Source organism: Columba livia, chromosome 2, assembly GCF_036013475.1.
Source record: "Columba livia isolate bColLiv1 breed racing homer chromosome 2, bColLiv1.pat.W.v2, whole genome shotgun sequence".
Taxonomy (NCBI): Eukaryota; Metazoa; Chordata; class Aves; order Columbiformes; family Columbidae; genus Columba; species Columba livia.
Genome location: NC_088603.1, coordinates 23,848,443 through 24,407,975, shown reverse-complemented (window position 1 = coordinate 24,407,975; position 559,533 = coordinate 23,848,443). Strand labels below are relative to the sequence as shown.

General features: G+C 38.1%; 1 protein-coding gene and 1 long non-coding RNA gene across 4 annotated transcripts; one reads left to right on the top strand and one right to left on the bottom strand.

Annotated features, from left to right (window-relative positions):
* Positions 1 to 246,103: 246,103 nt before the first annotated feature.
* Positions 246,104 to 483,991, bottom strand: ZNF804B (zinc finger protein 804B). Of its 2 annotated transcripts, none has more exons than XM_021290928.2 (4): positions 483,857 to 483,991; positions 281,316 to 281,459; positions 256,125 to 256,255; positions 246,104 to 253,517 (listed from the first exon to the last, which is right to left on the bottom strand). In XM_021290928.2, exons 1-4 carry the CDS (start codon positions 483,962 to 483,964, stop codon positions 249,827 to 249,829), a joined length of 4,074 nt encoding a protein of 1,357 aa, XP_021146603.2. In that variant the 5' UTR covers positions 483,965 to 483,991; the 3' UTR covers positions 246,104 to 249,826. The 2 variants fall into 2 exon arrangements, with proteins under 2 accessions (XP_021146603.2, XP_064907075.1); XM_065051003.1 differs by having other exon boundaries at positions 483,812 to 483,964.
* Positions 483,817 to 486,371, top strand: LOC135578430 (uncharacterized). 2 transcript variants are annotated; one of them, XR_010470007.1, is made up of 2 exons: positions 483,817 to 483,952; positions 484,340 to 486,371. It is a non-coding gene; the product is annotated as an uncharacterized LOC135578430 (long non-coding RNA). The 2 variants fall into 2 exon arrangements; XR_010470006.1 differs by lacking the exon at positions 483,817 to 483,952 and adding an exon at positions 484,110 to 484,249.
* Positions 486,372 to 559,533: the final 73,162 nt, after the last annotated feature.

Sequence of the window (559,533 nt, the reverse complement as noted above, 5' to 3'; positions counted from 1 at the left end):
TGTTAAAATTGCAATATAAAGGTCTTCTTAAACTGGAAATGGAGAAAGAAAAGAGGGAGTCATAATTCCAGGAAGTGCTTTGAATATCAAAGCCAATCCCTGAATATTTCACTTGCTTTGAAAGGAGAATGATCAAGCTTTGAATGTTCCATTTGCATTAAAAAGGGACAGGAATACACGGTCTAAGAGAAATCATCCAGGATTGGAGGGAATCACCCAGCAGATGGAGTCATTTGATGAATTTGGCACCCTTAGCTTTTGCAACAAGAATTTTTGGGTGATTATTGTTTCTTGAGCACCTAAGGAGAAAAGATTTTGCTGTTAACCTTTAGGTATGTATCTTTTAAATGTATTTACTGTTTGCAATCCAGTTTACAAGTTTGTAATTAATTGTCTGAACTTTATCTTCATAAATTAGCTTTTATTGTGCTTTAACCTTTAATACGTATCATTATAGGGGGAGTCTGGGTGAAAATGAAAATTTGAGTATTTATAATCTCTTCGAAAACGAAAAGAATCTCTGTGAAGAAGCTTCCTTGAGACAATCTGCACGTGAAGTCATGTTTTTAAGAAGCATGGGTGCTTTCCTGATAAGCTACAAGAGCTAGTATGCAGGTTATTAAATACAGAAGTTGGTCCAGTGAACAACCGTCCTGAAGGCAGGAGGCCATGGAGAGAGCTCACCACTAAATGTGTGGAATGGAGCAAGTTCCTTCAAGACTCTGTCTTCTGGTCTGCTTAACCTTATGGTCAATTGGATTGAAGTCGAGTCAAGTTACAATAGCTAACTTGTATCTTATCCTCAAATAAGACTGGGGATTTGGCCTGTCACCATGTCTAAGTCAGAGAGTTCCATTTGACAATAGCTTTCAACTTCTGTTTTGTAACTCCCACCTCCAAAACCAAAAGCCTTTAATTCCGTCTCTTTGCAATGATAGAACACAAACTTTGTGCAGTCTTTGATTTGCTTTTAGAGGTCCCCATGGATTCAAAGCACATAGCATTACTTTGTAGATAGGCGGAGATATTGTGAATCTTCTCTTGTGAACCTGGCTTTTTTAAAAAAGAAAAATGTTAAAATTAAATTAAATTAAATTAAATCAATTTTATTGGCAAACACACCAATGTTGAGTGAGTGCTAATACAATCAATCAACTCATTGGCTAGAATTAGCGAGTCCTCCACAGACAAAGACATGATGGTAAGCAAAACCAGGATTTACTACAGGGTTGGAACAATTAAGAAAGTTGAAGGACCTTCATTACAGAAGTTTGGAAACTACCTGTAAATGGCACAAATTACTGCTCAATTTACTTGATCTATTGTGGCACAAAGCTTCTTGCCAGACCCCTTGGCTTGTAAACTGAAAAAAATCTCTTATTACTCTAATTAGACACGTAATTCAGGTCAGATTTATTCGCTCTTGGCAAGAAGCAAACAACTCATAAATATAATTGTAATTGTGCTTGAAGGAATGTTCAGTAGCAGTGCTGCTGGACACTGAAAAAAGACGGTTGCTTGGGATTTTTTTCCTAACCCTTGAAGGAAAAGGATTCAATGCTCCCCTTAGGAATCAGGTTAAATTATTATGTACTAACCCTTCATTAGGGTAAATAATAGATAATTAGATTTCAGAATCTTTCTCATTAAAGGGGGACAATCCTTGCTACTCTTCCAGATCCTGCTGGCAATGTTAGTGAGGACAACCCGGAGAGCAATACAACTGTTGTGTTATATAAATTATATCATGCATGCAACAAATGAACAAAAAGTTTTATGCAGAGAATGTGCTGGTTCTAAAACCCATGAAGACCTGTTTCCAAATGAAGAGAATGCAGTGAGAACTGTGTACTTAATATTTCTGGAAATGTTACAGAAAATTATTTGTTAAGGGATAGATTAAATACAAATTTGAGGTTTAGCAATCGACATTGAAATACCTAGGATGTTCATGCTAAGAAATATAAATAGCTAAATCAATGTCATTATTACTTCAAGCACTATCTGAGAATTGGTTAAATAGAAGTCTTTCCTCTCAGACTCAGTGAGAAAGGAAGGATGGAAATTATTATTTCTGCAGAGATTAAGTAAGGCCTCAGGGATATTCCTACTTCAACACAAATTTCAGAAAATCAGGGATGCCCCTAAAAATAGCAAGCGCCTTCTTACCCTTATCTGCTTGTTTGTCAGCATTTGACTTCTAAAGCTGTAGTAGTATCATATTTATAATAAACCAAGCCATACAGTGTCTACTTTCTATCACAAATGCAATGCCTATATGCTCAAGTTCTACTATCTATACTGTGAATCTGGACTTTGAATGTTAGTTAATCTTCAGTACTCATTGAACCTGTCAGATAAAGGCCAGATTAGTGTATCAACATCAGTTTAGACTTCATCCCATGTGGAGGAAGTTTCAAGTCATAAATTGAAGGGAAAGGCTGAGAAAAGACTGGCTGCCACGCAGATACGTGTACACCTCCAGAAATATATCTTGGTTAGTAACCGAGGCCTGGATTCCACCTATGTTGAGCTGCCAAGAAGTCTACCATGTACTGAAATAAGGTGATATATTTAGATATATCACTTACATCAGAATAAAGCCCCAAAATATTTGTGACATTGAACTACCCAAATCCTCTCCTTACTGAATGTGATACTATATATACAGACTGCCAGCTATACAGTGTTAGTTTCCACTCACGTGCCAAAGTTCACACAGAACTATATTTAGAAATACAGAAATCTATTTATATTTAAATAATTTTATGAATTATAAGATTATAAACATACACAGATTATTTATAAACACCCATGTACACATGCATGTGTATACACAGACACACATAAAGTTAAAAAATGTAAAGACAATTGGGAAGAAACATCTTGCTCACTTGGAATGAAATAGAGCAACCAAAGAGATTAAAGGAGCAGTCTTTGACCATCATTTGTATCTCATTCCATTTTAATAGAAATACTCTTTTAATGCTTTGGCCACTTCAGGGGCCTTGTGAAATAAAAGCTGAACCAGCTGACTGCTGTTGAAGGTGTAGGGGAGGAAATATCATGTAGGTTTTTGTTCGTGCTCTGTCTTCCAAAGTTCTGGTGGGGTACTGATGTAATTGTAATATACCTTGTTGACCTTCATGAATGGTGTCTCTAAATATTGTAGACCAGACAATTACCAAGTTTTTGGTGGTTGTGGGATGTGACAAGGAAGAGTACTGAACGAACAGAAATTGTTAAGGAGTCTTAGTCCCTTTGAATCCGTCAAAAGGGTTTAATGGTTAGAGACTTAGACAAACTGCTGGAGTTAAATCCACGTGTCTCCTTCCCTTTTCTCTATTTTCTTTCACTCTTCTTCACTTTGCGTATTTTTCTGTCTGACTTCAGTTGCTGTATGTTTCTGTTTGTTTTAGTGTATGCTGTATTAATCAGTGCAGAGGGACTACTGTGTTTAATACATGGGCATCCAATCACTGAGAGAATATTTTTGTCTATTCTCATTTTTAATACTTTTTTATTGTGTTGACACAATTCATTTGGTTGGGTTAAAAAATGAAGATAAAAACAGAGGAGGGCTGGAATTGTTTAATAAATAATAAATCGGTATTTTGACAACCCTTTGACACTGAGAGAAAGAAATACATAAAGAATTTTTAATGAAAATACAACCCCAGCAGGACATGAACACAATATCTTTAAAATATATGACAGGCACTTTATCCATCAGGTTAAATGATTTGCTTTGGTTAACACTCAGGGGTTGATAAAGGTATTTTTGGTGAGCAGGTCCAGGTTCTGTAGATAAAAGAGAAATTGAATCACAGTCCCACAAAGTTTTCAAGTAATTTTCCTGGCACAGCACAGTAGTGTCTTTTAGATGGAAATACTAAGAAAGCATAGGACTTGCTGGTGAGTTCTAGTTGGATCTAAGAATTAGAGAAGCCTCAAGTAAGTGTCAGAATTTTTAAAACATTAGTTTCTTGAAACCCCCTTGTCCTGGTTTTGCTAAAAACAAGTTTCTCTTTTAGTGAACTTGCCTGTCAGCTAAAGCCTTCATATTAACTGCATTTTCCTGGAGAACCAGACACATGTTTTGGTAAACCTAGCAATGGAATGCAAACTTATTGATAAGCACGGATGGACATCTCGCGAGAGGGGTGACGAGAAGCAAGTGAGCAAGAAACTGACCAACTGTGTATAACATTCCATTCACGTGAATACTTCATATAAAAGTGGGAGGTCACGAGGATCTTGTTGGCTTTTCCTTTTTCCCTTCTGCTTATGGCCGACATTAGGAGAGGACCTTGCTAGTCCTCCCTGCAAACTGAGGCCTAGTGAGAGACTGAATCCAGCTCCGATTGGCTGCAGAGTTCAATCCAGGACTTTGGGTGACGGCTCTGCAGTTGCTGAGACTTTCAAGATTGGTTTTGTATATTTTGTATTATTTTCTCTATTCTTATTAGTAGCATTAGTAAAACATTGTTAATTTTTCCAACTCTCTTCTCTCTGTCCTTCTTTCCTCCCAATCGTCTCTCCTTAGTGGAAAGGGGGAAGAGGGAGGGGAAAAAAAAGAGGGAAGTGGGGGGGAGAGGGGGTTAACAATACATCTGCCAGGGTTTTATTGTCACCCCGCAATCTTAACCCTCGACACCCCTGTGTCTAAGTCATACTCTGTTCCAAATATATCCTTTCTGTATCTTAAGGGTTTAACTTGTTGTCCTTATGGAGACAAAATTCCTACTTGTGGATGTAGTGACCATTAGATAACATGGGTGCAATACGTTCCCCAAGATTACATGAAGTAGGCAGCAGCAGACCAAAGATAAGTAATTCTATCCTCATATCTTTGACCAGAAATAGATTTGAATGATATGTTTTGAATTCTGAATTTAATCATCACTATTACGTAGGCAAGAACCTGTCCTAATTTCCTAACTGAATTTCTTTATAACCACTTTGTATCCATTTTACCAGTGCATTTCGTGCCTTTTGTCCACATTAATTATTTTTTCCTCTGTTTTTTATCATTCTGATGAGGAGACTAATACTCACTCTTCACTTCCATTTTGCTAAGCTAAACAGGTAAAATCCTTATAGTGTTCTCTAGGAGTACTGGTTTCTCCAGCTTCCTAATAATCTTGGCATCATTCAAGTTCACATTCATATTTTTTGAAAAATAAGATGTCGTCTTAGATGAGGTCTCAGTGACACCTTGTAAAAATAGCAGTAGTTTTCCATACTCCCACAGGAATGCTGGCTCTATCTGATATAACCTAGGATCATAGCTCTGCTTTCCATGGAGGTATTGCACCAGGAGGCAAATTCTCAGCCTAAAACTGACCATTAGTTTAAGACACCCTTGTTCTTTTCTTTCCTTGTTCATACTTCCCCACAAATGAGCTCCCAGGTTATAGCAGAACTACTTGTTATGTCCTCTGTGTGTGTCCTTACACCTTGTTCTATACACATTCTATTTGTTTCCTAGTACATAATTTCTTCTTCTGTAAGTTTCCAGTCATCCTATGATATAATGTTTTCAATCATTGTATCATCAGAAAATGTCACCATATTGTGGTCATTAACGGTGACTGTTTATCGAAGAATTCCACTATCCTGACAAGTATTCTTTTCAGAACAACTAATTAATTTTCAGCCAGTTTTTTACTTACTTTCAATTCTTGTAGTTAAATCTCTGTCTTCAATTTAACTGATGATTCCTCTTAGAATGAACATAAGAAAATTTGTTGGAGTCAGCTTTGGTCATATGTTCTTAGTCTTAATCAGTTATCAAAGAAAGGATCTGGTATGATTTATCTTTTATAAATTCATGTGGGATTTTTGTATCACCTCATTTATCTTGAAGTCTTAATTTTTCAAGGTTACCAGGCCATAAATATTATTGAGTTGTGGCACAATAATTTTTCTTGTCTGTAGCTAGAATTTTATATTTACTATGTTGCAGCTCTATGAAACAGCTCCATTTCAATTTATTAAACAACCTCTTCAATATTTGCCTTGGATTTCACAATATCCTTTTAAATATTTCACAATATCCTTTTAAATATACACATTGTGCAATTATCATTGTCACACCCTACTGGGAATCCAGGAATGCCTTTTTTTTTTTTTTTTTTTTCCTGTAGTTAAAGTCAAATGGAATGTCAGATTCCTCCTTTCATATCTTATCCACTGGCTACAGATTGTTCTGTCTGGAGCATTCCTATCTTGCTATTCCTTTTTCCTCTTTGGGTCCATCCACTGGTTATCTCCACCATAGCTCCACCATTTCAATGGAGCAGTACTAGCTTGGCTAGTACTGCACTACAAAATTCATTCCTTTTTCACATTGAATTTGTGACTGATGTTTTATTGTTGTAGGTGTTAAGAGTTCTTTTCTCCCAAGGATTTAAATGGGACCAGACAAGAGAGGATTCTGAGGCCCTCTTTACTAGGTAGCTGCTAGTTTTTTGAATGCTACTGTCCAGACATCGAGGTGTTCAGATTTACTTAATGAGTGAAGAAATGCTAAAGAAACCATGATAGTGACCCTGAAAGCTTTCCACATTCTACTTGAACAGACTTTCAATTAAATATTGTTGTATAAACATTTCCTCCTCATTTGTCAGTTACTAAATTTCAGTCTCTCTCATGCCATGTACTGTCTTCTGAGCCCTTTAGTTGCCAGGCCATTTCAGGTTGTGCTTCTCTGCACATTGTCTTTTCAGCTTCCTTCCCCACTTCAAGACCAAGCGTTGCCCCAGCAGCCCTAATTCACTGTGTTAAAGTAACTACTATTGTACATGCGCTTTCACATGTTCTTCTAATGAGAGTAAGTGATCATACAGTTATCAACAAATGCTGAACAGGCAGAACGGATTGGAGAAGTACTAATTAAAGGGAGCTAGAAAAGAATAAAACTCATGAAGGTAGCTAATTATAAGTAGGTTGTGAAAGGACATCTGGAAAGAGGATGAGAGTTTAAACGTGGTTGCATATGTATGTTTGAATCTAGCTGATCACAGAAGACAGTAAAATGGTTTCTTTACATCAGGAAAATTTGGCATTATCCAGGAAAAATTTCCATTATCTTGCACTAAGCAGTCTGCAGAAAATACGACTGTAAGTAACAAGAAAGTTGTAGAGGTGCTGTAGGCCCAATGGAACAATAGCAAATAATAACATAACATTTTTACAGCATTTTATATCCTTCAATTGCCATTCATGAAGTTTATGCTAGAAAACAAGGAATAGGATTTTTAAATGAGAAAGGATGATAATATTGGAATTGGATGACAAAATTTAAGTTGAAGTGAAAAATAATATTCACAAATACAATCAGTTATGGCAGGAACAGAAGAAGTTATGAAACCTGATGAGCGATAATTTACAGTACACTGTGATCTTATCACAGGTATGTCATAACAGCACCATTTTCATTGGAAATCAACCTTTTTCAAAGTCAATGAGACTTTTAGAAACAGACACCGTTGAGCACCCTTAGAATACAGAGCAAGATGATACCTTTCTAAGGACATGAATAACACACACACGCACACAGTCTTAACACTTTTTTCAGATTCTGCCTTATTTCAAAAAATCATTTTTGGTCTGTATGACAAAGACCTTAATTTCTGTACAGGGATACTGTTATGTTATGCTGTTTTGGGTGTGTTGCATGGTGGCACTCATACATGTGAAGAGCGAACACATTAATTTAGTGTTAGGTTCAGAAAATTACCAGGTTCTGTTTACTCATTAAATAGTTTAAAAGAAATGGCACTGGATTGAAGTATTCTCTTGCAAGATCAAAACTAGTGTTGTTTGTTATCTTGTCTTTTAAAAGCAAATCCTCTTATAATTCAAGTGGATTGAGATAGATATGTCTTGCACTAATCTGTTGCTAAAAACCTATAGGTAAGTGAAGATAATTCTAATGTCAGTTCTGCAGGATACCATCCTCTCTTCAGTTCAGTTTCAAGCCTGCTCCCATTATTATACGATAAGCAAATCCACGGGAGGGGACATGTGGATCGTGACATCCAGTGCTCCCAAGCTGCAAAGTCAGATGCTGGAATGGAATTCAAGAGCCTCTTAGGTCCTTAAGTTGCTTCCATAGGAAATGGGGGCTGTCATGTCCCTTGGGTTTATGATAGAGCACATGTGGGAGTTGTTGAAGACAGCTGGTAGAAAACACTAGAAAGAGCTACGTCTGAGGTTTTCTCTGTGAAACTGTTGTTCAGAAACAGAAATTGTTTCCAGTGCTCACACACCTGTGCTATGCAGGTGGATAGACAAAACTGGATCACTCTTACTTAAACAAATGCTGGATGTTCTTCCATATTGATCTCTTCCATAAAATGCTCTGGATTTGTTCAGAACATTTCAAAATATCTCTGTAAGACATAGCCGTATTCATATGTTATCCCAGTTACCTGCTATTGGGATAACTTTTATTTTATATGAGAAAGGCAAAGCCACTAAATCTTCAGATATTTCAGATATGCCATGTACAAGCATTTCCAGCTGTTCACATTGTAACTGAACAAAGTATAATGGTAGCCAACAAAAGATCTAGAATCAAGTAATAATTGCATATCTGATAGGTGTAAATTAAATAAGTAGATAAATTGAATCTGAAATAAACAACACTTCAGGCAAAGGTAGGGAGCACAATTAATAGAACAGATGATAAACATAGAGAAGAGTTGTTCACAGGACAAGCAAAGAAGGAAGCCTTCTGCGGTGAAATTGTGTTTTATAGCTCTCTCCTCAGGTATGCAAAAACACTTGGGTGTAGCCACCTCTCCAGGTTCAAAGGAAGGCTTTGAAGTGCTGCTTGTTAAATTGGAAGGAAATTGAAAATCTATCTATCAAGTAAGGCTGAACTTCATTAAATATTATATTCGACAAAAAATGAAAGAAGGAATCAGCACGTTAACAGTTGGTTAAATGAGATGGTTGTCTGCACTAGCAAATGGAGTCTGGTCATTTAAAGTGATTAATCAAAACATAAGAAAGCAATCAGAAATCAAAGAGAGGTTATAAAAAGAAAGGCAGGCTTTTCAGTGGCACAGTGTTATAAAGGACGCTGGAGTGAAGGACCCTACAGGATCTAGGACCCAATGGCAAAGCAGGCAGAAGTGCGTGCACATTGAACTCCAAAGGTTGTATTCAGTAGAGATTTGATTTTCATATGGGCCCAGCTGAGAAGAATGATTGGGAGGTAAATACCTTTCACAGCAAGGGCTATTTTCATAACTCTGCTCCCTTACAGAGTGCAATAACTAGAGCTCTTGTGACCTCTTTTAATTTGTTTCTGTATGATTTCCATTTCTGTTTCTTTGGTGGCTCCATTTCTTCTTATTCATGTATGTACAGTTGCTCTTTCCTTCCATTTTCGTATCACAATGCAAATATTTCTCGTAAAACAGTTGTTGAAGTATAAAAGCTGTATGTGATACATCTCCCAAGGAACTCTATGTCCCAGCTAGATTTAACATGACTAGTGAATATTTTTTGCAGCATATGTTATCATCCCACTTCCCTTTTATCCAGTTTAAAGCCATTTTGCTTCCTCTAAAAAGGGCCAAAATTTGAGAAGTTGTGCAGTGTAAAATTTCTATCAAGTACTGCCATTTTAGCATTTGTTTCTGCATGGCTAAATTGTATTAAGGATTGAAACTGCAGCTTCCCTGGACTTGGCATGTTTAGGAGCAAGGTAATGCTATCTGAATTCAGACTTCTTTCTTGTGTATTGAAAGCAGAAACTCATTTAGAGGCACACGCTGATAATCGTGACAAATCCTGTACACTTAGAGAATCCTGCCAGTAGTGTTAGAAGGTAACTGTGAGTAGATCTCCATTTTACAGACATGGATTTGCCTGAACAGGTTCTCCGTCAATGTTTCATTCAAAGCTATAAAATAAGGGAGATCAAGAAAGGTATTTCACAACTTGAAAAGAATTTTGCCCTATTCCTGAACCAATCCTGTGTTTTGCTTAAACTTCCACAGGGTGAAGAGGGACACAATCCATATGACTAGTACAGGCCTTTAAATGATTTTATTAGAATAGCTGCTTCAAATAAATTGTTACATCTTTAAATATATTTCTTCTAAATAGTGTTATTAACAATGTACATTAATTCAGGGAAATGCTCATTCTACCATGAAAAGCTAAGACATAGGATTGGAAATATCTGTGTTAATATAATATATTACTTAATTAATTCATGCTTTTCACATTTGGGACTAAATTAAATTCAGTGTTCTGTAGAACAGCTAAGGATATATGCAAAATCAAAATCATGTATTGTCTTAATAGGGCTTCCACACAGGGCACTTATCTGTACTTTGACATTGCATTCCGTGAGAAGCTAAAATCTTTTTCAAAACCTTTTAAGGCTGCATTTTTATTCACGTGATTATGCCTATAAGCTAAATTATAGAGTGAACGATCTACCATGGAAGGCCAACCGATTCCGTTAGACAGCAACAGAGAAAAGATTTGATTTTTTTCTATCAGTAAGGAACTCTCTGAGATCAGGGGAGGTAAACACTGCTCTGGCTCACTGTGTAGTTCATATATGACACATAGGCTGTGTTATCTTACCTTATAGGAATATTGTCTCTAAACCTTTGGAAACAACTAAATAGTGCCAAGTGGTACAGCTTGTTATAACAACTTGAAAAAGGTACCTTGCAAGTGTTTGTCTGTTTTCAGTAGGTTTAGTTGTATAACCGGAGATCAACAAGTTATTTGTTGTGCTCTGGTCTCTCTGGTGCATTTCAAGCAGAGCTTTTTTTGTTATTTATTTTCACATGTGAGCTTAACTCTGCTTTTTTGAAGTTCTTGCTTTCTTCTTGTTAGCAAGTTTTGTTACATGGTATTCAAGAAGGTAAGACTTCAGTCTTATGAAGACATGAAGCCACGAAGACAGTGAGAGGGCATACAACACCATTCCAAAGACCCAAGCTACTGGACATATGGAAAACTCCTTTAAAAACTCCTTTAAGCTCCTACTTATGGAGCAAGATGCTGCATAGATCACCTTTTCCTGCCTTTTATGTAGAACTTTAGGATAACTCCACCCCCATGAACAGAGTTAAGAGTTGAGGAGAAAAGTTAGAGAAAGTCTATATAAAATGTATTCCTTGGCTTGTCCCTGTTTATGCTGAGACAAATTAAACTGGCAGGAAGACGTGCTCTAGGGTCCACTCCTAGGACTCACCCTTTCTCAAAATCTGTATCCATAACATCACATGTATAAAAAGAGTTCTTTTAACGTGTTTAAGCAGATTCTTACATGGAATATGTATAACCTTCAAAAAGATAACTGAAAATTCATCTTGAAATCCTTCTTCCACTTTGTCTGAAATCTAGGATATCATCTCTATATTTCTCTGCACTGTATGATATCCTGGCAAATGTTTCAGTGCTCTACAAAAGATAAAGATAATCTGTCTGGATTTCTCCCTGTCTAAGGCTCTGGTTCTAAGGATATTGCTCTTGTTCTGTTTTTGGAAGTTGAAGCAGAGTAGTAACCTCTTATCAACCTTATCTCCTTCAAAGAAGGGGAAAAGGCAGTCAAATAATTTTTATAGTATAGTTTTTCTGGACTTTGCAGAAAGAAATATAAGCAGTTCCATAGATTTTTATTTTCACTCAGCTGTAAGTAGTATATACAAAAATCAGTATACCATTATCTCACCAGAAAACCAATAGGAAAGGCTGAGATTGATGGATTCAGAGTATCCCTGAAGGCATTCTTTCCAAGAGGTGAAGCAAGTAAGACTTTGCACAGACACTGTTTAGATTGTACATGTTTTTTAAGGGATATGATTTTCAAACCCACTAAGGTGATCTTTGTCCACTGAGCTTTTAATCTCCACAGACTGTGTTAGCCTTTTGCCATGCTGTGTGCTGTTAAATGCAGCGGTGACCCAGGGCTCAAATTTATTTTCATGAGCAAAACCTTAGAGCTCTTCAGCAAAACACACTGGGAGAAAATACATAAGGGTTCAGAATTTGTCAAAGAACAGTAACCAACAAAATAAAATGAAGAGATTGTTTTATTGGCTGTGATCTACGTTATCGAATCTCAGCATTTTTAAAAAGCCCCAATTTATTGATATTCAGGTGATTTCTTTTAAAAAGATATATTGAAGCATTAAATGTATTATTTTAAAGGCAAAATAATTAGCAGGTTTTTATTTCTCAGCCAACATTTGGAACCTTGCAAAAACTTGTTCTAGGATTAAAATATCAGCACCATTAAAAAAAGAACCATGTGACATTTCTGCTAAATCCACTACATCCCCCTTTCTTCCTTTATAACTTTCCAGTTTTTCACAGCTCAACAGATATGAATAATTTATCTCGAAAATAGTTTTAAAAGTTAGCATTATTTTTGCAATATTTTACTTCAGGAACAAAATGTAGCTTTGGACTTTTGTGAAATGGAGCAATTGAACGGAACTTTCCAAAATATTTTATTATCACAAAGGTAAGAGGGCTTAATCAGATCTGAAAAAATGGTAATTGCAGGACAAAACATTTACAAACTCTGCAAAATTTGAGTCTTGATGTTCTGTTCTAACTCTGAGTGATTACGTAATAATCCTACACACCATATTTTAAGACTTTCTAAGTTGAAACCCTGGAAAATTTGAAGTATCTGATTTTACCTGGAAGGTTTTGTAAGCAAATAGAGCGAAGTACAACACTGAATTAAGAAATGTTTATGTAGACATAGAACTGGAAATGCCTAGTGGGGTGCTGCCGACCCTGACAGATCCTGGCTTTGCAATGCCGTACATCTTAAACTGTTCATACTGATAGCTGATACTCTTGAATACAAGTTTGCAGTTGCCTTTGCATTTTGTAATAGAAAGGCCTGACTCAATTACCATTGTTAACCGAAAGCTGTGAACAGCATGGGGTATCAAATCACCAGGAATTTCTAGCAAGCAGTGGGTTTGCTTGTAAAGCATTTTTCCTTGCATGCATTTTTCTTTTACAGCAAAAATGATAATAAAAGACATTTTAGTGAAAACATCACATGATAAACTTAAGATTTTCTCCACAGGAGTTAGATGCCCAGTTTCCAATGAAATCAGTTATGTTTTTGTTGTTTCATTTTTTTAGAAAATCACAGTTTTCTGACACCATGTTTACACTGGAGAAATTACTATGGTAGATAAAGTACATCCATCCTATTGAATCAAATGCTTTTTGCGGAAAAAAGTCATTGCCAAGTTAATTCCAGAATTTGTGAAGGAAGCCATTGATTACTGTCGAAGTCCATCCCAGACAGACCAAAGCAGTCTGGCTGTATTTCTGTTTGCAATTGTTCTGACACAGCAGGAATGGATCTGCAAGGCAGGACAGTTGGTGCTGACGACCTGATGTCTGCACAGTGGAGAGCTTCAGGTTTTCGCTGCCGCTGTGCTTGGTCCTCTACCCTGGACCTCATTAGCAGCGCAAGTGCCCTAGTTGACCTGGTCCCAGACCATTCTCAGAGATAACAGAGGGAACAGTAGTTGGAGATTCTCTTCAAAAGTACTTTCCCAATGTGAACTGAAACAGCAGTGTGGAAGTATCCTACAAATCATTTGTGCAGTATCCACTCTGACAGATGGCATCTTTGAAATGCTTTCTGCCTCTTGGATGGTCCTCTCCATGCACCACTAGCAGCGGATCTGCTTAGGTTCTTTGTGGAATACAGCATGAAAAAATGTTAGCAAACAATGTATAATCAGTGCAATACCCCAGAAACATTCCTGTTCTTTGTGAAATGCTGCAATTCCCCCCGCTTGCCTCAGCAGCAGTTGATAAAGTCACATCACATGATGGCAACATGCTAAGTTTCGTTCTTACAAGTGAGTTGATTAAAGAAGTGGAGGTCCTGTTTGCAGGAGTTAATAGTACCTTGAAATTTGGCTCCACATCCTTGGCTATGTCAGTAGTATTTCATTTATGCTACGTGCTCACTGAATACTGCCAAAAGGTTGAGCAGAAATCTTGTTTCTGTGGTGAAACAGCAAGATGCCTGCAGTACTTTAAATTGTTTCAGATGAAAGAGCATCATCACCTTGAGCATCATCAAAGGTGATTTCAGCATGTTTTATTTTTTGTCACTAGCACCATACCTATATCTGTTATTCAAAAGAAAATATGCACTAAATTAAGGAAGTGCTGGAATTTTTAACCTCAAAATTGGCTTTGCTTAGCTTCCTTTTAAGCAACAGAAGAAGTGTGAGATCAGATCAATAGAATCCATTGAAAATTTAAAAGTTTTCTTAACCAACCAAAATAAATTTAAAATGTTTTATACAAATCTCTTATTTATTTTACCAGTCTCACATTCATTTTAACTGAGGTGAAAAACCTGCATATTTTAGTTTGTGGCTGGGTGTCTCCTTCATTAAAAAAAGATTGTTTGGTGGGCATTTTTTTTTAAGATAAGTAACAATCTGCTGATTTCACATTAGGACAGAAAATAGTTTTTCTGCTTTTAGCATCAAAAAATATTCTCTTCCCTAAAAATAGAAGATTAAGATTTTGATCAAAGTTTTGCTGGAAATTTGGATGTAATTAATATTATGCAAATTTTGAAATGTCATTTCATGGAGAAATGGAGAAATTACAAACTCTGATGTATCAATATATAAGATTGGATTTCTGAACTACCAAGTTTTCCAGTATAAACAGAATACTGTCTCAAAAAAACCTTTTCACATTCAGATTTTTTTCTCTTTATATTTGCAGAAGTCTGAACTTTAAATACTGTGAATATGAGGTCTCTACAGATTGACGTAACTTTACTGGTTAAAGGATCATCGGAGTGATTTGACCAGACAATTTATTTTAATGTAGAATATAAATATCCTTTTTATGAATTTCCTTTGTAAACCACAAGGGTTAAGTTGGATTTCAGTGGAAGACAGGAACTATTTTACCACATCAGTTTACCTGAATTTCTGCTTATTAAGGACAGAATTTGTCTTCTTACAATATGAGTATATAATAAGTATATGGGGAAAACCCCCATTTAATTAGATGTAGGTAGAAAGACTGATTTAGAGAAGAGCTTTGTGGTAGGAATAGCTTCAGCTCTGAAATAAAATGCTGATAGCATTGTTGCAAATACAGCATTGTGAAAATGAAAAAATAATCTAAAGCCCCAATAAAATACTAGCGTATACTGTGCTGAAGAGCTTCAGATCTCAGTATCTCATCTTGGGCAATACTTGCAAAATACAGGAAAACGTATTTGAAAGCTTTTGATTTTTTTCTTTCTGTGAAATGGAAAAAGCTGAAAGAATAAATGAATCTCTTTTTCATTAGAGCAATAGCAATATTACTTCACAATGCAGGTTTTAAAGAAAGAATTACAATACAAGAGAAGGAAGTGCAATAGTTAAGAGAAGTTTAATGTCATCATAAATGTGCTAAACTATTGACCGTTTGCTCTTATATGTGGTGTTTTTGTTTTCCAGAGACAGTTGTTTTAAATCATTTATTACCGGTTTGAAGAAGTTAATGAACAGAGTGAAAAGGGGACACTTCTGTTTTTTCTTTTTTTCCTTCCATAGTGATGTTTACTGTCTGGCACAATGATTATTCAATTTTCAGAGATGTTCACCACCTTCTGTTGCTGATTAAATTCCTGTTTGGTTTCCTTGCCAAATCTGCTGGATTAAATTAACAAACTCTGTTTGCTTTAGTGTGAATGACCTGCACTGACCTTCAGCTTCTACTAAATAATAATCCTTTCAGTGATTTATTGATTCAGTGCTCTTTATCTTCTCTTAAAGAAATGTGCAATAGAAATGTTTGCCTTTACCTTGCCTGAATTTGCAGACATGCTCTGCTTATTTCATTGCGCTAGAGACTTTGGCCCTTGATATATAATAGCTTTGCACTCTCTGCTGTTATTAACACTTCATTTTCTTCAGAAGATTCACTGGAGCTTGATGATTCTAAGGACAAAACTTAGTATGATCCTTCAATCTATAATAGGTCTCAGTCTTTAAAATTATCCACATCAAAGGACCAGTTTGAGAAAATGAAAACCTTTATCTTTTTGTCTAACGTAGATTCAGTTTTTATTGAATTACTTCCTTACTTAATTTGTTTTGTTGTTGCAAACCAGGTAGTGAGGAACCTGTAGAAAAATGTTATTAGGAGTAAATATGAAAATGATATAAACTATAGTGAGTGTAAAAATCTTGGGTATTTAATTCTATTTCCGCTGCTATTCAGGTTGATTTAATAACCCCTGAGTGAAGAAACTACTTATGAAGTTCAGATAAATGTGAGTACAAACTCTTCTTTCCTGTTTGCAGAATAGGTTTAGGCTGGGTTGTTTTACAGTCCTTGCATTGCATGGGTGGGCTCTGAGTGGTACCTCAACCAACTGAGTTTGATGGCCATTGCTAAGGCTTAGAACTTGTGATCTGCTGTGGAAAATGTTGCTCTAAGAGCACAGATAGTTTCAGCTAACATCTCTGGAATAAAGAAAAAGAAAAGTTGTGAAAACAAAGAATCTGTCCAAGTTGAAATAGAATCAGTGCTAGAGCTTTAGCTACAGTTTGGGCAGCATTCCCCATAAAGATCATAGCTTAATACTCACTGCCTATTGTAGTATTCTAAATGGCAATGCATTTCTAGAAATGAGTGGTTGATATGGGCAGGTGTGAAAGACTGCCCATCAGCAAAGGAATCTACTTTCCTCTCCTGAGATGTTAAAGATATTTTCTCAGCTGCTACCATACCAGTTTAATAGTTGATATTGAACCCAATGGAACTTACATAGTATAATGCACACCTTTTCAGCTGCCTCAATACAGATGATTTTGTCATTCATGAAAACAGAATCCTTGTCTTTTGCTGAAATATTTTATGATCTTTGCAGACACCATGGTTACAGATGGTTTGACAGTCAAAGATACGGAATCCTAGTAAGAGTTGTTGTTCTGTGTCAGTCCAGGCAGCTGGTGAGGTCTTGAGATCAGGACTGAAGAACTAGGTATAGACATGCTAATGGGATAGACAGATCCCCAGACCTGGGTTCACATGTTCCATGATGCTGAAGACGTCTGTGAAAAATGATAAAAATGAATGGATTATCATTACTGTGATCATATTATATTGCAGAGCTAAATATTGTCTGGGATCTCTTATATTATGTGCATGTAGGAAATCTTATGTAGTGATGGTACCCTTAAAAGAGCACACTTCTCTTATATAAAAGGCTAAATAACTGGTGACTCCTGAAAACTTCTTTGCAAGACATTATTTTTATGGATTTGATATCATAGTTCATCCTTTTGGCTATGCTTGAGTTTAATATGTTCACTCCCATTGTGCTTTTGCAAGATGTGATAATTTATCCTGTGACAACACCTGGTTTTGTTGTCTTCAGGAAGACCTACTGTGTTGTGACTTGTGCTTCATGGTTTCCAGTACTGAACCAAAATTGTTATGCAGTGGTGGTAAGGTTTCTGTGGTCAATCCTGCATAGATATATGACAATTGGGTGTATTACTATTTGACTATGCTTCTTTTAGTAACATGTTTCCAAACTTATTTTCTAGTATTTGTACTCAACAACACTTACAGTTGTGATACAATCTCAAGCTTTCACTTACAGCAAGTAAAATAGTACAGAGGGGCCTTTAAAATGCCTTTGTCAAATAATGTGTGAGAAGACAATCTGCTACAAAATTATCTATTTATTAACTACAGAATGGGAACTGTGCACCTGGGATATGGGGCAGCCTTGTGCATATGGAAGGCAGAAGGCGTTAGCTTACTTCTTCAAGCCTGTAAACCAGTGCTGGAAGTATAAGAAAGACAGGATGTTGGAGTCTCGCTGTCCAGGTAACTTGGGGGCCGTCAGTTGAATGGTGGTGTGGGTAGCCTGACACTTCAACTAGACGCTTCCGTGGTCCCTGCTGAGGACTTTCAGACTCTGTGATCTGTTGCTCTAGTCCTTTGAGGTATAGATGGTAGACATTCAGAAAGCCACCCTCATGATTATCAGTTCTCAATTGCCTATGCAGTGAGAAGACACTCTGGAATTACAGCTTTGAAGCCAATGATTCAGATGTTTCCTTTAGTGGGTCATAAATTGGCAATGGTGGGAATGGAGATTTTGCTGAAGAAGTCAAAATGACTATGGATCTACAAAAGCTGGGACTCTGTGGAAGCACTAAGCATTGCTTCATTATTTTTCTGTTTATTTTCAAATTTTTCTTCCAACAGGTTTGCTAAGGTGAAGATATTTTTATTTTATGATATTCGTTGTCACTTCACTTTTTAAAATACAGTTAATAGTGCCACATTAATTTGTAGATCTCAAAGCCCTTCAGGTGAATGTTGTTCTCACCTTTAGACAGGTGGAAAACTTTAAAAAAAGGATTCACTTTATGTGTGACTTTGGAGTGGATATTTTTCCTTTGCTGTCAGGAGGAAATTTTTTAAAATCTGTTCTGTTGACACCACTGCAATATTAAACCTTTTTTAAGCTATTTTAGTAAATCGGTTCTTTGGTTTATCCCAGTTGCACAGCTTCAGCAAATCCTTTTTATGTGAAACTTAACGTAAAAATGGTTGCAATACATTTCAAGCAAGAGACAAGATGAGCACTTACAGACATCTTCTTAAATGACCAATTGATTTGTTGGTGACTCTGATGAAGGGCAGTGTCCCCTAGTAAGGAGAGATGAGGTAGCCACATAATACTCTGATATCAGTGTTTTTGTGTTATCATTGTCTGTGCACACCGATAAGAACTGGAATGTTTGTCTAAACCATACTTTAGTGTCTGTCTTGATTGCTGCTTCTCAAACCAGCCATGTTATGAATTGGCCATTTATCACTTCAGAGGGAATGAAGATCCTCAGACTCGGTGCTACAACTGGTCTGTAATGAGGGTCTTTTCAGATAAAAACCCAAAATGTAAGATGAAAACAAAATAAGAGCTATATTTTTCTAGCCTTATGTATGTGGGAGAATCAGGACAGTACATACAGGTCATGGTGTTTACTGCATACACGTTGTCTGTTGTGACAAACTGGCTGCACTTGAGCAAGTTCCCCTGCAAAGCCATTTGGTTGTCTTACTCTGATATACCCAGGAGGAAAATAGCTGTCAGTGCCTTCTCTAGGACACAGTCCTGTGAATTAGAGAAGTAGTAAAAGTCACCACTGTGCTCAAACAAAAATTCAGTGAGGACCAAAGCCTCACTGTGTCTGAACTTCAAGTCTAATTTAAAAATTGTTGTATTTACCTGTGTTCTGTAGCATTCCACACTACACTTTGTTTGTTTTCTCTAAGTTTTATATAAAATGATTAGGTTTGTTTTGGGAGGACATAAAATATATGACCATAATTTACTGATGATAACTTTTAGTTTCAAGAGAGTCTCACTTTCCCCCAGCACATTTGGCAGCCGAACCAGTTTGGTTTTATTTGCTTTATAGAAGAAAATAAATGGACAAAGGTTTTCTAAATTGCTAAGAAATGGCTGAGACTTGGTGTCTTAAATACATATTGAGTTTTCCAGTTAAATGCCCTGTTTTCAACAGCTGTACTCTAGCAGTTTCTTTGGAGTTTGGAGAGAAAGCCTGAACAAGTGATGCTTTTGAAAACCAGTCCTGTTTGTCTTCTAAATTCATTCTTGACACCTTACTAAATGGTCTGTTTTTTGGGTGCCTTACTCTTGTAAATATTTCTGCTAACTTCAGTGGGAGCAGCTAGCTGCTTGGTGCTATCACCTCAAACTCCACTCTTAACATAATTTGGCATTTCCCCTTATGACTTTCTCATAAGTATTTCCATATTTTGATCTCTATTATCCAGTTGCTGATTTACTATCCTTTTGCAGTCTCTACAGTACAAGAGATTTCACATGATTATTTGGGATTATGTGTTGTGTCAGTGTATGTAATGGCCAAGCGAAGATGTTATTCTATATGAAAGCTTCTGAAATCACTGTGGAACCTCTTTAAAATGTAAAAATACTTTCAAATTATAAAATAGGTCTAGGTCTGTAAAGGTATCTGGTCCTTGTGCAATTAACTGATCAAAAAAGTAACATATTTACTAAAATTATGTGATATCTCATTGTTCTCCTGTGTAGTCTATGGGGAAAACCAGTTTCCTCCACAAAGAGTATCAGATCTTGGATGAAGTGTTCTGAGATGTCTTAGTGTGGTGGGAGGGTTTGGGGCAACGCATTGGTACACAGACTCTCTGACTCTTGCGGCCTTGGTCTGGAAGGAAACCTGATGCATCATATGTAAAGAAATAGGTAACAGAAAAACCTTGTTACAAATTATTATTATCTTGAGTGTGTTTTTCCTTATTAGTTTTTATTAGAGGCATAAATCCATTATTTCCTATTTTTAAAATATCATTGCTGTCTCTAAAAGAGTAAATATCATGACACAATGATGAAATAGACATCCTTTCACCTGAGAGAAAATCACACGTTCAGTGGGTAGAGGCTGTTCCATATTATGTTAGTGAGTGATGAATTACAGTTTCCTGTATGAAAGATTCATTGACCTCAACGTTGTGTCTCCCTATCAGCAGGCAGAAGATAGGCTATCTTTGTCAGAAGTGTGTGATGTAAGTGGCAGAATGCCAAATACATTGTCGTGGGAAGAATTTTCCTTGTCCTGATGTGAATCAGGGAGGCCTAAACAGCATTTTTCCTACAAGCTGTAAGTAACTGTAAGGGTATTCAAACTGCTAGGAGGCAGGCATACAAAACAGGTACCTAAACATGAATTTCGCAGTATGCCTGTGCAGTCTGTGGAAAGATAATTGCAGCCGAGGGGTCATTAGGTGGTTTGAGGAATATTTGGCAAGAACCTGCCTTTCTCTGATGATTGCCAAGGGGAACCAGCTTCCAAAATGCAGCATTTCAGTTGAGTGTACTTAGGTAAGGGGTGTAAGGCATCTAATGCTTAGTAGCAGAAAAGCTCATCAGAAATCAGATAATATCTCAGTGAGTGACCATGTAGTTCTTGGTTATGACATTTCTTGCCAGGAGGAAATTAATAACCTTCCTTCAGACCTCTAACAAGGGACCTTGCCCTCTGTGCACTGGCTCCTTTGACTGGGAGAGCCTGCTAAAGCAGCAGCTGAAGCTCTGCTCTGCTTGCTTCTGACCTTGGCTGGTGCACTCTCTACCCCCTCACATGAAGGGGTAACTCTTGGAGGAGGAGTAACTCTTGGAGAAGTCATTCCACATGACTGTGGTATCTTGCTTCTCTGTGGTGACACACAGCAGGCCTGCCACCTGGACAGTACTGCTTATTATACTGAGTGAATAAAAACAAAAACAAAGGTGTTAGATTTTAAAAATTAAACTTAATAATTAGGTTTGAAGCTGTGCTTGATTTGCCTCCTGGTTTTGAGTCTCTGGAGGTCTCAAGATTTTCTTTGCCTCTGTGTGAGCTGGATAGGAATGATTTTTAAATTAATCCCAAGATTCTCATATTATTGCATGACTCTTGGAGAAGCTGCGTCTTGAGACTCTCTCTGAGTCAACAGGACTTCAGGATTGCTCTCCCTACCAGAGATTGATGATCAAACCAGAAATCAGACAAAATATGCTTACCTAGTGCATGGAGAAAACTCACTAAAGATAAAATTGTTTTTTGCAGCTGAAAGCAGGTGGGAAAAGGTTCTTTTCTAATGTGTGTTTCACTGTTAAGGTGCAGAAATGGTTGATGTGGAACTACAATATCTAAAGATGCAACAACATCTTTAAAAGCATTAACGAATCAGATTATTTCATCCAAAGTACTTGTTGCCTTTAGCATTGGAGACAAACAACACTACTACTTCCACAAGCATACTGTTTCAAACTTGGCTTTCCCTTTTCCTCTCTAGAAAGTGCTCACTTGAGAGCAGATCATAGATTTGGAAAGCCTGTTGAATCCTGAAATTCAGCTTTGTTTGAAATATAACTTCATTAACCAAACTGTAAAAAAATGTCTTTTGCTACCATGTGATAAGTAACAACTGGATGATAATCACACAGAGTAAATAAAATGGTTTGTGTTTCATAGATGAAATTTGAATGCAACAGTGTACTTTTATGATGCCTATTTTTTCTACCAGTGTTATAGCGCCTGGCTTCTTAATATGTTAACTTCACTTTGCACCGGTCTCAGAGCATTAAACAACTATAAAACCCTAATGAACAGGCTAGCTAAGAATACTCATATGTATTTCTCAATGATATGGCAATGTTAATGTCTGATATTAGATCTTTTAGGACAGGAATGTGTAGTTACTGAAAGAGGTGGATGCTCAAAACATTGTGAGTGTCTGTGGGTTATGAATATTGTTTAGAACAGCCCTGAAACTGCTGTAAATGTCTCCAAGGAGCTGACTGAGGAGATGTAGGACAGAGCACATGATTATGGAACTGCAAATGGGTCTAAAATCCCTATTTAGCTTTTCCTAACCCACATCCTGATCTGACAACAGCTTAACTATTGAGTTGCTAATTGTTTATAACTTTTCCTTTGATTCCTGCAGCAAAGCAAAGGCACATTTCGGTGGTGCAGTGACTGGTGCAGATGGCAAGCTAACTGGCACCTCGGATAAACACAGTGAATGCCAGGTAGCTAAGAGAATGTGAAAAAAAGCAGCATATAAAGCTAGTATGAAACTAGACACAAATGTTCCAATTAAAAAAACCCTTCAGATTGTGACCAGCAGCTGCCCAAACAAATGCCTCTGTTAAATCAGACAGAAATAAAGCTGACCTGCATCTACAAGGAGCTTACAACTTGTTAGAAAAATGGCCTCTTTGTTGAAACTTAGCATACATATTTTACCCTGCTAACGCATTTCTTCTTCTTAGCACCTAAACCAAATTTGATCTGCTATATGCTATAATTAATATTTTATCTGGAAGTCAGAGGAAAAATAATCTTTTGATATATCTTGACTGATATATGACCTCATTTTGACAATGCAACATCACTAACAAATGCTTTAAAGCAAAGGAAGAAACATTTCTTGAGTTCACACAGTAGTGATCAGAAATAATTGCATTTTTATAGTTCATCTTTTATGGAGGATGCTTTTGTGAGAAAATTGAAGATAAAATTTATCTTCAGAGGTGAAATGAAGGAGGAAAAAAAGAGGATCTCAGTTTTTCATTCTTTATTCTTAGTCATCAGGATTAACTGCTGCATGTTTATCACTAGAGCTCCTATTGCTTCTCTGCCTCTGGCACTCTCATGGAGAAGGCAATGTGAGCTATACATGAGGCATGTAGCATGGCCACCAGCTGCTCAATGATCCTTGAGGTGATGGGAAAACAGACAAGCCAGAGCTGTGGTATTTTCCAACCACTTTCTAAAGGTAAGCTGTCGTGGTTGAGACGGACAAACGACATAGACCAAGTTCTTCCAGAATGACAATAGTAGATGCCATTTATTGCCACAAGTGCATTTTTATACAGTTTTATCAATTAATGTGTCTCTTCACTATTGATTACAAGTTACAGCAGTAACATCTCATTGGCTAATTTTGCTGTCAGCAATGTTACTCTTCTACTCCCTTCTCTCCACGGGTACACCTTAATATCTCCAGATACTCCTTTACTCCCATCTTTCGCACAGGTAGGCCTTAATATCTTCAAGGCTAATTTCTGTTCCCATGCCATCTGTCAGGGAATCCATGGACCCACTGTAGTCCCCCACAGTAAGCTTTGAACAGGATGGATTATAGAAATGTGACAAGGTTATGTAGATTAGAACATACAGTTCTGGCTGCTTGCGTGACAGTGATAGTTTCTCAACTCTAATAGTCAAAGTAGACCTGAAGATTATCACAGAATCACAAAATCACAGAATGTTAGAGATTGGAAGGGACCTCAAGAGATCATCTAGTCCAATTCCCCCTGCCAGAGCAGGAACATCTAGATGAGGTTACACAGGAAGGGTTCCAGGTGGGTCTTGAATGTCTCCAGAGTAGAAGACTCCACAACCCTCCTGGGCAGCCTGTTCCAGTGTTCTGATACCCTTAGTGAGAAGAAGTTTCTTCTCAAATTTAAGTGGAACCTCTTGTGTTCCAGTTTGAACCCATTGCCCCTTGTCTGACCATTGGTTGTCACTGAGAAGAGCCTGGCTCCATCCTTGTGACACTCACCCTTTATATATTTGTAAACTTTAATAAGGTCACCCCTCAGTCTCCTCTTCTCCAAATTAAAGAGACCCAGCTCCCTCAGCCTTTCTTCCTAAGGGAGATGCTCCACTCCCTTAATCATCCTTGTTGCTTTGCGCTGGACTCTCTCATGCAGTTCCCTGTCCTTCTTGAACTGAGGGGCCCAGAACTGGACACAATATTCCAGGTGTGGTCTCACCAGGGCAGAGTAGAGGGAAAGGAGAACCTCTCTCAACCTACTAACCACCCCCCTTCTAATACACCCCAGGATGCCATTGGCCTTCCGGGCCACAAGGGCCCAGTGCTGGCTCATGGTCATCCTGCTGTCCACCAGCACCCCCAGGTCCCTTTCCCCTACACTGCACTCCAATAGGTCATTCCCCAATTTATAATGGAAGCTGGGCTTGTCTGAAGCCCAGCTCCAGCTGCTGTACATCTCATAGTTAAACTCTCACTACCTGTTCATCTTGGTTAGACTGGTCTTACTGCTACTTTTCTGTGACCTTGACACTTTCTGCAATGTCTCAGATTCACTTTGTTTTGATGGTTTTAAGCATAGCAGTTCTGTCAGCAGCAATCCCTCAGTGCTCTGCTTCTACTTCAGAATCCTTTTATATCTCTCCTCATTTTGTCAGGGGCTAGCCTAAAAAGTAGTCTACAAGCTGGATTGGACAAAACCTCTACTTTGAGTATCAAATTTGCCAATGTGGATGGCTATAAGTGGGCTGTGTTGTAGCAGGATGGCTTATGTGGTTCGGAACAGTTGAGAACTTCACTTAAGCTTGACCCTAAATATTAACATGGGCAGATCTTGTGTCTCCTTTTGAGGTGGGTTTTTTATGTTTTCCAGCACAAACCAAGTCCTTGTGCTTTTTATATGGAAGATGTATCTTCTGTCTGACTTGCATAGTCAATCTTATTTATGTTGAATGCTGTGAGAAGCACTGAAGTCAAAGAGACTGGGTCAATGGGAAGGGCAGGGAGTTTATATTAAAAGTTCAGTGGAGATGCAAACATATAACTGCTGTTCTACTAGTTTCTGAGCTTTCTCAGCTTCTATTAAAGGAGGGAATTGATCATCTTGGAGAAATGAAACTTGGGTTTTCACCTTTGTGCTGGCTGCATTACAAGTCTTTCATCTAACTTTGGACACATGCTTTCATATGACTGCTTGAACTCTCTGAACAGATAATACTCATAGTGTGCTCTTGAACTACCTTGCCTAGAGTAAATTGCTATCACAGTGAAGAATCTTCTCATAAGCAGATACTTATCTAGTATGTACTTGAAACCCCTGGTTTGTAAACATGTGGTATATTACAAGAGGAACTTTTCTCTTAAACATTTCTTAACTTTTGAGAACTTCTTACTTACAGTAAAGTGCTAAGGGGCAAATCCTCAGGTAGGGCAAATCAATGCCTCTCTATTATGTCAGTGGAAACAGTCTAGATTTGCAGCTACTGAACATCTCACCCTAGATAGTGATTGGATTTTTTGTTTTCTAGTGGAAACAGTGCCTGAATAACTTCTGCATTCTATTTACTTCCTCTTTTCCTTCTACACACACACAAAATTTTGATTCTTTTAATCATAAATCCTGTAGTAGTTTTTTTCCACTATATAATAAAATCCCTTAAGAGCGTTTATGGAAGTACACTCTTTTATTTATGCAAAATTGCTGCCTTCTTCGCTTTTGTCTCATTTTTCATGGTGTTCAAATTAAATATTTTATTCACTGGTTGCAGTTGTGCCCACTATGCATATCACTTCATCATGATGGAATGAGATTGATGTGCTGCTTGGTAATCACCTATCTATACATGCCATCTTTGTCAATACTGGTTCATTTTTCTTTTTCTTTGCCAAGAGGCAAGTGTAGAAAATCAAATAAACTTGTATAAGACTGTTTCAAAATTAAGTTTATTACATGAAATTTGAAAAGTGGTAGCAAAATAATGGGAGACAGCTGGACCAAGTCCAGGTCCTTCTTGGAATGTTCCACACTATTACCAGTTGTTTTTTTTGTCAGTGTTCCCTGTAGTGTTTGCTGAGTAAATATTATCAACATTAAAACATATTCAGCTTGAAGAAGAGTCTACAAGTGTGTTTTTGCACCGGGAAATTAATATTGTAAAACTGCCTCTCTTTCCATTTTAGTGCAGACAGCTTTGTTTTAATCTTTCTTTTTAGCCATTCAAAGACTGTTTCTTAATAGATCTTACCATACATATGTACAATATGTTGCTTTTATGATGATATGTATATGATCATACGGTATCATATTTTCTCCATCTTAGACTCTACTAGAAGTATATTTCTTGATGTTTTTGCTAGCTTTTTGGAGCAATTGCTTTTTAAATTTTTTACATTGATTAGGATGGGACCTAGTGCTGGCTCATGAATACAGACAGAATTAAGCTTGTTTCAGTATGGTTTTGTTACAATGCAGTCATGTTGTATTATTTTTAATGTGTTCAATGTATAAAGAAAATGTTAATAATAAAGGCTTTCCCAACAAAGCTGTAGGTCTCCTCTGACCAACAATATCAGAGGGACAGTGTAGACATATAGTCTTATTTCTTATTTGAGACCATATATACGTATGTGTATGTGTAGGCTTGAAAGAAATGCTAAAAGTCAGGCTATGGTGCAGCTTCAGGACTTAAATACAGCATAGCTCCATTATGGCTTTTCTTGGATGTAAAGTTAGCATGTGAGTATTATGAATCAAAATATGGCTATATCAGTGACTATTAATCTTAGCAGAGTCATTTGCAAAATACTCAGTTTAAAAAGTTCTTTTAGTGTGAGTCTTTGTGTGCTTAGAAGGAACATATGTGAAAAGAACTGGCTTAATCCGGTCTAAATGTAAGCATCAATGTGCCTTGCTCCAACAGCTCCTTAAGAAAAATTTCAAACTAGAATTCAATTATTTCAATGTCTCCTGCCCCAATCCTGCCTAATTTAATAAGAGAAAAGTGTCCTTGGATATTCTCTCACTGTATACTTCTCAGTCAGCCCATATCAAGAACTGGGGAGGATCAGCAACAACAGGTAAGGATGTTACAAGATAGTCTGGAGGGTAATTCTGCAGTGGGATTATATGTCATGCCTGGTGACAATTAGTGATGATTTATTTGTGTACATATCTGCCGTTTCCAAAGCTTTGCATTCTACTATAAATAACTAGCCATAATGACTTCACTGATATTGCAAAAACTGACATGACTGTGCAGCGAGTCGATTAACAACATTAGCAAAAAGATTAGATTCTGCAAAACTAGAAAGTGTTGTTTTTTTGTTTTGTGTCGTGTTTTTTTTTTTTTTTTTTTAGATTTAAATGAATCTAGAATACCTGCAAAAAAAGGAAAGATACAAAGATAACAATAAATAATTGAACATGTACACTAACTTAATAGTTGTCACTCTGCTTTGTAACATGGTTATTTAAAAACTGGTCATATCAGCAGAACAAGGACTTTCCATTTCAAAGCATGATGAGATAATGACATTTAGCTACTCAGCAAAGAAGAACCTTGATAAGCTTGAGAAGTTGGCCCATGTGAACCTCATGAAGTGTAACAAGGCCATCTGCAAGGTCCCACACACGGATGATGGCAATCCTAAGCACTGATACAGGCTGCATGGAGAATGGATTGAGAGCAGCCCTGAGGAGAAGGGCTTGGGGGTGTTGGTTGACGAGAAGCTCAACATGACACAGCAATGTGTGCTTGCAGCCCAGAAAGCCAACTGTATACTGGCCTGCATCAAAAGAAGCGTGACCAGCAGGTAAAGGAAGGTGATTCTACCCCTCTACTCTGCTCTCATGAGACCCCACCTGAAGTCCTGCATCCAGCTCTGGGGCCCCCAGCATAAGAGGGACATGGACCTGTTGCAGTGAGGCCAGAGGAGGCCACAAAGATGATCAGAGGGCTGGAGCACCTCACCTATGACGACAGGCTGAGGGAGTTGGGCTTGTTCAGCCTGGAGAAGAGAAGGCTCCAGGGAGATGTTATAGCAGCCTTTCAGTACCTAGAGGGGGCCTACAGGAAAGTTGGAGAGGGACTTTTTATGAAGGCATGTAGTGGTAGGACAAGGGGTAATGGCTTTAAGCTGAGAGAGGGTAGATTGAGATCAGATAAATGGAAGACATTCTTCATTATGAGGCTGGTGGGGCACTGGAACAGGCTGCCCAAAGAAGCTGTGGATTTCCCAGTCCTGGGAGTGTTCAAAGCCACGTTGGATTTGTTAAATAAGTTATTTCCTTTACTTTCATAGAATCATCTCAATTATCTTTTAAGTAAGTGAAAAAAAATTTTTCATTCTTCCTTATCAGGTTTTCACTGATTCACCACAAATGCAGAAAAATAGATAAGTATTACTCTGGGGTCCAGGCTATGGCATCTGCTATTCCATGTGTTTTATGTAATTGAGAAACGGTAAATATTATTTGTGCTAGTCTGGATAGAAAGACTTCAAAGGCACAACCTGACACAAGCTAGTGAAGTCTGTAGTGTTTGACAATACTATTATTATCTAGAGACAATGTGAGGTGCATAAAATGGAAACTTCCTGGAGTAGAGAAAATATTAGTGGAACTTTTGCATCTATACATGTAATATGTGCTGCCCTGAAGTGGTAATGAGTGCATAAATTGGTAAATATAACTAGTGGGGACATATTTGAGCATTTCAAGGCTAATCTTTTGCTTTGTGTCTTAAAGGAGGATATACAAGAAAATTAAGCTAACACTAGGAGAAGAACCATTTAGTTGTATCAGAGGTGTCTTCAGTTTATTTAACCTTTGGAAGATAGACGCACATTGCATCAAAGCTGGAGCACAAGCTCTTGCTGACATAGGCCAGTCTGTAGGTGGGCCACCATGGCCAACGCTCTTCCATCTTCCACTGTTGCTGCAGACAGTGGAGCCCTGCGCCACAGAAAGAGTGTAAGGGAAGGAGAATGCAAGTTGAAAAGAGGAAGAAGCAGTGAGAAAAACAAGCAGAAGGAGAATAAGTCTTGGTTTGCTACCAGAAGGTGACCAGAGGAGTGAAGAGGAACATCACCAAGTCTTTAACACAGCTGTTTGAAAGAATATAATTCCCACTTGTGACAACTTAAGGCTTTCACATATTATATAATTTGTCCTTCCACACACACTTTTGGATAATAACATTCTGAAAAGCCACCAAGGCTCTGGTCAAAAGGATGTATTTTCTATTCTCATTTTCATTCCTTTCCTACAATCCTCTTTTTCAAATGACTAGACCATGTAGTCAAAAACTCAGATATCTTTTACAAAATGATGCTGAAATCAGAAACCTCTTGCAAACCTTTCAAGTGAGTGGCAAATACCTGTCATCAGAAAAAAGGTGTTCAGCATGTTGTGATCAGATGTAATTTTTCTATTGTTTATCTGCAATTTTTGTAAGGTTTCTACAAAAATGAAACCTTATATAACAGTCTGGACGGTATTCAGGCAAATAGATATGTATTTCATGTCTCCATTTGTAGCAGCTCCAATTTTTTTACAGTAACATCAGGATCCTAGTGGAAAAATACAGTAAAGAGTTTTCTGAAGAAATAATTCAACAAAAATTTGGAATATGGAAGCATTTGAGGGAAAAAAAAAAGAGAAAAAACGGAGATATCAAAATAGTAAGTGTAAGTGCTGCTTCCCAGCTCTATTTTGTGGAAAAAATTAATGAAAAAGCACTAAAAAAAAAACTCACCTGAAAACCCCCAAACCAGAAAGGTTCAAGTATCTGTTAGTTGAAAGGAATGAGCAATGGAGATGCTGACTCACATGAATGCAGAGAAAAGGAACAAGGCTGCATGGAATGGTAGGTTATCACTATTATTTCATGAGTTAGATAATCAATGCATTCAATTTTAGTTTTCTAATAATTGAATTCCTAACACTTAAAAGTAAGTCTCAGAAATATTAAATACCTGAGAATATGTACCTTTGACTATATTGTACACTGAGAACAGGTGCTGATGTTGGAATAGGTCATATTTTTAGGTCATGTGCTCTTCTGATTGGCTGATTACTCTCTAGTTTCTTCATCGTTTGATATTTCTCCCTCTGCAAAAGAAAACCAGAGACATTGTGCATGCAGAGTAGTGCAGTGAATATGCTAAATCACTGTATTGACATGCTGTTAGTTCCACTCACTAGACTTTGCTTTTGGTCATTAAGAATGCCATCAATTTGAAAAATGCTTGTAAGGTCTAACAAAACTCTTAGGACACTCTACACACAGGGGGCTATTTGTGCTGTGTGATGGAATACAGGGAAAATTCAGTCTGCTGGGAACTGAGGAGTGGCTCTCCATGGCAACCTTTACTCTTAGTCACCTAAACAATAAGATGACAGTGAAAGATACTATAGCCTTACTGTAAACTTCTGCCTCCTAGGAAAGACAAGGGACAACAGAGACTTCCTACAAAATAAGTCAGGCCTCAGCTTTTTTTTGGAAGTAAAATCTGTAGAGGTGAATGGATATTCACCTTTCATAAGCACCAAACCTGGCTTAAGGTCAGTCTCAAACCTAATTGTTAGAGCAACTTCTGGATGAGAGTAACAGGAGCTCCATTAAGGACATACTTGCTAAGTATCAGAACCATCAGACTCTGGTACAAAGCCTAAGATGTCTGGTTGCCTTGTTTTTTATGAATTTTTTGTTGTTTTACTTTTGGTGTGTGGTGAAGTCTGTACCTTCTGGATATTTTGGCATTGTTCTGTATCCCACAGGGGCTTAAGAAGGACTTGCAGGCCTTGCAGCTCTGGCTGGGCTGTTCTGAGCAATCATAAAAGCAGAACCTGTCTGTATATATGTAATTTTCAGATGAAACAGGTAGCTCCAAATGAGCTCAAGGGCATGTAGCTGCTGAACAAGGAACTTCTTTTTCGTAAATTTTGGGCTTAAAGATGAGTTGTCTCTGTAAGTCCTGTGTTAGTTGCATAATTCTCAATTTTTGTCAGGCTTTGAGTTGACCCAAGAAGCAAACATTGCTTGAATCTAACAGGACATCTTTGAAATATTGCTGTCAACACTTACTCAAAATATATGAAGGAAACCTTTTTCTCTGAACAGAAGTATTACATGCCCAAAGGAAGCAGGCAGTCCATTATGGTGTTTCAGGTATTCTTAAAATGAAAATCATTGGTTCCAATATCAAGCGCTAATCTCCTATGTTACAAGTCAAGCTTTTTTTGTCTCACCTTTCGTATATATGCCCTCATATGTATTACCCTCATATTCATGTATATGCCCATATATAAAAAATAACAGTTGTTGATGTACTAGAAATAGTATATTCTCCCAGTTCTTTCTTAGACAAAAGTGTTCCTTTCCTTAATCTTCCCTCATAGGTCAAATTCTCTACAGTTTTTTTCAGCCCACCTGATGGTGATTTCTTCTGGATGTTAGTTCTCTGGTTTGTATACTAGAACATTAGAATTTATTCTATATGTTAGAATGGACTTACTAAAGCCCAAATATATCACAGATGTGACTTTTCCCTTATCTGCCTAGGCCAATAATCAAATAAATAAATTAGATTGATCCTTCTCCCCCCAGCCCCAGATCACCATCTTATTCTCTTATGCCTTACAGATGGATTTTTAGTAAATTGTCTCAATTTTTTCGAGCATGAACATTCAAGGGACTGGTCTGTATCCTCCCAAGCAGAGATATTTTCCATTTTTGAAGTGTGAAATTGTGATTGCCCTCTTTTAATCTTCAGGGAATTCTACTATCCTTCATCAGCTCTCCAAGGTAAGTGCTATGATTCAGAGATTACTGTGGCTGCTTTGTTAAGTATACTTAATTGAAATTCGTCGGACTAAGCTAAATTGAGTGTCTCTGTCTTTTTTCACTCCTTTCCCATATTCAGGAAGACATGCCTATCTCCTTTAAAAAGGTAATTTAATTAAGTGTTGGATCATAGTCAAAATATATTTGAAAATTTAAAGAAGGCATAAGATACCTCAGCCTTCTTTCAATCATTCATTATTTCATCCTCTCCTTAATACTTCCTTTTACTTCTTTAATGTATAGTGTATTTGTAGAATCTTTTCTTGTTGCTTGCCCCTTGTTAATTATAACTCATTTTAGCCTTAGCCTTACTGAGTTTAACCTACATATCTGAGGAATTCTTTTATATTCTTAAGAACGTGCCCTCGTTTTCATTCCGTGTGCAGTACATTTTTCCCATATTCGGATCATTAAATTGGTACTAATATAGTAAAAATATCTTCTACTAGACTTCTTCTCTTTGAGATGATAGTTTCTGTTGTGTAGTTGGTATCATGTTTCTGGTAATCACCAGATCTCTCACCTTTGTTTTTAAATTAAATTATCTGTACAAAAGGCCCTGCCAATAAATTATTTCTATTGATGTCTGCTTTCTCAAAGTGCTGTGCTTATTTTGTTACCCTCCTTTTTTTTTTTCTTTTTCCAACAATGTCTTTTCAACACAAATTATTTTCCAGTTTAGTTAGAATCAAATTTTAAAAAGCTATTGTTCTAATAATCCCCATCCCAAAGAAAATATTTTCTTCAGCACATGCAGCAAACATTCTGTGCCCCAGGGTGTAATTGTTCCAAAATACAGGAAGGAAAGTCATGATGCCAGTGACCAGCAGTCTGCCTCTCTCAGATTGTCCTTAGATTTGTCTCTAAACAACCATATCCAACAGCCTCTTATTGATTTATCAGTGGAGACATTGCCACAAAACTGTCTTTTCTTTCTTATTCTCACAACCAGAGCCAGTAAAATCGTCTTTCATTGGATGTATTTTTTTCTGAAGTTCAGAAAGCTCTCTTGATAAATAACTGCTCTACCACTGCATCTCAGGTACTTCTTACCCCACCCAAGATGCTTTCTTGTACACTTACTGTATTCCCCTAGGAGTCTGTGATACCAATTATACCAATTAGTTAAGCCTTTGAGGTATTCCTGTTTATTCCTTGTATTCTGGTTATGTATCTATTAATAGAAAGTATTTCAGATATTCAGTTGATTGCAAAGTTATTCTTTCACTTGCCTCATAGCTTCTTATTTTTTCATCTCACTTTCCAGATCAAGGCTGGTTTCCTATTGCTCCTTTGAAAGGGAAAAAATGGGTAAAGACAGCTCTGCTCTTTCACTCCTAGGATTTTGGAAGCTAAGCATGTATATTCACTGAGACACTGTCTTACTTGCACTGCAGACTGCATCTGCATTCCCACTCCTGTCCCCAGTGCCACAAACAGACTGCCTTTTTCAGATTATATGTGATAGCTCCAGGTGACAGTGACATTGCCCCTGGATTAGTAGTAGAAAAGTAGGGACTGCGCCAATGGATTTAAGTCTATTTGCCATCTTACAGTCTGATGAAACACAAAAGCATCTATCTGTAATATTTGACACTCCTCCTTTGGAGTAAAGTAAGGAGATTTACCAACTATCCCTAGTTCCAAAGCTGGAGTGATCGTATCTAAAAGAAAAAATGACAGCCTACTCTAAGTCATGCTTTTTTTTTTTTTTTTCTTATGGAAAATCACAGGAGAAAAATCAGATTTTTCCACATGCCTCCTTTGAGAAAGCTTTGGGATGGACCTTTTTCTGATTTGAAGGAAAAGGATAACATCAAGAGAAGTATTTGCAGTGGTCTAGGTGAAGATCCCATTTCTGTATTTAAAAGTAGAGATAGTCTCTATGGGTAAGCCAGAGTAGTGTCACTTTTTTGTTAAAATGTAATTCATTCAGTGACTGTCTAGAGAAATTGTATCTTTGGGTATTTCATCAGCCTGAGTTACAGCATCTCTTGGGAAGCATTATACTGAAATACAGCGCACTTCATCTCAAGGTCACTGACTCAGATCTGCCCTTAGGTGAAAGAGCAAAAAGAATACCCCTACCTGATGGCTTTTCGATGATAAACGTGAAGAGAGCCAATGGACTAAAATCAAACAGAGAAGTGCCCACATTGCAAAACTACCATCAGAGTCACTGATGTCTCAGCAAAAAGGCCAAGGACAAAATAGGCATGGAGACTCCACTTACTGCAAATTCTTTCTGGCAGCTGCTGAAAGTCAGTGAGGATGGAGATAGATGTATTCCCTATTACTGTACTGAGCTTTTGCGGGGAGTGGTGGTGGGTAGTGAAGGACTTCAACCTGTAACTTCTCCAAGACAAAAACCCCCCTGTATCAGGAGGCCATGTGTGCTCAAGGTCTCACCTGGGATTAGTAATTCTTATCATAAGATATGTGAAGCCCACCCACCCATGGTGAAGTGAAAGGTAAAAGTGTCTGACAGGCTAAAAGTGGTTTCTTAATCTGTTTTGGTAGAAACCTAATCCTGATGGGCTGTGCCACAATAACTTGTTTCCTTGTAGTGCCACCTGATACGATAAGAAGAAAAGTGGGATAAAGTCTGTTATATCTGAGGACAAGGCTTCAAAAATACTTATGGAGTAGCTCTCCAGGAGGTTCTAACTTTGAAGGAGGGATCAAGACTTACAGGATAACTATGGCGCATTGACTGAACTCAGTGAACTTCTCAACTGTACTCCTGTACTGTGCTTTGGTTTGCACTGTGGAGCAGTCTCAGAGCACATGAGCTGGATTATTTTTGTGTGGAACTTAACAGGAAGATGCACTCCAGGAGTTCACCAGTCGCAAGTTGGCAGTCAGTCTGTGAGAACAGAACAGAGCGTTTGATGTAGAAAAAACATGCAATCCAAGCAGGGAGGATGTCAGGTCCTCAGCAGCTTTACAGAACCACTGCTGCTGATCTGCACTGCTTGCTAGCATAGATGAAGCTTATCTGGACTAAGGGATTTGGTTACCCTGTAAGCACAGACTCAAAAAATTGTATGCAGTATATGCCTAAAAATTATATGGAAAAATAACGTTTTTGCTTGCACTCAGTTCAGTGGTTTTGATGCCTCTGTCATCTACATCAAAGGAAAAGAAAAATCCTAGTGGATTGAATACTTTGCACTTGTCAAGAGTATGTCAGGATGAAATGTGTCTTTAAACATAAAGTGTAGCCAGTCTAGTTCTTGAGCTGATATAGGGAGTTCTTGAAATGACCTTGGAGGCTGAGAATGAAGAACAGACATAGTAAAAAATGCTTGTCACCTTCTGAAGTCAGTGGTCTGGATTTGCCCATCAATGCATCACAGAACATCACAAGCCTTCATACTAAATACAGTCATTTTAGGTGGCTGTAGAAAGAATTTCTACAAATTAATGAGAATGAATTGTTAGCTTTGTTCTTTTTTTTTTTTTTTCCCCTTAACTTGGCAAACATAGCTTTTTACATTTCTGTACCAGAGATACTTGCAAATCTGCTTAATTGTAGCAGATCTGTTAATTACGAAAATAATTCAAAGGTAGGATAAAAAACCAAAAGACAAGACATAATGAACTTTAGGTTTTTTCCTTTTCTGTAATCCTGTGACAGTCATTTTTTATTCCATGTGAAGGAAATAATGTCAGGAGGATACTAATCATCAATTTGCTACAGCTGAAACTAGCACAGCTGGCAGATGAGCATTTTAATGTATTTCTAGATTAAGCAAGGCATTTTAAAGAAAACATCATGCAAAAATTCAATCTGCCATGGGTTTAAAATAAAGTCCTCATCTGTGCCATGGTAGAGTGAATAGCTACCTTATGTTTTATCATATTGCAGTGGATTATCTTTCTAATGAAGCTTGTATCCCCCTAAAGCATTCTTGAGATATTTTTTGTTCACATTGGTCTATAATAATGCAGTGAGTGAGTGCAGGAGTGGATTTTCCTTTAGTAAAGCTCTATCAGGACTCCTTTCCTAACAAATTAAGCTGTAAAAGAAAGCAATTCATATATGCAAGGCAAAACAAAATGCTGTATATTAATTTCAGTGAGCTATTTTATTTTCATCAAATTGTATTCTTTGCAAAATTAGTAAGGGTTTTGGAAAGAGAAGGAATTAGAGGTTTGTTTCTTGTTTATATTTGTTTTTATACCTCCTTTTCTCTGCCAGTCCTTAAATAACTCCACCATATAACAGAATCACAGAGTGTTAGGGATTGGAAGGGACCTCAAAAGATCATCCAGTCCAATCCTCCTGCTGGAGCAGGAACACCTAAATGAGGTTACACAGGAACGTGTCCAGGTAGGTTTTGAATGTCTCCAGAGAAGGAGACTCCACAACCTCCCTGGGCAGCCTGTTCCAGTGTTCTGTCACCCTCACTGTGAAGAAGTTTCTTCTCATATTTATGTGGAACCTCCTGTGTTCCAGTTTGTACCCATTGCCCCTTGTCCTACCACTGGTTGTCACCAAGAAGAGCCTGGCTCCATCCTTGTGACACTCACTCTTTACATATTTGTAAACATTAATAAGGTCGCCCCTTAGTCTCCTCTTCTCCAAACTGAAGAGACCCAGCTCCCTCAGCCTTTCTTCCTAAGGGAGATGCTCCACTCCTTTAATCATCTTTGTTGCCTTGCGCTGGACTCTCTCCAGCAGTTCCCCATTCTTCTTGAACTGAGGGGCCCAAAACTGGACACAATATTCCAGGTGTGGTCTCACCAGGGCAGAGTAGAGGGAAAGGAGAACCTCTCTTGACTTACTAACCATCCCCCTTCTCACCCCAGGATGCCATTGGTCTTCTTGGCCACAAGGGCCCAGTGCTGGCTCATGGTCATCCTGCTGTCCACCGGGAACCCCAGGTCCCTTTGCCCTACACTGCTCTATAACAGTTCATTCCCCAACTTATACTGGAACCTGGGGTTGTTCCTGCTCAGATGTAAGACTCTACACTTGCCCTTGTTATATTTCATTAAATTTTTCCCTGCCCAACTCTCCAGCCTGTCCAGGCCTTGCTGGATGGCAGCACAGCCTTCTGGTGTGTCAGCCACTCCTCCCAGCTTGGTGTCATCAGCAAACTTGCTGACAGTGCACTCTATTCCCTCATCCAAGTCGCTGATGAATATATTGAATAGTACTGGTCCCATATAGTACAACTTTGGATGGACTAATACAGTTGGAACCTAAGAGACTACAAATCAGTATTTGGCACTTCTTTAATGGATCTAATTTTCCATCTTGTGTTTCTTAACTCATCTATGGTCAAAGATTTCTCTACCTTCAAGAAACCCAGAGTCGAGGGAGAACTAGATCTTAATTACTCCTGAGAATTAGCCAGAATATAGTGGCATTAAACATCTGTAAGAAATGGCTTCTGAACTTTAGAACATGTAAAGAACATGTAAAGAGTGTGCAGAAAGCATCTATTTCTAGTCATTTGTGCCTGTTGTCAGAGGTTTGGAATATTGTGCACACCCTGTTTCACAGAGGAGCACTCGGAGGCTAAGTTGGAGCCGGACGAGGGGTTTCAGACTGCTTCGCCTTCTCCGAATCAACATGGAGTCAGTACTGACTGACTGCATACTCTTCCATAAATCAGACTGGTTATCCATGTACCTGCAGACAAGTATGATTGCTCTTGGGAGTTTATACCACAGGCTAATAGATCACACAAACAGGAAGCTGATATTCCCTCTTCTGTGCTCAGCAAGGGTTTCAGTCTCTTAATTGCAGTCCATCATGACTCATTTTATTGTATTAAATAGTGTCTGTATCTGAGATACTTCAAATAAGCTAAATACAACAGCAGAAGGATATCACTGCGGTTCTGAATAACCTTTTCACAGGAATTTTTCCTTGTGTGCCTCTCTGGGGGAAAGGACTGGGCAGAGGGCATTCACCTTTCCCTTGGTAGCGATAAACATCTACAGCCTAAACAGCTGGTCATTTTTTTGTGCTCTCTCCACCATGTATTTAAACCCTTTTACCTATTTGCCTGCTTTTTTTTTTTTTTTTTTTCCTTTTCCTTTTCTGATAAGAAGATGGCATACTCTTACTCCCTTACTGATGGCTGCTTTTTTCACTGTTCTTATAGAGCCTTTTCATGGACTTCTTCTTTTTGTTGTGGCATTGTTAAATCATTTATGTGGAGCTTGCCTCCTGTATCAGTCTCAGTGCCATCCCTTTCTTTGGTAAGGGCAGTCTGGCACTCTCTTTCCTCACCCTAAAAGGAATATTATCATTCTTAGTCAAGGACATGTACAAACTATATACTAAAAATCTGCTTCTGATAACCTTATCTTACATTTGAATATGTGTTTTTTAATCAAGGTGATCTAGTTGTTAAGACTGCATATTGCTTGTGATATCATGGGTTTGGATGGATGCTTTTTGGGGATGAAATACTAATTAAGACTGAATGTAATTCAGGTCCCATTGAAGACCAGTGGAAAATCCCCAGCTAAATCAGGTCGTCCCCATCATCTGTGTCTCTTTTTATCTCATTTCATGGCATTTCCTGTTAAAGATAAACTTTTGAAGGCAAAGAACCTAACAGTTATTCAAGTGTTAGAATAAGAATAACTAAAAGTGTGCATGGTTACATACTTCAGTGATCTGATACTGCTTTTTATCTTAGCCTCTCAGCTTTTGCCCCCTTCTATCATTATACAAGGTTAGCAGCTTGATGCCCCAGAGTTCTCCATTTGTTTAAGTTCTATGTGTAAGGAATACACAGAAAGAGGCAATGGTCGTTAGTCAAATCTGCAGGTGGCAGGCAGTTATTTAGAATAGTCAAATTCAGAGTTATAAGACATGTAGTGAAGTGAGTGCAAAGTCAATGAATGCTAAAAAAATATACACCGAAGGGAAAAAGGACAACGGCATATTGGCCTGCAGTAAGGGGTCGGAGACTGTCCAGATCTGATCAGCTCAGCTATCCTTCTGTTCAGTGGTCGGGTTTGCACTGTCTTTGGCACAGGTGCAGAGAACTTCCAAAATTGTGGTCAGGCACCTTGAACTCCCTCTCACTGTACCTGACCACTGGACTTGTGAACTCGGAGAGGTATCTACACAACTTCGTGGACAGTCTAATGAGGACCGGTGCTCACAGTGCCTCTGGTGATAAAAGCAAATAGGAGAGTAAGGCAGACAAAGAAGAAAATAGAAATTAATGTATACTATTATTCCCATGTGAGCTACTGCACAGGGGCCTTTATCCTATTTTAGGAAGGATATTGTTAAATTAAAGGGCAATCAGAAAAAGGTCATAGTGTGATTAGGTGTTTGAAAATCTCTCTAATGACAATGCTGAAAAGATGAGGAGTGTCTGTTTTAGGAAGACCTGTGCAAGGGGCAAAGAGAGAAAACTAAAAAATAACAGTTTAGAGATGACAGATAAAGAAATTCTGCTCTCACTAGCTCATAAAAAAACAGAAGAAAGAGATATTTTTTTTGAAATACGGCAAATTCAAAACTTGCAAAAGAAATACCTTTTCAGACTTGGTGGAACTAAACTATGGGATTTATAAAGGTGTTCCCATAAGTTTTACAAGAATAAGGAGCCTTACTTCTGGCTTTTTCTATGTGTATGCTGTTTTTCTGTCTTCAAAGTACCCCTTGGGTAGATTTTTGTCATATGAAAGAGCACACACTTCCAAGGAGGGTGGAGGAAGGGAAAGGTCTGGACCAGGCTGTACGTGGTGGTCGATAAGAAGAGTTCTGGGCTTTCAGGTACTGGAAGAAGCACAGCTAGATGTTGCTCTGAAGCTCCAGTGGCCATCCTGGCAGCTGGACAGAGCCCTGGCCATCTCCTGAGCTCCAAAAGGAGAAGCCAAAGCAACCAGTACCTTAGGGGATATGGGAGGGCAGGGGGAGATTTGGATCGTGGAGGGGCAGAGATCAAGGCCATTGGGAACACTGAAAAGTCCTTGCCTTGGTTGAGAGGGATGCCTAGAGGGGAGAATGGAGCTCAGGCTTCAGGGGCTGGAAGGTCTGAGGAAGGAAGCACTGGGAACTATTGTGGGTAGCTCCTACCCCGACATTTCTGCTTTTTACTCCTGTTTGCCAGCAGAGATAGTGCACAGCTTCTTCCCTCCCAGAACTGGTATTATCTCCTCCTTATCACCAGTACTCTGATTTTCTTTTTGGATTTAAAAAAGTAATTTAACAGATATAGACATGACAAATACTCAGAATTATAAGAGTAAATTCTAAGAGGAAGAAAGAACCTCATTACATGGGTTTTGAAATGCCCTTTAAGAAATTGGAGTTGGAAAACCTTTGTTACTGAAAAGCTGGTCACCATCTGCAGGTAAAGCAATGATCTTTGGTGAATCTGAGTCAGTACAAACACTCACATCATCACTCACGGCATCACAGCATTGAATGAAGACTGAAAGGGGGTTGAATTCCTCTGAAGAATGGCTACAAAATACATTATCCAAACTGGGAGTGAGTAAACTCAGTTTAACTATATTTCATTACAGTGGCAACATCTGTTCGCAACAAGGTGTGACCGAGTTCTCCTTGATCATGTCTCTGAGTAAGAATAGCAAAACTTTTCTGAGTGATACTGCAGAGCTGCAGAGGGGAGGAGCTGGTTGTGGGCCCAATTTTTTGAGGTAGTGAACAGTTGTATATCACACTGACTTCAGCTGGAGCTGTGGGTACTCAAGGGTTCTGGTAGTAATAGCAAGTTTCTGACTGCAGTGGCATTTTCCATGCAAGTGAAGACTCATTCTCCAAAGCTATTACTTTCAGTTTGGAATGTTTCCCAAAATTTTAATCAATCTTTATGGAATTACATTGTTATTAGTCACAAAATGTATTTTTTTACATTGATTATTTCTCTCCAAAAAGCAATTAAGTGATGCATGAAAGGCAGAGAAGTAACAAAATTAAATTCAAAAGGTTTAAGGAATAATAATTTGAATTATAAAAATCAATCACATTGTAAATGAAATCCAGCTGACTCAAAATCCCTTAATACAGCTTTTACAAACTTTTACTACTTATTTTGCTACTCCTCGTGTAGGAATGGGAGTACTCTGCATCTCAAAGTACTACCTTTATAACGCTTGGTCTATCTTAGAAAGAGTTAATTTCTATTACAGTGTACTGAGAATTCACTGCTTGCTGAAGATACTGCTTAAAGTGAAGAAAAACATAGCATGATAAATACATCAATAATCTGTAAGCGGGATTGCTAGGAAAGATTTGAGGTAAATGTTGGAAAAAGAAGACTTCCCATTATGCGAAATAAATGACGACATTTTTTGGAGAAGGAATTTGAATTCTCTATTGAGAATTTTGATTTTCAGTGAAAAAGTAACCTGTTGATACCGTAAAGAAAGCAAAATATAGTAATTTTTTTTTTTCTTTTCTTTTCTTTACAAAGCTAACTATTTATACCTGTGTCTTTTAAAATATATCTTGGTGCTTACAGGAGACCTGAATTCAAAGTCTGCATATGGGCTTTTTCTTCACTAGCAGTGAATGTAATGATCTGTAGTTTTCAAATTACTGTCTATAGACACTAAGGAATTTGCTAAGCCTGTCCTGACTGTCAGCAGAAAAGAAACGTTAATTAACAAGTTAGCCAGGGATGGGACCAGTGGTGGAGGAAGCGGCTCATGAGAAATGCAATTATGCAAAGTGCACTGTGAGATGAAGTTTCTCGATCAGCTAAGCCTCTGGGAAATTAAATGGTGATGGAACTTCTTGAAGTGTCCCTGTTTTGGCTGTTCTTCTTACTTTTATAGCACCTGGGAGCCCTTCTCCTAGACTCTGGGACCCTGATGTGTCAGGTGCTGTACAAACCCAGAAGAGAGATAGCTGTCCTTGCTCCCAGGAAACTTGCTGTATGAGAAAGCCACCTGGTGCCGCAGAGCAAATGAACTCAGGTCCAGCCCCAGGTATAGTTGTGATACAGATTTCTGGCCTAAAGCATCAGAGAAGCAGACTCAGGATTGCTTGAACCTGACATGTCCCCAGTATAAGAAAACAGATGGGAAGAAGACAGCCAAGAGAATACAAGGGAACAATGGGACAACTCTTGTCACCTTGATAGGCACTTATCTCAGCACACAGGCAGCCTAAATACTTTCAGATTTTATTATTTGTGCTGTGAGTACAGGTTTTATATACATCAAACCAAATCACTAAATAGCAATAGAAAAAGATGAAAACACAGGCTTTTTCCTAATGGTCTTCCTGCATAAAGATTTGGCAATGTTTATTTCTCTTGCACATAATGTGCTTAGCTTTACCGACTAGTGAATGAAGAAGCTGAAGTTCATATAAAATACAAGAAGTAAATGTATTATTTCTCTGATTCATAGTTTGGTTGCTTTCATTTTTCCTTTAGCAGATTATAAACCAAAATTAACATGAATGAAGATAGGTACCAGAATGAACAACAGAAGGCAACTTAGCAGAGGTGGGTCTTACAGCTCATATATCTTTGCTCTCAGTAGCAATTCATGAACAATAGCTAGGAGGCAGTAGGGGTAGAAACATTCTTAGTGTTTCAGCAAACAATTTAAAAAATATCTATTGGCAGTCTTCTTGCTCAGCTAAAGATTAGTTGCTCATGTATTTACTTTAACAGCAACGTTCACACTAACAGCATCTTCTCCTGTGCTAAATGCAGTGCTCTGAATGCCATAGATATGCAGTGCAGAATTCTGTGAAAATATATTATAGAACAGACTGATATTTAATACAGCTCTGCATGACATGGTATCTTATTTAAAAGAGGATATTTATATAACATCCTGCCAAGCAAACTAATACATTTATTCTTTTCTGTATGCATACTGCTTCTTTTGCCATTAGAGTTATGCATGAAGATAAAGCTTGAAACTATCATTTCAGTAAATGGAAATTTCTTTATTGACTTGAGAGAGTATGATATGTTCCTTAGTAGTATAGCAGAATAATCTTGTAATTTTCTCTGGGCTAGTTACTTGCAGCCAATTTTGCTGTCAGTCCTGCTACATCTGTTTCTGAAAAATCTGAACTCGTATTTACTGTAGTTCTCAGTTCATGAGTTAGAAAAACAGAATTTTTTGTTAGCCTTTTGAGGTACAGAAAAGGCTGGATTCTTTTCTTTAACTAGGCTTGTTTGTTTTCTCAGACATTTCTGTCTCCTGTTATCTGTTGACACACCAACTAAGCCTCTGGCCAGTTACACCAGTTGAAGTGAATGGCACGTCTCCCTGCAACTTCTGTAACATAAGAGAAGCATCAACTGGAGAACTGGTGGGACAGAATTTTATGCAGTATAATCTTAGAGGCTGTAAATTTATGTCTCTGTTATCTAATTCAAGTGCTTGAAACACTTAGCAGAAAAGCTGTCCTTGTGAGAAGCTTGCCTGTGCACTCTTAGCTGATCAGTGCACTATGAACAGATCTTGCTGCAAAAGGAATACATTGTTTTTAGTTCTCAAAAAATGTTATTTAGTTGAGACTGAACAAAGCCGATTCCAAGACACAATGCCAGTGAACACTGCTAATTCCAAGACAGATGATGTTCTTGTTGTTTTTAAGTTAAAACCAGGTTTGTTTGGGCAATTTTTTTTAAAGGGAGTTTCTCAAGCTTATTTGGTTAAACCAGTAAAAAGTAGGGCACAATTCTTCACTTCACAAGTCATATTAAATAAATCACAGATTACTCATAATTACAATGTATTTTAAAAATGAAATAAAAAACAACTTATCAAAAACAAGGGGTGGAACATCTCATAGATGTTTAAATAATAATAATAATAGTAATAGTAATCCTTTCCCCAAAGTGCAAGGACATTTCAGCATGGAGCAGACATACAACAACACTGTAAATCCCCCAGATTAGCATAGAGGTTTAATGTTAGTATATTTACCTACTGTATAGGAAATCCAAGAATTCAAAACATGCCAAAAACCCACTTATATTTCCTTATTCTCTGTTGTAAATTGCTTCAGGGGTGGCCATGCACATTTGGCCATATTCTTTTTAATGATCCAAAGCTATCTTGAAAGTAGTTTTTTGTTCTTTTTTCCAACCTAAAAATAGTCGCTGAATCAGCAGCAATTAGAGAAAACATGTGAGAACAGAGGGGGGGGGAGATCAAACCCTTAAAAAATGCATCGTTAAGAAAGACTGAGAAGCTTAGTAAATGGTATGTGAACTGGATTAATGAAAATATTCAAAATCAGTAAACACGTGGCACTGAGAAGATCTCAGGCTTATTAGTGGCTAAGAAATATACATATAAGAGTCCAATTAATGATTAAATTTGGTTTTACTGGCAGTTCATTAAAGACATCAGATGGCCAGTGAGTTATGGTGAGACAACTGTAGTCTTCAAACCAGTTTTGAGTTTGTTTGCTTCTTTGCTTGTTTTTAATGAGTTTGTGTATGCATGTCATAAATGGCAACCTCTTAACGTAGTTTTCTTCCATTGTTTAGAAACACCTAGCTCAATATGGTGAGCAGACAGGTGTGCTTGTGCTTGGGTGTTGGGTATCACACTCACAATACAGGATTCTTAAACTCTTTCCTGAAACCCATCTGTATTTCTATCGCACAATTGCTCCAAAGTGACTCAAGGTTGTGGCTTGACTAGGCAATATTTCCTATTTTAAATGACCACATACAAATTCTAGCCAAGCGATATTCTGATTCTCTAAGTGATACATCACATACACATACCCTTGGAAAGGGTAACAAGTGGCTTGCTTGGTGCATCTGCCTGCTCTGAGCCATTCCTGATATGGGATTGTTTCACTTCTTGTGGGAAACCTTGGCCAGAGGATAAGCCATCACCTTCCCTGCTGATCTGTCTATGGAAAGCATTTTCTCAGTTGTAATCCACATCTTCTCTGTCACACCTCACACTCATGACTACTTCTCCTGTAGCAGTAAGGAGTGCTCTGCTCCTCCTAACAGCTGCCTGTTATGTATTAGAAGGTTAATGCCTGCCTCAACCTTCTTTTCCTTAGGCATTGCATCTTCTTGTTTTTGAGACCTGTGTTGCCATCAGTGGTCTCTTCTGAACTCTATCACAGTCTGTCCTCCTTTTTTTTTTGAAGAGTGAGGTTGTCAAAACTGGACACAGTATTACAGTTGAGGGCTGGGTAGTGACAAGATTGTTTCACGTGCCTTTTGCAGCAGCATGACATGGATGATTAATATCCATTTTGCAGTCTATGATGACTCAAGATCCTCCTCTGCAGAAGTGCTGCTACTCATTTTTTATTAGGTAACCATATCTATTGAGGAGCAATATTGAACTCTTGTCTCTATTAAGCAGCATCATTTTTTTGCATATCGTATCTACTATTTGTACAAGACCATTTCTTTATTCTAAGCTTGTCCTCCAGTGCGTGGGCTGTTCTAAACAGCTTGGAGATATCAGCAAATCATCATCCTTCTCCTTTTTTAATTTGCTTTCTCCTGCATTTTCTGTAAGGCACTATCGAATACTAACCTTCAAGAGCAATTTTTCCAACCAGTTTTCACAAACTCCATTGTGTTTTAATCTAGACCTTTCTTTTATAATGGTATGTGAAATAATGGCAACATAAGATATTGAATGTCTCTTCTGTCCCCCTTGCCTGTGTCCCTAGAATCTGTGCACTCAGTCCCTGTTACTCTACTGGAGAAGGTCTGATGTGATTTTGTTTTAGAAAAAACAGCCCTGTTTATAGTCCCTTTAAAAATGAATTTGTTCAAATAGTTTTCTAAGACCCGAAGCCCCGTGGATCTTGTGTTGTTGGGCTCCTTCGCATTTCCTTTGAAAGATAAGCATTACATTTGTCTTTTCCCTGTCTTTTACTCTGATCTTACAAGTTCATAGAGATAACTCTCATTACCTGTAAGCTCAAATGGCCAAGATGCAAACCTCTGAAGTGAATGATTAAAACATCTGAGTGCATGAATGCAACCATAAAGTTAATTAACATTTACTTTTACTCTTATATCAGAGAAAAAGAGGTCTTAAAAGTAGAACAAAGCGTACTAGATGTATATGAAATAAACAGAACTAACTGAAAATTCTGTGCAAATATTTTACTGAAAACGTTATAAAACTTACAATAAAAACAATTCCTACTGCAAGTACTAATTATAAATCTATATTTCCATGTGAATATTTAGATTCAAACATAGATTTTTATTTTGTATCAGCTTTTAAAATATTTCCCCCTAAAATGAAAAGCAAAAGTAATCTCTGCATTAAGTAGTATTTTGGATTTCTATTTTGAATTAATTTAAATTGTCCCAAGTTGGGAATTGATGATATTGAGAGTTTTTTTTTTTTTTTCTTTTTCTTTTTTTTTTTTTCCCCAAACACGTTAGTAGTAGTTGTTTCACAGTGTAGACCTGGAAAATCTAGCTGCAAATGCCTACTGATGATGATGATGGGTCGGTGTGTTGATTTACTGTTGACATTAATACAAACACATATTCGCATGGCCTGTAAAAACTAAGTGCCCTAAAATACAAATTAAACACAGTGTAAAGAATGGATAAAAGAAGGTTTGCTAATTAAAAGAGAAAACCTGACAGTAAAGAGCTGTAGAGCAGCAACAGTGTTTTGAACAACACTGGAGGAGCATGTGATGAAGTGACATTAGAAAATCAAGGCTGATAGACACAACGTGGTGTGTATGAGAGACAAACAATCCTGATTTTACAGGTACAGTGATGATCTCTGAACTAGCTGTCACCACTTTGAGATCTTGGAGATGCAATGTATCTGCAAAAACTTCAACTTAATGTTTGGGAGCAAGCAAAGTGTCAGGAATTATTACAAAAGGAACTGAAGGAACGAAAAAGGATATATTATGATGTTAATGGCAAAATCTGTATTCCAGATTGCAAATTCGGTGTGTAGTAGTAGTTCTTCTGATGCAATAACTGTATAGAAGAACCAGAAGAGGTACTGAGGAGGAAAGCAAGCTGATCAATGGTATGAAATAACTTTCAACTGAGAAAATTACTGACTAGACCTGCCCCAACTGGGACTGATGGGGACATGACAGATAGAGCAGGGTAGATAAATTAACTAGGAAGATTCATGGTCCTTTCTTCTTGTAAATGAATTAGAAATTATTGAAAGGAATGATCAAGTCTCAGTTTCAGAGCTGACAGAAGACAGTAACTTCTTACACCACGCATAGGTCAGCTGGGGTGGTTGGCCACACTAAAAAGTATATGTTAGCTTTCAGAACTCTAAAAAGCAAATAAACAAACTAATGGGAAACATCAATCCAGGAATATTATTTCCTACAAAGTATCACTTCTGGCTCAGGAAAATCCTTGATCTATAGGTGATGTGAACTTTCAAAAAGTCCAGAGGAGTTACCATTGTCTGTTTACACCATTTCTATACCCTCTCCTCAGTGGTGTTGACTCGTGAAAGGAAATAGGAGATCAGGTTTGGTCACATGAAGTTTTTCTGTGGGTGCTGTTTTTCATTGTTAAGCTATTGTCCTTTGCAAGGCCAAAGTGAAAAAGATTATTAAGTTTGAAACATAAACATAAGCCGTGGGCTAAAATTGAACTTTCTCTGCTGATGTTTTTTTCTTTGACAGCAGACAAGTACTTTGGTTTTAGTAGTGAAAGAATTGTATCTTGTGCTTGATCTGTGCTGAGCTACATTTGTGACTTCTGTGATAATTTTAGATGGGCTGTGCAAAGATGAAATCTGCAAAATAGCAAGTGTTGAACTGAGCCTACCTATTCTGGTGGTCATTCTTAGAGATTTCTTGAGACATGCTTTGTAATTCCTAAAGCTGGCTTGGAAACAAAAAACACAGCTACCTTTTCTCTTTTTGTTTGCTAGGACAGAATGCAGGACTGTCCTTTTATTCTCAGTTCTGTTCAATATATGAGGTAACCAATAGCACAGCCCAAGTAATTTCATAACCATTTCTGTCTGTGTCTACAATAATGATTTTTTCAGTACTCTTTCATCATTTTGATCTCTGCTTCAACATTTTGAAAATAACACACTATCTGTTCGGCTTTACAAATGCTATTTTTAAATCATTGCTATCTTAAGCAATGACTGTCTCTGAAGAAGTGTGGATGCCTCCTAAAGGATGATACAGTGGTACAGGGATACCACATACTCCTGTCTCCAATTTTGTACTCAGTCTATAATCAGAAAACATTTCTTTCTAGCAAATTCATAATTGATAAATTTAAGTAAAAATATGGGAGGTCTTTCTAGTAAGGGCCTGACAGTGTCCATGCCCACTTAATATATTTCTCTCCCCTCCTTTTCTGCCATTGATTAACATACCTAAGAAGAAATGAAATCTTCTTCAGTTCTGTATCAATTTGGTTTTGGAACAACCTCTGATGGGGAGAAATGCATGAAGCATTCTCCCTAATCCACTCTTTACCTGGTAGTGGCAAATTGGACCAATAGAAACTCAACAATACAAAATTCAGAGATTAGATATACATGTTTGTAATTTGATGAACTGGTACTACACAACGTCAGTATTAAATCTAAACTTGTGCACTGAGCTCCTTGTAGTCACCCAGTGCTTTTCAGTTACCAGTTTCTGTAATTTTCTTGTGCTACAGAGTGAAATTTGATCCAAGAGGAATTCATAATTTCATCCTTAGTGTTCTGCAGACTGTTGAAGGCAATCGAATGTCTGTGATGCTAAATGTAGTTTTTCAAGTAACTTACAAAGAGGGAGTGAATAACTTCTTGTGTGTGCTTGTTCATAGAAAAACCTGCAGAATCCCCATGCCTTTCAATTAATCAATAATGACTTTTACTCTAAAAAATGGATTTTAGATATAAGCACTTGCTAAAAAAGTGATAGAGGAACAAAGTGTAACAGGAAGAGTCTTTCTCTAGTGGTTATTGTTGAAATAGATTGCTGAAAAAAACACATGGAGGGAAATTCATTGTCTTAGACTTTCAAATTAAGTGTTTCCATGGGGCTTGGGATGTAGAAGGTCTCAAAGAGATGAGTTTTCAATTTTGTAAAAACCAGGAAGTTTTGGAGATAGTTTGTGTTTATTAGATACATTAAAGTTAATATAGTCTGTGTTCAGTTCTTGAAAATGTTGCAAAGTAACAGTGGAGAATCGGCATGGATTTTTACATCCCATCTAAAAAGATGCTTGTCTAAGGGGTTGTTTTGCCAACCATTCTGGCATTTTTAGAGATATTAAAGTGATTTAGTTACTAGGATGGGAAGGATGGAAATCCTAAGTTCTTTTACACTCTCATAAAAATTCTAGTTCTTGTATTATTTGTTTGAGCAATAGGAAACTTTTGATGAAACAGCTATTTCTATAGCAAATGTCAATCCTTCCACATAATTTCTAGTTAAAGTCAGGTAGGGTGAAAATGACAAGCTCACATAAGCTTTTTTAAAATAGTGCTGGTCCAAGCATTCACCAAACTGTACTCTCTGGGTAAGATCAGTTTTGGGTAAAAATTCTTGGTGTGAATTAGACAGATCCTAAGACAAATCTCCCACTTCAGTAAGCACCTCGAGTGGTTTTCCTTTAAGGGAAATAGTACTGCTTATCTGTCATGAAAAGCCTTGAAGGGTGTTTGGATTTGCCTTTGTGTACAATGATGGAAAACTCTTGAATATTTTAAAACATTTTCTAGAGTTTGCCAGCATCTACACATACAACTAGATATGACAAGAACAAAGTCAAAGACCCAGATCACTCTGTAAGTGGAGAAAGTCTGGAGTTGAACCTGGATATGAGTGTCATAACATGTGAAAATAATATATAACATTAGGAAGAGGACTATTCATGAAGAATAAAAGAGATATGTGGGTATCTTTAGGATTTACGTTTTGGCACTATTATTTTGTAAAAATCAGAACACCGAGACTGAGTTAGACTAACAGTAAAAGCTGCAAATCATCAAAATTCAGTAAGCTGAGATGGCTGCAAAAATCCTTATCTTCTTTCAGTTGTATGTGATTAAGGTAAAGAACTGCTATGAGCTGAAAATCCACAGGACAGACATTTCTGTAAAGTAGCTCAAAAGTAAAGTGAAGTAAATCCAATAAAAGCACAGTATCTCTTGTCTAGTAAATGGATCAAAAATACATATTTCTAACACATCTAAGTATTTATTTTAGAAATGTTGACTCTTCCCTTAAGAAAATAAAGTATTTTTGACATCTTGCAGCTGCTACGAGATTTTCCTGTTGTTGAATACTGATTCATGGATTAAGGATAATGTGGGAATTACAGAGTTTAAAAGATGCCAGCAGTTTCTATTTTGTGTAAATAAAATATATATATTCAAAGTGTGATCAGTTCAATATTGTCTCTTCAGCAAATAGCTATATTGTTTTTAGGGAAAAAAATGGGACTGGGATAATGATGAGTTAACTTCAGTTAACTTCCTGTCATTGTCATGATTTTTCACAGATAATAAAGTCAGTTTGCAATCACATCATGCATCTATTAGCACTCCTGAGTGTATCTCATATGGTGCTCTGACTTCGAACACATCTAGCTTGTGGAAGTATTCTCTGTCCTGTTGCTGTCCCACTGCTGGCTGTCTGTGCCCCGAAACCATGCTGGCCATGGAGGGCTCTGGGAGCAGGTTTTGGCTGAGACTGAAAAGGCAGTGAGTACTTTGGCCTTTCCCCTGTCACCTGTCATCAAGTTGTCTCTCCCATTCACGATGCACACATGGGGGGTAGTCAGAGTAGTGGGTGCAGAAAACCCTCTTGGATGGAAAATAGATGCACCTGCCACAGAAATGCTGGAGTTGACAACCGTGAATTGTGGCTGTTCTCTTCATAGTGCTGGTCCCAGTCTGAAGACCTTGGCCATGCTCCCTGATGTCTCCCCTCTATTTAATCTCATTTATCAGAGCCCTGAGTCTCTTCTCCAGGTGATTGCTGCAGGTAGAGCTGGAGCACTCTATCCTGCTGGGAGTTTGTGTCCTCTTTCCTCCTGCTTTTTGGCTGCACCATCCTCCTCTCCCTTGCTTTGCCAATGTGTCCATTTTTCAATATAATATTTTAAGATTTTTCCATTTCATGCTCAGCATACAGCTTTCTCATGTAAGGTCAAAAGGAATAGCAGAAAAGGCCTGATTTAAAAGGGATGAAAGGGAATGGAGGTATGGTATACTCCAGCTATGTCCCTGCACCACGCTGCAGTTACAGAAAAGTCCAGTGTCTGGAACTGCTGTATGACTTTGCAAGGCAAAATATACAGAGAAGATAATTTCTAGCCCTGCTATGAAAAGGCCATTTTGTGCCTTCTCTCCTCTGAGTATGAGTACATTCTACTTCAGAAGATCTCAAGTTTCTGACCTGACTAAAGCCATGCTGAGAGCTGATCTTCCTGAACCTCAGACCAGTGCTGGGTTTTGATGTCTTCTCAGAAGGACATCTGAATGTCCTTCTCAGGGAGTATGAAAGAGGACAGATGAGCCAGTTCTGCAGACAAGAGAATAAAGCTTAAAAAGTAGATGACTTTGTTAATATTTAACATGTAAGATTCTGTACATGACTTTTTTTCCAAATCAGTGTTTCTGACACAAATCTAATATCATTCTTATAATGATTTTTTTCTATTATTTGTCCACTTTATGCACCTGGACAGTAGCTCAAACTATTTAAATTTAAAAAAATTAAAATAATCATTATATGCTCATCACTAACATTTAGTATTTGAACCATATAAAGCTATGAAGGCATTTTTAGCACTGTTTTAAGTTACTCAGAAAATGTCTCATTGGTTGACATTTTTTCAGGATCTTTAGTATGAAGATCTGTTTTAAAGAAAGAGAAAACAGTGAAAGATTATTCTATACTTCAGGTATTCTATCATTTTCTGAAGGTATGCACTGAGAAATCATTTAACCTCTGCAGAAATTCTTTAGCCAGAATATGCTACTACTATATCATTTGTCAGACCCTAAATCCTGTGCAGACTTAAAGACTGGTATAAAAACTATCCCTAACTGTTTTCAGATGAGAATGTTATGTGAGAATATTCACATGCTAAGATGCAAGATAGGCTTTGCTGTTTGTTTGTCTTTCACAGTTGTTGTGGGATAAGTTGAATTGACTGCTGTCATTTTTTTACTGGTAATCTGAGAATGTTGATATTAACCTTCTGTGTTTTGTAATGTTTTGTTTTGTTTTGTTTTCCAGACAGGGATAAAAATTGAAGAGCCCTTTTCTGGTGTGACTTTTCAAACAGTTGTGGGAATATATCTGAGAGAGCTGTACAGCTTCTCATACCCACTCAGTTCAAATTTTCTGATATGCATAATCTTTCTTGTGCTTCCCCATCCAAATGTAACCTCCTTTTTTGGGGGCTGGGGCTGCAAATGCAGCTTCCTCCCTCATGTTGCCCTTCCACTCTGAAAGGACCTCACATGTGGCCTTCACATTACAATATTACAAGCTGTTGAATTTGTACTATAACTGAGTTGCATGAAAATCTAAATAAGAAGTTATTCAGTCTTTATGTACAATACATTTGCCAAAGAGGCACCAAATGAAATTAGAAAGTAGCTATGGAAAACAAAAGGAAGGACGTTTTCAAATCACTGTTTCATTAATCCTTTTTTTCCTGTATGTGGATGAGAAAAGCTCAGGCAGGTTACAAGTCAAAGAGACCAACTCAAGCATAACATAATTTATCAGAAGCTATGAAATACAAAGATACCTGTTGTGATTCCCCCAGTCACAGCCCACTGGAAGCTGGAGGGACGCCATGGCAGTGTCACTCTGTGTCTCATATTCTTGGACCTTGTGGTAGAAAGGACACATAAACAGGTATTCCTAGGCTCTTATGATAGAGACCTGTCTTGCTTTTATTCTCACAGGAAAGGTCATTGATGCTGTCTCCAGAGAAAAAAGAGAAAACACGTAAGACTTGGATGGGTTGTAGAATTAATGATGCAAGGTTAAGCATTTCAAGTATTTTGACATTTCAGATTTCTTTTTCTTTGAAATTACAAAACACAGGGAGAAATGAGGTAGTGCTTAGCATTACTTACTTCTTCAGAGTCATATAGCCCTGAAAGTGTACCAGAATCAGAGAGTTATATTAATAGTAATTATAGTACTTGCTCTTTTCAAGATTGTAGACCTCTGGTATGAGAGGAAAGAAAAAAAAAAAAGAAATATCAAAATACCCAAGAATTGATATTAAACTGGAAAAATATGAATAATGTCATGACCGTTCCTAATGAACACATAATTTCTCCTACCTTTACAGATGGAACCTAGCAAGATCTATACAGTCCAGCTGTTCTGCAGCTGTTAGTCTTCCAGAATTCAGCTTCCATAGTAGAAGCCTGAGCCTAATCACATTTATACATGACTGTTGGCCTGGATACATGCCCAACCATGTGAAGATTTGGGTCATTTCATTACAATAAAATATATAACTAATATTATAGAAATAGCAACAAAATTAAAAAAAAAAAAACAAAACCAAACCTGAATCACTTGGCAATATTTTTAGGTTTCTGACTTAGTTTTCTGTGTTGAAATGCTTTTGATATTTTATCAAGTAAACTGTAAACCATTAAGTAATATATAGTAGTTTCTACTATACTGTCTTCAGTATAGTCCTGGGGCTTATAATAGTTCTGTGAAAATACAAAGAGAATAATTCAACATGTATATGATCTTGTGATATAGATGGCTTTGATTTGTTATAAACTGTTAGGATTTTGTCTGATTTACATTGGTTTGACTCTTTGAGAAACAGTTTAATTATGAATTTGTCAGGTAAAAGCAAAGTCTTTGCATAAGCATAACCAAAAGTCAAAATAGTCTTCCTAGCTAAGAAGTTTGCAGAAGTGAGAGGGGATAAGAAGGTTACTTGGCGGATGTCTTTAGCCCAGGTGATTCTCTCTGCGGAGCAAGGGAACAACCACTGATATATGTGAGATGATGTAATTCCAAGTGACAAGAAAATGTAGTTTCAAAAGTTTTAAACTTCAAAACATAGTGCTCAGAATCCACTAAGAAAATTATCATGAGACAATCCAAGATCAACCATACTTCATTTAATATAAAGATATAAATAATTCTCTAGGGCCGATAATATCTGTTTATTATTATATTGTGGTATTGGCATCACAGTTCTGTATGATTTTCTGTTTTGTGAGAGGCACATTGTGGTTTTCTTCTTGATTATGATCTGTATTGCAGCCAGTGATTATTTCTTTCCAGATGTGTGATATTCACAGATGCTGTTTTTCTTATTTATCCATGTGTGAAAATACCTGTCTATATCTGTTTTCTTCCAAAACAATTACTGAGAATATTCTTACCTTAATGATTAAATATTGTCCCATTTTTATGTTTTTACAGCTTCTGATTCATACAAAAACCCAGTTGTGATTTGATGGGATGGAGCTTAATTAAGAACTTCTAATATTCATTGTGAATATATGAGGCTGAACAGACACTCTTCCACAACTTCTGATTTTTTATGTGTGAAACTCTTATTAGCAATGAAGCATCTGTTCTCTTAAAGGACACCATTTTTCACATACATTGGCATTAGGAGCTCTTGTGATCAATTTATAGTGCAGGTATAAATGTTCTGTTTGGTTTGTATACCTTGATGACACTTTGCCAATCTGCTGTTTTTCTTTATGTAAATTATTTAGTCTACACAAATCTGCTGGTTTAGATGTGGAATAAACAGTGTCTCTAAACCAAAGCAAGCACCTCAGTTTTGGCACAAAATGCTAGTCATATATTCCACTTATTCCCTGCTACAGTTATAAATGGTAAACGGCAGGCCTTTTAAGAAATTCCCCTGTGGTGCAGCTCGCAGGAGATTGCTCAATTGTATAATAATCAGATCTGACCAGATGGTGATGAGGCTGGATACTAAGTGCTTTTTAAGCTCTCCTGCTAGGTTTTCTCATTTAAAAGTGGAGAGATCCCGCTTTAAGGCCTACATGGTTTCAAAGACACCTTGCTATGAGGCATACAGAAGTGCCTATTCTGTCATATGCAACAACATTTTCAGGCAATATAGAGAAGGATCATGACTTATTTAGAAAGCCAGTGTGATGCTCATGGAGAGTACGAGCCTGATAGCTCTGGAGAAGAAAAGTTAATTAGTTAGGGAACACATAAAGATTAGATATGGAAAGTAGATGGTAAGTATTTATCAGTGGTTCATCTTTGTCCAGCTGCAAAATGTCACAACTTGGGAGCAAAATATCATAGCTGAAGGAAGGACACTCAAAGTGGGGTTCAGCTCACAAATGGAAGACCTACACTGAGCTGTTCCACGAAGTTATCTACAGGTGAGCCAGGTGTCTCTGCTCCTGCTGTAGTCACTGGAGCTGAAATCAGTTCAGTCAATGAAGATGAAGGAGCTCTGAACCTCATGAGCTGTGTGGACAGGCACCTCCACTGACTCTACTGAGTACATCTCCCTCAGCAGCAATGGGAGGTTAAATACCCGTTACACTTTGCAGATAGCTTCTTCTGGACACCTAATTGTGAATTGTGAATCACCAAACTGCCTCTTACCTCTCATTCCTGTCCAGTTCATGCCCAGACAGTTCTGACATTTTTGGGGTCTGTGCAGATCTTGTACTAAAACTTCTTGCAAGCCTGAGCTGGCTCTGAACTGAGAGTTAGAAGTTTGTCATCTCAGCTCCTTGAGATGGCTGGTTCTGTCTACTGTTCTCCATAGGTGTTTATATTTTATTTTATTTTATTTTATTTTATTTTATTTTATTTTATTTTATTTTATTTTATTTTATTTTATTTTATTTTATTTTATTTTCAGTATCGGAAGTTAATCAGCTGGTTGAAATGCTGCTCTTTATAGAAAGCTTCAGTGTATCTCCTTCTACTGAGTATCAGTTACATCCAGTAATAGAATCCTGATAAGCCTTTTTCGATCTAACTATAGAATTGAAGGTTTTTAAAATAAATAAGAAGTCTACTTGCATCAAGCACTAGTTTATATTTACCTAGGACACAAAGGTTACCTGTGAAGAATTTTTAAATTGTTTGACTAATTTAGGTATTTTCACTGAAGCAATCCAATCTATACAGAAGAAACAAAGCTAACAGAAAACAAGCAAGCAATTATCTTGCATTGATATCTCTTATATTTTGGCAGGGATCTGGATAGAACAGGATTACTCATGATGAAATAACTAACAAATCTGTATGTAGGACATCTATTTTGATCTTGCTTTCAGGTCATTTGGTCACCTTATATTGGGTAGGATGCTATCTTTTAAGCTTGTGTCTTATACGGGAAGCAACTAATATCCCAAAAGAGGTTTTGCATCTTCATTTAGCAACTCAGTTTTAATACTAGATTTTTAATTGTATTTTTTAAGGGGAAGAAACTCATATCCTGTTCTTGCAATGAATATTTTTCCTTGTGATTGAAATATATTGTGTTTAATGAAAAAGGTCTTTCCCTCTGTCCAGTGATGGAGTCCCATCAACCTACTTTGTGCTAGTTCTGTGTCTCCTGGTGGTACCATTACTGTGATGTGCTGTCTCCAGACACCCTGTCTGCTGTCACTGGACCCCCTCCATGAGATGTTCCTTCTTTCCATTCTTAGATTTTATTCAATACTGTTGGCTTATCTGTACATCACACATTTTGCTGCCTCCATGCATTCCTTCAGTGTGTTGGAGCTAAACATTTATCTTAAGCTGAGAATAAATCCCCTCTAATTCTCTGAGCTACTTTTAAAAAAATTATTCTACTGTTCCTTGGACCAAATAAAAGGTTAAATATAGGGTTAATCTAATTTTGAACAGTCTGGTTACTTTCAGTGAAAGTTCTAGTACCTGTTGCTCAGGCCCTATTCAGCACAATATGTAGTAGGAGAGGTTGTTAGCAGCAGCTAGCTATTGATCTACCTTTTTTTTTTAGCTGGCTTACTGCAGTAATGAGATCCAAGGAAACAACAAAGAAAGGGTTAAAAAAAAAGTTGAAAATAACTTGAAGATGCAAAGCTTCATCTAAGATTGTGACTCTCCTATAAAATAACTCTGTATTTCCCCTGACCTAACACCCTAATTTTTAAATGAATTACCTGTATTTTTAAAGATGGTGTAACACTTTCTTTAGTCATATGAGAAACTTCCCTCACTGTGATGCTACCAAGGCCAGTGGCCCTTGTGTTTTGTGCTTCTCTTCAAAGTATTGGCAAAGGATAGAAGCAGTGGCTGATGGACAGCACAGCTGAGTTATTCACTTTGGCAGGTGAATCATTAATTTCCGAATCAGCACATTTTGTCAGACAGCTGCCACCCTGCCCCAGAGGAAGAGAAGAAGAGCTGGTTGGGCAGCACATGCTGCCAAACTCCTGCATCCCTCTGGAGATGGGCATGGAGCTGGGCCTTGCTCTGCACATGGATGTAACCTGCTGCTGCTGGCAGGAAGGTCAGCAAAACATTCTGTCAGCTCCCAGGTGAAGGATGTGACAGCCTGTCAGGCTGCCCCGGGACAGTCTGCAGCTGCAGCATGCCATGAGCAGGTCAGCCGGCCAGGCAGGACTTCAGTGCAGCTTTGCCTCTGCTGCAGAGAGAGGAAGAGCTGTGCTATTTTTCTATTTTTTTTCATCTAGAAAAGTGACTGATGACTACAAGTGGAAGGGAAGGAAAGCAGTGCTGTGTCCTCCTTGCAGGGGCATGTGCAGGCAATAGAGATCCCAGACTTTGCAGTCTGTGGTATGCCAACCCCATACAGCCAGAGGGTTAGTGCTTCAGGACCTGTTAAAGGCTCACCTCTCATGCTCTTCTCTTCCCCTTGGGGGCTAGATACAGAACAACAGGACATGCACAACCTCTGTTTTCCTGTCTTCCTGTGGAAGTTGTGATGTAATTATTTTTGAGATTAGAGATCTTTTTCTCATGGCATGAATTTCGTTTATTATTTTCTATAGCTGTGGCAGTCAGGCTCTGGCCTTTGTTAAGAACAGAACCTTCAATATCCCTACATCTTATTTATCACAGATGTTTCACCTGAAAATAATTACTTCCTCTTCAGACTTGTCATTACCCAGTATTACTTACACTCAGAGCTGACCCTACTGCAGGCTCAATTCCCTAATGCCCAATCTCTATTCTGGCAGTCTTTTTTTCATCCAATTTTCAGTGCTGAGTACCTGGAAATTAGGCCTATGACCTTTCGGTCATTTATTTTGTTGTGGTGTTTTGTTTTTTCTTTTTTCCTTTTCTTTCTTTTGGTGTGTGTGGCATGGTATTGTTCCAAAAGCTTAATATCTGCTTTTTTTGTTTTTAACATAATCTCATTTACGCACTTTTATATTTCACATGTTGTGAAAATTGCACCAGCTGATGCATCTTCTGAAATGAAATGTGCTGATTAGAGGACTTGCTGACCTACCAGCCACTAAATAATTATATCCTCAGGTGATGAAATTACATCAGCCTAAAATGCTCTTCTGAGTCATATTCAGACAACTTGCTGAGGACTTTTATGCTTGTTTGTATACATATTTGGTATGAGAGGTTGGTGACTGAGGCTTTAAGTTAAAGCAAAATCAACTCCTGGGTATTCCAGGGAAGAAAGGAATTACCAAAATGAGAAATGCTTTCTCTGACATAGAGAAGTAATAAATAAAATGGAGCTGTGTGCAGTCCTGAAAGTGTTCCTGGTGGAAAGAAGTACTTGTCCTAATCTGTACAGCATCCAGCTCTGCAATACAAAAAGAGCACTTTGAAAAATGAAAAAGCGTTTGGAGGGTTCGCATGAGTACTTTTAATTAAGCTGTTGAAGTGGGAAGAGCTACTTAAGGGCTTTTTGTCAGCTAAGAAACAGATGTGTTAATGGGTTGCAGGTAAGTGAGGATACTGTGGTAGTCTTCGATGTCATGTGCTGTTTTGCTTAAAAACTGAAATGAACAAAGCTGAAGTGGCTAATCAAAGCATTTAGCAGCAAGTAATGCCTTGTGGAAGTTACAAGTTCAGCTGGAAGAAGCATGGTGAAGCAGGTAGGGTAAGACCGCTTAGGTTTGATACTCAAGTGTAGAAACCATTTTTGCAGAAAAAGAAAGCAACCAATTGGCCTTAGCAATTGCCTCCCCAAGACAGGACTGTAAAACTGCTACATTTTTGGTATGAAATAATGTGGTTTTCTGTGTACAGCTGATATATTTTTTGTACGAAATAATGTGGTTTTCTATGTACAGCTGATATACTGCTTATCTATGGTGTTGGTGTATTTCTTTTCTATTTTTAATATAATACGGTTTGTTAAGCAAACAGATTCCTGTTATATTAACTACTTGATCATTAGAAAGTTTAATTGGGTTTTTCTGGGATCATGGATGGGGTTTGAAATCAGTGTCTCATTAGCAACTTTTTTAAATTTGAGCCTTGTTCCTGTCATTCAGTTTGTGGCAGAAATGTTGCAGGTATATTAATCCAATTTTATTTCCCTTTATGTTTTGGGTTAAAACCAGCTCTAGGTGCACAAATGTTTATTTTGTTGAAGTCTGTGCCAAAGATTCCTTTGCAGTAGAACAAGAAATGTTACTTCTAAAATGAGAGGGTAAAAAAATGAAAGAAAATCCAGTTCCACTGTTCAAACCCTCAGATAACTGTCAGGACTCTCATGAGATTTAATTCTGTTCCTCAGTGGCATAGATGAAGGGACTGTTTTCTGGGTGGTCAAGTGCTTTGGAAAGGCACTGGACTCTATGATCTTAAAGGTCTTTTCCAAAGTAAATGATTCTATAATTCTATGTTCCTAGTCCTATGAGTAAAACCTCCAGTAATTTGCAAAACCTTTGAATAAGATTAATTTAGCTCAGAGTGAGGAGCTGTGATAAAACTCCACCACAGAACCAAGAGGTGCACTATAGGGATGAGGGCCACGGTTCCAGGCGAGAAACCATGTTTTGCAGCTGTTAACTGTTAACTTCATCATTGTGAGGATGAAAAAATGATGTAATTTTGGGGCTATAGAAGAGAATGGGAGGTGGAATGCCAAGTGTCACCACCAGCTGACGAGCACAGGGTGGAAGGAGGGGAGAGAGGTATAGCCAAGGTGGGAGAAAATTTGCAGGACTAGTAACTCTGTTTTATATCTGTTGCCAGAGTGAGTTGCCAAAGGGCCCTGGTTGAAGGAGCTCTCTGAAAAACAGTCTGTGTCAAAGGTGAGGCTGCCATGGGGATTGGATGGAGGCTTTGGGTGTAAACACAAGTTTGGCATCCTGCTTTGGGCACTGGTGTGTCATGAGAAGGGCACTGCTGAAGTCCACTTTATGGAGACTGAGATTTCAAACATCAAAGCTGCTTCAGTTTGAACAGAAAAATTGAAGTGTAAAGAGTCCTTGTCTGGAGTGAACGAAGCTGATAATCTTGGCTACCCATAAGCCTTTGCTGACTTTTAGCACCTGATATGATGCTAAGCAATCTGCCAGTGGAAAACCACCCAATTTTCCAGGCATTTGGCAGAATTCTACAAAACTGAATGCAGTACCAGGGATTAGTTGGATGACAGCCAACTTGCAAATTCTGATGAAAGTATGCTTTGAGAAAAAAGAGCTCTTGTTGTGGCTTTAGTTTCCTTATGGATTTAAGATGCAGCCTGATAAACAGTTCATGGCAGTAATCTTATATGTACTTCTTGGGAAAGTTCCAGAAGACAGCAGTCAAGCAGACTTGTTTTAGCAAAGTTCAATAAAATAATAACAGATCATTAAACACAGAGCAATTTCAGTTAACTAGTCATTGAGAAAACTTCCTGAGATCAGACTACAGCAGGACTAACTTTACACTTACTGTGCTTCTTCATGCAGGAAACCATATTTAGTGCAGTTTAGACAACAGTCTGATTTTAATCCCTCTTATTTATTTAATGGTATAATTCGGAGCTAGCTTGGACTTAAGCAAACTTTCTTTTTGGGAAAAAGTTTATCTTTAATCAGTGAAGGCTCAGAGAGCAGGTAATTATCAGTTAAGTCTGTTTTAATTCATCTTTGAAAGAGGAAAAGACTTTTATTTGGCATCTATCAGTTGCAGTGCTGCTGGGGGGGTGGAGATGGAAAGGAAGATTTTTCTTCTTTATTTCTGAGAGAGGGAAAGCTGAAGAGTTAGGGGTTTGTAAGAGATGGCAATGGGGAACTGAAATGCAAGTTTCAGGAAATATGTCTGTCACAGCACATGCAGTGACACCTTCCAAAAAAAAAAAAAAAAAAAAGGCAGAAAGTATTCTGAAGCAAAGATTTCATTTTTGGTATCCAATATCAAGGAAAAAGAGGTAAATATAACTTAAATTGAACAATTTAAATTGTGGATATCTAAATAAAAAGTGTTTGCTCCGGTAGACAGAGGAACCTCTGATAACTTGTAAATCATTGGTTAACAATGATCTGTTGTAAAAGTCCTGGTGCATCTTTTGATGTTCCAAATAGATGTTTCAGTCAGAATCGTAATTACTTCTCTGGCATAACAATGATTGGAATACTTCTAGCTTGTAGGAAGTATGCTGAAGGGTCAAAAAGCCACCTACTGAAAGTGAAATCCAGGTGTTGCAGTTTCTCACAGGGAGTCCTGCTGCTCCCACTTGTTTTTGTAGTTCCTTGGGAGATTCATCTCTCTCTGCTTAAATCCAAACTGTGTTAATGTCAGTGTTCTCTGGACTTTCAGTGAACATGAAAACACAGTGAAAACACAAGTTAATCCACAGAACTACAAGGCCAATAAACATCCCACTATAACAGGAAATGTGGTACATCTTTGTGACTGCTAGAATCCAGTTTATGTGGCATTAGACTGTATGATTTCCTAGAGTTCAGGAATGAAAAAACAAAACTCTAAGATCAGTGCCTAGAATAATTATTGAGAAGTTCTAAAACTCTGAGTTGGAAATTAGCTTAACAGCACTGTGAACCAGTGGCCTTGCATTTTATGTGGCTTAATATAACTGTCCAATGAAAAAAAAGATCAGTGTGGATAAAGAAAATAGACTTTTTAAAAATTAAGGTTATAGATACATATTTGGAAGTTTTAAGGTCTATCCATGTGTCTTTACTTTTATTAGCAGAGGTAGAACATACATTGAAGACATTAGGTGCTCCATATCTCACAATATGGAGAAACATCAGTTGATCCCAGACTGATGTAATAGAATTGTATATTTCAAAGAAGGTCACATAACAGGAATTTGGAACATTTGTATGAAGGACTGGGAGAGTGATGTTTCTGAACAACTCCCTGCAGCCACAGGAATATGTTGCCTGATTAGACACTTTGAATTATCTCTGAAAAAGTATGCAGGGATCAAAAGGCAAGATGTGGGAACTGCTAGACTTCAAAGGTTTTGACCTCTGCAGATATGCAGAGACAGTGTAGGACAGCTGGCTTGAAAGTGTGTACTAGAAAGGGTTTAATCAGGGTTGCATCTTGGGTATTACATGACTGTGATTGTGGGGAAAGATATTTAATGAGGTTAAAAGGACACTACACAACTGATGTTTTTACACTAAGGTGCTTATTGTTGTGATGCCTTGATAGTATCTAAAAGCCTCAGATAATGTCTATGGCCTCGTCCATCTTTGCGTTGTTTCTTTTGTCTGCAGTCCCCTATAATAAGAACATATTTGATAATATAATTATATATTCTAGGTTAAACAAAAACATAATGGCCAGTAGTTTAAATAACATTTTCTAGGCCTGTGCTTGAAAATATGTGTAAGAAATATAATAATCCACTGTATCTTTCAGGAGCATGTAAATAGTGTTCTCTGTTGGTTTAGGTCAACAAACTTTTATGGGTTTAGCGTGGAGCCATTCTGAGGGGAAATTTTGACTCTTCCAATGTTGAAGATGTATTTAAAATTATTTAGTGTACCTTGTGAAACTACACTTCATGCATTTAAACAAACTAATCTTTTCACACCTATAAGAAAAAGCAATATGAATTTGGAGACACATTAATCATTGCATTTTGTCATGAATAATTCATTTGTTTGTTTCTGCATGTTATCTGATAATATATTTAATGTACGTTTACCACCTTGGCATACATATTGCAGCTTTTATGTAGTGTATTATGTGTGGAACTTAGTTGGAAATTTTGTTTGTTTTGAATTTTTTTTTTTTTTTAAAACACCCTTTTCATGGATGTGAGTGTAGCCAATACCTTCCCCTTTTCTCCAGCGTTCCCACTCACCAAGAGCTGCCCCTTCCCAATTATTTCAGCCAAATTTTGCAGAAAGACTGAAAGATAATTAAGCTTTGAAAGCTTAGTGAAAATGGGTAGCTGGGGGAGGAGGAAGTCTCTAGAAATAGCTCAGCTGAGGGCTGGGTTACAGGATGAGCACTCAGTTTAGGTGATCCCAGGAAATCCCGGATGAAAGACCTGATGGGGGGCACACAGCAGGGATGTGCATTGCCGTAGGTACCAAGAGCAGTGAACACAACTGTATCTGCAATCCCTGGTGAATCCAAGCAATGCTATGGGCTGATGTCCCTTTCTAACATGAAACTAAGATGTGGACAATATATGCACTAAGGGACCAAGTTTTCAGAGTAAAACTTCGAGCTCAATTGTCCACCAGCATAGATAGCCTCTGAGCTAAAAAATTATCTGAGATCTAAATCCACAGGAAACAAACTATTTCAGTGGCAGTGCTTGTAGGAATACATGCTTTTCTCTTATTTTTCATTTATTGCATTTAAAAAAGGATATAATATTGGCCTGGCATGGAAAGCTTTTCTTCTAGGTGGACACAGCCATTTGCAGAGCTCTGCTCTGCCAGTCATTGAAATTAAAGCAAAATTTTCTCACGCTACATTTTTAAAATTATTTTTTCACCTATACTCCTTTAGTGAATCAAAATATTACTGTTAAAGAGTAAAAAGGATCACATTTATGCTGCTAGTTTGCTACTGTAAGAAAAGAGGGTTGCAGGAAGAGAGGAGGGGAAAAGAAAGTGACAGATAAACATGCAGTGACACTCTTCAGTTTTCTTGCTAGATGTGATCGTCAGCTCTGAACCATACTGGTTTACAAGAGTTGAGAATTAGGCTGTTCATACTGTGTCAGGTAGGTCTCTGAGTAATTTTTATCAAGGGAGTAATTTATAAGATGGACTTGGAAAGTCCAAGCTGATGAAGGTGGACTTTTCATAAAATATGAAATTAAAACACCAACAAAACCAGATCTGTCTTGTGCTTGTCAATACTTTATTTCTCATGTATGGTATTTTTTGTGTTGACAGCATGCCTACAGTAGGAAGAAATATTTCCTTTAAGTACAGGAAGAGAAAAATTATAACATGCTATTTGTCACATTAAATGAAAACTAATAAGCTAATTAGGTTTTCTATTAAGAGATACTGTAATAATTGGTTAAATAAAGTGCCAACAAATAAATGTCTGTTCTCAAGTACAAAACCAAATTATAAAATTCCAATAAACTAAATAATACAACTCCATGACAAATTATTTTTTCTCACAAATAAGTGCATGTTTTCTCAAAAATACCTGTATTTAAGTATTTGATTACTTACAAGGATTCTGATTTATTTTTTCCTCCAATTGCATGAGGAAAACAGCTCTGCCAGAGCAACACCTGAGGACTTTATTTCTTAGAAAAATGGCTGTTATATTAAAGCAGACAAATAGTACCTCAGTTCAGCTTGACAACAGAAATATTTAGATTTAGGTAAACCTAAGAGAAATATGTTTGTGTTTCTGCCCCCTGACTGAAACAGGGGAGAAAAAACAAACAAACAAACAAAAAACAAACTTTCCTGTGGAAATGATTTTTTTTTTTAATTGAAGTTATATTTTTCATATTTTTGACCAACTGATCTTTTCAGTTTATATTGATACTTTTAGGATGGTGTGGTGTATAGACTTCTTTTTTATGAAGCAGTGCAATATGTTGCTTTCTGGTGACTATTCCACAGAGGGAGAAAATAACTTATTATTTCTTCAGATAACTGAGTTCTCTTGAAGCAAAGCAGTAGAGGTCAGCATTTTTGCCTCAAAAGCACTGAGCTCCAGCTCCTCAATGAATATCAGGTGGGTGAAATTTTTCTCTGTCCAGTCTGCTTGGTTTCAATAGGCCTCAGATTACCGACTCATGTTTTCGGAAAGTCATTCATCCATTCCCCTAATTTCTACCAGTCCCTACAACAAAAAGTTAAAATGAGACTGATGCCCCTGAGTTAATTTTCTGACATTGCAAAGTAAAGATTTAAAATAGAATTTTAATATTCTGAACTTCCTTGTAGTCTTCCTGACTTGAATTAATTCTATTGAAATTTCCAAATCCATGCTTATGTTTTCTTGTTGTTATTGAAACAACGAAACTAATACTTCATTAATTTCAATTGCAGTAGTGAGCATTCAACACTTCTACAACACAGATCTCAAGTGTGTAAAAAAAAGAGCCTTCAAATCTAAGGAAGACATTGGTCAACCAAGCATTTTTATAAGTAATTACTTGGTAGCAGAGATCTGGGTAGAACAGGGTTACGTAGGACACCATTTTACTCCCTTAACCTTTTTTTTTCTTTTAATTCCATACATCTTCCATCTCCTGCAATACATGACAAGTATCTTAGAAACAAGACTATTGTACAACATGAATTTTTCTTGTTGCCTGGAATCCTTTGGAAAAATAGGAGTATATATTGTTGCTTCTGGGGGCAAATGAGAGCCTTGCCTTGACTCTGGAACTTCTTAATGGACCGTTTTTATTAGATTTCCTTGGCTGTACATCTTAGAGTCCTTGTGAAGTAAAACTACTGAATTCTCTGGTGAAATGCATGGAAGAGAAAGAGATGTGCTAATAAGGTGGAATGTGTAGAAAGAGCTGCTGAAGTTTACCTACCTAGTCTTATTAAGACTGGGCAAACTGATTTTTTTTTGAGGGGACCTGGGGGAGTTGGGGGAGCAGGGATGGAGGCCTAAATTATGGAAATTTGATTGAATTCTTGCACGAGAAGAAAAAAGTATCTTCTTGATGCTAAGGACAGTTTTCCTTTCACTACCTTTCAAGAGCCTTTTCAACAGCAGTAAGGCTCTAATGATTCTCAGTACAGTGGCTAGAAAATGTTACTAATATGGAGAAGTGTTTTGCTCTGTGAAAAAGTTGCGCTATTTTAAACTGAAATAAAATAATAGAAGGGCTGGGGTACTCTGAAATGAATGGTTAGCATTGGTGAAAGTGTTAAGTAACCAAATCATGGGTCTCATTCACTGTCAATCAACTTTAAACAGAGGCAGCATTATCACTGAAATCTATTATATGAATGAGAAGAGCTTTAAAACAATTGATGTAAAAAATTTCCAATTAAGACCTCAGGTTTATCAGGAATTAACAGATCTATTTATTTATTTATTTATTTTCACAACAGCCATAACAGTCCTAGATGTTTAGAATGAAAGCTCCTCCTAGAGACCTTCTGATATTTGCCCCATCTCTATTGGAGGGGGGAAAATTAAAATCAAACAACAGTGGAAGTGAAGTTTGGAATAGCACTGATAAGGATGAAAGTGAAACTTCAGTCTTGCAAATATGTGGGCACATTTACCTTTAGACTCCCTTGTAGTTACATTTGTTGCTCTGAGCAAAGTTAAATAGCTGTACTTGTTTGCAGAATCATGGCATAAATCTGCAAAATACATTTTGTTTCTGTGCTACCAAGTTCCATATGAACTCACGAGTATTGGCTCTGTTGAGAGAGAGTCAGAAGAGGGCAAAGAGTTTTCTCCTCATATGAATTCCCATTTTTTTATTAGATCTACTCAGCTTATTAGACTGTCTGGGCATAAGGTACACTGATAAATAAATATGGGACCTAAACCCAGAAGAGTTTTCTCATGCCTCTACCATTGCCATTTTTTCCCCAAGGTAAGAAGGTGCAATTCTGAGCAGCAAAGATTTTGAAGACTTTATACATAGTGTCTTTGTGAACAGCAGTAGAGTCAAACCTTTGAATGGTTCATTGTCCTAAGCAAAATGCTTACTGGCACCCCACATACAGATAGCTCGAGACAGCCACTAACATTGCCTTGAAAATGGAGAACTGTATAAGTGCATAGGTATGCACACCTGCACAAATGAGGACATATATAAAGCTAGGAAATGGCAGCTGCTTTATTTATTTATTTATTTATTTATTTATTTATTTATTTATTTATTTATTTATTTATTTATTTATTTGATTTTTACCATTACAACCATAAATCAAACTTCTTAGAGGACCAGGAAAAAAAAAATTCTATCTCAAACAAAGTCTGCATTGAGAAGAGAATAATTCTCTTCCTCATGCATCCTCCTCAGAGGATACAAAGGATTCTTGTTTACCTGTTTGCTGTGTGTCTCACTGTGTGTGGTGTTTTTTTTTCCTCCCCCCTTTTTTTTTTTCTTTTTTTAATGGAATATGTCTGCCAGGCTCTACCTGGGAAATTGTGTGTCTGAATGTTTTCCATCCTGTCACTGAATGCCTGTCTTTCAACAAAGTTTGGCTTTGGATTTTTTTGTCTGTATGGTAGCAGTTAATCTGCTCATTAAGTATTTCAGTTTGAAGGGTGACTTGCTGTCTGTTTCTGTGTAATTTGATTTAAAAAATGGAATTCAAAATGTGTACATGTTTTACGATACCTCTCAAACAACCTGGTCTTTGACACAATAAGTAGTGATCATCTGGGTCTTCTCTCAGAAATAAATGAGAAAAAAATCAATTACTGGGAATTTTCATAATGCTGATCAGTTAACTCATGATTATAATAGAAGTTTGAACCTTTTAAGCATTTAGGCTGCAGGTTTTACCACTGCAATTTTCTACCACTGTCCAAATACAGGAACTAAAGAACCTTTCCTATTCAGCTTGGTGTGGGGGAGGCTTCTGGGACCAAACAGCCTTTGGCGGTTGTGCAGTATTTCTTGAATATTCTACCATATGCAGGAATTTTCTAGAAGGATCAGCCAGATTCCTGGTAGTTGATGCTATCAACCACAGAGGGTATGAGCTAGGAAGACTGGTGGGACTGGGCAGCTGCCTTGTAGGCATCTATCTCTGCTTCAGACAGGGCAGTCAATGGTCGAAGTCTGGGTTGATGGTGTAAGATCAATGACTAACTGAATTGTGTCTCAACAATAAAGTCATTCAGAGCTCTTCTTTCCAGTGTAGACATGAAGATGCTTGTTACAGTTACTAAGACACTGGTAATGTTCTCCATTCCTTCCTTAAAAGCAGACCTTCTATCTATGGTTAAATATTCATCAGTTTGATTTTCTGTGAATGCAGAGCTTCAATCTACAGTGAAATATTCATCAGTCTGATTTTCTGTTAAACAGTATATTTATATATAAAATAGAAATAAAAGATACTCAAGGCAATTCCTCATGAACTGTCCAAAACTGAGCAGCCAGTCCCAGCAAGTCCCACCTGGCCCTAAAGCCAATCACGGAGAGAGAAAAAGAAAGGAAAAAGGCAGAAAAGCCCAGAGGCCTCTGCAGGATGGCAAAAAGCTGAGCTAACTGTTGTCAGTGAACTCCCCTGGCTAGACAGCAAAAGCAAGCAAGAGAAAGCAGCAGAGCAAACCAGAAGGCCTCACTCTTAAACCTGGAGCATGATGTTATGGGATGTTATACTCCCGCTGATCAGTTTGGATGTCAGTCAAGCCCTGCCCCGTCTCTGGCCCCACTTTCTCACACCTGTGGGTGGAGTGCTCAGAATGTCCTTGGCTCTCAGACCAGAGCAATTAACACCCCAACACAGAGATAATGTTTTTATCTGCTTGTTCTCAAACTAAGTCCAAATAATGAGCATGCTAGCTATGAAAAAGGAAGGTTTCTAACTGCATGAAGAAAATTAACCTATTTTCAGTCAAACCAGCACAACGTGTTTCTTCCCTTAAAGACTGATGGACAAGCAGGTACTAAAATGACTTTTCTGGTGGTCCTGACCATTTTAGCCGTTCTGGGACCTGCAGCTTGTTAATGAGGCTTTACATTCATTGTTCACATAGATGCCTAGTATAGCACACCAGGGTCATCTCCATGGGCATTTCACAGCTCTGATACAGGTGTATGGGATTTTCACACCCACCTGGAGCAGCAGCTGGAGAACAGCTGGAATACACCAAAGCCTCTTAAATGGCCTCTCAAGTGTGTATGTGTGGGCAACTGAAGCTCTCTAATCCTCATAAACCTGCCAGGACTGGACATACCTTTGGGATCTCTCTCATCTGGAGTTTTCTAGCTGACTGTCTACATTTCTTAGCAGTTTCTGGGAAGTTTTGGTGTTGGCTGTTGCAGTGTGACATGACACCTTTCAGCTATGCAGCTCTGAATATGTTCGACTTGAACACAATGCAGCAGTGCTGTGATTGTTGTCATTTATTTTACCTTTGAGCTGTATTATATCTTGCTGCCCCTTGTGATGTGCTGAAGGACTTTGGGTTTGTTATTTTTTTTTACTTCTTGCCAAGACTGATTTCAATTTCTTTTTAATGCAACATGAAGTTAAGCCCATTTTTATTATACACTTTATATACATACACACACACACACACACACACACACACACACACACGTGTGTGTATATATATATATATATAATTAGTAACAGTCCACCTCTAATGCCCAAGATTGGCATGACCACTTGTTACATGGCAACTAGTCATCTCCCACTATCTGGTCTGACTGTCTGGTTTATTGTCAATAAATTTTCCTCCCATTTTTCTTGAATCATTTTGTATGATTGTCCATCAGCATCACTTGTCTTCAGGAATCTTTCAAGTACTGAATCCACCTTCTCTCCACCAGTCTTAAGTGATGTACAGTAGGTGTTGTGTTGGTCCTCTTACTGAGGTTGCTCTGTCTACTACAATGAAGAACAAACCTGCTTGACAAGGACTCATTCTAGGAGTTGGTGTAAGAAAATATTTGTAAGAGAAATGGTCAAGGTAAGGATGAATATTTCTTATGCAGATAGTAATCCTTTTGTCATGGCCTTACAAGTTCTCAAAGTTAAGTCAGTAGTACTTTCTAGAGAAGGAACAACTTAGAGACATTCCCTACCTGAGAGGTTTCTCAGATACGCTCCTGCAAAAGCTTTGCTGTGATTAACTGGTCTTTCCCCAGGAAAATACTCCCAAGAGCGTTTTCATGAAGGAATTCTCAGCTGGCCAAGTGTTCAGAGCAATGCAACACTCATGCTTAGATAGAACAGTAATGTAGGGAAGAGAGATGTTCTCATTAGATTCCACTAGCACTGCGTGATATCATCAGATTTCAGTATCTGAGCTGACAGAGATGATTTAGAGTGCAAATAAACTATTAGCATAATTAGATTAGATACACTATGGTGCAATTAGAATTGCCTCTGTCAGACCATTCTTCATTAAGAGAACTTGTTCAGAACATACTGTCTGCTTCCTGCAATTGTGTGTGTGGATGCTTGGATTGCTTAATATCATTGTTCACCATTAACATCTTGCTGAATGGGGACACACTGTCACCCAGAAAGAGGCTGTTGAAATTACCTGTGTTCAGGAGAGATGGAATCCAGACATCCACCAGGCTGAAATGACAGTAAGGGTGGAGAAGAGCTTGGAACAGAGCAAACAGAAATGGCAGGAGTTAATAGATCTCTGTAAGAGGAGGGAGATATCAGCCAAACTGCTGCTTGAAAACAGATCTTGCTGCTTACAATCAAAACTGAGAAATGGATGAATGGTTCAGAGGTAAAGGAGAAAAGTTATTGGGGTTGGAGTGAAGGTAAATACGAGGAACAGGATAGGAATTTTTAAGATTCTTTTTCTTTCTAATAAAAAACCGTCATGCTCTTCTAGTAAACTTCTCATGTAATTCAAAGATCTCCACAGGCTTTGGCTCTTTATGTCTTTAAATTAAAGCTGATCATGTAATAGATTTTTTTTGCCTTGGTTGGAAAAAAAGAAAAAGTAAATTCGAAGTCTGTAAAGGAAAAGAACCTCAGAAAAATGCATCTTTGGAGATGTTGGTTGAAATGTTTTATAACCTTCCCTTTAGAAAATGGCAATTTTGGAATGAAAAATGCCATTTCAAAATAAAAGTTGACATTAAATGAAATGTCAAAAGATGATGAGTCAACATTTCTAAAATATCTCCTTTTCTCAACAGTCTCGAACCAAAGCTATTTTCCAAATGTGAAATGAAGGCCATTTCCAGCTCCTTCTATCCAAACTGATGTCATGCCACGTTTATTTTATGACCTACAATTTGGTGACATTTTTGGCCAGTACTAGTCTTGTTGTTTTGTGAGGGAAGCTTTGAAAATCACTTCTCCCAGTGCCTGGATATAGTTTCACCTGCAGGAGAAACTGCTTGCTGATATTACAGAATCTCAGCACACAGTGAAATGCAGTGGCCTCAGTCGACAATGAGCTGTTTAATTAAGATGAGCACATTGGAAAGGGATTTTGTTGCAATATCACCAGAATGTATTGCATATTATATATATTTTTTTTCTGTTTAGCTGTGGTAAATTGCTAGCATCATGTTTCAACCTAATGGCCAAGTGTTCAGCTATACACTGTTATCCCTTCTAATCTCCTCTCTGACCTTTCCAGTAAACAAAACAGCTGGTATTTTGTCATGGAATTAGAAGGAAAAGAACAGTCTGGCAGTATACTTCTGGTAGCACCTGCATGCTTCTTAGATTAAAAAAAAAACCAAACCAAAATGAAACAAACCCCAAAAATCCCACCAAATCCCAACACTTCCTCCTCCAAACCAAACAAACGGAAGTTACCTTGCAACTTCTAATACATGCCCTTAAAGGGGCAGTTTGTTTAATCATTACTCAGTTTTATCAGACTTTTTCTCATAAATAAAGTTGTATGAACTCTTGATAATTTGGTCTGAAAAAAGTTCTTAACTTCTTAGCAACTACTGGACAAATCATAGGACATGTACAGGTTATTTTGCCAGGCAGAATTTCAGCAGTTCAAGAATCTCTTATTGAACTTAACGTGTCGTTTGGAGAAATTTGGTGCTCTTTGACTAATTCTGACAGCTGCACATAAAGGCAATAATAATGATTTTCAGTGAATTTAAAAATTGAAGTAATTTTCCTGTAGTAGACTGAGCAAGGGGACAGTCTGTTCTATTCTGCATTCAATATAACTCTCAATTCTATGTTACAAATTGATAAAATTTATGTATTTTTGTAATATAAAAGGGTGGATTAATACAGTACTTAGAGGTGGCCCAAAGAGGCAGACTTAAAATTTCACCAACCAGTTTTATCCAATATATGATTATTCAAGGACTTTGGGCATGGATATATTCTCTTAACATACCATCATAATTAGATTTAGTGCTAAATCAGGAATGACAGTTCGAGATATTGTTCATTTTGCTTTTCTGTTCTTCTGTCAATCTGTCAGCTGCAGAAGATGATGTTCTTGCTTTCTAAACCTGGTATTTCAGCCCTAATTAGGAGAGCTTGTGCTGTTAGTTTGTTCAGAGCCCTTCTACAGGCAAGTTGAGTGATGCTTTTGCAGTCCTCTGCTTTGAATAATTTAATGGGTTGGTGGCTTCATTGCACGATTTTGAGTGCAAACTGGGGAGTTAAAGTGTTAAACTCATTTCCTGTAGTGCTTTCCTCTGTATTTTTTTCAGAGTCTCTTCATTTTATTGGACTTTAATATTAGATGTACCACACTTGAATATGTTATTAGAGATACACTATCCAGATGATAAGCAGATATTTTTTGTGCAACTTTCAAAATGAGATCATTAAATCAATTTCAAAGTGAGTTTTACAAAGCTGAGATTTGTTTGCAGCAGTCCCTCAAACAATAAAACATCTCTTTTATAATATATACCACATTTAATCCTATATATAATTTATGGGTGTACCACTTAGATCATTAGAAGTCTGACTAGAAAGCAAAGGAATGAGAGGCTGTACATAAAGAAATCCACCGTATAAAAATGTTATCTCTCAATATTAATAGTTTAACTATCAGTTGACTAAATGTTGTTGTAGACAACCATGTACAATCTATTTCTCATGGCAATAGTAATAAATAAGTAGAAATTTGGGAGGGCTGTTGAACTAATTGTCAGTGATGTGTCCTTAAAAATAAAACTGACTGTAAATAAGGTTTGGGGTAGTTCTTTTAAAATATTACCTTTCCAGTGTGAAATTGTAGTCTCAATGAAGACAGCAAGCGGTTTGGAACTGATCCAGGATTCTATCTGAGAAATGTGTTTGTAATGTGCTACTTCTGCCCGAATCCTGTAGTCAGTCAGAATAATGAAACTATATGGAAGAATTTGTATTCTTTTAGGAACTTAATACTTGGATACCTTTCTGTATTTTTAGTGCAGGTATCTGGACTGTTGTCTACTTCTAACTTTTTTGATGATTTCTTTCTAGAAGGAAATAATTTTTCTGGACAGTATCTTGCAAGAAGCTACCTCTTTTTTTCTGACAAATTGTTTTAACATTACTCCATCTTCTTTGATTATATTTGTTAAATTCCTCTGTTAACCTTGTAATTACTCAAACAAACACCAAGAGTCTTAGATTGCTTAGTTTAAAATTTTGAAAGGAAACTTTTATAGCACGAAAACAAGTGCTTTGTGTTTGCATTTTTTTTTTCTGTCATTATTAGTCTTATCCAACTACACTTCTGTCCTGAAAATGAATCACTGCAAATGCTTTTCTGAAATCAAGCTTACAATATTACATTAAACAGGTTTAGGCTTTACGAAGTCAACTTTAAAAGTTCATGCTTAGTAGCACTACATTCCAAATACTATGTTTAATTTTCGGTATTGGAAGTATGAATGCATAAGAATCATATTAGGAAGCCATTCTGGGAAATGCAGGATGCATATACTTCTAGCAGCAATTCACTGATTATTCTTCAGATGGAGACTCAGTTATTTGTCTCGTGATGTTATTGTCTCTTGCTGACTTCTAGCAGAGGATCTGTGTACAGAATGTGCACTGTGCACCATTTTGCCTTTGGAAGTGGCAGAAACAGTCCAATAGTTCATTCTTACCCTGTCTCAGGGCTAAGGATTTATAGTAGAGGCCCTCTAGAATTCATTTTCTCCCCTTTGGAAGTAGCTGACACTTGTTATCTATTCAGTAGCAAATTGGTTTTTGCTGATTTTTATATCTCAGCATGTTTCACTGAGTATAGGTTTCAAATGCAGGAGGCAGAAAACCTCCTCTTTTGAAATCTAGAGAACAGTGCTGTAACTGTTCAAATCTTCACCTGTTACAGCTTATTCTCCTTCTTACAGAAATAGCCTTCCTCAGCACATAACTGAAGACAGTAAGTTAGGTTCAAATGTGGGAAGTGTCTCATACATTCTTTTCATGTTAAAGATCCTGAGGATCACATTTCAGATACTGATGCCTTTAGAGTCGTTAACACCCTGGGACTTTTCAATGATAGGGAATTGTGTCACTTCAGTTTCATGTAGCAAGGCTAAGGAACTCAAGAGTAAACCTTCTAATACAAATATATGGTGGTAGAGACATACTAACATTTTCCCATCAATGTGCAACATCCAAATGTTTTGCTGTTAAGGAGGAAAAAGTATCAGAAAACAAATATTGAATCAGAACAATCATTATGAACTTAAGAATCAATGAGCATATGTTAATATTGAGGAAGTGATGAAGCATATTGAAGAAATGAAGAATCATTTTGGATGTGAATGGAATTGTAGAATGGTAAAGCATGAAGTTGGGTGGTAGGCGAAGGACAGACTCATGAAGTATAAAAGATCGGTCTCAACTTCAAGTAAAGAATACTATAGCAGACCTAATGGTGTTGCAAGGAAGGTCTTAAAAAAAATGTTTTTATATATATCCCCTCAACAAGTCTTCTTGAAAAACCAATGTTGTTTTTTCAGGCAAATTCTTAAGGCCTTTGAGGAATTTAGGACTACTTTCCCAAATCATCTTTTCTGTCAGTAAGCTTGTTCACAATGTGTAAAATTAACTTTCCACTGGAATAAGAGAATTACAGTGAAGCAAGCATACAGATTTTATTTTCAAAAACATTGACAGTGTTATCTCATGTTTTGTTCCTATTTTATTTGCTCTCTAGAGCCTTCTGCAATCTCTACGGCAGGCACAGTGCATTGATAAGCCATCCGGATGTGGTTAAGCAATGCAACTGAAAGCCATGAAAAAATAGGAGGGTTCTTAGTAGTCTCACTGACCATCCTGGTCACAGTCATTAAGCATCCACAGACTTGTCAGTGGTCCTTGCTCATGCTAGCAAGACCACTATAGGGCAACAAGATTCTCTCATTTTCTGACCCCATATCTGAACAGTATGCTGAACCATTAGTGTGTCAGTGGATCATGAATAGACCTTATAGTGCTTGGGAACAGAGTTGGTGATGCTCTAGAAGTAATATCAAATAAAGAGTTAAATGCTGAGACTCTGAGACAGCAATTTTCTAATTAGTAGTATTGCTGAAGTTCTGTTTAATCATTTCAACATTCAAGGGAGAGAAATATACCTGAAGTACCAAGGTATAGTGCAGTGAGCACACTCATTACCATTGTGCTTTGGTATACAGATCAAAGACTTCTTGCATCTAGAGATGCAAGCTGCCATTGAACTCCACACTAAACACCTGCATGATCATGTGCAACCGATTGTATTACATGTTTCATGTCTTTGAGGAGTGCCCTCGAGGACCAGGCTTGCTCAATATTTATTGGTATGATGATGTGAATAATTGCTATAGTATTGAAGTCAGCAATATTACGACTTCTTAGCAGTGTCAACGAAAAAGCTGTATTATAATAACTAAGAATATGTATGATTTTGCACTTTATCCCTCCACACAGTAAAATCAAGTCTATGTAGTAATATGACACACATTATTCCCTTAACAGAAATTGAATTGGGTAGTTTCTTCTATGTATTTACCATATATTTCCCAATGTATATATCCTGTTTGTGTGAAAAGATGCCCTAGGCATCTTCCAAATTAAACAAAAGTTAATGAGTGTAAAATGTGTCAATAGGTTGTACACTAGTGTGTTACAACTTCAACAGCAGTAATTGGGCTAAGTTCAATTACAGGTCTTTTAGATAACAAAGAAGGTATTTTATTTGAGACTTCGGGTAAGGTCCATGTTTTAGGCAAGAAACAGAGTAAGGTATTCTTATTCCCTAGGCAAGACTGCAAACAGCTCACTCCCTTTGGAGAGCTGCTGTCTAAATACCACCCCTGGCCTCAGTCTTTCAGCATCCATAGGGCTGAGCCCCACATCAAGCACTGGACACTCACCCCTCATTCAGCCAGAGGAAGTCTCTTTCCATGTTGTGTTGACCCATTTTGATAGGTTTTTACCTTTTTCAGCTGCAAATGCAGCTCAGCACTTGCTCCCTGGCCAGAAGTGAGGCGGCCCAGAGCTGTAGCTCGTGTGGTGATGCTCCTGACCAGACACAGCCTGCTAGGGACCACGTTTTGTTTCCAGCCTAAAGTCTTGCTAGCATCCATAAGGACTGTGGGCAGGGTGAGAGCTGGGTGGCTAATAGCCTGGGGTGGCACACAAGTGTCAGTCCCTGAGTGCCCTCTGTAATACTTCCGAGTCACACCTGGGGCATTTCTGCAACTTGTATAAATGATGCCTTCTGGAGTGAACGACTTTCTTCTTACAGAAGTAACAGAGTGCTCATTTTTCTTTCACCCTTATGGCTCTGGGACTATCATTTGTGAATACTTACATATGGAGGAAAATGTGAATACCCTTTGCCATGGCCCAGGGCAGGACTCCTGGGCAGCAGGCAGCCCTAATAATGTCAAGTTGCAAGCCTGTAGTTTGCATCACCAATAGAAACCGTGTCACAGAACTGACTTAAGAAGGGGCTGGCCAATGACTCTTAAGGTGCTCAGCGGATCATGACATATGCTTGCCCAGTGACAGGAGAAGCAGAAAGCTGATGAGCTCTGCTTAGGCTGAGTCTGCTGAATTTACACAGTAGCCAAAAAGAAATCTCAGCTCTGTCAGAAAAGGATTCTGTCAAGTAGCTAAGGCTTCTACTCAGTATTTTATTTTTGCGTATAATCCTGTGAAAACCTCCTACACTAGCAACAAATGCCACTTATTAGAATCAGTTATGGCTGTAAGAAATCTTCAACCACAGCAGTTCTAATTCCCATTAGGCTACCTGGTTTCACTTCTGGAAGAGTGAGAACATTGCTTATGCTCTAGATAAGGCATGGTGCAGATCTTTGCTGTAGGTGTTGTCAGAGTACGGAGGTTATTTCCTCTATCATATACCATGTACCTGGGTTGCATGGCTTGCACATAGGAGAGTTCTTTGCTGCCATGTCACAGAAACCTGGTACCTCTGGTGAGTAAATGCAACCATCTTTGCTCTCACTGTGAGCAGAGGTATTGATAACACTGTTGGGGAAGATGCATGTATGTAATAGGGGAGGAGACTGATTGCAGAATACTTTCTCTGGTTATAGTTTGTTCATAAATCTGGTGCAATATGACCAGCACAGGGTAGCTGTATTTTCTGTAGTATTTATAATTTGCAGCTAAAGCGTTTTCCTAGTGCTTGAAGAAAGAACAGGTAAAATGCCCAGCTGAAAGTGGTGCTACCCAGATAAGCTGTTTTATTTCCTCTTTTTCCTCTTGCCTGATATCCTCCTTTCTGTCTTCACTCAGGACCATCTCTCTTCTACTGCTGTCACAGTTGCTGCATAACATCTGCTTTATCACCCTTCTTTCTGCATGCCATCAGGTGTTCTAAAAGCCTCCTTATCACTTCCCAGCAAAGAGCATATCAATGCCATCTCCTACTGCCATTCTAATGACCCTAAGTTTTGTCCCTCTTCTTTGAAGGCCTCCAATGTCCAGCCAACATAAAGTATATCAACACATCTACCATGTCCTACTTTTCTGTCTCCTAATTTGTATTTAATGTGCATTGTTAATATTAATAACACAGTTATTTGAAGTTTAGCAACCAATTATAAACTTTAGTTCTTGCGTAATAAAGTGAGTAGAAGTCTAGAGGATTTCCCTCACCAAGTTTTTCCTTGTACTTAAAATATCCTCCTCCGACTGAAGTGTAAAAACAATGCACTTAAATCCCCCAAACCATTTATCTCCTGAGCATTATTCTGTGGGAGAACAGGCCAGTGACAGATAATTACACAATGCTGCTTAAAAACGAAAAGCCTTTCTCTTTCTCCCTAGTAAATATTCAGTGACAAAGCAAAGATTAAGGAAATTGATACACAAAGATGAAGCCAATCCGAAGTGTTGGATAAAAAGAATTTTTCTGTTAGAAGGGAGAAGTATTGCCTTTACAATTTTCAGCTGTGTCCACAAGGGATTGCATGGACTCTACAATGCCAGGATTAAGACTTCTGGAGAATAATTACATTTCACTCACAAACAGTAGCTTTCTGTTTGGCATATTTTGCCCATCCATATTACAGCCACCTTACTGCCAGTAAATACGGCTTCCTGAATTTACACAATTGATTAATATATTAAGAGACATATTCATGTCAATCATGCATTTCTCAAAACAGTATAAAATGGATTATTGACTAAAAGTACATGCACTTAGGCAAATACTGGTCTGTGAATATTCTTTATAAATAAGTTGTAGAGTGTCTGTGCATTGACCTTTAAAACTCTGATTTTAGTCCAGCTCTAACATCCCTGAAGACTGAACTAATTGACACAGAACTAAACCAGAATAAACATCATAATAAGCAGATACTGATGTGAGCTATTGTTATGGTCAAAGCTAGACTGGAATTTCAGTGTGTGGAAAAGAGGGTTAAGATAAAGCAGTTTAAAGCTGATGCTTGAAATGGAGTAAAGTAAAACAATGAAGACTGGTCTTAGGCACCAACTTAAGTTTAGCTAGGGTCAGTTGTGATAGAAAATTGTTTCAGTGAGCAGTCCTTAATGATTTGATACTTTATTTCCATTCCTGGTGGACAGCTGTCTGCTGACTGACACTTTTACTTGTGGTCCTAGATAAGACCAAAGATTAAGTGAACTCTAGAGACTGAGCTACATCATTATTAGTGATCCTTTCAGTCAGAATTAAGATAAATTTCAGGGTCAGAAGTAAGATAAATTTCAGTTTTCCCAGATCAGAGTAACCGATCTGACACTGTCTATGGCCAGGATGTCTGACAGACCCAACTTTTATCAGAAAACATAGATGTCAGTAGCCTGAAATATTTATCTTGAAGCATCAGTGAGCCCTCAGCAAATCCAGGACAGGATCTGGGGACCAGCTTGCTATGACTATCCTATAAATTAGGCAGATCCAGGACCCTTTTATGGCATTAAGGCAAACTACTCAGATTATTTACTACCCCATCCTGAAGGAAGTGCAATTATTCCCCTAACTGCTAGCACTCAGCCTTTCAGGAATGGTCTTTGCCTTGTACTAGCTGTCACATTTTCCTGGCAATTGTTTGAGGAAGCACCAGTTGGACAGTCAAAAACACACCATGAGTGACTTTAACTGTTTATCAGCACAAACATTTGTGTTCCTGCAGCACTCGCTGGCACTGCTTCATTTACTGATATGAACACAAACCGTCTGTGCCTATAAGAAGCACCATGTTGCTGCTCCAGCCCACAGGTGTTTTTTTGGGGAAAGCAGCTCCAGGTTAGTCTCCCCTGATGAGTTCAGGGATGCCAGGGGCTGGAAGTGTGCTGCCATGCAGCCAAAGTCTGGCCAGGTTATGAGCTGACCATGTTTGCAGAGTAGATGTTTACTTCTGAGTCACTTGTCCTGACGTCCCTCTACAGCCAGTGTACGTCTTAGGGCATGAGTCATCCAAACCCAAAATACATGCATTGTGCCTTGCAGGACCTGTTTCTCACCACTGTCTACAAAAAGAGAGTGGGTGACCTACCAGCACTTGAAGTAGGATGCTATGATTACCACTCCAGGTCCTGTTCTTTCTGAGCACGACTCAGCAGCTGAGATCCAAGGGGGCTTTCAGTTCATGGGAAGCTTGGGAAGGTTTCAGTTTTGTGAAGATGTGAGACTTAAACTGGATTTTGAGAAAAATGAAGTTCTATGTGAACTAGTACACCAGCTTTTGGAAAGAACTATATTACATCTTTGTAGAGATAATGACTAATCATAGCATGAGACTCTGAAGGTTAAGTCTTGTTTATTTTTCATCAAACAGTCTCTGAAACAGCCGGTTCTCCAGAAATACAAATGATGCAGTGATTTTAATGAGGCTCTGCTCCTTTGTGTCTCTTGCCCTACTGTTCTACTGTTTACATTTTAATGTACTTTCATGCCCAATGTTGACCTCCTATAAAAGATTTTGTACTTCATTTCGAAACAGTACAGCATTTAACACATGTGTTCAGCAGCCATTTACATTACAAGAAGCTGTAGGTCTGTTGCACAGGTTTCTTCAAAGCACCAAACGAGCTGTACCAGACATTCAGAAGCCAGGAATGACTGCAGAGCTCAAAAGTCAATCTAACCGTCCTATACCAATACATTACAGTAACATATTGACACCAAATCCATTCAAAGTTCATTGCTAGTTCTCAAGACCCTCACTAATGTCTCCTGCTAATACCTTTTCTTGAGTATTGAAGAAGTCAGGGAAAAGGATTTTGGGCTTTCCTTGGGCTCATGAAGCCAGTCCCAGCAAGTACATATTTGAAATATTCTTTGTTATAAAGTAGAAGGGCAAATGAAACTTGTACATGGTCGAGCAGTCAAACAGGGATCACAAATCAACATTTGAGGTTATCTACCTTTGTTTATTGAAAACTATGCTTTGAATATTTTTAAAGACTTTGATGTTGTCACCAGTCCAGAAACTGAGTTTATATCACAGTGTTTTAGGTTAAGAGTTTCTGCAACATATATTTAATAAAAGGTAGTCTTTAACATATAAAGAGAATCAAAGTACATACTTCTTTTGTGTACTACAGATATTCCAAATGACAATAATGTAAATTACAACTTTTGAAAAAAATAAAAATATTTCATTCTAACATAAAAACTTTCTTACAAATACTTATTGATACCAAAAATGGACTAATTTATAGGAAAGCTCTAATTATAATTTTTATCTCTTTATTTTGAGAGTATTGTATGTATTTTTTATCTGTTACCAGTGAAAAAAATAATCCATTCACATTGAATGCAGTAAGCAATCCTTCAGTGACAGTGACCTGTAATAGTTAAATCCAGTATTTGGAAATACTTTCTTATCTAACATGAACAAAACCAGCTATGGAATTCATTGGTATAGGACATTCTTATGGTCAAAAATTTAAAAACGTTCCCAAGGAGATTAGTTATTTGCTATAGTAAGTGTAGTATTTACAGTTATATAACTAATGCTACAAAAGGACCGGTAAAGCCAATTTTATCTCATTCCTCAGAGCTAAACTTTGTCAGGAATGAAAGGTAACAGGTGAAGGACAGTATTTCACATTTTTCTCCTAGGGCATTATTGAATTTTCAGTTCAAACTTCTAGTACAGTTGGAGATAGGAAACCAAAGGTTAATTTTGCCACTTTACACATTCCTGTTGGCCTTCATATTGAATACTGTGTGCACCTTTGTCCCCTCATTTCAGAGAGGATGCATCAGAACTGGTGCAGGTTCACAGAAGGGCAACAAGCACAATCAGATGTGTGGCCTGTTTGTCATATTTGAGCAGGTGAGGGCTCCTCAGTCCGAAAAAGAGATGTCTTAGGGATGTAAAATAGAAGACTGCAGAATTATGGATGGCATGGAGCGGACAGAGAAAGATTAACCTTCAATACAAAATACAGGAATAAAAACAAATAGAAGCTGGGTTCAAGGCAAGCAAAAGCAGGTGATTCTCCAGTCAACAGGTAGCAGCCTTGTGTGAATACTTGCAAATTACATTGTAAACACAAGAAGCTTGTGTGGATTTAAATAATAACTGGACAAGTACTTACAGAAGAGATCCATTGCAATTTACTAAAACAGACATGCTATGTCAAGCCCAGGAATTACATTGAATGAAAATAGTTTGAGCCTATGAGAATATTAGGAAAGGAATGTTATACGCTTTCCTGTTTTCACTTCTCCCTAGCTATCTTCTTTGGCTAGGCTGATTTTCGCTCTGAATCAGTAGAGGAATTATTTTTTTCTTATTGTGGGTCAAATCTCAAAGGACAGTTGATACCTTTTTCTATATGAACTCGTGAGTTCAAACCAACAAATTATATATTAGTTGATTTTTTTTTTACTTAAAAAACCCCGTTGACATAAGCAGACCAAAATAAACTCCTTAGTGATACTTGTGGTTTCTTGAAGTAGTCCCTATTATGTCCCAGCCTGCCACACAGCAAGCAGGAGTTGCAGCCCCTGGGTAGCAGATGACCCTGGTCACATTTATTGAGAATCTTATACAGAAAATATTAGATTCTGTTACAGAGAATTAAAGAAATTGAACCAAGCTTTGCTACCTCCTCAAAATAAGCAGATCCTTTCTGAAAGTCTGTCTACTTTATATAACTCTATAAAATACTGGAGGCAATGGTCTTGGACCCATTGCATGAAATGGTAACATTGGCTTCAAAATATAGCAATGTGTCTGTAGATCTTAAAAGAAGCATAAGCCAAGTAAGACTGAATATTTTGCTTTGGCACAGAAATATCAGGTCTCCTATCTATGGCTGATGAACACTGTTAAATTAAGAAACCTGTAACAGATCATGAAAATAGAGAGAGAAAGGGAAAGGCTATAACTGGTGCAGGCAATTCACTTCCAAATGTCGGTAAATAATAAGCTCATGGAACTCTTAAAAATTTTTCCAGTGTATATCTTTGAATACCAAGAAACTGTCTGAACAGACCACTTGTGTTGCTAATACCATTAGGGTTTTAATAGTTATTAATTCGGCCATTTTAACTTCCAAGTAATGAGATGCAATTTTACTTACCAATTTTATTCTTAAAATGTTTCAAGAGGTTGCTAGTGCTGGCATATTTGAGTTTTACATGTGCCTCAGCATTTCTGCAGGTTAATAATGTCCTGAAGGCTACAGGATTTCCTTTTAGTTTCCAAAATTACATATGCATTATTGCAAATGAGTTCTGCCACAAAGGAATTCATAATGAAAACATCAGAGGGAATTAAAGTGCTTCTTATAATACTTGAGCTTGCTCCATTAATCTGAGGGCAAAATGAATTGAGTCATTATGTTCCCAGATGGTATTAGGGACCAAATGGGCAGCCCTGTCCCAGCTTGATATTTTTTTTTCACTGTAAGTATTTTTTTCTGGGGGAGTGGGTCAAGTCCAGGGGCAGTAAATCCATAGTGGATAATTGAAGTCCCTGAGTAATGTTTTAATTCAAATTTTAATCTTTATGCACAGAGACAGCAAGTCATTGTTAACTAGCAGGAGAAGCAGAAAGATTAAGAATGTACACAGTGCATTACCTTGAGAGGGGAGTGAAGGAGCACAAGTATCTTTTGCTGTAGAATCATTTGGCTTTAAAGAGCTGTCTTCTCATATTTATATGCACGAGTTCACTGCAAATTCATTGATATCTGTAAAGTGTCTGAAAACAGGGAGCATAATATTTATAAGAAGTTTCATGTTAATTGTTATTATCAGGGATATGAACAAAACAGTATCATTAATTAAGTCAGCTGATCCACCTGGAAAAAACAGACAAGATTTCAAATCTGAAATAGGAGCAACAAACTTGTAGATGAGAATTTATTAAAGCAGTTAAAAGGTTCAGTTCTGCCACTGTACTATACACGTTTTTTAGGGAGATTTGAGTGCCTTTTTATTGATTTGTGATGAAGAAACATCTAGATGTCTTAGGTGTACCGTTCTGTAAAAGGAAGTTCTCAATTAGCCTCTTGAAATAGCATATTCAGTTTTAAGAAGACTGCTCTCATACTTAAAAGACTTCTTGCATATTCATGATGACTGGGGTCTATTTACATTGATTATTGTAGGCAGATACAATTCTGCTCTTGCTGTTCTCCAGGTGGATGTGAGTTCACCTTATCCCTGCTAAAAAGGTGGAAAATCTGTGTAACAGTGTTAAATGACACTGAATCTGGTTACGTACCACACTGGAAAGCTGGATTTGTTTGTCTATAGCAGGGTCTGCACTAGTGTGAATACACAACATTATCTCAGTCTAGAACTCAGTCTGGAGCTCAGTGAGCTTGTGTGTGACCACAAGAAAACATAACTAGGTCTCCAAATTATTTCCTTGCACGTGGCATCCCCAGACCTGAAGAAATAATCCATTTCATTTTGAAATGAAGGCATGGATCTTCTCCATGAAAAACCTTTTATAAGTTTTCCTTTCTGCGGTATTTTTTGACTAATATTTAATTTCATTGAAGTTAAATTTCATTTTTAATCAGTCATTATGTATCATTTCTCGAAGCGTTACATTTCCTTAATATTGAATATTGTGTGAACCCTACTTCCCTCATCTCAGAAAGGATGTGTTAGATGATCCTCTAGTCTAGTGTAAAAATGTGAAGCATGTACCCTCTCTCAGTATGCTCTTAAATTTCTTATTAATTGTCTAAGTGGACATGTAGCACAGAAATCAAGTGATATTGCTGCTGCAACATTCTAACAGAAAAATTAATTCCATCCAAAATATTAATACTTTTAAATAAAAATGCAAGAAAGAAATGAAAAGACAAGGGTTTTTTTTGCTTTTTTTTTTTTTTTTTAATCCAATGAGTTTCAAGAAAGCTTTGTGTGTACAACTTCCTTCCTGTAGGTCAGGTTCTTCTTTGCTCTCTAGCAGATGTGTGGGATGGAGGACAAACTTAGGGAGGAAACAGCTTTTGAAAAGCCTGGCACACACACCTCCTGGGCTCTTCTGCTTTCCTTTTCAGCAGGGTAAGATCCTGGGCAGTGAGACAGCCGAAACCTCATGGCTCTGCCTTCCCAGGCTGCAGGGCCCATGGACTCTGGAACAAATCACGTCCCCAAAGGGCGGGATGCAGCAGGGTGTAAACTCTGCAAACCCTGCTAATGTGGAGATGCACTTTACCACTACTCTGATATTAATTGGCCTATGAAATACAGAGAAGCTTTTCTGGGAGTCTGATGCAATGAGTTGCCAGGCACTTTGCTGATGCTGATTTGGGTGCATACTTCCCTGGTAACTATGATTCTGTGGCAAAAATCAATCCAGAAATTCTCTCTACTGCGGTTTTATTCCAGTTCTCTGCAGCTGAGGGATTCATTGCGGATTGGCTTTTTATCACCAGTCATTTTAGGCAACTTTGCTTTCCTTGGAAGACTGAAACTCATTCTTTGTTCCCCTCCTCATTCCTAGGCCTTTAACAAATCTGTGCCATTTCATTAGCTCTTTTTTAACTGAAGAAGGCTTATTAAATGTTTCTATTTTTTCATAATTTCATATGCTTTTCAGTCATACACAAAAGCCTCAGTTTGGGACTGCATTTCAACTGTTATCTCTTTAAGTCAGTCATGCACAAACGTTGAAGGTGCAGTTACAAATCTATGGCCAAGCACCTGGACAGATGTCAAGAACAGAACCAGTCCTGTTTGTCAACTTGGGCATTCCAGCTGTACTACTGAACATTCACAAAACCCAACATAAGCAAAGAAAACCAACATCTTCTGAGCATTCACTTCCTCTTTTGAGTCCTCCAGTGCCTGAGCGAGAAAGGAATCAAGACTTCTTTTCAAATTACCAGAGGAAAAAGAAAAATATTCCGGGTCACACTTAGGGTGGACAGTTACTCCACAAAATAGTTGTTGAGCTGTTGGAAGGCCTAAAAGTGTAGCTGGGGTCTAGAAGTGGAGCTGACAAGATGCAATGACAAGGTAACCAGCTGCAATAAACCAGAAGGAATTGAGGCTTAATCTGACTATAATTCTGTGGTAGTGGAGTGAAAATTCTAGGAGGTTTTCAAAGTTGTTTTTTTTTTTTTTTTTCCCCCTCCAAAAATTGTACACAAAATAATAGTTATCCTGAAACAACCCTGGAAAAATAAAATGAATCTTGGTTATTTTCGCTTTAGGCTAGTGCCATTGTTGCTAAGCTGTGTCCGTTGGTGCCAGAGTATGTAACATCTCAGTCATCAGCAATCTGGCAGGTATTTTGTCCCTTATATTGATCCAGCAGCTATATGCCAGGCTGTTTGTACCATCTGTCACACAGTCAGTTGGGGGGACAAAAGGTGGACAGCTGGTACTATCAGTCTACAATCCCATTTTAAGGGAGAGATACCAGAACCTGTGTCAAAAGGCACAGAAAAACAAAGAGCCTCAGTGGTGAAAACCCTTAAACAAAAATGTTTCAGATTCAGCATCTCATCTTTCCTATCACACTCTCTATGGTTATTAGAAACACATTTCTAAGAATGAAAAAGGTCACATGGTGCCTAAACTGAACATAATCAGTCTTCATTATGCATAGTTTCAGTCTTCCAAGGAAAGCAAAGTTGCCTAAAATGACTGGTGATAAAAAGCCAATCCGTAATGAATCCCTCAGCTGCAGAGAACTGGAATAAAACTGCAGTAGAGAGTATTTCTGGATTGATTTTTGCCACAGAATCATAGTTACCGGAGAAGTATTCGTCAAATGCTGGCCAGAAGCTGACCTCTATTACTCTGCTCCTCCTTGAAGGTTTGTCTTTGGTAAAAAGCTATTTCACAGTCTCATGAGTATGTTGGCAAGAGAGTAATGCATAACTCAAAGCAGGATGCTCGGAGAGATTTTTCATATGTCCAAAGGCAAGTCAACCAATATTCAATTACGTAGTATGTCAGCCAGGCCTTCAGGCAGTGTTTCAACCATCAAATCTGCAAATCAACCAAGAGAGAAATTAGGAAATGCATGGAACTATACATTAAAGGTTTTGGTAAAGAGCGTACTGCAGCAAATGTTATTCAGTAGTTGCTGCACCATTTTGAAATTTACAGCCAGTCTATACCTTCTGGATTAAAAGTTGTGCCAACATAACATATGCAGCTGAAGATTGTGCTTATATTCCTGTACTTGTTTTGCAAAGTGTTGCAATTTGGTTTTGACAGACTTGAATGATAACTGCAGCACTGAAAATAGAATCATGGCTCATCAGAAGATAGTCACTTTGCATATTTCACTGAGGCCAGCATAATGCAGAGTGAAGACCAGAAAGAAAACAACTTGTTAAAAATGAGCTGAAGCAAAACAGTCTGATTCTGGAGTTTAAAGATGAAGGATTTGATATTATACATAGGAATACTGAAAAACAAGGATTTATTCTCTGTGGAAAATATTGAAATTTCAAGTTTTATTCCATGTTATAAGAAAAGCAAAACTGGCCAAAACATATTTTTAAATAGTCATTTGACTAAAAAACCAACTCTCTATATAATTACACAATCCATCATCATTAGAAGAATGATATGACTAGAATATGAAATATTTTTAATGACAATCTGTAAAACTAATATTAAGGCATTTTGTTAAAAACACAACTTTCTTTCCAGAAAAGTCAATGTGTTCTGAAGGAAGCTGTGATTTTGATCAAAATATTATTTTCTGAAAAAGGAATAGATACTGAATTAGTTTTGACCAGCAGTAAGAATAATCTGTAACATTTCCAAAGTCACATATAACATGGGAGACAGGTATTTTATATTATATAACTGACATTCAGAGGGACACAGAGCTGCTTTACCGGTTCTAAAATGTTTGCAAGCTTCTTCTAAAACCTTCACAAAACAACAATGACAAAGTTGAGGATACCATAATGAAATTTAGCCTCAACTGTCATAACTAGAGTAAGGAAAAAGGCAGTTCAAATTTTTTATTGCTATTGCATCTGGCAGTATTGGGGTCATAGAAGCTGAGCAATGATGAATCAGATATCTGACCTGCCTGTTATCTCTTTGCAGTAGCCATGGCCACAGTTAGATTCAGCTCAATCGTTCTTTTGCCTAAGCTAATGGACAATAGACAACAGTCTTCTGAAAATATTCTTGTTATGGTCAGCCTACTGTCTAAACTATTTAATGACAACTTCTTTGAAGAAAGGATCTCATGTCATATAGAGAGATTCTCCAAATCGAAATAATTCTTAAAAGTAAGAAGAAAGAGAATGAGATCCTGGGAAGTGGATACTATGATACTGGGAAGCATCCTCAATCTTCACATATTTCTTCATTAAGCAGGACATGCCAAATAGTGCATGGTTGAGCCTGTGTTAACTTTCTTTGTAAAAGAAACAAAAGAAAGAATGAAAAGTACTGCAGTCCTCTTCTGTTGCAAGTTGAACAACCTTATCATCCCTATTCTAGACATTACTTGTTTTGAGTGACTCCTCATTTATCCTCAGCTTCACTTGTATCTGCAGTCTTATGAAGATACTCTAGGTGTTTCATCTATCTCAAATTTTGTGCAATAATTGCAGGGAGAATATTATTACAAGGTATTATTATTACACTCTCATAAGTGTACTTTGCCTAATAATCTTATTCCATATCATATCAAGTCAGATGAATCCATCAACTGAAGTAATACCTGTTTTCTTTAGTCTGAGTTCCAGACTAGATGAACAGTTTTTATCATTATCAATAAGAAAATTACTTACATCACCCTTGATATTGGAATGAAACTCAATTATGTTGACCTTGATATCCAAATGAACTCTCTAATACAAAGTTTATACGTATTCCAGACTTTTAAAATTACCAGAAGTGATCTACTATTTTATATGACAGATGAGTTATAAAAAGAAGCCAGAGAACTGAGAAAACTTTTGGTTAAATTCAGTAGAGGGTTTCATTAATAAATTATTTAATATAGGAAAAAAATAATAACTAAGAATTTTCAGGAAATGGAGGATGACTTAGGTCAAACTCTTCACAAATTATCATTCTTCCCCAAAAGAAATGAATGTGAAACTAAGCAAGTGTATAGGCTTTAGTTTCAGGGGAGAGAAATTACTGCAGCCTAGAAAACTAAACTTATTAAATTGAAAAGAAATAGAAACATTATAAAGTGGCCTAGAGAATATGGTAACAGAATACTGCTTGGCCATGCATCTAGTGAGTTCCAAAAGTGATGTGCACAGCAGGGGTCTGTAAGGGGTCTGTAAGATCAGGTTACCAGTCATGAAGGTGCAACAGCCTTGACAGTAGTTGAGCTCCCTACAGTACTCTGTGGGCACAGCATTCCATAGCTGGGATACCTTACAGGGTATGAGAGCCTATTTCTTCAAATTTGCACAAGCAGTCCTATCCGTGTTCAGCAGGATTAACAGGGGTTTTCTTTGCTTGAGGAAAAGTCCTACTAAAGGCAAGGAGGCCTGGAGTTTTGATAGGAGAGAGCAGCTGTCGATTGGAGGAGACCTAGAATATCTTTCAGAAATTGCTTGATGAGAAGCATATGTCAGTATTTTAGTTCCTGTGTTCATTTGCCTTTTTGTAGAACATAGAGATATCATCTATTTTGTCAAAAGAAAGAAAACCTTTGAGCTCTTGGCCTTTAAGCAGGTGAGTTCACCAGTGTATAAAGGTCAGTGAGCTGAACTTTGGCAGGGATATTAATATGTTATAATGCCTTGAATCAGCATAATTTACCTCATCAGTTAGGTCATATCATATTCCTGTGATTTTTAAGCCCTGAAACATCACTGGCAGTTATTATACAAGCCCTGCTCTTATTGAAGACAGGAGGGCTCTGAAGGTGATTTAAGCTCAAAGCAAGCTTAGATCCTGGGTGCTTTAAAATGAAAACAAAACTAATTTTAAAAATTTTTTGCTAAACAAAGAAGGAATGTAAGTAGATAAGTGGGATGTGATATTAATAAAAACAATCTAATTATCTCTCTGAACCAAGGAGGAAAACTGGGCAAAGCTCTCTTTACATGTTCATGGTATGGAGGCTTTCTGTAGTGGGATCTTGGACTATGACAAGGGTTTCTCAGGCTTTCTGATAATGGCATATACTACCTGGCAGTCAGGCATTTAGCAGGAGCAAAGGACTCCACAAGGAGTAAGTTACTTTGTCTCAGCAAAACTGAAATCCTAACAAATTGATTTGCAACAGCAGAACAACAAGTGCCACTTATCAGTGACTATTATATTTCAAAGAACTTTTAATGCATTTCAAGACTAAGTGAGAGGAAGAACAAGCAAAACTGTTAAAGACATGCTCACTTCATTTCAGCATGTGGTATCTGCCCTATTGTCTTGCTCTTCATGGGATTCCTGATCGTGCTTATTTCCCGGTCTTATTTTCCACATATCCCTCATTTGAGGTTCCTTGAAGAGTCCCACCAGTAGTTGCGGGCAACCCCCTTTTGAGAGGTATGGAGGCAACACATTCATTGCTGGAGTTAGCTTGTATCAACTGTGGTGGGAGGCAGGAGAAGCCGAATTCCTAGCTTCGCGCAGTGTCCTGCAGTAACCCTGGATGGCTCTGGGGTGTGTTGCAGGGTGAACTCTTACCTCTCCTTTTTGAAGATAAACCTGGTATTTCCTTTTTGTCTCCCTAAATTTGGGAACTGCTGATTGATGTACTTGCCCAAAAACCTAAGTAGGAATTATCTTTAGGAGTTCATGTGAACAGTTGTGAACAGTCTTATCTGCCAAGACACCTCAGTTCAGACCTGCTTTAGCCCTGCTGTGTCAGTCTTCCTTCAGCATATCTGTTCAGCAGTGCAAAGCTTAATGATAATTTGGGGATATAGAGAAGCAGATTAGTTTTCCCCTGTGCCTTATACCATGGTCTAAGCATTTGTTTTCAGCAGTGATATGATAGTACCCACTGAGCCACTTTGCCTCACGTGTTATACCAGTCTGTAAATCTCAAAATAATTTTTTCTATCAAGACTTTCTATTTTACAGATATAAATGCACCTGCATACTGTAGGCACCTGTAGGAGTACCAACAATTATGGTAGTAGTAGAAAAACATTGACGGTGTAAGAAGATGCTGCTCAGATTTTCCAGTACTAAATTCACATATATTGCATCACTTCTGTTTAGGAATTACAAATTCTGCTGCATGAGAGTTCATATTCATGGGCCATTCATTTGTTTCTCACTTAAGGTAATTAGTATAGTATCCTAGAATCATTTAGGTTGGAAAAGACCTTTATGATCATCAAGTCCAACTGTAAACCTAACACGCCCTCCATCCTTCAAATGGTTTGGACAAAAAGAATTTTTCTGTTTCTCACCAGTTTGCATTAAAGCACCTAGCAGTGCTCCATGTTATTTTCTGAAGTAGCAGAATAATTTGAATGTGAATGTAAATACTCAGATTTCATACACACATTATCAGGTACTTGCTGTCAGAATTCCACAATACACAGCCTGTATGTCACCTTCCCCTTAAAAACCTGTGCCACTGTTTCCTCTGATAGTTCAGGTACAGCATTTGTCCTGTTCACATTGATATAAGAAATGACATCTCTTAAGTTAGATGATTGACTGCTAAATTCAACCATTATGACTAAATTCATAGTAACGTCCCCTTGCTACTCTCCTAGCATTATTGGAAAGGAGAAGAGAAACTTGTTTAGATGCTGTTCTGTTTTTTTCTGTGCTCAGAATGTCCCACTATTAAAGTGGGCAAGTCAGCACAGGAGAGTATGTTCTCAACAAAGCAGGAGTTAACATCAAAACCGAAAGTAATGCAGCTTTTTCAGGTAAACTCAGTAAACATTTGTATCGTGCCAGTTCTGAAGTCAGGAATCATTTTAAAAATCTGACAATGGCTAGATTAGACAGTTTTCCATTATTGCCTAGAAAAGTAAAAGCGTAATTGCCACTTGCCTCTGGTAAAATGGATTCTGCATTGTGATATTTAACACATACTGAATGAACAAGCTAAAATCAATAAAAAATAGACTGAAACTTTTTGCATTCCTGACCTTTTCTTATTGTTGCCTAGGAGCACTAAGTAATTGATGCAAGTATTTTTTGGAGAGATTTGGATACTGCACTCTTCTTGCTTCTCTTGTTTCTGTAAAAAATCTGTAAATTCCAGTCAGAGTTCACAACAAATGTATTGAATGAAGTGCAGCAGGTTTGCTACAGGTTGTAAGTAAGTGGTGGGGGGGGAATTGTAGCTTTTCAGAAGTTGAAGGTGGATGCTGCCTTTAGGACTTCCATAGGCCAATATGCAAATATAATTCTGGAATCAGAGCAGCTTTCTTCCAGGGGAAAATGTTGCTTTATTGTGGGCTCAGACAACAGAGGTTTTGGACAGCTGTTGCAGAATTTGGATTGTGCATTGTTGGTAAGGGAGTTCCCCCTTACCTGGGGTCCCAGACTTGTGGGTGGTAGAAATAGTGGTAAACAAGTATTGTCCCATGGGCTAGCTCTGACCTGCAGGCCGTCGCTGGACATGTCTGTGTAAGCCAGTCGCTGGGCATCACTGTATGAAGAAATGATTCAAGATTAATCTTGAAACTTCTCTTACTCTTCTGGAAATCTATTAACAAATACATTTGAGCCTGAAAACAATTATGACAGGCATGAGCTCATTCAGATGCTCTTTGAAAATGCATCGTCACTAGTTTTAACAACCTTTGAAAAGATGTGGTAAAAGGAAGGCAAAGTAAAATGCCCGGAAATCCTTCCTTCTCAAATTAATATTATGGTCAGCTTTCACATACTGGTGTCATTGATACCACAGGGTTTCTCTTTGCTGAAATATAGAAGAGCTATGGGGATGTTCTGTATATATATATTAAAACTGAAAGAATAATCTGAAGAGAAGAATTTATTTGACATATCGATCTGCCCTCTCACCTTTTTATCTGCCTTGTCCATTTAGACAATAAAGTCTTTAGTCACATCCTGACCCCAGTAAAGTCAATAGTAAAATGCTGATAGACTTCATGGAAGCCTGGATCTTACCCTGGGGGTTTTCACTTAGAAACTCTTTAGAGTCTTGATATTTGCAAAGGAAAATGGACCAATTATTTAAACAAGGATACAAGGAATGAACAAATAGTTTTGTGAGCACTAATGATGCTTGGTCTGGGGCTTGGGCCAATTTTGCAGTGTCTAATAAGAGGTGAGTGAGTGCACATCTCAGGCTTTCCCCCAACCTTCTTTTTGAAAGACTGTTTTCATGAGACTATGGGGAAGATAATACTTCAGAGACCTTTGCTCCTTTGTCAAATATGGTTTTAGTGAACCATTGGGAATGAAAATTAGTGAATGGAAGGGAAGGAATAGAACACAGACACAGAGAGTGATTGCATAAGCCACATATTCTAGGAAAACACTTTAAAATTGCTCTTTGCAGAAGAATTTTAATTGGTTGCCCTTTATTTCTGCTTTATCTTAGAGTTTTTAAGCAGCATTCTCAAAAATGAATTTTAATTGACCCTTCATTTTCTCTAGCTGCAGTTTTCTAACTGAAATTAATGAAATCTAATGAACATAAATGTTCTTTTCACTCTTAGGGTTCCTTTAAATAAATTAGTGTGGAAGTTTGTGAGGAGTAGTGAGTGAGAAAAGCGCATCCTCTCATTCCTGTTGCTTGTCCTCTAGATGCACCAAACCATAGAAGAGAGACATCATAGCTGTGTTTTACATGGATATCCATACAACTAAGCATCCATCAAAGGGTCTTGCTAAGAGTGCAGGAAGATATTACTTTTTTAGCTTTTAGGAGATAATACTTTGGAGAACTACAACTAGAATCAATAAAGGGTATATTCAATGCCTTTCCAAAGAATCCTAAAATAAAGCAAGAAAAAGAAAAAAACAAATTAAAGGTTCTTCAATAAAGAACAGCCGTAACACACATGGATAATGAAGACTCAATGAATTTCTTCAAGATCTCGGGTTTAAAGACCTGTAGAAATGGAGAGAGCAACTAACAGAAGATAACCGACTTCTGTCTGTTGTCCAAATTGCACTCATTTTGTCCAAGAATGGCTAAACTGTTAAGTTTCTCATAAATCTGTAATTTGCCTTCAACAAAAACACAAGTTTGCAAAATTTCAACACTGATTTCTTGTGTAGTCTGAGCACCTGGAATTCCTGATAATGCCAGTAAGTGTATTCAGCAGGACAGTGTACTGGAAAATAAGAAAAAGCTGCCATGCATCTTGGAACATCCAGGAAATTTCTGTACTATTAATATTGATAATTTTCTAAACAGTGTTATGCTTTCTGAGTATGAGTTTGTATTTTACAGCCTGATAGCAAAAACATGGATGTAATTTCAAACTGTTATACAGTGACATGATATTGAAGAGCTCTGTGGTATTGATCAGAACATGCAGAAGAATAAATGACAAACTCAGGAATGGATTTAAATGATGGAATTCAGCTTTATGGATTTAACAAAGCAGCTGGGTAATAAATGTCTAAATCACACTTACATAGCTGGCAGCTAGAGGTCAGTGCATGGTTACAAGAGTCCAGCCATAAATCAGTGATTTGTGATGGAACTCTCTCCTCAGCCAGTAAAAGGACATAACCTTTCTCCCATGTGAGCTGGCATAGAGGTTATCAAGAGAGGACTCCCCTAAAGTCTCACCTCTCCCTGCTGCTAATGGGTCTAGATTCAACTAGCCTAACTGTAGATATCTCACTGAGTTGCCCAAATGTGAGAAAAATGTAAGAGATCAAAGATGGAATGGAAATAACCTCAAGAGTTTCTTGTTCTGACTAGGAGTCTGGAGCAGCTGGTAGCCTAAATGCCTAAAATTAGGCTGGATGAATCTAATTATGGCCCACCAGCTACAGCTGTCTCATTTACTCCTGAGAAAAGAATGAGAGATTCTAGACAAATTTGTCTTACTATTCTGAATATAGAAATTTCGCATCTCATTGTGCTTATGTTATAGGGAGAGAAAAAATAAATGAAAGTCAGAGGGTGACAGAAATACCTTTTAGGTCCCCAAAGATCCTCAAAGTCCTTCTACTGCTAAGGATTTAAAGAGCACGAAAGGGTAAAAACTAGAATTTATCTTTTCTCAGACCTAACCTGCTCCAGCCAATGAATCAACCTGATTTTTGGTGAAGGACTGAAATCAAAGTGTCTAGCCCACGTCACATTCTCTAATACAGTCGTTCCCCACCTCCCATTGATGAGGACAGAAGGAAAGTGAATAGAGGTTGGTATATCATTATCGTAAACAAGTGGAAAGGTGTATGAATACTTTTTGATAATTTGTCTCCATATATCATAAATTTGTGCTGTATAGCTTCATTAATTCCTTCCACTATGCATCATTGTGCAAGTCTTCCCAAGTTTTTAAATCTAAGAGGCACTTACAGAGGGACATCCCTTGGTGGCTTCCAGATGATTAATCCACGGCAGGTGCTCTGCTGCGTCAGAGACAGTCTGTCTGGGTCTTCCAGTTCAGTGCAATTCAGCCGGGCCAGCTGCAGACCCAGAGTGCCTGCATATTCAGAAACGAATTTTTCTCTTAGTATTTACAGTAATCCCAAGGGATGTGCTTGTCTTGGACCCTGACCCATAGGTAAGACAAGCTTAGATCCTACTGGAGTGTGACTTCCAGCACCCAAGAATTCAAACTCAAAGCCTACCAGAGGCCAAACATCTTGGCTGCCTCTGAAGTAGTACTACAAGAATCCATAGCAAAATGCAAGTGTGGCAGCTCAAATAGTTAACGTCATCATGCCCTTGTCAAACTGATTCCAACCTTACATGTGATTAGCAATCCTCGCATCTAGGATTATGCACCTAAAAAGGCCTTGTCAGCTTTCAGAGGACAAACGTGTTCATGGCTATATTCTTTCACCGTGACCCCAACCTTCTTTCTCTGCTGGTTCATTTGTGAGCACATTAATTTCAGTGACACAGCTGCTTGCATAAATTGCCCATTCAGTCATTCCAATGCATGTCTGGAGATGCTCCTCTGCTGCCTGAAGGATAAAATGGCTGATCTTGGAAGCCAGCAAAAAGGCTTCAACTACTGCTGCTTTTGTTAGGTGATTCCCATTCGTACCAAGGTGATTTCTGAGTAAATATCTGACAACCTGAAAGCAATATTAGTTTGGAATACACTTGCCTTTCTTGTCTTGACACTAAAAGCAGCTTCAGTAAAAATACCTCCTTTTAGTACATTGCAAGACTGTGTCACATCTCCCTGATCAGCTCACAGTTCAAGGTCATGAATGAAGTGGATTCAGTGTGAACTACTTATTGCTCTTTATTGTTTCAAACTTATAGATGAAACAAGCATGCTGGAGTAAGACTTGCAGTCTCCTACATTTGGCAAATTCTACCAAATATTTTTTTGGAAACCTTAATTATCCAGGGTTTTCTGCAGCCCTAAAGTTTGAGACTAGCCACACAACCAATAAAGTGACAGGAATCCCCAAATTTGTCCTTCCTACAAAATATAGATTGTGGTTCTGTGGACATCAAGAGTGAGAGATTGTGGAAAAAACCACACTTCTTATACAAGCTGTCATTTCTGCAAGTACTCACCTGACACCATCTATCATCATCTGGAGCTGAAAGGTTGGCTCCTGACCAGTACTATAGTTAGGGGTTGTCTTTGGACCTCAGCATTTATTGGTCACATCAAATCTGAGTTCAGGAGTTTCGGATGTACACTGACTTTCATATTAGAAGACTGTTAGTATTCAAGTAGAGAGTACATAGCTAACATTACTTGAAATCTGCTGAAAAGATAATTCTTTGGTTGCCCTAGAAATATCTTTGAGGTAATAATATTTTTGTATTAACTGTTTTTCTGTGACATTATTGAAAGAAACCAGAACTGAAGTTTCTTTGAAGTTTCAGAAACTTTTCTCCCTGGTAGATGTAGTTTATTCATTTTCAATTTGTTCTCATTATTTCTGGGCATCAATATGAGGACAGAAGCATATACTCAGGAAAATTACTATGGAACAGTATTACCAGGACCACCTGATACACAAAATAACAAATACTTCAAAATCAGAGGTCCAAATGCAGACTAAATTTGGATCTCTTTGGTAAGGGTAACTGTGTAGGGTAGTTACTTGTACACAGCAATTCCAGCTCCACTCTTCTTTCATTGCCTGAGTTGCAGGCTAAATTGTTTGGAAAAGTTTAGATATGTTCAGGGTAATCATACAGATTTGTAGGGGTTTACTTGGTTTGAAACTTTAAGCTTTTAAATGTTTTTTTCGGTGCTAAGTCCTAAGTCTTGTGGTCAATAACCATGTAACATACTGGATGCCAGTAATGTAAAATATTTCACACTAAGTTTCATGGCATTATATACTAGGACATAGCAGTATCCTTGCAATTTAAGTACAAAATACAGGAAATGTTAATGAAAATAACTGAAATAAAAACTATTTACATATTTATTTGTCCATTTGAATAACACAAAATGTATCTTGTACAAGTAAAGAAAAAATTACAAAAACTCCTAATGCAATTAAAAGTAAAAGAGTATGTGTTTTGTTTTGTTTTGTTTTGAACAGTATGCTACCTTCTTACATAATCAGTGGACTAGTTATGGCAGTTTTTGGTGTTACTATTCAAACTACAGGAAATATCAATATGAAGTAGTTGACAAAGTTTGCAAAGTTTTGCTTTTCTGTTCTAAGAGATTTATGAACAGTAAGAAGCAAAACTATTCAAAATCACTCAGAACTGTTTATGAATTAGAAGTATCTGTTTCATGCTTACAAAACACTGTTTGCATACATTCAAAGTGTATGGTCCTTCATGGTGGTAAGCTGTGTGACATATTTCAGTTTCTCATGATAGCTGTCATATGTCTAGTGATAGCGTGGATTTGTATATGTAACAAAACGTATAGAGAAAAACCTCTCTGAGCTTCATTGTGTACACTGTTAAACAGTTTAGGTGTCTAGAATTCATGGCAAAGTTGCTGAGTGGGAATGGTGTATACCCCTGCAGTCTCCTTGCTTTCCAAATCAAAGTGTTGCTGTATTCTCAAGGCGTTTAGGAAAGTTACTGGAAGTATAGTTTTATACTTGTGAGATGAATTGAAATAAAAGTCTCCAAAAAACTCCACAATATTTTAAAAAGCAATTTTAATCCTAATGGAGCCAATCAATAGATGTGCTAGTCTCACTAGATTTGCCTCAATTCCCATTGGAGTCAATGGAGAGAATCCCATCAGCTTTAAGTAGGAATTAGATTAGCGGGATTCATGAAGCAATTGAATTCGGTCTGTGTTAGGAATAGGAAACTCTTGAATTTGTCCCCTTTTTGAGGAAATCAAATCACTGTACCTTGGCTTCAGATTGCATTATTGAGAAAGAGTCAGAAAAAGCCCAACTTCCACCTAACTCAGTCTGTGTATATTGCAATGTGTGGAGAGACAGAAAAACGTCTTCCACAACAGGAGACTGAAAAAAACAATAGTCCCATCCTTAACTTTAGAAAGTAGTAAGTTGAAATATTTGGGGAACAGGAATTAAACATGCACAGGGCTTTTGAGTTATGAGTATCTTAATATTTTCTTCTTATAGTCTATATTCATACATGCTTTAGGCCTTGAAGCTGATTTCAGTAGAAAGTAGCTCATTATCCTGAGACAAGTAGTTCTGGTTTGTTTTTTTTTTTTTTTTTTTTTTTTTTTTGGTGTGTGTGTGTGTGTTTCATTTTGTTTTGTTTGTTTGTTTTTTTAAGAAAGAAGAAGCAAAAATACGTGTACAGACAGGCTTTGCAAAATGTCATGTCCCATGGTAAAGTCATATAGTCATATACTGTAATAACTGCATCAAGAATAGCACCTTTCTTCTCACCTCTGTTTCACAAAGCCTATGTGTGAGCTGCTTTTCTCTCTTGCCTCTAACATAGTCTCCTAATTTAGCCAACCTTTCATTTATGATGAGGTCTGAGAACAAAGTTTAGCTTATTTCCAAGCTCCTTGAAGTCTCAGAGGCAATCAAATCCATCTTTAAATGAAAATTATGAATGTAAATCCATTAAGTCCTATATACATTTTTTTTTTTTTTCTGATGACATTAGCTTCTGTTTTGCCAGCCTTACCTCAGAGCCTGCATACTCTTTGTCTGTGGAAGAGCTTATTCTTCATTCAGCAACCTCTGAGAGCTTGATTTAGGATGTGGATTTTAGTCCTGCCTATTTTTATAGCAGAGGTTTATATATATGTGTGTTAACAGTTCAGTGAGGTTAAAGGTGTGTCACCCTGTAGAAGCAGCAGTGTTTTCTATTCTCACTAGTTTCACTAGAAAGGTCTTACTACTTCTGTTGAAATTTTCCCATTATTTAAAGAATGTTTGATGCTTTAATAAATACATCTATATTTCACAAACACCTCAACATCTGACCTACCATTATACAGGTGTAATACAATATGGAGAGAACACAGGATGCTGTAGTTTCCTTTCTCAAATTACCCAGGGAGCTGGAGAGCAGCTGCACAGTATTGTTGCCTTTTACATCTCAGCCAGATCCATCTTTGTTACCAGGTTTTGTGTTGAGAAGTCAGAGTGATAAAATAGGAACTGTTTCATTTTACCACATGACTTTAATAAGTCTTTAGTGCTATGCTCAGCCACACACAAATGAGCTCATATGGAGATTACAGTGCTAGCAAGGAGAGATAATGTAGACAGCATTGTAGGTCTTTGTGTGCTTTGAAAATTGTGACTTGGTTATAATATTATGCAGTCCTTAAAATACATTAAAAATGAGTAGTATAAAGGCAGTTAGTTACACAAGCAGAACGATCTGGTGTCTTCAAAATTAGAGTGTTAGGCATGTGTCTTGGTTTAATTCTATCTGGCAACTGGGACCATGCAGCCACTTGCTTATTCCCCTGTCCTCAAGTGGGAAGGAGGAGAGCATAGAAAAGGAAAAAAAAGCAACAATCTCATGGGCTGAGATAAGAACTGCTTAATAGGACAGCAAAAGGAAAACAATAATACTATTATTAACAACAATAACAATAAAATATACAAAACAATTAATACACAATGCAATTGCTCACCACTCTTGACACTAGTACCCTGCCCATTCCCAAGCAGCAGTATTTGCACCCCAGCCAGCTCCAGTTTATATACTGAGCATGACATCACATGGTAAGGAACACTCCTTTGGCCAGCTAGCCGCAGGGAAGGGTAGGAAGTGCATTCTGCTGCCGTACTGCTGCAGCTCTGTTTCAACAGGAGAGTGTGAACCTTTAGATGAAGGAAGATCTAATCTGTCATATTCCAAAGAAGTCCTATAGGCCACCGATCTGCTCAATAAAACTGAACCAGCATCCTTCCCTGCATTTCCTAAGAAGCTCTATGTTGCACACATATTGAGTGTCATCAGCAAGTCTTAAGCTTGTTTGAGAAAACCTACTGAATAGTAATTAGAGATCTAGCTTATAGAAGTGTTGACCTTGAGGATCCTTCTTGGGCTCTGATATCTCAGAATCACTGTAATGTTGAGGTTGGAAGGGACCTTTTGTCCAACACTCAGCAGGCTGCTTTGGCACTGTCTGTGACATGAGCAGAGGTTTATTTAAGTGATAACAGTTCTGTCTTCATGTAGAAACAGGACTTTTAAAATTTCACTGGAAAAAAATATCAATTATCTGAGAAGCCATGCAGGGCTTTTGAGGATTAAATTTTTAACCTTAGATCTGTACTAGGCACTGTCTGGGCATAACCTTGCTTTTGGTGTTTGCTCTACTGTATGTAATTTTTCGGATCAGATATAATGGATATTGAGAAGGTTAACATCTATGGACCCCAAGGGGTATTCTGTGGGATGAAAACAATTCGACTTAATAGGGAGGGGGCCCTACTGGTATCTGTTCATCAGATGTCACGAGCCTTTGTGGATTTAGTCCCTTGAATCATATATAGAGACATTCTGTTATGGAAGACTATGTGGGTAAGGACTGAAACAACTAATGAAGATGCTCTTTTGGAATGTTCCTACATTAAATGTCTGCCAGGGGAAAGGGGAGATGTGACTTGTTGTGGATGTTACCCTGAAGCACAGTGAAGTATTTAATGGATGCTTTTCTTTCACCTTGGGAAAAGTCCAACTCTGCTCATTTTTTTCCTACTATACAGATTCTCATAATCTTAGCTCTTTGGATGCTAGCCCACTCAGCATTTCTTTTGCTTTAAAGATGGCCTGCTGGTGTTTATTCTGCCTTTCGACAGCACAAGTTTGAAATTTAGAAAGAATTGGATAACAGGAGCTGAAATACAGTGATTACGTAAAGCGCAAAAGCTGAAGTTCTTTGTACCTTGTAATTTGGACATTTCCAAGGTAGTCTGATAAGAATCCTGTAATGCACTGCTGGACTTACGAGTACAATATTATTTTAGTTAGCTGTCACTTCACCCTATGGCACTAGCAGCAATCATTTTAGCATACTCATTTCCTGAAGATGTACTCCCTGTACAGTGAATAGGAGAAGCAGGTTAGTGAAACAGCTGTTAATTTTCCACCATGAATGAACAAAGTAGCTCTCTCAGTAACAGATAGATGCTAAATTAAGATACTTTCCTTGGCAGTAATGGAAAGCTAATAATGCAATTGTCATATGCAAGCCTTGAAGAAGATTTGCCTTATGATTGTCATAATAGGTTGAACTGCAACTCTAAGAAGAATGAAATATGGACAGACTGTGGTATCACCAGGTGAATCGAGGTAGCACTGAGACGACATAAAGAAATCAGCTTTCTTTCCTTGGTAGTGCTGTTCCACGGGGGCAGATGCAAATGGCCTTCAAGCAAAGAAGGCAGAGAGGTTGGGAGATGGTGCTGCAGGCTATGATCTGCTCACAGAGTTGTTTCTCCAGCAAATTGTCCTTGCAGAGCTGTGCAGCTGTAGTCGTGCTTACCCCTCAGGAGATACCAGCACAGACAGATGTGCGCTAATAGACAGAAAGTGCAAGAAAACCGATACATGTTCAACCAGACCTGTTTTTTCCCTTCCAGTCATCCCTCAACTTCTCTCAGGCTTTGCTATTGTATCCTCAGTAAAAAGGGGAAATGAAGCATTAATGCTCCTTTTTGCAACTACATTTCAGGAAAAAGATCTTGGAATCATCACTGACAGATCTCTGAAATCATTATGCAGCAACAACTAAAAAATCCCACAAAATATTGGACATCAGCAGAAAGGGTATTGAGAACAAGACAGACAACAACATTTTACCATGATATAAAACCTTGGTGCATCCCCATCTTCAGTGCTGTGTGTTCTGCATCTCAAGAAAGACATGGTAGAGTTATAAAAGCTACAGAGAAGGGCAAATATAACTATCAAGGTGGTGAGGTAATGCTTTATGCAGAGAGACTGAAAAGACTGCATGTTTCCATGAAGCAGATGGATATAGGGGATACAGAACCATTATTCACCAAAGCCCACATTACCAGAGTTAAGCTGGACACAATGAAACTAGTAGATCATTTTAAAACAAATAAAGAAAACACTTCTTCACACACTTGGTTGGGGACTTTGCAAACATCACACAACAATGCCTCACCAAATTGCTGAGATTGGAAGGGGCCTCTGGAGATCATCTAGTTCAACCCCCCAGCTCAGATCAGGGTCAACTAGAGCTGAATGCTCAGAGCTGGGTCTGTTCGGATTGAATATCTTTATGGACTCCACAAACTGGGCAATGTGTCCCAGTGCTTGACCACCTTCATGTGAAAGAAGTTTTTTACTATGCTTAAATGGAATTTCCTGTGTTTCAGTTTGCGCACATTGCCTCTTATCCCGTCACTGGTTTCCACTGAGAAGAGTCTCGCACTGTCTTCTTCACTTACCATAATCAGTTATCCATACAGATGGTTAGATCCCCACAAGCCTTCTCTTTGACAGACTGAATAGACCTAGCTCTCTCAGCATCTCCTTGTATGAGAAATGCTCCAATTTCTTAATCATCTTCACGGCCTTTTGCTGGACTCACTCCAGTATTTCTGTGCTGCTCTTGCACTGGGGAGCCCGGAACTGGACAGAGTAATCCAGATGTCTCTTGCTAGTGCTGAGTAGAGGGAAAGGGCCATCACCCTCAACTTCCTGGTGATATTCTTCTTAATGCAGCTCAGGAAACTGTTGCTGCAAGGGCACACTGCTGGCTTGTGTTCAACTTAGTTTCTACTAGGATACCTGGGTCTTTTTCTGTCAAGATATTTCACATCTGGGTGGCTCCCAACATGTACTGGTGCATGAGGCTATTTCTCCCCAGGCACAAGACTTTACACTTCATGCCTGTCAAGGTACCTCTAAGTGGCAGCACAACCATCTAGTGTATCAGCCACTCCTCCCAGCTTTATTATCTGCAATACTGTTGAGAGTGCACTTTTATCCACTATACAGGTCACAGTATTGGTATTAGTAGAGATTCCTGGGGTACATAGCTGATAGCTGTCCTCTAATTGGACACTGTGCTGTTTACAGGAGACCATGGAGTTAGATAAGTATCAGCAGGTCCCTAAGATTCCTATAAAAAAGGAATTATACAAATTCATGGAAAACAGGTACCTAAGCAAATAGTAAAAGAACATATCAGGGATGTGCTCTCTAACATGCCTAGTCTAGCAACTATGCATGCTGGGAAGAGGATTGGACTACAGAGACTTGCCAGCCTTTGGGTGAAGCTCTGAGAGTGTGAGAGGAAATACTGGTCTGGATATATCATTATTCAAGCCCAATATGGTATTTCTCTTGCTTTTCCTGCTATCACTCCAGGCCAAGGTCTGTATGAGAAGAGTTCAGAAAGAGCAAGCCATTGATGCATTAATTGTGGGACCAATTGCTTTCTCCTTTTTCTCTCTCCAACCATCTCTCTTCAGCTGCACTGATTTCAGCTTTCATTGATTTCTTGACATTGTCTGGCTCTGGTAGCCCAGCTGAATATAACCTTCTGGACTAAGTAAACTCTCTTCTCACACAGTTGACTAGTTGAGAGATCCTGGCATACTTACCAGCCTTTAGTACTCTGCTTGTACAGATAAGTGGCTAAGGCTTCCTGCTGGAACAAGCTATCCCAGAATTTTCCTGGATTCTTGGCAAGGAACATAGTGCTGGAAAAGTATGTCTTGCGTATTCCATGAAAATTTTCAATAGGGAGGCTACGCATGGAGGTAGTAGAGCATGATAATGTTGGCAAGGGTCACACCATGTGGTGGTGTGGACAGTACATTGTCAGATGCAGGGGCTGGTACATAGAAGAACAATCAGCCCTATACAAGGGCATCCTAGAGGGTCCCAGAAAAGACACTTGAGTGGTCCAAAATAAATACATAGATATTACCAATAAGAATTTTTTTTTTTTTTTCCTTAATTGAGCTGGGGAATAGTCATCTTGAGAAAGGAAAAGTTACATGGTTAAAAAGTTAGTGAATATACACACACAGGCATGCCTACTTTCAGTCACACAGATGCACATACATATGTGCATACACATCAACACCTGCTAAGAAATAACATATGGTTTGCTGCATTTTCAGGGTTGGAGGCGTGAAGCTCAGACAATACTAAAGGTGGTTCCATTGGTTGCTATTAAAAAGTCAGTGCTTACCAGATAAATGTGGCAGATAAAAGATCACTTTCCCTTACTCCTACACACATGCTTGAAAGAAGAGATAATTTATAATATACTGCAAAATGTTGATTTTTAAATGTTACATACTGTGGGTAAGAAAGAGTGATTATTTTTTACTTGTTTATTGCTGCGGGTGCTCGGGTCTGGATTCTGTTAATCTCTTTCTACTCAAAGTAAGAAAGAAATCCTATTCAGTTATTTATGCTGCCAGGCTAATCCTTGAATAAGTCATTATAATTTTGAAAAGGTGTTTGTTGCCTCTTGAAGAAGCAAAATCCTATCTCAGATGTATGATTTTTTATAGAAATATTGCTTCATTTTTGAGGAAACTGGGCATTTGAACCCTCTAAATAGATTTTCTTTAGATGCAAGTTGTCTGTACTTAACAGGTAGCCTGAGTCCTCTTAGTCCCTCTGACCACCTCGGATGCAGTGTTTTTTTACACTGAAAATAATTGAACAAGTTGTGCATCAGCACTATTGCAAACTGCTTTGAACACTGTACAGTATTCAATACAGTACATTGAATCCTGCTGAAAACTATGTATTCCAAGCCATGTTTTGTTGTAGTGTTACAGAAATAACAGAGGTACAAGGGTGTTAGGAGCCAAAATCCAGTGGGGCTTTGAAAAGGTTAGTCACATAAGTGATACTTTCACAACAGCCTGTGTAGAGTCACTGTGCAAGACATAACACATTGCTAGGGGCTGTGAAGGGATTGCTCACTGTCTGGTGCAACTCCCCTGGGGATGGACAAGATAATACAGATACTTGGCAAGACTTGGCCATGGCACATTGTCACATTTAATTGCTTGAGACTTTCCCTTCCCACGGCTGGCAGAACTTCAGGGTTGCAAGGCACTGCAAATGAGGCCCCACCAAAACCTGCCCACCCCACGCAGCTTCTCAGTACTCCCTGCCTGTGCTGTACTCCAGTTGTTGTCTCCTTTTGTCATCCTGAGGTCTTCTGTAACTTCTTTCTATGGACTTCTAGTGTCATTCCACTCACACAGAAACCGGGAGCCCAATACCTCCTAGGAGCAGATGTGGTCAATGTTGTTTTGCCTTCCTGATGAATTCAGTGGGAGCAGAAACTCTTGCTTTTGTGTAGGGGGAAAGGATTGAACTTGTTCTGATCTAAGATAGATGTTCCACAGCTGGGCTGCTCGCAGTGTTCACAGGGGTTCAGTCAACCCAAATGATGCATTTCCCAAAAAAAAAGAAAAAAATCATGGTGGTGTGTTATAGCCCAAGTTCTGTTTTTCTTTGTCCTTGAAACAGGGAAAATGGCTTCTTAATCTATTGCAGTCCTCTCTCTAAAACACATTGCTGAGGTAACTCAAAGGGCTATATTCTAGAAATTATTCTCTTTCAGTTCAGTCCCAAAGGTTGTGTGCGAAATTGTTTGTGCTGTATTGAAATAGATAAGAACAAATTGTTCCCTCTTCTATATTTATTATGGATCCACTATTTATTTAAAAATATGTTAAGGGACTCTTCCTTTATAACCAATGGTTACATAAGAGTATGAAGCAGAATGTGATTCCCCATTCACAAAGAGAGTTTTCTGCTCTCCCAGCTATTTTTATTTGATTTCTAATCTGTTCTAAGGCATCTGTGAATATGATATCTTGGCCCAGACAGAAGAATTCTTAATCTGAAGAGAACGGAAATTACCAAATATTCCAGTTTAGCCTCCATTTACTAAACTAAATAGCTTGTGTGTGTGTGTGTAGGAAGGGGCAGGGGGTGGGGGGAGGTGGTGGAAAGGGTTCATTTTGTAGCTCTGAATTTCTATTTTAAGTGAAATAAAAATATTTAACCAAATGTCTCATTAATGAGAGCCTAAAGAACAGCCTGAACTTCTAAACATTTCTTATTCACAGCAATAAGAGAGTCCAAAGATTTCAGTTAAGCTTTTCATATACAGAATGACATTCCTCCCACATGTCCTCCTACCAGCACCCTAAATTTACAGGCAACTTCAAATATAATACCTTTAAATATGAATGTTGAAGGACCTTTTTACAGACTACATCCTCTTTGCAAGTTGCAGGCAAATCTGTCAGAGTTTTGTCTTCTGCCAACTATAAGAATAAAATATATACGCACCTATCACTCAAAAGTTCAAAAGCTGAAGTTCCCAGGCTTTCATTTACAATATACACATTCAAGAATAACAAATTGCATGTATATGTCTAGGGAGTGCCCCACAGAACTACTAAAGTGCAAAACTAAATTGATCTAGTTGTTATCAGACTTTCAGATTTTGATCCATCAAACGCATTCCAGCTAAGATTAAAAAAAAAACAACAAAGATTTCCAAAGCCACATGTTCTTTTAGACACAGAGCAGCTTTCCTCCTGCATTTTTATATTTTAATCAGCTTCATGCAGTATGTTCAGTCCTCCATGAAGGCAATTCAATTCCCAGAGCCAGCAGCTTTATAGTTGTTTGTTGTTGTTGTTGTTTGTTTTGTTTTGTTTTGTTTTTCCTGACTTAAAAAAGAAATAAAAGAAATAACTTCCAAGTGGTGGCAGAAAGGGATTGAAAAACTAGAACTTGTTTACCTAAGTTGTCCCACCATACACAAGACCTTCCAATTATTTTAAAAACAGCATAGGATGCTATAACTGGGGTAGTCTGTTGAGGCAACTTCCCAATACAGAAGACAAGCCATTTATGAGACTGCTTGTTTCTGCTAGCTAATGACTATACGCTACCACAGTTTAAATTAATTACTTGGGATTCCAGAACACAGAGCCAAATGTGTCTCTGTTACAAAGGTGTGAATCCTTGGTTTTAGAAGATTATTCCAAACATGTCAGTAATAAGCTTAGTTACTGAGCATCTGTATCCTCCGTGTTATGATACTGAAGCCTGTAGAAGCTAAAATCCACAGCAGGGTGCTAGGTACCAGATGACCTCTTTCTTAGTGGACAAGCACCCTGCTGCAGTCTGGCCTCATAGTTCCTCCTTTTGCTTTCTGACCTAACGTACCAGATACCATCTCATCACCTGGCTCAACATAGCACTTTTCTTATGTGTGGGGAAAAAGTGTCTTGACACGATGTCCAAACACCAGCTGACAAGGTGTCAGTTTCTCCAAGAAGGGATCATTAACTCCCTAATTTTTTTCTGCCATTGAGTATTTGTGATGTATAGAATCATAGAATGTCTCAAGTTAGAAGGGACGCAGAAGGATCATCAAGTCCAACTCCCTGCACCTCACAGACCTACCTAAAATGAAACCATATGCCTAAGAGCGTTATCCAGATGCTCCTGGACAAAAATTCTGACAGATTCAGTACTGTAACCACTTTCCTGGAGAGCCTGTTCCAGTGATCAACCACCCTCTCAGTGAAGAACTGTTTTCTAATGTCCAATCTGAACACACCCTAATGCAGCTTCATACAATTTTCTTGTATCCTACCTGTGGTCACCAAAGAAGAGATCAGCATCTCTGCTTCTACTACCCACCTTGAGGGAGGTGTAGACTGAGATGAGGTCAGCCTTCTCTTCTTCAGGCTGAACAAACAAAGCAACCTCAGCTGCTCCTCTTAAGTTTTATCCTCAAGACTTTTCACCATCTTGGTCACCATCACATGGACATACTCCAATAGTCTGATGTCCTTCTCACATTAAAGTGCCCAAACTGCACACAGTATTTGAGGTGGGGTCACACCAGCGCAGTGTCAAGTAGGACAATCACCTGCCTTGACTGACTGACAATGCACTGCTTGATGCACCCCAGGAGATGGGGTATGGCAATAAAAGAAAATAAAAGAATAAGAATCTGTTTTGTTTAACAATGTGCAGCTCACAATCAACCACACATTGTTTTAGGTCCAGTTCTTCTGAAGTCTACCATCAGTGATATATAAATGTTCAACTCCCTTCACTTCCTTTCTCTTTCTCTACAAGCTGCAAATAAGAATTAAAGAAAAAAATATTTGGCTTCTTCACCAGGCTTTTAACTCAAAGCTTTCTCTAGAGTGAAATAATGTTTACATATTTTCTTGTGGGTTTTTTTGTGTTTTTTAAATCTGCTAGAGAACTTGGACAGAAAGACAATTTTTTAAGTGAAGATACCAGTTATGCCATGCCTTTTTCACATTGTTTATGAAGAAGACAGTCACACTCCTGTCATAATTGCCTAATCAAGCTACTTTATGACTTGTCAACTAACAACATGAAACTATAGATGCAAAGGTAAGATAGAAATTAGAAGTCTTACATGACAAATTTAACTTTTCTTTGTTACTTCTCAACAAGTTATCCCAAGAACTGCAGTATCTCTAAAACAATGTAACTTGAGAAGATGGATGTTATGGTTTCTTCCTTAGGATCTCTATTCAAAGCTGAGGACTTTTTCTACAGTGAAAGAAGGACATAACTTGTGGAATATTTTTAATGATCCTAACAAGAAACTCTGAACTCTCTTGTCCTGGTTTCCTAGATTGATCAACCAATATCTACATTTGGGGAGTGCTCATACTCAGACGGTTGACGAACAGCTTCAGTGTGTTGTTGAGTTGTGCCTTGTTGACTTCAGTGAGGTTTCTGGGTAACCACCACATCTTAAAGAGTCTAACTTTAGGCTGTCACTGTAAGCAAACATTTCACTGCCTTTTAAGAGCAGAGCAGGCTGGGTGGTGTGTGTCAGGGTCGCTCAAGCACCCTGCCAAAATCAGTGACGTGGCAGACAGCTGTATATAACCTTTTACACTGTATGTCAAGCTAAAATCTCCTTCTTAAAAATAATAAATATTGCATAGTACTAGAGGTAATACTTGGAAAAGAGTAAGTATCCAAAGTGAAGACCGGAAGTATAAGTAAGGAAACTAAGAGGGAATTGGAAACAAAAAAACTAAACCAAACTCAACCCAAACAACCAACCAAAAAATCCCCAAAACAACAACAAAAAAACAACAACGAGCCCCCCTTTTCCCTCTCCCCTCCCCTCCCCTCCACCCCCACCTCCCAAGAAAAGAAAGCAAAAAACCCCCACCCTTCAGCTGAAACCATGTAGCAGAGTCCTGGAAAAGAGTGAGGTAAGTATGTGACAACTAGATGTGGTTAGATGGAGTCTTTGAGAAAGGAGGTTTAGAAAAATTAGCATTTCTTCTACTGTGACTGGACATGGAACTACAGGTGTCTTTAATAGTCTGCATCTAAGCTAGGATTAATTATTCAGAGTGAAGAATACTGTATTCTCAAGAAAAGCAAAACAATTGAAATGTACAAGTTCCAAATAAAACTGCAAAAGGAAGGAAAGTCCTTTGGAAGGTGTTTGACTGACATTAACTTAGCGAGTCAGGCATGAAATCATGCTACGTAGGGAGATTTCATTGTTAGAGATTTGATTTTGATTGGAATCAAAGATCTAAGATGGCAGGTCGAACTTGGGAAATCCTCTCAGATTCTGCAGAAATCAGTCAGGAGAAAATGAAGATATAAAAAAATACTTTAAAATTCTAGAAAGCAAGAGGTAGATACACTAGACATTGACTAAGAGAACATGAAACTGGGAAGTTGGAAAACATGAGGAAGCTAAATATATCAGAGAAACATTATAGAGCAAATGTCTACAAATTTATCAAGTTATAACAAGAGTATGAGCTGGGAAAGGTGCATGGATTCAGAGATACGTCCACAACTGGAAAACACTAAAACAATTGCAAGGTATTTTAGTGTTTTGCAGGACTATGCAATCAGAAGCAGCAAATTAAAACAGAACAACCATCAAGCGCATTGGCTGTGCCTGATTTATCAGGATGGCGATTGAAACAGGAATAAACAGTACTATATAGATGCGAAGTGTGAAAGTTGATAGAGTAAATGTATCCCTTCACTGGAGACTGGTGGAACTGTTGTGAATTATTAACTGGGAGCTAAAGCTTGAGTAAATGTTATATCTGAAAATATTGTAGGATATTGGAATAAGAATGCATAGACCAAGAAACACTGTAACTGAGGACTCACAGAGAAGATCAAATTTCCATTCAAACATTACATTAAATTGTACTGCAATCTGTAAGAAAAAGGTGGATAATTTATTCACTGTGAACAATGAGCCAATAATAAGCCTAAAAATGGCAAATCCTCAGTTTGCTTAAGAGAGTATCTAAAGGTCAGTTTGGTCTGAACAAATGTAAAGGAAATGTTGAATAAAAAAGGATGGTAAAGGAGGTAGGGAGACGAGTATACATGCTTTCAAATAGTACATTTAAATGTTGACTTATTATTTTTCCTCTGAGTTCACATATTCTATTTAAAACACAATATTGTATTGTGTATTGAATGTGTATTTGCTTAACATAAAACTCCATAAATTTTATCTGTTGTTGTTGTTCAAAGGATTTCCATGAGTTTCTAAAGTTCAACATATGTCAAGTCCCGAATCTCCTGGTAGAAAATGCTAACATCACTACAAAGACAGCTAAATGCAGGTTAAGAAATCTGAAACAAATCCAGAAGTGCTGGACTTGACAGCAGATTGTCTTACAAAGTGAACTGGTACTGACTGAGCACTCACTGAGCAGAAAGAGAAAAAGACTTTTCATTCCAGCCAGAAATGCAACAGAAAATATGTCTTAGGAAGATAAAGCAGAAGAGATCAGGATACCCCACATATAGAAGATATATCTCGGTCATGCTATGGATACTGTGGTTTGTAGATGCATTTTGTGTACACAAGGGCCTTGCATGGGCCTACAGGGCTGCAGCTGGCAGGAAGATTGCTCCTTGTCCTTATGGGAGCTCCTGTCTTTCGAGCAATTGGCTTCAGGACAAGAGGTAACAGCTGCAATTTATTCCTTTGGAAAAAAAAATAAAGAAGGAAGAGAAAGAACCAAAGAACCTGAAAGTAAATTGAAAATGAAGGACTTTGCAGAGCCACTAATGAACAATATTGAAGCTGACGGTAGATAGAAATTGATGTAGTTCTCTGTATGCCAATCCAAACACCTAGAGCTCCTGAAAACCCCTCTAAATACATGTAACACAGGTAAAGGTGTCATTCATATAGATTATACAGGTGTGTAAACTGCCTCATTGCACAATTTCCTGCTCCAGGGAAAGGGAGTGTGCGAATATCATGTTGTATCTCTGAGATCTGAGTAGTCGGACATGGTCTGAGACAGCCTGCACCAGAGGACGCGGGTTGTCCCCAGGCAGCTGCAGCACAGGGCAGCCACACACTCTGGGCAGATGCTCATGCCCGAAAAACCCTTTCCAGCAAGCAGCTGAATATGGTCACTTCAGTGAGAGACACAAAACACAACACCTAGGCTTCGAAATATTGTTTGTGTTCTTCAAGAAGGCATAATTTCTGCTAGCTTCAAAGGAAGTTTCTTTTGACAGTAAAACAACACTGGAAATTGTTCGAACTGCAGTAAAGCTTCCCTCTAAAGCCATTATAATTATTATTGCTGCTACTATTAGTGGCATGGTACAAACAAACAAGTATATGTGTTTTTTTGTGTGTGTTTTCCCGTATATGTTTGTCTATATTTATAGATCTTTTTATTCGCACGAAAGTATGCTAAAAAAGTGTAAATACACCCTGAGAAAGAATATCTCCACATAGATCCACTTTGCTTTGCGACATTACTTTACCAAAATATTTTTCAGAACCCTGAAAAGCTCTACAAAATCTGTGTGGAAGTGTTGCTTGCGGAGGTTGCTGAGGGGTTGTTAACTAGCACTGCATAACCACTAAGCCAATAACTTTGGGGCTTTACGATTTTCCTTGACTGTGCAACAAAAGGCACATTTCAGTAATTTTTTGTTGCCACAGTTAGTACTAGCGGGAAGTTTTGTGCCATGTTTGTATATACATGTTTACATGGGCATGGCTTTTTTTGGTGTGTCTCTGTGGAGCAGTGCTAGTTCACAGCCAAAGCTGAGAGGAGCGCTCTCAAGTAGAAGACTGCATCACCAGTAGTCTAGGATTTAAATTAAATAGGAAGAAATATTTTTGGTGTATTTGATTTACAGCCAGAACTGTTATTAAGTACTTTAAAATGCTCTGCCAGTCAGTCTGATTAAGTGTAGGTGTTTGAGTATGAGAATTTGAGGAGTATTTGAGAAGTATTTGAGGTTATAGATCTGACCACTCTGAAAGCATTCTGCTTCAAGTATTGGATTTATTCACTTTTAATGATTACTTTTTGGTTTATTACCACTCAACAGTTCCTCTGACACACGTACTTAATACTCTTTTTAGACATACAGTATGGATCAAATATTAAGGCCTTGAGATATTTTTAAATGGCATTCAGTATTGCAGTCCTATGTCTTCACATTCAGAAAGAAGATGTAATCCACAATAGTGTTCATGACAGAATGCTTAAAACTGATGTATGTACTTAAACCAGTATATTCAGCAGAAACAATATTTCGTTAAATGTTACTAGTTAGTGCCATATTTTCACCTTTTAGTAGAGAGAATAGCTGTGAAACTTTAAACGTATGTAAAATTGGACGGTTTTTAAAACTTTTTTAAGCAGTTACACATTAAATTGTGAAACAGCAATATTAGAAACTTAGATGATGGCCAGGCAAAAACTCTAGCACTGGTGTTTGAATAGTCATTCAGTGTGTAGAGACAAAGAACAAAATATTCGCATGTTTTGCATGAAGATGTGGCAAAGCATTTCATGTGGCTGAATATTGCTGGGAAGAGTTTTAAGTGTGGATTTCACCTGTGAAAACCGCAAAACACAATTTGTTTGGTTCCACGTGAGCCTAAAGAGGTTTCAGGTCACCTTTTCATTTCTTTTGATATATTTATTCTCCTGTGACAGTTTTGGCAGATACCTCCTTTGCTGATGAACTTTTTCATGCAGCAAAGTTGGCTGAGAACAAGGTAGGAATGTTTTGCTAGGATTCCTTCCTCTGAACCTACTTTTTGTGTGGCCAGATGAACATCAGTGCTAGTGCAATAGTCAGGACAGGAATACACATCTGGGAAGAAGGAAAAGTGGTGAAGTTGGTCCACACTTCAGGGGAGCTCAAACAATTGTGGAACTGTGGCCTCAGAAATGGGTTTTCTACCTGAGGCTTATTGCTGCAAGCTGTGAGCAACATACGATATTTGTGAAAAGTGGACAAAGAATACCCATTTCTTAAGAAGGTCTTTCAACTTTGAAATGTTTTACTTCCTTCTGATTTCTCTGTTTTTTTAACCATTTATTGTGAGCCCAAAATGGTCTAAATTTGTTGACCTGAGTCTCATGCTTTGAAATTCTTCCTTTAAATGTCTACTTGGGGAGAGCTGGGTGAGTTGGGGAAAAGAACAAATGTCTCTTTTTTTCTGTCCGCCCCACAGGTAAGTAAGTAGCGGGGAAACTGTTTATTTAGAAGGATTGTTTAGATGGATATACCAGCTCAAGCAGATGTTAATGCATATATGTAAATTAATCTGTACTTCAGAATTTTACCCTGAATCCTTACATGGACATGCATCCTGAAGTATGGAACAAGCAAGTACTTGGCTATTCTCTTATGTAGATATATTTTCCTAAATTAGAATAAATGATTTTCTTTGCAGCTGACAAAGAATTTAGAGAAATGCTTTTTACAATTTTTAAAGAAAGGTAATATATTTTAATTCACTCAGAAGGCTAGAAATGTCAACAAGCACGGAAAATAGAATTCCAGACAGAAATAGTAAGAAATGTTAGAATTATGTGAAAGTTACATATGGGCTGAGAGACTTTTCATGTCATGTTTCATCCAACACAAATTAAAATGAATGAGATAAGCACTACCTCTGCAGCATAGTTTTTGTGAAATAAATGCTGACAGATTCTGAACTGTAGTGGCACAGCCTTAATGTGACTATGGTGCTACTGAATATGCCACTAACATGTGGTAGAGGCTTGGTACATCTTTAAAGAAGTCAGGAAAAGAAGCTTCACATTTTTCTCTGTTCTAATTATCTTCGTTCCAGTGGATTAGAAAATGGAAAATGTATAATAGAAGTCAAGCTGAAGATGGTTCAGAGCTCAACCACCTGCCAAGTTAAGTCTGACAAATGGCAAGTGTGTGTAATTAATACTGTCATCTTTCCCTAGACCAAAGGGTGACTGCAGTAACTATAGATTGTAATTGTCATCGTTGTCACATAAAATGTGCTATTATTAAGTTCAGGCTGAATTTTATTGCTGAGAATGCTCATAAATTGAATGGTCAGTCATTTAAATTACCAAGTAGAGAGCTCTGCAGTTTGCTCTAAAGCTACTTTCTAAGGCAATGTATTTGACTTTAGACCTCCAGTAGATAGCTACATTCCATAAAGAGATGTTGGACAGGTTGTTACCTATAAGAGAGGATGCTCTGACAGGTGCACTGCATTCCATTCATGTTTTAATCATCCCTACACTCTAATTTGCAATTTTTTTGTTGAAAGGCAAGTACTGCATATGCTATGTTGGCAACTTAAAAATTAGGAGTTATTGTCTTGTTAGCACAGCAGAGAGAATGAGCGAGGGTGGTTTTGAAATATGGATGAATAAAGTGTAGTTGTTTAAGATGAAAAGATGAAAGGGAATGAAAAGAAAGTGATGCATTCAAAAGAGAGAATCTTGAGATCAAGGAGTTCCCCAGCAGGATCTGTAGTCTTTCATTCTAGGGGTAAATCACAGGTCATCAGTGATTTCAAGTCTTTTCCTTCTGATGACTGGATAAATCAAATTTTAAGGAAGTCTGACTCAGAGCTGTTGTGAAAATAATACTCACCTAAAATATGAAAGCTTGATGAAGTGAACAGGACTCAGGATATGAAGGAAACTGCACCTCACTGTACAGTTATTACTTTAGAATCTGACTGGTCTAATGTTCTAGAAAACACCTCTTTACTGGTCTTTTGTTCTTGTGCTAGCCTTGTCCTTTACTTTCAGGTGTGTCTTAAACTCTTCTAGTGGTATCTCGACAAGTATGTTTATAAGGCACGATTATATTTTCACTGAGCTTTTGCTTTCCAAGCTAAAGAAGACAAATTCTTTTGCTTTAGTATGTATATTTGATCTTGATGTTATAACATGTCTTTCATGTTACACTATGCTGTCAGCTGGCTGGCATAAGCTAGCTCTGAACTGAGAACCATATAACCACTTCATAACAATGCTGCATTCAAGCTAATAAGTGCTTCAATGTGTTCTCTGTCAAGCAGGTTTTCTTTTAAATTTGACTGGAGCTTTTCTCTCTGAGCTTTTTTTGGTTTGTTTGTTTTGGAATACAAAATCTTGTTTGATTGTATGCTCTTAACTTATATCCTAAGTCTTCGATTTTTACATCATAGGTGCATAGCACTGGAGAAGACCAGCTGGCCAGATGAGTTTTTAAGTCAATTTCCCTATTATTACAGGCAATATATAGTGGAAACTGCTTTCAGAAAGATATGCCGAACATCTACTCCACCTTACGCCATTCATACAGACCACAAAACACCCAGTATCTGTTTTTCATAAGATAGCAGAAGACCAAAAGCTAAAACCATAATATGTCCCAGGAAGAAAATGGAGGAAAGCAAACATGTCACTTGTACTGTGTGTCCCTGCAATGGTGACAAATTAGGTTGATTATTTTTCCCAGGTGATCACAAAAAGTGAAAGAAGAACTATACTGCAGAAAAAGACAAAGTAAGCACTGAAGTAGCAAGAGGACTGTTTCTTAAATCAGTATTTCCTTTTGGCAGAAGAGGTGTTTCTTGAGTCTGTGTAAAATAAATTTCAGTACCTGTGAGTGAAAGAACAATTTCACTGAAGGTTTGGAAGTATCCTGTCACTGATGAAATACTGTTAATATCTCCTTTATCTATGTGTCAGAAAAAAGTATTTGCTAGCCCAAGTGTAGAAATTTAAATTAAAATCTTATTTTGGCCAGGCATCAAGTGGAGATTGCAATCAAAGTGCCAGGGTAATAGGGAAAAGTGTTATTCTATATCTTTGCTGATACATTCCTTGTTTTGAGTAAGAAGCAGGCTTTCAAATCAAATGCCAATAGCACAATGATATTTTGACAAGGTTGCTGACTGATGTATCACAATTAACTTTCATGTTAACCATATCCATGCAAAATGATTATTTCTCCTCTGGCCAGTGCATGCTGTTATGCACTCTGCTTTGCCGAAGTGCAATGACAGTCTAATGCCTTCCACAGCATATCAAGATGAAACGATAAACTAAAACTATTAAAATATTGGTTTTCCTCTTCTTTCCTTCTTTTTCAGATCAACTGTAAAACTTTTTTTTTTTTTTTCCCCTGAGCAAATTCTTCGATTGGTACAAAGATAAAGAAATTAGTGAAAAATCAGCTTCTTCATCACATTAATTGTAGTTGTCAAATAAATTGCTGCTGTAATAAGACTTGTTTAATATGATTCAATGGAGTCTGGTACAAGCATACACCTCAGAACAACATGATGGAGTTAAATCGTAGGAATATTCCCAAATGCAGTATTCAAATGGTTGTTTCAACATAAACTGATATGGATTGTAAAACTTCTCATGATTCTAGCCAAATCCAGTGTTCTAAAGTTATGTAAATAACGAAAAACCTGAAATGTCTTTCATGCCTCTACCAGCCTGAAAACAGTTATTTTCAGACTTCCACAAAAAAGTATTATCTGAGTAAAATGATATTTTGCAGTCAGCTCCCATAGTTTTATTGTATCAAGCATAGCTGTAGGGAAAGTGACTAAAACCTCACTGGCACAAATGGAGTTACATCTACTGGCACTAGGGCTTAATTTGTCACTCCTGTTTTTAATCCCAGGAAGCATGCAAAAACTAAATGGCACTAATCTTTCATATGACAAGAAGAGGATGATCAGAATATATTCAGTACCAATACTATGGCAAAATCAGGGCTTAGTCCTGGCTTCTAAAATTATCTTGAGCAAGGTTTTGAATATGGGCATGTTGTTCCACATTTTCTTATGCATTCTTAGCCCAGAGTACATTTCCTAGCCCATGTAGCATGGCAGCTAGCCAGTTTGCTGTTGAAAATGAAACTGATCATCAAAAGGGGAAGAACAGCACTGTAATTTCAGCCTCTTTTCAAGGACATCTGTGTATAGTTCCAACCAGACCCATGGTGTCAGAATACCAACAGAAAAGGACCTGCAATGTTCTGCTATCACCATCGAATGATGTCTTTATCTTGTTGCTTCTGGTCCTTGTGTCAGCGTGATGCTGCTGGTACATCAGATGTGATCATCACACCTGTACTTGCTGCAGTGCTACGAGAAGGTGGCTACTGTGCCAGGTCACAAGGGAATGTACAGGAGTCAGCAATGATTCAGGATTTCCCCATATTGTAAAGCTGCTCAGCTTACCACACTGCTCTGAAAACTCTCTCAGTCAAGAGGATCTTTCTCTAGAACATGGGTTTGATCCTAGGGGAGATTTTACCCGTTGTTCCTTGAGGTGGTTTGCCAGCACGGACAGCCAAAGGCAACACAGAGCTACTGGGCTGTCATACCTTGGTTGCCTTGGGCACTGGAATGGTCTCTTCCTCCAGCCCTGTGGCCATACTGTTCACTGTCAGATTAGGCTGACATTGAATCAGGCCTGCTTAATTCTACTTAATCCTTGTTACTGTACCTGGGTTCATTTGCTAAATTGCATAAATACAAGATATATGTATACATACACATACATGCATATATGTACTCTCATGCTATATTTGGCCTATCTTATTCTCTTATTCTTTTATTCTCTTGATAAGTTCTGAAGTACTGTTTCTGTATCAACAGAATAGCTAGAGTCACTGTGACCTATTGGATTCCTGACTGTCTTAAGAGTTTGCTCTTATCCTGCTCAAATGCCATCAACAATCCCAGATCATCATTGTACAACAAGTTCGTGCAATCCTACGCACTGTTTGTTGTCTTCCTGCCCAAATATTGAGACCCTTAAAGCCTTTTTTTTTCAAGAGCAATCCATTACAAATATTACTAATAATGTAGTATGGGAAGTAGCACCAGTTTGGCCTTGGGCACTAGTTACTTTCTGTTTTTGTTGTTACAGTCACTGGTACTTTTACCTGTTAACAGTGTTAATTGATCTGTGATTTCATTTGCTATTCTGGGAGGTTCATTCTGCTTCCCTGGCTTCTGAGGCTTTCTTTTGGATTTTTGGAGAGAAAGGGAGCTATTTAGTTGTTTGGAGACCAGCCAATGAGTGCATGTATGAAGGCCTGAAGATTAGGTGCTGATATGTTTTGAAAAGCCTGGGTGTTTCTGTCATCATCTCTATGCGTAGGAACTGGCACAACAGTTGTTAGCACAGAGAGATATCCTGGATGGGTGGGAAATTAATACATGGAGAGAAGCAGGATCACTGCATCCGTCCTTTGAAGTAGGAAGGTGGGAGGGAGAAGGCTGTTAGCTGTGGATAATGAATAGACTATATCCAGATAAAGCATTCTAGCTTGTTTTGTAGAAAGAGTAGAAGGATGTTGTGTATCTATTTGAGGGCTGAATGGTATTTACTGAGTACATTCACCCAAGCTGTGCAAAAATGTTTCAAAAATCGTAATATGTTGCTCCCTGACTGAAAGAAAAGTTAAATGAGTGTGTGGCATGAGTCATGCTGTGCTATGGAACTAAGGCATAGCTAAACAAAAGAGAGCTGAGAAATATCTTTAAGGGATCCCCTGAAAGGCGTTCTCCATCACTTGGTAGTTGAATATCATGAGGTAATCCTGGATTTAGATTGATTGAAATGGTGTATCTAGCAATTATTTGCTCTCTATCTTTTATAAATTTGAATATTAAGTACAGTATCTATTGAGAATATTAAGTATAATGTCTCTTCTTCTTCCTGGGTGAGTGGACTAACAACTAGGACTCTATGGTTATGCAAACCATGGTAATTATTCTGTGTAAGATGAAGAACCATCTGGGGAAATGAGTGTGAGAGCCTCACTGCAGAACCAAAACACTTACCTGGGTGAAAAGACATTTTTTTTTTCCTTGTCTAAAGAGGAGATTTGAACCCAGATCACCCTCAGTTAGGGAAATAAGCAGTAATGAAAGAGCTTGATCGGGAATGGCACATTCAAACCAAGCTTTGTTTAAAATGAAGTATTTTGTCTCATGGTCTCTCTCTCTTTTTTTCCAAATACAAGGGAAGACCTCTCTCTCTTTTTTTCCAAATACAAGGGAAGACAGAAGACAATACGAAGCAGTTATCTCAGCTCATCTTTCTGTTTAGGTGCTGCCCCCAGTTTATCTTCATGTGCCGTTACTTACATAACGTTCCAGCACTAATCTTCTTTCCCCAGGACATCTTGCGCATACAAGTAAACCATCCCAATCTTCTGGAAAGTCCTGGCTACAGCTTCCCATGAAGAGAATGCTCTGCCCCAGAGGGGACTGAGGGGATGGGAACATTTTCTGGAATTGTGTAAAAAAGGGAAGTGTGAGGCAGTGGGCTGGAGGGGCCAAAGGCTTGCAGCTGAGCTGGGAACAGTATTGCTGCTATTGCTCACTGCAGAGAGAGATCCCAACTGCAGAGCTTAATTGTTTTGTTTTTCTGGGCTTGTCATGCCAGTTGTCAGAATAATCCCGTTGTGCATGGCTGAACTGGACGTACTTACACAGTGCCAGCTTAGCCTTCTGATATCCTGAGGGGGCCTTTCCTACTGCAAATAGTTTTCCATTGAACAGAGGGTGACTTGAAGATTGGTCCTTATTTGTCCATATGGTAGCTGTTGTTCTCTTCCAGTCTGGAAACCTGATGAGGCTATTAGACACAGTTGCTCTATATGCGCCTAAAAGTATTTCATTCCCTGTAGTTCTCTTATCACTGACTGTTGGAATCTTATATTCATTGAGAATAATGAACTCTAGTAGAAGAAAATGCTTTAAATACATACAGCAGGCTGTACACTGCTCAGACATATAAAATTGTGGGCGACATTTCAGACTGCTGCTGCATATCTTCTTGCTTTATTTAAATAAGACTGGAATATAAGGATCCTGAATAATCTCTCACGAGGTGCAAAAAAGTCTTTATATATGTTCCAGAAAAAATGATCCTCAGGATACAAATTTGTTTGTTTTTTTGTTTGTTTTTCCTTCTGTTTAGAATCCTTATGAAATATTACTTTTTGTGAGGATTATTCTTTTTTTTTTTTCCCTCTCCAGAGCCTTTTTAAAATGAGCTGGCAAGAGGGGATTTACATTTCTTTGCATGACTGTAGGATACTAGAGTTTAAACAACGAATGAAAAAGTGTCATGGATTTATTTAAGAGCAGTGAATATACACTGCAGGAGATTTTAAAAGGGCAAAGATAGGGAATGGCATGATTGCTATGTTTTTTTTTCGCCATTTCCAGGATTCTTTCCAGTCCTTAAGCAGTTGACCATTTCTCAGACTTTTGAATTCCAACCAATTCTCATGAGTGAACAAGTAGCTTTGTCTGTAACACATCATGCTGCAGGCTTTATTTTCTCCCCTTTCTGTCCTTTTTCTCTGTTCTTTCATGGTTTCACTTCACTTCTTTCCTGCATTCTCAGTGTGTTTTTTCTTATTGTCCCCTCTTACGAATTTTACATTTTTAAATCAGTTTGTTTGACTCCCATGGTGGGCCTTATATTAGATGCCTCTTCAAAGTAATTCCTGTTCTGTGTTATTTTAGCCAGATGCTAAAGCTACCCATTGGTGGAAAACATTTTGTTCACTGTGTGAGACAAAGTAACTATAGGTTTGTGGGTATGTGTGAGTATGCAGTTAAAAGCCGTTTCCTACGCTTTATTTGGGGAGATTCAATTAAGGAAGTACAAACAATCAGAATTTTGGCATCTCATATTTTTGGTTGATTTTGCAGTCTCTACAACCTTAATGTTTCTTTAAATTGAAGTTTGCTTATTGTGGGGATGTTATAATCTTGTATACATGCACATAGGCAGAAATGCAGAAATATGCAATGTATAATTATTATCAAAGAAACTCGTGTCGAATCTTCAGCTTCTTTAAAGAGGGGAAAAAAAGCTTTGCAAAGAAAAACAGATCATGTAAAGATTTAATACATCTCAAAGCCAACACAATTTCGTTTGATACATGACCCTTTTATTTTGCTGCCTTGAAATGTCTCCTTCCTGCCAAAACCATTTGTTACCTTTTTCCTTGGGGAAATATGCAAAGACATGCAGTTATGCTCAGGCCTCCCCACTGGAAGGTTTTTATTTCAAGCCTATCAACCTCTATTCTCACCCATCATTTTTCTTTTGTTCTCAGTATCCATTCTTTACAGTAATTCACTTGAGCTACAATATCTGAGAAAGACTGAGCACCACTGTAATTTAAAGGAAAAGATCTTTTCAGGCTGATTTGGTTTCAAGCAGCTTTTTGTGAGAGAGATTGGTTTGCAGCCTCCAGACAATTAAATACACTGACTGAAGATTGTTTATCACCAATTAATCCACACAGAAACTATTTTTATTTTTGGCAGAAGGCATCAAAAACTAACAACTAACACTGAACAGAGCTTCTTGGTGAGTGACAATATAATACCCAGCTAGGCAAGCACATAGCAGTTGCCTGCAGGGCCTATGACAAGAAGGTGGCAGGCTGTAATGGGAGTGACAGAAACCTGGGGTGAAACACTGACCTGACTGAAATCCTCAGAGTCACTGCCATCAGCTTTAGCAGGGCCAAGAGTTCTGCCCAGATGAGTATTCAGCTGACTGTGTAGAAGTAGCTGGCATACTCACTGTTGTGGCCATAGAGCAAAGGAAACACCATGTCTGCAATAGACTTGACAAAAGCTTGGCAGGTTGGACTGGCAAAGATTTTGTGCTAGATAAGCAACCTGGGTTGCAGCAGGTTCAACCACCTTCAATTGCAACAAATTTTTCATCAGCCTTATAGATAGACCTTGTCATTTTGAAAAATTGCATGAACGTGACACTGGAAGATGATTAGAACAGATGAAAGTGATGGGTTTTGTTTTCATGATTAAGTTTAGATTAAACATGATGAAATTTTCTAGTGCAACAGCAATCAGCATTTTTTCTATTGCTGCTGTGGTCTACCTAAGAGAGGAATACTCATTTAAAGCAGTGAAAGTCTTTCTGCACCTCCCTAATAACACTCTAATACTGTATATTGCTCTAACATATATCTACCATGAAGTCAAGGGTGGTCTGGTTTGATGTCAATTCAGTAGACTAGTAGCTAGATGAAATCTGATGATCCCATATGAAGATGCTGCATGAGATCTTATGTTACAGATCTCAGAAAAGAAAGGCAGGGATTTTTTTTTGGCTGATCTAAACCAATGGATTATCATGAGAGTCAGCAGCAAGTTTATTTCGACAGATATTAAACTGTAATTAACATCTTTTATTGAATATATGAGACGTCATCCCACAGTGGAAGAATGACTTCCACTTGTTATGACAATGAGTATGTCCTTGTGAAGATGGTTTTCAGCTATAGATGGGAGCAAGAAAGAGTAATGATCCTGAACGTTATTTTAATGTCAAAAGCTTCTTAAAGAGTAATGATTAAATGGTGTGAGGAAAAAGGGAGTCCAGAAGGCAGTCAAGGCAAAATCTGCTTCTCTGAGAAAATGGTGGGAAAAATAGCCCCTCCCCTCCCCTCCCCTCCCCTCCCCTCCCCTCCCCTCCCCTCCCCTCCCCTCCCCTCCCCTCCCCTCCCCTCCCCTCCCCTCCCAGCAAACTGCCTCTACCCCATTTTGCCACCTGGGTGACTCCTCTCAGACCCAGTTTGCTTCACATTGCAGGTGAGATCACCAAGGTTATGTCCATCATATATGGATGGACAGAACCGTAAGCATACACTAGGCCGGACTTCCTGACAAAGGAACTTTCAGCTGACTCTGGAGAGAAGCCTGGATCTGAACCATGATGCACACAATGTGGGTGAGTGGAAATTTAGGCTCCAGCTGTGGAACAAGGTGAAAAAAACTTCATGTTAGTACAGGTGCAGTGTGCTCCTGTCTATCATCTGTGCAAAATGTTTCGAGATCAACAGAAAAAGCTTTAATCCAAAAGGCCAGTTTCTTTGAAATATGAAGTATTTTCATTTTAATAATTTTCCATGAAAAAGCCTTCAAGTGTTTTATTTTGACAATGTTTAAATCTCTTTTATATTTCTCTTTTATAAAATAGTCTCTAAGCATACATATATATCACTTCAGAATGTTCTGACAGTTTTGAAAGAAAATGCTCTTTTTTGAAATGATTCTTTGAGGGGACATAAGGAATTTGCATCTCCCACAAATCTCTAAATTTAAACTTTTGCATTCAGATCTGGGGCAAAAACAAACACCGAAATGTCAAAATTTTATACATGATAGGAATTCTTTTTTTTCCCCGCAGTACATTCTGCTTAGATTACCCTGCACAGTATGTGCTTTCCTTCCCTAGTCTGCTTTTGTGTTCAAAAGAATCAATTTGAACAGTCTGAACAGAGATCTGCTGCTGGCCCCAGCCTGAAGGGTTCAGAGCCCCCATCACTCAGCCCACAGGGCTTGAGTTACAAATTGAAACTCGAGTTCAGCAGTGGGAAAGAGTTGGAAAATCACAGTAGAAAAAATAAAATAAAAAGACATTGATTTCTCCCTCTTTTTATTTTTTTAAGTGTTTATAATTTCATAACTGACTTTCCTTTCTTCATTTTCCTTTGTGCTTGTAAAACAAGACAGATGAGATCCCACCCTCTCCCAACAACTGCTGTTTGACAATGTTGGCAATGGATTTTTTAATTCATGTTGCAAAAACCCTCAGATGTGTTGACCAAGACACTGAAGTCTTCTGCTTGACCTTAAAGAGTACTTAAACCATTTCATGCTGCCTGAACTTCAGCCAGCTCCAAAATTAAGGGGATTTTAGTTGTCTCTGTCTTAAAGAACAATCCATATACTCTTGTCTTGGCATTACGTACCCCTTGGAAGTCAATTAAAACATTCCCAATTTACCTCCATCACCCTATAAGCCTTTAACAAGTGACCCCTGTGCGTATGGAAGCATCCTTTCCTGGAAATATTTATGGAGTTTTTGGACTTCCATTGCACTCCAGAAAAATATTATTGATTATGTTAGGTTTCTTAAGCCTTTTTATTTTTAATTTTAATTTTGCTGTTTCATTGGTTATAAGGAAAGAAGACAATCAGATGCTAAGGAGGAGGTCATAATATTTTTAACATTTTGCCCCTCTTTGAGATGCAGAAACAAGAAACATTTCTCTGCTGCTCACTATATATCTGTCCCTCCTTGTGCTGTTTGGGCAAATTACTCATTGTAAACAACTCAGGATTTTGGACTAGTGTCTACCAGTGCTTCAGCACTGAATGTAGGAGAATTTTTCCCTGAAGAAGAACAATTAGCTGTAGTTGGGCTTGGAACTGGCTGTTCACATTTGAGTGGAACTCAAATCAATAGTGACAAGAACTCTACATCAATGAGTCCTACCTCAACATAGGTCATCTTTTAAACTTATATTTAAAATTTAGCTTTTTATATCTGTCTTTTTTTCTGTCATCTAAAGAGAGATCGAGTCTCATTATGTGGCTAGAAGTGCCTGCAGGCTAATTACAGCTGGCAAATTTGCGTGAACACAGCTAATGTGCTCAAAGAAAGGAGAGAGGTTAATTTTAGCAGGTGAGATACATTGAATTTGGGAGGTTAGACCTGGAAACAGTTGAACAAAGCAAGGCTGAGATTCCTGAGTTTGAACAGTAACTGTTCTTTTGTTAGTGCCACCAGTCCCAAGTTCAGTGAGGAAACAGCTTTCTAGCATTCACAGAGAGGTTTTGCCTTCCTGGACAACTCAATCTGCTTTCAGTTTGATGTGGTGTTGGTGTGTGGTGTTCTTGTTTGTTTGTTTGGTTTGTTTGTTTGTTTTTAAATTCCACTGATGTACAAATACATGCTGAAAGCCAAACTTACCTAAACAAACTATAAGCAAACAATCAAATAAAATCAACCTTTTGCCCTCTTCCTCAGCCTTGTAAATGAGCCAAACTACCAACTGTGCCTGTAGAGGGTTTCTGTAGTTTAGCTGATTCTTTCTGTTTCCACACAGCTATTGCCAGCTTGGTCTCATCATTTGCCTGCTTGAAGCAGAACCTAAAATTACAGAAGTTATCTGCTTTTAAGACATTTCTCTCAAGGATGGATCGTGAGGTCTCTGATGCTGAGCAGCAGATTGCTGTTTGTTCTCAGTACATTGAGCTGTAAATTCACTGAGAGTGACATGGAAAATGTGTTCTCATACATGCGCTCCCAGAGCGTCTGTGTGAGGTGCTGTGTATTCCCCACTGTCAGCATGTTGTCATTAACTTCTGGGAAAGCTGTATAAAAATAATCAAACTTACACAGTGAGGCAGAGGAGGGAATGACACAGTTTCTGCACCTGTGAGTCGAAAATGAACAAAAATAAATGCTTGGAGTGATTAGGAAATGCAGAGATATCATAGCAATGGAGATTATATTTTCTTTTTCTCTTCCCCTGTCTGCCCCGTAAACCCAGGGCTGATGGCTTTGGTTAGTGTAACATTGTGCATATCAACAGCAGAAAACCGTTGTTAGCCCTAAAAAATTGCCTGCTGCAAGGATGAGCTTAATGTGCAATAAACTCAGTGGTGCAGATGCTAATTTAGGATGCCTGAAAACTGAAATTTAGCTGGAGAGTTGTTTGATGGGAGTATCTGTGTAGACACAGCCAGAACATTTCTCCACATCTCACCTGAGTTTGAAGATAACACACCGTGGAGTGCATGTAGCTCTCACTTAGAGATAGGTGGAGCTCCAGCTGCTTGCAATCGTCTTTTATATGTAGAAACTGAGCAAGTGAGAATAAAAGCTGGCTCTCCCTGGGAACTGGCTTTATTTTACCATTTCCACAGCATTTAAAATAAAATAGTAATAATATACCTAGTTGATGAGACAACTGTTTTCTCTTTCTTCCCTTTAACTACATAAATAACTGACGCTTCTAAATATGAATTGTTGTGTTACAAAAATGGAACAGCTTTCTAGGCCTTTCTCCAACATTACACAACAGAAAAATACAACACCCCAGGCTGACAGAATCTCAGGGAGAATGACTGCACAAAAAACCCCCAAGTTTACCAAAGGGAAGGGAGAAAGCGGGGCAGGAAAGTGTTCCTCAGCTACTCTAGATGAGTTTGTAAAGATTTATTTGTCTCAGAGCAATCTCTAGCCTAGTAAATTGGTGTTTGAGTGTGTCACAAACAATAATGTGCTACATCTCACACTGCAACGTACAGGTGTCCAACAGCTATTACAGCCCAGCCACTGCACTAAAATTGTATGAAAGTGATAGTATCGCCTGTGTGTGTGCCTGTGAGTGGTGCCAGAATACTTCTATATTTTTTATCTTTTTTGGTAGAACTATGAAAGAGGTCACCACTCTGATAAAATGCTACCAAGAGGCCAAATTGAATTTTCTGCACCCGGATTCAACAATTACTTCTTTCAGTAATAACTCAAAGGGAAAGTGGCTGTATGTTGAAAGTATGTCCTGAAATGTTTTCTGGTTATGACATCATAGGATCCTGCAACAGAGAGATGATACTGTAAAATTTCATATTGCTCTATGGTATTGCAAACTTCTAGCTCTTTAAAGAATATAAATGTGCTCTTTCTATATCCTAGTTTTGTCAAAATCAGCTTGTTCTTTTTAAAATCTTTGTCAGAACCTCCTTGCCTTCTTAATTCTGTCTATTATGATAGCATAGCACTGTTGTGGGTTGAACAAACTGGCCTTATAAGGCTACTTAAGTGAAAGATTTATTTTATTCCCATTGAATAGCTTACATAATGAAATCCAGTGATGCAATTACGTTGAATCATGCATAATTGTTAAAGTGGATCAGTTTCTTACAATAATTTCTTTCTAGCCTGTGGTGAAACTTCAAAGCATATAAAAACAGTAGTATGCAAATCTGTTTAGTCCCTGAGAAGATAACTTACAATTAGGGATGAACAAGTATGTTGCCTGTGTTCAAAAAGTGTATAGATCTATTGTATGTGTTTACATATATGTGTACATACTATATATCTAGATGCAGGTATGAAATGCTTGCAGCAAAATGCCTGTGATCTGTATTTGCATTTGTTGCCCAATATATTTAACAATTTTTCATTGTGATAGTAAACAACAGTTCTCTCCATTAGGCAAAGAATTATTTATTACAGGAAATCATTTCTGGTTACACTGTTATGTGAGAACAGAAAAGGTAGCAAAGAGTGCCAGAAGTTCCGCATCTTCTCTCCATGTAGGGTAAATCGCTTTAGGATTTAACAACAATCGAATCTGAACATTTCAATGCACCTCAAGGCCAATGGTACTCATTTCAACAATATCTTATCACAGCCTTTGTGTCTGAGAAGCCTCCATACATTGATGCTTGAGATTTTACACAGGCAAAAAGGTAAACAACATTTGTAATACTAGTGTGAGCTTGTTTCCATGGTCCAGAGACTACTCACTGATCTGAAAATTGGAATAAACATCTTTCTTTGCAGATTTGCAGCTGCAGCTTTATACGACAAAAAATTTAGGGACAGATGAGCTAGGTTATATTGTGTACAACATCAATTCCTAGCCAATTTAGAAAAAAACAACCAACCAACCAAACAACAGTGAGGATTTTGTCCCTTACCATAGTACAAAGTACAGTATTCCCCCAGTGTTTGAAAGCTCGTCTGTGAAGTCATGTAGATGAAGAGATCAGGAGTTGGATCTCTTGCATAACAGCATGAAAGCCTTTATTAATTGGTAGTTAAGACAAGAAGGCCAACAACCACCAAAAATTATAGAAAATAATTTAAAACTGAAAGGGCAGGATTTACTTGATCCTTACCCTGTCGCTTTTTGCAACGTTCTCAAAAACTGACCGTGTCAGTTAGTTATTTTTTCCATCTCCCAAAAGAGGCCTTAATGAATTATGTGCTTTGTTTTCACAGAATTTAATTTGTAACACAAAAAAATAACTAGCAATTATAATGAAAAATTACAAATGATCTTGTTAAACAAGAATTAATGCTACTATTGAAATTGGGTTCCTATGGAGGTTTGGGGAGGAAAAACAAAAGGCAGAAATAGGAAGAAAATATCCCAGTTACTAGTGTCAAGGAAAGACTGTTAGGTGGCAACAGTGCTAGATATCTGGACTGTGGGGGCAAGTCATTCTCAAGCCTTAAGGTTTGTCCAAGACCTTTAAATGTCATCCTCAAAAAGTTAAATTTATCTCCTAATGGATCCAAATATGCTTTGAACAAATCAACTGAGTGAAAAAAAACCAAACCAAACCAAACCAAACCAAACCAAACCAAACCAAACCAAACCAAGCCAAACCAAACCAAACCAAACTGTGAAAGAGCTGATAGTTTTTTATTTATTGCTCAAGTGTCAGCACTTACTTTTTGACTTGTCAGAAGTAGGGTTTCTGCCTGTCTGTGCAGCAAGGAGTTCCTGGACCACTGCAACCATGGAGTCACTGACTTCAGTGCACTGAGTGTGCACTAGAGGACAGCCCTGATGTCCAGTTACATCACAATTATGAGCAAGAGATAAACTTGAGTTCTGTCCTTCTACCCCACTTGCAACATCAGTTCTACGGCTGCAGCCACACTAGTGTTTTGTTCAGACTCTAACACAGCCTGTGTTACTGGTCAGCACAGATGACTTACCTGCCATTCTCAGAGTGATTTACTATTTGCTCTGTGAAACAGATGGGAAACCATGGTTTGTTTTGTGCAGGTGACACCAGCCTCTCCACTGATACCCTGGAAATAATATTTTCTGTAACTTTTTAGTTAATGGTCGACAGTTTCTTCAGAGTTTTGAGAAGGTAAAAAAAAAAAAAAAGCTCTGTTGTGAATGATATGATTATTACTTACTATGACTTACTGTAACTATGACTTATTATGTTGCACACAGGAGTGGTGAAAGTGACCCCCAGCTTCCCATTCATTACCATGAATCAGTCTTAACCTTAGGAAGTAATTAAGTATCTTCAGAAATAGAAGAAAAAGGATTTGTAGACTTCATTTTCGTATGGAAAACATGATTTCTTCTGGCTTGTGAGAAAGTCAGCTGTAATTCTTGTGCTTTGATGCACACACTTGCTTCAGGAACAGATCTAAGGTGTGAATGGCTCAGGAGGCTGCGAACATCCTGTGGTTACCCAGTGCTGAGCGAGCTCACCACCAAATTGTCTGAGCATTTGCTAACATTTCCAACGTGGCACACACCAGCTTCCCTCCAAAGAGCTGATCCTCAAAGGCTCCATCCTCAATGACACATAGACCAGCCCAGACTGTGATGGAGGACAAAAGCAGTATTTGTCTAAATTATGTTTCAATGGAAGAAGTGTTCTCTTGGATACTTCATAAGACAACAGTCACACGGAGCCTGACAGTCCCTCTTTCCTCAGCCAGATCCCTCAGCTGATCATTATTTCAATCCTGCTTCGCCAGAAAATTCTGTTTTTCTACTGGTGCTGCTTTTTGCTTTGGTGTCAGTCTACTCTATTGTGGCAGAAGGATGCAACTTGGCAAGGCAGAGTCTGCTTCTTACTTTGTGTGTATGTTCACATATGTGTGTACACATGTGCATTACTGGAAAAAAAGTTAGCTTATTACCCTGCCACAGGCATAAAGCAGATCTATCCTCAGGTATGGAATTTGTTGTTTCTTAAGCTTTTTGGAGAGAACGAATGCTTATATCTGATAACATGATCCAGCATCAGCATAAGCCTTTAATTTGGCAAAAAAATCTGCTATTTTTTATGTATTATTTGTGCCAAAATTTCAAATAATTATTTTTGAAAGATTTGCCTTTCAACAAGGATCTGAGGAGAGAGATGAGGAGGATTCTTATTAGAAAATATTTTAAATATTTTCAAACTGGGAGTCACTGTGTGATGTCCATGGCCACCTGCTCAGTATTTGCAGCAATTAGAAATTTTACCATAATTAGGACTCATTATTACTTATGCCTTAATTGTCAGACAAAACCACCTCTACTTCTGTGAATATTTATTGCTTTGAAGAAATCTGAAACTATTTCATAAATAAAAACTTTATGAAGAATGCTCATTTTATGTGTTGTAGGACTGCAGATGTATATCTTGCTTTGGCCTTGCTACTTCTTTGGAAGAGTGAGAGCTTCAAAGAGAGAATAAATGATCATATGAGAAATAGTGAAATACCTTGTTCTCATACATCTCCTCCTTTCCCCAGTTTCCTCTCAGGGACCTCATGTCCCCTTTCTCATTTATCAGTAGAGGCATTATGTGAAAAGTGTATGTGAGAGATGGTAGCATGTAAGAGTTTATAGGCATTGATGGAAACTCATGAATATCAGGGGGTCAAAAATACTAAATTTGAATAGTCATTTGGAGTCTGAGAATACTTTTTTTTTTCCCAGCATTAAGCCAGCATTGTGAGAGCTGTTTTTTTTTTTTTTTTTTTTTTCTCAGATTTAACAAACAAATAAACCAAAGGGAAAAATAAAGAAAAAAAAAAAGAAAAGAAAAATAGCTATATGGCATTAAACCCTGGTAAAATTTCAGTAACGTAGGTTTGGCAGTGCCTTGCTTATTTTCCCCAAGGAGGCTTTGTATTAAATAGTTAGCTTGTTAAAAGAATTCCTTTTCCATTCTCTGCTTCCCTATTGTGTACTTTAAAAAGCAGCAGGGTCACTCTCTGTATGCAAACTTGAACCATTATTTTAATTTCAATGGGATGCAGAAAGTTCTCCAGAGGATGGACTTGAACCCATACTCACTTGAGGAATGAACCATGGAATTCCTTTTGCTTTCAGAAGAGCTACTGTTCTGAGTGTAGAGGTTAATGCAAAATTTTGTGAGAAGACTCTTATAATGTGTTTTTTTCTGTTGATTTCTCTGATATACTTACTGAAATCCTATGTGAGAATATGTCGAGTAAAGAGAGAATTGCATAAAGTTCAAATTTTAAAAAAATTGTCTCATCTAGAGGAACATTTTCAAAGCAGGATGTCAGCAGTGCTGGAGCATGATTCTTATTTACAGAAACATGGGAAATGATTGTCAAAGTTGCATTATATGGCCCCATCACTGACATCCTTGAGTAACAGGACTATGGGACAAGATAAATGAGGACCAGTTTGAGTCCTGGGAGCAGGTCAACCCTTGAATTCTGTGCTGAGACTACGTATCACATTGCCAGCGATGAGAAAAAGGTGATTTTTTGTTTGTTTGGTTGTTGTTGGTGGTGGTTTTGAGGATGTCCATTGAAAGATCACACTTGGAGCCTTTTTAGTGACCTAAGATTAGCTTTGGTATTTGAATATCTTTCCCATCACTAAATGTGTTAGACGAAACAGCAAAGGATGGATCATTTTTTTTAGTGAATCTGTGTATCCTGAAAATCTCAGTTTATTAATATATGTTTTGTTATATGAAAAATTAATGATTGCTACTGAACATCCTAGGTAGCTTCCACTTTAATAACGCAGATCACTGTTGTTTGATGGATGTTTAATAGGAGTTTTTGCTGTTTCAGTGCAGCTGGTGCTTTCAACAATCATTAGCCAATGGTGCCCCAATTCCCTTGAAGGGAGTGCTGCCATTATTATCTGAATAAAACCCAAACCAAACTTGCAGCTGCTGTGAAGTAAGTTTTCTCATTGCTCTGGGAAACAGCTTTGCTTGTGGGAAGGCAGGACCCAGCTTGTTTCGTAGCTTCTGCAAGATTTCAGTGGGAATAACTTCACTGATCACCTCTACCTTATCTGTCCCCAGCACAACAGCTGCTCCTGTCACTCTGGCTTCTTTTCTTTTGCCCAAGATACCACCAAGTGCTGGCTGCTGTAAACAGTGATGAGGTAGGGGAACCGTTGCATAGTACCACGCTTCGAGCATTGCTTTGAGAAAGTAAGCAGAAATTTAACATCACATCTGTTTGCTAAATTACATTCCTGAGGTTTACCTAGTCTTTACCTAAATACTTGGTTTAACCAATCTGATATTTAGAAGTGCATTTTATTCATCCTGGCTAGAGTGAAGAGCTTAATAACATCGTCATAGTAGGGAGCCAGCTTTTGCACCTTGTATCCAATGATGGATTTAGGAGCACAGACTTAGATATCTCAATCTGTGGAGCTCAGCCCATTTGTACAGCTGCAAACTGCCATAGTGACTGAGTCTACACTATGAAGTTCTAGGAATTTGGAGAAGAAAACCATATCTTGTAAATAACTGATTTTACTAATAAAATGGAAAAAAACCTTTTCTTAAAGGACAGATTGTAACTGTCGTAACAAAAAGCTTTACTATAATGAGATGTATGGTATCTCTAGTAGTGCTCCCTGCTGCTGTAGCACTGGTGGCCACAGACTGATAATATACTGTAGTTTAGCCAAGCAAAGGGTCATTTGTGTGTACCAGTATTCTCATAGATCTAAAATACTGTAATAAATTGGACCAAGGAATTTGAAGAGTCTTTACATTTGATAATACCTTTTCTGAATGAAATTATTTTGAACATTATCTAGGACTTTTTTGATGTCTGCAAAGATATCTATAACAAAGTTACACAGAGTGGTTCTTTGAGAATGGCACACACTCCTCAGAAGAAGTAGTTAGGATTTTACTTAGAATATGAGGTTTTTTTGCTAATAGATTTCTTTCTTTCTTTTTTTTTTTTTTTTTTTTTTTTTTTTTTCTATTACATGCACTTACACATGTCCCTCCACGTCATCTTGTAATAATGTTGTACCTACTGGCTGTTGCTCAAGAGACTTTTCTATCAGTCAGTTATAACTCTAGGTGTACCATGTATGCGACTGATTCATCCGACAATGTAAAAGTTTGGTTTTTTGGTAACCTGAGGACACTATACAGTCCACTTATTACTCATACTCTGTTTCCTTTAATATACTCCTTTGTCTATGTTCAACATATTAATGAAACAGGCTCCTATCATTTAATAGGTTGTGATTTATTGAGATTTATCCTTCTGAAGAAGTGTCACTGTGAAGCTAATGTGAAATTGAGGGTTCAACTCATAGAGACACTCCTTTTAATGAATAAGGTAGTTAAAAACTTCTCCCAGTCTGAGCATCAGAGCACACTTCTGGTGAGAGAGAGGTGATAGATACATCAAAGCAACAAACCATGCAAGCAACTAGTTTCTTTGTATTACTACACAGCCTACTCTAGGGAGAATCAAGCAGGCAAGAAATGGTAGCTCCTGTTCCATAGTGTCTGGAAGGCTTCTTCTGAGTTATCAACACTGTCAACATTTTTTTTGCACTCATTTTCCTCATTTAGCAGCATGACAAATTCATATTTTCATCACTTCCCTTTCCCACACATGTATTGCAGATCTCACGATGTCCATTATCAATAGATTCATCCACACCATTACACTGTTAGGATTTGTGTTCTCATTATTTCAGTATTATGTGATCATTTGTCGAGTTTTTATTCCTGTAACTTTCATGCCTTAATTCCATTAGACATCTTAAGGTATTTAATCCTTGGAGATTGCTAAACTTTGTCCAAGCAAAAGCTGGACAATTTTACTTAAGTTGGATGGTGATAGCTAAGTATAGAGCTACAGTCTTATACTTTTATTCCCTCTGCTTCTCTTTTGTTGTTTCTGTAAACTGATACATTGTTAGACAGCCTGTAACCTTAGTTTTATCTTCTGTTTCTTCTTTTTCTTTCCATTGCTCAAAAGAAGGGATCAAAACAATCTAGTCCTGTTTCTCCATGGGAAATGAGAAAAGCTCAAGGAGTAAAGGCCAGATTCCAAGTATTTACATACTGATTTTACATGTCTCCACGTGCTGACAGAATTCTAGGCTGACACAAGAAAAGTTATCCAATATGATATGTTCTCCCTGGCTTCTGGCCATGCATGATATGAGTATTTTTTTAGGCTACTTTTTGTTAACTCAAAATTTTAAGCAAAAAAGTAAGCAATACTTTTTATTAGGATAATGGCAGAACACATAAGAAATTGCTGCTGGGGGTTACAGAAAGTGACATGGGAAGTACCTTAAGAAAAATTCAAAGCAGAACATTTTACGAATCAGAAGTAGCACTTGTGGTTTTTCACCATGGCATAAGCAATGACATGTTGTGGTGGGTTGGACTTCTCTGGCTGCCAGCCTTCTACCCAGCTGCTCCCTTCCACCCCCAAGCAGCACTAGGGGAGAAAAAAAGAAGAATGAACAAGCAAGAAAACTCATGGCTCAAAATAAAATCAAGGTGGTCATGTACAGGCTGCAGGTTACATTGAGTCACTTGTGTAAGGCAACAAGTGGTGCAGGATGGGCTGTGGTCATGAATTAGTGGTTCACCTGTAGCACCCCTTCCTTCTCTTTTCCTCTGTTTCATTGTGGGTCTTCCATGGTCTGTGGTCCCTCTGGGAATATCTGCTTCACCATGGTACACCTGCTTCTACTTCTCCTCTCACCTTGGTGTTCCCTCTGCAGCTTCTCACTCTTTTGGTTCTTTTTGTCTGTCTGGCATTTTCTGCCCTGTCTTAAATACATTTGCAAAGAGGCATCACCAGCTTGTCTAATGGTTTCAGCTGTGTCCTGTGGTGAGTCTGCTGGAGCTGTCTGGCACCAGCTCTGTTCAGCATGGGGAAGCCCCTGGTCTCTTCTTGTGGATGCCACAACTGCAGCTCCCCTGCTACCAAAACCTGACCACCTTCATGAACCAAAGCATCACAGAACACCAGGTTGGAAGGGACCGCAAGGATCCTTCCTTTCTTCCTTCCTTCCTTGGAAAAATGCACAGTCTGAACAAGACGGCTCAGCACTGTTTCCAGCTGAACTTTAAAAGTGTCCAATGCTGGAGAATCCACCACTTCCCTGAGGAACTTATTCCACTGGCTGATTGTTCTTATAATGAAAAATTTCCCTCTTATGTCCAATCAGAATCTTCCCAGGAATAACTTGTACCCCTTACCCCTCATCTTTTCCATGTGACTTCTTGTAAAAAGAGAGTCTCCATCTTCCTTGTACCCACCCTTTAAATACTAGAACAACACCTTCACCCAATACACATGTGCACACATATAAAAGAATAAACTTAATTAAAACAGCAAGCACCAGTGACAGTAACCTCTTTGAGAGCTATTGTTAGGGACTGACTGGGAGCAGTGGATGTTGGCAAGTGATGTCGATGATCACAGGGAAGTTCCCTGCTTCTCCCAGTGTTACACAAAAACACAGAAAACTAAATCTAGTTTTTCTCACACTTATAGTTATGGGCCAAGTACAGTTGGAACAGTCCGGGAACTGGACATGTAAGATTTACTGTGGACTATTACATGGAGGCTGCCATTCCTCTGTTATTATTATATTTTCTATTTCAGGCCTTCCTAGCTATGTTTGGTTTCATTAAACATGAATCCTACACAGCTAAGCCTGGAATGATGACTGTGTGCTGGAAGTGGTGCTGCTAATTACTTTTACTGTTGCTAATGGCTGAAGAAAGTCTGGTAGGCTCACAAGGGAAAAAAGGAAATTGGATATTTTAACCAGACTAATGCAGATTAAAACACAGCTAATAAGCCTCATGTGAAAAGCTTATATTTAAATTACAAATGTGATTTTCTTGTGAAAATTAGCATTCCATTTAAATGCCTGTTTATTTGTGACTTTCTATAACTACAGATAGACTATATTTTAGGGTATTCATGATAATAGCAGAAGAGAGAAAAAAATCTTATGAAAGGTTTTCCTTTTGTAAAGAATCTTCACATTCATATCTATTAGATTAATAGAATTTTTATCATTAAAATGTTTCTACAAAACAGAAAATTAATAACTTTCTATTGGTTTTTGTGATTTTGTCCAACTCCACATGGATGATTTTGGTCACTATGGGTGACTTTGTAGATTTCTTTTCCCTTTGCATGTAAAAATAAGAACATTAATTTGACTTATGATTTTACACTCCCCCCCCCAATTTTATTATTCTACTGCAGAATTACGGGTTCTAGTAAATAGAAAGAACTTCACTAATTTACATCTATGTTTTGCTGCTTATGTAGGTACATGGAAATTACTTGTAAACCTGGTATTATTTACAGGATTTCAGGAGCAAATCCACAGGGAACAAAACACACTATGGAGGGAGGGATACTGTAGAACAGTAAGAGAGCAGACGTTTAGAAAACATTCCTGAGAACAAGTTTCATATTGTCAAAAAAGTTGTTTTATACATTACCAAACATTAGTGCTTAGAGCAGCCAGAGAGAACTTTTGTGGAAGAAAAACAGATGAGGAATCCCTGAGGACCGACTCCCTTGGAACTGGAGGCTCACGCAGAGAAAAGCCTCATGGAAACAAAATTTCACAACTGCTCTGTTTAAAACCTCAAAATACATTTTTTCTAAGTTTCTCTTAACACACTGCTGATGTCTGAAGATCTTGTAGAATAGTGTAGTGAGCTGGTACTAGACAAGAGAGGAGAGGAGAGGAGAGGAGAGGAGAGGAGAGGAGAGGAGAGGAGAGGAGAGGAGAGGAGAGGAGAGGAGAGGAGAGGAGAGGAGAGGAGAGGAGAGGAGAGGAGAGGAGAGGAGAGGAGAGGAGAGGAGAGGAGAGGAGAGGAGAGGGAGGAGAGGAGGGGAGGGGAGGGGAGGGGAGAGGAGAGGAGCAACACTTTCATTGCTAATTAGCAGTTAGTTTTTCCCTACCTTACTTTCAGAGTATGTGTAAATAGCATATTTTTATTTTCTGACAAGCATGCACATGCAAAATAATATATATCTTTAGATGATTATATACTCTATGTAGTTGCACAATTTGCATCAATCAATTAAAAATAAAAGACACATTCTCTTTTCTGTTATTTTATGTTGTTATGTGTGACTACTAGCTAGGCATCTTTCCACTGTAAGGCAGACTAAGCTGATGGACATGCCTTGCTTCTGGAAGTGCCCTGGCTATTCTCCACTGGCAGGTGGCCAATTGGCCAAACAGAGCAGTTTCACAGCTGAAGAGCTGAAAATCTACAAAGCTGTAACAAGTTCCTCTGCCCTTTTCTACCCCTGGAGATGAGATGAATCAGGATCAGAAGTCACACAGAGCATTTAACACCATCACTGTTGGTACAAGAAACTGAAATAGCACAGAGATTTCAAAAACATTCTGTTTATTCCATTGCTGGTTGCAGCAGATGATAAATGTACATCAATCAATGCAAAGTTATGAAAAATATTGTTTTTCTTTGTGAATACATGCTACTTAGAGAATCCCAAGGGAAATTCCTAAAACAAATCAGCACGATTACATCTTTTGTAGAAAACTAAAACTACCTTGTAGTGAGATCAGAATATCCACAGAATAGGTGATGGTAGAAGGCATCTCTCTGATATTCAGTACTCTGCATGACAGTGATTAACATCCTAACAGACTGGTCAAATAGGTCTAAAGAATCTGATGGAATGGAAAAGACTGAAAGATCTTTTCTTGGTTTGGGGGAAAGGTTTCTGAGCTGGCCAAGAATGTAACTCAAAAGGCTGGAGAACACATTCTGCAATTATATTGTGTGTGGAATTTAATTTTAAATGTTAGAAATAAACATGTGCAAAAAGTAAGAGGGCAATCTATTGAAGCAAAAATGGAGATTTCTATGGTAGATTTCCTTTTGGAAAAAAGGTGAAAAATATAGTCAAACAGCAATTTCAGGAAACTGCAATAGTGGAATTACAGAAAACAAAAGGAGGCAACAGGTAGCTTAGGGAAAAAGGAATTGTAACCTTTTACTCTTAGTGAACTTGGGCTCACACCTACAGATGCGCAATGTGAAATGCATTATTGTTCAACATAAGTGTACATGGACAGAGATACAGGCAAAATCTTGCTTTGCTGCACTCCCAGAAAAGCAAAATTTACTGACCTGAGGTTGTGTTCAGGCTGAGATAAATTCTGCTCTGACCTGCTGATCTGATAACATGCTCACATGGGTTTTGGGTCAACATATGGCTGTGTCTCACCAGATGAGAGCGTAGCTGGGCATCTATGGTTGCCTGAAATATGCACTGGTCTGTCTGTTCAGGGGAGGGTTAACAGGGGAGGGAATAGTCTCCAGGCCTGACGGTTCTTCCTTTGAGATCCAGGGGAGTCCATCCAGCTTGTGAAGCAGTGCTGATCTCATTGAACTGCATGACTGGAAGTGAACATCACAATATCCCATTTAGAAAGCTATCATTGTAGAAAATGTCTGTTTCATTTAAAAGAATAATAGAGAAGGGCATCTCACAATTTTTTAGGCTCCTGAGACTATATATACACCTCTTCTGTGATTTATACTGGTACATTTATGATTAGTTTCAGTCTTGTAACGAGGGCTGCTCCAGGCAATCCACATTTTCAAGAACAGGTAATTCACTATGCACAGTACACACCAGGTAATAAGACATAATTACCACAATCTGCATTTAAAAAAATCTTTCTATTCTCACTGGATACATTCTGAACTCTAACATGTCTTCTGAAAGTAATTATTCTATTTTCTTGTTACTTTTTTTGCAAGTTTTTGATGTTCAGATAAATCATGAGTTTACTGTTATTAGAAATGAAAGTAAATGAAACTATAAAAGCTACATCACTGCTGCTTGAATCTTCAAGGGTAACTAAAAAAGACTCAGTAACAGCATCATTCTGTCTTTCAAATTGCTGACATGATACACATCTGATACCAACTAAAGTTAGGGTTGTTCATGGCATTCTTGCAAAAGTGTTTTACACAAAGAAAATTCCCTTATTTCATTTACGTATTAATTCAGATCATTTGCCCTGTGAAGTCCTCTTTGAAGAGTTTGTTCTCTCCATCATCAGATAACCACAGAAGATTAAATTAGCTAGGTTAGCTATCTTAGCCAAATTTATTCTGTGGATTTGACTGTGGAGAGCAGTTTCTAAATCTTTTATCATTGCTTTGGTTCAGGAAAAGTCATTTCTTCTACTTCCATGCAGTAACAGATTCCTCTTTCCTGCGATTTTTTTTTTTTTCCTAGAAATCATGCAGTGTCATGAAACTGTCATTGCTCAGGAAGCGTGCTGAAATTTTTGTCATAACTTGTTTCTACATGGAAAGCAAGACAAAGTTATGTTAATTGTTCAGCAGCAGATCTGTATCAGAACTGGAGCAGGGTAAAGCCACATAGAGGTAAAGTCTACTCAAAAGTTTACCTTTTCTTGGAAGTTCTCATGTCATTAGAACATTTGGTATTCTGGTGTGGGATGCTATTACATTAATTGTAAAGATGTTACTGACTCTAAAATTGAAATCCATGTGCTCTCTTTTGGGGTATCTGAACTATGAGGCCTGAGCATCATTCTTCCTTCTAAATGAAGAACTGTGCAAGTATTTTATACATACTCTGTTTACACTACTAGATGTTTCACTCTTGCAAAAGGTGCAAAGGAATGCAAAGAAGCCTGAAGTCAATTGCATTGTTTATGTGTTGCTATAGAGAAGCTAGTCTATTATGCAGAATAGATACAATGATGTGGTTTGTTCTTTAGAAAAGATGTGATATTTTATTATTTTAAAATGGCTAGTTTGTTACCGAGAATTGCTTTGGTTAGTGAGGAAATGCAAGAGGAATCTGCAATAACAATTTCATTATAAGCACAAGAGTGAACTCCACAAAAGAGATTTATGAAGCTGATAGAATCTGTCACATTGTTTAATATATTAAGTTCCAGGAAATGAAGTTAAGGCATATTTTTTACTGAATTCTGTATTTTATTTTCTGTTTGTATGTTATTTCCATTTGTTAGCAGGTCTCTCTCCATATTTCCCTATCCTTCATCCAGGCTCAAGCCAATCTCTTCTCATGCTTTCCCCATCCACACAGCTCTCAGGGCTGGCTCCATTAAGCCTTATGTCCATTTCTTGGCCCTACCTAATTTATCCTAATGCTGTTTCTTGTCTGAAATCCCTTCCCTCTCTCTTTCTGTTTGTTTGCACTGAAGAGCCAAAATGAGTGTATAGCAGCAGACGCTTTCAATGGTTAAAATTCTTGTAATGGCTTATGAGGCAAAACTGAAACTTCAGGAATTAGGAAACTGCACCAAGGCCAGACAGAGCATTCATGCATTAGATGTCTCAGTTATCAGAGATAGCCATGCTGTGTATCTATGAGAAAGTCACTTAGGCAACACAGGGATCTTAGATATCTGAAAAAATCTCACCTAATAATTGATGAAGTTAACAGAAATTAATCAGCTTCTTAGAGGACCTGGACAGTGTGGCCACCCTGAAGCAAGGGTAAAACCAGACTGTCGGTAGTTTAATGCAGGCAGGTGGAGGTGCACTGTCTGGGTGAAAAGCTGGAGAAGGCAAAGTAGGTACTGTTTGCTCCTGTATCTGGAGGCCTATGTCTCTGATTTTGCAAAGATGCCTGCAAAAGGAGAGTCTTAGGCATGCTAAGATCGTCCTGGGCTTCTGAATGGAAACAGCAGTCAAAAATACCTTCTTTCTTGCTGCAGATGATTTTGCCCTTTTCCTTCTGTTACAGTGTAGAATTATCTTGGGGATTTTGTTAAAAATTAGAGCAGTTTATGAGCGAGCATTGATCTGTTTTCTTTACATACACATATATAAATGTTTTAATCTAAAAGTTAGTATAATTTCAGTGGTTTGCAAGTAAAAATAGTTATCTTACATTCAAAATGAAATAGGTGAACATTTCTAATTTTGTGTTTTTCACTCAGACTTGGCATAATCCTCTTTTCACTGATTTTAGGCACAATGCAGCATCACATCCCGTCTGACAGCTGGCTATTTTGGACAAATTTTCTGCTGTGATTTTCCTTTAGAAACAGAAGATACAAGTATACTGTTATAAGATGAAAAGGACAAGCAGGGAAGTCCATGTTACTTTCAGAGTTTATTGATGCATATCAGAGAGTCAAATGCTTAACTGTTTTGATTAAATTTATACTGTTCTTCCCACAAACATTGAAATGCCTATACCAAGAGAATAAAGCAAGCAAGATTTGGCTCATTATGAAATGAAGCTCAGTACTGAGCCATGAAAATACTGAGCTCCAAACCAGAGTGATGGTGTAATCTTGCAGTGCTGTGCAGGAATGTTTCTATCTATGAACTAGCACTGTCCTGGGACACCAGAAGTTCAAATATTCTGCCGTATATTGCTGTAAACATAACAGGTGTGTGCAAGTGACTTATGATTAGCACTAACTCAACAGCTAGTAAACAGGATTTGTTGAAATGTACTATAAAATAAATAGCAGTGTCCGAATAACTCTGAGAGTGCTACTGAAAGTTGGAACTTTTCTGTGGGAGGCAGGTTCCTGGGTGGGACGAGAGACCTGGGGAGGTGGGGAAAATCCTCTGATAAGAGAGAAAAAAAGATAAAGAAACAGCTGATGGAAATGTTTGCTGAAAAATTAGGAGAAAAAAATATAGTGGAAAGAATGAAGGGAAGAACACTTATGTAAAAGAAAAAAAAAGGAAAAAATCCCCCCCCCAACCAAACCAAAACCAACAACAGCAACAACAAAACAACGAAAAAAAGAACAAAAACAGTGTTGAGAGAGGAGACTGAGGACTGAGGAGAAATGAGGCCAGTGTGCAGAAGACCGTATGAGAGGATGGGAACAGAAGGGAGAAAGATCTGCAGACAGAAGGCAGAGCAGAAGGGAAAGGACTGAAGATGCACACCACTATCAGAAAGAGGCAGATCTGTGTGACTGGGGACTCCTTGTTACGAAAAGCTGACAAGTCTGTCATCTGACCAGCCCCAGTTAACAGAGTGGTGTGCTGTCTGTCAGAGTCACAACCACAGCAGGGGTTGAAATGAATCTGGAGTGAGGGATCCATGTGTCACATTGCCATATTTTTGCTGGAATGGTCCAGGGTGATATGTCAGGACAGGAAAGGCAAGAGAATTATTTTATTAAAAAAAGAGATAGATGTGTGTTCCTCAGAACAGTCACAGTTTCTGGGTAAGATCTGAGATGACGAAGGATTGGTGCCATAAAGAACGTCTTTGGGTGCTCAGTTACTGGGATTCACTGAAGACTTCTTGAATGGTGACTGTTCTGGAAAAGCAGGTTCCTAAAAGAAGACTGCTGATGAAAAAGCCATTGAAATATGAATTTGGATTCACAGAAGTTGTTTTAGGTAGAAAGTAATCGAAGGGACAACTTTTAGGTGAATGAACATATTTAAGCTTTGGAATATTTCTTTGACAAATGAGGGTGATAATTTGAAGTTTCTGCTTCTTCTACAGCATTTGAGCAGGACAGAGTGGTACCTCCAGTAGTGCAGGTTGACTTCCCCAGCTGGGAAATCCTGGCCTAGCGAGGAAACACAGAAAGCAAGCAGCCTGACCATGGCAGCAAATGCTTCACAGAGCCCTAAAGGCAATGGTAATGAAAATATGTCCCCTCCTCTCCTGAGAAATATGCTTCTATCTCCCTGTGAGATATAACCCTAGTAAATGCAGGTGCGACAATTTAAATGCGCCCTTTACCTGTCATGAGATGACCCATTTCTTTCCAAGGAAGAATTTCCACTTAGACATAATGGAAATTTTTGTACTTATTGAAAGCAGAAATACTGACAGTTACTTTGAGTCCAAATAGTTTAGACTGACATTTTCCTACCTGGATAAAAGAAGGAGATGATGGAAGCTGAACAGTGATGCATGATGGAAATGCTAAAACAAGGACATGCAACAATTTTTAAAGAAATTTGTGAGGGAGTTTGGCTACTGAATTGGGTTCCAACTTGTTTTTACTGGAGCTCATAAAAGTACTCTCTCCATGTGGGCTTTTGTATAAGTATCTCATAGCAGAAGGACTGTTTTCAGCCAAACATGCGCTGACTATGTTGAAGAGTATGTAATCTTCCTGTGGGTCAGAGCCTTCCTGGCTTGGCTTGGCTTGGCTGATACAGCATTCATTAGCTGGTCAGTTAGTTGAGCTATTATCTGAACCACTTTTGATGATTCCCAATTCACAGTGTGGGCTTGTGTCTTAAAAAGGTGTTTTTTCCATCGCTATTTTATTTGTGCCAGGCTGGCTTTGGCCTTAAACCCATGTCAAGGTGAGAAGCAGCAGCTTTGAATACCACATGTGCAAAACACTTGACAGTCAACAGGTCTGTGTCAGGAACCTCAGGAAGAATACCATCTGTTGACCTCAGATAATGGAAATGGCACTGACTGCATGCATATTAGTGTTTTAGAATCTTTTCTGTGGATATCTAGAGTACCACCACAGGCGAGGGCCCCAAATGTCTTCCAGCCTTTCCTGAATATATATGGGTACATATGTCCCTTGGATGTCTATCAACTCCACAAAGTGCAGCACAGGGGATCAAACTAAATGTAGTTTGAAGTAAAATTTCTGAACTGGTTGCAGTGCAAATGTAGGAGTTTGTCCAAACTACTTGCTAATGCAGCCATTATGGTATGCTAGACAGTAAAGTGGTCCACAAATGCTACTGGGAATTGAGTTATACAGGCCTTTGGAAAATATTATTATTTCAAAATCAGAGGGAACTAAGAACTGTGTTTGTGCTTCTCAGAACACTCTAGTCGTCACCTTCCAGGCTTTGCCTTCCATTTCTTGAGGAACAAAATCCAGGATGCGTGTGCGGGGGACATGGCAGCCAAATGTGACCAGGTGACTGCAGTGCCATGTGTTTCTCATTTGGAATTATCTGTACAAATTTCTCCTTGCCCTTCAACAAATCTGCATCTATGTACAGTGAAGTATAAGGCTGTCCAGGATGGGATGTTTTTATCTATTAATGTCCCTTACAGTTCTTTTTATCCTATCCTAGCACTGTTCTTGCTTCATAACCTACAGCATTTGCTCCAGATGTGGATGGCCTGAACAGTAAGTATGTGGAGGATCAGATAGCAGCTCCTGTTGTGCCCAGTTAAGGGATTTGGTACTAAATCCCAGTCTCAGTTAAAGGTCTAAACCAGCAGGTTAATCTGGAAAGTTTCCTTCTTGCTCTTATTTATCACAGAAGTAATCCTGAATAACAGTTTCAATAAGACACTTGCCCATGTGAATTTAGACTCTGACAAGCTTGTTATTTCCCAAGAGGCAGATCCCACCTGCCTCTGCTCAGGGCAAACACTTCATGCCACTCAAACACTGCTCCCATTTTGAGTTTCTTCAGGGCTAAACTAAACCCCTCTAGACTAGCATTTGCCAGTTACAGTAGAGTACCTTTAAAAGAGCATATTATATTCCTTTTCCAGTATTTTATGTCTTCTCCTGTGGCTATTAAACCTACCTTTGTAGTTTTTTGTTTGTTTGTTTTGTTTTGTTTTGTTTTGTTTTGTTTTGTTTTCCTGCTAAATACAATTCTGTCACCATTTTACCCCTTTCTTGGTTTTGGGATAATTTTACTTTCAAGGACCTTCAAAGATATTTCATGGTTTTCAATATTGCCTTTCATAAAGCATTCACTTTGTGCTTACTTTCTTGATTAACAAAACCATAAGGCTGGATGTCTTTTTTTCTGGTTCTGCTCTTTTCTATACTAAACCAGAACACTTCCAGCAGCAATTTTGATTTTTTTTTTTTTCTGTGCCTATAATTGTCATTAAATCTTTGCCTTTTGGCCACTGTATGGGACTATAGGTATTATTTTTCTTAAGAATATGCATGGGTTTCTATACACAATGAAAGCTGTTTCTTCTTTTCTTGTTCTCATTTTCCAAGGCTGTCTTTTGTATATTCTGGCTGTGCTCCTTGCAAGATTGCAGTTATCAGGGAGCTAAGCAGGTGATAGCCCCCTCATTTTCCAAACTGCTGCAGTGGGAGTGTTCCTATCCTATGATGCTGTAGTGATTGCCCTGTTCCCACATTCCCAGTATGGCTGCATCTGCCCTTACCTTTTCAGGGTCATCATCATGAACGTTCTTTCTACTGCTTCTTTTTTTTTTTTCCTGCCAAGCACACAGTTGTAACCAAGCAATCCCCTAATCCCAGTGCTGGTAGCCCCTTTCAGGTCAGGGTTGTTGATATCAAATGAGTGGACTGCTGAATCACCTGTCCCAGAGATTACAAACAGCTCAGGAACTGGTGTGTTGCCTTCTTTCACTCAGACATTACCAAATCGTTAAGACAAATTCCTAGCTCACTTCCGTTAGTGTGGCTTAGACTTGGATGGAATTTGGTGACTGCAGTGGCTTCTTCCCACTGCTTTTACTTATTGCTATATAAAGGGACTGGCCTCCCAAGGCGTCTAGGGATTGTACATAGACACCTATTAAGTTGAAGGAAACCTTGTTCAAGGTCATTGGCTCACTTTCTGATAGTCACTAGTGTCTTTCAGAAAAGTTCATCCAGCACAATTTTGTCCATCATCTATATGGAATTCTAAATGTTGACAGCCGTCTGTACAACCAAAGTGCTACAGTAATAGTAAAATTACTCATGAAAGTGTAAAATTGATAAAAATCAGCCTGCTGGCAAGGCATAAATAAAAAAAATCTAGAAAGTACTATTGGAAATAAGACATATCCTTATAGTGTTTAGCAGCACACAATTTAAGAGTACCTGAGTTGAACTTATTTATTTTAATCAAAGTGCTCCCTGTGAAAGTTTCTCTTGTGTCATATCCCCTTGTTATCCTATATATCTTTATTTATGGCCAAAATTCTGCTCCCTGTTATTTTTTTAGATACCATATTTGTTAACAGTGGCCCTGAATTCAAAGCTTGTTGTACCTGTCATGATTTGACAGTCTGCACTGGACATACTAGAGATTTCCCAACATTCTGTTGCCTTATGCCATCTGCTACAGAAGGTCTGGAATGAAACTGACTTTTCCAGGACATGTCCAGGGACAAACTCAAGAGTCCTATATACTTTGTGTTATTCCTTCCTTATCCATGGGGTGTGAATTTTCTATTTGGAAGGATGTTATCTGGCATGGGAATTACGGCTGTTCTTGTGTTTGAAATGATGTCACATGAGCACTTCTGGGTTTAATTTCGAACACATCACACTAACTTGAAACTTGGTCTTCTGGGACCAAATCCATGTTTCTTTCGTGATCTGTATGTGTCTGTACTCTGCCCAAAGTAGGCAAAGAACTGACAAAAAATCAATCTGCATAACTGGGCAGATGAGAAGTTTTTATGATCTTGCATTTTGATGTTTCACAGTGGCTTACTGCATTTACATTTGTGTGCCTGATCTCAGAATTTCAGACATAGGGGTTAGTCAGAAGCTTGTGTGGGTTTGAAAGGAGTTATTGATCTCTGGTAGCTATCTTATTCCATGACGGAGCCAAAAAGGCACCTGGAAGGGTGAAAAGGAGACCTCATACAAGTAAGAGCTAAGGTTGTTTTTAAAAGGGTTCTGAATTCAAACAAAGTGTGTAATTTCCTTGAGCATTGATTGGATTCAAGTTACAATGAAGTGGATTTAAAGAGCTACATCCATTCTCTGATTTGTACCTATTGTGTAAAATTTGCTCATAATTTGGTGCTGAGAAGACCTTCCAGAAATAAAAAGCATTGTTTCAGAAGGAAAGTAAAAGGTACATCATTCTGATGAGGCAATTTCTTCTCTGCTTGTTAATGCCTGTCTTCCTACTATTTAGAAATATTAAGTTATACAAATCTACTATGCAAGTCTAGCTTACTGCTATAATTATTTAGAGGTATTCTGTTCCAGCTAAAGGGAAGAAAGATGAACACTGTGTGTGTGTGAGAGTGAGAGATATTAGAAATAAATTTTTTTGGTGCATAAGGCTTCAGCTTTTCACAGGATTCATGTGAATGCAACAGCAGGTTCTGATCCCTTAAACTATTTCTGAGGCCCATGTTAGCCTATAAAACATAGGCTAAAGCTGAAAATAAAGTTTTATTTAACAGCTATCATTACTGAGACTGCTGCTGACAAAGCCTGGCTTGTTAAAATGGGTCATTGTGAATCTACAATTAAAGTAATTCTGTGTCAGAAAGATTGGATGTGTTCCTGCTCACCCTTTTCTCAACACAATCCACTGCTGTCTTCCCAGTCCTTGCTGTTTTCTTCTTGCACACCCACACATGGTCATCAGGGCTTTCTGTTATATTTTGCATGACAGCTACAGACTCATGTCACCTCAGTCCCAATCTTTTCAGCAGAATATGTTTGTTTTTTTGGAATGTGGAGGGCCAGGCAGTTATTTGGTGGTGTGATATTTTGAAATCCCATTGTCTCACCTTACATAGGCAGGAGACTGTGCCAGCTGAACATTACGTAGTTTGGACAAGCTGAGTATACAAGACCACTGTGGCTCTGTCATAGAATCAGAGGACAGTATATAGGTTAAATTTATCTCCAAGCAGAAGCATCATGCTGAAGACTGGATTGTACTAGGCTATAGTACTGTAGCTATAGTGCTACTAACCTATATAGTCCACAAAAGAATACAGATGACATTTATCTCAGTAGGAAGACTGGCCATTTTAAACAGTTACCCAGGTAAACTAATTTTGGACATACTTAGGCAACAGATTAAGAGCATCCTGATGAACATTTTACAGCCAGGAACCTGGTTACTGTGAGCAGTGTCTCTCTTGATTTGTCAGTCCATAGCTCCTTGTCAAACTCCAATGAGTATCCAGTTCAACTGATGCTGAATGGCATCACCCAGATGAGCTGGGCTGAGAGCTGAGCACCATAATCTTCTAGTATTGCACAATCTGGCTCATTTTGTGTATTGTAAGTCCCTCACTGGCCATTTTTGCATCTTACCAGAGGGTCATGTTTGAAAGAGGCCTTTCTTCTTCAGTTGATAATACTCAGTGTCTTGGAATAATTTTGAGTATCTCCAAAATATACACAACTAACCTAGCTTCCCTTTGTTTTCTCTCTCTAAACTACCTTATGCACGACAAATTGCTTGGCTCTGGTTATAAAACTACACAGGGTATGCAATGGTTAAATGAAAATGAAATTATAAAAAAGCTAAGTTTCTTCCTCATATCATAGCTGAATTGCATAAATTAATTGTGCTAGGCCACTGTATCTGTGAGATACAAGGAATGGACTCAATTCAGTGCCTCATGAAATGAATAGATGGATTCTGGCCCCAATGGACCTTTAATCAATCTCACCCTGCAGACAGCTGAATGGTAAAAAGAGCTTGGTGATTCCTGATGACTCACTCTTCTGTAATAAATGAATTTTACTTTATTTTGGGGAAAATAGAAGGCCAGGAAGGGAGGAGGCAGAGGACAATCTGATTTTACTGCATGAGAAAGAAAACAGAGGAAGGAGATAATAAAAAAAAATAGGTGCTGGCAAAAATAAACCTCCTTATACAAATTGTGCTATTTGAATGCTACCATACATTTCAGTGAATTAAGCAACTTTAATTAATTACAGCCAGTTTTATACACGTTTTCAGAGTCTTTCAGAATACTTCATACAGCGTTTTGCTGATCAGTAATAAGGATTGTTAAAACAACATTTGCTAAGTGTGTTATATTATATCCTGACATTTGTGTGCTGTTTTAAAAAATCATCCTGTCACAGAAGGACACTAATGACTTAACAACCTAAAGCTTTCCAGTTTGGGAAACCTTGATGTTTAATCTAGATAAATTTACTTGTTTATATAGCTGTGTAAGCAATGTGTGCAGGAGAGTTATGGTTTTATGCAGCTATTAGCTCTACTTTACATAAATATTCCATTTTATCAATGGACAAATGCATCACTTTATACAGCAAGGTATCACAGAAAGAAATTTAGAATTTTAATAAGAACTTTCTGCTGTATTTTTATGGCATATTGGATGTTTATAGTATATAGTATAATTTTTCATAAAGCTTCATGAGTCATTCTAGCAAATCATTGATTTCACACAAAAAATTACCCGGCTTGGGAAATTTGAACTTTCTCAGCTATTACTAATTTGTGTACTTTGAGGAAAACTGTTGCTGACCGAATATATCTCAAAATAGTATAAGTTCTGTTCTACATATGTCACTTGTGAACATATGCAATAAATGTGTTTTTAGAAGAGCTGATGATATGAGTGTTGAAATGTAGAATGTTTCTATGAAATTGATCATAGGAATAAAAAAAATACAAAAAAAAAAGAGCAAAAAAGGGAAGATGTGACAGGGGAGAGGTTATGCCTTAAGGTTTAAATTGTTAGTTGCCCTTGAGATCTGCATCAAAACTTTTTCAATTCCAATTTAGAATATAAAATATTGATCAACAATTTTCACTACTGCATAATATACCTCTAGACATATTTATACACTTGAAGACATAGAAGACAATATTTTTCTTTGTGAGGTAATAGTCTGAGAAAAGAGAAAAATTGGTTGGAGTGGATGAATTGCTTTTGCAGATAGTAAATTATTAAAAATGCAGCTTAGTGAGGGAACAAAACTACCTTTGCATTTGGGTAAGGTTGGTGAATAGATGACCTTAGAATGAATGAAATAGACAGGAAGATAAAAAGAAGAAGTGAAAACTGTTTTGTTTGCATGTTTTCTGTCTTAAACAATTTAATTTTTCATTTTGAAACTGTTTCAATATGAGAATGATTTTATCTTTGATGAAATTGAATTTTTAAAAGCAAATGAAACAAAACTGTAAAACATGCATTCTTTGAGGCTGATGCCAAGCAGGACCTCTCTTTTCTTTGTGAAGGAGAAAAGATGGGGAGGACTGCTAGGGTGCAGATAGGAAACATTCATGACACTCACAACTTCACTTACATGTTGTTCTCTGTTATGCATGCAGCCTTAGTAAAATATCCTGTAGATGGAATTCTGTTTGTGTTACAACTGTGGGAGTTCTGTCATGAATTTGAAAGAATCCGTGTTTTCACTCTCAATCTTTATGTCCTTAAGAAGCATTTCTGCATTTATTTAATGTAGAGAGGAAAAACTGGGAGTTAGGAAGGCAGAGACATGAGAGTAAGAGTCTTTTTGAGATGGATGGATGAGGAGGATGTTTCTCAAAAACAATTAGACCTGGACATAAACTCTTTCCATTTCTCCTCTGTCCCTCCCTAATACTGCTCCCTCTTGATTCATTCTTGTTCCTTAGTATTTTCCCGCAAGAGAAAGCATTCAGTAAGTGTTCCAGTGAAAAGTGCCAAAAATATTCATGAAGTGTTGCATTTCTGCTGCTGCATAAAACACAATGTGAGGAAGTAGCCCACAGAAAGATATCTCTTTTTAATTACTCCATGCATTCTAATTCTTGACCAGGTGTTGAAAGGCAGTAATGTCCAATGGACTAAGCAAACTTTTCTAATACATTCTAGAAATAGGATATTACTTGGACGACATAAATCAACACATGCTCTTAGAAATGTCTTAAAATCTCTACTTGGGATTAATTTATTAATTTGTTCTCAGAGAAAAGCAGGCATTGATGAACCCAGCAAAACTTCTGAGAACTTCTGCACCTGTTAGTTATTATTACAAATACTGTAAAAATTGATCTTTAAATGTTCACTAACTTTGTGCCATTTAAACGAAATAGTTCTTCCTGGGTTGATATTTATATACTTATGACTTGGTACTGCGTGTGCAAATAGGACACCAGGCTATCTGCACACATTTAACACAAAAATCCATGTTTCTTCATGCAAAAATATTAGGCAAAAATTCAGCAACAGATTTGAAATATTTTAAAAAGTCTGTGCATTTAGTATCAAACTTACATTATTTCTTCATCTCTACAAAACCTCTTTTTTCTGCAGCTTTCTCCAATTCTGAATAGAATGCAGATTCAACATTGATTGTTTCTAAGTGGTTTCAAATACTTTAAACAAAAATTATTTGCATTCAAAACCTTGATCTTTGTTCTCAAGACCTTTAAAATGCCAAGGAAAGCAGAACTTCTTGTTATTTGTTTTCACCCACATGCATTAATAACATTCAATTTCCAGAAAGTAATTTTGATTCAACCTCTTTTAATTGAAGAAACAAGCAATTTCTTCTGTAATTTTCATCATTTGCTATTTGTGAATTAAGGGACTTGACAACCCACTATAATGGCTGAACAATCCTGGACATTTTAAAAACTATGTGCCCTTGAAATGTCTTATTTTTGCATGTTTATAGTTTCAAGGATGAGGATGAAAATGTTAGAAAAGGAGTTAATAATATGCCACGCATATTATGCAGCTTTAAAGTGAACTATAGCATGACCTCCTCCATGAAGCCTAAATAGCCAGTGACCTTTTCATTCTTAAAGAAAAACTTCTATCAAAAAAGAACATGTAGAGAAGAAAAAAAAGCCTTGGAAAAAATCCTGTTTGTTCATACAGCCTGTTCAGCAGCAACCAGCTTCCTCTGGAAATATTCATGTTCCAACACTGGTATTCCTAGCAGTTTTTTCCCCACAGTGTAATTAATGAAAAAAACAATGCAAACCTTATTGCATTGCAGATGAAATTTTGAGAGATTCAAGTGATTTCCATCTCTTTTTGAAAGTGATTAAAACTTTAAGATAAAATATGGATATATTCACAAACTGTAAGGATTTTTTGTTCTTATTCTGGCTAATCTAGCCAGGTGCAGAATTTGACCCAGCTGAGTACCTCTTTTGTCTGATGATTTATTTAAGAATTGGTGAAGGTTCAGGTTGTATGCTTGATTAATGTTGTCTGTGAATTACAGAATGCCATTTGGTGCCTTCTGAGCAACGGCCAGAAGTTGGTCATCCTTTATACCTGATTTTGTGATTGACACTTGCATGTGTACGAAAGGAATGAGTAGGAAATGAAATATTTCCAATCCCTCACAAACTTCCTGGACAATCTTCATCCCAGCGTAGAGTACACAGCAATAAACTGGTGTAAACAACATTCTGGTTGGATCTGGGTTCAGCTTCCAAAACAAATTCTGAAGTAAAATATTTTTCTAGTATATTTTGAAGGTCACAGGAGCAGATGATCTTTAAAGCGTAAAACTAGATCTAACTGGAGTTAGGCACAGGTTTCTAGTCCCTAATGGAGGAAACTAAAAAGGGAGTGATGTCCAACTATGTGCAATGCATAGGAATGAAGTATTTTGCAATGGCTGTCCAATGACTATCACTCTTTCTTTACTGTTACTTACTGATAGTCTTTCTCTTCTTTCCTTTACAGTGTTCACAGTGACACTGCAGTTCCACCTAATAAGGAACCACACTGAGATGGGATGATCTAATTTGCTGTTTTCATCGAATCAGATTCTAGAAATTGAACAAAATTATTTTTCTTCACTCACATTCTTTTCTCACTCCTTTTTCCTATTTTTTTTTCAATAGACAGCATCACACTAAGTAGAACATGATTTTGAAAAAATTATTCTAGAAGTACTGAAATAGCTCTATCTTGCCATTTTTATTAAATTTCAAACTTTTGCTTTAAAAGACCTTTAGTACAAGATAGAATTATGTCTGAAGATGTCCTAAAGAATGCCCAATTGCTGAACAATATATGCTACTCACAACTGATCTCTTGCAATTGCCATAATTGCCTCCTATGTTCTGTTCATCCACTACCACTCAATACACTCAATACTGAATTAATAATGTTTGAAACTTTATTTTTTTTTTAATATTTTCCTGAAATGATAGGTCCGTGAATCTTAGATAATCAGGAGTTTTATTATGCATCCCAGAAGTAGTACCTATTACTTAGAAAGGCTTCCCTTCCCTTCCCTTCCCTTCCCTTCCCTTCCCTTCCCTTCCCTTCCCTTCCCTTCCCTTCCCTTCCCTTCCCTTCCCTTCCCTTCCCTTCCCTTCCCTTCCCTTCCCTTCCCTTCCCTTCCCTTCCCTTCCCTTCCCTTCCCTTCCCTTCCCTTCCCTTCCCTTCCCTTCCCTTCCCTTCCCTTCCCTTCCCTTCCCTTCGAAATATCTAATACATTTTATTGTTTTAAATGGGGTGAGAATAGATAACAGAGGCAGAGCCTGTGGATTTCACACATTTGCCAATATGTTACATTGTCTAGTGCCCAGGAATTTCAGTGAGAGTACAGGTGCCATCTTACATACAAACATACCCTAAAATTACTGGTTATTTGCAAGTGAAGTTACATCTAATACCTTATGATGCTTGTAAATCTTGATAATGATGACCTCAGAGACATTATTAGTAGATCCCAGGTCATGAATTTTACAAAGCTACCCATCAAGTAGCTGCTATGTTACATAGCTTCAGGATTTGAGAGAAAAAGAATGAACTGCATGTTGTGATTAAAGACAGCTAATTAAGATATCATAAAACTCTCCAAAATGTAAAAAAAAAAACAAAACCAAAACTATAGGCAAGGATGTTGAAGGAAGTTTTAATTTCTCATAAATTTTCTTTACACAATATAGGAGGCAACAATCATTTTGTCTGGGGAAAAAAAAAAAAGAAAAATAATTAAAAAAAAAATAGATTGTAATGGTGCTTGAAGCCGTTGATGAATTGAAGGCTACTGCGAATCAGCTTTACTGGATCTGTAGATCCCTGCATCTAGCTTATCTGGTGATTGACAGTCATATTGATGAAAAGACTTCATGACGCATTCATGATTAATAGCCAGCTGTCAGGAGAAAATAAAGCATAGCTTTTTTGGAGTCACACAACAAAAAGCCCAATTGGGTTTGGCTCATTGCCATTAATTTCAGTCAGTGATTCTGTTTATTTCCCATTTAGAAAGACTGAAACATACTTGAGAAGTCTGAAAGCCCAGTCCAAACAACACCCAGGCAAAGCCCCTGATTTCCTGGATGGCCTTTCTTATTTGCAATATAAGATAACAAACTAGAATGAAGACTGGAGGAGCAAGCAAGCAAGAAAAAACTCAAGCTGCTAAGCAATAAATTGATGTGTGTAACAGAGCCCAGTGTTTGTACTTAGTAGGGTACAGATATGTGTGTCAGCCTGAATCAACAGTGACTGAAAACTGCTACTACATGTAACTCTCAGCTGTTTCTACTCTACAGCTTGGGAAAATAAAAAGCCAATAAGCAGATGTCCTTCCTTGACCCTCAGGACTGGGGTGCCTTTGGATGCCTGTGTTCACTGCTGAACTCATCAAAGAGTTCCTAGTGACTCTTTGATTAGAAATGTCATTATACGTTGCTATTCTCCTTTTCAACGCTACTGGCTCCATGGATAGAGGACTGTCAGTACATTTAGCAACTTTAATGATCAGTAAAGGTAAAGAAAGACAGAGGGGAGAGGTGGGAACAATGGAGTCAAGTGGTGGTCGGGGAAGGAGAAAAACTGGTCCTTAAGGTTTGACATATTTATTTTGCTTGATTAATTCTCTACCAATGTGAATGAGACTTTTAATGGAAGTTAGCAGGATGTTTTTCTCTTTGTTGAGCTTATTTTCTCTCACTGAATAGTTTGGAACGCCTGTTTTGAATTTAATGCAAAAGTCATAGAACTACACATTAATCAGACAGCTAGATTAAATAGGGCTTGAGTTATAGTGCATTAATCTGTTCTGGATAAATCTTGAATAGTGTTATTGAGAAATTCAGTTACAAAATATTTATCCAGTTTGGGTAATGTCTTGATCTCTGTGAAACCACAGAACTCATGAGAATTGAAAGAATCCGTACCAGGAATCTACTCTGGAAAAGAGGTACAGATGAGTGATTAAATGAACTTCTGCTCTTCTGCATTAAATGGATTGTCACAGGATTCAGGTCTCTCACCTCAACTTGAAAATAAGACTAGATATTGGCCTGTGTTTTGAGGTTACACCTAAGTGGTTTCAGATATTAGCTGCCATCTTTCTGTTTCCATATTGCTATTTGAAATAATGTCTTATATACAAGCACAGTAAGTAATTAAACCCTCTCTTATTTGTATTATACATGTGAACTCTTATATGTACTGAAAAACTCTGGCTGTGGTTTCTGTTTGCCCTCCTCTCTGCATGCTCATTTCTCTCAGTGCAAAAATGAGTACTACTTGGATTCAAAGCAGGATAGTCTTTCACAGCAATATAAATGACTACACCAGTGATGAAAACAAAGACATATCTGAACTTAAAGGCCATTAATTTCAATCCTACTTCATTCAGGGTGTGTTGTATGTGATGCAGTTTTTTTTTGTGTGTGCAGATGTCAGAGATAAAAATTTTCTCGGTGGCTTGTACTTACTCTATTCACTTTCAGAGTCAGTAGCTAGTTTCATCCTTTCAACTGGGAATGGTCAACTTGTTTTTCAAATAAATCCTTCATCTTTATTACTCCAGTCTGCTCTGTCTTTATAATCTTGCATCCTTTATTTATAGATATAGTGAGCAGTAAATAAAGAGAACATCCTGTGATTTTCTACTATAAACAAAAAACAAAAAACAAACAAACAAACAATCTCAAAGTGGGTAAGTCCATGATTTTTGGAGGAAAACTTTCTGTGGATTTCATTTGTAAGGGGAAAAATATCCAGACAAAACCAAGTTTTATGGAAGCAGTCTGTTAACAGATAACAGAACTTATACAAAGCAAGTTCAGAAATGCATAATAAATAGTTTCTTCCGAGTTTTCAGCCATCTCCCCTCATATAGAGAAGACCTGGATACTTCTTATTTATAGACTTTAAAGAAGAATATAAATCTCTAAAAAATGGAGTTGTGAAAGAAAGGGGGTGGAAAAACAGTCCCAAAAATGTATTCATGAACACAAAAAAAGGTAAAAATGAGTTTGTAATTTATTGCAGCTCAGAGGGAGCAATAAGTAATACACTGGAAATTTACCCATTTTATGCATCTATTTTGCTTGCTTTACTACTCTGCTGTTCATAAAAAAAGCATTTATTTCAGCAACTGTCATGTCACTTGGCATTTATGTGATCTCTGAGCTATGTGTGAAAATGCACTTTTTTTCCCAGTTCCGATTTTTATTGAAAAGTTATTTATTTTACAAATTTGTATCAAGGTGATTTGTTCTCCTGTCTAACTAGTTTTACTATCCTACTTTTATTATGTTCATTCTTATCACTTGGGAATGAGAGTCATAAGTCATTTGGTTTTGTTTTTCACATCCTGGTTCCTACTGTTGTACTTGCATTTCATACTTTGTGCCATGCTGTCTTAATTACACCGAACTAGTAACTGGGAGATTAAAAAGCATACTTTCTTATTCTTAGGCATTTTCTTACGCTGCACTTATGAGGCACTTTGGGTTGGCCACTACCTTTTGCATTCAGTTTTGTCTTTTAAAATTTACTCCATTGTTTCTCTTGGCTGTGGTTCTTATCTCTCCCCTATGTCCTGCAGACCTCCATCCAGGGGTTAGAGCTGCTCTTTGACTGGCACCGCTCACATCAATGACGGGAACCTCCCCTGTCTTGTACAGCTTCCAGGGTGGGGTGAGAGACATCAGATGCATATAGGAACTAGACAAGGGAAATGAAAGGTAATCACTCCCTGAGCTAACGTCTCTGGACATCTGTTCTGGCTGTTGCAGAGACATGCCCTTATGCCGTATCTCTCCTTTGAAATGTCACTGTTTTGGAGGTCCTCCAGTAATCACCTAGAGGGAGTGGATTTTATTAGATAATCTCCTGAGAGGCTCGCTGTAGTTTCCAGGAGGCATTTTGTTCATAGCTCCACCTCCAAAGATACCATCCAAAAGGGAACTAGAAGATTAATTAACTACACCAAACATTTAAAATTTAAAACTAGAAACAGTTTAAAGGCAACAGAAGAGATAGTTTGAATTCACTCGGCTGCAGTGTTCTTTTAACAAACCTGGTTTTCCAGCAAAGAATCCCACACACATTTACTCAACTATGAAATGAACCTGCAGGTCAAATTGTTTATCTGCTCTTTTGTTGTTGCTGTCAGTATAAATGGCCTTGCTTCTTTAAGAAGATTGGCATAAAATGGAGGCTGTTTATTTCTAATCACAAACTTTACCTGTGACAAGGCCATATTACTTCTTCTTGGTCTAAACTGATCACAGAATAAGTGCCTGCTCAATGGCCATTGATGGGAAAATCTCATCTGTTGCCTTGGCAGTTTCAGTATATTTAGAAGCTGAGAACCCAGATGTGAGTTCGCCTTGTGCTTGTTTATGACTAACACAATACACAGGGCCACTCAGTCCTGTAAAATATTCAAGGCTTTTTCCTTGCTTGAGATAATTTAGCTGCAGTGCCTTTCCTGGCCTCTACACTTCATACTGACACTGTATAGAATTTATAAGGAAGGGGTAATGGTGGAATGAAACCTAATTTTCTGAAAATGAGTCAGAATCGCTATCTTCTGAGCAATAGTTGTGAGACAAAGAGGACTGGCTGCTACAGCAAGGATAGCACACCTGTGCCACAGGTATTTTTCCAACTGCATTCTTGTTCCCATGGAAAAGTCTTTTGTTTTCGCCTGTGGTAGTGTGTCAGATGTCTGCAAACTAAACAGCAACTGCATTACTTTCTGTGCTATAAGAGCAGCCTGGCCACTCGCCCATAAAATAATAACTGGGAGAGCTAAACCAAATCATCAGAGAGATCTGCTCATTTGAGAAGCATTCATAAAAGCTTTGTTTCTACTCACATGCAACAGAACATCTGATCCTGAAGGGGATCCCAAGCTTAAATATGATCCCCAGATAATAAGTCATGTTTGCTTTACAGGTAATGCCATTTTTGTTCAGACATACCATTGCAAACCATGCTACCAATTAATAGTTCTCCCTTGACTCAGAATTTAGAGGAAAAAAACAGAGTGCTGCTAACAAAAACATAAAAACACAGCCTCTGCTAACTCTGAACATTGCATTATTAAGCCTGGTATTCTGTATCCAGCAGTAGCTAATGCCTCATGCTTCAGAGGAAAGGCAAACCCCACGGTTTGTGCAAAGCCATAAAATAGGGGAAGTATTCCTTACCAAGCCTGCAGCCATCAGTTTATTCCCTGAAGCATGAGGTTTGATTATGTTTGTTTCTTGGTGAGAAGAGCTGTTAGTATTTAAGCTTTTCAGGCTGGAGATCATGCATTAGATTAACCTGGAGGAATCTGAAGCCCATGTAGAACAGATTGCGGAATTCCCTTGGCAGAAATGAGCAAAGCAGCTATTACTAACATGCTGTCATATTGCTAAATAGAACTGAATGACAAATTCATAGGAAATTTTGCTTCTATTTCTGCTCTTGAGCTATCAGTGAGAAGCTTGTGATTTCTTCTGGGTGTAAGTAGCAACCTCATTTCCCACATAGTTTCTGTGTTCTGTTTGCAAACAGTATAATCTGGTATGAGCAGTAGCTGGGACTAAAGAGCTGGGTCACACAGCGTTGTTTGCATCTCTACCTGTGGACTGCATGCAACATCTGCAAAGTAACAGGTTTGGCTCTGTTCATTCTTTTGTACCTACCTCTGACTCATCTTCCTTTTTTCCCAATCTAGGCAGTACAAAGGAGTACTTTCATTTTTAATAAGTGGGTTTTGTTTGTTTGTTTGTTTGTTTGTTTTTAGTTGCTTTTGTTTGTTTGTTTGCTCTGGATCTATGTCATATTTGCCAAGAAAACCAAAGCAGACAGTAGCTAGGGTTCCAGTCACATGAAGTTTGGGGCCAGTTTAAGCTTTGTGAAGAAGATTCATCTAAAGAAGGCAGATAGAAAAAAAGGAAAAAAATAATTATTTGAACTGTTATCCTGAGGCTTGTGAGCAACCTCACAAAGGTCAAAGAAACTGCAAGAATATTTGGGTTGGCACCAAAGATAAATTCAAGTATTGCCAGGCCCAGGAGCAGGAAGAACACAGGTCTTTTAAAATGCTTCTCCACCACCCTTCCCTCTTGGTTTGTGGCACTAATAGGCTACTGAATAGTGCACATTCTTCAGTCACACTGCAGTATCCAGCGGGGCTTGTTTATGGACTGTCGGCAGCTGGTTACTCTTATATTCAGCCCAGACACAAAACCTGCTACTCCAGCCACCTATCAAAGCCCTGGCAGATCAGCAGAGAACATGCTAAGAGAGAAGCTGAGTGCCCTTGTAGTAGCATTATCCTGGTTAAATCACTCTTCAGTGCTTCAGAGAGTCAGAAAATCAAAGTCCAACTTAAAAACTTGCTATGAGCAAAAGCTTCTGTCCCACCTCCTTCAGTTTTGGACAAAAAATGCATTTTTGCCTTCATAGAGTTCTTTGTGCTGTGAAAGACAAGAGTTCCTGCAGTATCTTCTTCAAAAGTGATAAAGGTCTTTTAGTTTCCAGCAGGAGTTAAGGGCAGTGAACAGTTCCTGATACCTCCCAGGACCAGATTTCACGACAACTCTTACATTGCTTCCCCTGTTTTGACAGTAACAGCTTTGTGATTGATTAATAAAGAATTGGCGGCACCGACTGACACTTGCATGAGTTAAGTCTCAAAGCCCTGCTAATACAGAACAGCTGTATTGTCTTGTGGGTGTAGTTTGGGCTCTGCTTTGACCTACAGCAAGAACCTTCAGATGATGTGTGCCATCCATTCTTCTGTTTTGAAGCAGGTCCAGGTATTGTCTCCAAATCATCTCCACTCGCCACCACAGGCCCTGCTGTGTTCTCCTAGCTGCCTAGGAAGGAATGCTGACTGCATGGAACTGAAGTGGTGGGATAGGGTTGAGGAACATCCAGTTCTAGAGATGTGGTCTCAGACCCCTGCTTATAGCAATGGTAGGTAGATCTGGCTTATTGCCTGGGACTGATGATCCTTCACCTGCCATGTCACATTTCTCTGATGGTTGCTGGTAAAGTTTGTCACCATCACCTGACCCACTCTGCTCACTTTGCTCAGATACAATGCCCTGGTCAGAGAGGTCATATCCTTCTAGGATGCACAGTATGGACTTTAATCCTGTAGTCTGGACCTAAACCAGCCATGAACTACCGAGAAAGAAACACATCTTTCAGTCTCACTTGCAAAATGCAATCAATATTTCTGATTTCAAGGGTATTGCACATTGAGAGAGAAAATAATAAGTGAAAATGTATTATTTCCAAGTCATAAATCATGATATTTCCTGTCTTACATTTACTCCAATTTTTGGTATCACATGACTGACTTGTTCATCAGCCAGTTTTTTATGTTCTTGCAAACACTGAAAAAACTTATGTATATATTGTTTTGGATCAGAGTTTGTATAAAAAAATAGTGTACGAAAATTGAGTCAGTAAAAAACCTTCTGCAAAAAGTAATTTTTTGCTCTCTAAACAGTGCAATTTATTATCAAAGATATCCATTAAAAGTCAAATAGTGGCAAAAAGCCCATTTTTTTACAGATGATTCCTGCTTTCCAAAGACACGCCTTCCTCCATTTCTTAAAATCTAAACCCTGTATTCTAGCGCTACATATGAACTCATATTAAGTTGTAAGAGGCAGGACAGTCCCTTCATGTCCATTTTCAGCCAGAAACTGTTCCAAAACATTTTCAGGCCACCAGCACAGCTGAATTCAATTTTTGAGTGCAGAAGATTTTTGTTTCCTTGGAGCAGAGACAGGGGCTGGGTGGTGTTCTCCTTACAGACTGTCGTTTTCCTACCACCTTTCAGTGGTAAGATTGCTTGCCAGCTTGCAGTGTAAAATTGCAAAAAATGGGTAACATTTCCCAGTGCAGCTGGACCTTCTAAACTTGAAACTTTATTTAAATTTACAAGAACCACAGAGGAGTATCAGATCATAAATGACATCTTCTAGGTCACTGCTTTGGTCTCCTCCTCTCCTCTTTTCTAGCCACTCAGCAGAATGCACATTAAATAGTCAACTGGGATCACATTTTCAAGGTGTCTTTTAAAACTTTTTTTTTTCTTTTTTTCAACTTAAGGGTTTTAAGCTTTAATTTCTCTTCTGCTTATTTGTTGCCAGAGCTGTTCTCTGTTTACAGTGGGATTTGTCCTAAATCCAAACCAAAAAATCAAGTCAGCATTTGGACAGAAGAGACACTGATGGATTTTTCACATTCAGTATTCTCAGAATTCAGGTGTGTGTTTCACATGACTTTGTTTACTACTGTATTCCCTGAAATAATAAAGAATAGCTTTATTGTTTCAGTCTGAAATAAAAAAAGAATCACCGCAGTACCTTGATGTCTGTTTAGATAGAGGGATTTAACATTTCTGCCTTGAAATCCTGTATATTATGACAGCAGTGGCATTGCCATAGCTTATTTTTTTCAGGGTTTCCGTGTTACAAAGCATTTATGAAGAAATGTATGTTGAAAATATAAAGCATTAAAATATAGGAGAATACAACTTTAACACAGGCTTCCTGTACTACCAAAAAGTAACTCCTAATAGGTGATGCAAATTCTTGCTCTCATGATGTTTTAGTCTCATGGGATATCAGGCAGATATAAAGTAACACTGAGCCTTGCAGTCAGCATGTTTCTTAACCACTTAGTAATACAATACATTAAGGTATTTTATGCATTAGTTTCTTCATTGATCAAAATAACATATAGGTTAAGGGATCCTTGCTCAAAGGAAACCATTTGGGTTTGCCTGTGTTTGAAGAGACGTGAGAGATGATCAAGCTTAGCCATTCTGAGTGCATCTAGTAGTTTAGTGTTGTATAGGTGTATGGGTTTTTCCAGCCGGAAAGGAGATACTGATTGCAGGAACACGTTAAGACAGCGTTGTTGCTAAAAAACTTAACCTTGCAACACTATAGCTTCTCAAGTACTCATTCCCCTCTCCTCAATGTATCACATTTCTATCATAACTGTTAAATATTGGATGAAGAATATGCTTCTTATTATCAACTTTGATTTCTTTCTCCAAGGAGCCAGCTTTTCTTGTTGCATTACTGCACTTTAGCACAGAAACATGAGTCATCAAAATCTCACTTTAATTTGTCGAATTGTAATTTGGAAACTGAAGAAGCAGAGCTCAGTAAGCATTTTCAGAAGATGTAATATTGGTGTACTGATGCCTCTGACCTGAGTATCTAGTCAGTAGCTGGGATCTTGTCAACTTGTTCTTTTTGGGGAGAGAAAGTGATAATACAAGCTGGGAATTTTTCTTGGTTTTGATTACTTACGAAGGAGCCTAATTGCTTCATCAATTTAGGTTGAATGAAAGGTGCTGAATGCTTTCCAAAGCTTTAACAAGATCTGTGATTTTCTGCAGATGAGAGCCAAGGTTGAAGGCAGCCTTCAGCACATTCCCACACAGAAACTCACCAGGGGCTGGCCAGGAGGGGTAGTAATACACACAGAGGAGATTAAAAATTACTCTAAACTCATCCCTAGGTGTCTTCAGCAAAAAACCCTCCTGTATAGAAGGGTCCTGATGATTAAAGCTATATGAGAGAAAGATTTGCTCTATAATTTCTTAGTTTAGGAAGAGCGAAAGTTAAATTATTTTCCATAATTCCTGTATTTGGATTAATGGACCTCAAGAGGAAATTAAATATCACAGGATTTTAAACACTTCATGGAAGGCAGATAATAACAGAAGTTTTTTCCCCTAACAATGCATTCAAAAAATAAATATTATACTTACAGGTGACCTTCACTTCTGTAAATTTTACTTGTCAACGCTGACATTTTTAAAACGGCCATTTATGAGCCAGATGCTTATATAGGGTCAATTCTGGAAAGTCAACCTTTTTCAGGGATGCATATGGCATAAATTCACTTCCTACTGATATGGGGGATTGTACTGCATATTTATGGCTAAACATATGCTCAAGAATTTTCCTGAATGTGCATGTATACAGAGCCACACACAATTTGCCACTTTAGATTTCACGTAAAAAAAGAATCCTGCCATATTAATGTAATATTATTAGCTGAAATGATCCTCATGCTACCGTAGAAATGGGTTGTGGATTTTTGTTTGTTTGTTGCTTGTTTTGTTTTTCTTTATTTATTTACTTATTACAATGAAAAATATCTTAAGTAGGGCTTGCAAAAAACAACCACGTTGCAAATAATTTTAAAGAAATGTTTAAAAAGCAATCTTGATTCTCTTCTGTGCCTGTGTTAAATATTTTAAATAGCATCAGACTCCCAAATCACTTTGATGATAATCACAACAGAATCAGTGATTGGAGCACGTGATTCACAACCACCATCTCTCCTTTCAAAAATCTAGTTTCAGTCTTCAGACAATCTTGACCTTTCCTGGTTCTACCCATGGGGTCATTGTACGGCTCAGCAACACTGACTCACAAAATGCTCCTAGATTCAAATTCCATTGGCTTCTCTGAGTTCCTAGTCAAGAAAGTAAGTTGATGGTGCCCTTAGTACAAAATGAATACAAGGTAGGGTTAATTCCGTCTTAGGAACATTTTACACTTATTTTGCAGTTATTCAAAATGTCTAGAGAAAGTTTAGGACCATGACTAAGCTGGATTGTGCTTTTCCTGGGAGGAATAAATCACAGAAACATTTTTCTTAACGCACATTGAGGTACTGAAATATTTTGTGAAACAATCACCTGCAAAAATGAAGGGATGGATATTATTAACATCTGTATGAGTCATACATAAGCAATAGAACAGAACTGAATTTTGCCCAAGTAAATATTGCCACCACCTTCCCTTACAGTGGTGAGCTGTTAAGTCTATGATGTGGTTTAAGTCCAGCCAGCAAGTAAGCACCAAGTAGCAGCTCACTCAACACCACTCCCCCTCCCCCAACAGTGGGATGGGGGAGAGAATCGGAAGGGTAAAAGTGAGAAAACTTGTGGGTTGTTACCAATTTAATAGGTAAAGAAAAAGCTGCACACACAAGCAAAACAAAACAAGGAATTAATTCACCACTTCCAATTAGCAGGCAGGTGTTCAGCCATCTCCAGGACAGCTGGGCTCCATCACAGTAACAGTTACTTGGGAAGACAAACATCATCACTCCAAATGTCCCTCCATTGCTTCTTCTTACCCCAGATTTATGTACTGAACATGACATCATTTGGTATGGAATTTCCCTTTGGTCAGTTGGGGTCAGCTGTCCCACCCCTGCCCCCTCCTGACTTATTGCCCACCCCCAGCCTACTCACTGCTGGGGTGGTGGGAGAAGCAGAAAAGGCCTTGACTCTGTGCAAGCCCTGCTCAGCAATAACTAAAACATTCCTGTGTTATCAACACACACACAAAAGCAGGATTTTTTCCCAGCTTTTAGTGCTGTTTTCGAGCTGAGGTATAAAGAAACACAAAAAGAACACTATAGCAAAAAAACCTAAATGAATTCCTTCTGCAAGCATTTGCTACAAAAAAACTCAAGGGAGGTTTCCACACTGAAACTCTTCACAGGAGCTGAATTTAAGGAATTGTTCCAAATTGAAGTTTCAGTAGAAGAGTCTTCAGTGCAAATGGGTAAAATGGTTGATAAACTGCAGGGCCAGATAGTTTTTCCCAAAATGGTCTAAGCATACTGAAATAAGAATTTTCCAAAGTTGTCATTATGGTATAAATTGATTTGAGGAATAGAACTGGCAAATGTAAGATTTATTTTTTTTTTTAAATAAGATACTTCTAACTCTGTATAAGATCTGTTTCCACACTGGAAAATTTTTGAATTTATGAAACAAATTATAGCAGAAAACAGAGAAAACAGAAAACACACAGAGAAATAATAACATTGAGAACAAGTTTGGATGTGTTTATTTTTATTTATTTATTTATTTATTTTTTCTAAAAAGAAGGCACTTATTCATGAATCGTAGCATTACTAGACATAGGAACTTAGTTAAAGGGGAGGAAATCAGAAGATCTCGATTTAAACTAACCTTTTAACGCAGCAAAGACTTAAGGAAATTAAGCTGTAGGGAGACGAGAGGCTGTCCCCTACTGGGTTAAAAATTGGGCAAAGAACAAGGGAAAATAATGTAAGTGGTGACATTTACAGTTCAGGGAGATTGCAAGGGCTCTCAAAATCCATTGTTGGAGCCTTCACTGTTTGCTGCATTCACAAATTAGCTGGAAAAGGTATTTAATAGTGAAGTGGGAAAGGAATGGGAGGGAGGAACCCAGAAAAATGTATGAAACAACTTTTAACATACTGTGTGGTACACCCACGTTGTGATATATGTGGTTCTTATTATCATAGCACCTGAACATGGGTACTGCTAGCTCAGAAAAGATTAAAAGAAATAAAGGTTGGAAAATGTGATCAGAAGCATGGAGCAAGGAAAGACTAAACAGACTGAAATGTTTTGGCTTTGAAATGAGATTAACAGCAGGAAGAAGGTGAAGGTATTCAGAAGATGGCAGTGTATGAAATTATCAGATAGTAGGCTTATTGGAAACAAGCAGAAAAGGAGGGTTTTTCCACATAAAACATCATTAAAGAGATGAAATCAAAGTTTTGGATACTGAAAATTTACAAGAGCTCAGAAAAGAATGAAACAAATACACAATGGCTTTTTAAAAGTAGCTGTCAAGATTGCATCTGGATCAAATCATTGGATCAGAGATATCTGAAACCACACACTGCTGGATGGTGGGATGACACAACAGGGAATGTCCAATGTGTGGTTGTCTAGTACTTCTGCTTTTTGGTAAACCTGTGTCTCTGGTCAGTGAATATTATATCCGGCCACATATAGCTATTTTTATACTCTTAGCCTGCTGTTTCCCAGGGGATAATTTTATCTAGTCAGGTTGTACATGGTAATGCATTTTGTCTTGATAAAAGATGGAATATGTTTTAAGAAATCACTTTAACGACATATGAATAATTGTGATATTCCTATCTATAACAATTACCCTTGATGAATATCTATTAAAGTTGCCTTTTAAGTTATGACCCGGTTTGTAAAATTTTTAATGTGAAGTTCTATCTGTCCTCAGGTCAAGGTCTTCCTTAATTATTTGCATTAAATGTGGGGACTTTTCATCAATGTCATCTTTTTCTCCTGGTCGCCGCCATCTCAATTTGATTTCACAATATGAACTTGTGGTACTTATATTATATCAAATGCTAGTGGAGTGTGAAATCTAGGCAAGTATATTTCATGGCATTTCTTTTACCTTCTAATGTTTTAATGAACCACTTTAGAATGTCTAGATGCCTGTTGTATATATATATATATTTTTTTCTTTTTATTATTTTTTTTTAAGACTTTCTTTATTGCAATTGACCTTCTAATGCTGCTTTCTCTTTTACAAGCATTCTCAGCTGAGCAGTCACACTACGTGAAAGGTATAGAATTTTTATTTTTGCCTTTTCAAATTGTATAATCTTACATTAATTTAGGAGAGATTCAAAAGGGGTCATGTTGACTTTGCAGTATTCTTAGCTGTAGATCTACTTTAGGTACAAAATATTCCATTCAAACTCCAGTTTTTGCACAAGCCTGTTGGATGTGGTTGATTTATGTGCCTTAGCTTCCTGTGTAGTTTGTAGGAAATGGAATCTAAATTTCACAGAATCACAGAAGCACAGAATGTTAGGGATTGGAAATGACCTCAAAAGATCATCTAGTCCAATTCTCCTGCTGGACCATGAACACCTAGATGAGGTTACAATGGAAGGTGTCCAGGCGGGTTTTGAATGTCTCCAGAGTAGGAAACTCCACAACCTCCCTGGGCAGCCTGTTCCAGTGTTCTGATACTCTCACTGAGAAGAAGTTTCTTCTCAAATTTAAGTGGAACCTCTTGTGTTCCAGTTTGAACCCATTACCCCTTGTCCTACCGTTGGTTGTCACCAAGAAGAGCCTGGCTCCATCCTCGTGACACTCACCCTTTACGTATTTGTAAACATTAATAAGGTCACCCCTCAGTCTCCTCTGCTCCAAACTAAAGAGACCTAGCTCCCTCAGCCTTTCCTCATAAGGGAGACGTTCCACTCCCTTAATCATCTTTGTTGCCCTGTGCTGGACTCTCTCCAGCAGTTCCCTGTCCTTCTTGAACTGAGGGGCCCAGAACTGGACACAATATTCCAGATGTGGTCTCACCAGGGCAGAGTAGAGGGGAAGGAGAACCTCTCTCGACCTACTAACCACCCCCCTTCTAATACACCCCAGGATGCCATTGGCCTTCTTGGCCACAAGGGCCCAGTGCTCGCTCATGGTCATCCTGCTGTCCACCAGGACCCCCAGGTCCCTTTCCCATATGCTGCTAAAATTCCTGGTATGCAGAACTTCGGCAACATGATCATTTCACACTAGCTTGAATGGAAAATAATAAAAAATGCAAAATAACAAATAGCTAAATACAGAATAAAATAATTAAAAATTATCTTGAAATATTACAACATGCATTTTAACAATTCGTGGTAATGAATGTATTTTAAGAAGAATAAGAATCTGTTAACAGATAGCTTAGAAAACAGGTAAATCCCTCACATGTGGTAGTTTAGCTATTCCCTATGGATTGGCTGCTCAACTCTAATGCATAGGTTAGTGTATTCTGTCTAAAAACATTATTGATTCCAGTCACATTCAGGGTGATTATTTTACCCATTAATCCTGAGCATGAGAAGTTTGTAAGTTATAAATAAAAGTAAATTAAAACAGGTAAGATGTGCAAGAAAGTCTGCCTGTGAAGATATGAAGAAGATGATACAATTACTTTTATGGATGATGGGAGGTGGCTGTATCTGTAATATTTCTGTCACCATAATGAGACTGGAAAAAAGAATTAAGCAGCTATTCAGTCTTGGTAAATATAAAAGCTAACAAACCTGTAAGGAAATACAGCAGCAAACCCTTGCAGCAAGCATATGTGTGAATTGGGGAAATTTGGGTTCCTTCAGGAAATAATGGACATATGACAAATTAATGCCTAAAACGTGAGGACTGTGACTTACAGAAAGGAATGGGTTAGTCTTGCACATGCCGGCAACTCTCATGTCTTGCTACTAGCCCTACCATTAGGCTTTGTGCCACTTTTGCAAATACACGTCACCCATTTGCAAGGAAGTTTCTAAATTTTGATAATATGTAGCCTACCATATTCAAATAAACCAGTGCACAGATGGTTTTCTCTTAATGGAACAAGCTTCTAACTATGGCAGCACAACTGCTGCTACATGAACACCCTCTCCATTGAGGCTGGAAGCCCCTGAGAGAAGGGGTGAACCATACCATTACCTGATACTAAATCATCCTCTGATCACTCATCACAAGTGTTCTGAATTTCATCATTTGAACTTCATACTATAGTATTTCTAGAAGAAAAAGTTAGATTTGTAAACTTTGAAAAACATTAGACTGACTTGAGCAAGGGCTAGAAAAAAGCTGTTGCTTCCCAGGTGAGAGCAAGGAAAGATCTTTGTAAGATGAATTGCCCAAATCTGTGAATCCAAGTTTTGCAAAGGTATTTCCCTGCAGTGCAGACCAAGGAAAGAATCACAAAGATTGTTTGACTCCACAGCCACAGCTTACTTACTAATGATTAATTTATATATCTCTTAGTTTATATATGTGTTTTTATGCATTCTGTTTCGAGTCCTACAAAAGCTTAATGGCCTAGCTCAGAGCTTTGAATTTTATGAGATATAGAGACAGCATAAGCTGAGATCTGAGATAAGCAAGACCTAGGTTTTGATCAAAGTGACCTAATGGAGGTAACAAAAGAAAGTACATATGCAGAAGGTCTTGTACATAGCATCTTATCTAACAGAGAAGCTGCCTGTTTCTTCTCAGAGTTGTGTCTGCTGAGAAGATGAAATACACCAGAGAAAAGCCCAGTCTGTAAATCAAAGTCTCTTAAGTCAGACTGACACCTTTAGAAAAGTGTTGCAGGCAGTGAACACGTGATGAGCCAGACCATTGTTACTCTTTTGTTTAACACGGGTAAACAAAGGAGTGTCCTTCCACATAGGAACACAACTTACTTATCTCCAAATATGTTGACTTCATACTTTCCAGTGATGATGTATTCAAGGCTTACTATAACTAAGTACAGTTGTAAAAGGTTTTCCATCCTTTTATGAGTAAAAGTCATGTTTGAAACTGACTTTCATGTTTAACAAATGCCAGGTTGCTGAGTGGTGAGAGAAGGTCTTTGAGGAACGTAAGTAAGAGATTAAAAAAAAAGGTACTGTGATCTGCCCACTTCCTGGTAACAGCTTAATTAGAAACACAAGGTTGCAGCAACACAGGAAATTATCAAGCCTGCAATTCAGCATTGTAACTCACTTAAATGAATCATTACGTTTATGAAATACATTAATCAATCTCTTTTGAAGAAGAACATTGACATGGAAAGAACTTGATGGACACTAAAAAAGGAAATGTTTGAGACCTATCTGTGGACTACAGAAGGACACTTTTCTGCATTTTCTGTGGTGCAAATTTAAGTCTCAGAATAACGCAATTAAATTTCAGTGTTAAGTTTGTGAAGCTGTTTCCTAAATTTTTGTCAATGAATGGTCACATGGAAGTGTGCAGTACTTAATCTGATCTGCCTGCAGACCTCAGTTTAGAAACAGAAGTGTGAATAAAGTTTGTAAATATACATAACAGTCTGAAAGAGAAGAAACTGTGGGAGTTGGACATCAAACCATGTAACACCAGATTTCCTAGGCCGAGGTGTGAGAAAGGATATTTGCATGTTAAGTTCTCAGTTTTCATCTCTATGGTAGTGTGCTTTTTAACAGCAGTCAGTGCTTGAGTGATAGCCATTACGATTATATGGAATGAGCAGAAATTAACTGAAGGCAAAATTTAACAATAAAAAACTACAGCAGTGCATCATTTGATATAAAAAGTCATCAATCAAAAGTATAGAAAAGCTATCATCAGGGTAAAGATGTGAGATAGGATTAAAAAAATGTGCTGTATAAAGTCCCAAAGTCAGAAGTAATAGAGATAGCACTGATAAATAAGATTTAATTTATCTTAGCTGGCAGCTAAGAATCCAATCCACATACTGTGCAGTTTGCGCAGATTTACTGTGCCTTCTATACTATGTGACACGTTTACTCAGTGGCCACTACTAAAGGTTAATGACTTGGTCACAATCTTCATATTAAATATGGTGCAAACACTAACTTGTTATTCATGGGTCATGAGAGAGTCTCAGGGCCAACTTTTATAGGCTTCTAAATATTGTCTTTAAATTTATGCCTGTTAGATTGTAGGTACCCAGCTCCTGCTTCACTGAAGTGCAGATACAATGAATAAAAAGGAGATTCCAAACCTTTTAAAAAAAATTGGCCCTCTAAACAAAGGCCAAAAGACGTAAATAAATTGCCCTCTTGAAAATAATCTAGAGGCAGCAGAGTTTGGGAAATCTCTCTTGACCTTCCTGACATTTTTCTTCTTTATTATCACAAGGCAATGGCCTGAAGACAAGACTGTACTTGTCTATTCTTCTTCTTGTATAATTAGTAACACTGGCTAATACAAGCCATTCTCCAAGCTCACGTGGTGGTCTGTCAGTCAAAATGAAAGCTGAAAGCCAGAAACAACTACAAAACGTATGTCGGGTCATAAATGATTTATCAGACTGTAAAATACTGGCTTCACAATGTTTCTTGCCACAGGCAGCGCCAAAGAAGCATTTCTGGGCTATCCGTACCACTCAGGACACACACTTGCCAGTGTGGCTGACACAGAGCAGCCACTGGCAGTCAGGAGAAAAAGTCCTGTGATGAAAATCTGCAGCTTCTACCCACATGGCCAGCAAATTCTCCTGGGATTTTGCTGCAAATCTTTTGACTCATTTCTGTTGGCTTTCTTCCAGTTCTCCTTAAATCCTTCCATGCACTCTGCATGCTTTTTCCTGCAAAGGGGAACCCATGGCAGATAGCTGCTGCTTCTTAAAAAAGAGATTCAAAACTGCCTACCTGCCCCTCAGTGTGACACTCACACAGGTCTTCAGTTCTCTTGCCAGCTTTCACAAATGTGCAAAGTTCGGTACCTTTGCAGTCTCCACCTTAATTTCATGTTGACCAAAATTGTTCAGGAGGTTCAGAAGTTATGAAGAGCATTCGGCAAAGAGAAAGCCAAGGTTTCTTGCCTCATGGAGATCCTGCTTTCCAAGAGCAGTCATTGTGGCAAAGCTCTTTTTACAGCTTCACTCTCCAAGGAGTAGATTCAAGCAAGAATTGACACATGAGGGTAAGGAGAGTTTAATTTGAGAGGACAAGAGGAGTGGAGAAGAAGAACCTGTTTGCTTTTTCTGCATAGTAAGATATACCAAACAGTGTCAGAATTTACTGGAGCAAAAGATGACATTGTCATTTTTCCAACTATGTCACTTAGTCTAACAGAAGCTATACATCCTAGTCCAACATAGGAATTACAATACAATGAAGGGTGTAACCAAAACAAGTTCACAGTTTCATGTGGACATTTCTCCAGTCTGTCACACCCCTTGAAATTAGTCTTAATGATACTTACCACTTAAGTTTCACTTCTAATCTCCCAAACAATTTATTTAGAAACTGTTTGTGACTATAGTTGGTGAGGCATTTGAACTCAAGACGAAAATGCAGTGATATTCCACCTAAGATGAAATATGAAATTAAAACGCCACTGTAGCTTTGCAGAGGAACAGTTGAAACCACAGTCTGTGGATATAATCAGGGTATTCCAGCCATAGTGTTTGAGCATAATTAGCTACCTGAGAAAACATAGCTCAGTTTGTCAGACAAGGCAGTAGTTTCTGGATCCTGTTTCAAGGCTAAAGTAGACTGCAGAACAAAAGCAAGGACACAGACCTATAGTTAATTTTAATCATGATACACTGTTCAGTCCAGGCAGAAGGAGCGGACTCCTTACTGAGACTTACCTGGCAGCAATTACAGTTTCCTGCCCAGTCAGACAATATCTCTGTGTTCCTCCTGGGTGATCTGACCCTGCTTCCTCAGCTTCTACACTTGCTTTTAATGTTTTGCTTCAGTCAGGAGCTCCTTTTTCCTCTACACAGGCTCCTGCCTTTGTTGCCTGATTTTCAGCCCATTGGGACAGACTGTTCCTGAGCCGGGAGGAGGCATCTTTAAAAATCAGCTAGTTCTCCTGAACCTCTCTTCTTTCTGAGGCTGTCTGTCATGGTGTTCTTCTAAGATCCGTGAAGTCTGTTCTCCTGAAGTAAGGAGCTGTGATTCTGCTTTTTGCCTTGTTCTCTGCTCTTAGGATCCTGAACTCCACCATCTCCTGGTCACTGCAACCAAGGCCATGCACAGCCTCCATGTCCCTGACCAGTTCTTCCTTGTTTGTAATTCTGAGGTGTAGCAGAGCATCTCCTCTCATCAGCTTCTTAATGACCTATTGATATAGGAAGTTATCATCAATACACTCCAGATACCTCCTGCACTGCTCATGCCCTGCTGTGCTACTCTTCCAGCTGAGAATGGAATGGTTAAAGTTCCCTATGAGAACCAGGGCTTGTGAGCAAGAAGGTTCCTCCATCTGTCTGAAGAAGGCCTTATCTGTTTATTCCTGATCAGGACACTGGTAGCAGATGCCTATAGCAATAGGGTCACCCTCATCTGTCTCATCGCCAGTCCAAAGGCAGAGCTCCATGCATCCCCTCTGCTCTCTCATGTAAAGGGCAACTCACCCTATTCACCATACTGGCCTGTTCCTCCTAAAGAGCCCACATCCATCCATGGCAGTGATCCAGTCATGTGAGCTGTCCCACCACATGTCTGCAATCCCAACTAAATCGCAGCCCTGTAACTGCACGCAGACCTCTAAATCCTGCCGTTCATTCCTTATGCACCCTCTGGTGCCAGAAATCACAAGCTCCCAGCCTTCACCATCAGGGAAGTCTCCATTTCCCAACCTGCCAAGTACAGGCTCTGCCTGCCTCTCCTTTGGTACACCTTGGGGTTTGGGCTGCTGAAGCTGCAGCGTCTCAGAGAAGATCCAGTCTCCTAATGCTGTGCAGCCTTCTGACCTCCTGCACCTCCTATGTCTGGCAACACAGACCCTCCCCAGCACAACCCACCTGCAGACAAGGACCTTGTCTCCCTGGCCCCAGGCCCAGCGAGGGTGTCAGGTGCCCCAGCAGGCCCAGATCCAGAGCTGCATGCTCCCTCTGCATTCAGGCCTCTGCTGCATTGGGGTAGCTGCTACTGTGGGTGTTGGGGAACCTTTGCTGAGCATGTGTACACCGTCCTCAGCTTCTAGCCCCTTTCTGTGTGGCATCCTGCATAAGCTGTTGCATCTCCTGGCTTGTAGAAACCATGACTAGGATTTACAGCCATGAGAGGGCAGATAAAGAGGGAAACCTGTCCTCCAGCCTTCTGCAGCCCAAGAGGGGCAAAACCCGCAGCCCAAGAACCAGCAGATTGACAGCATCAAGCTGGAAGCGGAAAAATAAAACAAACATTGCTGCCTCTCTTGTATTAGAGTTATTAGAAAGTAGTCACAGGAGGATTCAGATTTTAATTTTTACATTTCATATGTGATGGAAAACCAGCAACCAAACTTGACAAAAAAACACTTAGATTAAAAGCCAGGATTGAGCCTGACCTTGGGAAGGGAGATAGGTTTAAAATAGATCTAATGTACCGTATGTCCTATTTCCTATCTCCATTAATGTAAAGGTCTGAAATTGAAACTGGAGAAACTGGAGGTTGCCAGTGCATTATCTGACCCAGAACTAAAATACCACTGAAGAAAAACAATTAGTTGAGGCTAATGAACTGACCCAACACCACTCTGACATAGCTGCAGAGACTTAGGAAACAGCTAGTGAAAGTGACTTTGAATCTGTTTAGAGTGCTGCCTTAGTATCCAGCACAAGATACAGTATCTTTCAACTAGAAGGAAGAAAGTTTCTGAGAGCAGCCAAAATAGATGCTAGTCTGGTGACTTTTTGCATAATAAAATCAAACAACAAAAAAAATCCTCCAGGGACAGCTGGTAATTAGAAAAATCTCCAAAACTGGTTCATTAAGCCGTTTGCTGGCCAAGTACAAATTCTGAACAGAGAAAAAGAAATTACAGTCTGTGTTTTAAATGTTATTACATGTTTTAACTGTCATTATGACTAGCTAAAGGAGCTAATGGTGTTAGAATTAGTGCCTGCATCTCTGTGGGAAAAGCATGCTCAGACAGGGCTCATTATACTGTAAGTGGAATGGCCATTTGTTAGCTATCGATTGCAATTCCAGCTATCTGGAGACTGCTGTGCTGTCAGATGCAGCATGGATTTCGTGCCCTCTCTAACAGCTCTTGACAGTTACTGGATGTGGAATACCCCCCTAAAAGCCATGTGGGATGTGGGAGACTGTCCTGTCCTGTCGCACAGTACAAAATATATGCGCTTCTCAGGGAATGAAGCCCACAGCTCTATAACTTTTTCTGAAGGATACAGCCAGGCAGAAATAGACACCATCTTTAACAGGCTCACTATAAGCATGCATATAATCATGTGTGTATACACATACATATAAAACACATATTTATAAATATACATACATAATGACATGCATATACATAGAAACATAGGTACACGTAATTATGTGTGTTATGTGCACATGTGTATGCATGCATAATTATGTTGGCATGTTGTGGACAAAATTGATATTAGGAATTTAATTTTCCTAATTTGAATTGAGAAAGGCATTTAAAGAAATTGTTCTTCTGTTGCCTCATGATGCTGGCAAAACAGCTTCCTCTTATGGATGATTTATCCAGTGTTATAATTAAAATGTTACAGTCTTGAAGAACATGCTCAGAAGTGCGGGACAAATAATTAGACTTCTTCTGCAGCATTCAGTGTTTTGGAGTAAGTAGATAGAAAATTGGAGTCCCATGCATTGAATCTGATTGATCTGCTAAAAGGAAGTAACTCAAATGCTGTTTTTAGAAATCAGATCTATTAATAAAAAGGACCGAACCAGAGTTGAATTTCCCAGTAGTCAGTTCAAAGCCCAAGCCAGTTGTAGCAGCAGTGGTATAGAGCAGCTGTGCCTGTTTTTCGGAGGTCTGTACCTGCTGTGTTGGCTCACTGCAGTAGGGACTTTTATAAAAAGTTGCACATGGATTTGTTCTAGCTTGAAAGGCAGCATAAACTCTGCTGAACAGTGGATTCAGCTGCTCAGGGTGGGGTTGGATGGGCAGTTGGGAGCTGCAATGTTATGAACCATTCCAGCCTACTGTTACCCACAATATGTTGAGATATTACCATCAGTTTCTCTTCCAATATGGCACAAACCCACAAACACTTCTTTAACATGTGAGTAATATAAGCTTGCTGGATGGTATGATGAGTGGACAATATCTGCTTGCTTGTTGATAATGCAGCCTTCCAAGGAATGATTAATGGTTTGATGCTTAAGAGGTTACTGAGATGTAAGTGAGCCAAGTTTGAGCCTTTGTTTGGTCTACTCTAGATGGGCATGAGGCTTCTGCATCTTATATGAGTGCCCTTGCTTCTAGATAATCATCTGTTCTGGGAGGGAAAACTCTGTTTCATAATTTGCTAAGAGAAAAAATATGCAAAAAGTCTTGGAAAACACATCCATGAAAGGTAGCAGTTCAGTGACATCAACACATTTTCCATCCACCCAGTGTCTTCAGGCACTCTAGGAGCTTTTCTGAATGATTTCTGCCTTCTGAGGAAGCAGGACACGATGATGCTCTCAGTACTACCAGCAAGTATATGCCTAAGTGACATAGCTTCCCTTAGCTTTTAAAATTTCAAGCCTTTCACAAGCAGGGTCATTGACTATGGTAGGAAACTGCTCTGTGTCTGTGACGTAAGACCTGTTTTTTCATAGCTCAATAGTAGATATCAGGAAACAAAAGTGAAACGTGAAAGCCTTGGGGAAAAAGTGTTCTCCCTGATGAAAATGTGAGTCTAGAGACTGGTTGGTCAAATGTCTGCTACCAAAATTTTTTCTGATAGAAAATTGTGGGAGGAAGAGACAAAGGCCAATCCCAATAAACCAATATCTACTGTTAAAACAGAAAATGCTTCTATTTTGAAATAATGTTTTAGTGCTTTTGGGGAGCTTTTGCTTGTTGCCACAGATTCCCTCTCATTTTTGAATAGTCACTTTCAGATACACCCAGTGAAATATCCAAGACAGGGAATAGCACAGCTCTATAGTCAGGCCCTGTATATATCCCATGGCGTTTATCAATTCATCTGTTTATCACCAGGTTAGATTAAGCAGTGATAGAAGGCTAAACAGATGTAATGGGTAGTGCATTACATGGGTCCAAAGCCTTGAAATGACAGGATTTGTAGCAGTTTCTTCACAACCTGTGCTGCAAGGAGGGATGAACAATCCTCAAGAAATATACTAGTCTGCACTGGGACAAAAGCTCTTCCTGACCCTCAACCTGAGAGATGAGTTAACATGCCTTAGTTTAATTAATTGCACAGATAATCCTAATTTGTGAAGAGTGTGGCGATGGTGGTGGTTATATTTTACATTACTTGTTTTCGTAATCTAAAGAAGAATTTATATTTTGGTAGTTGAAAATATATTTGTATGGTTAATTCAATTTTCTCGAGGTAGTTCTCAATTCATTTTAATTAAGAGAGACAGAATTGTTACAGTTCTGACCAAGGTCCATTACCTCTCTTAGAGGTTTTTTTTCCCTATTTTGCTTTTCTGGTCATTAAACTTTACTTTCAAGACAAGGAGAATGACAGCTCTGATGCTGTCCATGCTTTCACTTCCCCTTCACTTCCCACCCCCCCGCCATCCCAAATGATATCAATTTCATTCGAATGTTCCAGGCTGCTTTTTTTTATTATTATTATTTCAGTTGATTACTAAGCCCTATGATATTTCTCTCCTGTTCCTTCTGGGAACAGGAAATAGACCATTCTCACAGCAGGGATTTAAAGGGATGCTTCATTATGAAGTTAGGAAAACAATCACAAAACGCTGCACCACCAGGAGACTGGTTACTGTATTTTTACTGGTATTAGCCATCAGTGAACTGCTGCTATAATTGGCTAATTGTGAAAATCCAAGTACACTTTCATTACGAGGTGATAGAATTTTTGACATTAGTAATAATAACACTTTTCATTACTCAAGGGGAGCACTGTTGCTCATCATGCAGGTAAATGAGCAGGGGAGGATGAGCAGTGATGGAAGGAATGTGTGTAAAACTGTTTAACACTTTATTCCCTGCAGAGCTGCCTGCCTGAGTCCTCTGCCCAAAATAGTGCTACTCCAGCAAACGGCACGAACAAAGGGTCTGTCTTTGCAGCTTCCCTAGTCCAGCCTGGCATGCTTTGTTGCCTCTTTAGTACATCATTCTCCATATGGGCAAAAAAGCCCTACTGTTTGAGTGAATATACAGACACAGATAGGTGTAGATCTCATCCACCACCTGCCCTGGGGTCTGGAACCAGCTTCTGACAGAGGTGAGGTAAGTGCCTAAAGACAGAAGAATCTGAAGCCACAGCAGCCTATTTTGCAAGAGGGTGCCTGTATACCTCCAAGGTAGGTTGCCTTGAACCCACAGTCTTTTTTTAAAGTTTACATAGCTTTTACCTTATCTCATTTGCATTGTTTCACCAGTGTATCGCATGTAGAAACATGTATTTGTCATTAAAATCACCTAATTCATAGCAGAATCATTCTTACTTGGGCTGAGTAGTGACTTACCCACCAGCTATTTAAGCAAACGATCTTCAGGATAGCATGCCACTCAGAAAACATGCCTCATTCTCCCTAGAATTCATTCAAATTCTTCTGAGAACTGGAAAGTAATATTTTTTTTTCCATTCTTTCAATTTTTTCTTTAAAACTTCCAGTTCTGTATTTGGGCCACAAGTGTTATGATTCCACAGGGCTTAAAAGAATCTCTTCAGTGATGCCTGCTTCCAATAGAGACAGTCCAGTATCAAAATATCTGTCTCATTTAGTGTAAGTGACAGAGAGAACAAGTCCACATCCACCTCATTTAAAAATTAATATTTAGCGTGCGGTGGTTTTGGTTTGGCAATTGGGTAGTAGAATAATTAATATACCATCATACTCTTGTGTTTTTCTGTTTTCCCCTCCTTGTACTTTGCAACTAAATGTAACATGTCTATATGTATCTTCTCCTACCCTCCTCCCCTGAGAAAACAACAAAATGGTATCTTTTTTTTAACACAGGCTGAGGATTTGCTGCTGGCAGACAGTATCTGGGGAACCCTGTAGACAGGAATTTTCTCAGGTTTCATCCTCTTCTGTGGTTCCCAGGGAAAAAAATTGTAAAGAGGACAAGATGCAAAGTAAATTATCTTCAGGCCATACTGCCATTTTTGAGGAATATAAAAACAGATGCACTCAACTGCAGATCTTGGACCAAAAGTCTTCAATGCATGAAGGACAGGTATTCCCAGAGGGAGCTGTCCCTTCTGAGACTAGCCCAACCTCAGAGTTTTCTATAGAAGGGATGGATTTCTGGGAAGAATAATCCCCGTTCAGCAAGTAAAATTTTTTTTCAAAAGGCTGGTGGTTTCATTAACATCTTGCAGGATCTGGCCATGGGAAAACAAACAGATTCTATCACAAGGGAACTGAAAATTATTCCCACATGATTTAATGTCTTGCAAAAATATTTGATTAACCATAGAAAAGCTATAGATTATTGCCTTGCATTAGCTGTTTGGTTTATGGTGGCATTAGAATAACATGGGAGATAGCTGCAAAACATAGCTACAGACCCTTGTCTAAATATTTACATTTCTGTGGTCATTCTGTGCATGAAATCAGACAACCAATAAAGAAACGGAATCAAACTCCGGAGACGGCTATCTGTTACTTAGAAGCTGGATGAGTAATTTCCAAGGCTTAGGTTAATGTTCATATGAGATCTATGTTAGAATTAATTGCTAAACGAACATGCTGCTAGCTCCTCTGGCAGTAAAGGCAGTTTTGTGGTCCTACAGCTGATCACTTTGCTACTGATCCATTGAGGTGAGTGAAGAATATAAGGTTTTTAAAAAACATTTTATTATATTGCAACTCCTGACATGTGTGTGCTCACCCATGCAAATCCCTCTCTAACTTTAGCAGTAAAACATCCAAAGACTAGTTTTTCTATGCCACTGCTTTCTCACTTGCATGTGTCAAGTAAATGTTAATGGCCCTTGCTGTTGTTAATGAATAGTGTAGAATTTTCGATATGTCTCTGGGGAACGGAGCACGTGGATTCTTTTCGTTGGCTAAGAAAGCTATAGATGCCGACTTTGATAGATAGATAGATAGGTGGGTAGATAGATAGATAGGTAGATAAAAAATAGAAGCAGCAGAATTCTAAATGGTTCTGCACAAGTAATCTGACTTGACATTTTATGGCTCGTGCAGCCTCTTTTAGCTCAGTGACCTTTGCTGGAAAATTGAAATACTGTAGGTGGGGCCTGATCCAGTACCATTGAGGGCAAATTAGAGCTTTCCTTCTACTTCATGTGTGTTTTGACTGAGGCCACATCTAGAGATATAAATGGGAATGCAGGACTTTGTCGGCCTGACTTTATGAAGTACATGACAGCCTAGAGCTATTAGCTTGACTCCAAAATTCTGACTATAAAAAAAATCTACCATGTCTAATGTCAGAGAGGGAAGCACCTTTGAGAAAGCACACATAGAGGAGAAACCAGAATGTCCTCTATGGATGTGCACTGAGATTCAACAAAATAAGCATGAAAAGAGTTTGGCCTTAGTTACCAAACTGAAGTTGGAATTCTCCTGTCTATAAAGGAAGGTCTTTGCAATTCTGAACATACAGATCCATAAATCCCTCCCTTGTTAACGTTGATTTATTCTCAAATGACTAAATAAAGAAGGATGTGTTCCTATGCTGATGCATAGTATACCAGTATCCACAGGTTAGTATTACCCACTCTATATACTCATTCAGTAAAGTAAGGATTAGGTGTAAATGGAAGTTGCTGTTCTCTGTTTAAGATGTGTTATTCAGTAAAGTGAGACACAGCTGATCTGGTCACTGTGCATTGACAAAGAATTGTTCTCATGAGACAGGTGAACCAAGCATGCTGTACTTTTCATAAAAATTGAAGAGCCCATGTCTGGCATGACAGACAGCTAGAAGCGCTGCTTTGGTTTCCACACCTTGGGTATACAGTTCTGTCTATTGCTTCTACTTGCTGTTTTGTGGTGAGAGTCCGTGGGGCTTCTCTGTTGCCTCTACAATGCAGCAAGCCAGTGCTTTGTCATGTAGACCTCTAACTGTGCATGAATCCCGCAAAAGAATCTAAAAAAGTGCAGGGCCTGTAATCTGGTGCAAAAGATTTTAAATTACTTTTTTCTGACATCTTTAACTACCAAAAGATGCAGACACCTTTACTATTGCTCCAGAGCAGATTCAGTGACAGTCATGGCCTTTGATGACTGAGTGCTGGTGATACAGTCGTGTCTGCTGCTGGTGACTTACATGCTCTTCTAAATGCTCTTAATTTCCATGAAAACTGAAGAGAATCAAGGTAGTAAGGACTATATTATTAAAATTTCCATGTATTCATTAAGGAAAGGCATTGTAACTAAATTGAAAGCACTTATTCAGTGCAAGAAGCTTTTAGTTTGTATTATTGGCATCAATATTACATCCTCATGCAAATCCTGAAAGCAAAACTCACAGTGACATTGTATGTCTTGTTTAAACACTCCAGAATGACAAAGTTTGCCCAAGCTGCATTTGCAGCTTCTTTTGCCACCTCTAAGGCAGCCAAAGACCTGTTTGAACAGCAGCTGATCTTAGTAGAGAAATTTTTTCTCTGTCCACACACCACTGTCCTTGCCTCTCACCATACATAATATTTCCCTTTATCATCTGATTTAACTGGTCACATTACTGCTTTCTAACCTCCTGTAAAATGCCCTGAATAACTTTACAGCTAGACTTTCTTAGGGTTTGTTTTTTTTTTTTTTTTTCCTTAAAACCACTCAAAACCCGTCCAACCTGAAATGATTTTGGCAAAAATATAGAGAGTAATCATATGGAAAATTATACTAGCAGACCTTAGGGTTGGAAAATGCTGTTGGCACTGTAGAGATAGTAACAAATGGTTGGGAGGTGGAGGGAGGAATGGGCCTCCAAGTGCTGCCCTGTATAACCAGAATTTTCTGTGGTCAGCACAGTTTATTATCCGTGTCCCCAGGAAACTTCTCCCTCAGCAATGCCTCTAGAGGAATTAGCATAAATTAGCATGTTCCTTTAGATATATTCCTGTCTCAAAAGTGAATTTAACACTTGCAAAAGGACATAGATAGACAGTTTTTGGATGCAAGACTATTCATTTATGAAAGAAATACAGGATCCATGAATCAGAGGTGCCAGCTTCTTGCTTTCCTAAGAAATCACACTGTGGAAGAGAAGTCAGCCCCACGGATGGGAGGGAATGTCCCTTCATGCCCACCAAGACCTGTCCCTATCCTGACACCTTCATTAATAAAAGTCAAGCATTGCTCACTGCACCACGGCTGCAGCTGTCAATTATCCCCAAAGATATTCTTCCTGCTGCTGAATAGAGAAAGAATAGTGTGATAGTTGATTCAGGATTACAATTCCTCCTTTATATACTAGCAGTAGCATAATTTTCTGAGTTACTAGCAAGAGAATCAGTTTAATCCATTTTAGCGAAGCCTAAAATATTACCAACACCAGCCGTAAAAATTCACAGGAGAGAAAGAGAATGAAGAATTATTCCTTTCAGCTTTTCTTTCAGTGTCTTCAATTTCTGGCATTGTTGTGCTTGAAGAAATCTGTAAAATTGAATCTTGCTCCTTAGCTCTAGCTTGCCCACAGAGATGATCACCTTGTCCATAGAATAGTATGCTTTGCTTCTCAAATAGTACTTGCCAGTAGATGACCTTTTTCCCCCCCTCTTATAAGTGATTTTTTAAAATTTTTGTCTAACCACTTCTACCAAAACTTTATAGTCACATCAAATGCTTTGGTGAAAACACGTTTTTTCATCTTGCAACAGCATATAACTTGATATCCAGTTACATGGAAAACCACACATTTTACATGCAAACCTTATATAGGATCACAGTTTCCTTAGGTGGTCAGGCTTGAAGCTCCTTCTGCAGTGGGCTTTTTACTGCTTGACTTTGAGATTTTCTCGTCAGAAGTTATTAAAAGGTGTGGAAAATTGCACAGCAAAATGTCTGTCTTGGGTAATTATCTGGTTGTCATATCACCTGAGCTTATGAGCACTTTACAGCCTTCAAAATGTTGATCTTTACAAGAGCCCTATATGAGAGTGAAGTGTTGTACTGCCATTTTAGAGGTGGGGGGATGAGGAAGAGGCATGCAGCATCTCTGCTGAGGGGGGACGTTGCTCCACAGCATGACCCTGTGTCCCCGGCAGCCTGGCTGGAGCGCAGTAGGGCTCTGCAGAGGGATCTGGATAGACTGGAAAAATGGGCTGATTCCAGTGGGATGAAGTTCAATAAGGACAAGTGCTGGGTGCTGCACTTTGGTCACAACAACCCCCTGCAGCACTACAGGCTGGGCACAGAGTGGCTGGAGAGCAGTCAGAAAGGGACCTGGGGGTACTAATTGACAGGAAGCTCAACATGAGCCATCAGTGTGCCCAGGTGGCCAAGAAGGCCAACGGTATCCTGTCCTGTATCAAAAATAGCGTGGTCAGCAGGACAAGGGAAGTGATCCTTCCCCTGTACTCTGCATTGGTGAGGCCACACCTGGAGTATTGTGTCCAGTTCTTGGCCCCTCAGTTCAGGAAAGACATTGAAGTGCTGGAGGGGGTCCAGAGAAGAGCAACACGACTGGTGAAGGGACTTGAACATAAGACCTGTGGGGAGAGGCTGAGTGAGCTGGGGTTGTTTAGTCTGGAGAAGAGGAGGCTTAGAGGTGACCTCATCACTCTCTATAACTACCTGAGGGGAAGTTATAGCCAGGTGGGGATTGGTCTCTTCTCCCAGGCAGTTAGCGATAGGACAAGGGGGCATGGGCTTAAACTCTGCCAGGGGAAATTTAGGCTGGATATTAGAAAGAAATTCTTTACAGAGAGAGTGGTGGACTCGCCGTTCCTGGAGGTTTTTAAACTGAGATTGGACATGGCACTTAGTGCCATGATCTAGTAAACGGACTAGAGTTGGACCAAGGGTTGGACTCGATGATCTCTGAGGTCTTTTCCAACCCAGTTGATTCTGTGATTCTGTGATTCAGTACACTTTTGGTCCAGGGGGAGAAATGGGGTTTTCTTCCCGCAAAACGGGAGGAGCTGTTGTACTTTAATTCTTACCTTGGTATAGGCCTGGGATTTGGCCAGCATGAGTGCCTGAGAACTCTGCAGTAATCCCATGTTTACCAATTTACATGTAGCTGAGACTTCCTGAAGATGATACAGGAAATCTGAAGCAGAGTATGTAGAACATGGTCTATGGGCATGTGATTCAGACTGAGATTCACTACAGTATCCCAAATGCCTGTGTGGAACTGACAGATACAATACAGGGTCTGCAAGAAACCTGCTTTTTTCTGCAGCAGCAGTTGGAGGCAAGTATCAAAAATGAGTATAGATATTTAGCAAATGCATCCTAGCCTAAGATTCAGTTAAATCTAGTTGGGAAGCTTTGAGAGGTTTAGGAATAGCTATGATTTTTTTTAATAGCATGATAGCATTGAGACTGCCTGTCCTGTTACTTTAAATGATGTTCCAGCAGAGCATTTAATGAGGAATAAAAAAGCAGTTTTCAATTTAAATGTATTAATAGCACCTGCTTTATTACTGTAAACGCTTTGGAGGGACATATGAACCTTGACTGACATCTTCAAGTGTATGGCACGTGTTTTGCACATTTAGCAACAAACTTCACAAAATCATGGAACAGGCCAGATCAGAAGGGACCTTCCATTTGTGAGAAGGGGAGCCTAGATAACATTATCTAACACCTTGTCCAAGTGCATCTGAAATACCTCCAGTGATGCAGACTCTACCACATCCCTGGGGAGGTTGTTCCAGTGAATGATTGTTCTTAATGCAAAAAAACCTCTTGCTTATATTGAGATGAAATGTCTCCTGGTGCAGCTTGGACCTTTGTCTTCTCCATGTGGCCCCTTGTGAAGAGAGAGCCTCCATCCTTTTTGTAGCCACCCTTTAAGTACTGGAATACTGTGCTGTGTTCCCCTCTGAGGCTTTTCTTCTGCGGGCAGAAAAGACCTATTGCCTTCAGTGCTTCCTCATGGGGCAGGTTCTCCATCCCTTTGATCTTCTTCATGGCTGTCCTTTAGACCCTCTCCAGTGTGTCTGCAGCTTTCTCGAATTGGGCAGAATACTTCAAGTGCAGTGTGACAAGCACTGGGTAGAGTGAGTTGATCACATCTCTGTTCCTGCTAGGGATGCCCCTGTGGATGCATCCCAGGATCCAATTTGCCTTTGTTGCTGGAGCCTGGCCCTGCTGACTCATGTTCAGCTTGTTGTCCACCGGGACCCCCAGGTCCCTTTCACCAAGGCTGCTCCCAGCCACACACATCCTGGGCTCTACTGGGCGCTTTGTTTGTTTCATACCAGATGCAGGACTTTGCACGTGTCTTTGTTAACTTCATACTGCTCTTGCCAGCCTGCTTTTCCACCCTGTCCAGTCAATTCACTCAGCAATAAACTACTTATTCACCAGGCTGTTGGTGATTTCCTTACAAAGATGAATCCACGTATTTTGTGAAGGCAGAAAAATGTACCCTATTATCTACTGCTTGAATCCTTCCATTTATCTCTGCAATTCACTCAGAGCTTCAGGGCATGGTTTTGATAAATAATTAAGAGCTAACCCTGGAAATGCTTTGTGTGTGGAGCTGCCATTGAAACCAATGAGTGTTCTGAGCATGGGGAACTTGCCCTAGTGAGCCCTTAATCTTGCAGTAAACCAGAGAGGCATTTGGTTTGCAACTGAGCATTTGGTGAAATAATGAGAGAATGCATACCAAATTTTTATTTTTCAGCTTTCTTTGCAATGAGGAAGGAGACTGCATTGTTTATGTACATCACCAATGCAATGTAGAGAAACAATAGTGGACTTCTGGAGATACCGTTTTCCTTAGTTTATAAACAAGTCACTGTCGACTGTTATCAAGTTTTCATCAATTAGTACACAAAAACCAAATCTTAACAGCCATTAAAATGTTTATAATCATCATTATATTATCCTATGATTCTGTGAGTCTTCTTACATGTATATAAGTAGTCCGAGTAACTATGATTTTTCTCTCTCAGTAAAAATACTAGAGATACAACTGCAAGCAATTCAAGGCTAGTTCTTAAGTGTAAGTGACTAAGGTAACTAATGAAAAACAAACATGACGGATGGCATAATAACATATAAGATAAAGCTTATTGAGAAAAGCTGGTGTTCTGAAAATTCTGTATGAAAAAATTGTTTTGCATTGCCAATGTCTGAATAATTTCTTTGAAATTGCTAGCTATTTTATCATCATTATTATAATATTTTTTAAAACAAAATTGTAGCTGAGCTTAAAGGTCAAAATCATAAATAGATGAGACCTTCCTTTACATATACTGTCTGCATTTGAAATGAAGTTTTTTAGTTATTTTTAAAATGGAAGTTTGAGTTAATATCTTTTTTACAAAGCAAAAGATTCTTTGTGTCTCAGTGGGCTGAAAAGCAGATTATTAAAAATCCAGGTATATACTGTCCTAAATTGAAGTGCTGCCTTGACTTGCCATTTTTTATATGTGCTGTGGAGAGCTCTCCATATTTTATTTTCTCATCAGATAAAAGCTGCAATACTGTGTGCAGCCCATCCTCAGCAGTTAAAACCCGCTGTGCTGCTTCGAGCCCAGCAGCCCATCCCTGCAGATGCGGTGGCTGTAACCATGTGATGCACTTCTGGGTCCACAGCCACTGCCAGATGAACCAGTGTCTGATTCTGAGCTGTGTGAAGTGATGTGCCAGGGGCTGGTATTTGGTTATTTTTTTGTTTGTTTGCTTGTTTAAGACTCACAGCGTGGCCCACTGGGAACAGTTATTCCCCGTGCTGGGTCTGCCTGCCATGGAATAGCAAACTGATCCCAGGGATGTGTCCTGATCTTGTGCCGCACACCTGGACAGGACTGCAGCAAAGTCACCCCAGCTCCTCACTCTCCCTCACTCCTTAGGGGAAACATGGCACAGTTGCATGACCATTTGAACTCCGGAGTGTAAACTGGCTGGTTAACAGTATTTTTAAAACTCTGTTTACCTTCCTTTCCCCTATCTTTCCAATTAGTGCTGTGGAAAGCTTGTCAGGTCATGAAATGCAGTAGAATTAAATACTATGATATATACATGAATTCTTGTATGAATTCCCTCTTTTTAAATCACTGAAACCACACTGCTATAAAAATGTATCTGGTTTGTAAATATTGGTAAAACTGCATTTCTAATATTGTGAATAGAATTTTAGTTGGACAAATCAAATGAAATGCCCCTGTATGAATAAAATTTATTTTCACATAACACAGTATTTGAGGTTAACTTTCAAGTAACAGCCTTTTGAAAATCTCTTTAACTTCAAAGGAGATCCAGAGAGCAGCAGAAGTCAAATCCAGAATACATTTTTCCTCTAAACTGTGAGGATTGTATGCATATTGCATTCATAAAATGATTTGCATTGCTGTATGGCTTAATTTTCTCACTCACTTCGAGATCTGTGCATGGTTTTGATCTGATCTTTGAGAACTTATGGACATCATACTTCCAGTCATTCAGCCAAGGGGAATGGGCTTAGCAGAGAACTTGACAAAGCTCATCACATTGGAGAGGAGAGGTATGAAGACGATTACCATCTTAGTCTTCTGATCTCATTGCTTCCCTTGCACAGGGCAAGTACTTGATGGTTGCTTTAAACTGAGACAACCAGTGGGATGTGGGGAAGGATTTTCTGGGGGAACTTTTTCTCCAGACTGGAGGTAAGATAGGAACAAAAGAGGCAGGACCAGGTCTTTGCTGTGGAAACATTTCTCACCTGAAGACAACCAACACTGGCCAGATTTATCAGATGTAAAATTAGGATAACTGGGTATGTTGGCACAACACACAGTTCAATTCCAGAGCCAGAGCCAAGGAACATGGATAAGCCGATATACTCTTTGGTGACTGGCCTTAATTTATCTTCTTCCCTTCCCTGTGGGTTTTATAACTAAGGGACATGATGCTTTCTGTTGAAAATAAGCAAAAAGACTTTGGAAATACTGTTTCTCAGAAGGCTGTGGGGCTCCTTTTCCTCTGCCAGCTTTCTCTCCCTGGCCTTATTCCTCAAAGATTTTAGCCTGGATATTTGTGACCCAGGATGTGTTAGAAAATAAGCCAAGCAAAACACAACTAGGCAAAGCTTACAACTGAAGAATGAGAAGGTGTGAGAAAATTATAAATCCCATGAAAATAATGCAAACATTGAAACTTTTAGTAAGAGCTAACAAAAACTTTTTATCAGTGGTAATAACACTACTGCTGCCTAAGCTGAAATCAGAGAAGCAACTTCACTTTGTGTTATATTAGTGTTGCTTTTGAATCAGCAAGTAGCTAAAGGTCTGATTTTTGCACTGAAATGGGCTGTTTCAGTTACAGACCCCCTCGACGTTAGTGGAGTAACTTCTGTGCTATACACAGTAAGCTACTGGCAAGAAGAAATCTGTGCAGAGAAGGAATTAGTGCTTCTGATTTTAGCTTGATGAAGGCCTCTAATCTATCTGCTGAATGAAAAACCTTCTGACTTTAAAAGCCCTGAACAAATCTTCTGTTTTGGATTTGTTGAAAACTTACATTTAAGTGCCTTTCAAATTTTAATAGATTCTTCTGAAATAAGAATCCTAAAAAATAAAATAGAGGTTACACCATACTTCTCCAAAAGGACACAGGAGAATTTGTATCTCTTTTTTAAAACAAGGAGGTGCCAGAGGGCTGTGGTCTTACTGATATGATATCAATACTATTATTTGGTTTATTAGACATGTTTTTTACACAAGAATTATGATGTGATGTTAGCAAAAATAAATTAATTACTGGGTTTATCAGTTTAGATTGTTAAGTCTGGTGATGAAGGAGTTCTAGTTCTGATCAGACAGCTCTGTCTCAAGGATATCTGGGAACAGACTGACAATCCCATCAATTGTCTTAACTGCAGCATCCTCATCTGGTGCATCCAACCATGTGCTCAGAATGACCTTTGATGGCATAAGGAGAACTGAAATATTGTGTGCATGCAAATCACTCAACAGCTTAATGCTTGTCATCAAGTGCATAGTGTCGATTCTATATAGGGGATATTGCATGCATTGCATGCTTGCTTGCACACACATTACTGTATTATTGACACACCCGGGTACAGCTTTCATTACTTGTGTTCTTACAAAATCCTAGGCAAACAACATTAACTGTTCTTCAGTACCCACTCCTCTTAGGTCCTTTTCTACCGTACTCCTCAAGCACCCTCTTTGATGTGTAGGTCTTAACAGATGTGATCATGTGTAAAAAAGTGCATGACATTAGTATGGTATTGCTGTCATAGAGACTGGACCCTCTTTAGACTTTTTTAGTCACTTTTAAAGACTGAATTTAATAACCTTGAAATACATTGAGAGTTTTGAAATCTGAGGACTTCTGTTTTTCTGCTGGAATAGGTGTAGAGCAAACAGAGAACATTAATTTCTATGCACAGTGTCTACGATATGCTTCAGCCTTGACTTTTTGTGGGCCCTATGGAGACAGAATGGTAATTCAGTCTCCATGTCCATTGATGCTGTGGCTTTCCTGCACTAGTTGTCCAAAGGAGTGCTGCTTCATCCCACCTGAAATGAATATACTGTGTTAAGGGTAGGGCATGCCATTTATCGTGGCTGTCACTTTAAACTATTTTCGGATGGAACCAGCCATAAACAGAAATCAATACCTTCATTCAGAAGGAAATATCTAGTATTTAACCTGTTTTGTTGAGAGAAAAAAATTATTAAAATTTTAGAATTGGACCAAAAAAATCTTTGTGATGGTACATTGTTTTCACAATGTTGCCATTAAAAAATTTTAAAAATTCCAGAACAGAATTTTTATGTTCGGCTGAAGATCATCAAACAGCCCAGTTTTCAGCCAGCTGAAAATCAAACTTGAACACCACTGTGCCTGAATGTGACCTCCTGACATTTGAAACTGGATTTCTGGATGCTTTTTCTTTCTCTAATCATTTAATGTAGGTCAACAATAATGTGAATGCTGGGCTATGTCACACTCTTTGATCAAAGGAGAGAAAAATATTGCATCACTAAACACAGTATCCGAGCAGAAAGATTGGCTTGCAGCATCAGCCCTGTAAACTCCCATGATAAAATACGGCATTTAATTCTGAAGTGATTTATGCCTCTTGTACCCAACTGTAATAAGACCAAGTTTTACCAGCACTTTAGAAAGGTTAAACAATACTGGAAAACACTCAGTAGATGGTGAGGCAAAAAAAGGATCCAGGACCAGGAAAACAAGCCTTGCAATGACTTCTGAAGTCTACAGAGTTCAGCCTCTTCAGTTTGCTGAGAAAATACTGGAAGCTGACTGCATATGACTGGTGATTACATATAGTTGCTACATAGAGAAAATAAATGTGAAGTGAAAAAAGGACTTTTCAACCCTCCACAGGAGACCGTGACTGATTTCAGTGGCTGAAAAATTAAATGTCATTAATCCATTTTGAAATACAATGTGATTAGCCATTAAAAGTAAAATGTTGGAGTATTTTTGCCAAAACAGTGGGTGAGTTTAAACATTAAAAGAAGTGAAGAGGGCTTTTGCTTTGTTGGTTTGGCTTTGTTTTCTTCCACTGCTTTCTAAAGGATTTGTTTTAATTTTAATTTGTTCTACAGCCTGTACACATAGAACATGGTGCCTTCCTTCTGCCTCAGCTAGACCCATGAATACAGCCTGGAGCACTACTCCCGATTATTAAGATCAATTAGCATGTGGTTTGTTTTAGAAATATGAGTAATAGATTTTTCTACTGCTAAATTTAATTTCTTGATTAACAAAGGTCATCTGGATCAAGACTGCAAAAAGAGAAGCAGGTGAATAGCCCTCAATTTACTTGACCTCATCTTCTAACGATGCCTAAAGCTGTGGTCATCTATATTGGGATTTTTTTCCAGCAGGCCAATTCATCTCCCATTTTGTTTTAATTGACCTTCTGAAACATTAGTGTGATAGAGCAACCTAATCTCATAGAATGAGATTAATACATTTTTTTTTTTGTACCCAGCCTATGAGAAATCTACCTATTTACAGAAAATAAACTAAGTTGAATAAAAGATGCTACCTAAACTCTGGGAAAGCACTAAATATCAGCCAGGAACTACAGATAATGGAATCATATTTACATCTATTGCCTTCACTAATGAAGTATTTCTAAGATCTTATAAACTAATATCTTTTTGCAGAACATAATTTATCAGCTTTCTTCAGTCTTCATTTCTGCCTGAAATATGAGTATACTGCATTACATATGATATTACAAATATAATATTACAAATTACATATGATATTACAAATTGCAAAAGCCTAATAGAGCTGATATTTGATAATTAATGGTATGCTGGCTTGACATTTAGAATTCAATGCAATCCTCTGTGACACTATTTGGTTCTTTTATTTTTTTTTTTTTCTTTTAAATTTCTTTGTAGTGAAAGTTTTTGTGAATAACAGTAGTTGCCTGTAATGTGGGGTGAGTGGGAGGTGGAAGAAACTCTTCCATCAAAAAACACATTGTGTTCTGAGTCTTGCTTTCAGAACTGAAACTACTCAGCAACTTTACGTGACTATTGAAATCCATTAATGAAGAAATTTCTTAAAACAACTTCTATTTTCTAGCTGTGAGGGGATGGCATGAACATCTGTGAATGAATTTGAGGTCTACATTTAATGTCCTGAGCTCCTATTTTGAAACCATCCTCTTGACTTCTGCTTTTAGCATTTGTCTGTTCTCTTTTTTATCCAATAATATCTTTGGGCTAGGCCTAGGCCAAGTGCCAGTTCCCAGGAGCAAGGTCAGGGAGGGAATTCATTGAGGAGAGGAAACCCCCAGGAGGTATTTATGACCAGTCTCACCTTATTTCTCTGCTTTATTGATAAGAAACTTTATCCAGGGCTTTGGATCAAAATTCATACTGCCTGGACATAATACTTTTTTTTTTTTTTTTTTTTTACCAAAGAACAGTCTAAGGTACCAAAGCAGTGTGCTCTGACTTGACCAGCTGCTTGATCTTGCCTTTGTACTGATGCAATTACAATTGCTCCTGCTCTGGCCCTGCTCCCCCTGACTTTCAGGGAGGGATGGCAGGATGGTGGTTTACTTCCTGCTGTTCCTTGCTCGTTTTGGTGATACACCTACTCATGAATTTCTACTACTTAAATGTCAGACCTGTGCTAAACCATCATTCAGACTGTGGTTGTGCTCTTTTGAAGGCTGGTACAAAAAGAGAAGTTATTTGTATCAGTCTCTTTCAAACCTTCTGTCCAGAGCAAGCTATGACCTTAAGAGCTTAAGACCTTAAGAGCTTGCTGGTCATCACTTTGTAGCTACAGACAAACCCAGAAACACCTGGATTACAGGACTCTATTGTTCCTCCCACTTGATACGACAACTTGTTCTCCAGCTCCCTGCATTTATTCTTGTCTCCTATGCTTTGGGTCGGCCTTCACCAAAACACTGCAATGCAGTCTTGACTGATGTTTTAGCATCCTCCTCAAAAAAAAAGAGTGCCAAGCCTTTTCTGCACACTTCAAGAGCTGTCTGCACCTTACAATCTCAAGCTTAGCTGAAGTAATCCACCATCCAGAAAAAGTACTTCTGCATTGCAACTTCGCATTCCTTAGGTACCTCTGAGAGAATGGCAGAGATTCCTTGCTCTTGGTGCATATATGATGTGCCTTCCATAATAATTTCAGCTTCTAGCTCCCAGTCTCCTTTATTGTCCTCCTTACAAACACCCTGGTATGTGCTCAGCTGATGCTGCCCTTCCCATGCTGCTCTGCAAGTTCTTGTGAATGGGGATACAAATGACAATTACACAGCAAAGACAGTGCTCACATTCAACTTCACATTAAAAAAAAAAAAAAGAGAAAAAGTGTTTTCTAATGCTACTGAAGACAGGCCATTTGTCTCATTCTGCTGTGCTGGTCGATAGCTTATAAAAGTGGACCAGATAAGCGTGGGTGGTTGTGCTCCAGGAGCACTTTATTTATCCTAGTCACTGACCAGCTGTGTTATATGCATCTTCTTTTGCTAATGTGCTGCTGCCCAGCATGAGGGTCAAGCTTGTTCTTCTAGAAACTGGCAAACAAAGGAGAAGCCAGCTGACATGGAAATCCATCCAATGCCATCTTAGCCTGTGGGATGACAGTAGGAGATAAAAGTAAATACGTAAAATGCTGGAATGACAATGGGGAACGTTCGGGGAAGTCAGGAGACTAGCAAGAGTTGGAAAAAGGTGGAATGAGGATGGTGTTTGGAGAAGAGAGGGAGGCAGGACAAAAATATAGGTTGTCTTAGGACTGAGTATGTAATTAAAGAACAGAGAAATGACGCATAGGAAAAGTTACAGATTAAAGAAAAGTATTGGAAAAAGAAAATGGCAAAACAAGGGAAATGACAGAGTGAGACTAGAATTACTCAGTTCACTTTATTCATGGGCCAGTGCATTGTTTTCCTGTTGTTCTGCTGATGTTGCAATTCCTTCTTGGACTTAGTGTTTCTCGCTGCAGTAACAATTATTAGGTTTGGAAAGTATTATCTGGGCAAGAATAAAAGATGCTGTCAACAAACTGCATCAGACAGGACTGAAGAACTACTTTCTCCAGAACAATAGAGTTCTGCTGAAATCTAAGTTTTCATGGAACTGTTGTGGTGGGAGAATGGGAATGTCTAATGCTTGGTTTTGACAATGTTGAAACGTTTATATCAATCTGATTTGACTTAGTAAAGATAATATATTCTCTTTAACATTTTAATACAAGAGTTTAAGCAAAATGAACCAGAATGCTGAAGTCTGGGGTGCTTTGATAATAATAAAATGAAAGGGTTTATTAATTGAATTCTTCTGAGATGTTTATTTGCCTTCAGTTTTTTGCTGAACAATAGGAAATTTCAGAATTCCTTGTGGAATTAAAAAACTGATTCCAAATAACACGCAGAAACAGCTTTTAATACCTGCTTAGCTAGATGATTTAAAAATTAATAAGAGCTCATTTTCTTAAACACTGGAGTAATAGACTATAAATCGGAAAGAGCTTGCTAAAATCCTTTAGCTGAATCCTTTGTATAATAAACTGTCATTCATGAAATTCCTGTTTTAGCAAAACCTAGTGCTTAGAATGTGTTTTAAAATGGCAAAACCACTATAAATTATGCTATGTTGGTCCAAAGGTTAGTTACTTTCAGTGTTGCAAATTTGTGCTTCATTGCCAATCCAAATCTAGTTTCCCTCTGTCTCCAGCCACTGTGTTTTATTCTGGTTTTGTCTGTTAGATTAAAAAAAAATAATCTATTCTTCATGTCACTCTTATAGACTGTTATTACGTCATCGTATAACTTTCCCTTTGTTATACTCAATATACTGAGATTCTTGCCTCTTTGTTATGATTAATTTCAGGTTTCTCCTAAAAGATGTTATTGGAATTTTTTCTATTTCATGGAACGTTTTCTGAATTACAGACACCAGAATTCAAGAGAGCACGTGCTATCTTGATACAAAATAAAGAGTTTGTAATAATAAATATACTTCTGTCTACCTTGTGAGTTGAAGATCAGCCTATCTGGTGAGCCTTGCACTGAGAGCACTCACATCTCAGGTTCATCCGCTGTGTCTACATCAGCTTCGGATCCTGTCTAGATTATCAACTTCTATTAATTAATCAAATTCATTGCAGATTTTTTTTTTTGGTGCAATATGAAATTTCACAATTAATTGTGGAACAAAAGAACTGATTCCAAATTATCTGAAAAAGTAGTTTTTAATAGATGCTTAGCTAGTTTATTTAAACATTAGTGAGAGCTTTGTTTCTTAAACACCGAAGTAATAGATTATGAATATGAAAGAACTGGCTACAAACCTCTGCTGGATTTTTTATATAGTAAAGTATTTTTACTATATATACCAGCACATAATTATATTTATGAGCACAAAATCACCCATTCAATGACTGTTCCTCCAGTCTCACTTCATACTTAATGATATAAAACTACTTGATTTTTCTTCCATCTAGACAGAAATATTTAAATACATCTAAGTCAACTGTTCCCCTCATTATCTACATCTCTTCAATTTGTGCTTGATTGTCCAAGCTTTGACAGTAGTGGTATTTCTGACTTCATAGCTGACAGTGCTCTGAGAAGAATATTGGAGTAGATGAACTATGGTGGTCCTTTTCAACCTGTATGATCCTATGGTGCTGTGATTTTCTTCCTAGTAAAGAGAAGAAAAGAACAAATTACAAGATAGTCTCCTACAGCCTTCATGCTTGACAATAATTCACAACTATACTTTGAGACCAATTCATCAGTTTTTGATTTAAGTTTGGCCTGTTGCTTTTGCGTTCCCCAAATTTCTTAAAACATTTGCATGGTACCAAAACATATGCCCCAGAGAATCCTTAGATACCACTACTGTTCATTCTACCAGCCAAATTTATAATTGCATCAAAACCTCTCAAGATGCACTAGCCTTTTAAACAGCAATCTTTTAAACAGAGAGTCATAGATGACTAAAATTAATGTTTTAGCAGAGTCAGTAGTGAACTCAAGAGACTTGTCTGGGCTTTATTGAGTGGGTAATACTTCTTTCTCATTCCATACTGTGACATTCCCGAGTTATGGTTTAAGTCTTTGTTGTGAGAACAGCAATTTGAAAGATGATACCAAAATGACCCAGCTTATTTTTTAAAAGTCTCTTTCTCTTTCTTGCTGCCATCTAGTTTTTAGGTTCATAAGGAGCAGAAAAGATGTTGTTCCTTATATTAATTTCCTTATATTCACTTTTTAAGAACGTTATTTGTCCTCTACTGAAACAGAGGCTGCTTGGAATAAAGGACTTCCTCTCACCTTCTAAAAAAGGGCAGGGTCTGAGATAGTTTTTATTTCAATACTTTGACTTGTGTGTGAAATACTTTTGCAAATTACAGTTACACACTGATTTTACACATTACAGTGCTATTTTTTATTTGTACATAACTGATAATAATATCTTAAATAAATGAGTTATCTTTATTACTTAAGCAGACTAACCAATTGTGTTTTATGTAGAATATTCAACCTGCTAAATTGCACTGATATGATATACAGTCGCAGCTCTGTAAGAACATCATGAAAAGATCACAAGGAAAACAAAAAAGAAATGTGGGAGGAGAGCTGAAAAAGGATAGCTCAATTTGCGTCAGGCTAAGAGAAAATGGTTGTAAAATGATAGCTAACTCTTACTCAAATAGTGGATAAATGAAGATGAGTTTCAAAGCAATTTTTTACTGCAGAGGCAGCAGTCCTGGGAAATGTTCCATCTTATCAGCCGGCAATGCAGCAGGAAACTGCATGGAAAAGCTGTGGGATTTACATGCAGCAGCAGAAAGAGATGTCAGAAATAAATTACCAATACTCACATGCCATATTCCTGACAAATACCAGTCTGTTAATAAGTCTCCATGCATGGAGTCCATCACCCTCCCATTAGGTGTCTTAAGTGCTGCTGTCTGCTAATGTGTTCCCTCTGCACTCGAAAGGCAGAGACAGGCACTTAATTTCCACCCATTTTAGACAGTCCTGGAGGTGTCAGTCACCCTTCGCTGTCAAGGAAGTCTGGACTTAGATTAGATGCTTGACATCTCAGACTTCAAGTAGCCTATGTGAGAGATTGGCTCTGCTGGCAACTGAGCATTAGATCCAAATAGGAAATTATTGTTTGCAGACTATGACAATTATATTCACGTTTTTCTTATACTGACTTGGTACTGTAGCGATCTCATGTTAAGCAGTATGGAAGAAATAGCACACCAACATGCAAGGATGCATCTTTTTTAAAGTAACTGCATGTGATTTCTTGGTTTTTTTAATGTGGTTTCCTCAGAGTTTCTGATTGTACAAGGATGTGCACCATAGAACATCAAACACACTCCTTTTCTTTATGTGGTTCTTGAGATGAAATACAAGACAAAGAGCAGGCTAAACGGGTCTGATACAAAATAACAAAGCACTGAACATTAAGTGATTATGGTAAGTTTGTCTGCCTGACTGCCTAAGGAAAATAACTCAGCATGGGTCAGATCTTCAACTGACATCGTGGTGCAGATTCACTGAAACAGAGAGGAGTCTGTAACTATAAATATTTTGTCTGTTCGGAGTAACTCTGAGATGAAAAATAATATAACAGAGCCTCTTCTGCACTAAGTGATTCTTCTTCCTGCATGTACCACCTCTGGTGAACTCCAGGCATATTTAATTATGTTACCATATGCTGCCCTCTTCAATAGACATGTTTTTAATAACTTAACTCAAGACTTTTCATGAATAATTTAAGACTGGTGGGATGGGAGGGGAAGCAGAAAAGGTTGGATTTTTTGTTTTGTTTTCTTCAAGGCAGCCCATCAGCAGAATCTAGAGCCAGTCTTCAACAGTGATGCTTTTTGCTTCCTTTCTAGTCCTGTTCCTGCCCCCTTCCTCAACCAACCTCTCAGTTTTAAAGTTGCTACTCAGATTAAAGCAGGTTGCAAACAGCAGGTAGGGTGCATTGAGCTTCCTTTAAAAAAATAGAATTTGGACAACAATCTAAGCTAGCTCTATGCATTTTTGCTGGTCAAGGGTAGAAGGGTTTAGGTCAAGAGCAAGATAGCGGACTCAGTAGTGCTAGGCTAATGTTTGGACTTGATGATATTAAAGGTGTTTTCTAACCTAAACAATTCTATGATCCTGTCATCCTATGGTTTGGGAGAACAGTTTATCCCACCCTCTGTCAGGTGTCTAAGACCGGTATGATGGGTTAAGGTGAGTCTATCTCCAATCATTAAAAGAGTCAAGGTGATCAACTTGTACTAGGCAAGGTTTGGATATTAGGGTAAATAAAAAGAAAGCAAAGTAGAAGGGAAAAAGTTGGTTTAATTTAAAAAAAAAAAAAAAAAAGAGTTTACAAGCCTTGATTTGTTTTAATCCTGGCCCAATACAACTGTTGTGATGACACTTAAACTAGAACCCCAACCTGCAGGTATGTAAGTGTAGATGAGCAGAATCCCAGTGCAACTCATTTAAAACAAGCAGTGCAATTAGTTCTATCAGCTCTGGCCTACTTCTGCAGAAGTACATATGCCTTGATAGGCTGTGATTTAGAAAGAAAATTTCTTAATATGCTCAGCAGTTTTTCAGCTCAAGACTCACTGGTTGAAGAGGCCAAGAGCAGAAAAGTTTTATTTGTGATTCAATAAATAACTAGATGTGTGGAGGTATATACATCTGCAGACAAAGCTGGTGATATTTCTATTTAATTGCTAGTATTTGGGGTAATGTGGAGCATGTGTAATTGGCAGGTGCTGCAGAAAATAGTCCTCTTTTCCAAAGTGGGGATAAGGGCTGTGCCTGATGATTCTTGCTGCAATAAGGATGAGGGATTTTTGGTATAAAGTTTTCTGTTGGAGGCTGGGGAAACATTCTGCTGCTTTGAATCAAACAGAAGATAAAGTGGTACCTCTAACTAGAAAAAACACGGTTCTTTTATCAATAAGGAAGCAGATTAATTTTAGAATAAATGGCAGATCAGAGTTTTGTCTCAGTTCTTTGAGGTCTGAGAGATTTTGTTCTTTTTCATTTTTAAGCGCTTCCTCATATTGCAGTGTCAATGGGGAGTCTGTTTTTTTCTTTCACTTTTACTTAGTTTGCATGATGACATTCCTTTTACTGATGCCATAATGTCAGCTTGACTCCATTAGTAGCCATTGTGCGGTAAACCACATTGCCACCTGGCATCTTTCTTTCACAGCATCCATTGCTTGCAACAAAGCAGTCAGCTAATTTTTCTCTGTGGCTGGCACAGCAGAAGATTCAGTAGGAGCTAGTCTGACAGAACAATGATTGATGACCACGATCATCCCTGTCTGGATAGAAAGTGTATCACCTACCAATTTGTTCTGTTCCTGCCAGCTAGAAAAGCAAAGGTCTTGACTTCACTAACAAAATAGCTGAATTTCTCTGGCTTGGCAGCAAACCTCTGCACCAACTATTAGAATTGCTTGACACCTATTTGCTGTGTGAATAAAGAAACCTTAAGCTATTTCACCCTCTAGGTACAAACCAGCCAGGCTGCAGGTTAATTCTGCACTGCAGAAGGGCTGAGCAGGCAGGAAATGTCAGCAGACCAAAGGAGTTAATTCTGCACCACTGCGAGGGCATGTGCCTCACATCTCCAAAGCTCACTTCATTTTAAAAGCCTGGGGAAGACACAGCTTTAAAACAGGGAGAATACCCTTCAAACTGTTTTCTGTTCTTTACGCTCATTTCACATTGTCAACACATATATTTTGCCTTGATGCAAATGGTTATAAGGTGACCAAATATTTGAACCTGGAAACAAGAAGAATTTCTCTATGTTGTCCCTGTAAAGTTGGAGTATGAAGGCAGCAAGGTGATGAGGGAAGACAGAAGATGGAACCTTACAAGGCAGTTAGGGAATTTACTACTGTAGTCCTGTTCAAATCAAAACACACTGGAATCACTGTAAGGCTCCTCAGCAGCTAATGCATCTCTGCTCTGCAAAGGACAAAGCTGATAACTTATTTTCTGCGGAGAGAGGCTTGAGACATCTCACCTTCTTATTAAAGAGCAGCCCAACATTCAAGGGGCCCCAGGTTCGCTGTTAATGTTGCACACTCTCAAGATTTTATCAAGAGTTTTCTCATATTCAGCACTCTTCTGAAAGCTTCTGGAGCCAAGTGATAACATGCTAGTCTCAGATTTCATTTTCAGCATCACTATGTTTTTGTTCCTTCTGACTGGAAAAAGAGTTTGAAATTGGAAATCCTGAAGGACTGTTGGTAAGATCTCCCAGTAGCTGTTTTAATTGTTGGTGATTTTAAGAACATCTCTTAATTCCTTCGAAGCTGACTTGCAGTTTTGTTTAGTTCCTAGCAACAAATACTTCCTTTTGACAGTTCCAGGTGAGGTGCAGAGTGTGTTTCAGGTGAACACTGTTATGGGCACTTTGCCCAGGGAAGAAACACATTTATGGAAAGAGCAGCTGCACAGCATGGTTAAAATCACTGTTCCCTTTGAAATATAAACATGGCTGCATTCAGTTTGGAATGGCTTTTAAAGGTCAAATCTGTTCATGAGCATTGAGAAAAAATGAAACACAAAAAAACCTCACATTTTTAAAAATAACATAATTTACAATTCCTGTTTCAGCAAATTAAAGAGTAGCAATAGGTCCAGAAGTGTACAATGTTCATGTACTGGGTTCAGTAAAAATTTGGTTGTGTAGGCTCTGCTTTCCTTCTTATATTTGGGGGTGACCTAATTCTAATTAAAGTCTTCCATAGATGCTGCATAATATGTTGCAAATCCCCTGTGCTATGACAGTCTGGACAGTTTCCAACCACTGTGCAGGTTTTCCTGTCAAAGTAGCAAGATTTTATGGTCTTTTTCCAGTGAAGGTTCTTGAAGTCACTGAATACAGATATATCATTTGTCCAGGAAATCTACTACAGGATAAGCTACTTTCTTTGAAGCAGACAGGCATTTTCAAAGTCTGTAATTCTTTATCCAGCTGATCCATTTTAATTCTACCCCTTTTTATTGCAGAAATTTCTTCCTGTTATGGAACTGATTTGGTTTATTCAGGTTAATCACCTGGCATTGTACTACAGTTTAGACTTCATGATTGTTTTTTTATTGAGAATTTTGTGAAACTGGAAGAAGTACTTCAGTACTTGGAGGTATTTCCCACAATCCTTGTTGATTCTTGTTCAAGACCAGGAGTAACTATTAATTCTCCTGCTGCTTTTTATCTGGTGGAGGAGCTGCTACTTTAATGCACAGATTCAAGCCAGGTATGTCAGTCCAGCAGAAAATTCTTGCAGAACAAAATAAAAATTTGGGTGGAGATTGTTTTTCTCACCCTTAATCTCTGTGTTTGCCTGACTGTTTTAATTTTTTTTTCTCCCCAGTCATTCTTTTGGCAATGGTCTTGAGATCATCTTGTCTCTTATTTTTGCTGGAGGATGCTGCTTCACCTTTGGCTTTCTTTCAGAATCCTTTCTTGATTTCTTTTTATAAAACCAATTTACAAAAAAAAAGTCATTATGAAATCTACTGTTGCTGAATGCCCTCCTGTTTCAGGTGGTGATTGCATTGCTTTGGGAACAAAGCCAGGGCTCAATGTAAAAGTAAATTTCAGCTATGTATAAGTTTCCCTCTAAAATGTTATTTTGCAAGGAATTCACAGGCTGATCACAGACCTGAGACCAAACTGCAAAGGAAATTAAACCAGTAGAAACTTAGGCCACATAATAATGTCTGTAGCCTGCTCCCACCTGGCTGTTAGCAACCAGCACTAAGGATTATGAAGCCTGTGCTTAGGCAAACAGCCCTATGGAAGGATTTCTGCAGCAGCCTGGCTCACCGGGCTGTTTATAGTGGCTGCCTTGTGGGCTGAGACTGGCTGAGCCATTTGGAAGTGTTTGGAAGGGTATTCTAATGGGTACTGATTAAATTAAAGGTTTTTAAATCAGATGAAAGAAGGGATTGATCCCTGCCCAAACCCATGGATGAGTGCCTTTCAGTCCCAACAGACTTGCATGCGTGCAGATTTTTCCCTGTTTTTGGAAACAGGCAGTACAGTTGTCTTTTGTTTTCAAAACCAACTAACCAGCTGGCTTGAGACAACCTAGTATTGGTCACTTAAATACTTAGTACTTCATAAAATGGCGGGTAACTGAGACACACTTTTTCAATGGGCAATGTCCGATGACGTGGAGAGAAGCACTTCCTTTCCTCATACATGACCTGGTAACTGTGAAAGTCTCTTGAAACTGCTATCCCTGATAACAGCATCCCAGTGAGCCCACTACATGGGAGGGAAACTGCTGGCCTTATCTGGTTTGGATTGCCTAAAGCATAGGTGTCTATCCTAAGATATGTAGACTTCATCTGCAGACACCAAACAGACACTCCATGGCAGGGTAAATATTTGAAAGACAGGTGAACTGCACTCAAATGTGTAGCTGTCTTTCTCTGATAGCTCTATGGGGAGCAGAGATAACTAAACTGACTGTCCAGTTTAGACTAGAAAATTAGCCTTTTAGCCAGTTATAATGCTGTGCAATTAATCCTGTACAGAATGTTTAGAATCTGCCAGTGCAGCTTTGTAGTACAGGAGACATGAGACAGAGCACTGATATATTAAAAACGGAGTTTACTTTCTTTACATCTGTGTTCTGCATTATGTAGACAGAAGTGTAAAAGAATTGCCAAATATTATTTTTTCTAAGGAGTAACTTCAACTGTGATCATAGTCAAAGAGCAGACAAGACTGCATTTGTTTTTTGTTGATTGCTTGTTCTCCTTGCAAACTTAAACCTTTAGCAAACTCAAATCAGCAGCACTCTTTGTCTTCATAAGACTAAATATTTGCTGTGATGTTAGAAAACTGACTAAGTCAATTAGACCTACAGTGCTATTTGGGAACACCTGTCATGATATAATACACATTTGTGCTAATTTCCATGTAAGTAAAAATGTAATGGATTTGCTTGAAGTTGTTCTATATGCAATTTGCAGCTGACATAGGGTTCACTTGCATAATTTATTGATTGCTACCAGAATAACATTAAAGAACAACACTTTGTAGTGCTTTCTTTGTGTTCAAGGCTGCTGTACATGGAATGCCACTGACTACGTGTACAATTCAACATGGCATCTATGAAGAGCTGTGAGGAAAGTGGAATAAAATAATGTCTATTTCTGCAAAGATACTTCAACAAAGGAATAGCTCTTCTTATGTTGAAAAGAGCCAAATCTGTAAATGAGTTTTCTGCTTTATCTTCATGAGAAAGAACAGCCATTGTCCAAGCAACTGGCATGCAGAGAAAAAAGTCTGCCCTGAGCTCCCTGTTCCTGCACAGAGTCAGCTTCAAGGTTGCCAGCTAAACTGCTTGACAAGTCTGCCAGTGAGTCAGAACCAACTGCTAAAGAAATATCTTTGAAAGCGCAGCATCTGGGTTCTCTATTGCAATCCGAGAAGAATGGGAATGATGTTTCAGTTTGACTGTAGCTGGCACAGGCTTAGACAGATCTGTCAGAGTTACCATTGCCTTTATCTTCTTTCAGATAGCTTGTTTCCTGTCAGTTGCTTATTTAAGTAGATCTGGGACACTTATCTGACTGTTTTGCTTTATGCCCCCTCCTCAGTATTGCTTTCTGGTTTATTCTAAATGTTGTTGACTGAAAGAGGCAGGCTCTACTCTACAGTGGGTTAGATGCAGACCTTCTCCTTTTTTTTCCGCATGTGTATGTAAGTATGCCACTGGGCAGAAACTCATGCTTTGTAACTGAAGGCTCAAGACAAAGTCAGATGATTCTGTATGTTGGATGTAGCTTTTTAGGTGAAATGACAAATAAGTCTACTTCAGGCTGTGTTAAACAGATAGGAGTAAGTTTGTTTTTTCCAGTTGAATTTCAGCCAGAATAGGGCTATAGTCTGCTTTGCTGATGTTGAATCATAATAATTGAATAACATATTTTTATCACGACTAAGGGGATCCACACCTTGAAAAACATAGCAGTTTACCTCCATATTCCCAAAACAGCGAAAAGGATAATAAGTAGAAATAGTTGGCATTGGGTGATGAAAACAGGCTGTCTCCAGGAGGCAAAATGACTTAGGAAACCCAGTGTATAGGTTTTTGCAACACATGGCTTGCCAGATATCTACCCAGAAATGCACTCAGCTTACATGGATTGGGGGCTATAGCACCTTCTCTACTCTTTTGTGCCTTCACTAGTGATACCTTGCTTGAGCTCCAGCAGGGCACAGCCTTTGACTACAAGTCCTGCAAGTGGTTGGTGGTTTGTTGACAAGACAACCAGCATGCTATGTTGTAGCTTGGGACAGGATGCAACAAAACCTAAACATTTGCAATCCTATGCAGATTCTTTCAAACCAAAGAGATTTTTAAGTTGTGTTGCGTTTTTGAGATTAAACAACAGTATTTCTGGGACCAAGGTATTATAAATTGTGTTTGAAATCTTTGGAACAGCTCTAATTTTCTATAAGAAAACTAACAAATTTGAGGAATGATTTGGTCAGAAGTAAATTTTAGTCCATGAAATAAGATTAATTCCCAAACCATCTTCAATCTTCCAGGGGAAAGTGGATTTTTCTTTGAAATTTTGAGGAATCGCACAAACCTATGTATACATGTATGTGTTTGCATTTCCTCCACAAGCCCTGTTCTGCACTGTAGTCATTCATAGGCACAGATTTATCATTTGGGCTAAGGGTGAGTTAATTTTCCGATAACTGGCCTACAATGTGCTCTTTCTTATTGGTCTGATTTTGGCAAAGTGACTGCAGGTCCCCTACATTTAGATCACAGTGGTCTCTGTCTCTGTCTTCAGACTGTGGGACTACAGCTCACCAAGCAATATATTGTAATGGGGACAGGTTCTTTTGTCAATTCATTTTTTTGACAGAGCAGCTGGAGAGGGACAAGTCTGGCAGTACTTTTTTGGGGGGACAGTTTTTAGAAATCCTATTCTGGGAGAATCTGTGCAGTTTCCTGAAGGCTGCCTATGTTCATGACATACTGATTTAGTTAAACTAATACAAAAACTTGGCACTATGTCAGTGTACGGAGCCTTTCATGACTGCCTTATATCAATTTCTTGTGTTTCTCGCTTTGTATGTTTTGCTTCTTTTCTTTGTTTTTAATTTCCTTGATGTGTCCAGATGAATATAATATCAAAACCAGTCTTCATATCCTGACTTTTCTGAAGTCTTTCTCTGACAAGAAACTTTGTCTGTTACCGCATACCTGCAGGACTGGCTTCTTGGTTTGGTTTCTTCATTTTGGATAAACAGTTGGCTTCTTCTTATCACCTCTTTTGAACTAAAGCTAATGAAATTTAGTTGAGCCTATCTGTAGATGTGAAAGTCTATTCTTCACATCTGTAATTGCATTTTTTTCCTCTCCTACACGTTCTGATCACTGTTTTCCTCAGCCTATGGAAATGAAAGGTCAAGAAGGAGTTATGATATCCCAGAGCAGGGACAGATTCATGTAGCAGGAATCAAAATTGAGGACCATAGAATTTAGATTAGAAGCTGTCACAGAGGTGAGAAAATTCCCTTTTCTTAGCACTGGCAGTAAATTTATTTATAATAAAAAATGTAAAATTGTTTTAGTACTGTTATTTTCTGGGACAGTTTTATTATGTCAGAAAATAATCTCCTTTGGTTTCTACTCAGACAGTTACAGGTGATGAATATACTAGTACAAAACCCATCCTTACCTAAATACAGGTAAATCTGATATTTCCTGAACTGATATAGCCTGTCTTTTAAAGACTGTCTTGCTCAAGGTGTATCAGTAGTTTGAAAGGTTTCTGCTATTTTTTTTAACATTTGAATTGTATCACCAAAAATATAAGGAATATCTGAACAAATAGTTATTTCTTAAAATATTCTAGCTACTGACTCTCTTGATTAAGTGAAGAATTGCTCTTCTGCTTTTCACATTATTGCACTCTTCATTTGACTATTAGTGGGTGGATATTTCATAGAGAATCCTTTTGATTATGAGATTGTAGGTGATATATTATTTTCTCATTTTCAAATAATCTCTCCATTAGAGATAGTGTGAGTGGTAAATGAGGAGTTTCTCCTTCGGGTGTCCGCTGTGTATGTACAGCAAGTTTCCCAGGCGATGTTCATTGGTATTTGTAAATGATCTGTTCTCCATCTGAGAGATTTAAGTACTGGATGCAGCTGCTCATGCTTTGCCCAATTTGTAAATAGTTTTAAATATGCATGATCATCTCTGGCAGATTGCTTTACTTGCAGGATTTATGAGTTTTTTGACTTCTCTCTTGTAAAATAATTCACCATACCATCTCCTGTACCTCCCTATCCAAATGAACAGAGAAGAAGCACATTCTGAGATCCAGAAATTTAGAACGAACAGTCAGAAAATGTAAGATCACGGAATGTCAGTAATTCTCATGTTCAGACTGCTAATCAGCTGCCCCCCAGGAGTATTTTTCCCTCCCCTCCTTATTCAATATGCCATATGTCAGCAATTAACAGTGAGTCAAATTACAGCTCAACACAGTTTTGCTCATGCAGTTAGTGGAGTAGGCAAGAACCAAACTGAATCCAACAACTATTTGTAAGTACAATGCAAAGGGCAAATGGAAATTTGCTACAAAATTATGGATGGTGAAATGTCAATGTCATAAATTATTTTACCTTCAGGGTTCTAGGAGGCCAGTAAGGCCTTAGTACATAAAATAATTTTCTAAAATTCTTTGGTTTTTTGACAAAAACCTGTAAATATATTTGAGACCCAAACAGCTCTGACTGGAGTTGGCACCCCATAGTGCTGATGACATTTGTACGAAGTAAAACAGTTGACCAGGAAGAGATTATCCATTTTGATCTGCAGAGTGCCACGTGCAGGGCATGGCACACTGAGTGGGGCATATAGAAGAGAGGCAGGGGATAACCAGGGTTATATATGGTTGTTTCTAAACTGACCGACAGGTGCAGATTGCTGTATCCATAGGAGAGCAGCTTAGACTGCAAGAAAACTCTGCTGGACTCCATCCAAGGAGCAGGTCCCACCTCAATCCAGTTCAGGATTTCCTGGTGTTTTCTCAGAGTTCTCTGTGTTTTTTTAAAAATGTGCATGTGTGAGCCTGTGTGCATTAAATCATTTCCCTTGGACTGTTCAAAAGCTGAGAGAAGTGTCACAGTACAAATAATACTGGAAGAATTTAGAGAAGTAGTGATAACAATGCACACTAACAATAGGAATAGGAACTCCCACCAGAAGCTTAGTATTTTATATAATTACACAGTTTTACACAAAGGTCAGGATTGAAAGAATATTAGATGTAACTATCATTCTCCCTATGCTTAGTTCTCAAAGCCTAATTTTTACCTAATCTGTATTTATTATCAAAATCATCAAAGCAAAATGTGACTCATGACCCTTGCAGACTGGATTTTGACTTCTTATGTTTCCTGAAACTTCTTTTCAGACTGAGACTTACCACTATTGTTTGAGATGTTGTATAATTGATATTTGTCAGAAAAAGTCTGACAAGCCAATAAATAATGTAAATACAGTTCAAATTTATCTATGCCCGGCACATCTACAATCTTTTACTGAAGATTATATTTCAACCTTTCTGATCATTTTGCCTTCAGGAAACAGAACCAATATTATATTTTCTAATGTGAACTTATTTCCAGGTTATCACCTTGGTTTCTTAGATAGTGATCTAAGAACCCTCACACAGATAGCATCATGTCCATCAAGCGTTATCTCATTTTTTTTTCAGTTTCTCTATAAGCCATTTACAGTCTTAAGTGAGATATTTCAAACATTTCATCCGTTATATTCTGAATTTTATCTAACCTTTTACTTCTGTCTCCCTAATTTTCAGTAAGTATGCCTGAATTCATTCAAAAAAATGAAGAAACCAGATTAGAAAAAAAGAAATATATATAGTTGTGTATGATTAAGAGGCTCTCCACAGAATATTTTTCAAATGTGATGAGATGTAATATTTTGAATACAGTAGCATATGCAGGACTATTCTCTGACATATCTGGATATCCAGCTGATATATGCCACCCTATTAAAATCCAAGTTTACATCCCAGCTGTGATCAGAACCAGTGTGTTAGCTTGCTGTATTTGTTCAAACATTTGCTGATATAAGACGTGTACCAATTCAAAAAATTCATATGGATGAGACTCAGATTGCAGAAAAGTCTGTATGACTGAAGAATTTCATAACACCTTAACTTATTTTGTTATTTTTCACATCAAGAAAGAACTTCTAAGGGGCTAGTGTCTGGATATCTTAATCTTCTGACAAAATTATTGTGTGCCCTTGGATGATTTCCAGCCCTCTGTGTCTCAGAGTGCTGGCTCCCTGACTGTCTTATAGCTGGTCACCTTCATGGGGCGTTTTTTCAGTCAGGGGGATGAGAATTTGTATTGATCAAGCCATAACTTCATTAATTAACATTTTTTTTCATAATATTGGAAATATTACATTTTTCATAATGCCTGCATTACATAAATGAAAAAAAAAAAAAAAAAAGGAAACAAAACTTGCATGTCTTGTGGTAAAACTTTTTGAAAGTTTTTGTAATTTATTCTTTCCACCAGCAAATGTTATGATTTACAGTTTAACTGCAAGACACTCTGTGCCCAGGTTCTGTCACAAGATTGTTGGCAGACTATGTCTATCATACTTCTATATGCAGTGATATCCTGCACATGGCATGTCCTCTCATAGTATCTAGAAGTTTCTGTTACAGCAAAGGTCACTATCTGTTAGATGCTACACTAACCAAAATACAAGATTCTTTCCCAAAGCCATTCCCTTCTTGTTTAAGCCACTGGGTGGATGTAAAAAAGAGGTGGGAGGTGCAAGGAGCAGAGAATATAGGAAGGATGTCAACACTCTCTGTTTACCAGATATCCAACTGCTGCCAAGTCTATTTCTTGTAAGCATCATTGCAAAGGACAGTTTCAGGGAGTGATTTAAGAGAACAACAAGGTCATTTTGTGGATATTTGTGAGGAGCTCGAAGGTGTTTACCTGAAAACTTTGTAAGTGTAGGATGAAGCTGCCTGACTGGCAATGGAGGTTGACATTGTAGTAGTTGGGGGATGGAGCTGAGAAGTAGGAGTAAGATAAAGCTAAGTAAAGGTGAGTTATTTTTAGTGCAGAACAAGCAGAAGAGAGGTCATTAGAGGATGGCTGCAAGATGGGGACTGTAACTAAAATAATAGGCTAAAATGAGCTCATTTTCTACATTGTTTTATTTTATAACTGTATTTCAGAGACAGGCATTTTAAAAGACTGAGCCACTAAGATTTAGAATAAGTTTTGGTGTAAAGTTGTAAGGAGAGGGTCAAGAGAAGAAAATGACCAGGTTATCTTTCAATAGCAAGATGAAAGAACTGTCAAAAGTGATCAAGAAAGAAGAAAGGTCAGAAGGCCGAGGAGAGAAAGTTAAACATTTAGATTGCTTGTCAGCACACAGCTGGTTTGGACGATGGTTTGGAGAGACAGAGCTCATGTGGACACAGGGGTCAGGTCTGAAGCAAAGAAAAAGACCTATCATAGACTTTTCTTCCCTTTCTTCACCCCACAGAACTGGATGGTGAAAAGCGCAGTCCTGGGAATAACACACTGATTAAAAGATTAGAGGAGCTAGAGGAACAGAAAGACAAGTACAGCTGGAGGAAACTGTCAGAGGAACAAATACTTTGGGGAAATTTATATTTGTTGCTACCTACAGTCAGAAAGATAGAAAGAAAGAAATAGAAATAGAAATAGAACAATAGAACATTAATAAGTTCTTCCTAGCCAAAGCCAGCCTTGGGAATGGACATATTATGTCCATTCCCAAGGCATCACACAGAGGGACAAGGAAGCACAGACAAGTGGTACTATAGGTTAGAATCACTGAGGGTGAAAAAGCAGAGGCGGGGAAACTATTAGAGGTGATGCAGCTCAGAGGTAAAAATGGAACCAGCAGGAAATGCAGTGGAAGAAGAAACAGTGATCAAGAAATGAATGAGTAACAGGCAGACACAATTTGAGAAAAGAAAAGAAAATATGCAGAAACAGTTAAATAAAGCAGAACTTGGTAAGAAATTATTCATGTGAGATGGACAGTTAGATCAAAAAGGGAGAACACCCAGGAAGAATAATTTCTGTGTTTTGTATTCCAGAAGGGAAATAGAACAAGACTGTGTTGACATTATCCTTCCTTATTTCCTCCTCTCCTCTCTCTTCTGCCATTTCTCCCTGCCTCTTTCCACTTTCTCTTGAAATTTCATTTTCTGGCCAACTTTATGATGTGATGCAATGAAAATACAGTCCCTACATCGCATAATCTCAGGCTGGAAGAGGGAGAAATTTAGTGGTGAGCGAGCTACTGACTTTTGAAGACAACTGAACATCTCAGTCCTACAGAAGAAGTTTCAACTGAAAGTTATAACTTTATACATCAAACAGATTTAAGGTAAAAAGCTGTATTAATATGAGAACTGTCAACAATAATTTGATTCATTCTTCCCACCGATTAAGGACAAATATGGAAATGCTCTAAAATACAAAATGAGCTCTTCATTGGTGAAAGAATAGCAATTACATCTCATCAAGGGACCTTGACAGGAAAACCTTTCCTGCATCCTGCATTTCTCTCTCCCTTTGAGACTGAAGAGTGGGATATGTCTTTTCACATTGGTATTTTTGATGCAGATAATTTGTGTCCTCAGGCACTTTGAACACCACATGTTTAGGTTTCAAAAAAAAAAAAAAAAGAATTTGGAAATGCTTAATATTCTGTTGTGCTTCTGCTGTGCTTTCCTTTAGAACAGGGAAGTTGAAAAGTTTAACTAACAACGTATTTGTTAATTGCATATTCATAGACATCTTTCAAGCTTTACAACTGCCATAATCAAGAAATGATAATTCAGGGCCCATCAAGAAACTAATTTTCAATTTATGATGCTTCAAATTTTTCTTTTTTGTTCCCCCCCCCATTACCAATCTAGATGATCTCAAATAAAAATAATCAGAAAATTGCTCTTAAATTTGCTATCAACTTGTTAACCACAGCGATATGCAACAGAAGAGAAACAGAAATATGTTTTCTGTGCATGATAAATAGTCATTTTGCTAAAATGCCTCTGCTCCATGTGAACTTCATGAGTCCCATGAAATTCAGCAAAGGGAAATGCCAGGCCCTCCACATGGGGAGGAATAACCCCACACACCAGGACAGGTTGGGGCCAGCCAACTGAAAAATAGCTTTGTAGAGCTGACCCTGGGGTTCCTGGTAGGCAGCAAGTTGAAAAAGAGCAGCAAAGAAGGCTAACAGCCTCCTAGGCTGCATTAGGAAAGGCATCATTAGCAGTCAAGGAAGATGATCCTTCCTGTCTACTCAGCACTGGTGTAACACATCTGAAGTGTTGGCCCCAGTTCTGAGTTCCTCAGTACCAGAAAGACATGGACACACTGGAGCAAGTTCGGCAAAGTGTCACAAAGATGATGAAGGGATCAAAGCATCTGATGTACAAGGAGGTGATGACAGAGCAGGGGCTCATGGGGCTCTTGACCATCTGTATAAATACCTGATGAAGGAGAGTAAAGAAAACGAAGACAGGCTCTTCTCAGTGGTGACCAGTGACAGGACAAGAGACAACGGAAACAAACTGAAACAAAAGAGGATGATTAAACAGAAAAAAACCCATTTTTTGCTTTGAGAATGATCAAGCACTGGCACGTTACCCAGAGGCGCAGTAGAGTTTCCATCCTTGGAGATATTCAAAACCTGTCTTGACATGGTCCTGGGCAACCAGCTCTAGTTGAACCTACTTAAGCAGAGGGTTATACTCGTCAGTTTTCTGAGATGCCTTCCAACCTCAACCATTCTGTGATTCTGTGTCATTTTTTTCTTTCTACAGAATATACAGACATTCTTAAAAACAAACAAACAAACAAACAAACAAAAAAAACACCAAACCAAACCAAACCAAAAAACCCAACCAGGTTTTCTGGATGAGCATGCATTTAAATTGTATTTCAGGATGCTGTATCATGTGTCTGGAGAAGGGGTCCTTCCATTGTGTAAAAATAAATAGCAGCTTCATCTGATCTTGATTGGTGAGATGCTTTATTGTTTTTCTGTGGGAAGATTTTAAAGACTGGATTTCATTCCAATAAAGAGGGAAAACATCCAGCAATGAGGAAGCTTACAATCTTTCATAATGAATAAATTTTTGTTAGAAGTTCATTTCAGAGGTGGGGTCAGTAAAAAGTAGAAAAAAGAAAACCCTTATAAAACTGGCATTAATGGCTGTTGCCATACTTAACATTCTGGTAAATAAACTATGATCTCTGCACAAAAAAAAACGTAAGACTGTGTGTATGGTTGCCTTATTCCACAGAAATATCTAAGATTGTAACCCTTTTCTGTGTGCTTTTTGTAGTAAGCTACAGATTTATTTTAAATTAAAATCTGTTCACTCAACCTCATTATTAAACGCACCTGTATTACCTAATATACAACTAAGGCACTTAAAATTAGTGTATGAGGAGGCTTAGTAAATAAAATACTGTTTAACTGAGGAACTGTCTCCATTTTTCACATTGAAGTTCTTCAGGTACCTATATATGCTCAGAAGTAATCAGTCTTGTCATGACTCAGTGATTAATACATATCTTGGAAATGCTAAGATCAATAGAACAAGCACTGTTAGAGCACACGTATCACATCAGACCACTCTAATAATAATGAGGTGACCTTTACATCTTTTTAAAATGTATTTATGGCAATCAGCAGCTAAAGGCCTGCTTGAGCTTGAGTTAGCATTTAGAACATTGTTTTCAAAAGCTACTAATGACCTTAACTTCTGTGAATTTGTTTTACGTATTTTGAAACCATTTATCCTACTAGCCTTTGCAAAATTCTGTAGCAATTCTGTGGCAATGAGTTTCCAATTCAAATAGATTCATATGAAAAATGTAATTCTTATTGTAAATGTGCTACCTAATGATTTTGCAGGGGCTCATTTCCATTTCTTCCATGTACTCTGAGAAACAATAAGCGTCCTTCTCCCTAGAATTCCTAATTTTATTAAGCAACATCATATCCTCTTCACTGACTTTTTTAAGCCATAAAGGCCTCTTCTTTACAGTCTCATCTACTCTGGAATGTATTCCACATATTTGTTAGTATTTGTTGCCTTTCTCTGTCCTTTTCTAACTCCACTATAAAGTTTTTAGAAGAGGTTTGACAAGAACTTCATGCAACATTTAGGATGTGGGCACGTTGTGGATTTATGCAGCAACACGTTGATGCTTTCTGTTTCATTGTCTACAAATTTTTTAAACATTCCTACTTTTCAGCTACTGAGCATATAGTTAATGGAGGTAGATTTCAGAAAACAATAATTCTGGTATCTCTTTCCTGCCTAGTAGTAACTAATTTAGAGTCCAGCCTTGTGCAAACAGGGCTATTTTACACTGGTGATACCGGTTAATAAGTCTGTTGATAAACTCAGACAACTCTTTATAGACTGTGTTTGGTGATCAATTTATACAGCCCAGGTTTCAGACTAGATCTGTGTTTGAATTTCTCTTAATTTACACTTATTTCTCCTGTTAAAAATAATGTATGAAAGAACCTCACTAGTTTGTCCATGGAAGTCTAGTTTCTTTACACTTTCCTGGAGGATTCAGAATGTAACAAAAGTTCACTTTCCTGTTTGTTAGAGGAAGGTCGAACCCAGATTTCCCATTCCTAAGAGGAAGTACATCAAAGTATGAGACTGCTCCTAATCTATCCTCTTAAATCAGTCTCATTTTGAATTACGTTGCTCAAGGTTTTTTCAGGTCCAAAGGCAATGCCTGAGCAAGAACCAGTGAGCATGAGTCCAAGATGCTGATGCAAGAGACCACAGTTCTTTGAGATACAAATTAGCATTTGAATTTCTATGTTAAACAGTCATTCCGTGAAAAGCAACAATGAAAAAAAGGTTGACTGGAGACAGAAGTTTTATCTGGCAGGGTAAAAGGTTCCTCCTTCTTCTTCCTCCTTTCTTCTTTGACTTGCTACCTTCACCTCTTGAACTGAGTATCTTCTCTCTATCTGCTATTTGGAACTTTTATTTTCCCTCCTCCAAGGGTTTCTTTGAATAATACTCACATTTTAGTCCTTAAGTGGCTCATTCTTACTGGTCATAGGCTTCTTTAAAAAAACCAAACAAACAAACACCACCACATTTTCTAAAAAACATGGTAATATAGTAGAAATCAGGTGTCACTAGAAACATCCATTTGATACAATCTCATTAGCCTTCCAGCTTTTACTCTGTTATTAATTTTCATGAAAACCATGCTCATGATTACACGTGGGGAAAATCTAGAAGACAGAGTTCTTCTTCAAGCTGTCTTCTTTACCACAGCTTGTTCTGCTAGCTTTAGTGCTGCTTGTGGTCACACTGGCACAGAGCTGGGTGTGCTCGTGTTGCCATCACCACCTCCAGGGTATCATTCAGTTCCTTCCTAGGATGCTATCAAATGGTCCTGGAAGAAACTGTCTGGGAATTGATACTATAGTTTTACCTATTATTACACTCAGGTTTTAGATATCTAGATATCTCAGGTACCTAAGGGTGCAGGAGGAGCTAAAACTGCTTTTTAAGAATAAACTTGCCATCTTCTTGAGACAAGTAACCTGAAAGAGGTTCTGTGAAAGTAGAGGACTTAATTAATTGAGTATGGATGCAGAGTACAGGCACCTTTGAGTCGATCATGTCACTTTGAGAATCAAGTACTAAGGGGTAGACCATATGGATGATTGTAGCACACAGAGGAAAACATATCTCTTCATTACTGAAATACCTTCTGTCAGCACTGAGGTCAAAATCTTATGAACCTTCTCTTGTGAAAGATGTATTTTGCTTCTCTTTCCATATGAGAATTTGTGCTCCAGTCACTTAGGAGACTTTACATACTAGAGACAGCTGCAGTACCTGATGACATTATTCCAGCTGTACTGTTTTATTCCCAGTGGTATGGGGAATGGATGGTCTGCTGAGATTTCAGATTGAGATGTAGTGACATGTATTACTTCTGTGGTTGCATTCACCCAGTGAGCAGTAACAAGAGGATTTTCCAGTTACAAGCATTTTGATGTATTTCAATTTGCAGAACTAATTTAGAGGAACGCAGCAGCCAGTTAATTGAGTTATCCTAGGTTGTTACTGAGATGACAAACTAATTTTTATTAATAAGGTATTTTTGCAATACAAGGTAGAAATATGTATAATGTGTTGATTTATTTGATGCATCACATGAAGTTATCTTTACATTAGTAGGAAATATTTCTCACTTTTCATTTTATATTACCAAGTAGCTTGTCAAAAAGCTTTGTTAATGAAAATTGCTGTAAAGTTTCAATGTTCCAATAGGAAAAAAAAGTCACAAAATGTTTGAATGTACACGAGAATTGAAGTACAGATGAGAAAGTAGACTATCTAGGCTGGCATTCTCTCTCCAATAATGACCAACACCAGATGCTTCAGAGCAGATGAATGAACATTTGGACAATCAAAGAAGAGAATTGTTTTTGCTGAGTAGATTTCTCCTTAACCTTATACAATTTTTATTGGCTTTGTCTCACAGTGGGGAATTTATAAATCCATTCAGTTCTTTTGTTTTATTTTATTGGTCAGTGTAACTGGATTTTCTTTCCATCTGTGGACACTTTTCTGTCTTTGTGAGATCTTAGTAATCCTGAAGTCTTAATGCTACATATGGCAAAAAGTCAGACAGGTCAACTGTTTCCACAGGTCAGTTGTGTTCTGTGGGAAAAAAAAAGAAGTATTCTGCCTAGTAGCACTTCCAATTTGATTGTCTCCATCCCTGTTAACTTGATTGTTAAGATTGTATGGACTCTTTTTTCAAAAACTCCTGAGAAAACTATATTTGAAATTAGTATTTTGGTACAAATACGCTCTTTTTCAGGAAAGTGAATGAGTCTATTTTCAGTGTTTTCCAGTCTAGTTGAGTGGTTTAGTGTTTTGTGAGCCTCTAGTACAATTACTCAGGTCCATTGCTTCAATGGGTTAGGATAAAATGAAGTGTTTTCCCTTGAAGTTTTGCCTGACAGCTTCTTCTCTTCTTCTGGTGTTAACTGCATTGAAGAAATCTTTATGTGGGTGATTTCTTGGAACTACATTATGGTGACCCTTGAGTTATAGGTATCATCCAATTAAATTTATGCCTCTTTGGAGTCTGGCAGATTACCAGTGTCACCCTGGCTTCAAGTCATTTAAATTATTCAAAGTGTCTTTGTTCTCTTCTGTAGAAAAATATTAAGAAGAGGATCTGGCATATGCATGTGTTTCAATTCATAATCATCCTAACATATGTGCTGTCTTGCCAAGTAGTTTATGGGCATGTGGCTTGAAATGTCAGTTGTACAGGGAGAGAGGACCAGTCAAGAAAGGAATTTGTACAGGTCCACACTTATGATTGTTGACAGAATGGCTTGAAAGACACTCATAGCTTTGGCTACACAATTTCACCTGTTTTTCCAACATACAGGTGGAATCTTTCAATAAAAATGGAAAATTTCACAGTTACAAGTCTAGGAGCTTTTCTTATCCTGGGTAATTAAAAACTAATATATTTTCTGTCCTACTGCCTGCTAATGCAATTAAATAAGTTCTGCCTCTGTTCTTATTTGATTCCACATTTCATCCTTCATATGATCTTTGATTACTCATTCAATAGATTTTATTTGCCAAAGTACACTGTGTTACGGAAAGAGAAAATAGTGAAAAGCATCTGCAGCATATGTATGGCACTACTCAGTTAAGCAGGAAAAAAACCACCTGGGCTCCTGGGAAAAAATTGCCCTGCAGATGAAACCTTTCTGTTGTAGAGGGTACTCTGTCGCTGATACCCAGAGAGGATGGTGGCAGGAACTATTCTGGGATTGGTTTACATCAGATTTTTAAAACTCTGTAGGGTTTCTGGTCATGATGAGATGAGTATTTTGGCAAATGAAGGACTCAGCAGGTGTAAATCAGCATAGATCGCACTCCAGCTGACAATGTAGTATAACTACTCTAGCACTATATGGAGGAGCTAATTTCCCTTGAAGTAATGATTATGTTTCCATGCATAAAACCCACAACTCAGATAATACAAAAGCTTTAGAAGTATCATTCTTTGAGACTAAGTCCTCAGATAACCTGCCCTCTCAGACAATATCAGAGGAACAGCCAGAAGGAGGGAGTTTCTACTTCAACAGAGTTCCTGTTTATGAAAAATCAAAGCAGAACACTGGCTGCATGAAATTCAGCTTTCTGTCACATTTTGTCTTACATTTCCTGCACACTTCTGCTGAATCATAGGGGTTTTACACATACCCCAGGAGTCACCCATACAGTAATTCAGAAAAATTCCTTTTCACAAGCAAGGGAATGTTTGGAAATACTATACTGTCATAAAGCAGAGGCTGATTTTCCACAAGGGCTTCAAGTGCACATTTATTACCCTATGTACAGTTTAAAGCATAATATTGTTTCATATTTTTTCCTGAAAGCTGCCTACTATTTGATTTTTTCCTCATTTATCATCCTACCACTGCTTGGGTTGACAAAGTCTATTAACTCCTTCAAAATCATTGAAATTCATGATCTTACAATATGTTCTACCTCATAAGACCTCTTTTTTCTACTGTTTCCTGATACAATCCAGCTAGAATCAGTTTGATTAAAAACTTCTTGGATATAGTTTTCCAAGAAGCAGTTTTCTGGTTTGTTAAATAGAAACAAAAGTACAAGTGTCTGTGAAATAAGAATATCAAACAGAAGCTTATGCAACGAAGTTTAAAAAGAAATAACCCCCAAAGCAGCATCAGTGAGGCATAAGTGGAAGTATTTAATCACAGGACAAAAGCTCGACTGATTCGGAGAGACTGTATGTGGAACAACTTGGAGATACCAATTTCCCAAGGGTTGCTGGGACAAAACCTCAGCCCAGAAACAAGCTGAGAGTTCATTGTCTCAGCAACACTGTCACTTTTCTCCCTTCCCCCTCTTCTCATCCCTTAGACAAAGCCTAAGAATGTAACATTCATGTGCGATAAAGCCATAACCACCACTCAACAAGCACTTGTGAAATTTGTTCTATGAAAGCAAACCATGTCTGCTTAGCAACCATATGCCTGTAAATCAGGTATGATCCTCTGACCGTTCAAGTACACCACCAATCTGTTCTCCACAGAGTCATCTTAGAAGGAGGTCAGGGACCTCTGCAGGGGTTTCCATCCTTTCTTGCCCCCTTTGCATTTCTTATGGCTCCTCTGCTATTGTTCATGTTTGGGTAATTGGGCTAAGTGGTAAAGGGTGAGTGAAGTGTTGCAGAAGTGTATTGTGGGACCTGTCCTGTTCAACATATTTATCAACAACCTGGAGGTGGGGGATGAGTGGCACTTGAAGGAATGGCCTGATGGAAACTTCATGCAATTCAGCATGGACAAACACAAAGTCCAGCAGCCAGGAAGGAAGCCCACCACCCCCACCACAGTGTTACACACTGGGGATGACTGCCCTGGGGCAGCTCTGCAAACACAGCCCTGGAGATCATAGCAGAGAGCATTCATATAAAAGTCCTTTTAATCCTCTCAGCAGTGAGAATCAGCAGCACCCTGGGCTGCAGGAACAGAAGCATAGGTACTACATCCAAGCAAGTGATCACCTTCATCTGCTCAGCACTTCTCAGACCACATCTCAATTACTGAGGCCAGTTTGGGGACCTTCAGTACCAGACAGGCACTGACAAATGTGGGAGTTGAGCTGAGGGCACAGAAGATGGCTAGGGGCTAGAGAACTTGTCCTGTGAGAAGGGGCTGAGAGTCTAAGCTTTGCCTGGACTGGCGAAAGGACATCTTCAGAAGAACTTGATAGCAGCTACCCAGAACCTACAGAGAGGTTACTCTGAAGGTGGTGAAAGGCTCTTCACAGTGTTGCACAGTAGGAAGATGACAGACAATGCTGTTATACTCAAAATCTTATTTGCAGGCAAAGAGAAAGCATACCTTACACATATAAAACCAAGAATTGATTGTTAGTATAACTGAAATCTTAATAGGCTAAGTATTACTCTTCTCTTATTATACAAAAATAAATAATAATAGCCTAAACAGGTTTCAGTAATCATAATAATTCAGTTAAAATTGTTGTACAAACACTTCCTAGTTTCTACCCATTTTCTTCATGCTGTGGTTATCTTTGCCCTGCTCCTCCGGGTCTTGAATTTGGTAGTTTCACTTTGGTGGTGGTTGTGGGGTCATGTTACTGTGAATCATCAGCATATGGAGTCCTTTCCTGAGAGGAATATGACGTACATGTTGATGATTTCTTCTTTCTCACTGTAGGATCAACCTGGGGTCTTTCCTATGTGCTTGCCAACATGCTTTAAAACCTTTACTCATTCTGGAGTGGTCTGTCACTCCATATTACATTCAAATTTGGTACATAGTATGCTTTTATGTATGCTAGATACTATTTTTTTACACTCTTTTTTTTTTTTTCCTAAAGCCCTGCTTCAAATCTGCATTTCTTTAACTGACCATGGGTGTGTTGTGTACAGCCATAGGGTCTCCAGTGTGAGCCCACGCCCCGCTTCTTAAAACACCATGCCTGTGCTCCTCTATGCTGCATCCAGTGTCTCCATATTTTCAGGCCTCTGCTATCACTCCAGGCCTGCATTTCTCTATACTAAACCATTCCGTTAAAGTCATAAAACCACGGTGGTACTGTAAAAAGCCAAACAAAACAAATGAGGCACAGATTCACAATCAACGGGAAAAAGTGCTGTAACAGCCAAACCAAGTAAAAGAAGTCTGCAGGAAGGTCAAGAAAAGTTCAGAGACAGCAAACATGACAGCCTCAGTCCTGAGCCCTTACAAACTCAGTACAAAGCTTATGGCTTGCTACTGGCAGTGGCTTGTTACTGTATTATGGGGTTACATGATTACTGTGGGTGTAGACTGTAATAAGAGATGTTCAAACTGGATATATGGACAAACTTGTTCCCCATGACCATAGTCAGGTCAAGGAACAGGTTGCCCAGAAAGGTTGTGTTGTGTCTGCCCTAACCACAGGTAGCTCAAGGCTATCTTTCACTACCAACATGATAGCCACAAACATTGCCTTGGCAGTGCTCTCACTGGCCCCTGAATGGGATGGGGAGCGCAGCTGTGCAGTTTGTAGTGATGAGGAGCAGACTGAGGGGACAACTCCATCATAGGGTTAGGAGGAACCATGGCAGCTCCATGCAGCACCTGGAAAGACTCTGAGGAGTACTATGATCATGTGCCTTTAGTTTCTTCTCGTTTATTTGCTTAGCACATTTCTTTTTACTTATTTGAAAACCTTTCACCTGCATTGTCTGCATCATTTGACAGACTATAATAAAGGGAATGTTTTATTGACCTCTTGAGAGCACTTGAGGCCTGAAGTGGAGGGCAGAAGGCTATTAAACTTAATTCATATTTACTGTAACAACAACTTTTTCAGCTGGATTTTAATGATATTTGTCTGAGCTATCAGTGCCGGGGTGCCCCCTAAGAAAAGGTCTTCTAAAATATTTTTGTTGTGAGTGGATTCTGAAGGGTTTAGTGCAGTTCCTTGTTAGCTTTCTCTCAGTGCCCTGTGACAGTAAAATGATTACTCTGGAAAAAGATTGGTTTCTTTGAAGATAATGCCTCACTATAGATTCTGCATATTCTGATTTCTTCTCAGTTTGGCTGAATGAGTGGTGGGACGTTCTCCACTGTCTGGGCAGGGAAAACCCTGTGTTCAGGAGTGCCTGGCTGTCCTCATGTCAGGTGGGCTGCCTTGGGGCAGTGGGCTTGAGACCACTCACAACTGAAGAGCACCTGGCAGCTCTGAGCTTCTCAGCCTGGTTTCTGGGATGGGCTCAGTACCTGCCTGCCTCAGAGGACACCTGACAAGCAGGGCAAGTGGCGGGAAACCCATTGGTGAAGCAGGGCATGACCCCACAGGTGCTGTGAGACCAGCATCTACATCTTCACCTACAGCAGACCAGTGCACGCAGGAGGAGCACTCAGGCTAGAACTGGCATTTCTAAGCTGAGAAACTTTGTCAGAACATTTGTAGCTTGCTTTCTTCACTGACGTTATTAAAAGAGGGATGTGAAGTGTTTACAATGGAGACTTCTCAAAGCATTGTTAAATGAATTCATGCTTTTAATACAATAATTCCCATAGGGATGTGCTCCTTTTAATCACATGTTAATCATTCCCCAGCACTGAGGGTATATGGCAAAATGCAGTACTGCGCAGAAGCTGCTACTGAAAGCAGTATAGTCCCATTATGAGGGTCTAATTGTCAGAGTTACTCATGTACACATGGGCAAGCTGGAATGCTTCATGCACACTGTGTATAAAGAGCTCCTGTGTGACTCTGGCTGAGAACATTTTCTAAGATATTAGTTGAAGGAAGAGAGAGAGTGGGGCTGAACAAAACTACTTAACCACAGGGAATCACGTATTGGCTGAGGACACTTCTTTTTCTCAATGAAATGAAAGGAACTTCAATGGCTCCCATGAACAAGAGTGGAAAACATCCCCATGGACCTTATACCACATCTTGTCAGGTTGGAGGAGGCAGGAAGTGGGAAAAATGCTGGATTTGTCTCCTTCTTCACTTTCAGGTTGTCATCCTGTAGCTGTGAGATCTCATTTCTCTGCCCTTTTGCCCAAAGAGATTTAATCAACTTCCATAGTTATCTGCTGTGGCTTAAGTAGGCATGATTGTGCCTTTGGTAATGCAGGGTAGGTTTGTATTAGCACGGAGAAGAGGAAAGACTGACCTGAAAATGGTGAAGGACTGCTGTGTCTAATTCCTTATCTCAGAGGATTTTAAAGATGGTGAAGTTCAGTGAAACAGGCTAAATTATCACTGTAAAGTCTGCAATAAAGCTATGGAAAATCCTGACATTTGAGAATGATTCCAAGAATAAAACTGTAGCAATTTATAGCACATATAACAGCAGAGTGTACTACAGACTCCTTCACAAGGATACCTGTGTGAAAAGATGCTGACAGTGAATGTGCAAGCATCTTCCAGAGAGATGTTACTGTTAATAACAGGTGCTGTTGCTAGCAAATTTCATATCTTTCTTCCCCATCAAACATAAAACAGAAAACATGTAAACTATGGCTAGACAGAAGCAGTGATTTCTATTAGCAGAGTACTCAGGTTAGCTAAATCCCATACCTGAAATTGTTCTGGAAGGCTAACATTTCTGAAGTTTGTGGCTGTTATTGAATATGGTTGTTAGAACTGACATCAAGGTAATACAAGTTTGCTTATCATTAGCAGCAGTAGGTGATAAAAATAAAGGTCAGCAAAACATGAAGGATGAAACCGTACACTAAAACCAGCAAAAGCCTTCACAAATCTCACTTCTGCAGACCTTCCCACAAACATTTGCATCTGTCAAAATACTACATTTCTTGCAGAAAATATTACTTACAAAATAAGCAAGCACAAATGAATCTGGGAGCATATAATTAAAGTTTTGGCCTGTTTCATAACTGATGTAATTTTAATTTCTCGTTCTTATTCCTAACTAGCAAGTAACCACTCAGTTTTAGTCACTTCACTCTTTTTACCCCAAAATGGAAATAGTTCTGTAGCTGTATGCAGGTGTATATGTGTTGTCAGATGTGTATTCACTTTCTTCAGATAGATATATATCAAAATACTTATGAGCTCTATATTTTTTCACATAATGTAATATGTCGTGGGCAGGAAAAAAAATATATAGAGAGCATCCATGTTGAATTCCCAACAGGGTGTTGTAACTTACATACAAGAGTATATAATTCACTGGAAATTTGTATTTTTCTGTGCTGCAAAGCAGCCAGAACTTCTATGCTTTGTTGAATAATGTGCTCTGATTCTATACTCATAATCTATGCTGAACTGATTTCTGGTGAAAAAAATGGCATTTTGCCATTGGTGTGCTAATAATATAAACCCCATATTTGTGTGTGAGAAAGAGAATGGAGGAGGACTCAGAGAAGAAACCTGAGACTTTGGGGAACAGAAATGGAGGAAGGGAGGAAGCTCACAGCAGGGAAGGAGAGGCTGGATGGTGAGTGATGGCATGAGGAGGGGACAAAGAGAAGCACCAGGGCAGGGGTGGCTCAGCAGGTGCTGGGGCAGCAATTGGAGTCAGGAACCAGAGAGGAAGGGGCAGTGCGGCAGGGGCGAGACTTGGTGGGGAGATGTGCAATGGACTGTGCCCAACTGCGTGGGATGTGAATGTACCATTAGAGACTCAGCATAACGCATTTGGTGTCCTGATGTTTCTGTTCTCACCTGCATTCTGATTCACCAGGATAGGAATAGTATTTGGTTGTTTATGGCATACCAACACTGGTTATATTTCTCTCATTATGACATAACAAGTCTCCTTAAGTAAAAGGTCTTAAATTGAAAAAACCTTTAATTCAGCACAGCACTGTTTTTGGAAGGGATAAAAATATGCTATTCCTATGCAAGATGTGTATTTTTATGTATTTCTGTCTGCCTGACATTAAAAACAATGAATTTACATGCAGGCACAAGCATTGGTGGCCATTCTCTCCTGTCATTTATAGGGGACGGGGAATCTTTGGTCTGTGGGGAAACCAGTAAGTGGAAGAAGGGCTCTGGTAAGAAGGCTTTGACAGCAAGCTGACGTGAATCATTTCTGCTGCCTGTCTTTCAACAGAAAACTTCCCACAGGGTGAAAAGGACTTTTTTCCATCCAGAACACATATTTTTAACAGAAGTCCCTAAAGGGAAGATGGGAAATAAGGAGGCTGGAAAGCAGACTCAGTCACCTTTCTCTGCATGCAGCTTCAGTCCTGCTCATGTTTTTGTGGTTATTCCGTTTGAGTTTGTTGTCCTGCAAAGACAATATATATCTCCCCAGTGACAACTACTGGAGGTTCTCAATTTAGCCCAGTTGGGAATATTCAGTCCTTCTGGAGCTAATGATTACAGGTTAGCTATACTGTGTGTAGCTTAGCAGGTTATTTTTTCTTTGTCTATGGAGAGCCTGGATCATTACAGAAGCATGAATTCCTGTATAATGCTAGCTAATAATTGATTTTTCTGTTCATTTGAGAGGAAAAAATAGACTCAAAGAGACTATAAAACTTTCTGATTTTCCTTGTTCTAAAACAACCCCTCCTACCAAGTATTTGATCTGACATGATATGTTTAACTGATTATGGGGAGGGAAGAAAAGAGCATTCAAAAATAGACAAAAGGAATAACAAAATTCAAAAGGTAGGACGACTGGTGACAAAAAAAAGGAAAACCTTAGACCTTACAGTGCCTGCTAATGGTGGTCAAGAAGATCTGAAGTAAAAAGTGGTTAGAAGGGTAGAAGGGTGCATATTTATTTAGTGGCTCAGTGATGAAACCAGAGTGTGCAGAAGTAGGAGACCCACGACTCACTGCCCTCAGAGCAAAGCTGAATCCACATCAGCTGCCAGCAGCTCCATGGAGAAAGGCTCTGCTCAGCATGTGCTGGCAGATCACAGCACTGGGCTGGAAGCTGGGAACATGGATTTAGTTACTCTGCATGGCTCAAAGCAAGCCTTGAGCAAAAGGAACTTTTAAAGTAACTAGTTAAATCAGGATAAAGAAAAAGTGGAAAGTCAGAGGCATAATGGGTCCCATCTTAGACAGTGAGGGTTTGGGATTCTGTTGAGACCTCTTTAAGCCCAGAGGTCAGAGTGACTTAGGGGCTTACTATGGAGACAGTTATTGGCTACCCCTGAAAGATTAAACTATTAAAATGTCATGGAAAGGTATTCTAACAAATTTTAATTCAGGAATTGGATAGTATATGAGTTATTGAAGTCTTTGCTTTAAGGAAACAAAATATTGTGGGCAATGTATGACCTGTTTGTGTTTAAATTAGAAAATATCAAGGAAATATCAAGGAAATATCAAGGAAATTCAGAAAAAAAATTGAATAAACCACATTTCACATTATTTTGATTTATATATTTTGTAATATTTGATGCTGTATTGTAAAATGCTTCAACTTTGAGAAAATTTTATTTTCCAATAAAAAAAAAACTTTATCAAAAACATTTGCAGAATGTTTATTTAATAAAGCTTAAATGAAGAGAATAAGCTTTTATATCTCTGTCTTCATGAGAGGAAAACAAAACATAAAAAAGCTGATCTCCATTCTCTGTTTATCATATGTAACTGAGAAATAGTGTTTACACTAGAGAGCTGTAGGAATAGGTAGTGTTTACAATAATAATGAATACAGGCCAAAGAAATTGAGAAGTTTTTTTAGTGAGGAAATAATTTAGCACAACTTCACCTGAGAGGAATTGAATCAAGGGGTAGTTCAGAACTGGCATCTCATCGTTAATTTGTTTGACAGTGTGGAACCAGATTTGTTCTTTAGCTTCTATTTTTACATGGCAAAGCCTTGTTTCTGAGTTTTTAACTCTATTTAGGTAAAACATTTTTGTTGCAAACTGCCAGTTTATCTCAATAAAGCAACGAAGGTTGCTAATCAGGGTGGGTTATGAAAAGTCTCTGCTGACAGAGAGTAATTTTTAATATTGAACAGCCGTTTGGGGGAAAAAAGGGAATGAGAAAAAACAACTTTAATAGCTTGCGCTGTAACTAGCATTCCCTGTTCCTTTGCTAGTTTACAGTTGTAAATAGCTTCCAGAAACTCAGTCCCTTTGGTCTAATTCCATTGCTTCTCTAGCTAATAAAAATGTTTGTAGAAACAGCAGGGATTGTAATACGTGTTCTCCTAGTTCTTCACTTGATGCAGATTCTTATAGTTCCTGAGATCTGTAATTATAGCAGAAATGTTTGTGTTTCAATAGCTGGATACCTTTTATTGCTGTTTTGGTAGGAGAATCATATCTTTCAAGGTTTAAAACTTGACTATCAACCTTTCCCCATTTTGGAATCTTGGCCTCATAATTTTTAAATGGTAAATGCATGCTTTTCATTTTATATTGGCGATCAGAACTGTCTGCTCTTGTGCTTTTAGTACAGCCTCCTTTATAGTTCTATTTTTGCCTGTAAAGCTTTGGGCACAGAGTACACTTCACTGGAAGGGCTGATTTCTTGGTCAGTCTGGAGAGGAGAAGGCTCGAGGCTGCCTTGTGTTGCGCTCCCATCCAGAGGCACTTCTCTGGCCATTCAGGTTTTGGCAGAGCATGATTTCCCCCACTCCCTGTCACTCTTTGTAGAGAGAATAGATGAAAAATCCACTTGAGCTAATATTACCCAGGTTAAATATTTTCCCATGGTAGTAGGAATCCCCTCTGTTCATTTGGATACCTTCCTGCCAGTGAGCTCCAGATCTAACCCTAGAGGTATCTCTTTTGACGTAAAACTGGATTTGGAAATGTACACATTTAAAAATCTTCTGTACTCTCTCACCCTAAGAACCTTATAAGGGTGGTCATGACTCCTCCCAAACACACTTTTCTGTCTTGCCTGATTATTTTCTCACAACTGATTCTCTCAGTCTGTTTCAGCTGAAATACATTTGTTTTTCCTAGTCAGAAGAGAAGGCTTCAAGTCTGTGATTTTCCTTTCCTACATAGCACAAGTAATTAGTCATTTTCAGTGGCTCAGCTGATATTAGCAGCTGTGGGATTTTCCTTTTTCTCTTGTTACTTTTCATGTTATTGTACAATTAAAATGTTATTTGTAGTTCCCAGCTAAACTTTTCAGCCGATCTTTTATACCACTTCCACAGAAGTGACCCACCATTTTTTTTCCATAGCTACTGTAATGTCTTCCTTTGTTAGCACATCAAAGGCAGACAGTCCTTTTTAAATAACTTTTCTGACATATGGTAGGTTGGTATTTGAACAGATTATAAAGATTCTTAAAATGCAGTTTGATCTATAAGACTATGCTTGACAATGTTCTTTGGGATTTATTAGCATTTTTATTTTGCATTTGACTGCCTTCATCATTGGATACTCCAACTGACCATATTGGACTGCATTCTCAGAAATCAGAGATAAAGAAAGCACTGAAAGCAAAAGAAAAAGCTTTTGAATACTTATCATTTTTCTGCATATTTTTCAATATTACTCCAGATTTCAAAACTTCCCTTTGTAACATTCCATCTAATCACGAGCATCATTGACCAGAAAATTATTATTGTCAGACCCAGTGACAGCATCATCTGCGCCTGAACTTTGCCTTCTTCAATATGCAGAAAAAACGATTGGAGGGGCTTTGTGATTCTTGGTAACTACATTCTATTATCTCCACGCATACGTTAGCTACTTCAGAAAAGTTATTATCTGTCTGTGTTTCTACTGACATCATCTAGTGGCCTTACCCTGGTCAGGCTCAGCTGTGGTACGTGATTTTGATTTCACTCTGTACCTGCTGCTCTCAGGGACATGTCTGCACTGGCTTTTCAGTGGTGCAAAATTTCTCTGCACACCTCAATGTGGCACTGAAGCACCTTAAAACACACCCTTTCAGACAATCTCTGTTCAAATAGACAGTGAAAACTGAGAAGACATGGGTCAGATAACTTTTTTCATAAAAGGAGGGTGGTATAGATAGGCAGGAGTAGGAAGTTTTTTAGACACCAATCAGCTGGATGTGCTGTAGTTAAAAATCCTTATTTTAAGCATGTTCCGTATTGTGATTTTATGTGGACAACCTGTGCAAAACCTTTGTCTTTCTCAGTCTTTCTAGACTTTATGGTCTCCTGTAGATCTCCTTGTCTGCTGGCTGGAGAATGAAACTGCTTGATGTTGACTCAACTTGTGGATTTCAAATAGCTGGTGATTCAAAAGGCAGGCTATTCGAATCCCCATACTAAAACTTGCACCTATTCCAATGATAATAACTGTAAACTAAAGTGAGATTGCATATTTATACCAACCCAGAAAAACATTTGATATCTTTTCTTATCCAGTTGTCTTTGGAAGAAACATTATTTGGCTAACATTAGCCTTATCTTAGAAGAGCCTATTTTTCAAATATTTTATCTGATGAATTTCAAAGACTGCCTCACAAATTATCTGATGATTTTCCTCAATCCTGTCACAGCTTGGATGAATCTGTATTTCATAAAGAAGTGATGTATGGAGAACCAAAGGGATGCTCACTTGAAAAGTATAAATCCTTTCCCCAACTTTCTAGCCAGAGGAAGAACAAATATCTCTGATCATCATCAATATGAAATGAAGAACTTGGCCTGTGGAGGAGAAGAGAAAGGCGAGACAGTCACAGCTCTATTTTGAATGAAAATATTTGCTTTTGTAGCTTTAGTCTTCTGATGTTTTTGTATATCCCTAATCACCTTATTTATTGTATTGTATTGTATTGTATTTTTTTTTATTTTATTTTTATAAATAGTGGTTTTCTCACTAGTTCTAAACCAAAAGGAATATCCTTATATAACTAATGTGGCAAAGAAATCACTGTTTGTACATCCTAGGTAAATAAAACAAATATTGTGTTAAGAGATTATAAGCAATATTTGTTGTTAATTTAGAAGTATACTGAAATATTTGTTAACAACTTGTAAATCTGGTTTTGGGTTTCAACATTACATGTAACACATCTTGTTGATTAAAATGAATGTTTCTCATGGGTAACTTTGACCCACATCTTTTGAGCTGCAACTTAGATAGCTGTGACATTCATCCCACTGTTTGCAAGTGGAAATGAGATTTTCTTTTCTCTCCTGATCTCTGATCATGGTATTATACTGGGCCTCATTAGACCTTTTACAGACAAATGGGATTTTTTAATGGGAAGGCTGAGATCTAAAAAAGCAAAGCATTTCCATGAAAATATTTTGACAAATCTGATGGGAACAATTGTACTTCACAACTTGTGAGCTAGTCAGGTTTTCAGTTCTGACTAGGCTGTGCGATCTACGTATCCGCCTCTGCAGTTACCCCACTACGAGGACAACCTCTGAATCACTTTGTTTCTGGGGTCTGGGACAACTACTCTGCACAACAGTCCTAGGTGAGGAGACTCAGACTATGTGATTTGCCAGTCTGTTTGGCTACTACAGCCTGAGGCATGGTGCTCAAATAATCAGCCCCAAAAGTTTGAGTTTGAGGTCAGGTTTTCAGGGGTGAGCTTCTGGATCTGTGGCAACAAAGTGACACTGAACCAGGATTGCATGGTTTTCCGGCTCCTTTCCTTACAGCCAGGACCATCTCCATCAGTCTTGTCCCTAAGACCAAGGAACCAAATCAGTCTCAAAGCCCTGAGGTCTCCACTTCTGGAGCATTTCACATGTTCATACTGCCAGCATGTCTTTTCCCAGCACAGAAAAGCAGACTCAAATTAATAGGTTTTCCTAGTGTTGTTCCTTACTGCCACTAGTGAAAAACAAGAACTGAGATAAGTATCATGTTTTGTTTACTTAGATTTTAGGAAGTTTGAGCAGGCTTGTGTCCCAGGCAAATGCATTCACATTATGGCCTGTGGAGTGCTAGGGAAGGATGCAGTTACCAAAACTTAGGTGCCTTGTTCTGGCCAAGATCTTCTTGGTATGCAATACATCTGCAGAACTTTGCCAGATACAATGTGGTACTTACAGCAGCTGTGTATCATTTGAGCTGTAGCTGGAGATCAGGAGGATTTACCTTGAGTACCTGAAACGGTAGCAGACACCTGAATTGTACCTCTGGTGGTGGCTGACTGCATGGCCTGGGGAGCAATTCACCTCAAGGTGGACAATGATGGCTCATCTTAGTTGCAGAGACCCGGTCATCCAGTGACAGTATTTACATCACCCCAGGCAGCTATGTTCCAGCACCTCAGCTGAGTCCCCAGCAGGCCATCAGCTGAATCATGCTCTCCCCCAGCCATAGTGGAAGATTAGACACCTAACTCACAGAGAACACCTGCTTTAAGAGTCCTAAACTTAGCTGATCTAGTCTCTTTAGCAGCCCAGGATTTGAAAGTCATTCCACACATTCACTCACTGTATTTTGGTGTTTCCTAATAGTAATATTACAGGCTTTCGTTTCTGTGAGCTCTCTGCAGTTTTGGCTTTTCCTCCTTGAATCATGACTGAAACATTTCAGCTGGAAAGCCCAATGACTGTGTCTAGGTGAGCCATGTGCTTGCTGACCAAAATATGCCCTTAAAAAGTATATGTACATGCACACCTGTCTGAATCTTTGTCATTCTCCTTCTGGCTGGGCCACATTTCGCATGGAGAGCTGAAGTTGAACTTCCTGATGTAATTATAAGATAATATAATGACAAGAAAATGCAGAACAAGGAAAGTATCCCAAGGGTCACACAACAGTAATGTGCTCAATGAATTGGTTTTAAAGTGACTTGAAATGAGGAGGAGGGATAATTAAACTTGTGTCCCTTTATTTCTCTGCAATAGAATCCCAGGGGCTAGTTTACGTTAAAACATGCCCGGTTCACAGTGCCTTGCAACAGAGTATTTTGCTCGATACTGGATTAGACCTCAAAAGAGAAGTAGGCAAAGAAGTTCTCTAATGTGGATGACAACACTGTTAGATCCACAATGAAGAATCAACTGTTCTTCACCCTCAGTGTTCCATGATGAAGATTCACAGCCTCAAACTTTAGGAGGCAGCTGGGTAAGAAAGAAGACAGAATAGTAGAGCATAGGGTAAGTAAAAAAACATGTGCTTTCCTGGTTGTGTCAAAGTAATGTAATTGCTACCTAGTTAAACCTAATTTCTAGTGTTGTATCTGTCTTTTTGCTATGTCTAGGATGTTGAGAAATGCCATTTAACTTTAATATATTCATAATTTTATTGTACTCTGCAGCAAATCTTAACTGACTGTTTGAGGTTCCTCTTCACTTCCCTACAAACGATTATTTGGCTGGCTGTCTTCTAATCCTGATCCATACTGAATTTTAAAACAATAAAAAACATTCAAGTTGGCAAAGTCATTTATAAGGGAAACATTTCTATAATTAGGATTAACTCAAAATACATATTGCCTGTCCTTACTAACTATCATGCTTGTTTAGAAGCATGATTCAGCATCATCCTATAGGAGCCGACTACAAGAATTTAAACAGCAATCCATCAATCTATAGAGTGAAGTGAAATATGCCAATATAGCTGTGTGTACAGTAGATAAAACTAACCATCTCTGGAGTTTTCTATTCTAGTGAAAAAATTTTTACGCTGAATAACCCTATACTTCCACAAGGCCTGTAGAGAAAACTTGCTGTTTATTTGGAAGACAGCCTCTGTGAAGGCTATTGCCATTGAATTTAGCTTGTCACTGTATTGATTAAGGTGAGATTATTTTTGCCTTTGATGTTGGTCTAGTTTTTTATATTATAAAATCCTTCAGTACAGCAGATAGTGTCTGTAGAAGAAAGTGATTTTTTTTTCCATCCAGTTTATCAAAGGTAAAGGTGTGTATTTTTGTTATGCTTGAAAATAAAGTGAACAAAATCAGAAACAAGTGCGTGTTTAAATGCCTGTCTTAGCTGACAAGGGAGACTGGGAAGCTGACAACTGCCAACCTGAGGATAATAGGTTCTCCTACTCTGCAATTTCCTTTGTGAGTTTAATGTCTCGCATAATTGTTGCAGGTAATATCAAATACTAATTAGCATTTGAGCAGATTTGAGGTTAATTTTCATCTCACATACATCAATAGAGCTCTACTGACTACAATAATACATTAATTTCTATCAGTTAACTATCTGGCATTTTATCTTCTCTGCATTCGCTGTCACTGCCAAGAATGTGTTTTGGAGTAGGAAAAGGTGAGGGAGGAACTGAGATTAAAGCAGTAGGTAAAGAGGAAAGAATGCTTTAAAAACATGATGCCAACCTGTCCCCTCAACCTCAGTCTGAGACATGACAGTTGCAGGAACCTGATTAACAGTGCTATGAGAGAGACACAGCTGTCCACTCCTGTCTGCAGGTGTTGCAGCAGGTATTCTGTTGTCAGACAGCCAGTGTTTTGAATCAAAGTAATTATTTCTTGTTGTAGAAAAAAAGTGTTATCCATGTCATTATAATAGTAATTACCCACCTGTAACAAGCTGGGCACTTGGAGAATACCATTATATTACTGAATTATTGGCTCTGTGGTGATTAGATTTTCCTTTTTTGCTTCCACTTGCTGTCAGGCGTCTTCCACGCTGCTCAGTTAATTCCAGCTTCAGATGCTGTGTGCTTTGAGTGCTTCAGCTCTTGAGAGCACTAGACAAGGCACCTGGCCTTTGAGCAGACTGTTTTAGTGAAGAAGAGAGAGAACCTGCTCTGTCACCCTGGTGGAAGTGAGCATTGAAATGACAGTGCCTGATCTGTCATAGCCCAGAGGACGGAGAATCAGTGCAGTAGGAAAAAGGATGTTTTCACAGAAACCAAACTGATCTAAAGCTGAATGAATGAGGGTTAGTCATACATGAAATATGTTCCACCTGGCAACTTCTAAAACAGCAGCTTCGAAATCTAGAAGGCAACAGCATGAAGCAAATATGCCACTTATGTTCATTTTCAGGTAGAGAACTACATATATAACTTATTTAGTTTCCAGCTTGCAGACAGCAAACCTCTAGCTATTTACTGCAGAAAGGCTCACAGGACACTCTTTGTACTCCCACCCACTCTTGCAGCTCTGAGTGAAATTAATTGGAAGTGGGAGCAGCCACTGTCCCTTGAAGATCATGTGCCTCTAGTATTTTTCATAGCCATAAAACCATGCACTGAACCAGGCTGCATGCAAAGGTACTTTCTTCCCAAAATGCAATAGGAATGAGTTCTCCAGGAGAAGCCCCCGTACATGGTTTGGAGTCCAGAGGAGGTCAACAAAAGGGATTGTAGCAGGGGACTCTGTGGGAACATACTTGAGCTCCCAGTTTCCGTGAGGTTTGACAAGACACAAAAATGGTCTCAGAAGCAAATTACTTCATTATGACCGCAGCATGTGCTGGTTTGACTCACCTGTGTCATCTGGCTGCCTGCCCTCCAGGTGTGTGTCAGGGGTAAACGCCTCTTCTGGTGTACAGACCCTGAAATAATGGTACTATTTGGTGTCAGGTGGGGAACTAACAAGGATGTGTATTATTTTCTTCTTTTGCATTTTGGAATTTCTCTCACTTTTTTTTTTTTTTTTTCCTAAGCCAAATTCTGATTCTATCTTGTTTGCCACCAAATTTCTGGTGTTGCATAAGTTTACACAACAATTACACAGACATTAATTCAGAAGTAGTACAGATTTTGGGTTTGTGTGTTAGAAGTACAATTTTTTTTTCTTTTTTTGCTTCAGTTCTCCATTTCTCCAATTTGATTGTCAAGGGAAACAGCTGATCATATATTTAACAAAAGTAAACCAATCATAATTCATTGCCATACATATTTATTGGCAAAACAGGTTCAGTGTCTGCATTGACTCTATAATGAGTGATAATTTAAAAACAAACAACAACAAAAACCAAAACCAAAACCCAAAGAAACAACCCCCCCAAACAAACCACACACACACACAAAACCAACCAACCAAAAACCCACAAACAAACAAAAACAAAGAAACAAAAAACACTGTATCTAATGAAAGGAACTCTGATTTGATCATCCAAGACTGAACAGACAAGCTGACCTAGGGGTGAATGTAAGTGCAATAATTTGAGTAATTATGATATCGCCTACCCACAGCCCTCACGTATTCTGTTAAATTAACCTTTGTCATTAAAGACAGGCTGTTATCTGGTCTCTTCAAGTTGAAACACTCATTTATAAACTCCTTACTATGAATAGCCTCATGCACTGGCACAGAGAAGCTAGGTGAACTACCTAACCTAAGGCACTGAAAGGTCATGGCTTTAACCAAACACTTTGGCTTCCACTGCTTTATTTAAAAATGCTTGTTAAAAAGCAAGCCTTATTTCCTTCCTGCCATACCTCTCCTGTTAGATGTAGTACATGTAGTGTGACTGCAATGAACAATGAAATCTGTTCTCTTTGGAATCCAAGCTGGCATCTCTGTCCTGTGATATGTGGCAGCACCAAGCTGTCCTGCATGGATCCTTCAGGATCTCTGCAAGGTGTGTTAAGGACTTGCCCAGGATGATTCCTTTAGGTTGCAAACAGACCTCATATTCTCACAGCTTGCTTATTCTTATGTGTTTGCAACCTAAAGGCTTTATGCATTTGTCATATGAGAAAAATGTTTGCTTTCAGAACAAGAATGTAACTAGATGTATTAGCACTCTCCAGAAAGCTGCAGAACATGCTGGATGATTCACCCCAGGAAGGCCAGATGGGAGACTCTTAACTCTGGCTTCCTAGGCAGAAAGTTCAAGGGCTGACACAAGGGATTTTTAAGGGAAAATCTATGACATCACTTTATAATGTTTAACATTTAAATATAAAAAATGTTGTGGTTTTAGATGGAGAATTTAGATTTGAAAATAAGGAAATATTTCCTGCAATGTACATAGTGGAAATGCAGATCTTTCAGCAGGTGGCTTTGGGCTGCTGAGCAACAGTGGGCTTATTGTGCTGTACTGAAATACATCCCACCCCAAAACATATCTGAATCTGGAGCAGTGTTCAGATGGCAGTGGTTTGATTATTTGATGCTTTCTGCCCTGCTTACACTTCTCTTTTTACTAATCTAAAGAAACATGACTTTTTGTCAGGAAGGGCTAGAAAACAAAATTTGTGACTCCACCTGATGCACTCAGCTCTCTCATGTATCTTCCCTAGGACTTTCTCATTAACTTTTCAAAGTCTCTACATTTGGTGTGATCATTGTAGGAGGTTCATAAATGACAGATGAAGGAAATAGCTCCTATCCCCTGCCTGCATGGTGAATGAGAGAGAAAAAAGTCAGAATGTGTTTGACAATCACTTGTATGCCAAGCAGTGAGTAGTAGTAAGTAGAACTGTTTTGATAAAACCAAGAAAATCCACAGATCATTACTTGTTTTCTAAGCTATTAACTCTTCTAATACACTTTCAGCATTCTGCACTGTCCAGTGCTGAAAGGCTCACTGGACATTTTCTCTTTGTGCAACCGTTCACACTTGCACCTGAACAAAATGAACTGGAGGTGTTAGTAGCCACAGTGCCATGACGAACACATGCCTCTTGTCCTTGTCACAGCCATAAAAAGTAACGAAGAACTCAATTAAAAGTAAACAATAATAGTGAAAATCAAGAGGCGTTCTACATGTTCCACCTGTGAGAAGTAGATACATAACACAATAAAATATAGATATCATTGATACTTGTAAGCTGCAGTTAATTTTGTTGATCCCAGTCTTGGTCTCCATCTTGGCTGCGTGCTTTGTCTCAAGAGCATAATTACTGCTTTATTTCTAGAAGTCTTGCTCCAAAGTGATATTTTTCCCCTCCATTTGACTTAATAAGTTAAAAAGTAATTTGGGATTTCAGGTTGTGATTAAAGTCTTTCCTGCATACCCCCATAACCCCTACAGATTCTTCTGCAAAAAACAGTTGTCCGAAAAGTACATCCTGCATCCTTCTGGCTATGTCTAAATATCTGCTTATAGTCTTTAGTATTGGAAAATGGTAAATGTTTAGTAATAACAAATATTTGCTTCATTGGGAAGGAGACTGCATATTTCCATATCTGAATGGCAAGTTATTAATGATCCTTCCAATGATTCCTAGTAGTTCTATGTGACACAGAAAATTTTATTGGTATAAAAGAACATTTTGTAGTTTTACCTCTATTATACTTACACATTGGCAAAAGCGCTAATAATTATATACGTTATTTAACCGAGGGAAATGAATTGTGTTACACAGAATGAACAAGAATTTATGTGGTTGCTTTTAATATAAGGGTATCCATATGACGAAAAAACAAAACAAAATGAAACAACTTTTTCTTACCTGACATGTAATATGATAGCTTTTATTTTGCTCTCGCTGTATATATACATGTATATATATAACACGTTTGATCTGTTATAAGAGAAGAAGTTGGAAAAAATAACGAATGCTAAGGAAAAAAAATCTATGCCAAGAAAACTTGATTTACCTTCAGAAAATAATGTGAGCTAGCACCAGCTTAGGCAATCTTTGTTAGCTTATGTGGCAATAATGTACACGTTTTGACGTGGTGTTAGTAGATCCATCCCGGTCTCAGGCCTGTTCTGTGATTTTTACTCTTTTTGTTTGTTTGTTTGTTTTGTTTTGTTTTGTTTTGTTTTGTTTTGTTTTGTTACACTCTCAACAGCCTCAGTCTATGTTTCAGGCTCTGAAAAGCCACTGCAGAAGTGTCCAGAAGCTTGATAGTTCCTCCACTCCTGCTCTCTATATACTTCTTGGGCAGAAACCATCAGGATCATGAGTGCCTTCTGGAATCTGGTAAGCAGACTGCTATGGGTCTTCTAGTTTCTCTCCAGTTATGGGTAGAAGGATCACAGAGTGGTATGAAAGGTAAAAACAGGGAGTTATAGAATTGTTATAGAGGATTTCTATGCCCAAAGCCTACTTTTCTGGGCAAACTACAAGCATTGAGGGATAAACTGAGAAATTAGCAGGTTTAAGTTCATATCCAATGACTTGGTACAGCTGTTGTGCTTGCATAGAAACATTATGCAAGAGCATTCACTGTAAATGTCCAGTTCTAGAGCAGTTTTAAAGTCAATTCTTAGACTACCTGTCCAAGCTGGAAAAATAACTGATCTGAAAATCTAGAGATAACATTTTGATTTTCTTTCAGTATGACCAGAGGAATTGTAGGAACTGTGTTGTCACTGTCCACTCAAGTAGAAGAGCCACAACTCTGGCCTTTGTATCATGAAAATATCCCAGAAAATATTGCAGCTTTGGCCAGATTTCTCTGTATCCAATGTGTGGCATCTTGTTATGTAATAAGCTATTTTCTAGGAAACTGGAAAACTGTATGAACACCAACATATAGAAAGCTGTCAAACTGGCCATCCAAATTCAAAGAAGACAGATGTTTGTAGTGTCTTAAAGAGATCTTTTCTAACTGCTTATGTCTCTACTCTTTTCCTCACTACTTTCAAGGCTGCACTACGTATGTGTAAAACTTAAATGTTCTGTGATTACTGCATGCTTGTCTGAAACACTAACAGTGAACCTAGATAAAAATGCCACCTTGAATCGTATTATGTGGTGTCATCCTACAGGTACAGCACACTCCACTGTGACATAGAACAGCTCAATGCATTCCTGCACTACCAAAGTAAGGAAACAGAAAAATCCCACGATTTCATACAATGTACCACTGGTGGGAAAGAAATTACAGCTGAAAAATATTTTTGTTATTATCTTCTTTTTCAAGAAATAAGTTCTTACATTCTGTTCCTCTTTTCATCCTTTTGTTTTAAGGGACATACCCCATCCAGCAATTTTATTTTCTTTTTTCCCCTAGGAGATGCTAGGATGGATCAGAATAAACTGCATGCAGAAAGGCTATCCTCCCATCCATCAAGTCAAGAGTCCAGGTTGACAAAGCAGAAGCCCCAAACTAGGGCAGTGTGGCTGTGTTGGTTGCTGATGCAAGAAAGGAAATGGGACTCCTGAGTATCCAAATACTAGTGGTTGAGATGGGTTCCTATGATCTTTATACTACCATGTCAGAGATCTTCTTGCTTATATAGAGCACTGTTTTTGTAATACTTGCTCAGTTGCTGCAGTCATGAAAACCTCTCTGGAGAGGATAGTTTAGTCCTTGAGAGGCCTCGTGTTTGGTGTCATACTATTTTGATGGAAAAGTAAAGAGAATGAAAAGATATAGCAAAATGTAGTACAGTAATAGAATCAGACATAACAAGGTAAAGAAGGCTCAGAGTTTAGCACAGAAGAGAGGGACACTGAGATCAGGAAAATGGAACAAAATCAGGTTTTAGTGCTGAAATAATGGAAGCGAAGAGCCCTTTCTATAAGATAAATTTTTCACTGCTATGGCATTGCAGTGTGGTTTCTGACCTGCAGTGTATTTTCCTAGGCTTCTTCTTGTCTTTGGGTCATTAATTTTCATGTTTCAGGAACCCATCCTTCAGCCAGCTGCATTCAGGTATACTGTTTATCATGCTGTGGTCACTTAAGCAGGAAAGTTCCTGCTGAAGCAGGATATCTGCTGGAAATTAGAAAAAACTCAAGGTTTAGCCATGACCTCAAGAGACATGAATGAAGATTTTGAGATGATCATGGGCTGTCATTTTTCTTTTTTCAATTGAGAAATTAGAAAATAATGTGATATGTTTGAGAAAATACTCAAAGAAGATGAGTGGGATCTTTTAGGTAGCTCTTGAAATAACTTGTTGGCATTTCCTTGAACTGAGTTTTTTACTTAAAAAAACCCCATGGATTGTTAATTTGAACTTTCAACGCATTTGTATGTGTCAGGTCTAAAAAGAAAAATGTGGAGTGTCTTGAGTGAAACTTAAGTTCACATGTGACATCTGAAATTATGAAAGTCAGAAGTACCATCCAAACATTGCCTTTGTGAAGTGTTTACATTTCTTATCTTCTTTTGCTGCTTCATCCTCAGTAATTCACAGCACATAACAATATCTTTCTTTGCTGACTCGAGGAGCTTACATAAGCAATGAAATAATGAGATATCTTTACAAAATAAGACCTTTGAATTATTCCATCTGCCCATAAGGTGTAAGAATTCATTAAGAATTTCAGTAAAACAACACAAAATTATTCAATGCTCTTTTTGTTCCTTCTGCTCTGCTGCTTTAATGCCGTGAACAAAGTGAATTAAAAGCTTAATATGTTTGGACCATCAGTAATCAGTATGCTAGTGAAACCCCGACACTCAACAGCAGACTTTGCATAAAATAATAAAATTTTCCCTTAAATTCATTACACTTTTGATTATCATACCAGAAATGTGTCACTTAATTCTTCACTCTTTTTTCAGAATCTAAGGAAGATCCTATGCTCTGCTCTAAGCAGTACGTTGAGAGTTAACTTGAAGCACCTGTACACAGGCAAACCTCTCAAATGATTACTTAGAGGTAGGAGGAATATCAATAAGACACCTCTGAGAACAAGTTAAGATTGTTTTCCTCCTTTTAAATAAGAATTCTTAATTCTACGGTTTCTTGTACATATTGTTTAAAGTCAATGAATAGAAAAGTTTCCTTGTAATGCATTAGTACTAGGTCAGTGAGTTTTTCCTGCCAATCTGCACTGTTCTCTTTAGTACAAATACCCTCAAACGCAAAGTGTGAAACAACGTGACTGCTAAGAAACTCCTTATCCCTCACATAATATGGATGGCCTTGATTAATCTATATTTAATTGAGATTGAAAATTTAATATAAAGCAATGGAAAACATTCTTTTCATCTGACAACTTATATAAACCAGTGCTGTTTCAGCGATCACACATTAGCTGATTTATTGTGGATGTCATAGAAAAGGGTATATTTGTATCTGTCCACAGATATATATGATGTATGCATCACTCTGACCCAGGATGTGAACCAATGCAGAAGTTCACTAAGATATGTGGAGCTTAGCAGAAGGAAAGCAGCTCATCAGAGCCTGCATCTGATCAGTTACCATCATGCAAATTTTATATTAGCTGTATGCCTGCATTAGATGTTGTCAAACATACACGCATCTGACTGAGAAGTCTGGTACAGTGCAGAATATGAAAACATAAAACTAAATGATCCACAGAATCGCAGATTCAATTGCAGCAGCCTATTTCTGGAAGCAGTAGCTCAATCTTAAAAAAGGCTTGGGGCCTCAAAGTGAGAGAAGCTGGCGCTTTAGATGTGAAGCATGGGTCTAAAACACTGTATAGTTCTGTGTTATGCCACCTTACACTGGAAAGTGAGAGATGGCACCAGAAGATGTCTGTGTTGAGAGTTTGTTCAGGTGGAAGGCATGATCTCTTGAGGGACTCAGCAAGGAGGAGTGAGGTCTCAACTGGTTAAGATTAATCAAGACAGTAAGAATAGAACTGAACTACAGCTGCAAAACTTGGATCTGTTTTTAGATTTCAAGCATTGCTAGATTCTGAGCAAGTCTATTCTGAACAACTATAGTGGCAGCAAAAGCAGACCCAGATGCCACCATGCAAGTGACTCCAGTGAGCCTGGCCCTTTCTGAGAGCTACAGACCCCCTATATACTGGAGTATGTAAGTCCTCCCATTCGTGTTTGAAGAAAGGCATGCTTAATAAGCCTAAAATGTTAAACCTACACAATGTGTGACAAGTGTAGATTTAGTCAGATAACTGGGGATGCACTTTGGTGATCCAGTCATTCCAAATAAGAGAACATGGTGAGGACAAAAATCTACTTCAGCTGCTGCATAGATATATCTGCAAACATATGTGTGTGTATATATATACATATGCATATACATATACATATATACATATGAACATATACTGTGAACAGTGAAATTTGTGAGTGCTTGCGTTCTCTGGAGTCAAAAGTATAATTTTGTGGAAATTACATGGATTCTGTTGCACATCTATTACTCGAACTTTATTTAGAAATCACCATCGTGGTTACATGTCTTTGCATTAGCAGACTGGAAATGATCCTGTTTATCTATTTCAAAACATAGGATTTCAGGTTATTTTCTTCAAAATATCACTACTCTGAGACCTTTGGAAGACCTAGACAGGTAATGCAATGCCTAGGGTTATTGCATGGAATTGGGCAGCTACAAGGTAAAACAAATACCACAGGACTGTCAAACAATTGTTTTAAGGACCACAATGGGAAAGAACGATTTTGCATACAATGAGTGCCCTGTATGTCCTCTGTCACATCTCCAGTAGTTTATGTCCTTATTTGGAGAGATATAGTGAGCTCATGTGGTGTAATATATGCTCTGAGCACATTGCAATTAATTGTTGGGTCCTAATGGGAGCTACCTGAGAAATTTTAATCTTTAGGCACTAACTGTAATGGCTTGGCAGCTTATGCTTTGAAGACATCTATAGCTAACTGCCATATCCAACTGCTGTTTCTGTTCTTCCAAGACAGGCATAATGAGTCCCCTGTACAATATATGAAGACCATCTCCACCTTGGCAACAGTGTCATCTACTACAGCTGTACTCAGTTTATAAGCAGCTCAAATGTCACAATTTAAAGGTAAAACCTCTAGTTACTTGGCTATGAAAGTAACATTTTCTGGTCAGAAAATGGGGTTGAATGGGACCATGCAGTGGAAGGTCTGTATAGAAAGAAAAGTATCTCCCGTAAAACACAGATTTTATGGCAAACAGGCCTGATTGGATGCATCTGTCACCATGGGAGTTTAGGTGGGTGTGAGAGCTGCCCTTCTATTATATTGTCTATTCACGCTCATTTAAGCACAGCAGCTCCCATTCACTCAAGAGGGTTAAAATGATCCATCTTTCTTTTGAAGGACAATTTGCTTTCGTACATTGCTTGGTTATCTCCATGCTGTGTTTTTCTCAGCTGGGCCAGGCTCAGCCTTTAAAGCCATTTTCCATGCAAGTGGAGCAGTGTGGCTGCCTCTCTCAGCACATTCCTCTTTTTGGCTGCAGCCTGGGAACTTTCCCCAGCTACCCCTGCCACAGGGCAAGTTTGCTCCCAGGGATTCTGCCCCCCTGGGAGCTGCCTGTTTTACAAAAACATTCATTCCACAGTGAAGGTTATGAGACATCATAGTAGGTCTTCATTTACCTTTATTCCCTGGGGTCTGAAATACATCAGGAAGAGTACAAAGTTGATTAATTTTGTCCTTTTCAGTCTTGTTTGGACCATAGATTTCTTGTGCATTGATGATTCATGGAAGAAGACAATTATGTCTATAGTGTCTTGAAATGCCATACCACCAGTCATATGTCTGTGCTAATAGTGGTCTTTCCAGTAATTATATGGAGAACATATCTATAGGATATTGTTTACCGATGCTCTGCAGTGTATTCTCTGTATCACATTCTGTGGTCATCTGGTCCTCCAAAGTAGATGAACTGCTGCTTGTCCTGTGAAGAGTTGCTGCCTCTGGTGTCTGAAATATGCTTCTACAGGTAATCTGATAATTCATTCCTCATAACTATATTCACATGTTAGTGCTTCAGCAGAGACATTCTTCTGCCTCAGGTTAACTTTGTTAGGAAGAGCCAGGTAAAGGTCCCTTTTAAAAGACATCACAGGTTCTTTGGACACTGACATGTCTAACATATTATCAAATATGATGAACACTATTTTCCTAAATTATCATTTGTAGTTTTATACTCACTGGCTATTTCCTAGAAAAAATGTTGCTGTTAACTCTCTAGAAAAAATGCTGATGTTAAGCACTAAAATTTTTTCCACTTAACAGATTTTGAATTCATCATATAGACTATATTTCACCAAGTACACAAGTTTCTTGAGATTCAAATGGAGCTGTGACTCATTTACATTATTTGTAAATCCAAATGAACCTACTTCACCAGGCTGAAGTGTTTTGTGCTGTTTGCTTATACTTGCTCAAAAATTAGCCCATAATCTCCTGTTTCAATTGTCCCCAATGTAGGAATGAGCAGATCACATAAAGAAGAACTGACCAGACATTTAGTTGGTAGCTGAACACACATTTGTGTTTTGAAACACTTTGTGGCAGGCACATTTCCCCCTCACCCCTCAAAAGCACCAGAAACTTCTAGACCGATGGACCACTATGGTCATGTACTTGTACAGATAGGGCCCTTAACCAATGAAATACCTCAACCAAGAGGTATTTCTAGACCACTACCAGAAATGACCACAAGCTCACATTCAACTGGGGTATAAATGGAGCCCACTGGAGAACCCAATTTGAGTTGGTTTTCCTTGGAGCAGCAGGTCTGCAGATGAAGAGTCTCCTTCTCAGACTAAGATGCTATCTACAGAAAGTTCCTCAGGGATTGAGGAATCTCTTGAGTTGCCTTATTGGTGAGTGATTGTATCATCTGGGGACCTTTGAGAGTCCTCACTTTGTGAGTGGGTAGATGGACATTTTTAACCATCATTCTAAAGTTTTGGGGATCCCCTGAGTCTGAATTAGCTATGCAGTATTTGAACTCCCAACTGGTATCCGAATCTGTGTTTTATAATTTGGGAGTGCTGAGTGATTTTGGTTAAACCCCATTTCTCGTTGGTTCTCTACTCTGGTTAGAATAAAGTCTGTTTTGAGCATATCCTCTGCCTGAATTGAATTTTGTGGTGCTTCTGTGACACACTTGTACAGTTATTCTTTATTTTTCATCATTACCTGACCCTGTTTGCCTTGGGACTTCACAGGGAGCAGATATGGAAAAAAAAAATAGTTTTATGAAAGTTACAACATACCACAAGTAAAAAATCACCTAGAATTTTTGCCTTAATTTTATTCACATCAATAGTTACAGCTGCTTATGTGAGGTCTTATTTGAGCTTGCAAATCTCTCTAGCTTTATTCATCATGAGTTAAACCTTTCCTTGGTGTTCTCTGCACCCTCTGGAATTAACATACATTTTTTCCAGGTGTCACAAATCTGACATTGCTCTTCAGATTTTGCACATCCCCCTTTTTTTTGCCTTTATTGTTCACAGGCAGCCTTTGTGCTCATTTGCTTCCTTCTGCTCTATTTCAGCACTGTTACTGGCCCTCAGCATTTGAGAATCTCTCTTGTGAAAAGCTAGTGGGGTCTGGCAACATTGAGATGAAAGACAAAATTATTTTCAACTCATAAGCTCTGATCATAACCCATAATAAGATTCATTATTATTATACCTCACCCTGACCCATATAATTTCCAATAAAAATCATCTAAGAACAGTGTATTTGAGAAAAATAAAACCAGAGAATTTAGTGTTTGAAAAAATACAGTCACAGAACAGAACTAAGAGAGAAAAACTCATGGTGGGAAAGCTCATTGCTAAGGATTAAACCTATAATATGTCAGCAGTAGATACCAGTGTTGTAATTACAGATGATAGTAATAAAACGATTAAGTCACAGAGACCTTTCAAGAAATTAGTGGTAAACTAAAAAGTAGATCAATAATAATTTCAATTATTTTTTATTTTTTATTTTTTTTTTTCCAGACAGTTTCTCAATTGTCTGTGTGAGAGAGAGACAAATGTAATATAGTCCTGACAACTGTCCTCTGTACTTCAGGTATTGGTTGCATGCTATAGATAAGACAGAAAAAAATTCAATACTGTGTGAGCAGGAAACTTGTCCCAGTGGAAAATTAGCATGTTAAACAACATGTAGTGCTAACTTTTCTCTTAAAACATTCAAGTTTTTCAGACATGGATTTCTATCCCTGTATCTGACTGTCTTTATCTGGAACTTAAATTAACAGGATCATCATTTAAACAGAAGAGACTACCTGCATCTCCACCTTCAAACTCATAGGTGCTGCAGCCATCTGCAGAATACAATTCACTTGAAAACAAAGTTTACTCCTGAGAAGACTGGAATTTTTTGAGAGAAATCCTGGCTTATATAAACAAGGAGCAAACATTTCTAGTGTTTTCACCTTCTCTGATGAAGGCAGGGGGTTTGCACTTCACAACAATGTGGACAGTTGACAGATAAACATTTCCTGGGCAGCTTTCCACTTTCTAAGCATGAGGGACAGGGGAAAAAAGACTCCCAGTTTTGGGAAACCTGCAGTACTTCAACCATGAAGACATGCAGCAACTGATTAAATATACTTCCTACCTGCACATCTTTCCTTTGATTTACATACAAAATTCTATGTCAGGCTATAAGTTTGTACATCCTTAAGAAGACACACATTTCCTCCCCAACATACATAAACACATAGCTATTTCTATTAAATTCTTTAGGGTTTCCTACTGGGCTCGCAGAAAGCAGCCCATAAATTACCTACAGAAAAGAAGAAAGTAAATTGTAATTCAACCATTTTTGTGTAGAACTTATTGCTTTATATAGAAATAGCCAGTTTATAACTGTCTGAGACTAATTGGTTCATTCCATTCACAATGATTCATTTATTAATGTTGCTGATTTGCACACATACACAGCTTGGAGTACACAGAACAGTTTTATATATAAAATTGATAAATACATTTAATTTATTGATTTGCAAATGACAAATTTATTTGGTCTAAAAAGTTTATTGGTTCATAAGAATGAAATATTGATTTTTGTGTGTAATATAAGTTTTAGATGTGCACTTAACTAGAGGCAGCAGAACTGCTTACACGGCTTGGTGGAAGTCTCTCAAGCTTTTCAACCTTATCTCTATATTGAGGGGTTTATAACTAGGTCATAAAAAATGAACTTGGGCTGAGTCTTCTTTTAAGACAGTCATGTATCTACTGCTTGACATCTCAGTCAAGAGCAATGTTATGCAGATTCACAAAACAGATTGGTCACCATTAAGCTGTACACGTTTAGAATACATACCCATTACTGTAACTGCAGATTTATTTCTGTCTGTAATTTCTACAATTCCCTATTTGGCTTCTGTGTTTTCTATTAAGGAAAATAATGTGTTTATTGAAGAATAATAAAAAGCATTTTAAAACTGCTGCATGCTCTATGGACAAGTAAGGTGCTGACTTAAGTCTCACCCTGGTTGTCCTGAAGACAGTGGGATTATTTCCATGACCTGAAACGTTCATGAGTTAATTCCCCTTAGCCCTGGGGCAGAGAAACAGTCAAGCACATCACAACAGTGTGTTCCAATCTCAGCAAGGCAGCAGTGCAGTTAACTGACATGCAGATTCCTGTTATCCCCACTCACATTATTATCATTGTGCCTAGTGTCTAGAAAGAGCAAAGTAATGAGCTGCATTCCCAACGATTCTTTGTATTTCTGTATAAAGTTTATATTAAGATGCTTATTTTGCATAATAAGGTTATGCACTGAAGTGGAAGACTTCCCACCAGAGTGTAGGAAAGATTTTGCTGACATTACATTGGGACACAAGTACTCATTGTCATCTCTGAAGAAAATTGTCCAAATATGTTTCCAGCCTCCCTTCCTCTGCTGATCTCTCTTTTACTGTCCTGTCTCAATTTTATTTGCCTCTTTGGCTCTGCTGTTGTGATTGATTGTAGGACTAAACAGTGAAGCAGAACACAGCAGGGAGAGAAGAGAAAAAAAAAAAGAAGGGAGGAGAGGAGAGGAGAGGAGAGGAGAGGAGAGGAGAGGAGAGGAGAGGAGAGGAGAGGAGAGGAGAGGAGAGGAGAGGAGAGGAGAGGAGAGGAGAGGAGAGGAGAGGAGAGGAGAGGAGAGGAGAGGAGAGGAGAGGAGAGGAGAGGAGAGGAGAGGAGAGGAGAGGAGAGGAGAGGAGAGGAGAGGAGAGGAGAGGAGAGGAGAGGAGAGGAGAGGAGAGGAGGGGAGGGGAGGGGAGGGGAGGGGAGGGGAGGAGATGGGAGGGGAGGGGAGGGGAGGGGAGGAGATGGGAGGGGAGGGGTGGGGAGGGGTGGGGAGGGGAGGGGTGGGGAGGGGTGGGGAGGGGAGGGGATCTTATTGTTAGCTTCTTTACCAAAGGACCTTCTACACAAGCATTAGGAATCATAGCTCAGAGACATTATTTGGGGAACCTGACAGCTGAGTTGTAAGTGTAGTTCTAAATAAACTAATTAGTGCATAAAAATATCCAGGAGGATGTTGATCCATTACAAGCACTTGCAAAAAACACATAGATAGAATATATTTTTTTAAGGAATATTTATTTTCAGTTCCATTTAAACAACCCACTTTTGTAACACATACTAAAATCTTTAGGAAACATTCTAAGAAATGTCAGGATTAGAGCCACAGGGATGAATTAAATGCATTTCAGTTCTGCAGATTAAAATACAGAATATGTTTGCATCATTCTGCATTTTATTAAGATGCTGCCTTTTGGTATGCTTTACATTAAAAATACATGACTGACACGCTTTATACCAGTAAGCCTTTTTATTGAAAAAAAAAATATTATTGCATTAACTACATTCCCAGGAATTTCTTGAATAACCTAAAAAAAAGCCGCATTGCATGTACAATAGTGCAATTCACTTCGCTACTGTATAATATAAAACACTTTATACAGAGAATACAAAACAAAATTACTAGTTTACATATTATACTAACCAGAGTATTATCCGGTTTCAAATATAAACTTAACATTTTTAAAATCAACCTGGTCAAATGGCATTTTTATGTAAATCTGCACAACAAATATACATGTTAAATGTATTTCAGAAGTACCTCAATTACAAAAAAAACCCAAAACAAACAAACCCACAAAAACCCCACAAAAACTCCCAAACCAAACCAACCAACCACCCAACCAAACAAAACAAGAAAAAACAAAACCAAATTTATTATTGTATAACTCAGAAAACTTTCTGTTATTGGAATTTTACGGTGTGGGTGGCCTGGTTCCTTAGATTATGTATCAACAATATACAATCAAGCTAAAAGAGATCATTATTAACTTGGAGGGTATATGTCTCTGCCACCAGGATACTGTAAATCTTTTAAAAATCAGTCTGGATAAAAACTAAATTGTAACACGGCTCTATACATCAGGCTCAATTATGCTTTAATAATAATAATAATGATACATATTTAAAGTACATTACTGTTGAAAAATAAATATGGCAGCAAGTAGAGCAAATATATCATCTCAGCTCTCCCGATTTTATTATATTTCTGCAAGAAAATCCCTTCTGTGTACTAAGAATAATATTGGATTTTTACTATTGTGCTGTTTGTGTTCCTTCTTAAACTCTCTTTTTTTTTCCATATATACCTCTCAAAGTCCTATTTCCCACTGTTCCAACAATTAAATTTAATATTTATTGTCTATTAATTTGCCTTACCAGATCATTCCTGTTGATATATACAATGATGCATGGGCACCCTATGATTTAGTTCCTTCCTAGAATCCCATTGTATTGTGCATACATTAAGGGAACATATATAACTATTTCCCATAAATGAGTTACATAGTTGAATGTTGTTAAGTTTCAGTTGGTCAGGTTTCTTGCCATAGAAATTTTTACAATATTAACATATTCTGTAAGAAACAGAGATACAAAATGTGTGTGTACACACTGAAGATGAGATTAGCATTTCTTCTGTTACAGTTTTTTCTCTTGGCATTATCTACTTAGGATTCAAATGAACTCTTATTTACAGTGACAACAATTGAGGGTTTTTTTGACTAGCAATGAAACTGTGCCCATAAATATAATTTTTTTAGGACTGGAAATTAATCTTTTAGGCTGGTATTATCCCTGAACTGGTGGTAGTGGATGTGCAGCTCAGTCATCCTCTTCCAGGGCACAGATTGATCTGCTCCTTTCAACATTCAATTCAGAATGTTTCTACAGAACTATAACTGATGTTTCCAAGTGTCCAAGTGAGTGAGGAACCTCCATCTGAGCAAGCAAGTACTAATTTTCAGAGATGCTAAGTCACATTCAGTGAAATATGTTTGAATCTCAGAAAACAGAGTTTCTGAAGTCTAGAAATTATATGTTAATTGAGACCTAATTTGGGGAAAATTTTCAGACAGAAAAATGAAAGAAGGAATTTTAAAATTGTGGAAATATTTATTTCTAACATCTTTCCCAAAGAAAATTTCCGACTTCCTTAATTCTGAAGTAATAATTTCAATTAAAAAAATCCCTACCATTAAAATGAGAAAATTAAGCCATAAAGATAAGTAACTCCAAAATGGCACAAATCCATTTTGTTAATGAATTCAGTAAAGCTGGGAGTCCAAACAGAAGATATGCAAGGGTGCTAGATTCACCAATCTTTTTCAATACAAAATGTTTTGCTTTTGCTAAATCTCCAGATTTTTTTCCTGACAGCTTTTATTTGATAGCTAAAATGTTAAGTATCCAAAAAAATTTTAGCTTTGAAAATCAATTGAAAAACAAGTAGTCACAACTTGTAAAGACATGATAGCCGTTTATGCTGAAGCAGCTTCTTTTAAAAATTAAAATAATTCTATTTTATTGCAATGGATCAATTTAGTTTGATTAAAAATAAGTTAGAAAATTGTTTCTAAGTTGTATTTTAAATAACCAACTTAACTGCAATTAGATTTTTCAATGTCTTTAGATAGCCAAATATAATGGAATAAAGTGCTACAAAATTTTCTCCATGTGTTTTATATAAATTCTGAAAGATACATTATTAATCGTGTACTACATTATTGTAAATGAATTGAAATAATTTCAAAAGTTTCTAATCCAAGCATACAGGTAATGGCTGTCAGACTCTTCACTGTCCAATTACATTGGGAAGCATGCCTGCAGTCTAGCCAAAATTAAGAACCTCGTTTCATGCTAAATATCCCATGTTGAGTAGGAAACATTATAAAAATAGTCAAAATGTGCCTTTCAAATAGATGCTGAAGCCCTCACCTATTTCCAGGTAAACAGTTATTAATAGCAATTTCAATCCCGTGTTACCCTGAAGTTGGATACACACATTCAAACATTGCAGATTCAGAACTTCGATCTATATGTTGAGAGTTTGGGAAGCCATGTGAAAATCTAGACTTACTTGATTAGATTCAATATACTTTGAAATGTTGAAAACTGGCATGGTTGTCTATGAGATTTGACCTGAAGAACCAGTTTCCTCTCAGAATTTTACTTGTGGATTTTTATGAACATCGGCACGATTTTATAGGACCAGCCAATTGTTTACATTGTTTGTGAAAGGGATGAAACATTTGTACACATTCTTTGAGCAAGACTCTCCCACATGTCAGAGTTCTGTTTCATAGGAAAGAAGGTTGCAGTCTTGGCCAAGGACCTCTGGGGTTCAAGGCCAGCACTAGCTGCATGGCAACTCTGGGCTGCTGTATCCCACTCCTGACATACTCTGTGCTACAGCCACAGGCGGGCAATGCCAAAGGACTTGGCTTCATTCACTTCTTTCCCTCAGTGCCTTGGATAGTTGTCTCAGGGAGAAAAGCCACAGCCTGCTGTGCCAGCACAGATCCCCCTCTACACTAAGGGAATATTTTGTTATGTACTTGTGGCTAGACTGCAGTCCCTTTACACTGTACAAGCAACATATCTCAGTGGTAAAATCACTAAAGTGTCTTTGAGGTGTTCTGACCCTCATCTCCCAGTCTTAACTCACCATGTATGACACTAACGCTCCTCAGTTTTTTGGCCAGGAGACAGAACCAGGGACTTGTTGTCCCGGATGCTTTCTTTTTTCCTCAGTGTGGAATATCTTAAACAGACCAAGCACTATGCCATTGCATATACACAGTTGGAAAAGCAAACCTTTGAGCTGCTTTAAATTGTGCTGCTTTAAATCACTCAACAGTGTTGATATTCTTGGTCCTATTGTGTCTGGGTGCTGTGGTCTTATTCTTACTGACAGCCATAGACTTTACTTCAGGCTGTTCTTTCCAAACCTTCTGTTGAATGACACTAGCCAGACCCCATCCCCCTTGTGACACTATCATAAAAGGCTTTAAAAAAGAACTAAATCAACATTCATGTGCTGTCAGCCAGACTGTGGACTTTAAAACATTTGCTGTTGTGCTCTCAGCAAAACAGTTTTCCCCTCAGACATGTGATTGAACTGAATAATTTATTTTATTCAAATTTGGTTTCAGAGCCATGGTGTAATCATTTGGGCTAGTTTAAATAGCTAGAAACACTGAAAACTTCTTTTATTGTTGGTAATTGCTGGGTCTGGCTAGAGCAAGAATGGTGATGGGGCTCTTGCCCTTGGAATAATGGATGAACTAAGGGATTTGGATGTATAGCGGAATGTGTGGCTGCATTCAGGTGTGGTGTAAATAAGGCTGGGATATATGCAGTGTGTGGCAGTGCAGGGAGGGTCAGTGGGGAAGGGTGGAGAGTAGGGGTGGAGACAAAGTGCAATGGGTGTCTGGTCAGCAGAGCAGGGTGGGTGGGAATGAGGGCTGGTGCTAATGGGGAAAGTGATATAGGTGTGAAATGTGCCTGAGAGAGGGGGTGGAGGTGTGCCGGGGAGAGATGGCTGCTGTAAGGATGGACAGATGCTGAGACAGCAAAGCGTTGCAACAAGGTGTGGTGGATGGTGGTGACAGTAGCGTGCTGCTGGACAGGAAGGGCAGGAACTGCTGGTGTTGCTGAAAAGGCAGCTGGTCCTGGGGTAGGCAAAACTTTCAGGTGTTTTGCCAGAAGTTGTTTCTGCATATGCTGCTGAGCTTGCAGCTGCAGCAACCTATATTTGTCTACTTCTTCTGGTGAAAACGTGATAGGCTGCTGTGTTAAAGGAGGGGAGGTGGATTTATTGTACACTTCTAGGTCATTTACTGTGTCATCATACTTCTGCATAGCATTTTCACAAAGAGAGTCTGAACTTCCTTCTGCATGGTTTGAGTCCACATTTACATCATGTAGTTCTTCTTTGGTCTCTGTTGAATTAGCAACAACAGAATATCTATTAGAGGGAAAAGCACCAGGGAAATAATTTGGTACTGGGTCACAGCTTTGTATAAAGGGTTGCACTTCACTAATGAAGAGATTTGATTGTTCCTTTATTGCTGTGTTCGTTTTTATGCTTGGGCTCTGATAGCCTGTTCCTATTTGAATGATGTCTTTAAAAAGACAATGATTATAATCAGTGCCTGTTGAAAGAGCAACATTAGTTATCTCTGATGCTTCAAAGTTGTTTTTCTTCACTCTGGTATCCAATGAACCGATTTCATTATACCCCATGTCATTTTTACCTATGCTTAGCAGTTTCTCTGGTGAAGGTAACATTGCAGTGTCATCTACTGGTGACGAAAATTGAAAAGCAAAGTGACTTTGCGAGTGATCCTTTAATTCCACTCCACAAGTGTTTGAAAACCTCTCTGAATTTTGTGTTTGTTCCTGGGCTTTCTTGGACTGCACTCTTTCTAAAAGTAAGCTGGCTGTCAGTGACTTTCTTTTTCCACATATGTCTTTTGCCAGGTTTCCAGAAGAGCAGGAGGCAACATTTTTTGACTGACCATTCACATTCAGAGAGTCAAAATGCACAGTTTCAGCTTTTCCTGGTTCAGAGTTAGAATCTCTTTCTGCCTCCTCTTTTGTTTGGTTTTCATAGTTGTCAGTCTCTTTTGAGAAGAATTCTGAACTGCTGCCTCTTGACATTCTGCTACTAGATGACTTTTCACTGCTTCTTGAATCTCTGGTGGAACAAATTTCGGAGCTGTGATAGCTTCTACTTTGACTGTGCACTTTGCAAAAATGCCGGTGTCTACATCTACTGTGTTTAGATCTGTCTCTGTGTTGTGAAACTCTATGTCTTGACCATCTTTGATATTTAACGGTGCCCCTCTGTGTACAGTTCCTAGTTCTGTGACTTCTACCATGACAATGATTATCCTCATCTGTACCTTCAGAAGCAAAAATACATTTGTGCTTTCTGTGTTCACATTTGTGCCTTTCAGCTGTCTTGCTTTTTCTTTTACAACAAAAAAGCAAATTATTTCTGCTGTGATTATTCAATGTGGGACTCATATAGCTCAGGTAGCTACTTGTATCGCTATCTGAAGTGTCAGAATAGCTGGAATGTCTGTCAGAAGAGGACCTTTGAGGAGATGGGAATTTCCAGCATCTCATGCAAACTGCATCTCCTTCATTTTCCAAATAGTTGCAGTTTGAACTGGATTTGTAATTAAGGGAACTTCCACTAGAGTCTTTTCCACTATCACTTATGTCACTGTTGCAGCTGACCACATCTTGAACAGATCTGCAGTCATTTTGGCTTTTACATTTTTCCTCAGAATAAATTAAATGACATTTTGCAGCTTTAGACTTTTTAAACCTAGACATAAAAGCAGAAAAGGAAATGCTTTCATTTCTAATGTTCTGTTTTTTTCTTTCACAGCTATGAAAATGATGCTTTAAAGATCTTCTCAGTGGTTTTGTTTGAAGGCTTTTTTCTGTCACATAATCTTTTTGTGAGAGATTGAGGTAAGCAGGCACTTTGGCTATATTTTCATTCAGATAATCTGCAATGTATTTTTGACCATTTTCATTCATTTCTTTCCCTATGTCTGACTCAGCTTTTTGCTTGGCCTTTCTTGGATTTAGGGAACCTTTCATCTTCTTTGGTTTCAACAAGTGATTATCTTGTTCATTTGACATTTTCTTGTGTTTTATTAAACCTGAGGCTTCATTTTCATCTGCAGTCTTATTTATAGAGTGCTCTTTACAGCTTTCTTGGTTTGTTTCATGCTGTTTACCATCTCTGTGATTTAAAGAGAGTCTGAAGTCAAAATACAATGGATTACAGCCATATGAAATACAGGGCTCAGTTTTTGTAAACAAAAGTAATTCTGTGGGCCACTGTAGAGCAGTGGTGCCATCTTTGCTCACTACATGGAGGAAAGGTAATGTCTGGGGCTTAACCTCTTTAACCATGGTCTCCCTTGGAAGTGTTTCCATATTCCCATTTGTGGTTTCTGAACTCTCTAAAGATCTTTCTTTTTTTACCATCCCAGGACTGTCATTAATGTTGCTTGCACATGGTAGCTGAGGTGCTGGCTGTTGGGGGAGCTCAGGTAACTGGTCAGGCAGGTGGCCATTGTTGTGCTTGCAGGTGTTCAGCTGTGTACGAAAATCACTAGCCTGGTATGAAGGTGAAATAAGAGCTTCCAAAAATTGGTAAGACTCATTCAAATGGCTTTCTTGCTCTGTTTCTCCAAGTGAACCAGAAAAATCCAAATTTGAAAGATGCATTCTGACTTTGGAAAATGAAGGATGAGCACTAACCTTTTCTTCTAGTTCTCTGTCACTGCTTTTATCATTTTCCTTTACCATTTTAGGTTTTGTAGCTACATGACTTGATACGCAATTATCCAAATCCATTTGGTTTTGTGTAATAGGTGACCCTTTATCCAATCTTGTTTTCATATCTTCCTCCAAAACTGTTCCAGAACGACAGCCCTCAAGAGCTTGCTTTGCTTTATGGTTGGGGGATTCACTACAATCATTTCCTTCTTCAGAGTTCTCACTGAAGACTGATGCTGAGGACTCGAGCTTCAAATGGACCTTTTTAGAGAATGAGAAAGACACTCCTGCCCTGTGAGAAGCATTAGTCCTATCTGGGAACACTTGTGAGACTTGATTTCCAAGTGCATGGGGTCTTTCAGTAGAGGACTGGTGCCTACTTACTATAGGCTGCTGTTTCTCTAGTATGTTGCTGGAGAAACCTTGTCCTTTACTTACGGTGGTTCTTTGAGAACCGGCTGTGAACTTGCTGCCCTTGTACAGGAAAACACCATCTGGTGATTGCTGCTTTTCCACAACTAATCTTGGGGCTTTAAGCAATGGTCCAGTTCCAGTGATGCTGTAAGGTAATAAAAAAAAAAAAAAAAAAAAAAAAAAAAGCTGTATTAAACAATCAAGGCAGAACTCAGATTTGACAATGTCTGTCTGGTAAAGAAGTGTCTCACTCATGCTGTTACAGGGGAAAACTAAGTTTCTAGTTTCTGAAGGGTAAATGCGCAGTATAGTCCTGAGTTCGCACCTCTATATGGGCAAGACAGTCTTTACACACAGGAAATTATAAAGATTCAAAGTCAGCACATTAATGCCCTTTTTCAGAATTATGCCCATGTACTTCAGAACAAACAATATTGTCTTTACTCTAAATTTATATAAATTACCAGTACGTGCTAAGTCTTGGTTTTCTGAGAGGTCACTGAAAAGGAAATTGTGCCTTATTCAAAATGTGGCACTTCAACCTGAAGCATCTGCACAATGAGATTCCACAAGAGAAAAGGCAGCATTCTTCTTGCTTAGGGTAGATTATTTTTTTAAGCATAGATTTTTATTTTATCTTTACATGTTTCTGCAATAAATAATTTTGTGATGCATGCAAAGATATAGTAATGCTAAAACTATCACCAAAAGTTAGTGGGGAAAAAGACATAAGGTCCATTTCCATTGGTATTAATGGTAACTTAAGTTTTCTCATTATCAACCACCATTTGACTTTCTTTGTCATATTTTCTCCTTCTGTGTTCTACTTCCATTAACTACATTTTATCTTTTCCCAAAATCTGCAGTTCAGTTTTCTTGCACTTAAGAAAAAAAATCAACCTATTCTAAGGCAAATCATTGATTTCTTGCAATGGATAAATAACTGAGGTTGGAATGATTGCTGCCATTTTCCTTTAGAGATGAGATACATATATAACCACCAAACGTTATTGCAAGTAATATTTTAAACATACATTTCATTGGACCAATTATCTACATTTGCTATCAATGCAGTACTACAGTACACTTACATGAAACAATTTTGGAACCAGCTTCAGTAAAGAGTTTGATTAAAAATTCTAAAATATTGTAATTAAATGTAAGTGAATTACGACTGCCAGATCTGCATAACAGCTATCTATAAATAGTCAGGATGCTTTATAAATGCTATAAAAATGCATTGATCTCCAGCAGTGGAAATGACATAAAGACTCCCTGGAGTATGGTCAACTCAGAGTATGAGAATATGTATGCATTTCTGAGAATATATTTGCATTTGCCACAAATTTGGCATCAGGAGATACAAACTCACCCCTATATATACATGAAGAAGGAATTATCTCTTGGAGAAGGCATGTAAAGAGATCATTTTCAAAGTCTACTTGGAACAGTAAAATAAAGCTGCATTTTTCAGCTTTTTTGTGCATGAGATTAACAGTAATTTTGTTGTCAACTAGCTTGTTGTAAGGAACTCTGTTGGAACCTGAGACACAGTACTTGGGGACAAAAACAATTTTTTGCATGTGTGTGTGTGTGTAGACTTTGGCTTAGAACGGCTGACTTTTTGTCCTGTTTGAGCAACTAGGAATGCTACTGCTCCACTGGGATGACAGCTTGTGGCCACCCCTGAATCTGTTAGTCATTACAAACAGGAATGGCAAGCTGTCTTTCCAGGCTCTTTGTAAATGATTGTGGACTCCTGACTGCTTCTAAAAGCAAACCCGCTTTTTTACCTCCCAGTCTCTCTCTGTCTTTCCTGTTATCACTGACCTTAGCAGTCTATCTGAGACTACATCTTCAAGTACATGGGCATAAAGGTATCTTCCCACACCAAGTTACATTGCTTTCAGTAGATTTGTATGAAAATGGAGTTCTAACCATAAAAGTGATACATTAGCACTAAACTGCTATATTTCAGCAGATTACTCAAAAGCAATTACATAGGCCAAAATGAGTGTATAATAAAGTCTGATTGTTATTATTTCCAGAGTACAGTAAGCTGGATATGAATTTAAAGACATGCCTGTTTAATTATCTACTTAACTCATTACAGTCATAGATTAACATAAACAATTGGTCTGGTGGCAATCTATCCCACTGAAGCATTCAGTGTCATTAAACAAAGGAGATCTCTCAAACATAAATGTCTATTAGTGCAAACTTTGTACTGTATCTTGATATGAGCTAACAGTATTGGATAAAGTTAACTCGGCTAGCTACTTGTTTTTTATTCACATAATGATATTTCCATTACTCTACAGAGAAACTGTGAGAATAATCTCATTATGCTAAAAGCAGTGAAAATCATTCACACACTAAGTACAGATGCTCCAAAAGGTGGTTTCCTCTCCTGTTCACTTACTATCAAATGATAAGGCAGTGATACTAATCTATTAATAAGAAAAAATGGTAATATTATAAAAACATCTTCAAACCACTCTGTTCAGAAGAGATGAGATTAACTGGATACAGGAAAGAAAAACACAAACCTTCAAATAGCAAGTGATTAATTCAGGGGTTTTCAATTTTATGGTTTGCAGAACAGGAATATATGGAATTGGGGACAGCTGAAAACAGGTTACAATGTACACAATCTCTGTACACAGCAGAGTGTAGGAGTGAAAATAGGAAGACTTCTTCTGGGATTGAGGAAAGAGGGCATAAATATGTAACACAAATTTTAAATACTTGCCATTCTGACTGCTTCCGTAACTCTGCAAGCTCATGAAGCCGCTTGAGTGCTTTTTCCTGCTTCTTCTCATCTTTCCATGACTTTGAGGCCACATTTCGAGCAAATTCCCTTTGTTTTAAATCTTTCAATCTCTGTGTGAAGACAACAAAAAGAGAAGGGATTAAATATGTACACAGCAGATGCATTTCCTCTTACGGAATTTATTTGCTTTTGGTGAAGTTAGTATGTAAATGGAGAGTGAAAATATACTTAAAATGCTATTGTCCTAAGAAGAAATTGAAAATGCTATTTTTGCCTAACAAAACAGCATGATTGGGCTGTTGCTATTTAACTGATCTATGCCGACTTATGAATGATAGCTTTTTAGTTTCTTATGAATACACAGACCTTCTGTGTACAAATACATACCCAAAACTAGACTCCATTTAATGTAGTAGAAATTTTCCTATTTAATTCAGTCAGTTAGAATTTAATTCATAGACATACACTAGAATAAGGCTGAGGTCATGTGCGTAGTATATTTTATACATCTCTATACTTGAAAAAATGCATGGATGCATGTATGCTTCTATGTTGTTTTTGTAGCTTTTTAAACTGTGTTTGTTTTTCAGAGGAAAGAACTACTGTCAGAAATATTTGATCAGGAAACTCTTTAACGGTTATTTTTACTTTTTTTTTTTTTAGCTCCTCCAACATCTGTATATCAGGTAATTCCTGTAATCGCCCGTTGGAGAGAGCAAAATTCTTTGCCTTTATTACATTTTCTATTACATGGTTTTGCACTGGTGATAGTATAAGAAAAAGTGGTAGAGAAGAAGATGCAAACCAAAAAGTGCCAAAAAACATCCTCTGCAAAAAAAAAAAAAAAGTGGTACTGTGTTGCCTTTGAGTTCACTGTGTTTTGTAGGACTCAGCATGTCATGCCCAGCCTTACAACTCCCCAGTTTAAGTCCGTGCTTCCATGTTCCATGGCAGAAATGCCAGCCTTCCTTCTTTTACCACCTGTCCAGTGCTCTGTGGAGTTTGGGGAAGGCAGATTTACAAGCCAGAAGGGACGTCTGTGCATCAGCCAGATATGCAAACTGCAAACCTTGAGGACCAGGACTGAGAACTAAACTGCTGCACCAACTTCCCTGTTGGTCAGGAGGTGGTCTTGTGCTCTTCTATCGAATCCAGTACTATAGTATCACCACCTAAAAATGTTACATTTGCCATGGAGTCCAGAGAGCTGTTTTTGCAAGCTTGACTTGAAGAAATGCTTTGGTATAACAGTCTTTTAAAGACTGTTGCTGAACTGCCAACACCTATGCCTACTTGCCTGTCTAAGGTTCCTTCCAACCCAAACTATTCTCTGATTCTCTGATTCTATGACAGACATCCTAATCACTGCCATAATCTCATACTGTTTTTTGCCTACAGCACAGCCAAAGTTGCAACATGAGTCAGAAGGATAAATTGGAAGGCTGAACCAGCACTATAGCAGCAAATTCTGCTTTCTGCAGCTCAGGTATGTGGAGCAGTTGAGCCATGGCACAGAGCTCTGCAGAGGTCAACAGGTATCTGTGTTTGAGAAACAGGGCTGATAGCAGAGTCCTCAGCTTTTAGGGGTCAAGAGAGTGATCAATGCATGAGAGAGAACTGCTTTATCGGGAGAGGTCTAGATTTTGTCAGTAGGTGAAGTCAAAGCAAATAGATGAAAACCACTGTAGAGTTGCTTTGTACAATCTAAAGAGAGGGCAGATTTTTTCTCCAGGTAAAATAAGTCATCCATTTAGTGGTGATGACCTAATATGACAGAGCGACATGGAGGAACCCTTGATGGAAACAGGCCATACAGGGTTCATGACTACATTCCATGAAGAGTGCTGGAAAGCTGTAGTGAGTATCTCCCACCACTGTCACATCAGCTGTCCTTCAAGTGTGGGATTTAAACAAACAAACAAACAATGAAACAGACATCCTCTGTGAACAAATAAATGCTGGGAGACTAAGAGTAGAAGTTTCTTGTTTGCTTTCAGCCTTCTGGACACCAAGGCATGTGCCTCTGAGCACTGATGTGGAGGTAGGGAGAGCTAGGCTGCCCATGAATCACCTGCTCAGGGAACTTAAGAGCTGGCTCTCAACCACCCTGATGTCTCTGCACAGGTGGACTCCCTTGGATGAGGAGAAAGCCAGAAAGACAGTTGCTCAGGGAACTAGCGCAGCTCCAACCAGCAAGAACTGTCCTGCCACCTGGTGCCTGTTGAAAGTTTAAACATATTCATCAGAAATAATGACACTGTCAAACCTCTATCATGTCTCTCTGGAAAGTTTCTATCAGCTTTGACATCTAGTACTTCACCTAACTAGACTCTAAAACAGGACAGCTGCAATGTCCTCTTATAAGGTCTAAGGCTCCAGTGCCTTGGAAATAAATGGTTGTTCCACCACATTTTTTTTTTTTTTCCTGTCCCCTTAGATGACCTCCCTTACTGTTCCTTCAACATCATTCCTTTCAATGTACAGTAAAATGGATGAATATGTAAGACAACATTACTTTTGGTCCACAAAAGCTTTTAAAACAATATGTTAAAGCCAAAGCTGTAAAAGAAGTGAGACAATCTTCCCAGAAAGAAAACACACTTTCTGTCACCTAAGTAATATTCACAAGAGCGTAAAGATATTTAAACAGTAAAGATCCTCTCCTCCATAAACATAGGTAGTCTTGAGTCTTATTAACATCTTCAGTATGAAGAAAGGGCAAAGAAACACACTCGAGAAATGTCCTTTAGTGCTTCTTGCTGTGTTTTAGCTGTCACCATGAGCTGGTTGGTATCACACATAAAGCATTCATGAGGAAAAACAGAAACATTTTCTACCTGTCAAGGCAGCACAGAACAATGTGAAAACTAGTACTATGGAGTGCAGGTACTGCAAAGCAATACCATTTCACTGCTTTGACAGTTAGGATGATAATCAACAAAGCAAATGGATGAACACTAAGAATAGAAGTTCTAGCAGTATTTCAGTATTTTTTGCTCTCTAATGGCATACAGCATGTGTCAAGTAAGTAGAGAAAAGAATAAAAAATATGGTAAACATAGCAGAGGACGCATTAACTTGAGATGAAATCCAAGAAATCAAAAGCATCTACAGTCTGAATGGCGAAAGGACTGTCCCTGCACATCCCCTCATCAAAATAAAAAAAGCTGCACTGCCAAAGCTTTAGTTAGGAGTCATAATTAAATTTGTCGGCTGTGTTGGATAGACAATAGAACTGCTCACTGAACCTGCAAAGCTGTGGTATTCCTCACTAATAACCTGTGCCAGACTCCTGACAGGCACACAAATATTTTCTGCAGGTGGTGCACAACAGCAAGCAATCGAGCAGGTACCTGGATGACAACCCCAGGCTCAGCAGGTGTGCTTGAAAATTAACATAGCTTTACATGGTAATTGCATTTTTCATGTAATTAGGTACTTAACTGGGCATCTAAATAGAGGCATGTGTAATAGATTATGATTTATTTAATAGAAATCTTGTGTTCTGTCCTTCACCTGCTACCAATATCATTGCCATGGAGTTATATTTCATTTTCAGACTCGGGTTCTATTCTTTCTCTGGTTTTCGTGCGCATGTGTGTGTGGACATTTCCATACCTAAAAGCAGCCCTTCCCTTTTTTTATACCCGCTCCCCCCCCCCCCCCCAAATATTAACAGATTACAAAATAACATTCACTGTTATGGAAAGGTTTGCTTATATAATCAGGCCTGAGTCACATTAGTTCCTCTGTCTAGACCCACTCAAAAACTGCTGAATCTGTTCTTTTCCTCCTGAACTCTGGCATGAATCACCAGGAGATCCAAATGAGTTAAAGGAGCTACATCTTCACTGCCTACTTTTTCTAGACATGACATGTCAATGGATCAATACCTGTACTTTAGAAATTTCTGGCCATTCTTAATGTTCGGTCATTTTTTAGAAATTGTTGCTTCATTGTGGCCAGTACTTGCTTTTCATTGATGTATGAGCACCTCAAGTGTACTCACCGCTGGCTACATTTGCATTATTGAGATTACTTTCTTTCCAGAGTTATGACCCTGATTTCCATTCCTCCCTGTGCAGGTGAACATTTCTCTGGATTGCTATTCGTCTGATCCAATTCAGATGCCTACAGTAGTTGCTTAGATTTTCCCTTATGACTACTGGAAAGAAAGCACTTTTACAGACCAAATTGCCTCTTTTTAAAGCAGCTGTCTAAAGTAGAGGGATAAAATGAACTGTAAAAGTACCTCTTTCTCTTCATTGCATACAGAGGGTATTATGGGTGGCTATCTTAATTTTTAAGGGGTGTTCCTCTAAGAAAGGACAGCCCAGCTGAAGTGCCCCTACACCAATGCATGCAGCATGAGCAGCAAACAGGAGGAGCTGGAAGTCACCATGCTGCTAGAAAGCCACAGCCTGGTTGCCATTAATTAAACTTGGTGGGACAGATCCCATGACTGGAGTGTGACTATCAATGGCTACAGGCTGTTCAGAAGGTACAGGTGAGGAAGGAGGGATGGAGGGATTGCCCTCTACATCAAGAACTGGATAGAATATGAAGACCTGTCTCTGAAGAATAGGCATAAGCAGGCTGAAATCTTACGGGTAAGAATCAGAGACAGAGACAACAAAGGAGACCTTGTGGTTGGTGTCTACTACAGGCTGCCCAATCATGGTGAAACTACTGATGAAGCCTAAGAAGGCTTCATCTTACTCCACCTACAGGAGGCATCATGCTCACAGGTTCTTGTCCTGCTGGGGGACTTCAGCCACCCCAATATCTGCTGGAAAAGTAGCATGGTGAGCTGTAGGCAATCCAAGAGACTCCTGGAGTGCACTGAGGATAGCTTCCTCAGCCAGGTAATAGACAGCCCTACCAAGGGGATATTACAGTACTGGACCTCATGGGCACAAATGCAAGTGAGCTAATTTGTGATGTCAAGATTGGAGGCAGCCTGGGCTGCAGTGGTCGTGGAGTTCACGGTCCTGAGGGATGTGGGACAAGTGAAGAGCAAAGGCAGGATCCTGAATTTTAGGAAAGCAAAATTCCAGCTGTTCAAGGAGTTAGTCATTAGCACCCCCTGGGAAACTGCCTTCAGGTACAAGGGAGCAGAACAGAGCTGGCAGATCTTTAAGGATATTTTCCATAGAGCACAAGAGCTCTCGGTCTCCAGATATAAAAGATTGAGTAAGGAAGGCAAGAAATTGACACGGCTGAGTCAAGACTTGTGGGTCAAAATAAAAGGAAAGAAGGAAATGTGCAGGTGGTGGAAGCAGGAACAGGTATACAGGGAAGAGTCAAGGTACACTGCCTGGTTGTGTATGGATGGGGTCAGGAAGGTCAAGGCACAGCTGGAGCTGAACTTAGCAAGGGATGCAAAGAATAACAGGGGCTTCTATAGGTGTGTCAGCCAGAAAAGGAAAGTCAAAGAAAGTGTACGCCCACGATGAGCAAGACTGGCAGACTAGTAATAGTGGATGAACAGAAGGCTGAGGTACTCAACAAATTTTTGCCTCAGTCTCCACTGGCAATATCTCTTCCACACCTCTCCAGTGGATGGACTGGAAGACAGGGACTGGGGAAGCAACTGTAAGAGAAGATCAGGTTCATGACTCCATGAGGAACCTGGACATACATAAGTCTATGAGACCTGACAAGACGCATCCCAGAGTCCCGAGGAAATTGGCTGATGTAGTTGCCAAGCCACTCTCCATGATGTTTGAAAAATCATGGCAGTCAGGTGAAGTCCCTGATGGCTGGAAAAAGGGAAGCATTGCACACATTTTTTAAAAGGGTAGAAAGGAGGATCCTGGGAACTACTGACCTCTGAGCTTCACATCTGCTCCTGGGAAGACCATGGAACAAATCCTCCTAGAAGCTATGCTAAGGCACATGAAGGACAAGGAGGGGATTTGACACAGCCACCATGGCTTCACCAAGGATGAGTCGTACCTGACCAACCTAGTAGTCTTCTATGATGGAGTGACTAAATCAGTGGTCAAGGGAAGAGCTAGGGATGTTGACTGTCTAGACTTCTGCAAAGCCTTTGGCACAGTCCCCCACAACATTCCTCTCTAGATTGGAGAGAGATAGATTTGTTTGGTGGACTGCTTGGTGGATGACAAACTGGATGGATGGTCACATCAAAGTCAATGGCTTAATGTCCAGATGGAGATCAGTGACAAGTCCTATCCCTCAGGGGTCCATACTAGCACCAGTACATTTTATTATCCTCATCAATGACATAGTGGGATTGATTGTACCCTCAGCAAGTTTGAAGATGACACCAAGCTGAGTGATACAGTTGACATGCCTGAGGGACAGGATTCCCATCCAGAGGGACCTGGACAAGCTCAAGAAGTGGGCCCATGTGAACCTCATGAGGTTCAATAAGGCCAAGTGCAAGGTTCTGCACCTGTGTCAGGGTAACCCTCGGCACCAATACAGACTGGGGGATGAAGGGATTGAAAGCAGTCTGGCAGAGAAGGATTTGGGTATACTAGTGAATGAAAAGCTGGATGTGAGCCAGCAATGTATGCTTGCAGCCCAGAAAGCCAATTGTCTGCTGGGCTGCATCAAAAGGAGCATAGCCAGCAGGTCAAGGGAGGTGATTTTGCCCCTCTACTCTGCTTTGGTGAGACCCCACCTGGAGTCCTGTGTCCAGCTCTGGAGTCTCCAGTATAAGAAGGGTATGGACCTGTTGGAGAGGGTCCAGAAGAAGGCCATGAAAATGATCAGAGGGTTGGAACACCTCTTCTATGAGGACAGGCTGATAGAGTTGGGGTTGTTCAGCCTGGAGCAGAGAAGGGTCCAGGAAGACTTTATTGCAGTTTTTCAGCATTTAAAGGAGGCTTGTAAAAAAGATAGGGACAAACATTTTTAGCAGGGCTTGTACTATAGGACAAGGGGTAATGGTTTTAAACTTAAAAAGAGTAGGTTTAGACTAAATATAGGGAAGAAATTTTTTACAGTGAGGGTAGTAAAACATTGGAGCAGATTGCCCAGAGAGGTGGTGGGTGCCCCATCCCTGGAGATATTCAAGGCCGGGCTGAATGGGGCTCTGAGCAGCCTGATCTAATTGAAGATATTCCTGCTCATTGCAGGGGGATTAGACTAGATGATCTCTAAAAGTCCCTTCTAACCCAAACTATTCTACAGTTCTATCTCAGAGTTAGACTTTTGATAGACAAAGGAAATTGGTGGTATTGGTACATTTTCATTGCTGCAGATAGTATTCTTATTTCCAGGTTGCATAAAAGAGTACTTTAAATTAGTGTGCTTTTGGAACATGCAATATAAAGTTGAGGAAGACATCTGGGCTTTCTTTATAAACCATTGCCAAGAATGCAGAGAAGGCTTTCATAATCTGCATTTCCTTGCCGTATTTTCCACCCCTCGTTCTCCAGGGGGTCTCTGGCTTCAGGAATAATTTCTTCTAAATTGCTGTCTCATACACTCTCTCTCAATTTGAGGACCATAGGACCACAGTACTGGGGGACAGCATTACTTCTTTTGAGCATTCTACCAGGGACCACAATCATCCCATTATATAGATTTAACAAGGTTCGCGTTATAACTACTTCAGATACTGGGGCAAATAACAGTTGCTACAAGTATACTGAGAAGCAAATCCTCTTCTTATTCACAGCAGCATAACTGCATTGATGTAACGAGAAGGCAGCTTTGGAAAAAAAAATTCCATGCATTAAGTTAGAAAATGGCAGATTAGTATGAATTAGATAATTTTTTTTCCACTTACATTTAGACTATTTTCACCCAAATATAATTTACAATGCATCCTCCAAAATATTCATCATTCTGTAATGCTTTGCAGCCCTGGGTAAAAATCTAACGTATACCACTAGATTCTTTAGTCAGCATTAGGTATATGTCTCCTGTCATGTTTAGAGAGTTTTCTCTGAATCTAAGTCCATGAACTGATGTGAGAGTTTGAGTGCCTGATTTTCTTTAAAAATTGATTTCCACTTTGCTGAAAAGCTTTTTAATTAAGTTCTAAACAAATTCACCATTGAAGAGTTAAATGAGGAAAAAAACAGAATGTGAACTTCAGTAATTATTGTCTTGCTTGTAACCCTAACATTGGAACCAAATGCATTATTTGTAAAATTAATTCACAGTGCAAACCATCAAATGAGAACAATAGTTATTAGACAACATAATTAGACTTTGTGTCTGAAGCTTATATTAGCTCTCTAAGTGAAAGGGATAAAATAGTAACAAAGGTATTTGCTTTTACTGTGGTAAATAAAATCCTAAAAATAGATTGGAAGGGCTATTACATAGAAGAATTAACCAGGAGATATGAAGCTCTAAAACTAGCTGATAAATTTTCATTTGTTTTACCTGTAAATAGCTACAGAACACTTTGAAGTGTGTGATAGCATCGTTTTTTGGAGTGGCTTATATCTGAAGTCTATCTCAACAGTATTTTTAGTGGGAATGATTGGGAAGATAGAAAAAGAATAAACAGCCATGATTGGTTGGGGAATGCGATGATAGCAGGTGGGGGAGCAACTCAGTCCTCAGACGTGCCCTGGAGCATCTGTCTATCAGTCAATGAAATGTTGATCACAGATCCAACCAGAAGGATAAATTAGAGATGGCTCTTTGGAGGCCATGTTCACAGAAACTCCTGTTAAGTCTGTATAGAAAGGTGGTCTGGTCTAGTGCAAGGGGTCTTCATGCCAGAAAGCATCAAGACCTACTAGTGCTAACCTGTGTCTTTTCTGTGGGAGCTTCTTACTGTTTAACCAGATCTGCAAATATTCCTGCTAATTAAACTGATTTGATCAATTGCTGGATGAAAGTACATCCATTTGTACAGCTCATGAGAATCCCCCAAGTAAAGTTAAAACAGACAGGTTTCATGGAGGCCATTTCCATAGGGGACAGGACAGATCAGGTACTTTGTGGCATCAACTGTCTCATCTGAAGGCTTGAGCTATTTGTGCACCCAGCATATGCCCCATTTGACCACACATATTTATATCAGTTCCAGTAAACTTATTGTCAAATGCTCCAACAAGCTGGCTGCATATTGTATTATTTGATTAGACATATTTGGTGCCACTTCAGACTACAGAGTAATTTACCCAGTAAAAGCAACACATTTGAATGTTATGAAACTTGGAGTGGGGACTGTATCTTCACTGCATGTCCATGTACTATTATACATCACTTTTTGGGGTGTTGGGCTCTCTTAGCCAGAGAAAAAAACCCATATTCGCATATATTTTATTTATTTTTCCTTCTAATTTAAGCAGTTTAGAGAGAAAAACCTGTCATTACAGATCGTGTGCATGACCAGTGCATTTCAAAACTTTTAGTACTTCCTGCAGTCTTATTAATAATAATTAAGCCTTTTCCACATGTTTTTGAAGCCTGTTTCACCACTTTCTTTTCCTTTGTTTTAACTGTATTAGGTGGGACACAAAATCACCTATATTTTAAGTAAAAGAGCAAGAATCCAAATTGTCCAAGAATTCAACAAGTGAGTCCAAAGCCTGACCTCAAACTTTCTTCATTGTGGTCATCAGACTTTCAGAGTAGCAAAAATGAGAGTGGAAGGGACACTACATATATTTTACATAGCACTTTCCATAGGCAGATCCCAGGTTCCTTGTGAAACAGGTACCTTCACCGTGTCACTTTACAAATAAAGAAAAGAAGGCAAAGAGAGATGGTGTGACTTCTGAAAAGAACAGGGAGGAGACTGAAGAAGCATTTACAGATACATGTTTAGTTACTACATCTAACTCTGTGTAAGCCTGTTAAAACAAGAGGAAAGATGCCAGACATCTGAATTATGCCCAAATTTGATTTAACTGTATAATCGGTTAATTCTTGATAACTATGATGGTGCTGATAGAACAAAAATAAATCATAAAGAATAAATCTATTACTAACTACTGTGCTAGATCCATGAGTTTACATAAAGGAAAGCTGAATCAGCAGACCACTACACAGTGACTTTGAAGTGCTGAAACAGAAAACAAGTTCGTCACTAAAAACAGTCATTTTAACACGCACTTGAGATAAAAATAGTGTTGTTTACATATACCACTCACTGCATTTCAGATGAAAAGGTATGGTCAGGGCAAATAGTGAGAAATAATATGTGCATGAAGTATATTAAAGGCAGCTATAAGGAGAAATCAAATACATCAAGGAAGTAAAATATTGATTTTTTTCTAATAGAATGTAATAGCTATCCATAAAAATTATTTTAGGTTGTTTATTTTATTTTTTTTTTATTCAGTCAAAACCAAAATATTCTTTATCTTGTATTTACTTAAAGTAGGCTGATCTCTTCTGGAATAGGAGAGTTAAAGGTACCCAGGAATCCAGCAGCAATACTGTAACTAAATGCCTGTTCAAAGTAAAGGAAGTTCAATAAATGACATTTCCTTGCAGTTTTTGTCAATAAGAAAAGGCCACAAAGGACTTTTGTAATCACCTGATCAAAACTTCTCTGATAACATGAGACAGAGGACAACCTGATTTGCTGTGTTTTAACATAGAAACTGATAAAATCAAATTACTTTGACAAGATATATTTTACATAAACCACATCAAATAAAATTAATTACATTCTCATTCTTTAATACTTTATGTATCAGGCATGCCAGTATTTTCCCTGTCACTAATGTCAGGATGACAGATTTTCTTGTTTATTCTTTTTAAATCCTAGCATGACATTATCTACATTCTAGCTTGATGCATCTTCCTCTAGTGCTCTGAGACTTATTAAAAATCAGCATTGATGATTAGGAGGGTTTATGGCCATGTCTTTCCTAATACTTAAATGCTGGTCACCTGAAATGTGCTGATACAAAAAATATTTAGCTCTAGATTATGTTGTTTAATACCTTTCTTAACTATTGGTAGAGTGGTACTTCACAGTCATCATAAATGTCATAGATGTGACTAAATCATCTGACTTTGCCCCAAGTATAGAATAGAAAACTCTGTTGAATAGTCCTTTTTACATCACTGACAACAAGTAAGTTATTTATATTTGAAGCAGAAGATTCCTTATGTCCTCAATATACTTTCAGGAACCTTCTTGCTCTCACCTCTGATGACTGCAGATTTTCCTTTTGCCCTTTTTACTTCCTCCATCACCTTTTCCAAATTCTTCATTTCTGATTTGTGATCTTTACCATCCATTTATCCTTTCTCTCCTTAATTTTACATTTAAGCCACAGCGAACTGACTTTCCCTCTAAGTGAGATTATGTATTTATAAATTATTCAGTCATTTTCAGTTGTGGGATTTGGGTTCTTAAACAATCTGCCCAGTGCCCTTTAAAATTTCCTAGGTCTCTCTCATATCTTCCATTTGAATTCCTCCTCCCAGTCCATTTGGCAAGCTCATTCACCTTTATAAAACTAGTGTGCTTTAAAAAGTGTCTGTTACAGTTTGTTATTTATATAAAAATATACAAATATTTTATTTGTGTTTAATAAACACAATTGCTTGGCTTTTTTAAATTCCTGTATGCCTGTGTTGATCATCATAATGCTAATAAGGTATAGATTAAAGATTTTAGACACCCATGATGTAGACGAAGTATTTTTGTGCTATTCTTGACAGAAGGGAGGCTCACAGAGGCAGCAAATTCAGATGGATAATCTGTTAATTTTAATTTCTTCATGCATGGGATTGGAGTAGCAGTTTATGTTCCAGTTTGTGGTTTATTTACAGGAGAAGATGAACAGATGTCCTATTTTTTTTTCTTTTTTTCGCCAGGGTAATTTGCTCCTGCAATAGCCTGGTTTAGCCTTTGATTATCTGAGACAATCTTCTGAGAATGCATCTCAGTAAATTATACTGATTTTAAAAAAGCTTATTTTTATTATACTTTTGTTTTTGCATGTTTGTTTGTTTGTTTTGTAACTGTTTTCCAAATTTTTCTCACATTATTATGTGTTATCTCTTTTTACTGTCATTTCTTCCCTCTGCTTGACCTAGCCATCTCTCTTCCCAGATCAACAACAACATTTCCCTCTGAAATAACAAATGCTACAAGGTGCTTTCTAGACAAAAGCAGTGTGTCATGGAAAAAGATGACCAAACTGTGCAGACTGAATGATGTCCTAATCTTCCAGTTTAAAAAGGCAAAGATATTTTGACCTATCTAGCCCCTTTTTTATCGTCACATACTTAAAATATTATTTATTTGCAATTTGGTATTTGTATTTTGTGCTCTTGAATGTCCTACTGTTGCAGCCTGCAGTGCCTACAGCTTTTATAAGAGAGGGGGGTAAAAGCAAGTACGTGGTCGAGATATGCAGTTCAGCCCACTGGTGCATAACGTATCCCTGAGCTGCAACTTGAAGACCTTCAATTGCAATTCCATAATTCAAAACTTTTAATACTGTTGTAGAAACTGTTCCCTGGAAAGGGGGTGGAGATGAGCATGATGTACTTCTATAAGAGCAATCACAAACGACTTCTCCTATCCCCTTGTATGTTGTGGAGCTAAGGGAGGCAACATTTGATGTCCCACTCTTACCCATGCTCCAGACAATTTCTGTTTGTATTCACTCTTACATCAAATGATGCTATAAACATGCATTTACTTTTTCATGTAGGCATGGACATTTTTAATATTATAAAGCTGATCTACCACTCACTGCTGCTGAAATACTTTTTGTCTCTTCTCAAATTCTTTGCCTGTTATGCGACACAACCAACCTTCCCTCCCAGGAAACTTTTATTCCTGTAAAATTTGAAGCTGACCTTTTGTTTATGCTGTGTCTTCTTATTATAGTAATCCGTATTTTTCTACACTCTTGAATTTTAATTATTTCTTGAAAAAAAAATTGGGAGTTTATGTACTCAAATAGAAAAACAATCTTCTCAAAATATGCAGCAATGCTATTGTGATAGTGACTTTATATTATTTGGAGTAGGTGGGTTGAAAAGATACTCTAAATTATTCTGGAGATAAGGAGAAGTAGGGTAACTGCATCATTTTAACTTCTGAAAAATATTCCATTGTTTTTCCAGGTATTATTGATTTAGCTTTTAGAAAGACCTTGTACAAAAATGAGTAAGGAATTATGTAAAAATTGTGTTAACTTCCTAGAAATAACAGAAAATTGCTATAACAATTATTGTACAATTCTCACATACTCAGTGTTCACATTTATTAGGATATGACTTACTGTTTTGCATGTGTACAGGTCCAATTTATAATTATTTTTGAATTGCAGACCAGAATCTTCATTTTCTTTTTAACCAAGCTAAGGGACATTACACTGTGCTAAATTGCAAAATGAGAAGGAAACAGAATCTGACATGAGCTGTTGAGGGCCATAATTGCAGCAATGAATAGAACATTTGGTGTAATCCAGGCTCAAATGATATGAAAGTAATGCCAAACTTAGAAAAAACAGTAATTAGCAGCTGAAGAAAAGACCAAATTCTGCTTTGAAGAACAAGATGAGGTTAATCTGAATATTTTGGGTTCCTTTTAAAAGGTAAAAATTATATTGTACCTTTTAGGCAATGTTTCTGTTTACAAATATTGATACCAATGTAATTTAATTAATTGTATTGTTTTACTTCAATACATATTACTTTACCAATAATTCCTCAAGTAATTATGATTTGACATTCACACAATAAGATCCTTATCTAAGACTGGAGGTGCAGGACAGGTTCAGAATACAAGCATTAGGTTATATGGCTTCTGCTGGATACGATTTAGTAAATTGCTGAATCCCACAGATCCTAAATGGAAAATTCAAATACAGAGCAATGTAATGTGACTGCACTTGCACTTTTAAGCATCAATATTTAAGTGTCTGTTTTGAAAGAAGAAACACTAAGAATCCATCAACATGTTCAGGGCTGAGAAGAAGCAGAGAAAAGCTAACTATGAGCATAAAGTATCCTACAGGGTTCCAGGGGGCTACTGTCAACTCCTCTATAGTTACACACTCGTTTAAAGAACCAGAATTTCTGCTCCACAGGAAAGTTTGACATTTGAGATTTCTTTACCTCTTAGTCTTAATGGAAGAAGTAAAATTTTGAAAACTTACTAAAAAAAAAGATAAAATTCAAGTGCTTACAAGTGATTTGGTGTCAATGCATCTAAATAGTAACAAAACATAACAGGCTCAAAGTTATAATTTTCCTCATTTCTATATGTCAAGGAGAGTAAATATAATGTCTGCTTTAGTTAAAATTAATATTTTTGAAGTGTTTTTAAATACTTTACAAAACATTTTTAGAAGCATTTTTTTAAAGTAATACTCTTGAAGCAAAGTATTTTGGTGCTTATGAACCATTTCAACCTGAGTGAAACTAAATTATGTAAACCTTTCAAATGAAAAATGGTTTTGATCTTTTTACATTCTTGCAAAACCACTCGACTTTAAAAATAGTATTTCCTGATTAAAAAAAAAAAAAAAAAAAGTTAAATTGCCAATTTTTTTTTTGTTCAGGAAACATTTGATTTTTATTGTTCCATCACCTGTGATAATATATTTGTTTGGCACTCACAGGAATATCATCCATATCATCTCTAGATATTCGCTTGCAATGCAATCAGAGAAGATGCTTAAAGAGCCTTCATCTTTTTAATGGCTCCTGGTGGAGCCTAATTATTATGAAATTGCAAAAGCTGTGAAATGATAATTAGTCTGGGTTACCTCCTTTATTTTTCCCTTAGAGACACATTAAAAGAAGTTAATTAATGCTTTTAACTAAGTAAGGATAATAAATTACTATTCTCACCATTTTTATTACTGTCTTGGTGATGCACAGATATGTTTCTCTTTTGTTTTTAAATATTTGTTTCTGCTATGAAAGTCCCTTAAAGACATACAAGGTACATTGTACCTTTCCTCAAACACAAACATAGCTGATTAACACGACTTTAAATCTCCACAGGAATCAATTGCTCAGCTACATTCTTGCACATTAATTACTGTATTGAAGGTACAGACAGTCAAAAATGAACAGAACTATAATAGATGCAGATTCTAGGCAGAAGTTCACAGGGCCACATATACTGTGTGGATGTCAGTGGGATTGGAAGTATTATTATTTTTCCAGAGAAGGGAAAGATATGAGCAAGAGACCGCTGTTCAACAGTTATGCAGAAGCCAACAGAAACATTTTTTCTGGGATAGTTTCAGGGTGTAACATTTTGCTAGCAAAGCTAGTTACCTAATATTTCTGAAAAGCTGACCATGGCACGGAATTGCCCCAGGTAAGATATGTACAGATGCGTTGTGACCTGCACAACAGGTTCTTTAGTCTGGCTGAATAGTACCTTACTCTGCAAGTCACTCCACAAATATGAATTAATGTATATGTGAACAGACAGTAATCAAAGACAATCGTAGCATTTGGCAGTGCTTTGTCCCTATTACCTCCCTACCTGAAGCCTGACCTTAAGATGACACCAGTTATTCCAGATCTACTGGTCTAACAACAAAACAAAAAAGTGCAAAATGTGTGGCTTATAAGCAATATCACCTAATGTTTGCCAGTCTTTGGATGCTGGCACATGAAATGAAATGTACATCTGTGTTCAGTCTTGCCCAGTTCTTATTAGCTCATAGCAAACAGACCTTTTTGCAGAAATGATAACATGTTAGACAGAAGTAGGTAGAAAACATGCTGTATATTCTACTTCTGCTGTCCTTATTCCGGTCCTTCAAAAAGTGGAGAAGACATCTGAATACAGACATTTAAAAAAGAGAACAGCAATGCTCAATACTATTTATCTTGTTCATTAAACAATACAGGCACAACTCCAGGCAGACTGCCCAAAAGGTTAACTGAAAATGGGAATAATAATTTGAACATAAATTTTTAGGTTATCCATATCTATCCTGTTTTCTCAAGTAATATCCTATTTGCTGCATGTATTAGCATTTCAGAACCAAGAATCAAAGAGGAATGTGTTGATTTTAATCAATCCTTTTCACACAGTATAAAAAATAAGCTTAACTGGCTCAAAAACACTTTTTATTTGAACAGAATGTTTCAGAAAGCTTTTTGTTTCAAAATTTATTGAATTATATCAGAAGATTTTAATTTGTTTTTGAGCATTTTTTCCTTATTCATATTTGAAAGGGAAGCAAATTTTGAAACAATGGAAAATTATTTGAACCAGAGATGCTGAGTTTCAACCAGATTTAACACACATTTAGTCTGAATATAATTAAATAAGAATGTTCCTTTGTGTTCTGAGTGGGCAATTATTGTAAAAAATTAAAACCTAAACTCATATTTCAGGGCAGAATTTCATTTGTCTGTGGTTTGGCACCATCTTTTCTTACAAATCTAATCCTTCAGATTTCTTGCTTATTTGAATAAGCAATCTATTACACAGCATCAACCATTCTTCCTGCTTGAAAAATTAGTTGCAAAACTTTAGTAATTAAAAAGTTTGTCCTCAGAGAAGAATGGAAAGGACAACAACACAGGCATTAATGAAGAGCACTTCCTCTAACTGACATTCTTCTTATTGCTATGTCTTAAATGTCAAAATCTGATAATACACTTCTGAAATTCCTCATATAATGAAATACTTAAGAAATATCTTACAGTCATTGGACCATAATTAACAACTATGAAATTAGGTGTCCTGTGGGGTTTTTTCCAATTTAAAGAGGGTTAAATTGCTAATTTACATGTTAATTAGTATTCATTCTAAAGAACACCAAATGTAATTCCATAGCATCTAGCGTTTAACAACTTATTTTATCAAGACATTGAATTTAAAAGAAGTTGTGCATTATTTGCAAGAAGTTTTTTCAGGGCTAATGATGAAAGGAATCTCATTATTTTAAGGAACACACAGTATAAAAAGGATGAATACTGCCAATTTATTTACTTCATCACTGACTGATAAGAAAGCAGCAAAGCATTGCCAGGGCAGCAGGTTCAGCAGTTCTTAATAAGGCCTACTGACCTGCACAGATTTGTAAGTTTAAAATAAAGAGTTGTTTATGGTGACATTTCTTTGGAATCTGTTGCCTTGGGTCATGCCCAATCACCTGAGTATGCTCAGTGGTATTTGATAATGTTGTTTCCGCTGTTACGGAGCTACTGGGGTACATGTGCTTGCTGTAGTGTGCAATTGAGGTATCTCTGGGTAGCATTGCTGTAAATACAAGCCTCGCTTCATAACTTTTAAGAAAATATTGCATGATATTGTAAGTTAAACCTTCACTTTAAGATCATTTCAAGCTGGCAAAAAAATGTTCTAAGCACAGTGATGACATGGAATTATCATATTTTTATTTTGCTTTTGCTCATATGCTGTACACTATTCCTTTGCTTAAATGCTGATGTAATTCTTTATTGCTTTATGTAACCTCTATTTACATCAGTTTCTGTGATGTGACACAATCTGATTGTTTTACTGCACTGCTACTTCAGCATTTCAAAGATGCTGGATTGCATGTCCTTTGAAGCACAGCAGCTGTGATGCAAACATGCTTTTAGAAAGATGGGATTTCTCTATTTCTAAATAACAGAAACGTTCATGCCAAGAAAATAGAGTGTTTAGGTCTTATATTATCTATCTGTGTTAAAAGATGGAATTGTGCATGAACAACAGCATTATACATTCCATTCTTTGCTTTTTTTTAGACCCCAGCCAATTTTTATGTTGTGTAAGTCCTTGGTATTATTTTCAAGACAACATTTTCAAGACAAGGTGAGTCCAGCGCAAAGCCACGAAGATGATTAAAGGAGTGGAACATCTCCCTTATGAGGAAAGGCTGAGGGAGCTGGGTCTCTTTAGCTTAGAGGAGACTGAGGTGTGACCTCATGAATGTTTATACATATGTAAAGAGTGAGTGTCACAAGGATGGAGCCAGGCTTGGTGACAACCAACGATAGGACAAGCAGCAATGGTTACAAAGTGGAACACAGGAAGTTCAACTTTTTTATGAGAAGAGACTTCCTCTCAGTGAGGGTGACAGACACTGGAACAGGCTGCCCAGAGAGGTTGTGGAGTCTCCTTCTCTGGAGACATTCAAAGTCTGCCTGGACACCTTCCTGTGTAACCTCATCTGGGTGTTCCTGCTCCGGCAAGGGGATTGGACTAGATGATCCTTCAAGGTCCCTTCCAATCCCTAACAGTCTGTGATTCTGTGTGATGCTGTGATTTTGTGCCACTATAATATCTGTGGTATTCTTGCTAAAAGACTTAAGAGTTGTGAAATGTGATTTTCACATAGCCTATGTGGTTAATTCACTCAGTTCCCCAGCTCCATGTTGAATGGTTTAGACATAGGTGACTCTAAGTGGCTGACACTGACAGTCCCCTCCTGTGTTTGTCCTGATATTTCCCTTTATTTTTGGATTATTTCTTCAGGTCCTTCCTCATGTAACACCTTTCCCCCCCTTTCTTGTACACACCTTTCATTGTCTTCTTATTTCAGAGTGATACTTCCATGCATTTCTGTTCTTGAGTTTGTCTCTGTCCATTACACCTATTCCCATAATTTGTTCCTAAACCTATTTATTCTCCTCCTGTTTTTCCCTCATTTCAAATCATCAGTTATTTTGCAGCCAACAGCTTCAACCCCTGCACAAGATGGATTAATTCCTCAAGTATGGTCCATTTTCAGTACTGAGTCAGGGAGTTTTCCTTAGGAAAAACAACATGCAACCTGCGATTAAAAATGTTAAAGAGCAGATACATAATGGTATCAGATTAAGTTGTCCAAACAGAATTGATTATGGCCCCTTATCACTTCCCTGTTCTCGATTTTGCAAATAATATGTATTTTTACTTAAACATACTGAAGCGTGGGATCCAGGAAAAAAATATCATCCCAAGCTCTGAGAGCAACAGAAACCTGGGTCTTAAAATACAAAGTGTTTGGAAACCTTAATTTTAAGCATAACAGCCAGTGTTGTGTCTAATAACCCAGTAGAAACTATGGGGTAATCTACTTTGTAATCAAAACTAATTCAGGAGCAAAAGGGAAGAGTAACAGGAGTTATTTCATAAGAACAAATTCTGAAAGAATGAGAAGAACTTTTTAAAGTTAATTATGGGGAAGGCAGTGTGAGAAAATGAAATTATCGAAAACTTGCTCTTCGGGAACAGCTACAGTCAGAGTGGAAGTAATTTTTAGGAGTATAAAGAAGAACACACACTGCAAAATCAATATATGATGAGAAGCTAAGAAAGTGTGAAGCTATAGCAGAAATTAGAGAATGTAATAAATGGCATAGGCATTAGCAACAATAAGAAAATCACTGGTTTCAGAATGCTCAAGAGAACAGTGTGTCTTCAAGGCAAAAGATACTGAAATTATAGGATAGACAAATTCCTTGCTTTTAGCTTTGGTTTTCACATGAAATAAAACAAGACTTATGCCAGAAATGTAAATAATATATTGTATATTGTTTCCAAGGGAAAACTACTTAAAAGGAAATAACAGGGATAATTGAATCAGTATGTGTATTATAGAATGCTGAACAAAATAAATAAAATTTGCCAAATATACAAGAGAAAATAAATATGGTGATGAAGTAGAAGTGTCTGACAAATGGTATACTGGCACAGATGATTATTCTAAGTAATTGTGTAATGGTGATAGTTAAAACAGAAACTGGTAATAAGCCTGAAGCTTAAAATAAATGAGCATTTCACTGAAATTGAAGACTCATATTGAGTCATACTTTCAGTATTTTGATTTATGTGTCAGAAGCATCTAATCTCATTAGAGATACTTATGGTTAATGTTTGAAGGAAGAAAAAATATATAATAAGTAAAAACCTTTGTCTGTAAACCCCCTCTCTTGTAAAACCTCTGAGCATCCTTAATTTTATACATTTTGATATTTTCATTTATTTTTGTGGGACTGCTTATAGGCATATATCCCAGAAAGTTTACAGTTGTTTTCAGGACTAAGACTAATTTTACACCCTACAAATTGCACACATGTAGTATAGCCATTTGTGTGCATAACAGTTGGTTTTGAGCATAGTAACCTATTGGCACCTAAAAACAGGAGGACAATAACTACCACACATACCAAATTCCTTTGTCACTTCAAGTCCATTTATAAATCAGTTTTTTGAGGGAATCTAACATCATTTTACTGTCTCTCTTTCTTGTCTCCTTTTATCCTTAACACAGTTCTGGTTCTGGCTTTCTTACTAGGGATGTGAGGAATATGAAAATTTTGTTAGAAGTATGCATGTATTTCTTAAAAAACATCAAACCAAGGTGATTTTTGTGAGGTTACAGGACCAGAATGCTGGTGGCTCCAAACAGCACCACTCACTGAGAGCAAGAAATGTCAAGTTCCTCTGCTATTCAGGCTATTTTCTGAGAAGGATACAGAGAGCACGGATCTCATGTGCACAACCTGGCCCTAAAAAAAGCAGGCAGATCTTAATGGCCTGATACAGAAAAACAGAAGCAGGGGCTGCAGGGAAGGACATAAGCCTTGTCCCTGTGGGAGTACAAGAGTGAGACGATGGGTCCACTGTCCTACTGTATAGAGGGCAAAAAGCAGAGACTATACAAGCACACATAGTCATGGACCTTCATCCTGGTGTAGCACTTTCTGTTTTATTAGTGTGTTCTTACAGCTAGATATATGATACTTTGTCCAGAAGAAGGTTTCTTGGTGTTGCTGTGTTTGCCCAATTGTCCAGATACCACGATGAAATCTCTCAGATATTGCCAAACGCGGTTCCTTTTCTCCAAATGAAAATTGTTTGGGTAATAAGAGAGGTATACCTGAGATCCAAAATACGTGATTTTTCCTCCAATAGGCATGCAGATGCTGGAAAAAACACCCTAAACATGAATGAACAAAATCTCAGTATTACACTCATTCCTGGAGCTTTCTCTGTGTTCACTTATCTGTGCATTTTCTAGGTGGTAAAAGGCAAAGTTGGCTAAGATGTAAACATAATTGCTAGCTTTGATGTTTAAAAGGAGCTAAATCTCTGCCTGAATTGTAGTTTAAATCCACAAGCACCACGGAGTCTTAATGGCAAGTGCCCACAGCTGTACACAGTAAATCAGACTTTCATGCAAAAAATATACCCAAGTGATAGTATGCATAAATTTCAATACTAAGATACAGGTACATCCATGTGAACTAGTGTAGACTGAAAGTTCTGTTCACCTACTTAGACAGTACTGCCTGCTTCTACAACACTAAATTTAGATTTTATTTTATTTTTTTTAATATATGAGACAATGTGATGTATTTAACTGCATGGCTAAATTTTGATAACAAAACTAAGACTTGTTTTGTCATCTGTAACCCCAAGATGGCAATACAGCCTTGTTTTTCTTTGCTGCTTAGTTCTATTGTTATTATTATTATCATCACCACGATTATTATATTGCAGTACATGGAACAGACTTGTGATTTTCTCCTTTGCTGACATATAAAAGCCTTGCTGATTGCTAAGGATTATTTATACAAAAATTGAAAGCTCCAGCTATTTCGACATTAAGTGAATGGAGGAATGCTGTCTGTGATCTAGAGGTATTAAAACCTTCCATTTAATAATGTTAACCAAACAGACATCCATGCTCAAGTTAGACTTCCTGTTATAGATGCATGTAACTTACAATCTTGTTAAATAATCTATACTTCCATATTATTTTCAGCTTAGCAAGTAACATATATTCACATGTATATATTTTCAGGCAGCAGCCTATATTGATTATCTATATACTAATAACTTTTGAGTGCATTTACACCAAGACCCTTATATTTTTCAGCATTCAGATAATTTCAACAGAGTCAAAGTAATCAGTTTTGACGCAGTTAACTTTTGCTGCAGAGAACACGGAAATCAAGTGAGAGCAAGCATTGTTCATCTTGTTGCTTGATGAGAGATACTGCAGATTTATCAAATATGCTACTGTCCATGACTTCATGAAGTCATGTATTTCATAGCAAAGGAAAAACACAAAGGAAATAAAGCCATTGATTTCAAGTGGGCTGGCTGATATGTGCTGTGTCAATGAGACATATATGCAGAGGTCTGTATGGGGATGAAAGATGAGATGCTCCCAGGGAAGTCACCCACACTCTCGTCTCAGCCCTGTTAAGTGTCAGGCTGCATAACAGAGAGCTCAGGTAAAGCTGGGTGGGAGTGCAGCCTTCTGCTCAAATTTCTGAGTTCGCTTTATCCAGCCTTGCACTGAGAGAAATTAATTTCCAATAACAGGTGATATCAATGAAAAATTATCATAGAGTAGTGCGCTGGGAAAGATGTTGGCAACATTAATTAAGACCAGTGTTGTCAAGATAACCGAAGAAATAAGACCTGCTTAATACTCAGACAATATTACTCAAAAGTATATAAATCATATTAGACCCTTCCAGGGTAATTACAGTGTTAGAAGACAAGATGTGGGCAGGGGAGATCTTTGACATTCTGTCAAAGTTTTCTTTGTATCCGTATGTGTGTATATATGTACATATACATATAAATGTGTTGTATTTATATATATGTAAGTATGAAGGTATATAGCATGCAGCAAAAAGACCAGTTATGGAAACAAGGCCAGATTGTGATGACATTTTGCTGTCCTCTGAGGACAGGGAAGGATATGGCTGCTATGCCAACTGCTATGTCCAAGACTCTATACTTATTGCTTTAACAACTGGTTGAAATCATAGATAAGAAAAAGGATCACAAAATTAATTTTATAAAACCATAATATTTGGAGATTATAGTCATAAGTCTTTGATTAAAATCTGTTTCCTCTGGAAGAGATACAAAAGGATTACGACAAAGTGCTCTGCAATATTCTTTTTTCTGCTTTTATATCTTCTCTAAACAGCATTGCCACTTTAATAAAAATTTTGAAGTAGTAGCAGTTAAATAGGAAATCACATGGGAGGACTACACTCTTTGTTACTGAGATGTAGAGTCCCTCATTTTAATTTAGTCTCCATTAGAAGAATGATGCTCAGAACATATCCATGTGGATGACTAAAAGTACACTCAAATTTCTGCTGGAAAACAGAAAATACACCTTGGGAGAAAGAAGCCTTTTTGGTGGCTACTATCCCTCCCAGAACAAACATTTTGAAGCTAAGCTAACTAAAACTGCAGGAAACCATAAATTAACTTGTTTTCTTTGAAGATTACTCTGATAAAAGGAAGAAGAATAAAGGGTCTTCTATGACCAACTATAAAATTCAGAGGAAAGAACACATCCACACTGTCCCTAGAGGCAAGCTAATGCTGTTCCCAAACTTGGCTGAGCAGTCAAGAAGTGAGAGGGGAGAAGAGCCTGAATTACCTGTCACATCAGGAGGATAGCTAGCTAATCCTCTGCTAGCTGAGCTGCTGAACTACATCTGAAAGGGCAGGATGGGGTGAGCTTGTGCTGCCAGTTGATATTCTGCATGTGCTGTGTGTTTCCATGCAGACTCTTCATTCCCAATACTATGTCTGGCAGCTTTTAAAGCACTAAAAATTAAAAAAGAGTTTTATTGCTTAAACATTCCCTTTAATAACGGAAAGCTGCCAAAACCTCCCCTGCCCAATTGTAGATGGTGTATTGTCAGGCTGTTTTGTTGCGCATAAGCTGCTCTTTGCAGGGGGAGTGTGTGAAGAGAGATGGGCACAAATGGATCCGTCTGAGTTCAGATGCATTTCTGATGAGTAAAAAAACCAGCTGAAGGGTGAAAAAAATTCATTGTGCAGCAAATAGGGATTTATAGGGATTAGAGTCACATGTTTAGGATCTGGAAAAGCATTTCTTTTGTATTCTTATAACCATTTTCATGGATTAATAAATGCAATGGTGATGTGAGGATCTTCTTTTGATTGAATACATAGATACATTAGATGAATCTAGCTCTAGTTTGGAGTGATGGGCCAAAAGAGTCCCATTAATACCCATGGATAGCTGACACCAGGCTCCTTCAATTCAGTAGGATGGTCCAGCGCGACAAGTGGGCAAGTGCTAGCAAGTTTGTTAATGCAGTGCTGTGATAGATGTATACAGAAAATTCCAAACTGATTTACATGCTCTGTAGTGTTGCAAAAGACAATAAGATTATTTGCAGTGAGAGTGAGGAGTTTTGCCTTTGGCTCTGTTTGATTTACTCAACATGTATTGTTTCTAGTGCTCTGTCAGAAATACCTGAGGCTTCTAAATGATTCATATAGTTGCAAAGTAGCTCCTGACCCCTGTGCACCCGTAAGTGTGATCACCCAGAGGGTACTAATACCCTGGCAACTTGAATACACACAATACATGAGAACTTGAATTGTATAATGCATGTAAGTGCTAGTAGAAAAACATCTATGGAATCCTGTTACTGGTTCTAACTTCTTACATATTAGATTAGCAGATATGATGTGTTACATCAGAGATTCAGAAATGCTCATCCCTGAACTTTGCGAACAATGTTATTTGAATTCTGAAGGGTTTATGTGATTTAATTGCATTTTTCCTGCATAATGCCAACTGAAATGGGGATTTTGCTAAAATCAGAGAAAAACTAAGATGCAGGAAGCAGACATAGAAGGATGAGCATGCAAGTGTAGAGTATACCTACCACATACAGATTTAATAAAGTTGAAACAAAACTAATGACAAATAATTAGCATCTATTATATTTTCCAAAAAAATTCAATATCATGTCATTCAAAAGCAGCCATTATTCTATATTACATTCTGCATGCAAGGCAAAAGGTATTCCACTCTGAGAAGTATTCTGAGACATAGATTTCAACTTCAGAAACTTCTGCTTTTTAAAAAAAAAATAAACTCTTTTTCTGCCCTTGAACAACATGGTTGTATGCCTTCCGCATCCAAAAGAGGGACTTGGATATTTGAGGAAGTGATCATCCCCCCTCTCTAGTTTGTAAGTAATTCCACATTTAAATATATCAAATGCAGAGTGATTATTGGTGTTGAGCACCTGTCTAAAACTACTGACAGTGATCTTTCAGTCAAAGGGCCTTAAAAGAAAGTGTGGTGAAGATTAAAACAATGAATATTTTTCATTTTATTTTAATGAAAAATAGCATGTTGAGGACAAAACCATCAAATGTTACATTGTCTTCTACTTGGGAAAATTTAGAAACCTCCCACAATCAAGCAGGAAGGAAGATGGACTACTGTGACATGCACAGATGTTTGTCAGGTTTACCTGCTTGTGAGCATGGTCGTAAGAATTGATGTGGTTGTCAAATTCCTGGTGTTTGTGGTACTGCTTGTCACACAGTTCACAGTAGAAGTTAGCCTTCACATCCTCCAGAGCCTTGGCTGCAGCTTTCTCCTTCTCAGCATAGTCCTGCAAAGGCAGAAGTAGAGGGAGACAATTTGCTACAGATCCTGGTGAGGTCATGCTTCAGCAGCTATGTTTGTCATCCACCTTAGAAACACTAGACTGACAAGCACTGCTAGACCACAGGGCTCCATCCCAGTATCAACGTACACGGTAAGGAGGCTTTGGTCTTAAGTCTGGTTTAATAAAACAGCTGAATAATTATTTTTACTGTTTGTTGTAGGAACTGTAGTAAGGAAAGTAGAGAGGAATGGGGTGCAGAGAAATACTGTCAAGACACTGCCTAGCTCCTGGGCAGGAGAGCTGAGCAGTGAAGAAGACGTAAGGCACAAGGTGGATGTATGCGGAGTTAATCTGTTCACTCTCACATCACTGTCCCAGGCAGCATCAACGCATGTCTGCTCTTTCAGGTACTGTTGCTCAGAAGAAAGAAAATAGTTTTGGTCTGATACTAAGGCAGATTTGTGTTCTGCTTTCTACCTTGTGAAATATTCAGCAGAGCCAGCAAGCAACAGGCTATGGCCAGCTAAGATTTCCCTGGAGGAGAGGGACCTCAGTGAGAACCTGTTCCTTGTCACCCTGTCCCTTCCCCATGGCTGGGTGAGGGGACATGCCATCTATCCCACCCAAACTGGATGTACCTGTCACCCATCCAACACAGACCACAGCCACTGACAAGAGCATGAGCTCACATCCAGGCTCAGGCAAACACAGCAGAAAACAGGAAAACACAATTAGGTCGTATAATGTGACGCACTGAGCTTCAGACAGCTCTGTGCTGTAAGTCCTTCTGCTCTGCCGTGGTCCTTACACCATCAGGTTGGTGACAGTAGGTCTCTCTCACATAGTAGTTTAGAGGCTGCCATTGCTAGTGAAATTAACTTCACCTAAACTAGACTGCCTAGAAGTTAGCTGTATGCTCTAAGGCAATATTCCAAACTTCCTCTGCAAGAAATAGAAAAATGATAGCCACTGCCAAATGGTGATTAATCCTATCTATTTCGAAAACCTATTTCAGGATGAGATGAAACTCTCCAGAGATGCCTTCTCTTTCCTTTGACCACTGCAAGATTCTAAATTACTAACTTGGCCTACATCCTTAATTCTTAGATTGCTGAACTCAGGGATAATGAATTCTATATTGTATTTCTTTATATTCGATTCTAAATCTCTCCATGAAACTTGCATGAACTGACCTGCTTGAAGACAGGAGGTCAAAGAGAAATTTTGTGCCTGGAATTTTGATTTTACATCTTACAGATGATGCCAATGACATGTCAGTCCCTCTCACAGGGCAAACATCCAAATAAATCTCTTTCCTGCATGTATATGGCTCAGATGGATTAGTGTACTGTGGTATACTCAGAGTGGTCAATTGTCAAAACAGGTAGCCTGAGCTAACATTTCTTCATTTGAGAGACTTTTCAATAACAGTTATTAATACTTGATTGTATCAGGGGAAATATTCTCACAATCAAATAATTAAATAGCTTTCATTAGTTATTTAAATCTACAAAGCCCATTAAAAAGTGCTACTTCTCAGCTTATGTTTCAGACCCATTGTTTTGCTAGCATTAATTATTCACCAGATCTTTGGTATAATTAAAGTGCATAAATTAGAATGTGGATGCAATAGCATTAATTATGCAGAGAAGTGTTCCCTGGAAGTCAAGTGTTGAGGGCAACATATTTTTATTCTAAACTGGTAAAAATATGAGTTTTGCACTCATTGGCAGCCAACCAAAGCACAGTGCGTTTTTTGGTTGGTTTTTCTTGGTTAACTTGTTTTTTCTTTCCTGGGTCTGAACTGTCAATTAAATGTCTACAGCCTCCTCCATATTTGTTTCTGCTGAAGGAGAAGCCTAATTGTTTGGAGTGAACACACCACATTACTCTCTGTGAAGCACAACTGAAACTGCTGTTCACAAGCGTTCCAAACTGCCAACTTTATCTTTCTCAGCAGAAATTAATACAGTTCCCTAGCATAAAGATGTTTTAAAATAGCAACAAGGCAGCTCCCAGGTGCATCCTAAGATAATCACAACTACCTTCATTGCCTTATTGCTTAATTATGCTTGTCTACCATGGCAAAAGATATAATTTCCTGCTTGCTTATCGATCAGATGCAGGGAAATTGAATGCTACATCACATACTTTAGAAAGGTCATGGATTTTTCTTTCTCTACAAAGGCATAAGAAGTTCTAGAACTACAGTAAATTGTGCATAGTCAAATTAATTTTCATATCCAGACTGCTAATATAATCTCCCTAGGAATATGGAGACCGGCAGTCAATTCTGGTGTATTAAATGTGATCGTGTGAAAGAAAATTTGTAGAATTACATTTGTAGGAAAGATATGTGATCATTAATGTTTCACTACATCAATACATACACAGGAAAGCAAGAAAGATGCACCAATGTATTCTGAACTGGGTACCAGCACTGGTAATGAATATGTGTGTCACAGTCTCATAAACTTCACTCTGGATCATATGCTACTCACTAATGACATGTAGTCTGGGTAAATATATATACTTGCAAGTTCTGTCTTTGAGCTATGACCAACAATAAGTGCAAGCAAGTGTCAGGGATGATGCAGTCATTGTAAGTAAGAACTCCCAGAAACCATGGGTTAACCACCTTCTATGTTGCTGGATGCAGATAAGTATACTGTAAAAGGATAAAGAAATGCAGAATACACCTGAATGCCTTTTTTTCCTACACACCTGCAAAATGGTTCCATATTATAGATTTTGATTACATTCACATCAATTTGGCCCACAGAGGCACATAACTTTAATAAATGTTTATATATTGGATTAATTTTAAAAGAATACTTCTATTGCGTGTTAGGCTGGAAGTGCTTTCACTTAGCAGCTGCTTTTGCAGTATGCTTCGTATTGTGAAAATGCAATTAATGATATCTGACATTTCATTTTCTAATATAGGGAAAATCAATGAAAAATCCCATGTAACTGAGTTTTCTAGAATGTTGCCACCGACACCTACTCAATTAGAAATCATTTATAAAATTGAGAGTCTGTAAGACATATTTAATAGACTGCATGGACATTAAAGTGTGCTGATCTAGACAAAACAATACCACATTGCCTTCCTCAGTAACTGACAGTAAATATATCTGCTATGTTCAAATGGACTAAGGTGAAAAGTAGGTCACTTGATACAGTAAAACTTTCAGAGGCTGTTTCCTATAAACCCATGTATTTCTACAAATACAGTGCAGTAAATGCATAGTGATTGTAAATAGAACATGAGAAAAATATAACATCATAACCCCACTTTTGGCCATCTATTTCTAAATTGGAATGCAAAATCAGTGACTGAACAGCTAACTCACATTAATGCAGAGCTCAGTAAGTGTCAGACTGCTTCCTCTTTTGGGACATAAGCAATCAGAGTTGTTAGAGTTTGATAACTTAAATATAATTCCGTGAACCAGATTAGATATGAGTGTAAGTATTAAATACTGATGCAACTATTGAGGTGCCTTGGGGATTTTCAGACTAGAGGTTAAAGGAGAAATAGGACAAATATAAGCACATGAATAGGCTACAGAATTATATTCTACATCTAAAAATTTTGAACATGTTTTCATTAGTGACTCAGATGACAAAGTGAACCATAATTATGTATGAAATCTATGAATAATACTAATTAACAGCACAGGGCAGACAAATGTTGTAGGGACCAGGATCAGGATTCAAACTTACTGTAAGTATCTTGAGATATTGTCTAAAATCAGCAAGATAAAATTCAATAAGATGTGTATCAAATGCTGCACTTTGGAGGGGGAAATTACATTTACCAATACTAGATTGTGAATAGCTGAGTATAACGCTAATACAAGGGAAAAGGTCCAGGAGGTTAGAGCAGAAAAGAAATTAAATGAAAGTCAAGGCAAATCACATTCTGACATGTTAATAGTAGTTTTATATGTAAGATGCTGAGGGTAATGATTCCACTTGATTCAGTATTGGTGAAATGTCAGCTGTAAAATACTATTTGGTGCATCTACACCATCAAATAACTTGGCTCCTGGAACCTGGCTCTCCATCATCCCCACTCCACGTGTAACAGTTCATTCTCAGGTTTTCATTTCAGAGTGAAGTTGCTAGTTCCCTTTGAAATAAAAATTAGTGCAGTTCTAGAATAACTTTCAGTTCAGGGATCACAATCTACAGGTAACAAGGATGAGACTTCACCAGACTTTCTATGCTCTGTATAGTTTTCCAACAACCATCAAACTGCATTCCCCCCAGCATCCCCATCTCATGGCATTCCCCGAGGCAAACAACACTTGCATGCCGTAAAAACACATGCAGCGTCAAGCCACGAAAGATCTACCCAGGCAGCCTTTTAACGTAGCTCTCAGACTTTTTCAAACAGACAGAAATAAAACTAAATACAATTATACCTAAGGGTATATATACTCTCCAGACCTGAGGAGACTTAAGACAAATATGAACATAACTTTTTTGCCCTGAGATGCAGGATGGAGTTTTTTTCTACATCACTGGTCCTGAGAGACTGGTCCTGCTTGTTGGGGCAGATCAAAGTGTAGATGTAGTCTTTGGGACAGTTTTGGTACCCACAAATTGAAAATGATATGGACATACTTGAGAGATCCTCAAGCAGGACACTAAGGATAAGAAGCTTAAGAGCAAGTTACACATGAATTAGGCAAGCTAGATTTCAACCTGTAATTCCTATTTTCATTGGATCATTCATGTGAGCACCTGTACATAACATTTTTAACGGAAATTTGTGGAACTGCTTGGGCTGGCACAGAACATCTCTGGGCGGTCAGGACCTGCACATGGATGGATAGAGACAGCAATTGTAGAACTTTCATTTTGAGTGCTCATTCACTACTTCTTCCTCATTCACCAGTTTGTGGAATAGCTGCACATAATTTTTATGCCCTCATATCTTTTCTTCTGCAGCTACAACAAAATAGATTTTTAAAGAACTCTAAAACTCTGTGGACAGGTGATAGGATGCAGGAAGCAATCAAAGTACTTGTGTGAAGTGTGAAACTTGAGAAGAACACAAGTGTCCTGAATATCAGGGTGGCTGAATTAACAAATTTTTCCTTTAATGCTGTCTTTTAAAAAATTTATTTATTTATTTATTTATTTATTTATTTATTTATTTATTTATTTTTCCCCTGGAGAAGATTCTGCTGTCTTAACTAAAAAAATTTGCTAGGGAAGTTTGGCTGCGGAGATAGAATAAGAAACAAGTAATTTTGTTCAGCTGCAATACCAGCAATATGGCACTTTTTCATTTACCTCACACATGTTCTGCCATTCTCAACCTTGAAAATGTTATGCATAGCTTGTTTCTGCAAGTGTCAGATCTACAGAGAGGAATTATAGAGTTATCTATTGCAAGGGATTTTTTTTTCTTCAAAAGCAGCAAATACTGTCATTCTCATCTGACTTAGAGAGGCCAGCTCCTAACTTCTGCAAATAAACACATCTTCATATTTTTCACACTCAGCCAATTACTGCAGCATTTTCAATTATATGCCCTTCCATTTGCTTCTAGAATGCTGAGACCTGAGAAGTGCTATGCTTTTAGCATGTCCTACCGGCCTTTCAGGGTACAAACCTGCTGGAACTAATAGGACAGACAGAGAGCTTTAAGGAGTCATAAACCTATTCCTAACTTATTTACCATCAAAATCATCAGTGCTGATTTGAATCAGCCTTATAGAGCATATGTATTCAGAGAAAGACACCAGCAGGCTTATGCAGATCTTCAGCAAATATTTCATGTTCTAAGATGCATTGCTGCTTCTGGTGACTTTATAAGGGACTTGTACTTTGAGATTTTCAAAACACTTCTTCAGCTTTATAAATGGAGCATACAACCACTAAAAACCTTGTCTGTGAATACAGAGGGCATTTTTCAATAATGTCAATGGGATTCGATATTTTTCCCCTAATTTTCAGAAATCAGTGGAATTTAAACAGCTGCATCTATTAGAATTTCTGAAAATGCAATCAAGAGTTGACCTGCAAAGGCAATTAGGTACCTAACTGAAGGTTATATACAAGTTTGTATGTGTTCAGTTTAATTTTGAAAGAAATATATAATAAAGTGAATATGAGAGTTTAGATAATTTTTCATTTCTAAGGGATATATTTAAAGAGCTTAAAGGAAGTAATTAGCAAAACGTTAACTTCTTTAGGTGAACAAAACTGCCTGAAATAACATACAGTGCAGATAACAGAATTTACATGACTGAGGGACAGGATGCCATCTGGAGGGACCTGAACAAACTTGAGAACTGGGCCCATGTGAACCTCATGAGGTTAAACAAGGCCAAGTCCAAGGTCCTGCAGCTGGGATGGGGCAGCTCCCACTTAAAAGAGAAAATGATGAAGGGCCTGCTCCCATGTATTAACCAACTAGTGTGATGCAGATGTAAAAAAAAATAAAATATTTGAATATAGCAAATTCAGAATTTCCAAAAGAGACAGGGAAATACACTCAAGTGTAAACATAAAATGGTACATAAAGCCTTCACTATATTTAGGCTGGAATCTAGAAGGTTTCTCATCATCAGCGGAACACACTTAAGGACGGACTTCACATCAAGGGTGTGATTTTAAGCTGGAGTATGATACATTTACGGAGGGGAATATATGATGTGGTTTGGTTGACTATGCTAATAGAAAACTAAATTTGTTTTGAAGATTTAGGAAAACCTGGAGTTGTACTAAATCTGCTTATCATTAATGTGATGCTGTCAGAATTTTATATTAGTGTCATGACCAGTATTTCACTTCTTATTTTGAAAGTATTTTCTAGCTAAGAAGTAATTAGATAACAATTTCCAAATACTAACTCTGCCATTAGAAATAAATAAATAAATAATTAAACAAATGGTCATCATATAACTAAAGGAACAGCCTTTAGTTATCAGATCAGATCTGTCAGAGCTGCGATATGGTTTTAGAGGCTGAAATGATTTCTGGGATAATGGTGGAAACGAAGTTTGTTTCATTACTGTTGGGGTTACATTCTAGGCATTTAAAAGCAAATTCTAAGAGACTATCAAAAGATGGAAAATAATGGAGGATCTCAGAATTTTTTGCAGCTACTCTGCAGATATCGTGACTGGTGTGACTGCAGTAAATCTAGACTGCCTACTAAGGCTTCTGTGAAATTATATATCGATAAGACTATCTTGAAATGCAGATAGAAATGTTTTTCTAAGTTGGACAGAAGAACTGCCTCTTGTTGCTCAGAAGGAAAAAAATACATCACTCACTTTTCCTTATAGTGCTGCTTCTCTGTAGAAAAGTGAGTCCTTCAGTGAATCTGATTGTGACATTATTCTCTGCCTTCCATTTAAAGTAAATTCCTTCAATTTGTTCACTATTTCATATTACTTTCTCTCTCCTTCTCTCAAGTGATCATTTCTTTTACCTCTTTTTTGATGAGTTAGGTATTATCAATTAATCTGAAGAGTTAGTCCTCCATTTATCCCTTACCATTCTTTTTCCAATTGCAGTTTTTAGAGTACAATGCATGTTCCAGCACTGCATTTAATAGGTTGTGCAATGTTGTATTTCTTTGTTTGACACTTCTTTTCAGATGAAACCTACTTGACATTATTTAAGACCTTTGTGCGTTTTGACCCAAAACCTTCTTGCACAGAACACAACAGAATTTAACTTATATACAGTGTCTTTCATATTTGAGTTAGCTAAAAGCACTTTAAAATAATGAAATTGATCATGCAGTAACTATGTAGGAAAATGCAGCATTTGTTATAAGGACAGAAATAGTTATCACACAACTAATCTATGGCTGTTAGAACATTTTTTTATTAAATGTCTTTTTTTCATAAAATACAGGCTAATCATATCAGATAGCTTTTTATTGTCTTTAATATCAATAACATTAAACATTTACATCCTCTCTCTTTTAATATTGTTTGACTCTTTCTTTTCAGATATCATAATATTAAAGCCAGTTCACGCAGACTAATTCAGTATCATAAATGATGCAATATGATGTCTAATATCAGTGGGTTTCTATTGCTCATAGTAACAGAGAATAATTTTTAACTTTATGATAAAATATTTACAAACTTTTAGTAATTCCAGATTGGTCAATTTATTTTCTTACGTGTATTGGTAATCTACTTCCGAAAAATGTAAGGGTAAGCGTTAATCATGCATTTGAATTATATCTGTACTGTCCACCTTCTCTTGAAATTTCCACATAAAATAGTGCCTCATCATTGCATTGTGTAGCAGCCGATGACATATTTTTAACTGGAAACCAAGGTACTCCCTCACATTAGCTTTTCATGCATCCCTTTTTGCATATTATTTTCAACAGAAAAGCTCTGGCTTCTCTTAGTACTTGATGTTGTCCAAGTGAAAAAGAAAGAGTTCTGAATTGCTCTATAAGGTCCAAATGGAAAAAGGAACACACAAATATATGCCTGTTCCTCTGCCCCTCCCCAAATGCATTCATACGAATGGCAAAATTCTATACATTGTTTTTTATTAACTCTGCAGTTTTATATGTGCTACAATTCCACTGATCTGAGCCAAAGCAAAAGAAAAAATCCTTTTATTCATCTACTGACTTAAAGTATAATATTTTCATTCTGATTGAAAAAAAAAAAACCAACAAAAGAATGTCAGAGGGAGAGAGGGAGGAAGAGGAGGAAGATAGGAAGGGCAGGTAAAAGGAAGGGTGGAATAAAGGGAGGGAGGGAGGACGGAAGGAAGGAAGGAAGGAAAGAAGGAAGGAAGGAAGGAAGGAAGGAAGGAAGGAAGGAAGGAAGGAAGGAAGGAGGGAATAGTTTTTCCAGCTCTTTTTTAGACAAATGCTTATGATTTGAAAATCAGCCTGGAGCACACTTGACAATTAAAAGTCATTCAGTTTCTAAATACAACTGGGCACTAAACTTACAGATTAATGGCACCGTTACAGCAATTTCTGAAGTAAAACTCCCTGTCATCCCATGCTCGAAAGCCACCATGCAGGAATAATTGCCCAGCAGTATTCCCTGCACCCAAATGGAAAAAACTACATTCCAAAATTACCTCTGTATTATGACTTAAGTATATGTCCATAAGAAAAATATATTAGCTACTGACATATCTAAAGAATTAACATGAATGCTTGTTTGTTGACTGTAGAAAACCACTATTGACCAAAGACATTAATTCAATCTCTGTCCAGCACCTCCAGACTTAAAACTGAATTAACATCAACTAATCCAAAAACTCTGAGTGATGTCTACATTCTTGCATCACATCTTCAGTTCCAATGTTCCTCTAGGACAGACTTTTCAAGAGGAAGTGCTAGTTTGTGTGTTTGTTTGTTTGTTTGTTTTTCCTAGCACAAGGAGGTCTCCTCAGCAGGGAGGAGTGAAGGCATTAGTGAAATGAGTGGAGACACACAAGAAGTGATGGCTCAGCAGCAATGCTGGGCACTGTTGTAGGTACATGTGACTCAAGTGCCAAGTGGTTTCCTTCACGGTTTCCATGCTCAGTGTACAACTCCAGGGGCATGCAGCAGAATCCTTGCAACCCGTGGTATTTCGCTTGATGTATAGCTGATCCTACACGACTTTGTGGCTTTGTTCTTTTTTTTTTTTTCAGTGCCTTCTTTCCTTCAACTTACAACCCGTGGCAGAGACAGAACCATGGTCCTACCTGCCAGTTTTTGTGTTTACCAGGCAGTATAGTCAGTAGTGTTGTATATTATCAGCTGGAAGTCTACAGTGTATTTGATTACTTGTTCATAGAAAAGAAAGATATTTTAGTCAGAATATATTATTAATGCAAACTCCTGGCCCTCATGAGATCGCGGAGAAATTCCATTGCTCATGTTCGGTTGGGACACCTTGGTGCTACTTGCCAACTCCTCTTGCTGTTCTCTCACCCTGGGTAAGGATGTATTGCAAAAGACCATAACGGGCAATCTAAAAGTGTTTGCCTAAAATGCTTCACCCAATCATCTGCAGAAACTGGATAACAAAACACCAGAGATGCAGCCACCTCCATCTTCAACTGGTCTACCACAGTCCAACACAGCTGGAGTCAACAGGAAGTTTTGCTACTGATTCTATGTCCTGGTTTTGTTAAAAACAAGTTTCTCTTTTGGTGAATTTGCCTGTCAGCTAAAGCCTTCATATTAACTGCATTTTCCTGGAGAACCAGACACATGTTTTGTAAACCTAGCAATGGAATGCAAACTTATTGATAAGCATGGATGGACATCTCGCAAGAGGGACAACGAGAAACTGGTGACCAAGAAACTGACCAACTGTGTATAACATTCCATTCGTGTGAATACTTCATATGAAAGTGGGAAATCACGAGGATCTCGTCCCTTTTTCCCTTTTCCCTTCTGCTTATGGCCGACATTAGGAGAGGACCTTGCTAGTCGTCCCTGCGAGCTGAGGCCTAGTGACAGACTGAATCCAGCTCCGGTTGGCTGCAGAGTCCAATCCAGGACTTTGTTTGCCGGCTCTGCAGTTGCTGAGACTTTCAAGATTGGTTTTGTATATTTTGTATTATTTTCTCTATTCTTATTAGTAGCCTTAGTAAAACATTGTTAATTTTTCCAACTCTCTTCTCTCTGTCCTTCTTTCCTTCCCAATCGCCTGTCCTTAGTGGGAAGGGGGGAGAGGGAGGGGCAAAGGGGGAAGTGGGGGGGAGGGGAGGTTAACAATACATCTGCCAGGGTTTTATTGTCACCCCGCAATCTAAACCCTCAACATTCTAATTGAAGCATAGGATCCATCTATAACAAGCATAATAAGCAGAAAAACAAAGTAAACAAAGAAAATAAGATTTAGATCCAGAAGGATTTCCCGAGAAATTATTAAAATTATTAAAAGTGAGAGGGAGCATATTCTTGCAGAGGCAGCTATGGAAAACAAACAAACAAAAATGAACAACAAACCAAACAAAGAAATAAAAAAACAACAACAACAACAAACCAAGGCAAAACCAAGCAAACAAAACACAATATGTGGAAAAGGAAAAGAATACCTGTTTATAATAAAATACTACATTTTTTCTGCTGTGACATTTTTGAGTAGCAAATGAATATGGTACCAAATTGATATCAATCACCTATTTTGCTCTTGAGTTCACAGTACATGATTGTTGGTATTAGGAATAGTATTGTAGAATACAACGTGCAATTTAAAATGAATACATCAGGGTCTGATGCACAAAAGATCTTAAACAGATACTTTGTTAAACAAATAAAAGATGATCCATTCTCATCTCCCCTCAAATGAACAAACTGTATAAAGTAGAGCTAATTCTGTCCCAAGTACTTCGTTGGGAATACATTAACTCAGTCTTAGCAAGCACTTGTAGTGCTGCTGCAGAGACCTGAGGCTTCCTGAGACAATAATTCAAGCAGCTGATTACAGCTTGATGCTGTTTCATGTGGCCTTCTGGGGTGTCAATTAATGCCATGAACTTCCTGAACATAGTGGAACATTGGAGGTTCTTGATTTCAGAAAAATGAGCAAGGCTACTGTCTCTCAATTTGTAAGAATATTCCCGGCTTCACCATCACCTATTATGAATACAAATGGGAAGTTCTCAATTCCGAGAGTACCATCATTAGATTGCCCGCCTTACTGTATCACATTTCTTAAGAATGAGTCTTCTTAAAAACCGACTGAATTTATATCCATTATGGGCTCTCTGGATTCTTGTTTATTTTTTAACTATGATTCTTCATTGAATTTTCAATTATTTTAATGCTACATACGTGAACACAAGTACTTTGTAACTTTGATTTTAGATAACCTGCTAACACGAATGTTATAAAATGGTGCACAATCTTATTAGATAACAGATTTGAGGGTGCATTTCCTTAATGAGTATGAATACAAGTGTGTGAGCTCTGTAACTCCTGATCTAATTAAAACAGATGACTCAAATTAATGATGAGACATTTCCTCCCAGTATTTAAAACCTACATAGGAAACTGCCTGTTCTTGAATAAAATACAACAAACAAAAGTACTGCTTATAATCTCACGGGCTTGCCACTGGATTCACTAGAATAGTGCTTGGTTATGTAAGTGTATGTATGAAAGCAGAAGCAAACCAACAGTAAATTTCCTCTGGATGATGCTCTTAGTCATATAGTTTAGTTTAAGATAGATCTTCAAGGAGCAGAGAATTGGACTCAATGACCCCTATCAGTCCCTTCCAACTTGAGATATTTTGTGATTCTATAATTCTTGAAGCAATGTAGTCCTCTAGTACAATGCAACTTCACTGAATGGTTACAGCAGGAAGAGGTCTGAGGGCCACATTATGTGTATTGTGTAACATCATTATATGCCTGTAACCAATATGAATGTAATTTCTAAACTATTGGATAACTCAGATTGAGTTTATATTTACAATATGAATGAAAAGTATGACAAAACGTTAATGTGGATGGGCAGGGGGAAAAAAAGCTTTGCATAGCTTTATATATTAATAAGTTTAGGTGAGCTATTTTATATGGTGTTCTGTTAATTACTTCCCTTCTGTACAAACTTTGCACTGTGTCACTCTCTAAACCTCATTATTTTGTATACATCTCACTGACACTTCACTGCTTACACTTTATTTTGAAGTAACTTGTTCTGGTACATTTCCATCACCAGTGATTTTGGTCTAACTTTCATCCCTGAGCAGTTTTCCATTATGCTGTCAATATACTCTCAGGAAAACCCAACAGAATATTGGCTGTTATGAGATTTGATGTGTTAATGTGAAGCTGGATTCTTCCAAGCTGGCTCACACTAATGTCAATAGCTGTCTGATGGGATGTGCACTCTTGGTAGTGCAAACATTCACAACTGCCTCCCCACACGTGTGGGTAATAACACAAGTGCACTGTAGAAATGTCCAGGAAATAATGTTTTTGCCAGGTCTCATTGCTTGTATTTAGAGATATTCTCCTCCCTTTTTAATACAAGTAGGCACTATGCTGTATTAAATTACTGAAGCAGTTCTGACTCGATTCATTGGGACTGTGATGAGACTGTTTGGGAAGCAAGTCTATAGTGATTTAAAAATAATCAGGCCTTAATCTGCATCATGACAAGAGTGAGCAGGTGAGAATCAAACTTCATACTAGCAGTTATTGCTGTCCTACAAATTTTCTTTTTCCTCATTTGAGAGGAACACAGCTCTCAAATGACTGATATTCAGCCATATGCAGTCACTTCCATATAGTAAATTCCAGTTATGAATTCAGTACAAGATATTTTTGTATATTCAAAATAACCTATTCCATTCTAGTTAGAGTAACTGTGACAAGTTTTGCCATGATTAATGTATACATTTTATGTAGGCAAATAAAAAAGCAACTACACCCATATGTGATTTATGTGGTCATCTCTGTCTTCATCTCTAAGTCTATTTGTCATATGGTTGCATAAGCTAATATTTAATATTCAAAACATCATCCTGAAGCCTGTCTGACTTCCACACTGAATAAAGTGCTAGGAATTTGGGCCCACCATACTCAGCACTGAAGCTGTATGTGCCTTACTGCATTCTGGAACCTGTAGAGCTGAATTAAGCATTATCACAGCTGCCTATTGTGAGCCCAGCATAAATCCAGCATGTTGGATGAGACATTGTTAGGAAATACCAAGGAAAAAAGTAGAGTTTTATGTGTCTTTCCTTCAGGGGTTTGGATGCCTTCCTGAAGTTAAATAGCTAAGCTATTCTTCACAAAGCTGTTGGCCTCTCATGTCTTGCCCACACAAGGTGAATTTTCTGATTGAGTTGGGAACATGGTACTGCATATATTCACGTCCCTTTTCCAGTCACTAGGACAGAGGAGCTCAGTACAATGTTATACGATTCTAACACTATGGAAAAAGGGGAAAAGTGAAAGCAAGCAGTGACATGACATGAATAAGATTTGCCTTCAGGTTTGTAGTTGTGCCAGAAATAGCACCCCATGTCCTAGCATTAACCCAACAAACTGCATCTTAATTGATAATAGTAAGGGAAGATTTTTAGAAAACATGGAAAAATATGACAACGAAGATGAAGATGGTTGGAAAATAAAGGAACAAATGACATGGCATAGAAAGGAGAAAATATAAGAGTGCAAGATGAAAAAAAGAAAATCTTCATACTAATTAGTGTATTTATATACATACTTCAAGCTTTCTGTTTGTTTATTTTATATAGTATGTATATTTATTATAGTACTTATGGTATAAATATGAAACTATACTATAGTTCCAGCTGATGTGTTATACATATTACATGCATTATATCATTATACTATTACATTATTAGCACAGTAATATAATAAAATGTTATATATAATATCAAATTAAAGCAAATATTAATGTAATATAATAACAATAAATATAATATTACCAGTATTAGCTTTACTATATTGTTAATATTTTGAATAATATATTATATTATGATATTTAATATTACTGTAATATAGTATAGAAATATATTGTGTGAAATGTTTACCGATATTTCAAGTGACAATATTCCCAGTTTCTGTATTAGAACTTTTATGATTACTTTCTACATTAATATCCTTCATATAGCATTGTGCCACTTAGGATAGGCCACCTGCATTATGAAATAAAATCAAAGCTCAGATACATACGTATGACTTTATGAGAAACAGAAGCTGGCATCACTAAATCTAAATAATGTTGCAACATTATACTATGCCACAAGGAGAAATAGTGTTATTACTATGTCTGCTACCAACTTGTTTCTGCTAATGAGCTGCATTTTCACAAATCACTTCAAGTAAACCTACAGTTCCATAAGCTCATGCATGGTATTAATATTTTGGAATTTACAGCAAAGTGCAGATTTTACAGGAACGAGTATTTTAGATTAATTTGAATGTACACATTTCTTGCTCTCAAGATTTTTGCTTTTATGGCTAGTGCTGAAAAACATCTTCTTGCAGTTATCTTCATTTTTATTTAAGATGTCATAAAAGAGGAGGCTGCTTACAATAATAAGAGTTTATGACAGCTTACATATTTTAATAATGCCCACATTGGTCCGTTGTTTCTCTAGTTCAGATTTTAACTCAGTCTAATAATGGATGTCACAATTTGTGGTGCTACTCAAGATAAAACACGCAAAGGTCAATTAACCAAAGTAATTTCTATAGTAGTTACTTTAAAAAAAATTCTGTTCATACAACTTATACTTAAATCCTGGAAATCCTTATCACAATTGTTCAAGATATACTGTTCTAAAACAAGCACTTGCTTGGTTTTACATGCATAATAAAGCTCTTACTGAATTTGCTTCTCCTTACAACTTCTTCATTTGCAAATGTAATACACACTTGCATGCAGAATCGGATAATGAAATTAATGTCATGCTTATATTTCCCATAAAGAAAAAAGGAATCAAGATACAATAAAATAATGGAAAACTAATATGACAACTCAAACAAGATATTTACACAACAGGCACAAACCCAGCTCATTTAATATATTATTTTAGTCAGAAATTATCCTACTGCCCACAGATTTATCATATATCAAACCAAAATTATTTTTTTTACACTAATTGCTCACCAAGACATTTTCTGAAGTGACCTCATTTCTCTTCAGATCCTGCATTTGATATTAGTTGTATCGCCCTGAAATATAGTGATGTGACACTGGCATCTAATTTTGGATTAAATTAAACCCTGCATAGAAAACCTGCTTATGATTCTCTGTACTCCCTTGAGCAAAAATTAGTAGGTTGACTAGTGCTCTGCACTGGGATGAATTCCATTTGCAATGAGTGTCAGTGTGCAGATTATGAAGAAGGTTTTCAGTGTTACCAGAGGAAGGACAAGGGCTCCAAATTGTCAGGCGGTGCCACAATCTTAAGTGGAATTTAAGTTTATTTTTTCCTCTATTTGCAAGCTCTAGCGAGACAGGCAGATAGGAATTCTGAGATAGTATTCTCATGCACAACAGTGGACATCCATTTTTCTGTTCATCTTGCTTTCATTGAAATCTGACTTGTGTCTTCTGTTCCCTTGAGTTGTCAAGAGCTCTTGCGTTCTGTTAGACTCTAAGACCCCAAAAGGTGCTGACATGCTCTTATCAGATTCTGGAAAATTGTGTTTAAGTGCACTGCAACTGTTGCTCTGCTATAACAACTTCTCTAGTCAAATCATTTCAGCCAGGGTACCTCATACAAGGGACTCAAGAATCTTATTACAAAAAGTAATTAATTGTATAGCAGAGATGAGAAACTTTACATAACTAAGTTTGAGGGGATATATTTTATTTAATTTTTCTTTCTTTACACTAGAAATAAAAGTCTGCCTCAAATGGGGGTTCTTCAGAAAGAGTGGCAGTCTCTGCATTGGTATATTGGATCGAAGCTTTTGAAGCAAACCTAAAAGCCTTCTCCACTTCTTCCATGTTGACTTGGTGCATGGTGCAGCTTCGGTGCATAGAATCATGGAACCATTTAGGTTGGAAAAGACACCCAAGTTCATTAAGTCCATTCATTAACCTAACACTACCAAGTCGATCAGTAAACTACATCCCTAAGAACCACATCTACACATCTTTTAAATACTTCCAGGACCGGTGACTCAACCACTTCCCTGGGCAGCCTGTTCCAAAGCTTGATCACCCTCTTGGTGAAGAAATTTTTCCTGGTGCAAACTGAGGCCATTTCCTTGTCTTATCACTTGTTACCTGGGAGGAGAGACTCACATCCACCTCACTACAACCTCCTTTCAGATAGTTGTAGAGAGTGATAAGGTCTCCTCTGAGCCTTGTTTTCTCCAGGCTGAACAGCCCTCGTTCCCTATGCAGCTTGTGACCCTTCACCAGCTTTGTTGCTCTGTTTTGGACATGCTTTAGCATATCAATAGGCTCAAAACTGAACACAGGATTTGAGGTGGGACCTCACCAGTGCTGAGTACAGGGGTCAATCACTTACCTAGTCCTGCTTTCTTTCAGGCGAAACTACAGGAGAAAACCTGCCCTGGGTGCATGTCAAGTGTTTCCAACCAGTAATGGAAACATAAAGATCTAATGACTTATCCTGCAGACAACTTTTAGCTACATGTGTGGTGGGGACAAGTGCTCCAAGTGAGCAGCCTAGATCTTGTCCAAACTGAAATCTCTGAATAACAAGCTTGATGTAGGTGTCTCAAAACCAACTGTTTCAATTCACATATCCACTCCTACTATACTGAATTATTCATTAATGTAGACAAGGTCTGGTTACATACTAGTGAGAGCAGACTAGGATCCCCTTCTTACAACTTCCCCTATGGGGTGCTCTGTCAAATTTGCCCCTGATTCACCTGAACTCAGTAAAGCACAAAGGTTTTGCTACACATCAGTAGGCCACTTGTCAGCATACTGTATTATACAGAGATTTGTTGGTCAACAGCTGGGTTGTTAGGCTTCTCTATGTCTTCCTAGGTTTGAGGGTTTTATATTAAAAATGGGAACGGTAATTCTCTGAATTGTGTTAATAAAACATCACTCCATAGCCCACCCATAAGCGCCTGCATCCAGCCTGTCACTAAGTAGATGGGGTCAAATAAGAGGGTTGCTCTATTCAAAAGTGAAGGACAGTTCATTAGTAACCTGTAGCTTTAAAATAGCAGTGAAAAGAAAGTGAGGCACTGAGGTGAAAATACTCCCTATTGCAACATAGAAGTGTCATCTATAACTTATCTATTAAGGTGACTACGTTAGGGGACCGATTTTTCTTTTCCATCAAGGAGACACCAAATATAGCTTAGGTTTTATAAACTGAACATTTTGATAACACTGCAGTCAGGTCAATTGAAGCAGAACTGGTACAGAAACATTATCAAGCAGCATTTCAATAGTATGTGGCTGTCTTCCAGGGGTGCAAATATCATTACAATATAGCAAAGCAGCCTATAGACTGCATTAGCAGAACAGCCGTTATCAGCACTCAGGAAAATAGTATCAGTGACAGTGACTTCACCTGCCTGAGTGGTTTAAATGTCCTCTCTTGCCATAATGATAACAATTGGTACCACTTGCAGGCTGAAGAAAGTATGACTTTGATCTAATTATAGAACCGTAACAATTTTTGATAGAGAAAAGACATGTAGTCGAGGTCATCTTGTCCATCTCCCTGTAACTGCATGATAGTTGCATGCTCATGTGCCTGAAGTGCACTAGAATAATACCCTCTTTTTGGCTCCTCTATGCTTTTTTATCAGATTTATTGGGTGGATTTTCAGTCTTAGAGCAGCTGAGTTACCAAAAGGAATGCTATTGGAGTATTTACATAGGGCAAATATTAGTAATTTGTTTTGGCAGAGAAGAATAAGAAGAGAAATGGTATTTTTAAAGCTGTTAGAAAGATTTTCCTCTGGGATTTAATCACCCGAGCACAGGATCTCTGTATGGAGGAGAACACTTTGGCTTGGTATGGGCAGGCGATTGCCTGCAGTCTAAAAATGGCAATATGGCTTCGAGTCAGTCAGGTGGATTTTTAAGTGATTCAAGATAAAGAATGGTTTAGAAACAGAATCCTCATTAACCAAACTATGCTTTCTGTCCTCTTAGTTTGCTTTACAGTATACACAGTATACATTAAATATGTTATATACTCTATAGACAACACTAACATATAGTAAAAGATAATTTGTTGGATTTCTTTAAGTTTCCTATCCATCCCTGCAATGCTTTCTTACTTGAGGCAGTGCTGTAGTAGTCATTCGATTTGCAGTATAGCATTAATTTTACTCTAATTATAGGAATGGACTTTCACTAGTCACAGTTTGAAAAGCGTGAGTTCTGATGTAAATAATGATGTACCATACACACCATGGGAAGGTGATATGACATAGAATTGATACAGCTATAACAACATCTATATATTTATTTAAAAAATAAAACCTAAACAATAAAATATCATCATCAGCTTTGAATTGTATCCTCAGATTTATCTAAGGCCTACTACAGCATATTATTAGGCTGTAGAGTCACCTGCTATGTGTGCACAGTAGTAAGCTTGCACAGTTCCATTAGCTTGCTCAGTTTAGGCACAAAAAGATCCAACTACAGATTCAATATCAGGGCAAGTAAAGCTAGAAAACAGATGCTGACCTTCGGCACCCACAGAGCATTTCCTCACTCTGCTTTCCATTATCCTGGAGGGCGTTCTCATTATCAGCTCCAAGAAAAGTTTTCCTAAGAGCAGTGAGGCGGAAGGCACTATAAGGATGCTCACTCCCATGGACTGCCAAAGCATTACACACAGCTGAGTAACAGAAGATTACTTTAACAAGATAGTCATGCTGAGCACAAACCTATGTAGTCATTAGTGCCAGCATTAGAAAGGTATTCATTTCATGACAAACACTAAAGATGGGTGTCCAAATATGCACTCTGCAGGCTCTCCTACTACAGTCGGTTGAGTGCTGGGGTTTGGTTCTGTAGCCCACGCATATCTAGTGCTACCTGATATGTCCTTAATGATACAGGGAATTGACAATTAACTAATTAACAATTAAAGAACTAACAACTAACACTTACATCTAAAGAACTAACCCTACCCCACATCACTAAAGCTAACCCTTTAACTCACATCACTATTGCCTAACCTTGTTTAACTCTGTGTAACTTATTGTACGAGAAACAGGACTTCACTGACACCTTGCAAAGATAATAACTCTTGGGTGCATCCTTGGGTGCATCCTTGGGTGAACCAGATAACAGAAACCTGGGCACAGGACAGGAGATATGCCAGTTTTAACCAACTCAGCAGTCTGAGACCTAACCAACTCATCACACTGGACCAAAAGGTGACCGTGTACAGAGAAAGAGGATGGGGGTTCACGATCACTGCGCAGCTGCAACCAGGAGGAGCCGGAGGTGGAGACTATGGAAATGGTCTCTCAGAACTCATTGTAATAAGAACCACCTTCTCGGGGACAGGTTATGAATATGCATAGGCATTCCCAAAACTTTCATGAATATGTAACACTTCACTGCATTTAACCAAGCTCACAGCTACTGTAGTTTTACACATGTATTAGGTGAAATGATTCCCTGTGTGTCCGGCACCGTAAATAAATACATACCTTCCTTATAACCTCAAGGGTTGTAAGGTCATTCCACATCTCATTAGTATTGCTCTGTAAGAGCATCAAGCTGCTTTAGATCCTATCTCTAACCCATTTGGCAACTTTTGCAGTAGATGCTGACGAGAGCAACTGCATCTGATGCCTTGTCAGTTGACCAAGTGAGCTGGGAGAAGAAGGTTCGGTGAGACCTGTGCTCAGGGTCTACTTCAGAGCATGAGCAGTTCTCTAGAGTAAATGTTCTGTACCGGTTAGAGGCTCAGTGCAGGATTTTGAGTGCCTTTTGAGGTGCTTGAGGTTATCAAGACATACAGGGCTGCCCATTGCACTGGACCCCACCTGAGATTCACATATTTCCAGAAGAGGCACCTGAGGAGCAGGTAGCATGAATGTCCTGGGACACTGGAAATCTCAACTAGAAGAGGAAGCTCAGGCAATTGAATCCTGTCAGTAGCCCATGTTTAGACACCAAAACTTAGGTATTTCAGTCTGGAGATGAGCATCACCTTGGAATGATGATTGAGTGCTTACAGATAAAGGAAAAAGTGAAACCTTTCCAAATCTTTTCTGCTGACACCTACAGCTGACAAGGGAAAGAGGTCAGCCTTGTAGGAATAAGAAATTAATTAGGAGACATTTACTTTTTTGACTTCAAAACTTGTTTTGGATTAGGTTGAGGGAGCCTATATCCCTAATAAAGCATGTTAGTAAAAACTTGTTCTAGTACTGTCCCATTAACTTCACTGATTATCCACTGACAAGAGAAGAAAAAAAACCCGCAATTTTTATTTTTTTTTTCAATCCTAATTTTCAGATCCTTTATTCCTTTGAATCTTCCAGCATCAGTAGAGACCAAGCATCTATTCACAGGGGGGATGTCCTTTGACAGCCCAGGATGGTAGAACTGTCAATGAACTGAACAATGAGTGAGTGATGACACTGATTCTGCAGCTGGCCCACCACATGTGATTCTCCTCTTTTGTCTTAGATTAAAAGGAGAGTGACTGATGTGGCCCCTACCATTGTTCAAATAATGTGAAAACCTGCTTCTGCAAGTTATATTTTACCATAAAGTAAAAAACAAACAAACAAAGAAAAAACCCCAAACCCAGAACTCCTCCTATTAATATGGGGGAGTAGGGGTTTGTAATGTGCTCTCATAGTAAAGTAAATAGTATTAGAAAGAGACTCTTCAGAATTTTTTGTCAATAGGTATACATTTGTTTATGTAACTACCCTCTAGCCACAGGGTGTTTTGGTTAAAAGAAGAGAATGGACTTTTAACAAATTATAGTTTTTCCTGATATTTCATAAAGGTCTGTTGGACTGTTTGGGGGAGTCTAGAGTTCAATGTGTGTTAAATAATCATGCAGCATAACTGCAATTTTTCCCTACAAATACTTGCAGACATTGCAGAAATGAAAAAGTGATTGCACATTACATAGGCAATTTTCAGTTACTGTGTACAATAGCCTAGATAAAATCAATTTCGTATGTATTACCCCTTAAGATACCTACACAGACCACTAATACTCTAAGCCACCTTGACTGTGAGGCTGCTCAAAAAGAAGTTATAAAATTTTGTTTTACAATAAGAAAAAAAGCTTTTTTAAAAAAATTCTTTTCTCAGATAGTGTTAAATATTTTGTTCAAATGAATTCCAAAAGGGATTTTCTTTTCTCATACAGACTGATGAACACCACAAAAAAAAAGGAGTCTGCTTTTGAAAATGCAAAAAGTTAAGAAAATAGAATTCCCTTCAATACTGTGGAGATCAATACTAGACATGCTATTTCTAGTGCTCTCTAACTTTATATGGTTGTGATCTGAATAAAAGATCTCCTTCCTCAAATCTCTGACCAAAAGCAAGCATTCTGTTCCATGGAGTCAAAAACAGTCAGAGAAGCTGATGTTTTCATCCTGTGGCTTCAACAGGGACACACATTAAGGATTCAGGCTTGCAACCTGGGAGGTAACACTCACTTCAGTGTCTGCAAAATTGCTTCCCCAAAAGGCATTAAACACTGGCAAGCCTTTTGTCTGAGCATTTCTATGGTCTATGGCAAAACAGTTCTAGCTAACTTCTACAATTATTCATTAGCTTGCTAATTCGCTGGACCTCAGACTCATTTTTAGTAGCTATAGAAAATCTACATACATGCACTCATAGAACATTAGAAAGATTATGTAAACCACCACAAATTAATACCAAGGAACAAGAACAAAACTTCAATGTAAAAGGCTCTATTTGGGACAAAAAAGGGTAAATGTCACATCCTGGGGAAAAAAATGTACAGTTAGGAAATGTAACGTAATTCAGTGATAAAATAGCTAGAGAACTACTGAATCTAGAAAGAATACAAATAATCTAATTTTAAAAAGGGAGTGAATGAAATGTGCTGGAAGGACCAAAGAAATGAACTGTTACTGACTCAGTAATTTCATTAAACTTCTGAATGTTTTTATGCTTTTTAATTTAATCCATTGTGATCCTGGCACTTTCAAGAAGGAATTTCTCTACCTTTCTCATGAGGTTTCATTTTTTTCTTAAGGATGATGCCAAGATAGGAATATTATACCAGTACATTGTGACTGAAGCAGTTCTTCTTCTGAGGCTTCTCCAGGTCACTTGCTTGCTGTTATGCCCTAATTGTTACACTTTCTTAGTATTTCACAGCTCTCTTTAATCAAACTGGGCTAGCTTTGTGTACAGGCAAGCAGATTTTCAACAGCAGTCTGCAAAACTGGCATGCAGCCTGGGAGAGCACTGTGAAGAACCTGTACCACGTTTTGGTTCACAAATCCAGTCATCTAGACAAACTTGTGAAAACACATGAAAGACAAAAGGAGAATTCATCCAGGCTGCTGACAGTGTGTTCCCTGTCTCACCTACATCACTGGATTGAGCATTACACTGACAGGAGGTTAGAAGGAGGAAAAGACTCATTGGTCTTGCTGGTAAAAGACTCTTGTATTTGTAGGACTGTATTTGCTTTTGCGTAATTACAGGAAGATCAACATAATCCAAAGATTGTGGTTAAAAATGTTCTTATTTAAGAAAAGCTCTTCTGTTGTGTGGGAATTGGTCTCAGAATTACTCTGAATGTTTCCGGCACTGTCTTTATCTGTATCACCACTTTTGATGTTGAGAAAGAAGACAGATGAGATAGAAGCTAATGAAAAGACAGGATCAAAAAACTGAATGCTTCTGTGTTGTTACATTTTTCAAAATAGGAGTGCCCGTGCTGTATGTCAGACCTTCTCTGTTGGTTTTAGCATAAAATACATGATAAAATGTAATGATTGATATTTTTTGTTCCCCTGCAGCCTTATAAAATACTGAAAATGCTTGAATCAGAGCACATACAGAGGCACTGAAGTATGTGTCTACTAACATGTAGATTAGATTGTTTGATTTTTGAGCCAATAAAGTTACTGTATCTCTTTTTTTTTTTTTTTTGAGCCACAATATTTGCCTTCAACAAATACAACGCCAATTTGTAATTTATTCTGTCTGTTCCACAATGCTCACCAAACTCACAAGGCATGTGTTTGAACCTAGATGAATGACCAAGCATGAGAACAGTAAGAAGAAGAAAGTTATTTCTGAACCCAAAATGTGAACTAAACAGCAGTGTTCCATGCAGCTGTTGCTGGTGTACCAGAGGAACCAGCTCTGAATATGTCCTTGAGAAAAATTAAGGGTGGGCACACACACTCAGAGTGCTCCTATTGTGCTTCTAACACAACTGTGTCCCCTACATTTTGTGGGCTGCAGAAAGTGAGCCCCATTTTAGTATTCTACTCCGGCATATAAGAAAATCTCAAGCCTTACTGTAATTCCCCACTGTTATTATACACATATGCCATACAATCATAGTTTGTCAGAAATTTTCGGAGATTTAGGGAACATCAGGTCTGAGGCAATACTATGGAAAAATGCTCATTGATAAACATCACTTCACAGTCTGCTTCAGAGGCACTCCTAGTCTGCTTCTAGGTGCACCTTGAACACATCAGTACAATCAAAATGGCAAAGTGGAAGTTCCTACATGCTAAAACACTGTGACGTTACTGCTGTGTAAGAACAAAGTGAAAGCAGCAGAAGTTAAAAGCCTACTTTCCAGTAAAAGATATAAGACACATACTGTGGTCTGAAATGGCTTGAGGATGCAGTCCTAGTCATAATGTGACCACACTGGCTCTTTGAATCTTTTCTTTTTCACCAGTTAAATACCTACCCATTGAGGTGCCTCTGCATCTCATTTTCCAATATGGAAAATAAAATAGGTCTAGTAAGTCTTATACCTGCGACTACTTCAAAGCCAAACCTTGTCCTAGTATCTACCAGCAGGGAAAAAATGCTGCCATAGAAACCGTGTTTTTGTGCTGCCCTAGCAATCCCTCACCCAGCAATTTTCTGTAACACGTATTACAAAGAATATGCAGAAGTATACAGTTTTGCCACAGTGTGTGTTTACTCATCACTAGATGAATGTTAAGAACTGCCTGTGAAGACAATGGTGTCAAATCAATAAGTGATACTAAATGGCAAGTGAAGACATTGATCTATATGACTCTATCATCAAATTGATTGTGCCAGCATTTGTTGTTTGTGTAGTTCAATAATTTTACTGAAGTAAAATGTAAGATTTTAGTCTGGTGTATTCTTCTGTTATGTAGCCTTTGTTTTATAACTTCCTTTTATTTCTGGAGATTTGATATCAAACCTATAAATACAAGGCAAAAGAAAAAGTACATTTTGAATAATCTGTTGATTTTCCATGCCATCATGTATGTCCTCTTCTTGTCTCCTCACTGGCCACAGAAGACAGTTACCTCACAGTTTACCCTCAAGCCCCACAGCACCGTGACAGATGAATGGTGGCCGGGCACAAAGGAAGGCAGGGCTCCCTGCATGGCTCTCCTGGACTCCACAGTCTCTACAATGTGCTAAGGAGGGAGAATCTGGACACACTGATACATAGAGTGTCCTCATCTTGAAATGCATTCAGTCTTGAATGTGACTCTTGTATGTAGCAGTTCCTTCAGCATCCACTGCTCAGTAACTTTGCCTCTACTGGCAGCTGTAAACAACAGTGACAGGAATCCTCAGGATGGAGATCACAGGAATAAACATCTGCCCACCCGCATCCTGAAACCTAATTAATTTTTGCTTTACTATTTGGATGGGCTGGAATGTGTCCATTGCTGCATCTGTGTTGGCAGGAAGAAGCTCCTTAAGATGACTAATTCAATTGCTTGCAATTTCACAATTGTGTGAACATACAGCAAATTGCACCAGCTCTTTAAAAGGTACATTTTATTCTGCTCTCTGTCAACACCAAGCCCATGGACCTCATCTGCTTCTTCCCAGAAACAGATAGAGCAAAACTAAGTAAACTTACATACTCTGCTTACACCAGATCCAAGTATGTCTTCGATGCCTTTTAAAATTCTTAATTTCACCTTTTTCCTTGCTGAGCTGCAAAATATAACTGCACTACCCAATACAATATTAATTTAATTTGCTTTTCAATTTAAAATGGGGACAAATACTATCTAAACCAAATTCCAGCACTTTCACTGTTTGAACTACTGTTGAAAATACCAGTGCAAGAAAAGTCACATATTAATCTTAAATGACTTGACATTTCAGTTTTATTAATCAAACTCTTGTCGATTAAATCACATTTCATCACACTTTACGGTTTTCAGCAGCACACAGTACATTTAAAATAGCGATGGAAGTCTAGATTGAGAGAACTGCAATCTGCAAAATGGACATGGCTACATCAGACCCTGCTGCTTTATTTATTTTATTCTTTTTTTTTAAAAAAGAAAAACACAAATAAACATATTTCACTCTGTTTTAACATGCTAAAGGCATCTAATCTTATACTTTTGACTATTTATCTTCTGCCCCCACTAATAAAAGCTGAAGAATTTTGAGGAAAATACAAAAGAGAAAGACAATGGAAATAATTTTTATTTATGATTTTATTAGAGATTAGAGCCATTTATCAGTTGTGCTAAAGCCATGGGTAATGGAGCAGGTAATTTCTTATACTCTATTTGATATTAGATATTATATGTTAATCTACTACTTTACCTACAAAGCTATTATCACAAGCTCACCCCTCAGGAGCAAAGCTTCATGTTATACTTTTCTGCAGGATTTGTAGTGGATTCCCTTTTCTTGTATGTGCATAGCTGTGTGTATCAAAATTGCCCAAGTATATAGGAGAGGCATATTTTAAAACTTCAGATCCAAGATTTTAATGCCTCAGATCCCCTTATCAGCTTTGAATTAGCTTGTGTTACTTGTGTTGCATGATGTTCTTGAGAATATAACTGATTAAATGGCACAAAATCTAGCAGCAGTGGAGCAACTTCAAATTCAAGATCATTAAATGATTCTCAGACTGCCAGGCTTTCTAAAAAAAAAATTAAAGCCCTGAAGGCCAGAACAGATATTCAGTAAGTTTTGAAGTAGCTGTAATGTTTTCACTCTTGTTTTGTAATGAAACTATTGGAGTGGGCCCAGTTAATTATCATGCAGTTATGTAACTACTTATCCAAACAAGTTTCAAAGTGTGATAACTAGTCATTGTACAAGTCATGAACAAACTGAATTGCTTTGGGTGTTTACAAATCCATTCCTGCTGCATATTAGCAATTTAAAAAAAATATTGAAGATTTCCTCTTTTTGTAATTTAAAGACATGAAATAATTGTAATTATAATGATGTGGTAAGAAAAAAATTTGGTTGAATGTTGTTACTGTCAAAGCTCAACACAGTTTATGTTCACGTTACCTGTGGTCTCTCAGATCTCATTCTTCCCTGCTTTAAACCCACAATCCAAACTCATCAATGTGTATCTCTTAGTTGTTTGGATTTTAATATACCTTCACACTTACTTTCAGGATCTCCCATACACTGAGGATCTATGAACATCCAGCAAGTCACAAGGTCATTATCCCTCACTTTGCTTGGGAAGCCTTTCCTTCGCTGTAGTGCAAAACTAGAAGGTGTTTTGGCTACTGATGCTGTATTATCTCACTGTTCCCTTCTCCCTCCCTCCCTCTTCTATCTCTCTATATCCGTCTGCTGTCCTTTGTGTTTTAATTTAAATTATAACAAAACCAGGGCAGATACCTTCTGGCTGTTTGCATGTTACTTGCCACAGAAGGCTCCAGCTCCAAGCCTAGTTGTCCCAGATGGTACTGTAATACAAACAATAAATATAATCTCATAATTCCCCAGGGCATCAGCCACTGAACCCCACATACAGGGTGCACTCCTCTTTCTCAGCACTGATCAGGCTTTTCTGTCAAGAGAAATGCTCTGAGGTAAGAAGGACTCTACAACACTTTTATGTGCTTTCCTGAATCTACACTTTGCATAATGAATGACAGACAAGGGTGGCTATCTGCAAATTTACATAGACATGCACACACACTGATACACATGCACGTATTTTCTGAGGCTCAGGTGTTATGACAATTTACTACTCCAGCCCAGATATTCAGCTTCGGCATCACTGCAGACATTTCTTTATTACAGTATAATATGAATCCTTACAAAGGTATACCTATTACCTGCATGTCTGAATGGGAACTGCTGAGTCCTGAAACTAGCCCTCAATGGTATGTCTCTACATCCATGGTGAAAATTCATTCAACATATTGCTTTGCTACCATTGAATTGTGATTAACAGTACACTGTGATTAACAGTACTCACGCTGATTCAACCATCTTAAAATTAGATTTGGTCTTAGACACACCACTCACTTTAGACTTCCTTTACAGTCAATAGAGAAATAATTCTCACTTGAACAACGGCTCTTTTAAAATAGGGGCTTAAAATAGATGAGATAAAATGTTCTTAATGCTGAGGGCCTGGGATGAATAAATTAGATACCTGATTTTAGATAACTAAAGTTAAATGAGATTGACCATTTCTGGGATTATTGTTTGCCTTGTTTTGTCTCCCCACCGCAGAAGTATAAGATTCTGTGCCAGCATTTCTATATTGTTCCTGAATGGCATGTTGTGAGGGTGGCCTGTGGGGAGATTATGACTTTTTGTTTAGCACACTCCATAGGGAAATCGTGACTTTTTGTTTACCACTCCATGGCTAAGCTTTATAGATGGTTATCATACTCGGTTTCTCAGTCAGTTTATTTTATTTTTTAATCCTGGCACAGTCTTTTAATTATATCTTATCCTTAGAACTCACTAAACCTTCATATCCCTAATACTCTTACAACCAGTTCCACAATCTAACAGGTATTTATTTTTGATCCTCTGTAAAGAATTATATTCACTTCTCTCTATGTGAAAACAACAGTAAAGATTTTTTTTTTCCCCCCAAACTTTACTACTCATATTTCTGGATGGTTACATTGTAAAATATAGGTCACCTCAATGTTTCTGCCCACACTTTGATGTCCATAAATGTTGAATATCAGGACTGTAAAAATGCTCAAAATGGATAATAATGTAATACTTATTTGCTCAGTGATAACAAATTTAAACACATCATTTGGAAACTTAATGGTCTTTGTAGGCAGAGACTGAGACAAAGCACCCTGAACATCCCTGCTTATTCTGGTATATTGTCAGTGTCTTCATAGATGAGCTCACAAGTTGCAATACAAAGCAAGGAGGAATAAAACATTCAGGAGAGTATGGCATTGGAGCTGGGTATCAAGCAGGGTGTATATGCACCATCCTGCATTAGACAATATGACTTTTCTGTGAATTAATTTATTGTAAAAATAATCAGAAAAAAATGGTCATTTTATAGAAGCCGGGTCTATGAGCACTGGTTCTTTGATTAAATGGTAAACATTGATAAATGCTATGAAATTGCATTTCTATAGCAAGGACATTCCTTAAAATAATCTACATGTTAAGAAGAAGTTTATTATTAATTGGGGAGCTATATAGCTTTTTGTTTGCTATTTTTCAAGTCGTTCATATCCGGCTATTTGATCATCCTTTATTGTGCTGGAGCAAATGGAAGATGATTGCAGTGGCAAACTCATTTGCAACCTCTAAAATTCCAGGAATTATTATTTCCACTAATAATGAGCTGGAACGAGCTTGTCATCAGGGTTTTCTGCACCAATTACATGTAAATGTGCATTTTCTGTTGAAAATTCTTGTAAATATTTGCACATTTAAGAACAAGGTGCTTGAAAGTTTAGAAAGTAAAGAGTAGGTTGGTCAAAAGCATAGCTCCAATATGTTAGCAAAGCAATAAATTCTCTAGCAGAGTTAATAACTTCTCTGAAATCAACTAAAATCCACTGTAACAATTTTTAATAGCTTACTGTACCCAGTGGTTTTAGGAAGATTTAAAAATAAACTGATTCAAAGACATTGGTTTAAATAAATATTTAATCCATGTCAATATCTGCAGATATTTTTTCTCTGTAGGAATTCTCAACGGGGTAAAATTCTACATTGATTCCCATTCTACATTGACACCACATGTAGTTTGTTTATTGCCATAGCCCAAAGTTTCAATGTTGTGGTTTTGGTTTTAGTACTGTTTTGTGTTTCTGATGTTATTATTTTATTAAGGTTTTTAAGCTTCTCACAAAAAGCGTTTACCAAACTGGCAACACTCTAACTTTCTATTTCCTTATATAATCTGTCCTTCATGCAACTGACAAATCAAATTAGATGGACAAACATTTTGGTTGCAAGTACTAAATGATACATTGAAGAGCAAGTCAAATAGTAAATAAAAATAGACATTTTTTTGCCAGTTTGTGGTGCCAGGCTGTAATGAAAACATAAATTCACCACTCATCCTGCATCAAGTTTCTATATCAGAAAAAAATGCAGTCTTGTATGGAGTAAGGATTTTGAGAGGTTTTTTTGCAAATGAGGGCAGAAATAAAGAAAAATCACAAAGCATTTTGCCAGAAGAATGACATTGATTTTAGTTATCATTGTACCATTGTTTCCAGAAACCATGATTGTTAATCAGATTCAACAGTAAACAGAATACAAATGTTCCCTTTCCTGTGCATTCAAACCTTCTACTATCAGCATAATTCTAATTATTAATTATTTATATTGCAGTAGTACTCAAGAGTCCTAATCAAAATCTGGCATAAACACAGATGAACAGAGTGGTCTTGCGTAGGAAAGCTTAGGTAAACTTTATGACAAAACATTGATGACTGCAGAAACTTGTTTCTAATCGGGAGAATATGAGAAATATAATGACTTTTTGGTTCTTTCTCTGGTCACAAATTTGTGTCCACACGCAGTCAGCTAAATTTCAGTCCATCTGATCATTCTTCCGTTTTTGTTCGGCAAAGTCTACCTTTGGCATGCCTAGTATAAAAATACTAACAGCAAAGGTCAAAGTTAAACTGAAATGCCTTTAAAAATTTGGATTCTGCGACATATGAAAAAATTCTTATGTTCATGTGAACAAAGTACATTTTAAAGGATAACGAAGTGAAGATAAATTCAGTCCATGCAAAGAGTAAATTTAAGTGAAATTTGCCATAGCAGACATATGATATGATAATTATTACTATCTTCATTTAATTATTCTGAACAAAAAATAAGAGATTTCATTGATTTTTTTCCAAGTCTAATTATATAATTGCATGTTTTAAGGGCACCAGTAAAAAAAAAAGGAAAAAAAAAAAGTTAAAATATTAGCCAAGAAGTTAAGAAGATCCCTTGGAAATGAGAGCTTCCCATTAATTTTATACAGTACTTCCAGTAACTGAGAGACAAATACATTTTTGCAACTTCATGGCTACAGAATAAGATTGCATCTGACAGACAGTCTGAAGTCTGTTTTTTTGACATAAGAGCATATAATCATTTCACAAATCACAAATGCTCACAAATCTTAACATGTGCAAAACTACAATAGTAGGTATATACCTGTATAAAGAAGAAAGAATCAAAATAGCACCTAATAACACAGTAGAAAGTATTCCTGAAATAGGGGGGAAAAAATTCTCCATTTAGAACACTCTTTGGTTCTGTTTCACACTTTTTAGTATACCCATTTTGGACATGGTAGTTATTCCGCTTGTTTAACATCAAAGACGGGTACTACTTTTATTGAAAATACACACCATGGGGCTGAGTGACTCTATTTTTCTGTCTCTCATCCAATATTGCCCATTGCTCTGTGATTGAGTTCAAATGCCTTTTCTGAGTTGAAGTGAAAAGGCTGATCTTGTCTCACCTAAAAGAAACTGCTTGTACTGTTAGACCACAAGTCATGATCTTAATAGATCATCATTTTAGTATAAGGGTAAAGTTCAAGCCCAACAGCCTCCCTACCTCAGAATCACATGAGAAGTGACCAAAATAAATTAGTAAAATATTAAAGCATACAGACCAAGAAAATAAATATATAAATGGTTTCAATGATTTGCTGTCATACTGCTTACTTCCTGTGAAACCTTGATGATTCTATTAGAAATAATATGTTTAGGTTACATTGCCTGTAGAAGTTAAATTTCTTAATTTGCATACTGGGGAATTAAAATAACCAAAAATGTAGTATTGCTGTAATTATTAAAATATAATTACTTAATGATTGAGTGTATACCAAAATATTAAATAGCTACTTATATGTACAATTACAAAGAAATTACCCCTCTCCAAAAAAAAAAAAACCAAACAAAATAAACAACAAAACCAACTGTAGCAACACCCTTCATAGTTAGGGCTTTTTTTGGCATAAAAATTCTTACGTCAAGTATGTCACTAGCATATGAAGATGGATTAGTAGACAGAGCACACTAAGAAACCAAATATTATTTATACATTGCACTGTCATAAAATCTGCTATTTAATACACATGCAGCCATCACATTTTTTCATGTCTCTGCATAATTCATAAGACCACTAAAGATTTGTTTAGCCCAAAATGTGAACAGTCATTGCTGAAAACAGTCCAACATTTTTTTTTTTTTTCTGTGGAATTTCATCTTTTGAAAGTGAAAAATAAGTTCACAGGCAGAAATATCATCCAATGGCTAGGAACTAGAAGTGAAGGAAATGAAGAACTGCTAATATTCTAGGAATGTCCTTGTGTGATAAAACTAAAGTACCTTAACATGGTGGCATCAGGAACCTCTTGCACTATCTGGGCAGTTCAAGATATCTGCATTACCTACTTACAAGAGATTTCCTTGTGTCATGAGGTCCTTCAGGATGGCCAACATGGAGCTCTTGTCCTGTAAGGAGAGGCTGAAGGACCATGGATTGGTCACCCTGGGAAAGCAATAGATTCGAAGGGATCTAACAGCAGTACTTATGAGGGATTGTCAAAAATATAGAACTAGGCTCTTCATGGGGGTGCTTTTTGAGAAGATCAGAGGTACTGAGCATGAGTTGAAAGAAGGGAAGTTCAGACTGGATGTGGGGAAAAACCTTCTCCCAATGAGGACAATCAAGCAGTAGCACAGATTGCCCAGAGAGGTTTCATGTCCTATGTCTTTGAGGTTTTCAATACCAGACTGGACAAAGCCCTGAACAACCCGGTCTGAGATCCCAGTTGACCCTGCTTGAGCAGGAGGTTGGACTAGAGACTTCCTGAGGTCTCTTCCATCCTTAATTATCCTGTGGTCCTACGATTCTGTGATGTCAGATTTCACATGCACAAAGTAGAAACAATATGGAATTTATCAAACAGAAAACTCCTCAAAACCCATACAAATATTTGGATCCAATATATTGTGTACAGACTTGCTTAGCTGCCACTTCAGGGCATCTTGGGCTTTGTTTCTTTGCCTAACACAGCTGTGGCATTAAGCAGATGTCTTGGGTAGGCTTAATTATTATCTGACATTTTTATACATTCAATGAGACATTATTCTAAATACAAAAAACTTCCAAGAATATTATTTACAAGAGAGGAATAAATGCAGTTAGATAGATATATAGATAAGTAAAACAAAGTTTATATCACTTAGAAGTGTGGGCTGTATGTAATACGTATGTCTGTCTTCTTTATGGCGTACATAAAGTTAAATTTGTTTAGGTGTCTTAACTATGTATTTGCATATACCGACATTTTAAATTTTTTTAAGTGCTTGTTTTATATAATAATTTGTTTATATGTACTTTAAACTACATTGATATACCACTTTTTCTTCTAGGTTTAAAATATTGATTTTAGCTCTTCCATTTAGATTATTCTAAAAGTTAAGCAAGAAGTTATTGTAGTATCATTTTAAGCATTTGCTTGCTAACAGAAGGCTGTAAGAGGCCAACACGCATTTGGTACAATTGTGAAATTCTTATACAGTGCATCTGTCTCAACTATCAACCATATGAGATTGGTACTGCAGAAACTGCTAAAAAGGAGCATATTGACTGTTAAACTATACTGTCAAAAGAGTACAATGCACAGTATTATAATGAATGCAGATTGCAGTGATTGTAGTTGAACAATAAACTTTTGAGAGGTTATCTTTATTTTAAATGCTTTAACAAAAGCAGTTTGAATGAACCCAAACACAGATATTTTCCCCTAAGTTGCCTTCCATGTTCCTGTTGTTAATAGATTTTATTTTAGAAAGTCCTGACAAGTGGAGTGGTGATGACTTCTATACAGAATGCTTTTGTGTGATAAAGCCACAAACAATTTATTCAATTTATCTCAACTGACAATAAAATTCAGTATTCTGTCAATAACACCTTCCTCATCCTACTTTTCCACAAGATTATTTTGACAGTGGCTTTAAAAATATGTATTTACTTAATGTAAAACTAAACAACATGTTTATGTAATGTAAATGTTAATAAAAAACTAAATATAACATGTCCAACTTAGGAAACGGAGAAAGTGGGACAGTTCTAAATCCATTTAACATTCGGTTTTATTTTATTTTGAACACTTCAAATTTATTAGAATTTACTATAAAATATGACTTAATATATCTCAACTGCATTACACTGAGTGTTCAAAAACGACAAATAGTTCTACGTGAGTTTCCATGCCTATGTAGCAAAGAAAAAAATGCATTATTTTCAGGATTAAAATGAGGAAACTATGAAGAAATAATAGATAATTTTTTCATTTTCCATGTCCACAGGTGTAAAAAATTACCTTTAACTAATAAATGCTTGGTTGACATGACATGCTTTCCTAAAAATCTTGACAAAAATTTAATTAACCAAGCCACTATATTAAATTCATTGTTTTCTCTAACTGGAGATGTAGCGAGGGAAGTAACATGTGTTCCCACCACAAACATCCTAATGATAGGAACACCAAGAGAAAAATATGTTACACCAGTCCTCCTTTCTTTGCACTGGCAACCACAAAGAAGGGTAGTGGTATCTGTAGTGCTAAGTAGGAGAAGATAATATTTGTTCCTGGAAAGAGACCAAGGAAGAACAGAACATCTGTGGAGACAGACGTTTTAGGTATTGGAAGGTCTTGATAATGCTCTTCCCACAGTAGCTTTTAGATTATTTTGCTTAGAAGTGAAGTTGGATTATGGTCTTCTGGAACATCCTACCAGCCTTGTTGAATACTGGCATAGTACCAGTCCTCCTTTGGCTTTCTGGACTATCCCTCATAACCCAACATTTATTTAAATATTTCTTAGGACCAGCTAAGGCCAAAGACTTTTAGCAGTAAGTGGCCTAGGACTGGTGGTTATAAAAAAAGGATATTTTTTGTAGGTTAGAGTTTAGTGTTTAGGTTAATGATTCATAAAGGAACAGATAGCACTTTCTCATCTCAGCTCCATTATCACACAATCATACAAGAGTTTGGGTTGGAAGGTACCTGCAAAGGTCATTTAGTTCATTGTCCCTGCAATGAGCAGGGACGTCTTCAACTAGACCAGGTTATTCAGAGTCCCATCCAGCCTGGCCTTGAATGTCTCCAGGGATGGGGCATCTACCACCTCTCTGGGCAACCTGGGCCAATGTTTCACTACCCTCATTCTCCATGCTCATCATATTTGTTTTACACAAATATCTGTTTATTATATTTGGCTTCCCTATATCCTTTCACGTGTATATATGTTTCAAATGTATTCAAGATGTGATTTTTATACACTTATAGGATATATAACTTCAACAAAGATTATTATTTCAGTCATAATGTATTATTTGAAGCTCATGGGCCTTAGACCAACAGATCACTTTTAATCCTTTTTTAAAAAAATCTTCCTTTAAATAACATGTATTTTATACTCCCATGTTTATTGTTTAATATTTCTGTACCCTTTCTTCCACTTTCTCCTCATTGTTTTTTGTTGATGATTGTTTTCCTTTATATTGCTACTCCACTTTTCAGTAGGATAATGCAGCTTTCTGTCTATTCTGTAAATCCTTTCTCATATCCACTTCCACCCAAAATTTTCCATGTACATTTTTTTCCATTAGTCAGAGTTTTCTGTCAGTTTTCTTTTGGTTTTGGAAATTAGCTTTTCTGAAGCACTAACTATCCATCTAGCTGTTTGGAACTATCTCTATTTTCCTCTTCTGAACATAATATTGTTACCACTAATATCTATGCCACCATTAAGTTCCAGTGAAGGGATTAATTCATTTTTAAGTATTGGAATACTATACCAAAATGAAACTTAAATTTGTAACACTAATATGTACTCATACATCTTATCTTGTGAGACTAGAAATAAAAGTATTATTTCTTGCTTGCGTCCCCTAGAAAGAAAATAAATCTGTCTCCTAGTTATAATAAATGTGGACCAAGAACCAACTCTAAAAATGCACAGAATACTGAATATACTGTATCTATTTTTAGTTGAATATTAGTCATTGAATACATTATTTAGAAAATGTTGCTGGTTTTCAATGAATAATTTATTAAATTTTGTTGCTGTACTACACCAGCTTTAATATAACCTGTAGAGCAGTGCTGAAGCAAAGAGAGATGAAAAAGATAAGGCCAACTATTGCTATGATATGTAGAGACTTCGGGCATTAAATGTCATCAGTCTAAGCTGAAAAAAAAACTGTTTTCAACTTGCCCTTATTCTCTCTTATTACCTCTTCTCAGTTCTCCTGGTTTAGTCTCTCCCTCCTTTTATCCCCTCCCCCCCTGTTTTCTGTCAATTTTTGCCTCAATTTCTCAAAGCAGTATATTCTGCATTTCCATTCTGTCTTTCCCGTGTCTTTTGTGTTTCACCACTCATCTGCCTCTGCCAAGACGACCTCATTTATTGTATAAGGGTAGTCCAGCAGACCTCTTGAGAATGAATGGATCCTTCATAAACCACTTCTAAATTTATGAATTTTTCTCTGCTGATTCAGCTCGCTGGAGTAAATCTACACTAAAACATTTCTAGTAGCTGTTTTATTTCCTTGTAGGTTTCTGGTAAATCTTTACAGTTCTGTGACCACTGTGTTTTAATAGGTCCCTCATGAAACCATCATCAGCTCTTGCCTATCCTTTGACTCAGGCTAGAAAAATACCAAAATAAATCTGCTGAGTTTGTTTGGCAACATCTACAAATGCAAATTTATAGGGGACAGAAAGAAATATTAATCAATACAGATCCATGCACCAATCTTTAAGCACACTATAAAGACATGAACTAAGTATAGAAATCAACAGAGGCTGCTTCCATCCAAGTCAAGCAGTAATCTATATAACTGCCAACATATTGGAATTGGGAAACAGCTTAGACAGTAGGTACAATAATAGAAATAATTAAAAATTACAAGAGGATAGGGATGGCTGTGAACCATTAAAATCTCTCTGTTCCTCACAGTGCTGTTATACAGACTTCTGTGCAATGTAGTAACGCTGATGTGAGCCATTTTGCTGTAGCTACACAAAAAGGGAAAACAGATTAGAAGAGTCTGGGAACTAAACATAGTGTTTTGAAAATATTCATATTTGAAAAGCTTTTGATAATTTCACAGAGTGCTACTATCAAAAAAATTCTACGTATCTTATACTTGCACTTTGATTTGCATGGACAGAATTTGTAAAAGGAGCTTTATCTGTACTGTAAAGAGTTCATACTGGATTTTTCTTATGCAGAAAGAGTACAGGAGGATTCAGATGGAATTCCTTCCCAGCTGGAGTTCCTGGGCACTATGGGAATGCAATAATAATAATTGCAGTTGTATAAAAATTAGACATCCCAAAGGATGTTCTTTGGTTGTTCCAGGAGAAAATCATAGAGGTTCTTGTTCCGGAGCCTCTATCTCTGATTAGAATTTAAATACAGTTGCAACTGGAACTTCAACAAAATATCATTATATTTCAGCAATGGCAGCACATGATTCACCAAGCTCTAACATCTGCAATTTAAAACAGAGGAACTGGAAAGAACAAAGGTCTCAGTCAGGCATATGTTACATACTTAAGGTCTGCTAATAATGTAGCACATGCAAATAAGCCTCAAAGATTCATTGTCTAAAGTAAAACAAATACTTCATTTCCATGCTCTCTGACTAAGCAGTTAATTGCAAGAACAGTGAGGATAAGCAAACATACGTGTATATATATGAATATACACATAGTGACAGAGGCAACATTTTTATTCTATGCCACTTAATATTGTAATAGATTTAAGTATCACAAGGCATATAATTAGCCCTCTTAAAGAAAATATTGTTTAACACTACAGAGACTGATCCAAATATAGCAGATATTTTTTCTTTACAGAAGACTGTTTAAAGAAATGCATTTCTTTTTACAGTGCTGAAAAACTTACCTAGCAATATAATACATTATCAGCATATCTCTGCTTCTTCATCAACAATTTTGAGACAATAAATGTAAGTCAATTTCAAAGAACTAAGGCTATGAGGAAATTGTATTCCATTATACTAAATCTCTACAGAAAAGAGAGAAATTAAATCTTTACACTATAATTATTTAAAAAATAAAAGTGTATTAGTTAGGTAGGTATTTTCCACATATCTTATTCATTTCCTAGCTTGTAGACAAGCTTAACTCATTGTTATAAATAAGTCATACTACACAAAACTTTCCAAAATCACATCATAACATGCCTATTACAATTATGACATCTGTTCTGCAGCAGAGTATTATATAGTTCAATACCAAAAGTTGGACTTGTATCAGAGATATAATAATCAATACTGTATTAATGGATACTCTACAGTAATTTATTGTATAGTATATTGCTTCTCTCAACCTAAAAAGACAAACATTCTTGTCTACCCAAGTATTACTCTGTAAGCAACCAAAATAATTTTTAAATAATATAACTGAAAAAGTAATAATGAGCTGCCTGACAGATGTTCTACAATTTTTAAGCAGGTTTTCTTCCATTAAATGGAATTATCTTTAAAATTATTAACTATTTATGAGACTCCTCCATAACATGTGGAAGAAATACAATACCTCAAATGCTACTTTTTCCAAAGATAAGCAAATGAAGCATTAAGGCCTAAATATCATGCATCATTCAGCCATACAGCTGTAGTTGAGAACACAAGGTAGTAACAATTCCACTTTAATATCTGCATTATGAAACCTCAGGTAATTTTTTGAATAATATTTAAGTACCTGTATCATCTGTTAGGAAAACAGCAGTGCAGGCATGTAGCTTTTAAACAAAAAGTCAAAATCGCAGCTGAAGAGCAAGACAGAAAATTATAACAGACCTTGTCCAGCTCCCTCACCAACTGGTTGTTGAATTTTCTAGGTAGATTAAGTCATGGAAGATTAAGATGGAAGCTTTGCTCAGAGTCCATAGCAGGCAAGAGAAAGCGAAATACAGCATTCCATTTACAATAAAGTACTATGTAAAACCAGAAAAGCTGATTGGCAAAGCAATCATCTTAAAAATGTCCCTGAAGACTATAAATATAACACTATTATATTTTATACAGGAACTCTGCAGTATGACGACAACCCATTAACTCAATCAGAATAACGACAGGAGGGCCATCAGAATGATAAAACCATTCTAATGAAATGCAGACAAAGATTAAAAAGAATTAAAAGTGACAAGTAAAATCCATTAAAGGACAGCCTTTAGCTACAGTAATCAAAGGATTATTACTTACCATGTCAATTAACAGCTGTGTGTCTATTTTTCCATGAACACAAAAGACTATGCCAAGTGTCAAAAAATCATTATTAATAATAGGTCTTTATTTTTAATTTATTTGGCTTGTGTATGTATATCACAAGACCTCCAAATGAATCGTGTACACAATTTTAGGAGCTGTAACACACACAATTAACCATAGTGTTCTGTGCTATTATTGCCCTTAAAACTGAGTATTACTGGAGAAAGAAAGTAATTACAAGTGTATTAATCAATGCCTTTAATTTGTGTGTAACATTAGAAACCCACGCATGCAGAAATGTTCTATGTGTTTTTTCACTCATTGCCAGTATTTTACCTTTGCCACAGAATTTCACATCACAGGAGATTCCATCAATGTTAGATTCTGGGAATTGCAAAGGCAAACTAATTTCCAGTTCATTAACCTTGAAAATAACTGACAGTATAAAATAAAGCTTAAAAAACAGAAAGTAAATGAAACTTCTTAAACACAACAGGCAAACTTGTGCCTCTGTTTGGAAAAGGAAAAACTGCCCCTCATGGGTAACAAGTCAGCACTGATTACTTTGCATGAACATATAAAATGTCATTACCAAGTCTTTTGCAGTTAATATTAGACAATTGATACAATTAATAATACCAATGATACTACAAGATGAGAGTGGAAGAGGTCACAGTAAAAATGCTTTCCTTCTTTTTTAGGTGTTTATAACATGTGACCATCATCTTTATTGTTTCCATTATCTGTAGCAAATTGTCACTGGTTTGTGCTGCTTCCAATCAGGTATAGATGCTTTCAGCTTGGGAAAGATCTATGTTATAACTCCACACTTACACACCTTTTCTCAGACAAATTAATCCTTTCAGTCAAGTTTCAGTTTTTAGTCATTCATCCAGATTTGTTCAGCACCACAACTACAGCTAAATGAATGGCTGAGCTACTTAAGTTTCTATTAATGCTGCATTTCTTGAACAAGAAAAATAGTTTGTACTATTCTGCAGAGGCTAAGAGAGAAAATTCAGATACAATAACATATCATATGCATTGATTTAAATCTACCCAGATAAAACTAGAGTAATCATAAACAAAACATCACCCACAACCACATCTACACTACCTAAATGAATGTCAGGATATTTTGTTCTCGCAGTACTTATCATTTTCATACCTTTGACATTCCAGGTTTCACTAGAACAAATCTAAAGGATATCTTGGCAATCGGAGCTGGAACACCAGTGACATTCTTCTGATGTTTGGTTCCAGTCTCCAAGACAGATGATCTCTGCCAAGTTGTCTGAATGCCTCAAGTATTGTGCATCTCTTTCCAAAATGGCAGTGGATGTGTTTTTTATTAACCACCTATGTAAAACTATAAGGCACAAAAATAACTGTCTGAGAAAATCTATCCCATAAAAACAAGCTAAAAAATTGGTAAGAATTTTTCCTGCATAATTTTTTTAAATAAATGAGAAATGTTCATTCCTCTTGAACAAATATTAATGAAAAACACTTTAGAATTTAGGGTGGTCATTATACCATCCATGAAAATTAAATAATGCAAAAATTTGGGTCTTTCAGGAAAATAGAAATTACTTTGGAATATTTTCATTTGGAAAGGATTTCCTAATTTTGATTTACCTCTGGAAAAGTCAAAGAATGCAAGTTTCTCAAGGCCTGATAGACTGCATTCAGAATTATGTATAATCACATCAACTGCAAGATTGATAGTTGCTATTGTGAGAGATATCTGAAAGAGCAAATATTTTCATTTGGTACAAATTGTCTTACTAAAGGGAAAAGAGCAATGCCATTTGCACCATCAGGGATTTCTTGTCACTAAGTAATACTGTATTTCCCTTGTGCAAAACCATATGTCTGAGATCCAGCATAAGCAGAACTCCAAATATTTTCTTGATATATCCTATGAATATTTTGCAGTTTGTCAGTGAGTCACAAGATTAAATTTTAGGTAAATCAATAGTTCAAATGTTGTACCTGCCCTGTATATTAGTAATTTAAAGAACTGTTGAAATTGACTGTTTATTGCACTGAAACAGGTGATGGAATCCTGCTTCTGTATCTACTGTTGAAATACAGGATGGGGATCAGTCAGCTGAGAATTTCAGAAAAGAATCTGCAGGATATTAGAAATAATACATTTATTTTTGGTAAAACAGTTAATAAAATAATTTCTATAACATCATATGAACAAAAAAGCCTTTTTAATCCTCACCATTTTCCAGCAAACAAAACCAACAAAAATTCTGGCATTTCTATGAATTATTATTTTCTCCCACTTTAACTAAGGTGCAAAGTGAATGAAAGAACGATGTATCTTCAAGAAAGACCCATGAAGGAGTTGTGTCTTTTATTCTCACTTTAATCACATCAACTGTGTCTAATACCATCAGTAAGCAATATTGTATTTTTTCCTGTTTTTCTATCCAGAATCTCCCATATTCTCCATACCAAGGGTTGTTCAAAGTGTTCTGCTTGTTCTGTTCTTGAACAGGTGTCATTTTCTGTGGCTCACTGACTCCACCATATAATGCCTTGACCTTTGGAAAGCTTTTTTTTTTTTTACCCTTTGAGTCTATTCCCACAGCTGCTTTACAGAGGTCTGTTCAGAGTCTTTTCAGATTGCCTAGAGGAGCTTGTTCCTTGGTATTCAAATCTCTGGAGACAAACCCAGTCAGTGCATTTCTGGTAAGAAGCATGTCCCTTAGCTGTTCATTGAGAGACATGATGTTTCACCGACAAATGTTACAGAGAGTTTTCTGTACACTACATAGAGCAAGTAGGTAGGACACTATCAAAGATATGTGTTCCTGTAGCTTCTGGAGATGCTTTTGTAGAATGAAAAATCTTTGTAGCTTCTGCCTCTCGTATCTGCATATGTCAACTTTCTCTAGCATCTCCCACTTTCTTTCAAAACTATGGCAAGACTAAGCTCTCCTCTATCAGTGACAAAATAATGTGTAATTATAGTAAGCTGTGGGATATAATGTGGGAATGTGAGTAATGTGGATGTGAGTAAAATTTAGCTTTGCATGCTTGCTGCAAAATATTTATATAGAATATTTAGTATTATTTTTCATTTTTTATCCATGGCCTTCCTACCTGTTATTAATATTAGGACATTTTATGCTGTTCCATCTGCAATTTCTTATTCCTAATCCTAAAAGGAGGCTGATAAAATATCCTTGGATGGCATACTTGGAAACTAAAGTACACAACGTCTCTGAATATGAATTGTCATGGAATCAGTAAGTGACACTGGACTTCTGGCATACTGCAATTATCTTGTATTGGACTACTTAGCACCGTATGTGATAAATACTTCTCCTTGTCCCAAAAGAGATATTTACCCTCTTGCTCTCATTACTCGAATCCGTCACTTCTCCACATATTTTAATATATTTTTCTCAAATTAATAAATTAAGATCATTTACTTGAACTGTGAGCAACCTTTCTAAAGATGGTTTTAGCCTGAAATTATTAACAAATATTATACGTGTGAAAATAATCTAACCTCCTACTCACACATTGAAGGCACACGATGAGGTTCCTTCATAAATCAGAGTATATGAAGACTTCATTCTAACAAAGAAATAGATGGGATTTTCCCTCTTGCCAATGGCAGAAGTAGTTTAAGTTAAAATGATAGATGATATAATAAAAATAATGCAGAGAAAAGAAAACTAAAGAAACATAAAAGTTGTTTACTATCATTAAAGATTATGACAGTTTTAAAAAATATTTCAATATATCCTTTTATGTTAATAACACACACAGTAAATTACATTGTGTTACAAAAGAGCTGCTGCTGTTTCTTTTTTTCTAATGAACAATGTCATGTTTTATGGTCTTTAAACAATTAAAAAACTATATGAGATTAAAACTTATCAAAATAACTATGAACAGAAAGGGAAGTTATTAACAATACTGTGCCTCAGAAGTTAGTTTTAAAATACATCTCAAGTCTTTAAGCTGTTTGCAAATTGTATTTGATTGTACGTTTGACTTTAACAGTGTTATTTCCAATAGAAACTATAAGTTTGAACTGCATCTGGACAAGAGCAATATCTAAGACCAAAGACTGAATACTATTTATAGTTCCAGTCTACCAATGATGGAAGTTGTTTGGTCTTTTGCCACAATTTGAATGAGAGTAAGATCAGGTCATAGGTGTGAATTATTGTCTATGATAACCCTGACAGCAAGAAAAGGCTATACTTGATATTACATTCTGTGGTCATGGTGATTTTGATCTCCATGCTAAACCATAGGACTTATTATGCTGTCATTGTTTTGTGTGTTTTAATGGCATTATCAATATCACTGAACCAATTCTGATGAGCACCAGCTGAACTAGTCCTAATGAACTGCATTGTTAGCTGAAGCAGCTGACTATAAGTAAAGCAGTTCAGCACATGCTTCCCTTCGAGAAAGTAAATTGTCGTGCTGTTTTACTTTGCCATGTAAAATAGCATTAATGTAAGCAAATTTTAGCTGCACACAAATCTTATGAATTCTCTACAGCCTGTAGCTCTCTATTCCAAAAGATGATACTCCTCAGCTGTTTTAGAACACAGTGTAAACTCCCTATAAGAAATCAGTACCATGATTAAAGTTATTACACATATTAGCATGTTCTGCTCCTTAACCATATTAGTACTAGTGATAGAGACATAATAAGCATCACAGTTATCAGTGATACACCAGACCTTGTTGAATTGTCTGATGAACAAACTTTTTTTTTGTTTTTGAAATGCTGTTAAAAACTATCACCTGATATGGATGGATTGTGTTGAGCTTCTGTCACATCAGTTCTCACGCAACAAACTGTACTCTGTTGTTCTTCTGTTTTGACACAGAATTGCAGAATTGCATGGAATTTTTTCCCCTATGGAGATTTGACTAATGTCAGTGAGAGAACTTTTAGGTTTATTGTGTCAGCTGTTTTTTGACAGACAATTTTCTCCCTGTCTTTGTTCTACATCAGAAGGATTAAAGGTTCTATTTATACAGGGGCTTTTTTAGATTGCGTTTTTTTCTTACCAAGTAAGTTTGTGTGCCATCCAATAGGTTGGATGTCTGCTTAGTCCTGACTGAACTCTTTGAGAAACCTGGGCTTCTAAGGACACATTTGGGCCAATGCAACACAAAATGTCTGCACACACCAACACGTGTTTATTGAGTCACTTGTGAGTCTAAAGTCTTTTGGAGAGGATGAGATGTCTTTGAAATACTGTCTGTACCTGTCTGTTAGCTACCTAGGATGGGAAATATCTGTTAAATATCTGTTAAAAGGAATTCAACTGGCTGGATTGTCAGAATAAGGAGCAAGACAATTTTCTTAGCAGTAGGCAGCTATGTAAACCTGAGAGGAATACCAGTGGAGTTTTATCATTTATATTGCAGAGAGACATTGGAGCTAACTCCATATATGTTTGATCTGCAAGTACATGCACTGTCCAGGAGCAGCATTGCAAAAACTTGGCTATACATCTTTCAGTTTCAGCTTCAGCCCAGAAAGAGTAAGTCTGATTTTCTGCAGCACAGAGTCTGTGCTGAAGTGCTTCTATGTAGATTTAGTGAACTTTTCTATACAGGAAATGATAGGAAGCCCATTTATAGAGACACACAAGTAATCAGGTATGTATTGCACCGAGGTCAAGCAAAGCTTACCAACTGGCTTGGTGCTGCCCTTCTATGCCTGATTTGATTCCTGTGGAGGCATTTCACTTTCTCTGCACTGTGCTCTCTGTGCTCCAGTGGTGAGTCTGCCTGCATAACTCAGCTAGAGTTCAGCTCATGCAATCAGTATTACCAGGCTTTCCCACTGTCCAGTGTATCTCAAACAGCTCCCTATTAACCTGGACAATAGTCAACCAAACTTTTAATGTAATGCAGTCAAGCCATAGGAACGATGTCTGCGTTTTTTTTTTTTTCAAAATGAAACTTCTCAATGAACGTTTCAGGAGAAAGTTGTCGGAGTGTTGGATATAGGAAGAAAGACAAAGAAACAAACCCAAACAGAACCCAGGCTAAAGTATTCTGCCTGAGTTAGCCATGCAGCACTTTATTGCTAATGCATCAGATCTCCTAGAATAAGTGTCCAAGGTCCACACACAGCTGACAGAGAAACAAATGTCTTTTCAAAGGCTTTAGATCCATCCCATGTCTAGCTAGGTGGCTGAAGTATGCCCATAATGTTTATAAATGTTTTAACTTTGAAATCAAACAGGAAAAACCTGAAAGTGAGGATGGCCCCAATTCTTCTTGGAGAAAATGAAATGTCACCTGCACTCCCTTCCTTTTCTATTATTTAATTTTAGTATTCCTACAGTGCTTGTGATTTTCCATAATGTACCAAGAACATGCTGCAAAGTTGAAATGTTGAAAAGCACCACACATGTCCCAAACACGAGACAGGAACTAACACACAGGGATAGACAAAAAGAGCTATTTTGGCTTGTCCAGAGAGTCAAAAATATTGTCTGCCTAACAGCCTCAATGCAACACATATTAAAGCACACCTTTAATTTTATCACACAACTGTACAGAGAAAAATGCTCTAGTTCATTCAAGTTCTTTGTTGAACCATAGCCCTAGCACTGCAACAGCCTGTTGAGGCTGAGATGACTGAGCTCCCAAACGCAGTAACATGTTCATCATATATATAGTCTGTAACATTCTGTGATAGCTAAAGCACTGAGATGTATTTTTTGGGGTTGTGATTTTTCTCTCTTACAATGCAATTTTTTGGAGAGATGAGTCATTCTCAAGAAAATTAAATGCTTTCCACCCCATTTAAATTCTGTCATGCATTATTAAAGGCCTGCATATCTTCATTTATACCTTTTGTGTAATTCAGCCGTTCTTTATGTTCCTTCCCATAAAACACACACTACTGTCACCATCATAGTCTCAGATAAACTGTGATATAAAAGGTCAGTGCAGAACAGGCAACAAAGAACATCATATTCAGCAAAATGCATTATTTTTCCCACCTAATGTTACCCAGCAAAGGTCTAGATACTCAAGCGATTATTTATTTGGGTTGTCTTTACAGTTATCAAAAACATTCGAGTGTGAAGACTGATTTTTAATATGTTTGGGAAGAAGACTCCTGTGCGTGCTCTTTCACTATTAAATATAGTTACAGTAGATGAGACATTTAAAGAAAACTTTTAGATGGCTAAAGCCAGATTAAATAAATTCTCCCATAAACAAGTGCATGAGTACCTCAAGACATGGACCTTGTACTGGAAGAACTCACCTCACACTTGAATGTTATCAATAAAATTATGCTGCCTAACACTTTCTGATGGCCCATGAATTACTTTAGGTATACTGATAAGAGAACATAATGGAAAGAGTAAGTAATTTTTAAATTGGCAGAAAGCATGTTCACATTATTTCAACTCCAATTTGCTGGTCTTTCACAGGTCATATTTCTACTTAGCTTGACAATGCTTATTGAACTGTCTCTGAAATTTCTGATAATGATTTTATCAACTTTTAAAACTGAGTATTTTCTGACTGGAATAGTCACTATTACGTGCCAATACTCCAATACTGACTTTTACATATCTTGAATTTTTCAGTTGTTCACATAGAATTGCTGCCAAGTCCCTGAAATGCACAAACCCTGAATATTCTTTCAGGATATCTGATATCAAATGTTACTTTATAGTAAGTAGCTTAGTTCTCTCAGCTCCCACCAGGCTCGGTAATATAATCCAGAAGAAAAGGGTGACAAGCAATAACGAAAGGTTCAGCAGTGGCCTGTCAAACGTCAAACACATCAGCAATTTTGGACTGCAGTTCCAAAGAGACTCAAAAGTTAAATGCACCAAGAGTGTATTTTTGACTAACATAACGTTCCCTTATTGTTTTGTTGACAGGAAAATATTCTGGTAATTCTTTGGCATAAAAAGCTTTAGTCATGATGTCTTCCTGAAAGTTCATTTGCAGCAGCTCCTTCTCTGTGGTTAATAGCTACCCAGGGTAAAACTGGTGGCTAGGTTTTATTCTCTGAGGAGTGAAACGTGGCACAGTTCTATACCAAAGTAAAATTCAAAGCAAACTGCACTATAAAACTCATACCCTTGCAAATGCTTATAGAAATTATTATCTAAACCAGGGATGACGGAGTAGGAAATGGACCATTATGGTTGTACTGAAAGCTGGTCCATGGAAAGAGGGCATCAAGGAAGTGTCAGAGTGCCACATGGGCTGGGGGTCCCGGGGCCAGTGGCCACGGGTGGTTCCCCGAGGGGGCAGAGCAGAACCTCACAGCCTGGGCCCTTCCTACTGCCTCAGAGAGAAGCAGGGCACCTGGGGGGCCCCAGTTTGGAGGCCCAGGGGAGGGCTGTGGGGAGCAGGGGTCCGGCGCTGCTACAGTATTACTGGGGTAGGGATTGAGGGTCTGAGGGGTGACATGGGGTTTGGGCCCATGGGCAGGATGACCTCGGGGAGGCCAGGCAGGGACATCAGGCCTGTGCTCTCAGGGCCTAGACAGGAATGACCAATTGAATACCTAATCTTGTCAGACATTTTCACTAAAAACTTTGGCACAGACGGTAACTGTGTTAAGGAAATTTGGAAGCTTATTCATATGTAACAGATACAAACATATATGCATATGTCCTGGTTTCATCTGGGATAGTGTTAATTTTCTTCCTAGTAGCTGGTATAGTGCTGTGTTTTGGATTTAGTGTGAGAATAATGTTGATAACAAACTGATGTTTCAGTTGTTGCTAAGTAGTACTTACACTAAGTCAAGGACTTTTCAGCATCGCATGCTCTGCCAGCAGGGAGGTGCACAAGAAGTAGGGAGGGGACACAGTCAGGACAGCTGAGCCAGACTGCCCAAAGAGATATTCCATACTTATATACCATATGATGTCACACTCAATACATAAACTTGGGAGAATCAGCTGGGTTGGGAGAAGGACAACTGCTGCTTAGGAACTGGTCAACAGGCGGTGAGCAATTGCATTGTGCATCACCTGTTTTATATATTCTTGTACTACTAGTAGTACTAGTAATAGTAGCAGCAGTAGTAGTATTTTCCTTTTCTGTCCTATTAAATGATCTCTACACATGAGAATTACCTTTTTTTTTCCAGTTCTCCCCGCTACCCCACTGTGGGGGAAGGAGTGAGTGAATGTCTGTGTGTGATGTGTAGCTGGGTTAAAACACAACATATACAAAATACATCCAAATGGTACAGCTGTACCATCCTGAGGATGGGAGGTCTGGAAACGGGATGAAAAATGAAAGCTGCTGAGCTAATAAAGTGGCTTGGGATCAATGGAATCACAGAATGTTAGGAATTGGAGAAAGACAAAGGCTTGAGGTTAATAACAGTCCCAAATTATGGTTAAGTCACCAGTTTGGATATGATGAGCTAAAAAAAAATGGAACAAGCAAAAATTTTCAGCTGACCTAGTCAAGTATCATATCACTGTACATTGTTGAGCCCACCTGGACCTGAAGCCAGGCTCTGCTTGCCTTGAGGTAAGGGCTGTTTGAAATCAAGGACAATGTTAGAAGGCAATTAAATGGGTATAAACTGGTTGTGGAGGGGAAAAAAAGTTATGTATTGATGGTAAGAAGCCTTATTTTAGATTAGGAAAATCAACTAAGCAGTGGGCGAATGAAACTCAGCTCATTTTTTAAGTTAGAGTAGTTTATAGGCTGGAATACACAACATCAACACAGGTTTTCGGAAAAGAGTGTTTCAGTGAGAAGGCTGTGTTTCATAGGGTCCATCTTGTTTTATGCCATTCTGTGACACAGGCCTGCTGTGCATGATCATATCTTTGGGAGCTTCTTCATTTCTTCACAGAAAGGGTTGTCAGGCATTGGAATAGGTTGCCCAGGGAAGTGGTGGAGTCACCGTCCCTGGAGATGTTTAAAAGACATTTAGATGAGGTTCTTAGGGACAGGTTTTAGTGCCAGATTTAGGTTATGGTTGGACTTGATGGTCCTGAGGTTCTCTTCCAACTGAAATGACACTGAACACATATCTTTATTGAGGCTGAAGGTAGGAGTTATTAGCCGCAACCCAAACACAATGAGGTCCAACAACTGGAATTTGAAGTGAGGAAGTTCAAACTTAAAGGTATTAAGTTGCAACAGTTAGGTTGGGCATGAGTGCATTCTCATTTGACAACTTTTAGATGAAACACCTATGTGCATTTTCTAGGAAGAAATATATTGCCTTTAAAAAAAATGAACAGACTGGTAGGTAGTTCATTCATCTCTCACATCTATGAACCTCTAAGTACATAAGATGATATGTGGTGTTTATGCAGCTGCCTGCCACCAAAATAATGTTTTCATGTCTTGAAGGTTTTGTATATGTTTTTAAAACAAACATTAGAAGCTCTTTGGAATGTTACAAATGTTCTACTGCTTGCCCACAGGTTTTAAAATTGACATAATGGAACACAATACCAGAACACAATCTTTTTATTGCTGGCCTTCTTACAAGTTTTAGGCATTCTCAAATCTCAAATTGCTTTGGCATCAGTATTGGCAGAAATACACTTTCAGACATGACTTGAAAAATAAAAACTGATTAATGTTGTTGAAGAATTGATGCCTTTCATGAAAGGGGTCATTAGTATACTTAAATTACACTGGAACTTTGTAATATATTAGATGTCCCATCAAGAAGTCATAAGACATGGACCAGAACAGAATAAAGAATTTATCTTGTCTATCTCTAGTTTTCAAAGACAAGGCCAGCTGTATCTGAAATGTTTTTTCTAATGCAATTTAAAAAAATTAAGTATTGCCCATTGCACCTCTTTCAATGAGCTTATTCCAATGCTTACTCATTTTAGAATGTTCACTCATATTTCATTTGTGACAATTTAAGCTCATTATGTTTCTTATATACAAACATGAGTACGCAATAGTTTGATACTTTCTCTCTAGAGCAACCTTTTAAAGGTTTTTAAAGTATTTAAAATATTTAAAGAATTATATTTGTCTTCTACAGAGAAAAGAGGAACAGAACAAAGTTTTCAGTTTTTCTTCCATGTAGATTTTCCACAACTCTTATTCTTAAGCATGTATTACCATTTTGTTCCAAATGGTCCACCAAATTACTGCAGACTGAAGCAACTTGGTTTTTATTTAAGGAGCAGAAGAATTTTCAGCTGAAAAGCTTGATTAATAGCATTGATCAGAATAACATGGAAAAATATTTCCTTGCATGTGGGCCTCTATCTTATTTTGGCAGTTCCTCGTATAAAATTCCACATTACCGAGCTCTATCATATAATCAGAAATAGTGTGGCCAGTAGGACTGTGGAAATGATCATACCCCTGCACTCGACACTGTGATCAGTTTTGGGCCCCTCATTACAAGAAAGACATTGAGGTGCTGTAGAGAGTTCAGAGAAGGGCAATGAGGCTGGTGAGGTGTCTGGAGCACAAGTCTGATGAGGAGCAGCTGAGGGAACTGGGGCTGTTCAACCTGGAGAAAAGGAGGCTGAGGAGAAACCTTATCATTGTCTACAGCTACCTGAAAGGAGGTTGTAGCGAGGAGGGTGTTGGTCTCACAAGTAACATCCAATAGGATGAGAGGAAATGGCCTCAAGTTGCACCAGGGGAGGTTTAGATTGATATTGGGAAAAGCTTCTTGACAGAAAGGGTTTACAAGCACTGGAACAGGCCACCCAGGGAAGCAGTGGAGTCACCATCCCTGGAGGGGTTTAACAGGCATGTAGACATGGTGCTTAAGGACATGATTTACTGGTGGACTCATCAATGCTGGGTTTATGGTTGGACTCAATCTTAAGGGTCTTTTCCGCTCTAAGTGATTTAGTGATTCTGTGATTCTATATCTGAACATTACCAACATGAGATTTCCTCTTTCAGGAAACCTTTGAGCAATCTTGACTTATTTGTTTCAGAATTGCTCTATTGACTTACTGAGTCACACATTTTTACTTTGTGTGGTCTTTGGTTCTGTGTAGTGTCCTCTGCACATCATTTTGCTACAGAACTTCAATTGAAAAGCTGAGGTAATTTAAAAGTTGCTCATTTATTGTACTAAGAAATGTAAATTATAATTAATTTTTTTTTGGTTCTTAATGTTTCCCAATAAAAACAGACTCACTTTAGGATCTTGAGATAAATTGGAAAAATAATTATCAATATGTCTATTTAAAGTAGATATTTCTTTCCATCATTTTGGTTTACACTCATCTTGGGAACTTATAATTCTAGAACAGAGAAAAATATTTTCATCAGTATAAAGAGAAATGGCTTTTAATACTGGACACTTTCAAAGGTGACAGTACTTCTAAAAAGGCAGTCTTAAAACCTCAAGTGCCTTTATCTTGATCTATTATCTTGACGTGAGCTGAGCACAAAAGAATGGATGGTATGACCTGACCAGGTTCAGGGTTTGATCTGCCCTGGGTCAGACAGTTTTACTCCTTCCTCTCTGCAACTTCTCCAAGACTAAATGATCTTTTATTTTGTTAAAAATACCCCATCCTTTGGATTTTAGATGTCTAACAATATTTTTTTCTTCTCCTGCCTAGTGGTATTGTAGTGTTACTGGTTCCTTTTACTGTTTGAATTTTAGGAACTATTTCAGTACAGTTCACCTTTTCAAGAGTGGATTGCTTACAACACTGTAACATATATTTCAGTTTCACATATAACAAAGAATGTAACACACAGAATTCATTTGTCTCAGCCCTGTCTGTCTGTCTGTCTATCTATCTATCTATCTATCCTTCCATGATTCCCCTGCTCACAGAACAGCTTCATTTAACTAATGCCCTACTTTCTATATTGTCTGCAGCAATTTGACCTATTAAACCTCACTTCTTTGGTGTTGACTAAAATAAACTCTAAAAAAATAACAAAAAATGCTGGCATTATTCATGTTTAAGTTTTAATGTATGAATTAATTATATGTCTTTTGATCTCAATCACCTCTTTCTGCTTAATTTTATTTCTTATATTAGAGCAGAGAATAAACATGAATATCACCAGAAAACTTGAGATAAATTCAAGCATAGTAAGAGCAACATTATGAGTTTTGAAGACTCAGGAGTATTTCTGGCCATATGAAAAATATGTAATAATTTACACAAAAATGATTCTGTAGTTCTATATCAATATTTTCTGGAAATTTGACATCTTGATATTTTTGATTTTGAAATGGATTTTTTTTCATTCACCTTTCAAACAGATTCACTAGGTTTATTTAAAACCAAGCAGTTTTGTAATACTGATAAAATATACTATTGCAGCTTCCTTCTGTTTAAGTTGATGAGTTTTAGCAAACAATTCAAGATGGAGCTCCTGTCTTGTTTTGCTTGAATAATGGCTCATCAATTGGTCAAACATTTTTTATTCTTTTAATGGGTTAAAACCCACAGGAAATTCATGCTTTATTAAGCAAATCTTTGTAAAGGAAACAACAGAACGAAAATATCTCTACATCATTAATTGCCTGTTAATTCTAAAATAGAACTACTAATAATTTGGTATAATGAAAAAAGAATGAAAACGTGTTTTCCCCAAGAATAACTGAGCCATGACCACTTCACAGGACAACATTGCCAATAAAGTGGTTTGATGGACTAAGCTGCTGAGTAAGCTGAATTCATGTCTCCTGACCCTTGTCCAAGATACCTTCTTGGCAACTTTGATGGTGGCTATCCCACGTATGCCTTTCAAGTGGTGACCCTTGTGTTTATAGTGCCTCAGACTACCAGCGCCTTGCAGGACTCATGCCTTGTTTGGATTTCTCTCCTGGGCCCATGGCAAACTGCAAAGCAGTTTGAGAAAGAACAGTACCTGACTTTTTGTGTCAGTTTTAGAAGAGAGGAAAACTAGCCAGAGAATTTCATCCAGGGGAAGAATTTAACTTCCACATGTTCTTTCACAGATATATAGTGCTTCATCTTCTTATCAATCTTGGGTTACGTAGGCTGCATTTATTAGTGGCTAAGATTCCTCCATGCATATCTTTAAAATGACTGTCATTTTACTTCAAGACACTCAATTATACATTGTTTTCCCCATTAGTATGCCCCAGTGAACGTCAGCATTCACAGGTAGAAATGTCAGATATAACCGAGAATTTCTTCAAAAGCCATTTTATTACACACATAGAGAAAGAAAAAGAGAAAAGAAAAAAGAAGAAAGAGAGACAGATTTCATGTAGCTTCAGTTTCCTTCAGTCTGTCCTTGATTTATGGTACTGTTGTCCTTGATTCCTTTGTTTGTGTTTAAAATGAATACCAGATATGCAAAGAGAGCACAATGTTATTCATATGTAGGTATGTACAGGTCGTCCCAAACATTACTTAAAAGAGAGTGAAAAAACAATGAAACACTACATTGTCCTTTCACACTGAGTATCTCACCATATAATCAAAACTTAGTTCATGTATGCAGTGTGCATTTTGTTAATTAGCTTCCTTCTGGCACCTCTGAAGCAAAAATCAATTTTTCACAGGATCATTTTTCCCTCCTTGTAATATTTAATATTTGCCGGTACTGTGATAAAATGTATTTTGAAGCATTTTTATGGAGCACCAAATTAAATGTTTCAATTAGAGCTTCAGTGAGCTGTTCAGCAAAGATTTGAATGAACCCCTGTAGGCCAACCTTAAAAAAAAATCTTCAGGCCTATATTTTTATGCACTCTATAAAGATGTGTCAGACTTGCAATTAAAATAATTCGTTTTTCTAAATGAGCCAAGAGAGATCACATCTCTTTTGCTCAATTACTCCCATTTCGACTAGTTTTACTCTTATGTTCTTGTGCCCATACGACTCTGGAGCAAAAAGTAATATGAGACTTTGGAGATGGAAGACCAGGAGTTGGCATTTGTGACCTTCAACTTTTGATTATGTAACAGAAAAGTTAGTTTTGGTTGTTTTTCTAAGTTTTCCCAATAGGTAATACTTTTCAGTATCCATCAGCTTAACAGGTGTCTAGACTTCCTCTATTACCAAGCATCCTCAGGGTCCTGTCATAAGATACTTAGCCCAAAAATATGGGTTCTTGCCCTGTCTCCTTTGGTCTTTAGGCTTGTCATTGCCCCCTTGAAACTGATCACAGTATCACAGTATGTTTGGGATTGGAAGGGACCTCAAAAGATCATCTAGTCCAATCCCCCTGCTGGAGCAGGAACACCTAGGTGAGGGCGCACAGGAACACGTCCAGGCGGGTTTTGAATGTCTCCAGAGAAGGAGACTCCACAACCTCCCTGGGCAGCCTGTTCCAGTGCTCTGTCACCCTCACTGAGAAGAAGTTTTTTCTCAAATATAAGTGGAACTTCTTGTGTTCCAGCTTGATCCCATTACCCCTTGTCCTATCATTGTTTGCCACTGAGAAGAGCCTGGCTCCGTCCTCGTGGCACTCACCCTTTATATATTTATAAGCATTAATAAGGTCACTCCTCAGTCTCCTCTTCTCCAAACTAAAGAGACCCAGCTCCCTCAGCCTTTCTTCATAAGGGAGGTGCTCCACTCCCTTAATCATCTTTGTTGCCCTACGCTGGACCCTCTCCAGCAGTTCCCTGTCCCTTCTTGAACTGAGGGGCCCAGAACTGGACACAATATTCCAGATGTGGTCTCACCAGGGCAGAGTAGAGGGGAAGGAGGACCTTTCTCGATCTACTAACCACCCCACTTCTAATACACCCCAGGATGCCATTGGCCTTCCTGGCCACAAGGGCACAGTGCTGGCTCATGGTCATCCCGTTGTCTACCAGGACCCCCAGGTCCTTTTCCCCTACACTGCTCTCTAATATGTAATTTCCCAACCTATACTGGAACCTGGGGTTGTTCCTGCCCAGATGCAGGACTTTGCACTTTCCCTTGTTAAATTTCATCAGGTTATTCCCTGCCCAACTCTCCAGCCTGTCCAGGTCTTGCTGGATGGCAGCACAGCCTTCTGGTGTGTCAGCCACTCCTCCCAGCTTAGTGTCATCAGCAAACTTGCTGACAGTGCACTCTATTCCCTCGTCTAAATCGTTAATGAATATATTGAATAATATTGGCCCCAGTACTGACCCCTGAGGCACTCTACTAGATACCCGCCTCCAACTATACTCCGCACCATTGACTACTGCTCTCTGATTTTATGTGCTGTCATTAGGAATCTTCCATGTCTGTCAAATCAGAGCCATGAACACAGCAAATCTTGTGAGACAGGATTCCTCACTCTGTTTTTGTTTAGCAGAGTAGGCAGCGAGCATTCCTAACATTTTATTTAATTTCTTTATTCTCCTTTTTTTTTTTTTTTCTTCTTGAAGACTGAGGATTGTGCTAAAACAGATGGTTCTTGTTAAAGTCCTAATCAATTTGATATAAACATAGCCACAAAAAGGGGGTTTTGTTTCATCTTTTTCCTTTTTTTTTTTTCCCCCCTAATAGAAGGTGTGTGATATAATAAACCCAAAAGAAGCTTGAAACACTTTCACTTGCCCCCGTCATGTCTTTCATGATTAAATCCCATAAACCTTCAGAAACACAAAACAAAATCACTTTTCCACCAACTTTTCCTTTGGAAAAATTATCCCCAAATGAGAAACTTTAGCAATGCAAGGAGAATAATGTTGTCAGCATTTTTGTCCAAAGTATTATGTAGTTTTACTTAGTTTTATTAGCACTTGGGCAAAACATAACCTCCAAATGTGAGATACATTTCTGAGATGACTCAGTGCCATAAGTTCATATCTGCTAGCCACCCATGAGCATCAAGCCCATCATTCCGTTAGCAGGATATGGATTTGAAAGGCTGCGAATGCTGAGCATTTATAAATCACTTTGGGTGTGTTTTTTTGTAAGATCAGCTTTGGGTGTTTTTGTTGTTATTTTTGCTTGTTTTTGTTTTGGTTTTAACCTGTCTTACCTTAACTATGCTTTAGACAAGCACTCAGACACACACAGAACTTATGTGTTCCACAAGATCCTGGCATATATTAATGTTTAAATATGTGCTTCATTGCTGTCCTGAAGGGTGGAAGAACAAAAAAAGAAGGCAAGAGTCAGAAGGAGAGAATACACTGTTTGTTTCCTCTCCACTTGAAAGGGCACTCTTAAAAGCTACTATGACAAAATCAAAGGTATACACAGCTTGAATAACCATGAGTTCAATAAAAAATTCAGCAGCTTTTAGAGGACATTCAAGTGACACTGTAGAATAAGAAATTCTTATGAATGAAATTATATTGAACTAAACCGGTAGCTTTTGTAAAAGTCTTTAAAAAAATCTTAATTGATCAGATCATAAAGCAAAATAGTCATGAGGACAAAAAAATCATAATAAACACAAAACATAAGCTAAATACAAACAACACATCCAAAATAAACACCAACATAGTCCTTAGACAAATAACACTCTACCATGCAATATTTTCTGTCACTGACTAATTTTTTCTTTTTGCATGGATAGCTCATAGGCACTCTCTAAAAAATTATTCTGTTTAGATAGACTCAAGCAGCAAATAAACTTCAGTTGAGTGCACTTAGCTCTCAAGAAGAACTGTACCAGAAATAAAAACAAACATTATTTAAATATCTAATTAGATAGATATCTAGTATATGTGTACTGCACTGTTAAATTGACTACTTCATACGTATAATATATATCCTGTTTACCTTGTATGTGAATGTTAATGTGCCGGTTTAGTACACTCATTTAGTCTACACAGTAGAAAGTATACGGAAGAAACAATTTTCCACTTGGATGAAGTGTTTGGTTCAATAGCATTCTTTTGTGATCCAGACAATCACACCAATCTTGAGAATGTCTTAGTCATTCTCTCTCTCAACTTTAGCATTTAATTAACAAAAATAATTGTATTATATCAGTATTACTCTATGTCGATAGAAGAACTGTTATATTTTCCAGGAAAGTACTACATTCATTGGATACTTTCTAAATAAAATGCTGCTATAAATATGGCTAAAGTCATAGTTAATTATAAATGTACCTAAAAGGGTGTCACAAGGTTAGGAACACCAATAAACTATGTGTCACAACAAACATCACGTTGAACATGCTTTCAGGATTTAACTCTAAAGATTATATGTCACTTTGCTTATCTCTTCCATTTCAATGTCTGCATATTTCTCCCAAGAAATAATCACTATAAAAACTGAATATTGCTGCTAAAAACAATACAGGATTTTGTTTTGCTAATAGCACAGTTGGTTCCCCAAACAGGAAATTAGAAAAAGCACCCTTAGGAGTATTTTTGAACTGCAATGAAATGAAATAAGGCTCTCTTCATTGCTATTGGCAGAACCAAATATAATGTTTCATACTAAATTACCTTTGATGCATTTGTACATAAAATTAATTATGCAAATAATATAATATCTTCTCTTATGGATAATTACAACAGTAATCATACTTACGCTGTTTCTTTTTTTCTTTACATAGGTATTTTCCATAAGTGGTGTTAAATAAAACACTGTGATTTTACCTACATTAAAATGAAAAAGCTACTGAAATCCAGGTTGTGACTTTCTTGATGCAAAGAGTAACCCAGAACAGCTGTGAGACTTCTCCTTGTAATGGCCTGGTCTGTCACAGAATGGCTAATACCAGGAGGCTCCACTGGAGACCATTCAGTTTAATGCTCTGCTCTGGAAACAGCTTAGGGCTGTGTTCAGTCAGGTTTTCAGTAACTCCATGAATGGAGAGTCTACAACATCACTGAGCAACCTGAGCAAGTACTCAGTTATTCTCACAGAAAAAAACCCAAACAAACCTGTTTCCTAATGTTCAGAGAGAACCTCCTGTGTTTCAGCTTGTGGCCATTACCTCTTGTTCTGTCACTGGGCACCACTGAAAGAGCCTGGCACTGTTTTCTGTACATCTTCCCTTCAGGTGTTTATACACATTGACAAGATCCATGCACCCCCATCCTGAGCCTTCTCTCCCACAGGCTAAACAGTCCCAGCTCTCTCAAGTCTTTCTTCACAGGAGAGATGCTCCACTCCCTTAATCATCTTTGTGTCCCTTTACTGGACTCTCTCCAGTATGCTTACGTCTTTCTTGCACTAGAGAACCCAGAACAGGACACAGAACTGCATGTGTGGCTTCACCAGTGCTGAGTAGAGGGGAAGAGTCACCTCCCTTGACCAAGTAGGAATACTTTGTCCAATGCAGATCAAGATACTACTAGCCACCTTTGCTTCAAGAGCACACTGCTGGCTCGTGTTTAACTTAGTGTCCACCAGGATCCCCAGGTCTTTTTCTGCAGAGCTGCTTTCCCACTGTATGGCTCCCAACATATATTGGTGCCTGGGGTTGTTTCTTTCAAGGTGCAGGACTTTGCACTTTCCTTTGTTGAACTTAACGAGGTTGCTGAGTTGTGCATGTCCAGTTTGTTTTAATGTTCCTTGATCTCCCCCTCCTCCTCCAAGTCTTCCTTGCTCCAGACTTTTCCATTGCTCTCAGGACCCCTGGATTCCTTAAGTCTTGTCTTACAAGTAAAGACTGAGGTGAAGGAAGCATTGAGTACCTCAGCCTCTTCCACAGCCTTTGTCACTAGAACCCCATTCCCATTCAGAAGAAAGTACATATTTTCCCTAGCCTTCCCTTTGCTTATGATATACCTGAAGAAGATCTTTTTGTTGCCAAGATTCAGCTCCAGGTGGGCTTAGTTATTTATAAACACACTCCTGCCTGCTTGGACAGCGTGTCCTAACTTCTGGCTGATCTGATCCCACTGCCATCTTTGTATGATTCATTTTTATGTTTCAGTTTAGTCAGAAGCTCCTTATTAAAACCTGAAGGCTCCCTGCAACTTTGCTGGACTTCCTGTTTGATCATTCTTGAGCTTGGATAATCTATGCCTGTCCCTCAGCACCAAAGTCAGTTCTTAACTTAAGTTGACAATAAGCCTTGTGTAGATGGTGTTGCAAGCACACAATCTCATGCACAACATAACTCTACACTGAGAAGCTCAGAACATCCAGGACAGATGTTATTTGCCCTTTTCTACTGGGTAGACCACCTCATATCTCTTCCTCCAAATCCTTCAACTCAAACACGAATGGCTTCACTGTGCTGCCATTCCAGATGCATCATGCATTTTCCTGTGTCTCATACGCCCATTTTAAATGACAGCGAAAAAAAAAAAAGAACAAACAGGTTGTGTATCTTACAAAATGCATCTCTCACAATCATGGAAGTTTTGCCTTCTGCATTCCCTCACCTGCTGTCTTTGTTTATTGTCATCTGTTGCTGTGTAATGTGCAATTTGAATCGCATGCTCCTTGAGGTAAGGAGCTGTCAGTTTTTAGTTGTCTGTACAATGCCATGCACACCTATTGGACTATAGAAGTAATTAATAATAACAATTTATGACAGAGTACATTGTTACCAGTCATCACGTGTTGTGTGCACTTGTGTAAGACAATAAAAGCTTTTCTAATACTAGTGGAATAACGTGCCCTGTTTCTTGAAAGTTGACTTCTTAACATATTCTCTGTATGAACACAAAAGATACTGGAAGAAGGGTCCATGCATCCAAAAGCTTATCTGTTTTTTTTAAGTTGAAAAAGGATTAACATTTCCGACAAAACTTGCCTTTTTCTTTATTTCCTGAGACAATCATAGCTAAACCAATTCTGCTAATGCAAACATACAGATGTTACTGGTGTGGCACATGGCATGGATTTACCATACAAAATTCTTTACATAACAGGACAGGAAGAATAATCATTTGTTGTATGCAGATGGAAACCAAAAACCTAAGTCCCAAGTCTCTTTTCTTCTGTAATTCCCCACAAAAATTAACAAAGTTTTTCATAGACTTCAGCAGAAAAATAAAGTCACCTTATAGTCTGAGGAGTTTAAAGAAGTTACCTTCTTATTTTCCTATATAAATAGAAGATACTTAGTTATTTTTGTAGCTAGACAACTTTTACATCTTTGATTTAAAATTATGGGAAATCTGATGTCACTGCTCTAACAATGACTGTATCATGAAATGTCTCTCTCTATCTCCTTTTGCAGTCAATAATTATATTTACCCACTAGTCTAGAAAAATGAACTGTGGTTAAGAATTTCACTTTGAATAACTATAAATATGTTAAAGAAATTTCTAGGCCAAGGAGGACATGATTTGTCACCTTTTAGAGAAGGATTTGTGGAAAAAATATTTTCCCAGCACAGCAAAAGCTGAGATGTGACAAAACCTTCAGTTTAGAAACACTGTGCAGATATATAAACAGGATGATCTTGGAAATAAAAGAGCTGCAAAATCTTCTAAGTGTGCAATAAGCTGCCTACATGGAGACTGCATTTTCCAAGATGACCCAATCAAAAATTCAAAATACAAAGAATAGTCTGCAAGGACATTTGGAGTTTATTTGCTATGAACCTACATAGATCTTTCAGATTAAAAAAAAAATCATAATTTTCATAATCACTACACAAAGCTTTTCTGTATGAAACCATGTACTTATGTATCTCACAACTAGTGTGCATCTCTGAAGAGTTAAATAAATATAAAAATGGATCACTGACTTGTTTACAAAGTTGCAGAGGAAACTCTCTTTGATAAATCGAGGTAAAGTATAAATATAAAACATTTTTAGAAAATTCTTTTTTTGTGCATTATTTGTGAACAGTCAACAGTGTTGCTTTTATAAATGTTTTCGTTATGTGAAATTCTACATTTCAGTTTCCTCAAACTTTTTTTGAGCTGTAGGTTCAATAATAACCCACAGAGTTTGCTACTGATGGCACATGGTGGTATTTCCTTGGTTGGATCTCTTAGATTTGACAAAACAATGCCTTCACATATTTCATCACTCTTTCTAACCTCTTTGTAACACCGATAAAAATGAATAAAATTGACCTTTATGCAATACTTTGACTTCTGCAAAGGCAAGAAGATTGCTCTCTACAGGAATCCCATGTACTGCTTGTACATCATTAAAGGGAGATTTATTTTAGCTCTTTCACGTGGGCTGAATTTCACACCAAATTAATTTTATTAACTCATAACATTAATTTTATTTCTTGTTCAAATGAAATTTAATGTTTCTCCTTTCTGTGGCACAGACTGTAACAACTTTAGTCACACAAGCTGTACTCTTCTCTGTTTTGATTTGGGTATGAACATATTTGCATTTCAACTACCCGACAACTGCTTGCAAACCTCTACACTACAACATATGTGATATATTGCATGTTGATCTTTGATTGAGAAAAACCCTATCAAAAAGCTGAAAGGAAACAGTCTCCTCTTCACCAGCACATTTTTACATTTTTTTGTGCAGCTTGCATTACTTAATGTTTTTCTTGTCAACCTGATCACTATATATATCCCCAGCTTGAAGTGTGGAAGAGAAACAGCAAGAGACCTGTGTGTGTGCAGTCTTCAAGAACCTCAGGAGGAACAGCTGTCCTGTTACGCAGGGCAAATCACCCCCTTCCCTCCCCCTCCCCTTCCCTCTCTGCTCTACTCTGCTCACAGTCCCAGTCCTGCTCCCTCTCCTCTACCTGTGTGACCTTTCAGGAGCCACAACTTTTTGTACTGCAGGAATCTTTCAAATTTACCATTTCCTAAGAGCCGAAGTCTGACATTCCCATGCCTTACAATCTTGATTGTCACAATTCGATGTGCTATTTTCAAATTAAAACCTTTATTAAAAGTATTTTAAAAATGGTTTGGTCTTTCCTATTATATATAGCAACTTGTGGCATCTTTCACAGGGAGATCGTATTGTGTACTGGTGATGCAAGTTGGTGTTCTATTATGTTTCAGAAAGGAAACAGAGCTCAGAAATGAGAGGTAATGTGCAGGTGCCTTTAAGACCAGAGCACAAATTGCATGGATACTGAATATACATAAACATGTAAGCACTGTAAAAATGTCTGCTTATCAATGGAGGTTAGTTTATTACTCAATCCTGAAAGAACAGGAAAAAAAGAGAGTCCTTTGACCAAAAAACTGAACCAAGGTAGCATGTACAATAGAAATATCATATCTGACCCACACATAAGGAAAACTAAAGTAAGAAATATCATTTTGCTGAGGGAGATAGAAACTGAAAAACATCAAAGATATTTATATCTCTTTCTTAACTGTAATATCTGCTGCCATTTGGGCAGAGCCACCTCTGGGCAAAAACAAGGTATGTGTTTATTCATACATACAAACACTTATTTATAAGTTAGTATGGAAACTGCATATTTTACTCAAACTAGAGTAAAGTGAGACATCTGCACAAGGACCACCTGTGTATATTACATCCAATGTGATAGGAACATTCTCTGGAACTGAAACCAGCTGGCTTAAAACAGCCCACACCTGCACTATTAACTGTCTTATTCTCCAAGACAGAGACAACCTAGTCTCCTCCTTCCAATAACTCTCCAAATGTGCACAGGAACTGTATGAGAAAATGCAAGCTGGCCAGGGCACAAATGTATGCCAGGTAGCATTCTAAAATTTAGCAGCAAAGATGATTTTGATCCAGTGCCTGTGGGTATTACCTGACACTCTTTGCTTTACTGATGCAAACACAGCTGAAACATCTGCTTTACATTTCTCAGGCCTTCTGTGCAAATGAGTATAAAGTCTTTTAGATTTGACAGCACATATAGATTAACTGACTTGATACTGGCCTTCAAAAATTTTTTAATATACATTTCCAAGGAAAGATAAGCCTAATAATAATAGGTTTATTTGTTTTTTATATCCTCCATGGAGTATTTACAAATAGTCTTTAGTAACCTACATGTCAGAAGCTGAAAATCACTGCTTCAGAATAATCTGACATTAGTACATACACTGATGAGAAGGAGATGATGTATTCTTTTTATGATAGAGGATTAACTGGAAAACTACTGTACATGTGTGGTCTTTGAGTTTTGGTTCCCTGAACTAGAATTTGATATCTAAGTCATAATTTCAAGTTGTTTTGCATGCTGCGCCCTACTTTAGAAAATGGCTAGTGGTCAAAAAATGGCAAGGAGAAGCTGCCTTTGCTTTCACATGTGAAATGAACATAAGTGCTAGAGAGAAAAAGTTTCTTATTTAAAAACATAGAAGGACATAATTTAATTATTGTAACCATAGCTATTATCTCTTTCTACACTGAATAAATTTGCATGCAGTGGTAGTTAGATTTTATTTATTTATTTATTTCTAAATCAGGCGTCAGACCTTTAGCAGGAACTAAATTTAGCCTTTTTCAAAGTCTGCTCACAGAATGGACTGTTTCAGAGCTGTCTGTCTGATAGGCAGAAAAAAGCAAAGAGACCTTAATTCCAGTTTTTGGGAAGGCAGGAACAGAAGATCCAGATCCAGCCATATACAGGGTTTCTTTACTGACGTTTGCACAGTTATACCAAATTCAATGGTGTTTAATTGCATATTTTTCACTAATATGGAGGCTGAACTTAACAACTTTGCAAACTGAGCCTGTTAGAGCCACAATTGACCCTTGAATTCACAAAGGAACTTCATTTAAAAATTCACAGCCCCAAATTAAACACATTGCTTCCATTTTACACTCTAGGCAGGACATCCACAGAACTGGGGAACATCTACACAAGCCATTAAGAGGCACATAGTAGAAAGTCTGGCCTCAGACACTGTGCAAATAATTTCAGCATGTTTTAACTTTGCATTTACCGTGTAGAACAGGGAAGACCTGTCCTCAAATAATGGAGGAGAAGGCAGCAGAGAGGGAGAGTGCTCAGTGGCTCATGAGACACTTGGGGTCAAAACCATTCTGTAAATCAGACTGAGTGAGGACCTGATCCTAAGTATCCTGCTTAAGCAAAGGTAGCAATCACCATGTTATACCGGAAAAAATCTTTTGTTTCCCTAGGCTTAAGAAATGGCTTAAGCATCTAACTCAAGGAAGAGGACAGAACAATGGAACTCAGATGGAAGAAGGTGCTGTTACACCCCCATAAAATCACTCAGGTACTGCTCTGACTCTTTAAAGAGAACAGGACAAAAGTCACACCCCTCTCAACAGCATTTTCTGCTGGTGAGACAAACTCTCTTCTAAGAATCTCCTTTCCAGTCCTCCAGCTCTTTTCAGATATTGTGAGGAGAGCCCAGGCTTTAATGGGAGACAGTAAATTCTACTTGATAAGCGAGTATCAAAGATAGTAAGTGTGTTTAATCCTTAGAGATAATGTGGCTCTAAAAGTCTTTGCTTATTCCTATTCTATAGCTGTTTCAGAAATTTCAGCAATGTATTAGCACTTATCTTCATGCAAAACCATGCTGCTCCTTAGGACAAGCAAGACTGAACCCTTGACCCCCAGCAGTTCTTTTATGTGCTAAATTGGATGACTTTGAAGGACTTGTGCGTTTTTCTCCAGGTAGATCTGTAGGGACAGCAGAGTGAAAGGGCTGGCATGTCTCTGGGCATTGCTTGAACAAAAACATCAGATACACTGAGCTTTCTACCTGCCAAAGGTGCTTCTATCAGAAAGGAGAGATTCTGGTGTGTGATACTGCCAGCGACAGAAGTATCTTCCAGGAAATATCTCCTTCTCACTGACATTTACACTGTGTCACATTTTTTTTTGTACAGAGACATAGCACCCATAGAACTTATTTATGGATTTGTTTATTCTAAATTATTAAACCACAGCATTTGCTTGCGATACCCCAAGATTTGGTTCACTCACAACATGCAGAAAGCCCCTGCATGACAGGGATCAGTAATGCAGATGACCTACCAGCCCCTCTCTGTGTCAGGGTCCAGAACACTGCAGCACAGCATACAAAATGGGACAAACCAGGAGTTTGATAGTTTAGCCCACTCCTTCATTGAGCAGTTGAAGAGGTGTCAAAAGATTAAAGTTGTGGTGCGCTCATGTACTTTGGCATCTTGCTGAAAAACAGGCTTCACCATATTACCATGGAAAGCAAAATAAAAAATCCCTGAGCTTATGGACATGAGCATAATTCATCACCTGTGTCTGCTTTATGTTGCTAAGCTCTTCAAAATAAATATATACTTATACATGGAGAAGGTCCCTTTCTGTACAAAAATGCCACCTGGGTTATTTCCCCTCAGAGTTGATTATCTCTGTCACTCCAGACACAGGAATCTACTGAGCTTCTCATAATGGGCATTTTATGGGAAAATAAAATATTAAAGTCCAGGATGCCTTTACTACATATTGACTACTAATAGAATGATCTGTACATTGTACAGTGTATTATGGTGTTTGGCCTCATGCTGCTGGCATTGTCACAGGCCTCAGACCAGCAATTCACACTGACCAGTTGTAACAAAACCCTGCACAAAGTACCAGTGTGACTGCTTGAGTGCAGTTCTCAGGTTCACAATGCCACAATCTTTGCTGCAGCTGCCACACATAAGTTCATTGCCCCATTTTACACTGCAGCAGAATGATTCTCTAGCCAAGAAAATCCATATAAAAGGCATTTAATGACTTCATATTTCTTCTTTTAACTTCTATACCAAGATTAATTTCCAATATTTGGTATTGCACAAGCTCTCAGTCACCCAGGTATACAACTAAAGGGTCAAGTTATGAGGAAATTCTCAAATATTAGCATCTTGCTCTACAAATACATATACTCTACGGGTGTAACTGAATGTAATGATCTATATTAGATGTATATTAACTAATCAAACAGTGTGCTGGTTTGACTGAAAATGAGATAATTTTCTTCATGCAATTAGAAACCTTTGTTTTTCATAGTTAGCGTGGTCCTTGTTTGGACTTAGTTTGAGAACAACAGATAACACCCCAGCACAGAGTTAATGATTTTAATTGCTCTGGTCTAAGAGCCAAGGACTTTCTGAGCACTCTGCCCACAGGTGTGAAGCATCAAGGAAGGGGGGCAGAGCTTGACTGACATCCAAACTGATCAATAAGAGCATTCCATGGGTGATCAGTGCTACACACGTATTCCAGCAGTAGCCTTCAGATGTGTAAAGGGTTTATTTTCCTGTAATTTCTGTGATGTTGAAAAGCAGCAACAGCACAAAATCCCCCACTTCCGACAATATGAGTCAGACCCTGAATTTCTTTGGAAGGTGATGTTAGTCCCTTTTTGAACCACTGTTAACCAAAATGCCTCATAAATAAGCCAAATTATGTAAACACTAAGTTGAAAAAAACTGTATATTTCTATATATGAATTTTTCCTGCATAATTAAGTTATTCTTTACGGAAAGCAACTGCTAAAACTCACTTGCCAAATTGTGACCTGTTGTACAAAGTTGGAATTCAGTGGGATTCAGTGGGATTTAGTGAAGTTACTGCAGAATTTTACCTGTGCAACAGAGCATAACTTGCCGCTTATATCTAAACCTAAAGATGTTTTTGTCAGGTTTTCATATAGAGATCCTTTCCATCAAATCTCTCATAAAGTCAGTAGGAATTAAACTGAATTTAAGATTTTTGAAAACAATTCACCAGTTTGTACAAATATTTAACACTTGTTGTTGTTGTTTTTCTCTCTCCTTATTTAGTCTCTACACAAGGAAAATAAGTCACCTTCAGAAAGAAGAAAAACAGCTCAGGAACAATTTCAGTATCTGAGCCTAAAATCCAAATCCACAAAAGAATTTGATTACATCTCTCTCACTGATTTAAGTTGGACTTACATGTGAAAATATCTTTGTACATACTTTGCATCTTCCTATATAAAATGGTTTTGTCATCCTACAGGTATTCCCAACAGGTTTAAAGCTTGATGACACGCTGTAGAACTGAAAGGAGCAGGAATTTCTTTCCCTGGTCAAAGCTCATACAGCTCTACAAATTTCAGTGGAACTCCAATGTTTTTTAATCTTCCCTGGACTTTTCCCTTTAAAAAGCAAGAATAATTAGAAAAAAGTTTAGATTCTATTAATAAGACAGTAATGCAATTAATAGATTGACAATAACACAGAGCTATTGATTTCCAGGGAAAGAACTGTACCATTTCAATCTTTTCTTTAGCTCTCCAGTTTATATGAATAGGTGAGATTAAATGACACAGGTAGATATTTAAGGTGTGTATAAGAGCACTGTTCTGAAATCAGTGCCTTTTTAAGCAACTGCAGAGCACCAAAAAATAGTCACTGAATTAGGGAAAAATATACATATATATATATATATATATATATATGAAAATATATATATAATTGCCACTGAGAAATATCTTAAGCCCAGTCAGTCTGCCAACAAAGTTTTCAGGCATGCCCGCTGTGGTTCTTATGAGTTGCAGCTCTCCCTCTGTAAGCCTGATGCTCACGAGGCTGCTTCCTGCAGAACCAGAGCTGCCACCACCTCCCATAGGGGAAGGAGCTGTCACAACTCCCCAGCTCTGTGATTCCTTGCCTGGTCACCTCCTCCCTGCTGTGCCAACCTCACCCTGGCCACACTCTGGTGGAAATGGCAAACTAAGACTTGTGACCTGCCACTGTCATTAAAGCTTAGAGCGTGACCCCTCCTCTTGGTGTACCAGAGAAAATTACTACCTCCTAAAATTTTTCTGTACATGAACAGGAACTTGTCTGAGGTGGAGAGGAAGCTTGATGTGAAAAAATATGCTCTCTCTTTGAAACAACTGGTAACCTAGACAGAACCAATACTTAGCCCGGCAGGTTAGGCTTACTTGGTGTACCTGGGAAGAAGGGTGGTAGGGAAAGAGGCCAGGAAGGGTATATGCTCTTAAATCACATGGACATAGATCTATTTATGTAGGTAGCAAGCATCTAAATGCACCAGGACTATGAATGGGTTATGCTTCTCACCAAAACTTTTGTACAAACCTGTAAATTAGTCATGCTCTAAGTGAATCACACATTCAACACTACAAGCCCTACCTGGTCACTTTCTAGTTAGAAAGTATGTGTGTGATGGCAGGGATGGAGGGAAAGTCAGACACTGAGTTATTAAGTCCATGACAAGGAAGCACTTGGCATGAGCTCAGGGTCAGCAGGGCTACATTCATTAGCTAGGATCACCCATAGTGGTTTCTACACTGGATCGGCAAGCACAGAGTCACATTCAAAAGGCTGATTGTGCTTTAAAATGAGGGGTTGATCATATACTTAGCTAAACTCCCTGCTTTTCTACCTTACTTTCTCTATATCATCATAAATGGTGAATTATCATACTATGAACAAACTTTGGTTGTTAGAGCTTCAAGCACTGTTTTTTCAACAATTCTTTAATATTCCCGGGAAGAAACATTTTGCACTTACACTTAAGGAAACTGCATGATTTGGTGTTTATCCACAAATGTGTTTGATTTCTTGTCCATTTGGACTTGACTTGGCTTGGAAGACACAGCATTCTCAAAACTCATATTACTATCTACCCTCTGATGTAATAACATTTAATATTCAAGTCAAGGATCTGTTCTTAGAGGAAGGGAGAAAAATATGTTTGAGCAAGCAATATGTGAACATAGGAAGAATCAAGGATGGGATACTCAAAAAGACAGGGAAAAGGGGATTACGGTTGAAAGGCACACAATGAGAAATGAATTTGTATAGGAAGTGGGACCACAATGAGATGGCTGGATAGCATACATAAAAAATCAGATAAAACAGCAGCTTGGGTGCTGCAGCATTCTGGGACTAAAATTAGGCATAGAATGAAGGTCTGTTTTGGCTGGGAGAGGTGAGAGGCACAGACCTGTAGGTTAGAAGATTACTTGGCTATACCCATACATCTGCTAAAGAGCAGTTTGGAATGAGGGAAGTGCACAGTGTGCTCCTTCAACTCCATCCCCACAGCTGCTTCACAGATGGCCTTTGCCAGCCTCTGGGGATGTGGTGTGGTGAGGTACATGGACACCAAGCGTATGTGTGCAGGAGGGGTACCTGGCACACCGAGGCCTTGCAGGGCCAGGCACTGGACTGCTGCCTCAGGTGTCTGTACAGTGAGGGAATCAGGTCTCAGAAGACAGCAGAAGCAAATTCACCGTGGCTCTAGGGTCTGGAGGTTTGAATATTAGCTTTAGCTAACCAGCAGTTTCCTCCACACTTCCTTGGAGCATTGATTAAAATACTAATGAGAATAGCATGAACTGCGAGAAAACAGACTGTGTGAAAAGCAAATGTAACTTGAGAATAGTGCATTAAAGCAAAAAGCTGTACTCATAACCAATCACTCAGGCACTCATGGAGTGTGAGCAGAAGAGAAAATTCTATATGTAAAGTTAATTCTGGCTTCATGTCATATCACAAACACGCTTGTTGTCAGTAGTCACAAGTAGTGGAAGGGAGAGCTTAGATGGTTCTAGAATATTTAATGTCTCATTTTTGTATTTACCCAAATAGTGAAGTTTTACAGCAGTTACTAATCACTTAGCCAGCAGCAGCAGACTCCTTATTCCCTGAAGTCAGTTCTCAGTTAATTGCACTCATGAGTGTGGAAAATTTAGAATTATTATTCTTCAACAAATACTTGCAACACTCTGGCCAAGAAGCTGGTATAACAGCTAGGTAATAGAAGATACATTATCACCTCACCTCACCTCACCTCACATACTGGTCTAATATTTTAATAGGTTTTTTAACCATCACCTACTGACTGACACATCTCCTGTGAAAAGCAAGGACCAATAAAATATATATATGTATATATAAGCAAAAAAGTACTTGCCTCCAAAAGTGGGGTGAAACCTAGTGCTAAAATACACTTAGTACTTTGGTCTACAGGATATGGTCTATGAATCCAAACAGCACATTTCAGCAGAAGCTGTACCCAAGCAGGGCAGCTAGCGGTAATAACTGATTAACTCCATTTCTTTTGAAGGCAATGCATTAGCTCTACATTTTGAAGCTGGCTCTTTCCATTAGCCATTGTTGTCATGGATTGTTCTCAATAGCCAGACTGAAAAAAAATTAGTTATCACTTTGTTCCAAAGTGTGCCTTTGGGGCCAGATTCACAGTCAGAAGAGCTCTACTGATTTTTTGTAGGCTTATACTGCTTTGCTCTGGTGTTTACACGCAGTTTCGTTCTGATTTAAATGATCTGAAGGGAACAGTGGCAGTCGTCATACCAGCAGAGTTTTCTTTGGTGCTTTCAGTATTTTTCTGTCAGAGGTTAGATAGCTTTGTTGCTTTGCTCAGTCGCAAAAACTGTTTTTGCTCAAATTCTTCATTTTTTTGTAAGGACAAGTGACAGTGCCTTTTACATCCAAGGCAGAAAAACAGGTTTTAAGAGACCAATTCTACCACTCACATAGGGTCTCCCAAGTGACATCCCCTCTGAATATACTGACAAACCTCACAGCACCACATTCTGTCCCAATACTGCTGCGTTACCAATGCTCAGATCCTCCTGCTTGCTGCTTAGAAGTGGAAAAAAATCCCTTTATTGTAGGGCCTGAACAATAGCACTGAAGTAAATGAAAAGATTCAACTGATGTCAGCAGACTTTGGCTCAGGACTTGCTCCCACTGTGAGCTGTGATGAAAGGTGTGCAGTTTGGTTTGCTGGGCTTTATCTCAAGGAAAGATGCTTTCCCTGGAGGGTGTCACGAACACTGGCTCTCCCTGTCAATAACAAGCGTGAGCTTGCAGACTTGCCTAGAAGTGATCAGCTTTTAACAGGTTCAGTCAAATTGTGAAGTTTAAGTTGAATGATTTCACTCTAACCTCTTTTCACAAAGTCCAGCAGACTGGAGACAGCGGACAACTCTATATCAGAGAAGACTTTTATTTCAAAGGGTCCTGTTCAAGCATGAGTCACAAATAATGTAACCCCAAAAGTATGACTGCAGATACATACAAGGAAAAATTGACTGAAAAATGGTAGCAGCCATGGTTACACACACACCACCACAACACAGTGGTTCTATAACCCACTGCAATAGCTCAGTTATAGCCCTGCGTAACACAAGTCTCTGGAGCAAAAACAAGAAAAGGCAAACCACTGCAACTACTTGAATCAACAAGGCACCTGGTGCTACAGGGAAAATTGTGCTCTCCACAGGAGGGGATCAAGTGCTCTGCAGGTACGCCCTTAATTTTAGAGAAACTCACTGTGAGAAACAAAATGAGTAAAGTGGTTGCTTAAGCAAAAAGTTTGCATGCTATCACAAGAACAGTAAAAAAGCAAGAAAACTGAAGAGGAAACCACACAATTGCCTTTTTCATACGAGGTGATTCCACTACTAAGGAGTGTTAAATAGTTCTATTTGGTTCACTAATTCACATTGAACTTCTCAATTACTGCATAGTTCATGTGATAACCACGGTGAGCCAGTGTCTTCAGTCTTTCTTTAATGTACTATATAATGTCTACAAGATTTGACTCATGCCTGACTGACATTACTGGCTCTTTATAACTTTATATAATGAATCATGGCATTTACAGAATATCTGTTTTATAGAACATCTTTCAGAAATGCATGCTGCAAGAACTCACAGAGCTTGTACAATTGCTGAGCACTTTTAAAAAATAATTTAAAAAAAATATACAGTCCCTAGATTTTCAGTGAACACACGTGATCTTACTGTTCCCTTCCAAAGCACAAGGCTTGCCTGAGTCCCAAGCCTTCTGTAGGGTGGGTGGGGAACCCCAAATGAGTGTGCTGCTGACCCATGGCCAGGCAGTCCAGGCCTTTCCTTGTCTATGTTTTGTCCTCAAGGGCCACGACACAGCTGCAATCTGGCAGCCAGGAAACCAGCCATTGACGAAACATGTTCTCCTTTCTGCTGACGCCTGCTGATGGCTCCCAGCTACTTGAATGCAGCTGTCTGTCTTTGGGACCTTGCCTGGCTCAGGGCTGGGTTTGGAGCAAGGTGACTGCCAATCTGTTTTCACTGCATAGAGAAGATTTGGCTTTTCTCTGTTTCAATTCATACTGGTGAAAATACAGATAAAATAAGTTTCCGGTTTTTCCTGGGTGTTCTGAGGTAAAATACATGAAAACTTGGATGTAGTCTGCTTATGAAGCAGAGACTGCTGATGGCACGGTTGAGTCAAGGAGAATATTTTAGTGGCATCCTGAAATAAATGTTCAAACTTCTGTGAGGTACAGAATTTCGCTCCTATGAAGGCAGGAGGGACTCTCCCCATGGCCTGAGTCACTGGCACGACCAGGAGTCTTTTGTTTAATTCAGCAGAGTTCAGATCACTCAAGTCTTGATAGGGAAAGAAAATAATTGGTAAAAACCCCAAGTTTTGCTGTCTGACCATATCACTGCAGTCTGTGTGCAGAACAGAAACAAATCACAAGTTTGCTTCTTGCTGTGATTCTTTGAAGTACAACATGGCATCAGGGGTCCCAATTCTATTCTGAGAGAGCAGTTTTCTGAATGGAGTCAGAGAGGAAACCATAGAACAAGGTTGAGGGTATTTAGTTTTTACAGCTCAAGAAAAACGACATCTGTCACATGCGGCTCCTGGGAAGAGAGTAACTGGTCAGAAAAGCTGTTTTTCTAAAGCTTAGTCTCCCCATTACTTTGTTTACCTTTAAAAACATAGCTCACTCTTAGAGAGTGTCCTGCAAGGAGGAAAGCTAACATCCTTGCCAGCTAATCAGGATTCTTACTCCCTGTATCTGCTGCAGGTCAAGCAATTGATTGGATTTAAATAATCGGTTGACTCATGTCGCTAAAGACATTAGGCCAAATTCAGAAGTGATGCAAACATGGATCCAGGGGAGCCAGAGTTTTTGGATTTTATAACCTACAAGACAAGAGGAATGCAATATAATTAACATAGCAAGGAAGGAAACAAAAGGAACTTTATTGGGAAACTTAATGATAGACTAAATAAAATAACCCTTCCTGCCCTCCATTTACTCAAATCTAAACCTATCTCAAACTAGAAAAACCTGAAGTCCTTAGTTGCTCGTCAGGACATTCCTTCCAGCCTTCTCACCAGCTTCATTGCCCTGCTCTAGACACATTCAAGGACCTTCACATCCTTCGAACTAGTTGCCTAAACACATTTCCAGTTACTGCAGAGGAACAATTCATACCAACTCTCTGAAATACCTGGTTTAGAACTGGATGAATCACCTTCTGGAGGTACATGCTTTTTCTAAATGATGTCTAGCTGCCCTCCCGTAGTATCGGAGTCACAACAGAGTCTGTAAATGGAGTTTACCTGTGATGAAAAATTCTTACAAATAAAAATGTAGTTTCATTCCAAATGAGAGAGAAATGTCAAAATGTTGTCACTCTTCACAGAGTGGAATTTCCAACAAATGTAAAATATGAAATATTGAATTGTTTGTTTTGATAGTGTCAAATTGTCACACTTTGCTAATGTCAAAATATGTCTCAGAAAGTTTAAAGCATTTCAGTAACACTGGAAAAATATAAAATATTAAAATAATATAAATTATAATAGAGATGAACAATACCATCCTACAATGTGGAAACTGTGCCACATAAGTGAGTAGAATTCCTGGTGTAGCAACTAGAATAAAGCTAAATTAAGTGAAAGAATCATGTCAGAGCAAAATTACTACACATTCTGAAGAACAGAGAGCATTGTTTTTGACACTTGTTTGAAAATTTTATCGAAACAAAACAACCCCTCGAAACTATTTTTAAGTGAAAAACTTCCCCATTTCTCTTCTAAAAGTTCTAGTGATAGCTCATAGTAGGCCTCTTTTTTATATGAACTGCAACTGCTGTTCCAACTTCCCACCCAGTCTTGGGGAATGATACTGTCCCAGTAAGACTGTCTGGTGCAAGTTTCAGCTCTGCTTCCACAAGCTGTTGCAATACTTATGCATCTGCCATCTCTGCAAGCAGGAAATCACATTCTGCATATAAAACATCATTATTTTGAGAAATGACTAGTAGAATGTGGGAGATTTGAGGGATTTTTCTTCAAGTTAATGTGTGGATGGGTTTCTATTAGATGGAGATTTGTTATTGAACTAGTCAGGCCCAAAGGAATTTCAAGGCCACCTTGGAAAGCTGAAAACATGAGGTAAATCAACAGACCTATCAGCAGTGAGACTCAAGCGTGTGGACAGCTCGTGAACATAGACAATATCCAATCAATTAATGCATGCTTGGAGCGTGGATGCGTGATCAGGAAATAACTGCATATATAAGGAGGCTTGTTTCTGTAATAAATTGGCTTTGCTTGAATTCATATTGGATTGTGTGGAGTCCATGATAATTCGCCCTCGCAGCAGAAGACTTCCAATGGCCTCAAACTGTTTCCAACTTTAGAAAAGGCAAAGTGCAGATCAACAAGTTCCTCCTCCACAGCTGTCCTGTAGCAGCAGCAAGAGGACTCTCCGCAAAATTTCGACCTTCTTAATGACACTGTCATGCCAAGAAGAAATGTATTCTTTTCTGCTTTGGACTTTGTATAAACATATCTTACATGACCTTTTAATCAATCTGTGGAGATTTTTTCCTGATTTTAATGCTTACCATTAATGACAAACGTTTGTGTGACAAACATTATTGCAAAAATAACAAGAAAATTGAGACCTCCAAGGCTGACTCTTCTTCAAATTAGATTTAAGCCTTGATGTGATTTAATTTTATGCTTTTTACATATTATCACATGGCTACAATATGGAATTTCCAGCCAAAGACTCCCTATGTGACCTTATTGTTTAACTGAACTTTTGTGCCTGATTAGCCAAAAGAATCTGAATTAGCATTTTTACTTTTTTTCCTGATGCTTTATCCTATTTTATTCCCCTCATCTCATGGCCTTCCTATAGTATAGCTGTTTCTATTTATAACAGGCAAAATGGGACAGGTCAGGAAGAAAGGGTATAATCAAAATATAACTGAAATTCTCAAGCCAAAAGTGAAAGCTGAACTATGAAAAAATCTTAGAGAAAATATATTTTTAAAAAAAATTAGCTCTCTGTATTTGTGCATTCCCCTAATATTTAAGGGCTACAGCTGCCAGTACTCAATTCTGCAAGATAAATGAGAAGAAAATGTTAATTTTTTTTAGCAATATTGACAAGATTGTTAACACTAAATGAGGGATTGGTGGTCCGGAAAATAGTACAGCTGTACTCTTGGACCTCTGGGATGTTATCCTGGCTGGTGGACATCGGTTGACTGGCATTCTGTATGTAATTGTGAAAAACAATAAAAATGCTTTCTCCAAACTGCAGTTAATATCCTCTGACTTATTCTCTCACAGAGAACATATATGGCCTCTGACTTTACAGGAGAGCTTGTATAATGGATAATGGAGCAAAATGGTAAGATGAAGGTAAGAGCTGTCACTTTGAGCTGAAAACAGACAAACCGAGTTGGGAGACATGGCCACAAGCATCACCCAGGCATGTTGGTGGACCTCACATGTGCCCAGGCTGCACAGTTCCTTGTGCACAACCCCGCAGGTGTTCACCATGGAGGTGGGTATCTGAAAAGGCAGATCCCAGAGCACTCAGCCCAGAATGAAAAACTAGTTTCAAGGAGCTCTGATGAAAAACAAGAGTTTTCTGCTGGGAGTCAAAACTTAGTGTGAGAAATTTCATGAAAGAGACAGTATTCCACATAAAATGGAGGCTGGATGTTCCAAAATAACTCACTGAACACATATGCAAAACCAGAGATATTGCCTTTGATGAGGACATCTTTCCCAAGCTACCAGGACATAAAGCTGTGTGCACTGATAGGGATGAACAGTATTTTAAAATTGTACTAGAAAAAAGTATAATAGTTTAAAACTTCCAGCTGCATGTCCTGTTTAATCCATTTTTACATGGTGAATGGATAAAACAACAATGGAGCTGGAGCCATCTAACTTAGCTACCTAAATGCCATGTCCTCAACCCATTAATAAGTAATGTATATTAAGTACTCATCTGAGTAGGGATGAAATCTGCATTCCCAAGTGTCATAATAATTCTCTCTTTGGCCCTACATCTTTTACATTAAATGTATTATTGTGAAAATGCATTTCTACTGTAGATCTGGGGAATATCTTAGATGACCCTGAGCTTGTCCTTTTCTTTCAGCTACATCAGATGTTCTTATAGGAGACATTATCTTTTCCCACCAAGCTTTTCTTCTCTTATTATTCTTAGACCATTACAGCTACAAGAGCACTACCACTAGTCTCAATTATTTCAGACAGCATGAAACATCTTTCATGGGACTGAGAAAGCCTTTACTCAGAATAGGCTATAGTCTGGCCATTATGATGCTCTTCTGGGACATAGGAGGGTGGGTTGAATCCCATTAAGTGGGGGAGACAATTGAATCTGCCTTTCCTGCAGCTGGGTGAGTACTTTAATCATGAGTTATTGGATAAAAGGTTAGAGAATGATCACCATTGGCTTCTCCAGATGCGTTTTGTGAGAAATGAATAATAGCACCTTATACAGTAAAGCTTCAGTGTTGCTTGTCCCACTGGGGCTAAAGCTGTAAGTACTGGAGGACAGTCTAAGACCACCTCTGTTCATAACAGTTCCTACTGGCTAGCTTAAGTAGCTCAGCACAGTTTGCAAATCTCATTAGGAGACATTTATGTCTCCTGAACTACTGTACCGAAACCAGGCACCAAACCAGGGCAGTGACCTAAAAATGTAGTCATTGAATGACTAACTAAAAAGCCTGAGACTCAAGTCTCCAGAATTTTTGAATTATGCATAATTGTCTGATAAAGTGGCAACTTCAGTATCCTACTTCAGTAGCATAACTGATGTTCTGAAATAAAATATGTACCACAAGCTCTTTGGGATCTAACACTATTTTGCATTCTGCACATTTTCCTGAGTGTTGTTAGTGGATGTGACTCAGGCAATTGAAAACAAAGAGAGATTTTCTATCACCATCACAAGAAAATATAACATTTTTGTTCTCAATACTTTTTAGATATCAGTTTTGAGGTAAAAAAAATCATCCACTTTACCCAGAATTTCACTTCAGAGATTTTGGGAGAGCAACTGAAAATGCAATTTAATTTACCTGATCATCATAACCTAAAAACATTCAGATGGTCTTATGGGCCATTTGTACACATTCCATTATTATGTACTGCATAAATTGTAGCTGGATAAATAAGCACTCAACAAAAGTACAAAAGTAGTAACACCAGCCATATACATGCTTTTTTTTCTATCTAGTAATGTTTTTCACTACGCTTATAATTGCAGAAATGGACAGAGGTTGCATTCAAAGTCTCACAGACGTTAAAGATTCTGTATGCTCCAGTAACAAGACTAAACTCTTACAATGGTCCAGTTCTGGAGAAATGCTTTAAAATGTTCTGTTCCCGGTTTTTCTCAGAGTTGCAGAGAAAACTGTGCAGATGCTGGGGTGTAACCATAGAATTCAGCCTTCTGTTTCTTAAAAGCTATCAAAGACACATTTCCAATGCTGCTATTGCTGGATGTTTGAAATGCAATGGAATACATTGAGACATACGTTCCTTAAAAATCTCATGTTTTCATGCAGCACTAAAACATATCTGACATGCACTGAAATGTCAGTAGCATTATATGAGATGACTTGATATCACAAGCCATGGTGCCATAACAGTAAACAACCTTGGAAATGGGAACAGGAGTAGCATACATATCTGAAACTGCAGAATGTCCTTTAGCCTTTTACAGATAGTTATTTTCTCTGCTGTCATAGAGATGTTCAGCCCAGATATAACCCCAATTTTTTAATTTACTGATTCTTTTATCCCTCTTACAGTTTTCTATTTCAAGCTCCTTTACAATTTTACATTGCATGCAGCTATACTTTTCCCGCTGGGAGAGAAGACAGAAGAGTTTACAGTTAGACCATTAGCCTGAAGGTGGGTAGGTTTGAGTGCTCAACACCACTCTGTCACAGACATTTTTGATGATTTGGACAAGTCACTCAGGAGGTCTCCATTTCCTACTTATATATAAGTGAAGCTACTTGTGAGGTGCTCGGATGGTACAGTTAAGGGCCTTCTAAATATCATAAATAGATTTTTTTTTTTCCAGATGGAATAAAGATTTCATTTAGTTACCTATTTCTTTGATGGATTATATGATCCAAAGCCCTCTATACTGGAAGCTAAGAAAGCATCTGTTTTATAATAACCCCACTGGAAACATTGCGCTGCCACTTTACATCTGTTTCAGGACCCATTGGCCAGCTACTCATTGCAACGCTGAAACAGCTCAACCAGCAATGGTAAATTAGAGTACCTCTCTTTTCATAATATGATAGCCACAATGAGAAACTGAAAAACATGTCTTACATTTAGATCATTTTGTTCTATGTGTGTGTACTCTTTTGATGAAAAGCATTTGAATATACCCACTTAGGTGTGACTCCTGAAAAATTATTTTCAACATTGAAAATAATGTTTTTTTCCTTTCAGAACTGCATGAATACTCTGATTTTCATGCTCTATTTTCTCTGAAACTCTGTTAGAATGCTACATCATTCACATCTGTTGTTTGCAGACTTCAGATTTAATCATCTACAGAAAAGACAAAGCAAGATGTTTTTTATGCACAGAATTCTATGAAAACAGGAGCTGCCAGTCTCAAGAGATTCCCAGATTTCAAAACTAAATCCTTAAAATTAAAAAAAAAAAAAAAAAAAAAAATAATCATTAACTAAAATTTGTTGAAGAACTGGAATTAATCTATATGTATCTGCATACATGCTTATATATACATACAGCTATAATTGTAACTATAAACATAAACATATATAAGAGTTTACATGTCATTTTGGGAAGGATTCTTCTGTCTCAGCTTTCATGTCCAAAAGTTTTACCTTGAAATGTAATTTAGGTTTTCTGAACAATGCAAAGAAGCAGGCATTCCAAAAGGATGATCCCTTTCAGCTGAAGTAAAGCACCTTAAAAAAAGAACAGATGAAACTGTTCTCAGGTTTACACATTTTCTGCAATGACTACAGAGAGTGCTACACGTAACCCAGATGTGGTCATCTTTCTTTAGAAAACCAGAATAATTTAAGATCAAACCTGTTATTTGAATTTCTCTTGGTCAAAGTTTTGGAGCCCCAGGTGCTCAAAGGTGGAATTCTGAGCAGCACTAAGGTGGCAGAGGCCAGGATAGTTGCCCAGTTGGAGAACAAGTTGGGCATCTTCCAGGTGCCACACACCATAGGAACATTTCACCTCAAGACATCAGGATCTTCAGAGGGCAAAACGTTCAATCAGAAAGTTTCCAATCAGTTTTAGTCTTCAACAACACTGATTTTTTTTTTTTTCATTAATGTGACCAGCATGCAGTGCATCCTAAATTGAGTAGAAGGTTTTTTTGAGACTTATAGATCCTCTAAAGATCGCTCATGGCTCCTTGCTCCTGGTGCACCACAATCCTGACACCTCTGGCATCACAGTTAATTGAATTGCAGTATAAGCTGAAAGCCTGGCTGACCAACGCTTCCAACAAAAGCAACTCCCTAGGTTAAAATGCCTGGATTTAAAAAGCTTTGACTATTCATTGGCTTTTCTAGCTGTGTTCAGACAGTAAAGATCTCACATCAGCATTGGTGAGATTGAGTGAAGATACTAAAAATGGCAAAACCAAATGCAAAGTTAAAGTAGTAGCAAACAACACCTTAATAAGCAAAAACAGGAAGAAATAAGTGTTATGGTTAGATATTATATGAGAAAAGATGAAAGAAGTGATACTGAATCAACACAGAAATTCAGATAATTTATCCAAAAGAGCCATCAATATGATTGTTCTAAGGAACAGGGAAGAACTGTGTCTCTAAATAAAGACTGTAAAGGACAGAATTTTCCTCTGAATCAACAGTTCTTTGCATTCTGATAACAGCTGCATCTATTGTTAATCACTATTGGGTTTAAGTTTAATATTTTTTAGTCTCCTTGAGTGTCCTCTGGTTCCCTTGATTACTGTGCAAAATATTAAACTAGCATACACAGAGGATGAAAAAAAAAGTGAACTGAAATATTGATTTTTCAGTTTCCTTTTCCTTTAGTAAAAATTAATGAGCCAAATTCATCACAGGAATAATTAGTAGAAATTATTCCTATTGCATTGTCAAACCAAATGACATTCCATTGTTTATCTGGAGGCTTAATTATGACTTCTGGTAAAAATTACTGAACTTTCAAACTTGTTGTAAATATGCACCAGATTTCTCTGTTTATCCAAACCCAGAAAATATGTGAATATATAAACTTATTTTGAATAGTTCTCAACTGTTGAGTTGTGCCGAATGGAAAAAGCAGGTTTTGTTGATGCAATATTTTTTTATGGTTCCATTTCTCAAATTCTTCTTTTGAAAACTTGATGTGAGAATGAAAGCTGAGAGTTTACAAATTGGTCTTGATGCTGTAGGTCATGAATACTGATAACAAACACAAGACCAGCAATAGCTGAAAGAAAAAAAATAGGAAGTACCTATATTCTCAGTCACTTCTAAACTTTTTCTGATTTAATCACACTCACCTACAGGACCAAATCAGTGACAGGTAAATCCTATTTCATGACTACATGTGGCAGAGATGCTGCAGAAATTCTTGAACCAGGACTGATGAAGCAAACTCTAAAACTGCTGCAGCACATTTAGTTTAGGTGCAACATGACTTCTGTAGGGATCTAACTGCTTTCAGGGCAGCACTGTGCTGTGTCCTGTAGATGTACCAGGCTACAGACCATTACACGTTTTAGGCTATTGTAAGGTTAAATGATGAGAATTTTAATTATCTAAATGTTGGATTAATGCTCCTAGAGAGACAGTTATGTAGGTGAAATCGAGCCCATTAAAAACTAAATTGAAGAAATATGTGTGGAACTGGATAGCAACCACTAAAACCATGTAGTGAAACTATTCTACACGTATTTCTTCAATTTTTTTTTCACTACATTTTCTTGACCTTTTGCAGATTTTAAGGCCAGAAAGATCTTGTGTTCATCGTTCAGTGTGATTTGCTGCTTAACCCATGCAAGCGAAACTGACCAAAAAAATTTCTTAAAGTGGTACCTTTCTTTTTCCTACAGGAACTGTAAATAACACTTTCCTACTGTAGGAAACACTTATTAGCAGCAAGAGACACCATCATGCTTCTCACAAGAATATTGTCAATTCCAGGTCAGCTTTGATCAGCTTTATTCTTATTTTCATTTTTATTCTCTATTCTGTGCTTTCAAGATCAGTAGTTACACTCTTTTTTTTTTTTTTTTTTTTTTCATTTGTATCCCTCCAGCTTTTTCTGGGGTCTTAATTAGTAGCTCTATAGTCGGGACATAGACTGTAAGGTTATTTTGATGGCAAATCAGGTTACGACAGAAAGAAAGAAATGCTTTGCAATATCTCACAAAGAATGTCAGTGGCTCATCATATCAGTTATGGAATACTTTGAGTCAAAAAATGTACAATGACGTCCAGAAGTAATAGATTTCATTACTTTGTATATGTCAAGTTAAATTTATTGCAAGAACATCACATTCTTCACGGGTGCCAGAAAGTGCATATGTTCTAGGAACAGTCCTGTATGTACTATTTGTCCAAATATTTGGATTTAAGAAAAGTTCTAACCTGCTGCTACAAAATTTTTTGAAATTTTCACCAAGTGAATGTATTTGCTGCCTACACAGAGTATGGCAAGTGATATGATACAGCACACAAGTAGCACACAAATAGTCAATAGACTGAGGCCAGGTCTCAGTTGAATTTTAATAAAATTATTTTAATAAAATATTTTAATTATTTTAGTTTGAAGTTAAGAATTTGCAACAGCACAAGGACATTTTGTTGTGCTTAGCTTCACAGATGTGAGTGAAGGCATGCCAGTTTGGGCATCCTGAAACAGGTCTGTGTATGTTTCTGTTTATGCATTATTCAGTTTCCAAAACCCATTTTAACAGAAAATAAACGCTGAATTAGAAAGCCATTAAAGTGAGGACACCTAGCACTAGGACCTGGGGCGTTCAGCTGCCTTGATCTGAAGAGACATGGGTCTCAGGGTAAAATCAACACATCCTACACACTCATCCTGTTCATTTCTGAATTAATTCGTATTCACGTCCATGGACTGCAGCCCACCAGGTGACCATGCTCATCAGGAGGAAGCATCAGCTGCTAGCAAGCTTCGTTATGGAGCCCGAACTGTGTTATCATTGTGTCTTGATCTAGACAAGCTTCTTGTTTTGGGTCTCTAGCTAGGAACACATGAGCTGGCAGCTATGACTTCAGTAAAAACATAACAAGTGCACTCACATAGACATCCAACAGCGTCCTTGCTCTAAGAGATCACATTAATCTCTATGAGCTGTCATTACAAAATACAATGCAAAGAGGTCAGGTACTAGCCCTTGCATTTCATCGACCTCTCAAGCTATGCAAGTAAAAGAAATTTAACTCACATCCTCAGGAGTTTAACATTAACTATAACATTTTCTCTCCCTTGCTTCTTTTAATTTTCATTTGATATGTCTTAAAACAGGAGATAAAGACAAGAGCCACTTTAAAGCCAGTAATTGTTTCTTGATGTTAGGACCGCTGTCAAATTAGCCTCAAACAGAGAACTTTGATGAGATTTGCCCAACTATTAAGGCTGTTAGTTGAAACTTGAAATTGATTTATTTTGCCTATTACATTAACCTTCTCCTGCACATTTCAGTGGTTTATTACATAGGGCAAAGTAAAGGCAACTTGATATTTAAAAATGTAAAAATGACTATAAAAGACATCTTGTTATAAACCACTTGTTACTGTAATAACAACTTAACAAAGACTTCATAAGGATGTTCAGTGCTAGCAACAAAATGGAATATTTGTAATAGTGTTATAGTAGAAAATGAATTTGATGGCACTGCAGAGAGCAAATGTAATCACTAATAAGCAGGCTTTATTTTGAAAGTTTATGAGATATATGACCTCCAACACAAAGATATGTGAACTGAAAAGAAATGTTCTTTTGACCGTGAGGCAAGGCAGAATGAATTCCATTTGTTTTGCCAATTTATCTAAGGCTATTTTCATTAGATTGATGTATTAATATCAACTAGGAAAGCTCCTAGTCTGAATGTGGAGGAATTTCCATAACTAGAGAAGGAAGCTGGTAACTCTGCAGTTATTAACAGGGAATTATTTCATTAAAATAGAATGCTAATTTAAATACATAGTGCTTTTGCACAAGAACGTAAGAGCAGAATATGAGAAAGAATTCTATACATACTGAAGATGTAGGTGTTTTTCCAGGAAAAAGCACATGCTTTTCAGTGGAAGAAAGCGCATCTTCAGTTTCAGCACAGGGTCTATATAGTTGCAGTCCTTCTATTTCAATCAGAAAGATATCTCAGTACAAACATACAAATTTATGAATCCAAAATGTATTTATACTCAATTTCTTCTATGTAGAAAAGACAACCTTGAAATGTTAGCTCCTCCACCTTCTACTTCTGTTTCCACAAACAACATCTAAAAATACCCACTGCTCCAATAACATAGGTCAAAAAATAAAGCAACAGCTTATTTTTTTATTTTTAAATGCTTAGAGTCAACTCTTTTTTCTCCTTAAGAAAAATCTGAAACAAAATGTGAACAAATGTGCTCTAACTTCAGTATCTAAAGGCACAAAAGACCAATTTTGGGAGCCAGGCAGGCCAGACCTACACAGGGGAGGCAGTTCCCTTGCGATGCCAGGTGGACACATGTGCCTCAAGCTTCTTGGTCCTCCGTACCACACATAAGGACCCACTTATGCATCCTCAACCACAGAGGCACCAGCTCAGGCTCCAAGCTCTGGCTGTTTGTGGTGAGTGCACAAGCAGTGGGGGCGGTTGTTAAAGCAGCTGAAGTGCTTGTCCCCGGGAGCACTGATGAAAAGGGGGACTTGTGGAAAGAGGGATGCACATGAGATTCAGCCCATGAGCTGCCAGCTGGACCATGTTGCTCCATGATATCAGCAACACAAGAGCTAAAATAAAATCACAAAAGGCATCTTCTACTCCAGCATCAGCCTATTCATGCAGAAGCTGAGTACCAAGAGGCAAAAGAACTCTCTTTGACGAGGAGAGAGTTTTTTTCTTGTTTTCTCAAGCATCACTCATAGACAGCATTTCTAAGGTTTCTGAGTATGATGAAGGCTATTGGTACTTACCGTACCATTTGCAATTACAAAATGTCACTACTCGGTATTTTTCCCATGTTCTCCTTTCCTTGCTGCAGTCTGTGATTAACACTTGATGTTTCAAGAGAATACCCAGCCTGCACTTGCCATTTTGCTTTCATATTTTTCTCCTTGTTTATCTTGCTGTATTCCTGAAATTGCTTTGCTATTTGGGGACTTAGAAAAATCTGGTTCCATGGTGGCATTTTAAAAATAGCTTAGCTGGGCTTCCTGGCACTCTGACGGAGTGAACTCAGACATAATGTGCTTTCCAGTGACTCACTGCAGGTATTTGAGCAGTTATCTTAAAAAAATGAATAAGGTTGTGGGGTTGTGTCCTCCCAGCTGACCTGTCAGCAGGCTTGTGTTGGGAGCACGCATGCCAGCAAGGCTGTCATTGGTGACCTCATGCAGCTCCTTAAAATAAGCTCTATGGATGCAAACTAATGCTATAGCACTCTGGGAGTTCTTAGCAAACTCCTTACACCACCAGTGCTAATAGGTGGGGTTTCCCATTTGTAAATCTATGTCAGGATTCACATGTAAAACACATAAATTAGGGCAAGGAAAGAAGAAAAAGATCCTGTTGACAAGTGCATGGTTTAGAATTGTGTCAGAGCTCTGAAACGAGGGAAAAACAGCATGAATGTTGAGTCACATTTTCAAACAGTCTGCCTTTGACCTTGTTTAACTTTCAATGAACATTTGGAAAACTCATAATGCCATATTTTACTATTATCAATATTCATGTAAAGCAAGTACTAAGTTTTTATGCTCAAATATTTATAGAAGGTGAATTTCATGTTTGCTTTCCATAGATATTAGTATCAGAATCCTGGTTGTTAGCATTAGCACTGCACCATCAAGAAAGAGAACCAGTGCCATGTCCCTTACAAAACCAGTCACACTTAAATGATACAGACAATACTCAAAAAAAGATCCATAGAGCACATGAATCATAGAATAACAGAACAAATCTGCAGAAACAGTCAGCTGTATATAGGCTTTCTGTCAATGGAGAAAAGGATCAAAATTTATTAGCTCCAATTTAAGTGCGAATTATTCAGTCAACTCTTTTTGCAGACTTGCCTTTCAGCACTATTATTTTTCATGTTAGACTATACTAACTCACTTCATGCAAGTCAGGAAGCATCCGATCTATTGTTTTTATAAATTATTTTATCATGGCGATAGTGCTGAGTTCTATTCTTCTGGTATTAGTAATTAGTTAAGAAATATACTTCTGTAGAGGCAGTAAAGAAAGACAACTAAGAATGAGAAGACAGGAACATTACTGTCTCCATTTTACTGCAGGCAAAAAAAACCCTTTTAAAAATCAACCATTACCAGGTTCTTAGATAACATAGATCTAGATAATGTAGATCTAAAGACTCAACCTAGTCTCCTAATTATTAATTTGGTGCGTGTGTCAGATTACATTTTCCAACAGAGATAAGTTTTACAGGATTTTTTTAAGATTCATTTTATCTTTTCCACAGAAGCTGGAGTTCATCAACAAATAAAATTGCTTATTGAAATCACAGATGGTCAATAAAATTCCTCAAAATACTACTCTATGACCTGAAGATCACTCTTCTTAAAACAAGTGCCTCCTTTTCCTTCCAGTACCTACGAGGAATATTTGCCTTCACCTCTGCATCAACTCAGTTGCTGTACACCCTGATGGGGTTTTGGAACTCATTTCCAAAGTCACCGAGAAGTGCAGGCAGGCTCCTTTTTGGACTGGAGCCATATGGCTTTGCAAGCCCTGCTCATTAGACTTACAGAGTCAGAGAAACCCCTGCAAGCAGATACAGCCAACCCAGCTGAAGCACCAGGCCCATGAGAAGCACTGACTGACCTGCAGAGGCTTCAGAAGAGTGATGCAGAACAGTGAAACTAGTGCCAAACAGGGAAGGAGGAGCTGGAATTTGAGTGGCCAAGTCTGTACTTTCATTCCGATTTGGCCTTCAAAAGCAACTTGGGGAGTAATTTCCATGTTGTCTCTTCAGCAGCTTCATTGCAATTCTGTTAAAAATTTCCCTTTACAAAATGCCGTTACAAGTTAAAAACCATTATTGCATGATAGTCTTGGCACATTCACCTTTTCTCAGCTAGATGATTATGATTTTGGACAGTATTTCCCACAAGATGTTTCTTGCTCCACATTTTTACTATCCCCAAATCATGTTCAATTTAGACTCTTCAAAAAAAAAAGGTTATTTTTAAGTCTTAACTCTCCACTGATGGAAAATCCTACATATTCAATGCAAGATCTTAAAATCTTCTGGTACAGCCTTGTAGACATTTTATTGCTAAGACCATTTGTGTTAAGATTCAGGAAGAGGCAGTGACTGCCCCCCTGGATCTATTTGACTTTTACATTATGGGACAGCACTTCTAACCACAGAGGAGAGTTATTTCAGTAGCAGATCAGAATCCCAATTTACAAAGACTGTGCTGCAGTCAAATGCCTTCTCACACCGGTGAATTCTGTTTTGTTTGCAGAGTGCTTATTTTTAGCTATTGTCATTGAAGTTATTACTAGAGACAACATAGGTTCAAAATGTCCCTTGTGCTTAAGTAAAAAATAAAGGTTCCCTGGGATTCCCTTCATTAGGTTTTTGGCATTTTTCTTCTTCTCCAGGCATAAGTGCCTTCCCAATCAGTCATCTGAAATTAGTCCTGCTGATATCACATGTTTGTAGAAGTCACGCTTCTCATTACAAACTTTTACAATCCCTACATCTTTGTAAATTTTCTCTTTTTAAGAAAGGATTTTTTTATGTCTCATTTGGGAGTTCATTTTATTTTAATGCACTTCACATTTCTCAGATAAGCTTCCTAATTTCCACCCATAATAAGTATATTATCCAAGTAAGAGATCACTCTACTTAAAACAGTTATTATGCAGTCTGCTGAAATGCAGGAATATTGCTAGCCATTGCTGAAAGCTGAGAAGAGCAGAAATGGGTGGTGTTAAAGATATGTAGATTCATTCAAATATAAAGCATTAAACAGTAACTGAGCAAATTGGCCACTATTAAACAAATACTTTATTTATCTGCAATTAAATGAAGTTAAAATTATTTTTCCATTGTGTCTGCAAACACATTTAGAGTGCTATAGATGGAAGGGACCTAAAGAGGTCGCCTGACCTATGTCCCATCTCAATGCAGGATCAGCCACACTTAACATCAGTCCAGTCCAGCCTGATAACATGTTACTAAGGACTGCCAGTGACAGAGATCTCATCACTTCCCCATCTTCCAAAAACACTTTACCATTATAAGGATTTTCCTAGTATTTAACCCTGGCCATAGTTGGATTTCAGAACATCTGTTCTTATCTATCCACCATCAATATGGGCACCATATTAATCCTTGTCATGATTATGGAAGCTTTTTCTGTAGCTGTTTTTATGGGCTTTTAACATGTCCATTCTCTATTTTAGGCTAAGTCCCATTCTTTCTGTCTTTCTTCCAAAGTCATGTTTTCAATTTCTCTGGGATGGAGTCTGTCTTATGTTTCACAGATTACATTTCTGTCTCTACAGCATGAAAACTTCCTACTACATGTCAAACTTTAGGGTTCTGTGAAACAAACAGAAGGGTTTTTTTCCAGTAGTTTGCTTAATGGACAGTTTCCCAAATGATCCTTGCATTTGTGCCCATGTAAAGGCTGGACTCAGCACCTTCTCTGCATGCTTTAGAAAATGTTGACCATTCATTAAAAAATGAGCAGCTCAGCTTACCACGACACTTCTGCAAAACAGAAGCAGTGGCTGGGGCAGCGCCAATGTGGTGGCTGTACCAGCCACCCAGCTTGCAGGGTGGAAGGGTGAAATGAAGCTGCTGGGTATGGCTGGAAGCAACACTGACTGATGACACGTAGCGCTGTGATCTCCTGTAAATGTGCTGTACAGGGCAAGATATATGCCATTTCCACCCAGGCTTACCAGGACAATGCTAATCAAACCTCTCAGCATCTCCTTTCCTTCCCCCCCCGAGCATCATCTTGCTCCTCCCGCACGCAGTCCTGAGGAGCTGTGGCTGCTGTGGCTGGCTGTGACCAGCAGAGCACAGAGGCCCCTGGTCCTTGCACCGTGACCCTCTGCAGAGCTGCTGCCAGCCCTGCCAGTTCACCCTCCACTACCAATCCCTTTCCTGTGCCTTTGCCTGTGGCCACACGGTGCAATTTTTCCTGTTTGTTTTTCCTCTGCAATCTTTTTAGAATTGCAGTGCTAAGCAGTGGTTGCTTTTAGTCACAAAATGCATTAGTGGATCTGTATGGATCATAGTGGAAATGATTTTGTAGCAAATTACAATCATGAGGGAGGCATAAGGAATTATTTTTGGGAAATAACTGTCATAAGGGAGTCACTTGTGCTATCATTCAAGTGTTTTTAGTATCCAAGAGCAGGCAATGTGAGGTAAAAGCTTTTTGTGCATTGGAAGCAGTACTATAAGGAAGAGAAACAGCTACTGGTTATATTAAGGCAGGTTATCTATCACTGTGTACTAACTACTGTGTTATAAATGCCAATTAATGCAGTCAGTTCACATGAAAACTGATCTGCTCCATCACTTAAGTCTTTGAGAGGACCATATAAAACATGTGAGTTTACTCCCTATCTACAACAGATGCTGTAAGACGTGTGTTGCCAGCTCTACCAAAATACATAGAAAGCCTTGTGAGGGGGCAAATGTTGGGGAGAAGGACTTCCTGCTGCCAAAGACTGCTGCTGCTGAAACACTCCAAATGCAAGATCAGTACTGCAAATACTACATGCACCAGGATTTCCCACTCCTGCTATATTCCCAAAGCTTTAGAAGCACCCAAACCTGCTCTCCAGTTGTTTTAAAGCCAGATTTGAATGTGCTGTGATGCTTGCATGAAGTAACTGATTTTACAGGGCATGCAGAGCTGCAGAGCTCTCTGCAAAGACAGAACCACCCATGCACTGAGGGTCATAGAATGCCGGGGTCTGAGCTCACAGCTGGGCTGTGAGATGGTGAGAGACATTTCTACCTTGCTGGCATGGGACCAGCCTTCAGACAGCTCTCCACTGCGGCACCAGAGTGTGGTGGGGAGAGCTCAAGCTTTTATCAAAGGGGACAGGTGTTGTTTTGAAGATAAATGGCTTTGAGGAGAAGGACTCTTCTTTGCAGTCAGTAGACATTTAGTGCCACTCTATAAGCTGAAATGCTACTTCCTTCCACAGGGTACATTTTAAAGCAAAATGTAAAAACAGTTTCCTCCTGAAAAAGGTACCTGTTTGGTATTCCCTAAGTGACTGTGAAGTCCCCCTTCACAGGAGATGTTGCTCAGAAAGATTTATGAAATGTGGCAGGGCAACACCAAGGCCTTAGAACCATTAATTTAAAATGCCTCCCCCCTTCATCCTCCTGTGTGAATTGCTGAGCAATCATGATTTCTTCTTACCTTCTGCTCTCAGTGATACAGCTCATGTCATGCCAGGATCACAGTTCTATGACATTAATTATACACAGCCAAGAAAAACTTTTTATTTTGTGCCCAAAATGGAAAATAGTGCAAAGGAGCACAGGAGACACTAGCTGTGCCTAGGGAATTTCATTTCAGCTCTGTACTTTGAAAGAAAAAATACCTTATGACTTGAGAGATCTTTCATTTTGAAAGCAGTAAAGGGGTCACTGCTACATTCACAGCTGCTAACAGTGGAATGCCTTAAAATACAGAAGAATAGTAATATCAGGAGAAAATTTCTCAACCCTGCTTACTTTTGTGTAACTGAAGGTAGATGACATGGCCCAGATAACAATCTGACCCTAATCTTACCCCCTAGATGCAACAAAATTGAACCATATAACTCAGATGTAGGAGATTCAGAGCATCAGGTCAGTGTGTCTGTCTCTTCCTAGGGCAGGACTGTGGCATCTAGCACACCCTGCAGTGTGAACAACTTATATCATTTTACTACAAATTCACATTGTCAGGCTTTACCTATACATCGACAACAGCAAAAATTACCACAATGCATTACTCTAAAGTAAATATTTTGTACAGAAAGAGACGTTTACTGGCTCAGATTCAGATGCTCACCCAGAGCAGGATGGAAGTGGTGTGGAGAGCAGCTGAGCAGGCACTGCAGGCACAGGGCCATACTGGTGCTCACTCCCTCCCGTAATGACCTCTCCAGCCTGAGAGCAGCAGCTCCTGAGCAGTCTTCATTGGTTCCATGTTGAAACAGTTTTCAAGATCTAGTGTGGCCCCTGAGAGAGCTTTGCCTAGGATACAGCTTACAAGGAGGTGCTGGTACTCATCCAAATGCCTTGAGGATACTAGGTGGGGGAGATGTCCCAGCACAGCTGAGAAGAGCAGCTTAAACCTCTGGCACCACAAAGCAGCTACACCTCAACTACAGCCCCATGGGCTCACACAGAGACCAGCACCAGTGAGGTCCCACCACTCCCACAGAGACCAGCACCAGGTCCTGCTGCTCCCACAAAAGCAACAGGAACCAGCAAAAAATAAAACAGTAATGTGGGATGTTGTCAGAGAACAGGTCACAGCTCATGCAGGCTGGCAGATCCTCAAGCACATATATCTCTCTGATCATGGTTCTCTGTGTCTCCATGCTGGGGAGCTACACAGAGCTGCATATAGCTCTGCAGTATCTTTCACTCTGCAAGTGGTACAAGTGGAGAATGAAGTATTTTTAATTCAGCAGCCATGGCCATCTAGGCAACACCACACCACTTTCATCCTGAACTTCTCTTTTGGTCCTGCCAGCAAGTATCCCAGGCTACTCTGTCTGTCAAATGAAGGGTACTGCTTGCAAACTGAAGTATATGATTTGTAGATAAGGTTTAAAAAAAATAAAAAGAAATTATGGACTTCTTAGCTTTCTGCAAATCTGTTTGGACCATTGTGAAGAAATACTGGTGACTTATAATCACCTTTCATATAAATATTTTCCAACTAGTTTTACATTATTTATGGATCCTCTAAAACTTTTGCCTTCCTTGAACACTGTGAGCTTAATGAAACTCCTTTGTGACTGAGCTATGAATTCAGGTTTAGCATGGCATTTTATGAATCTGACATTTCCACACACATGAAATCCCAGGCACTTATGATACAGTGATCCATTGGTGATCCATATTCTATAAAAAATATGAAGAAGGACTATAAAGGCATAAAAATGAGTCACACATAGCCAAGACCTGATCTATTGAAATATTTTTTGAAGTTTCTTTAAACATTTAAGTAGTCTTCATGGAAAAAAAAGAGAAAGAATAGATCATTCTTATAGACCATTAATTAGAATTGGTCACAAGTTTTGGTTTTTAGGTTTCTTTTCCTACCTCACTATTACATGTCCCTTTAAATTCTTCTGCTAGAAAAAAACAAAAAAAAAAAAACAAACAAACCAAACCAACTTCTTTTTTTTCCCCAGAAAAAAAATGATATATTTTTCCTTAGAAAAATTGTTGTGAGACTCCTAGGTGCATGCCCAAAAGTCCCACACACAGTTTTGCCAGACAGCTCAGCAATCACCAGTTCAGTCCGTGACTGGTGTCTCCACGTCCCTGTAACAGCCTGTGCAGGAGCTCAGGGGAAGAGCATGAGGGCATCCAGCACAGAAGCACAGGAGGAGGAGGAGGAGGACGAGGTACGTCCCACAGGCAGCAAAGAGGACCCAGCTTGGGACCAGGACAAACCAAGTGATGCGACCTTCCCCTGTCCTCAGCTGAGGCAGTAGATCCCAGGCATAATTCAAGCCTGGAGAAGCAACTGTCCTAGAGAAGAGCAATTATTTATGGTAGATAAAAGATTTTACTGCAGAGCATTCAGACAGAGCTTTTGTACCTGTAACTGCATACTTTACCTCTCAACAAGGCAATATTTAAGAATCCTTCAACTTTTCAAGAGTAATCAGTTATTCTCTGCAATCACACAAGACTAACCAAGTTCAATATCTAATGAAAACAACAAATGCTACAGTGGTGTTATGCCAGTCTATCTATGTTAAGCTGTTACTGCATCCTCTATTACTTGTTTATATTTAAAGGTTTAGTAGTCACTCATATTCTTTGTTATAATGCACTTGATAAAATTGTCCATTTCTGGGAAAAAAAATTAAAAGAGCATATATACCATTTACTATCTCACATATACTATTAGTCACTGAATGTTTAATGAAGCAAAGAATGTCAAACCACGCATTAAATTTTGCAGTTACTCAACTAGCACTTGTTTGTTCTGCTGTGTACTTATTTTCCATGCTCAAAGTAGCCCTCACTAGCTCTCTTGCCTTGCTGCTCGTGCTTGGGCACTCCTAATGCAACAAGTCAGGGCCATTCAGGCTGCCACTAATCTCACTAAAAAATGACATTTAGGCTGCTTTGAAGAAAAACAACTAGCTGTTCTTCAGCTTTGAGTAGAGCTGTTCCTATGGAATATAGAAAAGGAACATTAAGCAGTAAACCAAAGGGAAGACTCACTCACTACTGAAGAACAGCTGCCTTACAATGTTCCCCGGGCTGACTATTGCTCTGTTGGGGATACTATGTAGCCTGGTGCATTCTGGAAAATTCAAAAGGTCCGTGAAACAACTTCAGAGAGCTCAAGCAAAAGACAAGTGCAGAGCAGAACCAAAATATTACAAAGATTTAGTGGTGTTTTGAGTATGCAGAATAAATTAATAGATTTGAATGCAAAAGAAGTAGCCACAGTAATTTGTTACCTGCTCTGTTTGCATAACTCTATGCACCAGGCATATCATTGTAATAATAGATAATCTCTCCAGTTCCTCCATGATTCCTACTTAAAGTTGAACACTTGCAATTACATTTCTTTGTATTGGGAGCATATCTTTAGTGGAAAAATTAGCATTTCTCTGAAGAAACTGCACCAGTAATTATCTTTGTTCTTTAAAAGAGTTAAAAATACATATTGGAAGTATGAATTTCATTAGCTACAGCTTCCAGGCATTGGTTTATTTTGTGCTCTTTGGCAATTAAAAAGCCTTGAATTGTCCATTGGATCTACCTGTGTGCGTATGTTTGTGTGGCAGAAAAAGAGAATTTTGTCTTCAAATCAAGATAATTGGTTCTTTAACAAAATATAGGATGTATAGAAAAGCAGAAAGCTATTACACTCAGAGCATTTCTCCAAGACTCCCTTCATAAATAATTGGTAACCTATTACAATTGGTTTTCATGGACTCAATACAGTATTATTATGAAACCCTTTTTGGTGTATGTGTTATCAAAGAGAGATAACACATATAATGTCATTTTCTATGTCATTTTTCTCATGACAATATAGAACAAAGACACTCCTAACAGGGGTAGGACTCCTGAAAACACTCTCCCCTCATCATCCTATCATGAGACACTGTCTTATTGCAACTAAAGAGCATATTATCCTAGGTAAACCTATTGCAATACTGTTAACGCACAGATTTCTTTCATACAAATATGTGAAATGTTTATTAATGCATAAAACTGATGATTTTTGCTTTGGTGTCAAGGTGCAGTATCAAATACAGACTTCAAAAAAGAAGCATGCAAATCACTGTCATTAGTGTTTTAATCTTTTGCAGCCAAGTTTTGCAAAAAATAATCTCGTTAATGTGTTGAGGCAATAGGAAGCTAAGTTATACATGCTGTCTCCAAAACAGATTAGTTACTGAATAACATTAGAAAAGAGATACAAATGCATGATACTTAGTGCTTGCCAAAAATAGTCTATAGAAACTCACTGTTCTCTTTTTTTTGTACACGTTGTATTTTTTGTACATTCATGTCTTGCAGAATGTAACTTAGTGTACTGTATTTTTAACCTCCTCAGAAATTAAGTACAAGGTTGTGATTTCCAATTATCTTTGTCATGTCTAACTAAGTAAAGCAAATTCCCAAATCAGTTGCCTTTTTCATGAAAGCTATCACTGCCTTCAAAACCAGCCTTAGAGCCGTGACAGTAGCTCACACCACAGGGCAGAGCAGACGAAAGATGTTCATGACCCGACCGCTTCCCACCCCCACATGTTCAGAGAGTGGCCAAGGGCATGTGGCACAGGGCTGCTGTGGTGGCCAGGGTCCTCAGGGCCACTGCAGTGCTCAGAAAGTGACCCTGAGTAAGGAAAGGGCAGTTTTCCCTATGCCCTGTATTCCAGAGCACCTGCATACTTTTAGCAGGTTCAGTGTTCTTAAAATCACGAAGGCAGATTTTGCTCCCCATTTCTAAGACTCCTCGCAGGTCTAGGAACGGAGTAACTTCAGCTGCAAGTGAGGGAAATCTTGAAGGAAAGCACTACTTCAAGGTGATGGTTTTGACTTTGATCTCACACATCCTCTCCCTAGACTCTGGATAAAACAATTGAATTTGCTTTTTATCCTTCAGCGAGCAGGTGAGCACTTGGGAGTTCGTGAGCTCTCCCAGGCACATGCGCAGAGGACCTGCTCCCTGGCACCCATGAGCAGCATCTGGCTCTGCTCCATGCCACCAGACCCACCCAGCTGAGTGTTAGCAGCAACACAGCACACGCTGGTGACAAACCAATGCTGCCCTGGAGTTACCTCCCATCAAACAGCCACCAAGAGGGGAACTGAACAGTCTCTGCCATTGCAACCTCCTTTTGCAACATCAATCTGCATTCACTTCAGTAATGCACTTAGGTTGTAATTAAAACCAGATCTCTAAACTGGCAAATTCAGCTATATGTTCTGATGTTTTTGGAGTTAATAAGCTGAAAACCATTTCTACAGAATGTGCAGTGTACAGACTCAGTTTCAGGGCTGAGCACAGTCCTCAAAATATAAGAGCAAAGAACAAGTAAAACGCTCTTTTAGGAATATCTGCTGCTTTTCCTTCTTCCAGTTGAAACTAGAGGCTTCACTTCATGGTACATTTGGCGTCATGGCTGGAGTGCTGTGGGGTGTGCCACAAAGCACAGCTGGCTTGTCCACTTCATCCTGAGTGGCAAGCATGAATGAGCCACAGCAAGTGTCAGCAGTTAACAGAAAATAAGTTGTCTACCTGCTTGCTCCATACTGTGGACTCATTAGCTGTTGGTTGTTGCACAGGCTGAGTTTAATGTCTTAATTCTAGCATGTAGATTTTAAATAGACATGATTAGAGCAAACATGGGAGATACTTGTGACTGATGCTCTACTTCAGCCTTTAGATTTGGAGACAGAGAGTTTTTAAGCAGAGGATTTTCCAGCTGAGCAGAATGGTTTCATGCCCAAACATATAACTAGGGGCTAAAAATGTGGAAATGAAACTTAGCTGTGACAGTGCACCTGTATGGCTAAGCATATCAGTTCAGTACACTCACTTCTCTTTCTAGTAATCTCAATTACCTGTCCCTCCTCTGTGTCTGAAACAAAGCCATATACCCAGAGCTTCCAAATTACACAGAAAATGTCTTTGAGAGCACAGAGGACAACATTTCTGATTTGTTGTTTTCCCAAATTACCTGGTTGAGATTTCTGATTTGTTGTTTTCCCAAATTACCTGGTTGACCACAGTGGCAATATACATAGCAGCAACCACACTGCTGCAGAGACAGACAGCTCTCAGCTGCTTTGTAAGCCTGTGCTTTTGCAACACAGTAACTCTGATTTGGGGCAGCATCTGCTGACACGGCCAAGAAGTGTTGCACTTCTGTTACACCCAGTATGGATATTTCCCCAAGGGAGTCTGCAGAAGCCCTAACCCAGATATCCTGCATCATTCTCAAGCTGCTGGATTAGCAGTGCTCTCTGTAGGGAAAAGCACTGGGAGAAGGCTATGGGTGAAGTTATTGCAGAGAGGTAGCCAGAAAGACTATTGCCTTCTACCAGAAATATCAGCTCCAGAGCAGCACATTTATTCTCCTTCTGACACCTGCCACACATTTGCAAAAGGCGTGTTGTATCTCAGGAGACAGCAAAGAGGGACAAGTCAGGGAACACCTGCCAGTACTTTGCACCTGTGAAATTTCCACACCTGGCAGCTGCTGTCAGTCCTTCATAACCACTTCTTCTTCTCGATGTAGTTGCAAAGGCCCCTGAACCACAATCTGGAGGACAGCCAGGCTGTTGAAGGAAAGTCCCTCTGTACAAGACATGAACTGTAAGAGATGAACTATAATAGATGAACTACTTGGTTAGCTTGAAAAGTAGTTTCAATGAAGTTCCATCTGACTTATTGTTCAGGCAGATATTAAAGATCTAACAAATTATCAACATTTGCATTAATTAGTATTTATATTGCAGTTAAATGCAGATGGCAAGCACCTGCAGGCTGGTTTCCTTGTCTACATTTGCCATTCCACTATTGCTGTGTAAATCATTGCTTACGAACAGCTGAAGAAACAAAACATTAAAAAAGTGCCCTCTGAATATGATGTAGTTACGTTCCTGAACAAGTTGATTTTGACAAGGACAACACCAATACATTTTAAGAAAAACCCTGCACAATTTCACCCAAGAGCAGCCAGAGAATCAAGACTGTACTCAGTAAAAACAAAGCCTTGTAAAGCACATAAAGGGTACCTGTGCAGATTCTGCTGGCAGCTACTTACACAGTAAAAACCCCATTACTCCAACTGGCACAAGCTGGGAGCAGCAGCATTCCCCAAACAAGGGGAACCAGGTAATCAAACAGGTAATCCTCGGTGAGCTTTGAGTCAGGATCTGGAGTCACACTCCAGCCCCGTGAGAAGTCATGGACTTGCTGAAAGAAAACTCAGAAGCCTGGAGCAGACAAAAAGTCAGAGGAAATGATGAAAATAACTGGTCTTGTTGCAGAATGAGTTTGGGCAACCCTGTGCTGCATCTGCAGCTGAAGCACAGCAACAGCCACAAGTTCCTACTCCATCAATCCCTGGCTTTTCAGGCCTTTTTCTGTCTCAAATACATGACAATACTTACTATTATCAGCTAGATGAAAGTTTATCTTCACTAGCAGAACAGATATTTTATTCTCATCAATTTAAATAACTACATATCTAAATAATTTGGTCATCCACAGTATCCAAAAGCAGCTGAGTTATTTATCACATTGCTAGGTGAAACATGTTGCTATCCTCCACATCTCTTTATCACCTTTGCAACAGCTCCTGATAAATTAGTTGCAGTACAAAGGCAGAACATAAATATTTCAGCTTGGAATGCTTAAATTGCAAAAACCTGACTGTAAATCCCCCCATATGTGGCAAGCAGTCCCTCAAAATTTGCTGTTAAAAACAAGTATGTAGCTAGCACAGGTCATATAATGAGTTGAGTGTAAGTGTTCCTAAGAGCCAGATCATTGCTGATGACCATCAAGTGCTCCTGATGATTTTAATCCCCTTTGCCACTCACATGGGTGCTACTTCTCTGGTCTTCCCCTTCCTTCCAACCTCCCCCAAAGCTCATTTCTTCTGCTGGCTCATATGAAGGAGAAGTTGGGAAAACAGGCAGGTTTGAGGAGACAGATAAGACACAACAGCCATCAAAATCCGTCTACTCCTCATGGGGCATCTGCAGGATTTTTATCTTCCCCCATATTTCTGGTCTTCCTCAGTGGTTTGTTACCCTTAAATCCTCTGTCGGGTTTGATTCCAAGTCCACAGTCCTCCAAAGCTTGTTTTGCAATATATTTATGACATTTCTGGAATGGTAAATTTATACAGCAAAAAGTTTTAGAATTCAGGGTTGATTTTTGTGTGTTCTTTTTGTTAGAAATTAAAAGAAGTTAAAAGCATCTTTCAGCAGACAGAGAAAGTATTTTGAGTTCACTTTTTCATTTCTAAGCTCATACTCACATACTAGTTTGGAATTACTGTTATTAGAAGAGTGGCTGGCACCCCTCACTGAGCTCAGAGACTCATTTATTGCTGTTAGCCCAGCAAAGGTATATTGAAAAGTGTTGCACCTGTGGCATTTATCAAATGCAATTTGCCTATCTTAAAGCTTTATTCTTTCCCTATTAATGCTCTGAGAAACTGATTTTTCCCACAATTTTCTCTGAATCACTAATTATTACATTCGATTTCTGTTAATATGAGCAGCCAATATTATTTGAAACAGCCTGTCAAGAGGGCAGACTGTCTAATTTTGTATGGCTCATATTTGTATGTGTTTCCCAAATATAGGTGTAAGTAATTGTAGTTAATTAGTGTTTAGTGCCAAGGACAAGCTAGACTAAGCTTCCATCTCTAAATATATATATAATCCATAGATATATATGGCTTTCCCTGTAAGGACCCGATTTCACAAAGCATTTAAGCACCTGCCTTGAAGCTTGGTCCTTTCCTAGCTATAGCCTAAATCTGTATATTTTTCCAGCCATAGTTACTAGATGCTAATACAATGTGAATAATGTCAAAGTGGGATGCTGAGAAAATGGTGGCAAAACCAATCTTTCTGACTGAAAATGTAATCTGAGTTCAGGGGAAACCCTCCTGCAAGCAGGTTTCCTCTGTTCCCTATGCCTCAGATCCCACTGTACGCACTGCACTGAGGCTGTTTTCCCACTCCCACGAAACATCCATCAGTAATCTGACTAGCAAATAAAGAAGCTATTTCCATCACTAACCTCAGTAGTACGACAAGATCTAAAAGACATTAAAAATAACAAAATATCCAAAAGCTCCTGTGCTTTTGTGTGCAGGCAACGATGCAGTGTCCTTGGGAGCACCAGTTTGATGAGAATGGATTCTGTAGACCCACGCAATTTTTTCTCATAATTCTGAGCTGATGGAAAATCATAGGTGTGAGTATTTGAACCAAGCATGTTTTTCATTCGAAGTATCAGAATAAAAATAACAGAAGTTTCATATTGGAAAAGCTGCCTTCATGTAACGAAGAGATTTAGTTTAGCTGCCTGAGGATTCTGGTGTGGGCCAGTGCAATGACTTCTGCAAGGACTGGTCACAGCAGCTCCACAAGTGAGAGCTAGTGACACATGGATGGGATGGGATGGGATGGGGTGGGGTGGGATGGGATGGGATGGGATGGGATGGGATGGGATGGGATGGGATGGGATGGGATGGGATGGGGTGGGGTGGGATGGGATGGGGTGGGGTGGGATGGGATGGCCAAGAGTCCCACCTGCAGATAAGACTACAGAGGTGGTGCAGCATAAAAATAGATTGGTTTTCTCAGGGCAGTCATTTCCAAACTGAGAGATTTCACATGATAATTTTCAGTTTGGGGATTAAAATAATGGGGATTTTCTTTTTCCTTTTTTTCCACACAAAATCCATCATCCTCAAAGGAAAATTAATTCCTAGAGTAGGGACAGGCATTAGCCTGGAGGTGGTGATTTCCACAAGAAAGAGCCTGATCACATTTTCTATCCTTATCTACCTAAAAGCATAAGGATCCCAAGGACCTGTATGCTTCTAAAAGCTGTATGAAAATGGAAATAAAACATACACTTGCATTTTGGTCATTCTGTGTCCTCAGGCAATCTTTTCCTATGGAAGCAATGACCGTTGTATTATGGAAGGAGAGGCAGACATCAGGGAAAACCCATTACTTTTCTCATCAATCATATTACAATACTAGGAATTAAGAAATCTTGTATTTGTCATTATATTTCCATTACCAAATACTGATACAAATTATTTCCTTTGATCTCCTTGGGCAGGCAAGAGATACCATATTGGTTTTTAAATTAAAATATTTTCCCCATTCTGGACTACATATAGTATGATACATTAAATAAATCTTAGTTGAAGTGTAAAGTGCAGTAAGTGTGTTATTAGGTATAAAAAAGTAAGTAATTAATCTGGTGACCTGTTTCTCAAGTGAATTAGTCTTTTTATGAAACCTACACACTATCAGTGACTAAATTCAGGTTAATAAAAGCATTGTCTACTCATTCTTTCCTGACGAGGTTTGATTGATGTTCTGAGAGATGCAATTCACCATCTGAATTTTCTGCCCAGGATTGTATTGCCAATAGGTCTCTCTAGCAGGAGGCATAGTTTTTGTTTGTTTCCCCCAAAGCTGTTTAAAATTATAAACATATGGTGTAAACATATAACAATATTATGTCAACCCAAAGCAGAATGTGAGTTTATAACAGAATCTTCTCTAAAATAAACTAAACCATGTCTGTGATTTCAGTCTATCTACTGGCCTGACATTTTTAAGAAGCTTTGGTCTTGCCTTTTTCTTTTATAAATGAGATCCAGTGAATAAAAAGGTAATATATGCCAATTTCCCCACACAGACATTGTCACACTGCCAAATGCAGCCCAGTGCAAAGTAAACTGACTTCCATGGAAATTCACCCACACAAAACAGAATTATGTTTGTTCTGCTCTTCTTTAAAAGGCCATACAATCCTTCTGTTTAATTTGAGAAGACAGGAATAACTTTATAGCATAACTCATGCAATAAAGAAAGCAGCTCCAGTTTGGAGTTCTTCATATTGGACATGCAGCTAACAGAATAAAGGTAAGAAAGAAAATGAAGGCTAGATCTGGCCAATGTAGCGGCTCAGCAGACTGAAGCATAGACTCTACTCAATTATAAATGTCACAGTTGACTGCCCAAGCCACTGACCAGATTTGGGAAGTAAAGCAGTGGCTACCACTGGCACAATTGCATTATCTATCAATGCATCCTGCCCCAAAGTGAAAACATCTGTTAATTAACCCACGCTGTATTCTTCCCTGAGGTACCCCTGTGGTTTGGGAGTTGAGCATGCACGATTGAAGGCAGATTACAAATGCAAAACAAAATATCTTCTAAACTGTAATAATTACTATATATTACAAATAAAATTGTGGTGAATTTGCTCGTGTATCACAAGCAGTCTGAACTCCAGGGTTGCTGCACAGGCTGAATTCTTGTTGAGACCTTCTTCAGGTCCACTTCACTCAGCACCTACTATTCTGTGCTGGGGACAGTGCCAAGACACCAATCAGTATTTCTCTGCATATTTGTCATCAGCTCCTTAACCTCTTTTGGCACGAAGCAAATCGGACAGCTTTAGGCATTTATCAGGGAGTGGAAATACAAAGATGGGCTGACAGCAGATCTACTTTACATCTGCTGGTGGCATCTCACATTCTCAGTGAATGACAGGAAAAAGGCTCTTCCTTTTTTGAAAAATAACCAACAATGACCTAAAACAAAATATTGATGCTTTAAAGTGCATCCATGTTTCCTGGCTTTTTATTAAAATGCCCTAAACTTAAATGAATTGTCCAGAAAGAAAATACATAATAAATTTCACTCAACTCACAATAATGTCTTTCTTCCAAGCACTTCGAAAGTGTCTGTTGAAAGACCATGCAGATGGCTGCTATGCCAGGAAGATATTTCTACAGCAGCATCTGTCATGCCCGAGTCTGCCCTGTGGTTCAGCAGATCCAGAGACTCAGCACCAGCCACTGCCAGCAGTGTCTCTGAAGAATAATGACTCCTATGTATGCCTGAGCTGTTTCCCCCAGAATGGTAAATATTAGGCTTTGCATTTTAGATTGATAACAGGCTATTAGGCCCTCAAACAAACAAACAAACAAAAAACTTAGTGGAAAAATAAAGTACAAATTCTTAGTGCAAGTGCACACTGGGAGTAGACAAATGCTGTCATGGCCAGGTTGGTTGCTGTCACATTGCTCGTGAGAATGGTCACCGAGCAAGCCAGCCACTGAGCACTGCGGAGCTGGGACCAGGACCTTGCTGACTAACAGAGAAGACCATTTGCAAGGTTCGCTTTCACGTGGGCTCCTGTAGCACTGCAAAGAGACTGGGGGATGAGAGCAGAAGAGAGGGATTTACAGCAAGGGGAAAGCTGCATTTTGAGCGACTGCTGCCAGATAACTCGACCATGATACAGCTAAGTTCCTCCAAGATGTCCCCTGACTTCACTCTCTGCTCTAGCTGCTCCTGAAATACTGCTCTGGACCCTGGGACAGGGGAGAGAAGGAGAGGAGAAAGAGTCTGTGGCCATGTGTATGTTCAAAAGAAGCTAAAAAGCACAGGAACGCACTCCAGATGGGGGTAAAAAACAAAGAAATTTTTATAAGAGTTTGTTCTTCTTGTGGAAGTTTTGCAAAATGAAATGCAGAGATTCTTTTCTTATCTTTGCAAGTGAACAGCAAGATCTCTGGAGTTTGGCTGGTGGGTTTTTTTCTTATTTTTCTTCAGTTGTACCTGAGCAGACAGTAATGTTAGAGGAGATGCTGTTGGTCTAACAGCAGAAATTTTGCTGCTTAACCTCTGCCTGCCCTATCTCCACATAGGGAGGCATACTGAAGAGACTGATAACTAACGCTGCCTGCCTCTTGGCCTCCCCATCCTACAGAACCATGGAGACCAGGTGCGTGGAGGTTACCGAACAGTAGGGAAGTTATTTTTGTCATCTAACTTGGAGCATTTTGTCACCTTCCTCTTCACACAGAAAAAGCAGCATGTACAACAAGCACATTTGCCAAGATGAGGGTAGCTTGTTAAGGACCTGAATGCCTTTTATGCAGGGGGTTACAAATTTGATACCCTTTGACAGATGTCAAACACTAGAGATTAGCATTTTGAATCTAAGAATGGTTTTCTACACAACTGAACAAATTAGTTACACCATATAGTATCTTGCAAGCTCTTTGCTATTTCATTAGGTGTCCAGCAGTAACTTGATACATCAAAAATATGGCACGGAATGGCCACATTATATGGAAAGACTCAGATATTACCATTCAATATCTTGCCACTTAGTCTCAATTTGTGAAAGAAAATCTTCAGGATATGTGCTCTGTTAATTCAACAAGAAGAAATGGCCTCTTTCCTGCATAATTTTCTTGAGAGATCATCTGTCCATTTTGTTTTTGTGTGCAGAATTTAACCTATAGGCCCAAGTTATTTTCCAGTATTTTATTGCCATATTTTTCAAAGATTGTCTGTTATGTACCAAAGCTGCCATTCGTCTGAAATTACTGGAACAAAACTTTTTCCATATTATTGCATAGTCATGAGACAATATTCTTCAAACTCGGTTGCTTAAAATTAACGTTCTGCTTTTACAAACCTCTGCTTTCGAGGGGTTCACAGCCTCTACAGTGAATAGACACCATAGGTTTGTAGTGCCTGGTAAAAATCAGGGCAGATTTGTTCAGTTTTCTAAATAGTTACTTCTGAGACTAACGTTAGGAATAAGCTGTGAATATATTGTCTCCCAGAACATGTCTGAGATCCTCAAATGTGTTCAGGTTTAGTCTGCACGCACTGTTTACTTAAAAACATTTAATGTCTCCATAGGTATGGAGAAACCGATACCAGAGCACTTCTGAGAATTGTGTCTTCATCAGCTGTAGATTGTAATTCTGATGTTACCCTGCATTTGCAATATTGAAATGGAGAATAAAGTTTCTCCCAGAAATTTTAAGATTGGATGTACAAAACTCGGTTTCAAACCAACTGGTTAAATGACTGAATCAGGGACATACAGAGCAGCTCACGTGGCAGCAAGTGTGGTGCATGAGGACATGACATGGGTACCTCAAACTGCAGAAGACTCCACTGGGGAACTGGGAAGGCCATGGGACATAGGAAGGGCAGGGGCTTGGGGACCATGGGACTCCCTTTAGTTCAGAATATGAAGCCACTCCCTTCTGTGGATGGTCCACTGATTGCTGGGCTGCACCTGCCTTTTTGGGGTGACGCTTATAAATTCCAGCTTGTGCAGCCTGTTTCGATGGTGCCCCATCGATCATTATTTCCATGATTTATAAGTGGCTGTCGGCTGCACAAGCAGTGCCTATGAAAAGCTCTGTACCATGGATGAGACCCCATCAGTGTTAGCAATAGCTTCCTTCCAATGGTTCTGCTTGGAAAAGCTTTCATTTAGCCAGATTTTCACAACCATCTACATCCGAAATGAGACACTTCATTCCTGAGATGGTTCATTACACTACCCCATAGCTCCTACAGTCTAGACCATTTTATTAGCACAGCTTAAAATTGGCTTCAAATATGAAAAATGAAACTTGACCAATTTTATCATTTTCTGTCATTTGATGCGAAACTTTCACACAGTAGAATAAGACTTAAAAATAACAAAAATACAGTTTATAAGATACTAATTGAAATTATACAGATTAGTCTGTGTATATTCCTTTCAGTTCATACCAAGTTTTACTATCAGAACATAATGATTATGGGAAACCAAGACACAGTGTAATTATATTATATCAAATGATTCAATGCAGTAAGATAAATATTTTCTGCATTTGGTATTATTTGGTTTGGTTTATATTTAAGCTATAATAGTGAGTTTTCTTAATGTTTCTGACATGATTGTTTTAGGCAAATACTTTTTAAAAAAATCCTTGATGACATGAATGCAATTAGGAATCTCCCATGACAGTCACAAGTATAGAGCCACACTGAAATTTATCTTAGTGGATGCCTTTTGCATGAAGGAGTAGAATTACTGAATTCTACATTCACAGTGAGGGAGAAAACAAAAAAGCACCTAATCATAGTATAACTGAGTTAAATTGGAAGAAAAAACAGCTTTTGAAACACAGAGAGAACTCAAATATTTCTTTTTTTTTTTCTCCCTTGGCACTGTTACACTTTCTCCCCTAATCTGTTCTCATTTTTTTCTGACTGGAAACATTTGTAAAACAGTAGCTGGCCTACCTGTAGGTGGAAAATATTTGTTTTGAAAAGAGAAAAATCCAGCCTTGCCTCGATTGAACCTAGCAGCAAAAGTTGATTCAGTTCAGAGTGAAGACAAAAGGAGTGGCCAAAATACAGCCCTGGGCTTATTTTGGTCCTTTGGGCTCCACTCCTCACCATTCCACCCACACACAGCCCGGTAGCTCCGGCCTCTCCTGGGGACCGGCACCAACTTCTGTGCACAGCCCGGTTATTGAGGGAGATTTGCCGACAGAGAAATTTTCTTCCAAGCAGTGTGTTGGCCAGTGTAACACATACAAGGATATGTAAAATATATAAGCTTAACTACTATAATTTTATATGCATTTTTACACATTAAAAAAATCTGGTCTCTTGACCTCTGTGGCATATTATAAATGTAAGTTTTGCACTTGAAGTGACCTTATACTGTTTTTCTTCTCTTTTCTGTACTCCCTTGTCAGTTTAGCAGGGACTTCTTGATTTACCTTCTCTTTTCTGTTCAATATTTGTTTTTCTACAAACTTCACAAGTGGCACAGCATCTACAGGTCATTGTATTTGATCAAGTTAGATCACATATACATAGTGAAGTCCCTGAAACACACAGGCACTGCAAGATGAATTAAGGAGGTCGTTCAAGCTCTTAAAATCACATTTTATGAAACCAGCAGAAAAGCCAGCGGGTAATAAAAGGCAGTCAAGCCACAGATCCTGCAGAAAGTGAGTGATATGACGCAGCAGGTTGACCACTGTTTATTGCCTGCCAGCTAAATAAAATGGGATGCAACTTATTACTTGCTGACTTTTCTGCCAGTTTGATAAGATGTAATTCACATTTTGGGTGGTGAGACTGCGATCTCCTTCAGCTATAACATTCCCTTTGCTCTTACTGAATCTGTCACTCTCTGCCTCACTCAAACATATACTAATGGGAAACTCTTGAGGGCCACTTCCAGTACCGGTTTGTAGAGGCTTGTTTTTGATGGCAAGGATAGCATTGTTTCAGCAAATTACAGCTCCTTCCTCCAACTCAGGCAAAATCTGAAGACTATTATCCCATCTCTGACTTCTTCTAGTTAACACCAGAAAACAAATACTTCTGTTTGTCTGTTTTCTGAGTTTGGTGAATGGAGAGCCAGCAACTGCTCAAGCTTACAACTGTGTCAAACTTTCGTCAACTTGACAAAAAACTCCCATTTCTAAGGAGAAAGTGCTGCTCTGAGGGAGGAGGTTGCTTCCAATGGTGACTTCAGCACCTGCTACATCTGCAGTATGTAAACAGTAAATGTGAAAATTTCCTGAGATTAGTTCAAGCTCTGGACGTCAGAGTGCAAATCCAAGTAACTGCACTTTGGGCAAGAATGAATTCTAGGTAGGTTACACACAGATGTAAAAGCAGCTTGTTAAAACCAATTTATCCCTGGTACAATTATTCCTTATGCAGCAACTGGAAAGAGTGGTGGTGTCTGATTTTGCATAGTGCTTGTGTTTGCAAAGTGGAACAAGAGCAGAAAGTTAGACCTGCCTCTCTTCAGCCCCTACAGGGCAAAGGGTCTCATATCCAAAATCTGAAACTCCTCAAAGTACCAGGGGGCCTCAGAGGACACAGAACTTCTGAGCTGGAGAGTCTTGCTGTTCGTCCCTGTCCCCACGATACCACAGCTCTTCTATGGGAGATGGAGCCGGGCCAGGCTGAGGCTGGGCGAGACATGGCCCTTACCAATGAATTAGCAGTAGAACAGAGTCATCACAACCAAACAGTGACATGTTTTGAGCCCAAAAGACCAAAATCTCTCTGGGCAAAAATGCATATTCAATGACAACAAACACTGCACTTACACTTAATAGGAAGTTTATCCTACATTCAAAGATCAAACTGTACCAGAAATCCATACACTCAGAAATTCTTGACAAAAAGTAGCTGTTCTCCCAAATCATGCATCAGAGCTCCCAAATGTGACAAAATGAGCCAAGATGGAATCGACAGCTACTCATGGTGAATGCAATCTTGCTCACAAAATTCAACACAGAGTGGAAATTTAGCTCCTAGGAATAGATGCTATTTATCGTTTGTTTGCAGTTCCCCAACTGATCAGCTCCCAGCTGTACACCAACTAAACATCAGGGGATTAACTCAGCTTTGATGCAGAGTAATCAGTCTGTTTGGTGTTTGAGCTGTCTCCCACGTCTTCATATTTCCTTAGAAACACACGATATTATTTCACTACTACACCACTGAACTCTAAAAATGGTAGTTAAGCCAAATATTGCATGGACTGTGAAAGAAACCTGTTGAATGACAAACACATAAGCAGCACCTTCTCTGCTTTGCAATTAACTGACTAAAAGCTGTTTAATAGCATTCTAGTAGAGACTGCAAGGATCACTATCATCAATATTTATATACTACAGGGTGTTTCAAAGAGATGGGCCCGATTTCAAAGACATAGTGATTTCAAATTGGATCAGTTTTTTTGAAACACCCTGTATTTCTTAATGTGCTGCTGACAACACAAAGTAATTTCTTAGACTGAATTTTCATAGGATGCAGTAGTTGACATTGCCAGGAACTGCTTGTATGATGAGGAAAAAGCCTAGCTGATGAGAAAATATCCTAACTGATTATTTCCTGGTGTTACACTGCTTTCACTGAGAGAAAAATATTTTGGCTGGTTTTCCAGAAAGTCAAATGCTTTAGCCAGAGTTGTATTTTGCATACATTTCCTAATGTGATAATGTATTCACAGTGATTTAGAGGGACTGCAAACACAGAACTTCAGTGCTCTTCCACTTATGGGTGATACCAACTTGTCCAGAATGAAAATATCAGCTACATATCAGCAGTCAGCACAAGATTACAGAACTTCTGGCCACTGCATGTTTGTACCTGCATACACAGAGCACACAGAGACCATCCATAGTCAGGCACCATACAGCTCCATCCTTTGACACATCACTGTCACTTCAGTTGTGTTCCTGACACTGCACTGTAAATCCATGGCCATCTCAATCATAGTCCACTTGAATGCTAGTGAAAAATAAACAGAAAGACACAGAAGCAGGGGCCAGAGAAGGACAATCCTATTTGAATTTCTTCCATGTGTATGTACCAGCCACTGCAGCATGGAGGCATTAGCATTCTTCTGCAGAAAAATTGCTGCTAAAATGTCCCTCGCTTCCCATTCTGGAACTGTATTTGTAAATACAGGTTGAGGGGTTATTTGTTTGTTTGCTTTTCTTACACGTGCTGCCACTGTGTCATGCACTGACAGTCATGCCTCAAAAGTTAATTAAATGTTCAATATACATTACAGTTTCCCTCCATTAGTATTCATTTGCAGAAGCCTGGGACACCTCACCCATTAAGTTCAGATACATGTAATTTGTTCTTAATGTATGCTCATTATTTGCTATGAAAATGAGAAAGAGATTTCTACGCAAGCCTTTTATTCAATATCATTTCATGCATAGCCAAATAGGTAGTATAAATAGCACTGGTTCTATTTTTGAATCTTTGCATCATGACGGTTAGTGTTCCAGGCACTTGTGTTGTTACAATGTGATCTGAAAATCCATGCCACCAGCACTCAAAAGCATACATTTAATGGTAAGCTGTCAAATATGTGCCAAGCATTGCTTTAAAAATAATTCAGGCAAGATCCAAATCTATCAAACTCTCATCTTTGAACTTCTTACTTCCAAACCAAAATGCCAGTAATATTTTGTTAAGTAATGAAAAATACTTTATTAAATATGGTAATTAATATTTTACTATTAAATTGCAGCCAGTTATTTAAAGATTACAATAATTTAGCAATTATAATAATTTAACAATGGAAGATACATATAACTCCTATTCTGAGAGTCAGACAGAAACATTATTCCATGGGAGAAAAATATTTCTTCTCAGCTCATCTCTGCTCTATCTGAATTCAATAATTCCCTAGAAGTGAACATTGGCTAGCAGTCCTTTGTTAAGAATAAATCAAGAAATCTCCTTAATTAACCAGTAATGCCCATTGTAAGTTAAGGTTTCTACATCCTTATATTTTACAGAGAAACAGACAAAAAAATTAATGTTCTTGTCCTTACCAGCAGCCTCATTCAGAAAAGGAGCACAGTGCATGCTAAACTGATTTTTTCCATATCTTCATTCACTTCACTACCACTATGTGATCAGGGCAGTCCTCTCACTATTTTTCAGGCCAATGTTGTACAGTTCATGGGCGTTTGATTTTATAGAATGAACATCAACCACACAACATGAGTGATGGACCCAGAATCAGTTTTCTTGTCACACGAATCCCAAATTTCCAACCTTGACAGGCAAGATCAGGACGATCAATACACAATGTGTAGTATAGTTTTAGTTATTACTTTGGGCAGAAGAGACACAGGAATGAACAGAACCTTAGTCAGCAGATTTTTCCACTTTTTTTTTCTTTTTCTTTTAGAAAAGGGAAGGGGCTGTTGATTTTTAATTTATTATAAGACCATTTTTATGGTCTGAATATACCAACCCTTCTACTTACACCTGTTTGAAGTATTATTTTCAAAGGAAAATCACTTTGGTAGGTGCAGAAATAACAGAAGTTTCAAAGTGTCAATGAAAGGGTCACTAAAAAAGCTAGAATTTAAGCAGATAGCTACAAATATTTCTTGGAACTTCTTTTCACCCGCAACTTTCCAAAAAGTTCAGTTGTCACACACTGAGGTACCACAATAACAGTCTTGGCTTTTAGACTCCTCTGTGTCGGAACACATTCAATGCATATATGACATGCAAAGCAGAAATGCAATACAGAAATAGGGGAAATTACCAACATGATAAGAATATGCCATCCTTAGGATGAGAGAGCAATCGTCTGCTAGCAGTTCAAACATGCTAATTGTAAGGATAGTTTTTGAGACATAGACAGCTGAAGTATTTGGAAGAGTGAGAAGCTACAGATTTCTCTTAAAGGAATGAGCAGTAGTAAGTCAACTCATAATATAAGGTGGCAGGTAAAAATGTAAGATATTATGAGATCGATATGTATGAACCACACTGCCTTTCTCCAGAAATCTCTTTTTGGAACCTAGAAATTCTTTCCTGCCAGCGTGACTGAAATAACCCTACCCAGTGTGATCAAGCTGAATTTTTTGACCAGGATAAAACCTGACCAGTTTTTCTAACACTTGTTTCCAAATCCTTTGTGCATTTTTTTTTTTTTTTACTCCTGATGGTATAAAATTTCACTATGTAGGAAAAATGAATTCAGAGTAAGAGGAGAGTTTTCTATTTTTAATGTTAAGAATACACCAGGCCCACTAATGTCTTCTTAAAGAGTGATGTTTCTGGGTTTTCATCTAGGGTATGGATATAAAGAAGGCCCCACAATGATAAATGAACTCCCAGCAGCTCTCCCAGAGATACTTCAGTCTAAAATGGCTAAACTGAAACATACGTATTGATCAGGATACTGGGAGATCATGGCCTGTTTCAAGCCATACCTGGCATACGGCACAGGGTGAGATATGGAAGGGAGATCAAGAGCTGGCTGGAGAGGAGCAGGGTGCTGTACAGTCTCGTCCGGTTGCACTGTGGCAACCTGTCTTGGCTTCCTTCAGCAGGAGCTTTTTTCCATCTGCTTTGTTTGCTCTGTGATTACATGTGTGAGCAACCAGAAGTTATGAGTTCACACAGGTTGAAAAAAAGGCTAAAATTTTTCATATCAAGAAAATGACAGGAGAGGGAGTCAAGTGAAGGGTCAAGTCAAAGACTGTGAGAAGTTAAATACAGATGAGTCAACAGCCCACATGTGGATACATCCCAACAGCAAAATGCTTCTGCACGGTAATATCCTCACTAATTTTTTCAGTTCCCTGACTGAAACATTTTAGGTCCATTAACATGATTCCTCTAATAGTGCAGATATGCTTTTTATGCAGGGATGCCTCTGGAGATGCGATAACTGGAGGAATATTCCTCTATATCAGGAGAACTGTCAAAGGAAATTTCTGTAACATATGTCCACAGAGCTCCTCCAGAAGAGGAAAGCTGCTCCCTTATGGGGAGATGAATGGAAGCTCAAGGATGATATAGGCCTTGGTTATTCCCTTTTGTTTCTTGCTTGAAGCACTTTTAGATTATGTTAGGAGTTCTTAAGCACTAGAATTAAATGAGAGTTCCCATTTACTTTTCTGGTAATTTAATGTTTGGCAAACTGGAAAATATACAGATTAATAGATCTGCCAGGCTCAGAAACATCTGGTTTAGCAAATTAATGAGTCTGCATGAAAAAGAGGGAAAACTGTAATGCCATGACAAGATTTTCTTCACTGACAGGCTACATACACATTAGCTGAGTGTCCAGTCCCTCCTCTCCAGCAGTGGTTTGGGGGCTAAGCAATGCAAGTTGGTGACTTTCCACTGACAACAGTGATTTCTGTGGTCTTTGAATAGATTCTAAGGATGCTTCAGTAAACTGCTGGGGGAACTTTCCATTGATTCTAAGGACAGTTCAGTCAGTCCACAGGTTAAAAAAAAAAAAAAAGGCAAATATCTGAGAATTATCTGAGGGGAGGTGTGATACATAACTCTAGATGAATAAATTGTCCTGAAGCTGTCCCAAGGAGATCAAAACAACTGTTAGAAAATTCTGTTTCTTTTTAAGACAGAAACAGTCCAACATGTGCCTGGAAAAGGGGGGAGCAAGACCCAGAAAAGCTTCACTGAGTTGTTTCAGTGGTACAGAGGAGTCTGGGAGGTCCCTGCACAATCTTGTCAGCATTGTGATGAACTGCAGAGCTGCCAAGTCTCTTACACAAATACATTTTCCTCTTGTTGATGGGGTGCCCATTTTCCTCCCACCTCAGGCTCAGTAGCTTCTCTGTCTCCCACCTTTTCAGGGTCACTACCTCTCATTACGAGACACAGCAGGCCTGTGACGGGCTCTGTCAGGCAGGCAGAACAGAAGCTGCTCGCTGCTTTGCAGCAGGAGCTCCAAGAAGCACCCATCCCAGACGTGGGATCCCACCACAGCCTCTGCCATGGCCCATCTGTAGAGGTGTCTCTGCTGTCGCTTAATCCATCACACAGAGTTGTCGTGCACTGAAGAGAAGAGAGGTAAAAAGTCTAAGACTTCATCAAACCCAGGATTTTTCTGTTGGAAGTCCCAGGGGGTGACAGAAGCAAGCATCCCTGGAAAGGCGGGGTGCGTAATCCCCAAGGAGTTGCAGGAGGAGCATTACACAGTCCAGAGACTGGCAGAGGGGACAATATGCAACCCATCATCTTGTTCTAAAACACTTAATAAGGCGCTTTATTGCATGATGCTAATGATTTTTGCATCAAGGTAGTACATCACTAGGACTTATTCTTTGGAGCTGTTGACACTTTAAAATATTTATTATAAACTAATATGGCATTTCAATGAGATAAACACAGCATTTATCTCACCTAACAGACAGGAAGACTGTTACTCAGGCACCTCCCAGAGCTACTAAATGTACAAACAAGGGCTGGAAAGGGATCCTCTGTGCCTGCTCATAAACTTGCAGGCCATGTGAACAGGAGCAGGTCTGGTCTGCTTGCTTCATCCCACCACCTCAAGTTAAAGTCTCAGACTACCAGAAATATTGGGAAAGATTACTCTGCTTATCACTGGTGACTGAGAATTACTTTTAGAAACAGAGAATGTCTTAAGTGACCTCGTAAAAAGAAAAAAAAAAAAAAAAAGAGGAAAAAGAAGGGGATAAAGCTGATGTGTAGGTTAAATCTGCACTGTGCAGAGATAGCCTGAGGCAGTGTCTGCACTTTATCAGCTTCCACTGGCTCAGTATGTTTATTCATTTTATCTGTTTGTTTTATAGTAGCTGAGGTATTTGTTTATACAGCAGCATTTTTATATCAAAATGTTAATTTCTGTATAGAGGAACTCAGCTTTAAGTTATATAAATACAAAGAAAGGAAAAGTATCCGGAGAAAGACAAACTCAAGAGGTATGTGGAGGACAGCAGTTCACATTTGTATAATGATTAACCATCTCCGCAGTGCCCAGAAAAGCAAAGCAAGACCTTCATGCCTGCACAGCCAAGTGAAAGCGTGCTGTCCACATATCATGATCCAAATGGCAATCAGGCCAGACTGAATTTTAGACATAAAAAGGGAGATGAAACAACATAATTTAAAACCTAATAAAAATATATTTTACTGGGTCACATAAATATCAAAGCAGATTTGATTGCTCAGGAACTAAGATATTAACAAGCCGAGAAAGCAAGTTCACTGTCTGCTCCAAACAGACATTATCTGCTGGTCAGCATGTAAATGCCTTCCATTATTTATACAGTCTGAGGCAGTTATAGGATATTGCATACTGCATAGAATATTAGCTAAGTCATGGTCATGCAGAAAAAATGAACAAAAAATACCCTTTAGATTTTAACTCCGGTTGAAACCTTCAGAGTATGCCTGAGAAATTACAACAGACCGTTAATAATTTGACACAATGAGACCACACATGGTCCAGATCACCACCCAAGTTAGTTTATGTCCAGAGTCTTTACACTGGTTAATTATCCCATTAGGAGTCAATGGAGGAGTGAATGACTGAGTAACGACTCCAAGATTTGGGCTGTGCAGAGGGAGAATGGGTAAATTAAAACAGCAGTCAAAACCTCTAATAAATGAAGAGATTCATAAGGGGTTTGGTTGCTCAGGTTTTTTTTCTTTTTTTCCCGTCTGTTATTGGTAATTTGTGGTACCTCGCAATTTTCCCAAAAATAGCTGGAAGGAGAAAATTGTAGTAACATACCTAGAAAGCTCAAAGAGATATCAGTGTCAACAGTAATTTCATGTGAGACCCTGTTTCAGCCTTAGACTGAATCAATGAATGCATAACAATCCCATGTGTTTTTTTCTTGTCTCTTATTAAGATAACCCTGAATATCCTAATAGTCTGAGACTTTCCACTGACTAAAAGTCATTAATAAAGAAAGAGTAGCATAGATTTTTTGAGGGGCTTATCAAAGCTTCTACCAGCATTTCCACTCTGCCAGGTGAAAAAGCATTGAAAGATAAATAATTAAATGAATCCATTAATTTATGCATTATGTAAGGAAGGTAGCATTGTAATCGCATTCACATTTCCCAGTGGGACATCAGCTTCGCAGTTAACATTGCAAGTACACATTTTTTCCTTGCAGTCACAATTCATCTCAAGACTCCTGCCTTCTGACTAATGGGGACAGGATCCTTATTCCCTTTCCTGCTGTCATCACTCAGCCTTGGAAGGACTGGAAGTACTTTGCAATCCTCACTGCCCAATTAATCCAGCTGTTATCCAGACCTCGTGTCCTTATGGTACACATGGGAAAGCCCCTTACATGAGACTTGAAGTGCCTTAAACCTCGCTCAGCTTTCACAGTGCTGTTGTGGCTCAAGTTAGGTCATGGTAACTTTGAAGCAAAACCAAATCAAATTCAATAAAAGCCTGACAACAAGAAAAAGAAAAAAGTTTTAAAAATTATTCAGGAAATACATCTCAAATTAATCTTTTCCTTTCATTCACGTAAACCCTGATCCTTTTCTACATCCCTCTGTTAACGAGTGGCCTAAAAGACAGGATAATGTGCTTATAGGATGATTTCACCATCATTCCTTCATTTTCCTTTCACTATAGTGCAGCTAGTGGTACATGATGCCCTGCAGCCCGTCTGGACTAGACCTGTCTTGCACAGTTACCAATGATTGACAGCAAGTGTTCTCACTGGCCCAGCTATTTCCCTCCCTTGCTGTGTTACCAACTTTTAACAATTTCCTGATTTTGTGAACTTGAGGAATAATACAATGTAAAATAAAAATGTTGAAAGTCTTGGGTTCTTTCCAGTAGCAAAGAAAGCCTTAGAGTGACGAAGTTAAAAAAACAGTGATTGTGAAAATGAAACCTCCATCTTAAATACAAGAATTCTGCTGTATTTAATGAAAGTGGGGGAAAAAAAAAAGGGTGGGGGAAACAAGAGAACTTTAAAGCTAATAATGTTACTTCCAACAGAAAAATCTGGACGGAGGGATGAAACTTCTTGCAGAAGTTTTCAGTACAAAAAAAAAAAGGAATGTATTTTACATCAACAGAACATTTTTCAGAATAAGTTTCCAGGACTAATTAGGAAGGCTCTCCTGCCCTTCACGCTGGGAAGGGCAGTCAATATCCTGCCGGTAGAGAGCTCCTGAAGTCACAAGTGCAGTGACAACAGCACCAGGATTAGGGTCCCACAAAGCAGTAGAGACCAGCTTTTATTGATTTGGGGAGCAATAAGGCTCATTGATTTTACTGTTTGACACAACTAAAAGCAAAAGAAAAATCTTCTTCAAGGAAGATCTGTCATGTGTATTCTCTGGATACATAAACAAAAGAGACCCTTTGGAAGTATATCAATATTATACAGTAGCCAGAGAAAATCTGACATGTTTTGACCATGGTGCCAAAGTATCCGAGACATAACCAAGGATGAGTGGCAGCTTCCCAGGACATATCTCACCACAATCACAACTTCCATCTACTTTCTTTCTCATATGGTTTCAATGCCTCTATCTGGTAATGGGAAAGGAAGGGCAGAAGAGATGCCAGTGTAGCTATGGAAAAGAGCAAGCAGTAGAAATCATCACCCCGTCTTTTGGATAATCTATATCTCATCAACCTTCTCTAATAAAAATAGTTCAGAAAAGAACAAGATCAGGTCCAGTATTGGCTATGAAAGAAAGCACTTGAAAAATCTGTTCAGGGGTCAGGCTGGGGGGAGAAATGTAGAAGCTTTACTACTACCCTAAAAAATATCCCAGTGTATTACTACCATCTTTCTCCTCTCTGCATATCAATTTACAAACTCTTTTTCTCCTAGAGGTAATGTAATCCTCCTGAAAACCAAATAAACAAATACATTTTCATTGTTTTCTTTACCACACTTAAATAGCACAGACTGCAGTTCGCAGAGTAAAGCATTTCTTTGGGTATTGCAGTCTACTTCTCGATTCAATAGCTAAGAATCTCAAATATTATCAGAATTCACAGGTCACTGTGCTAAATATTCTTGGCAGTTAGGGATTCTTGGAATTTTCCCTCTTAAAAATGGAAGGAGTGATGAAAAGAAATTATAAGTCTTGTTCAATGGCACTCAGGTCTGTTCTTTAGCTAGGAATTGAAAGCACCCTTTTGAACAAGGAGGGGAAATAAGAAAAGCTAATTAGTTTCTGGTTGACCAATTAACATTATTTTCATTAGCTGACATTTTTAAAACACAATCAAATAAAAAGAAACATTTTACTTTACCCCAAACTCTGCATTTTCAACGTATACACTTTCTAGTGCGTGTCAAAAATATTTAGCAGTTATTGTCAAACTATAAATTATTTCTTAACAGTAAAATCCGAGAATTTAATTTAGAAAATACTTTAACAAAATACTTGGGCTGTTTAAATCAAAACAATTTGCCAAAGTGTACGTTTCCAAAACATGTAACCTGACCTAAATCTGAATACCTGGGAAAAAAAAAGTCTAGCTATGTTCAGTTTACACAGTCCTGTTCACTATGTTGCCCTTTTCACTTTCTTCAGGACTGAAACTTAAAAGACTGCAAATCAAATGAACCAGAATAGGGTGGTTTTCCCTTTTTACAAGCTAAATTGCAGAATGAAGGGACCACAATTAGAGACCATCAATTATCATTATCATTTCTCAAAATAGGTTGCAAAGAGCATTGCCTTTTCATTGGACAACGTGGCCATAAAAGAACAAGTTCTGGGATAATTTTCTTAAGAGCTTTTCAGTATTTTTTGGTTACATTAGAAGATGAAAATCATCTTTAGAAATAACACACTGCAAAAGAACCTGGTACTATCTCGGAAGTCACTCATAACCACAGTGGGTTACTCTGTCTTGCAAGCAAAAGGCTTCACCCTAAGAATTTAGAAGTCTGTGATATCTTCACACACAGGTTGTCAAGCCTTAATTAGCTTGACATGGTTAAGCAACATAAAAATTAATAAACACTATCAATAGAGTACCTCGATACAAAACAGAAGTCTTTTAGCAAAGGCATGTGTAAATCAGAATTATTGAGTCCACTTTCAATTGTTCTGTTTCTGAAGTGGCTGGAAAAACTTAATACAGGTCAAGGTATGTGAAATCAACCAACTAAATACAGGAGACAAAGACACAAATCGGAAAAGAAGATGTTAAAGCTACACAAGATACGATGGCAGTTCACATACAAAGCTGGAAAAAATTATCAGATTAAGCAGACAAGTGTTATGCATCTACCATGAAACTAATATACACCCTGAAAGGATGCTTTGTGTCCCTTATCTTTCCCCACCAATATGTGCTATGCAGAACCAAAACCGCACCCACCCAGACCCAGGCTGCCTGGCTTCCCAGAAGGAAAAACATCACATGATTCATTACAAATATTAAGGTGAAATAGTCCCGGACGAAAGCTGTTCTCAATACCCAACATGCATGCCTCCAGTGTTTCTTCCATGGCCCTACACACCTTGTCTCTGGCACTGGGATTCAAACTGGTATTTGTGTCTGCTGGTGCTGAGCATGGGGCCAAGGGAGGAAGCACATGTGGTGGTTCCTAAGTGCATGAACCGACACATCCCCTCCATGATCTGAAAAGCCCTGTGCCCTCTAGGCCTTCATCCTGGTTTTACATTGTGCTATTCACAAATCTTAGCATGACTAAGCTTGATGACTGACCTCTCACAGTCCCCATCCCACAAACATGAATAAAAGAAAAATCCAAATACTGGCTTGTGAGAGTGGTTGAGGTCTAAGGAAAGAGAGGAAGAGCCTGCCAGTTGGCTCACAGAGGGCTTTGGAAATAAAAGCTAATTGGTATAAACTGCTGCGGAGAGATCACCTGTAAATATAACACATTTGCACTCTAAAACAAGAAAATACTAGAACCATAATGGTGTTAGTTCCTGTGTTAGAGGAATGAGCTGTATGCCTTCACCTGCCAGGGAAGAGGAGGTGGGCACACTTCTGATGTGAATATACGCACAAATGAGCAGTTTTTCAGATGGCCCTCAGTGTTATGCTTTCTTCTTTCTTCAGCTCAAAAATGCAATATACACCCAATGTATATTATAAACAAAATGTACCATTAGGAGTCAGAGATTTCCAAACCACTTTGGCAAAGAAAACAGTTTTCTAAATTATAGAGATAAGCAGTGATCTGTATTTGCATAAAAAACATGAAAGTGTCTACTGTGTGATTCAAATACTACTAGCAATTTAGCATAATTACCCTGCCTGCTTAAAAATTGCCCATGGAGAAATGGATGAGGCCTTAAAATATTGCACAATGCAAAATACATTTTATGAACTGTACAGCTTTTAAAGTGCTTTTGAAACCCAAGAGGTGGCATGATTTAAGGTATATTCTCAGTTTCGTCTGTATTATAGACTATACCTTCAACCCCAAACCCTGGGATGTCATTAGCCCTCAAACTTTATGAGACTCACGACCTAGTAGAAGATTTCATACCGTGCATCTGCATTAGTGTTTTCATTCAGATCAGGAAGGCACTTTTGAAATAAATCTCCTGGTCACTTAATTAGCTTTTGTTCATGTTATGGTCTTAAAAGCACATAGACCTGAAGACACTCTCCAACAGCTGTTTTTGTACTCCAACCTGTAGTAGATGAACAGCAGTTTACAGGACCAGACTATGGGGTTTTTGCTGTAAAATTTCTGAAATATGTGTAGTGTGAACACTGTGTCCTCAGTAACAATGGTTTTACTCTACAAATCCACTCCCACTGGTTTCAGTACTTGCCCACATAGACACAGTGTACAGTTGTGCAAAGGTTAGGTTAGACCCTTAAACCCCAGAGGAAACTAATGATCTCTTGGAAAACAGGATTCGTCTTCACAGACAGAGCTGAAGGTAGCAAGATCTGCCCTTGCGTTGACTTGGCTCTCAAGGCTCTAGGATGTAATGTTCCCATTTTCTGTGCTTTTTCTCCAATGGTGGCTGCACTCTACCGAGAGAATAAATGGACAGAAGAACAGGTGTTTTTGGAAACCAGGACTGGATTCATTTGTAGAATTAGAGCCTCAGAGTGGGATATAAATTATGAAATTATGTATTTCCAGCTTCTTTCCCAATATATGGAAACTGAACTACACATTGCAGTTCTCATTAATAGATTAAGAAACGCCTTTTATCCCCAGTTCCTCATTTTCATAGTTTGGACTATAGTAATAATTTTAATATTATTCTTCTCTGAGCTGCAAGGTGTAATGCAGAACCCAAATGCAGCAAGCAAGGGTCTCATTTCTGCATGGCTTTAGGGAAAGCTATATGAAACTGATTTACTCCAGGCTAAGATAATGTACGGTTAGAAGAGAGATTAAATGGAAATGGCTCTGTTTCTGGCTGTGATCATAATACATGTATCTGGAAAGGAATTACTGGTCTGAAATAAAAAATTACAATTCCAAAGGCACCAGATTTTTTTAACTCTTGGTATAGACAGCAAATATGTTATCAAACAAATACGTCTGCATTCAGCAACTTCCAGTTCTTCAAATAAAGGGGAGCAAGCTACTTGATTGAACAGACACTTCAGTGTTCTGACTTCATATCAAACTAAAATCATTCACATGCATCATTCTAGGGGCGGGCGGGGGGGGGGGGAAAGTGGTAAAAATAAATGACAGCACAAGTACTGAGACTAAGATGGAAAAGCACCAGTCACCAGTCAGAATTTAATGGTGCAAACAGGATGCTACAGTGTGTAGTTTATAACCACAGGAAGAGATCAGCTTCTCTCCTCAGTACAGGTCAGGCAGTGTAGTTAGGAATTAAGAAGCATTGAAATAAGACTAAAATATAAAATTGATATATTCATATGTGAAAACTGAAAAAATCTAAACACTCCTCAGAATGTTTCTTTCATTGTTCTGCTACTGAGACAGAAGAACACGCTTGAACCATTTGCACTGATGGCTACAAGAAGTAATTTTAAGGTTTTTGGAGATCAGAATCCAATTCCATCCTGGCTTTTTCACTTATAACCCAAATCAGCCTGTAACTGTTACAAGTCTTCTTAAACTTATTTGCCAAGCATCCATGATTCCTGAAATCTCACTGTACTCTTTAGGGCAGAGTAGGGAAATATGATATGATACAATAAAATAGTGCTTCCCAAGTGGTCCCATGGTGCTTACCCTGCCCTGCCTACAATGGAAGAGGAAGCAAGGAAAGGAAGGCATCAGGCAGGAGGGAAGTCTCAGGAGAACTTGGTAGAGGAGATGTTGGGGTAGGGAGGAAGGACTTCAGGAAGGTATTTAAACTGCTGTTTCTTGTCCCACAAGGTGAGATGCGTGGCTGGCAAACCCAGGGCTCTCTTCAGTGAGTTCCTCTGCTGCCCACTCCACCACCTCAATCTTCTCCCTGGCCAGGATCTGGCATGACAGTATGGGGAACCTGGCCTAGTTTCTGGTCAAGCTTCCCCTTTAGCATCCTCAAATTTCCCTCTGCTTGTCATCAGTTTTTGTGTGTTTCCCAGGAGGCTTAGACTGCAATCCATTTTGAAACTGCAGGTGGCCAATTGTTCCTGCTTCCATCAGTGCCACTTAGAATAGGGAAGAATGAGTCAGAGGGAACTTTAGTCAGCTTTAACTCTTGCTCTTCTGTAAGCTGTCCTACATATGGTACCTGCATTAGAAGTTCTATTCCTAATCCACTTCTCATTTTGAACAGAAAAAGAGAACAAGCTCACAGGGGTGTGGGTTGATAATATTCTAACTTGGGCAAATGGACTTCAGGAAAAGATTAGATATTTGATCACCTTTCTCTGAGATCAGGCACATATTATTTTCTTGCTGTATCTCTCTTTGAATGTTTTACTTAGTTGTTACATGCAAAAACAATATATAAGACTAACTATTTAAAATCAATTGTAACAATTAAAATTAATCTTTTCTGAACCTTCCTGTTGGAAATGGTCACCTATGGCCTATTTTGCAAGGAACCTTAACTATTAAGCTTTTTGCACCAGATTTTTTGAAGATGTTATCAAAATGATTGTATTAATCTACGTAACAACCTCATTCATCTAAGTTTCCATGTCCTTATTTATCTTGTTACAACGGATTTTGCTAATCTTATCTTTCATCTTTGAAATTACATATTGCAATTCAATAAATAATTAAATATTTAATATAATTAATAGTAATTTTATTTGATTTGGTGATACTGAAATGATCGTTTTCTCACAAAATAATGTTGTTCATGGCAGTGGCTACTTGTTTGTGGGCAGAAAACTTGAATCTGAACTGCAAATACGACATAAATGACAAATGAATTTATTTACAAGCTCTGAGTTATTTCTCGATAAATGTTTAAAATGCAGTTTTTACTACATTAAAATTCCTATATTTCATTTGCCAGTAGACAGTCAGTAAGAAATTGAACATAAATCAATAATATGATCCTAAGCACAAAAGTGAAAACATAAAATGCTACTTTGGTATATGACAGTTGGATATGTGAGCATTATGCAACTTTGGACATAGGGTGTTTAAGTGCTGTTCAAATATTTGGTCTGTCAATCGAGTTACTTTGAAAAGTGACAGATTCTCAAAGGGGTAATCAACCAATATCCCAGGAAGCAATTGTTCACTTCAGCACTTCATCTAGTGAGCTGAATTTGGTTCAGGCAACAAAAGCCTTTCTTGAATGATGCCAGCACAGTTACTAGAATATTAAGCATTTACCCTTAAAAATATTTCCTTATTTGGGGAAAACTTTATCAACAAAGGACAAAAAATGAGGAGCTGTATGAACTGCTCTATCAAATACTTGCTTAAAGATTCTGCCATACAAAATGATACAATAAATGTCTCTTACTTAAGATAGACCAGAAAGAAAATACATGCATCAGGCAAAAGAATACAGACCTGTAGGTTCTAGAAAAATGGATAAAAAGAGAATCAAGATAATACTATGTGAAATTTTAGTCCTCTTTCAATCTGGAAATTCAGTTTAAACTAGTTAACACATAGACTAGGTTCTATAATTTCATAAATCCTTTTCAGAGGGCTAAACCTCAAGAGTGTTGCAGGTAGAAGGATCAACATCCACCGATGAGCAGTTTCTTGATAAAACAGAATGAAATAATGTAAATCAATGAATATACATTGAAAACATGCAAAGAGTACTGGGAATACTTATTCAATCTTTAAATAAAAACCGTTAAATCATTCTTCATATAAATTTATTCATGCTGATGATGATAGGGCAATGTTTTAACAGAACATGGTCAGGCTTCTATTTTTTAATACATTTTAAAACATATTCTTCTCAAATCTGATCCAAGAACCAAATATCTCTTCAACTCTCAGTGATAACAGGAATACGGAGTCCATATTTGTATTATTACCAGAATAAAAGTAACATTTTCTCCTGTACCACAGAGATATTGTGCCTACAAGATTATCTTAAATGCATAGATTAGATTTTTCTCTTAATCTTTGATGGGTTCAGTTCACAGACACTCAGAGCCTACTTGCCCCCTTCACAGCTGCAGAACAGGTATTTAGTGTATCTGCTGAGCATGACATAATTCCTGCACACATCTCTGATATCTGCATATGTGTAAAGCTACAGAGGATTTAATTAAAGTTGACTTCAATGTTACTCTCTAACTCTTAGGCTTTTAGCTATCTATCTTGAAATATATGTGAATCAATCATTTTGATCAAAATCAAATGCTGTAACACAAGCATGTAAATGGGATCTTCCAGAGGACAACAGCACAAAAGAGCATCCTTAGGGGGAAAAGGTACAAAAGTATATCACTGTATATCCAATAATTTTAATGAATTTAGAGCTGAGATGCAGGAAATAAAAGAGATGAAGGAGAACACAAAAAGTAAAACAATATTGTAGTGGTTTGTTATTTAGGAAAAACATTTAACTATAACACATTACATAAAAATTATCAATAAAGAGAGGCTTATGACAAGAACTTTTGATATTTGCTCTTCTTATGTGTTAGTCCAGGGAAACGTATCTGTTGATGAGGGCCAAAACTTACTACCCTTTGACTGACTGAGATGTTTTATGAGGGACAGTGGACAAGTAATAACTATGAGAAAAAAAATTGCAGATTGATTTAAGACAAAAAATAGATGGGGTACTAGGGGAACAGTTTTCCTGGTCCTAAAGCCTGTCAAGGAGTAAGAGTGGGGATCATAACATAAAGTGATTACATGGACAGGTAAAGGAAACACTACTGGAAGGTGAGGGGCACTGGCTCATGCCTCAGTTATTCAGGAAGCAGGTCTGTATCCCTTGATACCCTCAGAAATACAACACTTTTTTTCTATTTGCTTTATTTGGCCAAAGCATTTTCCAAGCCATGGACCAGTGTCAGATCAGAGAAACTACAGGTAAAAAAAGCAGAACAGCACATCTGAGAGTCTGCTCCTCTGACCCAAAGCATTGCACTGTTTGGTGGTAGAACTGACTTCTGAGGCATCCTGCAGCTTCGTGGTGACTGGATGCCCTGAAGGAGCGTCAGGAGAACCAGAGATGATGAAATGAAATGGAGCTGGAAAGAGATGAACATAAGGGTACATTGGAACAGCAGGGAGGCTCACTTCCCACTGATGGCATGAATCCACAGGACAGAAGGATTTTGGGGGGATCAAGTGCAAAGGTAGGAGAAAACACCATGGTAGGTTAATGAAAGATTAGGAAGGAACATACAATATATGGTGATGCAGGAAGGAAAGGAGAGAAACTCGTGGGAACTCATGGTACATCTGAGGTAACAGGTGAGGCAGAAGAGCAGACTAGAGTTGACAGGTAAACCAGAAGACTGATTTTGGATTGCTGCCAAGGGAACTTACAGTAATTTGTACCATAGTCTCCTGCAACTTAGGAAACATGAGGTAGTAATTACACTAGTAATTAATTAGTTCTTTCTCACTAACCTGTCATCCACTGCTTCTGCTATATTCAGTCATGTTGAGCAGCATGTTGCTGTATAGACCGGACTGGACATACAGCATGACAAATCTCTGACAAGTACTAGCACATTCTAGAACCATTTTTATGGGGATATGATAAATATCTGTATCTGTTTCATGCTAGAAAAATCACCAGTCCTTCTATGATGTGAGTGCACTTTGCAGTTTTCCTGAGCTGCATTAATAATTTCTTTTCAATTGTGGTTAGTCAGCCATCTGTCTAACAATTTCAAAAGCACACCACTTTTTTTCTGATGTGAAGTAATGTCAAATGCTTTGCTGAAGTCAAGAGATATGTCCCCTTTATTCTGCTTTTCTATGAAGCTTATTATCTCATCAAAGGCAGAAACCAAGTTAGCTTGACATGTTTTACTTTTATGAATCCATATCGCCTTTCTGCATTAATCTCTTTAAAAAGCTTGCAGACTGTCCACTTCATTGTTTGTTGTAGTATTTTAATGACTTCTTTTGGCCTGTGCCTCACAAGGTTTAATTTTTTTTCTTCTTTCCTGAAGATAAATAATTTTAATTGGTGTTATGTTCCACTTTATAGCTAGATAACCAGTTAAACTTCAAATTGAGTGCTGGCCTGGTTTGAGGAGTCCCTGTCTGTGCCTCAGTTATTTCATCATAACAGAAACCTCTGGCATTAGTTTGTCCACCACTGCTACAGGTAGGTCTGTTCTCTGCCGGTTTCTGTACCACACTGATGGGGAGTGTATCTTGCATCTAACCAATGATTTCTGACTGTTGAAGGACAAATTTTTCTCAGTGCTCTCATCCTGACACCATTTAACATGGTTTAGTGAAATTCGCTATAAAAAAGAGAAATATAATCCAGACAAGGATGGTCAGCACAGCTCTGTTCCCCTTGGACAAAGCCTGGAAGCTGTGGGGCAGCTTCAGTCACACCTCAGTATTTGTTTCAGCAAGAGCAGTACTGCCCTGTTCCAATTTCATGCACTATGTGGCTATCCCACCCACAGGAGCCCAGGCCTTCGCTTCCTATGTCTTGAGTAAAGCTAGATGTATTTTTTCTATGAACTTGAGGATTTAGTTTAAACTGACAATAATTCTTGACTCTTCTCTTGGACTTCAGGGACTGAAACCAGGAAGCTGTGGATATTGTGGAGACAGTAAAACCTGATTTGAATACAGGATAAAGTTACCCAAGAAAGTCCAAAGACAAGATACAACAACATCATCAAAATCTAATGGGAACCCACATTATCCATTGTCTCTGTCATATTATTTGTCAACATGGACAAGAGTATGGAAGGTATTTCTGGCAAGATTTATTTTTACTTGAATGACAGCTAATTTGTCATATAAACTGATCTCTAGAGCTATATGATGTCCAGTGTATAAAAGAAGAGTCAGTGACTCATTTTAGTCAGATGAAAGGTATGGTACTTTTAGTGAGGCCAATATATTAATATCAATATTTTTATTATTCAAGGGACATAAGGCAGAAAAAAAACACATCTAAGCTGTCATTTCAGCATTACAGACACAAAAAGTGAAATTTTGGCTGTCTGAGAGACAGGTCATAGCAAACAATGGCAGGATGCTAAATATCATATTCTGTTCTCAGTAGTGGCAGACTCAAGGCTTCAAAAATGAAATATGTCTAAGCTAAAGCCAGATAAAATTTTGCCATCATTTTTGGGTTGGTTTAATTGTGGGACTCGCCATATCGTTCTCTAGTCCCCAGGATTAATGAAAGCAAATGAGATCACATACATGTAAACAATTGTAATTATTTTTTCTTGACTTTTTTACCATTATGCCACTGCATTTATTTAATAAATAAATAAACACCAATTGCTAGTACAATTAGAGCAATATCTTTATAACAATTGTTACCCAAACCCATTCATTCTATCAATCTCATATGACAATGTTAGATATGGGAAATTTGGGTGGCAACTTGCAGACAGAATTATCTGTCATTTGGAGAGCTGGGATATTTTTCCTTATGACGTGGTCAAATATTTGACCTAAACCACATCTGATCCTGATTTCCTAAAATCTGAGCTTTATAATATCCAGTGTCAAAGTATACATCTAGTAAATTATATTCACGTGTTAGAGAGACATAATAATCATCAATGCAGTAAGTTTTCAAGAAGTGAGGTACCTCTCCTGTGCCCACGAAGCCAGTGCTCAGTGCTGGAGCAGCACAGCCTCAGGGCTTAAGCAAGGGCTTGCTTCATTTCACCCCCCATATCTTCTCTTTCACTGTCACTTATAGGGACATCTAACGCCCTTGAAAAGAGGTGACTGCATTTAGGATCATGTCCTATTATGATATTATATATTTACCCTATTACGTTTATTTTAGCATTACAATCATGTAAACACAGCATTCAGGCATGCCAGCAATGAAAGCTGATTCTGTTTTCCTGCATCATACGTTATTATTTCAGAGATTTTAAGCATTTCTTGGTGCATACACATACTACTAAGGTATAATATCTGACGTGATTGTTCATCAAGGGGGTCATTACCTTATCTGAATTTATCATGAGCCAGAAAATCTCATGCAACCACTGTAGTGTGACTCCAAAGTCAAGTTAATAAATTGAGATAAACTCCTAGCAGTAATTATCAGATTAATCTTAGCAATTGAACAACTTCAGGTCAGATCAAACAGAACTTGCATTTGCCCAGAGTACGTTTGATAAAGATACTATAAAAAGTAGTAATAATTAACAGCTACTTTGCTGGGAAAGACAAGTGCCTTTTTCCTCACTACTCCTTGATGAAAACTGTGTGATGTTTCATTTTTCTAAACTAGCCTAACTTAACAAAAAAGCAACTTGATGAATGTTGTCTCTCCCGCTTGAATTTAGCTCACAGTTTACTTAAATGTACATTATGCTGTTAATTTTGGTGCTACATCTTGTTTTGCTTCCTAATCTACTAAGTATTTCACTTCAAAAATATTCAAGCAGCATCTGTGTTCTCTTATACACTGAGTCTCAGACACTTAGAACAGATAAAAGGGAAAGCTACACTCTACACCTAAAGCAGATTTTCGGGGTAATCTTGTTGCTCTGAAATGGATTTTTTTTAAAACCTGTATCTTGTTGGTCTGGAGAGCCATCAGAAATCTCAAACTACTGCAATGTTAGGTGAAGCTTTAGAAAGGAACTACCTTGGTTTCTGTACAAGGATTGAAACATAAGAATTTAAGGTACAGCACTTCTACTACACAGTAGTGTGTAGTACTACTACACAGTTGATAGAGGAGATCTCACTCAACTAAAAGCTTCAGTATAGACTACATTAATATTTTGTGAGGAAATTCAAAAGTTCAACAAGAAAACCAAGTTATTCAGTATGCAAGATTAACATTCATTTGTAGATTTGGGGTTACAGTCCCAAAACCGTACATTTTAGTTGAACAAAACATGTGGTTTTGTGAATAAAATAGGCAGCAATTCACATAATTTACAGTCTGTAATTAGGAACGATGAACAATTACAGGCCTGGAATAGAAAAGGTGCCCTTAGAAAATGCAAATCTCCAATCACGCTTTTTATCCCTCCGATTTGAAACATTTGCAAATAGAAAAACATAACAGGATTATAGGTTTCAGATACAAAATTAAATTTCTAGATCAACCGCGGGAAAAAATGTTGAAATTTCATGCAGCATTTGTAAAGGACAAAGGGTAACTGTCTGGATAATATACAACTGTCTGCCAATATATTGTTTTGCAAGAATATCAGTCATATTTTGATATGTGTGGGAATGTATATGCTTTCTCACACCTGGACTTTGGAGCAAACTTATATCTTAGAAAGATATATAAATGCTCTTTCATCCAGCCATCTAAATCAGCAAGGTCCTAATGAAATTTGGGGTACGTAATTTTTTTTTTTTTTAACAAGTTTTACAGCTAATTGGTTCTCATAGTCTATTAGAAGCAAAACATTATGGTGAAAAAAAAAATAGTTGCTTTTGAGAGAGCTGTATCTTATTTGCATCAAGTATCCTTCAGAAGCATTTTGCCTGATGAAAACTCAGTAGTTTACTTTTCCCTTTGTTTGCATTTTGTACTTCGGTTGAGATTTTCTCCACATGTGCATGATTGTGACTGACAGCAACGTTACTTGGAAGATGTCAACTATGTGTAAGCAAATACATGTTTTTTTTCCCCTGTGTCAGCCTGTATAAAGAAACATCACATTACTCAAAACAGTCCAGCCTATGTTTTCATTTGCCTGAGAGGTTCATGTGTCATTGTTCAGTTTCGCATAGGTGCAGCAATGGTATTGGCTAGACTTGGTCTACTTTTCCTCTTTTAAGCTACCTCTTGGCCCACCTCTGCTTCCACAAACACGCAGGGTTGTGTTGGAGGTGACAGCAACACTGTAAAGACACACAGCTGGCTCTCCAGACACCAGCTGGGCTAGCAGAGGCACAAAGGCCACCTGGCTGCTGTGCTCAGCAAAGCTTCACCAGCTGCACAGAGCAGGGATCTCATCCCAACTCTCAGCCTCATTCATTGACAGCTGCTTCCTGTTCATCACAGAGCATGATGGTGTGCCATGGACATGTACCATGGGCCCTTAAGATCAGCCAAATCATTTGAAAAAAAAAAACAAAACAAAACAAAACCTAGCAATCATTTATTCAGTATAGTGTCACATCAAAGAATCTGAATAATGCTACACAGAATGAAGGAGATGCTTTTTTTCTGGCTCTACTTCATGTATTCACTGTGAAATTAACTGTATTAAGTTAATTTCTTGGCAGACAACTCACAAAGCCAGCCTTCTATATGAGACAGGCCTGTATCTGTCCAAGGCTGACCCTCTCTGGTGTTTCCTTCTGACCACCTGGCTCACAGCTAAGACACAACCTGGAGCTGACTTCTTTGTGTTCCCTCCTATCCTTCTGTAGCTCTTTTCTCTGTTATCATGGACAAATTTAAGGCCTCTGTATGGCTCTATAACCTCTGTCTCTATCACAATAAACACATGCTACTTGGTCATCTGTCACTTAGCAAGGAGAGGCCAACCCCATAGTCCACGCAGCAGCTGGACTACCTGCCATGTGCTGCATGAGGCTGACAGACGTGCACGCTTCCCCAAAGCAGCGTAGTAACTGCTCCCCTTTGATAGTATTCCAACAAATGCCAACAGTGACTGGGCCATTGTTACACCAAGGCTGCTGTTTCACATGCTGCTCAGCATCATCTCTTGCCTCCTTGTACTCCTCATCTGTCCTCATTACTGTTGTCTTCACATGCCAGTCATCCTGACAGGGCTCGCCCTGGGCTTGTGTTGTGCGTCATGCTATGGAGCTCTGATCTATTAACCATGTTCCAACTAAGTAAAAGATGTTGTAGAAAATTTGATCTAACTCATCAAAAGTGGTTTAGAAGCTCATACCAACATCCTACAACACTTGACAGGTTGCATTTTTCATGAGAGATCTTGAAATATTTAGATGATCTTGCAGAATACTGAACATATGCCCAGAGGTCTTAAGAACCATAGCTCCCAGTACATCCAGTACAGACTAATAATAATCAGTTCCTTTGCAGAATTAGACCCTTTGTCAGAGACTTATTGGCTCATAACTGGTTGGTGTGGCTGCCAGCAAAAAATGAACTCTTTGGGTTTCAAAAATTTGCAATGAGAACACTTTGAGGATTCAATGGGGAAAAACAGGTGAATTTGTGTTCAATGAAAAGGTCTGGCAGTAGCATATCTGAAGGACAAGAGAGAACCTTAATGAACTACAAACTGGGAGTGGATGACACATTGCCTGACACACTACATGCTAGCCTGGCTGTCCACACAAATGCAGCAGATTAAATGTATAATGGCAATTTACTGGAACTTCAATGTCTAAGTGCAAGGTGTATGATAAATGAGAAAATATATATATGACACAAAGATAGAAGCCTCAAGTGCCTTGTGGCTTAATAACAAAAATTGGGATTCAGGAGAAAAAAAAAAATGGATATCTTGAGGTGAAAGGCCAAATAGGACAGGGGAAACAGTGATAGTACTGGAAAAATAAAATCTTTATTTTCAAGAGCAGAAATTTGAAAAAGCCTATTCTGATGATAGAAAAAGTGTTAAAGACCTCATGAAGAAAATTAAAATGGGCAGGTACAGGGCACAGTGACAATGTAAAGGCAACCATGCAATACACAGATCAAACAGTATTCAATCAATTCAGATTTAAATCTGAAATATGTTACCCAAAAGAGAGCTATTAAGGCAGGGAAGACAAGAGCACAAGGCTCTGAATGAATATACCCTTCCAAGAAAGTTGTTGATAAAAAGCATCCAGAAGACCTTACAGAGCTGGCAGGACTAATTTGTGAAGAGAGACCTGACTTGTTAACCTCACAAAGGCTAAGTGACAGCAACAGTGGGAGGTTGAGGGTGAGACGTCTGCACACATTTAAAAGAGTGTAAATGCCACAGGGTGAATCCCAAGCAACCCAGTGTGAAGCTTGAACTGATGAATGTGTGAAGAGAAATTTTTAGTGAAGGGAAATATTTTTTGACTGACCCGACATTTTCATGGGAGAAAACAACATACTTTTTCACTTCATCTAACGTTTTATTTTTCTTGAAAACCCTACTGCTATTATAGCAGAACAGAAAATCTCCCTCAGATTCTGTGTTATATGCAAATATTACAAGCTAACATGCCTCAAGCAGGCCACAGGGGTGAGCCTTCCTCTGTACAGCACTACTCAGTTTTGATCTCATGCCATGTTCCAGAGGACAAGGCCAGCCTTCCATGCACTGGATCTTTAGAGGTGAAAAATTTTTAGAAGCTTTGCTACTGGGAGCGTGAAAAGGAAAACTATTGGAAATACAAGACTGTACAATAAATCACTTTTTGAAAGCAGCCCAGGAAGGAAGATTTGAGCTAATGTGAATAGTTTAAATAAAATAAGCCAGCTAGGAAGATGTATTTTGACCTTTCCCTACCCATTCTTTTGTTTTCCTTGTTCAATCTCCTCTTCTGTATCTTTTATCTATTTCCCAGTTTGTTATCTCATTTTCTTTTATTTTTCTTTCCTTATTTTGTCTCTCCTCTTGCCTGTTTCATGATCTTGTTCTCCTTGACTCTCTCATACCACTTCTCTATTCCTACCCACCTAACTCATTCACCATCTTCCTACAGGCCCTATGCCCTGTCATTTAATTTCTCCTCATGGCAGTTGTTTATGAGCAAGATATTATTAATGTTTGGGGTTTTTTTTGTTGGTTTTGTTTGTTTTGTCTTTTTAACAATGCATTTCAAAGAACTGTACCAATGTGGTCACTAGGTATTGCCAATTTACAAATTGGCAAATAGAAGCAAAAAGAGACTTGGTTTGCACAAAGCTGCTGGTATCCAGTAAAATTCACATATTCTGAGCAATATTTATATGGTTTTAAGTGCTAACCAATACTGCATTTTTATCGTCATTCTCTGCTTCAAATTCCTCCATCTCATTAGTTGCTCTCCTTTTACTCTCCATATTTTCTTTCTCCTCAGATTCTTTTCCTCTCAGCCACCAGAAACATTGTTACATATGTACATACATACAAATATATATGTGCATTTAAATGCAATATTGCTATATTCCCATAAGTTACTTACCTTCCAGAGAACTGTGGTAAAAAGAACATACACAATAAGGCATCAATGACATAGAATAATGATGGCTGTGACACCTTGGAAATCATTAGATGTAAAAATTTGGGGACTTGATCTATTTTTGCTCATTATTTTGTAACAGGTTTTAGCACTAATTCAGGACTTGAGCATTTAGCAATATCATGACACAAATAACAAGTATATTCTATATGTTGGCTTCTTTTTATGAATCCATTTGGATCCGGAATATGTTTTTTTCCTAGTTGTCGTTTAACCAGTTATTTTAATCCTACATGCCACAGTATTGGCTGCTTAATTGAAATTTCAAACGTACTACATCTAATGCCTTCTATTTAATTTCTCATTAGTAGTTACACTGAAAAAAAGCTGTGAGACTGGTTTCATTTGACCTAATTTTCTTGTGTTTTTCTTCCTATTATTAGAAATTGTTTGCCTGAAAGACTAGGTCTAGTCTGCTTCCTATCACAGTTTACATTTTCTTTGTACAACTTCTGAATTACAGCTGTTCTCACAAAGAAACTGTGCCACTTATTGCCTCATTGTATATGTCAGTCACAGGCCATCCAGTGTCACATATCTTCAAGGATTGGGATAAGAGAAGTCTGCTAAATATTAATGATTCTCCAATCAAATGGGAATAGCTTAAGACAATAACAAGATCACATAACAGAGACTAGATTTGTCCAACTTTGATCCAAGTGATTGAAACCTGCAAGGTTTCAAATTCCCCTCAAAAGCAGCCGGGCATTTATGCCTGGACTTGGAAAAGCAGAGTCCCTAAGATCTGGTGAGCTTGTATAGAAGGAAAGCACACAAAAGCAAGAACAGGTGGTGTACTCACTCATTCCTACAGTCCTTTTTAAAACCACCCATAAGAAGAAAAAGCAGCAGTGAAGCTGTGAAAAGTGGCAGTGGTTTTGAACTGAAAGAGGGAAGATTTTGATTGAACATAAGGAAGAAATTCTTTACAGTGAGGGTAGTGAGACACTGGAACAGGCTGCTGAGAGAAGTTGTGGATGCCCCTTCTCTGGAAATGTTCAAGGCCAGGCTGGATGAGGCTTTGAGCAACCTGGTCTAGTGGAAGGTGTCCCTGATCATGACAGGGATGTTGGACCAGGTTATCTTTAAATGTCCAACCATGCCAATCATTCTCTAGAATCTGCACTTCAGGACAGTTTTTGAGTCCGCACAGGAAAAACTATCTATAAACTTGCCTTTAAGTACATTTATGTGCTCTGCTAAATAACTATGAAATTAAAAAGCTATTAAAGATAAACAGAGGCCTGCATGGTTTTCTTAACTAGATCCTGAGTATGGTTAATTGCATATATTTGCTTATATATACCCTTTTAATGGAGACCCTTTTCATTCTTCCTGCATATGCAAGTTTGAAGGGTTGATTATATTACAAATTACTGTGTACACCACCATTTATTTTCCTTTTGATTCTTTTTTAATAACTTATGCCTTCTGTGTTGGAAAATTTAACCTTAAACTCCAAGAATTTCTGGATACAACAGAAATAAATGGCATTTAAAAATATCTTGATTAATCAAGTCAACCTGTTCTAAAACGATCTATGACTTAAGGTCATTCTTCTTAAAACAGGTAGATTCAATTCAGAAAGAAAAAAAGTTTATTTAGCAGTCATTTTTAGTTTCATCAGTTCTACCTCAAAAATCTTCTAATCATTAGGTTACATTATGCCTGTTTTTTCAAGGTTTGAGCCATTTAGTCACTTCCTGTGGAGTACAGCTACATGCCTGTAAAATTACTATGTTGAAATATTTAAGATTTCACAGCAGAAGTCTGATATATCAGGCAAAGCCCATCTAGAAACAAATATATTACTACCGACTTTTTACAAAGCATTTCTAATCATTGCTTTATTTTAAAATGCAAACACTTATGACTTCACCATGGATCTCCTATGCATCCAAGCAGTCTTGTCAAATAAGAAATAACAGCACAAATTGACATAAGTTGCCCCCCCTTTTTTTTTTGTGGTTGGTTGACTGCAGCTGTCACTAGTACGATCAACATTTTCTTACCCTCTAAAAAGACTTCCACTGTTGTTTCAGACAGCTCCTAGAGCATGAGAACCATAATACGAATAGAAGTACTCTACTGTCAAATGCCTTCTTATGAAGTCTTATGTTGCAAAAGGACCTGTATGTGCTCAGAATTTCAAGGCACAATAAAAAACCCAAGTTATAAACAGAAGATACTGTTGATAAAAACCCAGAGTTATCTGAAAGCTATATGCAACAATTCAGCCTAAGAACTACTGCACTGTCACCAAATAGCAAATGCTCCAGAAAAAAGTTTTTGTATTGACTTTTTTTTTTCCCATTTCTATTCTATACTTGCACAGACAATTAGAAATTAAAGGACTGTCATAACAGATTAGCATAATGTTTAATATTTGGTTTAATTTTCCAGGGATAAATAATTGAAAACTATTATTTGAAATACATTCCATATGACCTGCTGCTGGAGACAATACCCAGGAATCAATAACACCAGTTTCTTGACAATACAAGTTGTAATGAAAAATGTTTTATTACAATGAAAGCAGTGAATCAAGTACTCATTTCCATTCCAGAAAAATGCAAATAGGCATTAAAATAAAAAGCAATTTGATCCTTTCTCCTGGGTATTTTTCTACACCAATGAGTCATACTGGAGCACACCAAGTACTGTAGAGCATTCCACTGCTGGATGCACAGTTAAAAAAATGCCTAAAGTTGAATGTAGTCTTAATTGTGTTCTGATGTACAGAAACATTACAATAACAATTTTCAACAATCTGTTTTTTTCATGTTTGTAACATTGTTGGCTTTCCATATTTTTTAACATAATTGGTGTATTGTGATATAACACATACTACCTTTCAGGCTTCTGTAGACACTTAGGGGATATTAAGAGCCCTGAGAGCTGGGCAGTGTGAATTCCCTCACCTGAGGTTATAAAACAAGGTTTGTGATGAATTTGAGCAAGGCTATGGTCATATAGGCACAAGTCAACACAGTAAAGCACCTGCTCCAGCCATTTGTGGCTTGAGATTTACACAAGAGGGATGCCTGGAGAGCACAAGGCTTGTAACATCCCTGCAAAGGGTATGATATCAACTCCTCTCCTAGCCTGCTCATACCCTTCTCTTTTGTGCTGGCTCAAATGTTTGTGAAGATGTGCTGTGATCAAGGAGTGAATCTTACCCAAATTGGGCCTGGCCAAGTTGTGGGGGGGGGGGGGGGGAAATAAAAGTTACTTTTAACCTGAACCAGCTGCCTGATGCCTTGGACACAAACATCAGCATCCTCACAAAGAAAGGGATAGGCACATGAGCTGGAGGAAGGACAGGGCAGGAGGATTCTCCAGGTGAACATGTCCAGGCTATGGTGCCCTGATGTACTTCCAGAACTACTTATAGTGCAGCCGTAAGAAATTCAACAGTAACATCTTTACTTATGTGTCTACTTATTAGGAAGAAAAAAGTAATCTTGGGTTACACCTCCATCCAAAAGACACTAGGGCATTATAGGTAGCCAACAGAAGTGTTACTAATCAAATCAGATAACAAGCTCCCTTGCTATTTGGGGTCTTAAAGCTGTTGAACTTGAAAGTCATTGTTTGTATAAAAATTAAAAAATCCCTCACAATAAGAGTAAAAAAAAATATCTTCCCACCCAAACTACAGCTTAAGAGGAATTTGGACGTTTGAAGAAACTTTGTAATTTAACATCTATTCCATATGCATATGTGTACAGTTGGCAGACTGTTATTCATCACTGTGGGACTATTAGCATTACTCCCCACTCCCTCATTCAGTGTTGGTGCTCTGCTGTACAGAAAGCTTTCCCTCTAAATGGATTGTAATCCTACTGTAAGCATACACCCTTAAGATTTGACTTTTGCTAGGACTGTTGAAAGTCCAAAGAACCTGTCTAAATGAACTCTTGTCAACAGCAACTAGAACTGCAGGTGCTGGGCTTACATTCTTCTCTGTCTGCTTCAAATGACTGTCTTCTCCAACTTTGTCAGATTTCTCTGCAATCCCTGTCTCTAAAGCTTCCAACCATGAAAACTGGACACAATTTTGAATAGACACTGATCTTTTCTCTTGCCCATCCATTTCTTTATTGCACAAATATTCTGGATACTTATTCAAAGCACTGTCCAGTCTTTCTGATTTGCAAGTCAAATATGCAAACTCTTTTCCCCTTCTGGCTGCATGCTTGGCAGTCTACTCGTACCTTTAAGGTCACCTAAGGCTGAACATGTTTTCTAAAAGGCTACAATGGTTGTCTTCATTAACTTAGTGGAAAGAAATAAAAAACTGCATTAGTCAAAGTGCCAGAATTTCTTATTGAATCTTCTGCCCTGTTGACGTACAATGAGCACTACTGCAAGAGGTTAGCTTAAAAATCCAACAGGAATTGTTTGACTTCTAGAATACCAACGTAAAACATGCAGCATTAATGCATTAGATGTGACAGAGACCATACACAGAAGGTGGAGACTGAATTACAATTGAGTTATACAGCAATGAATAGGAGGTCAAATTTTGCTCTCACTCACACTACAGCAGCATCTTTCATTGCAGTAGCATTGTAAAAGTACGGAATGAAACAGAATGCTTTAAGATGTGCCCAGAAGAAAAGTTTCTACATTTCTGTAGGACTAGAGGTTACTCCTTTCTTTCATTTTAAATACAAGAATTCTTAGATAACCTAGCTTGGCATTCTGATTAAGAACGGCCACTGAATGATCTGTTGATTGCTATCTTCCATACCATAAGTCACAAAAAATCCAGCCTTGAAACTGTTTCTAAATATACCCAAGAGACAGAGTCTAAAACTGGTCCAATCACCCACCCAGTAAGACACTTCCTACCGCAACTCAGAGTGATAAATTTCAGTCTTTCCAAAACTATGTGGACTCAAAAACCAATTAAAGAAGAATATAAATAAAGTATGATCAAAGGCTACACATCACTGTTGCAAGCTGGCACGCTGACTGTCAGGGTTACTGAAGACCTTCAGGTTAACTGCCATTTTTGATTCCAACTGAACATCTACCCTCTGATGTTTTCTCCAGAGGGAAAAGCAAGAGATTCCTGAACATCTTGCCTCCAACAGAGTCAGGGAGCAATTCTGTGACTAGATGATCAAAGCTGGCTGCTCTTGGAGGGAAGGAAAAAACTGTGTATAAAAAAGGAGGGGGGGGGTGAAAAATAAGATGTCGGGTCCAAAGTCACTACAGGGATTTGGGAATGCTACAAAAGCATGAAGAGCATGTTGGAGAGATTAAAGAAATCTTCAAAGCCTGGCTAGGGCAAACTTGCTGGCTGCTTATCTGTAAGAGACCCCAACAATTTTGAGGTTTTCTCACAAGGGCACTAAACTCAAAAGATTAGTACCAGACAAGCAGTTCAAGCACAAATATGGGTCCTTTTGGACTGGCAAGTGACCAGCCTAAAAGCAGGCTTAAGTGAGGAATCCTACACAGAGGCAGAAGAAAGACAGAGCACAGATTTGGATGAAAGAAACCCTGCTGCTTTCACCAAATGTGCAGGCTGGAGCTGCATTTCCCCACACACAGACACACAAAGCTGATAGCAATTCAAATGAAAGCAAAGTGTTCTGTGGTCCAGCCTGGCATTAGCAATATAAAGCAAAGTGAACAGTCAGTCTATTATTTCTTCTGAATGTTGCAGATGCACAATGGCAATGGAAAGGAATTGGACTATACTTTGAAGCTTGTATTAAAGGCAGCTCGATATAGGGAAGATTTCATTCTCTTCCACAACAATAAATTCAGAACTAGAACTCATGTAAATATTACTGCTGATACCACCTATTGTAAATTATAAAATCCACAAGTGGGTAGGATACTTCACAGCTGCTGATGAAATTATCTATCATTAGCAACTGACTACTAAGTGGACCCTGGAACACAGGCAGGCAACTTCTCCATGTTGACAAAGCAATTTATGTCATTAGTCATGTTAAAAACCAAATCACCAAAATGATTCATTAAAAAAAAATCAAAACCATTGCAAAAAATAATCTGTGACCCGGAAAGGATTCAGCAAACAGCCCAGAACAGTTATCTGAAGGAACAAATGCAAGTAAGAAAAAAGCAACTAGTCATGGCAAGTTAAGTGACAAGAAGATCCATCTTTTGTGACAACCAAAAGAAGAAAATTGCCTTTGATAGCCTTCCAGTATGTTGCAAGAGGCAGACGTCCCTATTGCCATTCATGATGGCTTCGTTTAAATGAGCAACACTAGGCCAAAAAGGAAATGTATTTTGTAAATCAGAACCACAAAACTCAGTAGTTTTCAGCTTTCATTGATAACAAACTGGAAGACAAGCTAATGGTAGCATTTAGAGTGTGAATTAATAAATTCTGTGCTGAAATACTTTAGATTGGCTGAATTCATCACATCAACATGTTTTAAGTGTCACTAATACAAATCTCAACCTAGATTCAATAGAAGGCTAATAGTAATGGAAAACTCCCTTATCTTTGCAGAGAAGTCAGAATTGCTATCTTCCTTGGAGGTATACTCAAAGACTCCCAAAATGACACCATATCTCCAGCAATTATAACGTAATGCAATGCCTTAAGACTGAACAAAGCATATTTCTTGGACTATGGCTATGAGTTATCTCCAGATAACCCGAGAGTCTCTATGTCTAAGAACCATAAAGCCTGTTTTTTTTCTTACAAGGGTGGAATGGCATACCCATTTCCACAGCTGACCATTAAGATGAAACGTATCTCTTCTAGTAATACATTAATAGTATACAGTCAGAATTACTAAAGCTAGTGTCAGAATATCAGAAAAATTTAGGATACAAAGCATAAAAAATGCTGTCACAAGTCACCATGGTGTGTGACTTCAGTCAAGTGCAGAAATCTGCTCCATACTTGAACCTGTATGAGACCCAAACCTAGCAATATTCTACAGGCATATCTTAGAGCAGGGAACATCTTGGAGAATAGGTCTCTCCAAAGGAAATAACATTAAATGCTACAAGATCTATTTGTATCCTTGAAATTTCTAACAATAAAGCAAATCCAGCCATACAAGATATTGCAGAATGATCAATGAACATCCAGGTCCTGCACATACAATTTAAATATTGTGATGGTATCGTGGTGTTTCTACTTCCTCATATATACCCAGCCTAAGTGCATAGAAACACTGTACATTTATGTAGCCTGTACTTCATCAGCTTGTCTATGAGGATGACAAAAGTCTAACTGAAGTCAAGATAAAGAACATCCACTACTCTTCCCTCATCCATCAAGCCAGTTACCTCATCATAGAAGGCTATCAGGTTGGTTAAGCATGATTTGCCCTTGATAAATCCACGCTTACTACTCCAAATCACCTTCCTGTCATTCATATGCTTGGAAATGGTTTCCAGGATTATTTGCTTCATCAGCTTCCTAGAGGTCAAGTGAGACTGACTGGCTTGTAGGTACCAGATACTCCTCATTGCCTGTGTTGAATGACTGACATTTACTTTCTCCGAGTCCCCAGAAGCCTCCCCCAATTACCGTGACCTAAGATTATTAGTCCTATCACTTCCCAGTAGTTCTTGAGCCTCAAAGATGGTCATATGGTCATAAACCTCAAATATCTGTTATCAACAGCAGCTGTGCAGTAATTTATTAGATTTCTAGATTTGCTGAAGCCCTTGCTCCTCACCAAGAGGATCAAGAGAGATCAGCTGAGCCCACATGCCCTTGAAAATCACCTTGGAGTCACATGGCTATGCTTTATAAACTCCAGGTTTCTTCTGGCAGCATCACTAGCAACCATGTGGAAGATCAGCAGGGGGTAATAGTCCAAGAGCCAGACAAGCCTTTGCAGTCTCCCCACAACATCTTGGATCTGGGTCCCAACCAAACAGCAAACTTCCCCAGATAGAATATCAAGTCAGCCAATGTGGAGTCCCACCCTGCAGAGCTGGGAATCACACACAACTATCCCTTGCCACTTCCTCCTGATGCAAAACAGCTCCCAGGTCCTCCTCTGCAACCAGGGCACTGAATCTGCTCCATAGACACAGATCCACAGGTAGACAGAATCTGTCCTTCATTGCCTGAAGTCATAAGCTCCCTACCTTCACTATCAGGGGAGTCTTAATTTCTCAACATAAGGACAGGCTCTGCCTGCTCCTCCTTCAGCACATCTGGGAGCAGTCAAGCATTTGAACATGCAGAATCACAGAATATTTAGTCAATCTCCCTTTTAGCATCCACACTGCCACACAGACTGCTGACCTCCTGTAGCTCCATACTTGGTAACACAAACTCTGCTACTGCACACAGCTCCTTCAGGCAAGGAGCCCATCTCTCCAGCCCAATGCATCAGGCTCCCCCATAGCCTCAGACCTGTGGGGCTGCAAACTTCATCCAGAGCTCAATCTGAGTCAAAGCCTCTGCCGTGCCAGAGCAACCACTCCCATGGATACTGAAGACCCCACCCTGTGATGCATCACCACCAGAACAGCTTTTAACATCCTCCTATACACACACTCCAGCACTTGTTAGCTGTGTGCTGATTAGCTGTGGAGAAGTCCTGTCTCTTATATTGGCTGCTCCCCATCACCAGCTGCAAGTGTGCTTCACCCTCCCTAATCAGGGACAGCTGACCAGGAATCCTTAAGGCTGACAGAGCTTTTGCTAGAGGTCAAAGCCTTCTGTAGGTACCTTTTGATGTGAGGGTCACTAGAAAGTGTTTCACAGTGCCCCAGAGTCCTCCAACAATCCTGGAAGTTCTGAAAGAACATTTATCTTTTCTTGATCATAGGCCTAATTTCCTCTAAAATTTCCTTCAGGAAACTTAACATTCAACAACTGTAAAGAAACTTGAAGCAAAGGCTACATACAATGTGTATAACTTGGTACTGCAGCTGCAAAGTTTAATCCAAACACCTTTTTCTCCTGCTTCATATTTTGCAGTTTTTTGGACTCACTGAAACACTAATCAAAGGCCAAGCAAAACGCAGGAATATTTTAGAAGCAGACTATTTTCAAAAGATCATTTAGACCCAAAAGTGCAAACAGGTGTGAATATGCTGGGTTTATGAATACAGGTGGTCTCAGAGACAGAAGACTAATGTATGTGAAATCAAATATGGGCCAAGTGTTCGTGGTGTTGGTCATCCAGTCCAACACTGGAAGAAATGCTCTGTCAAAATAAAAGCTATTTCAATGTAACTTTCCTTTTACAGTGCAATAGAAAAATCCATTCTGCAGCTAATGGGTTAATTTGTAGTTAAATTATTTCCTAAATCTGATATAAATACAGTATTATTTTACAGCATATGTAAAAGACAGAAGGTTGCAGCTAATAAATAGCATTTCTTGTGCTATTCTCTGAGTCTCCCTGGGGAAGATATGGCCTCTTCCAAGGGGGTGAAATCAATGTAAGGCAAAAAATGCAAAGAAAGCAGTACTTTTCATTTCATGCTTCCCCATTTTCACTTAAGATTTAGCAAAAATAGAACAATCTGTTGAATATAGTCAACTAAATACACGATCTCTGACTATGTAGTTGATTTTTGGGCTTTACTAAAATGTACATGAAAATTATCTACCAAATAATAAAATAAATTATGACAAATACATATATTGTTGAATATATATATTTTATTCTAAAACTATGGGTTTTTTTAATAAAATATTGATAGTAGAGAGACATTAATTGTAGGAAAATGTAATCATATTTCAGAATCTTTCTACACATTTAAGAATGTTAGTTATGGAAAGGTATCAACAGATAGGATACACAACTGTATTTGAAAATACTTTTCTTATAATATGCTTTTGAAAGACTCACTGTTGATGAGGCATCCACTTTCTTCATCCCATTATTACTTTAAGAGAAGGTCAGATTTGAATGACTGAAGAAAACGTCCAGCTCCTTCTGTGGACTCCCCAACAACCTTAGTACCATGGTGTTTTTTGCTCTGAGTGCCTCTTTTTACAACCTGAATATATTTTCAATATAGATTTTTAATTTGGCTTCCTACAGGAGGCAAACTTACACTGTTATATATAATAACACTTTTTGTCTGTTAGCAACACATTTGAACTCAGAGATCAAGTTCAACGAAATTTGACACAGTAGTAAAGGTGTCCAATTTATTGGCTTTTTACAAGTGTCATGAAAAGAGACGTGGAGGCAAACAAGATCAAAATAGTGTAGAAATAATGTATTGAAATGTACACAATTAAAACCAGCATATGTCAGCAGAGCCCTAATTATTGTAACAATGCAGTTATAACTGTGAATCTGTATTAACTGAAATCTTAGAGACTGTATATGAAGAAATTAGACACCAAGTACATGAAGTTATTAAAAATGACCTTATCAAGACCAGATACGCTACAGCAGTTCAAGTCAATAATTCAGGTGGTTTAAGTAGAGACATGTGGTGTCTAAGAAATCCTCATTCATTCTTCTTCCACAGAACCGTTCTTCCAACCACGCTCTCTTTGCAGCATGTGAACAGTCTGAAGAAGGCTGTGCTGTGCTGTGCTGTGCTGTGCTGTGCTGTGCTGTGCTGTGCTGTGCTGTGCTGCAGGGGAGCAGGAGGAGAGGGGGGCCAGGGCTCTGCAGGGAGATGCTCCCCCAGCCCCAGCCTGTCTGGTGCCTCGCAGCCCGTGAGAACAGCCCTCAGCAGACGGAGGTACCTGGATTCAGGGGCTGCTCTGCATCCATCAGCTGCCTTTTGACACAGTGATAACACTCAGAGACAACTGTAAATTAAGAAAAGATGGTCACCCATACACTGGCATTATTTTGCAGTCCTCTGGTGATGCAAAGCATGTCCTAACACACTGCAATGGGTTGCTATAGTGTAATGCTTTCTCTTGCTGAGGTGCAGATGGGCTTCAAACTTAACATTTCATAAAACCCGCACTGAAGTTAGGTACCTCACATCTTCAAGTCTTTACAGGTATTCACAGAATATAATTCTACCTGCAGTTTTAGCATATTATATATGTAAGGCAAACATTCCTAACCCCATGTTAATGCAGTTTTCCGTCAGAAGATTTTCTGCCCTTCAAGGGTGGCAGTAGGACAATCCAATCACCTCAGGCTCAGGTATTATATACTTGGGAAAATCTAATATATACTCAAAACCAACGCTAAAAATAAATAAATCAAATATTTAAAATGAAAAAAATACATAGTTCAGATACACAATCATAATTCAATCTAGCATTGATGTCAAGAGTAGAAAGTATATTTTGCTTAATATAATCTGGAATTTAAAAATCTTAATTGAAACTATGTGATTAGTGCATAATTTTCCAATATTGTCACTGATTTTCTGGGGCTTGTTAAGGCTGGCTTTTGTCTGAATCTTAAATGCTAAACCTCAAGTTCCTGAAACATTTTTTATCTTTGGGATTCAGGTGAACTGATCATCCCTTGAATGCGATGTTTTTTTAAGAACCAGGAACAGACTGCCTTATTTTGGAGGCACTGACATTTTGAGGCAGTTTGACTTGGAGGAATGGAAACAGAAGGTGAAACAGTTGCCGTGTCCCTTTATAGCTGACTTTCAGACCCCAGGACTGAAAGCACAATTTTTTAACATGGCAGTAAAACTTGAAAGCAAAGATGGTAGATTGAGCCCTGAGAGTTGATAGCTTTTCTTTTTCATTCACACTGAAGAAAGAACACTTAGCATTTCACAGCTTATGAACTGATAAATCCTTTTCTTAACTCTGAAAGGATAATTCTCTAATGTTTGTACTCTTACCTTGTGAAGATAAAACAGCTCTTTTATACATTCTACAATAATAACAAATTTTGACAGACTTTTAATTATAATATCATAATATTTGCTCTTCTTTGATGGGCTCGTTCAGAATGGTTTAATTGTGACTACTGCATTTTAAATTTCTTGTCAATTAACTGAAATATTTTGTAGGTAACTTATGAACTGACATAGGAGAAAATACACTTGAATATTTATGTCTGCAACCAGTTAAACTACTGACTACCAAGTGGGTTAGAAACATAGCTTAAAAGATTCAGAAACAGTAGCGAAGAATGGATGACTATATTGCACTTATGCATTTAACATGCGTAATATAAGTAAACAAGGATTGAATGAATGAACATCAATAGGAACTAAGCCTTAGAGATAAAGATGCTCATGAAAACTGGTCTGAAAAAAAAAAGCATGGTGCTGACAGTGGACAATATTAAAAGCTTCAAAAGCAAACAAAGCAGAAGCATATCTGAACAGAGGAGCAAACAACAAATTAAAGACAAGGAAGCATCCTGGGAAACCACATCTAGATTAGAGTATGTAATTACAGGATTTGCAGCTTGATAAAGCGATTGATTATAGCAGTGGATTAATTTTAAGTCATGAATGAAGAACAGGATCTGTAAAAGAGCCAGCTACTTCATTCGGCAATCTTATTCTACTTGGAAGTTGTAAGGTACAGTTTCACTTACCCGATGCATGATGCAAAACTAAAAAGGCACCTGACATATGTGCTTAGTTACTTTCTATGGCTATCATATCATTCTCAAACACATCAGACAATGAAGAAAATATTTATTATTTCATTGTTATTTTTCAGATCCAATGAACAAACAATTGTAACACCTTAAATTTTAAATTTTAACAGCCAAACAGTTAATATTACTTTCAGGCAGATTTCTGAAAATTTGACAATAGCACAAGACAAAAGCTAAGAAGCAATGGAGAAAAGGAAGCTGAAGTTATAGACCAACTTTATTCATGGTATCTAATTATATATATAAAATATACTCGGTGAATCATGTTACAGCATATGAGCTTGATCATAAGCACATCCAAATACTGATTTCTCCACCACCTGTTTCATTTAACACAACTGTGTTCTATCCTTTTTGTGAATGCTAATACATAAGGAATGGCATCTGAGGACTGATCATGCAGTACTTCCTGAAGATGCACTCTTCCCTCAACAAGACCATCTGTGAGGACCAAACCAGTGGGATTTATTGTTCAAAGTGGAGGAAGACAGATGTATACAGAAGTATCTTTATTATGGAAAAATAATTGCTCAAAACTGGAAATACAGATAGCTCAGAGGAACTTGACTTAAATGATACAAACCTTTCCATCATATCATACAAGTCTGAGAACTTAATTTTCTTCACCGGCTTACTTGGGTTAAACTCCTAAGCACACTTCACAAGCTTTAAGAGGCTAGATTGTGTTCAGATACTTATTTTGTCTTCATTTCATATAGCAAGACTCTGTGTTTCATGTGGACTGGTCAGTCTTCCCAGTGCTGCTCGCCATTTGTTCCTATTTCTTGATTTTTCAAAGCAGCTTCAATTGTTCATAGTTCCACAAACAAAAATTATGAAAATGAAGAGGAAAGTAAAACTGCCACATCATATCAAAATATGTGAAAGTTTTTTATTAATTTGATGAAGATCAAATGAAAGCTATGTTGTTGACTACAAGTAGGCAAGTATATCTATTAAATAACAGATACAATAATGAAATAGAAGATGATGCAGATTTCCCTTAAGGTGTTATGTCAAATTTGGTAAACAAATTAATGTAAGAAGTCATATTTACCAATAAGTTAGTATGGATAGTTTCAGGTCGATGATGAAATTCAGTGACTCAAGAGGTATAAAGTTAATTGTGTCTATTACCTTTTTTAGCTTAATTGATTAATTAATTGATAATCTCAAAACCAGCTCATAGTATTCGGTAGTTGTGCGAGGAGCAGGGAGTTGGACTCAATGATCCTTAGTGGGTCCTTTCCAACTCAAGTTATTTTATGATTCTGTGATATAAATCATATTCAATTTACATTTCTACAGGAACACTAACTACTAGAAACAATATTTGAGCAAATATGTCGATCCGATTCATTCTCTAAAAGATGCATTAGAATATGTACAATGTCTAGAGCTCATTCTATATTATTCTAAAAATTCTTCTACAATCTACATCTGATGTACATGATATCCAACTGATAAAGAAATATGGAAAAGGAAAAAAAGGAAACACTTTTAGTCTAACAGAAATGCCATTGCTGCGAGATAAACTTTACTTGACCCTGATTTTTAAATAAAAATAATCCTATTACAACCTACAGAATATTAAACTTTGTTTGCTCATCTCTTAGAGTCTGCTTTTATTCACTTAACTGCATTCCTACAAAGGAGGAAAACTAGTTCAGTGAAACCTGCACACCAACTCATGGTCAGACCTTAACTCATTGAAAGTAAAAATAACTAAGATTTAGAACCTCTTTTGCACTGTTTAAAGACACATAACAACCTTTGTCCATTTTTAACAGATGATACGAGTAATACTGTTAATGGTGAAGTAAAAGACATAAGAAAATAAATTTTTCTATCAATTGTTCTAATTCTATTTTATGCTATTCTAATAGTTTTTTTATGCTCTTTAAAATTTTATAACCTCCTTTATAAGTGTCTTGAATTACAAGGGAGAGCCTGCTTCAAGGCCAGAAATAGAAATCTGAATATGAGAGAAATAAAATTGTCTGGTTTCCATGAAGTCTGAGAACGCATGGACAGAAAATGTACGCATATTTACACATTTACTTTGCATACACAATGACCATAATTGCAACCATTAATTAATCAAATCGATCATTTGTGCAGCAGATCCTTAGTGAAATATCATTAAGTTACAAAATAAAATTAACGTATATCTTTACATGCATACTTGCATGTCTGACCTTTTAAATATCAGGCCCTATTTTTACTGTGATTTACATATCACGTAGATGATCATTAGGTACTGGGGTAGAATCTTAATAACTGAAGCTTGCTCAAAGCTAGTTTATATACATTCAGTGCTCACCTGGGCAGGATTTGGCCCACACCAGTGTGCATTTTTGCTGGTTCACAAAAAGATCAAGGACAAAGGGATTGAAGAAGTTACAGAAGTGCACACAAACCACACACATTGAAATAACCAGTAGACTAGTAGATAAAAATAAGCCTGGAATAATTTTCAAAACATACAACTGACTTGCATGAGTTAAAGTCTACCTGGACAGGAAAATTAATACATTGACATCTGGTGGTGCTATAAGAATTACTCAGAGCCAGGTACAATGCCATCTTCATTCAGCCGCTGTTCTTGAGAAAGGTGTGTAAACCTTCAAAAATCAATACTTTAGAGATTGTACAACCTCGCCCAGGAAGCAGCAGCACAGAAACTGGGCTGAGTCTGTGGGAGATGGACATTGGTTTTGTAGAAATACAAATGTAACTTCCGCAGCAGCAACAGCAGAGTGAAAGTGGTTTAGGAAGGTATTTTAGTCTTTACTAGAGGTCCCCAGCACAGAGTGAGCAGAACAGCAACCTAACCATAATAACGCCTCTACCACTACAACGGCTATTGTTCAAGATACAAACAGTGCTGTCAAGTGAGAACCAGGTTCTCTGCGTCTCTCAAGACCTGGTTGTGATGCTGGTATAAATCTCTCACAAGAGCCATGGGGTGTCAAAGGGGTGAGGAAAGAAAAACAAAGCACAGGAAAAATTTCAGCCCACAAATATATAGCTGATAGTGCTAAGTGAGTTCAGGACAGGCAGAAAGTTTAAAGTTAGAGAGGATGAGGAAGAAAGGAGCTGGTTGTCAAAACTCCTCTTAAAGACCCCAGACAAAACTCCACAGTTCTCCCAGGAAAATTTTATTTCCCTTTCACCTTGGGAGAAATAACATTGGAAGCCAAAATAAGTCATCAGAGTACATCCAGGAACTTTTATTTAATAAGTATACACAAAGCAGGATATTGAAATACAACATTATACCAAGAGCTAAGCAGTACACCACCACTGACTATCTGTGCACAGGCTGGAAAGAGACGCATATTTAGTTATAATACAAACGTGACATTCAGCCTTAAAAAGCTGCTCAGTCACAGAGCAGACTTTCTGGTGAGACTGATGTATAATGTTCACTTTATGCTGCTTAAAGACTCTACTATTTTAAGTTGAAACATTTTGTTCTAGTGGGAACTTCCACCTCACAGTCTCTTTCCTCCCACCCTATTCCCAACTCTTCCTTCTTTGGGTAAGCAAAGTAAATTAAAGGTTTGTTAGCACAGCTAAGAAATTAACAATTATACCCACTTACTAGCTAATTTACACCTAATTCACCCCTAATATTATCACTGATAATGGCAATTTCATCATAAAACATTATGTCACTCAGAGTTTTATCTCTTTCTAATACAAAAGTTGACTTCAACAGCTATTTTATCTCAGAGTGTAAAGACATGAAGTGCACATTTCACAATCAGTGTCCTACTATTGCACACAGCAAAGCAGACTCTTAGTGACATCTGAACTGTTAAAACTAGTCAGATCATTTATTCCAGTGCATTACCCCTTCAGCAGAAAGTACTTTTTCTTTTACCAATACAGCCAGAAAACAATAGAAAGGATTATAAGTAGTTGAAGAGAAGAACACTAAGAACACAAAACTTTCTCATTTCTATATAGCCAATGGAACAATAATCTCAGTGAAAAATCTCATTACTAAAACCACAAGCAACAAAAGTCTAGCTTGCTTGAAAAATGGTCTTATTTTGGAAAGTACTGTTGCTTATATATGCTGTATTATTAGTAGGTGATTAATAAAAGACCCAAATAACATATAATGCTGAATACTCCCAGACAAACTGCATCCAAGTCCATTTGTGCCAAAGTAACTGTATTTTGTACTACATATTAGACATAAGTAAAGTGGGCTTCACAGAATAGTTACCAATAAATCTTGTACAACAACACAACCATATATATCACTAAACCTCAGAAATCGACATGGATTATGACATAAAGCATAAAAACCCATGCAGCTTCTGCAGCAGTAATACAATATTATCTCTCAACAGACATCAAGAGATCCTCAAGACTCAAGGGACTGTAATATTGCCAGTCTCCTGTGTTCAAAAATATTATCGTCCCCCTCAGCTCCTAAGAAATCTTGAGATTTAAAGATAATAATCAACTCTATACTTCATCTTCTCAAGAAAGCTTACATTTCTTCCTTCCATGCTTTTTGCACAATGGGAAGGGTTATTTACTTTCTAGGGAAGTTTGGCTTCTCGAAAAATAACCTGATTTCATAGCTGGGGCTCTAGGAGAAACATTGAATATTGATATACAATATCATGAGAGCTGGTAACACAGAATGTGGTATACAACTAGATATTTTACCCATCACCCACCTACCACACACCCTCAGAGATGTAACCAGATGGGCTCTTTCAAGGAAAAATGCTGCATCTTCTCCAAGAATAAATCTCTCCCCACACCATTTCATCATGATACATGACTCAGTTATACACACTCTTATTGGAAGGACTCTTATGGCAGTATGGCCATTAGGAAATAACTCTGTATGCACTTAGTATGCAGCACTAGCAGGTGTAATAGCTATTATTTTAGAATGGTCTGTCCTCTGTAAGGCAAGAAGGTCAATGTCAATCTGCAGAAATAGCCCCTTTCTTCAGGGCATTAGTCCTGGGAGTTCAGTGCAGACATTACTTGGGAGTAAGCACAGCAAGAAGAAACATTACTCCTGTGGTCATGCCTTTTGTAGAATCTGTGCATTTTCACACTTTGTTGCCAGGAGAAATGCAATTTAGAGTTATATATCTGCATTATCAGCTGTGGTGCTGCAGATAGAGGAATGGAGATGGGAAGGGGAAGGACTGGAATGGAGGAAGGGAATTCTGCTGGTGGGAAAGAGATCTCAAGAAAAGGAACCTGGTCATCTCTTATCCCATCTCAAATTGAGGGTGTAGTTGGAGTTCTTACACAGATCTCTTTGTCTGTAATTTTCTAGGCTTAGTTTTTTTGAGTGAACACTTGCAATATGTCATTCATTACATTGTATGTTAAAGATAGTCTGAGATTTTAGATAAATTATTTTAAATACAAATAATATAAGATATTAAAGCAAATTCATAGCAACTACTACTTAAAGAAGAATAATTTCCAAATCATATATTTCACTGGTTTTTGAATAAAAAGTTACAAATGTCAGATGTTCAATTTTCATAATTAACTTCAAAATATACTTAAAACATTCACGATTAATTTCCCCTATCTAGATTGACCTAGAGTGTGCTTACCACAAGCTAACTCTTCCAGACATGTTTTTTGAACCATTAAGCCAAGGGGATCTGTACACTTTACTATCCAAGGAAAAATATGGTCAGTTTAACAAGTGATCGGCTCAGCTAGAAATAGGCAACAGGGCTCAGTTAGGTTGATTAACTGTCATATAGTCAGGGACCTTCTTTTTTTTTTTTTCTTGGTTTATTAATTGTGTGTGCATCTTCTGGCCAGAACTGATAAGAATGCATATGCATTTGAATTACCATCTCCTATTTCAGCATATTTAAACTTAACCATAAAATTTTGCCTTAGGCTGAAACCTGGTGTTCAAGGACTCAAAAGATATACATAATACACTGTTAAAATGGGAAAACTAATAAGCTTTTTACATATTTTTAAAAGCATATTTAACCAATTTTATGCATACATGTGTGTAGACTCCCAAACATAAGCACACTAAAATAGCAACACTAAAGCCTTTTACCTGAAATTGTGACAGACTAAATGAAACCACATGGTTTCTCAAAATTTAGTACAGAAATTACTTAGGATATGTATAACACTACTGTGCAATCACAGCTGCAAACTAATGTCTACCTTTTAATACTAACCTCAGCACTGTACCTTAAAACACAGAGAGAAAAAAAAAAAAAAACAAACCAAAATAAAACAAAAAAACCCCACCACAAACAAAAAAACACAAATGGGGCCCTTTATTGTACTTATGCAGAGCACTGGGAACTGTTCCTGTAGAAGTCTTAATGTACGTGTGCAGCTGGCCAGGGACTGGAGCTTGTCTAAACTCCAGAGGACACATTTTGAGGTAGGAATGGGAAGTTTCAGTACGACTGTAATAACGACAAGTGAATAGCCCTAGTGAAAACTCTCAGGCTTTATCATTGACCATGAGAATTGGGCACCGCATGAAGTAGTTCTTAACATTAAATTTGAGTTTTTGGCTTTTTCAGGAAATCTATGATCAGGAACCTCCACAAACACTCGGACTCAAAAACAGATTATTTCATTTAACGATGTATGGCCCTCTGTCTGTGTATTCCACTTCTACACGCCTGTCTCTCTTTGGACTTTAACAGCAATGTTTTAGTTACAGTTGTGAGGTAAATCAGGTTGACTGAAATCTGTTCTACTTCCATCATAGTGTGCAATTTATATTAAACATCAGTACTTTAAAATGTATTCTGATTCTAAAAGCAAAAGAAAATTACTATCTGGAGTTTCATGGATTTTTTTTTTTTAAGTTTATCAGCATGACAAAGCAGACCATTTCTCAGATAAAAGGGAAACACAAAAATTATAGCTGTTAATTCAAAAGCAAGACAATCTTCCAGGGAAAACATTAAAAAATTACTATATGAAGTGCTTTTATGCTGCATGGGAATTGTCCTATAAGAAAAAACTGATTTACAAGAAAAAATTAACATGAGATTAGTAAGTAATATACTCTGTACAGTAACGTTCAGTAATGTATTTTCTTATTACAAATGATAGAAAAGTGTGACTTTCTTCCCTTTCATTTCATTAAGCTAATTCTCACAGGAAGGTGTTTTCTGAAATTGTCAAACACCTATGTTCCTCTCCTTAGAATAAGTTGCATTAACAGAAAAGCAGTTGTGAAAAGAAAAAAAAATAATAGACAACTCAGAAGTAATGCAAAAATAAAAAGTAAGATTTCTTGGCAAAATCTCGTTACACAAATCCTGAGCTATCCAGAAGATTTCAACTCAAACCTGCAGATCAGCTGTTTGGGGGGAAATATTATCCTACAAACATGGGGTATTCTGTATTGAGGTTTCATATGTGTACCTTCTGAACAGACATACTAGATAAAAAACTCAAATATCTTATGGCTCTCTAAGTCAACTTTCAGAGATCCTCAGGCAAATCTTGCTCAAATTTACAGATGGTAAGACTGTGCCCAAGTGTGAACAGTAGCACTTTGTGTTGGTTTTGAACAAATTCAATAAACAGTATCTAAAGTGCAAGAGTGTCAGTGAAGAACCATGCTCCTTGTAGACTATGTTCACAGAACTGTGACAGATAATGAGACAGATTAGAAAAGCATTAAAGCAATTAAAAAATAAATAAATAAAAGTCTGAAAAGACTGGGATGGAATCTATCTTATCTTACCTTGTCAACCTAAAGGATCCTTAGTAGTCATTGAAGACCTAGTAAAACACGATCATGCTTTCTGAGACGAAATTTATTTCATGTATGAGTTTAATTAAGTGGATTTAGTTCCTTAAAGGGGTTCTTCCTTTCCAACAACTAAAAGGCAACCTAAAATGATGAGATCAGCTAGTAGATGGCATGATCAATGATGCCTTGCAATGAACCTATAGCACTTTTTGAATCATATTTTTGCCTTTCATTTCTCATCTGAAGATTTTCTGGACTGTTTATTTCTACTGATCTATTTCAGAAATACATGATAAATGTTACAAGTAAAAAGCTTATTTATACACAATTAATTAATTTATATTTGAGTTGGTTTCTATTATAATTATTACGAGATTTCATGAGAATTTAAAAAACCCAACATCACAGTCTTTCTATGGCATTGCCATAGAACGGTTGTTGTCATCTCAATTGCAATTTTTGCTTTAGCTCACATTCTGCATTTTCTGTTGGTAGTAAAATATGGACAATGTAGTTATTTTTTTTTTCCTGACATAATCACAGGTGCGGCTTTGCTAAAAAAAGAATTGAAGCTCTATCAGCAAAGCAGAGTAATTATAAAGTCTTTGTACACAGCATGCAGCTGCTGGCTCTTTGAAAAATAGCCAAGAATTACAGAGTTATATACTGTAAGAGAAATAAAATTTTAGAAAATAATTTCTTACTGCATTCAAGCTTATAAAACTTTAAACTTGAATACTCTTAAGGAAAGATAGCTCTCTGGAAATTCTAGCTTCCCTTTGTGTTTTCTGTTCTCCAGCACTCTGAAGTTTGTGTCTCCATTCTTGCTCCTTTTGGATAGACAAAAGGAAAGGAATACCACCTATATGATGATCAGACCTTGTCCGTACCAGAGGTTCCAGCTGTCATGTGTATGAATGAATACTCCAGGGATTTTTAATCCTGTTTAATTTTGCAGGTACTCAGAGAAGAAGAATAAGTAACAGATATCTGTTTCATTTTCATATGACTATAAAAATTCTTTCCAAAATGGCCTCTCTCTGCCTTCTGGCACTTGTCAACTGCAGGCTAGATCACAATACAAAGAAAATGTGCTTGGCTGCATATGGCACCTCTGCTTTAAAACTCTGAATTTAACATTTACTCCTGCCAGGTGCTGATGCTGGCCTGAAGTTTTGTGGGGAAGGCCTAGGCTACTTAAAATAGATCTTGAATAGGACTTGAAGTATGTTTCACCTGCTTTGACTTATTTCCTTGTAATCAACACTGATTGTCTCAGACTTAAATATGAGATAATAGCAAGGAAAATAGGAAGTGATTATTGATGCAACTCCTACTAGAATTTATAGTACTAGTTACTGGACATGCATATCCAAATATTATTATTTTTCTAATACCTAGTTTCCTCTTCTTAACCCTCATTTCCCTGTTTAGAGGCTGATTAAGCTGTAGGTCTGGCTATAAGTGCAATGTTTTGGGGCTTGCTCACTCCAACTACCTGGACAGAACAACTCCTGCATGATGGACACCCCCCAGCTGGCAACAATCAGACTGCAAACCATGCCCTGAGGGCTAGACTGATTACATATGCCCTTTACTAACTTTTTATAAGCACTGAGAGTCAGGTAACACACTTATTTTCCCAGGGTAATCTGCCATGTATAAAGCATCTGCCGTATTTTATTTATTGTTCCATTAAGCTCAGGCCCATTTACAGACTCTTTGCACTCAATAGAGCTCCTTCCTTCTCTGTCTCACTACCAGAGGCTAATCATGGGATGTGCAAAGGGCTGCCAGCCTCCTCCTTCCATTGCTGCCAGCAACAGCCCACTCTCCGCAGAGCTCCTTGGGCTTTACACTCAAAGCTGAGGCTGCCACTGACCCATCTGTCCTCCAAAGCTTCCCCTAAGGTTCATGCCTTCAGCCTGTCTCTCACTCATACACAGCACTGCTCTTCCATAGCCTAAAGCGCTCTGGTTTCCTTTCTTTCCCTCTCCTGGCTCATGGGCAGGTCTGTCCCAGCCAGGAGCCCCCAGCATCTGCTGGACTGCTGGGATACAGCACAGAATGTGCTCCCTTCTCCATTTCTGGAGTGCGGCAGAGGGGGCCCCTTGCTAACATGGCAAGCACTGAACTGCAATAGGACTTCTGCTCTCTCAGCAGTCCCTAGTGCGTTGTCTCCCTCTTTTCAAAGAGTCTGTACAGATGGCTGGTGAAAATAAAACCAACACAAGACTCTATGGCACTCACCTGGACACTTCAACTCGTTAACAACTGACAATGTATTTCCACACTCCTAAGTTTAAATGCAGGAGGCAGCCTACAATGAGCTCTTTTAAAATAAGTTTTTGAGAAAGACAATGTCACATGTTCTATTGAAATGCAAATATGTTGCCTCTATTATACGCCTTTCCTCCATTAATGTTATAATTTGATCTTGATTTGTTTGTTCTGGTTTCTTTCTTTCTTAAAAACCTATGCCAGTACTGGCTCCACTATCTTTTAAGTATTTATGTAAATGGCAGTGCCCTTAAATATATTAGTAGCTGTTTTGCTAGTTTATTAGGGGCTGAATTAACCATTGACTGAAAACAACACAGGAAATTGTGTGTAGTAATCATGTACCTTGCACTTAAAAAGCTGACAATGACTTCAACTGAAGAGTTGATATAAATTCTTTTACATACCCCTGGAAGCCTTAGCTTTGAAATACTTAGTTTTTAAAGCAAATGGATTAAAAAACATCAAAAACCAATGAAATTTAGTGAACATTTTTGCTAGTACAACAGACTCCGAAAACTTGTAAAATCAATAGGCATCTCCAACCTTGACAGTGCTGTGGAAGGTTTTACAACCAACATCAGTGATGTTCACTTTTGGCGGTGATATACTAAAGGTTTTTTTAGGAAAAACAACAAACAAAGAGAAAAAAAAATCCCTCCAGCAACAACAAAGAGCCCTTATGATTCAATTTGGATAGGCTGAAATTTCATAAATAGATTAAACCAGTGAAATGGTACAGTTCTGATGTTTTATCTTTAAAAAAATCTTTTGCATTGTATTATTGAAAAATAATAAATATACATAGTATAAAACACATTTGACAGTTCTTGCTCTGAAGCGGCAAAGGTTTTTCTGTGTAAGAGACAAAAAAAGTGAGTTTTATGACAGAAATTCTGCTCCTCAGCCCTTGCTATCCCTTGAAAGAACCACGGAAACAAGAAAGCAGAAAAATGTTCAGCTGTACTTTCCATGTCATACCTCTTTAGAGGTGTAATACAAAATCTGCCTCTGGACAGTAGGGTATAGACCAGATCTTAGCTGGAATAACTGATCAGAGCTTTGTTCATTGCTAGTTATCAGTAATCCTTCCAACAGGACTTTGTCTTGAGATACCCTTAAGATTTCACAGGCAGAAAGAAGAAAAGGAGAACAAAGGTCATCTCCGTGGGTTAGTAAATCCATGGATTTTAAATAAAGATAAAATTGTGAATTAACAAAGTACTCTCAGGCATAGTTTTTTGTAAAAAATTATAAAGCAAATATGCAAACTCAGGTCTGCCTTGCATTACCATGAGCTGGAAATCTATTCATATATAATTATATTATAGTATCAATATTTGCTGAGCTCTAATTAAGGGTCATAAAGTTTCCGCTTCTTTCTTTAATTTGTGCTTCTAATTTGATCAATAATTTATTATCAACTGAAAACCAAACATACTTCATTAATATTAGATAAACAAAATTCTGCCTTAATAGTGTCAAACAAAATGCCTGGCAATCTGGAAATTCTGATTTTCTCTAAAAATCCTGTTATAGGATGAAATTTAATCTTTCAACCAAGCAGGCCAGAATGTTGACCATTCCATGGAAAATATCTGCAGTAAACTTTAGTAGTATCAAAATAAGAAATATTATATTACCAAAGCAGAAATACATTCAGATCCAAAGCAAGCTATAAGGCATCCACAGCAGAGAGCTTAATGAAAGAAGACAGAACACAAAACCGAAGTCAAAGAAATGAAACACAGAAAATGTACAGTAGCAAATTACATATCTGAAGTGCAGGAAGATACACATAAACATAGCTAGGAAAAAACATTAGGAAATACTAGGACCTTTAGATGAGCACACAGAATCCAAAAATAAGTAATGGAGAATTGAATTCTACCAGCAGAAGGAGTGAATCAGAAGATATGTTAGTGTTACTGCATAAAGTAATAACCTAGTATGTCAAGTACACATTCCTTTGATTACCTCATCATAGTGAGATTATTTCAACATTAGAAATAGTGCTGCACAGACCAGGCAGAACAGTATTACGACTCAAGGTTAAGACTCAGAAATTACAGATAGATTCTCCTTTTACGCTTCAGGTAGCAGTAAGGTAGGTGAAGTCTATGCAATAAGGAAATTATAAAAGAAACAAACAAGCAAACAAACAAGCAGCAGCAAAATCAAGATTGTTTAATAAAGGCAGAAAGTGAAATAAACAAACTGAATTTTGTGAACCTGTATTTTTCTAAACTACATGTTTTATAATCAGTACACAAACTGGTGAGCTCTCTTCACCTTTCTTCAGAACTCCAATAAAAGCTACCATGCTAAATCTAATCTTCCTAAAAATATTTGAAAAAGTATACCAATTCACTACTGTATAAATAATTCTTGCAATAGTCTGATCATCTGTTTAAGATTTAAGAAACAAGGAAGAAATAGCATTATGTACCTTTGAAAAGGAGAACACAACTGCTGCACCTTTTCTGCAGACTGAAGGGGCTGGATGGAGAGGCTGGACAGGGACTGAACGGTGTAAAGAGAGGCAGAGACACAGTTTAGTGTGATAACCACCTGGGCAAGGAACAAGAGTGGCTGGAAGGAAATGCTGCTCCACCTGTAAACAACAAGAGGATGGCTGCGAGCATGGCCTGAGAGTGAGGGGATTGCTCAGATGTGGGACCCATGGGACAGTGGGGAGGAAGGATGCTCCACCACCTGTTCAAGCTCAGAGCGATGGAGCTGTTCCAGGGGTGGATGCAGCCCTTGTTTTCTAAGACGTAATGGCCCAACCTGAGTTTAAGTCTGGTGCTTTGGAAGTTTCCAGTGTTTACAGAAGTCATATCTTTTGATTAAGCAGGAAATCTGATTGTGTATGTGTCATTAACACAGGGGGAACTTCCCCAGAACCTTTGTTATTCCCTTCCCAAGCCCCTCACTTCATGCTGCCACCACCTTCCCTCCGTATCACTAGACCTCTTATGTTCAGTTTCTCCTTATGTCTGCTTCTGGTTTTCTTCATGTTATCTGAAGATGAGAATTACCTGGGGATTTATTTTCAATTATCAGTACTTCCAAAGCAAGACAAGTTGAGGTGCATGAAAACCCAGTAATACCAAGCAGATTTGAGATATAAACTTATTTATTCATTTTCTCAAACCTAATGGAAATATGCAGAAGTTGTCCCTCCTCATAGTTCTCCATAACTCTGAACACTTCAGTTCTTCCAAGATAGGACTATTGCAAATTATTACCTTTGAGTCAGTAGTAGTTTGCGCTGACATTTAAACATTAATAACTTACATGTACTAGAAACCTACACACAAAACCAAAAACCAAAAACAAAATAAAAAAAGGAAAGGAAGATGACTGTTTTTGACAGTGTTTGGAAGTGCAAAACTGACATGCTTGCAAAAATAGTCTGGCAACAAACTAAAGCAAAAATAAACTATTAATTTTCTCAAGAAAATACACTGCTATAAAATTATGAAAACATACTGTTGTAGTTCCCAAGATAGGGTTCACTTAGGAAGCATTTATCCAGATTGAGAAAACCCATTATTGATGGCCTATACCACAAAAGTACTCAGGCTACTCAGAGGACTGAAAATATCAGAAAATCATGTGAATTACAGATAAAAGTCCCATTAGTCGATCATGAAGCACCCAACTGTTAAAGCAATACTTGTGGGTGCTTTAGAAAAGAAAGTGAGAGAAGGAGACATCTCCTGTCAAAATAGATTTTTTCCCCGATGTTTCCTACTCTAATTTTAAATGTCTTAAAGGATGGAGCTTTTAAAATTTCTTTAAGAAAGATTTTCCACAATTGTATAGATCTCAATGTCAGGTAGTTGTCTTGTTATTGATCTAAACTGTCTCTTTACTAAATTATATCCGATTACATGCAGTCACATTCCCTTTGGCACGTTTTATATGCAGTACCAAGACAGTTTTACCCTAATCAGTGCAAAGAATCCAACTATATTTTTCCTACCTCTCAGGTACTCATATCATTCCTGTTTCTCTAACTATCATTTTGCCATTACTTATTAATTAGCCACACTATACATTTGTAGTTTTTGCTTTTTCCCTTTCAGTTCTGTCTGTCCACCCTCTTAATGACACCTGTTGGTGGATAAGGAAGTACAGATACATATTCCAGCAGTTTTCTCACCAGCATCTTACAGAAGGTCCTAACTTCGTGATCTGGCACCTTCTCTAAGTAGATGTCCATCACTTCTTATGGGATGAGAATGAACACCTGGTCAATCCTTAGATTTGTTGATTTGCTGATAATGTGGGGGAGGTAAATATATACAAGTAAATGACAAAACAATTGTGTGCTTGCTTGATTTTCAGGTAAGAAAATCCCTCTTCTGTATACATATATATATATATATATATATATAAAGATAGTTCTTTAATTCCTTCTCCCTGCAATGCTTACATTATGTTGAATTCACTCTCAGCTCAGGGTCCTGATACGTTTGCAGTAATATGTTGACATCAAAAGCCATTTCAAAGCATACAGCAGAAAACAGAGTGCTGTCATGCTCCAGGGCACATATGGACCTTCAGGGACAGTCAATAAGTTAAACATGAAGTCTGAGATTTGTCTCCCCAAAGCGCAGCTGTTTAGAGGCTTAAGCATTATTGAAGGGAGACAGTCACATCGACAGAGGCAGTCATTCCCTGCATCCTCAGTGACATCCCTCTTCTCAGACTATGAATGGAACCTCAACAAGAGCAGGACCCTAAACAAGGACAAGAAACCTTCCCTATGTGACTGTCTCTCCCACAGGATGCAAGCAACAAACTTAGTCCTTCTTCCTCTAATGAAGCAGGTATAACTTTGCACTTGTACAGCTTCCTCTCATCCGTTGAAAATTGGATTTTTGCACTTTCTGCCTAGCCAACCAGATAAAAATGACAAAAAAAAAGTGACACTTCAGAAGAATAAGCCCAAAGCAATATTCCAAGCATGAAATGGCAGAAATTCTCTGTACCTTAAAGGAATAAAGTTTTCCTGACAAATGGGAATCAGGGGGCACTATTCCTGTAGTTTATTTCAGTTAATTTGGTCAGCTAATTTGAAATCTTCCTCTGTAATCTCTTCATCACACTCATACTATATTAGCTATGGTTTGTCCTCTAAATCAGCACCTCAAATGGGTCATCAAATGCTAGATACTTATTGAGATGTAAGGTTTGGAAAATATTCATCCACCAACATAATGAATAATGTCACATACTGCACATGCTACATGGCATTTTCCAGGCCTTGAAATTGTTCGGTGCTGTAGCCACAAGTTCTATGCAAATACTTGTAAAAACTAAGATAAAAGAATGAAAAAAATGCAGTGAATCCTTTCTGTCAAAACAACAACAACAAAACCCCAGCAACTGAACAATTTCTATGTAATCATACACTTAAACTCCACATGTAACAAAAAGCATCAGAGAGGAAATTTCACCTTCCAGAATTTCACTCACATGAATGCTGGAGTACAAATACTAATTTCTCTTCACATTTTTCAACTGTTTGCTTCACCACAAAAAATATTCTGTTTTCGATTTTTTTGATTGATAAAGAAAACGTCTTTGGTTTTGTACCGAGTTCAAAAGTATTTCACACAATGATCCCAGTTTTCCTATGAGTCTGTTTTTACCAAAATGCTAAGATATATAAGCATGTCTCCCACTAAAGTTAGTATGGTTTGTATGTTTGGTAAATGCTAAAAGAAAGGTCTTGGCCTTCTGCAATTTGCCATACTAGAGACTTAGCTACAGAAGAAGGCATATTTACTATTTGGTCAACTATTGAGGAAGAAATGAAAATAAATAAAACAAAATAAATTATAAAATCAAATTAACTCAAAATAAAAAATAAAGTAAGAAGGTCTCTAAATGGAAAAACATTTCTTTAACTTTAAATAAAGTCTTCTTAGTCAATCAGCTGCTACTGAAGTTGCAGCAGCATACAAAGCTTTTCCTAAAGCTGAGAAAGATGTGGATTTTACATATTTTTTAATTCTTCAGTTATTCCTCTGGAAAACTTTGTAGGGAAACATTCCCTACAAAAGCTTTCTGTGGCTCCTAATAAAGGCTATAGCAAAAATACAGCATAGGGTTCAGGAGCATATTTGTTCTACAGAATGAAGACAACTCATTAAAATGTTATGAATGAAATCCTCCCTTTCTTTTTATTCTCTTGAAGAACAACTAAAAACATTCCATTTCTAAGATCTGACAGACAGACAATATTTTAACACATTCCTACCCAAATCCGTGCATTGGAAATAGAACTGGAGAAGACAAGATGTCTGTGGGGAAACAAGAATGAGCCACTGAGTTTTAGGAAGTTAAGAAGAATGATACTATGAAAAGATGAAGAGGTTAGTTTAAAAAATAAGGAAAAATGAACGATTTTCTGGTCTGCCTAATTTAGCTTGCCTTACTCTCACAAGCAGGAATAAGTGGATCTGTCGTTATAACACATCCAGAAGAAAGAAGGATGTGTTGTCTGATGAAAACAAGGCCTGAAGAAGAGGATAGGGGTCTGAAAACCACCCTGACGAGAGTCAGGAAGAACCTACTGACCATATGTCGTATCAGCAAAGCTGACAACATAAAACTCACACGAAAAGGACCATGGATGATGCCTTTGACAAAAGAGAAAGGAGAAAAGGAATCTTGGGCAATTTTCATTGAAATTCTTGTCATTTTTCTCAAATGATGGAAAAAACACAGGAAAATAATGAAAATCAAGAATCAGTACTGTGGGAAAACTATAGCACTGGATAGGAAAACATTAGAATGCTACTAGTAATGGAATGGGTATCTGCTCTCTGTATGGGCCCCAGAGAAGCGTGAATCAATCTGAGATGAATGCTAGTATAGTTGATGAAATGCGGTTTAAATTAAGAAATACGGGCGGAAATCAGAAGGAGATTTGCCTTATTTGCATTAACTCGGTTATTCAGTGCAGGGGGAAAAAAGGGAAAACAGATGAAGCTCTGGAAGCAGGTGAAGTTCCATGCATGGCTGTAGTTTACAGGAAGGGGAAAATGAGTCAGTAAGAATAGGACAGTAGAAGAATGATTATCAGATAAAATTTGAAAGTACAATAAGGGGAATGAAAATATTAATGTTGATGAGAAGAGTAAATATGCAATCAACACAGATAATGAGAAGAACATGCCAGACTAGCCTACATAGTCTAAGAGAAGGCCAGATCCACTGGTTCCTAAGGAAGTAACTGAAATGCTGAAAGGCAAAGGAAACAAAATGGAGGTGTTAAAATTACTGATACAGACCTGAAGGCTGCTAGTATAAGAGTAATGGAAATATTAGGGCAATCCTGGCTGGAAAAATAAGCAGTGTGGAAAGGTGTTGTTAAGGAGAGACAAATTTATCCTATGAAAGAGAGAAATATTATACTGTAAGACATCATTGTAATTCATTGACATGACTGTACATAGAAGGCATAACGTGTAAAAGATAATCCCGATCCAAATGAATACATCCACTGGGTTTCAGTATCAGCAGTGCTAATGAGCACAGTGCCCAATGATGAAGGCTAATTTTGGAGAAAGTACAGAAAGTTTTTGTCCCACCTGAACAGGAAACAAACTAAAGCAGTTTAATGCTTTCAAGAACTTCAACTGATTGCTGGCCTTGCTTACTGTGTCAATGTGAACTTCGGAGTGTAATGGGAAAAAGGAAGCCAGGAACAATGTCTAATAAACAGGGTGCAGGAAAGGCATCATCCAGAATTTGAGAATTTGAACAATTTTTAATTATGCCCAGGAGAGTTAAAAAAATAAAAAAAAAGCTTTGAAGAGAACTCAACGTTTCTATCTGTGCTGAAATTTACACTGAAAGAACAAATGGCCTCACTGGTTTAATAATAACCTTGAAGAGGAAAAATATTTATTATTATGCTTTCTTCATATTGTAAAGACCTTGCACTAATGCAGCTTTCAAGTGTATGATGCAATGCTAGGAGCGAGTTAACAGACAACACAAGATGACTCACTGTTACTTGCTTCTTAGGAATAGCAAAAACCATATGACTATTGAAGTTCTGCTAAGTGGAGTTAATAGATGAGAATTTACTCTGAGACTTTTTCTAAAAAGAATAAATGTTAGTATCTACACATCATGAGCCTAGTGGATAAGAATAGATGTGAAAAAATATATTAATACCTAATAACTTGAAGGAAAAGACACTGACAGACACTTATTTTGGCATAAATAGACAGTATATGATCCCTGTCCTAAGTGAAAGACAGTTATAACTGAGTCAGTATCATAATATAAAATTATCTGATAATTTCCTTATCAGGGAAACTCAGTTCCCCTAGTTTTGGCAAAATATGTACCACAATTGGTACAATACAGACAATATGAACATGTCACTAGATGCAAAGATGAAGGAAGAAATTGAAATTCTACCCAAACACCAAAAAATACAGCTTTTGGCATATTTCTTATGCAGCAAAGTACACTAAATAATTCCACATTTTCCAGACGCTGATGTTTTAGCTCGTTCATTTGACCCTTTAACATTTAACCTCTTACATCAATTCTTCACTAAGTGCTCTGGTAAAAGCAGAACATAAACTCATGTTATTAATTTAGAAAAATCACATAGCAATCTAATGTTGAATTTACATAATATCAAGTACACCCATGGTGACACAGTAAAGTCAAAAAAAGTAAGCTTCCATTTACTCATATTACAAGAAAAAGTTGTAATTGAAGTACCTATGTTCAACAGGCCCAAAAGGACTAAGCACAGGTATTTTTACTCTTGCCTCTTAAAGGAAAAAAAAAAAAAAAAGTAGATATCCAAAAGTCCATTCATCTTTATTCCTCGATTCAACAAAAAATGTATGATATTCTTAACTTTCATCCAGTTCCTACTTCTATACATACATTTCCATGAGCATTAGCAATGATATGAAACTAGTGGCTAAATCAAGGCAGTGTCTGTATAACATCCAGTACAGACAGGACCCATGGTGAGGGTGCATAGGTACTGCCATAACAGAAGTCGAACTGCCTATAGAATTAGTAACAGGATCACTGTGCACGTTGATCCACACATGTAGGGGCTACATAAAAAGAATCTGGAAGCTACAAATGGAGGCTACATACAAGCAGAGATGTGATGTTCAAAGGTGTAAGAGATAGTAGAAAAGAAAAGGTGGATCTGCCTTGAAGTGCTCTTCTGCACAATGCACAGAGACACACTGTCCTGAGTGGGACATTAATTTTATTACTTATTTTGTCACTTAAAGCCACATTGAGAACAACACAGACAGGGCAGGTATCCCTACAGCCATAAAAACTAAAAGCAGTGAATCAAATTACATTAGTTGCTCCATCACGCTACCTGAACCATTTATCAGATTTCTTGAAATTCAGACTTCCTTTGTCATATATGATACACATATAGTATTTAAATAAATGCAAGGGATATATGTATAAGCATAGGCCTTTTTCTATATAAACAAATTCTCACTGACTATTTTTTGCTTCATTGCTGTATATTCCTGTCATTATACTTTCATCACATTACAGTTGCATCTGCAAGCAAAATCGCAAACATGACACTGTTTTCAGAGTTTGAATATTTCAACAAGCAATTAGTTGTGTATATGCAGGCAGATTGCAAGTACTTTTTACGTGAACCATAGCTTTCACTTTGTTTATATTTCTTCACAGTTTTTAAAAGGAAATTTATTTAAACTTTTTGAAGTTTCTGTTTAAGCTTTACATCCTAAAAGCTTAAATGCATCTTTTATTTCTTCTTTCCTTGTACTAAGAAAAAATAAAACTCTCAGACAAAATACTTAATTCTGAACACTTGAATTCATTTCCTTTTCACCCTTAGTGTCCTTGCAAGAAACTGCATTTCATTACGTTTTATATTAAAGATCCCTATCTAAAGTACCCACGTAATATTCAGAAACTTCTTTGTGAAAAGGGATGGAAAGCACCAAAGAGCAAGCCAGCCTCTCCTCGTAGTACTCTTAGACTGTGGTCCTACCAACCAGAAAGGCAACGAAGCCGTGGGGATGTGGTTTCCAGCTCATGGCAAGCCCAATGGGGATGAGGCCCATCCATATTTCTCTGCACTGAAAATGTCTTGGGTTTCTTGCGTTCCCACTCATGCCTGTCGGAGCAATGGTTACAAACCGGGTAGGATGTAGAGGCATTTTAAGCTCTGCATGGGCACATCAGGGCTTTCTCTTGTATGCACACCTCTCTGCTTTTTATTATTGAGTGGCATCATTAGTGTCTGGCCAAATTCCACGAAACTCTGTTCTGCTCATTATTTTAAACTTCATTTTTAACCACCCAGAACTTAGCCCTGCGAGATACCAAGTGAACACAGGAAGGAAGGCTCTTTTAGAAATTAAATGCTTTTTAGAGATATCTTCACATGTAGTTTGGCACACCAAGGTATACTGCTTCTCAAGGATGCAGTTGCTTTTTAAATACAAGTTTGATGTTTTATATTTTTTTAGACACAGCTATGTTGTATTGCTTTTAATATAAAAATGTTATTTTCTGTGTTGTTTTACAGTGGTACTGGAGAACTATTTTCATGTAGTTATTTCCACGGTATACTGCCACCGGAGAAATATTTCCAAAGTTTCAGAAGGAGAAGCCAAACTGAGAATTAAAAGTGTTAATTTGCTTGAATAACATTTAAATAATGAAATACAGGATTGATAAAATAAATGCATTTGAAAAATTAGACAACTTTGAAAAGCATTATCTCCATCATTTTTCCCAAAATTGCTTGAATCCTGTCTTGCTTGCCTTTGAATGAGATACTAATTCCTGGCATTACTTGATAACTGTGGTAAAGTGGGGGGAAAAAAACAAACAAAAACCAAACAAATAAACAAAAAAAACCCCACAACTACAAACAAGCAAACCAACCAACCTCATTGTTTGCACTGGAAGACTTTTTTTTTTTTTTAAATCTTAATATCTGGTGTACCTTCCTCTCCATTTTAATAAATAAACAGGAATAGGATTTCTATCCTGACATGGTATACTTATTTCTCTTGTATTGTTATGAGCTTTTCAACCAAAGTAACCCTATGCCAATCGCTGTTACAGCTACTATTGAGCACTGGAGTATTTAGACTACACTTCTGGTTTAATGTGTGTGAGAGGCCTTTCAAAGGGACAGTAAGACAGGCACAGCTTTGCTGTCTTCAGATGGCACCTCTCTATCTCTGGCATAATCTAATATGTGCTGAGGTTGACATTATAAAAAGCACAATACTTGGTTAAAATGGCTGTGAGGGAAGGTCAACAGCCTAGAGAAAGTACAAATCATATCTTAAATAGAAGGATTGTATGTGTTCTTAGTAAAAATTCAGTAAAAAAAGACCCTTCCACAACCAGCTTGTTCTTGAATATACAATAGAGCATTTAAAACTTTAAATGGACTATTTTACCTGTGACTATCAAAATACAGGGTTGGGATATCTCACAAAACAATCAGCCAAAATTCAGGGCGGGCAGAAGGAATGCCTACAAAACTAAAAAACAAGAAGTGATATCAGTTTCATCAGAACAAATTTAAGTTTTGTAATGATTGCAATATTTTATTTCTAGCCTCTTTTGAAAAAAAACACCTAAACACATCATGCAGTGCTAGTCAACACAGTACTACAGAACATCAGCACTCTTTTAAAAGGGATTCACCTTCATAGTCTTTGAAATCAAGACATAAAAAAGAAAAATTATGCCATGTACAGCAATTTACTCAGCAAAGCTTATGGACATTTAGTGCAAAGTTCACTAAACAACTGCTTTTCAAAGGGGTTGATGCAACAGTTAACATAGGAAAAATGTTAAAGTAGTAATTTTGTAAAATTAATATTTGGCATAATTTTACTTTTTTATCCTAAGACAAAATACAACATGGAGAAACTTATGAGACAGAAAGTAACTTTGAAAAGTGTAGAAAAAGTGAACTTAGATGAAATACAAACTTTGTAGATTAAAAGCAAATTTTGTTACTAGAAAAAAAAATAATATACTTTCTGAGCTGCAGAGTAATAAAAAGGTTTTCTGGAGACCTTTGTAAATCGTATCAATGAAAGGTGAAAGGAGATATCCTTATTTATTTCTCAAGGTATCATTCATAGTCAATAGGTTTTGAAATGATCCTGCACTTGCTCTTTCAGAGATATTTTGGCTTTACAGCTTCTAATCCTAAATTTAAAGATTTCTTGACCAAGAATATGAAGAACCAGTTAAAATTAAGTATCAGATGTTTTCAAGGGAGAAATTATTTCAAATTCAAAAACAATGCTTCAGGTCTTTTAAAGACCTGAACAACTGAGTGGTCATGTAATACAATTCTTTGCCAGAAGGAATGGGACAGTTTACTATATTGGTGCTGATACTGCTCTATTTTTGACCATTTCATCTTTTGTAGTAGTTTAGATCAAACTTGAAGACAAGATGGATTATGGAGATATCCTCCTGTGCCAAATAATACCATCAGCCAAGAATGAGACACATTCAGAAAGATATTTTGCTTTTGGGATTGTTTGTTTGGTTGGTTTGGTTGGTTTGGTTTATTTTTAGCATCAGCTCAGAAATTTAGATGCTAAAAAGCACTCTAGAAGCAGAAAAGGAACAGGCAAGGCTAGACTTGTCATGCAAAAACCCTTCCTGACAAAATACATCTGACAATTGCCAAATAGTTGGTTTACATTTTCTGAGAAATGAATGGTTTCAACTTCAGTCTGCACTTCCAGAGACTGAAATGCCTTTGTGTGAGAGTAATTTGTCATAGTTATGGCTGAATAGGTGTCAGACAAAGAAGTTAGCCTGGAAGGTACATAAGTTATTAATGACTCTCATGCAAACTACAAAACTATCATAACAGTAGGCTCCTTTTAATTTTTAAAAACATGAAGCAAATTGAACAAATCCATTGAAAACTTTGTGGGACACTGAAAAAAAAAAAAATCTTTTTCCTATGTTTTGCCATGTTTGAGTCTAACAGATAATTTCAGGATTTCAAGTTCTAAACAAGATGTTGACCCACATGTTGTAGAAGTTCTGCATTCACCTTTCAGAGGACTTCCTGAGTGACTGATCCTCAAAGCCTTATACCTATGAACAGATAAAACTTCCCTTTGTTGTCGAAAACTCAGTACAAAAATTCTTGCTTTTAACACAAAATTCAGCAAGCCATTCAAATTAAAAAAGCCACACACATGTATATGAGGTGAATGTCTTCATCACAGCACTTCCCACAGCAGCTTTGCTCCTTTCAAAATGTCTCTTTTCTTCTTCTGCTATATCTACATTTTCATGTATTCCTAACATCTTTTTTCTCCTGTTTCTTCCTTATGCTGTGATTTGAATGCCTCATTCCCAGTATTTTTACTTATACTTGAAAATGGTTTTGGTTTTGTTTTTTTTTCTGCAAATGATCTGTCTCTTCAACCCGATCTTTTCTGAGAGCTCACTGCTTCTGTGAAGTGGTTTTTAACCCTCTATATCATACATGTTGAAGCTGAATCATTTGTATTTGATTTACACAGTAGGCTCTATGACTCTATTTATTCTATGTGTTTGCAAAAGCAATAGTGACTGGAAAACCTGGGAGTGAATCAGTGACCTCCAATAAAGAACAAAAGTCGTAAGTCTCTGAACTGAGTTATTATAACTCCACAGCTATGAATGTGACAAATTCACATTGTTCGTCCTCAGATTTGATTCAGTTAGGTATCTACAAGACATGTCGCATTCCACTGGTATCTGGAAGACATACCTCTTCAATACTTATTAAAACATCCAGCGCATTGCTTATAATACTCCATAAGGAATAACAGAAATACACGTCTACTGAGTATCTCGTTAGGCTGAGTGTGAAATAGGAAAACAGTGATAATAATTGTACAGAATTTACACTAAGGACTCAAAATGGGAAAAAAAAAAAACAACAAAAACAGTGCTTTCAGAAAGAAATGTATTTTGCTGACTGGTTGGACAATTCAAACAAACACAGCACAGCACTGAGTTAACTCCCAGCTGCCTCTGTTGCTGTGACCCTTTCACTGTGCCAGCATTGGAATAAACATTCAAATTAAAGGTATTTTGAATGCTAGTACTCTGTTTAGTGCACCATGATAGATTTCAACAATCAAAGCTTTTTTCTTTAAGTATGTACTTGACAGGTGTGTCAGCTTCTGAAGCGTTTGGATATTCCCATGATCTGCCAACAACTTTATAACAAAAGTCCATCAAAACACCACTATTAAAGAGGCAAGCATGAGCTACCATCTAACAGTAAGCTCTTCTGAAAGCAGGAGCTTCTTCACAGTAGAAACTTTTCACATAAACTGCTCTCTGAACTATCAGTTATCAAAGTCAGATTAGTTGGATTTTGCTAGCACCGAGTCAGTGAAGACTCAGGCAAAGACAGAGCTGAGCAACTCAGCCATATCTCTGTTATTAATTCACTCAGCCCATTTAGCAACAGGCCCACATTGTCCTCACTTAGTATTTCATTACTAGTACAGTGGTAGAAGCTTTGCTGGCTGGCCTTGACAAGTCTCAAAACCAATTGAGTGTTGCTCTTCCTAAAATCCTCCTACATGCCTGGACAATCTTTCTAAATTCCTCTTTTGCATCCTGTCTCTTTTTCCACCTCCCCTATACTACCATTTTGCAGTGTGCACTTCAATTCCACAAAGAGTACCTGGGGAAAAAAAAAAAAATCCAGGGAACACTTTTGACTATCTGGGCAGAGGAATATCACTGGTAGGTCCAGATATAGGCCCATTTTATGGGACTGAATCTTTCTGTGCGGCCATTCATCCTGAAGCCATCACATCGTGCACTACCAATAACCATTAGGCCTCATGAGACTTGAAAGGTGGTTAGCTCAGTTTTATTTGTCTTATTCCCTAAGTTAATCTTCTTGCCTCATACGGAGGTCCCAGATAATTCAAGCAATTATAATTTAAAATCATATTTTCAAAAGGCAGAATAAATCTGCATACTTTTTTCTTCTCTATAATTCAGTATTACAACAAATGGTTTAAATGGAGGCAACCTAAGCATTACTGTTAACAGTGCAGAACAGACTGCACTCAGAAAAATAGCTGCATTCACCTTCTTTAACCTGCCATCTTAGACTTTGCATGGATAAATAAATGTTCTTTTATGTATATCTACAGTCACGGAGACTCCTAAAGGACTCGATACTGTACCTATATTCACCTACACAACCACGTTACAATAAAGGAACACTTACTATTTGTTGGAGAACTTACCTAAGAAGTAAGTCTCTGATGAACTCACTTGACTGGCCAGATGATGGAGGTCTTGTTTTTTCTAATTGCCCCATTGGTTAAATCTACTGTATGCCTTAGTTTTGTCAGCAGAAGACATTCCAGATAGACCTCCTTGCAAGACCCTAGCCAGCAACATTACCTAGTTTTTACCACCTCATAAACTGATTGGAAATACCTTTACCACGTTTCTTTAATCCTCTTAAGTTGATGTGAACTGTGATCATGGTTTTGATATTTTTCACATTGATATTTTTCACTCCTGTTTGACAAGAGAAATCATAGTCACAAAGGGTGTGAGCTTTCTCCCTTTGCTTCTAACCCTGCTCATTTTGCCCTTGCACAGGCATTGATTTACCAGAGAATAATTCTTTCTGGCTGGTTTATTCAGCTGTAAGTACAATGGTTCCTTACTGTTGTACAAGAGATATGTCATTGTACTGTTGCACAGTTTTTCCTTCATACAATATTTGCATTATATTCATGACGCATTCTCTGCCACAAGTAAAGTAACACAGTCTCATAACTTGGAGTGCATTATGCTCAGTCATATAAACAACAGCTGTATTGTCATCTCTGCTCTACTGCTCTAGTGCTCTTCCTTCTCTACCCTGACTAAATACATAGCCTACATCTATATATATGAGAATACAGGTATACACGAACAAAACCATAAGCATATACTTCTGGATTCAAGCATGAAGTAAGTATAATATAAACTGAATGTCGCAAACCACAAGAGTCTTGCTGCACTGCTTGATTTATGGTGACTATAAACACACATGGAAAGGAATGAATTAATAGAAAATCTTAACAGAGCAAAGTGTTATCATTGCAATGATTACTTCTACAGTGCCAAAGTGTCCCTGGTTCCTTGCAGACCACTTAAGGGTAATACCCTGAAACTCTTTGAAAAACTTAGTGCCATACAGAAATAGTATTAGAAGCAGTATTAGTGGTGCTGATACCAGTATGGAAAGTATTCTCAAAAGGGGGTCTCAACAGAAGCATGCAGAAGAAGAGGGACCTTGGTGAACAAGAAGTGGAAGACTTTCAACATAAAAGGGTACCATGACAGAAAGTGTTCATTTGAAAGAAAGAGAAAGAATGGAAACAGCTATTACACTGATCATTTAATGGAAAATGTTGTTTTCTGGACAACAGTTAGACAATAGCAGACTAACTGTAACATGCCCAATACAATATTCCAGTGTAAAACCATTTCAGGATAGGGACATGTTTACATCACGACATTTAAGATTCTGTACCACAGAATCTGACATACTTGAGATGGAACTTAAGAGTACTCAGAGTAACTACCACAAAGCCATTATTTCCCATATCGTTTCAAGTAAAGCTGAGTCATCAGCCTGGGAAATGTAAATGCCACCCTAGAAGAGTTTTTCCGTGCAGTAAAATCACTTCCAAAGCAAGTGTAAGTAAACTGGTAAATACTATTTTTTTCAAAAAAAATACTTTACATGGATTTTAGGACTTCTACTACTTTTCACCTTAACAGAAGGCAGAAGGCTTATATAAAGTATTGCTTCTATCACTGCATGGGTGTCACTAACTTGAGCAGGATGCAGAATTCAGAACTTTTCATAGTTCTTCAGGGAATCACAACCTTAGGACAACTGGAGAGCCTGACATCTCCTGAAGCATTTTCAAGGAAAGGAAAGAGTTTGATCTTCTGAAAAACCCTGACTAGGAAGAAATTAGAGGAATAACTATTCATAAAGAATACCTTTACTCCTTTCTCAAAACAAATAGACAACCAACCAACCAACAACAAAGAACCACCATGGCATATCTGAGGGATCGAATAATGAGAGCGAGAAATTGTGAAAATTAGGAAAAGGCTCCACTCAAGCATCACAAAGATTTAGCAAAGGAAGCTCCATCTATCCTTTCCTGTCCACAGGTGGTGAGAGAAGAAAACATGCATATCTATCATGAAATGCTGTTTTGCACACCAAGGTGAAAGGGAGAACAGCTCTCACCTACACATCTAACCACTCCATGCCTTTTCTGTAGCGCCATGAAAGGCTGAGCTGGCTTTACATGGTGGGATTTTTTTGTTTGTTTGTTTGTTTGTTTTCCTAAATTTGGCAGCTCACTGCTTGGTTTAGGATTTTATTAAGCTGTAGAGTACTTTCTCTAATCAGAGCAAGGACTACTGTTGACAGTGGACTTAGTTTTATGAGGAAACATTTAAAGAGCCATCCTGACATTCAAAAGACATAAATGTTAGTACAAATTGAACTCATCTCTCTCTGCTTCTCATTCATTTTGTCAGGTACTGTGAGACCATTTGCCTGGGGAAATGAAGCAATAATGTCTGAAGGCCTGATTTTCCAGAGGTGTTAAGACATAGAGCTCCAGATGTTATCACAGGAATCTCCAGTGTTCAGTGGTTCTGAAAGTTGTGCTGTATATGTATAAAGTCTTACCTTGTGCTTGTCTAAAAGGCACATAGTAGAGGACAAGAAGTAAATACGGTGCTTTCAAAATAGATCTTGTCTTGGCTCCTTTTCAGGTGTAAAATTATATATGAGTGTTACAGCTGAAATAAACATCAGAGGAAGTAAATTTGTGTAAGCTTTAATTTTGTTTCCCTCTTTTGATAAAACAGGCTTTTACTTATACTTCAGTGACTTACAAGGAAAAAGTCTTCAATTAAAATAGGACTTCTGCTATAACTTCATAAGCAGTTACCATGAAAATGTAAGACTTGCCTGAGGGCATGCAGTTACTCTGACTTGAGCTATCTAAACTCCCTGGTCTTGCAGAACTTTGTCTTGCTTTGACATATCGCAGTTTTTTATGCACATTATGTCCTGTATGCACCATGTATTCTTACTAGTAGAAAGTACTTCTAAACATTTACCATAGCTTTCTAACTGTTAGCAGTAGGCAAGACACATTCAATCTATATTTTCATCACACACACACAAAAAAAGTTTATTCTAGGCATATGAAAAACTAAGTGATCTTCATTCTGTCAATGCATAAGGAATTTCCTTGAGATGGAAAATGAAAGTTTTTTTCTTTGGATCACCATTATTAATAACCCTTTGCAGACTCTGAAACACACTATATCTTAGTATGTCCATTCAAGATTGCTAGAGTTAAGTCTGTCAGCATTTCACTTTAAGCGCCTGTTTTCAAAAGTCTCAAGTCTGGTTTCTATTATTGCTCTCTTTGAGCAAGTAGAGCTTTATAAATCAGACCTCTTGTATCTTAATCTACCTATAAGTGTATTTGGTCATTGCAATAATAATTTGAGTACATCTACATTTTCTGCTCTGCTTAATAAACTATAGGGAGTCTTCACATAGATAGCAGAACCAAAGCAGACCAGCCCAATTACAGATGCAGTTTGCTACCTTTTCTGCCAATGGCCTCCAACGTAAGCACAAGAAATACCACAATGACCAGTTACCGAAGTTACTATGGGCATTGTCCAAATGCCTCTTAAACAGGCTTGGGACATTGGTCACCTCTCTAGGAAGCCTGGTCCAGTGTTTGACCAGCCTCTCAGTAAAGAAATGCTTCCTAATGCCCAGTCTAAATCTCCCCTGGAAGGTTAAAAATCAGGTGATTAAATTAAAAGCCTGTCTCTTGATTTAAGAAGGTAACCAGGCAGATTTTTTTAATGTTGACCACTACAATGATTAATTTGAAATGTTATTGTTTGTTCTGTTTAGGATTGTTCTTGCTATTGTTTATCTAGCTGTCAGTTCACCATATTCAAAGGAAATAACTAAACATTTGTACCGTATAACCTGAGTTCTGAAAAGAGACAGAACTATCCCAGTGTTGCAGCAGGAGAGCTTCTCTGCAGATGGGAAACCTCAGGTAGCTCAGAGCAAGCAGTCCTTGGCATTGCTAGCAGAGAGTTTGTGCCTGTGCTGAGTGACAGCAAGCCTCCTGTCATGTGTGCCAGAGGCCACACCGGCACCCTCAACACATTAAGGTAAGTCCAAGTGACTTTTTTGCCATTTCCATTAAGCAGAAATTTATTCCCTCTGGTTCTGTACTGACATCTAGCATTTGTCCTGGAGAAGCATTAGGGTCAAACTATTTGCTTCAGAACTATTGATTTTAGACGTCAGTGCCCATCATTGGTATGTTGGCATTGCTCAAAGTTAAGCTACAGCTACAGATAGGGAATGCACAGGTCTGAAGAGAATGGATAGTCTATAAGTGCTTACGGAGTCCAAATGCAAACTCTGCTTTAAAGCTAGTATTTGTCTGCATGCCTCCATGACCTGCATGTCACTAGAGATAAAATAAATACTGCTGAAAACCTGAAAAGCCACAACAACATTAAAAAGTTGCCACTTGGGATTTCTAAATCCTGCTATCTTTTTTTTAGTATTATTTTTTAAAGTAACTTTGATTTAAAACTAGAAATAAAGACTATTGGAAGAGGAAGAATAAAAATTAAAAAAAAAAAAAGGCACACAAAACCCAAACCTGTGATAATACAAGAATAAAAAAAAAAAATAAATAACAGAAGCAATTTGCAAGCAATTACTATCAGATATCATCCATACTTAAGAGAAAAAAAATGATGGCTTTTAGGGAAAACTTTGCTTGCTTCATTTCCTGCTTTTCACATTATGACTGACTCTCTTCTTCCCTTTAGTTTCTTCTAATTACTACAACTGCAGTAGGAAACAGTAAATTATGTTTTTATTTCATTCACTTTTCTGACATTTGAGGTCAAATCCAACAAAACCTCAGGCTCCATCCTAGAATGAAAGGAAACACTTAAACGCCTTGGAGAATCTGTCCCTCAAAGGCTGGTCTCTCTTCAGCCTTGCTGTTGCCTGAATTCTTATCTTCTGGAATTAAACTACATATATCCTAACTGAAATGTTATTCAATCCAGAGTGGTAGTTTCAGACTTGGCCTATCCAATTCCTTTTAAATTCAAAAGCAACTAGAAACAACTCTGAGATTTTTGCTTGTGTCCATATTGGAGAAAACCAGAAATAAAACCCATTTTAAGGCCTTTGACACAGTATCCCACAATGTTCTCCTGGAGAGGCTGGCAGCTCATGGCCTGGATGGGTGTACTTTGTGATGGATAAAGAACTGGCTGGAGGGCTGGGCCCAAAGAGCTGTGGTGAACAGAGCCGAATCCAGCTGGTGGCCAGTCATGAGTGGTGTTGCCAAAGGTTCAGTATTGGGGCCAGTTCTGTTCAATCTCTTTATCAATGATCTGGATGAGGTGATTGAGCACACCCTTAGTAAGTTTGCAGATGACACCAGATTGGGTGGGAATGTTGACCTTCTAGAGGGTAGGAAGGCCGTACAGAGGGATCTGGACCAGCTGGATCATTGGGTTGGGCCAACTGTATGAAGTTTAACAAGGCCAAGTGCCAGGTCCTGCCCTTGGGTCACAACAACCCCAAGCAACGCTTCAGGCTCAGGGAAGAATGGCTGGAAAGCTGCCTGGCAGAGAGCGATCTGGGGGTGTTGATTGACAGCCAGCTGAATATGAGCCAGCAGTGTGCCCAGGTGGCCAAAAAGGCCAACAGCATCCTTTCCGGCTTGTACCAGGAACAGTGTGGCCAGCGGGACTAGAGAAGTAATTGTGCCACTGTAACTGGCTCTGGTGAGGCTGCACCTTGAATCCTGTGCTCAGTTTTGGGCCCCTCATCGTAAGAAGGACATTCTTCATGGAAAGGGTTGTCAGGCATTGGAACAGGCTGCCCAGGGAAGTGGTGGAGTCAATTATAGCTTGAAATCTACCTGTAGCTTCTTTTTCTTCTTCTGTATATAAAAATCTTAAAACCAATTTTTATATTTGTGAAAACTGTAAGAATTTTGTAAGTATATCTGTTTCCAAGTGTCTGATAATTCTAAGTGTTAAAAGACAAATTATTAATACGGTTTAATTGTCAACTGAACTTACAGCAAAGAAGTGGTATATTTTTAAACATTTACAATCTGTGTGCTGCAATATATTTCAGCTCCTACAATAACAGTTCTTTGGTTTAACGTGTGCTGCATGAATGTAAAAAAGATGGCACACAGCACTAGGATATCAACTGACTACTTGGAGAATGATTAATTTAAGATAAATAGATGCTGGTTTCAGCTGCACTGATTGTATTTCCTATCCCAAGCTGCAGAATCAGTGTTTCCACTCAGATGTTGTAAAACATATGCAGGAATCATTTTTTTCCACTCACAAACCACAGTGCATCACAGATTTAATCTTGCTCTTCTGTACTCTGTGGCTGAATTTAATTTTACCTCTGCCATCAGCCTAATAGACAAAAAATGTTTCCTATTTATTTTAATACATAAACTTTAAACTCATGTTATTCTGATTTCATCCCACTTCAATTTCTTGATTTGATAGCAAATAACATAGAGCTTAACTCTGTCTACAAGTACATAAATGTATGACTTGGAATATATATTTTTTTAAATATAAAAATTACAACATACCTAACATATGTGTTTTCACAATGACCGTGGCCTTGCCAGACATGAAAAACACATAAAACACAGGAAGAAGAATATTGCATGGGGTTTTTTTCAGTGTAACAAAACAAGACTATGAATTTGTTCCACGGTAAAACAGTTTTTTAAAAAAGACACTTTCTAGAAAAGCTAATGGCTCAGTCTTACGAGGCTGCCTATCCTTGAAAGACCTACCCCGCCACATTTAGAGCAAACTGCATCTCCCACTCCATAACTGCATATCCCACATGGAGTCTGTATCTGAATTCCTGTGTCTGTAGGAACTATCCTACTCATGATAAAAAACAGATTTGCTCAGTAAGCCAGGGTGGAAGTGGAAGAGGAGAGAGGAAAGGAAGATAGGACCAGGCAAAGATAGAGTTTCATTCAGCATGCAAATACATTTGAGATCTAGCCAAAAACAGGGCAGGGGGGAGCTCTTTTAAAAAAAAAAAAAAAAAAGAGGAAGAAGAAACACGAGAAACACAACACCGTGTTTTTGGGAAAACACAGTTACAATTAATTTCTCAACCAAATAACTTAATGAAAATTTTTCAAATCTGTTTTATTTTATTCCATGGAAAGAAGTCAAAGTACCCCAGCCACATGAAGACATGTTTGCCAACCGAGCACCTTGCAACAGTCACAGAATCACAGAATGGTTGGGGTTGGAAGTGACCGCTGGAGATCATCTAGTCAAACCCAGGTGCAGGTTTCTGTTTTACTTCAGACCATGCTGCCAGTGGCTGTAATAGCCATGCCTTCTTCAATGGAAGGGATGGGAAGTCCAATTCAGATTTAACAATACAGTTTACTTCTGAATGACACTTATTTAAAAAGAAATTTGAAGTACGTCACTGTAATGGGCATAAATGACAGGGTTTAATTAGCAGGGTGCAGCAGTGGTGATATGTGAGAGGAGGACAAACAAATTGCAGGCACACAATTCCCCTCACACACCAAAACTGCAACAGGTCAGTGGAGCGCACAGCACCTCTGCTCAGGCAGCAGACCCACAAGGGCACAGCTGGAGGTGCGCTCTTGGAAGGAGACTCTCTATGATAGAGGAGCAGGGACACCCCTGAGGGACTGTGACACATCCTGTGGACAATCCACACAGGGGCAGGGACACCCTCAAAGGACTGTGGCCTGCAGATGACTCAGTAGGGCAAAGGACCACCAGTAAGAAGGGAAAATCAGGTGTCAGAGGCCCTCAGGCACATGACCCCAACCTTCCTCATGTGCCATCCATCGCCTGTCTGGGGGAACCAGGATGGGCAGAGTGTAGTAACCCCCAGTGAACATAAGGGAAGTGGAAATTAGGAAGGGGTAGGTAGCGTGTTTGGCTTACACTGAGCATAGGGGAGAGGAAGGACAGATTCTTACCTAGGAGCTTGATTGCTAATGACCCTAAGCATGTCTTGGAGTAGGTTCTTTTAAAGCATTGGCTAGTAACTTTGTTCTCAAATATGTAACTAGATTAAGGTTTTGAACAATTAGAGATGAGTCACAGAAGAAAAAAAATAAATCAGACTGGCCTTAAATTGGAGCAACTTGTACAGCTTTTCATATCAGCCAATATGCAATAAGCCAGATAAGCATCCCTTGAGTTGGATGAAAAGAAAAAAAAAAGGGAAAAAAATATCTATGTGCATTTTAATATTACATTGCTTTGTATTAGGTATATGAATTCTTATAACTAACCTCACCATTTTTATTTCCTCTGTGTAAGCATTTAAAGCAGATGTAAATGATTCCAGTGAACAGCCTGGAAATTTGCCTACCCTGTCATAGAAAAGACAGCAATAAAGATGTGAATGTTAGAACCACCTATAGAGATGAGAGGTGATTTTACTCCTCATTCCCATTTATTTTCTTCCCAACAGTTTTCTAGCCAGGGGACCAATTAGTGCTGCACAGTGATTCAGAGTTTTAAGTATCTGCCCACAAGAATCAACCTGCAATTACTATACCATTTTATGTAAACTACCCAGCATCTAGAAGATTATGACAAACTTAGCTGAAACTGCTTCTTCTAATAGAACAACATATTTAATACACACAATAATTTTGATTATATACATGACTTCATCACTTCTGGTGTTTTGTTCATTTTGGGGTGTTTGTTTGCTTTTTTTTTTAATAGCGGAAGCTGCATCTTGAAAACATCAATAGGTCATGTCATATCTGTTGTAAATCCTTGTCAATAAATAGTGTGAGGAGCAGCTCTTACTTCTACCAGGCAAAATTCTCTGTCTGAATCACTTTAAAAGATTCCTGGTGTGTTACTGTCTTAAAAGGTTGGATATTCTTCCTCTATCTCATGCCTTACAAAGAATCAATAAAAAGACGTTGTACAGTTCTCAAATTATGTCCGCAGGCAGAGCAGGCTCCTTTCCTGGCTCCAAAGCGATTTAAATCCTTTAGAGTACCTCCTTATTGCTCTTCTCCTGCCTGGTACCTGCTTGCTAAGAGGTACAGATAGTGTACAGGAGATTTACACACATCCCAAGGAAATGTATCTACAGTCAGGAGTGCTTTGTGTGGAATCACAGTGCAATGTAAGTAGTTGATACAAACTCATTACATGATATGTAAGCTCCATGGAGCTTTATGACTGTTGCCTTTTCAGGGTTCTGGGTATTCTTCACCATGGGTGAAAAAGATTGGACACCCTGATGGAATTCCTGATTGTCGTTACAAGCATAGCCACAGCTGTAAGATGGACAAAGGTACAGTAAAATAGAAACAACACATGGGCTAACCTTCAGACAAGCCAAAAGTAGACCCCAGAAATCACCCACTTTATGTATTTACACAATGAACTAGAATCCTTTAAGAATTACATTTTAAATACCAACTGTCCTACATGAAGATGTAACACAGCAGAAAAAAGCCCTCATTCACAGACTACAGTATTTCAAATTTCAGAAGCTGAAATTAAAGATACATGGAAACACAAAAGTGCCCACTATGATGATACAGCAGCATGTTTTTTCAAATGTTACACAGGCATAAAGTGGGCCAGATTAAAAGACAAATAACAATACTAAGGTGTAGGTTATACAGTAAGGTGCAAAGCATACTCTCCAAATTGAAGAAATAGTCATAATATTATTGAAAAACAGCAGTGACATCAACAGGGCTACATGGGTATAAACCTGGAAGAGCTGGGGTAAGATTCTGGACACGTATTTTTTACTGAATGTCTGTTCATTCCTAAGGGCCCAATACCTATCAAATATCCTGTCTGCTGGGGTCTAGGCCATTTGGGACAAAGAGCTTTCCTTATTCACAACATTCATTAATCTGTATGTTCAGCAATTATTTTTTTAAGGGACAAGTGAGTCCCTCTTTCTGAGTCTTGCTGGAAAGGAAAAAGTTAGAAACATAACAGTGACATATTTTTCATGTAGGAAGCACTCAAACTCCATCAATACAAGGCAGATACACTGTTGGTTAAGCTACAGGAAGCTGATGAGCTAAAACTTAAGAATTGTATTACTAGCAAAAGCAAAATTATCTTTATTGTATATTAAAAGCTGCTACAAAACCTTACACAACTCAAAACTGAAAACAGAAAATGTCTTGGCCAACATTCAGATGACTACCAACACTCATAAGTTAAAGTCTTGACTGCATAAGGTTTCCTTTAAGGTGTAAATTTTAAAAAAAAATACCCAGAAATATGTGCTTTAATCTAACTTCCTCGGAGAATAAGCAGAAGAGGCCATATTAAAAATAAACAAATAAATAAAACCCGTTACAGAATGTAGCAACAGAAATATGTCCTGGTGCAGCTGTGTTTCACCTAATTCCATAAAATGGGATCCTCTAATGCATCAAACGGTCCTCAAAAGTTTAAAATTGAAAGGAGGTTCAAGATAATTAAACAAGTTTGAAGACCTCTTTATGTCCTCAGGAAAATATTAAACACATTTTTCTGTGGTTTAGTGACATAATTTGGCATTGTATGTCCATATAAATAGGAATTACAAAGTTACTTATTGTACTAAACTTGAAAGTGAAATTTCATTTGTTAGAACACTTGCGTGCTATTTTATAACTCAGATAATTTTTATCTATTTGTAAAAATTTGCTTTAAAGTTTGTTTAAATAACATTTTTGTATACAGATGATTTAAAAACAGGGAATAATTTATCAAAAAAAAAATTATGGAGAACACTAAAAGTAGAAATGGGGGCTATACCAAAACTAATGATTTCTTGCATTGACTATGTGCTTCTAAGTAATGCTTTGACTTTTATTCATGTAGATAATCCTATTGATTTCGTTAATGCTTGCAAGATTGAATCTTATTTTCAAAAGGTACAATAACATATTGACACAGTATCCCTAAAACTGGAGATAGACAGTATATGAAAATCACCTGTATTATCTGTTACAGAAATAACCTTTTCTGAAGCAGAAAGACAAATCCTGTGGCAGTACAAGTGGATGGAGCTGTTCTGCCGGCGAGCGATAGCAAGGAAGCAGGAAGATGCAGTGCATGTATGGGGCACGAGACATTCTTCGGGTCTAGGCCTTGGTTCATGCCTATATTATGATTTCTATGGATAATACTTCATTAATTTTTGGAACCTTCCTTCTGCTGAGGGAGGCAGCAGGACCCTGCAACTGCCAGTCTGCAGAAAGCAAAGAGAGTCTCTCAACACAGAAGCCAAGACTGCCTGTTGCACATTTAACCAGCTCTGTGATTAGTCATTTTCCAGTTTTTCACCACCATGAGCAGCACAGAGGTATCCAGACGGCTCACCTCTCAGGCAAGCCTGAAGCATGTGCCTGCACTGAATTTCAAATTCAAGCTATTTTTACCCATTATTGTTTTCATGAAAAGCTGATTTCAGCAGCCTTCTGCTATTGATAGCCACTAATGTCCTGGACACAAAGGAGAAACATTTACTTACAGATTTCCAAGGCTCTCATTAGCAATGGCCTGGGAATGTCACACAACAAAATGAGATGTCTATGGGTATCTGCTTTTCATCCCAAAATGCTGAGTCATATTTTGCTCTCATTTACACATGTGCTGCATAAATGATTCATAGATACTGTCTGCATATAAATAACAATTGAACTTCTGTTTTCAAAGCCAAGTCCTCCCCACTTCCCAAACCACACATATACCACATACACAATTCTGAGCTGTAACTGGTCTCCTGGGTCACAGTGGGCAATAAGGAGTTTTCTTGATGAATCCGATTTCAGCTTTTGATTGCACAAAAAGCCTTGAAACCTCTTTGCAATGAAAACAGTTTACACCTCATTCCGCTGCAAGTAAAAGTCCACTGGAGAGTGTCCACAGCAGGGAGGCTGAGTCCAATCCTCAGAGGCAAACCATGGGAGAAGGCCTTGTGCTGCAGCCTGTGATTGCACTGCAGATCTTGTCCTGTGAAGTCTTAGGAAAAGGCTTCCCAACAGCAGATCACATCTCCTCATTCTTTGCTTAAAGGGGTGTCTGCACAGACCAGAATACTTCACACCCTGTGCGCTGTGTTAGTGTAATCATGCTATGTCCACATAAGCTGAACACAATTTATTTGTTACATGCACTAAAATTGTGGCTTTCTGCTTGAGTCCATACCATGTATTTGTATCATCTTTGCTCATGTGTGAGGCAACAGATAAATGCCATTTCCAATAAATGACTTTTAGACACCTGCTGAACTTGGAAAGAATGTCTGAACTTGGAAAGAATGCAGCCCACTGCTGCTGCAAAACAAAGACATTTTGCCACCTTGAAAAGTAGCTGCTTTTGAAAAGAGCATCTCCAGACACTTCTGTAGCTGTTTAGCCCACACCAACGGCAGCAAAGAAATCATGGGTAAATACTTATTTTTTTACTGTGGAATTTGATCCAAAAAAGATGGGTGGGTAGAGTTCCAGATCTCCCAAATAACAAAGATTAAAGAAATGTGTGCAGGTAGACAGGAAAAAAAAGGCAAATATAAAATCTCAGATTATTGTTAAAAGACAGATTTAGTGAAGTTAAAGAAACAAACGAAGAATCAAACAAAACCCACACAAACTAAACCAGAATTTGGGAGATTTTAAGCTCTTTAACAAAAACACAATCCGAAACCTCCTGATCAGTCTGAGTCTGGAGGTATCAAAACTGTGCTTGAAATGAAAGCAAGAGAAACCAAGAGTAGTGCCAAGAGTTCTGAACATGCCCAGGACTCCCTGTTAGCCAGCACTGACCTCCTGGCCAAGCTCCTCAGCTTTGTCAAAACCAGGCACAATTGCCCAAAGTGCCTGGAAGAACAGGTTTGTTCTGAGCATGATAAACACACACCAGCATCATTTGGCTTTTGCATTCAGGAAAACAGCGAGAAGAAGCAGCCTTTTACACAATTCAGTGCTCAAAGAACTTGTCCTGAAATTGAGAGCACCCTGTTCTGTGTTCTTGTAACTGTGACCAAGCTCCAAACCTAATGTACAACCTCCCACAAGTACTCTTATCACACCAATGTTAGTACCTTAGGATTTTTTCACTCTTTTTTTTTTTTTTAAAATCTTAATCACCGTGAAAATGGACAAGATACATAATTATTTAATTTCTTAATCTCTAAAAGTGCAGAGGTACCTACTTCACAGAGGCACTGCAGGAATGCATTACATAATGTTAAAGGTTTGTGAAGAAGTAAGAGCAAGTACCATTACTACTACTAGTAACAATAATAATACTTCACATTTGTATTGTGCCTTCCATCTGAGAATGACAAAGCACTTTACAAATACCAATTATTAAGATGCTGTGAAGTAGGTAAGTATTATCTGCCTTTCATAGATGATGAAATGCAGGCTCATATTAGTTAATTGAATTGCTAAAGTTATCCAGGAGGCAGACATAGAGCCACAAGAGATAGCACATGTAAGACCTCCTCTGTCACCTCTAACCACCAGGAATTCTTCTTTCCAGTGTACCACCAATTTGCTCTCACTTATCATTTTTGTGAGCTGTCTTCAACAAGTAATTTTCATTATCTTTCCTATCATTATAAATGACAGAATTAAGGGCATCACACCAGCAAATATACCCCTGTCCATTTATGTCCAGGATATGTGTCATGCAGTATTACATGAAAAAATCTCTTTACATGTAGTAATAACCATTAAGATTTATTCTCTTTTGCTGTTTTGGTGAAGAGATAAAACAGAGCCTGTCACAACAACAACAAAAAAACAAAAATATTTTGGTAGGTTTTACAAAAGTAGAAACCATAAATAAAACTGTCTGTATTCTTTGTGCTCCTAGAAACCAACACCCAAATTTCATTATTCTTACTTATGCTTATTAGTGTCATTCCTTGAAAGAAGTACTTCTGATTAGAGGGTGTTTCCTTAATACAATTTACTCATTCTCATGCAAAATCTGCTCTTAAACAAAAAAAAAAAAAAAAAAAAAAAAAAAAACCAAAAAGCACTGCATAGGTGCCTGCACAATCTAATTACTTTCTCTTTTGCCCATAGATTAAGAGACTGTGTTTCGTTTTTTTTTTTTAATGACATGCCTATATGGTTATGAACGGTCACTGTACTATCTCAGCCAGTGAGCTGCTCAAGGATGCTCGCTGTCAAGTGCACCTTTATGAGCGAGCCTCACCTGCACCTCCAACTGCTGAGTTCAAGCACGATCCGGTGCCGAGGGAGGGTGTGTGGCCCCAGCTAGGGACTGCTCCTCACCTTGTAAACTCAAAGCAGGTGATGTGAAACTGACTGCTCACAATAATTACTTTGAATAATACATAAAGATATCAGTGGCCTGCCATTTTTAGACTATCCTGAGCTTGATACAGATGACTACTCCCTAACTTCTGCTAGAATTTTCTCCCTCATTAACAAGGTCAATGCACTATTCTATTTTTTCTAAAGTCAGGTACTAGCTAGACATTTAGGTGCACAGAGAGCTTCACAGACTAGAAAAGGTAGAAACCTCATTAAAATTCTCAGAACCAAGATGTGTCAAGCAAAGTATATCGGTATGCTGCCACTGCACCCAGGCAAAAATTACTGACACTGTTCCCATAAATTAAGGAGAGAAATTATTTGTCCTGTTAATATTACTATATAATGAATTTATAGAAATGTAAGATACATTTTAACTTATACATTCATTTCTCCACACACATTCCTTCCCTCTCCGATAATGGTAGCACATTTTACCAGGAGAACGCCAGATCACATCTTCACCATCTTCAGTGAAAAAGTGCTTCCCTTTCCTATTTATATACTTTGTAAAGGTGGCAGCAATACTCACATATTGTGGCTTAGAAACTGGATCATGTAAAGAGTCTATGTGCACATATGCATTAATCTCCCCTGACTGCAGGGGAGTGCAGTGTCCCTTTCCCTTCTGCAACCAATTCAGAATGAGGAAGCAAACTGTCCCCTCAATTTGACTCTTATTTGCACCACTTCTCAAGATTAATGCTGCATCACACAACCCCGTCTTCACAGAGGCTTTTGGAGAAGGGGGCCGCAAGGAGGAGACATCTCTGCCTCCTGGTACTTCCCTTTCCTCATCTACTGCTCTTCTCCATCCAGCCAGCTCACCGTGTGTGTACACATTGCACTGAGCTGTCACACAGGAGCAGGAGCAAACCACATCGTAGCTTTCTAGGAACAACCAGGAAGAAGTAATGGAAACTAGGAAACCATTCCTTCCTACAGCATTCTTCATTACCTTCATCTTCTTTTGTCCTTCCCCTCTCCAGGCTTGCTGAATACCTTTTTTAGCAAATTAATGCATAAAAAGGAGGGAAAGAGAGGCAGTTGGATGTCCACAACATTTCCAGTATACTGTGAAAGCACTACACATTCCTCCTCCTGTCCTTTGGCTGCAGCAAGAGGGCTAAAATCAAATTTAGCTTCAAAGTTCTTTTTGTCGTAGAACATTCAGCAACTTTAACTCAAGCTGACTTAGCATGGGAAGTCATTGTGCGTACGAAACAGACATGGTTTTCCCTTCAAGAGACAACACAGCAACACTGTGTCTCTAAAACAGCCAAAGATGCTGGCCTAAATTTTGAGCTGTCTAACACTGCTATCTTTTTGATCTTTTCTTCTTTTGAGAGTACACAAAAAATAAATGAGTTGCAAAAATCTCTTTATTAAGGGGAAACAGAAAAAGTCAAATGTTTGTCTTGAAAGGTCTGAATAAATTAATTAACCAGCCTCTGCAACATGTTAAGCTTGTCCAATTTTGAGAAATGACAAAATATTAACAAAGGTATGACAGTCTTTAAAAGCACTGAAATAGATAGTGTTGGGTATCCTGTCTTACACGCAGTCCTTCACCCTAACGCATTTTTTTACATACATATTTTTAATATATAATGATACCAAATGCTCAATTCCACATTCCTTAACAGCCACACTACCCAGAGTATGAACTCACAACACTTAGAAGATCCTGCATAATCCAAAATTTTCTTTGCTTAAAATCCAGCATCTTCCATGCCCACATCATTGCATGCATATAACTATTTAAAGTCAGATTTCATTAAGTTTTATACATTTCTAAACTTTAAAATGACACATTTCTGTTGTTGATTCTGAACACCAGATTACAACTTCTAACCTTTCCATAGAAGAAACTTAACTTTACATCACATCACATTCCAAACACAAGCAGCATTTAGCTTACTTTAAAGGCATCTCAGCCTTAAAGATCATTCAAAATGAACTCAGCTATATGACCACTTAACGGTAACCTTGTTCCCTGCTAAGCCAAACCTGATAGAAACTGTCAATTACCACTTTCTAAAACAGATGATATAATGATCCAAAAGTAATCTGACTTTTTGCTTCAGAAAATAGTTAAAGGACTGCAAATGTATTTGTTCTTCACAAAAAACAAAAATAGTGGGACAAATTGGGTACCTTATTTCTTATGGAAGAATTCAATATAATCTCTTTTTTAGCACTGCTCTTTTTTTTTAGCACTGCCTATACTTATTTACTAACATGATTTTTTATGCAATTTGAAAAAAATCCATACCTTTATGTACCAATCATGAAACAAATACCAAGAAATCTTCTCAACTTCAGCACATGCAGGATCAAGCTCTGAATTGACATTATCCATCACTGTGTTTGTATAAGACAAAATTAATATTTTCTGTTAATTTTGTACTCTAAGGTAGTATTTATTCCCAGATCCCCCTGGGAACATAAAATGTTCAAAGAATGAGTAAGAGGTGCCACTACATATGGCAGAGTAATTGCATGGGAGACAGGATTTTCTGCTGACATTTTTACAAGAGATTTTGCTCAAAATCATGAAAGCCAAGCTCAGTAAAACTCCTTAAAACTACTGGGAGAAGCACAGATTAATTCCTGTCCTAGTTACAGGGGAAAACAATGTACCTACCCGACCTCTGGCTGTGTACAGGTGCCAGCCCTTGGTGCAGGGATGAAGCAGCAACCTGCTGCTGCTGTCTTCTCCCCAGCCTGCCAGAAGCACTCAGAGCATCTGTGACACTTCGCCGATATTAACAAATGGCTCAGACATAAATTATTGTACATGGCTGCCTAAAAACTATGCTTCCTAGGGGCATACCTACCATGTAAAGCTGTGCTCCTGCATCTGAAAAAGCTATTGATTTATTCTCTCCTTTACGCAAAATCATTCTCAACACCATACCTGAAGAGAGGAACTCTTCATATTTCCTGACAAAAGCTGCATTTTCTCAGATTTTTAGTTTGTGATAAATACACTCAGTGTGCTAACGGATCAACAGTTTATAGTTTACACACACTAATAAAAACACTGGGATTATAGTCATGCAAGGGAGACAGTTCCAGCACTAGTACATATCACTTATCTGTGTATTAAAACCAATCCTTCTTCCATTACACTGCTGGTAATCCATACATGCATACAAAGAAGTTAACCAAAATCCTAGATAATGTGTATCTGTGGCTCAGTTGTTTTGGGAGCAGGAGTAAACCAGTGCCAGCAGGCTAAATGTCACAGTGAGTCCATTTCCAGCTTCAGTTCCAGACTAGTTCATTAACCAGCTGCAGAGAGAGCAAAAATATCCTCACACACAACTGCCGAAATTCTGTTTTCCAGAGCTTTTACTTCTTTGTGTCAATTATTTTAGATCTACTATCACATTGCAGACCTTTGGCCTTGGATGAATACTTTTCCTCTAGCATGCTATCCCTATGAAAACAAAACCAATGGAAAATGTGTATTTTCCCATATTTAACTTCCATACCTTTCTGCCCCTTCCACCTTCTCAAAGCAGTTCTCCACGTCACCATCAGCCTGCTGAACCATGATGAACTCCAAGCGCACCTCAGAAAGGCAGGATGAACAACCCAGCCCTTCATAGCTCCATCTTCTGTGCTGTCTTGCAAGTTTCCTCCTGAATTTTTGGACAGCGACAGAGGGCACTGTGACTACTGGGTACCACAGTGCACATAGGGTAGCACTGCTGGTAGATATACCAAGAGGAGGGCCAGCAGAGAGTTATCATATATATCCACCCCAATCAGAGAAACTGAAGCAGCCTCACAAAACCTCTGGCATCCCCCTATTGTAATTGTAATTCTCCAGGCAATTTCTACCTATAATTTTCCAGACTCATCACATCATCACTTAGTATCACAATGGAATTATTTACTATTTCCAGAAAACAAAGCAAGACAACTTCATCTCTCACTTGCCTAATGGTGGCATCAACAACATGAAGGAATAAGATTACCCGAAGCTGAATCCCTTTTGTCCTGCAAAGCATCAAGCTCAAAAGTTTCCTGACAGTTAGTGACCTGCAGTCACCGACCTGCAGTCACCCAGACCACCCTCTGTGACAACATCCCTGGAGTGCACTCTCTGCAGAACTGAAACAGCAGAGACTCTGCTCTTGTGAAGAGAGAATCTCTTGTGTGGAAATAAATGCCAGCCCTCCTACTACATCCAAGGGCACTCTCCTACTGAAGCCATGAAAGAGCAGGATTCCTCCTTGAGCAGCCTTATAGATAATGAATGTTGGCAAGTTTCTGGTACATATTATGTTAGAGGAAATTATCAGCATGGCAACACTGTAATGTAAGAAGAAAAGAAACAAATAGAAATCCCTAACAGGGCAGCTAAACATACAAACCCATAAAACCCATCTCATATTGTTAATAAAATATTGTGCATTAGATTCCGAAAGAAACCTGAAAAGGACACTTGCCCTCTATAGGAAATGAATCACTTGACTACTTCAACAGCTGGTGTTAACTGGCCTAGTCACTCATTTATGCACAAAAATTCCAACAGCAGAGAACAGGATATTAGCTTAACATCCAAATATTGAGATAATACCAAGATACTGGTTAATATTAATTAATAGTAGTATATTAAGTAATGCACATTCCAAAAGTACAGTGCTCTACATTTCTAAGCCAGGAAAAGCTGCAACTGACTTCTGAGGAGCTTTTTCTCTTCTTGAAAGATAAAAAGTGCTTTATATGTGTCTTTTACTTAGATCTGATTTATTCCAACCAGAAATCTGGTTCCTGAAAGCAAGTGGCACTGATGTTACTATGATGAGCATCTAAGATATATAGTACAAAACCATCCCACAGTGAATAACCCCTGAATTGTCCTTCTTGATGAACATGTATCTTCTGTGAGGATAAGGGATGTAGAAGCAAGTTCTGAGTCAAACTGCATGCTGTCAGGAAAGTGTGAAAATCAAAGAGGTACTCCATAAAAAGAAAGGTGTCATGCTTATTGCATGAATATATATCTGCCCTAGTAGCATAGTTTGTAATTAACCAGTATTGTTTGTGCTTCTGTAGAACAGAAAAGACAGTCACTGTCAAACAAAAATATACAAGGTTTCATTTTTGAAGCATAGTTGCATTTCCCTTCTAACTGAAATTCTGTGACTGAATCACAGCAATGTCTCAACTCTGGAGGTCCTAGTGACCAGTATTCACTAACTTTAGCCAGATTACTTAATAAAATCTAAATAAAATGTAAGGACCAGATCCATGCAGGCATAAATCAGCCTTGCAAAACACAATCAATTAAATACATTTATTTACAAAAGCTAAAACCTTGCCCTAAACAGACTGTGAATTTTAGGGATGCTTGAAGAAACTATGGAAAGCACTCCAAGAAGCTTATGATTCATCAATATCCTCTCACTCACTCTTTTTCTTTGAAGTTCACTGCCTGAGTGGTGAAGCTGAGCTTTCTCTCAGTCAGTGTATACATATCACATTTACTGAGACTCCTCCTGTCAGGAGCACGAAACAGATTTGTAACAGTATTTGCAAGGAAATCCAGCTGCTCCATTGGATCCACTCACCAGATTGCTGTCAGGAGATCCAGCCACTACCCTTCAATCTTTGTATGTCCCGACACGCTCCAAGATAGAGTCCTGTTTTCTGCATACCCTTAATAGACCTGGAGCCCAGGAGACACTAATTCTGGTAATTAAACAGAGCGGGCACACGGGCTGAAGTACTAGCAAAGAGCTGTCAACACCATTTTATTTTTACAGTTCTGCCCAGCACAATTTTAACTTACAGTACTCACCATTCTCTTAACGCACAGTTATAGTTTGGGGAACAACAGATGATGGGCAATGTTTCCAGCAGGTGGTTTGGAAAAGGTGACATTATTTCAGGTGGGAGAAATGGCTTCACTGCCTGGGCAAGCACCGTGAGCATCTGCCACCCACCTGCTGCTCCTCACTTCACCGGACAGACACAACTTCACAGTCCCACTGTCAGTGTCTGGGGTCCAAAACCAACTCTACAGGCTTCTACAATTGCCTGAACATTGATTTTATTCTACAGAGATGTTACAATCACTGGTAAATGCCAACATTTTATTAGGCCTTAACAACTCCTCTTAGTAACTGTAGCCCAAGATGAAGTGCAAAAAGTGGAGAAGCACCAACTCAGATGTACAGAAAGCTTATAATTTCAGGGACAATACATAACAGGTCACCCACCTAACACTGAATGTAGAGTCATTCATTCGTACCTCAGAGTTCTGGGCTGATGGAGACACAGAGATATGTAAACCATAAATTTAGAACAATTTCTCTTTAGAGCGCACCTCTCTGTTCTTCGCAGCCTTTAAACGCAATTGCTGTGGAATGTCAAATCCTAAAATACATGTGATAACCTAATGCCCTCAAAAATATCTGCTGCCCCATTCTGGCATGCCTTTGAGTTTGTTTCCTTCCACAAGTTACTATGCTTTACATAAGTTTTCCTCTGTATTACCTGTTGTTATGTCAAAGAGGAAAGATAGCCTGAAACCATAAAGCTTGGGTAAATATGTTGCACAGACTTAATTGCCAACTATGGGATGACTCTGATTATCCAGAACCTGTGAAAGATTCAATATCATGAAACAGAGAAGAATCAATAAACAGTCAGATGGAGTAAACATACCCATAGAGAGTAAATGTTGCTGCCAAAAAAAAAAAAAAAAAAAAAGAACAGAAGATATCTGGTGTCTACAAAAAAGACAAAGAGAAGCAAAAGAGCCAAAAGTAGGTTCTGAGAATTCCTGATTGCACGGAGCTGCTCCAGATTTACACAAAAAAAAAAAATACATTTGTTTGGGACAGATTTCAATTGGAGTCAGGGATGGTCCATGCACACAGGCATACAGGACCAGCCATGCAGGGTGGTAGAACCCAAAGAGCAGCAATCTTCTGCCTTGTAGAGGAGAGAGATTGCAAAGTCTGATTTAAAAACAAACAAACAAACAAACACACACACACACACACAAAGAGACCCGAGACCCTTTTACGTGCCTTTACTGATCAGCTGTTAAACTCTCCTGCTTTTCGAATGGAAACCACTGTCCCCACCCTATACTATTTCCCAAGCCTTCCCCAATAAATGCTTGTGCTACTAAGCTCCAGTGTCTGGCACATTCCTTAGTGTTGTTTACTAATACACACACACCCTTTGAGGATCTGAGCCTCTACACTTTCTGCAGCAAACTCATTTACTTTGCAATTAACCTCCCCATTCACATTTACTATTCCCCCTTCCTTTCCTCTTTGCAGTCACTTCTAAAATCCAAGTCCTCTCCACGCCTGCCAACTGTAATGCCTACGTGCCTTTGTTCACTGTCCTTCAGAGCAGCACAAGGATTCACATTTTTATTGTTAGTTCTGCTCACTGTGAAGTACAGCATACAGTTGCTGTACTAAATCACTATACTTGAGGGCTCATTCTTAATATGCAGATCTTATCAAAACATATTAGTACCATCAAGTAGAAAATTGACACCTCTATATTTCTTCAGATACCACATATCCTTTTTAACTCCCTAAGAGAATTGAACCCTACAATTTATACTATAGTGTGCTGTAATCAAAAGCATCAATCTTTTTAAGGCTGTCTGATGCCTAATGCCTACATTTGCCATCCTTATTATGTTAAGTATAAACATACCTAAGTACACAACAATGATAGAAAATAATAGAGCTTCTTTTATGACATATAACATGAACAGACGTACCTTTTATTGTAAGGAGACAGCTCAGAATGCTTTTTATATTTATAACTCTTCAGCATAAGGTGCTACAATTACTTAATGAGTTATTATTCTTAACAGGCAATCAGAAAGCCAATTAAGATTTTTATAACAGCTCCCAGACAAGTGGAAGGTCAAGATCTGAACTTTACCTGAGTGGACATGAAAGGAAAGGCTGCCAGCAATTCATCACATTCATGGTGATCTCATCTGCTAACTCTGACTACGTTGCTGTGTTTGGGGACATGGTTTTGGGTGATTTGGGGTGTTGGTGGGTTTGGGGTTTTTTTTACAATTATTCAATATTACAATAGTGCTTGGTACAACGATCAATCACAGTACCTAAAAATAGGTTCTAAAAATACATATTTCAAGTACTTATTTAATCAGAATTTTATTCTTCAGACAGTGCTAGTCAGTGTGTCAGGAAGACAATATTACTACAATTAGATGTATTTTGGCAAAAGCTTCAGATAAACAACTGTATTTGTGTAGAGGGAAAAGGCATTCAAGGTCCTTATTACTAAAGTTTACAAATGAACTCCAGATTTATTAAGAAAAACTTTGAAAATTGTTTTTCTAGTGGAATATTTCTAAGCGTACATGCCTAAAAGCCTCATGTGCTGTAGCTTAAAGAGAAGGTCTTCAAGAACAGACAATGGAAACAAAGCATTTTGCTGTGGATTTTAAGCATGTTTTGCTGCCTTTGATTTTATTGACTGTGAAGATTATCCAGGCTCTGTTAAGTCATTCTGTAAACTCATTTAGACCCCTTTCAAGGAAACAAATTTTATAACTTTTTTCCAATTTGCTATTTATAATTATCTCTGCCGATTTAAGTTGTCATGTATGCAAATCAACCTAAACACTTAAAGTCTTATCCCACAACACACAGATATCAAATTCAACTGCATACAACGTCAGTGACTCTTTAAGGTGAAGAAATAATATTATGAATAGATACCCCGGCCTAGTGGACAGCTGTCCGGGGAAAAAAGAAAAAAAAAGATAAAATCTTAAAAAGAAAAATAAAAAAACAAAAAAAAAAAACAAAAAAAAAAACATGAAACAGTCCAACTTTATGTGTTCTATTTTCCATTCCCCATTAGAAGTCATAACATGGCATACAGATATAATGTCCTGTTTTAGCCATTACTTCAAAAAATATCTGCTTTGTATAACAAAAAACCCAGTGCTGTCAATACCTTTTTTTTTTAAACTTCACAGAACAAAAACTTGTTCCCCAATAATAAGAAGAGAGCTCTAAACCTGTGCTGCACAGATTTATTAACTTTACCGAAATGAAAGGCATATCTTCTCCAACAAGTGTTATTATTTTCAAATAAGATGTCCTCTAGGGAATAAATTTACAGACCTTTTTTGTTTATGTTGAGGGGAAGGTTAACTTCTGAGATAAATAACCACCACAATGTTACATCAATAATTTTAAGTTTAATTTCTAAAATACACTTATAATGCTAAGCAGTAAAACACACATGTTGTACAGTATACACCTAATAAAAAACTTCTGTTCCATATAGTATACAACACACTATAGTAATAAACAGGTCTTCAGCAGAAGAGATAAACACAATATAAAACCAGCAAGTTTACATATTGAACCCTTATTTCAATGTCATTTTTATTTTATAGGATACAAATATGTCTCCATCAAAGAGCATGTATCTGTGATTTTTCTATTGATTACTAGTAACCACAAAAATTTATCACTCACTCACGAAAAAATAACTTTTTTAAAGTGCTTTTTATTTTGTGAGTAAATCCCTGGCTCAAACATTGTTGAGCCTTCATTACGTTGCCTCTTTGCCACACTGAATAGCCAAGGATTTATTTATCATTCCAATCAAAATTTGATTAGGCTCACTAAGCTATTTTTTCACATAGGTTTTGTCATCCTTAAAGTGAAGTAAGCGTTTATGGAAACACTGAATATGGGAAATGCTAATGTCCGTTCATATAGATACATACAACATAATAACCTTGGACTTCTGTCAAGGAAGAGCAGTCGTTCAGCTTTATAAGGACTGCAGTTAAGCATTCAGACAGCTACGAGAAGCTACAGAGGTATTCAGTGACATTTACGGAATGAGTATTTATTATTTAGCATGTACAAACTACTTGCATACACATCATATTGTGAGCTTTTGTCTTTTGCTGTATGGGGACCTACAGGACTGTGCCTTTTAATCTCCTTTTCTAAACAGGTTCTCTATAGTTATGTGGCAGTTTCTGACCTGGTGTTCATCGGATCAGGCAGCCGATTCCTGCGTTGAGGTGATGGGTACGTCTCCCGGCTGCAGTTTGGCACAGACCTGTGGCTATGCAGGCTGTGGTTATCCTGGATATTCTGCTCCTACACAGTTAATGACTTCCAGCACAGTGGAGCAGTCAGAGCAGCATCTGGAAGCAAGCAGTGCCTTTCTCACACTGAGAAATCCTGATTGTTTTCCAGTCCACTGATTGCCCATCTTAGCCAGTATTTCAACCACAATATTCACCAAGCAACTGAGGTGACGATGACTGCAAATTCTTTTCCTGTCAACCTGTAATGCATCACCAGAAGTTTCTTGTAATCACAGACAAGGGCTCAAGAACAGGCTCAAAATATCAAGATTTGAACTCAGTTTTCCAGTATCTAACATAGGGTAGCATGAATAAACACCTTTTGCTCCTATTTAGACTACCCTCCCTAAAAAAAACAGTGGTCAGATCTTTTCACATCTCACAGCAAGTCATACTTCCACTGAAGATGTAATGATTAGCACAGAAAAATGAATATTGGTATAGACAAATAATTTGTACTGACCACTGCTGAAACTCACAAAAAACTACTAGAATTAGAATTATAAAATTCTAAATATGAAAACTTTTATTTGAAACTAAAAAAAACATGGAACAGCTGAATAACTATAAGAGTTTGCATTTCTAGCAGACCTTCTACTGAATATTTTGCCATCAAAGGGTGTATTTTAGGAAGTTCTGTGCTAATGCTTTCCAATCTAGTTTCACAAGCCTTCCTAACATGTTCAGTCTAAGTTGGAAATGCAGGCTGCAGATTTACAGACGATCACAACTGAGAATTTTCTCAACCACATCAAATACATCTCTCCAGTTCAGTCTGAGCAGAATATAGATAGAATATTTCTGTTGATACAAATGCACTAAATCTGTTTTGGAACATGTTTCAGGGAAAACATCAATTGAAAAATTGATATCAACTAGAGTTGATTAATGTATGAATTGTTTCAGAGCTGCACACAATCTGCAAGCAATAGTTCTATTTCTCTACTTGAAACAGCTTGCCAATTATCATTATGCATAACTGTGAAACTGGGACAAAATTTTGATGATGATGTTTACATCTTATCCAGTATGCACATAAATTTATTTTAGTATTAAAAAAAAAAAAAAAGGGAAAAAAAAAAAAAGCAAGCTGTCATTAAAGTGTCTTACGACTGGGTACAGAACAATACATTCTGAGCAGTGAACAGCATTTTCAGGCATGTCTACATACTCCGTGACAAATCTTGTTACACATGCGCAGTAGCTGATTGTACAAGACAAACAGTGATACGTGCCCACAGAAAATACAGAAATGCAGGAGTGAACTATGGATATCTAGCTCTAATATTACAGTAGCTGCCCTGGTATCACCTATACAGATTAACATCATAAAGCAAGCTATTTTAATATCGTTCACTCAGAGTTTTGAAGGTTCAAAGGTTAACAGCACAGCTGGTTGAATCTTGAAAAAACAGTGTTTGCAACTGTTGATGTGAATGTGTTGATGTGAATGCATATTATAATCTCTTTTAAAGGATCTTCTTATTGCTATTCAGAAATGTTTGCATGCAAGGACTTCTGTATGCACATATGTTTGCAAAATTTCGGTTTCTCCCCAGTAAAAACCACTTAATTCCTTGGAGGAACAAACTGGATTTTAATGGCACTGCCTGTTAGGTTGGGGATTCCAGATCCTGCAGGTCCATGTAGGCATCTGTACTTCTCTTTGACATTGACTTGACCCTGAAATAAACTTAATTTGACCTGTAAAAAAAATTGTCCCTCATCCACAATTTTTTTTTAAACTTTCACAGTAAGATCCTAAATCTTGAGCTCTAAGAGAAGGATTTTCTTTTCTGTGTGATGTAACAAATGCAATGCACTTTCTTCCAGAGCGAAGACCTTGAGGGCATCATGGAAGATATGTCCATACAAGAAGCCAGGCTTATACAGGCGAATAGACACATAAGGCAGCAAAACTAAATCTCTGACAATATCCTACAGCGGTATTTTACAATAATGGTATTTCAGCAGGCAGATCAAAACAATTCAATTGTTGGGTTTTTTTTCTCAGAAAAGTCAACATTTTCCCCAGGAGAACATTTTGCCACAGTCTTCTTAATACACTCCACAGATTTCCTAATACAAGTGAGAAAAATTACATTTGTAGGTAATGATGACTTAATAATCAGTTGAGGTGTAATAAAAAGATTTAATAAAGTTTATTGATGTTAAATGAAAAAAAAAAAAAAAATCCCTAAGGCTTGTAGCTGTAGGATATATGGTCCATCAAGGAAACCCAAGTAGGAAAAAATACCTACACTCTGGCCAGTCTTTAAAAGCTTTGTTTTCTTTCTCCATTTAGCAAACTTTTGCAGGGGGCTCTTACAAACCCTTTCTGGCAGGGAATCAGTAGATTCTGAGATTCTTTTGACATAGTTTTTATGCAAGGAATCTAATCTGAAATGAAAGTATTTGCATGAACAAAGTTATCCATTTAGTCACCAAAAGGTCAAAACAAAACGTTCATTTAGCCAGAGGAAGGAGCTGGAGCAGCCGCCCCAGCGCAGGCCGGTGAGTGCTTCCCATGGGCAGCAGGTGTGGGCAGGAGTCCAGGGCAGGGACAGGCAGAGGAACAGCCATCGGTGCTTCCAGCCTGCTCAACAGCTCAACCCACTCTCTGAAGGAGCACCTGTTTCACAAACACTAGGTCTCTACATCCGTTTTCAAACTTGTACACAACGCAGAATTAAAAAAAAACACCCTAAACTGCTACGCTCTGGGTGAGTAAAATGCGTGCAAACTGAAAGTGACAATGCAAATGGATGTAGCAGCAATAACTCTGGATGTAATCGACAAACAAGCATTGTCACATGCAAAATAAGAGAGAAATCGATCTGCTTTTAAGAACGCTATTGAGGGACCAATAAAAATATTAAAATGCTGGAAAGGCACTGTCAAACATAAAGCACCTGTTTAACATTACTGCTAATTGTGGGTGAAGGAAATGGCCCCAGCAGAAATTGGTTGAAGATGATTAAATTTAATTGCAATGAATGCTATATACAAAGAGCTACCCACTGACTGAATTAGAAACAAACTATGCTCAAAAGAGGTACATTAGACAAAACCAGGTTTAATACAAAGCACGAACAGCAATGATACACGTGGCTTGAAACACATTCATATTTTCTGAAAGTTCTTTCCATCTCTCACATGTTGCAGAAATGCACAGAAAGAACAAGAGGAACCACAAATAAGGTCACCATAAGGTTGAGTGTGGACTGCATGGACATTCCTATTCTCCAGCATGGCAGAGGCATTAGAATTGGTAGGAAACACACTCAGCCCACTCAGAGACATGAAGCACCCAGAATCAGTGAGATTAGGAGCAGTTCGGCAGGAGTGCCTTCCCTTTGTTTGTGTGAGGTAGGTGCCTGGGTAAGCCAGCTCCAGGCTTTCAGCAGAGCGTGCGGGATTCCCCCTGGCAGGTGGCCACTTCTGCTGGAAGCAGCTGCCAGAGACTTTTGGCACGGAAGGGTGGAAGTACCACTTTCTCTTTTCTTTCCTATTTCTCCCTCTTCTTCTTTCTACATTATTTTATTAGCACAGTTGGGTTTTTTCCCCTCTTCTTGCATAGAAACTACCCAAAACAGATTTTTTTATTGGAGCTGATGATTCATTATTAGTCCCTTTATGCTATATTTCTTAACTGAAATTTTACTTCCCATGCATTTTTTTTTTGGTAATGCCTAGAGCACACCCTTCCTCACTGCTTTCAGTGCTGGTGAGGGTGCAGCCACAGAGCAGAGGTGTGACTTGCTTATGATCAGAAACTCACCCAGATATATGGTGGACCCTCCTTTTAATATGCAGCTACCTACACCACATTTCACATGATACACGTTCATCATGTCTAGCCTTTGAATTGGTTTCTCACAACTGTGCTTGACACACATCTCTCGTCTACGGGTGGCAAACACAAAAGTGACATTCTGTGTGGCAGACTCTGTTGTGCTAGCATTTCCCCATTAAGCTCAGGCAGATGGAGAGAGCTGCTTGTGCCATGGTCCTTCTGTTTTCTATTTCTGGTCCCTAAGTCCCCAAACACGCTCAAATTTCCTAGAGAGTTTCCAAGTGTCCAATGTTGTTATCTGCCATAGAAAGTAACAAGGTGCTACTCAGTCCTGGTTACACTTGCTTTAGTGCTGGAACAGCATGTTTGTGGCTCAATATCAACTAAACAGTCAGTATTTCCAAGTACCTGCGTTGTACTTATTTAGAACTAGTGGAACCTCTGGACATGGAGTGAGAGCTGTGCTTTTTAAAAGGTAACTCTGTGTAACGGAGAAGCATTTCCCACACTCCACACCTCAAAGAAGTTAGGTAAGCACTAAGTGCAATGGAGCAGCTGCTTGACAGCCTTATTAGAAAACAGCTTAGAGAAGTATGTGAAAAATACTGTATTCAGCTGAAGCTGCAGGGAACAAGGGAAGAAAAATAATTAGCCAAGTCAGAAATTGGCTAAGGCACTGGGTCTTCTGAGTCTTCAGTTTCATTTAAATGACAAAGGGAACTTTAAACAACAAGTAGTAAACGAGACTCTGTTTATATCTCACCTTAAAAAGCCACGAGCAGAACAGTGCACCCTAATAACATCTTTGGCTCAGAAACTATTCAGAAGCAAGGGGGCCATCTGCTGAATTCCCAGTACCATTTTCTGCTTTATCCTGAAAGACTTTATTTGTAAGTTTCACAGTCAAGTCTTTTACAGCGCCAGCTTTGCTAGGCCTGTGAGGTGTGGCAGTAAACCTCTGAGCATGTTTAGCTGCAGGTGAATATTACAACATATCTATCATGACTGTAAAAACTAAAAGCAGCAAACTGATCAATATAATCTGTTCAAGACTCAAAAATCCAGTAGACAATATCATCAGTTTGAAGTATATATCTCTGTATCACAATGCATTTCATTAATCAGAAAGTTTCAGAGACAGAAAGCTATGTTCATGAACATATAATAACTTTCTAGATAAAATTTAAAAACTTAAACACAGAATTGGGTCTCTAAAATAAGAAGTTTCCTTCTTCAGCTAACTGTCCTTTATCCATAGCCATGTTGGCACTGCGCTTAAACTCAGCATTCCTGTTCCCATGCAAGTCTATTACAACACCATTGATACATGATTCATTGGCAATTGCTTCTAATTCCACTCTTTCTGAATTCATTACCAGTAACTTCACATCCCAGCATCAGAGCATTCACAGCTAGTCCCTCTTGCAAAATGTGAAAGTGGGCAAAGGACAGGTAGAATTTTAAAAAGGTTTTCAGACAATGTCACCACACAGCCACATGCACAAATTAAGTGCACATCTTTGTAGTACTCCGTATCTTGTTCTTCTTGGTATTGTTACAGCTAAAGGTCTCTCCACACACCAGGAGGAAGGACCAGAATTGTTTCTGACACAGTAAGCAAAGTATGCTAAGTAAATACCACAGAAACATCCAGACTGAAAAAATCCTTATTCATAAAGCCATGAAATTTGATAAAGGTATTTAAAATATTCACCACTGTTCTCATTTCTTAAAGCATAGCCTTAAGTCTACTGACATTTCATGGTCTGTTAATACAGACCACTTTAAATACAGAAAGGTACATGTTATCCATTAAAGACTATGTAGACTCATGCATAAGATAGCTCATAGTGTACCAATATAGGATTGTTTAGTGGTACAAATTATAAAATCAAATCTTCAGCTCTGCTTCCAAGTTCAGCATTTTAAAAATTACTGCAAGACATAACCTGTATCTTTCAAAGTTATAATCAGGTGGTATTAAATAAGAGCACAAGCACAGCACAGAGAATACAAATAAATGCTACTTGCATAAGACTTCCTTCTTAAGTATAAGAAGTCGTCCCAAGTTTAACTCATAGCTTGCTGCAAATACAAATAGATGAAGGGTTTGTTTGCATTGTGTGGGTTTTTTTAATGCCTAAACCATTTTTACTACCTCAGTCAATACTAAATCTCAACATGCATGACTTCTGCATTCATAACGCAAAAATGTATCAAGGTGGTGTTGTTTGCTGTTCACTATTCCCAGCTTCATACACACTCATGAGCAAGAAGAATATGGTCTGGAAAGTTACAAATTTGTAGGAACATGCAGATTATTCTAGAGAATCACTGCTTTCAATATTTAGTGGCAAACCAATATCTACTTTGCCAACTAAGCATCTCTTATTTTTCTTCTAAAATCTGGCCTCCATATGAAGATATGAAACCAGCATATACGAAACAGTAGTAAGTGCTAAACATAAAACACACAGAAGTAAAAGAGTTCTAGACCTAAAAGTAAACAGCATTAATAAAAGACTGATTTGTCAGGTACCTTTATTCCCATGAGCTGCCCATCACTCCCTCTCCACAGGACATAGCGTATCACCTCAAAAGCCTGACTAGTTTCAAAGAGCAGCCATTAAAAAAAAGCAAAAGGAAATGAAGGGGGGAAAAAAAAGTGTGTGAGGAAGTAAAAGTTTTCCCTCAAGAACTGAGAATGAAAGCTTAAGATTGCTAAAATTCAGTCCTTTCTATAGAAATAGTTCCAAATCATGTAAAGCATCCCAACATCCCAACTTGTCATATGAATCTCAAAAACAAGAGGTTTTATCTTAGTGAAAAGCAATTCAAAGTGTTCTTCCTACTTGTTGTAAACTCTGGACAGCTCACAAAAAAGAATGTTTCTTTATAGTGAAAGAGACCTTGAGGTTATTTTCAGCTTTCATTTTTTTTTTCCTTTTTCCACTAAACCTTAGACAATTGGCTTCAGACTGAGTCTTCAATTTAAAGCAAAATCCTTAAAAAAGAGAAAAGAATACACCTTTAAGCAATAAGAAACATCAATACAATTATTTGTTGGTCTTTTTCTCTGATATTTGCACTTAAACAAAAATTACTCCCAGATGGTTAAAAATGATGATTTGTTAATGGAGTCAGACAATTACATTTATTTTGTTAAGTATTTAGACTGAGAGGACTGGTGTGCATGCTCAGTAGGCAGCTAGAAAGAAAGAGAAAGTTGGAAAGTGAATTATTTGGAACATGGCACAATTGGAAAGCAATATCTTATGATACTTATGATACTCCTCAACTTGGACATCAGTTGTTAAAGTTCTATTAAATACAAAGTATTTACAATCAAGCTTCTTCCCAATTTAGATCTTTGAGGTCTATACCTTTTTACCCCTATGATTTTGTAAAGAAAACTCAGTAAGTTCTCCTGCATTTCAGGAGCTTACACACACAAGGGTGGATCAGCTCCATGGGTCAGAGAACATAAACACAGCTCAGCCAACGTCTGACTGATGATGCCTATGGTGCAGTTGCATTATATTGCACACAAAAGATACAGCAGTACAAGGGAGGAACCTGTAGGTGCTGTATCAGAGTGTTGGCCTACGACACGGAAGGGATTTAAAAAGTGTAATGAAATATTTGTCACTTTCCATCTTTGAAAGTCAAGAAACCGAAAGCAGAGACTTCATCATCACAAGAAGTTTCTGAAAGGTGTTTGACGTGCAGGTTTGTTATGGGGCACAGTGTGGCCCTGCCGAAGCCAGAGGGAGTCCCACCATGGCGGGGATCAAGGCGACCCTGGTACCTCCGCAAGTCCAGTAAGGAGGATGGCAGGTCCGTACCCTCAGTATTTCATATCTTGAGATCTGGCACATTGCCAGGGAAAGTTCATTTACGATACTACTACCACTATCATAGGTGGAGGAGAGGCTATAGCACTCCGACGCCGCCCGGAAACCCTCCGCACGGCGGGTTCCCAGGCACCCCACTGCCCCCCGCCCCGGCGGCGGCTCCCCCGAGCACCCCGCTGCCCTCCGCCCCGGCAGCGGTGAGGCGGCGACCCGCTCGCCTCTACGAAACTCCTTTAGCGACTCACAGAGACCGTCTACGGTAGCTCGACGGGTCTCTGGTCTCCGCGGGACCTCCCCAAACTTCACGCGTGTTCTGCCTAGATGTCGGTCTCGACAGGTAGTTCACAACACGCCGCAGCCAAACGCGCAAGTTCCTTTTTTTGAAGCCGTAAACAGAAGGTAGATCGCTCCCTCTCCTCCGCAGCGTCAAAACCTTGGACAAGGTACTAAACCGCGACACCTGGAGCCGACACGGCGCCTTCCCCTCTAGAAGCCTCCAACTTTCTCGCAAAGCGTCAGAAATTAACCTTTCCGTCCTCAAGAGCCCAAGACGCGGTCCACGGAGAACCGCAACTGAAAAGCAGCCCTTCTGACCCACCGCGATGCGCCAGTCCCGTTCCCCCAGCCCGGTACCCTCGGCCCCCACTCAGGCGGCCACCAGCGGAGAAACTTTTCCGAGGCGCCCGAGGAGGCAGCGCCCACGCCGGCCGCCCCGCGGAGCGGGACCGAGCCGGCTCCCACGTACCGAGCGCCCGGCGGGCCAACGCCGCCCCCAGCGGGCCGCGCCGGCTGCCCCGCTGCGTGGGCACCCACGGCCCCGCGAGCACCCACCCGGCCGCACCGCTCCTACCGTGCGGGGGGCAAGTGAGGGAGGGAGCGAGGAGGTGGCAGTTACCGGCGAGCGAGCGCCCTTCTTGCAGAGCGGTCCCCTGAAGACGCCTTTGATGCCGCGATAGTGCCCGTTGCTGAGATGCCGGGAGCTGATGACCAGGTAGCACGCCATGCGGGCCCCCCGGGCGGGCGAGCGGGGGGAGCGTCCCGGCCCCGCGGGCGGCGGGGGGGAAGGCAGGCCGACTCCTCCTCGGCGGCGGCGGCGGTGCTAATCCCGCCGGAGCACAAGCCCGCATGAAGGAGCAGGCGGAACCGCAGCAGCGATCTCCCCGCTCCCGTCTCATCCAGCGCCCGGGTTAGCGCTGCCAGCAGCAGGATGCACTGAAGGCGGCAGCAGCGGCGGCAGCCAGAGCACATCTGAGGGAGCGCGGAGGCCAGTCCGCATGCTGCTCCGCGGGTATGAGACGAGCCCGGGAAGAAGAAGGGCAGAGCGCAACTTGAACAGTCCGCCTCTGCTACGGCCCCTTCTCTCCCTCCTCTTCCTCAGACCAGGGTACCGGCAGCCGACATCCGGAGGGGAGTTTCTCCTCGGCAGCTCGAGCCGCGGCTGCTCCCCATGGCTCTTCCCTCCGCCGGGCTGGGCGCTGGATGGAGCCGGCCACCGCGAAGAGCCCTCGCCGCCCCAGTCCTCCCGTGCCGCCGCTGCAGTCGGCGCCGCGCCTCGCCTCACCTCCGCCGGCGGGGGGGGAGGCGGTGCGTGGTGCGAGGGGGGGCGGAGGAGGGGTAGGGCCGGAGCGGGGGAGACAGCCGGCACGGGGGGGGCGGTGGCGGGTGGGAGGACGTTGCCCTTCGGCGCTCTGGGGAGGGGAGCGGGCAGCGGACCGGCGGCCCCGGGCGGAGCAGGCCGGGGAAGGGGGGAAGGCGGCGGGGCGCGTTAGGACGCCCTCCTCGTCCTCTTCGCCCAACTTTCCTGCCGTCGGTGGTGAGGAGGTAACGTCCCTTCTCCGCCTGCCTCTGGCTGCGCTTCCATCTGTCCCCCGCATGCCCTCACGTCTCCTCGCCCTCCCTTTTGCTGTCCCGCAGGCTGTCCCTCGGCAGGGGCTGCGGCCGTTCCCCGCCCTGAGGGGTGCGGAGCGGGGCAGGGAACACCCTCCCGCGGCCACTCCGGGGATGTGAGCGGGCACCGTCCCCCGCAGCCAGCCGCGGTGCCGGGTTAACGAGGAACATCACTGCCCCTGTTCCCGCCGCTGGCTGGGAGCGCAAATTCGCTCGGAACCGGGGCGAGGGAGACGAGTGCTACGCGGAGGTGGCCAGACTGCCTGGACAGCCCCCAGCTTGTGACTGTGCTTGTCTCGATTGCCCCCATGAAAGCTCGTGGATTTAGGTGTGCGGTGTCGTATACTACCTAAATGATTTACATAGAATCGCACGTATGAAATTCTTCCACCACTAAATAGTAGAAACAGATTGCTCCTTTCCCCTTCTGGAAGAGACTGGAGCGATGTGCCTCGGACCCACCTGTGCCCACTCAGCATCTCTTCAGCTGGTCACAAGTACTGTCTCTTCTCTGCTGCTTACTAAGTCGATAAAAAGAAATCAATAAATCACACAGCGTTAGTAGCCACCTGCAAATCTTTCATATCTTCGAAGTAGATTACTTTAAACTGTGGATAAGAATTGTTTCAGATTTTTCATTCAATCTTGTAAAAGCCTAGGTTTTCACATATTTAGTGAGTGAAACTGGTAAGTCACGGTCATTCTGATTTTAGCCTCTCAAGAGCTATCTTTCTATGAACGTAACATAAATAAAAATAAAACCTCACACAAGCCACCGAATTGTACAGATAAAAAGGTCATGATAAATCCAATGTCTTTTTTTTTTTTTTTCCTATATGTACAAAATGGAGTTACACAGTCTTGGTATACAATGTTTCACGTACAATATAAAATTAGATAAAAATGGTCAAATCTATTATTCTGTATTTTATGAATAAATATATAACGTTATAAAGAAACCCAAAATGTATTTGAACTTGGAATAAAGAAAGCTGCAGGGAATGTATTAAGAACATCCATACATGAATGATGATACAGTGTTTCTCAATGTAAAAAAACCTGAGGGCTGGGTGTCAAATTAAGCCGGTAGATTCCAGGTGCAAAGTAAATAAAAGGACTTGACTCTTTGTGTAATGCGTGGTTGAGATGTTGGACTCCTTTGTCAAATGGTGCTGTGGATCATAGATTAAGTAGTCCCATCAATCAGTATGGATCAGGCTTCGGGGCTTGGGAACAATACGGTGTCTGCAATAGACCTGTGGAGGACATTTCTGAAGTAAGAATTTGCATTGGAAAGTGAATTTTGAGGAGCTATGCTACCATACTGAATAAAGTTATCCACTGTAACTTGGTGGGGAAAATGAGCTTTTCTGATTATTTCCTCCCACAAGTCGTAGTTGTCTGAGTGTTTTGAAATTTATTCTTGTTGGCATATCATTTATAGATTTTGTTAACTACAAGTTCTTTCTGAAATTACACCTCTGTAATCCCATTAAAGCTAAAAGTACTACCTTCAGCTTGAATTTTGGTATGCATCTTGACTTTCTGACTCTGAACTGAATATGCTGTTCTGAAAATAAAGACAAACACCTTTTCTCTCTGGCAATGCAATGAACTTTCCAAAGCTTTGCTTCTCTATGATGCAGCTGTTGTTTCTCAGAAAAGAAAGAGAATTTGTGTCTCGTCTCAATGATTTGCAGAGACATCTTGGTTCCCTCTCTGTTCTGAAGAGCCACAGAGCTGTGGATGTTCTATTACAAGGTGAGGGAGAGGGTACAGAAGACCCACACCACATGTGTGCAATGAAGATGTGTGTTCATGCATTGCAGCTCTGTGGAAAGATTGGCCAGTCCATGTCACCTGCAGAGAAGCTTCAACACAAGCTGAAACTATGCAAAGAGCTTCACTGCAGACTATGGGACAGTACTTTCATCCTTAAACTTGTAGGATCTTCCACAGTTCATTCCCTAAGATTGTGTGAAAGGGAAATTATTTGCCCCAGAGTAGACAGCACAGGACTCACTTTATCCTGCTGGGAAGGATGATGTGCTCAATTGACCCTGCTGTGAAAAGTAGAAGTCATTTTAGTCTCACTTCACTTTGCAAACTTGGGGGAATAGTTACTATGACCACCAATCTAATTTATAAACAATCTGTAGGACTTAAGCCTGAGAAAATGAGACTAAGAGTTGTCAAATGGAATGATTAGATATTAATTATAGCACTATCTGAACATTCGCCCGAGTCTCCAGAGGTGTTGCACCTTCGCTTTCATCACAGGTCATGTAGAAATATGAGCCTTAACTATTAGTAGTTTCACCTGGGTCCAATCCTTCACTGCCTTAGATCACATAAAGTAATTTTCAGCTGAGCACAGTGCATGTAAAATACTACCTTTCAGAACATTATGCTTTCTTTGCAGAAAGGGTTAGTGACTTTTCAAGATGCAAGGAAGTGGAGAAGCAGGTCAGCTGTCACTAAGAGATGTTAAAATAATGAAATGTTCTCCAGTTCATCTATCCTCTCAGTTTGCACAGTTTTTATCATTAATAAAGATTACTTAGCATTTATTGCCCCCCCAAAATGTCTGTAAGCATTTTCTAATTATTCTTTGTAGGGATTGTCCTCATTGCACAATGTAGTGTCAAATTGAAATAACCAGCCTGGCTCTAAGGCTGCTAGTTCTGACATAAATATATTCTGAAAATCAGGCAGCAGAGAACCATATTAATGCAGTCGCATTACTTCTAATGGCTGAGCTAATTCTTATGCTTCTTTGTGGCATTACAGTACAGTGTAGACATACACTTAAAACCTTGTCTACATAGTGAATTTTATTCAAATTGCAGTTCAAATATTGCTCCTAATATGAGTTCCATCTGCACACATAGTCCATTATACCAATATTCTCTGCTGTATATGTAAAAACTACAGTTAGCATGATCTGCCAGCTACTAACATCACCGTTCTTCAGTGTGGATACAGGCTAGAACCGTTCAAGGGCCTCAGTCCTAAAACGTTTTCCACAATTCCCTTACTGTGCTTAGAAAGAACAAAGACATCTTTCCCCATGCCTCCAGACATGAGAAAGTTCAAAGAGTGTAAAGAATCTTCTGGCACTACACCTCTATGAATTTTACTTTAGCAATCAAACAAGAACAGAGGGTGTGTAGACACACAGCTTGAATACTGTTTCACAGTCTGGTTATTCTTACTTGAGCTAGTTTAACATGAGATGTTTTCCAACGCAGAAGAACCCAAGTAAACCCTACAGTAAGAACACACCCTAATACTAATGTGATTTTTACAAGCGGTCTTCCTCATGGTACTGAGTGAGTACGATCAGAATCTTGGCAAGACAGTTCAGGTATAAAATACACACATTGAGGTTCCTGACCTATAACAGCAATCCCTGCCTTGACGCTGCTTTACGGTTGTCATGGATGCATGCCAAACCAGACCAGACAGATAACAAACTCAAAGCAAACTTTATTCTAACAAATAAAAAGCTCAGCAGAAAACTAAACTAGGAACAAGATCTATCAAAATCACTCAGCTCTCCAACATTATAAATCACAGGTTCAGAATACCAGTTAGGAACGAATTGCTACACAAACAACACACAGGACACAGGGAATTCCCAAAGCTCTGGAATGATGATTCAAACCATGCCCTGACTCAGTCACAAAGAGGATTCTCAAGGGTAACCCAGATGATACAATCACTCACCAAGAGTGCGAGGGTCCTCAAGGACAGTCTAGAAGACACAGTCTCCTAATGCAAGGGGAGAGACCCTGACCGCAACCAGCTGCTCTGAGGGGACCAGCTCAAAACAGCGTCTCTGGTGGCCTCCATTTATAAACTTACGTGGAAATCCAATCTGTGGTCATACATAGTCAGTGGTTTTGAAATTTCTCTCAGGTGTTTAATTGGCCAATTGGTCCTGTTGGCCAACCTGGAGGCCTTGCCTTTCCCATCTCCCAGTTGAGGGAGTCACTGTGTGGGGTCCAGCACTTGGCAGAGGGGAATGTGTATGTTTCACAACAGTGTATGTTATCCTCAGACATAATAGAGATTTTAAAGTTATAAATCAAGTCCTGGCAATACATGCAGATCTTTGGATCATAACTGCTTAAACTACATATTCATCCACCCTTAGTTCCCCTAACCCATCTACTCAGCCTGTAAATCATCTCCATTCTAGTGGTCCACAACTAAGCTTATTTCTCAGGGTTCACAGGAAAATGAAGTCCTGCCCTACTGAGACCAATGAGTTCTTGAGGTCAACAGAATCAGCGGTTCTCTAGAAACTTTCACCTCTTGAGTATGTTCATGGATGGTAACAAACTTACAAAAGCCTCAAATACACTATTACAACATTATTTGTCCTATTATTCTACCTGAAGGCACTAACTAATATTCAAAAAGAGTCCTAATACTTTGTAAATTAGAGCCATATATTAGAAATAGCCAGCATTTCTGTAGAACATGTGAATAAACTTTAGCCTGAATACTTGATTTGTTTTTCTCAGTGCAGCATATATTTTGGGGAACATTTTGTAAAGTTTGATTCTTATTTAGAGCTCCAGGTGAATGTAAAAATACAAGGTCACTTGGTCTGCATAAAGATTCTTTGTTTTGCTTTCAGTGAAATGGCAAATTCAAATCACTGCTCTTTTTATCCCAAATCTTAAAAGACATCAATTACATTTTTCCCTGAAGTAAGTATTAGTAAAAGCTTCATTATATCTGTCTTTATTTCATTAATTAATTTAGATTATTTTAGTCCTTCCCTACTTTATTTCATTTGAAGTAAACATAATACTGCTTATCCAAACATTTTTAATCCCAGGCTGCCTCTTTTTATCTAAATAGTAGTTACATTCCTCTTGTGAATCACTTATGTAAGCAGCTTTCTATTACCCAAAACTTGAATCTGTCAAGGTTTATACACTTGAAACATTGATGACTAAGTTATTTTACTCTCTAGTCCGTGCAGAATCAATGACACCATTTTACTTTGGATGGAGCTTTTTGGAATGTCTGAGTGCTGAACAATCACTTTTTAGTCTACAGTTTGCTATTAATTGTGTGGCCAGCAAATACAGCAGTATTCATGATGTGCATGTGTATACATCAGCGAAGGGTGGTAAATCATGCCCTACTTTTCTTATAGGCTCATGCTCCACTGGTTTTAAGAAAGTCATACAGTTGAACAAGAAACTAATTCAAATAATTCATCCTTACTCTAATTTTTCTTTGATATATCTCTTATGTGACATTCAGCAACCTCTCTGCGTTACTTTCTCTATCACTAAAAAAGGACAAGATAATGTTTTCTTCAGAGCTACTGTGAGAATTACTCAGTAGTATAACCAGTCATAAAGGAGAATGTTAAGCATTATCAGGTGATATTGGCAAAGACTGCTGATATCATAATCAGTTAAAAATAAGCAAGAAATCAATTATTTTCAGAAGGCTGCTGGACATGCCATTCACTTAAATTAATAGGTCAGTAATACAAATAGGACTTCAATCCTGTATTAAAAAGAGCTCAATATTTCCAGAGTATGTGTACAATGATGTAAATATATCTTCCATTTTCTATTCAGAAATAATATTCATTGGTTTCTTCTTATTGTTAGCTGTATTCTTTACCTAAATTAGAAGGGATATAGAGAGAATAATGGCAAGTAGCCACTGATATTAAAATTATATAGCAGAGCTCCAATTCTATTTTAGTAGCAAATCCTTATTTTTTTTTAGGAAGATTATATATGAAAGAGATGAAGGTGTAGTGTGTTTTCATATGCTTCTCAATTTATTATGTTTGCATGAATATTTAATACACCAGTCCCTTTCTAAAGGACGAATATGGTTTGCACTTCAAGTCTTCTTGTTTCCTTACATTTTCTTACTGCCAAATCCCACCAAAACTTTAATTACTTGCTGGACATCCACAAGAGAGATGATTCACATTTTTCATTGCTTGTCAATGGTCATCAGGCTGATCTCCTGGGATTAGCACTATATGTGCTAATGGCCTTAATATCTAAAAGCTGAGTAAAGTTATTGTGGTTTATTATTAGGAACCGGAATTACATATTAACTGGAGAACACCTGTCTTCAAATAATTCATTAATAAAAGGATGTAAAGAGAAGAAAATACTGCTTAAGTCCTCCATAGATAGCCATGATATCCATGGTGAGCCATGAGGCTGTCAGCATGTTTCAGCCACAGACAGATTAATTTCATTAGCCAACATAACCATACCTTTGAATTCCTTTTCCTACTAATGCTCATTTGTTTTAATGAGTGCTCCAAAGACAATGATAATGAAGCAGCCTAGAAACAGAAGAGGATTCCTGTTGCAAAGGGATGATGAAGGCAAATGCCATCATGTAGATTTTTCCATTGGCAGAGTAAGGCATATCCTTTCTGTTGCGATTATCTGCAACAGCAGCTTGTCTTACATTGCCTCAAGGAGCATACTTACATGCTTGTACTCGCTGTGCACTAATACACACAACACCTACAGTAACTTCCATTGACAATTTCAGGTTGACAAGCTAGTATCACCCTTTTTGTCTCACACCAGTATTGCCATAGGACACCCGTAGACTGTCAGCACATATCTGTTATTTTTTGCTCTGGCTACATCTTCAGCCTTTGAGGCCTTTTAATTGGAATAAGATCACACAGAGTTTACAAAGGACTCTAAAGTCACATTTGTCAGAGAAGCAGTCCCATTACTTTTTGTAAAGTGAATGAGAATTCAGCTTGGGAAAACAGGGTTGAAGAAGAATGCTTGAGATGTTGCACAAATTTGATAAAGATCGCTGGCCTGGGAAAACTATACATTCTGTTCATAAGAAGGAAGGAACAAGACACTACAGATAGTTTCTATATGGAGAGGGACACTTAGTATGGTAGTTCACTAAGCACCTCCAGACAGAAAATGACAAGGAGAAAGCAACTCTTTTGTATAACTTGAGAAGAAATAAAATAATGTAAAGTCTGTTGAAGTGTCAGCAATAAAATATATTATATATATGTAGATATATTTTGAATATATATACACACATATTACATATATATTTATATGTGTATGTGTCTGCTGTCTATATATTAATGGAATAATATAGAAATACATATTTAAATACTTAAAATGTCAACACCCATACCAATTTATTTCCTGTGCTGTTTTTTTTTTCCCACTACAGTGAAGTGAACATTTATTATTTTTTTCAGGAAACTCAGTGATGGAGAGGTGATTTAATCATCTTCAGCAAAACAGCACAGAACTCGGGTCTGAGATGTTCACACCCATTGAACCTTTGTACTACTTAAGCCATCTCAGATCTGCATGTTTCCGTGGAAGTATTTATTATGCACTACCACAAGACCATGCTGTTAGTTATGTATGTGTCCTGTTGCCAGCAATGTTGTCATCATTGTCCATGTTAACACTTTGGCAGACAACCTTTAAAAGACTTTACAGAGAAGGATATGAAAGGGACAGGAGAAATTTCAAAGTGGCAGCAGCATTTGTCACCTGGTATCCTCTGGAATTCAGATGTTTATTGAACACAGAGTCCTTCATATCATTAGGTGTTTGTGAAACAATAGTTCTTTCTAAGAGTGACACCTACATACTTGCCCTAAAACAGACGGTATACTAGGAGTTTTTGGAGTGTATTATTATGTATTCTTCTTCCTTAATAGGTTAAACATTTCAAGCATTTTGTAAATTCCATTCAAGTCACTGCAAAATTTCCTTGTACCTTCAAGGAAATCAAGAATACTGCTGTAACGACTTGAATTTAAGTGGTAATTAATAATACAAAAAGGAAAAGTGCAGTAAAATGAAAAGGTGAAATTCACTCCCAAATGAAAAACAAATGCAAGAGTTGCACAGCTCCCACCCCCACCTTGGTATCTCCTAAAATGTGCCTAAGTGGTTTATGAGCTTGCTGGCTTCTGCACAGGTGTGGATTTCATCGGATTTCATCCACTGTATGGTATTGTAGCAACTTGCTTACAGCCAAAAATGTCACAGTTTTCTGTGAAGAAATAAAATAGATGTCTGTTTCAAATATAAATTCAGTCTCTATTTTTGCACTCATTTTATGTTCTAATTATAACAATCTAATTTGTAAACAACACATGCTGAGGTTTTGACAGTGAATTTCTGATGAAACACAGAGTACGAATTTTAATTACATACAGTTCTAATACAGTGAGCACTGCAGCATTTCTGTCATCTTTGAAATGGTAACAAAATGTAAAAAAAAATTTTGAAATATGAGCATGAAGGTAATGAGATCAATAAATGTCAACTAGAAAAAGTAATCACAACTCCAGAGACTCACTAACCTTTCTACAAATTCCAGAAATAATAGACTAGCTTGGATGAAGAATTGCTTAACAATGAGAAACAGATACAATTATAAGGGAGAAGCAATCCAGAGACTGCTGAATAATATCAAAAGCATTAGCTTTTGGGGTAAATGATAGAAAACAATCAATATTTTTGCTTTTCCTCCTGAGATCCTCACCAATGTATTTCCCTTTGCACCTTCTGATTTTGAGATCAAAGTACAATATAAACACTTGTGTAAGCCTAGAGTTAAAATATGAAATATGACATAAAGTGCAGCAGGAGATAATGGTTTTCCAGACTGATGGCCTGATCCTTCTCTCAGGCAGACAGAAAAGTCAGGACATTAATTGACCTCCATATAAATTCCAGATACTTCAGACTCCCAATATTTGGTGGTGTATGGTTTCTGTATATAATTTATGCAAACTCAGAGTTTAAGCATGAATTAATTCAAGAAAAGAAACTGTGTGCTATGTATTAATGCCCCATGGTAAAATGTAACTTCTGTAAGAGAAAACATATTTCATATGCGGAGTGTTAGATTAAGTAATATTTGAAATGATAATGTTGGTATTTATTTATTTATTTTTAATTAAAAGTGCAAGAGACATTGAACCTGAGGTGAAAATGGAAGGGAATAAAATATTTTGTCAAACCTATGCAGATGGGCATTTTTTTTTTTTTAATGAGACATACCATTTTCCAGAAAACATACTAGCATTTTATGAAGGATGTGCAAAATTCACTAAGGATTTATGTATATAACAAACTGATTTTAGGGAAATTGCGTTTAAAAAGAGGGAGCAGAGGTAACATGGAAATTAATTCTTATTTTATCATCAAAGTCTTTTTTTTTTTTTTTTTTTTTTTTTTTCTTTTTTTCCCCCAGCATTGACTGAATGTTTTTCCGTGTAGATAACAAAAACGGATGGACAGACATTGAGATCCAGTCATTAGAGTCCATTCAGTGTTTGTAGGCAAGGAGGTGAAACTTTTAAAATTAAGATTTCCAAATGGTAACATAGGTGTAAAACCAGCTAGAAACATTAGCAGCTTACATTTCATCTTTAAAGTGCAAATCTGAAGTAATAAATGCAAAAGGATTCCATGTAGAATATACAAGGTACCACAGTGTCAACATTAAATTTTATAATCAATAGTTTCTACTTTCTATTGCTCTTTATGTCCTGTTGAAACGCAAACCTGCAAGCATTCATCTCAAAATAACCACACCAAATTTCTCCTCAACTTATCTGCTTTTCATATGTCTCTAAAAGCTCACAGAGTGTCCTTGCCCAAAGGGTCCTTATGCTGCAGTGATTTTTGAATGATAGAAAGTCCTAATCCAGCTATGGTATTTAATCAATTTCCATCAGAGTCTGAGTTTTAAAATAACCCATCAAAAGCCACGGCCACAGCTGACAAAGGCAAGACATTCACTGACTCCTAGAGGTACTTCAAGTCTAATTTTTGTCGTTAATTGCTAGTCCGTGAAAATGCTTGCATCCTGTCTAGCTAAGAATTTGACTAAAACAACTTGTAGAACATTCTTCTTTTCTGGATTTCACGTCATTTCAAGCTTAGCCAGTATTATCAGCTTTCTTCTTGAGAGACTCTGGTGGTTGTTGGGCCACTCCAGGAGCACAGACCAGATTTCAAGTCAGCTCAGTTGGCCAGGACATAGCATAAAAACACTGCAGCACCAGTGCTCTAGACGAACTGCAGAAAGGGGTGTGGGCAGGAGCTTCAGTGCTGCAGCCACTGATGACCGTGGGAGAAACCATGGATATGTGGACCTGCATAAGATAACTCATAAGTCTGTGCATTTTCAAAAGTTGCTGCCATGTTGAGAGAGTATGTCTGTGTGTGGATGGCACAGGAGCAGCCCAAAGCCAGCAGCAGTTGCTGGAAACATGCTGAATACAGGTAAGCAAGGAGCTTTCAGATTTTGGAAATACAGATGGGGTGTGTGCCAATTATAATGCTGTGTCATATGTTCCATCATGCCTAGATTCCAAGACTCAAACAGGAGCCACACAAATGGAGACCATGGTATGCAGTTATGGATAGGAAGCTACATTTAAGGGTAAAAATCTTTTCAGCCTATGATTTTGAATGAAGTGAGTTTCAGTAAAATCAATTTTTGCCCGTAAAGGCTTCACTGTGGCACACACACCCTTCCTCATATAGGATCACTCAGGGTACCCTAAAGAAAATCTGGCTGCAGGGAGCTGCAGAAAGATCTTGCAGGTGACAGGGCAGTAAAATGGCAGATGAAACTCGGTGTCAATAAGCGCCAAAAAACACATGTATGGGAAAAAAGTCAAGCTACACATTCATGATGTTGGTTAATTACCTTTTGCCACTACAGAAGAAATGTAAAATTTCCTGAGCATGGTTATCCAAAAATGCCAGTTCTTTGCTCAGCAACAGCCAAAAATGCCAGTCAAATGTTAGAAACTGCTAGGAAAGCATTGCAGAACAAAACAGAAAGCATTTAATCACACCCTGCACTGAAAGCAAAGGTGAAATAGACTGAGAATAGAGAAGCAGGAATGGTGCACAAGCTGGGCTGTCAATTACTCTTTCCAATTTTTCAATATACCAGAAGTACGGCAAAAAACATTATGAGGAAGCAACCTTAAAACAAACAAAGGGTTTCTTGGCATAATCTATCATCGGATTATGAATTAATTGCTACAGGAGGTTTGTCGGTAAAAAATATAAATGGACTCTGTTCCTTTCCTGCTATTGAAGAGAAAGATCAAAACACACAAACCAAATTAAGAAGTTGCTAAACTATTGATTTGCTAGAGTCAGTATCTCATAGGAGAACAATGACAAGTTTAAATTTTCTTGGTTTATGGTACTTTTCTCTGCTGACCATAGCCATAGAGAAGATATTGGACATCTCAGCACAGAAGTTTTTATGTTCTTAAATTACAATGCAGTTATAACTTCTGGTCCAGTTGATGTGCTACTTCTTATTTAAATCATGGGTAGAGTTGCGATTCAAAGACACTTTGACAGACTGGAAAAATGAGCTTACAGAAACGCTGTGAAGTTCAATAGAGACAAAAACAACCTTCCACAGATAAGACACAGTAACCCCATGCAACAGTAAAGACTGGAGACCAACAGGCTGAAAAGGAGCTCTCCAGAAAATGACCTGTGCATCTGAGGGAGGAAAGGTGAATTAAGTCCACAGTGTGTCCCTGTGGCGATGAAGGCTAACAGCATACTTCTCTCCTAGCAAGACTGAAGGCAACAGGTCAATGGATGTGATTAATTCCTTCTACTCTGCACTTGTAAGACTACACTTGAGTACTCTGCCCAGTTTTGAGCTCCGCAGAAAAAGCAAGAATTCAATATACTGGAGTAAATCCAAGACACTTAGGAGACTGCAGCACACTGGACACAAAGAGGGTGAGGAACCTGGGTATGTTGACATTAATTGTTTAAATCTGTCCTGTAAAACAAAGCACTGCTGAAATATCAGGCTAGAAAGTGAGAGGAACTTGCTTGCTAAACGTCTCACTTTTTTGTATTCTCACAACACAGCATCTCAGTGATAAGAAACCAGAAAGACCTATGGAAACAAAGAAGAAAAAGTAATTCACTTTGAAATTAGACTTTCTTCTGATAGCCCACAGTAGCTGTGTGAGCTGTGCTCAGTGGCTACCAAAAGTGCAAACAGCGACCAGCCATCAGCTAGGTTTTGGACAGTACTAGTCTTGAAGGATCTTGTGCTTAAAAACATTTATCTTTCAGATTAAATTTGTCCAAATTACAAAATTTAATTTTATACCCAAAATATAGACAAACATACATGTGTGTTCATGCCCCTAGTCATCTGTGGCAGTGGAAAACCGTGCTTTGATGTTTTAGCTTGAAGAAAAAACCTTCACAATTGCAATAGAATTATGATCACTGAAATCCTCAACCGTGACAGTTATTTATAAAACTTTAAAATTCTCAATGCCTAAATACTGCTATTCATTGGTGGCATTAGGTCTCACTTCATAGAAGCACACTACCTCCCTGACTCCTTAGGGGAAGACACGTTCCTCCTGCTTTCAGCCTTAAGAAACAAGGTTTCTGCATGGGCAAAGAGGACTGTTCCACCTGACAAGTGCAAAATGGAAGTAGAGAGAAATCACACTAAAACAAACTCCTTAGGACCTGGAGCCAAGTTCAAAGCTGAATAGATCTATATTATTGCAATTTTTTTCAGAGGTTCTTTTTGGCATATAGAGTTAAGAAAGATCTATTTCTCAAGTTTACCACAAGATGGAGGTGCTGTAACTCAGAATCATTCAAAAAGTGATCAGGAAAATGGTGGGTGTTGTACAACAGGCACTGCAAAATTTTATGGACATATTTAAGAAAGTAATAAAAAATAATTGTATGCAACTATGCCATATTATTTTACTAATTTATTTTAAGGAAACTGTATACGACATAGCCAACTGTCTCTGAAACAGCATTATTTCAAAATGCAGCAGCTTCAATTTTGCATTTGAATTACTGAATGCTGCAGATACTGTTCTGAATCACATATCCATCGGACTTGGAAATCACTGATAATGCAAGCTCTCCAAAAGCACACAACAGTGATGGCTGCCAGAGTCAGATGTGTGCCACCTTTTTGGACACATTATCCTGAGATGATATTACCCTAAACTGAGCCTTCTGGAGCTTGATACCAACCAAAAGATATGATAAAGGATGTTTTTGTCTGTAACAAATGTAGGTCTGATTTTTCTCACAGGCATTCACTCTGACCTCCATCAGAAGATTCAAGACGGTGTTTGCCATCAAAAGGCTTTGAAGCTACTTATTAAGTCACAATTATAGTACAGTTCACTTGCTTGTGATAAATGTTACTGATGCAGAGACAAATAAGGGAGCCCTCATTTGGGCTTTCTGCACAAGCCCAGCAGATCATGGAGATGAGTTGTTCCTCTCTTCCAAAAAGACTTGTCGTGTGAGTCTTGGTTTTAGTCAGATTAATTTAAACATATTAAAATTCAAGATCTGAAAACATGTGGATATCCCCTAATGTAAGACTAATTATATTTCCATAGCAAGAAAAGCCAAAGGAACAAAAAGATTGTGAGGAGGAACTGTGTAATAGATGCAGACGGTATCTGAAGGTAGAACAATTACTGTATGTCTTCACAAGTGAGTATGAATAAAATTTGATGTTCTTAAAATAGTTCTTGTTGTACATGAGAGAATTGTGAATGCTGAAGGTCTTTAGAAAACAAGTATACATAATAGATTGAAATTGTATTTGATATATCATTATAGAGCTGCTATAAGATCCACATTATCTTTCATTTTCATTTCATTCTTGAAAATATGAGGTAAATTGTCAGAGATGTATAGCAGACAAAATTCACATGGTTAGGGAATAAAGAAGTAAAAATATATCAGAGATTTCAGTTGTAATACGTGTACTATTCACAATGAGATTGTTGTTGAGCAAGTTTGTGATTTACCACATACCATAAATAATTTGGTTTAATTTTCCTAATAAAAAAAAAAAAAATCCCTGAAAAGACACTAAACCAGAAAAGATTTATTTTAAATGAGTGTCTAAATGAAATTCTGTAGACTTCATTGCTATCACAACAAAACATTTCACATTGAAATATGTTCTGACACATTTACTAGCTTTACAATTTACAAATATTTGTGAAATAACTCAGCAAAGCTGAATCTACATTTATTGATTTTAAAAGTTTTCAAATAATAACCAGAAAATCTTGGCCAGAAAAGTTTACATTCAAGTGTGGTCTGGACAATAGAGTAGTGAGGTGGGTTGCAAACTGGCTTAAGGAGAGAAGCCAGAGAGTGGTAGTCAATGGTGCGGAGTCTAGTTGGAGGCCAGTATCTAGTGGAGTGCCTCAGGGGTCAGTACTGGGGCCAATATTATTCAATATATTCATTAATGATTTAGATGAGGGAATAGAGTGTACTATCAGCAAGTTTGCTGATGACACTAAGGTGGGAGGTGTGGCTGACACACCAGAAGGCTGTGCTGCCATCCAGCGGGACCTGGACAGGATGGAGAGTTGGGCGGGGAATAACCTGATGAAATTTAACAAGGGCAAGTGTAGAGTCCTGCATCTGGGCAGGAACAACCCCAGGTTCCAGTATAGGTTGGGAAATTACATATTAGAGAGCAGTGTAGAGGAAAGGGACCTGGGGGTCCTGGTGGACAACAGGATGACCATGAGCCAGCACTGTGCCCTTGTGGCCAGGAAGGCCAATGGCATCCTGGGGTGTATTAGAAGGGGGGTGGCTAGTAGATCGAGAGAGGTCCTCCTTCCCCTCTACTCCGCCCTGGTGAGACCACATCTGGAATATTGTGTCCAGTTCTGGGCCCCTCAGTTCAAGAAGGACAGGGAACTGCTGGAGAGGGTCCAGCGTAGGGCAACGAAGATGATTAAGGGAGTGGAGCACCTCCCTTATGAAGAAAGGCTGAGGGAGCTGGGTCTCTTTAGTTTGGAGAAGAGGAAACTAAGGGGGGACCTCATTAATGTTTATAAATATATAAAGGGTGAGTGCCATGAGGATGGAGCCAGGCTCTTCTCGGTGGCAAACAATGATAGGACAAGGGGTAATGGGATCAAGCTGGAACACAAGAGGTTCCGCTTAAATTTGAGAAAAAACTTCTTCTCAGTGAGGGTGACAGAGCACTGGAACAGGCTGCCCAGGGAGGTTGTGGCGTCTCCTTCTCTGGAGACATTCAAAACCCGCCTGGACATGTTCCTGTGCAACCTCACCTAGGCGTTCCTGCTCCAGCAGGGGGATTGGACTAGATGATCTTTTGAGGTCCCTTCCAATCCCAAACATACTGTGATACTGTGATACTGTGATACTTTCTTTAAAATTACGAAACATAGTTAACAGCAAGGTAATATATATTAAAGGTAGATTAACATTGTAGGCAATATATTTGTCTAATCACAAGAGGTAATTCATCGTAGCTGATTTTTATGCACTATATTTTTGACACTGTTGTTTGTTTTTCAGAATGTAGTTGTCAGAGTTCTTTTTATGATGTTTAGAAGAAATCACAAAACATAACACTGATTTTTGATGGACAGATGCTGTGGTTCCTCATCAGAAACTGACAGCATATAAATTAAGTTATGGTAGTAAAGTGGAACATGTTTTGTATCAAAGGAAATCTGTGGCAAAGACAAAGATGCCGGTTGTTCAGGTTCTGAATACAATCACTATGTCTTCCCAAAACTCTTTTGGGTTTTTACAGATGCCCCTCATCACTGAACCATCTAACAGGCTCAAGAAGTCCACTCCTGCAGCAGCTGTGTAGCTCAGGAGGAACACGCTTTGTGATGAAATAACAGTGTCTTCAACTAATATTAGGGTCTTCATAAAAACTCAACTGGTTTGGAGACAAATCTTGTTGTGGAGTTTTTTTTCTGTCTGTGTGTGTGTGTAACTGTGACTCTGTCAGTGTCATGACCTGAATTTAACACTTTTGTGTTTTGTAATTGGGTGGCCTGCAAAAATCATGTGGTCAGTGACAGAGATGGAATTTAGCTTGTTATTCCACAGTCACTTGAGGATTATAAATTATATAATCATATGCATGGGTACAGGTATATGCATGAGAAGGAGACTACCAGGAGCTTGATTATTTCCACAAAATAGATACTGTGTATTTTTTACTTCAAGATTTACACACATTCTAAATTGAGGGTTATATTACTTAAATTCTACTGATGAAGTTTGAATGCTATACCATTAGGGGAAGACAAGCCCTTCAGATTTTATTTATATCCTACCTAATGCAAATGTGAATGCTCTTATACTCTAGATAAATATGCAATCACTTCCTTGAAACTTGCTAAGCTGTCTGCATCAGCAGTTTCTCATGTGTTATGCAAGTTGCCCATCTCCAAAAGTATCTGCACAACCTCCCCTTCACCACCTAAAAAACCCCACAGCAATGCAATGTAAATTGCAGCTCCTGGCAACCACAAGTGAGCATCAAACAACACAAGTTACGTAATTATCTTTTTGATGATTGAAGAAGTGAGCTAAATCCTAATGTTCCTTCCCATTTTTATGCAGTTTTCAGTAGAAGTTCCCACAAAATTCATCCTAAAGGGACTTGAGGAAGAATGAAGAAGGAGGAATCAACACTGGTCCACTTTCAGGCAAGTGAAAAATATTAGGTAGCAAATTGGAGCAGCAGCCTATTAGGTTTTTCAAGTGAAACTTACACATTAATTGTGAACTGAACAAAAGGTTTCATTTCTCTGAGGACATTACAACATTTAAAAATTAATTTTATCCAAAGCGAAACAAATACATTTATTTGGGAATGGTCAAAATTAAATACTATATATTATATTATACATTTATTACTTTTTAAAAATATATATCTCCCTTTTGGCTGAAAACATTTGTGATGTTCAATACAAATGTTTGCATTGTGCTGGCGAATTCAAGTTATTTCACCATCTGTAATCCAAAATGGAATTACAGAACCTGTAGAATTCTTTTATTGATTTCTTTTTTATTATCAGTACACATTTGTACTAATTTAAGACACAACTTAAAATATTATGTCACTGATGTTTTTATCAGTTTTTAAAGGTCAAGAGATTTATGTCTTCATCTGTAGGTAGGTTTAAAGTGTTTTCTCAGCCACAGCTCTGAAAGAATGGGATTAAAGTATCGTCCCTTTGCTCTGCTTCACCACTAGAAAAGATATGACATCGCTCTTGCTTTTCATTTAAGTTGGATAAGTTAGAGCTGGTACTTTTCTCTAAAGTCTGCTTCAGTCACAGTACAAAAATATTGCTTAGAATTAACATGAAAATGGATTAAAAATAAAACCAGTGTTTAGCATAGGTTTCCTGAAAATTCTGTTCATTCCTACGAAATAAATACAAGTATTGGTGGTGTGTCAGCTTGACAGATAATTCAGGAATAATTTTGATCCAGTAAACTCTTTGAAAGTTTATTACATATAATTCTGAAAACTAAAGCCTGATATTAAAATTATTTATTGAACAAGCCAGATGAGACCCAAAGAGCATTGGGTTACAAAGGAAAAATGCATAACTCATCCAGAGACCTTCGTGTCCCAGAACTACAGCTGATGGGAGCTGGAAAAGCAGGGTACAGACCTCTCAGCGCTGCCTGTGCAGAAACACATTAGCGTGAATGACTGCTGGGGTGAGCTGCACATATGCTCCAAGGGACGGGGCCAAAGGCCTCCCCAGTTCACCTACTGCAAATGAACCAATCCCAAGACATTCTTTAAAGAGCAATAGTTGCAAATTTTAATATAATTAGTATTTGTGCAACTCCTTTGACAAAAAATATGCTAAATACCATTCAAAGAACACAGGACCTGATTGTTTATAAAGCTAATATAATTTTAATGTTAGTTAAAGCAGTATTGTAGCACAAAAGCAGCTGTGTATTACTACAGTTTTGCTTTGGCACGTATGCTAAGCCTTAATGCTATTAAATTTACTACCAAGATGACCGAAGTCCTTGCCAAGAACAGGATGCCACTATGTTAGACAGCTCAACAACTGTTTGAATGTGAAGATTAGATTTCTGCTTTACTCAAATTGACAGTAAAGTGTCATTATGGAGTGGGTATGGATTTATTTACACTTTATAATGAACTTGTAAAATTAAGTGATTGTTCACAGTATGCAAAAATATTTTGAGGATTTTAAAGGCAGTTTACTAATAAAGATGAGAGCTGTAGAGGGTGGTCAGTTTTTGTCTGAAATGGAAGCATTTCTGTTGCAGAGTTAGTTCTGCCTTATTGAATTATGAAACACTATCCTGGTTTAAATTGGAAAATAATGTCCGGAAGCCTTCTGCCTGAAGAAGTCATATGCAATATTAGTATTACCATAGAAGTAATTTTTACCCTGTAATTGTGATAGGAATTCTTTTTTTTTTTTTTTTTTCCCACAGTACAACATTTGAGTTTCTACACATGCTCAATCGGTCACTAGAAAGGATACATTTTTATAAACTGAAGAAGTACAAATCTCATAGGTAACCAAATAACTCTTTAGTCTGTTTCCTTCAGTTCTGTCAGGCACAAAATATGAATATGAATATTAATAGGATTAAGATAGCTTTTGTATCTGTTATGCAAAACTGGAAAATTAAGGGCAGAAGCATTACATGTGATTCTTCCTGCACAGAAAAGGAATGATATTAAAGTGAGAAGCTCCATAATACAGAAATAAATTTAACAGGAGACTAACCTGCACTGAAAAAGGACTGAATTTCCCACTGAAAACTGTGTTCAATTTAACCAAAGCCCTTGACAAATTGTCCTGAAGTGTAGTGTTGGGTAATTGCTGGCACCTTTTGTTGGCAACAAGTAGATTACTAGATGCTTCTTTATAGTGAATATAGTCCATTATAATTTTCCATTCATAGTACAGTGTTACAGACACATCCCAGTTACGGCTCAGAGTCTGACTGTGCCATCACACATGAGCGATGGAGGTCCTCCCAGAGGGATAACTTCTGAGGCATCTCTTGCTTACATGTGGCTGCTTCCAGCTCCAACCAGCAAACACAGCTCAGTGAAAAGGCAAGAAAAGGAAGCAAATCAACAAAATGAAACAGTGACTGAGTAGAAATAATAAGTCAAAGATCCAGGCTTCCTCATCTGCCTTGTACATGCAGGTGTTACAGACCTCCAAGGCTATCTGAGAGCTCTTAATAGTGGACATGTAATGGAACCTGCACGTTATGAAGGCAGAGCCAGTTGAGTATGTACTTATTTGCTCTCCATCCCACTATGAAGAACAGACCTCCTCAAATCAAGGCAGCTTCATGTCAGAGACCAAAACGAACACCATCTCTCAAAATCTCATGATAAAAGCATGAAAGCTGGCAAACTGGAAAGTAAAGGGACAGAGGAGCAAACTGTAGTCTTCTTTAGTTGCTTTACTGTTTGAGGACAATTTTAACTGAAAATGGGGAAATGCTGTTTTAATGGAATTGCAAGTAGTGTACCCGACCAGTACTTGGAAAACAGAAGAACCCTGAAAATTTGAGCTTAGTGGACTGGGCAGTTCAATCTTCTCTAACCATGGTAAGAGACAGTAGGATTTTTACGTATCCTAGAGAACCAGCTGTGCTTTGGAAATTATTTTTCTCCTTTCTCACTCCAAAACCATATTTATTTACTTATTTGTCTGCATAAACAGATATAAGGTAGAGCTCGTGGACAGTAACTATCCTCTCCTGTCACATCTGGCGATTTGCAGAGATGCCTTAGGCGTGATCTTGAGCGAATATATTTATATAATTTTTAAGGAGTTATGGTGGTGGGTTTTTTTTTTCTTTTTATGTTTTGAGCCTAAAAGAATAAGGATCAGAAGAAAGACTATAGTATGTAATTATATTTAAGAAAATAAAGGGAACTGTTTGCTAACAGCTTGCTAACAGTATGCTAACTGTGTTAAGCTTCTTTCTTCAGCCCAGACTGAGGAAAACTAGGTTAGCTATTGTGTCCAGCCAAAACGTATGGACAGATACATATGGGTGCTGTAGAACACTGATAGTATGCACCTGTTCCAGAAAGCTGTTCCAGATGCTCTGGGGTGAGCAGGATAGACTGGGAAGTGGAGCTGTGCCTGCAGCAAGGGCTGGGGGACATGCCTGGACTACACTCCCAGCAGCCTGGATGTGAAAAATGAGGGTGGCTCATGGAAACCCCAGTCCTGCCAGCTTGTAAACAAAACAGTGCCTGGCTCCAGGACAGGGTGGCTCATGGATTTATTGGCACAGGCATAGTGGTGCATACTACTGATACCTGCTACAGGTGTATTTTATTTGGTAAGAAATGTTTCGTCTCTTGTTTTATCATGCGGTTAGTCTTGAACATAATAAGGATGTCTATGTGCAAATGCAAAATCAATTGTATAAATTGCCGTTCTAGCCTAAAAAATATATCTCCACAAAAGGCTGGGACTGGAAATCACATTTTTGCTGAGACTACGGGTTAAAAAACTGTTGACTTGTGAAGAATTTAGGACAATTCATTGCTAGACATTTAACTTAGGGAAGAAATTTCTTGCTTTTACCTCAGAAGGATTTCATCTACATCCTAGTAAATATATATTTAGCAACAGCATCTGCCACAACAAGATACATTTTTACATGTTTACAGTATTTTTACCACTGGAATTTTAATGTATTGCTGCATGATTGCATAGTACTGTTTCAAACTAAAAAGAAAAAAATACCTAATTTTTTCATCCTTAACCAATATCATGTCAGCAAAAAGATTACCAGCCCCTTAATGATTCATCCCATGTCCCCCTTTTGTGACTAGCAGTATATGGGAAGGGATCTTTCTGTAATAAATGTCAAAAAGCATGTTTTATCTAAATAGCTCAACATACTCTACTGACAAAATTTAGTTAGAGATAATTTATACTCCTCAGTAGCCAAAGTAATCTATGGGTTCTTTTAAATTGCTTTTGTCTCCAAAATAAACTCAGTTGGCTGTGCAGCATGAAGCAGAATTTAAAGCAATATTTCATAAATCTGTCACTGAAGATTAAAGTAATCTTTAATTTACAAATGCTGTTACCAGCTCTGTTTACTTTGCTTTGAAAATTCAAGCATCTCTCATGCCTCTAACCAAAGTCACTCACAACCTCACAGAAAAAGAACAACCAGGGTCAGAAGCTGTCAGTGCAGCTTCTGTGAATCTCCACTCACTGGTATTTTTCTGTACAGCTGAACTAAGTAGCATGCAAGGGCAACCTAAGAACACAGGGAAAGGGAAGACAGACCCCTTCTCTTTCCCACGCATGACTGGGATCTTGAAACTTTCCCATATTCCTTATACACTGACTGAAGGTAAATCTGGACCACTCCTGCCATGTGTCCAGCCTTTCTTGTTCACCCATTAAACTCTCATCTCATCCAGATGCTCACTTTTGCAACGGCCTTTCCTCTGGCTTTCCTTTTGCCTCACTCATGCCCTCTGGGAACACTGGTATTAAAGGTCATTTCTTCTTGCCAGGCTTTAGCTCTTGGTTTCCCTCCACTGCTCCCTGTCCATGCTAACACATAAGTTAAATCCTCCTTTCTCATGCCCTCATGGGTTATCACTACCTTGCTTATGCTTCATATGGATGAGAAACATCATACAGATGTTGACTTCTAAGAAGAACTGGTTGTTCTGTTCAGTGAGGGAAACAAACAGAAGGCAACAAATTTCATTTTAGGGATGATGTGAAGCAATTTAAAGAAAACAAACCACAACCAACACATTTAAATGGAAGGAAATAATTTTGAACTGAAGAAAGCATCCTCCAAACTAGACATTTTAATAAAGCAAAAGGCTAAGTTGACAAGGCAATTTAAACAGTGTTTACAAAACCCGCCGTGAAAACAGGCTCTGCAGTTCAGCAGCTGTGAATCTTCTCCAGCATGTAAGTATAAACCATATATAGAAAATCAGTTTCACTCTTCTATATCCCATTGCTGGAACAAGCCTCAGCTGTTAGTCTATATGATATTCTGGGTGTGATGTCTTTTGGTTTCTCAGTTGTATTTTGATGGAAGAGTTATGTATGATTTTAGACAGAGGGATAAATAAATAAATAAATAAATAAATAAATAAATAAATAAAATACTCCTGAGCATTTACCTACTGGGTGAACTCAGGAAAGACTCAGTCTGCACAAGGATTTTGTGTGCTGTAATTCCTGGGCAAATAGACTTCTGTTTCCTGAGTGTCTCTTAAACCTTCCTCTCAATCTAACCTAAGAAGTACAAACAAACCTATTTGATATTTTTTCTGTCTTTCTCTCTTCATTTTCTCTTCCCACAATATCTACTGAAGTTTCATGCTTACTTTTATAGATAAATAAATTCTGCATCCAAAGGAAAAACACCGTGCTCACTTGAATCTCCAAAGAAAACTTTTGTCTTTTTAGGTTACCACTCATGCCACCATAGCAATTCCCTATAATTTCCAGGGAACTAACTCACTGAATACCTCCAAGTCTTTTGTCTAAACTTGATCACAGTGCACAGGATAAGAACTCAGTTTAGATTAAGCTGCTGGTATGCCAAGATCATTGCCATTCAGCATGATCTCATTGTTTTCTTGCAGTTTCTCCTGTGTGACTTTGCTTTACAGAAATGGATGGAACTTCAGAATGAGGAGTTTTATGTGTTCTGTGCTTGCATGTCACCTCACATGACATGACATGCTCGGGAATAGGCAATATTGGAAAAAACAGCTATACTGAGTTTGATAGATGACATTAAGTCATTGTGTACTGCACTTAATTACCAAACTCACTGAATACATGCAACAGTTCTGTGGACTATGCATTATCTTTATTAAAATTCAAGCATGATTTCTAACATTTGTTCACAAAACGAATCCAATTTTTGCATAGTTTTCACGTAAAGTGAGGCTGAAGTGGTTAGTTTGTACATATTTCACTATTTAGTTGTTGTAAGAACAGCTTATAGATGCAGTTACTGGTGCATAAAAGCTTTGCACGCTGCTAGTTATGCGTTCATTGAAACATAGAAACACAGAATCATTTAGGTTGGAAAAGACCTTTGAAATCATTGAGTCCAGCCGTTAATGTAGCACTGCCAAATTCACCATTAAACCGTGTCCCTAGGTGCCATATCTAAATGTCTTTTAAATACCTCTGAGGATGGTCACTCAACCACTTCCCTGGGCAGCCTGTTCCAATGTTTGACAACCCTTTCCATGAATAAATTTTCCCTAATATCCAATCTAAACCTCCCCTGTCACAACTTGAGGACATTCCCTCTTGTCCTATCACTTCCTACTTAGAAAAGACCAGCACCCTCCATGCTACAACCTCCTTTCAGATAGTTGTAGAGAGCACTGAGGTCTTCCCTCAGCCTCCTTTTCTCCAGACTAAACAGCCCCAGATCCCTCATCTGCTCCTCGTAAGACTTCTTATCCAGACCCTTCACCAGCTTCATTCCCCTTCTTTGGATTCTTTCCAGCACCTCGATGTCTTTCCAGTAGTGAGGGGCCCAAAACTGAACACAGGATTCAAGGTGGGGCCTCACCATCACCGAATACAGTGCCACAATCACTCCTCTAGTCCTGCTGGCCACACTATTCCTGACAGAAGCCAGGATGTTGTTGCCCTTTTTGGCCACCTGGGCATACTGCTGGCTCATGTTCAGCCAGCTGTCAATCAGCACCCCCAGATCCCTCTCTGCCAGGCAGCTTTCCAGCCACTTTTCTCCGAGCCTGTAGCGCTGCTTGGGGTTGTTGTGACCCAAGTGCAGGACCTGGCACTTGGCCTTGCTAAACCTCATACAACTGGCCTCAGCCCAATGATCCAGCTGGTCCAGACCCCTCTGTATGGCCTTCCTACCCTCCAGCAGGTCAACACTCCCATCCAGCTTGGTGACATCCTCTCTACATTACCAAACTTTGATGATGTTCAAGAATTCTCATCTTCTGTCTTCAAGTCACGCAAGTAGTGTCTATAAAACTGGAAAACTGATTTTGTTTGGGTTATCTTGCCTTCAGCTTGCAGTCTTCATAACTAGGCAGTAGCTGAGAAAAAAAATCAATTGGGTGCACCAGAGTCTATGAAGGACAAACTTCTGATACTGACATTTAAGCAGTATGTGAAACAACATGTAGATGATGGCAACTAAACTTAGTTACTGATTTGCAATGCAAAAGCCTCCTGGAATGAAGGACCTCAGAGAAGGTAATTGTAACAAACTTTGCGCAGAGGGAAAAAGTGATCAAGTATCATGGGAACAATCAATAAAGTAATTGTCTGCCAAAAAACCCTAAAGGATGATGTCACATAACAGAGTTCTATGGCGAAACTCAGTCTGAATGTAGAACCTAACAGCATTTGAACACAATTTCAGTAATTATACCCACATTAAAAAAAAAAAAAAAAATTAATTATGAGTTTTCTATTTTGCATTCTCACACTCAAAGTTACAGGAAACTTACTGTACAACTTCCTGAAAATACCTTCCTATAATAGAACTGCTACTACAACCTTCACTTTGCTAACCCTTTATTGTAATACAAATAGGCATCTTTTAAGTAGGTAGTTTTTGTAACATGAAAGTTCTGTAGCCAGCTTTTAAAGTGCCAAATTAAAATTTACATGACAGAAATTCACAGGGGTAGTTTGTTTATTTTTAATTTAAATTCAGACAGAAGTCTATTGTTTAAGAAGTGATAAATTCTAGGGTATTTTTCCTTTGGAATAGGAGGTAAAAAGCAGCAATTTAGTATTTTACAAGTGAAAAAAACCTCATTCTGCTAGTTTTAGGTAGAATAATGGTGCTGTCAGAGAAAGAATATTCAAGCATGGACAAAACACGGCATATTAAAAATACACCTCATCATTATTGCAAGTACAAGAAAACTGATTGTTTTAAAAATGAGCATAAGTTAAACATTTTCTACTTCATTGCATTAAGTATTTTAGTCAGTACCTTCCCAGATTAAATTCTATGAGATAATTACAGGGCACAAAAAGACCTTTTCACAAATTCACTTTCTTTTTTTTTAAGTAATTTATTCATGAAAACTGCTGCAGATGAAAAACCAAATGTCTCAAAGGCAACGCTGTTATAAAAGACAGCATTGTGACTCAGCACACTGTGAAGCAAGCTGTAGGTCCTGGTCACATATTCTCTTTCTCTCTCAAAGCAGGTTGTACCGTTACGAATGACAAAACCAAGCAAAGAAATCTAATCACAAGAGGAGTCCGGAGGTTGCCTTATCACCAATGGGAGATTTCAGTACATCACTAATTAACCCACTTCTAGTCCATTTTCCATTATTTTTTCTAAAACAACATGTCTTGTTGTTATTGTCATTGGGGTTGAGGGTTATTTTATTTATTTGGTTGGTCGGTTGGTTGGTTTGATTTGTTCATTTGTTTGCTTTTTATTCCGAAGTATTAGAAAAGAAGGCAGATGTCAGTTTTATTAAAACCAGAGTAAACCCCTAAGCCACGGTGTTCACTTTCTTCATGGAGTTTGAATCTGAAAGCCATGACAGATAAAAGAAAAGTGATTGCCTTATAGTTTATTACGTAGCACAGTGTGAGGGCAAGTTTGATCCACATCTTCACAAGTCCATGTTTTATGCCTTTTTGACATCTGATATCTCTAGAGTTCTTCATTAATCCCTTGCAAAGTCATAAGATCCTACATACTGTGTCAACATGATGCTAAGAGTTAGTGCTTCTAGGCGCTGCATCCCAGGAGTCAGCTGTGGTCATGGGTGTGTTTCTGATATGTATTTAGAAAACCTGGAGTTCATAGCTACTTTCTTGACAATGAACAAGCGTCTGTTATGTACAAAGTGGGCACAAAAACTAAAAAAAAAAAATAAAAATACTGTGAATGAATAAAAACAAAGTACCCTGAATTAATGGATAAATTGCAAAATGTGAAGAACATTCAAACTATTATTTCATAAATCACCTTTGAAGACTGCTATAAGTGACTATTATTTGGTGAAATGTTTCAGGTTGAAGTAAATGGTGCAGCACAATTATTAAGAAATCTAAAATGATCATTTATGTGTCAAAAGGATGACTAGCAAAGGGAAAAGCATTTTCACAAGTGAAAGATTGTTGCATGCTTATGCTTTACAGACTTATGCAAAGCAATCTTTTACAAAAACAAAACAAAACAAACAAACAAACAAAAAACCTGTGAGTGCACAAATGTACGCAGACTATGTTAGGAGAATTATGCAGTGCTTTTAATAAAGATGACCTTGGCATGTTACAGTACCGGTTGAAAGAAAACATGCACTAAAAATACTGTTCTTACCTGGAACAGTTACAGCCTCATACAGAAGCAGAAAAATGTATACCCAGGGATATGATGAGCCTGACAATTGTATTCAGGCAATGCATACAAATTGTGGTAAAAGGTTAAGTTATGACAATATAGGGAATGACAAAACAAGGTTACCAAACCAAAATCTACTCAGTTGTATCAGTGTACACCAGCATTAGATCAATCTTCAACATTTGCTTATACAAAATAATTGAACAAAAATGGCAATATTTGGCCAGACCAAAGGCTCATCTCATCACACCCTGTCTCTGACGAAGGCTGATAATGAATAATTACAGAATAAGAAGAGAAAAAGGATATAAGGATATTCTCCCCCTGCAATGTTCCAGCCCCATGTATCTGTGGTTTAGGGATTTCTTAAGGCTGTAGTAGTATCTTTGCACTTCACAGCTCCTGAGCTTTCACAGTCTCATAGTATTTTTCCTTCACCCCTGTTGGCTTGCCTAAACACTACAACAGAACAATGAACAACAACCAGATAAGGAGCGGTTTCTCCCCTGAGTTTTCTGTAGGAACACGATCTTGTAAAATGTATTATGAACTGAGATTCACAAGCTTAGTGTTAGTGTGGATTCTTACACCGAAGGTTCCAGGTACGGCAGGATGCGGGTCAGGGCTGGTACTCACCTCTGCAGAGCTCTGAGTTGTGCTGCTCTAAGTGTCCCTCAGGACACACAAATGGAGGGGAACCAGGCTCTTAGAGTGTTTGTGGGGTTTCAGGTTTAGTCTAGCAAGTTAATATAGTGTTGGGGAAGGGAGGGGGTTAATCATAATTAAAATGGTAGACCAAGAATGTGCAGTGTTCTATTTAAATTTGAAGCCATGTGAAATTTGGGCCAAGGACAACCTATGAGAACAGATAATACAATATAGGAAAAAAAATGCAGGACTTTAATTAAAACCAGAAAAAATATTACCCAAGTGTTTTTATACTAATAGGTATCAGCTGTACATGTGAGGAGCAAGTTCTCTGCTTTTTTAATAAGCCTAAAATATTGATTTCTCATCCTCTAATTTTTCTCATTTTAATGTTGTACCAAGCGTTTTCTTTCATCTGAATTGCAAATACTGTCTTGAATGTCTTAGTTTCAAATTTAAAGTTTTCCTATTTCTTATCTAGTAAACAACAAACATCTTTGTGTTCTTTTGTTCAAAGTCTAAGGTTTGCAAAACAACCAGGTTTTCTGGGGCATGTCAAAAAGCAAACAATTAATCCTGTAATTTCTCCTATTTAGAACCAAAATAACATTAAAGTAATAGATGACACAGTATTTATCTTCACTCAGATTCAGCGAAACACTCAAGCTAATCCCATTCACTTTACTTTAAAAACAAACAAACAAAAAAAAAAAAACCACCAGAAAACTGGAAGATGTCTATCTCAGATTTGAGGTGCTCTAACACAATTAACAGTGAAATTGAATCTCAGTAGAATTAAGTGATCAATTTAGCAGAATCCAGCCAGGCACATCCAAAAAGGCCTGTCCAATGCCTTTACCCTTAACAATCTCTGAAACCCCTGTCAAACAGATGTCCTTTGCAGCATGCCCAGACAGTCACCAAATTCAGCATGCTGTGGAAGAGCTTGTTCCAGAGTTGGAAGCCATCTTAGATGGTGACCTGCCAGTCACCTTTAAAGAATAACTAGAGGCATCCAGCTACAGTGGCCCTGCTGACTGCAGCTGCTGCTGTCTGGCCTGGAGAGAGAGGTGATTCCTCATTCATTCCCACTGATTTCTGAAAACCACAGAGTCATGCAGTTCTATTCAGTGAAACTCATGTTTCTAAACACAAATTAAATATGCTGACAAACCTCAGCTGAACTGCTGTAGACAATCAGTAAAATCTTTTTAACAGTTTAAAACTGACTACCCTTTTTGATGACTGTTTTCATTAACATCATTCAATCTACCTGCATAGACTACAGCAGGAACTTCATTCTGCTCACACAGAAGTGTGATTAGGCAACCTAAAATGTCTTTTGTCTATTTATAAATATAAAGGCTCTGATATTTTAATTACATGAAATGTGTGTTTTGTTATTTTTCTGAAGGTTTGTGTTTTAAGTATCAAGGTGTTCTCCAAGCTAAAGTAACAACTTGCAACTACAAATGTTTTCAAACTTAATTAAGAATGCAAGCCTTGGCTCAGAAAAGCACTTAAGCACTTGCCCCAGTCTCATTGACATTGAGATAAACAATCTATTCAAGAAGAGCAAACTTTCACCTTTCAGTATCTAGAAGCAGCTTTCACACAGCTTGAGCAGTCCTCATCTGTTTGTTTTAAGCTTCGGCCTTTGCACATGGTGATGGAAAAGGGAAACTATAAATGTGCTGGTAGCAGGGAGATTGATATACAGAGAGAGGAGTCGAGAGCTGTGGAGGGTGAAGGGGGCCAGCATCTAGGCACCACACAGCTGCTTGCTCACTTCCCTCTCCTGCAGGACAGGGAGAAAATAGAATGAAGGTGAGAAAACTCATGGATCCAGCTGATGACAAATTAATGATAAAGCCAATGCAGCATGTGCAAACAGTGCAATGAAGGAATTTACTCACTACTTCCCATCAACTGACAGGTGTCCAGCCACTTTCTGAAAGCAAGAGCCTCAACATTTATAAGGATTACATGGGAAGTCAAGCACCAAACCGCAAATGTCAATCCCCTTCTTACTCTTTTCCTAGAGTTTTATTGATGAGCATGATATCATGTTATGTGGTCAGTTCAGGTCCCTTTGGTCAGTTGTGGTCAGCTGTCCTGGCTGTGCTCCCTCCCAGCTTCTTATGCACCCCCAGCCTACTTGCTGAGGGGGAAAAGTGGGAAAAAGGGAAAGCCTTGATGCTGTGCAAGCACTCTTCACCAAACCACTGGTGTGTTATCAACAGGTTTTAGTCACAAATCCAAAACATAGCACCATAAAGGCTGAAATGGAGAAAACTAACCCCATTTCATCCAGAGCCAATAAAGGGGTAAAAAGACAAAGGGAAAGAGCTCTGTGGAGAAAAAGGTGATTTGAGGTAGAACAGAAATACAAGGCAGAAGTATGACCTGCTGCCCGTGTAAAATAATGAAAAATTCCCCTGAACTACTAAATAGTATACATAAGCAGTGGAAGCAAGACCAGTTGTGATCCATCACATCATAAATTACTACATTGCCCAAACTGAAGATAAAATTAACCATTTTAGACTTCTTCAGTAACAAGCAATATGACTGGCAACATCTTGTTACGTTTTCAGACAGACAATCATAGACAATAGCTAAAGGTTTTCTGAGGAAAAAGGACAAGTGAAAAGAGATGTGAAGCAGCTAGTTGTAAATGTTTACATCACTACCAATTGCAAAGGTTGTTGTGTGCCTGCAGTGCCCATGGCCATGTAAAGAATTTCCTGAGTACTGCAGTTTCCCAGTGCAAATTCTGGTAACCAAATATCCACCCATATATGATTTTAGCCATCAGGAAATCTATCTCTACAACTGCAGGAGCCCAGAGGACAAAAAGCTGGTTATCTGTAGGAAAGTGAGACCTCTGAATCAGTTGTTCTTCCTGTATTCTCTCACGGTTTTTTGTTGTGGGTTTTGTGTGTTTTGTGTGTTTTGTGGTTTTTGTTTGTTTGTTTGTTTGTTTGTCTAACATATTACATTTATAATTGTCTTGGGTTTACCTGGCATGGTTTTTGTAGCAGAGGGGCTGCAGGAGTGGCTCTGTGAGAGGACATCAGGACCTGCTCCATGCCAGACAGACCCAGTTCCAGCTGGCTCTAAGATAGACTTCCTGCTGGCCAAAGCTGAGCCCATCAGCAATGTTGGTAGTTTCTGTGATTACATATTTAAGAAAGGGTAAAAAATGTTACACAACAGCAACTGGAAGACAGGAGTGAGAATATGTGAGAGAAACAACTATGCAGACACTAAGGGTAGTGAAGAAGCTCAGGGAGGAGGTGCTCCAGTCACCAGAGCAGAGATTCACCTGCAGCCCGTGTTGAAGACCATGGTGAGGCAGGTTGGCTCACTGTAGCTCTTAGAGGTTCACAGTGGAGCAGATGTCTGCCTGCAGCCCATGGAGGACCCTACACCATAGCAGGCGACTGTATCCCAAGGAAGTTGTGACCCTGTGGAGAGCCCATGATGGAGCAGGATTTTTGTCAGGGCCAGTGGACTGTGACCAGAGGAGCCCATGCTGGAGCATGTTTGCTTGCAGGACCTGTGGCCTCATGGGGGACCCAAGCTGGAGCAGTCTGTTCCTGAAGGAGTGCACCCTATGGAAAGGACTCATTATGGAGCAGTTAGTGAAGAACCGCAGCCCATGGGAAGAACCCACACTGGAGAAGTTCATGGAGGACTGTATCACACTGGAGGAAACCACACTGGAGCAGAGGAAGAATGTGAGGAGGAAGGAGTGGCAGAGACTGCAGCTCTCATTTCCCATCCCCCCACACCGCTCAGGGGAGAAGGAAGAAGAGCTGGGAGTGAAGTTGAGCCTGGGAAGAAGGGAGTGGTATGGGGAAAATATTATTTTATTTGTTCTTATTTCTCATTTTCCTCCTCTGTTTAATTTGCAATAAATTAAATTAGTCTTCTGAAAGCCAAGCCTATTTTGCCCTGACAGTAACTGCTGAGGGATCTCCCTGTCCTTACGTCTTGAGGGGTTTTTTATATTTTCTTCCCGATCCTGCTGATGGAAGGGGTGTGAGACACCGGCTTGATGGGCACCTGGCAGCCAGTGGAGGTCAGTTCACCACACCCATTCTGAAAACAAGAGAAGAGAGGTGAAATTAATGTTGGTTTATTCATCATATTAAAGTAAAAAATGTGGCTTTGTGAACATACAACGAAATATAACCCCAAAAAGTGCTTAAATCTCTTAAGGGATTCATATATCCAGAATGTTGGCTTTCAGATCCGTAACAGTCTTTTCATTATTATTATGAATTTTAATTACATATGTGAATACTTGGAGAAACACAGGCCACATGCTAATGCCACCAGCCTAAAGCATTTGTTAAGCAGCATTCACTGCCTAAATCAATGGGACTGGTTGTTGTCTATTAACCTAGGGCAGTATACTACTTCAGTACTTCAGTAAGAAACAACATGAGTGGTCAGATGACCCATTTATCATACACAATAGAATAAATTGTTAGGCTTAAGGAACATGTCAGGCGCTAGGCAAATGCTGGTCAGCTATGTGCTTCAAAAAGAAAACACCCAAAATGAAGAAACCCCAAAATATATTCTTAACTTAAATTCTAATTGTTTCCAGTTTTCTTCTATGTTTTTTGTTTGTTTGTTTGTTTTTTTCTGCTTTGCCTTTTAGTTTTCCATAGTCCTTAAGACTGTGGAAAACGAGGCAACACATCAAAACCTTTTCCTTTCTCAAACTGATGCAGGAAAAGTCAGTTGGGAAGCAAAGTCATTATGCAAGCAAAAACCAGACATCAGCATATCCTGATCTCATTTGTGCCATTCCATCTCAAGCTATAATTTGTCTCTTCCTATCTTCATTGTCAGCAGGGACTAATTTCTGTGCTGGCGGGTTTTTCTTCCTTGTGGATCTTGATGCTTTCTTTTTCCATCTTTTGGCATAACTATATTTAGAAGCTGCAAGGGGGACTTCCAAATTATTTTTTAAATTCTGTCTCATTGGGAATCCCTGAAAACATGCCTTCTATTCACCATACAAAAGAGTTCAGATACATCCGGTACAGGGAGCACAAAGCAGTAGGGAAATATTTGGACGTAATGGCTAGCTAAAGTACTAGCAGCAATCCAACAGCATCTGCAGCAGTGGTCCTGCAAGCTCCCATGCTCTTATGCTTCCCAGGTGGTTTTTATGTTCTCGTGGTTCAACGGCATCTTGGCTGACATGATCATCATGTTACAGAAGTGAAGGTTTTAAATGGTAAGGACTGTCCTAGCAAAAAATTCATTTTCTGCTTAGTTTGGTTCTTGATCCAAAATTACTTGCTGTCCTTCTGCTGATCTTTAGCATGATCAAGCATTAGCAGGTGTATGATTAACATCTCTTGTCTGTTATGACAAAAATCTGCATGCCCTGTAAAATGATTTTCTGCATTGGATTTGCTGTTTAAGAGAACATACTCCACAAAATACAAGGCAAACTGCAAGTACAATGTCCTGAACAATAACATGTGTGGCTACTATTTCCCTCAAAAGCAGTCCCTCAAAATTTATTAACAATTACAATATTATTTTGTTTAATGGTGTTGAAACAAGAAAGATTCCTTTTCACATAGAGTACATACAGAAATGTGATCTATTATTTGTGTGTATATACACATCTGAACATACATACACATATATACATAGGAAAATAATTACATGCTTCTTTAGATTGTCTATTATTGTTTCTTTTTTCCTTTAATTCACATCAGTCTATTTTTAGAGACTGAACTCTTTGCAGTAATAGTCTGGAGTCTGAGTAAGCAATATTGAGAGATTAAAATGGGATTGAGACACAAATGGTGTTAAAGTGATTTCTTCATTGCATCTACACCTCAAATAACCATTAACATCTACCTACTACCACACTTCAGTTGAACGGTCATTCAATTCATAGTGTTGTTAGATGATGGGTATTTTTTTTTCCTTTTATAAACAAAGGAAATATAAATTTACAACTTGGAAGTCTGGTGACCTTGGAAGTCCCCACTGACCTGGGGAATATGTGAGCAACCAAAGTCAAAGATGGGAAGTCAGGGCCAAGGTTGTGAATGGCAATGGTTTTCAATGGACCATCACCCAACCAACTGACTTCACTATAAGATAAAAGCAACCAGCAGGATTATGCTTCTTCACGTTTAAGATTAAACCTACTTAATAGTCTTTCTTCTGAAAGCAGATATTACAGCTAAAACCTTTAATAAAGTAGACTGCTTAAACAATTAATTTTTCATGTGTTTTGCATATAATAATAGATGTAATTTCTTCAAGTTTCAGGGAGAACTTTCTAAGTTTAATTTTTAAAAACTTTGCACTAAGCATGTTTGCTCTAATCACACTTTCAGCTCTTTGAAGGAAGTCAGCTGAGACATTGAAAATGACATTTAATTTTTGATAGAGATCTAAGGGGAAAAAATCATTGACACAACCAGGTTGTATTTTAAGGCACTATTTACTGTTTATTGCCTATAACACATTACAAACCATTACTTTCATCATAAGATTTTTTCAAAGACAAATAGTTATTTTTTATATTTTATATTATTTATATTATTTATATTTTTATATATTTTTATATTTTTTATTTTTAATAACTAGCTTTTTAAATCATGTAAATCATAACAAAGTTAACACAATATTTCATATTTCATTCAAAAGAAAATAAAATGATAAAATTTATCCTGATTGACCTAAGTGTGAGAAAGTTTGACTTTATACATTTGTGGTTGTATATATTATATACGTATATTTAAATACAAACACACATGTATGTGTACATATGGGTAGAACTGCAGAAATCAAAATGGAAGACAACTGTTTACTTGCTCAGTCCAACCCCTCCAAAAAGTGACTGCACTATAGAATCTCTTTCAAATTCCTTGTAATGTTTCTGAAGTGGGATAAAAAGGAAAAAATAGCTGGGGAGAGGATCAATACAGTTCTGAGAACCTAAAACCTCCTGCTTTAATAGCCCAGTTGGCAAGTTTCAGGATACTGCACAAGGGGTAAGGGGGGTGGTATTCTGAAAATATTTGATAAAGGTCACCTTTGAAAGATAGGCAGAACTGTTCTGTTTTAACTTTGACTCTGTCACTATTACCAATGCCTCACTTCATAATGTTGAAAACTGGATCGAGAACCAAATTAAACTTCTCAGAAGCTTGGTGTATTTATAGTTTCACAAATAAATTAGACACTCAATAGTCACTTCAGTTCCAGCCTGTGATCCAGACACCAGGAGACATTAAGGGTAGGTAGTTATGGTCCAGAATGAAACAAATTAATTCACAACACAAAATATATATATATATATATATATATATATATGTATGTATTTATTTATTTTTTTATTTTTACACTGAGTGTTATTGAAACAAAGCACTAATTCTTTGTCAAAGCCCTAGTATTGTATTAAAGATGGAAAAATCCGTCAAGAACTACAGTAATCTTTGTTATGAATGGCAGTAGATAATATAAGTAATATCATTTTTTGTATATGAAAGTTTCTTCAGAATGTCTTCTGAAGAGCTGGAATTCCATGTTTTCTTTTGGAAAAGTAATAGGATTTCTAGATGCATATAACTGTTTTTTTAATCTAAAACAGTAAAGACAGGAGAAAAATATAATTCCAGGGCATACCCAAGTGTCACAAAATGTTGTAGAGGGGTGTGTTCAGTGTTAGAGGAATAGTTCCAAGAATGTGATCAAAATGATCGATCAGCTTGGAATTAAGAACAGGGATGATTATCCGGCACTACAGATTTATAGAGATTTTGTTGCTTTCCGTTATTTTAATAAGAACTTCTGAGAGTTTTCTGATAATGAATAAAGCCTCACTCCTGTGAACACACTTTAAGCAACAGGAAGCCATTGTGAAATTTCATGGAAAAAAGTTTTAAGCCTGAATTTCACATATGTGTATGAAATAAACATTCTGTGTACGTGTTCAGAGCTCCTCTAAAATCTTATCTTTTTTTCCCCCCCATGCTTCTTCAAATGTTCATCTGCTTTCTTGCAGCACTTTTTAAGAATGGAGGTCTTTTTTTCTCCTCAGACTGAAATGTAGGTTTTCATGAAGTTTCTCTCTAAGTCCTGCTGGAAGTCTTGAAGAGTTAAATTAATATTTGAATGTAAAATTTAGCCACACTATTTTTATCTACAATTAAATATTCATTGATACTACACAATGAATACAAGCAGATATCTTTCTTTGATCCTAGTGTTCCTGAAATAAAGAAGTTTGGAAATGAAAAACAGAAAAGGCTTAAATCACAAAGTGGGAGATACACATGTGTCAGCAAGAATCAATTATTTATATTCCACTTAAGAAACATTTAACCGTTCATTCAACCTGAGACTACAGGCTAGTGCTTAAAGCACTTAACTACATTATAGTAGGGGATAGTTTGGATCCCCTCAGGCTGACAGAACAGAACTACTCAGGGCTTTTCCATCACCAAAAGTGCTCAGGGCTCTCCCACAGGGGAGACCATAAAGCCTGTCAGAAAAGGGCTGAATCACGGCCTTTTGCTGACTGGTTCTTTACTTCCATGAGTTTGGCTTTTTAGAGGAAAAATAATTCCAAAGTAAATTTGGAATTCAACTGCTTGATTCGACCCAAAATAGTTCTGACTTTCCATTTGTTTGGGATAGAGAAGTGTTAAATTTGTTCTTTTCACAGATTTTGAATACAGATCCATCCAAGCCAACCAAAAGCAGGAAGGCTTTTAATTAATTAACTGATAATAATAATAATAATAATAATAATAATAATAATAAACATCCCATAATATCTCTGTAGTTACCATCTATGCTAAAATGTTACCAGACTGCATTTGCCGGGACAGCTCTGCAAAGACAGTTGCAACTTGTTGAGGCTATTGCATGCGCAAGCCTGGAAACAGAACATGGCTTTAACTCCACCATGTGGCCTCACACTGACACGTACATATCATCAGCAGATTAAACTCAGACCCACTGCAAAAACTTCCCTCATTTAAGCCAAGGGAAAAATAGTAATTCACTACAATGCCCATTTTACAGTTTGTATGCGAACCTAAACTACAGGCGATGACGAATATTTTATTCATAGCAAAGACAGCAAGATTTTTTTTGCTGAAGATAAGGGAAGAGTAGGCTAAAATTTCTGTTTCCATTCCGATCTCTGCAGAAAAACTTGTGCTATGATACAATTATTTTGCCATCTTTTGATCAGATCTTCCCCGTAGCTTGACCTTCTTCAGATTATATTGCAGCTTTTTTCCCCCAGGTTTCAGTTTGATACTTCAAAATAGTGTCCTGGACCCCCATGTGTAATTACCCGATAGTTCAAATATGACCAACAAGAATCTAACTGGACAATTTCTGCCCTAATCAACAGCTTCTAATGGTTTCTTTGAGAGATGGAGATTAAAGTCTACAGATAACAGAGCAAGAGGTGGTAAAGTGGAAAGGCACATTGGGTGAGATAGCGGGAGGTACAATAACAAGGAGAAAGTAGGATGATCAGGAGCCCATCTCATAGACCTGTGTACATATGCACACAGTGCAGGAAACAAATGTCTGTATACAGATGTAAAGCAGTGACATAAATGGAAATGCAGAGATACAGTGTGAGACAGCACGAAACTGGAGTGTTGTGGTGAACGGATAGAGGTTCTTTGGGAAGACCAGTCAGGGAAGATGAGTAGGTCAAGTAACCTGGTGCACAAGAGTAGCTCAAATGCTGAATTCTGTTATGGGATGGGTGACCTGACTGTCAATGATCAATAAGTAAACATATGATCCAGGAGGTTAACAAACAAAACAGGTTAGTGGGTATCTGTTACAGGTCACCAAATGAAGAACAATGGACAAGGCTAGATTAAAAACAAAGCAAAACAAAACAAAAGTAATCAAAACAAAGCAAACAAACAAACAAAATCAAAACCAAGCAAAACAAAACAAAGACAAAAACAACAAAATAAATAATTATTCCAACAGCAAGCTTTAGTGTTTATGGCAGCATCTAACCACGCTGATATTTTGTTGGGTACAAGCAATCCTAGAGCAACCCTAGAAATTTCTAGTGTGCACTGGAGACAGTTTTTTGACGTAGGTGTGGAACAGGCTAGTAAAAGGAGGCAGTTTGCAAATAAAGAGCTGGTCAAGGCTGTAAAAATCAGTGGTAATGTTGGCTGAAATGTCTATCCACGACATGGTGGAGTAGTCCTTAGTGGAGGATCCTGGGGTAGCAAGGAAGTCAAGTATTAGAATAAACACCTTGGAGTTCAGGGAAGCAGACTTTTGCTTGTTCACAGGACACATAGACAGAATCCTGTCAGTGGCAGTCCCAAAGTGTGAGAATTCCCAGAAGAGCTTGTTCATGCTCAAGGACAAACTCCTCAAGCATGAAAAAACCCCATCCCAATATGCAGGAAGTCAAACAGATGAGGAAGAAGATTAGGTTGCTGCAGCTGGATCTCCTGACTGAGCTTACATACAAAAGAAGCAAATGGATATAGTGACATTGCCTCAACATGAAGCGATGAAGTTAAAGCCAAAGCTCAGCTGGAATTGAAAATGACAAGGAACGTGAAGGGCAGCAAGGAGGACTTTGATAGCTATGTCAGCAGCAAAAGCAAGACCAAGGAATAATGCAACCACTGCTGAGTGAGGTGGAGGGAAAAGTGATGGAGGAGACAGAAAAGGCTGACAGTAAAAACTGCCTCTGTTACCGTCTTTTCTGGCAAGGTCTGCTCTTTTAGGGAGTGTCATCTAACTACCAGCAGCACTTCTTCAACACCCCTGCCACAAGCCAGCAAGCCTGTAAGCTATGCCCTCCTTTCCTAACAAAGCAGATTCTTTCAGTTATGGAGAATGCCTCCTCAAAACACTTAAGAAGTCCAGGAGTGACCTGCAGTCATTTCTCTCTCAAGTGAAATGTTAACTGTATTTGCAATCATATAGCAAAAAGCTGTGAAACTCTAAGCTGACTAGGAGGACTAAACAAGGCAGGACATTTTCAGTTTGTAATTTGCTTTGTTAATGTTCATGGAAGTTACACAATGCCACCCTGAAGTTTTTATGAAAGTAAAAGGCCTGGATCCATATAAGGACTTGTAGAACAAATTCATCTTCTATAATTTAGGGTAAAATCCCAATCCTAACTTTAAAAGCCAGCACAAAATGAGTTATTGCTATGGGCCCCAATAAGCAGTTTTAGCAGCAGACACAATGCTTTCTCTCCCTTTGTGTATGTGGGAAGCCTCAGTCATAATGATAAAAACCCAACTGACTTGAGTTTAATAAAGACAAGGGTGTTCTTATTTGAGCTTTAACATCATCAATACTACATTTCCCTTTGGGAAGATTCAGCCATTCTAACGCAAACCAATTTCAACCTTATTATGCCTCAGTAAACGAGATTTTTGTTTTCACATTTTAACAGTATCAAGAATACTGTTTCTTAATTATGTGGGAAGATGCATTCACTCTACTCCTTTTCCCCCCTCCATTTGTGCCATGTTTGTACTATGAACATATTCATATATCTAATCATAACGAACACATGCCTTAAACCAGACATTTTACATTTTGAAAAGGTTACTTTTAGGAATGTCTTAAAGCTTTTAGAATAGCAAAAGAGAAGGTTATAACTAGCAAGTTCTTATTTTCACTTTGCTCAAATATTTACTCTTAGAGAAAATTGTATATGCATTAACAGATGAGAGTACCAAACTGTACTGGAGTTTTTTCCTTTTTTCTTTCTTGCAGCACACACTTAATTTTCTTGTTTTCACTTGTGGTTGTATCTTTAAAATGGTTGGTCAGATTAGCTATTAAAACCAAGTTATACCAAGACCAACTGAACACACAAGTGGAAAAAAAAGTGGAAGCAAGTACGTAGTTTAACCATGGACACTGACAAGGAGAGTGACATTTCGGTTTCTTATTTTAACTGTTCGCATATAATATATCATCATTGCTTCCAGCAAAGACCACATGGCATCAGAGATCCCAAACTGTAAGAATATTGTGCCTCTGCTTTAGTTTTAATTTAGCCACTTACAATAAAATTATCTCAACATTTGAGTCTTGGGATGTTTTCCAGACAGTTGCTCAGAGCTCTTTTTTGCCTGGTTAATTAGAGCTTAGCCCAGAGCAGGGGGAAGGAGAGGAAGAGACCGCCATTACCCTCCAGGACAACTAGCAGCACCAGCTGTCACACAAGCTGCTGGCTCTTGGCTCCCCAATTGCTCACACAGAAGGAGAGCGCTTTGTTTACCTCCACTGCTCTTCTCAATAGGGCAGCGAGATCAATTAGTTTTCTTCCCTGCCATGACAAATGTTCAGCCTGTGCTGCCACCTGCTTTAGGCCTTCAGCACTTACCCTGTTCACAGCACATCAGGTACATTTTGCTGTCACCCCATATTGGGCTACGGACCTGGATTTCGGGCAATACTGCACAGAAAAGCAAGGCTTACTCTGAAAACCCCAGATGAGTTGCTTTTGCATTCATGAAGTTGAGTACCCTGATTTCAGCTTAATGCCCCATTTCAAGTCACTTCCAAAATGGTGCTGTTCTGTCCAGGAGCCTGAGGCTCTGTGAGCAGGGTGCCATCGCCATGGTCTGTCCTGAAACTAAGCATAGGGAAGCCTGCAGAGATTTTGGGAAATCTAATTATCTGAGGAATTTGGCCAGTAACAGAAAACAGGATCCTATGAAGCAGCTTTTGGAAAGCCATGCACTGATATGTTTAAATTAACATTTCAGGCCAGTTCATCAGTACATTCCAATTTGACCCTAGCACACCACAAATCAAATATTTTACTTCAATGTTCTCGATTAAAAAATGGGAATGCTGCCTTTTGGTGCCAACCTTTTTCCTAAAGAAGATTTTGATTGTGCTTCCATCACATTTTCCATTAGAAAACTCTTGCACTAGAGAATTCACTGGCTATAAAGCTATGACAAAGAAATAAAACCACCTACTTAGTAGTTTTGACACTTTATATGCTGCAGTGGTTCTTCATAATGCCTTTTCCACTTTGCACATGATGTTGCATGTTGTTTTATGCAGCCAGATTTCTTGAGAGCTTGGAGGAAACTACTCCTGGCTCAAGTCTTGCCTGACATAAAAGATACATACTGGCAAAATGGTCAGAACTTGTGTATTGAGGATGTAACATACAATTTTCGACCTTTTTTTCTTTCTTTCTTCACTGACCTATAAAGAGCAGGACTAGTGTCTAATATGATGACAATAATGCACACTCTGTTTTACCAAAACCAAAACTGTCTAAACAGCATCTCAAACTGGTAGTCAAAGTCACAGCTTTCTCCCTGAAGCAGTTATTTCAGGGGGGTTACTAAGAACAGAGGCAACACAACTTGGTGCAGAAGTAGTATGGAAAAGAGTTTACACGATGAACGTTAATTCCTTCAGTTTAGAGGTATAAATTCTTCTCTTCAGTCAATTTATAGCTCCTATTCATTGCAGTACGAACTCCACCAGGTTAGTCAAGGGCAGCATTTCAATAAGCAGAAGACAATGTAAGAATTGTTTTCATTTGTTTTTCCACAGAAGTGAAACTGCCATCTTCGTATGGCTAACAACAGAGCCAACTGCAGCCACTGGCTGATTCCTGGTGACTGGGAACTGCAATCCATGGTAGAACACATTGCTTTCCCTTGGAAAAGGACTGCAGAGTCTGATCCTCATTTTCTCATCTGAAGCTTGCATGCTTGCCTCAGTTCTAAGAGACCAGCATTCAGGAATGTAATGAAGAACTTTAAAAAGTTGTCTCCGAATGTAAGTGATTTTTTTTTTTTCATGGGCCAGAATAAATCAAGAGAAATTTGTACATAAAAACAGTATCTTCACTTCTTTATTGCATCCGTTGTAATTTAGCAATGATTATTGCACATCTGACCATGAATACTAAGGAAATATTCATGGCTTATTTGATTCAAATCCACTGTGTATGAAAAGGGGAAATTTTTCTTCTCTCCCACTTTGCAGTGGAAAGACCATGTGGCAGCAAGGGTTTGGGAAAACATTATTTCACTCCTCAGTAGGAGTACAGAAGGGTAAAAAAAGTGGTATTGAAGAGCTGGTCTAGGACTGTGATATTCAGCAACACATGGAGAACAACAGAAGGTCCAAGACTGATCTTCTGAGGTTGCTGTCCTTAAGATATCAAAAAGAGCAGAAATAGTACACCTGCTGTTGGTAAGAAGAGTTCATTACTGTGATTAACAATGATTAGCTGGTTGTCTCACAGCTTGAAAAAATAACACAACTTATCTTAGCAGCCCTTTGCTCCAAGCTTCACTAACTGACTTTATTGATTATGAAACATTCCTAGATGGTGACAAGCTTGAATCAATTACCTCGTAAGCCAGCCAGGCTAAAGGAAAGGATCCTGTAGCTATAAAGGCAGCTAGCTCTATTGAAGAAAATTGAGCTGACTTTTCAAACAATGAAATTAAATTAATAAAAAGAAAAAAAATCCTTGCCGGAAAGCTACTTTTACCACTTTCCATTAGAGTTTCCCAAAGAAAAGCCAAGTAATACTTCAATTTTTTTCCTAATCCTTCCATATCAGGACAGGAGATGGGAAGAGGGTTCTTGTTTCCAGTGCTCTCACTCAAGTGTTTTGCATGAACACTCCACCTCCTCCACACTCCTTCTAGACAAGGACTGCAGGTAGGCAAATAAGTTGTCTGTTTACAAAACAGCTGAACAAAATGCAAGTGCTAACAACCAGGTCTAAGCAGGGAAAAATAGGTTAGAGGGGAAAAACAAAACAAAACAAAACCAACCAACCAACCAAACAAACAAAAACAGAAAACAAACAAACAAAAAACAGAAAACAAACAAAACAAAGCAAAACAAAAGAGCAACCTGGCTAATCATTTTAACTTCACAGGGAATTACTCTTCCATTATAACTTTGAAAATACAGCTAAGTTGAAATATACTTCCCAGCAGAGCTGTATCAAACATTTATGCACTTACAGCTTTGCTCATGCCAAACAATACAGAACAGCATTCCCAAGTTCCACATGATGGAGAGACGCATGCTGTACAGACCAGCCTCTACGCAAAAATTAATGATATCATTGTAATTAATAAAACATTCAATAAAAGCAAAATGGGAAATGGCTGCAATTTAATATAACCATGCTAATAGCTCTCTATTTTTTCAATTCTTTTGCTATGGGACTGTGTGAAAATTTTAATTAAGTAGACCATGCTAATCACACAGATAAGTGCAAAAAAAATGACACATCTCTATAAGCAGTTGCTTTTCCATTCTAAGACAACTTCCTGTCTGTAGTAGAGTCAGGTCTGCAGATTACAAATCTATTGAAAACACTCTTTTTAGAGTTTCTAATTCCCGTTTGAGTGAATGTTAGTGTTTATCACAACAGAAGAATTTTAGTGATGCAGTTTGACAGGGAAGATAAAATATTTCAGTGCAGTAATGCATACATAAGAGACTTCATAAATAAAAGTACATATTTTTTCTATTTTACCCTCAGTACCACTGACAATACCACTTGGATATTTGGGAAGTTATCTGGCTTGTGAAAAGCTAGTCTTTCCCTTTGGTGCATTCATGAAAAGACTATTTCTTTCTAACAGGGTAATCCCAAGTTTCTGCAAAAGTTACTTTTCAGTGTTCCTTTCAGGTACCAAGTGCTATTTTGATGCCCATCATGTTGCACATGAGCCTAGCAATAGATGCCTGATCGTTTCTGGTGTCTATTGCTTACCCCAGCCTGTATCATGGCATTGGGAATGATGCAAGCCAGATTCACAAGAAGGAAAAAGTCATGTCTGGGACAGCGCAAGGCAGCAGCAAGTCCCAGAGCACCAGCTCAAGTAAACACACAGTGAGCAGCCAAGACAAGGGAGATTTCTTCCAGCAGACTTGCTGGTCAGCAAGTTAGATTTTTCCCACCCTTAGTTCTTCAGAAGGCAGAGTGAGTGACTGTAGCCCAGATTACTGGCTGTAAACTTTAATTGTCCCGGGCAGCTGACAAGCACTACGTCAAAGGAGAAGCTCCAACCTCTCTCTACGACCATGCATATTTCTGTGGTGTGCTGAGGCCTGGCTAGAATGCTCTTTCTTTACACTGGCCCTACATCTGTACATACTGCCAAGTGTCTTCCCTTCTGTTACATTTTTCCACAAAGAAAGACTTGGAGGCCTGGATTCAAATTTGCTTTTCTGAATGCTTGTAGTCAAGAAGAGAACATAACCAGGAAGATGCATATGGGAAGCATAACGCTCTCATGGCCAGATAAAACGGGCAAGACTAGCTCTCATCTGCACAGAAACAAATAAAAGTGATCCAGAGCCCATTCTTAGGCTTCTTCTGTGTTTCTGAGATATAGCCAAGAATCTGAGCCAGAGTTCAAGATACACTGAATTGCAATTATGTTTAACTAATAAAGCTTTGATCTTTTTTTGCAACTATTACATGAAGGGTGTGCCAATGATATAGCTCATGAAGTAGGAGTAAGAGGCACTGCCAATTCCTTAGAAGTGCTGTACACAGATCACTGTGTATAAAGACCTCACTTGGCTACAATTGTACTTAAATCATCACAACAAGGAAAGTATGCAATCAGAAGGCTTAGTACTTAAAGTCAGCTGAAGAAAATCAAGTTGTCAGGATGACCTCCAGCAATTAAATTGGCTTTAGATCAGTAGACAACCTCTGATCACCAACAATGTTTTATGAAGCCAACCAACTTCAGGCACAAAGATTCAATATCCAGGGATAAAATCGTATTCCCATTAGACCAGTGGAATTCAATGGAAGCAGAAAGAAATTTGCCAGGTCCTGTGGTTACAATCTTTGCCTTTTGTTTCTCTGGAGCAAAAAGTGGCTTAAAAATACATTATCTTGCCTTGGATTGTCTTCTTCCCCTGCAGTTTTTCAATAATTTAGCATGAGCACTACTAGTATATTTTTCCTAACAAAATCTTAATTGGTTGCCATTGCAGAATAAACTTGTGATCATTGAAAGCAGTATTTTGGTAGGTTTACCTACTGTAGACACTTTCAATGTCCTCTAACCTTTCTCCAACCCCACAGTATGTTCCCCCTTTTCTGTATCATTTAGAGGCTGTGAGCTCACTGGAGCAGAGACTTTAGGATGTGCCGTCAGACAAGATCTCCAGAGTGTGTTATCTCAAAACTGATGCATCACTAACAATAAGCTATTTGCTTAAATTATGCTTTAGCTTGAAGGCTAAAACACATAAAAATATTGGAAAATACTGACAGCTTTCTAAAGGCTCCTGCATCTTATTGGTTGAAAAAAAAAAATAAAATCGTAAAACAAGGTTGTATCATGTAGAAACCAAAGGATGAAAAGACATAAACCTCAGACTTTCTTCTAAAAAATCCAAACACTTGCAGGCAACATCATCTACCATGTATGCACAAGTGTAGGAATTACTTTAATGTGTCTAACAGAGGGCAAATTAAGGAGAAATGGTTTTGAGTACTCCTCCTCCATTAGACCCCAGCATGAAGTTTAACTTTTAGCCAATGCCTGATTTGTTTTAATGCTGAATGATTCATGATGCCGTATGTGACTGTGACCAGGTAACTTAGCCAAAAGATAATTTGAGTGGGTATGTTGTTTTTTGTTTCCCCTGGTGTTCTAAATGAATATCTGATATCAGTAATTTGAATTTAGGAAGTATTTCCTTTTAAATACTGAGAATTAATGAACAGTTTTAAAGCCAGTTATTGTTGTGCATTACAAGGTGCCAGTGCAGTGTTTTCTTTCTTTGAGATTATGGATATTTAAGGCTGCCTTTGCAAGTTTGATCAGTAAACAGGCTGTTTTCTGTATTTTTATATATTGGAATAAATCTATAGATTATCACTGCCTTCACAGTTTTGCCCAGGGTCTAATAATGCAGAGCAAGAAGTATCTTTATAGGAAACAAAGTGTTTCCTCATTTGGTAGCTCTCATATCACAGATCCTTTGCATTGGAGTGTTGTCAACTGTATGCTACATATTGGTTTGGAAGAAAATGTTTTCCGTGGGCCTATTTTCCCGTTTAATTGCAGCAATTGCTTCAATAGTGGAAGTGACTTAGCACAATGGGCATCAGACAACTGTTTTCCAATTGTAGCGTTCATATTCTCAGGATAAATACAACAGTAGCAATATATTGTAGCAAGAAGTTTTAGCCTAGCTTTCGTGATTTCAACGACCTCATCTTGTTGTGGATGCACAAATACTTTTTAATAACCTATAGGTCAAGAGGTTAACTATGCAAGACAGTAAATTGCAAAAATGTTATAGTAAAATGCTACTCAATTTCTTGAAAAAAAGCTTGCCAATCTTTCCAGTCCAAGGGGCTGGGTATGACAGAGTGAGATGCGTCTTGTGTACATTAGCTGTCTAAATGAAATCACATAGGTTTCTTACAATGGAGAGAGGTAAGTACCCTCAGAAAGTGATTCTTTCTATTTGCATTTTTAGTGGGAACCTAGACTTTAGGGAGCTAAAACTGAGTCGGAGCCATCTCATTAACAAGTAGATAGACAGGACTGAAATTATTTAGTCACAGCTTCAATTTACCTAAAAATTCACTGTCTCTCTACCTACAAAAATACCTCTTTGCATAATTCGTAATTTTGTAAAAGAATATCCATGATAAATTGATTATATGCTTTTCTCATTAACATCTAGAAGAGGGGTGGCAAACTCATTTTCACCAGGGCGACGTCAGCCTTGTGGTTGCCTTCAAAAGGCCAGATGTCATTTTAGGACTGTATAAATGTAGGAGTAGTTACATGTAGTACATGTAACAGTAACTACAATAGTACAGAAGCTGTTTTTCTTCCCTGACCAGGACAAGTATGTCTATAAACACTACATTTTGGATGCAGACAGGTTTGTATTCTGAAACATGCGAAGTGTGAGGAAGAACCATTTCTGCTTCAAAGTTTTGTTGTTGTACAGAGGCCTTTTTTGAGTATATAGGCAAAACCTGGGGGTTAGGACAGGGGGAGAGGACTGTGGAACAGATGTTGAACACAAGAGGAAACAGTCACTACATTTACAGTCCTGCCCACCCATCTCCACATACTCATCTGCACTTGTGGGGAACCTCTGCAGATGAAGATTGCCCTAGTACCATTCCAAGGAAAACCCTTCCCGTGCCTGTAAATGCAGCAGCATTGCTGCGGCTGATGCATCTACAGGCTGTTCCCGAGACTCCCAAAACTGCTCCCAGAATCAGCCAGCTCAGTATAAAAGCCACATAAAGAGATTAATTTACAGACAGCATTCTTTCATTTCTCATTGCTGACCGAGGAGTCGTTAATATGTAACCGTTGCTGGAAGAGACAGAGGAAAAAACTTGCGCAATATTTTCTCTCAACACCTGGAGTAAACAGGTCAATCTCTAAGACTGTTTGAATTTATTGGTAAAGCAAAGTAGCATCATTACTTGCTTATTCACAACACAATGGACATTTTAATCTAGTATTCTGCAATACTTGTAGGATGCACATAGTCTATGTGTTGGGTCAAAAACTTCAACAGATAGTTATTTTGCATATACAGAGTTTTTTTGCTGGAAATAGAAGCTGTTTGTTCACCTGCTAAGAGATGAAAAAAAAATTAAAAGAGGGTCATTTCCTTTTGCAAAGCAATGACAAACATTTTTCATCAAAAATTTTTCCCAGCAAATAAAACTTCTCCAACTTCATCTAGTATAAATTCTAGTTTAAAAACCACTACTGCTATTTGCTCTTTTTTTTTCTGCTAACAGTGCTTCTGTGCTTGCTGATGTTAACCTAAAGATGAGTAAAGCCCATCTAACTCCTTAAAAATTGCAAGTATATTTCCATTCTAAACTGATTCAATTTCTATACGGAAATAGTGTTTGATGGAATTGCATAGGAAAAGCATAGAACTACATGGTTTTCGCCACGGTTAAGTTAGTTGTTGTGGGCTAGAAGTTATCTCTGGGGACATTTCTGGGGAAAGAGGCCATTGCTTCCTGCTTGTCTTGGAAGTCACCTCTTGTTTTGCTGGGCCTGCCTTTGGCCAGATACCAGTTAGAACTGTTTGTGTGAACTCTGGAGAGAGGAGCTTGGGAATTGAACTAGCAGGAAAAGACATCCTTAGAGGATACTTCTAAAGGCTATTTTAACACTAATAAAGAAATCACACTAAGGCCTATTCATCCTTTGGCCTTGAAAATGAGTGATATGGGATAGCCTTTCCTGACAAATTTGTCTAAGCAAATTTCATTCACATTTTCCTATTGGAAATGATCCCCAGACTGTATTAATGCATTTGAACAGAGATTCAAGGTTCAATGGCTGGATGACTGCCGATTGGCCTAGAGCAGAACTGTGGTGAAGAATGTGCCAATAATTAATTGTATAGGTGGTTGTGTCACTATTGTACTATATATGCAATACATATTATATATATAATAGTTTGTCCATTGACTTGCTGGTGCACCAGTATCAAGGTAGCCCAGGAGAACTGGTAAGAACCACAACGTGTTGAAACCAAAGAAATTCAGAGAAGTCTGGCAAGCTTGTGTTACATGCACAGTACATGGGGTTTTATATCTAGGAGGGCTTGCAAAGTAGTTGAAGATCCTTTGCTACGAGTCAAAACCATCATTTAGTTCCAGCATAGTATTTGTCATCCTCCTAGTCTGAAACGCTTTTTTCTCCTTGGAAAGTAACAGATGTTCTATCTCACTTCTGATCTCAAAGCATCACAGTTAACAGAGTTGTTATTTTCTTACAGAAGTACCAAAACACACAACGTTACCTTTTGATCAACAAATCCTGAAGAGGCACAATTATCATTCCATTTCATCAGCACCAACTCCAAAATTGTAGCACAGCTGTGCAGAAGTGAACACAAGATTAAAAAAAAAAAAATAAAATAAATAAGATTTCTTACAGTAAGAACCTTCTACAACCAGTGTTCAGTTACTGGAGCTGGTTGGCCACCACTGATGACTTCAGATAGGAGCATGAGTTTTCTACCAACATGTGGTAGAAGAAGGGAATATGAATGTCTAAGTCATTCGAGGTCAGAAGTGTAGGGTGCTTCATACACTTCTCAAAAAGAAACTACTCTGTCCTCACAACCTAGATTCAAATACCTTCTATACTTGCTGAGAAATTCCCTGAGCAAGAAAACTCTCAGGGCAGCTTCCCCTTTGCTCACTGTTTGCTAATACTCATCTGAATGCCAAGTGACTATTCATTTTAACCATGTTTACATCTCTTATGATTTTTTATTTATGAGCATTCATACAAACAGGTTTTTTGTTCACACAAATGCTTGCTGAAGGGCTATTTTTCATTTGAATACCTGCACTCAGAAAGAAACAAGGTTATTCACTCACAGCAAGAATAATTGCTACCTCTTGCTATTTGTGGATTCTCATTCTCATGTTCTAAAAGTTGCCACCATGCATTTTAAAAAACAATGCCCAGACATTAGATGGCCAGTCACATGCCAAAAAACATAATGTCAGTAGATTCTGGCACTCTTCCTTAGGATGAGTAATATCTCATGAAAAGCACTGTTGACTTCAGTGGGACAATTCAAAATAAAGCATTACTCTACCAGTTAAAGCCACAGAATCTACCCAAAACCAGAAAAACCTGTAGACTGCATGCAAAAAGCAGCCACTCAAACTCTCTGGTAAATAGCTAGGGATGTTTTTTTTTGCAGAATATTAGTCTCATTTTATAAGTAGTTTCTATGCAGCACCAAAGATTTGTACATTCACAGAACATTCATCTACCATAAATAACATCACAAGCTCTGTTATCCTTCCTTTTCTTTGCCAAGGGACAACAATTCTTAAAGAATCAATGTCACCTCTACAACACTTAAAGTTTATGTGAAACAATAAACATTGCAAAAAGGATGAGAGTGAGAAAGTGAAAGAATCTGAGATTTAACCTGTAGAAAAATCTCATTTTACACTAAAAGAAATCCACGGTCTGATGCTCAGAAGGAGTAGGGCATCTGCAATCTCTTACTTCAGCTTTCATTCCCTACCCAACATCCTCACTTCTTACTAGGGACAAAACAGTTTGCATACAAAAAGATGCTATTAAGGAAAAGTAAGTTTTGCACTTTGAGAATATTTTTCACTTTATAATTTGAAGGTAAGTAAATAAAATTTTGTGTGTTTGCTGGTATCACCAATCTAGTTTTACTCTTTCTGGAACTGGAGAAGCAGATTATAAACCCCTTTTCTCAGTGTCCGCCACTCTGTCCCATAGCCTTTAGGTCCTCCTGCAGCCTCACTTTCCAGTTGTCTTCACCTCCAGCTGGTCCTGCTTGCCTCTATATTGGGCAGAGAGTGACCACACATGAAGAGCATACATCTATGCATTACTACAGTTAAAGAATCTGTTTTGTTTTCTCTCCCAGAACAGATTTTCTCTTTTCCCTCACTAGAGACTATTTCGATACTCAGTGGAGAGACTAATTTCATGAGACACTCCCTGCTCCTCCCACCCGAGCATGCCTGTGATCCCCAGCCTGCAGCTCTCCCACCCTGCTTGTCCTTTGAGGGTACCTTATAGCAGGACACTTGCTGGCAAGAGGTGCATAAGATTGTGAGATAATTTCAACACTGTTAGTCATGAAGGTATGGAGAATTAGAAGCAGTTTCAGTTTTTTTCCTCTAAAAATTGTAAAACATTATCAGTTTTTAAAGCTATGTTTCACCACACTCCCCACATAACCGTAATTAAATGGATGGTCATGTCTGTGTTTGATACAAAAGATTAAGTTTAATTACTTCTTTATGCTAGGAAAAACACAGTGGGGGAAGGGGGGAAATGCGTTCATGTATGGTGCTAAAACTCAGCCTTCTGAAACCATAATTTTAGCCCCCTGCATTTGCCAGATAACATTTCTGAAGTTGTTGAGGTATTAAAAGGGTGGCAGTTTATTATGAAGCCATTTATATTTTGTCAGACTGTTAACAAGATTTGTGTTATCTGCACCATGCAACAGGAAGGCTGCTGCAGAATCCATAATAACTTCTTACTGTGTAAGCCAAATTGTTGGTGCAATTGGCAAAGAGAGGAAAGGAGTCAGAAGATGCTATTAGTAACAGCCTACATGAGTTGAGAGCCAAGTTACCCAACCCTCTTTACACTGTTGCTTGATTAAATTCATGCTACATCATCAGCCTATCAAACATTCAAATTATCACAGACTTCAATATTACACCGAATTCTTGGAGTTGGACAAATACAAGGGACATGCACTGATGATTCCAAAACATGAAATTGTATTTTTTTAAGTGTTTAACACTCTTTGATGCACATATGTTTAACCAATGATTCCTTCATAACAATATAAGTATATTTTAAAGTATATAAAATCTGTGTGCATGTATCTGTCTACACCTACACATGCCCTGGTATATATCGTGTCATCCTGAGAATAACTGTTTCAAGTCATTCTTCTGTTGCTCCTTTCTCTCTGATATATATCCTGAAAGATGTAATTTGTCACCAGCTTCCACTGTCTTCAGTTATCATTCAAAGTGTTAAGTGTATCATGGTGAGACCCTTCATAAGGTGATAATATGTCAACAGGGAGGTAATATATTGACAGACAGAGAAATTGAAACCCTTAAGGGCACATAAAGCTGAGAAGCCATTGCAAAAAATTATTTAACTCTTTTAGAAACAGAAACTTTGTAAAGTTAAAATGCTGACACTGAACATTATCACAAGAAGGGCACTTACAGAAATGTTGTGTTTCTTGTACATCTTGTGCTTTTGCAGTGCCATCACTTAGGGTTTAAAAAACCACGCTAAACGTGGTTTAGGATACTCAGCACTTTGCAAAAATTATCTGAAAGAACAGAAGTTAAAATCTTCCTATGTTAAGTTTCCCAATTTAATGGCACAAAACTGGACAAGCGAGCAAGAATGACAGGCACGGAACAGAATATAGGTACAAGGAATCATAACAATAATCGGTCAGATTATGCATGGTGATTTCACTTAAAATTAAAAAAAGAGAAAAAATAGTGTTTTGAGTTGAAGGGTGAATCTTACTAATTTAGAAGTAAGACTACATTTACAAATCTGAAGGCTTTACATGCTTTCTAGACAGTTCTGGACAAGGAAGACAATACTGAGCTATAGCTAGTCACAGATACTCACCTCCAAACCACCAGCTGGTGTAACATCTTCAAAAGAAGTGAAAACAGTGCCATATACATAGAACTCTTGCGCAGGCTGACCAGATTTAATAGCTTGAAATTAGTTCCAGATAATTCCTGTCTTTAACGTAAATACGAATTGGAGTCAGGAGAGGGAGACAAAGAGACAGTATGACAGCTGCATGCAGACACAGGCTAGAAGAACCTCTTAGAAACAGCAACATGGTCTTTCCAGCACACTTTGTTGTAGGAGAGGTGACAACCAAATGATATAACCTAAAGAAAAGCATCCTGACCACACTCAGGTCTTCTCCTGTGGACATCTCCTTCAGGATGCCCATCATTGCCATCTACTGGTTTGTTGTTAGACAATTCTTCCTCCTAATTCTAAATTCTACACGTAGACTATGAGTTCAACAAAATCAACTGCTCTGCAACTGAATACTTTATTTTCAACATGAGCACCAGTCCCCTTAGACCCTCAGTGTTTCCAAGTGTGATTTTTACAGATTCAGCATGCACAGAATTGACCAAGAATCATCATTTATCTTCCCTGTATCTGCCATGCTTGATTTCTGTTAGCTTACTTTTGTCTCTGAATTTCCATCAACCATTCCTGAGGAAGCATTTTAAAATTTTGGAAGCTTGTAATGTACTCTCTGGAACAAAACAGTCCCTCTTGATTATAGTTGGGGTGGTTTTTAATTCCCAATTTTGTGTAAAAGTCTTTCAGAGCAAACTTTACAGTAAGTTTGTTTTAAAACATAGTATTGAGAGTCACTGCACTGAAGTTAGAGGCAGTGTTAGTCAAAAAAAAAAAGGAAAAAAGTTATTTCTTAATATTAAAAAACTGTGATTTATATTTCAAAGTCCAGCAACCACGGTCTCATATCTAGCTGTAGAAAGAAGGATTTCACCAATAAAAAAACCAAAATGTTGCCTCGAAATTAAACTAGAGATAGCTATTAAGTAGCTTTCTATATCACGACCTGATATGATATTGCCACAGTGACTTTTGAAGATTTAATAGAAGCAATTCAGTTCTATAATTATTGTTGACTTTCTGAATACTCTAACTTGATCAAAATCTTGATTTGAATTATTCATTGAACACTATTAATAGCACAATGTCAAAGCTAAATGATTCTGTTTTTAGTCTGCGGCCAAGTCTTTTTTTTCCAACTCAGATTAGAGCTATAAATTCATATAGATGAACATGGCACGTTTGACCCAGAGGTCCTTGTCTCTTTTAAAGCTGTAAGTATGCCTCAGCTCTTGTCTCAGCAACTTGGATTGATGTAGTTGTATTGGAGTTTCCTAGACATTTTTACATGCTGTGAAATACCTGTGGGAGTTTCTTCTTCTGTCCCCAGCAAAAGGCTAGAGAAAGTTTCAAAGAAAAACATTCTTCCAACCCATCTTTATGCATTCACACTAAAAAATTTAGTACCCAAATCACCAAGTTTTTTTCTTCTTCTCTTCCTTTGTATAAGAAACTTAGACAACTTTTTTTAAACGTCAGAACTGCTTGGAAAAAAATAATATATTTTAAATTTTAATTTAAAGCCACTGAAAAGTTTTTAGTAGTTTTCCTCTTTTGATACAGTTGTAAAAGTACAACCTAGTTCTTCACACCAGTTATTTATCTTAGTATAAGGTATATATTAGCATATTGGTAGACCTGGTTTTAGATGTGAAGATAAAAGGTACCTAAACCAATGAATTGTGGATGTCACTCATTAGCTGTGTTGGTAGAAAGTCATACATAAACCCAACCTAATACTAGCATGATGTTGAAACTCTCTACTCTCAGTAAGGACCATCTTTTTCAGTATTGAGGGGGGGAAAAAAAAAAAATAGAAGACAAAAAACCCTAGAAAGATTGTGCCACTGAGTGGTTTCCTGCAGAGCAGCTGCAGACTTTGAGTAACATTATCACAGTAACTTGTAAACACTAATCACAGGCTCACCATTTTCTCAGCATACCCTAGCCAGGCGGGAAAGTGAAGATAATTCAAATAATTTCTAGCTTTTTTCAATTAACAGGACTGAAATTATTCCTTACCCAACATTACTACATAGAAATACTTCCCCACCTGCTATCTTTAGACACGCCTGCTCAAGATATACTGATGGGCTTCCCAAAGAACTAGTTTCCATGTGTAACAGCTATACATGGGAGTTCTGGCTTCTCTAGGTGGCATCTCCCGGCAACTTCTGCTTCAAATGCTAGAAATACAGCTGTTGAGAACATCTGAGTGTTTACACTCTGAAACATAAACTCGAAAATAATAATGGAAAAGAAGAATCAAGAGCTGCAAAGGTGAAAAAACATAGCACAAGTGGGAGCTGTGGGAAGATATAGAAGACTATCAACAACTATGTTCCGTTATATTGTTTATAACCAACACTTTCTGTAGAGCGGGTGTGTTGCTTCCATGCTTAAAGCAGGAGCAAGATTATACCTGTGATTTTATCAAGATTACACCTGTTAGTTTATATCAGGAATCCAGGTTTAAAGTGTTTCAAAGTTAGGTCAGATGCTTTTATGTGTATATCCATGAATACAAAGCTGACCAGGCTCCGAGTTGGATTTGTGTAGGCCACCTCTAAGCCAGAAGCCAGGTCAATGTCAGTGGGTTTATTAACTCTAAATCTAGTTTTAACCTCTTAACCTCTTAACCTTAGCCTCTAAGCTAGTTTTGGAAGAGGAGATCAGGATGCAGGTCTGTCTGCAAAAGTCGTGTAGAAATACTGTGAGTCAGGAGGTCTTTGTTGTCTTCAGTAAAGGCTTTGAATCAAGTTCATAAGATGGCTCACTGTATTTGGTGATGCTTGTGGTTTGTTTTTTTGTTTCATTGTTGTGTTTGTAGTGTTTGTTCGGTGAAGGATGTCATAGTCTAAGAAAACCTAATATAAAACTTAGATTTCTAACTTTTTGACTGAATACCCAGTACACCAGAAATTTTCCTCTATAACTAAAGGAGGATTCTCCTTGGTACTTAACTAGAAAGTAATTTTTAAAAGTAATATCAAAAAGAAGGGAAAGAAGCCAGGCTGTACTTTGTTTCTTTTATTAGAAATGTGAATGATAGTTACTAGTCATGAATGAAGTCTCCAGAATAAATAGTACCAGTAATTATACTATGTATTTTTTCCCTGAATACTACTGGCAAATTTCCTATAGCTGAATATGTACAATAACATTTAAATTCCTCATTCCATATCCACATAAGGAGATGATGTCTTCCCATGTAGGCCAAGAAATCCTGATTCAACTAATGAGAATCCTGTTTCATCTCAACTGTCTTTTAATGGTGTGCTTTCCAAAGACCCATTTCAAGGTCACTATTCAAATCCACACATTCTCCAGAACTGTTGCCAATGGCCTGCAAACAAAGTATTCTTACGGATTCAGATTATATATACTACTTATCATGAAAACATATAGAGGTCACAAATCCTTGCAGGCCCATCTATTCAATAGTCATTTATAACATGTACCATGCCTTATCAGGTGCACTTTTGTAAATGATACAGTATTTTGAACACAATACTGTGTACATCTTGTGCGTATATTTTGTCTCTCATTCATTAATGAGTAAGATGGATGAGAACAACTCCATAAGCTGCGCTCCTATCTACTCTTAGCACTCTCATGTTGACAGATGAATGAGGTATAAAGGCTGTGAAGCGGAAGGGGCACTCTTCAGTAATCCATTAACAAGCAAGGATTATTCTTTCCCCCAGCAAGTGAAGTGACAAGTGTGTTCTTATTTTACTCACTGACAAGTCATAGAGCTGACATCAGACATGTTCCCTTCTTCCTGCTATTCCCACACCGATAAAGATTGAGTTGACTTGTTATATTAATTAAAAATCAGGTTCAATTGCTTTAGGTACCTAAAGCATATATAATCATGTTTATCCACATCAATAACCTGACATCCATGATCATTCCTGATCACATGAATACCAGCTTGTATGACATTCACTGCTAAATTCACATGAAGAAAATTATATTTTGTTGTCTAAAAAAAAAAAAAAGTGTTGAGTGTGTCAGTGCTAAGTTTCCTCCATTGTGAAAATCTAGCAAATAGATTGACCCTGTTTTGCAACTTCTCTGTAAATGTGTCATTTAAAAACGTAGGTGAGAAATGAAGGTGGGAAGTCTTTGGATATGTATTGAAATAGAAAACATTATTTCATCTCAGTTTTGACACTATTACCCAGGTTATAGCTTGAGTATTTTCCAGTACCATTTTCACTAAGGGATCAAATAGAAATACTTACATCATAATGATGTCTGAAGTTCATGAAAACAAGAAAAGGGGTTGATCAAGGGGTTAGGAAGGCAAAACAATTAAATATTTTTCCTTAAATGTAACTAATGAGTCAAAGCTATTGCTCAAACACAAATGAGCAGTCTGTGTTTGGAGGAGGAAAGCAGGCTTTTGACAAATAAGTAGCTCTGGCAAAAGAGCTTTGGGTGAAAATGGAGATGAACCTGAGAGTAAACCTCCTCCTTCGCCCTCTCAGGTTTGAGCAGGCAACTTTTGCCCACATATGAAGAGACTCCACAGTTATTTGTTTCCTAATAAACATCATAAATAGCTAGGACTGATAAGGACTACTAGGCTAGGCGTAAATAGGCTCGCCACACCCAGGGAGTCTTTTCTGGACAAGTAGTCATCAAACAGATGGGGAAGGGTTGGCCTCCATTCCTCCTTGGAGTGGGTTGACCCTTCATGTCGCTGAGCTAGCAACTTCCTATTCTTTGTTTCTTCTCTTAGGATTTTATACCTTTTCCTGTCAACATTTTTCCTCTTGAATCTTTGAACTGTTGCCTATCCCCATCTCAACAATCTCACCTCTGTCTGCAGTTTTACCTTTCTTATCTTGCATGGCTTCAGGCTACGTGCTTTTTCTCAGCTCTCTCACGGCCCAGCAATCTACTTAGGAGTATAAGCCAAGGTTGTGCAGCTCTGCTGAATCAGAGTTGGCCTTAGATCATGGGCATCTCAACCCCAGAAACTGAGTGACAAGGGCCAGATAACTACAGGGTTTTGTCCCCACTTAATTAGGAATATGAAGTTTTGAGTTTGAGGCAAACAGGACATTGGGAAAAGGTAAAGGAAGAGGAAAAGAAATTCCCAGTGTATCGCAGCACAAAGGCTGGACTTTCAGGTATCTTCCCAATGCTCTCCTATGTTTGATTTCTGTCCCCATGCTAAACACAATGAGCAGTGAAGTGGGAATGCAAAGAATTCATAGGGAGAAGAAGACCTGTCTAGCCCTGTAACTGAGCTCCTCTACATGGAGTTGGCATTGGTCCAGTAATCACATAGTTCCCACAGCATGTTTGATTAAACTAGACCAACACATCTCCCACATAGCCTTCTGTGGAGTTGTGAGGCCAAAAGAAAGGTCACTGTCCAGAGCCCATTTCTCTACCAACCCCAAAATTACCACACATCTATCTCTAGTGTTTGCAAGAGATAAACTGAGCAAAGGATTTGGTCCTGATCTTTTGAAGAATAGTATTTGCCAGGTGCCCTCAGCTGCAAGTCTGTGATCTGCTTCTCCTTCCTTACAGCAAGGCCATCACATCACATGTTCTAAGTGACATTTTCACTCTTCGGTCCTGATCTAGAGATCAGGTAAGGCAAAGCTAGAAAAAGATGCAATGTGCCCTGTGCACCTTCTCACTTTTGAGACATACATTCTTGGTGCTGTTGGATTCACAAAAAAAGAAGTGCCAAAAGCTTAGGCTAATTTATCCTCATTGCCAGGAGTCTTCACACAGTGATCAACAGACATATGCATACTGATATAATAGTATCTACAGAATTGTGTGTCTGTAGATGTGGTAGAGTCCCAACAGTGGTACCAAGTTACCCAGGAGTTCTCTGCCTTTGGGGAAATCTGGGAGTCAATGTAATTAGGTTTTGGACCATGGATTATACTGCTGCCACACTGCCACTCTAACATGTTTGACTAGGGGTTGTTGAATTATTTTATACTTTAATGCATAAGAAAATGATTTGCTGTGTCTTAAATTATCATTTCTAGCATAGTTATTTTAAAAGATAACTTCTTGTTATTAATGTCTTCCATAGAAGAAACTTAATAATAAATAAGATCTCTTCTATTTTTTTCCCTTGTACTAACTGTTTTTTAGTTTGAAAAATAATGAAAAAACCTCTTACTTATTCTCAGCAAGACAGATTCTTAATTATATTTGCATGCAAATGCACACACCTACCACATTATAAATTTGACTCCAGGAACTTAAATTCTTTCATTATTTATGTAAGCTTTTCTTTAGGTTCTAGAAAACTAATTACATTTTTAATTATAGAATATCAATATTTTGTTTTTTCCATATGGATATACTGGAATTTCACCCAGTTATAAAATCTGCAACCTACAATTAATACATGTATTCATTTCCAAAATGGAAGTTGGATGAGTTTTGGATTTTACACAAGATATAAAAGCTGATGTTCTGGACTAGGAAATCAGACTGCACTGCATTAATTATTTAGTTCAATGATTTGCATTTCACTATTAAAAACAGGTTCTCTCACTTTCTTCTCTCTTATCAGCTGTAGGATTTCTACTCAAATCTACAGCCTCACATGACTAAGAAAGAAAACAAAATGGAAAACTCAATAGGTATGTTAATGAAACAGAACTTACCTTAATTACCTTATACTTTTATGGAGCTATAAACACCACTACTAATCCTGTTTTCCATTCTATCAGGGTTAAAAACAGATGTCAGATTTCTTTGTTCACTCAAAAGCTAGCATTAAGCATTAGCATCCAGATATGACCCAAGGGGCTTTGGTCACACTTCAGCTAAAGAACGTCTTGAAATATGTTTGCTTCTGTCTTTTACATTTTACTGCTTTTCTTCTGTGTTTGCATTTTTTTAAATAATGTGCAAAAGATCACTACTCTGAAAACAGACTGGAGGAGTAAAACATAAATAAGAATAATAACCACAGGATTCTGAGAGTGTATATGATGATCAAGACAAAATCTTTAAGCCATCCCAGAAAAAGTCTTTTTTAATTTTTTTTACCCAAAAGCTCTTATGACTGCTGTTCACTCCCAGACAGAACCAGACACCAAAGATAGCCTTCTGCCTTGGATGCTGAAGCTCCGCCAGAGGCATGGTTGTTTTATTGCCAACTAAGGTACCTTTAGTCAAAAGGCAGATTCTAAAAATATGGACTCTGCTGATTCCTGTCCATGTTGCTTGTAGCTGTGGGAAGTTAGCTATGTTTTCACTACAGTTACCTGTCTCGGGCTATGATCCTTATGGAACACGATGTCTTCAGTTGAAACAGCATAATTAAGGAAACAGGTATCAAATTTTGACTCATGAACTGGGCTTTAAACACTCTGTCATGATACCAGGTGTCCCCCATCACCTGTTGAGCCCATGGAGCCAGGCCCAGGTCTCCACTGAACACCTGAGAGAGACAGGGCTCAAGCCAACACTGGTAACCCCTCACTCTTAGCAATTCAAACTCCACCCTGTCATGATGGCAGTTAAAATCATGTGAAACCCTAGAACTGATCTGGAAAGAAACTTAATATCCTTTAGAATAAATATCTTTTACTCTGCAAAGTTTTTGCTGACAGGGAAAGACAACCAAATGGACTTCCTTGGAGAAACACAGTCTCCAAGACCAATCCCCATAGTTTAGTTTGAGTTTTGCATTAATACAAGATGCATCATTTAGTGCTGAATACTACATCTGAAGTTTAGCAAATTTTAACTCAGCATGTTTTGAATACTACTCTCTCTATATAGATTAATTTGGATAAAACTTAATATAAAGACAGCTTATCAAGCCTATCTGAGATATGGTATTAGGTTGTGGTTCACTCAGCCAGTGCAGAAAAGAAAGTGAGGCAAGTCTAATTCTCTGTGTGTCTGTGGAGGAAAAAGCCAGGGTCATGAGGTTTTTTAAGTTTTTGAGGTCAGTGAGACGTAATAGTCATGTATGGAAAGACGGAGTTTGAGGCCTAAAGATCTCCTAGTCAAATAATATTTACATTAATCACTTTGCTGGCTTTTAATTTTTCTTGGTCTGAAAATACATGCAGGTATAAAAATGTAAATGTGGAGATTCCTGACAAACACAATACTACACAATGCCAATCAAAAAGGAAATTAAATTGTACATGAAGTAGAAGAAAATTCCTTGTGACATTACACTGGAGGGAATGATAAGAGAACTATAATTACATTATAGAAAGAGATGTAAGTTTTCTGTTTTAAATGTGATGAGAATAAGACATTAAAACCTCAGAGATGGATGACAGATGACAGAAAATAAAATTAGGTGTACTCTAATCTAACATAATGTTAGGTTGCAGTTATTGTACTCTGACTGAAGTATTACATACAAAAAAAGCTGAAGTGATCAAAATGGAAATGGCAGTAAATTATGACTTACATGAATCACTGATTCATTCTGTGTCCTTGGGCAGATTGTTTAAGGACTAGTTTTCAAAAGGTCAGATGTGCAACTAGGCATGTGAACGTGTACTCCTGTTTGCATGCATAATACATAATAGAGGGCAAACTGGCATAGGAAAATGGCTGGTTATTCACCTGAATTCAGTGTGAGTTCACTTGAACCAAAACTGAGTAAAAACCCAGGATGTGGCTCCCTACATAGATTGCAGAAGAATCCAATCATGTGGACAGACTGTGATATCAAATATCCATTGTACATTTTCATTTGAAATGTTTACATTTTTTTCACGTAGCGTCCCTCCCCAGGTACTCTGCAGTTCCTCCTTCTGTTAAAAGTAGCTGAGTATCTGATTATTCTCTTGGTAGTTTTTCATGTGATTCAAGTTTGTTTTCTGTTTAGAGAGAGAAAGAAATGTCTAGATACCTGGAGTAACACCTGTGTTCAGTAGAACTTGATAACAAAATAAATGAAGTTGATGACATCATCACTACAGAAACAAAAAAAAAGAGTTTGATGATACAGTAGGGCTTGTTCTGTCTTTTAAAAGCTTAAGTAGAAAGTACTATATGCACTGTGTCTGTAGTTGCAGTTGTGCCAGGTCGTACTCTCCAAAAGGCATTTAGCTCTACTACAGGACTTTGAATCACAGTAATAGCAGAAATATCATACACAAAACAAGTGAAGCTGACTATATGCAAAGTACAATAAAGCTGCTGCAGCTAATATGGAAACAAGAAAAGAAAAATTTATTGTAATTGGTTTTAAGTGAATGATGTCCACAAATCACACTGGATGAACTGAACCATACTCTCTTCTAATAGTCATAAAGTTATTACTGACCCAAATCATAACTGAGAAGGGTTAGTGTAATCCCCACAGTGGCCAGTTACTTCAAAATTATCTTTCCCAGTTAGAATTTGGAGTTCACACTTAGAAACTCTCTACATTTGCAGAACATATGTGCAGATTTTATTTTCCATACTGTTAATTTTATGTTTAAATACTGTAGTCTATTATCTTTAACCAGCTCTGTCTCTGGGAACAAGTTTTCATTAACTGTTAATTCTAAACCCATGAGCACCCTCCTTTTGAGTGTTTTCTGGATATTTCAGTTTTAAATGCTTTTAAAGTCATGCTATGATACAGCCCAGCAGTGCTAATTTTGGGATGGATAGTTGCCAGCCTATATCAGCTCCTGGTTTTGATGCACCTGAACATGATTCTGAGCACTGGAACTGTTCTGAGAACACTGGAATTGAGTCTCACATGCTAATTCTGGTCCTGGGGTACATGAACCTGGGTTTGACCACATATTTAGTGAGTTAATATAGCCTTCCACCCAAGCTAATATGGTTTGTTTTTTTCTGTGATTAAAACACCTAACTGAGAAACAGGGAATCTATATTAAGGTCCAGACTGTGACAGATGGCTTTTGAAGAAAATGAATTGAAAGGTGAAAGGCAAACGCTTCTTAAAGATTTATCGTGAAACTCAACCCAGGGATGATCATTAGAGCTTTTTCCTCATTGCTCAACCTGCCTGAACCACCGACTCCCACACACAAATCAGGTATATATGAGAGAGTTCAGTGACAACAGAAGTAGAAAACATAAGCAAAGTCATTAATTTAAAAGTTCACATTTGATGTAAAGAGTGATAGGGTCCTATGGAGGCTTACTGTTAGATATGAGTATGCACTGTTCCTCCTAGCCTCTTTGCTGAGGTCAATACGATGTTTTTGGATTGGTGAGTAGAATATCAGTTGTTGCAATCATTAATACAGTTGTGATATCTTGATGGGGTTGATAGGTAGAATTTATGTCAAGGCTGGGAACATCTCAGCCTTTTTACACAGATGCATAAAAATTGATGGCATTTTATATGTAGTACCATCTGCTTTTTATAGGTTTTGTCTTCTCTGGATGTTTTTGTTTTAATTTATTCTCCCTGGGGAGTTCATTTCTTTAATATTGAGCTTGTTAACAGAACAAAAAATATATTGCTGTATATATGAGACAGATAAATTATACAGTCAATCGCATAAAATGTCTGTTTGAGTAGATTTCATTTCTGTTGAGAAGGTAAATAAAAATATTTTAAAAGAACAGCTGAAATGGTCTGATTTTCAGAAGCACCTAACACCCCAAATCCCACTGTCTACCAAAGAAATTTTGGGTACCTCCAAGAATCAGTTCCTTCATTGTTACTTTGTGGGGAGATTATTGACCTAATTGACATTATTCACCTTCTCTTTCAGCTCAGAATACACAGCCCACCTCACAATCAATTTCACTCTCATATTTCTGCCCACAGCACCAGGCATTGTTGCCTGATGGGAACCGCTGTAATCAAACTACACCAATGTCCTCCAAACCTTGAACCTGTGCCCAGGCTGTGAGTGTGGTGCCTCCACTAATTAACTATTCTAAATTTAGCTGTCAACATTAATTAAGAAGTCTATTGTCTCCAAAGAGATGACCTGATGAAAGGAGACAGGAAAAGCATCCAGGACCAGGAAGGCGTGAAGCACCAGCTTCGGATTTTGTGTGAGACTCAACTTCATATTGGTGGAAGTTAAGGATGCCCAGTCCCTGGTGCGATGGGGTGCAGCAGTGCCTTTCTACTTCTATGGTGCATAAATCCTGACGTCTGTCAAGTCTCTTTCTATTGTCTCATGCTGCAAACAGACAGGAGGGGAAATAGAGAGGAAGAATGTGTACAGTCATTTCCGCATTTTCTACTGGCCAACCAGAGAATGTGGCTGCACAAAGTGTGCGTTCACGCTGGGTGAAACACTATGCTCATTAAATCTAAACTAACTTGAGCACCGTAGCATGGGCACCATACAGGCCACAGTGGGATGTAAACAATGCTCAAGATCCTGTGCTGTCATCACATACTGCTTTCTGTTTTGCTCTAGGACAATCTGCCTTTACCATATTCATTCAAAAAGAGTGGTAATGTTATATACTGATCAACAGGAAACTATTTTTATTCAGGATATTTAAAATATAACATAAGAATATTTTGTACATGGTTGCTATTAGTGAGATACACTGAAACAGTTACTCTGAAATGCAAGAGTTACACCAAAATTTATAAGAGGTAAAAGATAATTTTGCAGTGTCTCAAAATTATAAAATGATTGATAATGAAGATCTCACACTGAAACATGTCTCAACTGATTGAATAGTCCTTTATCTATCTAAATGTGGACTTTCTGGATAGAATTGTTAGGTATTTTGAATATAGCAGGAATTAAAAAAAAAAAAAAAAAAAAAACAATGAACCAAACAAACAAACAAAAAAAACCCCTGCCAAATTCTGTTTCTCAACTGTGTAAAATAACTTTACAATGGAAGACAGTGAGGAGGAACTTAGTCCAAAAATTGTGAAGAGAGAATTGAAATAGTATGAAATTAAATTTAACGTAAATAAACATAAAATATTACATATACTAAGAAATGAACTTTGACACATCAATATACGTAATACATGATCTTTCCCCTTCCAAGAGGATGCTCTAAGTGAGAGCTCATTGTGAATGATTTTTAAATGCAGACAAGACAAATATCAATATAAAGAATTCACAGCCTAAGCAGCTATTATGCTCACAAATAAGCTTTGTCAAGGCAGCCTCTTTTTGAACTCCATGCCCTCCTTATTCACTTGCTGAAGCTCCTTCCATTCATCTCTCTTGCATCCTTTGTATTAAGGAGTTCCAGCTGCAGAAGCTAGTAAAGCTTGGGCACATTTTTCTCTGTTGTAGGAAGCTCCTCTTGTCCTGCTCTTCCTACAGAGGCGCTTACAAACATTTGAGACAAAGGAGCATGGTAGAAAATCATTCATGTATTTACTGGTTCAGTGTGCAAGGTCAGGTGTCTGTTTTGACCTTCTCCAAATTCCCCTGCATATACCACGCAGTGAGAGTTTGCTGGTAGTCAGTAGTTTTCATCAGCTACTTCATAGTAATTGCTCCTATATATGATCTTACCTGGGGTAACTGCAAGGTCATGTGAACTGACCCATACACTCATATCTACTTATGTATAAAACACACAAATTTTAGAATATTTTTCTCACTGCCACAATTAAGATTCAGGCTGTGTTGGAGTCCAATAAATGCAATGCATTTTTTCATGCAGATGCATTTATTTTCACTGACACATTCATGGAATGGATTCTCACAGAAACAATTCTTTGCAGTGTATTTACAAAGGCTCTTCTCCTCTTCTCTATTCTTCAGCTCTTTACAAAACATGTAAATATTATCATCTCTTCATTCTTAAAAAAAAACCAAAGCATAGTTTTGGCTGAAATCTGTTTTTCTCACACTTTTGCAGGGGATTTCCTTCCTTGTTCATCACTGAAGTCCCTTCACTGAAGTGCACCAGAAATGCAGTTGTCACTCCCTGAGTTCATAGACGAAAAGAAGAACAATTAAACTGTAATTATTTGCTCACCTTGTTGCTGAGAGTGATTCTCCTTCTGTGGGGCAATGGCTATTAAGACAAGGGTTTCTTGTGGTCTGACAGTCTGCCAGAGACTGGGTGGGAACAGTGAAAGTAAAATACAATAATACAGTAACCAACGCCACACCTTAACAACTTCCCCCTCATCTAGAATTCACACAAATATTCCTGTGATTTATCTTTATTACTCTAACTTACATAAAGCACACTTCATATAATTTTGACTTCTAGTGCAGATTGTATTATTTTATTATCTGCTCATCGAGCCTGCATTGAGGTTTAACAGCTGAGCACTAAAGAAGTTCTAAATATATATTGTGTACCAAAGACAAGGACAAGAGAAAGGAAACTATTGGAACTGCACATAGGTACTACTTACAATAGAAAGAGCTTGGAACATAGGGGAAAACCAACCAAAATAATGTGTATTTGTTGTGGATTTTTGGTTTCACGCAAAGCTAGGATCTGAATTTTATTGTTTCGTTGAAGGGCACTTTAACAGACAAAATTATATTTAACTTCCAGAATGAGACTTGAATGTGATACTTATTTTATTTTTACTCTCTGCAGACAAAACATCAATCATTCTGTCCGTGTCTGAGAGGAGATGAAAGAGCAAACAATAGAGCAGAAAGATACTGAGACTAAAACCTTTCAGATGTTTGTGAATATACAAGTCTGTAAATATTGATGATTGTTGGCAATAAAAAGAAACATTCCTATCAGTCTGACTTCAAGGAGCAGGAAAATTAAACCAGAATTCACAAAGCTTCCAGCATTAATTGAATAATGAGATCAATTAGCAATTTCACTAAATTATTAAGTAGGTCTCAGACATACAACCACACTATCTCATACCTTCCTTCTTGCAGGCAGTGAAGCTTGTCAGGGTAATAAAGCCCACAGTACCAGCAGAGACAGAAATGACCATTCTTAACATGTAACAAACCACAGAAATGGATTTCAAGTGTAGGAAGTTCTTGAAACTCAAACAAGTTTCTTCTATTAAAAGTTCGTGGTTTGCCTTACAAGTCCTAGAACTACTAAAATAATAGATTGGCAGCTTTGATGTGTTCTCTGCGTGACTGTATTAGTCCAAATAATAACATCTTTACTCAGTCAAAGTTTTATGGATATGGATTTTGAGTTTGGATTTATATCACCTCTGTGGTGCACCACTGCTAAGGTAAAGCACCTGCTGCCCTGAGCTATGTGTGTCTTTCAAAGGATGGTAGTTACATGAGTACGTTTTGCTGAGAGACTGGTGGGAGGTACAGGGCTGCCAGCACTGTAGGGCTCTCACTTTGGCTGGAGGCTTTCAGGTCTCTCACCAAGCAAAGTGGTCCAATCTGTATTGCCTGCCTGTATTTTTCTTCTTCCTGCGAAGGATAATCAGGCAGATTATTTTTCATAGAAAAGTATCTCTTCTCACTGCCTGGAATGGACCAAGCTTTCCCTGAAGCTTGTCCTTTTCCTCAGGCAATGAGTTCTTCTGCCCTGCACTTGGAGTTGCAGATTTTATCCTTTTTTTTTGCCAGTAAGGGACAAAGTGAGAGGAGAATATTTTGCTTGCTTGGACTCAGGAAGCCAGTTGGTAACACAGAGAGAGCAAAAAGGAGCTGAAATCTATGTTTAAAGAGAGGTAAAAAAGCTCAGGTAAGATGGGAATAGCATCAGCAAAATCTTTGTGATGGTTTCAGGTCGCTATGTCCTAATTCATGCCAAAACATTCCAGGAGGTTTTAAACAGCAAAGGAGATTTCAGGGAGTACAGGGTAAAGTTCACATTATAGAGGGACAAGAGGCTTTTGAGGGAATTTGGAGTTAAATCACAAGGAAAGATTTCTATGCATATGCAGAAGGTTTAGCCTGCTCAGAAGATACTCTGCTAAGGTCTTGTCTAGGCTGGAGCTGGGCTCTGGCTGCAGATTGTAACCAGTATAATTCTCCTGTGCAAACAATGGTCTCTGCAGTTTATAACCTCGGTTGCTCTGGGTTATTGTCAAATCAGAGCCAATTCCCAGCCTAGGAAAGGATCAGCTTTGTGCAAATTATGCTTTTGTTCAAAGCTGTTGCTAGATGGGTAATCATAACTAAGTGCTGAGAGCAGAATTAGCCTCCAGAAACAGAATTAATCAAATGCCTCTGCAAATAAATTTGCTGAACTTCTACAATTGTAGGCAATACAGCAAAAGCTCTTTGAATTTACATTAAAACTACACTAATTCTTTAAACTAGTCGAATTTAATTGCATATTGTACTTTATCATGCAAATAACTGTGTTTTCTTAATGTGTACTGGTGGAGAGAAGGAGAAAATTACTTCAGAACTTACAGTTAAGCATAACAGATGAGAATCAATGACACCTTAGAAATAATTTCCGTGCAGATAAGACTGGGAACTTAATGTGTTCAGTAACTCTTAACTTTCCAAAATAAGGCATAAGAAGTGCAACTCACATGACACATACCAGGAATCAGTAAGAAATCTATTGACAGAAAAATATTCTCACTGAAGTTCTTGTTATTGATTTCCATGTTTCATTAAATGCATTAAGATTCTGCTGGCAGTGAGTGTTTCACCATTGCAGTGATGGTCACTCTATAAATGTGACAGAAAAACACAGATTTGGAGTCACCCCACATCTGCACTTGTGTAACATGATGAAGCTGGCCCTGCATCATGAGATGAACCCGGCTCTGCACCAAGCGAAATTTGATAGCAGTGGCACAGCTAAGAGCTAGTAGTAGCAGCTCAATACATGTGTTCATTCTGCCCATGTATCAGCATGCAGCTCTGCTTTTTAATTTTTAGCTCCCACATATGCTGGGCAGAAAGAATTTGTCATTGATGCATTCATTGGAGAGGAAAAACATTAGAATTATGACCTCTTTTGATTCAATTCACTAACAGTATTGATTTTCTAATGGAATCTGAAGTGAGTTTCAGTTGATTGACATCAAGGGGGAACAAGAGTTTTCACAGTGCTGCAGAAGGAAACAAAGAAAATTGTAACCTGATTCTGAAACAGGTATTGCTATATTATACCAGAGGTGAAAGCTCTGGGGTACACACTTTAAAAGCATTATTTATTCAAATTTCTGAAGAAATCACCACTTCTTTTTTTTTCCTATATTTGTGGAACACCCTTTCTCACTTGATGCTTCTTAGCTTGAGGAAGGCAGCAGACACCCAGCTATCTAGAAACTGCTCTGCTGGCAGCAGCAGAATCAATTTTCCTCCATTTCCTTGTCTGGAAACATAATTATTTACTTTTATTTGTGTCCAGTATATAAATTACTTCATGTGATAATTATTGTAATAAGCAAAATCTACTATTTTTTGTATATCCTGGTAAGGACTTGTGGAAAGGGGGGGAAAATTCATTAAATTTTAGTAGCCTTAATGTGCAATTTTCATCTCACAATCAATTTTTCTATTCTTTTTATTAATTGTAGATCTTAAAACTGGCTTAAATAGAAATCTTCCCTCATTTTTCATGACAATTCACAAAAGAAGGAGGTTTCTTTATTCTTTGTTTCCATTTCTTGGAAAAATTTTCTTGCTTCAAAAGATATTGTGCTTACAATACCAGTTTCAGAAAAAAAAATCAACAAATACGAGAAACTATGTGTCAAAAATGGTCTTTAAAGTAAAAAGAAAATATTTTCTCCTCCAGTCTTTAAAGAATCTACTCAAAAGCAACGAATTGAGGACCATCACACAAATGTTCATCAGAAAGCAATTTTTATGAGAAGTTAACTAGTCTAATGAGGTATTTTCTGTGAAATGGTTTCAGCAACAATGTTGTATTAGCGCTGGTCAGTGCAGAACCACCAAGTGAGCTGCAGACCTGTGACCGTGCAGCAGAAAGAGAAGTTACGTACATTAATGACCTGCACACTGAGCAGGCAAACATATCAAGTGCTGACTTCATCTTTTGCATAAGACCTTTCAGGGCTCTCATTTTGGGCAACAGCAAACTATCTGAATTAAAATGCATATTGCAAAAGTCAGCCATGGCTTGTTCCCTGAAGTTCTCTTCACTTCTCACAAGAAGCCTTCAGAGCTAAAAGACTCTTCCTCCCATTGCAGAACCGGAAAGGGCTCTAGGGAGTTGGATGGCAGCTGCATGCATGTTTGTGCAGTGCAGAGCAGATATAGTTGTAATTACAGGCATCCATCAGTAATGAGTTTCAGTGCTTTGATTTGAAGAATTTGTGCTGAAAAGGGACACAATTAAATTATTGTATGACAAAAAGGAGACAAAGGGAAAGTGTGAAAAGTTAGGACTTATCTTTCCTAACTTCCACCATTTAAAGTTACCTAAGTTATTGTCCAACATTTACATCTTAGTCTAAGCTATTCATCTACCTTCCCTTCACAGTTAATGAAGAGACAGAGACATCTCCAGAGGATATTAATTCTATCTCTCTTCCTATCAAGCGTCTCGGGATGGGATGACTCACATGCTGGACATGCCTTTCTCTCACAGCTACATGAGGGAGGAATCTTGATAACCAGCTCCAAGTGGGAATGTAATGCCTTACAGCTAATGTTAGGTTAAGTGAACCCCTTGTTAGGTTTAACAATAACTGTTACTAAAATACTATGCTCTAGCTTACATCTAAATTATTAACAGAAGTAGAGCTTGATCCTCAAGGGAAACACAAGTCTCAGACTAAACAAATCAAACCTTTTTCTAGGCTTATAATTTACTTACAGATTTGTGGTTCCACATATCTGACTATTTGTCAATCTTCTCTATCCTGTGTAACCAAAAAGCCTTCAAGCAGCTGTGCCTGGATATACTACCTTCATGTACCTCAGTGTCTGCACACTAAAACAACATAATTGAGTCATCAGAATCTGTGATTCTGGCTACTCACCTACCGATTTTTACATTGCCTGGAAAACAGCATGGCAATTTTTAAAGGACTCTAACACAAAACAGGCTTGGCTGCACTTGATTGCCTCCAGGAATAGTTCAAAAATATGTTTTATTTACTGGCAAAACTGGTCTAAGGCATTTTCTCCCTCACTTGGTCTGGCTAACCATTCCTATTCTTGTGCAGGTTTTACTGCTTCCTTTAGATGATGATGCCATCATTTGTGCTGCATCAATGAGAAAATAGAGGTTTTTTTCTATTTTTCAGTCATCACAGATACAGTGTTACATTCAGGTGGTTGCACTGGCATAATTGAGGGAGCAGAGTGGATTGGGAGCCTTGTTCAGAAATTGGGGAGCAAAAGGAGAACATTTTCATTGGCTTTGCTGCTGGCATAACATTAATGATACCATATGTATTGAGATGCAGGTATGAAACTTATGACCCACTACCGTGCACAACAGACCTTTCTAGGTGGGAAGGGACCTTTTATTTAAGGTGCCATCAGCCAGCTCCAGCTATAATTGCCGTATGGTTCCTAGAGATGGTATATATAGCTTCAGGGTACCTACACACAAAAGACTAAGCACAGTCACCTGAGTGAAAATGATGAAGTCACCACCTTCCACTTAAAATGAGTTAAATGGTTTTGAAAGACAGCTTTAACCCAGATATTTGCAGTGGGAAAGTACCTTTTATCCACATAGATCTCATTTCATGCCATATCAGACATCATCTATCTTTATGCAACCAGCTGACATAAACACCATGAAATTATATGGTTGATTTGACAGAAATGCAATCCGAGACCCACACTTGATCTGAATCCAGTCTGTCTTGCCAGGGGACCTGAGAGTGTTAACAAACCAAGGCCTTCAGCACTGCTGTTTGACCTCAGTGCATTCTCAGGGGAATGTAGGATGAACTCCCAATTGACTCTACACAGAGCCAAGTTAGCCAGCCCATCCTGACCCCCACGAGGCCAGCTGCAGCTAAACTCACTTCGCTGGAAACCTTTGTTCTCGCTAGCAGTAGACTCATTAATTCATCTGACTGATCAGCTGGATAACAGCCACAGCAGAAACTAAAATGAGCCTGACTTTTATATAGTGAAGATCTCCATGAGGTTACAAGTTGTTGTTTTTTAACAGCTATAAGCCTTATTTAACCTTTTAGCTTTCCGGTGATGCTCCTTCTGCTGCAAACCCTTAAACTAGTTCTCCCCAGCAAGCACCAGGGATCATTGTGGAAGCTGAGGCATTTCTTAAAGATGTGAGAAATATGGGGAAGGAGAGAACTTCCATCATAACACCCATCTGCACTTCCTTAGCACCTGGTATCCAGAAGTCTCATTATGCTGGCAAGGCTCTGCAGTACACAATATATTCTGGCTGGTCTCACTTTTGTCCTTGACATGCCTCTTATATGTTGTGGGCCAGAGGGACTGATGAAGAGATAGCAACGGAAGTTTTATGCCAGCTGCGGGTTTCTCCGTTCTAGAACAATCCTCTGCTGCACATTAAAGGCTGCTTCAAGGTCCCTTTATGTTCCTCAGGTGGGTGGACCTCAGCACAGGCTTGAATCTGGCCCTCGGAGAGCTTTGCATGATTTAAGTTCTGTGATTTGTGTTGGCTTTAACTGATGTTGTTTGGCTAAAATCCTGTGTGCAATTTGAAAGTTCAGTCTGAATTTTGCTTTCATCTCCCTGTTTGGTCGTGATTCTGTTCAAAGTCTAATTTAACAAACCTTATCTCCCTCTCATTCTCTGATACTTGTTTAAGTCCAGTGATTTAACACTGAAGCCTAAACCACAGTGATGAAACTAAGGTGAGAAAGAAGATGTTACTGGCTGTGGTAGCTTGTATATTAAATAGTTGTACAACAAACTACATCAGAAACCTTTTAGGTGTTGTTGCTGCCACAATTAAAAATTATTAACAATATCAAGCAGTACATAAGGGATCTGTTCTTTTAATTAGAAATAGTATGACACTTGAATTTAATAAAAATCATTCCATAAATCTCTTCATTTGCAGTTGTTAATGATCCTTTCCTATCTCACTTACTCAATGTGCAGTCTGCATTGCACCCAAGGAAAATATAAAAGGCTTTTAACCGTCAGCAAAAGTAATGTGTTTCCTTGCAGCACAGTGCAATGAAAAGAGTGAATATAAATTTAAAGTGGTAGAGGAAGTTCTAGTATTTTCATATGATTTCAGTTATGCTGTAATTTCTCTTTTTGTTTTTAACTATTACTGCAGCATATTGCATCAGAAATGTATTTGCTGCTTCCTAAAGCAGCTGGACACATTTCATAAAGAACTTTCTGGCTGAAGGAGCTAATCCTGAAAAATCCTTTTTACACAGCATTTTTTCTAGTGTGAGACACTAAGCTACTTATTAGAGTGAGGCATTTCTGGAAGAAGTCCTAAGGGATAGGCTAGACAAAATAGTGATGTAGAGATTAGGAGAACCTTGAATATGCTCAGAAGAGCTAGAATGTAAAAACAGACCTTGATCTTGATCTTGGCGTTGAGTGTTTGGATGTGGGAACAGCTGAAGGAGGTTATCACTAATGTGCCTGCAGAAAAGAGAAAAGTGCTTAGAAAAAAGCATAGAAGGGTTAAAAAGATAAAAGGGGAAAAATAGATTCTCCTAAAGAGAAATATAGAATAAGCTGTATTTTCACAGCCAAAATTTTGATATCCCTTCCTTCATTGTGTGTGCAGTCATTTCAGGTACCATTAATTGCTGAGGTGACTTTGTCCCACAATAATTTTGAAGTTTAAGTCATTTGGACAGTGAGGTACTCAAATGCTGACAAAAATCAAGTACTTTATCATCAGCAGCACTTTCTTTGTGGATTCAAACAATTGAAGTTTCACCCAGGCTGATTTGGCTTCTTTTATTTGTTTGTTAATGGAAAATCAACTGCTATAAAATTTAGAATAAGATGCAAGCTTCACCTAGAATGGGATCCAGAAAAAGTACCAGAAGACAGGAGAATTAGAGCCTATGTTTCTAACACAACCAGGCCAGTTCGCTTTATTTTCTATGCCTTCTTGTCTCCATTTTTAAGTGGAGTTCTGTACAAATTATTAAATGGTTCAGTGACCCAATAGAGAGATAGGAGGGGGATTGTCAGACCCATCAGTTGTATTATTAGTATTTTATATGTGGTTCTTGAAGAATTAATTGCAAACTATCAGCTGTGGTTTTGGTAAGATGTTCATATAGTGAATTCTTAAGCCGTTTGTATAGCGAATTCCTTAGTGGCACATACAGTCTTGAAGACATTGTCATGTTCCTCTTCTGAACAACCTTGAATGCTTAAAGTACAAATAAAGATTTGTACTTCATCACTTCTAGTCTGCCAGTAGAGTCTTTGTTTACATCAAAAGAGGGCTGGAGAAATAAATCCAACTCCAAAAATAAGAGAATGGAAGGACTTGTAAGCTGTTCTAGCCATATGTAATAGAGTTGTTAGAAAACAAAACATTATCAAAAGTAAATGCTTAGTGAAAAAAAGTAATAACAAAAAATGAAGTTGGAAAATAAAGACAAGTACACTTAGGAGACACTTTTTTGAGGAGTTTTTGTTTCAGAAAACCGAGGAGAAGGGTAAGCCACCATACTGGGGGGGGGAAAGAGGAATGCATTGCAATTGTCTGATAACCAGTGCTCTAAAGCATCTAAAGAAGAAATGTATCACGAAATATAGTCTAGAACTGCTTTTGATCATTATTTTGCATTTGTGAGGTTTTTTTCCTATTTTGTTTTTGTTGCGGTTTTTTGTTTGTTTTGGTTTTGGAGGGGACAGACTTCTAGGACTGTATCGCTAAAGACTTAGCTTTTTGTCTTTGGTCAAAAGAACCAGTTTTACCTGTTAACCATAAGCATTTCAGTTGAGCAAAGCTGTATAATATCTAATGTTGGTTTTCTAAAAATGAAACATCAAGAGACAGCCGGGTTTACAAGCCACCTTTTCAGAAGCTGCCAGCTGGGATGCATATCAACATCTTCAGGAAAAATAATATCTCCAACCTAGTTGTAAGGAGCAGTATGAAGGTTTGCATTGCCAGTATTGAATACCTTAGGGAAGATTTTGCTTGTTGGTCTGAACCATCACCCTTCTGGGAAACATATGGTTTTGAAGGACAGTCCACTAGAATAGACTAAAAGTCTATCTGTCCTGTCCATGACAGTGGTCAGTAGTAACAGGCAGTGTAAGAGCCAAAAAAGTGCCATGACACACACTGAGGTTCTGGTGACCTGTAAGTAAGGGGCTTCTGAGGCGGATGTGATATCTTTGTTCTGAATAGTTGCTGATGGATATTTCTTCCATTAATTTGTCAAGTCCACTCCATGTTACCACATCATGGGGCACGGCTTAAATACAGGGCTCAAATAGAAGCAGTGTGGGGTAAAAAATGTCCCCTGTTTTGGACATATAATCTCTCAATTTCATCTGATTCTGCCACTTTTTTGAAATAACAAGAAACAATGAGCAACTGCCCCTTCTCACCTTACCCATGTCATCTGTAACGCTGTGGATTTCTATCACAGCTCCCTGATTAGTTTCATTGCTCATAAAGAAATACTCCAAAACTTTGACCTTCTTTCTCCTCTGAAATTTTCTAGTACCACTAAGTCCTGCTTGAGATTAAAAGGACCAGTTCTTTGCCATATTTCAAGATGTATTCACAGCATGGTTAATGGCATAAAAATTTTTATTCTGCTTTGTTTTCTATTTCTTTCCCAGTAATTACTAGAATATTTATTGGGGGTTTTGTCCGCTATTGCAAATTATCCTGATGTTTGAAAAGATCTATTATTATTACCAAAAGTTCTCTTTCCTGAGTGGAAACAGGTAGTTTAGAATCCATTATCATGTGTTGGTTTTCCCCTTGTGCATCACTTCACATTTATTGCACAGAATTTCATCTGTCATCGCACTGACTGCTTGGTATGTGACATTTCTCCCCAGCTCTTTGCAATCAGCTTTCATGTTTATTATCCTGAAGAATTTGGCATCATCATTAGCCTCCTCATTCTCCACCCTTTTTCATTTCTGTAAACTCCAAGTATAACAGACACAGCAAAGATCCCTGTGATCTATGGCTTCCCTCCACTATAAAGCCCAACCATTTATTCCTCCTCTTTGTCTTACTTGTTAACCTCTTGCTAATGTATAGTGTGACTTACCTCTCTCCCACAGGCAGCTTAATTTCTTTAAGAGCTCATGATGCTGCCTGCCCCCAGATTTATCACAGAATAAAGGAGGATGATACTTATCTACTTCATAAATAGCTTTCACATCTACAGATGAGAAATGTTAGATATTAATATTTGCTAGAAAATCTATATTGCTTTGCCTTAGATAAAAGATATCATGATTCTATGAAACTAGAGAAGCAGGAGTTTGAGGATTGCATGGTATCACCAGAAGGAGGCTGGCTGTTATACAAAAATCAGAGTCATACCCACCTGAGCCCGAGGCTTTTTGAGTTTTTGCAGGGTTGTTGCTTGACTAATTTCTATGTGTGTAAAATGGGCTTCCAACTGTGACTGTGTCAGGGTTAAATAAATGTAGGTCTGGTAGCTTATCAAAAAAGGTGCCAAAGAAAGATGAATCTTT

Excerpts from the sequence above, each read along its gene's own strand:
- ZNF804B (XM_065051003.1), bottom strand. The coding sequence starts at position 483,964 with ATGGCGTGCTACCTGGTCATCAGCTCCCGGCATCTCAGCAACGGGCAC. Across the intron at positions 281,460-483,811 it reads CCTCACTTGCCCCCCGCACG|GACTATGCTGAGAAGGAGAA; the intron begins GTAGGAGCGGTG and ends CTGCCTTTGCAG. Across the intron at positions 253,518-256,124 it reads TTACGGAAGCAGTCAGAATG|CATCACTGGAACTGGACCAT; the intron begins GCAAGTATTTAA and ends ATTACCTTACAG.